This window comes from Gymnogyps californianus, chromosome 15, assembly GCF_018139145.2.
Source record: "Gymnogyps californianus isolate 813 chromosome 15, ASM1813914v2, whole genome shotgun sequence".
NCBI classification, from domain to species: Eukaryota; Metazoa; Chordata; class Aves; order Accipitriformes; family Cathartidae; genus Gymnogyps; species Gymnogyps californianus.
In genome coordinates, this window is record NC_059485.1 from 2,693,773 (window position 1) to 3,122,776 (window position 429,004).

At 47.2% G+C, this 429,004-nt stretch overlaps 2 protein-coding genes and 1 long non-coding RNA gene across 3 annotated transcripts; 2 read left to right on the forward strand and 1 right to left on the reverse strand.

The window, feature by feature from the left end:
• Window positions 1–12,739: 12,739 nt before the first annotated feature.
• LOC127022313 (tektin-4-like) lies at window positions 12,740–26,886 on the reverse strand. The gene is given in 7 exon segments (XM_050905830.1): window positions 12,740–13,141; window positions 14,654–14,808; window positions 16,395–16,489; window positions 16,492–16,616; window positions 17,501–17,644; window positions 19,186–19,256; window positions 26,353–26,886. Coding segments are annotated over 7 exon segments (1,341 nt in total). The 3' UTR covers window positions 12,740–12,924.
• A 130,306-nt stretch (window positions 26,887–157,192) lies between these two features.
• Window positions 157,193–160,443, forward strand: LOC127022623 (uncharacterized). The gene is made up of 3 exons (XR_007767360.1): window positions 157,193–157,869; window positions 158,153–158,381; window positions 160,401–160,443. It is a non-coding gene; the product is annotated as an uncharacterized LOC127022623 (long non-coding RNA).
• A 3,331-nt stretch (window positions 160,444–163,774) lies between these two features.
• Window positions 163,775–419,400, forward strand: CACNA1H (calcium voltage-gated channel subunit alpha1 H). The gene is made up of 34 exons (XM_050906346.1): window positions 163,775–164,046; window positions 293,315–293,426; window positions 296,512–296,645; window positions 301,412–301,509; window positions 306,676–306,835; window positions 316,184–316,499; window positions 329,357–329,449; window positions 331,403–332,192; window positions 336,357–336,769; window positions 364,907–365,058; window positions 366,088–366,273; window positions 366,937–367,054; window positions 368,717–368,872; window positions 373,535–373,625; window positions 375,201–375,409; window positions 377,092–377,526; window positions 378,225–378,325; window positions 378,745–378,868; window positions 379,004–379,072; window positions 379,182–379,366; window positions 381,563–381,689; window positions 382,305–382,430; window positions 383,150–383,239; window positions 384,091–384,304; window positions 392,312–392,463; window positions 394,375–394,484; window positions 395,639–395,772; window positions 396,353–396,423; window positions 405,294–405,372; window positions 407,511–407,632; window positions 408,132–408,470; window positions 414,145–414,328; window positions 417,415–417,593; window positions 418,212–419,400. Exons 1-34 carry the CDS (start codon window positions 163,775–163,777, stop codon window positions 419,394–419,396), a joined length of 7,326 nt encoding a protein of 2,441 aa, XP_050762303.1. The 3' UTR covers window positions 419,397–419,400.
• The last annotated feature ends 9,604 nt before the right edge of the window (window positions 419,401–429,004 follow it).

Consider the following 429,004-nt stretch of genomic DNA (forward strand, 5'->3'; position numbering starts at 1 on the left):
GATACCTGTGTGCTGAAAGGTGTTCGATGGGAAGGCGAGGTGACAGGGAAAAGGCCACGTCTCTGCTACTGTCGGAGGATGGCAAGGACAGCGCAGGGTGCCCTCGCCCAGGGCTGGGTGCCTCGGGGGAACTGCCGCTCTCCCTGGTTTAAGAAAGCTTTTATTTCAGGTACAAGTGGAGCTGAGCATTCATCAGCGTGAAAAAAAATAGCTGAATTGATCATTTGAGTCAGACTTTAGGCCACAGGGTAATGAGCCGGGGTCAAACACTTAGGGAAACATTGCATCCATTTTGGTGTAATGCTGCTTAAACTTCTCAGAGCCACACAAATTATTTGGTTCAAACTTAGGGCAAAACCCCAGCTCCATCTTTCTTTGTTTCCCTTGAAGCCATTTGCCAAAGAAAAATACTGTTTATCTAAACCCTACTCTCATTTGCAAGATGACTTTTAGCTTTTTGCACTTACCACGTCAGTCTGTGAGAAGTGTTAGCGGCGATTTTGATTTAAAGAAATATTTCTTTTTCCTGCCAAACGGAGTGTTTTGAACCTGGAAGAAAAAGATGGCTGTGAGCACTCAGAAGTCTCCCTCCCCTACGGCAAAATCCGACCGGCAGCGCACAGAGATGGAAAGATAGCTGGTAAGTCAGTACGGGTGACTAATGAGGATTTGAAGACAGTCTCTACAAAGATCCTATTCTGGACAATCCCGAAGCTGACATTTATTTACATAAAACATATAATTGAAATGTCAGAAGAGAACAATTAGAAGCATCAACTGCCATGAATGTCAATGGAAGCAGTACCGTGACTCTCTGCTTTCTGTGGAAAGGGAAAGATGGGTTTGGGCTGGTTTTCCCTTTTCATTCATTTCCTTAATCTCTTTTCAATATGCCGAACGTCGTAATCTACTAAACACAATGTGTGGCAGAAGAAAAAGGTTTTAGCCTCCAACACCTCAATAGATCTTCCTCCAGCAGCGTGGCTAAGATCTCGTAATTATTAGGCAGTGATGGCTTTTTTAGAGTGTAAATGACATTTTCCCACGTGCGCGCAAAGGACAGGAGGCATGAGGGCGACGGTCCATGGGCTGCCCCATCCTCTGCAGCCCCACAGATGGCCAGGGCAGGGTCTTGCACAGTGGCAGTAGTTAACCATTTGTTAAAAAACCTTTGCAAAGTGTTAATGCCAGAGCTGGCTCCCGCCCGGCGGGATTTCTGCAGCCCGAGGCTGAAGCTGGTGCAAGGGCAGCTCCAGCCCGACCTGGGGCTGCACACTCAGGGAAGGTCCGAGAGGTGTAAGGCAAGCAGAAAGGACTGCAAGTAGCAGGGCTGCATGTTCCCTCCAGGATTTTAACCCGGTAGACGTGTTTTCAGGTTTCTCCTTGATTTTTGCGGTTCACCCTCAGTTTATTCCCTCCTCCGTAGCTGGAAGATCCTCAGCCGGTCTCACAGCAGCTGGTCAGACAAGGTCATGTAAAATAATTGCAGCCCCTTACGCAGTCCCTGGTCTCCAGCCTGTTTCTTTGCTGTAGAACATCCTTTTATTGTACCTGACCTTCAGGACGCGGTTGCAATTCTACAGCAATGATAACAATATTCAAGAGTTGAACCTTTTGGCATTTCTGGTTGATTTTTCAGACATAGCAGGAAAAAAAAAGAAGCCATTCTTACAACCTGCATCACATTTTTCCAAAGAGACACCTAATGAGACCATTAGCACAAGCGGTCTGTTTGCTCTGTCACATAACTGCACCAGAGCCCTCCCGTCGTTATTCTGGTTTCCCTTCTTGTCACAAGGAGGTTTGCACCAGGCTGATCATCAGAGAGCAGCAAACAGGGCTGAAAGCGGGTGTTTCCCACAAAACTCTTAGTTCATTGCAGCGTGCGACGAGCGGCGAGGAGAACATGACAGTAATCAGAGCTGGCAGCAAGCAGCGGAAAATGTATTTGTAAGAGCTTTGATTAAACTGTCAGCTGGAATTTTGGAGCAGATGCAAAGCATTTAAACATAGGCTGTTTAGTGGTGGGAGGCCTAATTCTTTTAATGTAAATGTTGGTTTAGGGGAAAAGCTATGGAATGTATTTACCTCTCAGTGCATACACACATCTTGTGCTGTGACACAAACTGAGAATTAGGAGGCTGTGTGTATAACCACAAAGGCTCGATGCTCGTGTTTCTGAAGGATGCTCTCTTGCATGCACTGAAAAGTTTCCCTTTCTTCAGCACCAGAGTACAGCCATGGGGAAGCTTTAGGGTAACAGGAGGAGGTGACATTTGTGACAAACCCAGGCGGTGGCTCACCCTGGGCTCACCCCCAGCCTGTGGACCAGCCTGGTTCAAGGTTGGAGCAAGGTGTGAACTAAGCTCTGGAAAAGCTTGCACCAAGCAAGTAGAAAGGTAATTAGAAATCATAAATGATTTTAGAAGGGTTTAGCCAGGTGTTGTCCCAAGAAAAGGTCAAAATTAGAGATGCTGCTTCCAAACGTCGGTGCCTGCAGCAGCCGCGAGGCTGGGGTCTCGGCAGGGTGGTCCCTGGGCTGCAAGTGGCCAGCGTGGCTGGGTATCCCCAGGGCCAGTTGCCTTTTTGCACCCAAAAAAGAATGGTGGGATGCCAATTTAAAGGGTTAGATTAATGGTAGTGAACAGTAATGATTACCAACATGTTGGAACATAAGGCTGTAAATAAGTGTCCTGTTTTGAACAAAAGTCCGCCCCCCTCTGCCTTCACAGACGTGCCCCATGCATCATCCCAGGCTGGGCACAGGAGGCCACGCAGTCTGGCCACTTCTTTATAAATAAAAAGAGTCCTGGGAAATGTAATTTCCCTGCTAAATGAGGTTCCTTCCAAACTTTCCTGCTTTCTCAGTGCATGTGGGGTTTTGCCGCCGTTTTCACCTTTCTTTAGAAGAAAGGCACTGAAGTCATCCCACATTCCTGCAGCGCTTCCTGGGAGGTGCCGTGCCGCTGCCAGCCCTCCCGCTCTCCTCCCTCGTCTGAGCACCTCCGCTGGGCTGTACCTCCCCTGCGTCCCACCGGATGGGATGTTCAAAATTCAGGAAAGCGCTTAAAATTCCCAGTGATTTTGGTGGGACTTCAGCCCATGTCAAAGGACACTCCAGATAAGGCCACATAATGCAGTAAATTTAGTTACGTTAGAGGGATCCAGCCCAGAAGATGATGCTGATGCCGGCGGGAGAGCCTTGCTGAGTGCCAGGGCTGGCCCGAGGTGGGGAGGGGAGGGGAGGGAGCGGCACGACACATGCAGGGAATCAGGATATGGCACCGGCAGAGTCAATTCGAGCTGAGTTTTCTGGGTGCCTGCCTGCTCTGTCACAGGCTTCAGCTTGGAAAAGCATCGGATTTGCCTACCTTTAATTCTTTATTTTATTGAAGGAGACAGCTGGATACAGTTTTGCATCATCAGCTCCAGAGACAGAGAGACCTTGTAAAAACCGTTCTCGCCTGTAAAGCAAACGGAGCGTGTAATAACTGCAGTGACCAAATAGTATTGTCGCAGCCAGGAGGAGGACAGAGTGAGGGGTGCAGGAGGAGGCTGAGGTTTGATCCTTCCCAGCTCAGCTTTCAGGGCAGGGAGCACAGACCCTGGCGAAGTTTCCGTTTTAGACCCACGAGTCCCATGAGGCAGGAAGCAATAATCTGAAATTAATTAAAGATAAGGGCTTGCTTGCTCAGCTTTACCACGTCTCAGCATAAGCTGAGCGGCACAGGCAAAGCACTGCCCTCCGCTTCTTTGGAAGCCGGTAGAGACTTAACACAAGTTTTTATAGCTGCTCACTTGTTTTTGTACGAAGCTTTCCACATTTGTTTGGCCAGGGGGGCTGAATGAGGCTGGTCTCCTGGGAGGACAAGCCCTGCTGCTTGCGTTTGCATTATGTGAGCGATGAGGGAGTTTGCTCGCTCCCCACATGCTGCCTGCAGCCCATTCCTGAGCAGAGCTGCCACGGAGCCGCTTGGTAGCGATGGCCCATGGAAGGCAAAATTGCCTCTCCTGTGCTTTGGGCAGCTCTTGTTAAGTCGCTCTGAGACTATCCTCAGCCTCGGTGCCTTGGTCCATCTTCTGCTCTGAAGCCTCCGCAGCTCTGCAAGCTCCGCTGTAACTCAGCACTCTTCCCTATGCCAGAAACAACGTGAGGATGCTGTCCTGCGAACAAGGAATCCTCTGCTGAAAGTGTGAAAAAGCTCTTTGCTGTGTTCATCGGTCAGGTAGACACTACAGCAAACCTGCCAGCTCTCTGATTTTTGGCAATAGACTTTGGTCGGCTTTTAATGGTAACCTACTGCCAGGTTTCCAGACAAGTGACCACTGTGCATGGGCAGAGAAAGTCTCCCAGACTTTCACAGAGAGCACAGAGCAGTTTTACAACCAAACTGGCCTTTGCAAAAATAAATTGGAATTTGCAGACTGAGATAGATGCATGCAGCCCCACATTAATCTCTTGCACGCTTGAACCCATTTGGATTTTAAAAGCCTCTCCTATGAAGAGCTCATATGCTGCAGCAATCATAAAAATGATCTTCTATTTACAAGGCCTGAAGGCAATCCTTAATCATGAGCCCACATCTGAACAAGGCACTCCATCATTATGGGATAAGTGTATGAAATGGAAATACAGCCAAGGACTTTGGTGGGTTTCAATTTATTCGATGTATAATCCTGCTCGGCAGTTCTCAGCGCAGGGGATGCTTCCACGTCTGCATGCCGAACGCTGCAACAGGCAGCTCGGTGCATTGCCCACAGCCAGGACCGTTCGTGCCAGCACCCGGGATGGGCTGTCCCCAGGGTGCTGGGCACACAGGGCAGCTCAGGGACCACTCCTGAGTGCTCCAGCCCCACCAGATGTGCTCCACTGGGGACCAAGAACACCCAGTCGCTTGTAAGTGGGTGAAAAAGGACTTTGAGCTGCTTTGGTGGGCTCATGCTGCGGCAGGTAATTTCACTGCCTGACAGAAGAAATGGTCCCAAAATGAACAGATCCCTCCGTATTCCTGTATCGCTGATGTCTCTGACCAGCCTCCTCCTCTGGGAAGAGCAGCTACGGATTAAATTTGTAACTTCTCCCTTTTGGTCTCTGCATCCCACCTCCCCTGAGCTGCTGAGTAGCCTTGACTCAGTTCTGACTGATTTAATTCCCTCCAGTAATGATTCACCCAGTTAATAGGTTCTCGAAAGAAGCTGGTTAAGGAAGGAGAAACTGCAAACATTTCCAAATAAAGAAAAGCTCTTACATTGAATCTCAGTGGTTTTGTCACTTTCTTCTGCCATTCCATGTCTGGGACAAACCCCATATTTTTGCTCAAACTGTGAATGCAGTTCAAACAAGCTGTGTGATATTTGGAAAAAAAACCTCCCCATCCTCTTGTCCCCCTTTCCATTTTCTCTCCTAAACAGACATGAAATGAAAAACTTGAGCGGTAATTCATGGTCTAGACACAGTGTTGCCACAACATGCGGCTAATGCTGAGCTCCACAAGAGTCCTGCTGGCTCGAAGCTTGATTGTTCTCTTTCCTCTGTGATTCCTAACAGGTTTTGGAAAATGTCTACACAGCGAGAAGAGCTCCAGCTAAGTGCAGCTCCAGCTAAGTAAGAGCTGATTACAGCCCCGCGATTGTCAGGGACCATCTCTTTTTTCCTGGGATGCCAGTAAAGCCCTTCATCCCGGCAGCATGGATGGGCAGGAGTGGCCACAGTCCCTCCTGGAGGAAAGCCCCTGCCTTGGAGGAAACTCCTTTCAAATGTCCTGAAAACTCAAAAAGAAAGAAGGGAAGTTCATGAACCCTGCAGGAGGAGAAAGCTCAGCATCTAGGCAGGCTTCCACCTGGTGTGCAAGGGGCAATGGAGAGGTTTGAAAGAAAGGTTGGGAGAGAGACCAAGAGGCAGCAATCCCGGCTCCTCGCAGCCCTGTTTTGCCTCACACCATCCAGGAGGAAAATTCTGCACCTCACAGGTCCAGCAGCCAGGGAGCGTCTGCAGATGTCCCACCTGGGAAGGACGTGTCGGCCAAGTCCTGCCCAGAGTCCTTTGGGCGCCTGAGGGTCCCGGTGGTGGTTCCCCACCTCTTCATCCCAAACTGAACACAACACTCTGCCTCTGCCTTCACTCACTCTGCCAGTCTGTCCTCTCCCCAACAGCAACTGGTGGATCGGGAATTTTCAACATGTGCACTGATGCCTTTCAGCCCTCTGGAGACGGCCTGGCTTTGATCCAGAAAGCTTTAGGGTACCAATTTTACAGCTCTTGGCTGCTCTCTGCTCCATCCTCCTCCTGCCTGTCCTTTGGCGGTGAAGCCAAAACCACGTGCGACTCACAGGTTGGGTTTGTTTTGCTGGTACAATGTGTTTTGTTTACAGCTCTTGAAATACATATACAGAGACCTAAGAGCTCTTTCACGATTGCAGCCTGGGACTGATTCATATGGATGGGAGTTACAAGGCTTTATGATCCCTCCCTCAGTTTTACAGCTTTGAATTTATCCTTGGGCAAAAGCTGGTGTCATAAAATGCCAGGAATCTTGGCTCAGGAGAGCCCACGTCCTGTACCCTCTCGTCCTGCAATTACTGGGCAGATAATGTTCTCAGCTGGGGAACGTCCATGGGAGCGCGACGTGGCTTGACTAAATGCCAGCAGAGCTGATGTAATTGTTCACATGCTGGGGCTGCGCTAGTAAAATGTGCTACAGTCTTGTGCACGTCGTATCTATATAATCCCAAACCAAGGAGCAGGAGGGAGAGCTGGGGGAATGACAGCTGACTGGCTCGTTGACGTTCTCCTGGAGTATGGTGACCCATCTCCTAGCTCTCTGTGTTTCCTCATACGTAGGCTGGCGGAAAAAGTGTGAAATATTGAAAAGATGAGGGTGAAAGAATCGTTAAAGCTTGTGGACAGGAAAGCTTCCCGTGCTGGGAAGGACAGCGGCATTAGCACTGATTTCAGTCTGCAAAACCCAGCCATTTTCTGTCTGTGGGGTGCTCAGAAGTGCTGGCCTTGCTCCGCTTTGTGTCGTTGGCATGAGGCAGGCTGAGCCGGGAGGGTGACGGATTCCCACAGCCCCGGCTTCTCGGTGCCTCAAGTCTGAATCAGAGCTGTTCACTGCCATCTGTGGACCTCCGGCTGTCCACGAGGCATCAGAAATAGCTACCGGCTCCTGTCAGTGCCCGCAAGAAAGCCAGGAGGAATTAGCAGGAACCGGGAATATTTAATAATAATTAATAAAATTGTGGTTGTTTTTTTCCAGTAGCAAGTATTGTTCCCTTCCAGGCTACCTGTGTTTCAGCCTTTGCTATTCTGCATTTCCCTGTTTCCCTGACCACTGAGCAACAGAAACAGGGTGTTTTCTGGACATGTCTCAGACGGTTTGGTGCTGCTTTGGTTTAAAGAAATTAGAAGCCATTGATCTGAAAGACATCTCTGTCCGTTAGCATGGAAGGTCACTGGCAACATTATGAATTTTTAAAGGATGAAACAATCAATAGTTTAAAGAAATAAGGGAAATTTCTCCCCATCTTCAGAGTTATTTCCTTTCTGGAAGATTTTCTTTAAAATCTCCCAAATTACCCTATGATGGACATTTCGGTCTTCTTGATTAACTGTGCATGACTGTGTGAAAAGGTCATTCAATTTTTCTTCCCTGTCATTATGTTTATATAAATCCTCTAAGAATCAGCAATAAAATACTTCATCTTCCTATTTCTTTTAAAAATAAATCATTTTGTTTACCCTCTATAGCCCTTTCCCTGAAGATTTCATCCTTTCCTGCTGCTGTTTTACTTTCAGAGTGGCCAAGCTTGTTGAAACTGCAGTCACTCTTGAAGCAGATCTTGGTGCAGCATTTGAGAGGAGCATAGGTGTTCTTCTATGGAGACTTGACTTACAGTCTGGCTTCTTTTTTTCATTCTCCAAATAGATAATAGAAGGCATTGAAAGAGAAAAGATGAAGTTTCTCTCCATATATGAAGCAGCATCACAAGCAGAGACATGTGCGATATGACTGAATTGGGAGACATAAGGGAAAAGGAGCAATTGGGGGAACCAAAGGAATTGCCACGCTTCTGCATTTCCAAACACCGGGCTACATGCAAACAGGCTAACTCCTGCAACTGGGTCCAAAAGAAAGTGTCTCCTAGCGCGGTCTGCACATCAGGCAAACTGAGGCACGCTTCCACGACCCCAGTTTGGAGCTGTTACCATTGTAAGTGTTTGGGGTAAAATCCATCTCTGCAGGAGAGGCTATTGCTGCAGCGGCTGATTTTCCTCACAACACAACAGTCCTATGGATGATGCAAAAGTATAATTTTCCTAATTCCTATCAAAACCCATGGGATTGAAATACTGTCTCAGGAGCCAGGTGTCTAAAACCGTTTGTCAACATGGGCTTGCTTCAAACAGGAATTTTCTTACTGTCTAGTCCTCCTCAATACTCAGCTTGCTTCCTCTCCCCGTCCTCCTTTATTTTTTCTTCTAAGGAAAGCTTAAGAGGAACTTGTAGGACTAAAGTGCATGTGCCTGGCCCATGTAACAAGTCGTAGTAACCAGAATATCCCCCTATACACGTGATTTTTTTGAAATTAGGATGCGGTAGTGAGGTTGTCATAGAAACAACTGCATTCCTCACCCACAGAATGGTAAGAACAGACTGTTCCTCATTGCTCAGAGAGGAATGCAGCCGGGATGCAATCCTGAGGGGCCCAGCGCCTCAAAGGATGAGCTCTCATTCCGGTGCATCGTGAGCGTTTCAGTCTCAGTGAGGACATTACAAGGCGTGATGCCTTTTCCCTGAGCAGACTAAATGTAGGAGTCCCGCTGAAGCCTTTCTTCAGGCAAACTTTCTTTGAAGGAACCGGCTGCAAAAACTTTCGATGAGCTAAACTAGTTCTCATCCATTTGGTGATGAGCTTGTTCCCAGAGAAGGGAGCGTGCAAAGCCTCTAGTAACAAAGGAGCTTGGAGTGAGCAGATACTGTAAGGTGGTGTGTTGAAGGCAACCTTCCTTGCAGGCTTTCATAACCCCTAATTGTGGGCTTAAGTGTTGGTTTAATAGCTTGAACAACAACGGATCAAAGTACAGTTTGCTCACAGCGTGGATTGGTCAGAGTCTGCTTCGGTACCTGGGCACAAGAAATATTTTGTATCTGTCAACTTCATGTATATAAACTCTGAACAGGAGGGCAAATAGCGGATAGCTATTTTCCAAACAAACTTTAAGAAATTTTCAAGATGAATATGTTCATCAAATGCTACTCAGTTACTAAATAATATCCAATGATGTTATTAACGGCAAGTCCAGCTCAGGTTGTTTGTTCATGGACGTATCAGCCGCACTGACCTTTCGCTATTCAGCCAGTTCTCATTCCTGTTCAGCTGGGATTTGTTTCTCAATGCTATGAAGACCATCCTGCCACTTTGGCCATGGAAAAGGGGATCTAATATATGGAAACAAGGCTTGCAAACAACCTTGCAATGGTCCTGCAAACAACCCTTGTATGAGGAATTTTTAGATCTGCTTTAAAGGTTCTTCATTGCTCCTGTTCTCAGCCTGCCGTGGACCCAGTGTGGGACCCAGCTATCAGACACATCCTAGGAATAAAGCAGGCCACTAATGAGCACTGTACAGGGCCATAAAGTTGTTACTGCGACTTTTATTACTGCTAAGACTGATGTTGGGATGCAATTTACTTAGAGGGGCCAGCAGAACTAAGACACTACCCAGAAATTACTTGGAAAAATTGCTCAGGAAAAGATTTTAAAATGATTTCCACTTCTCTGCGGGTTATTTTGTAGTTACGCTGCAAATCACCTCAAACAGAATCTTGAAGAACGATAGAAAAAACTGCCCATGTTCAGATCTCTTCTTTAAGACACAGCTGGTGCTACTGGCTGTCCTTGTGGCTATTTACCTTGTAGACTGAATTAAAGATCAATATTTTAAGCAGGTATTGTTTGTACCATGTGTCAGGGGTGTAAAAGCAGAGGCAGAGCCTTCTGAAAAATCTCATCTGGGCATCTCGGTGCTGGTGTCTGCCACTTTGGTACTAAATTTTTGAGTGACCTGTGACATGGTACAAGGCTGAAGTTATTAGACAGTTGTTCTAAGCTTCAGTCTTAGAGAAAATCAATTATTCATGATAAAAATACCACACAAATATTATCGCCCATTTCTCTGTAACCTTCTTTGCTCCCCTTGCAGAATGTCATCTGCTCTTAAGTAGCAAATAAGTTTTTAATGGGTCTTCACTCCTGGTTTTTCCTGAAGTCCCTGTACCAGGCATTATAAGGTCACACCATTTATCACACCATTAATTCCTTCCTCTACCTGTAAGCAGATGAGAAAACTCTCAGACTTTCCAGAAATTAAACCTTGTCTTCATAACCAGAAATCTCTCAGGATAATAAACAAAAAAAATCCTAATGAAGTCGAAAAAGTCCACACTTTTCACACAGATTAGCAGGTAGAGCTCAAGGCGATTGGAAGCCATAGCTCACCTGCGACCCTAGCTCACGCGAGAGCCAGCTAAAACACCTTTTAAAATACTTCCTGGTAAATCCTCAGCTTAAGAATGAATTATGAAAAAAATAATATAAAAACATATTTACATGCTAGAGCAGTGGCTTTAATTATTTTTTTTTAAATCAGTAATTAAAGAAAAAAATAATTACTGAAACTTGAAGCTATTCCATCTGATTCTCACTCTTACAACTTGCTCGTATTCATCTATTCCCATGTGAATAGGGCAGTGATTACACTCCTGCCGATGTATTAGGTTTACCAGAGCAGGATTTTCCTTGATTGGCCTAAAGCAAGGGCAGACTAATTTAGTTCACAAAGGTAAATTAAACTGATAGGCTTTAATTAGGGAAAGCTCCATTTAAAACCCAATATGGGGCATAAGGGTTTTTTCACTCAGCACAGTCTCAGAGAAGATGACAGCACTTTTCTTTTCCTCTCTCCAATGCAAAACTCTTGAATCAAAATAATAGTTTTGGGTCCTGGACTGCATATTCTCCTCATCCCATCTGCCATAATCATAACCCAAACTCCATTTTGATTCCACTTTTTCTTTTTCTTTAGTGGGTAAGGTCAGTTTGAACATGTTGCTCCTTTCCGTACATTCTGAAAGGTTTCTGTGAATATTCCCATTAGTCTAAAGCTGGTTCACTGTCTTATTTTTCCCTCTATTTTATGTGTACACCTAGAGACGTACATGCCACCAAGCAAGCAGCACTGTCTAGAGGTTGGGGCTAAATCACCGAAACTCTTCTAACACCGCAGCTCTGAATACTGGAAGACCCTTTAAAGCATTTTATTCTTCTGATGCAGCTAAAGTCAGTTTTATACACAACTGCGCAGTGATGTAGCTGCATACAAGGTGTGTGATCCAGCGATTAGGCTGTAAGATTTGAGCATGAAGAACAGGCTAGACTATGCTGCCAAGAAGAAAGGTGCTGAAGGTGTTTTAAGAAAGGCAGAATGAAGGAGAATGTTTTCAGTCTACAACAATGATCTTTAGTAACTCTCTTAAGTTCTGTGTGCAGAAAAGCATAGTAAAGCCACTTTTTTTTTTTTTAATCTACATGCCAATTCTCTCTAATAAGGGTTCGACATCTGGACTATAAAAATATAATAATGAAGAGGAAATCTATTAAAAAAGCAAACCAAAACTTTTGAACACAAAGCCTGTAAAATAGAGGCTTGGGTCATAAGCCCTCACTGACGCAGCTGGTTTTCAAAGAAATGGTAGTAGCTTTTAGCAGGAGGGCAATTGCTGAATAGTGCTCTGCACATCCTGAGTTAAGATAATACAAATAGCTGTCTGTGCGAAAACCAGCGAGGCTAATGGCCTCTCCTCTCTGGTTAACAGAGCAGGGCTATTCACAAATGTACGCTGGCTAGGGGTTTTTTTGTGTGTTTTGCTCTTCCAGGTTTTTTTTTTTTCCCTCTCTTTGATCAGCTGCTTTTTAAAAGTAAAAAACTGTAATACAGGAAACCATAATGGAATTCTGTTCTGTGTCATCTTTTCCCCTTTTTTGACACATGCCACATATTTAACCAAGTGGCCTACTAAGCTAATGGACGAATGACATTTGTTACATTGCTCTGCTGGAGTAGATGAATCTGATGTGTTCTCCATTACGGGTAATAGTTCAAACACATGCCTTGATTCCAGGGAATAGCTGGAACAGATCAAGAGCTCAATTCAGCATCCAAGTGCTTAAGTCGAAAGTCATGATTGCTATTCACAAGCTGTTTAGGGTTTTTTTTTTTTTCTGAAAAAACCTAGATTTATTGACTTGAAGGTTAGAAATCCTTGGACTCATTTTCAGATTACATAAGCAGGTGTCACGGACTGGGAGTGTTTCTGCCAATAGGCAGATCGTCATCTAACCTGTGCAAACTTTTTTTTTTTTACTAATAATGTTTGAGCAGCTTAAAAGTCTATCATCTGTTTCCTTGCTGATCATGTGATCTTCCGTCAGGCAAGCAGTTTTATTGCTCTCATTTCAGGCTGCCTGAAAATGCTAGCAAGCTATAAATGTTATATCTACATCTGTGTACATTATTATTATTCACAATAAATATTCACTCAACATATTCCCTTATTAGGGTGAAAACCCCAAATATCACATACTGTGCAAATTGTGCATATATGATATAGATACATTCTAGATGTAATGAATTACCTTTAAGCTGTGTTTTAAACTCACTATACTTTTACAGGCAAGGTTTTATAGAACTTTTAAAGGCAAGACTCAAAGCCCACCGTGATACTATACTAATGCATTTTAATCCAAATAGAAGAAAATACAGTGAATACAGTACTTCTGTGTATAATACTATCCATATATTTTATATGAAAGATTCTAGACTACATTTTTCTTCCAGACTTTGCATAGTTAGTACAGAGATTACTACTGGTAACCTGCTAATTTAAGAACAACAGGGTAGTGTGTGCGGTGGGCCATGCACTTTTGCCTATCAATAAAAATACTGTTTGTTTTCACAGCTATTTCTTTTTCTAAATTCATCCGTGTGTCTTCCAGGTTCCTCAGGGACTGTTCAGATTCCAGCAGTTTTTTCTTCAGGGATTCAATGGACTCCGTTAGTTCTTCAACTTCACTGATCAACCTGAACAGAATTACATTAAGTAATAAGAAAAAGAGCAGAAGCCAGCCGGTGTTCAAAAAGACATAGGAACTGCAATGGGAATAAAGATCAACAGCTATAGAATCATAATACTCAACAACAAAGGACCTCAGAGAGGTCCTACATACTTGGTCAAAAGCAGAGTTCACTTTCACAGCTTCTGTACAGAAGTCTCCTGTGATTTAGATAGTACCAAGAATGTCTTTTGCCACTAAGCACAGTGGAACTATCCATCCTCACCTTCTCCCACTGCGTAGGACACTTGTACTAAGAATTATAGGACAGAAATGGTTAGATAAGTCACCCAGTTTGACTGGATGAGCACTTTGTTAAGCCTGTTTTTTGATATCCGTTCACTGGTATAAAACTCGAGTATTAAAGATGATACTTGCACCAGAGATCAGAAAACAGTCTTTACTTTAAAAGCATATAAGTTTTTAAAGAAGCAGCAGCAGCACATCATTTTAAAAAAAGCAGCAAACCATTTTTGAAGCAGCACATCATTTCAACTAAAAGTCAGTGGGGGTTAGGTGCTTTACTGCAACCTGCCTGCAGAGAAGGCACATATTTACTTCCTGGGAAAACAAGATCCCTGTGTGCTATGCAAACTGAGTAACTACAAACAGTATAAGCCTGGCAATTAAACACATGCCCATTCAGCAAAGGACTTGCATGCGTCCTTAAATCCCGTTAAAGGCAATGTACATACTGAAAAGCTTGCAAAGGGATGGTTTACTGAATCAGGACCTTAAATGAGTGTGCCTGAGATGGTATAAAGCATCTGGATTAACTACAACTTCTTCCTCACTGTATAAAGAACAGCACATTGGCTTTGAATGGTAGGCACCTTTGCTACAAGGCTATTGTAAGGCTGCAAAAGCTGATTCCCCACTTTTCCTAAGGGTAGGAAAATGTGAAGGAGGAGAATCGATTATAAAGCTTATAATGAGATCAAAACTGACAAATGTGATGCTCAGACCTTTAATTTGAAAGGATTTGTTGACCTCCAGTTTTAAAATGGATTATTACTGAAAATTAAATGCCACTAGCCCGATGCTTCGTAGTACTGAGGACTTGTCTCAGACTATGAGTATGTGCGGCCCATTTACAGTCTCAGCACTGGAAGCATAATCCATTCGGCACATAGTCCACCTCGTGGTGAACTTTTGCTAACAGCAGAAGGTTGCAAGTGATCCACATGCTGTCAGATTTTTTTGGATCATCTAAATCAAAAAGAAACCACACAGTTCAGAGAAGAAAGCATAGAGACAAAAGGCAGAGTTGAGTCCATAGATTTTCTATTTGTCAATACATTCAGTTAAATGATATTTTCCTCAGTGATTTCAGTCAATTGAATTATTTCTGACTTATATCAGAACCAAACCTAGTAATAAAAGCTAAAGGCTATGTGTTGCCAATAAAAAGCACAAAAACTGTCTAACATCACTTCTGCATAGAATAGATACCTTGGAGGACTTGTTAAATAGCGTTTACCTGAACTGTGCTTCATCTCTGCAGAGCTCTATGTTGGGCCTAAAAGACCTGTCATACAGCCTTGTTTGAGCAACTTTCATTGGCGCTTCTTTGTCTTTGATAGCTTGTTTGAGAGCAGCAATGTTAGCTTCTTGATCTCCAATCTCCTTAAGGATCTAAAGAGGATACCCAAGAAAAAGAACTGTTTAAAAAAAGATATACATTGTCTCTGTGCATGCTATACATCTGTTCATGGTCCTAGTGAATCAGTTTTGACCTCCTGTTTGGCCAGAATATACAAGAAATAGAAGTACAAAGGTGGTTTTGACTTCTTTGTTTCTACTACTACACTGAGAATCTGATCTTCAGTCTAAAAAGAAGCAGAAAATATTCTGCAGCCTGTTCAAAAACTCTTCCATGTCTCCTGACAACACACCCCACCTCCATGAGTTGCTTTTAATTGTAAATTTTTAACTGTAAATTACGCAAGAAAAATTCAAATTATTTTGAATGAGATTGAGAACGGCTGATCAGCTTGGAAATGCATGGATTTCTGGAATTAGTGCAGAAAATGGAAAAGACAGGAAATTCTGAATCTCTTCTCCCTCATAACCACCAACACACATGCAAAAAATAAAGTCTACCCAGCTGTCATTACCCAACACGTGCTAAGGAATGACTATTTTTTCCACACTTGCCAATGGCCTAACACAGAAGTAGGAGCTGCTCCACGTCGGAGAAGGGGAAGAGGCTGAAGACACCTCTTGTCACTTGCCAGGAACTGCTGCTGCTACTACTGCAGCACAGCATGGCTTTCATTCCATAACAGTGATAACCAGGCTAGCCTGGTGTCGTGGTTTAACCCCAGCCAGAACTCAGCACCACGCAGCCGCTTCCCCCTCCTCCCTCCCAGTGGGGTGGGGAGGAGGGAAAAAAAAAAAGGTAAAACTCGTGGGTTGAGATAAGAACAGTTTAATAACTAAAGTAAAATAAAATACACTACTAACTAATAATAATAATAATATAATAATAATAATTGTAATGAAAAGGAATATAACAAAAAAAAAAAGAAGTAACACCCAAGAAAAGGCAAGTGATGCACAATGCAATTGCTCACCACCCGCTGACCGATGCCTGAGCAGCGATCCGCCCCTCCCGGCCAACTCCCCCCAGTTTATATACTGGGCATGACGTTCTATGGTATGGAATATCCCTTTGGCTAGTTCGGGTCAGCTGCCCTGGCCGTGCTCCCTCCCAGCTCCTTGCACACCTGCTTGCTGGCAGAGCATGGGAAACTGAAAAGTCCTTGCTTAAGATAAGCGCTACTTAGCAACAACTAAAACATCAGCGTGTTATCAACAGTATTCTCATGCTAAATCCAAAACACATTGTACCAGCTACTAAGAAGAAAATTAACTCTATCCCAGCCAAAACTAGGACACCTGGGAATCCTGGCCCAAAGCTCAGCTCCTTGATCACACAGTTTTAGGTTTTAGTTCAGCAAGGCACGGAAGAAAGTGTTTCATTTTCTTCATATGTAAGTCCATCTCTTGTTTAGAGGAGCACAACAGATGATAGCAGAAAAAGCTGAATTGGAGCCACAATCCAGCTCTGAAGACTCTTATCAGATACTAAGCTGACACAAAATAGTGTTCGATACTTGACATGGACTAAGACATTTTTTTCTAGAGGATAAATCTACTGTGATCTTCTCAAAAGAGATTATCACACCCGTAGCCAGCATTGAAAAAATAACACTTACTTTTTTCAAATGATGCTCTAGTTTGTGTTTTGCATCATCCAGCTCCTCACAGTGTTTGGCAAAAGCCTCATTAACAGCAGCACATTGCATCCTCAGTCCTGAGATACATCATGTAGAATATTGTCAATCAAGGCACGAAGATTGATGGAAGCCAGTTTTTCTCGTTCTGCCCTATAGATGTTGTCATGACTGAACTTGGCCCATGTCTCCGGTGTCGAGGCACTGGAAGAAGAGGTGAATGGTATGCAAATAGGAACCTTGCTCTTTCGTTCAAGTTGCACTTAAGAAGACAATCTGAAGCTGGTTCTCTCCCTGCAAAAGTGTTGTCAACCTCTATTTGTTTTTGCTGTTGTATGCAGTCTAGACTTACCATGAAGGAAGAAGACTAATCCTTTATAACATTAATAAACTCTCGGTCATCTCATGGCTTCTGAGGGAAGTAATACATGACACAAAATCATCCAAAGTTTTTCCATCTTTAGCTAATGCTACTAAGGCAAAAAGAGTATACACATACTTTTTTGCAAGCATAAGCAGTTAAGTCACCAGCAAATAAACACAAGAATATATTCAAGCTTTACAGTCTATGTCTACTTTGAAACAAAAAGAAACAAGATCTCTGGTTATACTTTACCATGTTAAGCAGCAGAAGGAATTACATAGCACTTGGGACACTGCATCATATGAACACTGCCTGAAAGGGGAGGGGGAAGCAGCAAGATTTCTTGTAATAGTAATCCTCTCTGTGTACAGGAAGCAGCACTTGCCTTTCCCGAAAGAATGGCATGTCTGCCGATGTCAAATGGCAAGTCTCAGTAGGATTTAGATCAGCCTTTAAAAGTATAAAGCCAATTATTTCCAAGAAAAACTTCTACAAGCTCAGTTTGCATATAGTGAACCAACTTTGCCATCAGTGGTATGCCATGCTGAGATGGTAGCACTACCTTTACTATCCATGCAGCTGTTTTAAAGCTATGACATTGTATGTCCAAAGAAGCAGCAATCACACCTTTAATTCAGAGCAGCATTACAGCTTTCACTGACGCAAAGGATGTATTGTATCTTACCAGGGTTATTTGTGGAGGATAATGACAGTAATTACTCACCTCTCTTCAAACTTCACTGAACTAGGATGGAACTGGATGTTGGTGCTCTGGTTACTGTATCTTCCACATTTATCATCAATGTTGTACGTTTCAACTTTGTCTGACCAGTCCATTTCACAAACCTCTTTGTGATCTCGATTTAATCTGAAAAGTCATTATTATCACACATTGTTAGTGGAAAACAATACAATTAACAAAACTATCATCACAGACATTTGTGAAGCTAGGCTCTGAGCCTTTGTCTTTCAAAGAGCAATGAGAACATAAACTTTCCTTTTTGTCTTGAAAATCCTAACCAAACTCTCTCTGCCACAACTATCTGCTAGAAGGACAGTAAGCCTGATGTGTTAACCACTACCCTAGACCTTCAGTACTGTTCTGTGCCTACTGAAGGCTGAGAGCTCTTATAGCCTGAGACAAAGGAGTTGTTGGACTTTGGATTTTATATAATAATCCTAAAACAGAGAAGATTCTTTCAATAGTGGCGACAGCTGCAGTTATTATGGGGAGAATAGGTAGGAGGTTTGCCCAACAGAACATTCTTCCCATGATAAGACATCAGGGAGTGCTAGTAGATGACCTGTCCTCCTCTTTCTCTAGTATATTGAGCGTGACTCAAATTTAAGACCTCCATAAAGTGACCCTATATGATTCTCCGAGCCCTCCTACCTAGCCTTTCAAAGACTGTAGCACGCAGACAGTGTAATTTGGCCTTGGAAGATACAAGTACAATGATATTCAGAGTGAAAACTGCTGCTTTGTTGTCAATTAAATGAGTCACACGTCACCCAATTAATTAGAATGACTTGAGATTACAAAAGACAGGGGGTCGTTATCAACTGGTAACACCAGATGTCACTCTCACCTAAGGAATTAAAAAGACTCTGCCAGCCAGTGATACCAAACGATGGTACTAAATGGTACTAAAACGATCTTAAAACAATTATAAAAAGCGAAGCCTAAACTCAGTAGACTCCTCTCATACTCTAATTAATGTAACAGAACTACTGTAAATTATTTTGCATTTATAGACATTTTTTCTAAAAACAATATTCCATTTTATCTGGTAGAATAGCACAAATTGGAGCAGATTAAAAAATTTTAAAAACTAAAATATCAAGGTTTCCAGCAGTTAACTCCTTCATATTGAGGCACTTTAGGATTCAGGTAACATCTTTCCAAGGGGCTTGTTATAAATTAAAAGCAAATATTCCTTTTGAAATGCAACGAACATCCATACTGATACAGAAGGTAGAGTAACGTTTCATATTTTAAGTTCATACTGACATCTGGCGGCAAAAAACTCATCTCGAAAAGGTCCTTTGATCAGACGAATTATTTTAAAAGAGCCTATACTACAAATATATCACAGGGTGCAACAAGGTAGAGTGATTTTATTGCACTTAAGTTTAGCGTTGGAAAATTAGAGAACTGAATACACATACTGGAAACCAGGACTGAAAATCTAAAGCATGGCTTTAGGGCATGGCTCTTCTTTTACCTTACCCTACTTGAAAATTCTGAAGTTTCATCACCGAGTACCTCTTTTCAGGTTTAAATGGAATTCACACAGCTCATAAGCCTGGCATTGGTAAGATCTTTATCTACTGGCACTGTACCCCTATATGCCAGGAATTATTTGGCTATATAAATTAGCTACTAAGGTATCGTGAAAAATGTCTTACCTCATCTGATTACCAGCTTGCATCAAAGTTCTTTTCAAAAGCTCCTGGATATTTCTGATAAGTTCAGCTTCCTAGATAAAAACATTGAGACTTCTGTGATATCCAGAGCAGTACATACTATCCTGCAGAGCAATTTGATTTCAATGGTTGTGGATAAATACTTAAATCTTCCGCTCATTACCCACTCTTACCCTATTATTGCAAAACTTGATTTTCCGAGGAGCTAGCAGATACTGAGGTAACTCAGCTATAAGCCTAAGGCAGCAGCAATACTTGGAATACTTCTAAAGCCCGGGGATTCATTATTTTCATATTGCACATGTATTCTATGAAAAAGTCTATGTTCTTTCAGATTAAGCAGAATATGTGAATTACTTGCACAGCCTTGAAGTAGGGAAGAATAAGGCAACAGCATCATGCTCAGCAAGAGACCGGGGTCTCTGCCTTGCACAAACACAAGGTGCCATTTTAAAAGTGAGCAGGACACTGTCTGCCCTGCAAGCACAAACGCAGATGTCAGAGGCTGCTGCCTTGCACAGCGATGTGGTACAGCAGATCAGCTTCTCTGGCAAGGCACTGGCTTCCAGAACCTGCTGAGTCCTTGCAGATACCTTCAGAGCCCGCTGCCTTATTCTGTAGTAAGCATTTTATCTGAATGCAAGGGAGAGGCCTCCCATCAGATTTCTGCAGATCTCCAAAAATACATTTTGGTGATAAAGTGCTATTTAACATAAAGGAGTGGCAGTATCATAACCTTCCGTTGGCCTGCCTCCTTTGAATGCTTTGTATTAACTAAAAATAGAAGTTACTACTCTATGATTTAAACAGCTATTGCCTGCCTCAGCAGGTATAGGAAACCTGTCATAATATAAAGCCAATGACACTTACAGCCTTAATTTTTTTATTAGATCTGTTTATTCCAGAACTCATTTTGCCTCTGGTGATGGACAGTAGGGAGGACTGCAGAATCACCTCAAATATGCAATGTTGTTTGAGGGGTTAATTTCCTCTGAGTTGCAAGACAGTGACGGCTCAAAGTCACAAAGCTTTGCCTCACCTTGATAATGGATCCGATGTCTGAAGTTTCAGCTCAAGCTGGTTTTAGCAGGAGTGTTCATTTCAACACAAACGTGATCAAACCAAAAAAGACCATACTTTCTAATAATCTCTTGCTGAACAAAAAGTACCTGGTGCTCATTTTTGACTGCAATAATGCTGCTTTAGGGATTAACTATCAATGCTCTATGAAGTGACTTTACTGACCTGGTGATTACATATTATTATGTAAAAGCCAGTCCAGCAAGCATTTTCTTTTTTATTATTTGAAGGAATTTAATATTTGAGGCTCGGATATTAAAAAGAGCTTTTGTATATGAAAAACTCCTAATTAATTTTGCTGTTTTACATCAATGACAGTCATCCAACGACAGCTAAGGGAGTATATACTTACTAATAAACTTTATTCCCAGAACACTGCTGGCACTCGTTGATCCTTGTACTGTTTTTGACAAATAAATGAGTGCGCATGTCCCTGCAGTGTCAGTTTCTCCATCATAAGAAACCAACAGGGACCATAAAAAAGATCATTTTATTCTAAATGGAAAAGGACAATCATGATTGGAAAGAAAATATTATTTTTAAGGCTCTGTTAAAATACATAATTAAAATAAATACATAGCTGAAGGTATCACTTTATAAACTGTGAGAACACTAAAACTCACTTTCTGGAGGGAGGAAGTATTACAATGGCTGCGTTGTCAAAGTAAAAGTTCAAAAGGATTTTAAAGGGTTAGAAAGATCCAGCACTTGAAATTACATTTATAGTAATTGATATTATTTTGTGTTGGGTAGTCAGTCTCCATGTAAATAAAGAGATAACCAGTTTCCTGTGAGTAATGTGCACAATTTTAAATGAGAAAAGCCTTCCTTTAGCAATTAAGGTCTCTCACATGGAAAGAGTGAAATAATGCAAAAATAAAGAATTCCCTTGTTGAATGACCTAAAATAAAATTTAAAAATGGATTCCCTGTTGAGGAGATATGCATTCAAATATGACATTTAAAACTGACAATACAGTTCTCATAATTAAATAGCAGTCTAAGACTAGCTAGAGTGAATAAGGAGGTGTAAGTGACAATGAATTTTCAACGCTTATCTACTAACTGATTTTTCTTAACTTTGAAAACAGTTAAAAAGTCAGATTGTATGGCTGGGAGGAGCTGTGACGCTGGGCTGAAGACGAAGATCCTTTGATCTAGATCCCTCAGTCCTGGCTGTACTGTTAGACTTTGCGGTACAATCCAGCCCGCTGCCCACCCATAGCTGTGGCTGGCTCGTGGCAGGACTGACGTGGGAGAAGGTCCACACCGCATGAACGCCTGCCAGGTACCACTACCTGCAGAGCAGCAGGAGCTGGGAATCTCATACACCACGTGGAGGACTTATAAAATGCCATGTCTGCTCCTTCACATTTTCTTTGCAGAGTAAGTTCCATCAACAACCATGGCAGAGACAGCTGCAGCCAGGAGCACAGCTCTCCCAGACTTTGTGGTTTCAGCCATAAAAATGTGGGTGATTCCACATTAAAATCCTGGGGGCAGATTTGGGTTTTAGCAAGTGGCAGAATAGATGACCTCTAGGTAGTGTGTGCAGAGAACTGTGTTGGCAATTCATTTGAAGGCCCAGTCTGCGTTACGAGACGAAAAGCATATGAAAGAGTTGTAGTAGCTAGCAGCATCTCTGGTTCAGAGGACAACATTAACTGAGATTTGCATTTCTTCAGTTCATGAGAGGACTTGGTGGATGAAATGTCTTTTTTTTCTCCTTTTTTTTCCCCAATATGTCTTCATGTGCTGTCTTATTAAAATGAAATACTGTCAAATCCGAAGTGATCTTGGCTTCTTTTCAGCTCTCTTCTCCACAGTTAATACTAATAATAAACCTCTGTTTTTATAAATGGTTGTCAATTAACAGGGAGAGAACTTTTTATAGTTTAGTGTGCCATTTATTTTATTACAGTATTTAATGTTTATGATGCAAAAGTTGGATTTTCCTCAAATCTAGTGATAAAACCATCCCAGTTCATGACTTTCTAAGTGTCTAATTAATGGTGCAGAGAAAACGTTTAAGAGCAGATGTTTGTGCCTTCCATGAATTTACAAATTCAGGTTTTTTGCCGCCTGTCTTTTTTACATCAGTGACTTGCAGATGTCAGCAACGTGTAAATACAGCACCCAGGGCCAGAATGACACCGTGAGAGCTGCTAAGAGGAACTGGTAGAACCCTGCGAGAGAGCCTGTGCCGTCGCCCTTGATTACAAATCCAGCTGCATCCATCCATCAGTAACAACATGACACCAGATGTCCCACACATCAGCACAGCAAATAAAAGCAAGCTAGCTTACAGATCTCACTAGATTTAGACCCCCAAACAGCATGTAACAGGAAGACTGTTATTCATTACAGCTGGGAGTGAAAGCAGGTAACAGTCTTCAAAATCTCAGCTCTCTGACTGGCCTTTTTCCTGCTGGACTCCGAGAGTCATTTCCAAAGCCACCATGTGCAGATGTTGAGAATAAGCACTGTGCTCTTAACTGAGTTGTCTAGGTACAGGACTGTCCGATTGCGCACTGGTTCACGTGGCAAAGCTACAGACCATAGTGTTTGGAAATGGCATTCTGTTGCTTTCCTTGCGCCATTATTACAGTTAGCAGGAATACATACATACGTATCCTTTCTCCACTTTTTTAAACTTTAATTTTACACAGCTGACAGGATCTTGGCTGATGCCTTTGTCTTTGGCATCAGGGAATAGCTGGGGCTGACTTCATTGTTGAAGCAAACACAAAACAAATCAACACTCTGAGTCTAGGGTAAAAAAATGGCATAAATGTAAGTACATCCACCTATTCCACAGTCATATCTGGCACTCAGCTAATGAGTCTGGACACTGGACATGTGGAAATAACCTTGAAATGCAGTACATATGCAGCTGAAACATGATTTATTGACCACGTGGCAAGTCCTTTGCTAGGGCTTACATTTTCAATATTAAATGCGTGCACATAAACATACTAAACTGTCATTAAACTGATGCAAAGGGGATTCAGAGGAGATGTCATATGGGTTATGAAAGTCAAAAACCTCATACAAAACAGATGCATGCACTGCTTTTTATGAATTCAGCTATTTCCAATGCAGCAGCACAAAGAAATAAAATTATCCTATTTGAGAGATTTTATCTTCTTTTTAGTCATCAAAGATCCTTCTCTATTGGAAAAACAATTGTGTCCTTCCGCTTCTTTTTCTTAACCAGAACTGCATTAAGAAAAGATGAATATGCTGTTAAGTGGAGTCAATGAATTTCTGAGTAACAGCTGACTTTACTATGCAGGTGAGGAGCTTTCACTTAAATACCCTCATCCCTCCTTCCAGCACTGGCTATTTAGTGGCGGAATGTATCACAATAGGTGATCTAAATATGCCTCCATACTGCAAAGCAAATGAGACAGATGAGTTGGAACCAAAATTCCCTAAAAGAAATAGGTTGTGTGCCAAAAAATAGGAAAACCCCAAATATTATCTGGATGCATAAAACCTTCATCAGAGATACTTCTGTTTTCTTTGTGAGTCCTCTGAAATGATTCCTGCTGAACAGATAATAAAAGTGCAATTACATGCAGAGATTCAAAACTGCTTGCATATGTGTATTTGATGTCATCTCTTTTAAATGTCATCTACCAAGCGCCCGCTGAAAGGTGGTTATCTCGGCAGGATGCTCTGGGAACTGGGAAATGTTCTTCATTGCTGCAGAAAGCTGAAAGCAGGAACAAAACCTATGTCCTATGAAAAGCTTTTCCATGACTATGTGAAAGGTAGTCCCTTGTCCAGACATGCTCTTCCCCCAGTTGCAGATTCCTCCATGCACTTGTCCACGGGAGCTGGCAGGAATACGGCAAAGATACCAGAGAATGATGCTAACACAAGCCTGGGCTGCTAGTAGGAGAGGAAGAATTTCAAAGGAAGGAAAATGCCCTAGAATATCAATTAACTGTGTAATTAAAACTGCAAGGAAAAGAATGTCTCTTTCCTAACACAGCTGACTTTTGGAAACTATTTCTTCTTTTTCTCAGTTTTTGCATGGGAAGAGAATGAATTACTCCTGATCTCCCTTGCATTACCATTTCTTAAGAGAGTTAAGATTAGAAAGTGACTGGACAAGTAAGCAACATTCAGACAAAGTATGTCAGTACTTGAGTGATAAAATTTGCATAACTCCTCCAAATAAGCAAACGCTGTAATGCAGAGCTACCAGTGAACTGGGCCATTAACTTGGAAATTTGCGCAGTGAACAGTCAGAATTCATGAAAGAGCAGCTCTAAGTGTCAAGAATTATTAGTCAGTTTTGGAGAGAGTAAGAAATACAAGGCACCATCTGATTTCTTGCAGTGAAAGAGGTATAGAGCATAGCTGCAGCTTAAAGAGCTGGCAAAGCCACAGAGGAAACATTTTAACATCTATTTGCAAACATTTGTGCCATAAAATCTATTCCTCTGTGAAAACGTGAAGGATTTCCTCTGATATTATGTACTCCCCTTCCTTCTGCACTGCAAAGGTCATTGGCATGGCAACAAAATCTTCATTTCTCAAGAGTCCATCTGCTGCTGCTGGTATACACGCCTCATCTGAACTCACATCATTCTTTTCTGATGACATCCTACTTGGCTGTTGACGGTCTGTCGTCACAAGCACACAATCACAATTTCAGGTGAAGAATTAGCAGCAGCAGCAGCAGATGGACTTCTGAGCAATGAACAAACTATTCTCTGAGATCAGGAGGAAAGAAATACAGGAGAGAAATCCTGCCAGAAAATGGTTTTTTTTGGTAAATCTTACATTTCACGATTTCTCTAAAACATCAGCAGCTGATGAAAGTAATTTCTTTTCTGTAATCTGAATTTTGTAACAATTCACACACTGAAATATCCTATACACTAACTCTCACATGTTTATAGTTTTGACTGGAACAACCTCTTAATTACAATTCAGCAATTGTACACAATTCCTATTCAAAATATTGCTAAATATTATCATGCTAAATACTATCATGCCATCAACTATGTAAGTCTCTTCAATATTTTTCTAACAACAAATCTTAATCATCTGGTTTAATCAGTAACTCATCATGAATCAACTTTCACAGTATATTGGAGGCTGCAGGCAAATAATCATTCATTTATTTGTGGGACACTAGAATATGTATCATTCCAGAATGAAAAATGACCCAGAATCTGTTCTCTGTAATATGTGCAGCCACGATAATTACATCACCTTTGAAGGCAATCTACATGCAGCATTGGATCTCAGTGACAGATAACAAAGTGTCAGCTGGAGTAAAGAGTCCTCTATGGGAGGAAAAGGATCAAGCAAATTTCAGGAGAGTCTCAGGTTTGTTGAAGTCACGCTGTCAGAAATACCATCTGTCTGTGCCCTGCCGCCTGCCTGGAGCTATCATCTCAGGCAGGTGTCACACGACTACATTGTACTGTTCGTTGTGCTGTCCTGCAGGGCGTTTAAAATGATGGTTTGTGTTGAGACACTGTAGTACAGTGCTGGATCACCACCTCGTCCTGAACCTTGGCAAGACTACAGCATCAGACTCAGGAGTAAAAGGTAATGGCAGAGACTGCCAGATTTGGACAGCTTGAGCATGGAAACAGGCAAGGAGCATTTCACTGGTCCTGAACCGTCTGCTTATTGGGTACTGCATTTTGAAAGTGTAACCTGCAGAGGTGAGGGGACTTTAAGCCAAGCGGAGGCTGGAAGAAGTTTAATGCCAGAATAGGACACCCATCTTGGCTCAGGAAACCTCTGTTTTGATTTTGTTTGGATCTGGTCTGAGAGGGGGGATCTGGTCCCCTCTAGCCATACTCATGTGATTTTAGAGACTTTTTAAACAGAGGAAGGATTTTAAACAATCCTTAAACCTAGGAGTGACAGACAGGGTCCAGGCTGCCAGGAAGGGGCACTAGGCCTCTGTGCATTGCCAGAAGATACCTTCATGAGCTGCAGTTATCACCTACTGACCAAGCTGTTCATCATTTTAGAGAGCAGAGCAGCACTAAGAAAGGGCTGCCAACAACCCTTAGCATCCTAACGTCCTGCTCACCTTCAGCAACTCTCTCTCCACCTCATCAGTGACCAGGTCCGGGGGTTGCCTCCTCTCCCGACACTGCAGGTTATCAGTGGCAATGGCATAGGGCACCTCGGTGGCATCGAGCGCCCTTTCCAGCCGCAGTTTCTGGGCTGCCAGCAGGCCCGTCTCGGCATCGAGGTCCTCGATCTCCTTCTGGAGCTCGGCCTTCCAGAAGTGTATGTCCTGCAGGCGCTGACCCAAGGTGGCCACGGAGTCCTGCTGGGCGCGCTGGGCAGCGGCAGCGGCATGTTCGGCCAGCTCCTTGGCCTCGGCCCGGCCGCGCTCGGCCTGCTCGCAGCCGGCGAAGGCCTTGTGGTACAGATCAGAGTTGCTCTGGTGCCACTCAGAGGGCAGGTACTTGGCGGTACGGAAGCCAGCCGTGGCCAGGCCGCTGGAGGAGTCGGGCCCCGTGTTCAGCTCCACCTCGCACACCTTCACGGGCAGGTCGGAGGCGGGCACCGCCTGCGGCGCCGGCTCCTTGGTCAGCAGGACCCTGGCCTGCGCCATGGCGCCCGGGCCTCCCGCAGGGCAAGCCCTGGCTCCCCGCTAGGCCGCGCCGCGTCCTCCCGTCGCCGGGGCAACGGCAGCAGCCAATGAGGAGGCGGGTCCCCCCATTGCGAAAGGAAACCCGAGGCGGTAGCGGGAGAACAGCCCGCCCCTCGTTACCGCACGACGACAGCCACCAATCAGAGCGCGGATTCGCCCCGAGGGCGCTTTGGATAGGGGAACGCCGGCTGCCCGCACCCGCCTCCAAGCTGCTTGTTGCTATGGCGACGGGGACACCCAATTGGGAAGGAGCGGGGCTTGGCGGGGGGCGGTGGCGGTGTCATGGCGGCGCCGGGCGGCCTCGGGGCGGGAAGGGCTGCCGCCCTCGAGGCTTGGGGCGGGAGGATTTCCCCACACGGGCCTTGGTGCGTGTTGTAAACGCTTGTAATTCACATGTGCGACTGTGTCGGTGAGAACAAAGATACGCTGAAGTCTCTGCACTGCGTTCTGGCTCCCGTTTGTGCTGAGGAACTTCTCTTTTCCAACCGCCGCGTGGGCGCAGTAACACTTTTTCCTTGTCTGTTTTGGAAATACAAGAGGATCCTGACAGGACTTCAGCCCGTTTCCCGCCCAGCAAGCAGTGGAGGCGAGAGGGAGGCGCTGCGTGCCCCTCTGTGCTTGCCCCGAGGCCCAGAGAGCCCCTCGGGCGGTGGGCAAGGCCCTGTGGAGGCCCCGGGCCCCTGTGCGGGGCCTGCGGCATCCCCTGGCTTTAAGCCATTCGATTTAATACATTTTTGCACCTCACTCCATTCTTACACCCAAACGTTCATTCTTCAGACAATTTGCGTGACTCTGGCCTTGTCACAGCTCAGGTGCATGTGAAATCCAGCTGCTGCGGCATCCCCTGTTTAATTTTCACCTGGGGAGATAGAGACAGCCTATGCTTGAATTATATTAAATTTTGGGGGGTTGCCATCACTGTGCAACAAGGAAAGGAAATGAAAGGAGAGGCTGCGAGGCAGAGGCGTCTCTTCAGAGCCCTTGGAGGAAGGAGGGAAGATGCTGGAGAGCACGGTGACAATAGAGGGCACTCTCGTCCTTGCACTGCGACAGATCCTCTGTCTTCAATGTCATTTTGATTTAGAAAATAAAAAGGAAGGAAAAGCCATGTGCACTGCAGCCCGCCCAGTGTCATCCAGGCTAATCGGCTCCTTGGTGCTGAGGAGAGCGATGCCTGAACTGCACCGAGGTATGCACAGCAGGTAACACACGCACGCCGCGGGCATGGAGTAATGACTCCCCGGCTGCTGAGAGGTGCCGTTTGCACCCCACAGACTTCTGCAGAAAACAGTTTGCTTTATGAGACTTTGCTCTAAATCCACAGAAAGCCAATGGTCATTTTTCCTGCGGGGTCTTGCACTCTTTAGAAAGATCAAGTGGTTGTCCCTGATAGAGAGCCTGCATTTGAAAGATGCGTCCGTGCATCGGCTGCAAGCTGCTGCCCGCCAACCCTGTGCCGCAGCTGGCAGCACATGCCCAGCAAACGTTCCCTTCCACAGAGACGGTGTTGAAAAAGGAGATTCAGTCCCAGCAGAGAGAAGAAATCCTTCACCTTCCCTTTTGCAAATACTATAACTGGCCCTCCAACTAAACAGCAGCAGTGGATGATATCTTTGCACTGCTGAAGTCACTGGAATGACACCCTTTGCTTTCCCTTTGCACTTAATTTCTGTTTCTCTCCTTTTTTCGTGCATCATTCCTCTAACTGTAACTGTCCTATCTGCTCCTTTCCTTACATTACCCCCAGCCTGTACCTTTCTTTCTCTTTCCTCTGCTTGTGGCCTTCTCTGCATGATGATCTATGCAAATTTTGCATTTTTAAGGTACAATAAGTCGACAGGAAAAGCCCTGCTGAGCTAGTCGGAGTGAAAGTCCTTGGTATGGAAAATACAGTTTTTGAAAATAAGGGCAGCAACAATTTGCTATTAAGTAGCATTTTTCTCTGAAGGTTTCAAAAGAGCGTTTATTAGTGGCGTCTTATCACAGCCCATTCAGCCCAGGCAGTTTTGAAGGTGGGTCAGTTAGGGCCATGATGGGATGTGGCTGAGGTTGCAAACTTAGCAGCAGGCTGGGCTGAGTCCCAGGCCCTAAATGTGACTAGTAAATTATAATCTTCTCCAACAGGGAAGCACTACACACACAAAAAAAGTAAATTCTTCCTGATCCAGTGCAAGGATTACTTCAATGCGCAGTTTTATGGTTGTTATCCCAACTGGTCAATGTTTCCAAGGACCAGACAGATTTTGGAGAGTGTTTTCATCAGACTGTTTTTTTTTGTCAGTCTAAGCCTGCTTTCAAGTGCTCACAGATGCATCATGTCCTAACAGGCTGCATATCACATTGTTCCAAGAAATAAAAACAAAACCTGTTGGCACCTGGCAGATTCAGGAGTTCCCTTCATTATCCAGGGCAGACCCAGGGACCCTGTGGTTCAAAGCCATTCTGACAGTTAAGTGATTTAATATGCCACTGTAACATATAAATTATTAACAGCTATTCAAGATGTTCCCAGAGCACAAGATGACAAAACATACTGGAAGAAAAGAACAGAAATGTTTTCCAGCTCAAATCTTTTGACATGCAATAGATTAAGATTTCTCTTGGCTAGAATCCTTTTTACAGGAAACTGGTTCCCCTTCCCGCAGCAAATGCTCCTGTTTATGTCAGGTGCCCTGTGAGCTTTTTGGCTTGCTGCCGCTGCTTCTTTTTGCCTTCTTTCTTTCTTTTGTTTGATTTTTTAAATTGGCATGAGTGGCCAAGGCAATGTTGTCACCTGGATCCAGTCTTCATGTTTGCACCCAATTCCTTCCACGCTGCTGTCTGTAGGACAGACTGCAAACTGCTCAGTGGAGTAGCATAGGTCTGGTGCATGGAGAAGGGAGAGGTTTTCTCTCACACCCTGGCAGCTGCGAAGTTCGTGTCTTGTTCACAGCACAGAAGTACTGGAAACACTTTCTCCAAAGAAGGTCTGGGTCCTTTAACGTATTCCTTCTCCTTGTAAAGGCAATCAAAAGCTTGAAAATGTGACCCACTTCTATCCAAATATCCCTCCAAGCAGAGGCCAACACATGATATAGTATTCTGAAAATTTGCTTTTCAAGCTCTGTTGATGCTTTGGGGGCTGCCCATGGGGAGCTGCTGAAGGGAGGAACCCAACTTACTTTGTTGTTCTAAGCTTAACAAAATCTCAGCACAGAGCAGCTATATCATGGCTGCTTTCTTGGAATTAATAAGCATAGTTACTAACTAAATGCTGTGGTTAATTAAATGTCTACTAATTAAATGTCGTGATTTAACCCCAGCCAGCAACTGAACCCAACACAGCCGCTCACTCACTTCCCCCCGGTGGGATGGGGGAGAGAATCGGAAGAGTAAAAGTGAGAAAACTCGTAGGATGAGGTAAAGACAGTTTAATAGGGAAAGCAAAAGCCGCGCAAGCAAGCAAAGCAAAACAAGGAATTCATTCACCGCTTCCCATCGGCAGGCAGGTGCTCAGCCATCTCCAGGAAAGCAGGGCTCCATCACGTGTAACGGTGACTCGGGAAGACAAACGCCATCACTCCGAACGTTCCCCCCCTTCCTCGCTGGTGGGGTGGGGTGAGGAGCAGAAAAGGCCTTGACTCTGTGTAAGCCCTGCTCAGCAGTAACTAAAACATCCCTGTATTATCAACAGTTTCCAGCACAAATCCAAACCATAGCCCATACTAGCTACAATGAAGAAAATTAACTCTACCCCAGCCAAAACCAGCACACCCATCAGCAGAGAAATCAGAAACAAGACCAACAAGGCCACCTGCCATATATTTTCTCAGAAGAAGGAGCTTTGTTCTCATGTTTAATGTAGGGAAACATTGCTAAGAATGGAGAGCACATCATAAACCTTCTATAGCTGGCCAGATATAAAGAGATCTACGGCAAACAGGCTACAGACTGATCACCTGGCATAAATATAATTTACTCCCCTTCCCCTCCCAGCTCTGGCCCAATTTCCATGGAGAAAATATCTGGATGTGCTGGCTGGCAGGGAGACGTGGTACCTCTGCATCAAAAGCAGTGCAGTCACTTTTCATATCTCTGTTGTGAAGTGCCAAAAGATGTTTCCTCGCTCTCAACTAATGTAGTGAGGTGGGCAAAGAGAGCTGAACCACTTTCCTGGGCGGCTGGACTGGCTGCTAGGCTTTGAAGTGCTCACTGCTAACGAATAACCAGCCATGCACAAAGGCAAGCAATCAGTCACACAGTCAGGAAATACCATCTAGCGTTTAACTGTAATTCAGCATTTTGCAATGAGGGGAAAAAACATAGCTGAAATGGAGTGGTAGTACATTAAAGTTGATATGGTACATTAGAGGGGCATTGGCCTGAGCTGCCCATTCTCAGGACAGACTCGCTTAAAAAATTCATCTCCCTTTTTTTTGTTCACAATGGACATTCTCATGACGAATTGTCTGTGAAGCAGCCAGGGGTTGCTTTCACTGCATTTCGGATCCCAGACCCCAGTCCTGCACTTTGGACTACTCCCATCACATAAAGTTTCACACTGACGACCCTAACTAGTGCACCATTTTACATCGAAGAAACAAGCACCCAAGGGTCCTGATTTGCTTTTCTTACCTCTATGAATCAGGCAGATATTCACCAAACCTGTTCAATCTATGTAGTTTTGTCATATTTGCTGCTGTTTGAATGATCCAGTTTCTTGAGGCTGGGTCTGGGTCTGGGTCTGCCCCTTCAAGCTCCGGGTCTGCCCTTCTGAAATGCAGCTTCTAACCCAGACTCTGACCAAGGAGAACTTGCTGGCAAGCACTGGCCAGGTCCGAGCCATTAAAGGCACAGAAGCTAGATGCCAGGCTCTTCAATCTCATGGCTTTCATGTCTTCTCCTGGCTCATCCGAGTCCAGCACCTGGTTCTCCATATCCACAATGATCAGGACAAGAAATCCTGGGCTCAGGCTGGGCATCAGCAAGGAGGGCTGTGTGAGCCCCCACGAGGAGGGCTGGGGCAGAGGGCGGACAAGAGATGAACCCTGGCTTTCCCAGGCTATATGGCATTGCAAGGAAAGGCCTATGGACATCATGGGCTGGGAGCGCTGCTTCAGAAAAGCCCTTTGCTTGAAACAGAGGGCCAAATTCTCCTCATGGTGACCCACTTGTTAGAATTTAGCTCAGTTTTACTGAGAGTGGAACATAGATTTTCTTTATTTAATATAGCATCATTATACTTTTTATCTGCTGGCTGCATAGCCCGGTGATGAGTACCTTAGCAGGGTGATAGATAGAAAACACAGTGCATTCATCTAGATGATAGATAGTGAGAAACTGTGGTGAATTAGTTCAGAGGAGAGAAAATACAGTCAACTATTTTATATAAGGCAGCGTCTGGTACTCACAATCCCTGCCTGAGAGCGACAGAACACATGAATAAAAAGATTAAAGTGTTCGGAAGTGAAATTTTTGTTTTAATATCAACATAGGGGCAAAGTGTTACATTTCAGCTTAAGAAATAAACATACGCTAGCCTCGGGAGCACTGATGTTCCGCAAAAGACTGAGACCAAAGGTTATCTAAGAACATCAGCGTTGTTTTTATATTGTCTCATATCATTGACATTAGAAATGTCTCTGCTGTTTTGAATCTAATCACCCCCTCCTAGAATTTGATAGATTCAGATAACATTAGTTATTTGTAGCAGTATTAGCATTTCTTTTTAAAAAGCAGTTATTTCACAAACAAAACAAAGCATTAATTGAGCCATTCCAGCATGGATGAGAACACCATTTAAAGCTTCATTTCCCAGCCTTATATCTCAGACACAGGCTGTGTTTGATTAGATCCTTCCAGTGGGTGAGATCAGTTTGAGTGACAGCTATCTATGCCAGATCAACGCTCTGTTTATTTGCATTTTCCACCAGCTCTGGGAGTTTGCACTTTCTCCTTCCTGAAATCCATCTTGATGGGGCAGCATTAGACAAATCATTTTAATTATAGTGCAGGGACTGGAGGCTTTTCAGAAGGTCAGGGTCTCTGTGCCGACAGGTTTGATTAAAACCAGACACGGGTAAAGAGACCAGAGTTAGATGGAAAGCAGCATCCCTAAAAGGGAGAGGGATGGCAAGTAGAGATTGTCTCACCTCCACGACCCCCTGACATGTCCATCTTCCCGGCGGTGGCGAGCCAGGACGGTGTGGCAATGAGAAAAGCGAGGACATTTCTGCTTACACCACAGCAGGGATGTCAAACTGACAATGCACATCGTAGGGACACTTGGAGGTTGAGAATAATTAGCTAAAATCCCTGCCTTCTCCTCTCCCGCCCCAGTCAGAGCTGCCGTATCTTCTACGGCAGTAGGTAGCTCATTTGCAAGAGTTGGGATCTGCTGCCTTCCCGTTACGCCAGGGCGGTCAACGAGGAAATTCAGTGGCAGTGTTGGTCCAAAGCTGCGCCGTGGTAGGACTTGTTTTGGCAAGGAGCTGCCTGCCGTGTGCTGCCAGGCAGAAGGACTGGAAGCGGGAGCTGGCGAGTGCCTGGTCGGGGTCTGGCTTGGCAACGTGGGCACCAAGCTGCTGAAACAAAACCGATACCGTCCTTACCCAGTACTGCCAGGCCCCTTCCTGCTGCTGGCAGCTCCTCGTACAGGCATGGGCGGAGGTAGCTCTTGCATTATTTCAAAAGAGAAAGCAGTCTGGTTGTTCAGCCTTTCACTGGAATAAACTGGTTTAGTTCCAGTAGGTAAATTAAATTACACTGACGTTTACCAGCAGAAAATCTGATCTCATGCTTATAGCAAGACAAGATATTCTCTCTTTAAAAACTTCTCAGCTTTTGACTTTCAAATTCCACTTAGCTATTTTCTTTTGATATACTTTTGTCTTATTAGATTCCCTTATGCTCATCCAAACATCATCTTGATGTCTATTTTTGGAGCATGTCTTCCTTCCAAATTAAACGCCTGGCACGTGAGTGTGCGTCCCATTGGTAAGCGTGTGGATGTGGGAGCACAGCACTGAATCATGATTAAGTCTTTTGAGTTTGTTGAGTCTCCTTCACCAAATTGCCTTCCCACGTGAAGGATGTGGTGCTCTGTCCCCTAGACCTGCGTGAACGATGAGTCACACGCGTTTATTTTTGCTTTCCAACAATTGCTATCAGTCAGGGAAGAGTGTCCTGTGATTCTTCAAAATTGAAATCCATATGTGGTTGCACCAAGATCTTTTGCAGAAAGCAAGTCTTGGGCTGTCTTTTTGGTGGGTTTTTTTTTTTCTCTTTTCCTAATTTATTCTGCTTAAAGGTGCCACGTGGAGATAATCAGACAGCGGACTGCTGACCTTACGGAGTTCAGCAGCCATCTGTTTAAAACGGAGATGTAAAGAATTTCCAGAGAAGCCTCTTATTATTCTCTTGGTTCAAGAGAATAACAGGAGGAGTCCTCAGCATGGACAGCAGTTTTACAGCACTAACAAATTCCACAGCTAACAGGAAAACAATCAATTTATCACCCAAGGCTGCTGCTTTCTCTGCGTGGAGCCCGGAGGTTTGCTGTGGTTTGGAACGATAGGCCATCAGTTTTAGTTAGCTTCATTTTCCCAGCTTTTTCCAACTTTGTAGTTGAAAACAAAGTCTCCCCTTCAGCTTCGTTCTCTTTTTGCAGCCAAAATGTACATCTGCAGGCAGAGCAGAAAGCAGGGATTTTGTTTGAACAAGCTCAGGCCTGTTTAGGATTTTGTCTGGTACAAACCAGGGCCTTGATCCTGCACTGAGATGTCCTGGGAAGATCCTTATTCTGGCACGGAGCCCCATCAGAACCATCCACCCTCCTTATGGGCTCCATGCAGCCAGCCAGCGCCTGAGATTTATGATGGATGGCTAGAGTCTATCAACATCATGGGATACATTAGCATAAATTCTGCACAAATAGTTACATAAATTAGCAGAGGACTTTGTTTTTTAGCTAAATAATTTCCCTCTTGGGCCTTTCTGTATTTCCTTCAGAGCCCCCTTGAAGCTGAGCGTGGTCGTCTCCTCAACTGTTCCACGGTCCGATCCTGGGAGGCTCCAATAGTGAAACTATGCCAGGTAAAACGGTCAGGGAGCTGACGCTAAAGGTTTAATTGTTTTTCTCAGCACGTCTAAACCTGTAATTTATCATTTGTTAGTAAATAAGGAGTGTTCCTCCTCCTCTGCATCAGTACTTAAGAGAAATTCACTGAAGCCCCAGTGACGGTGTTAAGTTTTGCCCCATAAAGGAGGGATATTTAAGAAGTGAAGCTGCTGGGTTTTTTTGGCAAGATATAGAATGTGCAGATATGTAAAATGTATAAAAGCCTGAGCCTGAAGGTCTTTGCAAATGGAAGTAGAAAAACGTTTAATTTCCATTTTAAACTTGAGCGGAGGTTGCACTCCGTGCTGTTCACATTGTCTTCAAACTGGGGAATGAAGAACAAAAATCTTCAAAAGCAGTGACTTGGGTAGGGGGGAACTTCAGCACACGATAGTCTTGGAAAGGATTTTCCATTGCAGAGCTGAGCATTTCTCTTGAAAGGCACTCCTAAAGCAGTCCCTGCTCCCACCAGGGCAAACCAGTCCATGCCCTGGGCGAACCAGTCTGTGTCCTGGGCTTTCCGAGCACCCCCAGCTCTTGCGTGGGCAGCAAGACTGCACACTGCTGCGTTAAGCCAAGGGAAGGTCGTCTGAGGGAGGTGGTGAAAGCTTCAGTTTGAACTTCATACATTTGATTTTTTAAGTCCTGAAGATAGCGGGTGCACGCGCTGGGACAGGGCTGCCCTTGGGCAGGTGAGCGAGGAGGGAGAGCTCGAGCCGAATTTCATTACTGGAGGCAGAACCACTCTTGCTGCAGGTAGTTTCTATGGATTTGTGTGTTTGCGATCTGCTGCCAGAGTCTGGACACGTTGCTCCTTTCCGTATCTCTGGCAGCGCTGATCAAAAGCACAATATGGTCTGAGAATTTCACTTCATACCAGGGAATTAGTCAGCAGGAGAGAAAGCCGATAATCTGCACCGTGCAAGTTCTCACCTCCTGCAGCACCTTGCAGTGAGTCACCTGGAAACGGCTTTTGCTGAGCTGCCACGCTTTGCCGAGACGTTATTTCCTATCCGAAATATTCCGTGCTCGAAGCCTGTGTGAACAGGCAGCTTTGAGCAGCGGGGAGCTGAGCTAGGTGACAGCAAGCGAGCACTCGGGATCACACGAGAGCGTGACTCAGGCCATGGTGGCAAGGACGTGGTGGGGAAAATGGCACTAAATATTGGCACGCATAATCTCTATTTCAGGTTATGGTCAGTGCTTTTTCCAGAATTCAAGACTCAGACTGTCTAAGCAAAACAGCAACCCTGCACAGTTCAACCCTTCTAGCTCTTTACTTTTATTCTCCTTTTCTGAAAAAAATGGAAGTCCCATAAAATTTCCAAGTATGGAGGATGAATCCCTCAAATGTTCTCAGGAAAACCAGGCCCAGGCAGAGAGATGAGTGATGGGGAATTAGAAATTAAAAGCCTGAGTGTGAATATGAAGAGGGATCTGAAAGTAATTTTCTTAAATACATAGAAAAATCCACAAACCAGGTTTCCTTTTAGGAAGCTGAGAATTGCTGATCTATTACTTCAGTGTGCATTTCACTTGCTAGGAGGTATTTAGTATGAAAATTCACAGGGATACGGCAGGACTTTCATAGTCACTAAATGGAAGAGCTGTAAAGAAAATGACATTTATATCAGGTTTTTGACTGATCAGCACTAAAAGCTTTTTTTTTCCCTGTCTTTTGTGGGTGGCTGATTATATTTGGGTGGCCAGGCTCCAGCTCCATCAGACCACTGTCTGGGAGGTGAGAAGGAGCGGGGTTCAATATGCAGTTAAAACTGATGTGTGTTTTGGGTTTAATGACAACAACTTAAAATTTCTGGAGTGTGTTTCTCTTCTAAGATTCTTCTGATCTCAGCCATTGAGTTTATCTTCATAAACTGCAAGGAAAATGGAGAATGTCCTTGTCTTAGGAAGGAACTTATTCAAATTTGTAAGTTTGAGTAATATTCGTAATATATATTACTCTATTCTTATTATTAGCAAATCCGACATTAACACATCTTCTGCAAAGCTATTAGTCGTTGGCAAATATTTACTTAACAGCATCAGGACACTTCAGCTTATTTCTTTTCTTATGAATCATTTGTTCATCATATCTTTCTGTTATTATTCTTGATGCCTGATCGGTCCCCTGAATTGCCAACACTGTCTCTGCTCCCTGTTTCCTGGCTGACACCAGCGGTTGACTTTCTGGCACATCGTTCTGGGTGAGAAAACTTTGGTTCTAGAAGCCCTGAATGCAGGAGACGGTGAACATTTTCCATAACTTCCAGAGAGTTATGACAAAACATTTATAATATAATGTTCCCTTAGGAAAGAGCAAACAAAAAGTGGTGTGTTTCCAGATCGGCTTATTCTCTCAAACGCTCTAAAGCAGGGGCAATGAGAAGTGCAGTTATTCAACAAATGCCTGGACCAAACTAACTGTAATTCTTTGGAGAAATGTGGGTGTATCTCTGCTGGGAAAGTGCAAATTAAAGACGAGTACATTGGGTTCAGCAAAGCTCAAGGTCTCTTTTCAAACAACAAGTCATGCGTATATGAGCTAACCCAGAATGATGCTATTTGCCTCTCTCTGTCCACTAACGACACCCAGTCAGCTCCGTCTTGAGTTGGCTCAGCAGCCAACTGAAAAGCTGCTTGGAAAAAAAAAGCCAACTTGGAAAGCTGCTGTAGATGGCAGAGGAAAAGGGCCCGAGTCTTGGATGCTCGGGGGAGGCCAGTGTCCTCCTTCAGGGTTTACAAAGCCATCTGGATGACGCTGGGCTGTGTTCCCAGTGGGATCGGTGAGAGGCAAGACAGCCCTGATACCAAGCCTGCCTCTGTAATTCACTGGCCCTACCTATTCCCCGGAATATATCTTATTTATCATACCTGGCTCATTTCCTAGGACTGAGTCCAAAACTGCTTCTGATCTTGACTGCTAGAGTATCAGTGTAAATACAGCATGCTGTACGCCCTCCAAGAGCAGTCCCCAGCGAGTCAGCTGTGGTTATCCCAGACAACAGCCTGATATTAAGATCCCCCATTATCAATGGTTTGACTTTTAGAAAGCCGTCTGCATAAACAAAGCCTATTTAGCTTGTGATGGTGCCCTGGAGAGTGTCCTACAATCACTTTCATTTCCCCTCTTGCCTTCAAGGGAAGAGTCTGTCCTAGCAATGAGAGCAAAGACCGAGAGCCACGGCTTGGATCCACTCCCAGCTGAGTTACTCCATTGCTGTGTGGCCCTGGCCACGGCGGGGCGTTTTTGTTTTTCAGTCCATTCAACTAAATAATGAATATTCTGTCTGGAAATGGTTGCGAGAGACTCTTGTCGCTGCAGAAAACTGCACAAGAACAACTCGATAAATGGTAATACAAGGGAAATGAAAATTTAATGGAAATTAATTGAAAACAAAGCAATAAACAAACTTAGGTTCTTAAGAAAATGTTGTACATGATTTTGAGATCTTTGCTTATTGATAATGGGCACCGATGCTTTTAGCTAACCATTCATAAGATAAATTCTGCTTTTTTTCTCTTTGTTCTTCTATGAAAATTACATTTGGTCAGCACTTCCCATGCAAACTTTTACTTCCAAACTGTGCAACAGCAGAGATTTATGTGAAAAAACATTCTGATAGAAAAGTTTTTCTCTCTTCTTGAGTATATCAATTTCTCCCCTCCTTAACAAAGGATCAGTGCCTTTTACAGTATGTAGGGGATATCTTAAAATGTTTGTATCCTTTGCTTATTTACTGAAGACACTGAAGGCTCTTTTCTGAATGACACGTGCTGGTGAAGAGCATCCTCTGCTCTGCCCGGTCTGTGTCCCAGCGTCGGCTCACCCGCTGTTCTGACCGGCAGCAGCTCTCCGAGGCGCCTTCACTCTTCCAGCAGAGATGAGCTTCTCTAAGTGATACCCGTGACTGCTAGGCAGAATTTCATTATAAGATTTTCTGAAATGAGTGGACATGTGCCAAATTAACACTTTTCCCGGGGCCATGACTATACGTGGGGACCCATTTTGTAGCGATAGGCTTTGGCAGTTTTTTCCCCTCATTAGCACTGGTAGTTAATTTGCTGTTCCCCTTTAGTCACTGCTGCTGTCAGATTTGTTTCGTCTTCTTAATATTGCTCTTGTAATGAACTGAGCCCCACGGGGAATGTGCTGTCTCATGTGTGCTCCCTCCATTTCCCAACCTGGGATGTGATGCTGCCCACCTCCCGGCGAGGGGTCTGCTGTGCCTCTGTCCTCACACCCGTATCTCTTCAGGAAACCCTAGTTAATTGTACAGTCCATTTATTCATCTCCTAAGGCAAGAGAAAGATTTCAGAGCTGTAAGTTTGTTTGTAGGGCTCCCACAGAGGAAGGGGATTTCCTGCTTCACTCCTGGTACACGGCTCCTTCGGATCGCGTGCAGTTATCATCTCCGGGCGGTGCCGCTTTCTCACGTCTGCTCTAACACTCGTGTTTTCCGTCACCTGAAGTCGCAGGAAGGTTTCTGCATGACAGACCTGCCAGCCTTGCCGCTGCTCTCGGCTTCGAGCTGCTCTGAAGTGGGTGAAGTAGAAGCGAGAGTCTGGCGGTGCCATCGAGAGAGCAGGCAGCGCCTTTAAACACACCCCGCTCCTCGGGCATACCTCGTTCTGTAAAAGACAACGTGGGACGCAGCCTCCCAGATCTGCAGGTTTCAAAGCTGAGAATATCACTGTCGTAACTGAACTGGGGTTTGTTTCTTCTTTTTTTAATTTTTTGATTTAGGGCTTGTTTACATGGGAAAATTAACCTGGACTAACTGAAGGCTGGAATTTAAAGTGGATTCATTCAGCTGCATTCGCTTCTATGTGGACAGAACTACAGAGACCTTTATTTGGCTTGTTGTGATTTGTCACCAAAATGCATTAAGATAAACCAAATTAAGTCCACTTGTGTTCCAAAGAAATATTTTATATATGCTCATTCATTTTAAAAGTTCTTAGATTAATTTTGCAGAAAATGTCCTTGTGTAGACATATCAACATTCCTAATAATATTTGGCTGAAATGCAAGATAATAGCCAAGCCCAGGCTCAAATAAAAGGGATGAATCATCTCTAAATCACATGTTACGATGTAATAGGATAAAGGACAATTGTTTTGCTGGAGAGAAGCTGCCATGCACAGACCGGCTGTAGGGTCATTTCAGCCTCTGAGACAAGAGCAAGGCAAGTCCGGGGATCGGCCCCTGTGCATCTACGGAGGGTAACACAGCCTGATTTCCAGAGCACGCGTCAGCCACAGCTCTCACCACCATGGACGGATCTCAGCACCCTGGATGCTCACCTCCAAATGCAATGGTGGCACCATTTGATTCATCAGGATTTGTCTCTTGGGACCCCAAAAATGAGCTCAGGATTGAATCAGGCCTGATCCAGGGACATGTGAGGGTGAAGGTATCCTGTCCCCCACCAGACTGTAAGGTATCCGAGTCCCACTGCCGGGCTGCTGTCTGTGTCCTGCATCACACAGTTTTCACACACACACAGAGCTCTAAAACTGTGAGCACTCTGTGGAAGCCAAAAAAAGTTGCTTCGTATTTGCATTAGTATATCCCAGAATAGGAGGTGACTCCCTCTGCCAGCAAAAAAATTAAAGACCAGAATGCCTACCCATTACTTAAGCACACATGGACCCATTTTCATAGCCTTCATCTCCTGTGCCCTTGGAAAAACTGTTCCTTGGAAATTACAGTAATAGTTTTATTCTCTTTGATCTCCACTAATAAAGCTATGGACTATCACTCAGCAGGAGCTGTTTCTCTTAGTTAGGATCTTTCCAACGGTACTTACATTAGGAAGGCTCTGGGGAAATTTCAGTAAATGCACTTGAAAAGAGCTCTGCAAAACTGCTTAGACTTTCTGCAAAAAATATTCCCCCCGCATTTGCTCAGCACACTTCTCAGCTTGTTTGTTTTTCTTTTTATTGCAGTTGTTGTTGGACTGAGGTGAAACCTAGAGAAGAGAGTTGTGACTCCTTGTCAAGAGATCTTACGGCAGCTGGAGAACAGAGCGAAAGACTTCTGAATCCCAGACAAGTCACTGTAGAAACCACACTTGAGAATAACAGTGTCTTGCCGTTCGTATTTACTTTCCAGCCTTAGTAAGGAAGACGGAGGGGTGATGGATATCCATTGCTCCTCCAGCAGGGACCCCTTCATGTCCAAAGCGCGACGTGAAAGCCCCCAGCATCCCCGATTATATCCCATTATAGGAAATATAATTTCATTCCCAGGAAGGGCAGCATGGATCAGACTTAAAAGTAGCTAGGTACCTCACTCTCATGGAGATCGCTGTAAATTGGGCCTGCTACATTTAAAAATCCTGTTCCCCAGTTTCATGTTTGCAGATGATAGGACCTGTTGCCCTTTGGTGTGGTAGCCATGTCATTGCCAAGTACTGGGAGATCTGGTGGGTCGGTCCGTTCAGAACTGGTGCTGCCCAAGTACAGCAGCATCTCAGTTCTCCAGCCCCTTGGACAGCAAGTGGCTTGTTTAGGAATTTGGGAAGTTGTTAGATTTAGTTTTTAGTCCTCAGCCTTTGAACACCACAGCCAGAGCTGAAGATCAGCTTGGCAGATGAGGTCAGCGAGCCAAGTATCAGCCCACCTCCGGCACAGACAGGAGTGACTGTCATGTTGTGCATGGGTGAGTTCTCACACCTGGCTCTTGGTGAGCTACAACACGCTGCAGTCTCCTTTGTAGAGCTGACAAATGCACGGGTGCTTGTAAGAAGATGCAAAGAGGAAGCCAAATGTCAGAGCCACTGGGCACTGACGGAAGAAATCTGACCCTTTAAAAGCAATTCTGCCTTTCAAATGAAGCAACCAATGACTTCCCCAACCTGTGACACCTTTTGGCCACTTTTCCTGTTGTAAGACGAAGGTGGCAGTGGCCTTCACACCAAAGAGGAAGGGTCTAAAGCATATCCATGTACCTGCCTGGTGCATCACTGGCAATTGAAAACAAAAGTAATCGCACCAGCTGGTCTCTTTTTTTTTTCTTTTTCACCTCCAGCTAGAAACTGTAAAAGCTCAAAAGAGCAACTGCACAACCTTAAGGTCATATTTACTGTGTTTGGCATCCTGCCACAGGCGATGGGAACACGGTTCTGTAGATGTTGCTAGCTGACTGCTGCTTTACACTTAATGATCTCATGGATGTGCAAAGTGAAGAAATATAATCCTGAGGGAAGACAGGGGGCAGGGTTGGTAAGGAATAAAAAGCTTCTTCCTCTAAACTGGTTTTGATCTTTCTATGGGCTGGAAATGAAGAACAGTAATTAAAGCTTAACTGGAAGAGATCAGAAAGCTTTTAAAATTAATAAAACTTGTAACAGGCATCAAGGATGATCATATTTAAAGGCTACGCAGGCTGCAGTGTCAGTCAGCACTCAGAGTGAGCATATGCTCTCTCTGTATAGGTGTGCCAGCCCTGGGAGTGCTGGCGTGCACATGGGAGCAGGAGCTGTGTTCGCAGCTATGTTGTGGATGGCACCTTCCTCATCTCCTGCTGGATTTTCCCTGCTGTAATTCCTTGGACCACACCAGGATTATTCCAGATTTACTCTGGTTTGTCAGGCCTTACCTACAGGGATGCCAGCAGGTAATGCACGGGAGCCTTATTCCCCGCTCAGTCCCTCACCTGGAGCTTGCATTTTATTTTTCACCACTCAGTTATTTTTTAATGACGAGACCATCACCACGTGACGTGCCGCCAGCAGCTGATGCTTTATGTGGAGAACCTCAAGCTGCGTGAATTGACAGCACTGAAAAATATAAAATAAAGACATATCATTCTCTCCTGATCTTTTAAAGGCAAGGACATCCCGTGTATTATTTGTAAAGATAATAGCTTAATTGTTCAGCCTGGCATTTTAATTTAGCCATTGTCCTTTTAAACACAAATATGCTTTATATCAGGAACGAGGCAGACAGACTGACCACTGCCTCAGAGACTTTGAAAGCAGTCATTTTACAACAGTTTTGCTCCATGCTGGTAATATTTTCTCACAGGAGATAAGTGTTCTTGGTCCGGTCCTGGGGGGGGATGCGATGCTCACACCAGAACAGCCGGGCTCCCCCGCTGCAGGAGCCACAGCCCAGAGCAGGGGACAGAGAATCTCACAGCGACAAGTATCTCAAAGGTCTGTGCCGAATGTCTGTGGTTTACATTTTCTTTATCCCACTGTTTGAAGGACTGTGAAACACATAAACGGCTGATGCACGTGGGCACCAAGAGTGGGTCCCATGAAGGGGGTGAGCGAAAGGTTCACCATGGACATCAGAGAACTTGCCCAGGAGGAAAACATCTTTCTGCAATGCTCCAACGTCTGCTTAGGGCACTGCCATGTGTGGAGCAAAGCTCTAGGTTGGCATTTTTTTCCAATTTAAAGAAGTCCTGGACAGAATTAATGCACTTTTCTCAGTTCTGGAGCTCACCTTTGGGAGAGTGAAGAGAGGGAGATGTTCCACCTCTTCCCTTTTACCACCTGGATGCCAGTGAGAGCTTAAACTTCATCTGGAGGAAAGCGATGTGCAAGGAAAGGACAGAGAGCAGCCGCTACCTCTGGCTATGCTCCATCGAGGGAGGAGGATGGGAAAGGAGAGGATGTTTCAGCCTTTGACTGCCATTTATTCCAGCACTAAAAGAAAATGAATTTTTAAATCCTAATGCTGAAACATCTATTAAAGAGAGTACTAAACTATGGCAGAAGAATGTCTGGGAGGTAGGGCTTTTTGGATTAACCCAGCTGATTTTTTTTATTTATTTTTTACTGCAAATGAACTCTCACTGGCTTTCTTTAAAGGTCACCTTTTTTTTTAAACTACTGTGCTGAGAAAATGCTTTTAAGTTTCATCTGCTTTGTGTGTGTGCATTTTCTAAGCCCTGGGTTTATTTCTTATTGGAAAATGGTCTTGGATCATCTCTGAGTTGGAAATTTTATTTTATTTATCAGGTGCATGTGAGAAAGAGGGTTTTTTAACTCTTTAGACTCTTTTTTATTGGATGCTCGGCACCGTGTCTTTGGATCTCAAACTGTGAACCAAATCCTACCTGCTGCACTTTTTCTTCCCCCTACCATCCATCCTCTGCCCACATCTCCGCCTGAAGCTCCCTGTCTCATCCGCTTGTGTTTCTGCCTTGGCGCACAGAAGGGGTTAAAAGGATTCTTGCAATTCTGCTTGATTGCTAACGAGCCGTTATTTCCTCCTCCTGGCACTGTCACTACCAACAGCTCCAGAAGGAGAGGCTGTTTTTCCTGCAACACCCTCCATGGCTGGTGGAGAGGCCTGGAGGTGTCCGAGAGACGCAGACATTGTCACGTCTTGTGCTCCTGACTATAATCAGTCCATAGCCTATGGATGTTCATGGGCAAAGTAAAGCTTTCAAAAATTTTATAGCGAGTCCAAAATGTTATTACATCCTTCTACATCTCAGTATCTCTCTCAAGAAAAAGCTCTGTGCTGACAAATAACACCGAGAGGGGAACAGTCATGTAGGGATGTACCAACTCAGTTTACAGCCTTAAATCCTTATTAGGGATTAGCTCTCTGGCCAAAACCTGTTGCCTGAGGATTACTAATAGACAAATAGATTTTCAAAGGGTGCCCAAGTCAGCTCATAGTATCCAGACTTTGTCCGTACTCGGCCAAACCCTAAAGCACTAATTCTCATGAGTTTTGGGTGGCTCAGGAAGAAGCACAGCAGGACAAAAGCCCACATGAAATACATCAGTTACTCTTTCTCCTGGGAGATCACCAATTCCTCCAAACCCAGTTGCCTGATGCCCCAAACCCATTTGCTTTGCCAGAGCCCTAGGCCAGACCGAGCATTGCTCCCCTCCGCAGGATGTTTCTTATGCTCTTGTGCAGAATTCCCTTAAAAAAAGCCATAACAAGTGGCTTCTCTGAACATATTACACAAATTATGTTTTTATTGATTACAAAGCAGCACTGGCTCGAAAGGACGCTCCCATGACGCTCCGTATGCAAGTATGTCACATAACTCATATTTATCAATTTCCATCTTCAAACTAGTTAGATTTTTGCTTCATTAATCACATTAAAAGGCTGTTCCTGAACCTCACGCCTCTGATGGTTAGAATTACACTTCTGATTTCCAGCTTAATTTATTTATAGCCACTTGATTCACTTTGCCACATAAGTAATACTAGAAATATAAAAGTTAAAAATGATATTTAACAATCTGTCTAGACTGAAGACAGAGAACGAGTCAAAAATCCCTAATTTTATTGTTAACTAAGCATATGATGGTATATTTTACTAATAGGAATTTGCATTTCAAGAGCAGATGAGCAGCCAATATAGATGTTAATTTACTGAAACCAAAACACTTCTCAGTCAGTCAGGTCATGTACAATTTGCAGCCCAATGGAAACAGAAAACGTTGCAGTTAAACCCGGCTCTTGCAAAGGGCCTGGCTCTCCTTCGAAGGCTCGGCTCGCTGCGCTAGCTGGTGAGCGCTCGGGCTCCGGGACTGCCCGTCCGAGCTGAGCCAGCCCTCCTGCCATCTCTGCCTCTTGGGACACTCGCATCTCCAAGGCATCAAATTTCCATCGTATCACTCTTCTTCATTGCATGAGTAGGAATCAGAAAGCCACTGATTTCATCCAAAGGTATCTGGACCTTTATCTGCTGCGTGTTTTGCCTTTGAGAGGCCAGAAGTTGCCATAGGTGGGGCTTCTTTATTCCTATGCTTATACGAATAGATCAGCTCTTATGCTCTGGGTTGTACAGCAATAAAATCCGTCTTCCTTGCAGAATAAAGTTCATGTTAAAGCCGAATTCCAAATGCACAGAAACTCCTTCTATTGTCTCCAGGGGATATCGTCCAGCCCAGCAACTTGAAAGACAAAAGGCTACATCTGAAACTATTTAATCTTCAAAAAAATCTGCCCTCCACAAGAATATGCCTATTTGCAGCTATGAGAAGATAGTTATTTGTTAGTGTTTCCTAGCAATGGCATAAGTTAGAAATGTTGAAGAATTTTATTCCACAAAGGCGCATTTGAGAGGGTATCTTATCCCTCTCCTCTAGAGGAGGAAATGCAGTGTAAAACTGCATAGCTTTCTTGCTTTGCTAGGACGAAGAAGTTGCAATCAAGCTATCATCATCCCTGTGATTCAAAGGGTTTCTTGTTATTTGAACTTCCCCAGGGAATGGTTTATGCCGTGCACTGTTCTGCCATGCCAACGCTCCCACCTGCGGCTGTGCCCCCTCCATAAGCTGCGCCTCCGCTTACTGGCCAGCCGCAACCCAGCACAGCTCCAGACAGCTCCTTAAACTGGGATCGGACCTGGCGCAGCTCTTTGGGCTGGAGCAGGTTAAAAGCTGGCGATGCCCAGCAAGGGCTGGTGATGGCCAGGCACCGGTTCATCTGGATGTGGAAGAAAACGTCACTGTGTTCGTGTTCCCTTTGTTGAGATGATACACCAGCAAAGACTTCCTCTGTGCATGATTTCGGAGGTGTATGGTCTTCGCAGGGAAATGCTGGCCCTTTGCACTGCTGGGAGCAACCCTCTTCGCTGCTTGGCCGTATCTCCTCGCAGAGCTCGGTCAGGAGGCTCAGCTGCAGCTTGGGACGCATGCGTGCTCATGGGCCGTTTCCGAGTCCTGGGGAGCACACGAGGGCTGAAGGCGGCATTAAAACCTTTAATGCTTTGCCCCCTGTGCCTAGCCAGCTGGCTTCCCACCTACCCAACGTGCCGTTGTCGTGTTTATCGCGGGCACGGGCACTGCACCTCCCTTTTGGCTTGTCACCCTCGCGGGGAACGGCTGCCAGGGCTGAGCGCGCAGCCGACACACGGCCGCTGCCTCCAGTGCCGGCACCCAGGCAGGCGTCGGGACTGCCACCCACCTCCCCGGGGGCCCCTGGGTGGGAGCGCTGCCTCGCAGGGTGTCACACACGGCCAAGGGCTTATCTCCGTTGCTGGCAATACCATGGTCACCTCGCCCGCAGGCATGAGTCTTAAAGCTGGCACCCTGCTGCTGGAAAGGCTGGAGCATCTCACACACACTGCAGTTTTTCCCTTGGCGCGTGTACATATCTATAATACGGCGTATGTTTCTTTTTTGTTTGATAACAAGAGACATCAAAAGACGTATATTGATTTATTGCCTACAGAAATGCACACTGTAATATGGCTGCAAGATCCCACTGAATCTGTGAAGTCAATAGCTCCAGCCCCTTCGCGATGAGCAAATGGAGAAGGCCGTGAATTAATAACTTCCCTGACCTCCAGCCTCTGCGAGGCTGAACAGCCGATGGAGGAGTTAATCCAGTAATCCATTTTAGAATCTGGAAGGCAGCACACTCCCCGCCTGAGCCTGGACCTACAAAAAAAGTAAAGAGAAGGAAAAGCAAACATATCTTAGAGCTGAGGAGGGGAGGACTGAAATAGGGCAGGAGAGGGAAGGATTGCAACCCGACAAAGAAAGCGGCAGGCTGATTTGCAGTCCCTGGCTGCACGATGTCTTCATCTTGCAAAAGAGGTTTGGGGCTTTATTTGTTCCACCAGGATCGGCTGGGCTTTGTGAGCACTCACTGCTGGTTTTTTTGCGTTGCTCAGTGCTCAGGGGAAACTAAAGCTTCTTGCAGTGACCTCAGCCTGAATTGCTTCTCGCCTCCGCAGCGAAGTCCCTGACCTTTTCCTGCCAGCTCAGCCAAGGGCACTGCAAAGCTCCCGCCCGTCCTGGGACCTCGAAGCGCTTCGGCAGCCACGCAACTGCCACTGATTTGGGAATTCTGCTTTCATACACTACTCTTAGTCACTTTATTACTTTACCAGACTCTAACTAATCAGCTTGAAATTTCCTCTGTAACATTTAAATAAAAAAAAAAGAAAGGAAAGAAACTGGCTAAAATATTCCAGCTGCTCAAAAAAGAGAAGAGAGGTTAAAAAATACATTATATTCCTCATTTTAAAAGCAAGGCAATGGTTTGCTTTGCTGTGAACACTAGCAGTCCAGCTTTCAAATCCCAGTGTGAGGCTCAGAGAGGGTCAAGGATTTGCTCTTCTCCCCCTGTGAAATTTGCCTGTGTTGGGACAGAGCATGAGCCGCTGGCAGTCCGCTCTGCGCCGGGCTGGAGCGCTCCCGACGGGCAGCAGTCGATTTTGCTCTTTTAAGTTGCACCCTTCAGACAAGCCATTGCCGGGACACGAATAGACACCGCTCCCACTGCACTGCACATTAAAGCACTTGGGGCGGGGGGGGAACCACCTTTTTGGGGTGACTTCCAACGGGATGCTTGGAAATTGTGGAATAGCTGCTATCACCTCTTCATAAAGCCATCTGCTGAGCATACACAAATGGGAGCTGGTGAATTCAATATCATAGATTTTATTAAAAATCCAGTCGGTGTATGGAGTTGGACAGAAGCTGTTAACAGCATGAATGGACTTTCGGTAGCAGACAGAGCCCAGCTGCTTTAAGGAAGACCCACTCCGTGTGCTGGGCATCAACTTGTATTATTTTGATTTTGGATTACGGTACTCTTTAATTAAAGGTCCTGACTTTATAATCCAATCAATCTAGATAAATAACAACTCTCTTTTGCAGATAAAGTTGTAGGCTTATCACTGCCCAACAGCCGTATTTTAAAGACGATCCATAAAATTACACAGCAAATCAGCTTACATAGCATCTGGTCACCTCAGCTGCATGCAGGCAGAGCTCTGCACTTGTGCTGACAACCGCCTTTCAGCGACACCGTGCCATCCTGGGCACATCTCCTACCCAGCCCTTCTCCTGTTACCACCATAACAAAGTTATTGCTTCCTCAGCAGTATTATACTCTCTACTACTCATCCCATTCATCCCACGAAACCTCTAGCTCAGAGTTATTGTAATTATAAGGGAGAGGTTACAGTGCTGGAGGATGAAATGTAATGCAATTAGCAGACTATTTTACCCATTCCTCACCTTTTCCTGCCAAATAGCTTTGTTCTAATGAAGGGTATCAAACAACCATTTCATTGTGATTTAATTGAGCAGTTACTTGTGCCACACAGACATCAAGGAACGGTTACGGGAACGCTTTTCAGGGATCGGTGGAAAATGCAGCATGCTGGATTAGCATACATATCTGTAAGGGGTGAATCGTGCCAGTCCTACCTTTAATGCCTGGCTGTTTGCATGAGCCTCGCTAGACTCAGCCTTTCTCCAGTCTAAAGCTTAGAGCCTGCTACAAAAGCAGCACAGGGGGATGCGACACCCTTTCCTTGGGCTGGTTGGGGTGGATGGGTGCAGAGGAGCAGTCAGAATAGGAGCCACGGTGCTGAGAGAGACTCTGAAGCAATTTGTCCATTATAATGCCAAGAGCTTAGGACTGATCCCAGACCTTGTTTCCACTCTTGCATGTGAGCAACCCTTTTCCCACACCTTGCGAAACTGCGTTTTCTCAATACAGCTTTGCAATGAATTTGGCAGAGATGAAAGCAAGGGCAAGTTGGGCAGCCGCGGCAGGGCTGAGTATGAATCTCCAAAGGGTATCTGTAGAGCTGAGACGAAAAGCCTGTGCAGACCCACCTAAGCTAAACTTGCCCCCAGATAGCACCGCTGTCTCGTTTCCTGGAATATATTACCTAGACATAGCTGACAAAAATAAACAGAGGAAAAAAGACCATTCTGTAATGCAATCAAACCTCAATTGCCCATTTGTTTTTGTCCTTTAAAAGAGCTAATAACATGGTAATTGGTGGAGCTATCTCCAGGGCTCCATAAGTGAAAGCAAGAGAGAGATTTTCCCACCATGAAAGAGAGAGGCATATTTTTCTAAAGAAGAGAGGGAGGTATTACCCAAATTAAAGGAATCCAGATAGATTTCTACCTGATGTCCAAACCAGTGAAACCTTGTTCCTTTGAGTGTTGGCTTTTAATGGCTCAGAGATTTTTGAGGTGATTGTGGTAGAAAAGCATCGCTGGAATTCACTTCTTGGCAAGGAAGGATCCAAGCCCACCGGAGCATATCGAGGGTCAAAAATACCCAGAAAAAAATTCTGCACTATGGTTATTCTTGCTTACAAGGTATCTAGCTTTGCCCCATGACACACCAAAGTGGCCAGCACTGTTTTTATGTCCCACACCCTGTAAAGTGAAGAGCCAAGTGGAGAATATTCCGCTAAAGCAGATTTTGTCTTTTAAAATAATGTCCCTGAGCTCCCTTGTCCCCCTACTGCTGTCATCAAATTTGCATTCAAATTCACCTGCTTTAATAACCAGCCATTGGCACCCAAATGGCAACGAAAATTTTGGGACACAAACAGCACAATTGCTTTCATCTTTCACAAAATGCCCAAAGCAGACTCTGATTTTTTGAAATATCTGCTCATTTACTGAGCCTTATTTTATTCATTTAATTGTCACATCGCTAGCTGGGGTGCAAAAAAATATAGAAACATCCTGAAAACAGGTCCTAAGGTTCAGTTCTTGCAGTGGTTGGAGTCTGACTTGGAGCTGCTTCTTTCGGCTCTCCCAGACTGAAGGACTCCAAGGGGAGAGACGAGACACTGTAGATGCACGGGGCAGCAATCCCGAGAGTCGAGGTTAGGTGCCCAAATTCCAGCAAGTGTTTCTGAGTCTTAACCTTAAAAACATTTCACAAAATCACAGCCTAAAATTGTGGAGGGCTTGAATAATCCCCCCACGCCAAAATGTGTCTGTGAAGCGCTTCTGGATCTCACTTTGCCCCGTTGTGGGTGTCCTTGCTCAGCTCTGCAGGGACTTCCAGAGCTACCGGCTCATCGGGAGCACCTGTGGGCTCGCACCGCTGGGTGCTGGCCTCCCCAGCACCCACGTCCACTCTGCAGAGTCCAAGAGGATGGTCTGATCTTTCATGGAGAAAAGCGGGAGTGCAAAGGGCCAACCCCCCCGGGCTCTGCCTGAGCCCTCCTCCACTTTATTGCCTTGCAGTGCCAGTGCCAGGAAGACCCTGAGGTACATGGGAGGCGTAAACTTTTAGTCCTCCATTATCTTGCACGTTAATTAATATTATTTAGAGCCTGATCTATGCTGCTTTTATCCTTTGCAAAGTACTTCTGGTGTCTTCAGGATCCAGGAGCTATAGAACAGTAAATTATCATTTTATTGAAGTGATTGGCTTTATCCTAAAGCAGGTTCTTAAAGAACAGGCTTTAAAGGTTAAACTCTGTGCCAGGGTAATATGTACATCACATTCCCGGGTGCCTTTTGTGTTTAAAAATCGACAGTTTCCATCTGTGAAAAGAGGAATTTAGACATGCTGATACTCTGACATTTAAATGTGAACAGTGGAAGATAAACACAGTCTGATATAAAGTAAATGAGGTGATATTAGAGAAAGTTAAATTTCAAATATTCATGCTCCTGCTTCTACCTGCTGGGCTACTGTGTACCAGAAGGAGCATTACCGTGCATTAACACTGTCATGTCTCTGGAGTTCGTTACAGCAGGTCGGCACAACACGCCCGTGAACGGGATCTTTTCAAAGCGAAGGGCCAGTGTTGGCCGTAAGCTTGTTCAAAACCTTTTCAGGTTAGTGACGAGTCTTACATCCCTGCTTTGCAGCTAGCAAAGCTAGGCTCAGAAGAGATTAAGGATGCAGGTCTCCGCCGTGATCTCAGCTGCAAATAATTTTACAGTAGTTCTGGATGTGCAAGGAGCGACAAGCGCAACTTTTTGCGCTAAGCTTCCCTGCTCCAGCCTGCGCCTCTGCCTGCAACCCAAGCAGGTCGCTGTCTAGACACGGACACCCGCTGGGCCATTCTCCAGCCAAGTGGAAGTGCAGGTCTGAGTGGCGGTGAATACCTCAGTGGGGTGGCCGTGATGGGCTGTGGGCATAAGCAAAGTCTGTAGGGAGACCTCGTATCTTTTCTCCTTAAAAAACGAGGGGGTTCCTTCACTTGCTGTAGCAGTTTCTGTAATAAATAGTATTATTACAAGTGAAATACAAGCACAGAAAGATGTAAAATGTGCTAAAAAAGGTAAGCTAGTGAAAGTAAAGTGCTAAGGAGATAGCTAGATATAACATCCCTTTGAAGTAGTCCCAGTCTGGTCTGATTTTGGTGCTGACACTGTCTTGTACCCAGGCGACCTTGAACTAACCCAGGAAAACTTGCATTTGTGAATATTTTTTAAATCTCTGGCCCCTTCGGTAACCTGATCCCACACACAACCGTGTGTGACAAAACAGCTCTTCGGGATCCTGTCTGACTTTCTCTCTTCGAAGCCCCAAGGGTGTGTAGGCAGGTTAAATAATGCAAAAGCAGCTGTAATTATGCTGCGCAGTTTCTCTGGAAACATTTGAAAAATATTAGCATGTTGTTCTTTTTTTGTTCTTTTTTTTTTTTTTCTGGCCTCTTTTTTAAGGGGTCTAGAACAAATCTAATGGTTTAATGAGATATATGACAACATACAACATGAAACAGATTTTTAGTGACTTTCATTACCCAAACTCAATTAGAAGAGAGTAATCAGCAAGTCCCCTGCCGTGAGAAGTGCCAAGAGAACCTTGGCAAGATGGGACAGATGCAAGAAGAGAGACTCATTGCAAAACAAGCACAGAGATACTCACTGTACCCCTCAAAGCACCCAATGAATGCCAAAACATAGATTGCAGCATTAGCAACTTCTCTCTGCTGTTTTCTTGCTCTAAGATGGATAATTAAACATAAAGAGTGTCTCAATCTCTTCTTTTAAAAACTATTAATTTAATGTTAGTTAAGTAAGTCCTTTGTTTGCTTGTTTCTTGGGAGGTGGAGGAAGGGAAATAAACCTTGTTCAGCTTTTGTTTTCTTTCTTTTGGTCTCACTGTAAGACATTCTTGGATTTTGCTGTGTGATGTTATATCAGTGCCTGGGACTAACGTAGTGCTCTTTGATGCTTGGCACAGGAATTTCATGAAATCTATGAAATCTAGGTTTCCTGTGGCTGATTCACACACGTACTACTGGTCCCAGGCTGAATGCTTGGAGTAGAGGCAGCACGTCGCATTGTTACGTACTCCTCCATTTCTGATCTTGCCAGTGTTACCCACTGCAAGGTGCTAAAACCGAAACACATGTTCATTTATCCAACTGAGGCCCAGAGCCCGCATGTTGCAGTAACTGTGGGCACAGAAAAACCCCACAGATTTGCAGAAAGTGGTGGCACAAGCATGTCTATGGCAGGTCTAGGAACTCACAGCTCCAGAGAGTGAGCAAGGGAGGCTTTAAACCACCTCTGCCCCTCTTCCTTCTGTACTCTTGTCTCTCTTGTGCCTATTCATGTAACATGTCCTGTATATTAACAGGTGGGCAAACCATCTATCTAAAGCTCAGATGATCTCAAAGACAACCATTTCCAGCAATTCTGCGGCTCCAGCTGGCTGGCCAGTCGTGCACACCCGCGCTGACCCTCCAGTGTCTCTTCTCAAAGGGCTTCTCTCGTCAAATCCCCTGCGAGGGGCTCTCAGTAGCTGGTTTCCACCCTCCTTCCTCTCCTCTCCTCTCCCCCGTGGCTGTGCTCAGCCTGCGGGATGATGCTCTCCTGGCCTATTGCTCAGATGCATCGCTTCTTTCGACTCCTCCGTTAGGCAAGGCAGGGATGGAGGCCCTGTGTTCCCTTCTTTCCAGTCCCATCCCCATCGGTGTGGGTGAGCTGCCTGCCAGCTCCTATGCTCCAGTTTCATCTCTGCTCTCACAGATGTACTGCAGCCTCTTGGACAGCACACGTTTTGCCATTGCTTTGTTTGGCTATTTGGTGGCTGGAGCTGTGCCTGCTCAGCTGCGCGCTGGCCTCAGGTCCAAGGCTCTGTCGTAGCAGGCAGCCTGCCTGGCCTGGCCTGTTTTAACTATTGTTAACTGGTGTCCTCTCCATCTTTCCTCCGCTGGATTTTAGCAGACAGGCCCCTCTGGAGAAGCAGCCAGCACCCGGCTTTCCTGCCCATCAATCCTTCTAGCAGGCTCCTGTCTTGTGCTATGAAGGCTGCATCGCAACGATCCCACGATACAAGGATTCCCCATCAGTTGCTCATCTTTACATCTGACTCAGCCGTGTCGGTTCCTTGTGAGCACCTGGGGAAGGCATCAAACCCCCGTCTCCTCCGGACCCATTTCAATGCTGCTGCAGCCCATCGCCTGCGATGAAGTGCACTTCCAAAAACAGGGCTGCCCAGGGCTCCTAGGGTTCCGGGAACGCCGGTGTTGGACTGTATGACAGGGGCAGGACTGAGGCTCATCGGAGGGGTTGTGCCAGTGCATTGGGTCACACGACAGCCAGAGCCCCCCCTGCGCATCCCTTTGCATGGCAGGCAAGAGCCCACATTACCAGGCTGCCAGATCTGTGCTTTCTCACAGCGGTCCTCCCAGGCAGCCCCTCGTCCTGCAGCTCTCTGCTCCCCCGGGCAGCGAGAGAGCTGTGCAAGAGCAAGGGAGAGGCACCACGACAGGGAACGGCACTGGGGGACATCCCCTCCTCTGCCTGTGAAACCGGAGAGCTGAGTTTTGTTAGGCTGTTTTCATTCATTAGACACTCTGAACTATTTTGCTGTCTGATGATGGCTGGACACTGATGCCTGGCCAGACAGTACAGTCTCCAATTTGTCTCTGGCACACCTCTCTCATAAATCTAATTCTCTTCGCGAATGAAGAGCAATACACTACTGCTAACAGAGGTAACCAGGTAAAGTACTTTGAAGAGGCATATGATGAGTGAATTCCCCTGAACAGCTCAGTCAGTGACGGCTATACACGCTGGCCCACACTCAGCTATACTACAGTTTTACTCATGTTAAAGATAATCTCCATTAGCAAAATGTATTCATGTCTGCGGCATAAATTCTTTTGGTGGGAACAGGTCAGTCCGCAGTCAGACGGCTTTGCTGGCTTGTGCAGGATTGGCTCAAGCACTTCGCCAAGTGAGAGCGAACAGAGATCAATTTAAACATGTCCTTGCGTTATTGCAGGAGGGCAATAACACAACATCATGTTGTTCGCCACCACTTCCAAGGAGCAGAGTGTAATCCCTACTACAAATCACTGCTTGTCACTGGGGTGGGGGAAAAAGAACTGTCAGCTGCTGGGAAATAAATGGCTATTACTTTCTGATCCATTTACGTCTGGAGATTCCTTAAATGGTGTAGATTTAATTCTGCCCAAATGAGGAAAGCACATGCAGGTTACAGGAGAGACAGATAGCTATTAATTCAAAATTCCAGGCAAGACTTCTACTTTTATTACCCTCATTATATTTTAAAGACATAACCAACAGCATATGCAAATTAGCACCTTAGATTATTAGCAGGGAAAACCCTACTGCATATATAAGTGCACAAATGTGACTTAGCAGCAAGCACACTAAGGATATTGTACATGGTCACTGACATCCCTTTAAAGGCTTCCCGATCACTGAATTAGCTTCATGGGGCTGACTGTAACTGGAGTTTGGCTGAGTTGTACTGTCAAAGTGATCTCAGGGCTCACTGTTGTTGAAAGGGGGCAATTCTGGTGCTCCCTCTGTCCCCATTCTCTTCCCCCATTGCTGCCTACAGGCCTCTGCCTCTGCTACAGATCAGACCCTTCACTGGAAAAGCCAGTGAAGTTTTCTGCTGGTTTAGTGAGCTGAACCAGCTCAGTGAAAGGTCTCAGGAGCGCCAGGGCAGGCGTAGGAGGAAGATGCTAGAGCTCCCCTTGGCAGCAATGAGATATTAAATCAGCTCAGTCGTGATACCAAACCAAGTCTTTCTGTCTCAGTTCTGGGGTTTAATCACCTGTGCAAACATACAGCCCTTCCGTGTCTCTAGCCTGCAGCTTGCAATGCCCCTGCCCACAGGGCACGTGGACTTGTAGGAAAGTGCAAACTGAAAGCACAGACACACACGCAAGGAGTTTGAGCCCTGCAGAAGCGCATTACAAACCATCCTGCATTCCCTGAGAAGTGACTTCAACTTTATCCCGTAATGTTCCCCGACAAGGTAATTTAGTCATCTTAGCAGCATGACATCCATCCCAGCACTCACCCAGCATCTTGGGTTCATCTGACACAGCAGTCTTCCTTCAGGATGTCTAATTCAATAAGTAACAACACAAAAGAGTGGATGCTACGGAAGAAGAGGGTATACTCAGCAATGCTGACAGATACAGCAAGACAAAGGGGAGTCTTTTGGTGGAAAAGTTGAATATCAGCTCTGCTATGCAGGTTTCTCAGTAAAAAAAAATATTATTATTATTCAAAATTTTTACTATAGAACAAATAATACTAGAATGATCTGTTTCCATTAAATTCAGTAATAGTCTCACTGGCTTTTGGACTTTTGAAAATTGTTCTAGTGGAATTACATTAATTGATGCACAAAGAACAATGTACGGAAATAACAGGCAGTATCATATCTTTAAAGCATTGTGATAGAAAGGTCTGCACAACATTGTGGCTGAGGTGCCAAAGGCTAAAAGCTGCAAATGCTGGTCCCAAGTGCAGGATGTTGGGTAAGCTATCGTGGGACAGAAAGGAGATGAATTGGGTACTTTGGTCTTTTGCTAGCACGTGAGGTGTTTTTTGGATAATATAAATAGCGTGTATTCCTATGACATGTAGCATTCATCTATCTACAGGAAATACTGGGATAAAACTGATGAAATAAAAATCTCTCTGCAAGATATCGTTCCAACACAGTGAATTTCATTAGTTTTCCTGGGATTAAATAGAGAGCAGCTCCCAAGATCCTGTCCCTGCAGACCTAGCATGGGCCACGCAGGTTGACTACAAGGCAGGCTGCTCCCACAGAGAGCCTAAGCCAGGGGTAGCCCCCGTGCAGCAGAATATTAGCAGGTAAAATACCTAGAGAACGTCCTTCAGCTCAGTCCCGAGCAAGTGCTGCTCGTGAAGGCACTGCTCACAAAGCTGGTGGTTTAGCAGCACACCCGGCATCTGCTCGCTGGCACTGATTGCTGCATGACGACGTCTATCTTGAGAGGTGACAGGAAATTTATCTCCCAGCACCTCATCAAATCAAGTGTAATTCCTGACCATTTGCCAAATGGGAGCGATAACTGTGCTAAGTGCCTTGCAGGAGAGTCTTCTCTGAATCACGTGTGTGGATCATGAGCTCCTGTCGGCAGCAGTTATATATGACTTGATTAAACCCTTGCATAGAGGAGCTCTGCTGACCTGCTGAGAAAGGTCAGAGCTGTCTCTATTACGCTATGGACGTTTTCTGCACATGGCACGTTAACTTCCTGGATATTAAGTAGCTGTATCATGCCTTCAGGTTGCCAAACACGGGCTACTTGGTTCCTGTTAGCAAATTTCCCCTGGGCTTTGTGATCTAGAAGAATTTGGTACTTTTCCTTTTTCAGCCACTCAAAAACATCTCACTCCTATTGTACAGGGCTTTTCCCAGAAGCGTTAAGGTGGGGGAAGCTCAATAATAACCTCTTTCAAACACTCCTAAGGCCAATCTGTAAGTTCTCTGCTCCTCATCCTTTATCCCTGAAAGGGCCCAAAGACAGTTGGTCCATCCCAGCCTTTGCATTCAGGGACTGCAAAGGACTTTGCGAGGCCACTCTGGATAACGGGGGAGGGAAAAAACTTCATCTACCAAGACAGCTGTGCTTTAGCTGCAATGAAACACCTACTTTAAAAACGCTCATCTGGCCATGCAGTTTGCCCGCTGCTTTGTGATTAATCACAGGACTTCAAGCCAAAGTGATTACTTACAATACAGTGTAATACGGCTGACTCTTTGCAAAGCCAGCAGGCAATGCTTGGAGATTTTCCAAAAGAGGTGAATCCTTTTAAAATGAATGCTGTGTATCTATAGGGGGGCATGTAAAATATTCATAAATATATACACTTACCAAAACTAGTTAGTGCATTGCCCTGAGCTCAGCTTTCCACTGGTGCCCTTAAGCTCTTGCCAGAGGCTTGCTAAATAGCACTGAATTCGTATCTGACATTCTCTAGCTATTCCCTTTAGCAGCTAAAGGGATGTAAAGACAGTATTGCGAGGTAATCCCAACTAGTTGGTTAATGCATACCTGGCAAGCTCTCAAAGCTAGTCAAGACATAATGAACAGGTGGAAAACATTGGCAGACTATTGTATATTTTCTTCTTCTGCAGGAGTACAATGGCAGCATTATCCTTGCGAGGTCTGGTACAATTCCCTTCCGCATGCTTAGGAATCCTTCCCGTGATTGCAATAGGAGCTGGAATGGAGCCTTTGTAGCAAACCCCAAGGAATAAACACGAGCCGTCATCTTGGGCTTTGTGGGATGGCGGAGCATATGGGGTCCCATTAAGAATGTCACATTCTAGCTTCAGTGCTGCCAAGAAATCCAGGTGATATTTGTTTGCACCTTGGCTTTTGGCTTTTGGATTGGAAGAGCAAATCCAGTCCTTTGAAAACAGTTGGCATTTTTATCTGTCACCTCTACAAGCAGATCTAGTGTTTGGCAAAAATATGTAAAAAAATACTTATTACAAATGTCAGGTAAAGCAAGCTTTTCCTTGTCGATGTGGATGGAGACTTACATAGCTGAGGGAACGGAGGAATTGTGTTTTTAAGGGGCAGGTATATTTTGAATGTGGTTTTGTTTCTGGTTCTGCCAATTCATTGTCCCTTTGGGACATGTTTTCTGTGTTTCCTTCTTTATCTTTTCTATTTAGACCATAAAATCTTCAGGGAAAGGATTGCTTTGCCTTGTATGTACTCAATACTCAGCACTCACCTGAACCTCTTCGTGATTACTGTGGATCAAATATGCAGTATTGTGTCTGCAACAAACGGCTAGGAGTTGTACAGCACTGAGCACAAGGGTCCTGCTTCTTGGTGAGGTACCCAGGAACCATAATCGTGCAAGAAATAAGACTATTTTAAACCTGGATTTTAAAAGGTCTGAATTTGACAATGCTTTGCTATATATCCACAGTAATGACACAATAAACACTAGTGAAATATTTCAGAATCCTCGTTTGCATAAAATTAGATGCTTCTTCTTCCCTCCCTGTCAAAACTTCAGTGAAGAGGGAAATCTCTGTGCCCTAGGAAGCTTAGCTGTGAATGCTTTGAGCTATTCCAGCACTTGTGTTACAGCTTGGTGCCTACAGTCACAATTAATTAATATGTGTATGTATTATCTCCTACCAGGCTGGCTGGAAAAAACACTTTCTAGCTTGGTATGTATTTCTGCTTCATTTGCAGTGGCTTCCAGCCTCACAGCCCTTCTCTAAATATTATATATACTGATCTAATTTATTTACATTTAGTTCATATGCCAAACTGATGGAAGATGATGGTGTGGCCTGGTAAAATGAGTGGAGGAGCTAGTCCTCCTAGCATGCTAATCCTGCTAGTATTACTTATCCATGCCAGACCAACATTGAAACATGGTATCAATTTTATAGAGATGTGGCATTTAGACCTTAAAATAATAGTTGCCTTTATAAAGGCGGTGAATTAAGTTAGATGATTGACTGGGTCAGACTGATAAATGATAGATGATGGTACACAGATTTGGCAGAGCATCCCTGATTTCTCTTTCATGGCTCCAAGGGTCACTGTAAATTGTTTTTAACGTAATTTTGAACCTCCAAATCTGGCAATGGGTAATAAATCAGCTTGAATCCATCAGCACCTGGCCTTATGTGTGCATTCTGGCACTCTTTTTTGTGCCCCTCTGGTTTGGATACAGCTACCATTCTGTGAAATCCAGAAGGAAATTTAGACATGATACAGAAAGGGAAGCATTAAATGACTCAAATACAAATATGAGAAAAAGCCTCTAAGCAGCAAGAAAGAGGCATTAAAAGCTGCCAGGAAGATACAGTCAACAAAGATATATTAGGATAATGCTGATTTAGAAAGAGCAAAGTTTGGAAACGGCTTTGACTCCAAGTTTTTGGCCCCTCCTCTTGCCCACAACATTTTTTTCTCATCCTGTGCCTCCAGGCTCCAGCTCCCATGCAGTAAAGGCAGGTGCTGTACGGTGTGCATTTGCAAGTCCCTCACTCCCAGCCCCACACTTCTGCCACATCCCAGAGTCAGAAGCATGGCGCACACCTCTGCATATCAGCCATGTCCTCCTGCAAACCACCTTCACTGGCTTCCTGCTATGGAAAAGCATCCTCCGGTGCAGGTGGAACGTCATGTCCCAGGAGGCAGCATCTGTGTTCACTAGGAGTTGTCTAGCAGAGCCACGATACCCTGGATGGGTTCATCTCACCAGCTGTAGGTGCCTAGTTAAAGCCTATCTACAAGGCTCCTTCCAGAGTGTTTGCAGAGAGAAGTAGGTCCATGGAGTAATTAACTTGGCCCTAGAAGGTGTCCGAGACTGGCGGGTTGGGTCTCCTTCAGGAGATGTTAATCTTTATTAGCTTCTGTGGAAGCCTCTAGCTAGCTGGCTTAGATGAGATGCTTGAGTTACAGATGGCAGAAGTTAGGCAAGAAACTGCGAGGTGACATTAAGGTAGGTATGTGGGCAGGATTTCTGAACTGCACAGGCACTGACGGATTCAGCTACTCAGTGTGAATTTTAAAAGCACCTCCTCATTCAGCACCCATTCCTGAGATTTAGTCTTGCCTGGCAGAGATTGCTTTGCAGGATTACTCATGCTTTTGAAAAACTGTAGATCATACAAAAAAAGGATCCTTAGGTCTGCAGAGATAATTGTTGCTCAGACTCATACTTGCTATCTGTCCCAGCTTGTTCCAGTGCCTCTGAGTTTTAGGGTAACGCCACAGAAGGGATTACAGATATCCCTTCTCATTACAACAGTGCTAGTAAAATTTCAGTCATCAATCATACTTGCTCCAGAGTCTCTTTATGCTCTGAAGCTGATTAACTGTTGAAATAATCCAGCTTTGATGGCAAGCAATGCTTTATTAATACCACAACTGACTGCTTTTCTCCCATCATTTGCTTTTAATGGATCCCATGCTTCTTTGTTCCTTCTTCTGCCTGTGGAGCTCTCAGAAAGGTTTGGTGACTAACCATATGCTTGGGTGCACGTTCTTTGCATCAAAACAAAGCCTAAAATGCAAATGCTGCTGGTTGTGTTCTGGTTTTAGGATCTCTTCAAAGCGTCAACATGATCTGACAGTCTTTCTTCTCCAACTAGGCGCTACACAGGAATTTACTGTACTCATCTGTGTAGGGATGTGCTGGGTCCTAGGCAGACTGGAATTCCTTCGCATGGTCTCCATCTGTTCCATCTTGCATGAAGAAGGACTATCCCCAAAGCTGGTACTCCTCTCTCATGTGGATCCAGGCAGGTTCTGTGCCCATGACTCATGATCTCAAGAAGAGAGAAGAGGAACAGCAATAACCCTACTTCAACTAGAGGGGATTGATTTCAGCAATAGTAATGAGCACACCAGAGAGCCAGAGAGCCACAGCTAATAAAGACACACCAAACAATTAGCAGCGCTAACACGTAGCCCCTCACCCAGCCTTTTCCCTGCCCACACCCCTAGCAACAAGCAACCGGTAAATGAGAGGGATAATATGAAAGTATTAGATCTGCAGCCATTAAAAAAATCTTTTGTCCTACATAAGTTCTTTCATCCTACATAAGTTGCCTCAAAGATTTCCTTTAGATGTAGCAAAATTAGGGGGTTTTTTTCCTATGTTAGTTAAGTAGCACCTAAATGGCAAAATTTGTTGCTGAACACTAAGCAATAGATGTTAAATGACTTTAAATTAGCCTAAACCATGGCTGCAGCTGACAAACTCGCCTTCTCCTGGACCTGCCAGTTACTGGACATCGTCTGTTGTAGACGCCAGGTTTCATCTGATGTGGGCAGAACTGGGCCCGGGGATAGGATCCCCTTGGAACTTCACAGGACCCTACAATAGTTTTGCCTTCCATTTGTAAGACTCAACCGCACTTCTGTACAGATTACTGGATCACAGAGGAGGCTCTGCTGTCATCGTCTTCTATTTGGGGAAGCTGTGGAGAAAGGTGACTGCTACTTTCTCAGGCAGACCAGTAGCCACAGTGGGAATTTCCTGGGCTTTAGCTCGGCTGTGCTGCCTGCCCTCAAAGCACTCACCGTATCTTTAAATCAGTTCCTTCTTAAACCGAATGACGAATTATGTGTTTAGTGAAAATATTTAATTTAAGGGCCTCAAAACTTTGTCGACGTACTTGACAGTGTTTTGGAGAAATAAAACTACCCAGTGATACGATGTCTCGTTTATATGTAAATTGTGAAGAAATTAGGGAAAGCAGAGGAGTGCCATTACAAACATTACACAGATAACAAATATTTTGCGTATTTGCTTCCCTAAAAACTTTTTGCTGTGTTTCAGCTGGGTTTATAAAAATAAACAAGTGGGTTGGGCGTGTAACTTGCTGGCCTGATTCTCAGAGCTCAGCATGGCTTCAAAATCAGGTTCCTTTCATGTGCCTCAAAGCTGGGCAGCAAGAATCATCAGTCTTTTCTTTTAAATATAAGCTTTTGATATTAAATATGTATTCAAACCTCCTACTGATACCAAGAAGAGCTACATGCACATATTCCAATGTAAAAGAAAGGTCTCATCTACAGCATGCCCAGTTGTTCTGGTTCTGAAATGAGACATTTTTGCAATGTTAAAAAAAGGGGATGGGGATTGAGAGATCAAAACAGATCAACTCTTCATCTTTGGTGGAACTGGAAGGTGCATTTGCAGAGGTGAGAGGGTGGTGTGTTCTAACCCAGAAAGACAACCTGTACAACTCATGAGGCATGAGTTGCGAGGCTCGGAATAGCTCCTGATGGAGACCAGTGAAATCTGTAGGACACAGATAACATGTGAAAGCACTACCTGAGGGGAACAATACCAGAGAAAAAATGGCCATAGAAAACATGTTGGGTTTGTCAACTGTCACCATCAGTAGCTTTCCAGGGTTGTCTGTCTGAGCAAAACAAACATTTCCAGATTGCAGGAGTGGAAAACTCGTAATAGATTCAGGTTATTGTGCAGGGCGATGCCAGGCTGGGCTATTTTCATTTCATCTTCAGATGAAATAGAGTAGAGAACAAGTCTCTGCCAATTTAACTTCATCATAATCCCATTCAGTTACTCCTAGTACATCTGGGAGGTTGAAGATCGCAGCCGTCAGTGGGGTGATCTGTTGCCAAGAGCAATTGTCTCTTCATATCTGGTGCCAAAGGCCAGAAAGGCTAGCAAGTCCGTGAAACGATCACGGCAGCGTGATGGCTCTGAAGTTAATTTCAGAGATTATAATCACACTAGGCAAATACTCAAAAACTGGGCATGCCTGTAACCTCACTATGCTATTCTGGCATTGCCTCAAAACGTGGCTTGTTATGGCAGGAGTTCGGCACAGAGCGCACCGATGAGCTGTCCTGCCCTGGGTATACAAAAGAACTCATTATCTCTTAAAAAAAAGACAAACAGCCCAAACTTGAATTGATCAGCTGAGTGACTACTGTCTCACCAATTAACTGTGTGCTGGTACCAATCAATCCTTGGCAGACAGCTGCCAGTTTATTTCAAGTGTTGCTAACGCAGAGAGCCATTTTAGAAAGGTGGTGACACAAATGCACGATCAGAAGTCACTGATTTTTGTTGCAACTGGAATGAAACAAGAAAGGCGATATGCATCCTTACTTCTGCTCTGAAGAGAGCAGGAGCAAGAGGAAATGCATCTCATACCAGGACTTTTTTATAAACTGTTAATAAATGGAAAGAGATGTTTTAATAAGTGGTAAATAAATGGTATAAATTAAAAAACCATATATTCCTACTTAGTCCTGGAGATCACAAACCATCCTGTAAAGATGCGGTAAACACCAGACAGGTGAAAAGCGATAGAGACAGTGCTGTAACTTTATGAATGTATACAGATAGCCATCACTGATTAACTATTTATTAAAACATCTCTTCATCTCTGATTAACATATTATAAACTATTTATAAGCACCTTTGCAAACACTGGTGCAATCCGTGATGATTTGCAATTATTTATCCATTTGTTATAAGAGTTGTCATCGTTTTTAACCCTGCATGTGCTATCTATAGATGCAATGTTAACAAAGCAGACGGCCAAAACAAAAATAAAGGTTAAAGATTGTAAGAGCAAGTAACAAACATACTATAGGTGAAGGACAGAGGGAAAGAAGAGATTTACAGCCCGCCTGGTAAAAATTACCAGACACAGGTAATGCAGGTGTGGATGCTCAGTGATGCAAAGCCCCATAAAGCAGTTATGGATTCAAACCCAACCCAAGTCACCCTTGCCCGTGATGGTGGCTGCAGGACAGACCCAAGACAAAGCGCCAGGGATCCCTCTCTGTGTAAGGAGGAAGATTTCTCACAGATTTGTTACCAGAAACAACAGTCTCACTGAGTGCATCACAACCTGTATGAAATAAAACCTTCCCCGTCCAAAGAGCGGTCTGTTCATGATGGAGAAAAACATAAAGGATCTAGTATTTGCCTGGGGAACGAAAATACTGCACTCATGTGACCTTGGCCGCTGGCTTTCCGCATAAGTGAATCTCAGTTTCCCCTGAATGTCAGTAATGGTATTGATTTCCTCATGAAATATTGCTATTCCCTTTACTCATGTAGAACTTGTCCCGAGAATAAACTGGGGCCTGCTTATACCAAAGCTGCGAGCCTTATGTTTTTCTGAGCCTTAGATTGTTATTTATTTGTTTATTTATTTATTTATTAATTAAAATTCATATGTATGCTGTGTGTTCTGAAAATGAAGAGTCTGTTACTACCTGCTTTTGCCCTATACTCCAGGATTGCATAGATACTGTTAATGATCCCAACTGTCTTTGGAAAGGCAACAGATATTTAACAATCCTACACAGGTTATGTGAGTAGCATTTTTCTGTTGAGAGGTGGTGTTATTAAGAGGACGTATTATAAAAAAAAATAATAGAGGACTTTTATTGTGATGTTCTTCAGCACAATAAAATTCTCTGTAACACAGAGGATTTATTAATTATGTAACCTGATCTGGAAAAGTATTAAAGCACTAAATTAAGAATCAGGTGAAGACAATCCCCACTGAGATGCTGAAATAATGTCTAAGCATATTAATACTGGATATCTTACTTTTTCCCCCAATATCTTGAGAGGATCCTATTTCACAATTTCTTTACATGGAGATGTAAAGAATAGAGGAAGGAACAAAGACTGCAGCATTATCAGCAGGATTCAATTGATCCAGCTGGCATGATGAAGAGGCTTTTGTCAAGCCAATGCAGGAGAAATCTTTCTGAGCTATTAGAGAATAAAATCCAAATCAATTGGTGACCCATAGTTTCAGGTCTCTGAGAGCAGGTAGATGATCAAGACAAGTCTGACTCTTGGAGTGTACGAAACCAAGCAGTTCTCAAGAGGCCTGAGATTTGTCTTGGTCTTTTTGTTATGTCTTTGCAACCATTGAAGTGTTTAAGCGTGAGACTGGTCCTGAACACGTTAATGCACAAGTCACTGTGGTCATTGGCCAATGGTCCGTCCTTGACCTGCTTTGGAGCAAAAGTCACGCGCATTCTGGTCACAGCAAGTTACCCCTGTCCGGACGATGAGCAGTGACCCAGGTGCGGTCTTCCATAAGCAGCAGTTAAATCCCTCTGAAGACAACGAGGCAGTTATTCGTGTTTCTCAACGTAATGAGAATCCCACTTAGGTATCATTTTATCTCAAGTGTTTAAGGGTTTTAGTGAGTCTTTAATAACAGGCAGTCTTTAAATGGGTCTCATAGGGAACACTCAATTGCATTCCCCAATACAGACGGCAAATCCAAAGATCGCTATATTGTTTAAAGCATTTGTAAAGCCCTAACACAAGGGTTTAAATGGTGCTCAGGTGATGGAGAGGGCTTTGGACAGAGCTTGAATTTCATCCCCAGGTAATTGTGTCATTGACTCTCCCGCAGTGAGCTCTGCCCCCAGGGAGAGCAGCAGCTTGAGTGAGGCTGGAGCCCCGCTGTACAAGGGTGCAGTAACATGCCTACCTCTTTGCCTGCCTTATTTCTGCCTTCATGGGATGATTTTTTCTCTTCGCACTTTTTTTTTCTTCATTTAATTATATGTATTTTAAGGAAAACAAAACACTAAAGTGAATCTAATTACAAGGAGTTTATTGACTTGAACCTCATTCACAGCAGACTCCTAACCCCCGCCATCTTTCTGACGAGCTCGACGAAGCTGAGAACTGTTTCTCCCTGTTCTGAGACACCCTGACCCCGATTTGATTTAATTGGTCTCTTGCAATAATGGAGTACTTGCCAGGAGCCAATTTAAAGGTGCTACCATCTGATTTTTTCCCCCAATAGAAGGATTAACCCCATTAGCAATGAACTCTGTACTGCACATCCGTAACCTTACAAAGGAACATAATCCTGTCTCTCTCCACCAGCTCATTTTTTCTTCTGCAGTAAATACAAATCATTAAGAATCTCCTCATCCTTCGCCACAGTTTGGACCTGCCATTTCACTGGGTGTTCAGAAGCAGACAGTGATCCCAAACAGGGATGGGCCAGGATCTGAACTGCTGGAAACACTTGCCATTTCACTTCTGGTTTCCCTTTTTAAAATGGCACAGATATTATTCCATTGCTCCTGGCCAAGCAGCCGCCGAGCAGTCCGGCCTCAGCCCCCTGCTCACCTGGCCCAAGATGGAGACCATCCCCGCTGGGCAGGGGGGGGCTGTCGGTGACGCCCATCCCGCCTACCCTCTCCCAATCAGCGCCTTCCGTTGCCTGCCAGCCAATCACCTCTTAACAGGTGTCCCTGCTCCAACCAATCTGGAGTGGCCAGCACGCCACAGGGGCGGTCAGAGCTCGGGCTGGCATGGCGCACGGGTGGGGTCAAACCCCCTCACGCCTCGGGCTCGGGGCAGCTCTCTGTTCAGTCCAGTTATTCCTTCATCATGCCAGGCTTGGCGTCATGGTTGTGGTTTCCTGCTCGCTGTGGCGGGCCCTGGCTGTTTCAGGGCAGGGGGCTGCAGGTTGTGGGTTGGTGCTTGGCTCTGAGGAGGGCTGAAAGGGAGCAGGGCGGCCATTTTGCAGGGACACTGCGAGACGCGGCTTTCGGTCACGGTTTGGGTTATTTCCTCTCCCCCTGGATTACTGCCCCTTCCTCCCCAGCCTGTCTATGGGACGGCAGAACAAAAGCTCGTTTTCCCTTCAAAGTCTCTCAGAAATTGGCTTTGCGTGTTTTAAGAGAGCAAGTTTTTTAAGCACAAAGGCTCCTTGCGAGCCCCAGTGAGGACTGGGAATCCTTACCTCTAACGGAAAGCTACCAGCAATACAGCTGTAAAAGGAGACATGGCTGCCTGCAACGTGAGGGAGCTCATGCTGGCTGGGCTGGGCAGGGTGACAGGGTGGTTGGGGTGTGGAGCAGCTCTTCGTGTGCTCCCGTCAGACCAACCTGAAAAGCATCCCCAGCTCCGTACGTCGGCCTGACCCTGCCTCCGTCCTCGTCAGCAACTGTCCTCCTTGGTAATCGCTTCAAAGCGTGCCCAGGGGACACCTGTATGCGGCCGGGATTTGCTTAGGCAGCTGTTTTCCTGCAGCTTAAAAATAAATATTGAGATTTCAGTTGACAACGGGCTGCAGGTTGTTCTCAGGCTGGGCTGCGGCCGGTCTCACTGCTTAGCATCGCGGTGCCCGTGAAGCCGGAGGGCCACATCGAAGGCACGCAGGAGGGAGGGAGCTCTAGGGGAGGCCTGGCTGTGGTTTTTACTCAGCAAGTTTTTAACCATCTAAGTTGTTTTTAACAAGCTATAAAAAATAATGAATAATTAGGAGAGATGGAGTTATTCTAATTTACTAATGAAATTATATTCTTTGTAGATAAGAGCAGAGGCACATAAGGATGTCACACTGTATAAGGAACAGAAGGTAGATGTCTCCATCAGGCTAATTTTATACACTATAATGTCTTCCTTATCATTAATAACACCATCCTACATTTAAAAAGTGCTTCTCTTCCCAAAAGACCCCAGAATGCATTATAACTGTCAGCCTAGTCCTGAGGGCAGATACATTGATACCAATTTTAATAAGAAATTTGTCAGATTCAAGCCAGCAGAGGGTGATGCCTTCTCCCAAGGCTGAAACACAGCCTCTGCTAGGGTGGGGGAAAGCAGCAGCTTAGTCCCGACATCTCACAGCCGGTTAGTGGAAGCTGGCTTAGAAAAAGGCTGATGGAAAGGAAAAGCCTTGTGCAAAAGAAGCACGCAGGACTTGCTGCTGGGCTCCTGGGATGGAGGCAGGGCCCTGCGCTTCGCTGGCTCTCAGCTCGTGGGATAAATTAGCGGTTTGGCTTCTCTGAGCTTGCCTATGCTGTGGAAAGGAAGGTGTTGTTGATGAATATTATCTAACAGGAACCTGGTACCGACGAGGATCACACTTGTTATGTGACAGAGAGGGATGTTAGTGGAGGGGTGGCACATGGGAAGTGACACATTAACATGCACCGGCTCTCTGCGGTGCAAAACGCCAGAATCCCAGGCTGCGGCCAGCTTGGGAGGAGCAGGAGGGGCACGTTTGCTAGAAGTGTGAAGATTTTGTTCTTGAATCCCAAGAATGTCCATTCAGTAAACTTATTCTAAAATTAGAGTAACCTGTCATTTCTTGCTTGCCGGGGGAGGGCGTGGGGTGGTGGAGCGTGGTTGTAATGCCACCAGGATTTTATATGGGATTCTGCTGCTTTCAATACGCCAAAGCTGAGCGGCTACTCTGAGTGTGAAAGGCTGCCAGGGTCGAACTGAAACCCTGCTTCTGTTAAACTTGAGGATTTTTGCCATTGATTTTAGTGAGGCCACAGTTTTCACTTCTGGCCCTTTCAGTTATTGGAACAAAACACAGTAGAAGACCCTAACTAGTGCTGAGTGGAAAGAAAAAAAATCGTGTATTGGTTTTGGCTTGAAAGTTCCAACATTCGCTTGTGAATTTAAAATAGAAAATCTATTTGCCATATGTTCAATTCCAGAAGAACTACGTCTCTGGAGAACCTGCTTCCTTGGGTTGCTTTGGATGGAGAGGGACTGCTTACAAATTTCTTTGCTTTTCCCTCTTCTGTTTTACTTCTCACATTTACCATTAAACTAGCACTGACATTTCTGTGCCATCTGGCTTTTTTTGTTGGTTTTTTTAAGGGGCTGGGGGAAGAAAGATTCAGGGTTAAAACAAGAGTTTGTGTTGCTAGACCAGCAGTCAAGAAAGTGAACAGGGGGAGCCTGCACTGAAATATTTTGCCAAGGGAGTCCGGGTTTCAAGAAGAGGTTTTAAGTTTTGCAAAAAGGAGAGGAAATGTCCGCACGTCTGAAAAGTGGAGTGGTTCTGGCACAGCTAGACATACTCTCCACAACGGCTGCTACAGCAAAGAGGCACAGTGGTAGACAGCCCAGGAATTGCTGACCTGCAGGTTACTGTTTTATTCATCTCTCTAGAGGCCAGGAAATATTCAGACAAATGAGGTTGTCCATTTTAAAGACTAGAAGGAAGTTTGAAGTCCCTCTGGACCCGCAACCTCACATGTGTTAAGGTAGAGGTTGGTACGTTTGAATGAGGCTACTGTGAAGAGAGAGAATTGGGCTTGCTGGCTAGGAGATTTCCCCCTGCTCCTGTTGGATTCATCAGTTCTCGTTACGGTTTGGACAAGCCTGGGAGAGGCTATTTCCAATTAGGAGGAGCTGTCAGCCTGAAAAACAATAAAATAGGGTTTCTTGTGAACACTTCACGCAAACAGTTTGTGGCATTCATAATCTTATCGCACAGTTTCTTGCAACGTCTCACATTTCCCAGCCAATTGGGTTTTTTCCTAACTTACACCAAACAGCTTAAAAATTCAGACTGCCCTTGCTGACCTTGTACAGCTGAGGAAAGAGGTCATGGCTGACATTGTCAGCTGCAGTGATTTCAGACACAGTGTCTGAGCGTAGTGTAAGCAGAAATTTATACTTTTTAATTTGGTTAGAAGAGGATGTTAAATGCCCAGAGAAAAAGCCTAGACTGGAGCCTGGCCAGCTGGTACACATTCAAAGTGTCTTCGGCAGGGGCAGAGCTGGGGGCTGACATCAGCCTGGCCGGAGAAGACCATGCGTGCACTGACACACAGATCACCCCCTGCTTCACTTCTAGGGTGACAGGAGAAGACGACATATGAGCCATGAACAAGATCGTATATTGATCCTTCACAGCATGTGATTTATGTAAATCGCACTTAATGTATGTAGATAGAACTGACATTTTCTCCTGGACTGTTTATCTCCGAAGTCTCTCGCAGAATGATCTGATTATGACTCTGCATAGCAAGAACGTCCCTTCTCTCAACCCTACAAACCAGATATTTGTTTGTTGTTGGTGCGGGCAATTTAGTTACTAATTCCCAGGGTTAATATACAATATCAGGCTATTACACTGCATTGTATCATCACACTTACTGAGTAACATTACATGTGGTTTATATTTAATTGCAACTGCATTTCTAATTTTGCTGCAGTAGAGTTAAATGACCGAACAGGGCTGTGGATGTTACCTGCTGTGTTTGTATTGCACTGAGTGGCTTCTATTTCATCCTTTGCCTCTGTCTGTTTCTCCCCAACTCCACTACTCCTCTTTTGTCCACACAACTAACTCCAGGTAAATATTTGGTAATCAATATTCTTAGGCTATCGCAGGCCAAAATGTGACTTCTTATTCAACTGTTTCACAACTAATTAAACCACGTAACAACAACGGAGGTTTTAATCTTTTTCCAACATGTTACTCTTTCGTTGCCGTATAATGCTTTCTGAAGAGATGTTAGTGGGCTGAGGCTTAACCTGGTGTTAAGAAAAAGAGCTGTAGACCTACATGGGACATGGCACTAACCAAGCTTTTTAGGACCTAAAGGACTACACAGAGATTTAAAGGACCTGAGTTAATGCCTAGCTGTACTACAGGCTTTCCTTCATGGCCTTGATCAAGTCACTCACACTATAAAGTCCTGCAGCAATTTGGGATTACTTTCAAAAGTGATGTCAACACTTAAAAGTTCACTGGAGTCTCACTGGAAGTCAGTGGGATTCATTCCCCTAAGCCCTAATTCTTCATAGACTGAGACCTCTGAATTTCATCCAGATGTCTCTCTTGATCTCTGGGCATAGGGATCTCACTATCCAAGTTACATGGGGGCTTGTAGAGCAAGGCTAACAGCAGTTCTGCACTTCACAAACGTGCTGGCAGTGGGCAGGGAAGGGTGGCTGCGAGGTGCTCATCCAGGGTCTTCTGCCCGCCGTTGGCCAGAACGAGACAAGACAGATCTTCCCTGGCAACACTGAAAAGCCAAACCCTCCCCTGCGGTTCTGGGGCATGAAATCCAGCAAGTGAAATGAAGTGAGTTTGTTTCTCCTATGAAAATTAAACCTAAAATATGTAACAAAGCACAATAAATAGGGAAAAAGCAGGGTAAGAAAGAGTAAAGTTCTGCAAGCTCAGCACTGCGGGACGGCGGGTGGAGGGGGTGTCTGCACTCCGATTAGGCAGTTCTGGGTCCTCAGCCTTTTAAGACTTCTTTCAGGCTTCACAGTCTTTATGAAACCAGTTATTTTCCTCTTATCTGGGTCCCTTTTAATTCATGTTGTTTCTAATCCTCCATGCTAGGGAGAGGGTTTGTGCCGGACTGGGTGGGAGCAGGGCAATTGCTGAAAGGCTCCTGTAAGTATTAACAATAATAATGTGCACTTTATAACCATGGTTAGTATTAAAAGACATTTGACAAACACTGGACTTGGAATGAAAGGCTTTTAAAGCCCCAGCCAAGCTATTTGCAATTAGAACACAGTAACGTACATTCATTTTGCATGTAAGTTGAGCTCACAAAAATCTCCTTTTTTGTCCATTAACAAAACCACAGTATCCCCATGAACAAGTCCCCTTAATCTTCACAGTGCATAGTCTGTGATCTTATCCTTAGAAAAGCTGTGCAATGTCATGCAGCTCCAAGAGAAACAAAAGCAAAGTCCAAAGCAAAATGGACTCTCTCCCAGAATAAATAGCACTGATTTGGGGGCGCACCAATATTTGAGGGTTGTTGCAGCTTGAATGAAGTGTACGATGTATTTAGATCCCAGAAAAGTGCAGAGAGCACAAATTCCTCCTGCTCCTGTATAAAAATGAACGGAAGTCAGAAATAAAGGAGTTGAGCGTGAGCACAGCAGTGACTCCATTACCTCTCGCTGTCTTGAGTGTCTGTTCATGTAGGCTCAAAAATAGAGAGCAAGAGGCAGAGTGCACAGAGAATAAATGTATCTCACAAGGCTTACTGCCTTCCTGCTTTGCCTTTGTTTCACTATCCTTATTACAGGACTTGTAATTTTTTCTGATCTCAGAAGTGGGTATGAAAGATGCAGGAGTCAATCTCTGCTCCCCCAGCAGATCACCACGGAGGGACTGGGGGCTGTGTTTAGGCCTGCTCTCGCTATTGCTGTGAAGAGACTCTCCAAAAATCCACTCCTCTGATGGTTAAAAACTTTCTAATTTCCATACTAAGTCTGTACTCGTTGGATCTTATGTCCTTTAACTCTTCTTACACAAGGTTCACCATGCACCCGTCATGGTACAGGGAACAGTTATACTCTGCCTAGCCTTTCCCTTTTGACATTTCCAGTGTTTTTCTTCTTCTCTTGAAAAACAGGCTGTCCATACTCCCTGGTCATGCAGTAGCAGCTTTGCAGGACTGGCAGCAAATCTTCCAATCTTAATGACTTTCCTAACGGAGCTTTATTTCATTTTCTGGTGGCTGGCTCACTCTGAAGGCTTAGAGCCAGCCAAAATGGAGCACTGGGCAAGAGAAATCAGGCAAGTTTTCGTCTGTTTAAATACAGTTCATCCTTCTCTTTTGGATAAGCTGTGTTGATGCCTTTTCACAAACTAATATGCCTGGATCTAACCAAGTGAAGAGTAGCCCAGATAGCCTTTGGTGACAGTCGTTGTATCCCCAACCCCAGGCTGACCTCCGAGTGAATGCTTGCAGAGATTGTTACTTCTGTAATAAGTAGCCAAGGACAGATTGCAAAGAAGGCAGAGAAGAACCTGACTCATTCCCATCCTTAAGCAAAACACCTGTCTTGCTGTTGTCAGATGAAATCAAGTATTTACTTCTGCACATTAAGAAATTCAAAGAAAAAGTCCTTGTGGTGAGGGCTGTCAGCTCCCTGAGGAAGTTATTAGGTTGGACTTAAAGGATTTATGGGAAAAAGTGTTTTAGCTGCCCCCAGAGCATCATAGGAGCCCTAGTGTTGTTCCAGCTATTTTATCTGACTGTCCTTACAGGTATTTCGGGTAATTTACCTGCACAGCCAGCCTCAGAATTGCTCTTTTGAACGCAATTGCTGCTATTTGTGAAAGCACCACTCTCAAAAGCAATATTTCATCATTACTGTAAAACATCATCCCTGCAATTATCGGAGAGAGTGTCTGTAGGAATCTTATGGGAAACATGGTGATGCCTGAAGCAAGCCTCAAACCCTAAACTTGGTCTCATTAGTGCCTGGCTGTGACATGACACCGTCTTACCCCAGCACAAGAGGAATGAGAATTTGGCCTTTACACTGTCATGTGTGCGGGCACTGGATTAGCTCAGATGAGTCTGGCTTCTTAAAAGCACATTGCTTTTGGAGGAAGAACACTGCTTTATTTCCAGCATAACTCCAAAGAGCACAACACGATGAGGAATTTCCCCTGCCTTGGAGCTAGCTCTTACGCTGCCTTCCCTCTAGCCCTTTTCCAACCGGCCACCAGCTCCAGCACTCTGCAGAAGGTTTTCCAGACTCACTGGGAATTTAGGCTTGTGTCTCAGATGATCACCATACAACTCACCTGGCAACTAAAAGGCGGCAGCTTTAGAGACATCACAAGGGAAAAAATGGGGAAAGGCGATCTTCAGTCGTCCGTCTGTAATCGCAGCGAACGTCACATTTGTTCAGCAGATCTCCCTGTCACAGTAAAGTTGTTAAAGCTGGTAACAATTTACAGGTAAAAGAGGTTGGGGCGATCTTAATTACAAAGTTATGTCTTCCTTTTGTAAATTGTAAGTTAAAAAAAAGTGATTTGTTTGGTTTTAGTCACCTGTCCCCCTTGTCCTCTGGAAACAGTGAAGAGAGAAAAAACAGGAATGGGGAGAGGCAATATCTAAAAAAGAAATCAGAAAATGAGAAAACATCCATCAGAATGGAAATGTCTGACTTCAGGAGGAAAAAAAAAAACATTTAAAATTGGAAAATCACCTTGACAAATTTCAACCTTCCGTAGCCACCGCCTGAGGAAGGAGTTTGCAGGAAATCCTTTGCTCGCTGTTAGGTACATGCATGGAGATGTAAAATCAGTTAAAGACTGTTACCCTTATCTGTTTACTATCCAGAAGTGTTAGCTGAAAAAGGGCTCCATCTGCTTAGACTCAGAGTTGACCTTCCCTAAAGAAAAGGCTTTTAGATACGGAGATTTTGTTTCCAGATTTCTTCTCATTTAATTTTACAGAATGACTTTACCAAATGGGAAGTGTGTATGATGGTTTGACCAAATGAGAAATCCAGGTAGTGACAGCTGTTCTGGTGTCTCGTATTATATAGCGCGGGCACACACAAAGCGGGGGAAGGAAGGTTATCGGTGTTACCAAGACATCACTGACGAGTACAGCAATCACAGCAGAGCCTGACTGACATTTTCAGCAGCTCCTGTACTTAAATGAGCGCAGATGTAGATATCGTAAAAGCACATAAGCAAAGGTAGCTCCAGCTCAAATCTCGGCAGCGTTGCAGACAGGATGACTGACTGTGCCCAGTCATCGTCAGGCAGGTGGCTTACTTGCTAATTGTATGCAAAACTGTAAAAATTAAAGCCATTCGAACTTACTAAGAGCAGGATGAAATGTGAAGCTTCCTGCAACATTTATTCAGAGGAGGATATTGTTTTCTGGGGCTGCTTGGTTCACGTATCTCTTTGTTGAACGAACTGTGCTTTATTGTGTCACCCACTGAGTTAACAATTTGTGACAATTACAGTAATTATTCTGCTACAGTAGCAATGCTGTTGCCCAAATATGTTCGAGGAATGGCTTTACTTAAATGAACAAGAATACCATGAACCTGCAAAAACACTTGTGGACTGAATCGTTTAATTTTCTGATTCTGTTAATTCACAGTACTGAAATACCGGTAACGCTGTTTATTAACGGAGCAGTAGAAAAGTAGGAGACGATTGATACTGTGCTAATGAAACAAAAGCTTTGCAGTCACTTTTGGAGAACTTAGTTGCACGATGTGCGAATGTATGTCTTCTCTGCAATCTGGAAATCGCCCAAGGTCAAGAATCAAATGCAAAGGCAGCTCTAAGGCTGGGTCTAGCGTGGAGCCAAGAGTAGGATGCTGTCGTCCTTGCATCAGCAGAGTGAGCCTGCACAGTCACACCTTGCTTTGGGCAGGCTTCCATCCCAACGCCTGGGGTTGTGTCCTGCTGGAGAAGAGCCTGGGTGGAAGCTGCCCACGACTGCGCACCGGGCTGCGTGCACATCTCCGCGTCTGACTCCTTCTGTATTTCTCATGTCTGCGAAAGACTGAATAAGCCGTTCCTTCAAAGGAGGCAGTTGGAAAGTGCTTCTCTTAATAACCAAATTATTATATGTGCCACTTTTTGTTTTGTAGCACTCCTCCAGCCTTATCACAGCTCTTTGCCATCTCTGAGCACAGTATGTATGACTCCTCAACTGACGGATGTTTATTCTTGCAGTCATGATCTTTCAGCCAGGATTTTACACAAAGCTTTTTTCTTCCATTCCACCTTTGTATTTTAACAAGAAGTTGTGGCATGAAAAGGAGAGAATGATACTGAATACTCCACTTAATAAATGGAAACTCAGCAAGGGCACTAGAGGACGTGACTACTTCATACCTTCTAAATAATGCTGGATGTGAAGCAGGGAGATTATTCTGGATGGGTCCACTTGATTTCTTGCCAAGGTCAAGACTGTGGCATTCTTGATGAGGAAGTGGTTGCTTGAGTTGCTTCATCAACTATTTGCTTCAGGTTTAATGACATCTCAGTGTTATTTTTCCTCTGTTCTCGAGGTGTTTGCTGTTTGTCACTCCATTTGCAGCGGCGGAGGTCACCCATGTAATTCTATGAAAGGCAACATATATCCAGACTTCTGTCAAGGCTGCACCATATTTTGCCTCTTCATCTTAGTTAGCATTACTTTGCAGTTTGAAAGTAATTATTTCTCACCCTCAGTGGTGACTGCTTTCTGATTCCTTATAGACTGGGTCCCTTCTGGTCCTGAGCTACAAAGAAAAAAAATTCTGTCAAGAACAGGTTCTGTGAGGAGTCTGTCCTTTACAAGATCCGAATTTTTTGTATGTCTCCATTTCTCTCCTCTGCAAAATATTAACCAGTTACACTGTGGGTCCCACCTCCATTCTTGCACTAGATTTTAGGTCCTATCTGTGATTGACTGTTTTCATGATAGTGATTTTTGTGAAGTTAGTCATGCTGTAATTTGATTTTTTTTTTCCTTAAAAATCCAACCCTTTTTCAATAGGAAGCAACGAAATGTGGATTCCTGGATCTCTGCTGGCTGCTGGATTTTCCCTGGATCAACAGTGACATTTGTGGAAGACACACAAAACAATGCCAGAGGCATCGCAGCAGTTGGGTGTTGTGGATGTGGTACAGGCTGTGGAAGAGTTAAAGCAGCACAGTGACAAAGCATTGAAACATCTGCGGTGCATATCTTACCACCCACGAGTTCTCCCTGCCCTTAATCACCAGGCTGCCTGATATTGGCTGAAAGTGTCTTGTGCTCCCTCCCGGAGTCCTTCCGTGGACTGAACAGCCAAATGAGAAACATTATAGCCTTGTTTATAGCAGACACCTTTTATAGACCTTGAGAAAAGGGGCTGGGATGGACCCTGAGACATCTCTAGATGACCCTACCCTCTGCCCCAGGGCAGGATCAGCATCCCTAAGGATGGAGCAGCCTGATACAAAGAGTCCTGGAGACAGATCCCACAGTGCCCCGGGCAGATCCTGTCACACTTCACCTTCCCCCCTTGGCAGCTGTCATTCCTACATTTTTGCCTAAATTTTCCATGCACAAGATTCATTATTTCTTGACCTGTGCCCAGGCAGCAAGCAGAGCAGATCAGTCCCTTCCTCTCCTCACCAGTAGTTTTTCCTGAGGGGTCCCTCAAGGACAAGCCCTATATAGGCTGCTTTTGACTTCACCTATGTGCCCTGATAACAAAACAATGACATCTTGTCTTAGCTTGCAGTTTTCCTCTGTGACAGCGAACACAAGTTTGTTTTTCCTAAGTAAATAAATTTTTTCACTTCTTTGTCAGGGGTGGAATCACTTCCGCAGAGTATTTACAATGCAAAGCCCAGAGCTCTGCAGGCAGGGTGTTGTAAAAGATGCTTTCCTCTCCAGGCTCCCTGGGCGAGGACTGAAGAGCGAGGTTGAGCAGTGCCCTTCCCTGACCCGGCACTATCTCCTGCGATGCTCTGTGCACCACGGGGCAAGGCAGGCATTAGAAGTCACGGCCTTGGAATATTTATTTGTTCTCCACACAACAGACAAAACATAAATAGGGCAAGAAGTGGGGCTGGATGCAGAACAACACTTTTGTTGCTGAAGAATTCAGGGCTTTCAGATGGGTTTCATTCTGCTTGGAACGAAAATGAGAGCACAGGAGTTTCTGGAGAAAAGGAAGCCATTAAAGACCCTCTCTGCCTCTGACCCTAGCCGCGAACCCAGCACCCAGGTGACAGACATCTGAATCTGTCCCGTGAACCGCATCCTCCGCAGAGCTCATCCAGCAGTGTGTCCCTGCTATGTGCCTCCCTAACTCCTCTGTCCTCTTTCCCATCCGCACCGCAGCTGGACCCAGTTCTGCTAAGTGTTATTGCCCTCATTGCAGAGATGGGGAGACCGAGGCACGCTGAACTTGGCCAAGAGAGTCCTCATCCAGATCTCTGCGATGTTTACACGCATTTTCCTAGTCTTTTCACTGCTTTTTGTGAAACCCGTAGCCAGGTCACTCAAACCCTCATTCTTGTGCCTCGAGGTAATTCAAGTTCCCCAGATCAAGAACTGGTCAGGATATTTTTTTTTTTTCTGGTGAAATGTTAGTTGTTGCGGTCTCTTTCCCTTTAGGAAAGTATAATTTATTAAAGCCAAAATTGTTGATGGGAGCTGATTTGACAAATTTCTCAGTTCAAAACCATTTCCTTCGGGGGAAGCATTGAGACTGTTGAAACAAGCACGTCTGTATTTTTTTAACAAAAAATGTTTTGATTTAGGGTTCAAAATAAGTTGAAAATTTGTAGGACAGAGGAAAGAGTCAATTTTAGCTTAAAAAAAGAAATGACAAAAACATCTACATCAAAATGAACCCTATTTTCATATCACTTACATACAATGGTTTTATAGCCCCGAATTATTTATTTAACGTTTATTTTCATTCTCAGGCCATGAAAAATCTCTAGTTTCAGTACTTGTCTTAATTGGACGGGGATATTTTTTTAGGGGGTGCAGTTTGGAAAGCTCCTCAGGTCACTAAAGCCATTTCTTCCCCTCTGGTGTTCAGAGCTTTTCAGTTTGCAGACTCGGCTCTTCCCATCCAAAATGGGAGAAATCTTCCTGGGCGTGGAGACAAAGGCCTCGGTGGGTGAGAATGCCTCCAGGAGAGGACACGAGGCAAGCACCCGGCAGCAGTTCTCCCTCCTGCCCTGCGGCTGTACTTACTTTGTGAGAGTACCTGAACTACAGTCTCAGCCCACGAGACTTTGCCCATCCATACAAAACCACCACATTTTTTGCAGCAGTTTGGACCGTGCTGCTGTCACATCTCCAGAACACCAACCCAACACGTGAGACCCGCTGGCTCCTCCACGTCCATGAAGAGGAGGGAGGATGGGATGCCTTGGAGATGGCCGTGGCACCCCAAAGTGGCCGTGGTTGAGTCTGGGAAGCGCAGTGAAAAGCCACTCTGGATTCCCCTTTTCAAGGAACAGCAGACAAGCAGGCAGTGGTCCTGAATATGGGGAGTAATAAAATAAAGCTGGGCCACCGACGGAGAGCTCAGCGCCTGCCATCCCACCAGTTACAGGAGGATACTGGGAGGTGATCTGACTAGATCCAGGAAAGGGTGATTTTGAAGTAGGCAGGGTCAGGGCTCTGACTCCAGAAATGTTGTTCTGGAACTCATGTCTGTGCTACAGAAGAGGATGGCATTTGTGCTTGATCCTTGGAGAAGCGGGACAGCCTTTGCATTTGCCTTCTCTTTCCCAGTGAGCTCTCCTCAAAGATGTCTCTGATTTCCTCTGACTTGCCTTTTTCTTTCAACATAGCTTGGTATCCACTGCAGGTGTTACCCAGGACTGCTGGCTGGTTAAAATGAACCAGATGAGAAGATTTTTCTGATACTGAAGTGACTTTGGACCAGGCACCATCAACTTACGCCTTAATAATACTAACCCATATTGAGTGCCCAATCCAAGACCTTATAGGAACAGTACCACTTATTTGGCGACTTCAGCAAGATTTGAACGAGGCTTGTAAGCCTTGATGAAAAATTTTCCTTTCCACCAAAATGTGGCGTGTTCTGTGTTGGACCGTGACAATAAATCTGCCCCCAAATCACCTGCATCACTCAGGCTTTCTTTAGATGACAGATTAGCCTATCTACTTCTTCACTCATCTTACCGCGTTTCAAAATTCCTGACAGTGCCTGAGAAGGGGAGCAGAGGGTAGTGATGCTGGGCAGGTGGCAAGAGAAGCCAAAAGGCTAATTTGGTGTCATAGTTCAGGAGCCAAGAGTGTATTAAGAAACTGTGAATAAATTTTGCTTCTAAATATTACTTTAAATGTTGCTTTACCTGAATTCAACAAGGATGGTGTATTGACCTTCTCAAGGTTAATGGCTCAATGATTTCCTAAGAAAAAGCATATGCAAGGCCAAATTGATTCTTGTGTTAATTGTTTCTCTGGACAATATCAAATGTATTTTGATACATTTTCCATGATACCTGGAAAGATATTGCTGCTCATCAGATGATATACATTCCAGGCAATGACAAGGATGCTGGGAGTGTACTGATGATTGCTTAAACTACATTCCTTATAAATGAGCATTTCTTCCACTGCAAAAACCCACTAAAAGAAGTAAATTTCCCATGAAAATAGATGAGGGCTGTTTGCTTCTGTCCTGCCTTACCTCCAGTGCAAAAGCTTGGCAGTTGAGCAAAAATTCAACACAATCCAATTTATGGAATCAATTGTGACAACTCACATGAGTGTGAGTTTTATCTCCCCTGAAATCTTTGGCAAAACATCTGCAGCTCCTTGTTAGCATATGCAAATAGAACTCTGGATATAATCACTGATAGAGAGGCAGCACTAAATGAGGGTGTGCCCAGTGCTGGCCTTCAGGGATGGCTTCTCATCCCAGTGCCTTGTCAATACTTATATCAATGACCTGGAAGAAAATCTGGAATCATTACTAATAAAGAATGCAGATGGCTCAGACTGGGAGAGTGGTAAATAACAACAACAACAAGCCATAGATGTGAGTGAGATTGATCACTCAGTAAATCAGATGCAATCAAAGTACGTCTTTTTTAATACAGCTAAATATATAGGCATGGGTACCTAGATGAACATATGCATATACTCATGAGAAATCAGTGTGGCTTGTAAATGTTCCATATGGGTAAATTATGCATTTTGCAAGCATAAATACTTTATTGCTGCCAGACTGGTAGGTTAGTATAGCTTGAAGGAGAATTATCCTGATGTGTTACCAGCATAATAAAGACATTGAACTGCCTGTGCAGTGCTCTCTTACACCATCCCCTGCCGCAGCCCAGTGAGGCTTGAGAGTTCTGACACAGTGAAGCTGGTTTTGAGTGCAGGTTACATGAAGTTCTTACCATCACCCGGAGATAGGTGGGCACTAAGGTTCCAGTTTTCCATGCTTTCCCTGTAGGAATTCAGCGCTTAGGACAGTAGGACAGGTGGAAACTGGGGACGAAATCTTCATGCATGTGCAAGGCACCTCATCAGCTCCATCCTGTGCAGCTTTCCTTTTCTAACAGTCTCTTTGCTCATTACAAAATGAAGCCAGCCCCTAACTTTCACCAGAACCCGGGAGCTGCTGCATTTGCCGAGTCCCTTGCACATGCCTTTCCTATCTGTGGCTCTTTCTTCCCCAGGGCCGTTATTCCCCTCTGTAATACAAGTGGGTCTCTGGAGTAGTTGCTCTCGGTGCTGACAGCTTTCTGATTAATGGCAGTGACAGCTCAGTCTCCCTGGGTGCGCTGGGGAAGGCTGCACAGGGCTTTCCTCTCCCTCCTCTCGGCTCAGCCTTTACCTCTGTGGAAATCTATCCATCACAGCAACCACCTGGCAGGTAAATTCAAAACATGCAAACTCCTGCTGTCCAAGCTAAAAAAAAAAAAAAATGAGCAACATCAGCACAGCAGAAACAGTATTGTTGGAGGTATGAGCATAAAATGCTGCAAGGTCTTTAGGGAGAGGCAGCATCATTTATTAGACCACATACATACTTGCAGGGGAGGAAGTGGGACAAGCTTTTGGACACACAAACACAAAGATTTCTTTAGTCTAAAATCAAAGCAACCAACTCCCAAGCTGAACAGAGGTTGAGACTAACTGCTCTGAGGTTAAATTATGTTCGTCCGTTAGACAGTGTGGGAGAAAAGGGGGTTGGTACCTGGAGATCATCTGAGAAGGGCAGGAATAAAGTCACAAAGCTTCTTTGAACAGAGGCAACCAGCTAGTTTTCACTGCCCTGCTGATGGATTAACCAGGGATGGAAAAATTTACAATATATCATAACACTAGCAACTCTGCCAGTCCTCGATTTTTAGCAGCCAGCAGAGTTATGAATTTTAATTGGAAGGTTTAAATGCAGAATATATCTACCAAGGTCTTGTTGTGCTCTTTGACTCTGGGGAAGAGCACAGAAATCATAGCTCTGAGAGCTCTGACGACGTGACACAGGACGGGGGCTGCGTGCAGTGCATGGAGGGGAGGGGGGTCCCAGCGCTGCTCCTGCCGCTAGCTTGGCTGATGAGCTGAAAAGACAAACAGGCAGAGACTTGGAATTAATATTCCCTCCTAACACAATAAAAAAGTTAAACTTTGCAAGCAGAATCCCAGTTTTACCAAGTGGGAATATGAAACAGGGGGAGAGAGCGGGAACATCAGTGGCAGAGAGCCAGGCAGACGAGACTGAGATCCAAGAGCCTGAACTCAGCCCGCGCCTGCCCACCGAGCATCCACAGCTCTCCCTGTCTGCATCTAAGGATAAAAAATGGGGCTGTTCAGAGCTTCATGTATTTAGAAGCTGACATTCAGTGAGCTTGTGTCAGGCCACAGCAAACCCAAGGGCTGGGTTTGCACCGGAGCTCCAGGAACATAGTTGAAAATAAACTTTTTGGCTGCAATGGCTAAAAAACAGAAGCCACCGCTACTGCAAAAGAACACGCAGCAGGGATAAACCTTACAGTGATTTATTCCTTATTGCAAAGGCCAGGGCCCAGGAAGGAGAGAGCAGGGCAGGAAGGGGGCTGTAAAGTTTGAGGCAGACCATCCTAATCCCCTCTTAGGCAGAAAGCATTAGCACAGCCTTGGAGAGAATTTGTTGTACTCAGTGGGGTGTGTCGGGCGAGCGAAGTGCTCGGCGGAGCTGCTGCTCACTGCACAGGCCAGTAGCACCCTGATCCTTTGCCATCTCGTAAAGAGAGGGAAGGGAAATCAGTTTAATCCAAGCTCAGTGTGTATTGGAATATAACCTAAATAAAAAAGCCTGAAAGCCCACGAAGAAATCAGCAAGGAAAGAAATCTCCTTGTGCTGTGTGCCGTCTGCTGAAACTTCCCACTTAGGAGCTGGAAAAACCCTTTCCTTCTCTCGCTTTGGATCTGTTTCTTCATTTCCTTTTACACACGCACCCGAACTGTGCTGTCTGCTGCCCTCACGTCCCAGCAGCCTTCCCCCCTAAACATCAAAGCCGAGGTCCGTGTGAAAGGGAGCACGTGGTAGACCGGGAAGATCCCTTGATTGACAGATTTTTCGAAAGCTGGTTAAAAAATCAATTGCAGCCGTGTGATCGCTGTCTGTGGATGCTTCCTAGAGCCACTGAGGCAGTGTCAGGAGGGTAACAAAGAGGAATTCTTCGGGAAGGCTCTAATTTTTGAATTGTAGGGGCCTGAGGCAATTTTGGTATTTATCAAAGGACTCAGACTTCCAGTGGAGTTAGGGGTTGAAAACCTGGGTTTTCAACTGATATTTCGAGAGGCAGACCCTGGCTGGTACCTCGCATCAGATCCCCCCCCAGCACGACTCCCAGCGTGGCTCTCTCACGAGCTCTTGTCCCTCTTATGTATATTTTATGCACATGGTCCCTGTATAAATACTTCACACTCTTCATTTTCTTTTACACAATGTTGACAGGGCAACTGGTCTCCCTTGTGCAGTCGGGTCATTTTGTGTGTATTCTCTGATGTCTACAGTGGGGTTAAGCTCTCACTGGTTCAGGCTCTTTCTCAGCAGGGACACAAATGCCGTGGTTTTACTCTCAATGCAGCCTGTTTGCATGAAAGTAGTATCTATAGAAGACGCTATCTCTAACCTTGCTGCCTAATCTGGGTGCAACTGCCCAACAGGTTTAAAAGTTATTAAAAGGAGACTAATTCTCTTTCTCTCTCACGCACAGACACAGGATAATCACGTAAGCCTTGTTTCCTTGGGAAACCAACTGAAAAAATAGCACTAGCACAGAAACATACTGTAAGATGTGAAAACAGACCAACAACCCTTCCAGTTGGGGAACGTGAGAAAAGCCACCGGCGAAGTCCCCTGAGCTAGCGAGGTCAGCGCAAGTAGGCTGCAGCTTAGAAAGGGGAGCAGGCAAGCACCTCTCCGCAGGCTGCAAAAGCAGCATATGAATGTGTGAATGCTTCACTAGCTGCTCTCTTTGAGCTCGAATGAAAGCAAAATTGCTGTTAATTAATGCTTCACATAACAGTGTAAATCCGAGTCTGCCGTGGCAAAGAGAGGTTCACAAACGGCCAATTATGTGTGAAAGTAAACTGTGGGTAACAGCAAGTGCCCTCCTTAGCGAGGGGCTGAGAAGCAGCTGCCCGAGCAGGCGACCCATGTGAGCTCCCCGTGTTTGTGTAGCTGCCACTGGTCCTGTGTACGTGTAACCTGGGAAATTCCCATGGGACACCCCAGAGCAAATATGGCCCAGTGCATTTGGACTGCTGGGAAAATAGCACTGGAAAATATTGCAGGATTGGCAGAGCCAGTCTATCCACTCTCCTGCAATTGTTTCATACCTATGACAGTGTAATCAAAGAGGAGAAAACCTCCATCTGCAACTCAGCTCCAGTCACAGTACTCAGGTTGTCTAGATAAAACGAATGAGACAGTGAGCACCAGGCCAGGTACCTCTGCTGGGATGCAGCAGAGTGATGCTCACGGGGAGTACCCAAGATGTGAGACTCCTTGGGGGGAGCGTGCCCGTTCCTGTCGCGTTGGTCCTGCTGTAAGGCACCAAACATGCTGTATAACACATGCGGAGTTTCAGCTGGGTTGTGTTGACCTGGACAAGTCACGCTAAAGCTAAAAGTTTTGACATCGCACTCCTTGAATTCCGCCTGCCATGTAATTAATCCCACTGAGACAAAAAATAAAATGACTAGCTGCCTGCCAAGTGGTGAGGTGAAGCTGCCTCAAAGGGAATCCTTCAAACACCGTGCTCTGGCCTCTTTATTTTCCTTTCATCATCTATTTGGCTATCTCAGTGCTACGCGCACACGCACACACACACCACATCCTGTTTAAACACACACTGCATCTTCCTCAGAAAAGGATGATAGAAATCGCTATCCAAGATCAAAGCAAAGGACAGCTTATAAACAAGCTGAGAGAAAAAAAAGGCAAAAGTCTTCCTCAGATGTTTTATCCGTGATGTTGCTTCATTGTATGAGGGAGTGGGAAGACCTTCACTGGAGGTTGTGTGCAGTCCTGGGATCTGGCTCTCAAGGGGAATTTCAGGCTGAAGCAAGACACAGAAGGTCAGCCAGGGCCAGACCTGCCTGGCTGCAGGGAGTTGATAAAGAGACACCTTTCCTACCAAAATGAGCACTGAGGAGGCACAATTGCTCGTAATCGAAGACGTTGGGAGTAAGTGCCAAGAACGTGGGAGAAGCTGGTCTTGTAATTTAGGCTAGACATTAAATGAATGTTTCTAACCATGAAAAGAGCAAGATTCTGGGATGGCCTTCACACAGAAATCAGGAGACCAAGATGCCGATCTAGTTTTATAATGGAGTTTGGTACATTTATGACCAGGGATCTGTGAACTGTGTGCAGAACCGGTGATCCTAAGCAGTTATGTCCAACAGTGGGAATATTTTGCTCAATGTGTTTCAGTAATAAAAAGTTTTCCCCTTTGGCCGTGTGAGAGATGGGAAGAAGTTATCAAGGCTTCAAAAGTAGTGTGCAAGTGAGAAGAACTCTGTAAAATATCTCTTGCAAGGAAGAGGGAAAGGCCTGGCAAGATCTGCACAAGGGCAAATAAAGCACTGTGGACCTGCATACCCTAAGCTATTGATTTAATTGGCTCACAAATGTCCTCTCTGGATGTCAGTCTTTCCAAACTGAGGGCTGGATGGAGCCCTGATGGTGGTGAGAAGAAAAGGAAACCTGCACCAAACCGGACATTGCCAAGGGAAAAGGGGAGAGAGGCTACCTCCTCCTGAAGTCCTCAGACGCTACCAGCCCAGAAAGAGGCGAGCAACTGGAAAAGTGGCAGGGCAGTGAAGAAAACCAAAGGCAGAAGTGATGTCCTAAAAGGATCGACAGGACTTCTTGATGATTAGTAACTCCTTGACCTGAATGGAATAAAAACTAGATGGAAAGTGGCTGTGACAGACCCTGTCCTTGCCATGCCAGGGACAAAGGCCAGGAGGAACTGCAGATGCACCTCTCTGTGGTCTCCTGAAGACACCCGGTGCCTCCGAGGGAGCATAAGGGCACCAAGCGGGTGAAGAATCACCTGGCCACCAAAACCACCTTGTACCCAAGTAGAGGAAATCTATAAAGGAGAATTGGGTTGGAACCACATCCTTCACGTCTCCTTCCCACCAGCTGCCTGAGGACAGCGGCACTGCCTGTCTGCCTCCAGGAGCTGTGCAGAGCCCTGCACGACGGGCAAGGAGGCACTCCAGCACTCAAACCATGATGCCTTAAATACACTCACGTAGGGTTACAAGATTAGACCCAGGAGGATAAGGTGAATAAATCTTGCCAAGAGAACTTGATTGCTTTTATGTGATATAATTACAGAGCGAACTGAAGGAAGGGAAGAGAGCAGCTGTACTTGGGTATATGCTGGGATCTAAGTAAAGGCACTTGGTACCGTGTGTCGTGGTTTAAGCCCAGCCGGCGACACGCACCGTGCCTCATAAAAAATGGCACGTTCAAATTTTCCAGCTAAGCAATAGCTAATTTTGTAAGAAGGTGATTTTGTTCCTGCAAGAAGCCCACCAGAAACACAAGGAAAGGGACAGTCCGTGCAGGAGAAATCCATCGCTCTCCAAGAGAAGCACCACCTAATATCTCGCCTCCGCCAAGCACTTGGTGGTGGGTAGAACCCTTAACACCACATCTTGGAGTTAAAACCTTCCTGCTATTTTCACGCTGACTGAAATTAAAGGCTTCTTAAGGGAAAATGTGGGTCAGCTGCTACAAATCAACAGGGCTCCATGGAAGTCTATGGATTCCTGCTGATTGACCCCAGATGGATAATGCAGCCGGTTCTGATTTGCACTGGCTTTGCCACTTATATTTGCATTCGTAGCCCTTCCAGGACAGTTTATGTAATCTATTAGGATCCACCCCCTGATCTCCAAATACTTTTCAAAAGCCAAAGGTGCTGTTTGTGTTTTGAGATTGATATCTTGCTGGCAGCATGATTCAGGTTTCCGGCAGCAGGTATGAGGTTTAACTGCAGGAAATGAGCTTATTTTTAGCCGAAGCATTCGCTGGAGGTTTGTGTAAATGGATTTTTGCTGGGTGTCCTGTTTCTTAGGTAATTGAGTATAAAATTTTAACTCTTGTTTTTAATATAGAACCTAGTCTGAGGAAATAGTTACTGAGTGGATTGAGAAAAGTTCATACCCAGGTAAATACCTAAGGCTGGGAGGGATGCATGAACTGACAGTCCTGGAGACTGGCAAATTAAGATGTCCGTGAGATTTCCAAGCAGCAGAAGAGTGTTGGGCTAAAAAGAAAAACACTGGGTTTGATTCAGTTTTAACTTCACCCTGCAGAAACTGTCTTCTTTTGATTTTTCTGATGGGACCTTGAAAAACTGATGGAAAAGTCCAAATATTCTTATGGAAATTTTGTGTTCTGCAGAGGCTGAATTTCCAGCTCGAAAATCAAAACAAAATCATGATGACAGAAAAACACCAATCAGCCCTAAGCAACTATCCACTTGTCTCCAGAAATCTGGGCCTGTGATTGATTTAAGTATGCGTAGAAATGAGCAGCCGGGGGGTTCAGCCTTTCTTTCTCTTCTGTGGGACCAGGTATCCATTTTTTCAGTGGGTTAAAGCTGTCCGTTTCCTCCTGTCCCTGATATGATAAATTCAGCATTATTAGACTGCCAGCACCTCCTCTCTGAGGTCCTCGGTGGGTGCTCATTCGTGCTGCGTGTCTGTGATGGGAAGGTCTGAGACCTGCCCAGCTCATTTCACGTGGGGCAGAGCTAATCTCTCCAGCCTGCCCAGGGGAAGAAAAGCAGATTAGCACTGAGAAAAAGCTTTTTTGGGGGAGCAAAGCAGCAAGAAACAATGTGTAGCTTACATCAGCGTTGGATGCAGATTTCTGTGAGTCCGTAACTTGCTCCCAGCCTGCTAGCCTGGTATCGCCGGTGCTCAAGCATTCAAAAAGCTTTTCACTGCTGCTCCTTTTAGGGTGCTTTTGTGGAGGAGGAGGATAGAGGACTGGCAGCATGTTGGTAGAGATCTGGGAGGGGGGGACGAGGGTTAAAGCTTGAATCCTATCAAGTTCATTCCTCTGACAGCTCAAGGAAGGGGAAGAGACAACCCCCTCCCCATCTGCACAGCTATTCCAGTGTGCAAAAGCCTAATAAAGAGAATAATGGATTAATTTAACCTTTAAGGCAGGAGAGTGCGGCTGTGCGTCGGCCGCCGCGTGTGTGCGTGGCCCCCAGCTTGGCGTGAGTGCATCCGGCACGCAGGCATGCACGCACACACACCGCGGTGCTCCCATCACATGCGTCGATCCATGTGAGGGTAGATCTGACACGGTGCAGGAGACATTCGCCCACGCAGATCTCATTAGTTGTCTCGAACAGGGAAGGAAACAAACGTGACTGGAGAAGTCCTAACCCTCCTTTCTGTCTCTCTTACCCACCCGTGCAGAGGGAGGGGAGAAAAGGGAGAGAGGGGGCAGAGACAAGAAAAGCTTTTGGGGGGATTAATGAGCGTGGCTGTGCTATAGTGATGAATTTTTCATCTGGCCTGAAGTGTAATTGTAACGCAGGGATTACTGCTCTGGGGAGTTGTTTGGCTGTTGCTGTCGGGTGGTTTTTAGCTATTGATGCACGGGGGTAAAGGCAAAAGCTCTTGATGCACAGAGTGTAAAGGCAAAAGCTGGTTGTGCTGCGCTTTGGGGGAAAGCTGGCAAAGCGAAGGTGTCTGGAGTGGGCTTTGGGGCAGGAGCGGGAGGATTTTGAACATCCCAGAGGTCAGGCTTGCTGCTGCTGACTTTGATCCTGGTGCCATGCTGTCCCTGATGCTTTTGCTGGGGCCGACTCCGCATCAGGACATTGCTGCGCCCCATGGCTCTGGGGGTGCCAGGGCTCCGAGAGGGGGGGAAAAAGGCCACGCTGCCCTCCTCCCTGCCCTGCCCATGTCTTTTGTCACAGCAGGGGCTGGATGGGACTAGGGGGTCCCCAGGGAGCGTGGTACAGTGGGATGGTCTCTCAGTGCGTGTTTGTGCCTTTCTCAAGAGTGCAGGCTCCGAGGGTCCCGCAGGGCTGGCTTCATCCAGGGCATCGTGGCTGCTCCCCCCCCCCCAAATCCAACCCTGCCACGCAGTTCTGGCCCATCATGTTGGCCCTGGGCTTAGTGAAGAGGCCACGTTTGCTGAAAGCTCTTGAAGCTGTAAGTCTGCCCGTATGGTGTTGCTGGAGCAGCAGAAGGGGTGTACATCCAACAAGAGTCCAGGCCAAGGTGAACAGCAGCTGGGGATGGAAACCCTGGGGAGACCCAATGGGGATGAGGATGGAGGGAAAAAATTCACCCCCTACTAGTAGTTATTATTCATAATCAGTAAAGAGGAGATGCTACGAGCATGAAGAGGCTTGCTAAGATGTCATCTCTTCATAATCTGTGCATATGTATGTCAGTGGAAAGTGTTTTGCAGTCAGGTGCGATGCCTTCTCCTCCACTGGCAGCTCTTCAGTCTGGTGCAGAAAGCTGTGCCGTAAACTTACAGGAGTTTACAGGGATTCAGTGTGCATTTGCAGATCAAACCATTTCTCTGCTTCGCAACCTCACAGCTTCCAAATCTCCTCCCTAGCATAAAAGCACACTGGACTGAGCAAGTGAGCAGCTGAAAGGGGAAAAGCTGGGTGGTTTTTTTTTTTTTATTTTATTTAATCCACATTATAGCCAACCCATGGGAAATCCTGTTAAAAGATCAGTGTGGATTTTCTGAGTCGAGGGAAATGTTACATCTCAGTCAGAGAGTCCTTTGGATCGGCTGGGCTTCAGGAGGACAGGACCGCTGCAAAAATCCCCGAACAAAAGGCAGGGCGGCCACACACTGGTCAATCCGTTGGCCCAGTTCCTTCTTTTGTTAGTACTTTTCAAAGAAAAAAGGGGGGGGGAAAATTCCTTTTCAACGCACTGAAAACATGGTGTGCTTCTTGCAATTGCTGATTTTGTGTTGTTCGTTTCCTTGGTGCCGTGTCGCTGAGGGGGGAAGCACCTGCCCTGGCGAAGGGACCAAAACCAGGTGCGACAGCACTGCCGCCAGCTCCGTGGGATCCCCAGGGCTGGGATTTCGTGTGCTGAAATATGAGAGAGAGAACAAATGAAGGTAAAACATCTGAGAAGCCTAAAAAGCAATGGATTAAGCAGGGCACAGACAATGAGAAGGTGAACCCCAGCCCGTTGAACTGAAATACACCCTCAGCCACGCAGGCAGGGGTGAAGCAGGTTTTCTTACCAAGTGGTGTGCAGCCCCGTGGGGCTGACCGGGTGTCTCACCCCAGTGCTTCAGGCAGTTGCTCAGTGCGTAGCATCCTCCCTCCCTTGGGATACAGAACAAAATGTAGGCAGGATCCTGCCCAGAATGGTCAATGTTGGTCTGGAGGTGTCAGCCTGGGGAAAAGCCAGGCAGATCAGGAGAGAGGGGGATGCTGATCCCCCAGAGGTCTTCTCCTTTCTGCTATCAGAGAGAGCTCAAGAGTGAGCAGGGCTGTGCCAGCCCAAGGACTTATTCCAGCCATACCCTCAAAGGAGCGGGGAACAGAGCAGGGAGAGGGAATAGGAGGTGCCAATGTGCACAGTACGGGATGCTGGATTATGTATCAGGGACCCACCGCTACTGGTCTGTTCTTTGCCCCAGACACCCACTGCTGGGCAGGGTTCGACTGGACCCTTGGTTTGACTCCTTGCATCCTTCTGGGAAGACAGAGAAGCTCGTCTGAGCTTCCAGTGGGGAAACTGAGATCTGCACAGTCTTCCCCAGCCTTGTGATTCGGATGCAGCCGTGGCTTGGTGGGGACCCCAGCTCCGCTCCCCTCCCCGGAGCCTCTTGGCAGCTACTTACGGAGAAGAGGTTTTTTCCAGCCACGTGCAGGAGCCCACACGTGCTCCCCCAGCCTGGCCTTGGCCTTGAAGCTGCTGCTGACTGCTGAGGCATCGGGGAACATGCCAAAATACCAATTTATGGCCAGTTCTTTGTGCTGGATGCTTATAAGCCCCTTCTGTTCCTTTCATTAGCAGTGGGCAGGTCAGGGAAAGAGTTGCCCGAGCTCCTTGGCACTCTTGCCCATCCAGCCATGCTCAACACCTCCCGTTCCCGTGTACAGGCACTGCCCTTGTGACCTGGCTGGCTCCAAGTGCTTTCTATTACAGCTGCAAATGCCTTCTGTATTTTTTTTTAACCTTGCTTTTGGGAAAAGAGCAGAAGGATTTCTAAGTGACTTTAATTTGGGAGGCTGGAGCATCTCTTCCTCCTTCTCTTCTTTCCCTCTTATTCTTTGTCTTTATTTCTTTGTCTGCTATCTAAAAAATTTGAATTCCTCAGTAGCTACTTCCTCTGTCTCTTCTTTTCCCAACCTGTGTGCATGGGGTGGGATAGTACAGGGACGATTTGTGTGCACGGGAGAGATGGGGTGGCCCAGCGGATGAGCAGGGGGAACTGGAGGACACAAACGGAGGGCACTATGTTGTCCCCACCTGCCGGGGACGGCTCCTGCCACATCCCCAGCCTTGTCCTTCGCCACATGATGTGGGGCCACCCCACATACCCAGGACGGCATGTTTACCAGGTGGTTGCACAGACCCCTTTTCCAGTGCCAGCCAGCCCTGCCAGCAGATGGGAGCCAAAATGGTTTTCCCAGTCATCCAGGGAACATCCCTTGCTTTCCACACAGGGCCCCATAAGGCTAAAATTAGCAGTGTTTCCCTCTACAAAGCAAGTAATTAGTTCAGGAGAGGGCACAAGGAGAAGCATGAAGAGAAAGGGAGCTCCCTTTATAAAATATTTACCTCCTCAGCCTCAGCGAATGCCTCCTGAGAAATTTTGGAGAACGGTCTAATTAGGCTCAGAGCTCTGCTTCTGTTTCCTGCGTCTTCTGCCCTCCTCTTCGCTCATCCTTTATTAATGGGGCCTTTGCATGACATAACGGGATGTTTGTTTCCTAAGGGGCTTTTTATCCCTTTGTTCTTGCACAAGAAGGGAAAATACCATTACATCTAACAGAAGGGAGTTTTCTTAAAGGATGTGCAAGAAAGTATTTTTAGATTTTTTTTATATATTAATACATATATGTGCACACACATACACACACACATTCCTGAAACACAAGTGAGTCTTTCTTGTGTGGACCTGCAGTTCCCTGTAAGTCCTTTTCCTGATATTTACCCTAGACGTACCTTACTCTTTTTAACTTACGGAATTCCTTTCTGGTGACACCATAGCTCAGTGATAGAGGATCAGTTTCAGAATGAAACACGTGGGGTCTGAAAAGTATCCAGCGACATCTCATTTGACTTAGACTCTTTCTAATGTTGGAATCAAGTAATTGTTTTATAAAACTTGTATTTGCTAGACGGGCTTAATGCATTTTTTAGTAGGACTGAGTAATAAAGTAATTGTAGATTTATTGCTCTTCTTAACACTAGGGGAAAGATACATTGTTCCACTTGGGACCACTTAAGCATATAGTGTTTTAAAGGATACAATTGGGCAACGCAGATCTATTAATATTTAGAAAAGTGTTGATTCACCTCCCTTTTTCTTTTTTTTCATCTGTAATTTAGGGAAGAAATGGGAGTGTGGCTATACAACGCCTTACCCACAGCCTTTAGGGACAGAAACCTGGCTTGGCTCTCCCTGATTGCCCAGAGCCTTCGTGGCAACCCCAAGCAAATGACCTACTCCCGTCACAGCCCCTTGGCACTCGGGCACATGTTTTTATCTCCAGTGTAAAGCGAATCAAAAGACTGCTCTGAATTTCTTCATATAGTGAGCAAGCTGCTGAAATAATATTGCCTGGCAAGCCATTATGTATTTTTTATTACTAAGATAGTAAAATATTGAAATGACTTCCGACAGAAAGAGAAGAGCAAAGGAAAACACCCAGGAGAAATTATTTTATCTCAGAGGCTTTAATTGAATGGTGTAAAACATTTTTATGGTAAAAGAAAGATGATTTATTTTGCTCTTATGATCATCTATACTGTAAAAGAATGCCTCCTTCGAAAAGCTTTCACACTCCTGTGTTTACCTGCCATCATGTATTTGGGGATTTCTGCTGCATAGATGATTCTCGAGGATAGTTTTATTTTTTCCTCTCTACCTTTTTTTTTTTTTCTTTTTTTTTTTTCTTCCCCTTCTTACCACTGCCTAAAATCTTGTTTATGTGATTGACTCTGCACTGGTTTCGCATCCCCTGAGAGAGCAGAGGAAGGCGGCGGTGAGCCCAGCACTCTCATTAGCAAACCTGAGCCTGATCTTTTCCAGGGGCCGAGCCGGAGCCCTGTGCACACCGTGGGACCGTGCCGGGGCTGAGGGTGGCAGAAGCGGCTCCCGCTGTCCCCAGGAGCCGGTCCCCTCCTCTGCTCCATTGCAGAGACGAGACCTCTAAGAAAGGCGTTCACTCGGGGTTGATTTTTGTAACGTTCAGCAAACTCCCTGGTGAATGGGATTTGCCGTCTGGCGACAGTTCGTTACATGATTTGATTGCTTCCTGGAGAATCCTAGAGATACTGATTTAAACAATTCTTGCAAAAGAGCCACTTAGCCTTGTTTTTATTCCCTCTGAGTGGCCTTGCCCATGGCCGGAAAGCAGATTTCATTTTGCAGTTCGGACTAGTTGGTCCTTCTTTCCAGCCCCTTGTGCACGCTGTGCCCGGGGAGGGGACCTGGGTGCCACACGAAGGCTGTGACACCGACCGTGAGCTTGCGGGAGCAGCTGGAGCAAGAAGGTCCCATTTGCTGATGCTGCATGTTGGAGGGGCTGGGGTGGGAGCTGCACCAGGTCATGGGAAGGGAAGAGCTTTGCTGAAACAAGGCAGAAAACAGCAAGGCCCTGAGAAACTTTGAGGTCTTTATCTTATCTATGATTGCCAGCGGGAGAGGCTCCCTCCTCCAGCTCTCAGTGAGGGTGCAGGGTATCATGGCACGGGTTTGTGAAAGCAAACACAGTCCAAGAGCAATTAAAAATTCAGCAAATGCTGCTGATGTGCCCTATGTCAGCGCATTCAACCACCAAGATGGATCAGGGTAGACACATGCACAAACTCCCTCGTTTTGAGGGGCTGGATGGGAGCGTGTTGGGTTTGATGATGATGATGATGGCTGGTCCCATCTCCTCTCCCTGTCTGGTGAGCAGCAATTTGGGGCTGCAACTTTTCCGTGCTGGCCCAGAACTGATGGGGAGAAAAGGAGCAGGCAGGCGGCACTTAGTCCCACCTGGCTCCTGCCAGGGACCCCAAGGGGACACACGGGTGGGCTGGTGGGTGCCCCTTGCCCAGCACCCATCCCTGGGAGCCGTGCCGAGCTCTGCCTCTGCTCCGGGGCTCTGGCAGCGCTCACTTGGCTGACGCTTTTTAAGAGGGCAGCTGTTCTCCTTTTGCTGAAGCAGCCTCCTATTGCTAAGGCAAGATGATTGCATTTCATACCTTCCCAGCGCTAATTTGCACTTCTTTGGGGAAGATGATAGGACAAGTTGCATCAGAGCAGCTGCTGTCTCACTGGGTTTTAAAGGAAAATGAAACAAAACCCTCTGTATTTCTTTTAAGTTGTTTTAGTGCTTACGGAGCGTGCCTGGCTGACCTCTCGGAAGGCTGAACATCTGTGTCAACAGAAATGGGGATGTTATAAACCATCAAGGGGCAGTTTTATCGGGCTCCTCCTTCCTGCTGTTCTGGTATATATATAGCACTTAGTTGCTACCTGGTACCCCAAAGTACCTGGTGCTGCCTCCTGAAACAGCACAGCTCGTCCTGGGTAGGAGCCAGTGGATGGAAGGACCTTTGGGTTTTTTCTGACCAGGCTCCCTGCAGAGGTGACTGTCCCTCCCTGAGAGGACAACCTGGTCCCCATGACCGGGTCAGGGTTGGCCCATCTGCTCACATGTCATCAGCTCGAAAGCTGTTTCAATCTTATCATCTTGCCTGAAGTGCAGATACAGATGCCACAGATCGTTTTCTTAGCAGCCTGGTACGGGCGAGTACCTCCAGGACTGGAAATAAGAGAATCCTGTGGTAAAATTATACAGGAAAAATTTGTGCTGACTTTTTAAGAATATGTACACTATAGAGCAAGTGAAACCATAGGCATTGTTTTGAGTAATTTCTGAAGGTTTTTTTTATTATTTTCTCTTATTTTTTATTTTCCAGTGCGCTGGAGCAGACTGCTGACACACTGGAGGGAAACCGTGGGGTGCACATGCGATAAGGATTCCCTCACTGTATTTCTATTGGTTTTTGTTATTAAACGCCAACATTAAAACTTGTCCATTTAATGTGTTAAATCCTGTCTCGGTGTTTCTATGGAAACCAGCCGGCTGTTCATTACAGCATGAGGATTCCCGGGCTGACCTCATCAGAGTCTCCCTCGGTGGCGTCTCTCCCACTCTCCGGTCACACTGTTATCTCTGTCACACGTCTCCGGATCCGACCTCCCCTTGCGTCACTACTCACCCGTAATCCCCTCTTCTATCCCCTGCCACCCAGTTCCCCGCCCATCACCCCAAGTATCTGAGGATGCGAAAGGATTCCCAACACAAAGGGGCCATATAGTGCTGGTGTTTGCAGGAAAGCACCATCACCGCACCAGGAATGATTTATATTTCCTTTCTTCCTCTTTGCCTTTTACTTGATGCTGAAGGAAAACTACTGTCTTAAAATACCATTTAAATATTCCACCAGAGGATTCACGTACATGCATTATATGCCCAATGAAAAGAGAATCCCCTTGACTGCATTTGACTTCCAAGTGTAAAATCTGCACATTTTGCAAGCACGCTGCCTCTTAATTGGCAGGAAGCATCTGCATAAATCGTAACACGCCTATTCCTGCTGTGGCTCCGCATGTGGATCGGGGACCGCTGCGATGGGCCCCCCCGAACTGACAGCTGCCATCGCAGCATCCTGCACTTCTCCAGGCACTGTTCTCACTTGTCTTTCCCTCATGTTACTTTGCTACAGCACGCTGTTGCCCTGCTTTTGGCAATTTTTTTGCCGCGGTGAGGAAAAGGCCCACACCTACCAGCCTTTGTGCACAGCAGACTGTTTCCTCCTTCCCATCTCTCGCTATAAAGGAGGCCAGAGTCAAAGCTGAAGCAGAGCATGGAGCAGATCATGCATCCAGCATCCCCGCAGCCCGTCCCCGGGGAGGCAGGGACACGAACTTTGTGTCTGTGCATTGTTCAGCGTCCCTCCGTCCCTCCTTGCTGTGTCTGTAAAGCAAAAGCCCTAATGCGCTGCCGGGGCAGTGGCTGGGCGTGCAGTCCTGATGCATCACCCCGTCAGAAAGTCCTTGCTTGCTCGACCTGGGCACTGGGGATTCAGAGGAACGTGCTATGGATACGCACCCAAAATGGGGGATATTTTAGCTGAAAGGGGGCAAGCCCATCACCCTTAGGTGAGCTGGGAGTGCTGCTGCTCCTGTTTGCCCTTGGCACAAAGGGCATGGCCAAACCTGCAGCTCAGAAGCCAGCAGTTTCCAGGGCAGGTGTCATTCATTGTCAATGCCTTTCCCCTCTTCACAGCTTTCCCCTGCTTCTTTTAGACCATTTTAGTTTGCCAAAGATTATTGCAGAGGGCAAGGTAAAGGGCAGCGTCCGCCTTTTAAACTGATTGATGGGTTTATTGTCACTTTAGCCCGAGCACTTGGCAAGTTCTTGGGGCCTGGCTGGGCTTTTTTCCTCAATCAGGAGAAGCAGATGAAACAAATCAGGTGTACTTAGAGATGCAATGTGGGATATTTCTCCAGAACATCCATACACCCCTGTTCCCTCAAAAAGCAGGTGAAAGCTCTCTCAGCCCCATTTCCAGGGTCACCTTGAAGGATCTGCTGAGCTGTTAAGTCACATTCTTGAACTAATTTGCCGAATTAGCCAACCCTCGACTTTCCCATATTTCCTCCAACCTACCCATGTGTAACCAGACCCAGGATACTCCTGCCTACTTCTGCCTTCACCAGGTGCCCATGGTTAGTAGCTTTAAGTGTCTCCAGGTCCCTCTCCTATAAAAGGAGAGGCTTAATTGCTCTCTTTCTAACCTGCAAGAATGGTACTTAGCATCTTTCTTCACCTCCAGCCTGGTGTGTGCTTGATGGAGCCGTGAACACCCCAGGCTGCAGCAGGGAGGTTTGGGGTGTGCTCTCTGCTCCAGGCTGGTTGTGTGGGGAGGGAGAGGACCAGCAGCAAGGAGGCAATGTCCAAGGAGAAAGGTAAGAGGGGATCCTGGTGAGTTGCTAAAGAGCTTGGGTTAACTTGTTTTCTGCTCTTGAGGTGCCTGGATGTAGGTTAATATTTGGCAGTTGAGCTCTGATCTTTGGCAATTGTTTGGGTTCCCTGCCCCTGTTTAAACCCAGTGCAAGGGGGAAATAAAGCTCTTGTGTGTGTCTGGAGCCACTTAATTCAAGCAGTATTATGCTGAGCTGTTAGTCCAGGACAGATCTGCTAGATCCTTGCTGCAGGTAGGTTACTAGATAGTGAGAGACAGGAGACACTGATGGAGACTCTATGAGGGTAGAGCCGCTGCTTGGTGTAGGCGGATGGTGTGTTCTTCTACCTGTGTGTGTCTGTCCACCAGCCTTTCTTAGGATTGTTCCCAGTAATGGAAGCATAAGAAATTCCTTTAGCTATTGCACAACCATCTGTTGGTGCATCCATCTACTCCTAGAGTTTGGGAGAATGGATGAAAAGGGATTTAACAGTAAAGCAAGGGAGAACATAAACACGTGAAGAAGGGAACTGCACTTTGGAAACCTTTGAAGTATTAGTACTTCTTCTAGTTTTCCTATTCTATTTAAAGAAACAATACTGAAAGCTGGCTGTTGCTTTTCAGTGCTATGTACTAACATAAAGCTAGCAGAAAGCATTGGAGAGGCACACAAATGCAGAATGATGCTGAGATCAATATTCAGCTGAGTAATTACAGGAGATATGCAAATGACCTTCCAGAATAAGGAGCACTTTGTGTGATGAAGCCAACCAGAAAGGACCGTTAATATGGATTGGTTGGTACACTAGACTTAGTTGTCTTAATTGTGGTGAGAGTTATTACTGCTGTGAGAGAACAGAATAGTGAAAATGGAAGAAAAATAATGTCTGGGTAGCCTAGGTATGTGGACAGGGGAGAAATGATATGCGAGAGGTGAAGGGAAATTTTACAGGGAGACAACTCACCACATGGAGTAAATACATAACTAGGCAATATGTTGGTGATATGTATTTTGGGGAATCATCTTGGCTATGAACAGCAATGGTGTTTCAAACAACCTGAAAGAAGATTTAAGAGGGCATAAAAAGAGCTGGCCTCACAAGAAAGGACAGAAATAGGGTTGAAACTGCAGACTTTAAATACCTCAGCCATGAGGTGAAAAGTAAACAAATTGGGAAAGCAGCTCTTAATAATCGTAATAATCGAGTGCTGAACTGGAAATAAAGCTGCTTCCTCTGCTGTGATTTAAGGCTGCCTTATCATTCCCTGCTGTAGTAGTGGTTTGCATGTGCCTGGCGTAATAAAGCGAAACTCCCTCCCAGGTTGTACAGGGAGGAATGTGTGCTGTGCGGCTCTGGAAACCAGCACATTTAAATGGAGAAAAGCTGAGTTCATAATATCTAAGCCATAAATAAAAGGCTTTCTACACAGGAGTCGTTCTCTCAAGGAAGAGAAATGCAGAGCATCTCCTTTATCTTGGCTTCTGGCTGCCCTGCAACTTCTGATGATGCCCTCAGAGCCAAGAGCCACTGTGACCTGCGGAGGAGCAAAGCCGGGGTCCCTGAATCACCTTTCAAAGGGGTTTTGTTGGGAGCACGTCACCGAGCATCTGAGGGCAACCCGTTGCCTTCCTGCTCAGCCACTGCAGAGCTCGACCTGACCCGTGTCACTTGAAAGTCCCTCGACTTTTCAAAAAGAGATTTGGTTTCCTTTTTGTTCCTCTGTGCAGCAAACCCAGCTGTGGAAATTCTGAAAAATTAGCATCTTATCACATCTGCGCACATGAAAGCTCTTGGAAATGCTCTCATCAGTATGCTACCAGCCAGCTGCAAGCACTAATAGGCAGAAACAGCCGAATACATTTTGCCCGTATTCCACCAACTGTGTCGTATCAAAATATGCCAGCCTAGTGCCAGTTTTCTTTTGCATTTCAGATCAGCTGGAATCCCGTGTAGAACACCAACAAGCAGAATATGGTAGAAAGCAGAGAAAATCCTGTTTGTGTAAATCGTCCTCTAGGTTACATCATCCCAGCCAGCATTTTTGCTCTTGCAAAAATCCCTGGGTAGTTGAAAACTGCTCACCAGCTGAGTTTCTGTAACTGTGGCTGCAGTTATGCAGGCTCTTAACACCTGTCTCAATGCCCCTGCACCTTACATCATCTCTGACAAAGCTAATAATGTTGTGTGCTGAGTCCTGACAGATGGGTTGCATGCCTGAGAGCTGGGGGAACTGGTATCTCTAGCTCAAAGCTGTGGTTTGTAAGGTGATGGCTTCATAGAACACATAACTTCGATTCTTATCTGGGTTTTAACCTGGATCTACTCCCATCCCCACAACAGAGTATCCCGACCTAAATCTGGGTGTGATTTAAGTCTGCTTTCAGCCGGAGATGTGAGTTGGAGCCCTGGCTCCAGCTACCCGCTTGCGTACAGCCATACAGGCAAAATGATTCACAGGTTAGTTGTCCTTCTGCAGCTTCCCACAGCTTTTTCCCTCTTTCACGAAGGACAGACAGGTTGTAACGCCCTCCCATTCCTCTCTGCCCAGACTGGTGCGCATTTTATCACCTTTTTAATGTATTGGAACCTCGGCATTGAGTCCCACAGGTTATTTAAACACAATGTATTTTCTTCCTGCTTTAAGCAACTGCCATCTAATTTATGAAACCAAACTGATCTTCTACCAAATCCCTTTTGACTCAGAAGGGATGCGCAAGAGATCCTCTTGGATTAGGAACCCAAGAGTCCCAGAGCTCCCAGTGCTGGAGGCTCCCGGGCTGGGACTGAAATGCATCCCCAGGCTGGTAAGGGGAGAGGATCTAGCATAAGCCGAATGGGAGAAGAAACCAGCACTTGCCAGGCACAAGTTGCTCAACATCATCATATTTCAATATTTATAGAATGCTGTTGCCTCTTAAATGTAAAATTGTGCTGTTATCTCCGTATGTGCAGATTTTCTACAAATGCAGATATACTCACTCCATATGAGAACTCTTTCAATCCCTTCCGTTATTTCCTTCATAACCAAAGCAAAGTCTTTATGAGCTTGTCTTCATTTTCCTTCTCACATAATAAGGATGGATTTTTTTTTTTCCCTCCAGTACACAAAATCCCAGGGAACACATCCTAAAAGCACTGCATTTTGGGGGTACTGTTTGCTGGGTTTAGAAGGACTCAGACTCCCCAGAACATCACCATCTCGTATAACCAGGGAGGTTCACACCTTTACTAATTTGCAAAGTCTAATGATGCCTTTTTCTTGACAGATCTACTGCACGTTAATGAGAATTTCCACCTGAAAAGGTGAATTTCTGAAAATTACAGTTTCCAAAACTGGAACTATGGGGGAAAGTAAGTTTGGCAGGAAAAACCATTACCTTATTATGCTCTAATCATCATTTCTGCAACTGCTGTCTTCAGGGATGCCTTTAAAAGATGAAAAGGGCCCTATTTCTCCCCCCAGGTAACCTCACTAAAACCAGAAAAGCTTCACTGCTGGAAAAGCATTGCAAATTTGAAGCGAAACAAGCACCACCCACCCCAAATCCACTTACCTGCCTGCTGATAAGGAACCTGATGTTTTCCCCCCTGCCCCAGCCAAGGATTTTTGTCATTTTTACGCAAAATTATGTGGATCTGCCCTCTACGTTTTGTGATGTGAAAGATGTATCTCGGCTTAATTATTTACCCTATGAAAACACCTTTTGCTCCAGGCAGATGGCTGCTGGCTGGGACAGTTTCTGGCAACCTCAAGACCTATAGGGACCGTATGTTGTATCATATAGTTTATGCTATGTCTGTGCAGCCCAAATCAATCTTTATTCGCAGGAACAGATCTGATTTTTAATAGCATCCCTGTCCTTGTTTTATCGGGGACTGTCAACAGCATAAAGAAATGCCTTAATAAATAGTGATACATAAACACTGAAACCTTGTATTTACCACATTCAGTGCGCTTGCTGAGCTGTTCATCATCTAATGTTACTGGTGTTGCGTGGCAACCAGTGTTTAAAGGTTTGCTGACTCAAAGAGCCTCTGTACTTTAAAAGGTTTGGCGTATTTATTTGACAACCCCGAGCTTCAGTGGGTCCTTTTTCATCTTTATGTGTAGCTGATGTTTATAATGATTATGAAAACAATTGAATTTTGGTTTCCATAAAGCCGGACATTTAGTATTATATTATTATTACTACTGTAGAAAAAAGATTTGGGCCTGTCAACAGAGAGGACCCAGCATGTTTGTTACCTTCCAGGTGTATTTTACGTCACCCACCATCGCATTGCGTCAGTCAATGGGAGCCTTGATGGAGGCACGAGCCCTATTTGCTAGGCTGCCATCTCACCTAGGCGTTATTTTGGTGCTCAGTGGGTGCCCCACCGCTGCCCAACAGCCGGAGCAAGCAGAGGGATGGTGGGCAGCATGGGATGGGGCAGCTGGTGATGCCGTGTACCCCCCCAGGCAGCCCAGCGTGTTGCCTGCAGCCCATCTCCTTGGTCGTGGAGCTGGGCTTGGTGCTGAGCCAAGGGGCTGCCAGCGGTGCAGGCTCTCAGGGATGCTTTCCCTTTTGCAGCAAGGCTTGGAGAAAGCTCATGTGGCAGGCAGATCTCTGCTCCTCTTTAGTTGTTTGCCCCAAATGGAAACGGTTTTCAGTTTTATTCAGAACAGAGCAAAACCTCACCCCAGAGGCTGTCGGCATAAAACCGGAATTAGTCATTAAACACAAACCCAGGCAGGTTTTAGGGGGGTTGAGGTTTCATAGCACAGATTTTTTACTATAGTGAAAATACCACTGCATAGCATATGGAATTACAAATTCCCAGTCAAAAGGTACCAAAATTCTGTGTAACAACACAGCATTTTCCAAAAAGTCCTCCGGAGGCCTCTGGCATTCCTGGTGTGTGCGGTGCTGTAGGTACAACGCTCAGATGTGTCATGGGGCTTGGCAGCCGTTCGGTTTCAGTATGTTACATTATATTATTAAATCCCAATGCTGTGGCTAGCAACACATTTATTTATATCTATTAATGGAATGAATATTTGATTGATGCTAATTTCTGAAGTTTGTCCTTCACTTCTGCATGCGTTTGCTGAAGGGTATTAGCAGTTTCCCGTCCGTATATTAAGAGAGGGCTGGACCTCAGTGAATCTTTGTTTATTCAGCCTCCCATTTTGAGTTCCAGTTTTCAACATCAAGGGAGTTTTCCATTGGTTTCAGCCAGTTTTAGCTAAAGCCTTTGAAGAGAGACGATAAACTCCATGATTTTTATGGAAGTGGGGCTTTGGGGGAGGTCCTCTCTGAGATGGGAGATGAGTGACCTGCTCAGGGGAGATGGGGAGAAGGAATAATTTCTTTCTTTCCTGGAAAGCCATAGGGGTGAAGAGCATTTTCTCAGTGGGAAAGCAACAGCAGAGCAATGCACAGCCTGCCATGCGGGTCTGCCGGGAAGGGCTGGGCGGTTCAGGCTGCCGGGGCAGGTGGCTGCTCATGGAAAACAACCTTTAGGGAATATCATGAGTGAAGCTGCAGGTGACAATCCTGCAAAAGTGAGTTAATGCTCTCGTGTGTCTGTCAGCGGTGCTGCTACACCTCCCCTGGGAAGCTGAAGCTGCTTGTCTTCCCTCCCGCACGCCCTGGTGACAGCAAGTCCTTGTCAGGCGGTTATCAGCTCAGGGCCGTGCTGCTCCTCCAACCCACCGAACCCGTGCTAGATGAAACAAGGGCTAATCAGTCACTGATGTCTTGTTCATGCCACTAGAAAATTCACAGGTTGTTTTGGGGGCATTTTTTTTTCCTTCGCATGTTTGTTTTGTAAGTGACATCGCAGCAGAACTTCAAAAAGGAAAAAAAAAGAGAAAAGGTGCTGGAAGTCGTGGCAACTGGGAATCTGGGTTCACAGTTGGCCTTTTCAGGCATTGTCAAGGCATATTTTGCCTCCTGCTGCCTGCTTGATGCATTGTCAAAGGATGCCATGTTTAATTAATATTAATGTGCAAAGGTTGCTGGAGAGGACGCTGTGAGTTTTGCTCATCGAAAGAAGATTAGTTTTTCAAAGCAGGTATATTTTAGTGAAAGGAAGGGTTACCCTTATGTTCCCCACAGGCAGGGGGAAGCAGTCACATGTGGACTTCTTCCACGGATGCTTGATTTGTGTGGATTTCACCGCATCTGAATCCTGTGGAGTTGTTCTGCCGATAGTGTCTTTTTCCAGATTCACCCTTCAGTGCTCGTTTCACTTATGCCGAGTCTTTCTTCAGATCATATTGGAAATACCTTCCACTATCTGAAGTCTCAACTAACACCATGTTCAATGTCACAGTTCCTGCAAAGCAGCCAGGCAACGCAGGGCTTTGCCCAAGCCCCTTTCTCTTACCTGGACGCTTGGTAGTGATTTTAGCACCACGAGAAAAGAGATCATATATCTCAGACCTTTTCTCGCCTTCATCATTGCAAGCTGCATGTTGAGCCAGAAGACCATTCCCCATACATGGTTCCCTGCCACGCAAACCAAATGCTCTGGCATGAAGACATGGCTTAGCAAGCCAGACTGTGCCCGGAAAACCAGAGAAACCTCCGCTCCCCATCCCATGCCTGGTTACTGCCCAGCCCTTTGGTGGTGAATGGTGGAGCTGCCCAACAAGCCTGGGCACCTCCTTGGCTTCATGCAGGAAAGAGCTCTTGACCTTTATTTTATTTTTTCCAAGCCGATGGAGTGGGTTGTTCAATGTAAATATTTAGGAGTGGAGCACACTTCTAGGGAGCTGATCATAGTTATACTCTGCAGGTTATTTTCTAGGGTTTCCATTCAAGAGGGTTTTGAAATCATACTTCTTCAGACTAATCAGTGGTACATCACCCGATACCGAGGAGCTCTTTGTAAGGCACTGACATAAATAAAGAAAAAAGAGCAGGAGCCTGGAGGTCAGGCATCCACCAAGCAGCTTCATCATTATTTTCTTCTTCAGATGTGATATTAGTAGTCATTTTTGAAAGAAGAAATTACTTTTAATTATGCTGCATTGTAACACAGAGAGCTTTTGCATCCTACATACACCTTGACTATACTTCATCGTTAACCCGCATAAAAGCACTCAAGCAAATGAAAAGGTTGCTATAGGCAACCTCCTTTCGACATTGCAACATTAATTGCAGGACTCCCTGAGTGGATCAGGGATTCCCTACCCATTAACTAGCCACACTGACAAGAAGGCAACAGCAGTTAAAATTAGGGAACTGAGCTGAACTTTGCCTTAAAATGGCAGTAAAAAATAAAAAATCACAAGCTCTAGCTATGGCAAATCGTAAAGGACTGTAATTGTGTGAGAAGAACAAGAATTGTTTTTATAGAATGAAGTGGAATGAGTTGAAACAGTAATTGAACAAATGTATTCCAATAGAGGCACAATTGATACTTGAAAACTCAAATAATATTCTAATCTATGTTACTTGAGACAATGTACGAGAAGGAATTATTAGCAATACTTTCTAACAGGTAGTCTTGGTCAGGTTCTCATCCCTCCAAATAAATCTCTTGCTTTAGAAAAAATAAGTTGTACTTTAGTAATTGAAGAGGTTTTTCCATTTGTTTATCCTCAAAAGTTAACCAAATTCTGACAAATCTATAAAGCAAACTACATTTTTGTTATTGGAGTCTGGCAAAGGATGACATTTATGTCATGGATATGCTTTGTGCTGTCCCTGGGAAAATCATCTCGTATTTGACCAAGTTGTAGTCTTCAGAAAAATTGCCGTTTTCATACGCTCGATAAAGACTCACTGGAACATTGCAGAGAAATCCCTGAAGATCGTCTATGCAATGAGCCTTGTTGGAAGTCTGCAGGCGGACAAGAAATTGCAAGCCTGGGTCGTGAGGTGAATCCAGGCAGCAGAAGTGAAAGGACGGAGCCTTGTCTCTGCCGGCAGCATTCCTCCTGCTGATGTCCTGAAAGCAAAGGGAAGAGGGAAGGGAAAGAGAGGGAGGTGACGGATTCACTTCAAGAGGGACAAGAGCTGAATTTGGTGAAGGCGTGGGGGGACTGTGCGACCAGTGGGAAGTGGGACAAGGAGCCTTTGGAGATCTCTGGAAGTGGCAGTTTTGGCTGGTTTTTGGCCAGCAGTTAAGTCAGTAGCCAATTCAAGGTGGTGGAGAAGCATGCACTTTCAGAGGGTTACTGCTTTCTGCCATACAGCCCGTGAGTACTTGAGTCCTGGACAAGAGCACAAACCAAAAACTCTGCTCTTTACCCCCAAAGTCTTTGCCGTTGAAGGTATACTTGCACGATGATTTCCAGGGATTTCCTTTCCCATTTGTTTGCAAAAGTGGCTTTACACACCTCAGGAGCAGGACAAACCACCTGCCTGGACTTGCTGCGAGGCTGCTGAAATCAATCTCGGCGAGGACAAATTTTTTATTTTTAAAAATGCATCCGTGGGCAGCTGGAAGCACAGCACTCGTGTATCTCTTGAGAAGATATTGAACTCTTTCCTTTTGAATGCACCACTAGCTGCTGCCGGCAAAAAGGACAAAATTCATTATAAGCCAAATTTCCAAAAGGTTTTATAAGCTACTAACAAAACCCATGCTTGCTCCATTTTTTTCCCCTTTGTCTTTCTAATTAAAATGTAAAATTAATCTTACTGGAATTAAAACTGGGATTTTTTTTTTCCCCTTGCCCGGGATCATTCTGGAATAAGGACACCCACATTCCTCTTATTCACATTATGCTAATTGCTAAATCAGCTTATTATTAGCTGCCCCTAGCTTTAATTAGAAGATTTGCAAAGCGGTGGAGAGGGCAGCTCTGTGTGATGCCGAGGAGGCCAGCAGCAGTGGGTATCTGCAAACCAGACGCACGGCGTGCGCTATCCGTGCTCCTCCCATCGTTCCCGTCGTGAGTGTTCTGACGTACAAGAAGGCGTCTGATGAACACCCCAGCTGCGTATCTGAGCGGAGGATATACACTTAGGTGAGCATATGCTTTTATAAGGGCTATTACCTGGACGCAGCCGCACATGTATCAGCGCCTTTTGTCCAGCTACTGGTATTGCACAAAGCATTTCTCAGTGAGCTTTCATGGGGCAGAAACTGTCCGGTGCTTGGACAGCCGTTTGCATGGCTGGGTGGTGAGATGTTCCCCCTCTCTGGTGCAGGCACAGACCCTGTCTTGGACTGATTTCAGCAGCCAACTTCTGGCCCCGGTCCTCCAGCCCGAGGCTTTGATGCTCACCCGGAGGAAGAGCAGAGCCACAGTGCAACCACTCCAGCTGCAAAGCGTGTTTCAAGCCCAGCATCATAGATGTGGCCTAAACTTTCATTTTACTTAAGTCAGGAACGTTGAAAAAGAATGAAAATTGATTTACTCAAAAGCTTCTTAAAATCTTGTCTTTATTATAAGCTTCTTGGGCTTTCTGCCAGAAAAGTACCAATTATTGCTTACACCATTGCCCATACGGAGGGTTTCGGCATCAGTTGCCTTTGAGAGATACCGAACTCACCCAACAATCATCCTAATAGACTGTAGCTCTCGTTACTAGTTAAGAACAACTATAAATCAAAAAAAATCAGACCAAAGTCACTGTGAAGTATATTTGGGCAGAGTGTTTTACTGGAATGAGTGAAAAAATCAAACTCATACACAGATCTTTTTCTAATGCAATTATTTGCATAGAGTTGTATTGTGAAAGCCTTTCCTTGGTAATGAGCTGTTAGCACAGGTAAGCTTATGTAATTTGCTTGAAGAATGGAATAAGGCTTGTTTCAGAATAATTATAGGCATGAACCAGGATGCAGGTCCATCTCTTATGGGCTCAACTTGGCCACTTTCTCTCATGTCAGCCACAATAATTATCCCATGGGATTTCATGAGAATATTTGCAAACTGAGGTACTGTGAAGGGAATAGTAGGCAGGGTGGAAGAATCTGGCTCTTTTTTTTTTCCCCCAATTTTTTTTCAACTCTGTATCATGAAAAGCTTCTGAAGAATGAGAAATTAATATTTCCAGCTGATTTTTTGGCGAGGATGAGAAGAGAGGAGAGGATTGGGTGATGAGCCAAAGCAAATAGGTTTGAGAAAGGGAAACATTTTCAAAATGTCATCAGCAAAACAGAGGAAACAAGCCAAAATAAAAAAAAAAAAACCCAATGCTGTCCACAGGAAAAAATAAAGGGTTTCGGTCAAAAAATCTCAGCATAAATGAGATACAAGTGGGTATCAACACTATATACAACTTTCCAGTTGTCAGACAACAAAGAACAACAAAATAGACAACTTTCCGGTTTTCACCGTTCTCAGGAAAAATGTTGCTAGAAAAAAACCTAGAAAGGCAGTGAGTTCACGTGTGCCTTGCTTCTCAGACAACGCCCAGAAATGCCCAGTTTTCCCTTATCTTTGCTTGCTCTGGGATGGCGTCCCTGGGCTCGGGCTCCTGGGGCGGCTCCCTCCTGCTCAGCTGCACCGAGCTCGTCTTAATCATCTGCCACCGCATTTCACAGGGACCTGCTAATGAAAGGCAGAGAGAAAAACCCCATCTTGGTAAAATCCCCGTAATGAAATATGACTGAGCTAATATGTACTGCCACCGATTTCCCAACTTAATGCCTGTGAGGAGCCTCACACAACACATCAGTTGGCAGCGCTGTATTAAGTGTTACTTCTTCAAATCGTGCAGCAAAGGGACTTGTCACTTCCATTTCCTTCACGGGTGCAATATTTGCTTTATAATCACATCAAATAAGGGAGGCAATTTTTACTTTACTCTGTTTAACTCTGGGGCTGGTTACCCAGGGTTTCCACTAGCTTTAGGACGTAGTGGAAGCGTGAGGGCCAAGGCGGGTGCAGCAATTTCCCTGCTCACACGTATGGCACCCACCCCATCAGCGCTTTAGCAGCGGCTGCAAACATGACATCATGACATATAAAATTTTTTTTACTTGTGTGAAGCTCCCTGCCCACCTCATCTCAGGAGGCTAAGAGGTAGAACTGGCTTAGACAAGCCAGCCATGTATCTGCAACGAGCCCAGCTTTGAAAAGAATTGCCTTGATTAAAGCCTGGAGAATGCTTTCCCCTCTGTGATTGCTGGCAAAGAGCCTGGGCACAGGCTGGTCCTCATCATGCAGCTCTGAAGCCAGATTCACCCTCTGCAATGGCTGGAAGCCTCCACCTGGGATTGGGTTGGCCTTGCTCGGTGGTTTCTTGATCTTCTGCCTTCTTCATAACTTTGCCATTGAGAATGAAGCCCGTTGTGTTGCTGGAAGAAACCCCATAATTTCATTGCAAGTGAACCTGCATCGTCCCAGTGCTTCTTCAGGGGCAGTGGTCTGTTAGGAGGTAGAGCAGCTCACAAGCCCTTGGTGGTCACCATCTGCGACCCAACAGAGTGCCCCAGGGTGCAGGATGTGGGCTCAGCGAGGGTGCCCCAAGGTGCATGGCTCAGCGCAGGCACCGATGGCATCACGTGCCAGAGCAAAGGGAGCGCTCCCTCCTGCCGTGACGTGTCCCAGCCCGCAGCACCAAGCAAACCCTTCCCCTCCCAGTGCATGGGCAGGCGCGTTTCCCCGTGCTGAGCTTCGTGCATTGGGTGCTGCCGTCAGGTTCTGACGTCTACACGTTTCTCTGACAAAGGAAAAATGCAAGGGCTTTTACTCCCTTTGATTGACACACTATTGCATGAAACAGCAATGATAGAAGAACGGCTTAGCTCCAGCAACCGACTGTGTAAACAAATCCGCGTCCAGGATGTGTTGTCCATCAAAACCAGCCTCTAAAAGCAATTTCCTGGCTTTTCCTTGCGCCAGAGCTATTGCAGTAGGAAAGCTGTCGTAACAAACTTTTCTTCACCTGCCAAACTGGGGAGATATTGCAAAGGTTATTATTTAAAAGGAAAAAATAAAAGGAACCCTGCTGGGCAAAAAGCTGGATGATGGGGTTGTGCAGGAAGGACTTCATGGGCACGAGGAGGGATGAAGCTGTAGTCCCTGTGCCAGGGCTAAATTATAACATCTCCGTTATTCTCTGGTTTGGTCGCTGTTCAATGCAGAAAACAATACTCCCTCAGCTGTTAACATTTCCTACTAATGAATTCATATTTCTCCTGTGGAAGGTGGTAGGTGTTATGTGTGCAAGTAGTGTTTGATTAATATGAACATTCAGACAAGACTTGAACCCAACCTTGGAGGAGGGAGTTTGGAAACCTGGAGCTTAATACGAGCTCTCGCGCAGCTCTATTTATAAATACCTCTTCTGCTTTCATTCTGTTCGCTGGCGGGGGCTGGAAATGCCAAAATGCCCAAGGAAAAGTTGTTTTTATGACCTCTCCAACCTGGCCAGATGTACCAAGCAGGAAGAACTCACCAGAAAAGCTGTTTGCATTCAGTTTCCAGCCCAGTTTTGCAAATTCACATGGCAGAACCATCACTCAGAGAGCAGCCTGGCAACAGTAAGAGAGAGGGGGGACAGCCCGACGTGTCTGATGTGTTGCAAGAGCATTCAGAGACCAAAACACACAGCAGGCGCCTGTGTTGGCAGCAGTGCAGACAGGGAGATCCCAGTTCACTCCTGGACTGCGGAGAGGGGTAGACATACAACAGAGGGGAGCCTATTTGCACCCCCTTTTGCAGATGAGATGGGGCTGCAGCAGACTTTAGGGCTGCTCCAACCTGCCCCTGCCACAGGGACACCAAGGGACCCCATGTGCAACACTCATCACACCTCCCTTTCGTGGTTTACAGTGTAAACGCCTTTGTCTGCACTAGTCATCCAAACTCCCCATGGATGGAGACAAGTAGGCACCCAAGAGGGTGATTCATCTTGTCCTTATGGAGCTGTCTAAAATAGGTCAATGAATCATGCTCTAAAAATGCCTTTTTCTCCTACAGACTAGCAAGGGAGTTTCAAGGATGAGCTCAGATGTAGATGCTGTGGACATCTAAGGATGCATTTGCCATCCTACCTCTCTATTTCTTATTTTTTGTGTGGGCTGGCCCAGGGAAGGCTTTTCAGAAGCTTGCCAGGAAGGAGCAGCTTTGCTACAGAGAAAGCTTGCAGGTTTGTCGAAGGGCCCTGCTATCTCCCATCAACTGAGTGTGTCCCTCCAGCCTCATGGACAGTGACACCCTCCTACAAGGGCACCGTGGCTCGGTGGTGCATCTTCAGACTTTCTACAGCAGCACACCAAAGTCTCTCCCAGGTACAGACAGTGCCTTGGACTTGCAGACAGTGGGTAGCAGCACCCAGAGGACTTAACAGTCTGTACCACTCTCCCAAATGCTGTTGGTTGGAGTAGCACGGCCTCAGGAAAGTGGGTGGGCCATTGAATAACCTTCTGCAGCCACATGCACGCACATATGGAGTGACAGCTTGTATTCTGACCAAGCCTCGCCCCCACCAAGCTGGTGAAAGGCTCATTCCTTGGTCAGCAGTTTTCTTCCAGCCAGTTCAACTTCTCTTCCCCCTGCCAATGGGGCTCAGGATCCAGAGAGCTGCTCCTCAGCTCCTGCAGACTCGGTTCGGTTCCTGACACCAATCCTGGCCACACTTCTGGTGCTGTACCCGACTGATCAAACCAGACTCGTCTGTATCGGTCCCGATCGGTCTCATCGCTCTGTCACAATCACCATTTCCCTCAGCATGCAAATGTGCCATGCAGATCGCTCTGAGCTTGACGAGCTCCCTCTAATGAATGGCTCAGGAAGGGTGGAGATGGGTCAGCCCTTTCCACGAACAAGAACGGCCAAGGGCACCATAAACAAACAAGAATAATCTGCTTACAACCCCCTTGCTCCAACCTCTCAGGAAAGCTGTCGCTTTGGCTCTTCTGATTTTGCCACCTCGCAGCTCGGACTCTGCAGCCTCAGGCATGTGAGTCAGGTCTTCAGCTGGGAGACGTCAGCTGAAGGCAGATGTCTGTACCTGGCTCTGTATTTCATTGTAACTGCCTTTCCAAAGCCAAACAGGGAACGCTTCATATGTTGGGGTCCAGATGTCATCCATACCTAGACAATCCCAACACGATCAGACCCTGTTAACAACTAGCATATTAATAAGGAGAAGAAGGTCATTTCGGGGGGGTCTCTTGGGCAGACCGGCAAGTGAACAGCTGACACTTGGCAATATAGTCAGTGTGTTCCTCAGCTCTTGAAAAAGCTGTAACGGGTGTAAATTATTGTACCTGCGCTGGCTTCAGTGGAGTGTCAGAGCTGAAACCTTATTACAATGTTTATTCGTTTATTTTCGGAGTTCAATCAACCCAGACATCTGTCTTTAACACAGCATATTAACGATACTGCCAATGGGTTCGAATTTAATTTTATGCGTACACGAAAAGCATAACTTCAGTCGTGCCACACACTCCTGATCTACAGACAAAATGAATAGCAGCTCTACCAATTTACAACCGCCTGATTGATGCTGTGATGTCTGTAACGTAAAATTAAATTGAGCGGCGTTATCTCCGGGAGGACAGCGAGGCAGGCTGGAAGTGCCTTCCTCTGTGACCGGCGGTGGGAAGCGGAGTGGGCGTCCGGCTGTGGCAGCTATCCTGCCCGAGCAGTGTCTCCTTTCATGGCTGCTTTATCTTTTCCTCTGCGCATCTTGGATCGCTCAAGCGCTCGCTTTTACGTGCTTCAGAACACAATTATGATTAACAGCCCCATTTGCTTGCTCAGCCAGTGTTTCTGCTTATCAGGAGAGTCGTCTTCTGCAGATGATTATGGGGTTACCTCCCATCACTGCTCTCCGCACCTTAGCTGCAATGAGCACACCGTGGAGGTTTAGAGTCGATCGTGCCCTGCAAAGCTTCCTGAGCTTCCCCAGGGCCAGCTCGCAGTGGGGGACACCAACCCGGCCCCTCCGGCCACCCAGGGCTGTTTCTTTTCCACCTTGGTGCATGGAATAACATGCTAATGGGATCCTCAGGGAAGCCAGGTGGGGTTCAACCATGGGAATGTGAAAGCATCGCTACCTTTAATTTTTAATTGTGCCTTATCAGCTGGCATCGGGGAGGATGAAGTTTCCTGAAATTTTAATTGGCAAACCCATTGACCCATTTCCTTCTGCATCCCTGGGTGGCTGCACAGAATACATGTTGGGCTGGCAGGAGGATGTGCTTCATGCCAGGCCTGGGGGTCTGGGGCTGAGAAAAACCCCAAATGCTTTTCCAGGAGGATATCTGCCAGCTAGCAAGCATGGATGTTGCAAGGGCCAATTGCACTCGGTAGGTCTCTTCAGTCGCAGAGACGCTGATACAGAGCTGGAGACATTGCGCTGACAGTGAGGGACCTCCTCTTGTCCTTGCAGAAGTCTCCCAAGAACAGTTTTCCCCGATGGGTCGGGTCCTCCCAGTCAGCTGGAGATCTCTCACAAAGCGATGGCACCCCTGTTCCACCCAGCAACTGGAAAAGAAATGAAAAATGGGGGAAATCAGAGAGAAAGGTGTTTTCCCCTAAATCAAAACCACGCAACCAAAACTTTCCAGAAAGGGTCAGTTTGGGTGAAATTGTTGGATGAGAAGTCACAAAGTTCATCTAAGTCAACTTTATTCCACCCAAAGCATGTTGTGGCAGCTGAGGATCTGCCCTGGACCACTGAATATTTTAAAGAAAGCTCTGAGCAGCAGGTCTCAGCTCGCTGGGAAGATGGCAGAACCAGAAATCCTTTTTAGAGGGGGGAAGCCAGGAGGAAATCCTGCCAGATGAGATTCCTGACATTGCTGTGCAGACTCAGGATGCTCCAGTGTTTTGGATAATCGCAGGAATTTGGAGCTGGGTGCAGAGTTGGTGCCAAATGTGCTGTGCAGGACTGGGGAATGGAGTCCAGGGCTTTCCCTGGGGATCATTTCTCCCGGAGCAGAGAGTCCTGGTACGTGCCTCGTACAACGCATGTCCTTGATGAGACTTGGAAAACTGTGTCAACTTGACATCGTTTCGATGCTTCATTTTCATAGAATATACTGTATTGTTTAACAGTGAGGAAATTCTCCTAGAAAGAGAAAAGGGCTTGAAATCCTCTTATATATGAATATGAATTCGGAGTCATATATAAAATAACATCCTTGTCAATCAGGAGCCGTGTAATAGACACAAACCTGATGTCAAATCCAAGCATAAGAAGGAAGCTGACTGACTGACAGATTGTGTGGAAGAATTCCAGAAATGGGCTTTAAAATGCAGTTGGCCAGACACTGGATTCAACAGCATTTAGAGATGAACTCACCATTTAAAGTTTCAAGTTTCATTTTTAAGGAAAACAATGTGCTCTGTTACCCAGATGGAGGTTTGCTTTGAAAAGATGTCATTAACTTTTAAATCGCCTGATGTCATCCGCCATTGATACGTACACACACCTACGCAGGGGGAGCAGACAAAGAAGCTCACAGAAATCCACTTCAAGGTGACACATAATGCCTTCACAAAAAAAAAAAAACCCAAACCACCAAAACCCAGAGAACCCCACAAAGCTGACTGGGTGTATAAATGCAGTTTTTAATCTGCACACAAAATTCAGTGATAACACAGCGTTTCCTAGGGGAGAGCAATCACACGAAATGGGAGAAATAGATCCAGTGCAATCCTCAAATTAGGACTTCCTACAAAAAAAAATCAGATAAAATCCTTACTGTGTGGGGCAGCTGGGAAAACATTCATCATTCAAAAAGGCAGATGCTGCCTGGAGCTGCACAGAGGTACAACCGGGGGAGAGGAGAGCAAAGCGTTGCATACAATCGACACAGCAGTAGAGCGAGACTCCAGCTCGGCTACCTCCCCGCCGGCAAACGAGACCGGAGCACGCTCGGCCAAGCAGCAGCGCCGCTATTAATAAGGGTTGCGTTAAGCAGCTCTTCCAGGAAGCAGCAATGCGTGTTGCCCTCTAGATGACAGCAACGCCACCTAACAGTATATTCCCTATAGAGATGCTCGCTTTCCTCAGCCCACCTTCGGCACTAATGCTTTCCACGCTTAGCCCTCGCCGCTTTGGAAATTAAGATTTAATAGGGATTCATAAGGTGGGTTCTTTATGCCGGTTTAATACTAATTGATTATTCAGGGTATAGTTGAGAGCAAACCTGGACAAAATCAGCTGGCATTTCAGTATTATGCAATAAGCACGACTATTATTTGCAAATAGATGTGTCTCCTTAGATTTAAAATGACAGCTCATTCCTCTATGTTAAACACCAATTGAGATTATTAAAGACGTCTATTGAGGCTTTAGCATCTCTGCAGTAAAATATTCATCAGTTCCAGCTTGTTAGGGCTCAAGAGAGCATATATATTTTTAATAATCAATTGCCATTTAAAATACCATAACATTCCAGTTAGACAGAAATTAAACTTAAATGTCCCAAATAAATTAACTTTGTATTTAAAGTGTTAATTGAATAAAAATATTTATGGCTTTGAAATATTGTTCCTTCAATTCCCATTTGAATAAAGGTGTGTCACACTACATGAAACGCTCATTCTTTCCGCTCGGGCTGTGCATGTGCTCCTCCACAGACTGTTTTCGCAGCAAATGAAATTGCCACATACCAAGAAATCAGGCCTATTAACTAAATACCTAATCAAAGTCTTGACACTACAATCTGCTGGTCGGTCTTGGTTGGCGGCTTCAAGTTCGCAGCACCTTGCGAAGGCATCACGCAGCTGCAAGGTCACACGCTGACCGGCGTGTCAGCGGCAGTGCCCATCGCTCCAGCCCAGGACCTGGAAAATAGGTACAGAAATCTTTCCCATCTGGAAATTATTTATTTTCAATAGTGTTTAGGTCATTGCTGATCCACTGCTGATAGGATGCGACAGGGAGCATAATGGAAAAGAGTGTGCCGAGGCTCCAGGCATTCCCATGGGACCAGCGCGGGTCCGTAGGGGAATCCTTTCCACCCGCTGCGCTAATTCGTACCCCTGTTAGCAGCCTCAGCGAAGGGGGATAGAAAACAGACTGTGGAAGGGCGGTAGCCCTCTTAGAGCTGGAGCCAGCCTCCCCAGGTCAGTTTTCATCCACATTACTGGAAAGGGACCTCGGTTTTCCTCTGCCAGGAGGTTTACACACTTGCAGCGGGGAAAGAGAAAGTGTTAAAGTCTCCTTTCACTATAAGAGTTTTCCACAACACTAGATTTTAACCTAAGAAGCCCTTCAAGTACAGATGCTCACTCAGTGTTTCACTGTGTTTTGGTAGCGCATGTAGAAAGGAGCCTTCTCTGATGCTGAATTCTCAACGCCCTGTTGTTTTGCAACTAATCTCCAGCCAGATTTTACCTCCTTCCCTTGTAAATATGCATTAACATCCCTCACTGGGTCTTCTCATCATCAGAATAATGTCTCCTATGCCTAGCTAGAAGGCAGGCAGACAACAGCAATTCTTTTTGTACAGCAGATGCGCTCCACTTCGTGTTTGAGTCTACTCAACCCCAGTGGACTGAACATCTAAAAGATTAGGAAAACCTGACGTACAGAGTAGCTTCATGATGCTTGTAGGTGGCAAGTCAGAGGCCAAGCTTAAAATAAGGTCTTGGGGCTCACCTATGAATAGCTAATGGTTGCAGAATCTCCAACTCCATTATTCCTCCTTGGTCCCTCAGGACTTGCCCAGGTCTGAAGGAGCCAGGGATACAAACTGCGTCCTCTGGAATGTGCTGCCAAAAAAGTCACAGTTTCCCCATCCAGGAATGTTCATTCACCATCACAATTAGCAGAAAAGAGCAGAAAATACAACAGCCCACTTGAAGCAATACATGAAAAGCCAGGGGCTTGACTGCCTCTTTTGTTTGTCTGGGATTATCCTTATTGTTATTTTGTAATCCTCTGAGTGCATCTCCTTGCAGAGAAAACCACTTTCAAAATGCCAGCACGGAGCCATCAGCAATGATCTATCTGGAGAGCGGGATTAGAGGTCGCATCATTTAAACTAAAGAAATCAATTGAGATTCATTGGATGCCTGGCTGCTCTGCATTCTCTTTATTGTTATTTTTATCATTGTCATACTTTTTTAAAGCTTCCTGGAAATTAGAGATAGAAAAGGCTTATTAAGACATCCAGCCTCTCTCACCAGATGCAGATCAGGAATGATCGTAGTTCGTCTGGTTTGAGATGTGCCAACCAGCAAAGATCCCACCACTTCTTCAGTGACGTCCTGAGCACGGGGACCTTAACCCATCACAGCACCTCCCTTATTCCACCTGCGCCTGTAAGGTTTGGGAAGCGAGCAACCTCGACACGGGATCAACTCCTTGAACCCCTTGAGCAAGCAGACGTCTTGCTGGAGAGCAACACAGGGACATGGGATTTTGCAGGGGAAGAAGGAATATTTGGGGATTGTGTTTTCTGAAGGAGCTGGCTTTCAGTAAAAATCTGTGTCTGGCTGGACATTTTCCATCACAACTGACGTTGGGGTACATGCACTTTTCTCAATGGAAAAAGAATTTGTTGCCAGTTGTGTTGGAAGTTCACAGTCCCTCCAAAGCACATCAAGCTCTTATTGCTTGACTCCTCTTTGGGTCTGAGTGAGAAATAAGGCAGCAAGCAGCACTCATTCTTTTAATACACTTTATTTGGCAGCCAAGCAGTTAACAAAGCACAAAATACTGAAAAAGAGGGTAATGCCCTGCTTGGAAAACACTGCCATGTGCGAGGCATCCCCTTGCTGATAAGGCTGCAGATACACTCTGGCAGACCTGCTCAGTCCTTGTCAGGTGAAACCTGTAAGGTTGTTTTAAATGAGATTTTTTTACATTTTATCTTTCTGCATTTAACGGCGTGCGGGTCCGGCTCAGTTGCTAAGCAACATCCCCACCGGGCCCTGGGTTTCCTTCCTCCTACAAATGGGAAACAACAACAAGAAAAATCCCTCTGTGTTCACCGAGATGAGGTAAAGTCCTACGATTTAGCGATCTTAATTGCATCCTCCCCTTGAAGGGCTTGGTCCTGCTGAGAAGGGAAAAAGATACGTAACTCCCGTCACGATGAACAGGGCTTCAAGCAGCGAAAGGAGAATATACCTCTGATGGGGAAAGCACCGTAAAGGTAGACAGAAATAGCACAAACAGCCCTGCCACGAGTCGAAATCAGCCTGGACACCCACGCGCACCTGCCTGGAGAGAGCCAGACCCTTATCATTAGCGCGTAACAGCGTGGTAGACTTGGCTTGGATTGAACAGACACTTATAACCGCTCTCGCATGCTGCAGGGCACCGGGGAGCCTTTCTGGGGTGCTCGAAAGCTGCATTTTTGCACCTCGGCGCTGAAGGAGGGGTTCTGTGTTATACCCGCTGCTCCGTTTCTTGGAGACGTGTTTGGTTTTGCAAAATGCCTGCGCCGTATTTCAGCTGCTTGTTGCTCATATGAACTTCACACTGTTCCAACAGAGTTTACTTGCTCAGGGTTTTGTTTTGGTTTTTTTTAAGTAAAAATTATCGCTGTGAGCAAAAGACTCCAAGTATTTGTGTTATCATATAATGTTTCTAGTGATAAAGATAGCAGAGTTGCAGAAGCTCAGGATGATCTTCCCACGCCTTTAGTTGTCGGATGCATTTCTCAAGGGGCTCTTTGTTTTGAGGAGCCTCCATTCCACTGCAGCCATCTCCAAAGGCTTCTGAAGTGCTGGAGATCTGCAGCTCCTGTTGTCTTCAAGCTAAGGAGAGACTTTTCCCCCCTCTACAGCTCCAGGTCAGACCTCTCCAGGCAGACACGCAACCTTCAAGCACCCAAAATAAGAAGCTGGAGGGCCCAGGTGCCTTTATTACTTTGCATCTAACTGTGCAAATGTTAGAAGAGGAAAAAACTGTTGTAGAAAGATCAGCTATATCTGCATTACTTTGGAAAGCTTCCTGGCTAATTAGCAGGACTCAAGGCCAATTAGGCTGAGATGAGTGAAGGGCTCATACATCTTCCCTTTCTGTGTGGATGGAGCAGCCCGCTCGGCACTGCCACCCTGCCTTGCCTTAGACTTTTTGCCTTTTTTTCCCTAAAGCAGCAACTCGGCGAAGCAGACGACAGCTCGATGAGCTTGCAGGGAGTTAAGGGCGATGTGCGGGGCAGGTCGCACGTCCTGCTGCCCAGCAGTGCCACGCGAATGCAATTTGCACCCCCTCATCACACCAGCCCCGCGGGTGCAAGGCGAGAGGGAGAGAGAAGGAAAGAAGCACGCTTTTAACTCGGCGATTTCAAAATAAAGCGATTTGCACGCCTGATCACAGCCTTGTCACGGTGTCTGCTCGGCGGTAAACACATATACGCACGCTGTGATCTCGCTGCGTCGCTGCCGAGAAAACAGCCAGGCAAAAATGGAGCGAAGGTGAAAAGCGGGAAGCGAGGATTTGTTTGTGCTATCCCGCGTACGGCCAGCGGAGGATAAAACCTTTCAGGAGTGCCTTTGATGAAGCTGTTTTCTCAGGAAAACATGATGAATTACAAACTCAGCTGAGAATATTACCTTGTCGCAGGCAGCAGCGCTGGGACAGCAGATCCGTGCCCACGCCGATGGCGGGGGGTGGTTTGCAGGCGGCTGTCTGGCTCGGTGCTCTCCCAGCGAAGCCGCCTGCATCCCACGAGCGGGACTGCTGTCCCCAGACTGCCCACGGGGAAGCGGGAAAGGCTCCCGTGCTGCTGCTTCTCCCCCCAGATAATCTTGGTCAGGGAAGTTTGAAGGCACGTGCTGGTGTCCGTCCCGCTGGAGACAGCACCTGCACTGCACTCAGCTTGCAAAATGAGCTTAGGTGTTATTAAACTTTATGTTTCCCCAAACTGGGCCATTTAACACCCCAACTAGTTACCACAAGTATTATTCTTATTAAGATTATAATCCATTATTATTCATGTTGCAGCCAGGCAGCCTGTCGCACGAGGTGCTGTACCGAGCCCAAGCAGGTAACGCTCTTCTACCCGCAGTTTTCACATGCATTAATTATTTCTTTGGTTTTTATAACACACTTGTAGGGTTAGGCTAATAGATGGAAAACAACTCCAGATTGTCTAAAAGTTGCAGATATCATTAGGTAATGAATAGTCATAATCTCTTGTAATGATTTTAATTAATTTTACTCAGTGGCATTTTCAATAACTGTGCTGTGTACACACTCACTGTTCCTCCCCATCGCTTGGGATTTTTGCCAGTGGCTTCATTACTTTCAGGTTCCTTTCAGCCTGTCTGTCTCAGGAGTGACGACGCTATCAAAATAAGGACGTTGAGCTGCCATCTGTATGGCAGGAAGCTGTTAGCAGCTCGTCATTTAATAACATACATGGTCTGCAGACACAGAGCCAAGGTTGGCAGGTTCCCCCACATTCCAGAAATGCAAGCAGGGCAAATTTAGCCACGTTTAGGTTCTTGTAAAACAAGCTTTTACAGAACTTCAGAAAAATAAATGTTTCCATAAAATGTAAGCATAATAGAAAAAAAAAGCGTGGATTTTTTTTCCTGAGCAAATGTTTTCCTGCCTGTCTTGCAGCTGAGATATTGCAATTTTATGCTAGTGCATGTGGCCAGAGAGCGATGCTGAATAGGAACAGATGGGCAATGTATGCAAATTGCTCCAATGAAATGGAGACGAACGAGTTCGCGGTGACCCAGGAATCCCACCACGGGAAGGCGCGGGGGTGGCAGGGCACACAGCGAAGCTTTCCACGCTGCCGCGTGCCGCCTGGCTAATGGATGGATGTGGGAATAAAGGACTCCTCGGGAGGCTTTGCACGTAACTCATTGGTACCCCAACGTCAATGCGCTGCTCCAGATGTAGTGAGGACCCTCTTGGATGACAACCAAAACGAAATGTTAGTGTTTCTGTGGCTTGCAGAGACTCTGTCACCACTCCCAGCGCAAGCCAACCACAGATTTGTAAAGCAGAGCTCCCTGCAAGTGCACTCAGAGGCATCAGGATTTAATGCTACATGATATTTGTATTAAGAAAAGTCCCATCCTGACAAGCCGAGGGTCCGTATCACCTTTAGAAGTGCCTGGTGTGCTTCTCCCAATGCCTAGCTGGGACATCGTGTCCTTGTTCTGCGTCTCTGTTGGCAGCCAGTTCCCACCCATCCTGTCCCAGCCGTTTACACGATAGAGCATCTGGCTTTAAGGAAACGATCCCAGGTCCGAAGCTCGTTCCCAAGTAGTTTGTTCCCCATAGCACTAAGATGGCAAATACACTGCTAACTTCCACCTAAAACCCTGACCCAGCTTCTGCTGAAGACGACAGCAATTCATCCCCTAATTACGAAGGGAATTCGAATAGGTCCTTTGCTGGCAAAGAGCTGATAACCTAGAGAAAACTGTGAAGGCTGTCTTATCAGGTAGTGAATCTCCATTTAAATCAGTCGGACTGTGCCAATTTGCATCAGCCGAGGATCTGACCTCCATGTTGGTGACACCGGTGTCAGCAAGGACCTGTACAAAGTGGAGAGCATCTCTGCCCAGAGGAAACATTGTTTTTCCCAAAGCTGTCCATTAATTTAGCCATAAAACAGAACAAATTTTTAAACTGCATATGAATTGGGACTTTATTATTCCTTATCTACTTTGTGATATGGTTGGTAAATTTGTTTGAACCAAAATGTTATAAAAATGCACTTTAAAGGCCTAATAAAACTGGAGTTAACATTATGCACAGCTTGAAACCTTGGGAATTGACTATAAGGCAAAGGAAACCTGTTCCAACTCTCCCTCTAAAAAACTGCTAGAATTAAACATACCCTTCAACTTGTCGGCTAGGCAACGTTGAGCGCACAAACAGCCCACCGGCCACGCTGCCGAGAAGAGCAGGTCCTGGCACGCACAATTGGCACCATTGCGGAGCAAAGGGGAGGCTGTGCATGCCCCGTCACCGAAAATGCTGTTCCCAGGAGCACGGAGCTGCCTCTAGCACAGCTAACTTTCTGCTGAAAGAGCGTGGGATGGATGCTGGGCTGAAGCATGGGGAAGAGAAGGAGATACAAAGCAGATAAAAGCAAGAATCTCTAAGTGCCCTTGTAATATGGGAATGGGAGTGGAAAAAGCCTCCCGGGCCTTGAAAGGCAGCTCGCTGTAGCTGTGTCCGACAGTCCCCTTTGCATCCCATATTAACCCCCATTATCAGCCTGGTTCGTTTGTTTTTCCCTATCCCCACCACTGAATGGCTGGTCTAGAAATTCTCTTCTGTGGAGAATGAAAACATCCTTTTAGCCTCTAGACAGATTATACTTATTTGTTCTCATGCCAAAATTGTCCATTAGCTTAAATAGCACTACTCTCTCTCTAACGTTTACCTCTCAGATGTATTCATCGCGAACAATCATCTCCCTGCCTTTGCTGCATCTGAACATGTCTTTTTTTATGTCTGATACCACAGCAAATGCTTAATGTTCCACTGTTTTCTTTATCGCTATAATTGCTCTGCAGGTTTGAAATGCACACACTCATCATTCAAACCTCTGGATGAATATCCATCATTATCGTCTTTTCTGATCTTATCTCTCATGACACAGCTTGCTGGAAAACCTGGCAGCCCTTCCATGGCAAACTGCATGACCTTGCAGGTGCTTGTAGGACAGGACATTGGACATCTAGGGCTTCTACTCACGATTTCACATGAATCTTGGGTCAGCCTTGAGCACTGAGTCATGAATGTTTGACCTTTAAAGCAGTTTCCGATTTCAACTAGCGTTTCAGTTGCTAGTGTCCTAATACCAGATTAAAACATCTACCATGAGAAATAAAAGGTCACTAAATCTGAACCTTTCATCTTTATGCCCAGAGGACTGGAAACAACACGTTGAGTGACACAGTTGCTAAGATGCTTTTAAATGTCTTTTAGTCCCAAAGAAGCTTTTGGGACCTCCAATATGCCTAAACAATAGAGTTTTATGGGCAAAAAGGTTTCTGTCAGCATTTCTCACCACACACACAACCTTTGCCAGCTCTGTGCAAAGGTACAGCCCCAGCTAAAGAAGGACCCCCGTGTGCCACCAACGGCTGTAGGGATAAAATCTTGAGCAGCCTCAGTTGGAGGGGAAGGGGAACATGTGAAACCAAACCGGAGCTGCCACAGGGCTGACGATGCCCATTTGGAGAATGGACCTTGCTATTAATGGAATAGCAATGAGGAGCCCAAGGAAGCAACCAAAGAGGATGCAGAAGTTGTACCACGGTCTTGGGCCAGTTGGACCTTACAGAGGTTGGAGAGAGAGACCATCAACAACTGCAGGGGGAAGAGGGCTCAGATAGATTCAGCATTGTTGTTTTTTTTTTTTAAATGTGTGTGTTTAATAACTTTCTTCAGAGCCCTGAGATTCCCCCCATACTGTGGGGCTTGATGTCTCCCTCTCCAATGGGGCTGCGAGCACTTGCAGGCAGGGAGCAGAGCTTTCGCTGAAATGCAAGCACAAAGGCCAGGAATGAGTGAAAAAACCTCTGGCAACCAAAGGAGCCATTCCCAAGTGCCCGCTTGTGGTGAGGAGATAAAGTTTCTCGCAATATAACAACAATGCAAGTATCAAATTGCACAGAGAAAAAGAAATATCCCAGCCCAAACCTGAGCCTGCAAATGAAAATACGGTGAAAATTTTAAATAATCTTTGCAAGCCGTCCAAACCAGAGCAACTGGGAATGCAGGCTGCTGAGGAAGCAGCACGGTGCAAACGTCGCAGCCAGTGCTTTGCTTTCCCAGTCTGACTTCAAGTGCAAAGCAACGTATTTACGTGCTGGGCCCAGAAGCAAAGCGGTGGGAGGACGTGGGAGGATATTCAGCTGCCTTGGGGAACTTCAGGCAACAGTAAAACCTCTCCCATCCTTGCAGCATTTAGACATCTCGCGTCTGGTTTGCAGACTTTTAGCAGATAGCCAAACCAGGTTTTTTTGTCAAGTGCCCACAAAATCCTTGAAAGCTCTGCTTTCCTTCCCAGTCCTTCCCATGCATTTTTCCCATTAACTTTAAGAAGAGGCTCAGGTAACCTTGAGATACCTCCAGCACTGCCTTCCAGTACATCCCCCATGGCATCATGCTGGTGTGGAGCCCTTGAACATCAGGTCTTCACATGAACTGGAATTTCCTGGCATTCACGTCCCACTCGGGAAGATTCTGCAGAAGGACAGCTCTGATTAAAATATATTCATGACATAAATGCCCCCTTCGCAGATACTTTTAGGCCTCTTAAATGTGAAGGGTAACATGCTCCAATAGCCACAAAAAGGAGATGAAGAAGAGGAGCCGATCCTCAGCTGCGTTCTCATCGGAAGATGAGGCTGAGAGGTCACCACGTGCAAACCCCCAGACAGTGAGCACCACGCGAAGCAGCACATCGCACAGCTGATTCACGCCTGCTGAGGGCATTTGGCCTAAACTAAGACTCAGGGAAGAAAAGGCTCATTTGCAGATAGTATAACAACTGTAAAAATGCCAGGCTAATGAATCTTGTGACTCCCACGAAAGAGTTTGCACCATTGGCAAGATGAGGCACCTTTCATTCGCCCCCAGTTCTTTAGTACAGGAGAGATTTTCGCTGAAACCTGCCATGGCCAGGAATTTCATGCACCCCTTTGCGAGGAGAGCACTGTACCTCTGCTGTGATGCGGGAGGACTGGATTTAAAATCAGTAAATAATCCTTTAGAGGCAGATTTTCCGCAGCCTCTTTTTGCAACCTGATGACTTGTATAGCCATTTACACCTACACAGAGCAAGAGAAAGCAGTGGAGGTAAAACACTGACAGGAAGGATGGTTTTGCAGCTGCTTTACATGACTTTAATAGTGACATAAGGCACTTGGTGACGCCAAACTGGGCCTTTAGTATTCACAGCCTTTGCTGCTTGTGGGTTCTTGGCTCCAGGCTAATGCAAATATAGTATTTTGGCAGCCTAGGGAGAATAATGACTGTCCCTCTGTCTGAGAACCACCCAGTCCCTATGCATTGCCCTTACTTTGCTTGCCAATAACCACTTCAATCTCAAGGTTTCGGGCTATCAGGATTCCAAGCTCATTGCCCGCTTTGACCTTGGGCAGCCCTCCGTTCCTCATTTTCCCCACCAGTAAAACAGAAATGGTGCTTCCGTCCTCGCTGGAGCCCTCTGAGACATGCAGTAGAAAAGCACTGCTTAAGTGCACTTACGATGACAATGGATTATTTATTATTCCCCCAGGAAGTTGTTCCTCAGGCTGATACATCTCATTGTTAAAAAGCTATTCTTGATATTCAGTATGATTTCTTTCCGTCCCCAACTTCATCCCATTACTCATAGTAATATCCCTTCTCTGATTTCCTTTCCCAAGGGAAAAGAAGAGGGTTGCATTTTTAAGAAGTGACATTTTGTGGCTTGTTTTTATACCCAATAAACCTTTCCTGAACACAACTGCTGAGCACCTCCAGTGGCTTTGAAAACGACAGTGAAACCCATTCTGTGAAAGCCACTCTGGCCACAAAAGTAATTAACTGGAGGGATTAGAAAAGAACACAATGCACAAAAATTCATTTGCTTCTTTCTTCGTTTTGTTTGAATGCAAAAATTATCTACCTCCAAGGTCCTCTAGTGTTATTACACATCCTCTCTCTGTCTGCTAAACAGAGGCAAGGACTTTGGATGAATTGTACTGCTCCTTTTTTAATAAAAATAATATTAAGAGTAAATGTTAATGTATTAATTAAATAAACCCTCAACTGCTTCCTTTTCTGTTATCTTTTTTTAACACACTTTGCATTTACATCCCCGTGGCTGTGTTTCAAATGCTCACCCTGTGAAACTCAGTTGAGATCAGCAAACTGAACAGACATTTATTTTCTTCTGGACAACACATATAAACCTGGCCATGGCAAGAGCAGAACCGCGCAGTACAAAATACGCCTTTTAGAAGTCAAAAATGATCCAATGAGAGAGAAATTGTCATACTGAGGAAGAAGGACATTTCTCTTGTCTCTTCATGCACACCACCAACTTTCTCAGCCTTTCTCCAGGACCTTTCCCAACTTGATCTGCCTCTCAATGAGACTTGAAGTTGAGGGTCTAATCCTGCCAGTAACTTCAGAGGGCCGAAGTCCTGCTCCCACGCTTTCCCAGTGACACAAGGATGGACCACCATTAGCAATACCCGTCTCCGTGTGTGCGTCTGTGCGTGTAGTGGTGCGGTTTCATGGAGATGGTCATCTGTAACGGGGGAATTCAGCTCATGCATGGGGACTTTCCCAAAGGACAGGAGAAGCCCCAGCTGGGGAAAGTGTTCAGATCCTCCAACGTAACCCAAACGAGACGTGTCTCCCACAGGTCCTGCTCCACGGGGAGAAGCTCGGTTGTGGAGACTACAGGAGATTTGCTGAAAACACTCATGCTGGAAATACTGTTCAGAGAACCAAACACCAGCTGCGAGTTTCTGATCTAGAGCTGGTCAATATTTCAATTCCCAAGTCCCACAAGCAAATTAGCATGGGCAGATGACCTTTTCAGGCCTTCTAGCCAAATGCTCTCAGAAGTCAGAGAAACCCGATGCCTTCTTTTTCTCTTTTTTTTAATGTGAAATGGCTGTCAAGGAATACCGCATTACTATATTTATTTTGGGTTATTACAGTAGCACCTAAAATCCTGCCCGGAGTAGGACCTACAGCACTTTGGGCATGACTGAGACTCGGTAGTGTCAAGTGCTTTGAAAACCCAACCCCTGCCTGGACCGTCTTACGACTAAATCGTTAGGACAGGCAGCAGACGTGCTCCCAGTTACTCTCAAGAAAATCGAGGGGAAGTTCTCTGCAGTCAGTGAGGTTTTCCAGACTCGCGGCAGTATTGCTGACCATCACACATGCTCGCTGCCTCAGGTACCGTATGGCACCCGGGGCTCAGGTCTGTTGTCCTTCTTATTCCTCCCACACATCCCATCCAAATGCTGCCGTTCGATGGGTTTGCAACAGAAGGCAACATATACAGACTTTGGAAAAGTCTGAAATCCAGATGTTAATTGTGTCTGGCTAAGAGCAACGCAGCAGTTCATTAATGGTTTTTCTCTCCTTTTCTACATACGGTTGGACAGTGGCAGCCTGTGATTATTTTAACTGACTGATGTGCCTGGAAATCCTTTCATTATAGTGAGGAACTTTGTATAAGCAAATGAGTTTGGAAAAACAGAGACACACGTGTGGGACATTCCTGCACCCTCCAAACAATGCAGAGGGGGAAGGGAGACAGGGAGGAGAAGCCAGGAGGGGACATTAAGGAAGGATTAGTGCTCCTCTGAAACAGCCAACAAAATTAAAATGGAAATAGAGAGGGAGGTTGAAAAGTCAGCTGCTAAATGCTCTGCAAGTAAATGTTGTTAAATATTTAAATTTCACAATCAAGCACATTTTTGTTTATTAAAAAAAAAGGACAGAGAAAGAAAGAGAAATGCCCAGGAGGACTCCGTGGTTGAGTCATTAAGCAGGGTAATGACATTTCCACCTCCCTCCTCCCTTCTACAAATAATTATAAGTGAATTATGTACAATGGAGGAATTTCAATTGCTCATCTGGAGCCGTGTATGTACGTGATGGACTGATCTCCCTCTCACAGCTCCAGCCAGGCACCACTTCATGCCCCCCAGCAGCAGCAGCTCAAACCCAGGGCACCAAGCTCAGACCTTGTAAAATGATGGAGCTTCATGGGGACAAGAAAAAGCTGCTTGTCCCCGCTCGGATTTGCAAGGACTCACTTTAAGATGCACGTTCAGTATGATCCTGTTAAACCTTGTAGCTTATTCCTATTTATTTATTTCAGAGTTGAACTAAAATAAGTCATTCTGCAAGAAAGTGTGTCCATTTGGGGCTAGGTTGTGATTTAATGTAAGAAGTTTTATTTTAGGAAATTGAACATATCTACACCCGATCATAAGCAGGTGGATTCATGCATCTTCCCATCCCATGGAAGCAAGTGCTGTGTGTACTTGTCGTCTGCCACAAACACAGAATAAAACAGGTATATTTTAATCACCAGGAAGGGGCTTTCACCTCCATGAGCATTTCTAAGGAGCTCCTAAGGCCCGAATTGTTGGCACTGTCTGGTTGCTGGGAGCTGACGGAGGGAGCACCTTCCAGGAGGGATTTTTGCTCTTTCAACAGTTGTTGTTCATCTCAGCTGAGAATGAAGTTACAAATACATATAAAAATGAGTAATGAACAAGGCTGAAACATCTTGTTTCAATATTTTCAATTAAAACAAAACGCCTGGGGCTGACCTGAAATTTGTTTTCTCTTTTTATTTTCTTGCCGTTTCCCAGTGGAGATTTCAGTGGAGCTGATAGGATTGGGTAGGCCAGCATGGTCGGGGATTTTTTTTTTTCCACACAGCTTGGTTGTTAATTTAAAATGTTTATTCTGAGGTGCTATAAAAGGCTCCTAATTTTTAGTATTCAGAAGTTTCCACAAACTCCAAGCCACTCTCAAGTCTCTCAAAGCAGATGCTCAACCCTGAAGAATTCATATTAAGCAGTCTCCTCCATCACCCCGGCCTTCACCCACCACGGCTGTTAAAAAGAGTTGTGCCTTCTCCGAACTCCAACAAAAGCAATAGCAACACTGATATAAGCAAACACTAAAATGAAATTGCTCATAAACAGTGAATTCCTCAACCCAGACTCCATTCAAATCATCATTTAAATACAAATTTCCAAACCTATCTCCTGCCAAAAAATAAATGCATTTAAACAGTCCTGAGACGTATGTACAATAATGCCTTTTTCACACACTCCGATGAGCCTGAAAAGGAGATAAAACTCTCAGAAAACATTGCAAATTTCTCTTCCATGCTGATATTAACAAAGATCTGAATCAAAGGAGGGAGAAAGAGTGGAAAAGGGATTTCTGCTTTGAAGCTTTTAACACTTAGGGCTAGATCAGATAAAGGGCTTGAGCAGGCTGGATGGACTTTCATGTCTCCATCCTACCTAGGTGCTGCCGAACCCTAGAAGTGCCTGAGATCCAAATCATACCGTTTGACACTAAAGTATTTTAAGCATGGATTTATGGTGCGAAGTTTGGCTGCAGCCTCCAGCTGCAGACTTAGACACTCAGGTGCTCACCATGCAAGGTGGCAGTGCAAATCGCTCTTTTGCCCAGATCAGGGCTATGGTCCTTCCCACCCACACAGGGACAAATTCCCCATGGATGCTCTGCTCTAGTGAAGGCCAAAACAGCTTCAGCCTGAGCAGGGGCTCAAGAACAAATCTTTGGGGATTCCTGCTACTATCCCTCTTGATCTGCCTCTTCTGCTGCAGACAGCTGCTTGGGGTGAGCTGACTTGCAAGGCTCCAAATGGAGGGGTTTGCGTCCCAAGCTCCCACTGAACTGGGTCCAGGAATTTGTAGCTGCTTTTGAAAATCCTGCTCTGTGCCTTTTCAGTAATAAAGCTCTTCTTAAAGCAGGCTTGTGCCGTGAGACATGCAGTGGGAGATATTGGCTAGCAGTCAGGAAGGGCTCAGGCGCCCTTGGATATCCCTGGGATTGCTGAGATTACCCCGGGAGCAGGATGAAGCAAGGTCTGGAGACCCCACGCCACTGGCCTGGGTTCTGCACAGCCAGCTCATTCAGCAAACCCACCTCTCTGTCCCTCCAGTTTCCTCGTGCTCCCTAGGGAAATAATCTGTTGGGAACTCGGTGAGCAAAACTGCAAAGAGCATCCTGATGCCCCGGAGGGCGAACAGCCGGCCGGGCTGCGCACACATCTCCTATCATCCCTCGTACAGTAGGAAACGCTCCCTTTCTCTCTGACTACACTTCTGGATGGTTTTGTGCAGTAACATTATTATTATTTGTGCGTGATGCAGAAAATGTAATCTACAAAATAACTGGCTGCATTTAATAACATTTTCCAAGCTACACTGGTAACATTATTTTGCTCTGAGTGACAGTTTAGTAGTACAGAGGGAACACTTGGTTCCTCCGCTTACCAACACAGAATAAAACCAGGGCATTTTGCAGGCATCTGGTGGTGCATGAATGAATTTGTTCCAACCTCTTGAACATGTCTCCCATGGGCAATATTTTATTTTCCACGCGGAAGCAACTTTTCTCTTTGGAGATGAGCAGGCCACCGACGTAACAGAGCTATCCTGCTTACGACAAGAGAGAACTGCCTGGAGGGGTTGCACGCTATCAATAGAGTAATCAATACAGGAGTCACTCCACCCCATGGACGGCCGAGCGCTGCGACACAGAAGATGTTGTACGCACGTAGGGATGGATGTGGAACCAATGTTAACACTTGAGGACAGAGGAGGGCTTCTTTGGGGGGAGTTTTGTCACTGAACAGGTATATTCTTGTTCGACTAAAATGTTTCCCTTTTTTGGTGAGATTTCACCTCTGTTTGCTGTCTCAGGGTGGAGTCATTCATTTATGTCAAGGAGGAGAGGGGAGTGCAAAGGTTTCTAGTACAACATTTTTGATGCGCTGTGGGACATAAAGCATTTGCTGTCCATTGGCAAGTCCTCCCATCCGTGTTTCCGACTTAACTCGTCTAAATCTGCCCATTTTCTCCGACCAGGCTGAAGCCGGCCCTGTTCACCTCGCGGGAAGAAGCCATCCCATCTGCTGTAGCTGGTGGGCTCAGAGCCAGGGTAGTGACTGTGATTTCAGCACTCATCAGTGTTATAACAATGCCTCCTTTGTTAGCATTTTCTTAGGGAAAAGCTGCTAAAAGAACTCTAATATTGCATGCCATAGGGGAAAGTTTAGAAACACAGCATAATTAGGGATAGAAAAAGCTTTCTGGCTTTCCTTACATTAGGGAATTGCCACAGTTAGTTTCTCCTGAACCACAGAAATTTACTTCCTGGAACTGAGTGAATGGTAGAAACAATTTTCCACAATGAGGCACACGCTTGACACCCCAGGGCTCATAAACAACAATTCTTATACGATAAACCTATTTCCAGGGTCTGCAAACTCCTCCCTCCAGCTGGCAGAGCCCTCATTTTCCATTTTGTGATTGAGATCTTCAGTAAGCTCCTTGGTGCATTTTATGTTTTAAAGACCCTTTCAATGAAAATGCAGGAATATGGAAGGTAGGAATGGAGGACTTCTGCAAAATAATCACCTATCTGCCTGGAAAGGGGTGCTTGGGCTAGCTGGACCTGGTCCCCAAGCCCTGTCTCAGCCCTGCACTGAGCCCTTTCCCTTTGAGACCAGGCATCAGGATTGCAAACCTTCATGGTCAGGCACTGTGGGAGCTGTAGTTTCCCAGGAGCAGGGACCAGTTGGCTGCTGGGAGAGATGGGTGGGTATATAAGGGGATGCATGTGGGGCAGGAGGAGGTTTGCAGGTGTTGTTTTGTCTCTGAGGTGGCTGGTTATGGGCTGGCTTGCTGCATGGAGCTGAGGGATTTCATGCTGATGGCCTTGGAGAAGCAGTGCCTGTTCTTGTCTGGTGTCTTCGCGTTAATGGGAAGAAACATTGCTTGGCCTCAAATTGGGCGGAGAGCATGAAGAGGATGAAAGGTCCCTGAGGGGAAACCCAGGTTGGTGTGGCACCTCTGTGGCCGGAGGGGAGGGTGCAACAGGGGGTGGTGAAGAGATGCTGGTAAAACCTTCCCATGGATGGGAGGTCTGGCTCTGCAGCATCCCCAGGTGTGGGGAGGAAGGGGATTACAGCCCCATGTGGCTCTGATCTGGGGCTGGGTGAGGCTGCTTCCCTCCTTCAGCAGTAAGGAAAGGTTTGATGAAATGCTGGAGGGAGCGAGCCTCAAGCAAGGGCTACTACTGGTGTCTTCACAGGCTCAGAGGTGAGGGTTTTCTGCTTACCTACGGTCCCCAAACCTATGCTAAGAAATCTGAGGAGTACTCTGTGTCTGGGATGCTCCAGATCTTGCCCTCTGGTAAGGGAATTCGGGTGTCTTTGTGGCGGCAGGCTTCCCACACAAAATGGGTCACTGCAAATCCCTTATTTATCCCCATCTAGCATGAGCATCTTGAGAGAGGGCAGAGTTTGGCCATTCCTAGATCTAGACCTGCCTCTGGTGCTTCCTGCTGCAGAGCTGCAGCTGGGCTGGAGCAGGCAGTGTGGACACCCATAGTTGTGGTGGCTGAGGGGGGACGACCCACACGTGGGTCAGCTTTCAGCTATGGTATCTCAGCAAGTCTGAGAAACTCAGGGTTTCCACAAATCCAGGCAAATCCTGCCTGTCAGGCAGCCGTACCCAAACGCTGCTGTCCATATAGCATCAATCTGTGGACAGGGATTCTTCATAAAACACTCCCGTGTTCACATTTGCCTCTAGTTTTCTGCACGTTACCATAAAAATGAATGTTTCTTGTAACCCTTGTGAGATGGGGGTGGGCTGCAGTGCCTGGCTGCTCTGCGCTGTGTGTCCGGGGAGGCTGTAGGTTGTGGCTGGGAGGAAGGTGGCCAAACAAGGAATAGTAGGAGCTCATCTTGCTTGCAGTGTGTAAACCCGTTACATGCCTCTCCAGGGCATGTTTGTCTCTCTGTGCCTTTGAAAACTGAGTGCCTTTACAAACGGACCCTGCTTACCTTACTCTGAGTGTGTTTTCCCGACTTACAGACTTCACAAATGCAAGAAGCTTAAATTTTTTAAGCATTTGCGACCAGTTTTCTTCCCATCTGCCAGCTAACTTGGAGCCAGATGTAACTGGGCTCAAAGAGATTGGAGAGTATTTTCCTGTGCAGTATTTGAAAAATGGTTTTGTTCAGGTCACTGATGGCTCTTTGAACAGAGTAAATATTTGATGGTGGCTAGTGCTGTGAAAACACATGCTGTGTTTTAGCTGTGAAAAACAGTTTTATTAAAAGTGTGCAAACTATTAATGTATGAACTGCCTGCTGGAGATGTATTTTGGTAATGGTCGAAAAGGTTGATGGCAGAAGTAGGAAAACAGGAGTTCCCCGAGACTTGAGCTGCCTGGCAATAGCTATGAATCTTTTATTGCAAATACTAAGAACCAGCTCCACTTGCCCACACACCAGGATTTTCGTTAGCTGGCTCGAGCAGCTCCATCTCCTGCAGACCCCCATCTGCAGAGGACTCAGCGCTCTCTGCCCGATGGGTACCAGAGCTGGGGCACAGCTCCAGAACACACCGTATGGTGTACATCAAAGAAGCAGGTTTCCATTATCAGGCTCTTATCTTGACAGTTGTCTGAGCTCCAAAACTCCCCCAGGATGCTCTTCTGGGACCGTGCTGGCGGGGCTCGGGGCAGCAGAGGACTTCAATGGTCCCGCTAATGGAGTTCATGCATATCTAATGCCTTTCCCAGCCTCTCATGCAGCCCCATCGGTCTCGAGGTGGCCATGCCAAAACCCTCCCGCTCTGAGAGCTGGTTATGACCACCCCTGCCTGCCAACAGCAGAGCAAGCTGCAGCCCTGGTGCTCCTGCCCTTACCATGCTGGCTTGGGAAAGCCCCTCTGGCTATTGCACAAAGACTCAACAGTGGTTGCAAATAATATGTTTCTTCCTTTAGATGTGGAACTTGTCTTATGAGAAGGTACCCAGCTACAGTCTGAATGCCTCTTCTGCAGTATGTTAGGCAGGCTGTCCTTATCTCATCTTTTGACTCTTTAAAGCTGTTCTAGATGCCTGTGTTTTTGTGATGCTCCCTAGTTTGGGGACAGTATCCTGTAAGTAAAGATTTTTGAACTGAGGATCTCGGACATCCTTTAGTTTTCCATTACTAAAACATGGTCTAGAAACCAATGGGCAATCAGTCTTCTCTCCTTACTGAACCATCTTGCTGTTTCAAGAGTCTTTCTCCTTTACAACTTCAGAACCAATTTGCTGCAGCTGGAGCTTAATGCTGCATTAAATGAGGTTTAAATGTAGAGAAAATGCTAAATGAAGTCTAATCCTTTCCTAGCATATATAAATATTTTTAAGTAGCTGAGTATTTGTAGCAAATTGCTTCCCTGGAGACTTTCTCCTGGACCACAAGCACATATACACTTCAAAGGCTTCTAATATCAACTGAATGTGAGATGAAACTAACTGTGAGGTGGGGAACATCATGACACTTAAACTTAACCCCCTGCTCCAGATCCCAAACCTGGATGGATGCTGCCTGCTTGAGCCTCACTAGCCATTGATCCTGATGCATATTGCAAAGGGGTTGTTAACCAAGGAGAAATCAAAGGTGTAATATCAGAGCAGAAAGATGCCCAGTGTAGCTCGCTACAGCGTGCAGTGACATTAGCATCTACCTGTTGGTTCAGCTCGCTGGAGTGAGTGAAATGTGACTACTGGGATTGCTCTGACTGAACTAGCATGATGGATTGCCTCAGACTGATATCACTTCCAAAAACTTTTTGGTACCTTTGTAAAATATTCTGCTGCACGTCTATGGGTTACAGCAGCCTCTTGCCTGTAGCATTTGTCTCTTCACATGAAATGGAGGCACTGTGCTGTTTAGCCCAGGAGCAGGCTTGCTCCTCAGCAGAGGGAACTTCAATAAACTCTGCTAAACTCTCTCTCTAAAGCTATTCTGCTGCAGAAACCAGAAGAAATGTTTTACAGTTGTAAAAGGAGCAGTAACAGATGTGGACAGACAGCACGCTCCGGCTGCTGGAGAAGAGCAAGCTGCTTCCCAAGGTGCAGGGAGAAGAGCCACGTGTCCCTGCGACTTGGGAAGGAGCAGCTCTGGGGAGAACGGTGCGGTGACAGAGACCCTGGTGATGAGTAACGGTGCAGCAGAAGAGCAAATGACGCTTTCAGAAATCGGCGCGCGCTGAACTGAGGTTGAACCTGAAGAATTGTTCTCGGGAAGGCTGTTTCTGAAAAGTGACAGCAGTCGGAGTCGTACGCAGTTCGCAGCCCTACTCGAGGAACGAAGATCCAGTACATCTGTTACAGGGCTGTGAAAAGCTTACTGCAGCTGGCTGTGGTTTCTTTTCTTTTGGGACTGTCTCTGACTCTTGCTGTCAAGATGCGTGAGAGGGTTTTCACGCACAAGAGGCGTGCAGAGGTCTGTGCCAGGAAGGCCAAGATCCTTCTGGTGTGTAAGTAGCTCGATGGTGGGTTGCTTTCCAGGGAAGAAAACAGCGTTGTGAGGGCGTGTGGAAGGGAGACATGCCTCTTCACACTCACCGTGGTGAATGCTCTCTACAAACAACTTTGAAAAAGGCTTTTTGAAGCAATTCTACGTAAGCTGCAGAGAACTTCATTACAAAAATATTTGTTTGCACTGAAGTAACTGGTAGCTTGGGTGTTGTTTTTGCTTGCTACTTCTGGGAACAGTTCTCAGCTTGTAGAAATGAGAGTTGCCTTCATGGGAGCCATGTGTATCTTTTTAATTGACGAGCTGTGTGTAACTGCAGTGTGCAGAGAACCTCGAGAAAGAAAATGACAGCCCTGGACCAGTATGGACCTGTACGGACACGGTTCTCTTGCCCATCCTAGTGGGATGTCCTAGTTGGTCCAGCCTGCTCACGGAGGATGGCTGGGTACCGCAGCCCTCAGCTCCTGAGCCGGCTCTGCTCCTGGGGACCTCCTCCATCAGCCCTGGGGGAAGAGCCATGGCTGGCAGCACCATTTTAGTCTGACTCCTTTCCCAGGCTGACCATTGACACGAAGGAGGATGCAAGGATTGTTGTCTGAGGTCAATGACTCTGTTACCAAGTCTCATAGCTATCTGGTCTGGAAAAGGCCTGCTTTGTAGAGAGGTGTGGCATGGTTATAAGCGGGTCTAACCACTAGCCTTAGTAGCTATTAAGCTGTTAGACTGATACATGGGGGTTTTATTCTTTCCATTTTAGAGTCTCTCAGACTACAAAGGAATCTGGAACAATTTGACAGCTGAGGCTTTTCTTGTCGCAAGAACAAAGGGTAAGTAGCTATCTCTTTCAGCAGCCTAGAGAGGCTTCTAGCCAAGACTGAGAGATTAAGAGAAGCTACCTGGCAGGCAAGTTGGCTTTTAAAGGGAAAAACAGGCTTTTAAGCTATTGAGACAAGAGAGCGCTTAACTGAACACACAGGAAGCAGTGAGCAAAGCAGAGGTGTTTAATATGCTTTCTTGGTTGCAAGGGTAATGGAGTAGGAAAGAATTAGCAAAACCCCTTTGTTTTGCTTTTTGGACTCTCTTAGCATAACAAGTAAATGTTATGTAGTACAGGCATATTCTAATTGCTCTTGATCATTTCTGGCTTACTTGCTGTCTCAGCTCTTTTGGTTGCAGTGAGGAGTTTACCTCTCTAAATGACCTCAAAGGCTCCTCTGGCTCCACCTGTATTAGCACATAAATATTTTAGGCAGAAGTGAGCACAAAGACCAGGCACCTTACAGTTGCAGGGATGGATATATGCTCAGAAGTGCCTGAGTAACTTTTTCATAAGCCTCGTTTGCTTTCATCTGGCTTTGTGCTCCAAAGTCACTTGGATGCTCTCGGGACCTCAGTGCCCAGCTCAGTACTGTCCTGAGCACAAGGTCAGAGGCTCCCTGGGGAAAGCTGGCTCTGGAGTGAAAAACGCAGGTTGTTCAGCATTGTCCTAGTGAAATACTTTTTCTTCTGTGAGGTCTGAACTTCTGATCAGCCATGACTTTGTTCCTGCATGGGTTGGAGACTCCTTTTTCAGATACGTGATTGCTAAGGGAGTTCCCTGACTTTGCAGCACTGTCAGTCTGCAGCCTCTCGAGAGCTGGCGTCCGGCTTGGCTGGCCAAGCAAGAAAGCTGGCCTTGCTCAAGAAATCCCCGTGCCCTCTCTCACCACGCTCGCTTGGTTTCACATGATCCTGAGCAACCATGATTAGCTGCCGTACGGGGTTAAAGCACTCCCCCTCCAGCTGATTTCTCTCTTGTAGGAGAGTGCAAAAAACCTGCAGCAGTTGAAATCCAGTCAGCTGTGTCCTTCTGCTGTTCAGTCACCTTCCAGGATGCTTTTCCTTCTGCCTCCGCTGTCCTGGCTGTGCTCCCACTAGAGCAGGGAGTGGAGAAATGCTGCTGTGTGCTCCCTACCTGCTATCTCTTGCTTTTGGGGTCCTTCCACTGTGGCCAGGGAAAGGACCCAGCAGCAAAGTGCCCACGTTGCAAGTGTCGTGCTGTGGTTGGGTCAATACACAGGGATTTTGTGCAGAGATGAACTGATCTAACCAGAGATGGAGTGGGGTCTCCCCCAACAATAATCCATGGGTTGATTAAGCCTCCGAGAGGTGGTATAGCAATTGCAACCCTGCCTCCAAAGAGCACAGCCTGACTGCTGTGATGTCGAAAGCCTGTTGAGAGCGGTGCTTCGAGCAGAAATGCAGGTGTCCCTAAGGTGACATGAGCATAAACTCAGTGCTGCACCCAGCGTCTCCCTGATCTTGTCAGAGCTCAGCTTGAGATCTGGCCTGAGGTTACTCAGCCTCATTCAGGGGGGTGGGGAGGGAATGTATCTCATCTCTGTCCTGTGCTGCCCCTGAGACTTTTGCTGCTATTAATCCAAGTGGCACTGTGCATGCTGCAGACCATCTTTTGGCTTTTCTAGGACAGTCTTGATTTGTGACAAAACACTTATTTGCTGTCCATTGGTGCCTTGAAAAACAAGCTGTGCCAAGACTGTGGGTACCAATAACCTTCAATCAGGCTGTAATTGTTTGTTGCAGCTCTAAAGAACATAGGTTTGAACTTTTTATTTAAAGAGTTATCGCCTGAGGAAAGCAGACTCCCTCCACCCTCCTGTGCCTTTGGGACAGGAGAGGGCAAGGTCTCCAACCCGAAGTTCTCAGCAGTGAGCTAAGCCCACATAAGGTATCACAAACTGCCAGGTAAGACCTGAAAGAAGCTGTTGCATCAATTTATATCAAAACACAACTCTCTTCCCTTCCTCTTCTGGAGAAACAAGAAGTCTTGCTAGACCTGGGGATTTGGGGTGGGAGCTACAACAGCCCATCCTCAAAGAGAAGGGGCCTTTCTTGCTGTTTCTGTGAAACTGCTCTGTTCCTCAGTGTGCCCGCCCTGACAAGGACCATTGCAAAGCTCTGGTTTGTGCTGCCTCCTCTGCTGAGCTGACCAAGGGGTTTGGTGGAGCTATCTGGGCAGCTGTTGTGTCTTGGTAAACTCCAAAATGACTGTTCTCCCCTGCCTTATTCAAAGAGAAGGGAATAAATCTTCTAGGTAGCTAACTCTGGGGTTCACAAATGGCGAAATGAAGTCTGTAAGCTGCTCACTGGTGGATATGTAGGAAACAAAGAAATCGGCTCTTGCTATTACGCGAGAATCTTCCGGGGTTTATGCAATCAGGTCTCCCTTGGCCGTGAGTGCTGCACAGGCTCCGTGCTCTCATGGCCACCTAATTAGACTACTCTACAAATTGTGTTTTCTTCAGAATCATTTACATTATGTCCAACACAGCTAGTCAGTTTGGGGAACACTTATTAGGATTTAAAACAATGAGCTACTAATTATCTCTTGCTCTGGGGCTGAGTGGGGAGTGCAACCTTTTGTCTCTCCTCCTAAACGAGGAAGCGGAGGGGCCGTGCAGGGAGCTGTGCTCTGCTGCCTGCGAAGCCGCCTTGCGCTCTCCTGGGGCATCCTTTATTTATGCTTTGCTGCTCTCCCTCCTATGCTGAGCAAGTGGTGGCTCTAATGCCTCTTCCACTGCAGAAATGCTTGTTCAAGAGGAGTCCTGTGCTGCTGAGCAGGAGGAATGAGCCCAGCAGCCATCCTAACCCAGGAGTCCAACCTGCCTTATTAGACATGTCCGCTTTGGACTCGGTACAGCAGGCTGACTCCTCTCTGGTCGAGAAGTAGTCCTCCTGTATCATGCACTGTAGCCTCCAGACTGCTGGCTGCTTCTTAGGTGGCTCTAATATGTTTTAAATAGTGCTTCTCTGAGAGTTCAACCCACCCAGTCATGACTGTTTTCTTCCAGCTGTGAAATGAAACATGGCAGCATGAGGGGCTCTTCTCACGTCGGGCCAAACCCACCTATCCTCTGGGCAACCAAAGACCTTTTTGGGAACATAATCTGGGCTCTGCGTGTCCTCCGTGCTCCTCTCAGTGCTTTGTTCTCCTGTGAAAGCTGACCTTTAAGATACCTCAACCTTGCGTTCAATATCTGTATTCAGCTTCTACTGAGAAAGTCAGAGGCCGAGTCAGCCAGCTCAGGGGTTCCAGCACATCCCTTGGGTAGCTGTTGAGTGTTGTTTAAGGTACCTCATCACAAGGCTGTTGGTCTTCCTAGCTCTTACACCATTAGTTGGGGGCAGCAGAGAAGCATGTCCGAATCTCTGAAATGAGAAGTGTCTCTGGAATCAAGCCCTGCAGAGCTGGCCGGTGTCCCCAGCAGCATGGCTTGTGACCTTCAGTTAATGTGTCTTTTGGTGGGCAGCAGGCTGTAAATGCTGTGGTCTGAAAAGCCTGGGTTCTACAGTAAAACTACAAATCGCGAGCAGTTTAATGTTCTTGCTTCTCTGACTGGGGTCCTCACAGTTCGCTGAGTGAACGAAACTCTGAAATTTTGAATGCACTTAAATTGGGGAGATGGATGGAGGCTCCAGTGACTGACCTGGGGGAAGTGGGGACCACTGGAGGAGTGCATCTCACTCATGAAGAAATCAAAGCTCAGAGGCCAGCAGGCATGTCATGAGCACCATCCTGCCTGCAATCTTAATGACCTATGCTGGCTGTTTTACTCTTTAGGGTGAACAGTGGCTTTCAGAGCAATCTTCAAAGCCACAATGAGCTGGTAGCAAACCTTGGCAACGCTGCTAAAGGTACACCATGCCTTATGGGCCGGAGCATGTGAACTGACTTGCTAATTGGGCTTCTTCCAAAATTTGAGTTGGTTTAATATTAAACCTATTCAAATACTGAGGTCTCTTCCATTGAAACAGATTTACATATGTCGTTTTGTTCTGCCAGTCTAGAATCCCCCAGGATGCTCTTGCTGTAGTCATGCTCCCCCTCTGCTGCAGCCTTTCCTGCTGCAAATGGCAACTCTAAATCAACACAGATCTGGCTCGCCTGAGAGCATCAAGCGGTGACCTCGTACAGCATGTGAGCAGCATTGTACAAACACCGCGGTCCTGGGAGATGTGGTGCTGCCATTAGATTGCAGTTGGCTGAGGGAAATCCTGTCCTGTGTCAAGGATGCACATTGGCATGTAATAAAAACAGGCTTATTTTGCATGAAAAGATCATGGAAATGGGGTAGAGAAGGCGGTGCTTCTGTTTTATCTTACAACGAGGTGTGGGTTTACTGTGAGCTCAGGAAGGTGCTGTTGTTTTGAAAGGAGCAGCAGAAAAGTCACTTTTTTCCTCATTCTGTTCATTCCCTTCAGCCAAACTGATTTTTGTGTTGCTGAGAGCCTTAGATGGGTGCCCAAAGAGAGCAGAGAGTCTCCGAGTTGCTCCTTGCTGTTGCTTCCTTTTCTTGGCAAAGCTGTAGCTTAGACGTGCTGCTTACTAATCCCCTCCTGGAGCCTGAGAGTTAATGGTGCATCGTGGCCTGCAGGCCTTGAGCACTGGAGATGATTTGGTAACTAACGGGGCTTTGTGCTGGAGGAGTTCAGGTACAGGTAGAGAATGGCAGTGGTGGAGACGTGCAGGCAGATGTGACTCGGCACCGGGTTCATGGGGCTGCTGTGCCACCTTACAGCTTGTGATGGACACAAGCTCTTGCCTCGTGGGCAGCTCTGCCCAGCTCAGGGCTGTGACTGCCCTGACGCAGAAGCAAAGTCTTGCCCCTTGCTGGTTTTAGGAGGAATTGGATGCTTCTCTTGCTGCCTGCACGGAAAGCCCCAAATTTACCATAAGGACCATCTTGTCCATGAGGTGCTTCAGCCAGAGTCAAGACCAGAGCATTACTCATCGTTAGCCTTGTGATATAGGAGTAGTTGGGGAAACTTCAGCCAGATTGATGTCTTTATTTATGCTGAGTGGTACTTTATACTAGCCTGCTGAAGCAAATCACCATGATTAAATGTCAGAAGCTGGTTTCTTGTAACCTTTGGTAGGAAAACTTTCCTGTCTAGAGGAGTATTTCAAGAATGAAATACTCTCCAGTGCAGTGTGTGAGTTTAAACCCTCTTGAAATAAAATACCCTCAGAATAGGCTTTAAATACAAGTTAGGCGACATGCAGACAAGTACATGTCTCCTGTCTGGGAAAAACTTCATCTCAGATGGGTAACTAAGCTCATTTCATGCTGAAAATCCTTCCTCCGTGCCCAAATGGCATGGCTAGAAATTTCTCTGATAACGATCCTCAAAAAAAAAAAAAAAAGGACCTTTGTGGTCTTTTCTTGGTCGTCCTTGAAGTCCAGAGCAGACACCTGGTTCTACTGGCTTCATCCTGCCGTGGCTCACCAGTCAGCAGCTCAGAGCTGCGGAGGCTGCTGTAGATGCAAGAAGTTTCCCTGTGGTTGCAGTGGAGTAATTACAGGGATAAAGACCTTTCTGCACCGCCCTGTGGATGCAGATCTGTTAACATCAAAGGTGCTGACTCGCGCTGGGCTGCGTGACTCTTTGAAGTGGCTGGTGGACCATTCGTGATGCCTGGGTCACCGCTTGGGACCCCTGTCTGCAGTGCCACAGGGCTTTGTTGGGAGTGATGAGATCACACTGCCATTAGTTGTTGTAAAGAGTAATCAATGAAAAGTGTCCCTGCCTGTCAACCCCATCATCCCAGCCCCTGCTGAGCCACTGAAGAAATGGCTGATTTGTGAGCTATTGCTTTGGATTGTCACCTCTCTTCTGCCTTGGTTTTTCGCCTCAGACATTAGAGATGTTAAGCTTTATCACATCCAACCTGGTGAGTCTGTTCCTACCCGTACCACTTCCCTAACATTGCACAAATGTTCTCTAAGTCAGCCAAAATCTCCTTTGCCGTTTATCTTTCTGTGATTGACTGCTAATAGGTTACAATTCCTTGCTAACTGGAAATCATAAATCTACCATCTCTTGTCCTTTCTGTAGTCTTCCGGGAATCAAAAGCTGTATCCTCAGGTACCATAAATCTGCACACCTCTGTTAGCTCCAAGTAGGAAAAGCAAACAGCCCAATTCCTTACCTGTTCTCTGGATCTAAGTAACAAAAAGACTCGAAGACTGTCTTTGCTTTGCAGGTCACACTTAAAAAATAGCTCTTCTAGTCTCCCCAGGAGATTAATGCTTAGGAGAGAGGCACAAAAGCATTGCCACCTTCTAACAAATTACAAAGACATGACAGAAGTTGTCTAATGGGGACACCTTATTCATGGGATTAATGACACATCTGAAGCAAGTTGTCTTACCTAGAAAGAGCTGTTTTAACAGGGGATCTAGTGTGTGGCTTAAAAAGCCCCCTTAAATCTGTCATGACTGAGTTACAGGCAATATTTGCTTTAGGTAGCTTGTTTCCCATTTTTGACCTATTGGTGATGGTGATCAATATTTAAAGATCATTGCTTGAGAACAAGTGTAGATCAGATGGTGCCAGGCTGTTTTCAGGAGTGAGAATTGAATAGGGACGAAAAGACAGTGGAAAAGCAATGATAAAATGTCATGGGGAACATCTCATCAGAGGACACGCTACCTGTCAATGTGTCTTCAGGCACGTGTACGTGCAAACCTGCCTCAGCCTCCCTCCTTTCCCAGAAAATGATGCTGCAGTGACAATTCCCAGGGCACTGCGGGGCTGGGGTGTTCCCATGGCACATCTCGCCGTGCCGGCTGCCGACTGCCTTCCTGCCAAGCTCGGATGTGAAAATCCAGGGGGACCTCCTCATCAGTCTGTGAGGGCTTAACTCATTCAGCTGAGCAACCTCTGTTAGTCTGCAGGATTAATCAGTGACTTTAACCAGAAGCAAAACAAGCCAGGAAGACAATTAAGCTATTGATTCAAGATGCTGTTGCTGTTGGGAAGGAACTTGCAGTCAGGCTATGCTAATAAAGCTACATGGATTGATCAGTCGCTGTCAGTAATATTGGTTTAGGCAGGAGCTCGATATTTTCTATTATTCAAGTCAACTTGATTTTGGAGCATTTCCTTATGAGACATTGAAGCAGGGGAGTTTGTTATCGGTTTGTTGGCCCTGGAGTTGTGTGTGGATATCAGGAATCACCAGGATGGTGTCTGTCAAGGGGTGGGTGTGTGTGTAAGTACAAGTAGTTGCTAAAATATGGGGATCCCCGCATAAATCCAGCATCATACAATCATTCACCACTTATGATTCTGGGCCTCCCACCATCTCCCCATTTCCAGGTGGCTCTGCTTGGACAACTGCAGTGCCTAACAAGCTGTAAATCTTGCATGACTGTTGAAGTGAGGGCTTGTCAGGTTGTCAGTGAAGAGCAGACGGAGAGGCAGTGGATGTCTACAGCCTTGATGTGGAGTCTGAGTGGCATTGCTGCAGAGGAAGGCAGAGAAGAGCATGGATCCTGGCTGAGGAGGAAGGGTAGGTGCAAGCCGTGTTGAGATCCTGGCAGTTCCTTGGTTATAACTGTTCCTAAACCTACCTGCACTAATTCCTTGGGGCTGGAGGATAGGAATGAAGCTGTTTGGGTGTGCAGTCCCTGGGCCACACTGGGACCCTCTTCAATTAATAACCACCAGTCCTGTGGACACAGGATGGCCTAATTCCCATCAAAGAGCTTGAGGGATGCAGGATTATCTAGCTTTGGGGGCAAAAAGGTCTTGTCTGTTCTGTCACTCATCCAGCTTTTCTTGTTGAGCAAGTCATTGAATCTCCTGGAGCCTCAGTCTTTTAATAACTTTAGAGAACATCACCCTCCCCTCCTAGAGAGCTGCAGTGTGTGTTGACTGCCGAAACTCTCATGGGGCAGGGCTTTTCCCCATCCAAGCTGGTGCTTTTGTTTGCATGAAAATGCATCATAAAAACACCCCGATTTATACTGAAATGCAACTTTTTAACAGCTGAGCTCTCCATTTGGACTTCATAAGGTCTTCTTATAAATATTCTGATAGCTATAAGAGCTAGCACGTCTGTTACTGAATTGAGACTTATGATGGGGAAACCTTAGTGTGGGGCTTTGTTCCAAATAGGGCTAAAGGGGATTTCTTTTAACAGTAACCTGGGTTTCCTCTGGAGTGGAAACTCTGATGTTCAACCAGCGCTGATGAATAAGTTGTTGGAAGTTCAGCACAGCGGGTCGCATTTTTTTCAGTGTTCACATGGGTGTGATACATAGTATTGTAAAGTAAATCCCTTGACTGCTCAAACTAATGTGCTCCAATTTCGTTGGCATTTGGCCTACTATTTCAGAAAGGAAAATGTCACTGCTGACCTAAATAAGATTTGCTTCTAAGAGGCTCTGGGGTGAAAACCTGCCTCCATCAAAATCTAGAGGCAGTCCTTGCATGGATTAGAGTGGAGCTAGCTCCGTGTTTTCAGTGCAACTCTGTGCCAATTAAAGGTAATAGGCTTCCAGGATAGTGCAGTCAGTAATGAAGGGTGAGCCTCCAAGTTTCAGAAGGTCTGTTTTTAATGAGCGCCTTGAAACGTGGATGTGTTGTGGAACACCTTGTGTCTGGGCTGGGACTGTGATGGGAACAGGTTTTATTCTGGATTTTCCTATCTGAGCCAGAAAAATCCTGGGAGCAGATGCTGCCTTTCGGCTTTTCCAGCTGAAGGCAGAACCCCAAACCGTGAAAGGTGGAGAAAAAGAAGTGGGATTGATCAGAAAATTAAACATGGGGAGAAGCAAGGATGAATTTCTCTGATCCTTCTGAGCAAGCATGGGAAGAAACATTCACTCATTTAGCTTTGCATAATACAAATATGCCTTTTTCTAGAAGATCTGTTTAGGACAAATTATTTCACTTCATACCTTTGCTATGAGGTTTTGTTTCAAAAACTAGTTGGCCCTTTTGAGCACAGACAAGGAAACTAGGACAACCAGGTTCAGCCTTTGCCAGGTTGAGCGGAGGGCTCGAATATCCCTGTACGTCTCTGGTCCTGTAACACTGGGACAAGAAAACTAGCTCCAGAGTAGTAAGCAAAAGAACTCTTAGGTCCAGGAGGGTTTTTGAAATGTGACTTGTGGGGCAAGAAAGCTTTGGGAGTATTTGGTGCCTGTTCTTTCTTATTAGTCTAAGGTTGTGAAGTTGCATTTTGGTGGGGAAAAATATCCTCCTCTGCCTGAAAGCCAGTTCTTCAGGTCTGGGCACAATGTCAGGTGGCAAAAGAACTGAGAAGACAAGGGCTTTTGGTGACTTAAAAGAAAAAACCCAAACAAAACACTTCTCAGGCCCAGTTAAAAGAAAGAAATGGGGAGGGAAAGGAGTAAAGATGGAGCAGCCCTTCATTTACCAGAAATGTTTGAGACTTCTGATTGCATCTGTGCAACCCTGCTGTTGTCTTAAAGCTGGTGGTACTGGTGCCCCTCCTGCTGCTCAGGGGAACGAAATCCCAAAACTCCCAGAGCAAACTGTTTCACGGAGTGGCAGGGGCATGAAGCATGGAAATGAAGTAAAAATGAGGCTGGCTTGGGAGGGAAAGTGGGATGGCTCCTCTCCAGATGTGACAGGAAGGAGCCAGGCACACACCGCTGCACTTAACCCCTTTCATTGGCTGGAACAAAAAGTATTTCTCCTAAATGTGCTGCATTTCTTTTTTTTTTTTTTTTTAACCTACCCTATGAATAACACTTTGACCATTTTAAAAGCTGACATACTAATAAAGGACTATTAAATCCTGCCACTTCCTCTGAGGAGCAGGAATAAGTCAAGATAGACACAACTGTGGAGAGGGAAAGAAGGCTCCAAATGTGATGGTTTATTAAGCATTTCACCCTCAATATGTTTAATATGTATGAGGCTTCTGTCACTGTCCTACTAACGCACCCTGAGACCCCAGTGACAATAGAAAGGAGCCTTAAAGCAGTGCGAAACTCGTCCCTGGCAATGCCACCTGTGTGGGAGCCTTCTCTGGCTGTTGCAATGCCAGAAAAAGGGATGGGGAGCAGCCCAGGCAACCCCAAACCCATGGCCAGCGGCGTCAGGATTTCCATCTGGACCAGGGCAGTGCCTTGTCTTGCTGCAGGCGGGTCTGACGCTGCATCTCCTTTCTGTGCCGTTGTTACCTGAAAGAAAAGGATGCTTTGGCCAAGAACCGGAGCGCTTCCACATGCACGCACCACGGAGTGTGTAGCAGAAGGGGGTACTGCCTTGCAGGTCTCTCACCCTATTTCTTAGGGTCACGAAACAATTTTGTCTCATTTGACCCACTCTTGCTCCCACTGTTTAGAGAGCCAGATAGGCACCTCGCCACACTTATCTGTGGAACAGATATCTTTTTCTTTTTTTTTTCCTTGCTGCCAGCCTAATGCTTTGCAGATATTTCCTAGTAGCCCTGAAGAAATGATAATGCAGGCCAGTAGAAGAGGCAGATGAATTTGCTGGCTAACAAAGATAAATTTAAATTAAATTGTGCTCAACTGGCAATCCTGCCACAACAACAAGAATTCTTCCCTGAACTCAGCCTTGCAGATTATCTGGAATAAACATGAAGTTGCCCAGGGCTGGTAACCCAGCTAAAAAGGTTTTGTGACCCCATTTCAGGTTGAAAACCCTAGTTTGAGAAATGCTGAGCTTTCTGGAAAAATATCAGCCTTGCTTATAGTGGACCTTGCTCTGAAGTGGACCTCTGCTTAGGAAGATGGAGGCACAGAGCTTTCTCTAAGATTACATAAATGCAAAGTTTGGATGAGTGAAGGCAACTGCCTCCATCACCTGCGCCATATTGCAGGTGTACTGCAAGGGAGAGGGAAAAATTTTACTTTTGGTTGCCGTGATGAGTTCCCAGCAGTCCTGGGGATTCAGATGTGCTCTGGCTTTTTCCTGCTTGCAAAAGTGCTCCAGTGGAAGATGTTGAGGCAGTATTTATTTATTCCAGTGGTGCCAGATCTTTACTGTCTCTGTGGGTCCTGCTCCGTTATCCCTTGGAAAGCTACCCAAACATCCCAAGAAGCTGACTGTGGGGAGCTGGAGGGAGGGAGCCGATTCAATCGCAGGGTCCTCTTAAGTTTTTTTTATGATTGTAAAAGAAACAGGGGGGTGCAAAATGTTGGAAAATAGGTTTGCTTTTGAAATGCATCCTTCCTCCCTCCATGGTGCAAGAAGAACCTGAAGGGAGAGCACAGGGAGTTTAACTCAGTGCGGGGTTACTCCCCCTGCATGTGAAGGGGCTGGGACAAAGCACCACAGAGCCTGCAGGAGGAGGATGGGCTAGCTCTTAACTGAAGCAGCCAAAAAACTTATGTCCACCATTGAAAGATGCACATTGGGGAGCTCTTATAAACGGCAGGAGGTCCTTTTGCTCTTATCTCCTGGATTTCTCTCTCCACTGCCTCTTTCTTAATCTCTTTTATAGAACCATAGAATGGTTTGGATTCGAAGGGACCTTAAAGATCATCTAGTTCCAACCCCCCTGCCATGGGCAGGGACACCTTCCACCAGACCAGGTTGCTCAAAGCCCCATCCAACCTGGCCTTGAACACTTCCAGGGATGGGGCATCCACAACCTCTCTGGGCAACCTGTGCCAGTGTCTCACCATCCTCACAGTAAAGAATTTCTTCTTAATATCTAATCTAAATCTACTCTCTTTTAGTTTAAAACTGTTACCCCTCATCCTATCGCTACACTCCCTGATAAAGAGTCCCTCCCCATCTTTCCTGTAGGCCCCCTTTAAGTGCTGGAAGGCCGCTATAAGGTCTCCCCGGAGCCTTCTCTTCTCCAGGCTGAACCACCTCTACTCTCTCAGCCTGTCCTCATAGAGGAGATGCTCCAGCCCCCTGATCATCTTCGTGGCCCTCCTCCAGACCCGCTCAAGCAGGTCCATGTCTTTCTTACGCTGGGGGCCCCGGAGCTGAACACAGTACTGCAGGTGGGGGTCTCACGAGAGCGGAGTAGAGGGGGAGAATCCCCTCCCTCGACCTGCTGGCCACGCTGCTTTCGAAGCAGCCCAGGATGCGACTGGTTTTCTGGGCTGTGAGCACACACTGCCGGCTCATATTCAGTTTTTCATCCACCAGTACCCCCCAAGTCCTTCTCCGCAGGGATGCCCTCAATCCGCTCATCGCCCAGCCTGTATTTGTGCTTGGGATGGGCTGAGCCTCCGGGTTCAGCTGGTGCAGTTCAACGCAGGCGTGGGAAGAGGGAGAGACCTCTGGGGTGGTCGGCTCTCCCCTTTACCTCCAGACGATCTCTTCAATGTGGTTTTTATTCAGCTGAAGTTTTTAAATAGACGTGGCTGAATTATTCATAGTGCATAAATTAGCTGATGGGCACTGTCTTTTTCTGACTGTTTGTCATGGAGATTCTTTTTTCAGGTGGGACGTTCACTGCTTAGAAATTCCAGTTGGATTTGACAGCAGTTTCCAGCAATTTGCTCAGACCATTTATTTAAGGTAGGGGTTGGCCTTGGTGGTCTGCTCGGGATGTTTTCTCTCTCCCAGGGGGTGACTTGTGCTCTTGACTGGATAACAGCATATAGCAAGTGCTCTTCCTGCAGGTTTCAAGCAAAAACAGCTATTGTGGACCAAAGGATTTCTTGCCTTATCCTTATGAGAAAAAAACCAGTCATACAAGTGGCTATCGGTAGCAAATGGCCAGGGCGTACTCTTGGGGAGAGGTAAGTGCACATGCCCCTGTGCAGGGCCTTGTCTGTGCTTTTGGGGCCTCTACTACATCACCCTTTTGCATGGGCAAAAAGGAAACTTGTAGTTATTTCCGTAGCCCTTGGTTTATCAAATTTAAACAGTTTGTAGAGAAGATTTTAAAAGTTATCACGTGCACAAGTCTTGCTCTTGGTTTTCTCTAACAGTCAATAATATTCAAAGTTCTCTTAAAGACTTATTTCCCAGAAAACATCGTCATTGCCCCCCTCCATCCCTTCAAGTTGCCTTCAAATTATCTCTCCCCTGGTTTTCCCACATTTGAGGACCTGGGGACTATAACCATGCCTGTCGTGAGTCTGCAGTCCTTCCCAACGTCCAGGCTTTCTATACCCTGGTAGCTCTAAGGTGTCCCATACAAAAGCTCCCATCAAAATGCAGTTCTCTATGGGCTGTGTGAAGATATAACCGTTAATGCTTGCTGTAAGCATGCTTTAGTTTTTGGGTTTTGCTAAGTAATATGCCAAATTCCCTGTTCCTGGGAGCTACTGGGCACCTGCTGCTCTCAGTGGGGACTGAGGACACGTGGCACTTTGCAGAGCTCAGTCCTCGACATGCTGGAAGTCAGCACAGAGGTGCTTTCAGCCCCAGCCGCTCCTCTCCTCCCTCTGCCACAAAGCTCTCGGGTTAATTTTTCTGTCTCCTTTTGATTTTTTTCCATCAAATTATCTTGTTGTTGCACTGCCCATACTTGTTAAAGGTCACAAAATAAATACTGTGCTACTGTCTTGTGTATCAAAGCTGCTTTCTACATTAGCTTTTCATGTGTTTTCAGACCATTAAAACTGTCTTCTTGCTCTTTGCTTTTGTGATCAAAGCATCATTCATGCAGTAATCTCATGCAGAATGTGCTTTATCTCTCCCAGCAACTATTGCCTCCTCCTGTGACGCTGCCTTTGGAGGACGTTTCTTTTTCTCCAAATGCTTTTCCCCTTCTCCCTCTGCTCTGGCTCTGGCTGTGCAGTGCTCCAATGGACCAGCTGGGGAGGGAAATAGTTAAGTTTTTTTATAAGAGGGAGGGAAAAATGGTAAAATGGGCCTTATTTGTTCTGTAATGGGACTCCTGGTACCACCGTAAGCAGTTACTGACTGTTTGTCAGTAAGCCTAGCAAATAGAAAATGGTCTTATAAACTGTTTTTAAAGGCTAAAAGGTCATAAAAAGGATTTAGCACTATCGCAGGAGACAACTTTGTTTAAACAGTGTCATTAGTCTCTTTGTAGGCCTTTTTATAGCACTTTCTCCCTTGTTCATTGCTCTCCTCTCTTGTTTTTTGGGGTTTCTTTTTCCTTATTCAGTATTGAAGTTGTTATAATCTCCTGAAAGCCACCTCGAGCAGAGATGGGCTGGGTGGGTAAGCCCAGGACGGGGCTCTGCTGGGCAGCTGCTGGGAAATGGGGTCTTTAAGGAAAATGGAAAGGGAAACTCAGATTCCGAAGGTGATGTGGTTGGGGCAAGGATGCTCCTCATCGTTTTTGGACTGTGTGTCTCAGAAATCCCAAAAGCTTTGTGAAAGGAAGTGACGTGGCAGAGACCCTCGTGGTGCTCACGTGAGCTTGAACAACCCAAAACCTTCAGAATTCACACAAACTCACCCTGTTTTCAATAGCAAACAGTGCTACAAGGGGCAGGAAGCACAGGGGATTCAACTGTATGAAAATAATTCAAGTTTGAAGCAGACCTTGGTGTATTGCTGGCCTGGAAATGGGGGAATCTCTGCAGAGGGATCCTGAAGGGGCTGAAGCTGGCAAAAAAAAAAAACCCAAACGACTAAAAGAAGAGTCTGTTGCCAAAGTATTTTCACAGATGTGTCATTCAGGAGTGGTTCATATAACTGAAGAATGGCAGAGTACTCCGTATGAAAGGAGAAGGAAAAGCAATGCCGGCAGCGACTGGCCTTTCACAGTCTGCAAAGCTTTGGACAAATTGTGAAGGAAAGAATAATGGGATGAAAATAGGACTAAGTCCAATCCAGACTTACAAAGGCACATTGAGGCTGCTTGTCTTGATTATTTTTTTGTTGGTAGGGGAACTGGTTTCCTCCACAAAAAAAAAAAAAAATTCTTCTTCAGCTGGCTTTTGGTTAGGTAATGTTTCGGGGATATTTCAGTGGATGAAGAAAAATGAATAATCTGTGCTAAAAGACAATGCTGGTGCATGAAGAAGTAAGTATTAATAGGTGATAAAAAAAATTCAGCCTGGAAAACAGGTTCTTAGCAGGCAGAAGAGAGGCTTTTGCTGGGGCTGAAGACCCTGTTGGCAATCGGTTTGAGTAGAGCTGAGGGGTGCAGCGGTCACAGCAAGGGCTGGAGCAGTGGTGTGGTTCCTCCATCCCCCCAGGTACCACTAGTGCGATGTCAGAGCCGAAAGGGATGGTGAGGGAGGATTAGCAGAATCAAGCAAAGCAAAACTTGCTGGAATTGCACAGGTTTTCATGCAAATCAAATCTAAGTGCTCAAATATTCGTAGTGCAAAGCTAAGGCTGTGACCATGGCTGAAATGACCTTGGTGAAGACCAGGACTGCTTGCTGCAGGTGATGTGTACTCCTCTGCCAGCTCTGTCCGTACACAGCCATGGGTATTTTCATCTGATCTGTGCTTTGCATCAACAAATCTGGGATACTTGCTGTGACGCTGCTGAACTTGGGCATCACCTGATAGGTGATGGGATAAATCACTTAAATGTCCCCTTTGCCCTCATTTAGTTCAGGGATGTGGTTAGATTAGAGTGCTCCTTGGAAGCAAAGTCTGCCGAGCGTTCGGTCGGCAAGAGCTGCCACAGCGCTGCTGGGATGCAGGGGCTCCTGCAGGAACCAGCCTGGTCCAAAGAGCAGCAGAAAAAGCATAATCTCATTACCTGCTACTGTGCAATGTGCAGAAGGAAATTCCCTTTTCTATTGCTACTGCTGTAGTTTTATGGCTCGTATTGTGTCTAATTATTTTCCTACGTTTGAAGGAAAGAGCCAAGACCCACCTTGCAGGATTTTCCTGTGCTCCTGGAAAATGAGGCTGCCAGCAGAGGGCACACAATATATGAATATGTAGATCCTATATAGGTCCTGACAGTAACTGCCTCCTAATGCTTGCCAGCACAGCCTGAGCTCCTTTTCCGAAAGGAGAAACGGAGGCAGGGAGCAAAGTGACTTGCCCAAGGTTGGAGAGGATCGGGAGCAGAATGCATGTCCTGCATGGCAAAACGGAGATATTCACTTACTTGTCACAAGTGGGCTTTGATTTGGTTTCATTTCCTTCCCTCAGACTCTATTTTTGGTGTTTGGGGCTGCTTTTTGGGTTTCTCCTTTAGCCTGACTGAAGGGGACTGAGGACCCGTGCTGAGGCCTTTAAAGTCTAGATTTTCAAGGGCCAGTAGGGATTTCTTGGGGTGCTCATCCCAGAGCTGCCAGGGTGGAGAGATGGAGGCAGAGGCAACCTTGCTGCAGCCTTCCTCCTCCTGGTTGTGCATCCCTATCACGTGGGGCATGAGTGCGAGTGTGGAGGGTCAAACAGGAGGATCTGCTGACCTCCTTCATCCTCTACCAGGATCTGGGCATCCTTGGCCAGGAGCTAGGATGTGGCACTTACTCTGGTACCCAAAATAGGGATGCTTAACCCTTCTGCAGCTTTAATGGCTTTGTGCCCTCTGTTAGCACACGCACCAAATAGCTTTTCGCCCTTAGAGGCGAAGGTGTCCCTGAACCACGTGTGTTTGTCAGCTCTTACCTCCTTTCTAGACAGCTCCGATCAAAAGCAGTTTAGTGCACTTCAACCTCTGTGAATGGAAATTTCCCCCATCTCCTTCCAGGTCCTTAGGGTTTCCAAATGTCAAGTCATCAACTGCAAACGCTGTTTGAAAATGCTTAGCGAGTTGTAGTCTGTTGGCATCAGTCAGTCACCAAAGATAACCAGGTTGTTTCCTTGCTCTTCTCTTTAATATTCCCTCCTAGCAAAGCTCTGGAGACGTCATTAGGAGCAGTGAGCTCTTTGGAGCCGGGCTAACAACTGCTGAGTAGGTCGTTCCTGCGTAAATAATTTGCTTCTCGGTTTCTCTCCGTGCCATGAGCTGAGGGCGGCGAGTCCTGCCTCGGCATCAGCGGCTCAGCAGTGGAGAAGGTGCCGGCTCTGAGCATGTGGAAACGGTGCTGCTCCTTTTGCACCAGCGGTTTCTGGAGAGGGAGCAGCAAGTGGGTGGACCTGATAGTGACCCCAAAAAGTATTGCGCCATTCTCCAGGGCTGGATATGCCAAAATAGCGGTGAGAGGAGAGGGAGGGAATAATGATGCTCGCAGCTCTACCAGATATGGAGCCTCAAAGCTAACAGAAATGAAGCTGTGATGGGCTCTGAGCCCTGTTCTCCCCCTCCGTAGTCAATACGGGAAGTTGTGCGCAATGAAGTGACCATGCTGGGCCAGAAATTGGTTGTGTGGCAGCTTTCAGTGCAATAGTCAGGCCCTGTTACTAATGTCCTTTTGTTAATTTATCCACCCGGAATTTCTCAGCGGGGTCTAGTTTTCCTTCTCTTCCCGCTACAACCCCTCTCCCAGGTCCTCTGCATTATTACAAAGAGCCATCCCATTAAATAATTTCAGAAAATAACCCTGAAAATTGTACCTCAGCCTTAAAATGAAGGGCTGAAAATGTCCCTGGGAAGTCCTTATACTTGTCACCTGAAAATAATAATTCTGATTAGCTTCCATGCCTACCCTTGGGTCCAGCCTAATAAATCCTAATGAGCAGTACCTGATTGAAATATCTCCTTGTGAGTTAGTCAAAACAATAAGTGTGCTCCACTCCAAGGGAACAGTTAACGATGCTGGCGGGTCACTGGCGGATCCCCTTGCAATGAAAGAGGAGGGAGGTTGGAAGAGCAGAGGTCTGATGTTTTTCCATGGGGCCCTGGGGGATGTGAAATGCTGACTTGTAGACCGGCGAGGAAGCCTTAACTAATAGAAATGTCTCTGTCTGCAAATCTTCAAGGCTTTTGGTGGTTGGTTACCAAGTGATCTGACTCTGCTTAAAATAGTAGTAAGGATGAGGTAACTCGGGTTTGAACTCATGTTAGCAGTGCAGTTTAAGACTGGATGGAGCCAGGACGTGCCCACTTCTCTCCTCATGCAGACACGGGCCAAGGGAGAACAAAATGTTGTAACTTGCACGATGGGAATGAAAAAGAAGTTATCAATTAAAGCGGGATAAGAGGCGGCTTCATTCTTGTGAATTACCCAGATGGCAGCAAACATGAACGCAAATCTTTACACGTTTCAGCTGCTTTGCAAACGACCTTTTTCCCCCCCCTCACAAAATATATGTTGTGCCTCTTGTCCTATAAATCAAATCTTTTGAATTTTCAGTTTTTCAGTAAACTGGATTTCGTTTAATGGGAGAGACTTTGTTGGTAAAAGTGTCTGCTTTTGTTACAGCCGTTTCTCTTTCCCTGCCTCATCGTACGAAGGCTGAAGCAGCTTCAGGTGACGCCACCGGTAAGACGGACTGAAAGGCGACCACGGGGCCCAGAAGACCCTGGTTGCACCCAGGGCTAGAGCTGCCCAGAGAGACCCGCCTGCAGCAAACGCTTCTCAGACAGCTCACAAGCTGGGATGCATTTGCTAAAATGGCACCCCCGCGTTTAAACACACAAATCGGCCGCTTCCTCTCGGTGCTGCTCTGCATCCGGACTGTATTACTCAGAAATATGTTTTTTCCTATGCATCCTGATGTCTGTTTAGCTGCCCCCACCAAGCTGTTCTTTGTCCTGCAGATATGTTTAACCTATTGCTTCTAGCTTGTTTGCACCTTTATTTACTTGCCTGCCTCCATAGGTCTATAAATAAGAACATTTTCACATACAGAGCTAATGAAAGGGCAAAGGTGAGCTGGAGTTGGACTTTTAACATTCATTTATCTTTGGTTTGCAGAAGACTTGTGCTCCTGCTAAATTTTTGATACAGATTAAGCTGCATGGCTCCCATTCGAGCTAGCCAGAGCCTTGCTTCTATAAGCATACACTGTCTTTTTAAGCTTCATATCCCCTTCTGTGTCTGTCCCCCACATCTGTTGGAGCCCCACAACGTGCAGAAAATGGGTGAAGGAAAACTCCAGTGTGCCACTGGTCTGTACGTGGCCATCACAGGGTTGCCCCATAAGTGAGACCCTGGAGCATTTTCCCCTATCCACTTCTAAATTACCCAGCAAAGAGGATTTTACATCCTCCTTCCCTTTTAGGATTACCCTAAATAATTCCTATTTTCTTAAGTATCAAGAGTAGCAAAGCAAAGAGACGGTTGCACAGATTTCAGCTGGCAACCCCGACGTACTTGAGCGTGCGGAGGATTTGCTCTCTGGTTGCTAAAACCTGCGGATGCCTTTGCCAGCAGCTCCTCTTTGATGCGGGCAGCCCAGGCCCCTGGAAGCAGCGCGACTGTTCCAGCACACGCTCGGCGCACACCTTTCCCTGGCTGTGTGGGTGTATCTGTGTTCCTGCTTATCTAAAGCTTGTTGCTGCGAACAGCTTGCGACGCTGATGGAAACGCTGGTTGACAGCAGACATGGGGAGATCTTTCAGAGACAGTTTTGTCATCTGTAGGCTTCTTTATGGCAAAACTATGTCATCCCTAAGGCTATAGCAAGTCTGGATTTTCTCAGGAGCTTTATCTGGGCATAACTTTAAAGCTCTGGGGTTTGGAGCTGCATCGCCATCAGGACTGCCAGACATGCCCATTGCATGGGTGTAAATCAGCTCTAGAGTTTGTGGCAGCAGCATGTTGTGGCCACATGAGATTCCCATCCAACCTTGGACCCATGTTCACCTGCATCTGCCCGGGAAACCCTGGGGTTCGTGGAGCTGAAATAACTTTGACTCTGCCTTGCATGTTTGTCCCCCACAGCTATCGCTCTGACCTTCTGGGTCTTGCAAGTCTTGGAGAAAATGATGTAGAGTGGGTGTCCTTCGCCCTTCACTAGGACAGCGGAGCGCTGCACCCCTCTGTGGAGTTGGCCATCCATCCCAGCATACTCCGTACGGCACCAATGGAGGGGAGGAGAAGGCTAGGTGTTTTCGGCAAGGTTTGCAAACGGGGACGTGACTGCGCCTGGCCTGGGCCCGGCACGTGCAGCTGTTCAGTGTCTCCTGCCTGGGATTAAAATAGCCAACGTGCTCCTCGTGTCCCACCGCGCTCTGGTTTGCATGGGCGAAGCGGGGCACTACAGCAACGCCCGGGGGGGCAGCCCGGTGGGGGGGGGGGCTCGGCGCGGGACAAGCCCTGGCCAAGGGCATCACGGCGGCTCTTTCATCCAGACGTGCTCGGTGGGGCAAGCAGTTGGACAGGCACCTACAGAGCTGTGCGGTATGACTGGTGGCACAGCCCTTATTATTTTATATATATATATATTTGGGGGAGAGTTAACAGAGTTTCATGAGAACAGTTTATACTTTTGCTGTGCATTTGGTCCAACTCTTTCTAAACCAATTACTCATTTAACTTGGTTTGTGTAAAGAGATTTTGATAGACTGAAATTTTCGCCTTACAGCAATGGAATCTTTTTAAATACTGCCCAAGCTGAAATATTTATTTTTGGCTTTGTTAGCTGTCTGAAGTGATGAAAGGATTCTTTTGGGCAGCTGTTCCTTACGTCTTGTATCGTCGGCTGCCCCACAGAAAGGGAGGAAAAGGTGCTCTCCCGCCTTCCAGATGCTCTCCATGGGTTTGCAGTAGTCCAGTGCCTACTTTCGTTCACCTCCTCGGAGCTGGAGATCACTCAGATGTCGCCAGCATCAACTGTCTTCTTGCAATGTGCCCTAATGTCCAAGGAGGGAGACACTATTTTTGTAATTAGGTCTTGAGGGAGTCTGGATCTGCTCATGGCTCTGCCGCAGGCTTCCTGTGTGACCCCCAGGGTAAATTCTGGGGATAAAATGTTGTTGTCTCTCTGAGGATGATAACGCTTTTGTTTTCCTGATCTCTGCCTCACCAGGCTGTCAGCTTTTTGAGGGATATGGACTCTCTGTGCCAGGGACTGTACGGACAGCTGCAGGACCATGATCTCACCCAAGATCTGTAGGAGCCACCACGAAACAGTAAGGTAAAGGATAACAGGAGCGGGCAGACGAGCGAGTTGGGCTCGCTGTCCCCCCCCGAAAGCAACGGGGAGATGAAATCCCAGGGCTGTGCAGTGCGTTGCAAGTCCTCAGTGCATTGGCCTGGCAGTGCTGGACCTCGGTGGGCTGTGAAAGGAGGAGGGGATCGGAGCAGCGCCGACCCCCTGCCTGTGTCTGTGCGGTGCTCTGGGCTCGGTCCACGGCACGTGGGCTCGCAGGATGCTGAGCATCACACAGGAACTTTGGGTACGGGAACCCTGAGCTGTGGGCTGCAAACTACAGGTGTTTAGGCTTTGATTAAAGACCATAAAGCCACTGCTGTTGCCTTGCCGTGCAGGGTGGCAATGCAATAAATCAAGATAAAATCAGCGGAGTGTTAAACAAGCCATGAGTGATTTACAATAAATTGTGTAAAGAACATTATACGACTTTCATAGTATGAGGAAATTACTGCTGGAGAAGGATGCAGCACCGCTTAGTTTTTGTCTCCTGTTGCATTTAGAGTGAGCTTTCACTCATCTCCGCACCGTCCTCCCGCACAGCACCGAGCCCAGAGCAGGGCAGGGTGGCTGGTGAAGCGCAGCCGCTCCACGCTTGTGCATTCCTCAGGCTACCTGCACGTGTCCCGGCTGAACAGTTTCCTACTCGATAGCCAAACTTCTGCAGCAATGCAATACAGAGCAATATTTTGCCTCTTTGGCTACACTCCCTTACCTTGCATTTGCTGTACGACAGTTGTCTTTGAGGGTTGGAAGAGAAATGTCAAACAATTTAGCATGTAGAAGAGGTATCTGCTTGCTTCGCCTCTATGGATGAGTAACAGCAGAAGCCTGTGGGTCCCAAATGAAGTTATTTCTCATGCAAAGCATCCTCTAATATATTCAGCCCATACACATTCTGTATGTATGCCCTACTATGTTAAGTCCTCTAATACGTTCAGCTCTTCAACATCATCTTCTTGGGCAATTCATTTAAACTATTAGCAGCTATTTAAAAGACTTCTGTCCCATAAGATTTGGTTCTTAGTGCAACAAAGGTCATTTTGTCCAGTAAATCAGCTAATCTGCACCACCAGCAGTTTGCCTCAGTGATTTCAAATACTCTGTCACATCATAAATGCATTTACCAACAGTATAATCAATTAGAATAATTTTACCTCTGAAGAGGCCTGACCTACAGTGAAGTCCTTTAAATGAAGAAATTAATTTTAATTCATTTTAAAACTGCTCTGGTGCTTCTTTGGTTAAATTGTCTTTTATTTGTCTTCAGTTTTCTGTTGTCCTCTCAGTAAGAGAGGCATATATTTTCAGCAAGAAATCAGATTTGTGCAGCCTTTGCAGTTTTAGATCTCCACCAAAAGCGTTTTTGATACTGGCAACAAACTGAAAATTCATTGTTTTTGTCTTGTCTTGCCCTTCTAATAAACAAGCGGGAATGTACCAGGCACATGTAAAAGTGAAACTCCTCTCATCCTCACTGAATAAGACTACAGAGCCATCAATGAAATTAAAGGATATGAAATTCCAGCTCTGTGAAAGGGGAAATCATGGCCACGGTGATCTCTTTGCCGCAAGCAGCGTTATTCAAAACGCAGTCAGGAAATCTGGCTCACCAGGACCTGCATGATTGTTAGAAAAGTTGATGGGAAAGTGCTGGTAAATGGTGCATGGTGCTCAAGTCGACCTCCAAGCTTTAGAGATGAACTTATTTGCAACGCTAATGTCCCAAGGACTTCAAGAGGGCAACAACCCGCACTTAAGGGTCTTCCTGAAGAGAGACACTTCGGTCCTCAGGTCCGTGATTGAGAAAGGAGAGGTACCAGTAAGTTATGTGAAGGCTTGAGCATGAAGGCAGGGAAATGAAATATCAAGCCACAAACTGACGTGACTTTGATTGTCAGAAAACACATCTGCAACTCTTGGCCTCCTTGACATTGCTTCCTTCTCGCTGAGCAGGCATCCACATCGAGGAGATGAGGAGGAGGTAAGGCAAAGGGGGAATGTGGAGACCAAACTTGTCTTCCCCACTCAAGGTGGTCTCTTCCGATAAGTTTGGGGAACTTTTTCAGGAATGCACCAAATGTTGCTGCCAACCTGGTAGCTCCTCTTCTGCCTTTCTGGGGCTGTTGGCTTAGAATTAACTTCACGTGGAAATTATTTTTATCAAATATTTATTATGGAAATATTCTATTTACAACATGTGCTAAAACCATAAAACATGAGAATGCAGATCTGAGCAATGTTGTCTTTTTTTTTTTTTCCTCAAGGACTTGGAGAATATTTTGCACAGTTATTTTGAACAGATTTTATATTTAGCAAGTCTAAACATGATATGAGAAGTAAATAAATCAAAGCAGCAAACACAACAGAAGAAAGAGAGAAGCCACAATGCAGTTTTTGAGCCTGTCCAAAACGCGTGGGTTTGAAATACGCTCACTCAGTGATGTATTTGGAAACGCTGCACATTCAGCCGTGAGACTGGAAACACAGTGCAAGGTGAGCGAAGGGTTTTGAAGCTGGATAGCCTTGTGCTTCTTTAAGACAATGCCAAAAGTTGTTAGGGGACGCTTTCTCCTGAAAAATGATGTTTTTCTGGAGGATAAAACATGAGTGGTAGACGTGATCTCAAAAGCGTCATATTGGTTGAGGCGTCACCCCAGTTTTCCTCAGGATTTAGGTGGGACTTAAAGCCTTTGTTCTCCTTGTGTGGACCTCTTGGAGGATTTCTCCAGGCTTGGCTACGGAGAACCTAAACATTGCTCCATAATGGCATTAAGACCTAGTATGAGACTTTATGGGGAGGGCATACTCACTAAATTGCTGAAGGTGAGGAAAGAAAATCCATGTCTGCGGCTGCCACTCGAATGCAGACAGAGAGCTGTTGTAAGGGCTTCAAGATACCAAAAACGCATCAGGACAATCCAACGTTTGCAGGGGCTCCCTGTGGGGCTGTTACCGGGATAGCAGGCACCTTGCAAAGTCAGCGCTAAATAAAGGGCCAAGGAGCAGAGGGGGGGGATATTAGATTAAGGAACAGGATGGGGGACTGCACGTGGCAAAATCAGTGGAGAAGGAAGAGAAAGGATTGAGATGGGAGGAAGGAGAAACAAGAGGAGAAGAAAGGATGCAGGAGCAAAATACTGGGGGTTTTGTTAGAAAAAAAGGTGCAGATTCCAGGTGGGAAGGGAGCAAGCGCTGCGATCTGCCCAGGGAGCACGTGCAGTTTGGCATTCTGCAGTCAGTGGCTGACGAAGGTACGTTGGGTGCAATGGAAGAACTAGCCCCGGAGCAGATAACCGTTTTCTTGTACTGAGGAAATGACAAATTATGGGTGAACTCGAAAGTCGTAAAAGTAAAAATATAATTTTGGCTGGGGACTTATTTATCTATCTATTTAAAAATGCATTTTAACATCCGTGTATTTTAATTAAAAATACATTTTAGCCCCAGCACAGCCAAACTACCATGGTGCCAATCTCCTTTTTTGGAAATTTCTCCTTAACATTTTGAATTTATTATAAATTCATTGTTTCTAATACAATTTTTCCCTTCTCTCGTCAATTTATTATCTGTTTTTCATTTCCCTTCTCTTTTGTTAATCTTTCTAAATAACTTTAAAGTGGTCCTCCATCTATTTAGCTAAATGAATTCACTCCACAGATACTCATTATTTTGAGGATGATTTATGCAAGCACTATTAGCTAGATTGTTCCTTGTTTGAAGGTTTTTCTGCAATCAGAAAAACCCAGATTTGAGTCAGCTAGAATTAGATCCAGTAAAAAAAAATTATTACATAAAGTATTCAGCACCTCTGTCAGACTTCGTATATAAGAGGTCAGCTTAGTAGGCAAAAAACCACAAAGAAGCTTTAAACTATGGGGCTGACCTACTGATCTCATCTTGGCCTGGGAAATGCTGTAGCATCAAACCCCGAAAGTCAAATCAGATTTCTTTCTTTTTTTTTTTTTTTCCCCCAGCTGATCCTCGCAACTCTATGGGAAGAGGCTCTGCATCACGTACAATCACAGACTAGGGCATTAAGCTGTGCTACGCCACTTGATTTACTGTCTGGGTTTCATCTGACAGTACACTACGATGGCACACCCAGCACATTTTATAAATGTTGGCAAAGGCTCCCCTTCGAGCCTCCCTAGCGAGCAGGGCGAGAGTCGTGCAGGGATGCCTGGTCTCACTCTCACCATGCCCGTGACCTTGAGAAATTGATTTTTTTAATCCTGGTGGGGTGTCACCTTAGCAGGGGGTCTCCTTCGGGTTGCTCCTGACTCAAAGCACAGCAGCCGGGAGGAGCATCCTGCCGTCCTCCCCGGAGCTGGGCAGGCTGCAGGGCTGGAGACGCTGCTCCTTCCTTCAGCAGGGTTGCTGGAAGGTTTACAGCCTTTGAGAGGTTGTAGGCAAGTTCAGAGGAGGAATATTAAATAGAATTGGCTGCTTTATGAAAAATACCTGAGACAACCAGGGATTTTCTTGTAAGGTCCTATCTTGTCTTTCTCTCAGAGTTTGCAAATGGCTGCTGCGTGCTAAATAACATCAAATGGGGAAGATCAGGCAGAAGGTGAGCTTAGGTGTCCTCAGTCCACATTCTGGCTGTCATGGTCGAAGTAGATCTGGTTTCTCAGCTGTTGAAATCATTGTGGCTCCAGTAACTTCAGAAGCCTCGTGAATCTGCCCTGCTGAGCTCCCACCTCAGTGAGCACCGACTGCTTCCTTGGCCTGGGATGGGTGATGTCTCCCATGACGGGACCCAGCACCGGCGCCTTCCCGATGCTCACACACCTCACTCGTGAGCCCAGGAGAGGGACCCCAGCTCTCCCCGCCAGGCTGTGCGATTTTGGGGCAGATGTGCACATCTCCAGCCTGTCCACCTTGCACGTGGACTGGAATACACCTGGGTGCATGCTAGCAGGGGACGATTTATTAGGGCCAGCTAAGAGCATTACCCATCCCATTATGTCAGCTGTGATTTTGCAAGCCAAGGGCCCATTCAGGGTATACTGTGTATCCTCAGATTGGTATTGATCTTAAAATTTCTGGTGGTTTATTAATGACAGAAATGCTGTGGCCAGATCCTTCTGACTCGTGTAAACCTGAAGAAGTGTTACTGCTGTCAGTGCAGTCAGCTGGAGACAAATCTGGAGTCAATGGAGCAGAATCTGGCCTACTCCTTCCAACCACTGTATGTGGGTTAAGCAGGAACTACGGGAGGAAGCGTATACTTTTGCCAACAAAATGTTGTCTCTTTTCAATAACGACCACCTTTGGAATTAATCCTGATCCTTTGCAGAAGGAGCCAAAAATCCCCACTGGGGTCAGGATTGGGCCTATTCTTTGCCAGGCCTTCTCATCGTTGCATGGAGCTTATTAATAAGGCTCTTGGCTTTAAATACTCTCCATCAGGCAACAGGTTAAGACCTTGGAAATGTCAGGCTCCCCGTGCTCTGTCTGGCTACGGAAAGGATGTCTGCAGCCTGCGACAGCTTTGAGCTTCCACCCAGCCTCTGCCTGGGGAAGGGCAGGAGCCGGTGCTCGCAGACAGCTGGTGGGGGAAGAGCTTTGAAGATGGATTTGTTAGTCATGGGAGCAGCATCCCGCTCTCCTGACACGGAGCTGGAGGGGAGGCACGGAGGAAAGTTTATTGCCTGGGCAGCTTCTGCCTTTGGGAGAGGGTCAAGAGGCGTCGCTTGCTCTCGAGGCTTGGCCTCTCCTTCTCCAGATTCCCATTTTAGTAAACCTCCTTTTCTTCCTGTAAAGGTCATTTTCCTGAGGAAGATAATTTACGAGTGGAAGATGGTTTGCTCAAGGAGAGCTCCACGAACTCACATACAAGTCTTCCCTTCCCACAGTAATTTATGATTTGCCCTAATTAGCTTGTATAAACGTGTGGAAACTCCAAGTGCAATCTCTTCTTTGCGCAGTTCACGTTCACTTTGCAGGCTGTGTCCTGCTTGTCAGAGGCATTGTTTGTTCAATAAGAAAATTGCCACATACTGTTAATCGCAACCTGCAAACATCTAATAAAACAACGATTGAAAGTGTGTATGTAAAACCATCTCTTCACTAGCCCCATTAGGCTCAGCTCTTTCTGCTTTGAAAGCTGCGTGACCTCCCTTTTCAATCAATTCCCAGTTATTAACCATGAAGAATAGCATTGGGAACTGCATTTGCAAATTGAATGTGGTGGTATATAATGAACTCACTCTTTAAAACATTCCAGTTGAGGGGAATGTATCTAGCTAACATTTTTTAATCTCTCTTCCCCCCCCCCCCCGATATAATTCACAGAATTTGAAATAACTCAAAAGCATAAAACTTCCTAAGCAGAGTTTAAGGGGACGGTGCCTGTAACGACTTTCTATTATCTGTTTATTCTGATCCCTCCAAGCTAAGCCCTTGAGAAGATTAGCTACTCAGCTAAAAATCACTGCAGTTTAAGAGCCGATCTTTATTTATTAAAATGTTCCGACCTCTAACTTGGGCTTATACATTTATTTATTAAAACTAATGAATTAATGCCCTGGGGGCAAGTAGGGTTTCCAGGGGGCTGTGGCAGCCTCGCAGCCCCCCGTGGGAGCGGCGCCGGGCGCCTTCCCACGCAGCAGCCTCCCGGGGGGGGGGGGGCCGGGCCCTCCCGCCCCCTCAGCTCCCGGTTGGAGCCCCGGGGGGGTGTGTGTGTGGGGGGGCTGCATCTCCCCCTTTGGGGGTGCACGGCGGCGGGGAGCCCGGCGGAGATGGAGCCGCGCATCCCCCGCGGCATGGAGAAGGGGACAAACCCGGTGCCCCCCCCCCCCCTCCACCGGCTTTGCAAAGTCCTTTCCGCCTGCCCTGGGGGGGGGGGGTGGTCCACCTCCTTTCTCCCCCCCTCGCCCCCTTCCACTCGGGAGGGTGGCTCCCCGAGAGGGCCTGGGCGACCTGCCCTTCGCCACGCATCGCCCGGAGCCCGAACAAAGGCAGAGGGAGGGCAGCGCGGCCGCGGGTGGGGGCCATGCGGGTATGGCCCCCCCCTCCGCGCTTCCCCCCCCCCCCCCCCCGCCTCCGACCCCCGGGGCTGCCCCGGCTCCTCCCGGCTGCCCGCCCCCGCCCTGCCCCGCCGGGCTCCCAGCCCCCTCCGCCGCCGCTTCTCTCCTCCCCTCTCCTCTCCCTCCTCCCCCGGTAAATCCGAAGTTTCCTGTTAAGCACGGGCGAAGCTTTGCGAAGCGGCTGCGGAGCTGCCTGCTCGCTCCTTGGGATTACCGTCGGGAGAGGCTCCGCTCGGCTCGGCACGGCTCGGGAAGGGCCCCCGCCCCCGCCGCCGCCACCTCTTCTCCTCCTCCTCCTCCTCCTTCCTCCTCCTTCTCCCCAGCCCTCCTCCATCCTCCATCCCCGCGGGCGGGCGGGCGGGCGCTGCACGCCGAGCCCCAGCCCCCCTCCCGCTGGATTTACGGGGTGGTGGTGGGGTGTGGGGGGGTGTGGGTGTGTGTGTAGGGGGGGGGGAAATCCGCCGCCTCCCGGCGCCCCGATTGCTGCCTGGTCCCATGTGAACTGGAAGGCACGGCTATGCTCCTGGGGACACCGCGCTCCGCCAAACTAAGGTAGGACATCCCCCACCCCCATCCATTTTTTCCATGCCCGAAAATAAAAAAGGAAAAAGCCGGTGGGTGGGGGCACCCCGGGGGGCGGGGGGGTGGGGGGGGAAAGACCCAGCTTCGCTGGGAGGCGGGAGCGGCCGCGCCCGGGAGGCGGCTCGACCCCCCCCCCATCGCCCGTCTTTGTTGTGGCTGGAGCGCCGGGGCCAGGTGGGAGCCGCACCGGGGTGCGCCCCGCCGCCGGGGGGGCCGCCGCCCCTGACCCCCCGCCCCCCCCCGCCCATTGCCCCGCAGGTCCTGGCCGCTACCATGACTGATGGCGAGAGCCGAGAGCCGCCGCCGCGCCCGGCCGGCGGCGAGGTGCGGGTGCCCATCGCCGCGCCGCCGCGCCGCCCCGCCGAGCAGCCGCCGGAGGATGCCGGCTCTGGCCCCGGCGGCTCCCCCTGCCGCGACCCGCCGCCCGACCTGGCCTCCGAGGAGGAGGAGCAGGTGCCTTACCCGGCGCTGGCACCCACCGCCTTCTTCTGCCTCAAGCAAACCACCCGCCCGCGCAGCTGGTGCCTCAGGCTGGTCTGTAACCCATATCCTTTCCCCGAGGGACACCGCACCCCCCGGCCGATTGGGACACCCCCCACCCCCCCACCCCACCCCGCGGGAGCCCTCCCGGTGCCCGGAGCATCCCGTCGGGGCTCTGCCTCCCCGGGGCTCACACCTCCCTCCAGCGCACGGGGATGCCGCGAAGCCCCCGGGGTCCCCAGAGTCCCCCAGCTCCGTTCTGTCCCGATCCCCAGCCTTGGGGAGGGGGATGTGGGGCTTTGCAGGAGCGGGACAGGCAGGGAGCGCACGCCAACCGTGCTCGTCCCACTGGCCTCAGTCGGGGGACACACACACGCCAAGGTCCCCTCTGCTCCACCACCATCAGCCGACCGTCTAGTGCGGGAGAGAGAGGGACGGGGCGGCAGGACAAGGTGCCCGGCCTTGGCATCACAGGGTGGTGGAGGATGCTGAGCCGCAGCCCCCCAAGACCCACGGAGGGGAGAAACCCCTCAACTTCACTTATCTCTCGGTGGGGTGGGAAGGAGCGAAGTTTAAAGACAACCTCGTATTTATTTTAGGACGCGGTGGGGAATTTCAGACAGGCGCTGACCCTCCTGCTGTTTATATAAGAGAGCTCGGAGTGCATGTGCGCTTTCTCGTCGCAGAAAAATGGAGCGGGTTGGAGTTGGTTTGGGAAAGGCACATGCCTCGCTCGCCTCGGGTCCCAAAAACTCCCCTTTGCTTTTGTTCTTTTGCAACTTGCAGGCAGGGAAGGAAGAGGACAGTCAAGCCTCTCAATCTCCCCCCTTCCCCTGTGTCCTTTACCCAGTTTATTAATGTTAAATGAAAAGGAGCAGTGTGTTCTTCTCAGTTGTGACATCCAGAAAATTGGATTTTACCCGAAATGCTTGTGTGCAAGGAAGCAGAGAGTTGTCAGTCTGTCTTGATAATCTTCAGAAAGTGAGCTTTTAGCTTTGCTCTGCACGTCAGCTGAGAAGCATTGACAAGGTGCAGATAATTAATGCTTTTACCTATCCCTGATACCTACCTGCAGTTTGCTGCCTATATCCTGCCGCTGCTATTAAAAGCATTATTTATTAATACGGTTATTATTGATCTCGCTTCAGTTAACCAAAGAAACCCGTGTGCATCTGAGATCACTGTTTTCCTCAGCAACAACACCAAGTCGAGTGTTGCCGTTAGGAGGAATTGCACAATCCTCCCCAGAATTCTGCCTTGGTCTGTTATTAGGAGAAATACTTGGAGGAAAACCCCACAATTTTTATGGCCTTGGGTCTCCTCTCGCTTGAACTAGGTTTACACGAACTATTGACTTTTGCAGAGATATTTCTGCTCTACGCCGTTGCGAGGGGGGAACCGAGCTCCTATATGCCTGTGGATGGAAGGGAGAAGTAAACAAGTAGTTGAGCTCCACAGCGATGCTTTAGCCGTATAAATATTAAATGTAAATGATGGTTCCATAACAAAAAAGTGATATAGCTGGTCCTGGAGGGGCTTGGGGAGGGCACTGCGTTCCTCTTACAGCTGAGAGTGAGTCAAGACAGATCTCCTAAAGCAGATTGCCGTGTTTGAAAACTTTGGGGGCAGGCGGGAGGGAGAAGCCTTCTCCTTTGGCTTTGCTGCTCTGGGTTTGGCATCCCCGAAGCTGGTACCGCTGACGAATTAACCCACAGCGGGAGGAAAACAAAGCGGTGTCGGCACTGAGCAAGGGAGGTTTGTGTAGAAGAGGGTTCAGGTGTGCTTGTGCCGCCGTAGGGTGAGGCTGTGCTTTTATTTTGCCTTTAAGCATCTCTCTTAAGAATTCACAGGAGAGCAAGTTCCTTTACAAAACTTACCCGTCTAACATAATATTAGATGGAAATTGTGACGGTTGGTTAATAGCGAAGCAGAAATTTAATAAAACTACATAAGCCCTGTGTTGTGGCGTTATTGCTGTCAGAGCCGGCATGTTTTGGTTGTAGCAAAACAAAGCTCACAATGTATCGCAGCAATAGGGACGAGCTCCTTGCTGGGATTTTTTTCCCCTTCTCCCAGTTGCCAGCAGTCCCCCACATCGCGGCGAGAATAATCCTTCGGTGTCGACCCTTAAGTTTCTTGGTGAGAACGCTTGCGTTGCTGGTGGTTGCGATTTCTGAAGCTGCTTAACGAAGCTGTGTTGAGCAACCTCGAAGTGAGGAGATGTGCGTCTTGCTCAGGAGCTGGTGCTGTGCCCGGGCGGTGCTGGGTGTGTGTTGGACCGCAGGCAGCCGGAGGTCGGGCAGCTCAGGGACAAGTGCCACCGCCACGGGACTGGTACACTTGGAAAGCAGCTAGACGGGGAGACAGCTTGAGGAGGGCGGGCGGATCGGTGTGATACAGGCTGAGATCCCCCAGGTGCCTGTCCCGGGGGAAGAGTAACTTGAAAGAGAAGATGGCAACACAAAGGTGGTTTCTGGCCAGCTGTGCGGTTTTGGTGACTCTTCCTGCCCACTCAGAAGCATAGATCCATAAACCATGATCATGAGCTTTACGTTTGCATTAAAATCTCCCTCTGTTACAGGAGGAAGGGATGTGACAGAAGTCTCCTGAAATCTGAGTCTGAAGAGCTTCACCGAGGTGCTCGCTCACCTGGGAAGCACTAACCCCTTCTGAAAAGCAGGCGTCCTCCTTCGATGGTGCTTTGTCTTGCTGGGGGAGTTGTCCTTTGCTCTCTTTGGGGTTTATTTTTGGGGGGGGGGGGAGGTGAGGAGAAGGTCTCACTCCGTGCCCTTCGATGCCCACATCCCTCCTCTCCCTGTGCTCACCGAGCGTTTCCCGGTGTGGGAGTGCATCTCCGTGCATCTCCCCTGCGGTGTTTCAGCTCCAAAACTTGTGCACGCTTCTCCCTGTCACCAAGCAGAAAGACTTCACCCCTGTGTCCCCGGGCTGCGAACAGAGCCGTCCATCTGTCCAGCATGCCTCAAAAAGCGAGGGTGTCCCATCCTGCGCATTCAGGGTCCAGTTACCGGTGGGTCCTTGTTGGCTCTTGGGGGTGGTCCCGTGGGATGCTCCTGGCAGAGGCAGGGAGCTGCATCCCGCCGCGCCACGGGGTTTGCACCGCGGACCTGGGCATATCAGCATCCAAAAACCCAAATGCCACCGTAGTTCAGGGAGTGCCGTCGAGTGCATCTGATGTGGGGCTCCCAGCCCACGGCAAACCCTTGTCAATCCAAATCGCCCGAACCACGAAAGCCGCCCGGCCGCTCCGAATATTTGTCGGTAGCAGAGATAGCCCAGACCTGTGACCTGGAGCAGGTGGAAATCCTCCGCGGCTGGGCCAAAAGCGTGGTTTGCCTCTGCGGCTTAAGCAGAGGGGGTTACTGCCGGGCTTAGAAATAGCTAAAAAAAGCTGTTGCCTGGTTCTCGGGGGGACAGGTGGGGCGGGGATCAGCTTACGGGGCCGGGAGCCTGCCTAGCCGGAGGCACGCGTCTGCCCAAAGGGCTGCGCATCGGAGGGAAAACGGGGGAGTGGGCAGATATAGTAGATGCGCGTTTGTGTTTTTAATAGCTGTGCTGCATTTGGGAACGTTAAGAAGGACCTGGAAAAAAAAAAATCCTGCCCCACCCCCTCCATTTGCATGGTTTTGTAGTAATAAAACCAACAAACTTCTGAATTGTCAGACAACAGAAAGGAAAAGATCTGCAAGGAACTGATTTTTCAGGTGTGGGAGCAATAATCAAGGAGTTGTGTCCATTAAAGTTTAATCAAAGGAGCAGAAAGTGTCCAGACTGGCTCTGGGTCTGATTTTCACGGTTGACTTTTGTCAAGCTGTTTGCTGTGTAGTGACATTCTTCAGCTTTCTGAAGTGATGGCTCCGGCACAGGGGTCCCCTTCCAAGCTTCAGGGTTACCTCCAAACCTAAATTCAACCAGAAAGTCACTTGTACGTGACAGTTTAGAGCAAATAAGCAGCCCAAATATAGTTCTTGTGATATGGGCAATGGTTGAAATTGAATTTTTGCTATCAAGTTGTTATTGTATTTTCCCTCTGTTATTACTCATTTACTTTTAATTTGCCTTTTTTTAAAAAGATACATAATTGGAAGCAAACTTACTTATTTCTTCAGTCCTGGATCTCCTACGTGGGTTTATTTATAGAGGTCTGTGGGTGGGACTTTGTGTACTCGGTGTGCATGTTGGGTGGTGTAGAGCAGGATTTGGGTTTTTGCGATCCTGCAAGGTCCTTTCCTGGCTCTTCCCAAGCGCCGCCGTTAATTAACGGCTCTACAGAAACACGGAGCTATGCCTGTATCCAGGCAGGTGTTTTCTTTAATATATTTTTTTTTTTGCTGTTGCTAACATTTTGATCGTCGAAGTGTTGAGTCACTTTTTGTCAATCCCTAGATGTCCCAGCACCTTGGGGGGGGGGGATTTGGCCGCAGCTCCTGGCCCTTGTCGGTTCGTGCACGTGTAACCCAGCGATGGGCTGGGGTGGCAGTTGGCAGCCGGCGCCGTCCACGTGCCTGAGGTGGAGCAGTTGGGAGGAATGCCGACTTTGTGTCCGTCGCCAGCACGTTGCATCGCTGCTGAGGGGTTTTACTGTACGGCTGGCTGGAGAAACGGGCTGTAACCCGGGACGTAACGCGCAGCGGCGATTAAACCTGCTTTCCATCACGGCGCCGAGTGTCAGCTTTGCAGCGTGGCTTTGATAAGGCTCGAGCAACTTTGCTGGTTATTTAGTGATTCATAAAAACATGCAGTGATTCATTATAGGTTGAATTCTGTGTGCCTTAGTCAGAAAAAACCCTCCCGTGATTTATTTTCTCAAGTGGCTACAGAGCTTGTTGGTGCCAGCTGATTTCTGTGGGACTTGGCTCTGTTCTCCTGTTTGGGTAGAGCCTCTGCTTGCATCAAATCTGGTTTTTATTTTTTTAACTTTTTTTTTTTTTCTGAAGTGCTTCTCCTTGCAGCACTTGCGAGTTGCCCTTACAAGCACTTCAGGGCAGACCTCACGTCCACAATAACATCCTGTGTGTTATTTCCAAGCATTCCTCAGTATAGGTGTCTATGAGGACGCTTGGATGGTGACAAAATGCGTTTTACACAAAATGCTCTGTCTGCTCTGTTTCTAACGCTCCAGTCTTCGCTCCGTCCCCCCGTTCTTCGTACTGGGCTGTTTGCTCGGCAGCGTTATAAATTGTTCTCTGACACGAGGCTTGCAGTTCTCTTCATTCCTTATTGCACAATTGATGTGTTCTGGCTCCCGCGTCTGTGGGAGCATTGCCATTTGTGATTTGGGGGGGTTATACTGAAGCACACGGAGGTGTGGGTATAAGTGACCGGGTCTGGGCTCCCATCAGTTTAACAAACTTTATTTGATTACTCTATAATAAGCCTGTATCATATTTGAGGAGCTTCATCAGAAAGCCTTTGCTTTTAATCTGTTCTTATTCAGGCTGTATCCTGACAAGTGCAATGGGAGGGTTTGACCGAATCATAATTTGTCATCTCTGAATATAAATATTGCAGTTAAAATATTTAGCGTGCTGTGGAAAAACCCGTTAGCGAATAAATGTATTTCTGGCCTCATCCTGGGAGCTGCTGAGCATCCACGACGCCCACTGAATCTGGTGAGAGGCGCAGGTGCTGTGCGCCCAGCAGCATCTCCCGCTGAATGACAAGCAATTAGGAAACATAAGGACGAAAAATCTTGTAAATTGTAACTCGTCTCAAAATATGTTGTCCACATGTGTTTTGGACACATGTGAATGCTTTCGTTTCAGCGTTCTGCATTGGCTCAATACATCTAATCAACAGTTTAGTCCTGAGTTTCGTCTTTAATACCAACAGAAGCTATCTTTATTGGCTTGTCGTGGTCCCGGCATCCCTGGCACTGCCAAAAACCATCAGCTCTGACCTCTGTATTGCACCCTGAATTCCTTAAGCACTGCTCATAGCTTGTACCTCTGTGAAATGCCTTTTATTCCTGTCTTCTAGCCAAACTTAGGAGTATGGATCAGTGTTGGAAATCCCTGCCCTATGGCAAAGCTGCTGGAGTCTGTGATATTTAGGAAAAATGTCAGCGTAAGCGGCAGCGTGGGCAGGGGGGTGGCTGGTTGCTCAGAGCAAGGTGTTAAGCTCTCTGCAAACTCAACCAGGCATTAGTTGGTGCTTGGCTCCTGTTTTCAGAATGACTTTTGCAACCAAAAAAAAAAGGTTAGAAAGCTAATTACAAAAATACTTTCAAAGCCGATGAGGTTTTGCCGTAGCGCTTTGCAGCAAGGATTGACGGCGTATGGTAATACCTGTATGCGTTCAGAAGCGTGAGTGTAGGGAAACCATAAAAAAAGATACGGTGCTGGTGCCCAAGAATGGAAATGTGAAATTGTCTGACGAAACTGGCTCATAACAAAATAAAAAAAAAAAAGCCCGTCTGAGCAAAGGGTACAAAGTAAATCAGAAGTATAAGTAATAAAAATAAAATTAGATCTTTGACTTTAATGAAATATAATATTCAGGAAATAGAATCATATTTAACCCCTTCTCAGCCCCAGTTCTGATCAGCCTTGCTGCCTTTCCCTTAGAGCCGCTGGCCGTGGTTGGAGCCCCCGATGCCCCGTTCGTCTCTGGCCCTGCTGCGTTTGTGTTTGAATTCCAAGCTGAGCATGCAGCCCGTCAGATTTTTATGGATTTATCTCAGTATTGTCCCAAGTCAGGATTGCAGCAGGTATCTCTGAGCAGGTTTAATTCGCAAATGCACTTAGAAAACTTTTGCCTACCTATTTCTTCCTCACCCCTTAACCTAGTTAGTGCTTTTATTGCTCCAAAAGCCAATGGATTCAAAAGTTAACTCACACATCCAGATTTACTATATGTATAGTTTCACTGATGATAGTAATTAAAATTATTTTAGGATGTCTTTGTGTGTGCTTTTCCTTTTCTACTAGTTTTTTTTTTTTTAAATTGTTCTGTACTGGATATTCCCCTCCAGTGAGAAACTGAGAGACGCTAACTTGTTGCATCAGTTTTTACTAAAGATTACTTGTAATCTCTGTGAAATATCTACAATTTACTTTTTATTTTCAGACTGCAATTTATAACCCTTCAGAGCAATTAATTTGCTACTTTTCAAGGCATTTACAAGATGCATCCCAGACTCCACTTTGTAAAGTTTTTCCAGTTGCCTTCAGATTTCTCACCTCTCAAATCTGGTGGGAACCAATAAATGCAGTTTCAATTTGCAGTTTGTTTACAAGTTTGGCTTCTGTATTGAGTCCATATGTATCTTTTACCAGCATGTCTAGATGGCAAAGTCCTTCGAAACGTAAAACAACGTATCACACGAGTTGAACTGTCCTGATTAATGGGAGCAGAAGATCAGAGCCTATAGCTAATCTCTTCTTTATGTTACAGATGAATTTTATGCATGTAACCCGAAGTTGGATACAGATATTTTATGAATTATCATACAGCTGTCTCTAAGATGCTTTACTGTATTTTAGTGATTTTTTTTTTTTTTTTTTTTTAAATACAAAAGTAGTTTTAGATGTATTCTAATTGAGTTTAGGCTTACCTTTTCCTTGGCTTTTGTTACTTGGCGTTTTGGTCTCGGGCTGGCTCCCGCGGGGCCAGTCAGCAGCATCCACCCGGGCTTACTTGGAAGCAAAACCTCAGCTTTATCTGCCGTGCTCTGTCTAAATGACATGTTTGGAGTAACTCCATTAGAGCAACCGGGATCACATTAGTTTACAGTGAATGAACTCTGAATCATCTTTCTTCTCTGTGTGTTTGTGTGTTGTTGTTTTTTGTTTTGTTTTAAAATTGCTTCTGCAGACACGAAGCATTGAGCTGCCTACTTATAGAGCTCCGATTAGTTTTCCACTGGATTATGCACGTAGCTTGGGGTCTGCCGTTTCCTTACGCTGGTGTAAATCAGGAGAAGTCCCAGGGGTGCAGCCTTGGCTCTGTGGACCGCACACCCAGAGACACTCAGGTGTGTTTTACTTCCATCACACATCACACTGGGAATTCAGCCTGGCTGGGCATCCGACCTGTGCAGCAGCAACCTTTGCCACCAGCGTTAAAGCTCATGCAAGAAATATGTTACCTCTATTTACACAGATGTTTTAAGAGAACTTGAGCTCAGATTTTGCCCTTAATTCTTAAGGTAGCATCTGGCGTTTGTGTCCAATCCGTTAATCCAGCCGCCGAAGCAGCCTTGTGATTTTTAAGTAAGATACACTTTTAAGTGAATATTTAGCTGCCTGGGATAGGAGGAAAGTTATTACATGATCTCCCCCCATAGTTAATTCTGAGATAACTTGGGCCAACTTAAAATCATCAGGGTATGCACTGTATTTCTGAACCAGCAATTAGGAGTCATCAGCCTGCATAGAGACAAATTGGAAGTGAATTAGAGGCTGATGAGCTCTGTACAGGGCTTCCAGGGCTGTTCCCAGCCTTCTGCCACAGGGAAATATCAGAGCGGTCACTCCGGAGCTGGCTGGCCGGGCTGGGGGCAGAGGAGGGGAGCTTTGACAAGATGCAGCTGTAAAAGACAATTTTCCTCTTTCTTTCCCTTAATAAAAATCTGTTCTGAGCACTGTACCAGGCAGACTAGTTTGGCAATGGATTAAATGTGCAGCTTCGAGATCTAATTTTGCCCATTTCAATTGACAGATGGAAATTGTGTGCTTTCACAATGCTACTAGTATCTTGCAATTTTGCTCAGAACCAGTGCCTCTGAAAGCCATCCGGAGAAATAAGATGACTTTGTATGTGTGTACATCTATTTGTGATCGCGGCTCTTTCAGAGGCTGAATTCAAGCTGCGTGACTGCTCCTGGCCCCTTTCCTCCATCCTGGTGGTGCAATGCAGGAAGAGGATTTGCCTGAATATCTAATATTCTGGTAGATCTTGCTGCGGAAAGTAAACCACAAGTTATGATACGGGGTGTTTGGGACATCTGTCATGTTCCAGAAGGCTGGAGAGTCACATTAGCTGGGATGTTGGAAGAACGTTACAAACAGGGATGTTTTGGGGGAGCATCCCCCAGGACCCTTGCGAAGCTTGGCGTACCCAAACTCTTTGATCCCCATCACTCTCCTCTCCACCCGCGCGTTTGTTTTGATTTTCCTGTTGTGCGATTAAACCCTCTGAGATTTGCAATGGATACGCAGGTATTTGCAGAGAGATCTGTTCCTGTCTCGGAGGAGCTGCAGCCTGGGCTCCTTCTTGATGTGGTTAAGGAGAGAAAGCATGAACTGACACCTCCTTCATTGGGGATGACAGAGAGAAGAAAGGACGAAGAGCTCACCGGGAGATGAAGCAAACCGTGGTTTTTGGTACCGCAGATAGAAATTCTTTGGGCTTAGGTTTCAGGCAGAGCTGATGGGAAAGCAGAGGAACACAGAAATGCAATATTTGTGTGTACATACTTAATACATGTATGTTTTTATATATCTTGTGCCTGCCCATGCTGTTGTTTCTAGCAGAATGGACTTCACTTTGTTTGCAAAGGAATGAAAACCTTTCTCGTGGAGGTTGATAGCAAGCAGGTTTATTCCTTGGTTGAGTTTGTCCATAAGGATGCTGTCAGACTTGGAGGTGCTGATCGAAGTCCTGGGGTGAAATAATGGATCCACGTGATCTTTGTCATTGCCTTTGGGTTTCCACCTATGGAGGAGAGTAGGGAAGCATCAATTTGGGTTTGGAAAAGAAACCAAGACCCTATTCTTCAGCCACGTGTTCCAGGTCAGGTGACTTCAATGCTAGCAAAGCCGATGGCTCCAGGAGCAGGATTTAGCCCTAAATACGTTGTATATCCCCAAGCTCTTATTACCAGGCCCTTTTGTAAGTGTGTTTGTGTGGAGCCTGTAGCGGTATAATGTACACTGTGATTTTATTGTTAAATCTGAGCTACTTTGGCATGGTGGGGACTAGGCGGCTTGTAGCGATTGGAACACTATGGCTTATTGAATTTCATAGCCTGGAGGATTGAACCGTACAGAGCAACTCTTGAGGAAGGGGGAAAAAAAAAAGTAAAATGTCACCTATTTCTCCTGAATCTTTTTCTTCTAGGCCGATATTGAACATACTTGGGCTTCTGGGCATAGGCAGACGGGTGGGAGAGATGCCAGTGATGGGAAGCAAACCCTAGGAAGGTGGTTGTCCTGTTAAATAGGCTCCCAAGGAAAGAGATTTGGATCTGTTCCCAAGGGCACTGGTAAATGCCCCGTCTGTAAATATGCTGGGATTTCTTTCACCTCGCTTCCCGCTGAAGATTTTAATTTAATCTCTATCAACACCAGTAATGGAAGAGCAGAAGTCAGAAGGGCATTCTGTTTCACGTGTGGTTGTGGTGTTTTCCCTTTATTGGTGATCCTGAATATTGTTTCTGCAATTTCAAGCATATGCCAGTGCCGTAAACACTTTTATTACAGTCACAACCGCTGGCGCGGGTCTTCCGGCCACACCAGTGCAAACCTTGACCTCCCAGGGGTTTATAAGGCAACAGTAAAAATTCACTCGACACTGAATCATGTGTCTTTTACATGGAGAGGCTCGTGAAGGGCTTGATTGACCACCACGGTCTCTTAAATCTCTTATCAAGGCACAAAGCGAGTGCAGGGTAAGTTCTTGCACATCGTTTCGCAGCCGGCTCCCAAGGGCATGGCTCTGCCGGGCAAAAGTTGGTTTAGTTTCTGTGTGCTGTTGTCCTTTGCTTTTCTGATGAGGATCAGTAAAATGTTCACTTGTGAGAGTGCCTGTTTGTAGTGTCTGTGTGATCTGGAACTTACCTGCTCTGGACAGAAAAAATCCTACATTTCCTCTAGGCTTTGAAGAGATTTTCTCATTTTCACTATTAAATATGAGCCTGTTCTTGAACTGATAATTTGGTATTTAAAAGGGAAGCTCTGGACCTGCTGAAGTTGGGGGTAACTCTGTTGTTGAGGCCAGGGTGAGGGATAAAGAGGGATTTCACAGCTGGGGTCTTGGCTAGATGCTTTTCTCCCATGTCATAGGCTAACCCCATTTTTCTGACCCTGTCTCATGTCGCATGTACGAGTCCTGCTCCATCTCCAACCTACAGCTTGATGCCCCCATTACGACGAACTGAAATCTTACCCCGTTGCTAGAGCAGGGTGTGCCATGACTGGAAAAAAATCAATGCTCAGCCATAGCAAAATGGAGGGTCTTCTTAAGGCCATATTTATTCTATTTTTACTTTTTTTTTACTTTTTTTTTTTTTTTTTAAAAACATATGTCTCATTGAAATTTCCCAGGCCCTGCTGAGTCATGGCTGGTTTCTTTGTAGCTCTGTTAAGTTTTTGACAACTACCTATCAAGCTTTCCCGTGTATGTTCGTCAAGGGATGGAGCTCGCAGAGCTGCCTCTCGTGTGCACGGGCGATCCATTATGGAGCCCATTTGCCATTTGCATTATCAGCATTTACATCAGGGCAGCACTGAGGCTGAGCCCAGAGCCGCTGCAAGTGCCGCAGAGCTCAAAGTAAGAGGCAATCTGGGGCTGAGATTGCTTTGAAGAGGGTGAGCTGGCTTCTTGAAGAAAGCGAGAAGGGAACTGCCCCGCCAAGGAGCAATGCGGTGACTTGCAAGAGGTCATGCAGACAATGGGCAGTGGAGGTGGGGGAGAGGCTGTGACTTGGGCACCTGCAATTCCTCCTGTGAAACATCTTCAAAATAGCTTATATCCACGTGAGCAGAGCAAAACTTCATCTAAGGAACGGGTACCAGAGATTAGGACTAATTTATAAAGCCATGCAGTGCGTGTGGTCGGTGCTTTCCAGATGCTCCAGAAGAACCTCTGTAGGCTTGAGGACAGGCAGAGCTTATGGATGAGGGGAAGGGATTAACTTCAGCTAAATGGTGTAAAGCTTCGGATGCTACGTGGACATCAGCAGTCCCATCTTGCTGTGAGCTTATCTGGTATTTTACTGTTGCTGCTTATCTGAGACCAGTTTTTGCATGTGGGCTCCGCGGGCACGGAGTTTTCACCATGGAAAGGTGGTTGTTTCCTATTGCGCTTGTGCGTTCCCATGGTCCCGTTGCAACCCAGTGGGACTATTCATTTCGGTAAGGGCTGTGGAGTTTGCCCTTAAGCGAGACAGGAGGGATCAGTTAGGCAAAATCAATCCCCTGCCTGCTCCGTATCGCTTTGTCCTCATAAGCTGTCAGTTTAGCTCTAAATGCCGTGTTTGAAAGCACATCTCTGCTCTCCAGGATGGGTCAATGTCAGCAGCAGTATTAGTTGAAGGATGGATTTAAGCTGCTAGCTCATCACAAGAAAGGGGAGCTACATCTGAGGCATCATTTCTTGGCAGCCTGTGATCTTTCATAGGTTGGAGAGAAATTCGGTAGGATAAAATATCCTCAGCTACCTCTGAGTCAGCCCTGCAGTTTAATGTCAGTCCTAATACCAGGTTGTAGCAGCGATGAGCTGGAGGTGGAGATGCAGTTGGGTGGGATGGAGCTGTTTACTCGCCAGCCAGGTGCCGTCTGACCTGTTGTCGTGATTTAACCCCAACCAGCAACTGAGCCCAACACAGCCGCTCGCTCGCTCCCGCCCGGTGGGATGGGGGAGAGAATCAGAAGGGTAAAAATGAGAAAACTCGTGGGTTGAGATAAAGACAGTTTAATAGGGAAAGCAAAAGCCCGCGCACGCAAGCAAAGCAAAACAAGGAATTCATTCACCGCTTCCCATCGGCAGGCAGTGTTCAGCCATCTCCAGGAAAGCAGGGCTCCATCACGTGTAATGGTGACTCGGGAAGACAAACGCCATCACTCCGAGCATCCCCCCCTTCCTTCTTCTTCCCCCAGCTTTCTATGCTGAGCATGACGTCCTATGGTCTGGAATATCCCTTTGGGCAGTTGGGGTCAGCTGTCCCGGCTGTGTCCCCTCCAGCTTCTTGTGCCCCCCCCCAGCCTCCTTGCTGGTGGGGTGGGGTGAGGAGCAGAAAAGGCCTTGACTCTGTGTAAGCACTGCTCAGCAGTAACTAAAACATCCCAGTATTATCAACGCTGTTTCCAGCACAAATCCAAACCATAGCCCCGTATTAGCTACAATGAAGAAAATTAACTCTACCCCAACCAAAACCAGCACACCTGTGTCCCAGTGCTCCATCGGTGCGAGGGAAGAGGGGCCGTGAAGGGGATCCCCGAGTCCTTCTGCAGCCTCTGCTCGGGGAAGAGCCAAGGGCAGACAAGACACGAGTCGTCCCCTCGAGGCAGTGGTGCCGCTGGAGTCCTGGAGCGAGTAATGTCAGGGGGTCACTTAAGGACCAAGTTCAAGCTGGCCTTAACCCTGCGTTTCCTGGCTTTGCCTGATGGAAGCCAGACCCGTTGCCTTGTTTGAACACCGGCTTTGCGGCGGGGGTGATGGATTGCAGTGTGAGCTTTACCACCCTTCATCGCTGCTTCCTCTGCTCTTTTGGCCCGTTGTGTTCAGTTCAGTCAGAGTTTATTATAAATAACTTCAGATAGCAAGCTGAAATATCCCGGGCTCGCTTTTTTTTTTCCCCCTTGGCAGTTGCAGAGCATGAATCGGCTTCAAGGCAATTGAAGTATTTTAACGTAACATTTACAGCCCATATCTATACAAAATGTGACTTGTGTTTATAGAAGTGTGCCTTTAACAGTCTCTTATCAAAACATATGGGACTCTACAGTTGGATGCTGGGGTTCCTCTGAAGCATTCCCCAGACAATATAGTTCCACATTAGATTGTCTTATGATGTCTGTAGACTTAACCGAGTCTGTTGTTCTGCACACACAGTTGTGCGTCTTCCCTGTCTGGCCTGCGGCACTTGCTTTGCCTCTTCCGAGCTTCTTCCGAGAGCCCTTTGAAACTCCCTTATCGCCGAGTCCTCCCTTCGCCCGTGCGTGTCCTTGGCAGGCAAGGCAATGTCACGACGCAGAAGAGCACGTCGTGCAAAACAGGATAAGGTATCAGCAAAACAGAGCGGCGGGCTGACAGGGCGGTATGTTTGGGAGCAGGCAGTGGTGAACAAGTCCTGAGAAGTGAGGCTTGAATTTTTCCTTGCTGCACATCTTGTGGAGGTCTCGTTCCAGAGCGATCGCTCCTTCTTTGCGTGACGTGCCCTAGCCAGGGGCTGGGGTCACGCTGGGCTCCCCATCATCAGGCCATGAGACAGGAAGATGTATCCTCCTCCAAAGATGTTAGTGCGTCAAGGAATGCGTTTGGCCCCGGCAGCGTGTCTTGATCCAATCTGACGTTGGATGCTGTCCAGGTTTTCTGCAACTTCAAATGGCTCTTGGTGTAATCCATTACCAAGCAACCGTTATTTCGCCCGCCGTAGCGAGGGGACCAGACGTCCACTGGATGCTCTCTGCCTTATAACGCCTGGACCAGCATCCTTAAAAAGGCACACAGTCTTGTTGCGTTTAATAGGGCTGCCAAGAAGAACAAGATCTATCAGGCTCTGCGCTGCTGTTGTGTCCCGCGGTGTTGCTTTCTCTGGTACGCTGTGACGTGCTGCCCTTTCTGGAGAGCTGGAGAGCCAAGAGCCTTCCAAAAGCTTCAGTTTCTCATTCAGAGCTCATCCGAGCTTCCATCCCGAGCTGCTTTAGTCTGTAAATTGGAAAGAAAGTTTGAGCAAAAATTGGCCTTCCCATGGAAGTTCTTGTCCTCTCCAGCCCATAAATTTTAATGGGAATTGGGCACGCTGAATCTCTAGGCAGCTGTGCAGATCTCAGCCTCTTCTGAAATGAATCACACTTACTCGGGCCTGAAGAATGCTCCTTGTTTATCTGGGTATCTGGGATGGCCCTTAATGCTTGGGTTTGTATCCTGTGCCTATTTGATAAAAGTATGATTGATCCGTTTAATTCAAGATGTTGTTTGCAGAGGGCTGTGGGGAGTTCAGGAGGATAATGCTGTGTCTGAGTAGTATTGACTAAATTAACTGATAAAGTCATCTGGCTGTGGGCAGGGTCTGGTTTGCCTTTCTGGTGGGTGTAAGTGCGTGCTTTGGTTTATCCAAGTTCACAAGCTGATGGCCCAGGTCACGCTGCAGCTCCCCGGACAGACCCAGCAGCTCCTACTAGCCTTTGGAAGGGCTGATAATGAGTGACTCTCCTGAGCTGCCACTTTTGGACCCAAATCCCTTGGGTCTGATGGGACTACGCAGCCCCTGGGGTGCCCCAGTTTCCTAGCAATGCTTCTTGGGCGTCAGGGAGACGGCGACTTGCTCACAGCGCTTCAAAAATAGAGATGTATGGCTCTTGTGTTTGCTTGGTGTCTGAGCATCGCCCACCTTGATCTTGTATCTCCTGCCAGTGCTGAGCCTGGATAACCTCTCCCACCAGCCTGGCCTGATCTTTCTAGTTCTGGTGCTGCTTGGCCTCTTTTGGCTGGAGAAACACCCTGGTTGTTGCGTGTTTTTTCCATGGGTGCCTGGTGAACCCCCTGCTCCTTGGGTCCTCTCCTGCTGGGAGGGTGACTTTTTGCACCGATGTCCCCTGGCTGCGCAGTGACAGCTTCTCGGGAGCTGTCTGTCCACTAGATGTCAAACCTCTGCTGCAAAAGGGGTGCTCCAGCTCGCGGGGAAGGTTGCAACCACAGATGACGTGTAGGGAGCAAAATGGGATTTGAAGTCTGACATGGGCGGACGTCCACCGATTACTTCACTGCCCATCTGAGGAAAGTGTGGGATTTCAGCTGGCTTTCCCTGTTGACATATTTCAAATTAAAGCAGGGTGGGAAAGGAATGCATTTTTTTTTTTTCTCCTTTTTTTCCTGGAAGTGTATGAATTATTTCAAGTGAAATGTTTTGAGGGTTCGGTTGTCCTCCAGCTGAAGGCTTCAGACATGCTGCCAAAGGGACTTCCAGATTTAGCAGTAAACTTATGGGGACCTGATTCTGATCTCATGATCTTACTTTCACACCAGTTTTTATGGGAAGCACCTGCTTTAACATGAATAGCTACTGATCATCACGAGCATAATTTGAAGCAGAACCTCCCCCTTGAGATATCGCTGGACATTGGTGGGGTTGGAGTACAGTCAGGTCCTCTGTTCTCGTACAGATTGGATGTCTCTGGTGCCATTGCTTGGTAAAATGATATTTAACGACGTATAGCTGGAATCTGGTACTTCTTTTATAAAGTCAGGAAGTTTCATTCTGTTGTATTTATTTTATTGACCTTTGGATCAAGAGATCCCACTGGTTGCTGAATACAGGGAAGGCTATCGCTTTACTTTCCCTTGGGTTTACGTTCTTGTTCTCTGTGTATTTGCACTGCCACGGACAGGAGGTGGATAAACCTTTGGGCTGACCCAGTTGCATTCCTTTGGTGGAACCAATCATGAAGATACGGACATAGTTTAGGGTGTTCTATCAGTTCCCCTGTGTGTGTCTGTCTCCTAAAGGTTTGGCTGGGCTCCCACACTTGGGTGCCCCAAAGGAAGGAACCTGTAAATAGTCCAAAGTCTGCTGGGATCCCACCAGGCCGGGGAGCTGAAAGCATCCACCCGGCCCTTGGCACGTGCTGCTCAACTTGTGTCTCAAAATTCCCGTCAATCGGGGTCTCCTTTTGTCTTAATTAAGAAAAAAAAAATATATACTTGTATGTTCCTTAGTTGAAGCGTGAAGGGAAGATTCCTGTTTGGGATTATTTTTAGTCTCTGAAATTATTCATGAGGCTGCTTTCCCTGATTTATGACAATACCCAGCACATCGCCATGTAAATGACTTTTAAATGGAATGTTTCAGCAGTTTTATAAGAATTCCTCATGTGAGGGAAAATAAACAGTTTGTCATTTACCAGACTGTATTTGATTATTAGATTTGTTACTATAAACATCAGGCTACGCTTCCTTCAGCTGAGGCTGCCAGAGATATATGACTTCAGAGAGCCATATCGTTAAATAAAAACTAACCTGTCGTGAGAAATCAGCACGGGATTGATCAGGCCTGTTCCCTGCTGGCCGGATGGATGCTTGTTGGCCAAAAAGGAATATTTGATGTCAAGATTAACGTGACTCCAGTTTTTCAGATCTCATTCAAAGAGCAGACAGGCTATGAAAGGTGAAGCACATGGGTTTGGCATCCTGGGGTCCTGGTAGAGCACCAGGCTGTGCCATAAGGCTGTGGTGCTCCATCTCTGGCCTCGTTACTGGCCTTGTCTGGTATTTGAAAAAGTCAATGCAAAGTGGTGAGCTAGCAAATAAATGTACGGTGGTACGGTGAAACTTTGCAGTTCTGGTGAGGGGACTGGATGGGCAGAGCATCACTGATGTGCACCGATGACTTTTATATGCAGGCACCAGAATGGAAGGACTGTCATGTGAGTGGAAATATAGCCACGGAAATTCATCAATCCATTGCTAAAGGGGTGTAAAATACCTCTCAGGCCCTTGGGGATCAGGCCTAGAGAGTAAAACCTTAACCCAATAACTGCATGGCAGCTTAGGAGCTTCTTATAGGACTCATCCTTTTCCCTTGAGCTAAAATGCATCCTGCGTGGAAAGGAGTTTTCCATAAGACCAGTGATTTGGAGGAATGTCTTGGCCTTAAGGACCATGAAGAGCATTTTGGAAGTGGCTGGACTTTGGTGTTGGGCTGCCTGTGTTTCTGGGGCATGGTGCAGTGAACGGCAGGTTGTGAAGTGCAGCATCAGGTGCCCTCAGACCCCGGTGCCTGCAGTTACTGATCTCACGTGCCGACAGGGATCCTGCACTGGCTCTGCAAATGCCATCCCCGTGCACTCATGGCACTGGAATGTCTCTGCTACACTTGGAACGAAATTACTTGTGCACTGGGATGCACACAACCAGTAACATGTGTCCCATCACAAGGCTCCCGGCAGCTCTTCAAAACCCTGAATGTCCCTGCTGCAATGCACCCTCTCACCGGGGAGCGGGGAAGCGTGGAGGGTGTGAGAGTTACAGGCAGAAATGAGCAGAGAGAAAAATCAACCATGAAATTGGTAATTTTAGGAGCTCTACGAGGGAAGAAAATGCTTGTTGTTAGACACCATGTAATTGCACCACAGTGCCGTGGGGTGCAGACGGCGTCGGTTTGCTCAGGGATGGTCCTTACGCCTTCTGACTCCGGTCTGCAAGGACGTGGGAAGAGCAGAGCTGATGAGAAGAGTGAGGTGTCACCATGGCGTGGACCAAGGCTGCATGTTTGGGTTCCAGGGTGGGCAGGGCTTATGCTGACGAAGGCAGTAGCCCCCGTGGTTGTGTTGCTGTGGGTTATACAGAGGAGAAGGAGATGCACCCTCATCCCGTAGTGTGATTCCCACGTTCACCGTGGCTGAGACAGCAATTCTTACTCAGCTTCCACTTCTCTCCTGTCGATGCAGGACTCGCTTAAGGTGGATGATTTTGGGTGATCCCCTGGGCTGGCTTGTGATAATTCAGGGACCTGATACGATTTTTATGATCGCAGCCTCCTTGTTTTGCAGAAGTTCAGTTTTCATTCAGCCCCTTTTTTTCCCCCAAAGCCTTCCACAGTGTGAACCAAAGATAAAACATAGTGATAAGGGTTAAAAAAATGTTGCTTGGAGTGGGACAGACTGCCTTTCCTCGTTGCAAGGGATGGCTCGTGCCTCCGTGGGCCTCGAGCGCTCCCCTTCTGAGGCACTACGGCTGCAATGGCATTTTCACAGGGTGTGTTTCTGGGTGTTTCTGTGATGGTGATGAGCTGAATATCCACGGTGCTGATGCTTTTGCTGCCGGGCACATGAGCAGGGTGAGAGGTGAGGGATGTATAAAAGGGTAAATGGTCTGAAAGGTGACGGTGGTAGACAAGTGGGTGAGATTAGGGGGGCTTGGAGGCACGTGTTGCTTTTCCCACTGCAGCGGGTTTGGCTGCAGTTCCCCAGATCCCAAATTCATCCTCTGTCCCCATTCCTAAGCAGTGCTCGGGTTGGCAAGGGCAGGAGCCAGGGAGGGTGCAGGCAGGAGCTCGTGCTTCATCCGTCACAGGAATTAAACCGGAATTGGCAGCAGAGCCGAGCCTGTGGGATCAGCAATAAATCCTCCTGGGAATACGGTGTTTGGGCTTTACCGGGTGAGCTGTCACAGGGACAGGCCCCTTGGAGGGGATGATGAGATGCAGGACAGCCTGGCCACGGAGCGAGAGCTGTGTGGGGAGGAGGCACCGTCCCCCCAAGCCACGTCTGCGGCTGTGCTTTGGCCATCCCCGAGGGACGTGGCTGGGGCACCTGCAGCCAGGGCTCATGGAAAGCAGGATGAGCAGGGGCTTGGTGCTACCACCGCCCCTCAACTGAGACGACTTCCATCACTTCTGATCACTTCTATCAGTGCCAGTTCCCCAGCTTAGGCACTGTCCCTCGCTGGGGATGATGCCATCCTTGCTGCTCCGAGGTCCCACATGCATTTCAGTCTCTTGCAGAGTACCTGGTCCCTGGCACCACTCTGCTCGGGGGGATATAAATTGTGATTTTACATGTGTAGGTTGTTTTGCTGATACTTTTTATTCCTCCGTGAAAAGCTAACACTGTGTTGTAAAAACAAATCTCTGGCCTTTTGCTTTCCGAATAGCAAAGGGCCGACATGTTAATAGGAGGGAGGGATGGGGTGGCGGGCTGCCAGCGGGATGTGCTTCTTCCCTGGGGCTCTGCTTGCCAAGATGCCATCAGCCCGGCTCTGGGAAGGCTTTTCTGCGGCCGCACGCTCTCTCTGGGCAGAGTTTCGTCGTCTCCAGCCTGATGCGAGTTAATCACACACAGCCGCCCAGGAGCAGGGGGCTTTTATGAGGAAGGAGATACTTGCTTGGCGAAGGGGGGTCCTGGCAGTGCCTACTCCCATGGAACATCCCTGAGTGCGTGCCCTCGCCCTGCCCTCCTTGTGCAACCCTGTCACTGCTCTTCTCACCAAGGGGAACTATTTAATTATTATTTCTGGATGCAGAAAAGGCCTTTTTCTCCCCTTGTGCTGCCAATGAGCCTTTTCATAGACATCTCTTGGTGCATTTATCTTTTTTTTTTTTTCCCAGCAGAAGAGAAGTTTAGAAGTTTTCTTCCCCTTACTTTTGCCAAGGAAAAAGGCACATCTCTGTGTCTTTATCCTTTTTACAACTTTAGATGTTTAGAGCTGTGCTGAAACCGATTCCAGGTTTAGGAGCGTGTTTTCATGCGTGGTTTGGCTTTGGCTCCTGCTGGCGTCAGGACAGCAAGACGTGGGACACGGCTGTCCCATGAATTCAGAGCCCTTCACATTCATCTGTGGTGACTCATTGCAGAGGGGTTATTCTGTATTGGTTTAAGATGAGCAACAAAAGCATTATAATCCTAATAATGCCCTCTTTAAGCTTAGCTCATTTCGACGTGCTTGTGGCAGCAGCCTGTGCACGGCTGCGAAGCGAGCGAGCCGCTGCGGCGAGCTCAGGTTCGCTCTTCCCGAAGGCTGGTTCCCCGCAGCAGCCATTTCTGCTGGCGTTTATTCACCTCCCGGGAGGCTGCAACAGGCTGAGGCCTCTTTTTAAGAAAGTGCTGCTGAAACTTGTTTATCCTCATCTCTCCGTAAGGTTAACATTCCGGTGTGGTGCACTCAGGAGCAGTTGTCAGCTGATATGGGTCTGGTGGAGCTTCGCTGTACTGAAGGACCGTACCAGGCTTGGTAGGGACTATGGGGAAAACCCACATATTGACACTAAAACCAAAAAAAAAAAACAGTTTGAGAAATGGAACCTATTCAATGCCTGATGACCATCTATTATTTCCCTTTCCCGTACTGTTTTAAAAACAAAGTATGAAACTTCTAATGCTCAAAGGATCACTTTCTGGTATGCAGCTGTGCCGTACATAATATGCAGCACACATTCATGCTCAGAAACCTAATAAAACTGGTAATTAGCCCCTGAAACAAATTAGAACAGAAGATACAATTTTATTTTGCATAGTGCCTTTTCTGCAAACTGTGTCTCAAAACACGTTGGAGAGTTAAGTAATGCAGAGCTTAAATAATAAGCACACTGGGAGAGCAAATTAATAGAAAAGGATGTATATTGCTGCAAAGCAGGGAAAAGCGAGGTTGGGAAGAGCTGAGGTTGCTTGTGCGGGTACCACGTGGAGCTCGGGTCGAGCCTTGGCTCTCCTTGCGTGTTTGGCTCTCCGTGGTTTGGTCTCTGCGGATGTTAAGGAGGGGATGTGTCTATCTGCGCAGGGCAGGGAGGACGCAGGGCTCCGGGAACGCAGCGTGGGCTGAGCGAGCTGAGTTGCGAGATGGATGAGGTATGTACGGCAGGCTATAAAATTAAGGAGGGCAATTTTGAGCCCATTTGTTCATCCTTCCCTTTCATGGCTGAAGACAGAGTGGCTATTGCACTGCGGCTCTCCCTTCCACTCCCTCTCTGCCTCATTGACTCAGCAGCTCGCTTTAAATCTCAGCTGAAAACATAACTTTTTCCCCTTCCCTGTAACTCTCGCTCTTCTTCTCCGTGCTATTATTTTTAATGCTAACTTTGTAGCTGTATCTAATGCTGGGCAGTGCCATGGGGCTGCAGGGTGTGAAATACGGCCGGACTGCAGCATGCTGCAACGCCGTGGGCAGGAGAGGCAAGAACTGTTGACCCTTTTCTCCTTATTCTCCGTCCTTGGAGATAGGGCTGCTGATAAATCCTCTAGCTTTCACTTAACGCGCCGGGGAAACTTGAAGAGTGTGTGAAAAAAGTTTGCAAAATATCTGCGGGTCTAATGGACCTAATCTTGGACACATTGAAATCAATGACAGTTTGAGGTTTTGGGGGTCTGTGCCTTGCCTTACTAGAACGGAGTTCAGATTTGGGCCAGGCTGTCTTAGCATCACAAGGAGAAAGAGGTAAAATTAGGAGAAAATAAAAAAGAGAGGTTTCTAAACCAGGGGTGAGCACCAGAGCCCAGAGAAACCTCGTGTCATGGGCAGAAGAGAGCTGCTGCAGATCCCAGCGCCTTCAGGATGCTCTCACGATGATGGTCACCTTCCTCCCCTGTCCCCGCAGGGGTCAGCCTGTCCCTCTCCCCCAGGGTGCCCCCACGACGGGTGGGAGCCCACACACCTGGAGTCCATCCCCAGCCTCTTTGGTGGACGTGTCTGCAAGAGCAGCACAACGCGCCATTGATTTTCCTTGGAGTTATGCGGTTTCGGAAGTGGACGTCAGCCAACCCACAGGACCTTCACTAAATCTCCAAGCCTGTTGTGAGCTGTGCAGTTCTGTTTGGTTTTGGTTTGGTTTTTTTTTTTTAAATTGCTGTTGCATCTACAATTTCTCAGTTTGTATTTTTTTTTAGCACATTGATCTGAATGGTTGTTTGCTTTGAGAAAGCCAAGGTGTTTTATTGAATGGCAATGTGGATGCAGGTGTCGTGGTCTGAGGACAGAAGCAAGGCGAGGTTGGAGGAAACGCTTTCTTTCTTTAGGCCAAGTGATATATCAATGGAGAAAAAAACCGTATCCAGCTTTTGGGTTCAGAGTCACGTCTTGAGCAAAACATGCAACTTAGGACACGAAAGCTGATGATTTTTGTCCCAGTGCATGGGAGAAGATGTTAGCTCCTGCATGCAAATTCCCCAGGCAGATCCCGAGAAGAATGCCTCTGCACCTGAATTACGGCAGGGGTTGCAGTAGAAGGAAGCTACTGCGTAGCTGTTCCCTTCACCGGGCTAAACTCAGCAACTAAAAGTCTGTGGTAACTCCGGTAACTCCGTTATTGGTATTAAAGTAGTAGCCTGAGGAAGAAACAATATTTTTCAGGAAGGAAGAAGCAGGTTTTATTGTGGGGTTTACGCCTGACTCAGGATGAGACGTGACATGCTGCTGCAGGGAGGACGTGGTGGTGACCTTGCAGGAGGCTGGGTTTGTGCCAGTTTTGCAGACTTAAGGCTTTTGAAAGCTGTAAGTGAATGACGAACGTTAAAGCCAGAAGTTTTAATAGGAGTGAATGATTTTTAGGTGCCTATTTCAGCCAGCCAGGGCTAGTTTGCCTCTGGTTTAATCGAGGGCCATTGAGCACCTTGTTGTGTGCAGAAGTCGTTGACTTCCAGAAGTTCAGGGCTGCTGAAAATTGAGTACAGAGAGGCTTGAGCCAAATACCTCGGGGTCTCCAGCTGGAAAGTTTTTGGCTCATAATGTCATTATTACTGTTCTTGTAGAAAGATGGTTTCAAGAGATCCATAACCCACTTCTGAATGATCTCTGGATTGGGTTTGCTTCCTCGTGCCAGCCAGATGCTGAGCTGAGGCCGTGGCATACATTCGTGGCTTTGCTTAAAAAGAAATGGGAATACTTGGACTTCGTCACATTTAAAGCAGTCTTAAAGGTAATAATACAGTTTGGTGAACCGTCCTTCCCTGGAGCAGTCTTTGCACATAGAGAAGGAATCATCTTCCCTCGTCACCCCACACTTATTTCCCATTGTTTTGGTGTTCTGGAAAATCTTCCTCGTACAGATCATTAATGAAGTCAGATATGTGAGAGCTCAGGAGGGACGTGGCTTTCCCTGTGTTTTTAGGCCATTTATATACCAAAAGAGGCCTGCAGGGCTTTTATATGCTGACAGATGAAACCGTCTCCTGAAGCCACGCTGTAGAGGTTCAGAGGGATTTTTGGGAACCTGGACCAGTTTTTGCAGCGCTTTTAACTCTTGCTTTAGTCTGATGGGATTTCTTCATCTTATTATGCAGCAGATAAAATACTGTCCTTGAGGAAAGGAATTACTGTTTTATACAAAGACTTAAAATACCTTGATTTTTCTTTTCTCTAGAAGCCTGCTTATTTAAAGTGAATTTTGGCAGTGGTGATAGGTACCAGAAGGATGGCCTTGAAACCAAAGTCTTTATCTTATAGGAAAAAGCACAGCTTAGGCAGAAATGGTGCAAGGTGTCTTATCAATTTGCCAAAGCATCTCAAATTGTGCCCTTGAGGGAGCATCTGAAGAGGACAGGTCCTCCACAATTTGAAGTCTGTGCAAGTGGAGGTAATTGCAGCATAGGTATCCTGGAAAGCGCAGCTCTTCAAGGCCGTGGTAGCATTACAATACCACAATTTCTAAAGACCTACATTAACCCGACAGCAGTATTTAATAGGACATAACAAGTAGCATTTAAAATCCTTAGCCTAATCCTACTCAGGGTAAGTTGTTTTTAATTCTGCTTGTTATGCCAATTAAACACCAGTATTAGAGTAATACTTTAGGTTAAAGCTATAGACGTTTCTAAAACCATCTTGCAATTCTACACCTCAGTTTTTCCTGAAGGATGTGTTCTCGTAGGTGGTGTTTACTGTGTGCCTCAGCAGCACATGCACATTGGAGCTGAGAGAGATGTGGAGACTTGATTGACAGGAGTATTTCACCTTTCTCTGCCATCTTCTAAAGTGCAAACTCTGGGTCCTTGGGGCATGAGGGGTCATGGCTGCCTGTCACTGGATGTGTGACAGGAGAGAGAGGGACAGTCGTCCCCCTTGTCTCCAGGACTTATAGCAGTGGGGTCTTTCATGTTTGCATGGTTTCCCTGTAAGGCATCAGGGCTTCCTAACAAGGATGCTGCAAGTCCAGTCCCACCGGGTTCCGGGGGCTTCTTGCTCTGCAGAGCATCCCTCGCGGCGCAGAGCATCCCTCGCGATGTTGGGTGGCCCTGGGTACCCGCAGCCCGCGCCTCTTGCCCCAGTCCTGCCTTCATGCAGCACAGCTGGACCGTCTGCAGCAGCGAGCCAAGCAACTCCCTCTTGAGTACTATTAATATCTTTCTTCTACAAGTCTCACAGTCTTATTATGGTGAATAATGAAAGCATATTCCCTGACCTTTGCTCCTTCTATCCAAATTGCATTCTAACAAGTATATGTATTTTTGACCCATCACATGATGGGAAAAAGACTCCGTCCTGTTCAGACAGAATTAAAAGAAAGTCAGACTTAAGAACATATCGAGATGAAGGCTTTCTTGTTGGCAGCTTGGTAATTTGCTGTCTGCTGTCTCTCTCTTTTCAGCCCCTCTGTTACGATGAACTTCAACAGCATCCCAAGCAGTTGCAATAAAGAGAGGCTCTGAAGTAGCTTCTTGCCTTTGTCGTTTAATTGCTACAAGGAAAAACAGTTATGATGCCAGGTTTTATGATATCTGGGGCTAAATTTATTAAAATTGAAATAACAAGTAATTTTAGATTGGGAGCTCTTTGGGCGAAGGGCTGTCTTTCTAGTCTGTTTGTGCAACACCTAGCATGATGGGATCCCGTTCTGTCTTGGGCTTGGGGGTACTTCTGCGTTATGAATGTATCATTGTTCAGTTAATTTGTTTATGGTTGTTGCTGTTCAGAGAATTTTAAAATGCTGGAAGATTTTATTTGTAACTTAGGAACCTTGTAACAGATCTGTGTTAGATGTACATCCACTGCTGCAGCACGGAGATTCCCAAAAGGGGTCTCCTTGTCTGGAGGAGAGGCTGCAGAGGGAGAAGTTTGGAAGCACTGCCCTAACATTAACAAGTAGAGAGAAACAGCTGTAGACCTGAATATTTATTGATTTTATCAGATTTCTGTCTTATATCAGCAGTCTCGCGTGGTGAACACATTTTGCTATTTATGTAAACAAAAGAACTCATATATGTGTGTGTGTGTGTATATATATATAATATATATAATATATATATATCCCAAATGTGTTAATCTGCACTATCTGACAGTTTCTTTGATGTGGGAGGCTCTTTCAGCCAAAATGTCAGTTTTACTATTTGGCATCTAGCTGAGAGATTAGGCTGGAGGTATAGGAAATAAACCTTCTCCTGGAAGTTTGACAGCTGTAGGCAGAGATCTAATATTTGCATGTGAAATGTATTTGTTTAATATTGCCTGCGACTTTTTATTGTAACTGCAGAGGATAAAAACCATGGAGATGGTTTGATTTGTTTGATATTCATATTAGTTTATCATAAGAGATTATATCTCATTTATGTAAAGCAAGCAAACATGAAAAAATAGAAGCCATACATTTTGCCCCCAGGCTTGTTCAGTTGTTATACTATTATTACAGTTAATTCAATATTATTTGGCTTTGAGAGGAATAGCTATTGTTACAGAAGTGCTCCAGAACACTTGATACTACAAACACTACCTAATTGTCCTGTGAGCAGTCTCGTTGAAATCCATAGGAAAAATCATAGGAACAGGTTTGATATTAACTCTGTTTTCAGCTATGGATTTGGGACAGTTTTTGAAATGCTAGAGCTCTCATTTTGAGAAAACACATGCAGAATATCAGCAAAACAAAGTGAGGCAAATGCTTTTCAACGCCCTTTTTCAGCTAACTTGTGAGTTCAGCACAAGCTCCATGTGTTGAAGTCTGCCTGGGGTTTTGGGGACCAAAAGAGGCACTAAGGCATAAAAGGGGACATCTTCTCCCAGGAATATTTATACTTTAGGGATCAAGTATTGCTGTCCCTTAAACCTTTGTTGCTCCACAAAAGAGAAGAAGAGATGTAAATGAGGGAAACCTCAACTCAGCTGGAAAAAAGGGAACGTTTATTAAAAGAAACAGGGGTTCTTCTATGCTACCCGACCCCATAGCGTGTATTCTGCAGTGCTCATAGGGGATGCTCTTTCTGCTCCAGATAATTTACCATTTCCCTTTTGCAGCTCCCAGCAGCGTTACACTACAGGTGTTTCCTTGTTCGCAGTAAATTTGCTGTTACAGCAGAGAACAGAGAGGTTTTCTACATTTTGATCTAAGCCCTCTTAACGTTTGCATCTCCTTCCCTGTCCTCTCCCAAGTCAGACTCACGCTGACTTCTCTCACTGACACCTGAACTGGGATGTGCGTAACACAGCGAGATTTCCTGGAAGTGCTATAAAAACTCAAAGCTGGGGTATTCCCTGCCCAGACAGGTAATTTTTCAGGAGCGAGGGAGCATGTCGTGTTTCCTGGGAAAGCTGGGAGGGAGGGAGCAGTGCTGGAGTTTGGGTCTCATTCTCCCTGCTCTGACTTTGCCCGTATTTTCCACCTTCTGCTCCTCTCTCGCACGTAGTAACACTTTTTGCAGCCCAGCTGTGTTTTTAGGACAAGAAGAGAATTGCGGTCTTAAATCCGGGGCGAACAAATTTAGCAAGCGGAAAGTGGGTCTCGATGGCAGGAGATGAATAGAGGGGACGTGGGGGACATGGCAGCACCCATTGGGGTGGGCAGGAGGGAGAAAGCAGCCGGACTGGAGCCATATCGTGCCTGCTTTTTGCTCTTTCTCAGTTTTAATGGAGAAATCTTCTTATTTTTACCCTTTGCAGCAGCTCTCAGGCCACAGCGTATCCCTTAGCATGATGCTGCCCTGCAAATGGGGTGCGTCCACCCTAACCCCTTGCTTTTATTTTATATCATGGGTTAAAAAGGCAAGTTCTGGAGGTGGGTGCTGGGGAGGTGGGTGATGGGGAGGCGGGGGGGACAGCGCTGTGTGTGTGCATCTTCCCATCCCTTTGATCAGCCTTCCCGGAGGATTTTCACACCCACGCTCAGAAATAAGTTGGGGTTTTTTTTGGGGGGGGGGGGGGGAAGGGAGAATTATTAATGAGTTTGGAGCGGTTGCCATGGGAACCTGTTGCTAATGAATCTCTGGGGTTTCCTCTCCACCTTGAGCCACGTTTCCTGGTAATAGCGTTCCCATGGCAACGAATGTCACTGATACCCTGGCTGGCTCCTGGGCCACCGCCTCGGATGGGCAGATAAAGCTCCTTATTATGTCAGCCAGGGGGATTTATATCGTGTAAGTAGGCTATCAAACCTGCAATCCCTTCTCCTATACCTCCTGTAAGTTTGGAGACTTTTTTTTCCAAAACAGTTTTAACGTTTACCGAAAATTCCAAACCTGATCCCTTTCTCTCTGCTAGTTTTTTCACCTAAAGCCCAGCATTGCTGCAGCCTTTGCCTCCCACGTCGGTGCTTGCTATCTCCTGGCTGCCTCCTCTACCTCGCTGTCTCCCCTCCACTGACTCACTGTCTGGCCCTGCGCTGGGGTGAGCCAGTGCTGAGCGTTTTGGGAGGAAAGCCTGGGAAATGTGGGAATTTCCCCCCAGCTCTATGTGGTGGGCTCAGTCGCAGAGTGTGGGATAATTAGCCACAAGGTAATTAGTTCGCAGCCCTGTGTTTTTTCAGAGGGCGGCGTGGTCCCTTTGAGCTGGCTATGTGTTTAGCTGGGTGGCTTGGGCTCTCTGTGGGTCTTTGAACAGTTAAGACACGTGTAGCTGATGGAGAACGAAACGTTAAAATATGCTTTGCCTGTCTCCAGCCCTTGCAAATGGGTGGGAGCTCCCAGGGCAGGGGGACGGGGTCAGCGCTCGGCACAGGGGCGGTGGGACGGTGGGAGAGGGCATGAGCTGAACGAGTTGCACTAGAGAATTACCTGGTGTTGGGGTTTGGGGTTTGTTGGGTTTTTTTTTTCCCCCCTAAAATAAGTTTTTAGTTGTTTGGGTTTGTTTTTTTTTTCCTGTGGCCCAGAGCAGGAAGATGCTGCAATGCTACCCCAAACCATGCAATGCCCGAGCTGAAATTTCTGGCTGGAACCAGGAGGGTTTAGAGGCACTATGGAGCGGGGGCCACGCTCAGCTCCTCATCGCCTGTCGTACAAAAGTTGCTCAGCTTCAGATCCTAACTTATTTGTCTGATGGTATAAAGTGGATTGATTCAGGAGCTTTGATCCAGGCTTGCTCTGTAGATGTCTGCAGGCATGTGGCCCTGGTCCCCGGGAGGTGTTGTGGGACGGGGACAGTCCCCATTTTCACGCTGTGGGCAGTTGTGCCCAAGCCAGCGAGGCTTTTTTTTTTTTTTGAGGCTCAGTTTTGAAGCATTTCAATCCTCATTGCCTAGCTCCCACAGCAGCTCTCACAAGCAGATACCAACGCTGCCAGAGTCAGAAGAAGCCTCTCTCCATCCTCGCTTTGGACAGCTAAAAAGCAAAGGAGGAAAATAAAATGGGGACCAAATGGTACCTCTCCCTGCTCTGCTGGCATCCAAGAGCACTGCTGATTTCTAGATGGACGACGTCTCCGAGCGCAGCCAAAAGCAGGGCTTGAACCTCCTCATGGAGAGATTTTTTGGAAGAGTTCAGGGTTCTCATTCCCGGGATTTTCCTGGCACTCCCTGCAGAGGGATTTTTGAGTCCCATGTGTATCCATCATCCTGGGCACCCCCAAAACTCTTCTCACCTTCTAAAGGGGATTTTCAGCTCTGAAAATCGGCTAGACCTGGTGCTGCTGTTTTAGCTGACGGGCTAACTGTGGTGGTGGGAAGCACTGGCACAAGGAGCTGGCTTCTCTGGGAGAGACAACGGGGGACAAATGAGGGTGCCTGAGTGACACCTTGCACGGAGAGCTGGATCCCGCTGAGCGGTCGGCGTGCTGGACTGACACCGAATTTGTGTGCGTGTCTACTTGATCGCGGTTCTCTGCAAAAAAACTATGTCTTTGGTTTACTGTCGCAAGATTAATTATCCACGCTAGGACCGATGTTGAGGCAGCACCAGCCCCATACAAACTGCCTGTGTGAGAAAGGCAGTTAGAGGCAAGAAAAAACACATTTGCATTCCTGTTTAATGCCAACTTTCTGGTACCGATGGTAAATGAGGTGCATTTCATTAATGGAGAATGTGCCTCTGTGTAATTGCCTGGTAGCCGCTGTCCTCTGGAGCGGCCAGCAAAGCCTGGCGCCATCGGCTCATTATGGAACGCAAATTCATTAGGAGAGACCATGGCTCTAATGGCAATCCTTGACAGAGGTTTGCCTCGGAGTCACATACATGGCACTGCTCGGAGCGGTAAGTCTGGTCAACAGTTTTCCAGCCATCTAAAAGCTGGTTTTCAGCAGGAAAATTGGGTGTTTGAACAAAAATGGAGCAATTGAGAAGATCCAATAATGCACAGTAACAAAAAAAAAAAAAGTGTTTTTTCTGTAATTTATTGGATGAATGCAACAGGACAAAAATCTCCTCTGTATCAGCAATGTCTCATTGGCAAGCAATGGAGAAGAGTATAATAGATGATTAGTATCTTAGGGACCTGGCAGTTTATCTACTCATGCCAGCTATCTTCCAGCCACTAGCCCTGGTTGTAAATTGTCAATGAAGGGAGCAGCACACTGCGTAAGCACTTAAGTGCTTTTGCTATTCAAGGCAGAGCAGCCACTGAAATCCATCAGAAGGTCTATTTTTCACCAGGCAGTATTGACTAATCTGTTAAAGCCAAGTCACCGCTCATCATGGGCTTTGGGCATGATGATATTTTTCCGTCTCGTAGTACCTTTCATACAGGAATATTTTTAAATTTTTTTTGGTAGCACTTTGTAGGTGTGAATAAATCAAACCTCAGGAATTGAGGTGGAAGAACTGAGGCACGAGAGGGCTAGAGTACTACGGGAGAGCAAGAACAGGACTAGTGCTGAGAAATCCCAAATCCTTATTCCATGATCAAACTTTGGCTCCTTCGTAAAATCAGGATAGCAAAGGGCATTTCTCCCAGGATCGCTATCACTGAGATGAAAGCTGTCGAGCGTTAACGGTGATCATCTAAAACTTTCCGTATGTGTGTGTATTCCCAGGTATGAAAGAGCATGGCTAATGATACCTTGTAAAACAATGAATAATTTATCTAGTGATTGATGGTACCTCTGAAGTAGATACGAGATTCCGTACCCATCTCATAGATGAGTAAACTGAAGCTAATTGAGTCTTTGAGAGATCATAAATAAATTGAATGTGTTGTAATACAGGATGTTGCTGTTGATATTGTTTGTCTGAAAGAGAAGGTAGGCTCTTGGCAGCATGAAATTACCATGGTGCAGGGAAAGGAAAATTAAGTAACTGCAGCCCACCAAGTGATTGGCAGGTTGAGTGGCGTTCGGCAGAGCGAGTCAGTCTTTGTTCGTGTCTGTCCAGATTCCCAACAGTTAGATAAGAGTTGTTGTACCATAGTTGCCTGCAATGACATATGATTAGAGGATGGACAGACACACAAACAAAAATACCTCGTGGGAAAGGCACGCTCCGTCTCACTGCTGTTTATTGTCTTATTTCAGCTCAGTAAATGGGTGGTGCAAATAGAACGCATTGCAAGCACTGCTCGTTTATTTTCCTTGTATCATGGTACACAAACCACCACGGGACTGCATGGGCCACGTCTGTCTCCAGGGGCTGGCTGGCTGTCACCCTTGTCCCATGCACCCTGGTGGTGCTCAGGGCTTTGGAAAATCTGCCTCCGAGAAGGGAAGATGCAGAAGGAGGTCAGTGTCCTGCTGATGTCCCTAGGAATTGAAATCTCTCCAGTTCAGGTCATCAGTTTTAGGGTGGAGGAGAAAAAGGCCACAGTGGAAAGGCCATAGTCATCTTTGATACACCTCTGTGTAAAAAAGCTTCTTGCTCCACCAGCTATTTCAGAAGAGCATCAGCTCTGAGAGCCCCTGGGAGGGAACGGGTTTACGGAGCTTGGAGGAGGACTTCGTGGCCGGACTGACCATCGCTCTTCCCATGTTCCACAAAGGGAGTGGGACCTGACAGCTGGTTAGCAGCCTGTCTGAATTCAGCTGCACGCCAGTGCTACCAGATGTGATTATATCTCTTGAATGCTTTAGTCTGCGATCTGAAAAAGGTTATTTGCATCCGTGGCACCTCAGAGGAGGATCTGTAGGCAAAAATGCTTCCCCTTCATTTCTCCCGAAGGCTGTTCATTGCCTCCTGACCTGGTGTGCACCAGGCGGTTCTCCCCATCCCACGCACTCATCTCTCCTGGCAACCACTGCTCCGTGCAGAGTTCCTTCAGTATTAAAAAAATCTCATCTCATCATTAGGCAGCCGTTGGGCTGTTGCTGGAGTCCTCTCATCTGCTCTGATGTTCCTACCAAACACAACGGGTGGAAGAGAGATGATCTCCCCACTCCCTCCCTTTGCAGGATCTCCTGGCTGTGGCGAGGACCACACGGGTGATGTCTTCTCCCCACCGCTCCTGGATGTTTGCTGCCGATCTTTCCACGCACTGCCATAGGAAATGGCAGCAGTATAGCCGTAACGGGAAGGGGCTGGTCCCTGCTGGCAAGGCCTCCCTCTGCCTCCCTATCCGCTCCTCTTATTTGTTACACCTTACAGACATGTTGTTGTTGTTCCCAGTGTTCTTCCTCAGAACCGCACGTTGCAAAGAAGCCTTTTAAAAAATACACTTCCCTTCTTGTTGTTGTTTTTTTCATGGGTTTTGAATGATAAATATGTCATCAAATGCCTGCCTTCTAGCCTGTGCTTTTCAGTGCTTTCCAGTTCAGCATGTGCAGTGATCTAAATAGATTTATTTAGATGAGAAGCACTCAAAAGAGCTGTCTGCTTTTCCAAAGAAAGTTGAGTTTTGGAGTAAACCAGTCATTTTGTGTTTAAATCTGTGGCAGGCCACTTGGAGTCACCGTAAAATGTTTTGATGTCCCGTGGCCATCTCCGGTAGATGCCTTGCTTTCCAAGGGCTTCTCCGAAACGGATGGCTTTGCTGGGGAGCCTGGAATGTTTTGATGCTTAATTTAGACTGTTTATCTCAAGAGGTCCTGGAGTTCAAAGACTAAGAGATGCGCTGAAGCCGTTCTCTCTCTCCCAAGCAGCTGCCTTTTCGTAACACCCATCCACGCTGCAGGTTGAACCATCTTGGGATGCCTGTGCAGACGGGAGCACGCTAACCCATCTGCAGCAGGACTTCTACTTCTTAATAGTTTGATAACCCAATCTGATGCTTCTTGCTCTTCCTTTTTTCTGGGACTCCAAAATTTGCATGGAAAACCACACCAACCAACACGATGTTGCCATTTTCCTTGTGTTTGCAGCTCCCACCAGTCCATTGCTGGCTTCCAAGCAGTGCTCAGAGAAGAAAGGTCGGCTTTGAGGAAGATTTATTAAATCTGGCAGCCTTTCTCCAAGGCTGTCGTTCCAGTTCTGCCATCCTTGACCTTGGATGAGAGGCTGATGGGCAGGACTGCAGGTTGCCAGTTGGCTCATTGGCAAGAAGTCCCCAGCCTGTCAAGCTTGGTAGAAATGCTGATGTTTTCAGTGAGGTTCAGATTTCAATTTAGTGGGTGTGATTTCATCTCACCTGGAGTGTTATAAATCCGGGATAATTACAGTGGAATTATATTACTGCATGCGAGAGGCTGTTCACAGCTGGTTCTTCTTAATCTGAGGGACTGATTTAGGCTTTATTCACAATTTCTACTATTATTGTTTAAAGTTTAAAAAAAAAAAAAGGAAAAAAGTCCTCTGTTCAATTAAAAGAGGATGTAAGTATTGCATTTAGATCAAAACCAGACCATTATTAAATCCTTCAGTTGCAAGAAAATAACCATTTCTACAACAAAATGTTAAGTGGTCACCCTCTGATAAATGCCACCTTTTATGAATTTAATTAGAAAACATTTATTTCATCAATAATCTTGGAGTGCTGAAAAGGTATGCCAGTTGCCAGGACAACTCATTTCTCTCTCTTATTTTTTTTTTAATCTTTATTTTTCCTCCCCCTTTTATTTCTCTTATGTCATTTTTGATCACATCATCTTGAAAGGAGATTTCATTATTTAGGTATTCAGGCTAGCTTGATTGAAAGGCAGATTTTTTTTTTTTTTTTTTTAAAGCTAATGTAGTTTGTGGAGCTCTTCTTGCAGAGTCCCTCTGCATTCGTGCCCGTCCTCTACGGAAAGTCACGGCAAGACAAGCAAAGCAGCGGGAATGACAGGGAACGCTGCAAAATTGGAGCAGAAGCAAACAAGCAGCATGTCTCCCCTCTTCCCCCAAATGCCTCTTTCCTGCAGATCTCAGCTGTGCAAGTCCTTGAGCTGTCTGGCCGAGTTAGTTTTGTGGCATGGGACACGGCATGAGACTCGTGAGCGCACGCGGCAGCAAAACTCCTGTGGCAAAATGAGGGTGGCTCGGAAAGTCTCTCTGATTCGGGCCGGTTTCCTGGAAAACCTCTTTTCTCTCTCCCATCTTTCCCTCCCCACTGAAATAGTCTGAATTTCAGGCTGGGATTTAATTTTAATTACTTAAGAAGCAAATAAACCCAAAAGAAGTCATGCACGCAAAGCTTTGCTTTCCTGGCCAAGGCTGATTAAGCCCAACTAGTCATCTTGCAGGAACTAGATGCCACCTTGTACTGCTTGAGCAGCCCTTGCTCAAGCCTCGTCGAAGAGTTATTTGTGGCAGGTCCATCCACGTGCCCTGGGAGCAGGTCGGTCGCTGGGGAAAGGAGTCCCAGCAAAATACCAAAAATTCTGAAGTCCTCAGTGTAGCCATCCTAAACGGGGTGAAACCCTGGGAAGCTGCGTTCGGTCCTTACTAGGGCAACCCTTGGATCGATGCCGCAGATTTCTTACATATTTTAGAGAAGAGGGTTATCCGTCACTCCACTCGTGGGATGCAGCCATCGCTGGAGTGAAGCTCTGAGTGTTTTGCAGAGGACAGGTTGATGGATTGATTTAAGCCAGCAGATGAAGAATGATCTCTCCGCTCCACGGGTTCAGAGGCTGCGGGTAGCCAGGGTGAGTTATGCAGGGATTCAGGCAAGGCGCATGGGGGAAACACCTTTATATAGAAAAAAACCCATATTTAATCCACAGTTATGGGGATTTCACTTTGCAGTCATGAGAAGATGAAGTGTGTTAGTGTCTAGTGCGATGCCAGGGCTTTTATACCTCTCAAATTCCTCTTGACTTTAGGATGGCAGACTGCAACCCCTGAAGCAGTAACTGTGACTTAACCCCCCTCAGTGTCAGGTCCCGGCTCTCCCCGGGGAGCTCCTGCTCGGGCTGTCACCCTTTCCCCGCTGAGCTTGCGAAAGGAGCAGCGTCAGAAAAATTCCTTGCTTGCTGCAGACGGTGGGAGATGCTCCATTAGTATTCATGGGCTGCGGTGTCAATGCTAATTTTCTTTTTTTTTTTCTTTTTTTTTAATGTGAATTGCATGCATACACAATTTTGGAAGGAAATGTTCCAAGTGTATTATTTACATGTAAAAATGCAACGGTGTGGTGCGGGGAGATTCAGGTCGATCTTTACTGATGTGGGGGTTTTCTGTCCCCCTGGTGTAACGGTGGCTTTGGATTACAAAGATATTTGTTTCTTGTTCAACCTAGATAGCCAGGAAAAATGGAAAAAGCTACAGAACACATAAAAGAATTGTAGCTGGACTGCAGTGATTTACAGGGAGATAATTTTGTTGATTAGTTTTGGTGCTGTTCCCACATTACACAATGTCACACAAATCCCAGCGCGCAACCAGCCCAGATGTTTGATTTTTATTGCTTTTACATAAGATTGGGAATCGGGAATGGGTTCTGATCACATTTTCTTTTTTGTGAAGTATTTGGGAAGCCCAAATGGTCTCCTGCCAGATGATGTATTGCCTCTCTGCCTAGATTATACTGCTTTGTGTCAGGCCTTATAGAAACACTCGATGGAACTGGTGGACTTTTCACTCCTTCTTCTCCTAATTTGAAGTAATTCCGATCGCTGTGTCTTCTTCAATAATGATACGATATGGTTGTGTTTAACGAAACACTGTTGACTCAAAAATTTAACTGAAATTCATATTTGCTTTTATTGCCATGTGGGGAAAACGGGTAGAAATGTTTAAAGCAAAGATGCAGGGCTGGCGGTGCTAGAGTAGGCTGTGACTCGGGCTTAGTGCTTCTGAATTGTTTGCATGGGGAAAAACAGAAGATAATCAGATTTTCAATGCAGACATCTCAAAATGGAACGGTATGGTTTCTTTTCTTTGCATCTACTTCGGGTTTTAAAGTTTCCGTCAACCTTGTTTTACAGTAGAGCTTTTCTTCTCTAAAAAAAAAAATAAATTCAAATCTGAAATTAAGTCCTGAGCTGATAACAGTTTTACTTTGACCTGCAAAAACCAGAGGAAGATAAAAGGAGATGGATTACAAAAAATGTCCCAGGGCTCAGTGCTGGAAATAATGGACCAGCGGGTGTCAAAAGACTTGAATTTTGAATCCTGCCATTGTGCAGGCTTGCCGTATGATCTTGGGGAAATCACTTACTAACTCTTCCTGGATTTTAGACCCTCTATAAGAGTCTAAAAGAACTTGGAGCTACTATGATAAAAAGCTATACGTGTCTCCAAAGCTTTATGGATTGCACTGACAAATCCACTCCAGGTGGGCAACGCTGTGTTGTCGTCTCCTCCTCTGCAAAATCTGGTTGCTGCAGAGGTGACATCTGGACGTGGCACTTGGGGAAGGTATGTGAGAGCTCAGAGCTCTCCTGAACCAGACGTGACTTGTTGGACAGGGAGAGGTCTGGCAAGAACAGGAGAAAACGAGTGACACTTAGAGCGGGGAGTGGTGGCCCAAAGGGCTGGTAGATACGGCTGGGAAAAGCTGGAAGGCAAACCACCGGGTCCAGATGGAGGGCAGGAGCATCCTGAGGGATGATGCTGGGCAAGGGTGAGAGGCAGCAGCCGAGCAGAGAGGGTGGCTGGGAAGGACAGACAGACAACGGGCGTTGCAGGGTCCTGATCATGGGCTTTTGTGGAACAGACCACAGCTGAGCCTTGGGAGGGCTGAGATCCTCCACGGGGCTCTCAACTCGCACGTGGTGATCTGGCCCCTGATCAATGGGGATTTTCAGTTCCTTATCCTGGAAGAAAGAACCTCCTACAGATAAGCCCAATTCAATTTGTGGGTCAATGGCATTACTAGGGATGACTTTGATTGGCATGATCCAGATTTTACAAGTTTTTCACTTCAACTTCTGTCAAAACATACGAATGAGCTGGAACGCAAAGCCTGTCTCCAAAATGCGGAAAATATAATTAAAAAGGGACTTTGCATGTATTTCAGAGAACATTTAAATGCTGAGGGTGTTTCAGTCTTTCATTTCAAATTTAATAGCGCTGAACGGGTGAGATGAAGGATGGGGAGTTTTTTGTTCCTTGATGGGGGCAAACCTGTTAATGGACTTCATAAATTGATTTTTGTGTTGTACTTTCTCTAATCAAACAAAACTAACTAGAAAATCCTTTAACAAATTTCTGTGCGACCCGTGTTTGAATTAGCAGCACATCCTCGTGTGTTACAGAACCAGCGTTTGTTGTTTAATGAGAGAAACCGTAAAACCAAATGTTAATAGAAATATTTTCATGAACTATTCATTTTACGCAGACTTTCGCCCCAACTGAACTAATGAGTGTGGCTGTTTGTTTGGCTTTTGGGGGCAGCCCAGATGTCGCAGCAGGATGCCCGGGTCTGGGGACCAGCCACTGAACGCGGTAGGGACCAAGCCATCTGCTTTTATTACTCACAATCAGTAGAATGCGAAAAGAAAAATGTAAAATTACTAAATATTATGCTGAATTTAAAGCTTTCCCATTTTAAGAGACTTGTAAACGTTTCATGTATTTCTTTCGTGACCAAAATCATGAAACTGGCTTCAAAATGATAACCTAAAAAACCCAAAAAACTCAACCTCTCCCACCCCCCAAAAGCTAACCCCATAAAAACCTCCCAATCTCGAGCCATTAAGATGTTAAGATGTTCCTTTTCATCTTTGGCTTTCTGGCTTAACCTGGCCTGCAGGCACTTTTGGGTGAATAAGGCTATGTAGACTGGAGCTTTTTGAAAAAGGAAAAAAAGCCAATTTCTAGACAGACGCCTGACTTCAGAAGTTACGCTGAAAAAGAAAAGCCTCAAAAAAGGTTATTCCCATAAAATTATGATAATTGGCTGGGATCCTTTGAAATCCCAGTGCCTGCCAGGCTGCTGCTGGTCCTGTGGCATATGTGCTGCTGGAGGTGGCTCTGCACTCCTGAAGTTGTCTGGTGCCTGATGCGCTCCTGAGGTGGTCCCAGGGATTTCAGAAAGATGGTGGCTTTCCAGTCCTCTGCCGTAGAGGGACGGCAGATAAATAAGCCAAATAATTAAGCCGGCAGCTTCCACCACCCCAGTCACAGGCTCGTGAGAGCTGTCGGGAATGATGCCGAACGGGGTGGCGATTCCAGCTCTGGAAGAGCGCTGTGAAAGCAGAAGCCTGCTTGTGATACCAGCTTTTTTTTTTTTTTAATCATCATTTTTTTAGCTTAACTCTTCCGCTTAACTCTTTTGCATGCTCTTGACCTACTGTGGTCTTTTGCCCTGAGGCCAGCTGTTGACCTTCGATGTCTCTAAGCACTGGCTGTCCTGTCCTGGTTCCCAGGAGACTCGTGATGTTTTCCCAGTGCACTGGCCGCTCCACGGCGCTCGTGGCTGCTGCATCTTTCCCCAGCCTTCGCGTCCTGAAGGGACATCGCTCCCTGAGCCATGGGAGAAAAATATTCTCTCTCCCTTAATTTTTGACAGCAAGCTGTTACCCAATTTGATTGCGCAGGGGTGGCCAGCGGAAGAGAGAGGAAGCCATCGGTGTGCTCAGAAGCAACAAAAAAGAGGTGGTAATGTTTTATAGCTTGCTCCAAAATGAGGTTAGCAGTTCCTGCTGCCTCTTTGTCCCGCTGGTTTCCCTTATAATTTAATCAATAGCATTGATTGGTCAGTAATGGCATGTGCAATGCTTGGGAGCTTTCTTTTTGGCCAGAAAGGCTGCTAGGGAGATGAGAGGCTTGTTGCTGTTTGGTGTGTGCAGGGGGATGGGGAAGCCCCACTGGAGGAAAGCCACCAGCCGGCTCTTGCAGGAGATGGAGGAGGACGTCTGTGTCTGCTGTCACCCAGCCCTCCTGGGCTTCATAACTCCACAGCTGCACCCTGGGGGTTCACCGTGGACCCCAGCGAGCAAAGGGGATGAGGATGATGGAGACGGAGGGTGAAACCCTGAGATCTGCGGTGGTTGGGTGGTGAAGTCCTCTCCAGGAGGGGCATCGACAGCTCTTTGCTGTGTGAGGTAATTCAGTTTGTCACCTCCTGGCACGGCTTTGCTTGATGTCTTCTGTTGAGTTCTGGATTTGGACACAGCTGGGGCAAAGTAGACCCTGGATGGCTGGTTGGGCTTGGTGCAATAACATGTACATGGCATGAACAGAGGTAGGAGAAGCACCCATCACCTGGGAAGTGAAGCCCTTGCCCTGGCAGGATTATCTCCCTCCAGGATTACTTGTCCTCTTGGGTACCAGCGGCTCTTAGCTCTCTTTGGGAAGTTTTTCTGAGGTCTAAGAGCTCACGGGACCCAGATCTCTTCTTGCTGTTGCTACTTGCTTGGGTTGTGTTCCACCCAAGGGAACATTGGCCATAGGATGCCTTTGAGGCCACAAATTTATTACGGCTTTGTCTCTCAGGGACCCACCTTAAAAACAGATTGACATAAATAGGAATCAACTGGTCTATTCTGCAGCAAATATGTCTAGATACAGGAGTTAGTCAGGAATAGTGAGCTTCAAGTTAACCCTTTAAAAATAAAAATCAAACCCTCGAGTTCAAAGGAGAGTTGTGGATCATTTATGGATGTGGGGAGGAAGGAACCCTCAGATAAAACCCTTGCGTTTTGGAAGAGAGGATGAGCTAGGTGCAGCCAAGCTCCGACTGGTTCCGGAAAGGGACTGGGAGGAGAATTTGAGAGAGAGAGAGAGAGATAAAGAGAGAGGTTATTTTCTATCTCTCCACTGAGTCACCAATGTCACCAGGATGGTGTACAGACTGTGTCGTAGCTTCAGTACAGTTGGTAATTCCTCTGTGGCTGCCTGTGCCTTCAGTGCTGATCTCAAATAACTCCTTCCTGGTGGCAAGCAGAGGCTGGCTGTGGGTTCTTACCAGGCTTTTACCTGTGGTGTAGCCATGCTGCTTTTCCAGTAAAACCCTGTGGAGAGTGTCCGTTGGGTTTGCAGAGATCGCTCCTCAGCCTCTCGTGCTGCTGGTGGCAGCCACAAAATCTGGAGGGCTTGGAGGACAGCAGGCGACTGAGACGTGTTCTGAGTACGTCCACACCTCTTGTGTCTTTTAAACCCCACGTAGGTGAGGACGTGAAGCACATCTCCAGGTTGGCACATGCAGGGGACAATGTCCTGACCAGGGCTTTATCACCGCTTAAGCAAAGGCCATGCCAAGGTAAGCTCCAGGCTGAGGAGCTAATGGGAAGGAAAAGCAAGAGAAACTGTACAGCTCCTGTTTAATTGATAGCAACATTGATTTTTCTAATTGACATTTCAAGAGCAGATATGACAGGCTCTCTGCAGAGCCCGTCCCCCGCTGTCACTTCTCTCCGCTCACTCGGTTTGTTTGCCTTCTGCAAGAGAGGATTTTGTAAACCTCTGCCCACCATCCATGTGGTCCCACTGCTGGAATACCGCAGAGGTTTCCCTGATGGCAAATACTTGATTCAGGAAGGTTCAGACTGAAAAATCGAAGTCTGTTGTATATCCGTGCAGCAATCGAGCGTTGCCATGTTTTGCATCCGTACCTCGACGTAGGTGTTTCTCTGATAATGTGAAGTGCAGGTCACCTTCCCGCTGAGGGTTTCCTCTGGCTCTTGGCCGTGTGTCTAACGGGAGTCCCTGGGGACACGGGGACCCGGGCGTGCTCAGCAGCACTGTAAAGCCAGCGTTGCACCATCCCAAAGTTTTCCCCATGTTTTCAACCAGCAGCAGCTTTGAGAAGTGGCTTCATGAATGAGAAGAGCCATTACCTCAACTTGGACAGGGCTGGGACTGACCCGGCTTTGAATGTCAAACTTAGAGCCCTTTTTTGGGGGAGAAAATAGCGGTATTTATTTCCAGGAGTCCTGCCACCTTTTCCTTTCAATTCTTTGCCCCTTTGCTCATCTCGGTCCTGGCTTTGTGTGGATTTTCTTGGGGATTTTGTCTGGTCTGCATCAAGTTCTCAGGCACAGACTTGTTCTTCTGAGATGTCTCGCCCAAGCTGGAGACCTCGGACGCCTCGGTAGGTGCCAGGGGTACAGCGGGGGCTCGGCTGAACGGCAAAGAGCTGATGCTCCCTCTGCCCATCACACCAGGTCGGGGCTTTTAGCCCTGTCTTTGCCCTTTTCAGCAATTTCTGCGGTGAAAGTGGGGTGAAGTAGCCCTCATCTCGGGACATCAGGGGACACCCCGGGGTCTGAGACGTTGCTGCAATTAAGAAATGAGGTTTCATAGCAAGGAGCAGTCAGGAACCTCTCGTATGGCCCAGCCAGTGGAAAGAGGCAAAGGTTCCCACTGGATTAAGGTGGATTATGGAGGGATTAACCAGTTCAGGGATTCCTGCTGTGTTTGGGCCCAAAATGCTAATTATTGAGTGCTCCCAGCCTTCTCCGACGCCGCGTCTTGTAGAGCTCATTGGTGCTGAGGGGTATAAATCTATTTACTCCAGCCCCATCTCTGATTCATTATTTATTGCTCAACATTTACTTTGTAAAACATCTTGCTGTAGTCGGCGCAGCGTCGGCTGCCAGAACCAAACAGACCTTTTGATCCCCATTTGGGTTTTGTCTGTTTAACTCGGTCTCGGGGGACAGGGAAGGGGGGTTCGAGGGGAGGCTGGGACGGGGAGACATTAAACAGAGCAGCTGATCTTGGTTTTTTTGCTGCCGTCAGTTGTTCCAGTTTTGTAGATTATATCCTCCCAGCGAGCGAGATCAAAGCAAGAGGGAAAATGAATATATGCTGACACACGGTGCTGGGGTGGAACTGCCACTTGTTACGCTCTCCCCTTTGAGACGCCTAAATTGCAGCTTTGCTATTTCACATACTAATTACCCATTGTTCGATTTTTGCATTTAATTAGGAAAATAAACCAGTTGTTTTTTTTTTTTTTTATTTTAAAAAAAAGTTTTTTTTAAAAAAAAAGGTGGTCTTAAAACTTTCTGGCAGCACATTGCGCTATTCTGCGGGCTGGGCTTTGCCCAGGGTGGTTTGGAGAGCTGATCCGCCCCATCCCAAGGATGCTCCCGGGTTTGCAGGAGGGAGCCGCGTAGGGACCATGGCCCCGTGTATCTGCACCCTCCTCCCCTCCCACGACCGTCGGTGCCAGACCTGCCAGGCATTTGGGAGCCTCATTGCATTGATCTTGCTCTAAGGTAATAGGATGATTTATTTTCCATTTGCAAAAGTATGAAATAATCCATATCCGTGTACCTCTAGGCTCTAATCCCTCTGCTTTTTCCCCAGGGTGATTGCATTCAGTGTGCGCGTTTTTTTTAAAGCTTTTTTCCCAGAGGTGCCTGATTCTGAATTAAAAATAAGAGTGGCTCAAAAAACAGTCTGTAAATACAAAATGAACATATGCTAAATATTTTTAGTAGATTTGTCCATTCCCCATGACTTCATTTTAATTTTTTTTAATCTTGAAATTCCCCCCGCCCCCCCATCATTCTCCCAACGTCCTTACCCACGGATCAAAAATTACAAATCCTTAAAAAACCAGAGGACTCAGCATAGCTTCCTGGCTCACCACCTGGCACAGTCCCCTCCCATCACAGGCATCGCATCCTATATAAACTCTTCCATAAACTTAATGGACTGCAAAGGATTCAGATTTCCCTCTCCTACTAATTTGGGAGTGAGCGAACCGGCCAGGCTCGCGCGGGACATGGTGCGTCATGGAAAAGGCTGCTTTTACCCCCTAAATGGAGGCAAAAAAAAAAAAAAAGAAGAAATCAGAGGAATGCAGCCGCTGCCATTAGCAGGGACAATATTTCCAGCAGCCCCTGATCGTTGGAGGGTGCTGCTCTCCATTTGCGGTGCAGCGGTGGCATGTGAGCATGACAGCAATGTATAATCCGTTGCAGCATCATTGATTCCCATCAATAAACTAAGAGTGGTTGAGATCATTTGATACTGTTCTGCGTGCCAAAGCAAATGCTGCTCGCCCTTACACGTAGGTACCAACTCAAAATGTCTTGGGTAGCCTCCAGCCCTCTGTAGGTGTTGATTTTGACTATCAAAAGGCTTTTGTATCATCAGTTGTATTTTGTGACAGAGTCAGTTGCCTTTTTTTTTTCCCCAATGCATTAATTTGACAGATCTGTTTGTGAGGGTTTTTTTTTTTGGGGGGGGGGGGGGGTTGGTTCTTGAATTTTTATGATTGGAAGATACATTCTCCTGTGTAGCAAGCATGAAAGATTTATGTTGGAATAAATGGATCGGCTTGGCATACGTACAGTGGCCACACAAATTACTCTTTTTAAGCTCCGTGGAGATAATTAAAAGTATCTGCGTGGGCGTGAGAGAAACAACAGACCAAATTCTGTCTCAGTTGCAGCGGGTCACCCCTCTCCCTTCTGCCCAGCTGATGCTGGTGATCAGGAGCAGATCCAGAACGTTCTGTGATCTCCTGTTTCATATTAATTAATTAAATTTTGCACTCATGAAAACATGGCTTTTAATGGAAAAATTAAAACTGATCTACGGAGCCTCGGTGAGTGACTGAGACTGAGGCACGTTGTCACGAGGGAATTGATGCTGAGCCTTTAAGAGAAATACAGTGACAACGGAGGATGTAAATGGGATTAATGGAAGAGACATTGCTCAGAGGAGATATTGAGAGGAACACAGCACGAGCTGCCCATAGTCCACCAAAGAGATGAGGGAAGAGCTGATTTCTGGAAACATTTTGAACCAGTCTGGGTTATGGACAGGTTGCGAGACAAGATGGGATCGAGGGGAGTGATGGCTTTGCCAAACGCCCCAACCTGATCACATCTGATTGTGTTGAGTGTATTTCTGATGGGTGAGAAATACACAGCAGAGAACAGGTTTGTAGTGGCCTTGGGTAAGCAAGTAAACCTCAAATGTTGCTTTCTTCTCTGTTTTTTCTTATTCTGTCAAATACTGTTACAGACTGTATGGCTGAAATGATTTTTTAAAAATTTTTTTTTTTTACCTTCTTTAGCTCGAAATCCAGATTTGATCCGGTGGTAAAGTAGGCAGCTAAATCCCAGTTTCCCTGTTTTAATTAAAAGTAATATGGTGAGTTGTGCGGCTCTGTGCAGCAGTGAGCAAAGCGGTCCCCGCGGTCCCCTCCCGGCTGACGAAGCGTCACCTCTGAAAATCCATCTGGCTTTTCTGAGACGTGGGAAATCCCCTCCACAGTAAAACAGTGCAGTAATTTGTTTTTTAATATTGCTTTGTTGCTACACTGGCTAGGAGTGCTCTTCCTGGGCTCTGCTGACAGCAGTTTTAGGCTGGGGGAAGTCCATTTTTTTAGTAATAATTCAGGACTTGAGCATAAAATTCCATTTTTTTCCGCTTTTGTATGAATTTGGGGATTTTTGACCTAAGAATAGTTAAGAACAAGGAATGGTCCAGGTGGAGGAGGTCAGACTGTTTCTCTCCTCTGCCTTCCTCTTGCATGAGGTTATCAGTAACCTGCTGCTGGTCTGGGATCTCCTGCTTTGTAGATCTAAAAGAGCTCTAAAAGTTGTGTTTTCTGTCCAGAATTCTGGACTGAAAGTTGCATAATTGAAACAGGAGTTGTGTTTTCTTCTGTACCTTGGCTGCAGAGGCTATTTTGGCTGATACATGGGGGCTGGTCGTACCTGTTTGACATAAAAGCATGAGCTGCCATGGTTTAAGGGATGGGGATGCCTGGGATGTCCTTCATCCTCCAGAACTGGTCCTGTGCCAGGCGAAGGGAGCCTGAAGTGGCTGCCACGTGTTGCAGTGGCCATAGATGGATCTATCTAGGCCAGGTCCTGAGTATTTCCACTCTGCTGGAGAAAACGCTTTGAATGCTCCGGAGATTTGGTGGAGCAAATTGTTCGTTTGCCCTTACTCCCCTCCTGCAGCCGGGGTTGGAGTTGGCCCTCTCGCTGCTGCCAGGATTTGGCATGGATGATTTGATTGATCTGCGTGGCCCGAGTTACCTGCTCTACTCTAAGCACAGGTGAGCTAGAGGAGATGTTCAACCCAAACCTTTGCTCTGACAAGCTTTTTGTGGAGTTCTCCTTTCCCCTCCAAAACCCCTGTAAAATGATCTGACCTGATTAATATCGACGGACTGTGGGAAGAAGCAGGTCACCGTGCTATTTCTGGTGGGACAGGATTTAGATTATATGACATATCTGGAGAATAATGTATTTCTTTGATGTGAAATATCAAAAAACCAGGACTTTTTTCTTTCTGTACCCTGTCCCTGCAATACAGAACTAGCTGAATCCTGGTTCATGGTTTGCAATATCAGTTGGTCAGCTGCTGTGTGCATTGAGCTGGATGGTGTCCAGGAGGTTTCCCCAGTGCATGGTTCAGTGGTCCCTGCCTGTTGCTGCTCCACTGAAGCCCTGACCAGCCATGCTGTGCTGTGCCGTGCCTGAAATAAATAGTGGGAAGGAGGCAAATACACTTGGAAAGAGCAATACAAGTCATTTAAACCCTCTTCCTTTTCTTTTAGAAGCCGGGCTGAACTTTGTGCACCTCTTCTGTGAACATCTTTCCTTGAAGTCCTTTGAGCTGGCTTTCCCAACATGTCATTTTAGTCCCCTGCACTTGATGGTTTCTAAATACAGCGTTTATTATTTTTTTTTTTTTTCCTCTCGGCAAGTCTGGTGGCAGAAGAGCTCTGCTGGATTCCTCCAACAGGAGTGGAGCATGTTTCACCCGCTAAACAAAAATAATGTGACATTTGCAATATTTACGCTGGCACCGTCTGCGCCAGACACTTAGAGCAGCAATTAACACCTGATCCAAAACGTGAATTGGCTGGTTGAGTGCCTTATAAAAATTAAACCACATTTTATCTGATCCTTTCCTTCTATTGTCTTCCGCTATGTGGTGGCAGACAAGTATTCAGTGCCGAGAAGAGAATGGTTCTGGCGCAGAGCTGTCGTTCAGGGCTGCATCTGGTTTTGATTGCTGCCTCCAGATAATATCCTGCAAGTGCACGGCACTGACGATGCGGCTCGGGAATTGATGGGTGCTGCCAGTAGCCTGCAGTCACCGTCTGGGTGGGTGCCTGTGGAACCCCGCAGCATCCTTGGTCTCCCCAAAACTTTGAGCATGCGCAGAAACACGCTAGGTGTCTTGGCAGAGACTTTTATAAAAATATATAAAAATAATAAAATATCTCACTGGGCAAAGATTTTAATTTATAAAAATATATATACATACATTATATAGACATATATTCTATGTGTATATGAATTATATAAATTTATATAATATACAAATACTCTATTGGAGCTAATCTTTAAAATTTATTGGGTAAGTTTGCTGCACCATGGTATTAAAAAAAATAATTGCAGCCTGGGTTACAGGTATGAGATTTCTGGGGTTTTAATTCTGGAGACTGCTGGAATAAGGCAATTGATGTCTGTAATCTTTTCTTATTGATCAGATACGAGATGAGGCACAGATGTTTGGATGCTTGAATGCAGATTGGTACCTGTGCTTATGCTCATGTGTAGAGAAAGGCACAGTAAATGCTGACGAATAGGCAAAGAAAGGGCATGTGTGTCCTTTCTGTGATGCCACTTATCCCCTCCAGCCAAGAGAGGTGCCTTTGACGTATGTGAGGAATAGAGGCTGCAATTTAAAGCCTGGAAAGTCCTTTAAAATAAATGCATTCAGCTCCCACTGTGTCAGTAACAACATGCACCGACTACAGTTATTCTGTGTCTAAGGTCAGGTTTGGAGCAGAAAAGAGCCCGAGAACTATTTATATAATCCCCACTGACACCATATCTCACAATTTTTAATGTATTTATCTTCACAGCACCCTGGGGAGGGGGAGTCCTACTGTCCTTTCTTGGCAGGTTGGAGACTTGAGAGAGTTAGTAATTTATCTGAGGTCAAAAGTAGTGGTGCAGGGAGCAGAGCTGCGCTCTGCAGTCCCAGACGCAGGCATTAATCACCAGCCCGTGGTTTTCCCTCCGTAAGTGAAGGTTACCCAACCTATAGATGGAGTCTGGAGAGCTTCAAGATGTCACAGCAGCAGGAGCAATAATAAACTCCGCTGCTAATAAACTCTGCCAGGAATCCAGGTGATTTTTTTTTTTTTTTTTTTGTTCGCTGAGAAAGGCGCATGAATGGGTGCTCTTGTTTGTGGTCGTGTATTTTGGGAAGAGGGGGATGTTGAAACAGGATCCGTAGATGTGCCCGCAAGCCACCCGAGCCCCGCTGGCGGCTGGCACGGTGCCCACCCTGGCTATGGGTGCTGGGGACGCTCCAAAAGCCACTGCAGAGTCGAGTCACATCACCTACTGACCCAGCAGGGCTCTGCTGGTTAGTGCTTGCTGTTAAATAACTTTGCAAGGAAATCCATGGATTCACAGCACTGCCCACCTGCAAGTGTGGTGAGTGCTGGGAATAAAGGGGCAGAGTTAACAGCTTGTGGAGACCAAAAAAGAGTTTAATAGTGAGCCCTGCGCTGGGAAAGCTTCTGTTAGATGCCCAAATACCTCTGCTTAAAGCTGACTGTTAGCTATGACAGCAGGAGGGAGAAAGCTTTCAAAGTAAAAAAGAACTCAATGAAAGTTCCATTTTTTCCCCCCTTCAGTAAAATTCCTCCAAAACCTGATAAACCTCTAACCAAGCCGCATGCCTACGCACAAACCTTGTCCTTTCCCTCCGTGCAAGGTAGCGAGCTGCAGGAGATGTTTTTTGGGGGAAAAGCAGGACTGGCTATGGCAAGGGTTTGTAAAGAGCGTGGAGATGTCCAGGCTTTCTCCTATGGAAGGTGAAAAATGCACTGAACCCTTCTGTGTGCCTGAGGTTTGTCAGGAAATCTTTTCTAATGACTTCACTCCACGTCTCTGCTCTTAGCTTCAAGTTTAGACAGTGTTTAGAGGGGAGGACATCTGTAAAGATGAATAACAATGATAATTTAAGAAGGAGTCCGGCCAATTTTACTTTTAAATCAAATTTCAACAAGGCAGGCTGTACCACTATAAATGCCAGGGCTATTTATAGTTCAAGTGGAGAGCAGGGATAAAGGGAAGATTTAGAAAACTTTGGCATTTCAGCAGCTTGTTATCAGAATACAATTTGTAATGAGGCAGAAGCCATTAATACTGACGCAGACCATGATGTGACTTCTCTGGAGAGAGGCGTTGTGTTTTAAAAGCCCTGTGCTTTGAGCAGGCTGTGGGGCAGAGCCTCTTGGCTGGTGCTCCCGTTCCTTTTCCAAGGAACCAAGGAAACCAAAGGAGGCATCAGCAAGAGCTGCCCGTGCAAGACCTCCTGCCCACGCGCCCTCCACACTTTGGCTGCGTTCAAGGACAGGGGACCTCCGGGGTGGTTTTTGGTGACTTGGCCCTGATGTCATTTAGGATGAGCAGATGCATCCTTGTTTCTCCTACTCTGCTGTCTTAGAAAGGCGATTACAGAGGTCTTATTTGGTGAAAATCACTGCATTTTTGCTGAGGATGGGCCTTGCCTGGCATTCTTTGGGCTTTCCTTGTTTTCCTCCGATGGGCTGAGGAACCACCATGAGCCCAAGTACTCGAAAGCGTTTGACCTCATCAGTCAATTCAATGTTGAGTCTGCTTTTGGCAGGAATGTGAAACAGCCTCGGTCTTAGGGCGAGTTGGGTAATAGATATTAAACAACGTTCTGCCAAAGCAAATAACGTCGGGCGGTAAGGGAGATGTCTCTGGTTGAGCTGAGGATCTGGAGGCTTCACAAAGTGGGTCTTTCCGTAGTGATGGAGATGTGCTATGGATTTGCAGTGCAGGATTTGGCCCTGGCCTGCCTGAATTCACGGACCATGCGAGTAGGGGAGTTTCTCCACACTGGATCGTGCTCCTTTCAAATGAACGACACATTAAACAGGGCAATTTCTGTTTGTACGTGGAAGGGTTGCTTTACAAACCAGAGTGGCAAATGTTGACTTGTCCTTTCAAAGATCTGACCCAGAGCAATGCAGGAGAACAGAGGGGTGATCAGCCACTTGATGGTCCTGGGAATTGCACGTCCCAAGTCTTGACTTTTAAGAACAAATTCAGTGTTTGGGAATCAGGCGACAGGTTTTTATCAGAGGGAACAGTGTTTCCTTCCGTTGGGCAGAGTAGAAGTGGCAAGAAAAGGAGATTTAGGTAATGTCATCCAACTTGTGGCATGAGCTCCTCATATTTTATTGTGCTGAACTGTGAAGTAATCAAATGACCAGGTGGGAAGAGAGGAAGGACATCTTTTCAACCCCACTTGAAGCCTCTAACTCTTCCCAGTAGCACTTATTAGGTTGCTCCCAGCTCCGTCTTCCTCTGCTGGCAGCAATTGCCAGATTTCACTTCTGACTCAGAGGTCGGTCAGGACGCTGAGACATCACAGGAGAGATTTGCTAGAGAATAGCAGAGAATTGCCCTAATTTCTCTCCTGCTTCTTCCTCAGCAGTTGTCCCCGATGCCCCATTCCAGTGAGCTGGACCTCGCAGGCTCTCCTCTGCTCCCAGCTCGGGGAGCCCACCCGGGACACCAGCCGGCAGCAAACCCCGGCAGCGATGACAGGGATGCTTGTGGCTACCAAGTCCAAAATTGGACTCCCTTCTTGCTTTTTGTTCTCCTTGTGAAATCCATATATGGGGTGTTTCCAGGAGAAACCTCCCAGTAGGGCTTTAATCTAAACAGTGGCAGCATCCCAGTACTTCTGCATAAACGTGCAGCTACAACCTCCCGCTCGCAGCAGCGGGGAACAGACTCGAACTAAAATTAAGAGATTATTAGGAATACTGAGCAGTACTTGTTTCATATAAAAAGAGCCACTTGGAAGTTGGTTTTTAAGTAGCTGTGACGTTATTAGAAATCTGAAAGGAAGAAACCTCTGTCTACTTGAAATGCTGGAGCTGGTGGGATTTGAGCTAATACACGGCGTGTTCATTTTTAAGGGTTTTCTCTTTTTTTTTTCTTTGCTGTACAAAGCTCTGCTCCCACCTCCGGTAAATGAAGCTAACTATCCGTATGTAGTTTTATGCAATGCAACCAAGCATCCTGCATCTGCAGAGATTACATTTTAGTATTTATGCTGTTAGATTCATAACAAGACCGTGCTGCATCCAGAATTCACTGAATTTCTGTGGTCGGACCACAAAGGAAGCATGGCGGGGGGGAAAGAGGAATATCCCCTCTCCCCCATGCTTGTGCACCCGCGTGTTGGCCGGCAAGGCTGTATCTGTGCTAACTCCCTGCAATGGCAGCGCTGAACAAAGGATGAAAGAAGTTTCTGAAAGTCACATCTGTGTTGGTGTGGTGCAGATGCAAATATTTTCTTGCTGAAACTCAGGTCCGTGGTAGCCTGGGGATCGCATTTTGCAGGTCTGCATCTGCAGCTGGCTGGAAGGAGAGGCGGAGGAGAGCTTCCCCATGGACTGATGGTCCCGTAATGCAAATCAGCAATGAAACTGTATTTGGAGGTGGATGGTGGCTTTACAGGGGGCTGAATTCAGAGCTCCGGTTCATATCCATCAAAGGAAATGTAGAAACAGCTTTTATTACTGCAAAATCTTCTGACTTCATCAAAATTGGTTTTTATCCTTTTGTTTTGGTTTGGGGGTTGTGCTTTGAGGGTGAAGCAGCAAGTTGTGGAGAGGAGTAGGCCCTTCACATGAACGCTTTCATGTAGCAACCCCCACCATCTAAATACTCGATGGGAAATCTGTGATCAGCCCTAAAAATTTGTCTTTTGAAGAACAGCAGCACCCTCCGCCCTGCTCTGGAGCCACTGACGGTTTTGTGCATCGCTGTGAGAACTCCGGGATATTTTATATGTTCACAGCTTATGTGTATCATGAATGAATTCATTTGTCTGGGAACAAGTCGATGGCAGCAATTAAATTGGCTCGGTAGCTGCCAATGTGTCTCTAACTGGCACAAGCCTCGCAGGGCACTGGGACAAAAACTTTCAAGCTTATAGAGAAGAAAGGGGTAGGCATCGCTGTCGTCTGTTGTTCGTGTACCAGGGATGTCCTTGGGGACAGTATGTTTCATGTTAAAGCACTTGGGAGGGCTTGAATAAGGTCCTTATTGCCATAATCGACGCCAAACTAACTGCACAGGGCAGGGCAAGGTTTTCTCAGCCGTGTGTGCCTCCGCGTCCCATCGCGTTGTTAATGCCACAAGCAGTTTTTAGGGTTTTCGAGGACTTTTCCAGCCAGTGCCCAAATAATCCCACCCTTACGGTGGTGGGATATGTCTGCATGTGTATATGTTTGTGTGTGTGTGTGAATTATGAGGCTGGAAAATGCCTGCTGGGAGGTGTGAGCCCACAGAGCCCCTGGGACAGAGGGGACACCCCGGTGCCATGGGGGGACATCTCCTACCAGGGCTGGTGGGGACCCTCCCCGCTCCGATCCGCTCTCACGGGTCCCACCTGCAGCATCTTTAAATAAATAATGCTGGGGTGATGCTGTTAATAAGTAATATTACATGCTGCTGGTTTTCTCCTCGGTAGTTTGCAGGGTGACAGGGCTGTGGATATTTCAGGTTTGTCGCCATAGAAAGTGGAATATAGGGTGGGGGGAAAAACAGAACAAACCCCAGGTCCCCTCTGTGTGAGTTGTGGAGGGGACTGAGCTTTTCAGGGCTAACTGGAGCATTGGTTTTTTTCTCATCGGCAGTAGCCAGGGACTCTGGGCTCACTTTGCTCTCCCCATCCCTCTCGAGGACCTGGCTGCCAAGGGACAGCGAGAGATTAGGGAGGAAGATCTTCAGCCCACAATGTGCAAAAAATGGGGAAAATAATCCAGTGAAGGAGCAATAATGTTGGTTCTGTTCTCTCATCTTCCTGCTGTTGGGTGTTAATTAATGCAACAGATAAGACTGGCTGGGAATTGTGGAGATTGTGGCTTTTTCATAGACTTAAACTTGGCCGGTGATGCCATAATCTTGAATTTGTGACATCAGAGTTCACGTCCTGACAACAGAGAAGGTTCGTGGTGTCGTGCCAGAGGCTTTGGGTTTGGATGGGGAGGAGCAGGGAGGCACTTAGAAATAGTTATAAATAGCCCTTTTACCTAATAAGGGCTAGTGAAAAAAAAAATCCCATCCTGATTTTGGCTTTCCTTTCCCCTTGCAGCCAGCCAGCTTGAAATTTCCCATTCATAGTATATTTTTTGAAATATTTCTTTAAGATTTTTTTTTTTTCGTCTCTGCCTTAATAAACGTTAAACACAAACTACTTTTGCCCCAGTCCGCTCTACATGGGATGTGAACAAAGATATTAAAATATCTGATGCAGCAGCAGTGCTACAGCTTTCCAGCTCACTGGGATTCGGGGCTGGGAGCAGGAGCTCCCAAGCTCCTGTATGGCATCTTTACCTCTGGGTCACTGTGGTCCAGATCAGCTCGTTTATTCTCCTGTTATATAATTGTTGTAAGATCAGGCTATTTTGAAAAAGTATCGGCTGATGCCAAACCATAGGAGTTAATGGGATTTTTTCGGTCTCTTCGTGAGACTTTGGGTTGACCCATTAAGTGACTAAGCACTAAGAGCAGGCATCAAGAGGTGGTTTGCCATGAAAATGCACTGAGTAGCGGTTGATTAGAGCAGGTTTGAAGATGACGCCCGGCCTCGGAGCAGTCGGCTGCCTCTTTGGCAAGAGCTGGGGTTTGGGTGGAGGTAGCCTTTAACCAACGGCACGTATGAAAAGAAGGATCCTCAGGCTGAATATTTTTTAATGACAGCGTTTTATTTAGCTGGCAGCTCTCCCTGTGAGTGGAGCAAAGAGCTGCCACCTTTATTACTTGCAGGAGTAAGGAGGAGGGGAAAAATGCAGCGACTTAGTGCAAATATTGCCAGGCAGCAGAGGCGAGCCAGATGAATTTGTTGTTTATTGAGCTGGGTTGCCTGACAGATATGAAATTCTTTGTGTGAACTGTGTCGGGATTTCTCTGGAGAGCAGCTGTTCCCCTTTTTTTTTTTCCCCCTTTCTCTCTTTCTGTGTGTACTCACTAAGCAATTTAGGAGGACCTGGGATGGGGGGACATACTGTAAATAAAAAAAATTAATCAGATTTCTGTGGCTGGGGAAAGAAAAAAGGAAAATAATAGCTGCAAAGCTTGGATAAATGAGTTTGGTTTTTGGTTTTTGTTTGGTTTTTTTTTTTTAATAAGTGCTTTCCTGCAGCCAACTGCTTTGCAAAGTGAATGGACCTTCTCTAGCTACCAGTAAATAATAAGATATTCCTTTTGTCTGTTTATTTTAGTTGGGCTGCGTTTTCAACTGAAGTAAACAGCTTTTACAATATCTGGCGCTGTAAAATGTAAAGCGTAGCATGCATTAGGAAAAATAAATGCCTAAATAAATGCACTAAAGTGGGGTGAAACATGATTTTAAGCATGAGGGAAAGTGCTGACCCACCTGGCGAGATGCTCCTCTTGTCTTCAGCTTCAACGGGAGGTTACGTTGTTAACACGAGTTAGGAACTTGGAAATAAAAAGCATCCTCTGGGCCCAGCTCAGGAGGGACTGGAGTCAGCAGCGAGACGCAGGCTGACTTGCATATGGTTTGGATTCTCCCCTATTTCAAAGAAATAACGTTCCTGGGAGCAAAGGGCAAGTTGAACATTTGTAGTACCGTAAAAACTCTTAATAAAAAGAGCAGAGATGCTGGCAAAGTGCCCCCACTCACACATCGCTTTGCATGCAGCCGCCTCCCTCCCCGAGGAGCTCGAAGCCTCCCCCGGCTGGGTACGTCTCCATCGATATCCCCGTTTTCCTCCGCTGCGTTAAGAAGTTGTGTCCCTTCTTGCAAATTTAGCGAAGAGCTCAGGAAGACCCAGCAGCAGCCACCTCTGTTGCTGTGAGCTCCAACGCCCACCACTTTTACACGATGCTTTTCGACATCAAGCAAAGAACAGCAATTTTAAATGACCTTTAAGGTTCTTGAAGCTCAACAGCTTGATTCTGCAGCGTGTTTGCGGAGCTCTGTGCTCTGGGGTGGTGCTGAGGGTGAGGAGGGCCAGGGGGTGTGAAGGCAGTTTAAATAATCATGCTGCGTTATTGGTGTTGCCATGCAGGGACGATGGAGGCTCTCCAAAGTTCTGTTCTTCTCCAGTATCCTTCATAGCCACAAAAGTTTTAGCTATCTTGTTTTCTTTGCCTGTGGAACAGATAGCAAAGCTGGTTGGACACTGGTTGTTCCCTAGTCAGTTGATAAAACAAACTAATGGAAATTATACTGTGCATATATTCAGGAATTTTTTGTTTGGGTTTGGGGAATTCTGCAGCTATTTTGTTTTTGTCTTTGCAGATTGCTCCAACTTCACCTGAGAATTAGTTTCTGCCTGGTTTTTGCTTACCACAAGCAACTGCGAAGATTATAATTTCCTAGGACAGACTCCTTAACTGATTCTTATTTCCTCTTCACCCTCTTCAGTGCCAGGGGACTATCAGCAATAGTAATTTCCTTTTCACTGATTTTATTAAAATGTGCTACAATGAATTGCCTCAACACGTGCAGGCCCACCAAATAGGTGTAGATATTTTAGACCGTGCAAGTGTTGCCCAGGCAGAGTCCCTGCTCAGATGGCTCAGCTGCCATAGGGACAACGTTCTTGCTCGTACTAAGAGCGTTGTCACCGTGGGCAAAGAGGCAGATAGCAAAAGCAAGACTGTCTTGTTTTGTGGCATGGACATTAATGTGCTCTGACCTGGACTTTGCATGGTCAAGGCTTGTTATCTTCAGCTGGATAAGAGCAGTTGACCAAAAAACCAGAGGAGGTGCCCAAATCTGTTGGCATCTGCCATGTCTTTCCATGGGAGGTGGCAAAATCCCCAAGCGCTCCATCCACATCATGTTTAATGGCTCTCAGAGTATGTTTTTACTCTCGGGGCACAAAACAATATTTGATGCTGCGCAAAAGCTTTCACGGTGCGGAGCATCGTGCTCCCGGAGAGCACCTGAGCCAGTGCAGAGGTGGTGGATGCCCGTTCGGTGGGCTTGATAGGAGCTGGGCAGGTTGAAAGCCAATGTGTGTCATTCCCAGAGCTGGGGCTGCAGGGAGCCTTGAATGTCCTGGCCAGGGTCTCTTCTGCCATATGAAACGATTTCTTGTGTCTGTCCCCTTATCCCAAGTCACTCTGGTTGAGAGATAAACAATTGCATCTTTTAACAGTAGTTCAACATGGAGCAAACCCAAGCAAAGATCTTGCATCTAAAAGATGCTCTGCTCAAAACTCTCTGTTTCCAGAGGAGATGAGCAGAAGCTCCTCACATTTTTGCAGTCTGAGTGTGAGGGAGAGGCTGGGAGTGTGGCCAGCTCGAGCTACAGCGTTATTTAGCAGAGATCAATGGTACCGTGTGAAGCTTCCCAAGTGAAATGAGATTATGTCCTGGGTTGTGTAGGGCTCGTGTGATGGGCTGGTACCAGGCAGATGTACGACAACTAGAACAGAATACGATATGGGATGGGACGGTGCTTATAGTTCCTACCATCAGCTGCTGATGTCCTAAGGAAGAAGATGAAAAGCTGGAAGAGAAGTGTCAAAACAAGTGCTTTTATATACTTCTTCCTCTCTCTGTCTTCATAGGTTGGTAATATCCTACCCAGACCCATAAATCCAGTTCCTGGCTATCTGCGGTGGAGAGTTTTCTCCACCCTGTGAAATGTAATTTCAGGCATTACGTGCCATGCATAACCTGGCAACCCACCTACACACGGCAGCCAAATGGAGGCAAAGGTATCTAATAACAATTGAATATTTGACTTGAAGCAACTTACTGTGCAGCCTTGAACTATTGACTTGCCATGGTACCTGAGAATTAAAAATACAGGCAAGAAAAAGCAATTTGACATCTTAAAAGGTGACCCTGACGTGAGCAATCTGTTCTGCCGTAATGAGGTTTTCTTTTCTATTTCCTATGGCAGCAAAGACAAAGCCGCCTGCCTTAAGTCGGGCTAATATCCATCACAGATGGACATTGCACTTGGGATTATCTGGCAGTGGAGAAGCCCCATCCAGGTCCCCTGGCTTCACTTGCAGCACTCCTGCTTTCCAGAAACCTCAGATCACTTCCCAAAGCCTTCAGAGATGCTGGTGACTGAAGTGCAGCCAACTCCGGGGTGGAGCGTGTCGGCTGCTTCATAGTACCCAGATACACAATATAACGTTCAGCCGGGAGTAGGCACTCAAAATAAATTTGGGAATTTAACCCCAAGTTAGATTCTAGTTAAACCTCAGTTCTCAGGATTTGACTAATGACTGGTTTTGAAAAGGAAAAGCAACAAGAAGAAAACATCTTAACAAGCAAATGGCACAACTCTGGCTGATCTCGTGCCTCTTTTTTGGAAGGAAAATTCTTGTGCTGTTAGGGATGTTTACACATTGGGATACAGGGAGCATACCGGAGTAATGCAATTCTCCATGTAGTTAGTCACTAAATTAATTCCTGCGTTTCTTTGTCAGAAAGTTGGCAACACATCCTGTCATTGTGAGCGGCGGGGTTAATGAGCACATTCTTCAATATTAATCTTATAATCAAATTCTATTGACTCATCATCTCGTACACATCCTACAAAAGTCTTACTTCGTGAAAAGCTAGAGAGTTGTGCTGGCGGGAGGGAATGTTTCGGTTCGGGGGCAGGAGCCGGGCGCTGGCTTTGGGCTCTGCAGTTCGTGCCAGGGTGGGTCCCATCTCTCGTGGGATATGTGTGCTGTGGGTGCATCATCGGTACTGATGATTTACAGAATATTTTGGTTATGACAGGATAGATGTCCGCACGCCAGAACGCGCGGTGCTGTTTGCAGCTTTGGTTTTGGAGCTTCCCACTGATAGCGGATTCTGTTGTGGGTAACTCGCTCTTGGGAAGCCAAAATAAAAGGGTTAAGTTGTTATATGGCAGTAAACAGACTTTGGCCATTTGGATGCTGGGTTTGGATGATTCCTCCTAGAAAGGTGATGTTTATCCCTGAAGATAAGCCCAGGCGCCGTGGGTAGGTGTAGGCTCTCTTTTTGCTTTTCCGTGGTGCTTTTCCTGATCTGTGTCCACTGGGCCCCAGACAGACTCTCGTCACTCAACAACCGTGGTGCTTTCACACAGTTTTTCCTTTTCTCCTCTTATTCTTTCATCCCCTCTCCTGTCTTTCACCCTGCTCCACTTTTCCCAAACCCTCCGAGTTCAAACCCTAGTCGCAGTCAAGTTTGAATAGGACTGAAATGAGGCCAGACAAACCCACTTTGTCCCCATTAGAAGATGAGGAACGTTTTTGATGTTAAGAAATACATTTACAGCGTCACTTTGCGTTAGACATGAAGCCAAAGCCAGTATAGCCTCTCCTCGGTCGGGTCCAAGACATTGCTCGATAGCTGTGTTTATTGCAGAAGTGCATCTTTTTGCATTTTCAAAGACAAATCAGGGACTCGGCAGTCAGGAATGTCTCCTTTGATGCTTTTACATATTATTTATCGTGTCAGTGAGTAATGCAGGGGCCCCTCTGTGTTCATGTGAATATGGATGCTGAAATGAGTGTTTAAAATGAGGGTGCATGCTGTAACTCAAGGGTTTGGCGTTCAGAGGCCCCTATCACCAGCAGATCTAAATCCTGTTTTCTGCCTAATGGTTGTTGGAAATAGTCTAAGCTCTCAAGGGTGTTTAAAACTACGGAGGGTGAATGGAGAGGGCTAAAGAGTGTGGCAGGGTTTGGGTGCAGCTTTGGGACCTGCTTTGCTTGGTTGGGACCAAAGGTTGGTGCCAGCAGTCACTACATAGCCTGGGCATCGGTCATGGGTCATCGTGTCCCCCAAGTGTCCCCAAAGCCCTGAGCAGCCCCACAGCAGCCCTCTCGTGGGTCACAGTCTAAGGAGATGCAGTTCTGCCAAGTTATTTTGCCAGGGTGCTGCGTCTTCCAGCATTTCCCAGTGAATCTCGGTTCAAAAGTGACAAAATCTGCATTTCCACTCCAAAACTGCCAGCCCTGCTGACCTAATCTGGGCTTGCAGCTGAACGGGATTTTCCTCCGTATGCGGTGCTGCCAAGGGCGGTGTTCGTGCCAGAGCTGACAGCCCTCCGTCCCCCGGTGAGCCCCTCTGCCCGGCGTCGCGCCTGCTGTCCCGCAGTGCATCACTCCAGCATAGGGAATCAAACCATTCTGTTGCTGATCTGCCACCCTCTGCATGGTTAAAGGGGTTGGAAAAGAGCAGAAAGGCTCGTTTTGTCCCCAAAGCCAGGTCTGGACACCAAACACCCCCAGGGACACGAATCTTTAGGAGGAAGTGACAGTTTTAGAGCTGTTTCTCAGAGCAGCATCGGGATGGGTCTGGCTGCGGCATCTCTGCTGCTGCCATGGACCGAGATTGCTTTGGACATCGTTTGGCGATACTTAATCCCCGATCCGTGCACTTCCAGACCCCCCCAGCAGTTCAAACTGGGTCTGGATCCGGTGTGCACACGTGGGAGAATTTCTATCCAACTGACCAGAGCCATAAATCCAGAGTTTGTGTCAGCTTTATACTTTTGTGTTGGCATCTTGCAGGCTGTAGAGGACCGAAAATGCCTGATCCAGCATTTATGTGACAGAAAAAGCCCTAAAGCCAGAGTTATTGTATCACAGAAGAGCCTTGGTTTCCAAGGCTGTCATTTTGATGTCTTCTGTCTTTCCTTTCCAAATGGAAAGGAGTGAGCGTGCCCTGGAAAGCTGGGAGGTGCCGGAAAAATGCCGTAGAAAAACCTTCGCCTACCACCCTTCTGGAGAATTTTTTAAAAAATAATTTATGAGAATTTTAATAGTTGCGTTTGGGGGTTTCTTTGAGGCTGTGAGGAGTGTACATGCCCTTGCTCTGCACCGTGGCTATTGGGGTGCACCGGGGCCTGGCGGGGGGCCCTGGGAGTTGGAGGAAGCAGCAGGTCCCTACTTTTGCCTCCTACACAGTTTGAAAGTGGTTAATGGAGGAGTTGGGGGAAAGGGAGAAAAAGCCAGCCGAGAGTATGTGTGTTTGCTGCCGAGCTATAAACTTCTTGAAAATACGGACTTATAAGGCAACACTTAAAAGAATCTCATTTTGAGCCTTGTTGCATTAATGGGTAGTGGGTCTATTTTTAAATAAATTTACGAGAGGACAAAACTTCTATTTTGTGAAATGGAGCAAAAAGAAAAGTATTCTGAACCCGATCGTTTTAAATGGAGCATCCTCGCTTTAGCAGCCCAGCAGCTAGTTATTGAAATTGCTGGTTTTCTTTCATTTCCCATCTCTCCCGGTAAAATAAGGGATCGGGAAGGAAGTGACAGGCGTGAAACGAGCAATGACACGGAGGGCGATTGTGCGGGGTGGGCACTGAGCCTGGGATAAGCCTCTGACAACCCGGGCGTTAGCAGCGCCTGCTCCCACCGTAGCTGCCGTCTTTGCCCTGTCTCTTAACAGTTGCTTCCAGTTGTAAATGTCAAATTTGGCTTCAAAGGTGGGGTTTGAAGGGGAGAGAGGAGCAGAAGGCTCGTGCCTCGGTGTCTGTGTGTCCACCCGTGAAGATCTCCGGGATGCACGTCTATTTTATTGATGAGTTTGTGTTAGTTGAACTGCATCGGGTAAGAAGAAACTTAAGCGTATGCCTGAGTTTAAGTACAGGTATGACTCCCACCTACAGGAATCACCTATGGTAATTAACTGGCATTAACGAGCAATCGGCAGCAAAAGCTCTGCACGGAGATGGGTCAGCAGAGCAGGGCCAGGCTCTCCGAGGCAGCTCGTGGGAAGGCTGGGCTGGAAAAGTTCTTTCCTCACCCTGATTTGGGCTCGATTTGAGCCATCCCCAAATCCTCCTGCTTCAGCCCAGCAAAACAGCAGGTCTCAGCTGTGTAGGAAGCAAAGGGGCCATTTCTGCATCATCCCACCCGCTAGCCCCTCGTGGGTAAAGATCAGAGAGCCGGCTGTTACGATTTACAGTACATCGTTTGGATCTGACTTTTTTTCCAAAAGAAGACTTGCAGAGGGGAAAGCAGACTTGGCTCTTAGAATTTCAAAATATCTAAAACATCTCTTTTTGTTTCAACTTCTGAAATTGCCCTTCCAGGGGCACAAAGTCTCGTGCAGGAGGGTTTTGCAGCAGCTCTCCTGCTGCGGTGTGACGCACCGGGGCGGCTGGAGGAAGGCACAGAGAAGGGAGCGTTACGGGAAGGGAAAGCCTTGTGTCCAGCACATTTTTTGGCCGCTGTGAAATTGCGGGTGACGACACCGTCACCCCCAATGCCAAAGCTCACTCGAAGCCAAGCCTGAGCTGCCTTTGCAGTCGGAGCAGCCTTGGTTTGCTCCCTTTCGCAACGGCCACGGCACATCAGCTGCCTGCAGCGGCTGTGGGTCCAACCTCAGCGGCCGCAGGGCCACGGCAGGAGACAACAACGTGTCACCCAGCAGCAAAACCTTGCACCGGGAGGGAGTTTCCTCAGTATAATTCCCGGGTGTTCATAGGCAGTGGTTTGTATTCCTGCAGCCTTGTCCCAGGGAAGCAGCTCTCCTGCCCCATCCTGCTCTCCGCAGGGAAAGGCTCTCTTTAACCCTGCAAAGCACCCGGGCTTGGGCAGCCCCTGCAGCACGGCTGGGAGGTGGTTGCTGCATGTGTGGGACAGAGCTCAGCTAACCGACAGCCCCCTGAAAGCCGATGTGGGGGTGCCAACCCAAAGTGCTTTCTTGGCAGGGTGCTGGGCTGGCCAGAAGGCAGCACCCTTCAAAATGGGAGCGGTAGCAAGGCTCTGCTAGGATCCTGGTCCAGAGGGGTTTTTCTCCTCGTCGCTGCTGACATCTGCACAGACATCCTACACCCTTGCGCAGCTCGAGCTCAAGACACTGGAGCTCACCCAGGCAGAGAAACTCGATAGGACAGTTTAATCCTTGGCTGCGACAGTGAAAATATCAAGGTCAAATGTGCACTGTCATGAAGGTTTCGTTTTTCCCCCACACTCCTCTAACCTTTCCTTTTATACGATATGTCAGCATGACTCCTCTCCAGCTGACAGGGCTCAGCTGATGTTTCTGTCCCCGTTGCACGTGTGACAGTCGGGTGGCGTGAACCCTCCTCTCCTCCATCCCCCCCGGCCGGGCATCGCCGCTCCCCGCGGTGCTCCCCAAAGCTATGTGCTTGGGAGGGGGGATGCAGCGGCCCCAGCCAGCAGCTTTGGGGCACCTGGCTCCCCATTTGCATGGCCAAGAAACCCTTGCAGAGGCTGGGGAGAGGCTGGAGCACGGGAGACTCCTGCATGCCGGGGTCTCCAGCTGCATCCCATCATCGCCAGAAACAATGGAGCAATCCCAAAGTGTCTGCATAGCCCTTGCCAAGTGCGAACGCTCAGCAGCAGAGAAGGGCTGCGCTGCGTCGGCAGAGCCTTGCTCTCTAAGGAGCGTTAAAAGCCACCCTGTCCCTTGCTGCGTGCGTGCTTCGAGCCATGGCTTTGCAGGGGGGAAGGTATCTCATGCAGGGACAGCTGCGCCACGGGAGGTTTGGCACGTCGCTATCGGTCCCGACAGGAGGAATGCGTCCTCCTCCTCCTTGGAATGCCAGGCGGGCCGGGCTGCACTTCCCGCTCCCACCCCAGTGGGACCCTCCATCACCCGCAGCCCGAGTGTGGGAGTGGGGGCAGGTGGGGTCCGGCAGCAGCAATACGCAGCCTCCCCTCGCCGTGCACGGGGTGAGATCACAAAATGCTGCTCGGGCGGAAAGTCCTGCATGGGAAAGAGCAAATGCAGCAGGATGAGCCCTGCACCAAAGAGGGTTTGCTGTCGGCAGTGCGTGGAGGTGGATTTGAAGTCACTGGGGTCCTGCCAAACCCCTCTGGGGCTTCCCCAAGCCCTTTATGTGGGGTGTCAGCTAGGAAAGCCTCCAGCCACCTCTGAAGCCATGAAAACCATCGTGGCTGCCTGTTTGGATGCCGTTGCCTGTGCTGACACTTCTTCTGTCTGAGGCTGAAAGCGGAGGTTTTACATAAGATGGTATTTTTACTCTTGGTCTATGGTCAGGGAGGAGGAGCAGGAGCTGGAAGGGGTTTGGCCTTTGGAGTTTTTCTGCATTTTTAGGTAGTGGGTTGAATGCGTGAAACCATATCCTTTCCCAAACAAACCAGTAGCACACACTGCTCTTTTGCTGCTGCAAAACCTGGTGCGAGCATGGTCTGCTCCCATCCAGGCCTGGACAGGGGGAGATGGGACACTCGGCTCCGTGTCCCCCCGGTGCTGCCCGCATGCTCGCTCCCTCCTTTGTACGGCAGCAGCCGGCGTTTCCGCTCAGCGAACGAGCCAGATATATATTTGTAACTTAATAGGATTTAAGAAGGCAGTGGAGAGCGTGTGCGCCCAATGTGTGGGAAATCTATTGATATTAAACTGGAGGAGATTCTGTTTAGCAAACTTTGTCACCGGGCTTGCAAGGCGATGAATCAGCTGCAGCACAGCGGGGACGTGAGAAGGGGGTGCGGGATGCAAGGCTCGTGTTTGCGACTGAGATAGGGGCAGCTTGGATGGGAAACACCTATCCTGGGTATGTCGTCCCCCAAAACCCCATGTCCTCTGTTAGGGCAGCGCCTTGGGGCCTCTGCTCTGTTCCCCAGGGCCGTTACGTGCTGCGGGGTCCCCTGCAGCCAGGAGGCCACCATGATGGCTGAGCGTTGCGGTATGCTCACCCTAAAGTTTTGCTTTTCTTTATGCATTTACCAGCAGTTGAAATAGCAGTTCATCACACGAACAGCTCATTTAGCATCGCCCCGCGGTTGCACGTATAGTCCAGGTACATTAACCACGCTGCACTGATGCGTAATTATTCTCCATCAGGTAGTGAACTTCCTGGTTAAATGAATTAGGAGTAATTATAGGTATCACAGCATAATTGCAACGTGACGGTTGTTTGCAGGATGACTAATTGCCATATCCCGTGAAGCAGCTCTGCTGTGTGTACACACATGCCGGGGTCGAGGAGCTTGCATTCTGCTTCACGTCTTGCACTTTGAAACTGTGTGGTTCAGCTGGCTGTTCTAGTTTTGGGAAGCAGCACATCGACTCGTCATGATGGTGGAAATACAGACTTTTTCCAAGAGCTTCCTTCCTCCTGTATCTTCTGCCTCCTTTTGGGCTTGGGTCTGGTTCGAATGCCCAGGGACCAGCTGGGCTGGGGGAGGCTCGCTGCTGCTTCCTTGCCCCCATGTGCATCTCCACCTCTGCCCACCTGCAAAACAGCAGGGAATCCACACAGGAACGGCACAGTCCTTGCTTTAACCTCAGCCCAAAATATCTCCCTGATGTTTGCACGCTGCAACGTGCTCGCGTTGTATTTGTGCACACTAGGTGATGCACTGGAAGAGCATTTTAGGACCGAGGGGTTTCTCTCAGCACAGAAGAAAATTGCAGTCCTCATTCCTTCAGTGAATTAATGTTTTGCTGCGTGTTGCTCCGTCCCTTCTCCCTGCGCCCCAACCCGCTCCCCCCTGCCAGCCGGGATGTGTGTCCCATCAGAAATGATGCTGAGTCTGTAGTTGCGATCTACTACCTGCCATAATTAGCCTACCTGACTTTTCCGTGACTTGGAGCCAAAAGTTTGCTGCTGAGCTTGGCTCGCTGGGAGCCTCGTGTTGGTGGGATACGAATGACGTGAGCTCAGGTCACGAGTCCTGGTGCAGAAAAGCAGTGGCTGCAGCCTGGGCTGCAGCTCAGGAGACAGCTGTTTGAAGTGATGCGCAACATCTGGCCTGGTTAAACAAAGCAAATAATCACATTGTAATCGGCCAACCTGTGAAATACCTGCTTCTGTGGCGAGAATGCTCTTTATGGAAAGGAAAAATGTTGCTGGGGTTATTTTTGTGCCTGGGTGCACTGTGCTTTGCAGCACTCTCAGTTCTGTTTCCTTGGGCCGCTGGTGACATCCAGTAGCCAGCAAGCTTCATCACAAGAAAATATTTTCTATAGATCTTTCAGAATATCTGCTTCAGCCTGAATTTCAAATAAACATTGCCATGTTTGGAAATCTCCCTGGTGCGCCCCCCCCATCCTCTCTGCGTGAACTTTTGCTAAAGGGTGACTCATCATAATCCCTTCCCTAACAACAGAAATACCAGGCTGAGCTGCCTTTTGGGATCTGGAGGGTCTGCACTCGGGTTTTGGATACAACGAAAGGCAAGCCACTCGCACGCCCTTGGCCACCAGTTGGATTTTCCCCACTTTTTGTCCTTTTCCCCCCCATTTTCTGATTTTGCTGTGCCGTTTTGAGCTCCTTCGCAAGCGGCAGGAGCGATGCCCTGGGATGGATGTGCCGTGTTGATGCCGATGCGGTGCTCTCCTGGGTGCTTGCCAAGCAGGGGGCATCTTTCCCCCGGGACCTCATTAAACACGGCCCAAGGCATGACCGGGATGTATTTATTCCCCCCCTCCCTGCCCTCTCTCTTTAAACTCATGGTTTTAAATGTAAATGTTCACTTATGGCTTTGATCCTCCTGGGCAGTGGGTTTGGGAGGTGGATGAACATAAACATTAGTGGAGGCTATTTTGCTTGGTCGCCCAGGCTCTTTAATTAATGCTCTGTAAAATTGCACTTTGATGAGGGATAACTTTAAAGGTATAATTATAGCGGTGCAACAATTAGCTAGGCTGGTGTGGATGTGAGTTATTTCCAATTTCCAGCCAACAAAAAGCTCGCTCTTTGGCAATCAATAGATACAAATCTATGAACTCCGGTGCATCGAAGGGGACTGAATCAGTCAAATACATCCCCAAACCCCTTATTTGTTTCTCAAAAAAAAGGAGAAATGAAATGATGACGACATACCAGTGATGAAGGCGTGTTTCCTTCGGCAGTGGACTTCTTAATTAAGTTACATGTTAAGTGTTAGAAAAATCTGACATTTAGGACTGCAGGGAGCATTTCCAGGGGAGTGCTGTTGGTTTAGTTAAACCTTGACAGCAGTGCTCGGGAATGAAACCTATCCCAGCAAAGCGCAGGTAGCGGGGAGACTTCCCGAGGCCTATTTACTTTTTGATAAAAGTCACTAAAAATTACCCCAAAGCCCAGAATAAGAGCACCAATTTGTTACACGCGCAATACGCAGTCAATTTTATCCGAGTTAAATCACTTCCCTCCTCTCCCTTGTCGCCATCCCCGTCCCGGTTCATCTTCTAAGGATGTTGCGTTAGAAAACTGACAATTTCAAGCTCAAAACCTCCTTTTTTAGGGTTTGTACAGCGCGAGCCAGCAGCAGTCCCCAATGATTCATAATCATAACCTGCCCTTGGCTGCGGTTTGTTTTCCAGCTCAATTGGCCTCTTCCCGTTGATCCCCCGATGAAGTGCCCGGGCGTAGGTCCCCGCCGCGAGGGTGGGCGCTTGCAGGGCAGTTAGAAAATCAAACGTCTCCCGCTTTTCTGTTGGGGTCTTTTGCACAAACACACATATGCATGTTGAGAGTCCTGGCCCAGGGAGTGGCTTTAATACTTTTCTGCCCGCTGGAAAATACCTAGTAAGGAGAAAAAAGTGTAAAAGGGAAGAAAGAAGAGAAAGAAGAGAAAGAAAGAAAGAAAGACGAGAAAGAATTGTGCTGCCTTTACCATAGCTTATACTTCTTAATTTATTTCAAAAAATACAATATCCAAAGGTTCCAGCTGCCAACTTTTTCTCTTTGATAGCCTCATAAATCCTTTAAATTAAAATTCAGCATTTTCCCCTAAATTGAAGTTAAAATCTATTGATTTAGTAGAGGGAGGATGAAGCTCAATGTGTATTTGTATGTATGTCTGAACACTCTACTTAAAAACATTTGGGGAAAGGCCTTTGAATGAAATAGTTTTGGATTCATCCTTGCTGTTTCTTGGTAATTCTCTGCTCAGTGGTAACACTGAGCTCTCCAGGTGGAGAACTCGAATGCTGCCTGGAAAATCATAGCTTCAAATATAGGCAATTGCACAGATATATATAAAATAAATAGCTTTGCAAGAAGTGTGTGAGGCTACCTCCATTTCCGATGCACAATAGCACAAGTCCTTTTATCAAAATTCAGATTTGTATTTAGGTTTGTGAGGTTAAATTAATCTTTGGGGGGGACGACACCTTCCCATAAGACCTTCAAAATACTGAATAAGAGAGCATGGCTGAGAAGTGCATGGGGAATCTAGGAATGGTCCCGAAATTGGGGCTGAAAGGGGTTCACCAAAGACAGCATTAATGTGATGGGCTCACACGCCGGGTGCTTGCTGGGTTCAAACACCCTCGTGCACAGCGCGAATATTTTGCAGGCAGCTGGGAGGAACCGTAATGAATTCTTCATTCAGTGATCAAGCAAGTGGCCAGCCTGATGAGTGCGGGGAGAGATGGTGCTTCGATCAAATTGCTGCCAAAACGGCCGCTGCCGAAGGTGCTGCTGTTGCGGGAGGGGATTTTCCATCTGTGCATTTTATTTCCCTGGGCTTTTCCAGCTGCAGAGAGCTTCTGGGCTGTTGCAGAAGGACTTGCACAGTGCTGGCAGGGAGCTGTACGTGGCCACCGGGCACCTAAAAATAGGTGGGCTCAGTGCTAAAATACGGGGCTTGCAACTGCTGCCTGTCTTCGGGGTCGTCTCGGTTTTGGGGGGGTGGTTTCTGGCTGTCACCCGTCCCCGTGCATTCCCTAGTTGCTTGCCTGGCTCCATACAATTATTTTAAGTATACCTCCTCTGTCAAAAACTGACATGCTGGAAAAGCGTTCGTTGCTTTAGTTCCTTTCTTAATTTCTCTGGGCTGGTTTGAGCCAGGCAGTCGTCTGCTGGTCGGATCCAGGACTGGAAGGGAAACAAGAATTCATGTCTCCCGAGGCATCGGGTGGGAGGGAGGGAGCCCTGGGAGCTACCGACCGAGCCCCGAGTCTCCCGTGTCCCCACCTGCACCCCGTCCTCGCCTCCACCAAAAGCGCAGGCTCCTTCCCCTGCCCACAGCCAGTTTTTCATCAAAATAATAAAAAAAAAAATTAATTTCAATTAATTTTCATTTTCCAATGGGAATCGTGGTGGCACAAAGAAAGAAAATCCCGATTTGTTTTAATCTGAGCCAGTCCTAGTGCTCCCCATCCTGTTAAGATTAATTCGTGTTTGCATTTACGCCCATAAATAGTCCTGCTGAATTCATAGGGACCAAACATATGTGGTGGTGAAGTATAGAAGGGGGCTCTGAAGGATCAGGGCTGTGGCTTTGCAGTAACAGCAAAGCAGGGCACTAACGTATGACTCACATAAATCGTGTGAAACTCCCTCTCCGATTTCGATGAGCTGTTACCTTTCCTTGCCTTGATTTCTAGAGAAGGGGATGGTGGTGTTGTAATTAAAAAAAAATGAAAAATGCACTGATGTTTCATTTTTAGATCTTTTCTCCCACTTTTCCACTCACTTCCTCATTATTTAAGGAATGTAGTCTATATATATACATTTGGAGGTATATAAATATGCAGATGTATGTGTACACGTATGTATGTGCGTATACGCACATGATGGGTATATATCTCCCCCCACCCCTGAGCTAGGTCAAAACTATATTGTCCTCCGAGTTCAAAATGCCATGTCTTTTTTTCCCAGTGGATTTGGCATTCCTCTCGGAGCCAGCAGGATGTTTTAGGCAGGGAGCCACGAATAATATGAAAAGCAAAGCCAGGACTGTGACTTTGTTTTTGAGCTCTGCTTGTAGATCATTGCCATGGAGCAGGCTTCAACACAGAGATGCAGCGGTTTCGGGGGAATCGAGAGGTAGCAGGGGCGGCGTTTCGGAGCCAGGCTCTTAATTTAATTTTTCCAATGCTCCAGCAATTGCACTTCACCTGCCTGTGCTGCCAGGTTGAGAGCAAGTTTGTACCTCCCTTCCAGAGTGATTAGAAACCAGCTTCCCTAGAAACCTTCTGGGAAGTTATTTAATTGGGCTCTAAACAATAAAATGGGAACTTCATAGATTGTTATGCATATGTGACTTTTTTTTTTTTTTTTTTTTTAGCTTTTATACCTTGTCAGCAGCTTGCAACTATGGTAACAACACAAAGATGAAACAGAAACTTGATTAAATCAATACATCAGACAAGTACCTAACATATATTCTGCTTCTTCACCCCCAAATAGGAAAACTGAAGAGTGAGATTGAGCTAGGCTGTAGGGTGTTTTTTTCCCCCCCTGGCAAATCATTTGGGATCACTGTATTTATTTTTTCAACTCTTGCTTTTTCATTTTTCCCCCTTTTTAACAAAATTGGGCCTGTCATTTAGATTGCAATGTTTTGCATGCTTCCAAAGTCACAGGGCAGAGAAGAAAAATGAAATACAAGTTTTTTTTTTTTTTTTTTACTTGGGAAACTAGATGGTGGTCCTAAAAGCGATTTAAACACAGTGTTTTTGCAAAGCTCTACCTGTGCCAGGAGAAGCACGCAGGACTTGGTCCCAAGTCTTTCTGCAGGGACTTTCATGTCACGAAGCAGCCGGGAAGTTGCATCCACCCTTTATATTGTATTTCCCTAGCGTGTTTGCACGAGGGTTGCAAAGTGCTTTGAAAACACTCATTCGGCCCCATAATAAACGTGTCGGGGATGGTGATAGTAATTTCAGAGGTGGAGGCAGTGCAACCCCCTGCCTCCAGCCTGCAGTGAATAGGTGCTGTCCCTCCAGCCGCAGCTCCCGGGATGCTCCGGGGATGTTGTTCCAGCTTCACCCCGTGACTCAGCCGTTGAAGCAGGAATTGCATTCAGCCCTCTGCTTCCCATCCCGATGGCATGCGTAAACAATTACTGTCATCTTAAACCTCCCTTTTAATTTGTAAAAGCCTACTTTTAGCGGGGCTTGAGTTTCCCAGGCTGACTGGCGGATAAACGCCAGGGAGAGCCGGCGGGGATGTGCACGGCAAGGACGGGAGCCCGGTGTGGCGTTCCTCATGTGCTGGGAGGAGAGGGATAAATCCAGCCAGCAAACATCGCTCTGTACTTAGCCTATGCGCTGGTGCAGAAGGAATGCAGGATGCGGCCCACAGGACTGACGAACAAAGCGAGGCACCAGAGTTTGTGAACCCTTAAAATAAACACGTGGGGTTTGGGGTTTTTTTTGCAGCGCGCAAACTAATTTTTACTCGGTTTAATTACTTTCGTGGGGAAATTTGAACTGACAAGGGTATGCAACTGCAAGGAGCCTTAGCAACCCCAGTAATAAAGAATCTCGGATGAATGCAATTCCTGCTCTGTTTCTACCAGGAGACTAAATAAGAGATGCCAAGAACCAGACTTCTCACTTGCTAGAAGCAGACGGGATTGGGGCCCCAAATTGAAAGCACATTCGTAAATCATGTTAATGGCCCTGGGATGCGGTTCCTCATTCAAGCTCCATTGTCAGCCATGGGAAGGCTCCTTCTCCGGGTTGGGCCGGAGACAGTTTGTTCCTGTTTGGTAGAACCAGCTGGTAAAATCACAGCCAGTTCCCAAAATTGCCTATTTAAAAAATTGCCCTCGGCAAGTTTCATTCCTGGCCTCCTGCGCCGTCCCCCAGGAGCAAACTCAGCTGGCATCTCCTCTTGGGCTTTTCCTGCCTGCTCAGCCTCAGACCGGGAAATCCTCATCCCTTACGGGGGTGGATGGAGAGGAACCTCTTGCCGACCCCATTGCTGGTCCCACTGTGTTGCCCTGCAGCTCTCAGGGTGAGGTGGTCGAGGAGCCTCGGTTTCTGGACGGTTGGGTGGTGCTCATGCGAAACCTCGCTGGGGTTGTTGAGATTTTGTATTGCTCTAAATGAGCCTGCAGTTTCCATCGTAGCGGACTGGGGTCTTCCCTCTGCCTTACTCTGTAGATAGCTCCCAAAATGTGAATGCTCCCATGCCCTCTAACAGGCTGAGATGAGTGTCTTGCTTGCTCATGCCTTTTCTCTTTGGACACTTACACAGTTTCAGACAATTTAGGGGTACTCTGAATCGCAAGCTGTTACAGAACCAGAGAGTCATAGAATGGTTTGAGTTGCAAGAGACCTTCAAAGATCATCTAGTCCAAACCCCTGCTGTAGGAAGGAACACCATTCACTGGGTCAGGTTACTCAAAGCCCTGTCCAACCTGACCTTGAGCACTTCCAGGGATGGGGCATCCAACTTTCTGGGCAACCTGGTCCAGTGTCTCACCACCCTCACAGTAAAGAATTTCTTCCTTATATCTAATCTAAATCTATTTTAGTTTAAAACCATTACCCCTTGTCCTATCACTACAGACCCTGGTCAGGAGTCTCTCTCTGTCGTCCATTACAGTTACATAGTCATGATTTTGGAAGTGCTGTTCCTGTGGTATCTGCTAGCAAAACTGCTTCAGATGATGTGATCTCCTTGGCAGCGGCTGGCATAAGGTTAAATCTCTTATCTTTTATACATTTGTATTCTTGTGAAACATGGTTTTCAAAGTCTCAGTAGGTGCATTTGGGCAGTTTCTGTAAATAACCAGGGATGATAAAACATTATCAGTGGAAAGGCCATCTGTTCCCCTTGCATTGTCAGAGGAGTGGAAGTGCAACTTCTCTCCACGCATCCCTTCCTCCATCCAGCCTTCCCGGCGTCTCCAGCTCAGGCACGGGTGGCTGTTGTACCCATTTTCAAACCTCTTCTTCCAGTGTGCTTTTTCCAGCTATTTGTGTGCCCAAAATCCAGGTGTCCTTGGGGGAAAGGTCGTGCTCTCTGTCACTGGCTTCATCCCTTTGAATTTCTCTATCGTTTGACACTGCTCACGTGTGTTTGTTTGGCCCAGACCAGGGGGACCAGTTAACCTTAATCAAGGAAGGCAAATGAAAGGCTGGGAAATAATCTTGTTGAAGTGTTTAGATTTAGATCTGACATTAGAGAGAGTAAATGTCAAATTGAGTTTAAACAACGGAATAACACTTGAAGGGACAAATTTTTCTCTGGTGTATATGGCTGCAAATCCACTTACTTCCCACAAAGAATTTGGCTGTATTTCTAAGCAAGCCTTGCATTCCTGTTCGGAATTGCGGGGCTGAAGTTCATGTCAACCACCCACTAACTAACCTGCGGCGCTCCAGCCCCTCCGGCCGCGGGGGCTCTCCGCAGCCCACCGCAGATGCCGGCAGGACCTGCTGCCTCTCATGTCTCCTACATGCTGTCAGACCAGCGAGAGGCTTTTTTTGCTCTTCTTTATCCTATAATCTTCCTTTTATTTGGATAGCCCTTGTATTTTCCCTGCTGTTTCCACCATACCTTGCTTTCTGTGTTGACTGGGTCCCTGTCCAGTGCATTTTCGACTAACCCCACCAGCCAGGGTCCCCCTGAGCGCTCCAGGGTCTCCAGTGTCATTTCCCACCCACGCTTGCCCTTTGAGGACGAGCAGGAGCGAGCTGCAAATTGAAAACCACCATTTTGAATGTATTCGTGTTTCTCCTGAAGAGCTTTTCATTCCCATGCAGATGCTGTGCTCAAGAAACGACGTTTAATCATCCCTTGATTGAACAGAAAAACATCGAATATGCTCACATTCGGGTTTTTCTCAGAAGCTGTTAGACAATTGATCAAATGATGAGAAACCTCATTTGGCTCAGTGGGAGCATGGTCTTCAGTTGGGAACTTATTTATGAGGTCCTGTAATGAAGATAGATGATGCTTATGGTACCTGGAGTAGAAAACAGAGCTTGTAATTGAGAATGCAGGAAGGTAGTGGTTGTATTGTTAAGTGCAAGCCCCAAGAAAGCACCTGAAAAAATATCAGGACCCTGATGCTGCCTTCAGGTGCGCGTGCTTGAGATTACTTCTGAATGCTTTCGACCAAAATTGTTCCATGTAGCTGTACCCACCAGGAGTCTGTTGAAGGCAGCGGTCCGTGCAGCTCTATGGAGAGTGAGTGGCAGGAGCAGCATGGAAAGAACATTAATTAAAGAGCACTTATGAAGTAATTGGCATTAAACATCACTGGAGCCACCTTGCTGAAGGGTTGTAATTATTGCAGAACACACTTGCCGGAGGCTATACACAAAATATGTTGTCACAGAGCGCAGGCGCAGTCCAGAGAAATACCACGTGGATGGTTTGTCTGGTGGGATGGAGAGCAGATGAGATAACGCCCGGCACGCTCCCAGGGTGGCTGCTGCTGCTGCTTCTCAGCTCACCAGGCTGCTCCTGAGGCCACCGAAGTGTGCCGTGCTCCTCTGCCGCATGAGCAACGTAACGTCGTGACATCTCCCTAATGAACAAGTCCTCATGGGCAGAGGTTGGGAGCAGAAAGCCGGTGCTGCTCACGAGGCTTTCCTTTGGGAGTTACTGAATCTGCCCCGGGGCTTGCTGCGGCCAACGGATGTTGATGAATGGGAGAAAACTCATGACATCGTGTTAAGCAGGCAGCGAGGAAGGCTCAGGAGGGTTTGGTTATGAGGGCTTGACAAAGTGGTGGCAGGGAATGTACGAAAGGCGCAGACATGTTGGAAAAACATTAATGTCGCTGGTAAAGAGGGGAGTTGTGTGTGTAGGTCACAAGGATGAGCTTAACTGGATGAACTGAAGATGCAGTAGGATGGTGCATGACTATCAGATAAAATAATAACCTTGTCTAAAAGGTGGGGCTGGACATGGTCCAAACTACAACTGATTTTCAGGTCTGCTTGTGCGTTTCCTTTTCGGAGGCAGAAAGTTTGTTTTTCCAAGGGTTATGTTTTGTGTTGGGATTCCCTGAAGAATTTAGGGATGGCTTAAATTTTGCACACCCCTCCCACCCCAATAAATCCATATTGGATTCTCCATCACCAGAAGGCAAGCACCCAGCTGAACGGGCAGCTCTGGCCGACATTTGTAGCCTTGCGGTAGGTCTCTTCTGCAGGATGCTGAGGGAGACGGTTCTTCTATGACTGTATTTAGCACAGAATAAAAAATTTGGTTTGCATAAAGAGAAGACCACCATCATAACAGCGGGCTGGTTCTGGTTAGCTCGCCGGTGGCTTTGCAGCACCCTGCTCCCCGGCACTTCATTTCTCCATGGCCACTTTCAGAATAATGTGTTATTAGAGAATAACAACACACGACTCGGCACGAGTCAGGCCATCGACATTCGCAGATTAGGTTCTGCAAGCTTATAATTTGGGGTGATATAACGGCAATGTGCTATCCTCCGGGAGCAGCGCTCACATCACATGCGCCGGATTCCCACTCCTGTATTATCTTTCAGGGCTTTCCCCCGCTGCAGCTCCCTGTCCTCCGTCCCTTCTCCAGGCAATTACTCAGCTGTTTCTCAGCTGTTCCTTGTAGCGTGTTGCTGTCAGGGATGAGAACGCAGTACCGCTGCTCCCTGGGTAGAGGTATTACTTCTATTTTTTTCCCCTTTTTTTATGGCTGGGATAAGTTGCCCCCGAGCTGCTGGAACAGCTGTGGATCAGGGACAGCCAAGTGCTGGGTGTAGCAGTGCCCGGGTCCGGAGGGAGCGGTGAATTGAACAGCTCGAGATAGTTATTTATGTTTCGTGAGCCTGGCATTGCTCATATTCATAGGAGACTGATTCCCAAGCTTTACAAAGTGAGGCTCTTCGGAGGTGTGTAATTAGGGAAGGGCCAGTAAAATAAAACTGATCTCCTTAGGCTCAAGTCCTCACAAATCCTCGTGCTCCCTGAGCGGTTGCTGGTTTTCACGCCATGTTCAACCCGAGGCTGATGAATGAGGACCTGCTTCCCTTCCTCACCCCTTTAATCTACCAGGAAGCCCATTTGCAGTTACTGTTAGATTTGTTTTTAACCTGCTTTTCTTTTTTTCTGTATCTGAGGGCATCCTGCTCTCGGCCACACACGCTAACAGCCTGTTATTATTGCTGCTTATCAGACCATGCCCCTGCGGCTCCGCGAGTCGATGCTTTTCTTTTCCTGACGGAGACACAAACCTGGGTTTCTCTGAGAGGATTCTTTATATTGACCACAAGGTTTTGCAAAACCTGCAACCTCCTTATCCTCTGCGAGGGGGAACGGGGATAAAGCCACAGCACAAGAGGGATGCTGTGCTGGGCTCTGCCTTGGGAAGGAGATTGTGTTGCTTGGGCACATTTATGAGATGCATGCCTTGCAGGTTGATCTTAGTTCGATTTTGAGGCAGTAAAGGCTTATTTAACTAGAGAAAGAAAAGCAGCAGCAATAATCGTTGTCATCTGGCTGTGTGTGAGGTTTTAATTAAATACCCATCGTTGTTCCTATTAGTTGCATTTACAAACCTGGCACCTTTTCAGGCTGCTGAGCGGCTTTCACATGCTGTCAGGAGGAGAAGCCTGATCAGGTCGGACCCACTTGTTCTCCCCCGGCTTCTCTTGTTAGTTCATTTGTCTTCAAAGGCTGCTGTCAGCACTTCTCCTTACGGGCACTGAAGGTGCTCTCCCGTGTTTCTAGAGCTTGCAGGAGATTCAAGCAAAGGCACAAGCTTCTCTGTCCCCTTTACGTCTTCCAAGCCCTATATCCCAGTGCAAAGCCCTTTGCTTCTCTTGCTCTGCAGCTTCGTGCATCGTTTCATGGGTGCCTCCCTGGGACCTCTGCCTGGTGATGCTCAGCTGGCCGGGGCACGGGCAGGGCGGTGGTGGTGGAGACCTGGCAGCAGAGAGGAGCTGCTGGGCAGGGTCCACTCTGGGTCTTCGTCCATCTCTTCATGTTTTGAGGTTGTCTTTCTGCTCCAGTGCCCTTTGGGAAAGGAGGTCTCGATATCTTCAAGGCACAAACCGCTCCATTCTCCCTTGGTCCTTTCACATCCTGCGATGTGAACCCTCAGAAGCAGGACCCTGCAACTCTGTGCCCTCATGTCCATATCAAGAGAGATTAATACCCAAACTCTGAGCCCAACCAATGGATCCATAGTCATCTAATACCTTAAACAGCTGCGCGACCTAAGGAAACAACTGGAAAGTAATGTGTTAATAATTTTCTGCTGTTTCCTAATCTTGCTTGCTGGATCCTTTTCAGTGTTTCTCCTGACCTCAGAGTTATGCTCATTCATTCATTGTGTGATGTGGCCGATCGCAGCTCCCTGCCGCAGCCTGCGTTTCTCCCAGGCTTGGTGGGAGACATTTCGGCACGGAATTGTTTCCCAATGCGGCCGTTGAGTTTCTCTTAAGGAAAAAGTGATGCTGGGGGGGTCCTGAAAAAATTCCTCCTTTCAAAATAACAAATCGATTTGGGGAAGATGCATTGTATTTGTGCATGTTTCCTGAGCTGTGCAGAGGGAACCGCTCGACTCGGCTTCGCCTGCTTTGCATGTTCGTGGGAAACAAAAGCGTGTGCCTGTGTGTAAGGAGACGAACCCGACCTAATGCCTCCGAAGCGCCAGTTGCTTTTCACAGATCCAGCCGTCTGTTGATTATCGCAAGAGCGAGTTGTTATCTCGCTGTTACGTGTTGAGTTTGGAGAGTAAATGGAGCGTACGTTGTGCGGTGCCTTGTAACGCTCCCACCCTCGGCGGCGGCAGAGCTGAGAACGTGGAGGGAGCTGCTCACGCACCGTGTCACGGCGTTTGCTGCCGTTTTCTCTCGCCACGGCTTAGGGCAAGAGATGTGCTCTTTTCTTGGAGAGGGGACACCAGGGTTTTCCTGGGGATTGCATGGTGGGTTTGCCTTTGGTGGGGCATCTTCATGACCCAAGAGGTCCCTCCTTGTCCCGTCATCCCCACTATGCTGTAGCCACAGTGCTGGGGGAGAGCTGGAGCATCTGAACCCCCCAGGGAGATGGCTGGTGGATCTCAGTAACGTGGCACCTGCTCCCGGGGCCAGCTCGCTGCCGTCACTTAGAGGCACAGCCCATGTAATCCACACTGTCCCCTGAACTCCAGTTTCTTTCCCACATCCACAGCTGCTGCGAGAGTTGTGCTTGCTCGGGGCTTTTCCAGCGCACTACGTTTTTATGCGGTGTTCAGTTTTTCTGAGCTGCTTCAGCCTAGTTTTTTTTCTTTACTTGCATAAAAAGTGAGTGTCGGCTCCTCAAAGCACCCTGCACCTCAGAGAACTCTTGGTCCCCCTCGTCGCAGGTGCCCCAGATAGGACAGAGTTGGTCACGATGGTTTTCTTGCAGAAATTTGCAACTCAAAGGGAAGAAGTCAGAGTGAACATCTCACGTTTTCAGGATAAAAAGGTTGACTGTAAGAAACCTGAGCCCCCAAACATCACGCAAAACCAACTGAAAATGGCTTCACCTTTTTAAATGGGAAAAGGGGCTCCTCTCTGAAGAGGGAGCTCTTTGGGGATGTTTTTGTTTCATTCACAAGCCCACTTTTCCCTCATTTGGATAAAAGCTCCCTCAGAAAATTTATGACCTTTTCTATGGTGGGAGCTGAGCTACTGAAGGACAAACTCCTCATAATAGGGAAAGAGGCGAAATAAAGAGGCAAATAATGAAATACATCAGTTATTTCATAAATATAGGACAGCCAGAAGAAGTCCGTCCTGAAGACTGAGGTACGTATGTGGGCTATATATATAATCGAGGTTTATGGCCCACAGGAGTGACTGTAACCAAAATGCAGAAGAGTCCCTGCCCTGCCCCTGTGCCAGGTTCTCCCGGGCTGACATTTCGAAGGGGAAAATAATTTCTCCATCACTGCTGCTGCTTTTCTGCCACCGAGCACATTCACATTCCCAGTGTCACACACGGAGATAACTGAAAAGCTGTTCTGGGCTTGTTTAGCAAAATGAAATTGTATCTCCTTCAGCCTTTAAGGAAAAATCATGTCACTAGTCAAGTATAAAGAATTGCTGACCCTTGTTGCTGAGATAAGGGTATAATATCAGGCTTTTTTCTTCCCTCTTCTCCCTGCTCGATAGAAGTTAGGAGTGTGCCTGCCTACAGACACAAATCAAAGCCCATCGCTTTTACCGTGAGTGAGATAATGCTGCAAAGAACAGAAAGACCCAGAAGAGCGGCCAGTTCGCAGAAGCTGGTGGGACCCCATCCCCACGTCTCTGGCACCGGGACCCCCGTGCACGGCAGGAATCGCCCCGCCGGGGCTGCTGCCCATGCCGTTCAGCGTGAAGCCCAGCGCTTGGGCGGAGGGTGGCTAAATCCCGGCGCCTGCGGTTTTCTGCCTGCCGGGTCCTGCTGCCATTCCAGCGGGTGGAAAGAATTCCCTGAGCCTGGCGGGAGCTGCTTTTATCTGTGCAGATACCAGGGCCCCTTTTGGAAACTCTGCTGGGGAGAGGAAGATAATATAATAAGAATGTGACAGTGAGAAGGAAAGGTAAAGCAATGAGAAAAGACAATGCCTGACAGCCCGGGATGGAAAGAGATACTTACAGGAGGAGATAATTCCTATCTTTATGCCCAGGGAGGTTTCTGTCCATTAGTCACTTTAACATTAATAAGAGTTTTGTGGCCAAGTCCTAAAAAGTGGCTTATTATGAAGAGTGTAGCCCACTATAAAACATGTCATCCAGAGTGATAGACTTGCCTTGCAGCTCCGTTATCCCAGAAATGTGATGATAGAGAGAAATGAGGGTGGCAGCCCGCTGCAGCTGCTCGCCGGGAAGAGGTGTCCGGCTCGCGCTTGGCTGCCGGTAGCACTCCGCTGCCCCGTGCTCTCTGCTCGCACCCTGGGCCGCCTCGCTGACGTCGGCCCCGCTGCTGGCTACGTTTTGGAAGAAGCTACGGAGCTCTCCGGCACGACTGGAGAAGTGGGCGTTCTGAATTCTTTATTCCAGTGTGCCTGGAGGACTTGGATACCCAAAGGGCCGTTGATGGAGTAGGGTGAAGACCTCCGCACTGTTGGGCTCACTTACTCAAGCTTGTTATCTCTGGTAGCATCCAGCCTTCACCCTCCGACAGCCCATTGATGTGTTGTGAGCTGGTGGCCTCCATCCAAGTCCCGCAGACCACCCACTGCACACATCCGTGGGGCTTGTTAGTTCTCTTATAGGAGACAGGAGAAGTCAAAAGACAGGTCGTGCTATAGGTGCTGGACTTCACTTCCCATGTGTACACAGTCAAGTGAGACACAAGGATATTTGGTGCGTCTCTGCTCGGCGTTACTGCCTTTACCAGGACCAGCAACTCAACATCTACTGTCGCTGAAATGCCTCTTGGAAAGAAACCTCGCTGCTGCCTGTGCGGCCCTTGGCTCGGGGGAAACTGCTCTCGAGTGCGTAGGGCAAGGTCTGAGCTCCGCTGGCAACCTGGCTTCCAGCGCCGTTGGTGACAGCGACGTTCCTGAATTAATAAGAGCGTTTCAAGTCCACGCTCTGTGTGGTTGCCAGCCTTGGAACTTTTGCCAGCTCTGTTTTAATAACGAAGCCAGGCTGGCAGATTGCAAAACTATTCAGAAGAGAAGGCCGTGCAAGGAGGGGACGCGCTGGAGCCATTTTGCGTTGCAGCGGCGGCGGGGAAGGCCTGCCGCATGGTGAGCTTGGGTGGGGAATGGCGGGGGAATGGGAGCTTCTAACAGCAGTAGCAGGTCTTGTGCAACCCTTTCAGCTTCAGGTCTCCCAGTGCTTCGTGAAGGAAATAAGAATCGTTGCTTTCGTTTTTCCCAGCGGATAGAATTGAGCAGGAGACTTTAATTGAATGATTTGAGGGTACGGGGGTGTGTCTGCTGCTTTTGAATGGACTCGCCCTCAGGGCCAAGTGGAGGAGAACAGAATTTGGGGGACGGGAGACAGCGGGTGAGTTGGGTTGATATTTAAGAAATAAAACAAGGGGCTGCCTGTGAGTGGAAGCAGGATGATCCCTGATTATCTGGGCTCATTCTCGGTGCTCAGTGCTTTGGAGTCAATAGCTCATTTCTCACCATGCGAGGGTGGAGCGAGACAGCCGTGTGTTTAGTTCAACAACCAGAAAAGAGAAGCCAAGAGGGAGAGTCCAGGGCTAGCCGCTTTCCAAGGCTGACAACCACCTCCTCCAGCAGTTTATGGGACGATTTGATGGTGCAAAGAGCCACCCGATAAGACTCACGCAAGGCTCACCTGAAGGATGCTCAGGTGCCAGCCGGCGGCTCTTGTTTGCACACCTTCGGGGGAGACCCGCAACGGCAGCAGCCGCCTCGTCTCGCCCACGTACGCAGGTTGCCCTTTCCAATTTGGCAGCTGCCAGGTACTTTTTAAATGCTTCGGCAGTGTTCCCTTGGTAACACTTTCAGATGCGGATCGCAACGTGTGTAGGAGAAATACTGAACTCTACATCCAGCCACTTACTTACACGGTGAGCACCGTCCCGTTAGCGCATTAAATGCATGGCTATTCCTATTTCTCAAATGCAGATGTTATTTTTAGCTCTGACACGTTGCAAGTATCAAGTAACGGGCAGGATCGGGTGCTCTCGACGCGGTGCCGGGGAATTCGCATGGGGGAACCCTTGGGATTTACCGTGTAAGTTAAGACTGGCCCCGGCTGCCAAGGACGAGGCTGGATTTCCCCAGCCATCCCGACCGGCTGCCGCTGCGTGCCCGGTGGGTTTGGGTTTGCTTCGGTGTTGGGCTGGACCGGTCCCAGTGTCTGCTGCAGCTCTGCCCGGTGTTTGGGGGATCCAACCCAGCATCGCTTGCTGTGAACTTGGTGCTACCTCCTGTGGGTGCTCGTGGGTGCAACAAGGCTCCTCTCCTGCTGCTCCATGCAGTGTTCTCCATCCCGAGGAATGACCTACACAGTGTGCAAAATTACTTATGCTGAAGGTTTTAAAGCAAAGGGGAAAAAAAATGAACTTCATGTTCAATCCATAGCAATCTGGGTTCATTATAGCTCCCTGCCAGCTCTGGTCTCCTTCTACCAGCCGGTCGTTTTATTAATTTGTCCATCTGCTTTGAGGGAAAGTGAGTGAAGTGGTACGGGGGGTTTTCTCTTTCCTTTTTCCGGGAAGCCAGAGAAAAAAATCAGCTGGGAAATCTAGGCCATCCCATTATGGCTCTATTTGGGTCTTGAAACCATCAAGCTGGGCTTATTTGAAAGTGGGCATTTCTTTCTTGGTCTCACTCTTTTGATTTTATTTTATTTTATTTTATTCAGTCATCTGGAACAAGCAGGCGCAGAGGGGAGGTGAAAGCAGAGAACGCTGATAATAGTTCTTCGGCAGCAAGTTGGGCATAAAATAGCTTTATCTGTGGGTTTTGTCCTTTTTTTGCTCCCATTTGCAGCAGTTGAAGGGCATTCGCAGAGGGGCTAGAGCAGGCGGGTGCTGTGGGAAGGCTGGTTATCCCCGGGCTTTGCAAAGACGATGTGCCGGCAGGAGTTGTGCCGTGTGAGCCGAGCGGCCCACCCCGATAGTTGATATTTTGCTGGAAATCTCTGTCTTTTCTGCACATCGAGCATTATGGGGAGGCTGTTGGCAATTGCTCCCGCGTCCCTTCCTCCGACCTTGGCTGCAGGGCAGTGGTGCCTGCATCCACCCCGCTCCTGGGCCCACCGCTGCCCTGATAGCATCCCTAGTCTTAGGATAAACACATCAGTAAGTTGAAGGCTTGCATGTTCAGACTGTGGGGTTTCTTGGCCCACATATCCCACCTGACAGCCACCCTGACTTGGCTTTTTACCCCCAGAGGGTTTCTGTTGGGTTTTACTGCCTGCAAACCCAGACCTTGCTGCTTTGATGCAAACTCCTTCCCTGCAGTCTCATGAATCCGGCACTTGCAACCTCTTGCTAGTTCATTTTAATCATGTCATTAGCCCAAAAATTCACAGTTCTCTGCTCTCATGGCAGGATGCTCAGAGGTGTGCACTGCAGCCGGTGTGGGATGCCTGCTCACAGTTTCCCATGGGAGGGAGAGATGCGGACCCCCTGTGCCCTGCGTGTTGCTCTGTGCCCTCTCTTGCGTTAGTTCACCCTTTTCTATCTGAATCTTTCTTTAAACCCATAAGGTGGATTTTTCCTCCTTCCCCCAGCCTGTCTGTTATCCCTGCAAGGTCTCACAAGGTGGCAGTGTTATTGCTAGTCCACCAGTGGGTTGCTTGGTATTTGTTCAGCACAGTAAATATATGTGTTTAAAGTCAGCTTTGATATTGGTTATGATGCTGCAGAATGTCTTTTATAATATAGGAGGAAATATTGGGCGCAGGTGGCTGAGAGCAGCCCGTCCCCGTGCCCACTACAGAGGGCTTGCATGGTTTGTCCCCCGGCATTCACTGAAGCACATGGGACACGGGACATAGCCAGTGCCTCCATCTCCCAGGGACCGGGAGCCACTTGCAAGAGCAGACATTAAAGCAGCCAGAAATGTTTTCTCCAACTAGGAAGCAAAACCTCATCTGCGCCGTTGTAGCAAGGTCCCTGACCATTAACGGAGGCAATCTTTGCCGCTGTTGTCTGGTTTCTATGTTGTTTTGTTTCCCTGGTTCTCCAAAGGGGCTGGCGAGTGGCAACCACAACAACAGAAGTGCACTTCTGTGAGCACAGAGGACCTGTTTGTTCAGAGCGTGTTGCCTGGGGCTGCTGCTGGCTCCTCCGTGGGGAGAAACGGGTTTGGGGAAGCAAGATAAAGACGGGGATGGGATGGGTGAGGCCGGGACGGTGCCACTCTTTGCATTAGCACTGCAGCTCAGCGGCTTGGCAGAGATGGAGGTCAGCCCAAAGCATGGGGTGCAAAGGGCACCCCGGCACCAGGGTGCGGGCAGAGAGCTGCCCCTGCTCTGCCGCACTCCAGCCCCAGGGTCTGCCCCGTGGCTTCCCACATGCGCCACAGTAATTCAATACCAACATGGAAATCCATTATTAACAGGCAAAATCGGAGACTAATATCAGTTCAGGCTCTGGGAGGCTGGGAGCTAAGAGAAAGCCCAAACTCTGCCCGTGTTTCCATAAATTGTCCCTGTCCCTCTGCAGCTCCCTGGTGCTTTGAAGCAAAGCCTTGGGCTAGAGGATGGACACAAGAGCATTTTCCTCGCCAGTATTTCCTGCATTTTTCTGCTGCTGCTCTGCCTCCCGCATTGCTGTCTCATGAACGCTTGAATTTCCTACTGTGTGGGCGCACGGCGCTCAGGGCTCTCAGAGCCAAAGCCCCCAGGAATACCAGAGGCATTTGGTGGCTGACATGGGATGTCGGGGCGAGACGGAGCCGGGGCAGGTCAAACATGGAGGCTGTGTTGCTGCCGGACACACGGACACCGTCCCAGTGCTGCCGCGCGGCCGGGCAAGTCCTCCCACTCCTCCTGTGCCATTGGAGACCCCTGTAAAATCCCAAGGGGGAGAGCAGTAAATCCCAGCTGGTGCAGAGCTGCATGCATCACCAGGGCAGTGGGGTGTCCTCTCTGCCACCCCAAATCTGGGCCAACCAGCGAGACGGTGCATCACACAACGGAGGGCTTTGCTCCAGTACCCGGCTGCTGACTAAATCAGAGCCAGAGCTGCACTGGTGGATCCCCCTTTTTGCTGGCCCTGCCAAAACACACGCATCAGCCACCATCAGGTGTTGGGCTGCTGGCGGTGGGGAGCTGAGGCGTGCACCCTTAGCTGCCTGCAGGCTGCCGCTTCCCGGCGATAACAAACTTTATGGCTCACAAATGCGATTTCCCATCTTTGCAGCTCCATCTGCATCGCTTATTGATGGAGCAGAGATGAGGTAGCCAGGCACCACCGTTATTTACTTTATTGAAAAGCTTCTGTGTGTCTCTGTTGCTATAGTATGGCAGGATTAGTGTTTCAGAAAGCACTTAGCTTATCATGTGCCCAGCCCAACGGATTTTAGCCTAAAATGCCTAACGTAGTGCACGTGCTTAAGTGCTTGGCTGAATGGGAACCCATAGGAGTGTGTAAGCGCCAAAATGTGTTAGGTAGAAATCATCACAAATGTCAAGCTGATCTCTAAATCCTTGCTGTTGCTGAATATCGGTGGGAGTAAATGTCATTTTGAATGGCTGAGCCTGTGCCAGTGTGTGGTTGGGGGTCCATTGGAAGGGCTGGAGAGGAGTTTGTTAATTGTACAAGCTCCATCAGGCAGCAGAAGTAGAAGAGATGGGGGCTGTGGGACTCCCCTGTGAACCCACGTTAAAACAAGCAGCCCCGGCGCTCGGCGGTGGCAGCGATGCTCTGCTCGGCGGCCGCAGGCACGCACACATCTGCCGGCCAGAGCTCTTGGCTCTTCGCTGGGTTGCTCGTTTCTTTGGTGTGAAACCAGCTTTTGAAACCCAGGGGACTCCTCGCGAGCGGAGGGGTGACCAGGATCTCTGAACAACAAATGCTGGAGAGCTTTTCTGAAGAGCGAGCTGTAGGCTTTGTAGTTGCACCCTATCCTCCCGTCTCCCCATGGGCGAGGGGGGATGAAATCAGAGCAGCACCACCCGACACTCCTCCTGCCAGAGCAACGGCCACGCGAGGCGTGGGCAGATAAAGCATTAGACCCAAAGCTTTAGACTCCCTGCGAGGAGCAGGGAGTTGGACTCCTTGATAGGACAAGGGGTAATGGTTTTAAACTAAACAAAGGTAGATTCAGTCTAGATATAAGGAAGAAATTTTTTACGATGAGGGTGGTGAGACACCGGCACAGGTTGCCCAGAGATGTTGTAGATGCCCCATCCCTGGGAACATTCAAGGTCAGCTTGGACGGGGCTCTGAGCAACCTGGTCTAGTTGAAGATGTCCCTGCTCATTGCAGGGGGGTTGGAGTAGGTGACCTTTAAAGGTCCCTTCCAACCCAAACCATTCTGTGATTCTATGATCCTTATGGGTCCCTTCCAACTTGAGATATTCTATGATTCTGTGATTTACAAGAAGGAATTTAATACCTTCTCTTTTTATACTAAGAATTAAAAAATTCTCTCTCTGCGGGTTCCCATCATTTATCAGCATCCAGAGGAGCAGGTCTTGCCTTCAGCATTGCACTGCGATGCTGCGGTCATTGGGGTGAGCCTTCGGGGAAGCGCCTGATGCCGCTGCCCCGCTGCAGCGAGGACCGGAGCGGTTCACTCCTACCCATCATGTAAACGACCAGGGACCCAGAGAGCTGGATTAAATTGCGATGGAATTGGGCTTTTTCCAAGCCTCAGCTTTAGGCTTATATCCCAGCCATATGGCCAAGGACACCACTAACTTCTCTCCAACCTCCCTGCAGAAGGCATTTTGCGATGCCTCGCGTGCGTCGCCGTAGGGCTTTCAGCTTCGTTACGCTCGTTGCCGATAAGAGTAATATATAATATTGATGGAGATCATCTGGCAGTCTTAAAGTGCTTTTAAATTGATGATCTGAGCATCAGAACAAGTGTTGGTTGTAAAAACCAAACCGCTGCCGTTCCGCAGTATTGCAGGCACAGGCTGAGCCAAGATTTTGAAGTAAAAGGCAATTTCGGGGACTGCAGGACCGGTGAGAGTTTTTTTGTCAACCTCTTTTGAATAAAATTGGTTTGTTTGCTCTCAGTTAAGAGATATGCTTTTCCAAAACGTGTCAATTAAAAAAAATCCTGAAGGGGATTCACGAAATAAACACTTTTTCTTTTCTGAATTTGGTTTCGTTGGGTATTTCAGAGCTTTCCTTTAAGAATTCGAAGCTTTTTGTTGGGAATTTTCTGCGGAGGGTTTTTTCCGCACATTTCTTCGTGCTGTTTCGTAGCATGTGAGAAGTGGCAGAGCACAGAGTCTGGCTGTTTTATTATTGCACAAAGATGAGGCATTGCTCCAAAACGTTTCAGTCTGTCCCCTGTAGCATCTGCCTGTAATGACTTTAAAAAAGTAACTAAAAAAAAATGCTTCAGTTCATGCGTCAGTAGCACATGTCAGTAGTGAATAATTCCATACTGCTATTAGTACTGCACCAGGGAACTACAGAAACCTCGTCAAAATAACCTATAAAACCACAAGGAAAAAAACAAATAATCAGAATTTCTAACTTCTCGTCTTTTTTTTACTCCACCGTGTTTTTTCAGAAATGCTCTTGGCAATGCATCGGCCGCAGCCTCTCGCCGGGGACTGCGAGGGCTGTGCGAGTCCAAGGTGTCCTGGGAGCGGGGCGCAGCCTCGAGAGGAAGGCGGTGGTGTTAAGTTGGGGTGCTGGTAGTATTTTTGTTGGGGTGGGAAGGGCGTATGCCTGCACTGAGATGGGCTGAGCAGCTCGCTGAGCAATTCATCCTGGGCAAATGCTCAGTACGGTGTTTCCCCATATGCCTGTTTGGAGCAGGGCACGGGAAAGGAGGCAAGCAAGGGAAAATCCAAGCTTGACCAAAATTTTGAATTTTGGCGGAGGCGGAAAGAGTTTGGGTTTGCAAACTCAGCCCATAGCAAGAAAATACGAGATTTCTAATTACCGACCTGGAAATGTATCCCTAAAAGATGTGACACAATGAGCCCAGCTTTGTGGCAAGGAAAATCTGTGATTTAAATTTTAATTCCAAAGGCACTGGATAAAAAACAGGAAATCTGGAAATGTGGGAGGGCACAAGGAGGCCTGAGGAACACAGGGCACAAAATGTCTTCATGAAGATTAAAACTAATATTGCTGCTTTAGCTTTCAGATGATTGTGCAAGAGAATTGTTATGAAAATATGGAGCTAATACTTCTATTATCTAATACTAAATGCAAACGAAAGCCTATTACGTTTTTGTATCTGAAATAACTTTTGTGTATGTGCTGTGAAGTACGGTGCAAGTGGGCTCCTGCTGCAAAGTCGTCATCTGCCAAGGTGCCTTTGTCAGGGCTGGAGAAGTTTTCTCTGTCCTGTCTTGCCCACCCAAGTAAGGGACAGGACCAGTGACATGAGGACAGGCTGGGTGTCACCTGTAGTGACCTGGGAACGGCGGGTGCGTGGCTGGCCCCAGCCTTGCCCCAGCGATGCCCCATGTCTTTTGTGAAGTTACTGGTCCTGGCTGGGACATCGCAGGCTGCTCCTAGCCCTGCTCATGTGGTAGGACTTTTTGTGGGGCATTAAGTGTCCCCTTGTCCTTGTCAGCCCACGCACGGGGAAAACGTCACGCGACTTGTACATCTTCGTGCAGACAAGGGGAAAATTGTGGCTAGTCACAGGTCTGGCTTTCCAGGGGCTATTTCTGCAACGTACAACTCAATAATTAGGAATATAAGCTTAGTAGCATCAAGCATGAGCAGAGGGAGCCAGCAAATATGGCTTTGTCCTTTGCTCTGCCTTGCAACAGCGAGAAAACCTCCCTGCGGGTCGTCTGGCTCTGTCTCAGCATCTCCCTGTAGCATGGACATCCCCCGTCTCATTAACTTGGCCAGGAGCTCAGCAGGGACAGCTTTCCCAAAGCGGCAGGAGGTGGCTGAAGGAGGTCCCTCAGCTTTCCCTGCACACATGGTCGTGGCAGGAAACATCCCTCCAGTGCCTGAGAGCCGGCTCGGGGCGGTAGGTCCCAAAGAAAGTTTCTGGAGCAATTCTCTGAGCTTCGTAGTGCAGCATGGAGGCACCCGGGCCACCCATGTGTAGCAGAAGAGCCAGCTCCCGGCGCCGTGCACAAAACCATATGGAAGAAGAAGCTTCTCTCTCCCATGCTTCTCCCCAAGAGGCCTTTCTGAGAGATGACGTTTTTTCTTTCACCCTCTGATTTTTTTCCGGGGTCTGAATTAACATGTTAAGCCTGCAAATGAGGATGTTTTTTTTTTCTCCTTTCCTTTTTTTTTTTTCCCTTTCACTAAAGGCTGTAGCGTGGGGATGTGATTCGAGGAATGGGCTGCTCTGAGTATTTTAGTCATTTGGATATCCAGCAAAAGCCAACCTAATGGCATCTCTGTGCAGGGTGGGCTCACTCAAGACATGCCTCATTAAGTGGATCTCTAGGAAAAGACGAGAGCTGAGGGGAAATAATTTCAACACTGCATCCCAGCCTTGCAGGGGTGGGTTGCAAGTGCGCACATCACCTCCAGCAAGGCTTGGCTTCCTAAATCCCCCGGCAGTTTGAAAATGTCACCCTTCATCTTCACCCTATTCATCAAGTTTCATTTTACCAGGGAATGGCCCCAAAAGGGGACGAAGGGTGCCTTATTACGAGACTTTCCAGGGTGTAGCATTATATGGAGAATGAATGTCCCTGGAAGTATATAAACTTCTGCTGCTTTATCCCTTTCCCACTAAGTCCCGAAGCTTGTTAAATCCAAAGGTTTGTAACAATGGTTTAATGTCTTAAGCATTGACCCAAATTACCTGCTATCTGTCCTGTAAGCGATTAGAAATGCTGTGGCTTGGGGAAAGATCGTCTCCTCCACAAGCCTTCCCGTGGCCTGACAGTTCTGCATTTACAAGTTTTATTGGTTTAGAGTGCATTTTATAGCAGCAATTTGACTTTTACTTATTGTAATGCTTTTTTTGTAAGCAGATTGGTTTGGTTTGAGTTTGTTTTTAAAAGCCTTATTCATCTCTAATCCAGAATAATACTATCTCCATGGCTTTTAACATGATTAAATAAGGACAACCTATGACGACACTGGGCAATTCGGTTTCCCAAAGTATATTGGATTTAGCACCGAGTGAGGCTGCTGGGCCATAAAAGGAAGAATTTTGGTGGACTGGTTCAGGCAGTCCTTAGTTCAACCCCCATGTTCTCCCTGAAGGTCACTGTAGTACAAGTGCTCCATAATTAAAGGGTGGAAAAGGAGAGCCGTTTTCAGTCGGTGTTAGCCCCATCTCTGGACCTATTACACTAAGCTGCGCCGCATTCCCTGCCCGTGATGCAGGAGCTCTTAACGTCCTGGGATTTCCTTGCTTAAAAGCTTGTTGGGGACTAGTGACAGGAGAAGGAGTGGGGTGACCTCTGCATCGCCATGGCCATGGACTTGTCCACCATTAAGTAACCGCTCTGCAAAGCTCTTGGGATCGCACAGCCGGCACCATCGCATCTCCCGTCCTCCCTCCATCACCCTCATGCACGTGCTCCGCTCTGGAAGGGAGATGCTGAAGCACCCAGGCAGAACCCAGGAGCGATTAGTTCCCTGTGTGATCTTGTGCCAGTCACTCAACCTCATTATGTCCTGCTTCCTTTGTGCTTAACCAGCGGATAATCCCTGGCAAAGTAGCTTTCCGTAAGGTGCTATAGGATGAACCCGTTGGCGGCTCCGAGGTGCTCGAAGGTGCTGTGCTGCAGGAATGTGCCGGCGGCTGAGCCCATGGCATGGATGGGCGATGAATCCACTCAGCATGGCAGAAACCTGTAAATACAGCAGAGAAAAGAAGTGATTAGGAAAAATAAAGTGCCTACTTATTATTATTGCTACTCCTCGTAATAGCAGAGCGCTGTAAAAGTAATTCGCAATTCACAGACAAGGGAAAGCCACAGGCCAAAATCCTCCACTGGTGGAAAGTAATCTAGGGATTGGGCTTATTATGTCTGCTTGCATAAACTCACACGTCTCTCTTGATATGATCTTAAAGCTCTTCAAATCCAAATTCCTCATACATCTGTAAAAATGTGCGCACGCAATTTTTCAGGTCTTTTTTTCCCCAATCCTGCCAATCCCTAAAAAAGACGGTGCTTGTCTTCAGCTGCGAGGGATCAGGTGAGCGTGCGTGTGTCCTCCAGGCTTGGGATCAGGACTCTCAACCTGCGTCCCCAAAGCTCACTGTCAGTTTGGAAAGGGAGACACGACTCCCATCAAACCGTGTCTCACTGCCATGTCTGCCACCAGCTCACAAAACCGAAGGGAAATTTTATGGCATATCTTCAGCTTCCTATTTGCCTGGCTCCCTGGAAGGTGGTTCGTAATTATGGGGCAGTTTCTCCATGTCTGCGGGGTCATTGGTAGCTGTCAGAGATAATGGAAGGTGACGGTGGTGGGATGAAAGCAAAACCACTTCTTCTGCTTCTCTGAGTGTAGTTGCCCTTTAGGTAAATGATAGTCACTTCCACAGCAATTAGTGCTTTCTGAAGTGTGTTTGATTAAATTAGATATCCCTCTTCCAAAAGTAGGAATAATTAATCTATCAGTGACTTGAGTGCTGGCAACTTTGTCGGTTTGCTGTCAACTTTCAAAGACATCTCCAAGTAGTTGGGGAATGGAGAAATTATTTTTGAGTCCTTATTTCTATGAATTCCGAGACTACCCATTGGGGCCTTTTCCCTTAAACATATGGTTAATTTCTGAAGCCTTGACTTAGCGTACAGTCAGGTGGATGGCACATTAAGCGCTGAAGTGAGGCATATGTCTTGTGTTTTGTTGAATCAAGACCACATCTCGTGGTTGACAGGTCTGGACACTAGATTCCCTTTTTAAGCAGAAATAGAGGTGCTGCAGGGAAGCATGAAAAGCAAGTCTTCCCGGCAAGCGAAGCGCAGGACGGGTCTCTGCGCCCGTTCATCTCCCGGCGTTTCTGAGCCGTGAAACACCAGCGGCTGCCAACGGCGGGAGGATGCTGGCCCCGGTCCAGCAGCTCGTTTCAGAGCTTCGTCACCGCCGCGGCTGCGGAAACCGCTCCTGGCACCGAAACGGCGCGATGGGCTGCCGGGACCCTGCTGGCGGGGCAGCCTCGGGGGTCTTGGCCAAGGCTACGTGGAGGTGGCCACCATGCACGCCAACCTCCGCGTGCCCCAGGGATGTGCTGGCTCGCCTTGGCACTGCTTTGCACGCCTCTGTGCCAGGCTCCGTCAGCAGACGTGGCTTTACTGTCCTCCCATCCTAGCAGGAGCTTTGCCGGCGAGGTCAGCTCATGGCACACCGGTCTGCTGACAACGAGGGAAGTAGGCATGAAGTATAATTAAATTGAAAGCATATTTAAACTATTTTCTGAGCACTACTTGTGAAGGAGCATGGATATTCAGAGCATATTAAACTGTCAAATTTAATAAATCTTAAGCGGCATGGCCGTGGTCCAACACCAATGCATATTTTTTGCGGCACCATTTAATTAAGAGTGAGTATTGTTCTTTAAGCTTATTCATTGTTCATCTGAAGCAGAGTGCACAGTAAGAGCCGTGGAAATGAGTTGGTTCAATAAATTAGACCTGGCTGCCGCTTTTTCGTTCGGTAGCATTGAATCTTAACCCAGAAAAAGGAAACACCATGGAAAAGATAAGAGCATTACAGGGAGAAAATATCCACGGTGATGTGACGGAGGAATCAGCGCTGCTTGCTCCATCCAAAAGCAGTCTGATCACAAGGGCTGCGTTTAACACATTCATTGAGATGAGTTAAAATGGCAACAGGTCAGGGCTGGAGCAGGTCTTAAAATTGATCATTGCTTTTATCCCGACAACACAGCCGGCTGGTCGCGTGCTGTGCCATGAGCCAGGAGGAGTGTGCTGAGCTGGAACGTAGCTATTGGAACTTCAGTATTATCTTGATGAAGGTGGCTTTTCTTTTTTTTTCCATTACAATCCTGTTCCTCTACAGCCTTTTGAAACAAGTTGAGCAGACCAGGTCATGAGAAGCCTTCCCCTACAGAAACCACTCAAATGTGGTTTCTGGCATTAAAAATGATGGTGTGGTCGTGGGAGCTGTCAAAAAAGAAAATGATAAGAGGGACAAAGGACCCTACCTTTCTCCCCAGGGTTGTGCACGTTGGGAAATCATCTCCAGCCTTTCTGAGCAGCTTTGCAGGGGTGGGATGCTTTGCACGAAGACATTTGCACGGTTGCATGTGTGGACCCATCCATATGGGGTCAATAGGTTTTTTCCACGTCTCAGCTTTCTGAATCAAGTGATGGCCCAAGGGCCTGTTTGGGTTGTAATTTCCTGAGCGGAAACCACAACCAAAAACACCAGCAATTTTAGAGGGAAAGAAAAAGCAGGTGATGGAGAGGATGGAGGTGCTCTGGGCCGTGCAGAAGCTTTCTGCCTTGTGTTGCTGCTTGGTCCAGCTCTGGGCTGGGGTTGACTGCCCCCAGTTTGGCAGTGGTACGCTGGGTTAAGAAATCGCTGGCAAAGAGGATGTGTTTTGTATGTCTCAAAATTTCATGGCCATTGATGAAGTCTGGGGAAACCAGTTACTCTTCTATGGACATGACAGGAGAGCTAGAAAACTCACTCCACAGAAATGTGTGAAAATAACGCAAATTTTTTATGATTGCTTCAGGATTTCTCTTCCAAACCCCTCAAACGCAGGGTTGCAAAGGGTTGCTGGGTGATACAAAGTCTGTTCTGTGAAAACTCAGGTCCAGGGCTTGAAACCGCTGCCCTGCTGTGCAGAAACTTCTTGAGCATATCTCCTTGCACATACTCCTTCACCTTCTATATTATTGTTTTTATTGCTTTTACTTGGTTAAAAATTCCTATTAAACAAGGCGAAACATCACCCAGTGATGGGTGAGGAGCAGAGCAAGCGTGTAACAGTGTTACCCTGGGTGCCAGCCCTGCCTCCAGCACTCGGCAGCTCCCAGGCTGCTGGAGCCAGATCTGTCCTTGTGCATCTCATAAACCTCCACGGATTTTTCTCTTCCACGGATGTTGCTGTTCCCCTTTACCCATGGTAATGAATTTTGGTAAAGTGGTTAAGTCATATCAGCAACATGAGCATTTTAGTGCATAAAACAGGCTCAAACCTTGTTGTCCCAGCAAAGTCTCTTAGCGGATCCGGGCGAGGAGCAGAGGGAAGTGATACCTGACAAGGCACAGCATGGGAGATGCAAAAACTCCTTCGCTGGGCGCTCATCCAGATTCATTTGGAAGTTAATGGGTTGGTTGCTGAATTTACATTTGTATGTACTGATCTGTTTGGCCCCAGCCAGTACAGCTGGTTGTCCCCAGGTGATTGCAATGCCATTGCAAAAACTAGGCGTTTCTTTTTTAAAAAAGTTGATTAGATTTAGTTTAAAGATGCATACGGTGATTATTTTTGATATATGGGTTAATAGCAAAACGAGGGACTGTGTGCTGTAAGACCTGGCATGCGTGATGGGGGACTTGAGCTCTGCAGTGCTTCTGCACCCGATCAAGTTAGTTTGAGAAAAGCATACAGCTAACGATACGCCGTAGTGACAGTCGGCTACGCAGTGCCGCAATCCACCGATCCTTTGCCAAAATGACAGGCAGGCAGGTTGCTCGGTGAAGCTCTGAGTCCTGCCTGGAAGCCACGGGGCCTCGGGTCAGCGCCCGATGGGGCGAGACATGGGGCGAAGGTCCCTGGGCAGCCGCAGCCTTTGCAAGGGGCTGGGAATACGGGGCGTGCTGCGGCTGCAGGAGAGCTCTGACCCACCTGCAAGCCTAACATATGAATTTACTCCAATTTTGCTGGAACCGCTCGAAGATTTTAATGAATTTTGAAGCCCTGCAGTTTGAGGAACCTGGCACAGAAAATCCATCCGTGTAATTGAACAGCACAAGCGGACCAGGCGCAGTGCTGGTAAGCGGCTGAGGCCAAGGACCGCAGTCGCAGCCCTGTTTCCTACGGCTAATGCCAAACCTTGCTCTCTGGCCCCTTACTGAGCGTACATCCCTGTGTGGTTCGAGAGCCGGGCAGCGAGGAAGCAGCTGCTCAGTTGGGGCAGAGCGGGGGCATTCCTTAATTTTTCTAAGGCACTTTGAGCTCTTCCTACTGAAGCCCAAAACTCCTGTAAGTGGCTTTGCTCCACGAGGCTGCTGACAGCAGATCTCAGGACACAAGGATGGCTTTTGCTATTTAGGTTGGCCAGCGAGACTCTTTACCCATTCCCATCCTTCAGAGCTACCTAAAAATTAGAGTGATTGTTGTAACACTCCAGATGTTGCTCTCGGGGGGGGAAGTGAAGTCAGAATAATTTACTAAGGAACTTCAAATGCAAACAAGGGAAGCTTTCCCAAGATCAGGCAAAATAAAACATTAAAATTCACACCCACCGCTTCTGTCACACTTTCTTAGGCTCTGACAACGAGGAGGCCAACATTTGGCAATTCCTCATTTGGAGCTGTCAGTCTGTAACCTTCAATTTAGATAAAACACCAGAGAAATCAAAGTCCCCTTCTTCGTGTCTCCTCCTCTCCGCTTGAGTCCCTAACGAAAGCCCAACAGCTCCTGCCCTTTTTTCCTTCCCAAATCTTAGGACTGATGAGACCGGGGAGGCTGCAGTGTTGCTATTTCCCCTCCCGTGTGCTCCATTGAGACCTTCATCCCACAATTACAAAGAAATCCGAAATGGTGAGTGCCAGGCTGTAATAATCTTTGCAAATTCAGAGCTGAGATGCCCTTCTGCAGAGTCAGGGCACAGTGCCTCCCCTCCTGCCCGCGGGGCTTCAGCTCCCCCTTGTTTCAGGTCGTCTTTTTGCAAACTTGTTTGCAAAAACCCGTTGTTGTGCCCTTGTAGTTTGTAACCGGATCAGGGGGACACTGCAGGAGAGACGCTAAACTTGGTGCAAAGCTACAAACCATGTTTGAGGGGTTTTCTTGGTGGAAGCATTTTCCGTTTTCGTGAAAATCAGCTGCTTTTAGTGACGTATAGGGAATAGAAAGAACACAGGGTCGGTCTTTGGGTGCCCACCGAAGCCATGCTCAGCAGATTGGGGAGCAAAGCCTCTTCGCTGGATCTGACTCCGTCTCTATCTATGCGGGTGTTAATTTTTACAGCTGAGCTTTAATTGAGTTGGTGATGCGCCATGGAGGGGGAAAAAAAAAACAAAAAGGAAAGAAAAAATTGTCACTGAAGGATGACAAGTGATTAGGTAGTGATGGGTAGATTGTCAGAAGCAATTAAGCAGAAGATTGACGGTGCAAGCACACAGGGACGTGGGGTGTCACGCGCGGTGGGACGCAGGGCACAGTGTAGGCAGGGGAAGGCGCCGCGTTGATAAAACCAAATGAGGTGACGAGGGAAATCCTCCTCTTGCAGTTAGTCACTTTTAATTGCTAAGACGTTTCCAGAATTACATGTTCTATTGCCAAGAACCTCCCCAGAAGTTTGCAAAATGCTATTTTAAAGTGCGTTCTCCACCCCCAACCTCTCAGCCCAGCTTTTGGAGAAGACCTTGAAATGGAGCGTAGCATATGCTTCCCTCGTTACGCTGCGGACGGGGTGTATTTCTGGCACCATTCAATGTCAAAACACTCCCAGTATTTTTAGTAAAATTGCTCAGTAGGCACGAGCTTCTTGCAAACCAAGGAAAAACAGAGCTCCCTTGCAAATAGTCTTGGGATTCCTTGAAAGGGTACCAGGCTCTTGCTTTCCTCTCGCCGCGATGGCGCAATCCCACTTTAATTAAAGAAATAACGAGGGTAGAAATGCACCGAGAGCAGCAGACGGGATTGCTTCACCCAGGCCTGTGGGCTTGCAGAGTTTATATGCGTTTTAATTCGTGCCCCATTCATGAGCACCGTAGACAAGTGGCTTTGAGGGGTTTCTTTGGGTTTTCTGCAACCAATCAGATCTTAAACGCAACGATTTTCCGTGTCTTAGGAGGAAGAGGTCTGGAGGCCTTTGCAATGACTCTGAACTGGAATGCAAATATTTTTCAGTTCAACCTCTGTCTCCAGCTGGAGAGACAGAGCAAACAAACAAGCAAACAGATTAAAGCAATGCAAAGGGCAGATAAGAGAGCTGCTGAGAGGGAGAGACCAAAGTCATTCCCTTCTGATGACGATGCTGGTAAAACATCTGAAGTAGGACAACGTGACGACTCGGTGGGATCAGCTTCGGCGAGCTGCAGCCGCTGCGTGCACCGCTGGTTTCGCAGGCTGCTTTTCCCTGTGGCTCAGCCGGATCCGCTGTCTTTCGGCGTAGGGGGGATTATCTTGCTGATTAGTTTTTAAATGAACGGTGTATGCTGGTTTTTTGAACGAGTACTGTGGTGCCCAAGGAGGTCTGAGCATGTAGCCCGTGTTTTCTGGAACCTGGAAAGAGGGAGAACAGGCCTGGAATTGCTGCTCTAGCTCAGGCAGAGCAGACGCCTGATCCACACCGAGTGTCTCACAGTGATTTAGTCTGAGTCTGTTCTTACTGTTTCGAGCTATTTCTTCAAATCAGAGGAAAACAACAAAAAAACATTCTTCCCTGACCACCCCTGTGCCCCAAAACAATCACATCTCCTTTTGCACATACTTTCTGCAACTTCAAAATGTTCTTCTCCACCGTGGCCTTCATCTCAAACCTAATATGCTGGGTTCAGTTGGTGGGGAAAAAACCTCAGATTTTTCCCTTATTTTTAATCCTTCAAGGGACTGTTTAGTCACGATTCAAAGTAGACTTGTATTTCTGTGTTTTGTGAAAGACGCAACTTTGTCATTGCAAAACAACTGTGCGGAGAACGTGAAAACAGAATAAATCATGAGATGGATAAAGGAAGGGGTGGGATGCTTTTATCTATTTACTTAGATGTTGTCCCTAAGTATTAACATTTTATGCCACTCACATTCACTTTCAAATCTGCGAGAAAAGGAAGTTGCATTGAAGGGGATGAGAAGAGATAATGCAGTGGAACATAGTTAATTATTAATATTAATATTTCAAAAGAATTTATGGTGGCTGTGGAGGGCTCTGTGCCACGTGTTTATCTCAGCAGCGTTTTCTGCTTCGTGCCTGCAAACTGCAGGGTGCAAAACTCGAGTTTTGCTGTGCACGGCTCCGCAGTTAGTCTCGTGCTAAATGCATGTTGGCAAATTGAACTTGAGGCTTTCAATGAGAGCAACGGAGAACTTGACTTGGTCACTGAGGTTTCAGGCACATGTACGCAGGGCAACGGATCCCTGGGCAAAAGCTCCCGAGCCAAGATTCGTCTTCCATGGTGCAGCCACATCTTCTTAGCAGCCCCTCAGCAGGGTTTCTGGGTTGATGACTTTGCTGATGGAAGCCAGCACCGTCCTGGTGAGGATAACGGGGCAATGAGACCTTCAGGGCCAGGACCGTAGCTCTTGTGAGATCCAGGATTTGAGCAGTTTGTCCTTCTTCTGTCCTCTTCTCTTTGCAGTCTCCAGGGTTTCAAGAAGCATAGGCAGATATTTAGGTTTAATTGACAGTGGGTATTTCCTAAGCTCCCCTGAACGAGCCATCACTGTGTCCTTATAGAAGATGGAAAAGTGAGATATATTGTTACCACTCAGCTCCTGGAGCCTTCAGTAAATTTATCTCCGACTGCTCTAGCGAGGCATGGGAGATGAGAAGAGGATACATATGCACATCCCCTTGCTGTCACTGCTACGCTGTAAATGCAATTTCATCAAATCCTAATTTCATTCATATTCTGACACTTTGATTGAGCTATACACCAGTGCTGTCCAGGGCTGCCACATTAGCGTGGGTTAATATAGATTTGGAGGCAGTTCTGCGTTTGCCGCAGGATTGATGGGCTCTGCCGTGAACGGAGGTGAAACGGATGCTCCTCTATCAGCCTTCCCCAGGCATCGGTTTCCAGCCTCCCGCTGTGTTGTGTTTCAGAAAGCTGGTAAATCTGATTCGCGCTTACGCCAGCTTGCTGGCATCGCCCGGGGGGCAAACACATGGCTCTCAGGCAGCGGGGTCGGGTTGTGTGCTTGGATGGAAGCCCCCAAATGTGAATGTTTGTCAAAGCCAGCCGTCCGTGAGTCTACAAAGCTGGGCTGGAAACGCGGGGGCCATGAGGTCCCACTCTGCAAACCTTTGCTCTTCACTTGGTTCATGACTTAGCCTCAGTCAGATTATATAAATGCAGAAAATTAAGTGCACATAGGATTTCTGGCTCTAGGTTTTTGTTTGATTTTAATATCAAAGTCTCTTGATACCTTCAGGCATCCCCAGCCCTCAGACTTGACACCACCTTTTAGCAAAGCGCCTGCAGTGCAAGTTGGACATAATGTGCAAAAGCGGCTTCTTTTGTGCGGGTAAATCGGGACCGTCCGTCACAGCCACCCCTCAGCCCGTCTGGTCACCCAGGCAAGAAACGCGGGGACATTTCCAGCACGTGCTGAAAGTCAGGAGACTCCCACCCGAGGAGCCCTAGCACAATTCCTGACTGCAGAAAAGCTCTGGCAGGAAATTTCTTTTACTGCATCCTCCCATTTCAGGCCGTACAAATATCAGATCAGCCTGCTGGTGCTCCATACTTTCCTAACCAATTACCGGAGTGCTAATGGGTGAAGGCAGCGCTGCTGCTGAAACTAAACGCTCTCTGATGCTGGGCATTACCGGCAGTGCCTCCTGTGCAGATCAGTGCCACCCCCGTGTGCCATTAAAGCCCTGGCTCAAACATGCTCTTTGCTGCAGCCCTGTTGCTGGAACAACGGTCTTGGGGAGACCTATTTCCAAGGGAATAACACTTGACTTCTAGTTCCCAGATGAAGCAGGGCAAGTTTTGTGCTGTAATACTTGATAGAGCATTTTTAAGTCCCTGAGGGACCATATGATGCTTCAGTGCTGTACAGGTCCTGTGCTGGGCTACGACCGATTGCTGGTTAATGATTTCGCCATTAACATCTGGCTTTTTTGTGACCCTTCCTTGTCTGTAAGTCCCGGTCGGCCGCGCTGGGCAGCCTCTCGCCGACACCGCTGTCTCCATGCACACAGTGGACTGGCTTACTTATTTCTAAAGAGCAAATGACAGCATAGATCAAGAGCTGCTCTTCTCGGCTGTGGAAGCTGTTTGCATAATTTTAATGCCTTTTCCTTCCCTGGATTGATTTCCCTGTGTAGAAACCCTTCCTGCAAAGAAAAGCAAACGGCAACAGAAATGGTTGGGGCTCTCCAGGAGTGGTGGGGCTGCGTTCTCCATCAGGTGGGCTCAGCGATCAGGGCCGAATTATGGGTGCTGCTTCAGTCCTTTTCAGTTGGGGAACAAAAGGTCTCGTCAAAATGCAATTTGGCATCCGGGCTCAGGCACGGTCTACTCCTCCCTGCGAGGGAAAATTCCCTCTTCAGAGAAATGATGGAGGGAACGTAGTTTTGCGACATGAAAGCGGCTCTGATGAGCCATCTGCCCCGCGTTTCCCTTTGCTTTGCCGAACCCTCTCTCTGTCTCTCAGCAAAAATTACTTGGAGCCAATTGCTACAGTCTGCAGGTATTTCTCGTTTCTATTTCGCATTGAAGGCAGCTGTCAGCATTTCAGCCAGCTCCTCTGCTCTTACAAATTGTTTGTTTGTTTTCAGAGGAGCTTGCAATAAAGACTTATAAAAACTAGGGTTATAAAATAGCTAGAAATTTGGCTTGCTCCTCTCTCACCCCGGCCAAAGGAAGATGCTGCAATTCTCCAGATAATTTAATTGAAAATGACCCGAGTGCTGGGGCTTTCCTGGGTGACCCTGGCACGGAGACGATGCCTGCGCTCTGCCTCACCCTCCCTCCGCTGTGGCCCCATCTCCTCGGAGGAGCTGCAAAAATTGGTGTGGTCCTCTTGAAACACCCAGTGAAGTTACAGAGGCAGCCTGGAGATCAGAGGGTCCTTGGAGACAAACGCCAGGAGCTTTTTTTCTAAAAGCTCATAACTGTTATTGGTATAATCTGACAGTTCTCTGCAATTTAAAAGGTCAAAAATTTGCTCCCGAGCGGTGGTTGGGTTAAACAGAAACCAGCCCAGCACGGGATGTCGGTGGCTGCGGGGTTTGTCCCTTCTGTACAAGTGGACTTCGGAGACAGATTTTCCAGAGAGGGGAAAAGAGCCACAAATCAGCAGAATGAAACGCAGGATGAAATGGTTTGGATTTGAAGGAAAATTCCCACCAAAGCACCTCACAATTCCCAGTCACCAACTGATGAAAATCTTTTTAATTTCATCTTCCTTTTTTTGCAACCCAGATTTTGTTATTGTTACCGAAACAGCCATCTTCTGCGGAAACTTATTTTGCCAAATAAAAAACCAGGAAAAGGAGAAAAGCTCAAGCGGGGAAATATCAGTGGACTCTGCTGCTCGTTCTCGCTGCATTTGCAGATTGCTCTCAGCAAACGGGGACCGAGGGACGCACCAGCCATTAATTTCAAGAATTCAAATCCAATTGTGATTTCCCAGAAGGAGATAAAAATCTCGAGGTAGGAGCAGGTTCCCCATGCACGCACGCCCGGCGGCACGGGCAGCACCTGCAGGCAGAGGCGCCCGCTGCTCAGCTCGGCTGAGATGCGATGCAGCAGCAGCGTTGCGGATGTCCCCGAGAGATAGGCACAGCAGATCTTTTAAGTTAAATGAAGTGATTTCTTTCCTCAGGCTTGCTAAAAATAATAAGTAATAAAGTGATCCAGTAGAGTGATTTATTGTCATCAGTAAAGCACGGAGGGGATGAACGGAGGAGCTGTGTATGGCGACTGCCTGGGTGGCTCCTGGGAGCTCAGCGGCGGGGGGGGGACTTTGCACAGGGGCGAGCAGAGCCCCTGTTTGCACCCTAATGTTTTTAGGCATATCCATGTTTTTAGGCATATCCCAAATTTGCATTTGGGAAGGAGGCGAAGTCTGTTGCTCGTGCAGGATTCATTCACGGGCCAGGGGCGTTCGTGGGAGTAAAATGCTTGAAAAGACCAGGGCTGTCTGCAACCAGTATGTGCACTGGGAAGTGCCTTTGTCTGCTTGTGTTTTGGTTTTAAGGTGACACGGGAGCCTGTTCTCCCCTGCTGCATCCAGGCGGCTCAGCCCCTGCCCTGGGAGGGCTGCAGATCCGTCAGGATGCCGGGATGGTTCCTGACTCTTTCCCTCTGCCCAAAACATGACCGTCATTGCCCGCTGTCCAAGCCGCAGGGCTCGGATGTGCCAGGCTCCTTATGCAGAAAAAAACCAGGAACTTTGGAGTTTCACCTGGCAAAAACTTGCCTGGAAGCAAGTTTCTTGTGCAGCTCGTGGCTCAGCCTGGTGCTTGGCCTTCCCTGCACAACCTCTCCTGTCCCAGCGCTTGGGATGCCGCAGGTTTCCCTTACTGCCCGCATTTTGATGTCTGTGGGGTTTTCCTGCTCCTGCACGACCTGGGGTCCCATGGGGTTGAGCACCCACAAACAGGAGCAGCTCCCCTTGCTCCCAGCTCCCTGTGGGGTGCAGCCTTGCCTAAGTGTTTGCAGGCTGAAGATGTCAAACAGACTTAAATCAGTTCCTTAAAGCTGCATGTAGTTATGCTTAGCGGCGTTACAAGCTCTGATATGTGTTTTTATTGCAGCTTATTAAAGCATCAGTGGTTGAGAGTTTATTTTTGATGTATTTTATTGCATGATGATTTACAATAAGCTCTTAAAGAATGCGCAGTCATTGCTTCTAATAATCATTTAATACATATTCATAAAGCATTTCTAAATGGTACCTTCATTCAGAATATTTTATTGGAAGCAACACGCAGGCTGGAGTCTTCTGAGCTGCACGAGACTGACACAAGGTCTGATAAAGAGAAATAATTTTTTGCTCATCTCACAGTGCAGTGCTGTAAACCTCCAGGTAACCTTTAACTTCTTCGGAGATGCAGTTCTCCAGGCAAAAAAAAAAAAAGAAGAAAAAAGCTGTGTTTAAGTGTCTCAGGGGTCAGGCAGCTTCAGCCAGTGCTTTGCATTGAAACCTGGGGCAGCTGATTTGTGGGGAGGGAAAACACGTCGGCTATATTCCCTAAAGAGTTAAAATAACTTCAGGCAGAGTTAAAATAACTTCAGGCAGAGTTAAAATAACTTGGGTTTGGTTTGTTTGTTTAAGTGTTTTCTTGACTGTTGAGTGTGCAAGTGTTAATGATGGCAATAGGATCACCAAATATGGCCCGAATGTTTATCTGTCTGAAAACTGAATCTCTAATTACGGCGAGAATCCCTGAGACTTTATAACAGGAGAAACCCTTGGAGAAAGCCATTATAACACAGACAGGTTGCCTTGCTACCCAAATGTCAGGAGAGGGGATCACACTTTGTTTGAAACCCTGATGTAACCTGAAAATGAGGTTTCTTGTAGCGGTACTTGGTCCTGGTGGTGATTGCGGTTTGTCGTAATGTGATTTTATTGTATGTTTGGACAAATCCCGGGAGAAGAGATGGGCTAAATGACTTTGATGGTCTCATCCCAGAGTGGTAAATTGAGGTGGGGACAAGGGGGAAGGTCAGAACTTTTGGGGGTAAGTTGCTGAAGTTTAAGCAATGATGATATCTAAGTTTTACTTACTTTTTCTTATCGATCGAGCTGCAAGCACTTTGAAAAAAGAGGTTGTTTGCTTCCTCCTGGTTGTAGAGATGGGGAAACGGAGACGCAAAATGGCAAAGTGTTTTTCCCAAACACCACTGTAAAGCAGAGCCCTGCCGGCTGCGTCCTGTGCCGGTCCTGTGCCCATCGACTCTAATTCTCTGTACAGAGAAAAGCAGCAGCGCTGGGCGGAGGAAAATGCACTCCGGACAGAGTTACATGGGTAGGTGCTCGGTCTGGTAAAAACTGAGTTAGGAGAAATCAGGTTTCTTTATGAAATGAATGAAAAGAGAAGGAGAAATTCGCAGTGAAATAATCGGGGTTCAAGACTTTGCTCACCTCGAACGGAGATGCTGCCTTTTCTTCTTTGAATCTGGGCACGGTGCTGTGTCGGGGTGCTTGATTAACGTGTGCTGGGCGGGTCGTTTCATTAGCTTTGTGTAACTTCAGTGTGTGATCTGAATGTGTGCAGCCATCGCCAGTCTCCGGATATAGGAGGCTTTCTTTGCTTTAGGTATCCTGCTCTTCCTGATGTGCTAATAAGGAATAGCGAAACCTTTAATTGGGTGCTGGGGAAAGATTTGTCCTTGGAGCTCTTACTTCTCTCCATAGAGAGGGTTTTGTCCTTTTTGCTGGTGTTCATTTGCAGGGAAAGGGTGGATTGCTGTCGATTTGGGTGTTTCGGTCCAGGCTGGACGGACCTGCCAGGGCTGCTGTGGGACTCAGCACCCCACCGCAGCCCCCGGCTCCTGGTGCCAGCTCAGACCTGGATCCTGGGAGGCTGCATTTTGCATTTTGTCCCAGCTTTGTCACCCTACGTGAAACCCTCGGGGGCTGAGCAGCCGAGCTTCTTGCCTTTATCTGCAAAGAGCCACAGGCTCCTTTCCTCGAGCGGGGAGCCCCAAGCGCAGCAATTTGCTCCTTCTCCCGACACACCGATACCTCCGCTAGCGAGAGCGACGTGCGTTCACACATACAGAAGCAAGGCTTGTATGCAAATACGGCTGGCAGTTGTGTAGTGTGGAGTCATTAACATTTAGGAAGCTGTGATTATAAAGAAAACAAGAAAATAAATCAGCAGATACTTTGTCTTCCTGTTTAAATGTCCATCGTGGGATCCAGCGGAATGGTTTCGCTTAAAAGGAGCATCAAGTGCTGTTTTGAGCAGGGGCTGCTCTTGGGTGGTTAATCACAAAGGCAATAATTGACTGTCATACTGCTTGCTTTCTCATTTTTATTCTCATTATTCATCGCCCAGAGAGGGAAAAAAAGAGATGACAGCCAGGGAGAAGAAGAGCAAGTGCTGCTGTAGGGCTCCTCGGGAGCCAGCGTGGGTGTCATCTCCTCCGCGTGGCTTAGTGCCACCGAGGGGGACGCAGCCACCGGGGAGCCGCGCCTCGGCAGAGCGGCTGCGTGCGGGTGCACGGTGTCGGTGTGCCTCTCCATGAGGGGCATTAGAGACTTTCCCCATCAATTCTTTGGTTAAATATTTCCCAACAGTTTGTTGGGCAACGAAGCACGATTCCCGAATTTAAGTCTGTTGCAATTAATGAGTTCTAGTCCACAAGCAAATGTGGGTTTTTTTCTTCTTGGATTTTTTTTTTTTTTTAAGTTAAATATATTTCTCCACGTGCCTTAGAGCTAGAGCATCTTCTGAATTTTCAGCCTTGCCCTTTCCGAAATGGGTTGTACAGTTCTGCACCCCACTTCTGCTCTGGTCCCCGCCACCCGCACCGTGGCCCAGAGCTTTCCCTGCCTCTGCCTTTGCAAACTCCTTCTCTCCCTTTTTTCCCCAAAAACGCTTTTTCCATTCCCTCTGCAGACCCCACTGGACAGGCTGCCCTGTTGTCCCCATCCTGGCTGCCCTCCCGCAGGGACCAGCCCCCGCGCGGTACCCTGTGGTACAAGGGGACTGGCAGGGACTGAGCCGCTTTCTCAGAGATAATTTGAGGCAAGAAAGGCACAATTGGATGCACATTCCAGCCCTTCATGACACTCGACTAATTGAGAGGGGAACCGAGAGTTATTTTTACTCGATGCAGAATCTGGAGACGGCAAAATATTTTTCTTTCTGGAGAAGTTGTTTGGCTGTTCAGCACGGCCGAGTGAATTTCTCTGTCGCCGCAGCCCTGCGACGGCCGCAGCAAAGCATCAATTATCCAACACACTCAGGAGAGGAACAATACTAAAAATTACAGCTCTCAGCACCAAACCATGCCGTCCTGCCCCGGGGAGAGGGATCATTTCCATCAGTCAGGATACGTCAGGTCACGGCGGGGACCGAGGGCTACAGGGAGTCTGTCGTGCTGAGTCTGGTGTTACAGACAGTGCAACATCTTGGGTGAAGAAGAGTGGATTATGGGATCTAACTCATGGATAGAAAAAGCGGTGGGAAGTTCCCTTGCAAGGCTGAGGAGTTTCTGCTGCTTACATCCAGATACGAGCAATTTTTTTAGAGAATTCTGGTTTTCTTGTTGGGGATGGCACTATTATTGTATGGTTTGGTTTTTGCTTGCAAACAGACTGGGAACTTTCTAATGGCCTCATGGTGAAAAATGGGTTTAGCAAGAGCATCAGCTCATTAGCAATGATGTCGTGTGTGTGGTAGGAAGCTGTAGGAGAACTGGACGTGACCAGGCTGTAGACTGAAGCCATTGAGAGGCAGAGATGCACAGGAGATGTTGAGGTCCTGGTCCTCAAACTGGTATTTACAATGAGAAACATGGAAACCTCTGGTCCCGATGTTAAAACCAGAAGAGAGGGCTGTCGCCATTCTCACCTTGCTCAGTGCGTGGAGAAGGGCACAGAAGTCTTCTAGGGGACAGGTTTGCTTCGATAGCTGCAGTTGAACTCAAGGAAACACTGTAGAAGATCAGTGGAGTAAGTCTCCCAGATGATTTTGAGAATCTGTGCCACGCTCAAGATTTTACAGATGTGGGTAGCTTCATAACTGGGGAACTCTGTCTTTGCCATCGCCAGAAATAGCAGATCCTTCCCGGTGCAGCTGCTGAGCCGCTGGCACAGTGGGAGGTAGGAGTATGTAGAAATGCATTACCCATGGGCAGGGTGAGGGATGCAATGCACTGTGCCCGTCTCATTTACCACCCATGAGAATGACTGCCAGGGACCGGCGGGAGAGAGAGGAGATTGCCTTGTAGCATCACACCCATCTGCAGAGAAGTCTCTTGGGTACAACACAGAGCGAGTCTGGAATGTCCTATCCAGAGTCTCTCGATGAGAACAGGTAGGGAAAGCAATCACGTCGAAACCACAGGGGCGCAAGATCTGTGTTCATTAGGGCTGCAATTAACTACGCTAAATGAGTTTTGGTACCACCAGGTCTTAAGGGTTTTCATCAGGTTAAGAGCACTGCAGCTTGGTATCTTAACCAGGTTGGATGTGTGCTGATGGCTGGAGCTTCCAGAAAATCCCCAGAGGAGGAGGCACACAAGGAAAAGTTAGGAAGAGCCTGAAGTGCCAGTGTCCGCACCTTCAAATGTCCTCCTTTTCGGGAGAAGCGAGGCCAGTGAAAGCTCTCTGGGCAGCTCAGAAAGCAGCACGGCTGACTTGGGGCTGGAGGTCAGACCTTGCATTAGCTCCTAAAAGGACAACTCAGTGCTGTCTCTCTCTGCCGGCGCTCCCTAAACCTTTGACCCGTTCAGTCACGCCAAATGTTAAAAAGGCCCAGAATTAACCTAGAGTAATGGATTTAGGTATTGCCCTGGATTTATTATGCACGTTTAATACTTGAACATCGAGTACGTTGGTACTAAATCCATGAGACCGGTTCTCCCAGAGGAGCACCGCAAAGTCTTTTCAAAAGGATTGCCCACGCTGCTTCACGCGAGTGTCTTTTCTCATTTTTTCCCAGCCTGTCTGTGCTTGCAAATGAATTTCTACCTGTCTCATGTTTGGTTTTATATCCACGTCACGACGGACAATTCTCTCATGCAAGAAAAGGAGGTTGGCATATACAGCCCAGAACACCTCCAGAAGAGTTCAGCCTGAGGTGGGAATCGCCGCATTGGGCTTGTATTTATTGCTTTCCAGCTTTTGTGCTAAGCCTGGAAACCCTTCTGCAGCTGTGTGCTTCCTATGATGCTTTTAGCTTTTATTTGAACACTATGTTTTATCTTTGTTCTGTTATTGAATGAGAGAAACGCCAGATGTGGGTTGCTCTTCGCTCAGCCCTGCCGTCCTGCCTGCACAAGATGCCAACTTCTCGTTGCCACAGAATTGCCCAATTAAAGCTGAAAGCCCTGGGTTCATTCGCTATTGGAAAATAAACCCAAGGTAGTACTTTTTAGAAGAGGAAAATTGAGATGAAGAAAACTGCACTGGCAGAACTTGAGAAATTCGGGTTAATCATCTGTGTGCCACCAATTACCGTCATTACATGCTTCCTTGGTCCCGACTTGCCTCTGAAATACATGTAAATAATACCACCGGTGATCTCCTGGGAAATCACCTCCTGCCCCATCACTCGCTGCTGACCCCATCCTCTCCCTGCCGTCAGGCAGCATTGCATCCTCCCTTCCTGAGGCATCAGGCTCACCCTCCATTTACTGCCCTGCCCGCTCTTTAAGCCTGAGCAAAACCCGCAGGAGAAGGCAGGTTTAAGTGCTTTGCTGGATTGGGGCCAGAGCTGGTCGAGTTTACAGACGCGCTTGACCAAGTACTAAAACCTAAACACCGTCGATCACTGTTGCAGCTTGACGTTAAAATGTCCATCAGTGCTCTGAGCAAAAAGCCTCTTCCCTACAGCACCCTCAGGAGGCAAACACAAAAAGGAGCCGGTTCAAATCCAGATGATTTCTATCAAAATGTAAAGCCCGGTTCACAGAGGCTCTCGGCAGCCTTCACCTCGCTCTGGCTGGTAGCTGTTGCTCTCCATTGCAAACGTCCACTGAATTTTATCACCATTTAGCCCGAGTAAAAAGCAGCGAGCAGCCAAAAAACCCTCCGCAAGCTCATTTCAGCATCCAGGTCAGTATTTGTTCTCCTTTGGCTCACTGCAATCCTGCTCAGGTCAGGAGGAGTCTCTCCACAGACAGCAGCGGGCTGCGGGTCAGATCCCAAACTCCCTGGGCAGCCGGTGTTTTCCCGGGGAGCCCGTGCCGGCACCCCGACACCCCCACGGTCCTTCGCACGTACCCTCTGCTTTGAACGCGAGTCTGACATCCGAAAGCCTCTCCCATCCCTGCTTTCCCAATCGGCTCTTCTGCTCCGCTGGCAATAACACTTGCTAAGAGCCCAGGTCGGGCACATGTGCTCCCAGCAAAACATGCTTTGGATTTCCTACGCGGCAGGGGCGGATGCAGTAAGTCAGAGCATCCCCAATGCCGAGCCCAGCCCGGTGCCTGTCTGTGTACCGCGGGTGTTGAGGGTCTTGTTTGTGTCTGTGCACGCTGAAAAAAATCCGAGAGGTTGAGTTTTATGCGTTTTCCCCAAAGCTTCGCTAACGTCTGTGTGCATCCCAGGGCTGTGACCGTTTTTCCTGGTGATTTGCCGACACGCTCTTTTGAAAGCTGTAAGTGGTGCTGAGGAGGGGCCTCATTAATACCAAAGTGTGTTTATTAGACGGGGAAACCAGATGAGTAATTATCTCTCAAGGAAAAACCATAGTTTGCTGCAATCTTTCCAAATAGCTTTAACTGATCTTTTTTCTTCTATTAGCAAGACATTCCTAAATAAATATCCTCTTGCAGATCTGATGCATCAGGAGAGCAGCTGGTGGGCTGCAGCTCTGTTTCCCTTGGCCCAAACTCCGCTGTTCCCTGCAGGCGCATCCCTCCACGGGGGCTTGCATGGGTCAGCGCTGGGGACATGACCACTGCCCAACTCGGGTCAGACCTACATCTGATGAGCCCTTGGTTATAATTGCATCCTCTGGTCCTGTAAGTCTTCTTCATGCCAGTGAAATCCAGCGTGGAGTGTGGCATCGTGCCCTTCCCCGTTGCATCATGGCTACCAGCAGTACCTGAACTTGCCCATGGGCGGCCCTCAGAAACCTCCTGCGTTTGCCAATGTCCCCAATTTACTCCAGATAACTAGGGAGGGAGGTAATGAATTTCCGCTGTTTACCTCTTTAAAAAACTCGTCTCTGTTTAGACATAATTATCTAGCCACTTCTAAGAAAGGCACCATTGATTGCAGAGCTGAATTAGCATTTTGTTGCATTGGCTCTGGCAGCCGCCTGCACCGATACAAGAGCACTTCATGAACATTAACTCATTTAAAGTGGAAATTGCAACTCCTTTTTCATTTTCCAGCATGGGACCCGGCTAGGCAGAGCTTGGCTTGTGGCTTCTCCGAGCGTCTCCCGTGCCTGTACAACACCAGAGAGCTGGAGCTGCCAGCAGGTGAAAGGGAGGGAGCGAGGCTTCCCTATTTTGGGAGGAATTTTGGGTGCTCCCACCTCCACGCAGCGATGCTGCAGGGTGAGGATTGCAAGGACGGGTTAGAAATGTGGCTGCGGTGGCGGTGACACCACCTTGGGGCAGAATTGGGCCAGCAAAGACACCGAAATTCAGGGCCCCCGCTGCCTGTGCCGGGCCGTATGGGTAGTTTCGCTCTTGCAGAGCTGCCCTGCTGCAGGCAGCCCGGGGCAGGGTGGGATCACTGCCCTCGGCATCAGTGGGAACCGAATTTGGGAAAACGGCTGGAGGAGCATCACTGCCCGGCGCAGGAGCCGGCTGCGGGATGGGGAGGCAGGTCCCTTCACCCCTCCCTCATTCTGCGCTCGCCCAAGCTGCCGCACCCATGTTGTTTTCCACTAGTTACAAAATACAGCTGATAATCTTTCCCTCCTTTGCAAAACTTATTAAAGCCCAAGGACATAAAGGTTTATACAGCAGCAGAGTAATATTATTAGTTTAATCTCCAATTTTATGAAAAACAAGCCTGGTTCTAATAAAACCCCAGCCCTTTCCAGCTAGCCCCCAGTGCCAGCATCAATCCAAGGTAAGCAATTGAGAGAAGCTGGGCTGGCCGAGGTTAACGCCCGCCGCAGTTATCTCCTCGAGAGCTGCACTTCCCAAGCTGCGACAGGCACTGCCGGTCCAGACCTGAGGCAGAGCTGGACCGATGTCCTTCCACCTCTGACGCTGCATTGGGATCCGCTGCGCCGTCAAGGCACAATCCCGCAGCTCTTAAGTTGCTCGTGAAGCCCGTTAGTCTTTTCTAGCGGGTTTAATCCCAAATGGCCTATCGTCCGTGTGTCGTTGCAGCGATCGGTGCCCTGGTTTGCAGCGGTGGAGAGGGCGCGGAGGGCTCCCCGAGCTCGAGCGCCCCATGAAATCCATCGCCACTTTGCCCCTTCCTTTATCTTCATTTACAGAGGAGTTGGGGGTAGCTGCAAGCAGGCTCCAGCGTGCACAAAGCAGAGCCCAAGTGTGTTATCTGAGTCGCTTTATTCAGCCAGAAAGCCTCACGATAAATACACTGCTCTCTCCTCTTTGTAAAAGCTCCTGCCCATCGCCTTGCGTGCTGTGGCAGATTTTCCCTTTGACCTTGCAGGGACAGGGGGGTTAGTGCATTGGGAAGGACTTTGCAGTGGAAAGCAGCATCGCATGCGTTCATCACGGGGCATCTCTGATGTTCATTTTAGTGCGGTTCAGGAAAATTAAGAAAATACAATAATAATTTGGCCACCCCAGCACACTTGGCTTGAAGTTTTCCCATTCCCATTCGGAGCGGTTGGAAAGCGAGGCGTTGCGATGTGCAGATCCTCGCAAAACAAACGATCCATGCACCCCACCTTCCAGCGGACTGGTTTGAGTTTCCTGTATTTTTTCAGGGTTTTCCCTTATTTTGTCTCTCAGCAGGCTGTGTGGCTCTGGAAGGAGCTGATATCACTTTGTCCCTCGCGCAGGCTTGAAACGTGTACGTTTTAGTGGGACAGAGCGTGGAGCAGTGCCTGCGCTGGGCACTGCTGGCCCGTGGGGCAGCTTCGCTGGAAAACGCTGACTTTCCAGGTGAAATGCAAATTTTTTTTTTGCAATATCAAGCTGGGCTTTTTAGGGCTTACACCCAAGCAGATAGTTGGGTGTCTGCCTATTCCCAAAGCATCTGGGGCTCATGCACGGGCCAGGATTTGGGAATGGCTTTGCTGGTCCGTCCTAGGGCAGCCCCAGGCTGCTGCTGCGCGGCTTCGATCGCCTCCCGGCTGCTCCCCAGCAGTGGAGGAGCCAACATGCAGCTCATGTGGCAGAGATCCCACGTCCCCACCATCAGCACCAGTTTCCTCTCACCCCCTTCCTCTCCATCCCACATTCCCAAGAGCCACATCCTAAGTAATGCTGTTCCTAACCCCTCCGAGCCCTCCTTTGTGGGAGCGGAGCTGCTCCGTGCAGCTCCGTGACAGTGTGAGCCCTGTGCAATCCCATAGTTTGGGGGTTTTTTTCCCCATTTTGAGACATCCCCTAAGCATCACCCCGGCAGCGCCGAGGAAACACCTACCCAGCCCCTCAGCTGGTCCTCTCTGCCAACTGCAGCTATCCGTACCCACCGCTAACGATCAGGGGCTTAACGAAGCATGAGGCAGCTGGCTGCTCTCCAACCTGGCCTGCTCAGGAGGGAGAGGGACAAACCGCATCGATGTTTCTCGTGGTTGCAAGCCCAAATTTCTTTGCTCATTGCTGCCCCGGGGGTCTGCTCCTCCGATGTTGGGTTTGCAGGCAGCGCCGGGACCTCTGCAAGGGACAGGGGGTCTCTGCACCCCATCTGCTGCCTGCGAACAGGAGCATCCTCCCGGGGAGCCCCGCTGATGCTGGGGTGTCTCCAGGCTGTGAGAGCTGAGGTAGGAGAGCTTGGGGATGAGGGTGAAAAGGGGGGGACGACAAAGGGGCTAAAGCTTTTTGTCACCTCTCCAGGAGCTGCTCTCTGCGAGCCTTCTCTGCAGCTCTCGCTCCTCGTCGGGCTCATTTCTCATGTGTCAGAATAATGCTGTTTTGTTTGGGTTGCAAACACTGCAGGGGGAATTTTTAAAAAGCTTTCTTTTATTGCTGTGTGAAAAAAAAAATAAAAAGCAGCCCAATAACTTTTCTATTAATATCAAGCTTTGTAAGTCTTTTGTTTGGTTGGTTTGTTTACGAAATCTCTCATTTTGGATCTAAACTACTTGACAGTGTCCCTTTGAATATGTGTTAAAATAGATCACAGTTTCGTTCCACGCGTTTTGGGGAGGATATGAAGCAATTTCACTTGTCAGCCATCAGCGGGAGATGGATGGGGCCATTCCCCGACCGGTCGCCGTCCAAGGAGGGGGAGCGGAGCGGCGCTCGGGAGGAGCCGTGCCGCCTCTCGGCTTCGCTCCCCTCCTCTCGGTGCTTGATGGTGCTTAGTGGGGAGGATCTGACTGGGATGATAGGTTTTAAATGAAAAAATAATGCAAAAAGAAGAGCCTTGTTGGGGACCCAGATGATTTATGCACTGACCGAACTCCTTGCGTGCCACACTGCCTGCGTCTGTCTGAAGGGCTCTCTAGCCAGCATAGATATTTGAGGATTGCAGTGCAGGGCTGAGTAAAGGGGAAAGGAAAGCCCATCTCTGGCAGCATCCTTACCATGGGCTCCCTAGCCCATCCTGCTCGAGGCTGGCTGGACCATGCCAATGGGAGGGAAGGATCAGGCCCTCGATGGGACGTGCACCCATGGGGGGAAACGTGAGCATCACTTTTTGCTCACTGCTTTCAGCTGGGCTTTTGTGGAGCTGCTTTCCAGATGCAGACCTGACCCCCCAATACTGTGAGCCCCCCCAGGGTGCCATCACAGCCCCGGTGCTTGGCGCTTCCTCCCCACCTGTAGCTCCGAGATAGGTGGGAGATAGACTTGGCTCGTTCGGCATCTGCTGTCACCCAACCAGCTGTCCTAGCTGGCCGTGCCAGCACAGCCTGGCTTTTGCAAGCCAGAAAAAGATAACTCTGAGATAATGCAGCAATGCATCGCCCTTCCTTCAGGATGCAGCTGCAGCCCCGGGCCGACTCGATTCTCCGGATTTCCCCCACCCCATCCTGCACCATTCCCTCAGGGTCTGCTTCTCCTTCCCTCTGCCTTTGCCTCTGTCTCTCCTGACCCTCTTGCTTCGTTAGCAGTGGAGGTGTTAATCAGCATTACGGTAATGAGGTGCCTGGGTAAAGAGTCTACTCAGCAGTGCTGCCAGTGTCGGGGTGCAAAGGACTCGTGCTCCCCAAACCGGGTGCACCACGCTCCTCCCTGTGGTGCTGAGCGGCACAGAGAGTCATTAGCAAAGGCAATACCAGGCTCTGCTCATCAACGCAGGCGGTTAAAAAAAAAAGAAAAAAAGCCCCAAAAACTGAATCCACAAAACTGAAACTACTTTGCACCAAAATTTAAAAAAAAAAAAAAAAAAGTAATAATTTGAGGCTGCAGAAAAACCTAGCTCTCCATCAAAGCTCGGCTAGGCAGATGGGTGGTGGAGGTCTGGGTTAGAGACTGCATGCGCGAAGCTTGTGTGGCCTGAAAATCTGCTGAGAATTGGCTCACGTTCCCTCAGTTTGAAAGGGATGGCCAGCACTCGTTCTTTTTTTCTGTCATCTGCATCTTGAGATCCACTGTTTATTTATTTTGATAATATTCCAGTTGGAGGCAGAAGCAAGAGATAGCAGAGGCTAGCAGAGAGAAAAATTAAGGCTGTTAGGGGCTTTTCCCGGCTTGCGAGAGCCTGGCCGTGCTGGCGTGGCCGGCTAGGACAGCTGTTAGGGTCACAGCTGGCTGCAGACGGCTGCAAAGTCACTTCCAGGGACCTTTGCCCCTTCCCATTGCTGCATTCTCATCCCAGAGCCGCTGGGCATCCCCTTGCCATGGCCCTGTGGTCCCCACTGCAGGATTTCAGTCCCTGGCTGGGTGGGAGCAAGCATCTGGAGGACTGTGCACAAAGAGATTGGTTGAGGCTCCCAGGATTTAGCTTGTTGGCCTTTGCACTTGAGCAGAATTACCATTTTCAGCATTTTTCTAGCATGGTCCAGTTGTCAGGCATGGAGCGGTAAGTCCTGCTCTCACCAGGATGCTGGCACAGCACCCAGTCTTGATCCCTAGCAAAGGTGGGGTTCAGACGCTGCGTTGCTTTTATTATGCTGGAGACTGGCTTGTCTTCGGGGCAGACAAAAAATCTGCAGAGGTGCCTGGAAATCAGCTTCTAACCTAGAGATTCACTCGCATGACCAGACTCTTTCTGCAAGGAAAAAAGGAGTTGATATTTCCAACGCAGCCACCGCGGCTGGGTAAAATGTGTTTTCTGGCTCCCTAGTTTTTCCATCAGTCAGAGCAATAGCGCGATCCGAGCCAGAGTCAGCACGACCTGGTGAAAGACAGCCACTTGTTCCTGCATCATCTGGCGTTTTTAGGCACCCCTCATGGGAGCATCGAATAGGTCTGACCCCAGCTAGAGCCAGCCCTGGGGCCTTACAGTGCGTCCCATGTAGAGGGATCTGGGCACCACTGTGAGGATAATAACCAGGCGCTTGCACGTTGGTTTTGTCATGGCTGATGCAATGTATACATCACCATGGACCAGAATAACCAGATTTCTTCCTATCTCCCTCTTCCATCCCGTTTGCGATAGCTGGTCAGGAGAGAGGCACTGAAGAGGATCTTTCCCATTGAGCTTGGAGATGACCAGGGAGCCTTGCCAAAATGCTGGTAGCGAAACGTTTTCAGCGGAGCAGACTGTAGAGCAGAGGAATGGGGGAATCGACTTTTCATGTTGACGTGGTTACTAAATGCATACATGATCGATGAGTGCTGCATAGCTGGAGGTACCGGGACTGGAGGATCCACATCTGGAGGTGGATGCTCTATATCCCGTAACCTCAAGAAGTTTGTTATAAAATCATCACACTCCTCAGTTTTCTATATTAACATACCGTTCATCCATTCGAAACCTGCCAAAGCTCCGGGTTCAGCTCCAACAAGCTGTGCTGAAATACAGGGACCTGCAATGGCTAAAGCAGCCGGGACCGTGCCACTGCTGCCTGCAACGTGTGGCTTTGTCCCCCCGATTTCTGTAGCCGGTCCCCATGGGATAGCCCGCAGGGTCCCGGGAGGAGACTCGGGACTATTTCTCCCGTTTTTGGGTTAGGTGCATCTGGGATCGGTCGTTATCTCCGAAGTGCTGCATCCGAAATGTGTCTCATTTCCTTTGGCATTAAGGGCTGCATTTGTCATCCCGGCACAGACTACGGCTCAGATAAAAGGGAATAGAACTGGAGAGTTGTGCCAAGGAGGAAAAGCACATAGAGAGAATGAAAGAGCATTTGGGGTGAGATGCATGTAAATGCATTACTTATGCAAAGAAGCCATTAAAGATCGTGAGGCTCTCGGATGCCACAACAGCGAGGCTGGTAAGTCCCTGGATAGAAAAGCCACAAAGAACATCCTTGTGAAAGGAGGGGAATGTGTCTATATTTGCATTATAACTGTTAAACCGCAGGGAGAGCAGATGATGTGTCACAGCTCTCGGATGAATTTAGCCATCCAGAAACGCGTGTCCCCCTGTGTCAGCCCAAGAGAAGGGGTAAGGACCGATGCAGTCCTGGGAGTCACTGGGAAATGTTTGTGCAGGCATCCAAGCCTGCATCAGGGACAAACATGGCTTGTTTACTGGGAACGAGCCCTCAGGCAGGATTTCCAGTTGGTTTTGCTCCAGGCCAGCACCTCCCTAGCAGAGTCCTTTTCTTGGTGATGTTGCGGTGTTTCTGGCCGAAGGTTTCGTAGCGCAGAGCGGACCACTCAAAGGCATCTGAGCTGCGTGGCATCCCCAGGACGCAGCGGTTCAGGTTCAGCTCCCTTTTGGGGCAAAGGTTCGGGTTTCAGCTGCTCTGTTATTTCTCTGGCGTTCGTTCAAGCTTGCTTAGGTGCCAATGGGATGTGTCCAGTCCTTACCATTCACCTGCTAATCCAGGACAGCAAAGCAGAGAGAAAGCACTGAAGCATCCAGCCAAACCCAAGTTTGTCAGAGGAAACCTAACCCTACAACGTAAATGCTACTATAGCTATATGAGGGTTGGGGAGGGTTCAGAGAGGAAGGTTAACTCCAAAGTCCCTCAAGCCACACTGTGACGCTTCCATGACCAGCAGCATCCTGCACTGGGATGCTGCGATGTGTCTCCTCTGGCACCGTAATGTACCCGACTGCGCAGGGACCCTGCGCTGCTGCATGGCGTCCCCATCACCTGCCTAAGCCCAGAGCACTTCCCGTGACAAAGCAGGTCACTCAGTCATTAAGGTCCTTTGCCTCCTGAGATTATTGTAATTTGGGGAGTTATTACATTGCAAACGTGGGGCACGGAGTTATTTAAAGCAGTAAGTAGAAAATCACTAGCTGATAATGCAGCTCAGTTTAAATTTGGGCTCATTTAAATGTCAGTCTAAACTGCCCCTTGAATCAAAGCTGCTTAAATTATTCTGAAAAATAATTGCCTCTATTCATCAGAAGAATGTGCCATGGATCCAAGTATAACATGAAGTGTTTGATTGGGGATTTTATTTTATTTCCCCCCCTTTTTTTTCAATATTGCAGTCAGAAAAAAACAACCCTCTTAGCTCTCCCAGTAATACTCTCTTTTAACAGAGCAGGTCAATCCATCACATTGCAGTACTGAGATAGGTAAGTTTTATCTGTCAGTGATGGATGTTGCTGCTTATGCAAATCTATCACGAGACCCTGGCTGCAAAAGCGCCCTGGCTCTTTGGGAATAGGACTTCAGTTTCCCGCAGCTGAATTAAAATATGCAGCTGTCCTGACTGAGAAGAGTAAGCGTGGAGGTTGTCTTGGGGCAGACCTTGGGGACTTTCAGTGTCAGCACGGTCATTCCTAAACTCAGTGTTGTAGCAGATTCATCTCTTGGGTACTGAGGATGAGCAGGCAGTGAATGGATAGTGATGGAAGGCACCACGATCCCATCTGCTTATAATGACTGCAATTATTATCGTCCTTTATTTTTGCCATTTGTCGCCTCGGTTAGCTCCACGCACACCCAGGTCTGTGGGCAGCTCAGCTCAGGATCCACCGGGAGCTCAGCAAGCCCCGAGGGCTCGGCTGTGGCTCCTCTCCGGGGCAGGGACCCGTCTGGCAGAGCTGCTCCTGTGCCAAGGCTGTTTGCATCCCAGAGAGAGGGAAGACCCAGGTAAACCCAGTGCCGTGAGGTTGGCTGAACCACTGCAAACGCCCGGCTGTGCTCTTTTACTCGCTCAAAATTGGACTGAACCTCTTTCATTTTGGATGCATTGAGGCATTTGGCAGAGGCTGAAAGCCTTCCCAAGGCCGGTTACAGCTGTCCAGAGCCTGCGCAGAGACCGATCGAGTGGAGATAACTTTGCTGACTGAGCTCAAGCATGAGTGGAGAGTTACAGTAAAAACATCTGAACATCATCAGTTAGGTTAAAAGGGCATTTCTTGCGTGGATCAGCCACGCTTCTTGGACCTATTTGTCTTCTCCAGTGCAGCACATGGCGGGAGCAGATGTTATAGACAATAAGTCAGAAACATTTTGCCGTTTTGAAACCACTCTCCAAGCCCTGAGTTGGCGATGCTGCCGTCTGCCAGCTCCTCAAGTGGGTTACCCTTTCCTCAGCCCCCGTGCACTAAAGGCAGTGCCAGACAGTGGCTGCGTTTCCTTTTCACTCAATTGCAGTTGCGAAATGTTTTCTCTCCTCTACTTCCCGAGTAACCCCGGGAAGGATGATTAGAAATGTCATGGCATACATCCATCCAGGACCCATATGCGTGCCAGGAGCTGGCCCTTGAACGGCTCCGCTGGGCTGGCCGGGCAGGCGGTGGGTGCCCGTGCCCTGCACCTTCCCTGAGAGCAGCTGGAAACTGTCCGTGGGGAGCACAGGGGCGGCAGGCGCTGGTTGGGGTGGATTTTGTGCCCAGGTAAAGTGCAAAGGCGGAGAGAGCATCCAGGCAGCCCCTGCCCACGGCAGCCCTGAAGAGCAAGAGCCGCAGCAGCAGTGGGACCAAATCCAGAAGGTGTCAGAGCTCTGGACTGTGATGAAATTAGTTTCTTCCTCTAAACAAACTTCATGCCCCGTGTGCATCCCTGATTTTTACCTTTGTATTAGCATTTCCCAATTACTCAATGCTTTCGGGCTGGATGACATTTGGTATTGCTGTTTATTGACCCTGGGGTCCGCGGCATTGACATTATTGCTACCAAGTGACATTTACATGGACACCGACGTCACATTGATATTGATAATGGCAGCCAAGTTTATGACACAGCATTAACTATGTGAGGCAAGAAGGGCAGCTTCTGTTATTGATGCTGATACTGTTGAAAAAAAAACCCCAGCCAGTCTTAGCTTCGATTGACCAAATTTCTGGCAAACCCGTTGCTGGGCCATGAGAGCTGGTCTTGCCGAGCAGCCGGGGCTCGGGGACCTGCCGGGTGGCAATCCCGGCTGCAAACACAGGGGAGCCAGCCCAGCCACTCTTGCTGCCTCTGTTCGTATCAGATCCTCCTGCCTCGATGTTGACAGAATTGATTTTCGTGGTGCAATAGCAGAGGAACCAGGTTTGTTCTGGTGTGCCAGAGCTGTTTGCTGCTCGTTCGTGGTGTTTGCTTGGTGACTCATCCCATTCTGCCCCGGCTCGTGGGCAGCAGGACTCTGCTGTGGTGGTGAGCCCTCGGCTCGATCCCTGGGCTGGATCACAGTTCCTCCCCGTACCATGCTTGTCCTTTGCTCATCCTATCCCGTAGACCATTTGCTTCATCATTATTGTTGTTGTTATTATTATTATTATTATTATTATTATTATTATTATTATTCCCTCTATGCAAAGAGTGTTTTGGCTTTATCCAAAAGCCTGTGAAGTTCAGCCCGAAGCAGCTCAGCAGCCAGTGGCCAGATCCCATCAGAGGATGAGGATGAAACCGTGCACCAAAAATGCTGGATCTTCAGGCAGCTGGCGTCAGGGCAGGTTTCGAGGGTGTCGCTAGTTAAATCACCCGTGGGGTGAGAGCCAGGCAAGGAATGGCAGGGCAGGAATCGGAGCAGTGTTGCTAAAGCACAACATCCCTTCTCAGCTGTTAAATACTTCATTTGCGGCTGGGGGGAGAGCCCCAGCGCTTGTATAATTCATGCCCCGAGTTTCTGCCTCGTTTGCTGTCGGAGCAATCATTTCTTTTAATGGTGGCTGGTTCTCCTGCCCGGCACAGACACCGGCCACGCAGGGAACTGCTGCGAGCATGGCTGGAAATGGGCAGAGATGGGGCAAATCCAAGCCAAGAAATCCCCCGCCCAGTCGTTGTCTTCTCAGGGCTGATCTCGTTTGACCGCAAATATTTAGAAATCCCAGCTAAATGCTATGGGGCACATTGAATTTAAAAAGGCAACAAAATTTTAATGCGAGTGACCCGATTTTAACATGAAACACCCAAGTGGAGGGAGATTAGATCAAGCTGATGGAAACGTCCCTCTCTCTGGGTGCAGTTTGGCTTGTTAAAACAGGGATCAATGCTGGTAATAAATGAAATATTTAAGACTTTTGAAACCACCCCAGGCTACTCTGACGCTTTGACGAGATCGATCCTGGCTGCGGGCTGCTGGGGTGAGGTCGCCTCTCTGCTGGGTGTCACCGCATCTCGGCCGGGACCCCAGTGGCAAAATCAGCTGGGGCTGGGGCTGGGGCTGGTTTATGGAGGAGAGACGTGGCTGAAATGCAGCAGATCAGGTTTTTTTAAAAACTTGACCCTTTTTTTAAAAAAGTTGGACCCAGTGCAGCTGAATTGTCATAGAAACAAGAAAAAAACCTCTGTGGCTGCTCTCTCCCTTGCAAACACCAACCCTGAAAGCCATGATGGGATACTAATGGTGGGTAAAACACCTGAAGCATCTAAGGTAGGGCAGAATAACACAGTTTTTCTCTTTCCTGAGAATCAGGTTAAAAATTCTCACCGAAATTATTGCAGTATGGGGCATCTCAGCACAAAGTGAGTATCGGGGAGCCTACGCTGGGGAAATGTGGGCTCTTTCCTAGGGCAGGCACGGTAGCATTGGGGTCACTGGTCCCTCGGGAGGTTTTTCTTGTCCTCTTACCATCTAAAGGCCAGTTCACGCTATCCCCAGGGTTACTGGGGCGCGTTGCATCTTTAGTCCCGTGCAGCTCTGTCTGTAGCTGAAGTGAAGGACAGAGGAAAGAAAAAGTACAGCTATTTCTCTTCCAGCATCTTTTATCTTTTGGCCTTTTGTTTGCCCTTGGAAACCTGGAGAAGCGTTTGGGTTTGGATGAGGTCGGAGCGAGGCGTCCGCCCGCCGCGCGGCATCTGCCTGCGTAGCTGCACGGAGGTTTGCGATCCCCGTTTGAAGGGGATCTGCAGCGGGTAGGAGAGTCCTGTACCTGCTGCGAGAGCGTTACTCGGAACGGTTGATCCGATAATCCCTAGAGTGAGATCCGCATACCCACAAGTGTTATTTTCATGGGAAATACTAGCTATCATCCTGCTAATGCAAACACAGCCCGAGGTCCTGCTGTCCCTGCTTGGACGATGCCGGTTATTCTGGCCTGGGAGGTGGCTCAGGGGGCTCAGGGTGGGGTGCGATTTCTGCCTGACACCCACCCCGATTTGGGTGACTCACGCGGGGCTGTATTTTGTCTCCTTTGGCTTGTACCGAACTGCGTGGGTGCAAATTGGGCTTGCGAGCAGGAGAGCTGGCCCTCGCAAACCATCCCTCCAATCTCTTTCTCTGCTGATATTTCCCATCTGTAAAAGGGGATTTTTCTTACCCACCACACAGCGCTTCTGCAAAGTTTAATTTATTTGCTTGCTTTTTCTTGTAAAGCACTTTTCCCCTGGCTGGATAGATGAGGCAGAGAAGACAAAGTCATCCTCTTTATTTTCAGGATTCCAGCTGAGTTTGGCTTCCCAAGGGTTGCACTTCTGAGACAGCAAGTTGGTGGAGCAATTTAGCTGAGTGCAGGCTGGGAATGGGATGCATTTTGCTAGGGGCACGTGTAGGGAAAAGGCAAATGTGATGCAAAGGTGATGTGTTTCCAGGGGAATTGCAGCCCTGGAGCAGCTTCATCTTTGCACTGACCTTCCTCAGAAGGGGATGCTGCGATGTTTGTCACCTGCGTGGTCCCCTGCGGGTGACAGCTCCTACGCCTCCCTCAGCCCCGAGGGCACAGGGAAAGGCTGCTTCCCCTCCTCAGCCCATCTAATTCATCAGGATACTGGTGTAAATGGGAGAAGCCAGGCTTGGTCCAGACCTGCCAACACACCGGCTGCATGAGGCCGGTGGTATTTGCTCTGAACCCACCTCTGTGTCTCCCTGCGGGAAAAGCACGTTTGCATTTACCCACAGACAGAAAGCAAAAACCAGAAAGCAAAATAGACCCCAGAAGCGCTGCCCCATCGCTTCGTACGATGCATGAGCCGAGCCCAGCGAGGGCAGGACCGGTGGCAGGCGGATGGTGAACTGCATCTCCCCCATCCTCTCCCTGCAGCCCCCTCCAGCGTCGCCCACCACCAAGCGAAGCTGGCACAGGAGATACTTAGGGCTCAACCTCCTGCCTGGGGTTTACCCCCAGCAGCATCGTTTCGGGAAGCCAAGCTGCAGCCCCGAGTTGCCATGACACTGAGCCGCCCCCGAGGATGCGGCTGCGGCTTTCTGCCCTCCGTGACCCGTTTCCCGAGTATTTGGTGTCTCACCCACGCACCCATCTCTCTCAAGCAATTACCTGCTCTGATTGCTTACCCTTGCATGTCACTGCTTAGATAGGTGCTTATATGTATTTTAATCAAGTGAGTCACACAGGCGGAGGGGACTAGGCAAAACACTGTTTTTGTCCTTGTCTCCTTGCTGGGTAAATGATGGCTGGGAATTTAGTGAGCATGAAATGCTCTCATTTGGGTGGATTTAGTGGATTCGGTGGCTGAACGGGTTGTGATGTGCTTAGAGATCATTTGGGTTTATTTTGGGTGAAGTGGTAGGGACTTGATCTCTGGCCCTGGCCCCGAGATCTCTGTGCACTGTCAATCAGGAGTAGCGCCTTTGAATCACTGAGGGTTTTTATCGAGATATGTGGAAATGGCAGGAACAGAGGCTTTCCTGGATGGCCTGAACCCCCCGCTCAAGGGCTTCAGAGCAGTCACAGGCAAGAAAACTACGCTAACCCCGACTCCTCTGGCACGGTCCGGCCATGGGGTTCCAGCTGCAGAACTTTTTCCCAACATATAATAGAAATGAAAATTCAGAGGGCAGCTCCCGAGCCTGCCCGGCGCAGCACGGCTGTGCTGAAGTCCATTTATGTCACTTTAATTGATACAACCTTGTTTCCTCTTGGGGCATCTCGCAGCAGTTAAGGATGACACGGTAAATCCATTTGCTATCATCACTCTAGGCATTAACAGGCACTAATTTAACGCAGGCAGGGGAGGTGATGTTTCCAGGGTGATGCATGCCAGCGGGCTGACGTGGGGAGGTTTTCCTGTGGGTTTGGGCATAGCAATGGTTTGCGTTGCCTTGATTTCCCTGCTGAGCTTGTTTGGGAGGTACGAGATCCGCCGGGACAGGTTTGTGCTGGGGAGGCACGTGGCAGGGAAGAGCAACGGTAGTGATCGGGTTTTACGGATCCTTGTTTTACGCTCGGAAAGCCCCAAGAACAGGGGGGATTAGTGTTGCATCGACTGAGTCGCATCAGGAGGCAGCACGAGCACGTGCACCCCTCGAGGTGCTTTTATGCCTGTATCATCCTTTTAGTTTGAAGTTTAATCCCCAATAGCTGCGACTTGCTGCATCGCCTGTCTCGTAACAGCCTGAAGGCTGTGCCTAAGCACAGCCAAAGCTGTGAAAACAGGCAGGGAAAATGAAGCTGTCTGACAAATGACACATGACAAGGACTTGGAGTTAACTGCTTTTAAATTCATTATGGCTCCAAAAGATTGGCTTGAGCAAGGTGAATGATTTAAGATGCATAATAAGATGGATTTAGCCTCCTTTTACTGCCGGTGGATGATCTGTGAACAAGCTTTGATCTCTGCATTACAGTCATTACCAAGATTTGTCAGCAAGGGTGGGTAATTTGAGGACCACTGGCCATTTGCGGCGGTGGCTCGGTTGCACGCTAGCAACTTTTCCCTGGCAGGACAAATGCCAACTTCTCGGTGCTTTCAGAGCAGATACCTTCGGTGCAAATACCGTTTCCAGCTGCTCAGAGTGCCAAAACCAAAGAGGAGGCGTTCAAAGGGCACGGGGGCAACCTGGGCGCTGAACACAGCCGCTGTGCAGCAGGTCTCTGGGTTGCAGAGAGCTGTGCTTGTGCAAGGGTCTCGGGAGCTGCAGGAAGGTTTCTGCGTTGCCTGAGGACAAATATCACAACAGGGAAGTCTTCCAGGTTTGGGATACCCTGGCCGCAACACGTATGGCACATTTGGGAGGCCCAGGGCTGCAACCTGCCATGCTTCAGCCAAAAATCATCCAGCGAGGCCAGATCCAGGAGCTCTGCCCCAAAATCACCTCCCCGATCTCTGGCTGTGCAAGGCAAAGGGAATTATCCACATTTTGGGGGAGAAAGGCACATCCTGCAGCAGACCGCCAGAACAGCCTCTTGCTTAAGGTCCATTTGGGGCTGGTACCAGGTTGGAGTCCCGTTATGGTTATTTTATAGCAAACTAGTGGGATGCAATTATTCCAGTAACTCAGGCTAATCCTTTCTTAAACAAGAATTCTCTGCAGTCAGCCTCATCTCCAAAGACATGTGCCAACTTGGTGTCTTTCGGGCTGAAATATAGCTTCTGGTCTGCGTGTTTGTGGTGCTGTTGGGGAGGTATATATTTCTGAAGTGCAGCTGCCTCATTTTGTTTTACAATTCATAAGCAAACGAACCCGAATGATCCAGTGCAGTATGGGCACTAAAAATAGCTTTAATCAATCAACTTTTTAAAAATAAGAATGTTCCTTAAAATTATGCCAGCACCAGCCAGCGCTGCCTCTTGGGAATTTTATTCTGGCTCATTTTTCTTCCAGTTCTGTTCTTTCTTTTTCTTCCTTTTTATTTTTTTCCTGCTCCTATTTACCAAATATCATTGAGTTTGGACTGTTTTCTGTTACTTAGCATACAGGATGAGGTGGATATTGCAGACTTTTAAAGCTATTTTTGTCACTGGTGGCATGAAGGGATGGGAAGCGTTATTACTGTAACTTGCCGGTATTTGGGCAGCACCCCTAAATACTGGTAAAACAAGCACTAGGTACTTTTAATTCAATATTTCTACACTGGAGCAGCTTCCCACCCGTACCCAAACCTTTCAGGGTGGCCCATCCGTCAGTCAGAGGACATGGACACACAGATGCGGTGGCAGTGCCGTGGGGCTTGGTGGGACAAGGCAGCAGCTCTGCCCACCCCATACCCTGCTCTCCCCCCATCCCCATCACCTTTTCCTGCAAGTGCTTCGATGCTCCACAGCTTTGCAGGAGCCCTGTTGCCATCTCATGCAGCGGCTGCTTTGCGGTCTGACCAAGCGGGTGGGCATCCTCGTGGTCTCGGGGTGTGCTGGACCACTCGGGTGGAGGACCGAACCCCTCTCCTGCCTCCCCAAGCTCTCCTCCTGCAGCCAGTTGCACTCTTGCCGCTGCCGGGGACAGATGCCGGGTTGGGCGGTTTACGAGCAGGTCCTCAGGTTTCCGACCAGCCTCGTTTATTTAAAGGCAAATACGGCTGTGATTTTGCAAAGGAGGAATTGCACGCCCGAGTCCTGCTGCTCTCTGATGAGCAGTACATACCCAGCTCACCAAGAGCGCTCTGAAAATCCCAGTCTCTCAGATGTGTGTGTGTATATATATATATGTGTGTGTGTGTGTGTATATTTAGTGCATTAGTCACATCTTAGACTATAAAAACTGAAACTTCAGTTGGCTGCTTCTTCTGTAAACATATGTTCTCCTTGTAACTATAACTTGGCTTTTATTGCTTTGTGTTATTCCTCAGCATCGTGTGCAGTACATACAGCTACGATAACAGTAATAATCACAATACTGCCAAATCCAAGCGTTTAAAATAATGGATTAAGTCTCCAAAATCCCCTGACTGGCTTAAAAATAATAAGATTATATGAAAATAGTAAGTGCCATGGTCTTGTCTTGCTGCTTTTCAGTTGCTGGGTGTCTAGGCTTTTGGCTCCTGCCTCTCTCCAACGTGGGCACTTAGAAATGAGGGTTGGGGTTGGGAACTTTTAAATGAAGCTGAGACTGATCCCTCTGAAGGACCTGGGAATTTGCAGCAGCATGTCCTTCATCACAAGGCATGGGATGAAAGCAAGGGAGTTTGCGACACAGCGGTAATAGAGTCCCGGCATTTTTTACTGTGTTTATTGCAGAAATATTTTTAGAATTAGAGTGACGGATGGTAGAGATTATCTCCCTGAAAATGGGGAGGCGCAGACTGGCTGAACTGCCTAGTGAAGGAGACTGGTTGCGTTATGGTACGCCTGAGCCTGACCTATACCCACGTCACTGGAGTTTTCTGTGCATTATTTGGAGTGGGGAAATGACTGATGCAAAGTGAACGAGACACAAACCAGGGTTGCAGGCATGGCAGTCTACTTTGTACCTATGCAATTTTAAAAGACATATCAAAAACCTAGCTTTCTAACAAGACAAGCAGTTTATTTCTCTTTCATTTTTATATTTAAGGCGGCCTTCAAATTTTTGAAAAAAATATTAGACTTTGACCTGCAGGCCAAGAAATCCCCTTATAGCATCGCACAAATGTGTAAGGACCTGAAAGTCTTCTAGAAACAGGAACTATCCACATTGTTTTGCTGGCTAAAATGCGTGAAACGGAGATCCAAGTTGCATCACTGCAGTTAATTTTACTTTTCTCTTTGGGCCAAGAATCAGAGGTTTATGGTGGGAAGGAGCTGGGGGATGCTGGGTTTGGGTTTGGCGGTTTTCAGTTCAGCAGAGTCATTCTTTTCTTCTGCCTGCGACCGTCCATGTCATGGTGTACAAACCATCTCCAGAGGAGATGGAGCCGTCAGGCCTGGCTGGGGCTGGTCTTACAGTTTAATTAGATCCGTGCCTAAACCGGTTGAACTAAACGGATGCAAAGTACAGCGTGAGCGCTGTGAGCTCAGTGAGGACGCAGCTTATTTCTGCTTTTGCTTAGGTTTGTTCTGTTGCCATAAACTCAAGGGAATTAAGTCTCTTCTGAAGTTAAATGTGAGGGTCTGGATGCCAGGGTGTTAAAGTTCTCCCTCTGGGTTTCATCCCTGCGACCCGTGGGCAGGTCTGTGTGCCACTGGCTGGAGGTGCGGTGGTGACACCAGGGTCTGCCCCATTCCTCTGCTCCTCGGTTTGGGGCCTGAGGTCAGCAATGCAAAAAATCACAAGTGCACTGCTTTAAAAAGGGAGAGAGGAAAAGACAAAGTTAAATCAGAGGCCAAATGCAAACTTGTCTTCAGGAAATGCTTGCTGCATTAAGAAAAATTGTTGATGCTATGAAATGCTGTACCATTGCAGGCGTCCTCGCTCCGCTCTGCATCCTAAGATGCAAAGCGACTCTGATGTCCCGTTCTGCTCTGGACCCACCAGACAGCAGTTTTAAAGACAATTTTTTTTCCCTGTGTTTATTAGCTGGATTCCTTAATTAATCGGTAATGTCCTTAGGAGATGAGAGTCTTGCTGTGCCACTGCCTCGGTGACAGAGGAGCCGTGTCGAACCCCACTGCCGGTGACAGGGGGCAGGGGCTGCTGACGGAGGCAGGAGGTGCCAGGAGCTCTCCCTCTGGGCAGGACACATGCACAGCTTCTACACAGCTTTATTTTGGGTTGCCTACTCCTCAAACACATCTCCTGGCACTGATACCAGTGGGTAGGTGATGTGGAGCCCACGAGTGGCCACCCAACCTCAGCTTTCTGCGTTTGGCTCCTGCCATTCAGTTTTACTGCTGGAAACACTCGAGCTTTTCTTGAGCAACTTCTTCAACACACTCTTGAATTCCCATCTCTCTTTTTAAATCAAGTCAAGGCCTTACCAGCTAAACTGGCACGGCAGAGGTCAGCAGGAAAAGCAGGTCTTGCCCTTGCTGAGGCATCTTCTGGCAACCAGAGCTCTTCATCCTCAAGCCACTGGTCTTTCCCTGCAGGTGATTTCAGTAAAAACCTGGGAAAAGCTGCTGGAGAGCATCAGCATCAGGAGCGCATCAGCATCGGCCGTTGCCCTAACAGCAGGTGGGGCCAACAACACGTTGGGCCAGAGCCTGGTTTCTGTGTTGCCACTTCTAAACTCAGGGCTAGATTTTAGTGTAAGAGACTGTGTCAATCCCGCAGCGCGGTGCTGTGCGGCCGGGAGCAGCCCCCCCTGAGGGCTCTGCCGCTCCCCAGCTCCTGCCCGAAGGGCATCCAGGGGATTTGAGCTGGGCCCAGACACACTCAAGATGTCGTTACCCTGGAATTTGTGGCAGAGGAAGAAATACTAAGCAAATCTTTTGCAATTATCTTTGCCTCCAGCAGTTAGTCTAGATCTCCCCTTAGCATCTTTTTCTTTTCAAATCTCCTGGTCGAGGAAGTTGGCTGCTTTTAAACTGGGTGGTGCTTCGGTGGCCTCGAGAGCAGCAGTTTCCATGGTAACTCAGAAGTACCTGGTTTTGCACAGTCATGGTTTTAGCGGGTTGCAGCCACCACTGCTGCCAGAGGACCAGGAGGATCCCGAGCCAGTCCCGTCCCAGCTCCGGCAGCGCGAAAGCCAGTGCCACTCGGGGCGTGAGCAGGAGCCCCGTATGGCTGAGTTTGGTGTTACCATCCCTCGCCTTCCTTGACCTCCTGGTTGCAAAAAAGCCGGGCAGGGTGTGCGGCAATGCTGCGGGATCACCCACGAGGCTGTTCTGTGCCGTGGGACTTCTGTCTCCAGCCATATCTTTGCTATTTGTGCTGGCACAAGCCCAGTGTTGGGCTGCTCTCAGGCTTTTTTCACCTTTTCCTCTCTCTTTTTCTCTTCTAGGTGTTTTGCCGTCATTATCAGAATGGGGTTTTTCTTTCTTGATGGGCATTTCGAACTGGCCCAGGCTCCATGGGAAGGATGCTGTGAAAAGGTGCCCTCTATAATCCCACCCTTCAAAGCAGCATCACCTCCCGCTGCCCAGGGGGTTTGCTTTGGGGCATCTCCACGTGGCTGCTGAAGGCTGGATGGCTTTGGAGGGGGCTCTGGAAAAGCAGCCGGCCAGGGGTTAAATCACAACTTTTCGGGCTCCTCCAGAGCCAGGAGCGAGGAAGGGGAGAGTGAACTGAAATTCCCTTGAATATCTGTGCACCGGAGAGAGGGAGGATTAGTTCCATTAGGGCAGAGCACTCGGGGTAATCCTGCTTTCGGATTAGGGATTTCACTGTCGTTAATCTGAAGTGGAAATAAATAGGGGAGGAGCTTAACGCCTTTGAGGGAGCCGCAGGCACAGGAGGAGAAGGTGGGCTGGAGTGGCTGAGCAGGAACAGGACCTTCCAGCTCAGAGCCCTCCAGCCGCATCCCCTCTGGAAGGGTTCGGGGATGAGGGGAGATGGGAGCATCCCCAGGAAATGTCTGAGCCCTGAGCAGGGCCTTCCTCCTCCCTCCTCCAGTCCATTCTCCGGCCAAAGCAAAACTGTTCCCTACAGTGAGTTTTCTTCCACCTTTTCAGCCTTTTCTTCAAAGGCAACACAAGTTTTCTTTTGTCTCTTTTCTTTCTACGTGCAGCAGCGTTGCTGCGTTCCATCTCGCAGCTCTGGCTGACCCTTGCTGACTACGCTGACAGCCTCTAAATGTCTGTGACCACAAAGCTAAGGGAGAGCCTTTCTTTTTTCTGTTAGAAAATTAAAACAACTCTTCTGGCGTCCTGAAAGACACCAAATTCGGCTTTGGTGTTAGATGGACAGGGGAGAGCGGTGGCTCTGCCTGTCTTTAAGGAATCAAGGCACTCATTTCAACTCCAGTGACAATTCTTCTCATGCAGGTGATTATTTATCCATAAAAACCACAATTAGATCATTTAGAAGAGAGAAGGAAAGAAGCTTTTTACAGATCTGATGAGCAGAGCGCCTGAACAAAGGTCTGGGATAGCTCAGCAGAATGGGGGCTTTACCCCGCAAACATCTTCAGCCTTAGGCTTCAGTCACTCCACTGAAATAAAAAATCAGGGGCAGATGCTGGATCCAGAGGGCAGGCAGGTTTTCTGCTCATAAAATTTTCTTTTTGAAATGTTTGTGATTTTGTATCATGATAAGAGTGATCTGAGCAGCAAAAGGCACCGGCCCAGAAGCCAGAAGAGCCCGGGGTGTGGGAGACCCCGGCATCCCTCAGGGTTTCCCGTACTCCTGAGGACTCCCTTCGGCAAAGGGCTCTGCCTCTGCCTTTCTGGGGACAGACTCTTCCATGTTTTATGCAAAAAAGTCTGTCTTAATTGAATGTTGCCATCAAAACTGGTCCACGCTGACGATTCACTTTTGACAAATCAGTGTTTTGTAATGGAAAACAAAATCTAATTCTTGATCGGTTCTGCTAGAAACAAGGGCTCAGGCAGTGGAGAGCGGGATGGAGAACAGGAACGCAACCAGCAGCCCTTGGTGAATGGTGGATTCAAAAGCCTTATCATCTTGTGGTGGGGAAAAGCCTAGGTTGTACACTTCCCCATTGCTGGAGCAGCAGGGGATGGAGCCGGCACGAGCCCAGGATCAGTGTCCCAGGGCAGGATGGAGGAGCAAGGTTGGAGCAACCACGTACAGGGCCAGTGTGCTCCCCTCCTCCAGGTGAAGCAGGAAACCTAATTCATCAGCATAGTTACACCTTTTTTAACAGCTCAAAATCCACATGCTTTTATTTTTTTACTTTAAAGGAAAAAAAAATATATCTGCAAGTATAATAAGTGAAATGAATGCAACTGCAGGCACTCGGGGAATAGTGCAGGAGCCCTGTTTACAGGGAGTTCCACATGAATCCCATCAAGCAATGCAAATATTGTAAGTAGGATATGGCCATGGGTTGGGCTTTGTTTGGGTCTGATGCGGGCTGTTTTCTCTATGGAGCAGGATTACCACTCTGTTTCTAATTAGGTGAAAGGGAAGGGGATCCAAATAGCCCTTAAAGATGTCAAAAATCAGAAAGAAGTCATTGAAGGGAGGGAGAAATTAAAATAAACTGACGTTGGTATTTCAGCGATGCCCAAGTCCTCAGGGACTGTGGCCAGGAGCTTTGCCTGCTCCAGCTCCTTCTGCATCGCTGGCGGGGTGACCGGGGGTTTTATTTCATTTGTTTATTTGATTTCATGCATTTCCATTTTAGACAAGTGGGTTTCCAAGTCTGATGTGTTTGGTCCCCAGCATGGGCTCCAAGATGTTCCTAGCTCTGAATTTTCAGATTAAAGCCCTCTCTAAAACAAGAATTGGGTTGAGTTCAGGTTTTAGGGAAGCTGCAGGACCTGACCCTGCTGATTTCTCTTTTTTCTTTTAATCTGGATAAATGAGAGCGTGTGCAAAAGTAGTTTGAGACTGCAGCCCTGCACTTGCCTAATCTTATGCTATGATAAATCTTACGCTGAACTGATAAAATGCCAGATAAAATACTTCTGAAAGCAGCAGGGATAAATATGGTAGGGTTTTTTTGTTCAGGTTTCCAAAGCAGGAGAATTGTTATTAGAAATAAGATCATGTCTATGTGCTTCTTTCTCTGTGATCCCTTGCTCACATACTCTTGTGTGTTTGAAAGCATAAAGGTTTATTCACACACAGATGTTTCCAATTATTTTCCTAAGAACAGTTCTCTCATTCATGCTTAATTTGTGAAACTCCTGTTTAGTTCCCCCAAATCTTTTCTTATTATTTTTAATAGTCATACCAGCAGCAGTAATCATAAGCTCTGGGCCTATTTTGCACTGATGCAAATCACCACTTACTACTTTGAAACTATTAATGTTAGTGCAGTTGAGCACTGGTGGGTCCTGTAAGAGAATATGGTCTTTTTTTTTTTGTTGGTGACTGGAGGCATCCAACCTTGAGCCCTTTCCTTCCCTTTCGAAGCCTGTGCTGTGCACCCTGGGTCCTGGTTTACATCCCGTATCCCAGTGTGCCGCCATCCTTGGCCCTACCAACTTGTGCCACCAGCTTGGCTTTGTTTTGCCTTCATTCTCGGTCATGATGTAGAGCTCAAAATGGACTCTATAGCTCCTTGAGACTTAGAAACCAGGTAGGAATGAGATAACCTGCATTCAGCACCCATTCCCATGACTCGAGATGGAAACAAGGAGAGCAACGTCACTGCTTGGAGCAAGGAACCGGGCACAAGCCGAGTTTCTGGTGGTGATGGTGCCTGAATTAATTCATCTGTTTTTGTCTTGCTTTCTTTAGCTTGGTAGTGAAAGAGTTAATGCTAGCAGACATGTGAGGTGATTCACTGCTAAAACTCTTTGAGATCTGGAGATGAAAGTTGCTGTGGGAGGAGGACAGAGGGGCTGTGCTCTCAGCTGCCCCTAGGCATGCATGAAGAACAGAAGAGGATGGAGGGGGGGGGGGACTTGAGATGGAAGGCGTAGCCGTGCACCTCCTTGCGCTTCTCTGGCTTTGCTGCTGCGTTGGAAATGAAAGGCATCCTTTGTCCCTTCATCTGAACAGGAGTACCCTTTCCAAGGCCCTTTCCTCAGTTTCCAAAAACTTCAAACCTTAGCAAATCTGGGATGTTTGGCAGTGTTTTCTTCCTTGCTGGTGCGAGGAGTGAAGGGGTTTTGACGTGTAAATAGCACGGTGCCTCAGCTTCCCCCCCTCCTGATGGCCGCTGAAGCCTATGCTCTCCTTAACACCCTCCTCTCACCTGGTTCGAGCACGTCAGCATGCTGGTCATCCTCCTGAACTGCGTCACCCTGGGCATGTTCCAGCCCTGCGAGGACGTGGAGTGCCAGTCGGAGCGGTGCACCATCCTGGAGGTAAGGATCCCATGCTGCCCCGCTTGCCTGGGTTGTGCGGGGTGCAGGGGGGTGGTCATCCTGGGAGCTGGGACCCCCATCTTGTCCCGTTTCCCCAGGATCCAGCCATGAAAGTCCTTCCCATAGGGATGGTTTTTCCAATAAGCCACACTTCGCCATGCAAAGCCTGTCCTCTGAGGAGACCTGCTGCCATGGCCCTAGGTGAGACCCAAAGGCTGACAGATTTGGACTTACCCCAGCAATATCCTTTCTCTACACATTTAATAAGGGTAGGGGGGCTCAAAACTGGGCATCCAGCTCCCACTGGAGGTGTTGAACACTTTTTAATTACAGGATGGCCACTGCCACAGGGAACCTCTTGCTCGCAGTCAGTCGGTTCCACCCCAGCCAGGTCACTGCCGGCATCACTTGGATTACTGCAGTCTGGTCTGTGCAATACGGCACCAATGACTTTGCCATTTCGTTCCCTTCTTCATGAACAAAAAAGCACGGGACGGGCCCGTGCCTGCTCTCCTCCGCAGCGGAGCCCACCAGCTGAAGTGCAGCATTGCCAAGTGCCAGGATAACTGACCTTTGGGAAATGCATACACGTACAAAGCTCACAGACCCTTGTTGGCCACCCCAAGCTTAGTGGGGCATCACGCTTGTCACTTCATCCCTCGCTGCGTCCTGGCAATCCCCTCGCTGCCATATGCCCGCAGGATTCGTTTTGGAAGCACATCCCGGCAGCATCTGGTGTGTGGGCTGCACCTTGGCGCTGGCCTTCCTGCAGCAACTCAGTTCTCAGGCTTGGAACCAACTTTCCTTGTTTCTAATGCATTACATCAACCTAGGCAGGGACTACCTACATGTGGTAGTGTAAAACAGGCTTGGTTCGTTCAAATCCCGCACAGATCTGCTGCTTTACTTCCCTTTGAGCGTTTCAGCCGTACGGGAAGGCCAGTGGGATCCTTCCAGCCAGCCTCTCCTGCCTCTTTCAAAGGTTGATCCAGAACTGCCTGCAAATGCCAGGGATAGCAGAGTTTATCACCAAACCCTCTTTCAACCCTAAAAGAGGATCTGTTAAAGGCAGAGCCAAGTAAACCAGATGAATTGAGAAGCCACTAGAGGTTTGTTAGGGAATGAGATCAATTTTGGAGAAACTGTTGCCACCAGAGGCATCCAGCGTAGGGATCGTCTCAGAGGGTCAGGCTCAGGGTTGGTGTCAAGTGGCACCCAGAGGTGGCCAGTCCATCTTCTTCACCAGAAAATGTCACGCTGCAGGCAGCTGTGGCTAAGCTCCCCCCAGAGAGCCCGTCAGAAAGTGTCCGATCTCTCCTGAAAGGTTACACTCCACATGCCTGCCATTTTTCTGCATGTATTCACCCACGTGAGACTTTGTTTGGACAGTGCCTGTCCCTGCCAAAATGTCCAGGCAGACAAAGGGAGTCCTGCCTGGATGAGGAGGTGTCATTATTGAATGCTCGTTATTTGCTTCCTTGTTTTCATAATTTAATCAGGTTGCGATCAGACGGCTTGCATGGTCTGTTCTCCCCGGAGTAGACATGCATACAGTCTGCAAGGAGCCCAGGCACTGAATTTGGTTTCTAATACCAGCTGAATGATTACAACATATTGAGTATATTTGCAAAAACCAAAGTATTATCCTGAAGGGTTTGCAGGCAGAAAAGGGCTGCAAGTAAAGCCATCGTTATCCCTCACCCTGTCACAGCTTGCAGGAGGGAATGGAAGCCAGAACATGAGGTAGAAAAGCCTGAAGTTCTTTATGGAGGCGTTTGGATGCCAGTTATTAAATGAACTGAAATAATGGAGCAAAACTTCTGTGTAGTTTATCAAGGGAAAGGTTGGTTGATAAAGGGAACAGCCAGAGAAGATGGTGCTCACATGCAGCCACGCAGAGGTACATGGATGCGCAGTGGGAACTTGGCTGCCATGTGGATGTTCTGTTAATTTGACCATTAATCCACTCAGACCTCAATATGGAAGTGCCAGAGCCACAATACCAAACAGCATGGTCATTAAGAGAGTGGTTTGGACAGCAGCAGTCATGTCTGTAGATCGAGAAGTTCCTGTGCTTTATCAAGTCTGTCATTCGAAACAACAAAGCCTCTGCATAAGATCTAAAAGCAATCTGTATCTCCTGATGTTCAAGTTTACAGGCAACATATAGAAGAGTATTTACAACAGAGTCCATTTCATGGTATCTTCAAGTATATCCACATTTCATGCATGTACCTGTAGTCACCAGGAAGGAGAAATCACAGCTGTCCAAGTCCCCACTACCCTACAGAAGTACTCTTTAAGTAAAGGCTGAGGCATGTTCTATAGGGCAGCACTGGATTAATTTGCACACCTTTATTTTCTCTTCTTGTTTTCCTGGTAATCTAAAACCCAAAATTTTGACTTTCATCAAGAAGCTCCTGTGCTTGGGCACACAGGCTTGCCGGCGGGATGCCCTGAGCCTCTGCACCACGAGGAACCGCTCCAGTCATTCCTCACATGCAGCAGAACTGCCCTCATAGTTACTGCTTCAGCCTCTGCTTGATGTGCCCATTCACTCCCAGCTGTGTCTGGGCCTGTGGGTAGGAACCTGGTCCCTTTGGGAATCCATGAAGGCATCAGAGGTGAAGCACATCCCCCTGTGTTAGATGGGACAAATTCTTTCTAGGAGGTATGAGCTGCCCAGTCTGGAAACGCAGCTTCCACTGCAAGTTGCTGAGAGCTCACAGACCCAACCACAAGCTGCTGTTGAATGCGTAAGGCTTTAACTGCCAAGAAAAATATCCAGCCTGTACAACAGTGATGTCCTCGTATCTTTGTCAGTAGATTAATAGAAGCTGCTAATGCTTCCCAGGCAGCGGACTGACCCAGGAGCTACGCTCAGGGGTTGCCATCACCCATCAGATATCACAGGTTTTATTTCTGAGTTCGGTAGGTGGCACTTTGGTACCAGTGCTTTGCCTTGCAGCGTCTGCCGCGGTATACAGAGTGCCTCTGTGGTGGGAGCGCTCCTGCCTCTGCTTTCTCTTGCCCTGATAAGAGAGCACAGCAGAACTGACTGTAATAATCTTTTACTGGTCTCCAGGCATTTGACGACTTCATTTTCGCTTTCTTTGCGGTGGAGATGGTCATCAAGATGGTGGCTCTGGGGATCTTCGGGCAGAAGTGTTACCTTGGAGATACGTGGAATCGCCTGGACTTCTTCATCGTGATGGCGGGGTCAGTAACAAAACCTCATAAATTTGCTCTTCGCGGTGAAAGCAAGAAAACCCCAGAGAGCCAAATCTGTAGGTTGTCCTGACTGGTTTTCATAATGTCTTGTGAAAGCTGCCGGGCTCAAGCCAAGGCAAAGTCTCATAAGTCTCATTTGGTTTCACCTCTGGCAACCACGCTGGATTATGGGGTGGGGTATGAATGTCAGGGCAAAAGCCATCGGGTTTTCAGTAGCAATCCTTTCACCAGTGTCATCGCTGTCAAATCAAGTGCATGCTGATCTAGTCCTTGCGATGGCCAGTATGTCCCAGTGCTCGCAGTTAAGACTGCTGTCTCCAGAACAGATGGAAAAAGCACACAGCAGCTCGGCTCCGCTCCTGCTACGTGACACTATTAGAGTGAGGCAGAGAGGCAGAAATCGGCCAAACAAGGAGAATCTAGCCCAAAAATCTGGTTCAGTAGGTTGAAATCCCAGTGGAAGAAGCTGGCCAGAAGCTGACCCAAATTACAAGTGCATGCAAATGCCTCCTGTACACTTCTCTTGGTTTACATTTTAATACCGTCTCCCACAGCTGCTTATTTGTGCAGGATGTGTTAATAAACAGATAGAAGGAAGATCTGGGTGTTTTTGACACCAGTTCCCTCACACCCATAGGGAAAAACTGAGTGGACTAAAAGCTTGGCAAGTCTAAAACTTTCTTCTATAAATAAATGGGTTTTAGAAACCCCAGGCTCTCTTACCTGCTTAGTATACCCTAGAAAGGGACAGATTGCTTTAATTACAGGGCTCTGCCTTATTTCTGAATTCCTGGGTTTATAATGACCAGCCTGGGGTTAATTAGAACATTCCTGTAATATGTTGGGGCATTTTTACCCTTACATTAGTGGTGTGCAATCTTCACTGCACTAATGGAGTTTTGTTTTGCTCCATGTTATTTGTCTGGAATACAATTAGGAATGGCCTTACTGGTTTGAGTAAAACACGAGCTCTCCTGAGCAGAGCTTGCTTTGAACCCATGTGCAGTTACAGCCCAGGAAAGAACAGCAGGGACAACAAAAGAAGCAGCTAATTATTTTTTCTTTCCAAAGCTGCTGCAGCGTTTAAGCCAGAAGTAGTAGGGGAAGAGCAAGGCTGTGGCTGCAGGGGGAACTCGGGATCAGAAATCTGCCGTCCGTAACCAACGTGCTGACAGTGTTTCCCTGCGCTGAACCTGCGGGATGAGCTCTCCTGATGGGCGAGCAGAGGTTCCCCACATCATCAAACAGATCATGCCAGCAAAGCAGGAGAATAAAATAGGACATGCAGGCAGAAAGGCTGAGCCCTCTACTCATACCTCAGAGTCAGGTTTGGCACCAGGATCTTTGTTCACGTAGCACCTGGGATGAGGGGGAAGGTGGCTGGTGAGTCAGTTTGATAGTTTTCCAGGGCATTTCCCCACCCTCCGTGGCTGGCATATGTTTGAGAAGAATGAAAACAGCAGAAGCACTGGAAGACCCTGACGGGAAGCCCTGCTGCCAGTCTGGCGTTACTCAGGCTGCAGATGAGAAGAGGAACGGCCACTTCTCTGGCTGATCCTGGGCCATCACCAGATGATTTTGGTGTATTCAAGCCTAGCTGTGACATTATTTCCCATCTCTCAGAAGACAGGCTGGGCTGGGAGCTGGGCTGGCTGGTAACGCTGGTGGAGGGCAAGGAGTAGCTGTGTGATGGGCTGGGGTTCTTCACCTCTCCCACCACCACTGTTCGATCCAGTGTCTGCTCCTAAAACCGGAGGTGGTTTTAGCAGGGAGCACGCTACTGGAATAACAAGAGTTGCTTTTTCCAGCAAGCGGATGGATGTGATGAAGTTATTATGAGGCTTTTTCTGATAAGAAGGGAAACAAGTGATAGGCAGTGCTGCCTGCTTTGTTTGTCCCATTCGGTCTCCTCAAATATGCTGATTTGGCTTACTAGCAAGTATACCAAAGAGAGCGGAGGGTAAGCAGGGAAACTACAAAATAAACATATCTTCTGCCTCTAGCAACAGCTTGTGTCTGAAGTTTGTTCCAGCACTGAAAGCCCTTTCATGTTTTGCTCGCCTGAGAAATGTACCCTGGAAAATTTCAGACCGAATGGAGCTTACAACCTTTCAGTCTGTCCAGCAGCCAAGTTGAAAGCATTTCCCAAGCATCAAAGATGTTGTCCACAAGAGCTGAAACCAGAGAGGTTTCTTGTGCATCCAGTCCCTGGAGACATTGCAGGCTCATATAATATGCTTTGGACATCTTTAATTTGACAGCTGAAGGACTGGAAACTGCTCATGGTAGGAGACATCACAAAAGCTTGTGCCTCCTTTTTTTCAGTACCCAGAGGCTGTAGGGAATCACCTACCAAGTGCCAGTCCACCCAGACCTCCGGTCCCTGCATACCCAAAATTTCCAGCTCCAGCAGGTTTCTGTCGGGCATTTCCAGGGTATTCTTGGTTTACAAGTGTGATATGAGAACAGGACCCCAAGCTTGGCCTTGACAAAGAAACCTTTGACTTTTTCATGAAGGTTTCAAATGTTTTCACTGCTTGTAGAAGGTCCAATCTGGAATCCATCAAGTGTTTCAGGTTGGCTTCAGTGGGCAATGTAGATCCCCCTGAGACTTACTTTCAAATCCTAAATGGAGTATCACGGAAGTCCAAAGTATCAGGGTGAGGAAGTCTGTTTCCTAGGCCAAATTCCAGATTATTCATCTTTTATCAGCCCCATTGAAACTCCAAGGGCCAAGTAAAAGTGAGGCCCCAGGAGCTGGCCCTTTAACACGCTAATAGTTGCATGTACTCTCTGGAGTACAAAACCAGCTCCCACTGGAGCATTTCATACTCCTTTTCCATGCTATGATTAGTTCAAAAACTGTATCAGTTACACTAAAATCCACTTACTCAGCCACCCGATAAATTGTGAGCGTGCTGTATTGGGACCACGCCAGCAAACAGATTCAGGCTTCGGCACTATTCACTTCAGGGACTTTAAACAATGCTTTGTCTATTCCTGCAAGGTCTGTTTGGAGCAGACACCTGGTGCTGGCTCCAGGCCCCTCGGTGCAGGTGTGAACGGGCATTTCCGATGGCTTTCCCACTGTGTGGTCCTTCGTGCAGCTCCGGGCTGCTTCCCACTGCTCTGCTCCGGCTGCTTAATGAACACACGTTAGATTTAAAACCTGTTTTCGTGCTGTGCTGAGTTTTAAAGCTATTCATCATGTTCGGCTCAGTTCCTATGTACAAGCTTTAAGGTGGTTTTGATTTATGAAGACTCACTAACTACTTCAGAAAAAAAAATATATCTCTGGAAGGTTATCACTCAAACCAGCTCAAAATCACCAGGGCCTCTGCCCGGCAAATTAAGGCTAAAACGGGCCAAAGTCACCTCAGTGCAATTCCAGTGATATCACGGGGTTACACCAAACAGCTTCAGGACAAAGACAAAAAAGGAGCAAACATCAGAACATCTAGATATTCCCAATTAAACTTTGTAGAGCAGGGCAAGGCATCAAATGCAAAGTGCAAGGCTCTGGCAGAGCAGAGCACGGGCACACGGGCAGTGATGGGCCTGAGCAAGGCTAGCCTGAAACCAAACCTCCCTCTGCCATTGCCTGAAATCCATTCAGCTGTCGCTTCAGTCCATTCGGCTGTTGTTTCTTGATGGCACGTAATGATTTTGGTCTATTCTGGCTCCACGATGCTTCAATTGAAAATCTCTCTTTCCACTGAAGCTTCTGAAGTGCCTGGTTACAGCAGTTCAGCTCATATTTGGCTTCCTCCTTCCATATCTGTTTGTTTATTTAAAAAAAAAACAAAACAAAAGCTCTTTCTCCATGGGATCCAACAGCTTACTCGCAGGGTTGCTTTTGATGCTGTTATGTTATTTGAACAGGCGTGGTGAGAGATTTGTGACATATTTACAAGTGCTTCCCTGTAGTCAAACTCATAAATTGTAATTACAGCCATGCTAACTAGCCATAACCCCATTAAAAAAACAACACTACACACATTTGCCACTCATTGCTATAAAAGAGCAAGAAAACTGACTTAACTTAACGTCCTTCCCAGCCTGGGAGAGAAATGTTTATGTGAAATGGAGACGGAGCATGAAAAAGAAAATGTTCCCTATTCTTAATAATAAAATGGAAACCAAACTACTTTAACGTCATTTGTCGGCTTGGTTATTCACATTTTTGTCATAGGGGGAGAGATAAGCTGGTGTGAAAATACGCTGGGGTGCTAGTAGGGGGTATAATATCAGAAACATCTTATTGACTTTGAGCTGCATGGAGTTGTGCAGTGATCACCCCGGGAAGGCTGCGGATGTGCTGCCGACCGGAGCGCGATAAGCTGATGGAAAGGGAGAGCAGCACGGCTGCGGGAGCTGAGCAGATAGTTGGGGGCTCCCCTTCTGCCCCGATTTCTGCAGCCCTGACTTTGCAGCTCCTTGTCGTGCCACGTCCTGCTTTCCCATGTGTTACCTGTGCCGTTAGCCCGGGAGCACGTCTGCCTGCCGGCCCCTGCACCATCGCTGCTCGTGTGGATATTTTCAGTCTCTTAGAGGCTGAAATATCCCATATATCCCCCATTGACAGCATGATGCACATTATGAGCTGCAAACACAGAGTGGGAGGTTTTGCAAGCCTGGGCTATGGCTTCTAGAGAGTGCAGGCAGCAACAGCCCCAACCCCAGCCAGCCCCAGCACCCTCATGCCCAGAGAGTGAGCATCCCATGTCCTGACGCCTTTCCTCTTTCTCCCGCAGCATGATGGAGTATTCTCTGGACGGACACAACGTGAGCTTGTCTGCAATCCGCACCGTCCGGGTACTTCGGCCGCTACGAGCCATTAACAGGGTCCCAAGTAAGTAACACCTTCGTCCGCACCGCAGCCACGCTGCCGGGCTGGCCGGCTGCAGCTCGGGCTCTGCCTGGCTCATCCCCCTGGGAAAACCAGGGGGTTAAAGCCACCCCGGCTGGCTCTCTGCATGCTAAGCCTTGCAGTAGTAGTCTGCTCTCCTGCTGCTGAGAGCAAGTTCATTTATTTTAATTTTTAATGGCAAGTTAGAGATCATTTATTATGATTATCAGTGTTAGTAAAGGGCAAGGGAGTAGATTTTATACCTGGGGGTCGAATTTTCGTGGCTGTTCCCCAACGTTTTTGTGAACTCTCTGAGGCAAGTAACTCTCTGCTCCTAGTGCAAAGTAAATAACAAAGTTCCTATAAAGAAAGGGGAAAGGTCAGTTCTAAGAAGGATCTTCTTGCCCTGGATGGGTTCGTTTTCCCCTCTCAGCTATTTAAGGTCTTTCCATTTCTTTGTGTTCAGGATTAGAAGCGCAGCAGCCTCCGTTGCTGGTAAAATACCACAGAGGGTTTGCTGTCTTGTAGAACAAAATTGGGTTCATCCACAATAGAAAGTTCAAGTGGCCCCTAAATCCATTTTCAAGTGGCTTCAGCTGCTTGTCTTCTAAATCCTATTTGAAAGACGAACCAACAAGTTGAAATAATTTCCTGCCGGAATCAGCCGTCTGCTGAGCAATCCGTTGCAAGGTACTAATTTCATAGCGCTTTCATCATTTTTTAACCAAGATCCACTCAATTCAAAATGCAGCAGCATTGTATGGAAATCATAGAGGTTCCTTGCAAAAAACGTACATTTCCTGTTCTTTTTAAAATCACATTTGAATGACACAGCCCCGCCAGTCCTTGCTGAACATCCTGCCTAGATTAATTGCCCATCATGTCGGCACATCTAGGGACAGCAAAACAAACTCCCCCAGAAGGGTTTCAGTTCCAGTACCTCAGATGAACATGCAAGGGAACAGATGGATGTTTACGCACAGGAGTCTTCAAAGTTTCTCTCTGAGCTCAAATTCTTCAGGATTTTTCTTTAAAAAAAAAAAAAATAATCTGTAAATTTAACAGTGACATTGTTGGATGTTAAAAACAAAACAAAAAGAAATGAGAGGCTAAAAGGGACCATGAAACCCTCCGGCGCTTTGTTTTCCTAATGAGGTTTTGTTACCAGGGTTTCGGAGCAGCCCGAAAGCACAACACAAATTTTTCCTCCAGGGTTTTGAGCACGGTGGCTCCGTGGCCTCGCTGGGACGGGCAGGAGCAGAGGGACACTGGCACATGCTCGGCCTGGAGCTGAGGTTTCGGGCTGGGGCGAGGATCAGGCTCGCTCTGAAGTTATTTAAATCCACGATGCCCTTCGTAGCTCTCCCTTGAAATAGTGGGAGTCTCAAGCTGGGATTCAGCTGGGCTGAGAGCAGAAGCCGGGGAAACTTGAGGATTTACATTCCTATTAAACCAAGGCCCAGGGATCCAAACACCTCCAAGTCTAGGTGAAATTTTGATCTAGGTCCAGCTTGTGTTTTTCTTCCTTAGGAGTCTGATATTGAAGCTTTGAAGTAAGCCTTTTAGGCTGTCTTCTGCTACACTTGCCACTTTGATTTTTTTTTTTTTTTCAAAAGACAAGCGATAGAAAATATTCAATTTTTTGTTACTAGCATGTGAGATTAAATCCAAAGAGGTCAATCCATGTTTGGAGTTGAGTTGCCCAGCTTGGTGAGCAGCTAGGCTGGTCTTATAACACTACCAGTGTCTTGAACAAGTGCCAGGGCAGGATTAGTATTCTTAGAAATATCTCAGTTCTTGGAGGGCAGATAATCACAGACTTTACTTGTTTATGAGACACTAACTCCATCCGCTTTTAACATCGGTACTTTTACTGTTTCAGACTGATATAATCCAGGGTCTGCGGAGAATGGATAGCGACAACCCTCTATTTTGTTGTATTTTTGCAGTTTCCGGTAATAACAGAGTTACATTTCTAGTCTTTCATCCACGGGGATGCTAGAGCTTAGCCGGGGGATTACCTCGGACATCCACCGCATCCCAGCCAGCAGCGCGGCGGCGGGTGCCGCTCAGCCCCATCCATGCCGTCCCCAGCGCTGGGACAGCCACGCTCCCCCAGCCACCGCACCGCTGGCGGGAGCAGGGTTTTTGGCTCAGTGGCAGTCGCAAAAGGACATCGAGCAGATAGGAATTACGGCTGGGTCAGAAGAGATGAGCCTGGTGTTCAGTCGCAGCACAGGGGAAGCAGGGACCCATGAGAAATAGCCTGGCGATTTATCCCTGTGATGCCTGGGCACTTTCCTGGGTTCCAGCCAGTGCTATTAGCTCTTCGCTTCCAGGCACAATAAATTCACCCGCAAGATTGTTTCATTTTTATTTTATTTGTTAAGAAAAGAAAGGAGAACCCTGGCCAATAAAAACATCATCTCTATTAGAAATTATTCCTTGAAAATGACTGGAAAAATATGATTCCTGCAATTTATACGTTTGGCAGGGGCTGTAGTTAGGGGTTTTTTTTAGTAGTGGTCACTGTTTTTTCAAATCCATTTCACTGCTTTATTTTTATTTTTCTACTATGTGGTTTAAACCAGGCATCACATGGAATGGGAACGAAAAGAAATGCTGGTCCTTGTTTCAGCCTAACCGATGCTCGTGCTCTTTTCCCATGGCACACTTGACATTCTGCTGAGAGCCCAGAGCACCCTTAGTGGATAGCGAACAGATGGATTCAATCTCGAGAATGGTGCCACTAAACAACCCAAAATACCAAAAGTAGCTGAGCGGAAAAAAGTTGTCTGGCACAGGGAGATAAATTTTAACCATTTTTGGAAAAAAAAGAGCGAGGATATTAGTGAGAGTGGGGGGAGAAAAAAAGAAGAAAAGCCCAGCGTCCTCTTTCCAGTGGGAATTAAGTGAGTCTTTTCTGCTTTTCCAAAGATAGATTTGCAAGGAAAGTCTGAAGGACAGTGCTGTGGGATGTGCTCTGGGGGGGCTTACGACGACAGCACGTGTTGGGAACAGGCATTACAAAATCAAACCTCCATTTGCCTCCAGCTCTGGGTTTCCGCCTGCGCTTGGAGCAGAGGCCAGTGCTGTCCCCGCAGCTGGCACCGGCGTTGCGGTTACAGGAGATGGCAGGGATGCTGGCCGGCATCCCGCACCCCCCGTGACGCTTGCTAACGCAGCCTGGCTGCCAGCGCCGTGTCCCTTCCCCGCAGGGTGGCATTGGCGCCGGGGCGGCACAGGGACAGGGTTTGGAGGGCAGCTGGCGAGGCTGGCACGGGGCTGGGCACCAGGATCACAGCTCCTCCGGAGAGGCAGCCGCTGCCGGCGCCAGCAGCGGGGAGCCGCACCGGAGCCAAGACGCAGCTGGGCATGGAGACCTTGAAAGGCTCTTGCCCTGGGATGCAGAGGTTATTACTCACACCTAATTATTTATTAGCGCAGATTTCTTGGCTGGGGTGGTTTACCCACTCGTGCCGTGCTGACAAGGTAATGTCAGCTCCGGCCCTGCTTGGCTGGGTTGCATTTCCGCTGGCAGAGCGACATGAGGAGGGGAGTAAAGTGGCATGACGGGGCTCCGGCTCCTGCCAGCATTGCCTGCCACAGCCTGGGAGCTGCCGGGTCGGACGGGCACTTCTCTCCTAGAGACTCTCCTCCTCCCAGCACCCATCCCTGGGGTCTACAGATGCCAGACTGCAGCCCAGCATTGTCATTGAATTAGCAGGAGAGGCATCAGGCATGACTTGGGAGCTGGCTGAGGGAAGAAGCCAGTGTGGAAAGTGGTGGGGGAAGAGAGACTGCGTCAGTGTAAATGCTGCTCTCCGTTCAAATGGGATGACTGATGGAGAGCAGCATCCTGCTAGGGGAAATGGAGGGGGAAAAGGCTCCACGCAGGCAGGCAGGCAGGAAAAGGTGTTTGCAGAGCAGAATTTTAGCGGGATAAAATGCCTTCAAAGGCTGCAGTGTTGCCTTATCTAGCAGCCACATTGATTTCCACCATGCCATGAACTTGAGCCCTGCTCTCTGCTGAGCACCGGGCTCCCGAGGCTCAGTTTCTGGCTTTATTCTTTTCTATAATTTAGCATTTGCCTTTGTCTCTTCCTCTTTTCATTAGTTCTCCTCTCATGAGTTATCAGCTGTTGAAATGATGGCTGGTCGGTGTCTCAGAGGTTCATTTAACCTCTATTGAACTGCTGAGCTGCAAGTCGTTATTCCCTTTTTTATTCCTGTTTTATCGTTGAGTTTGAAGGTGCCTTGATGTGTGAGACAGCTCAGGTGCCCGCCCGGTCCCTGCCTCCTTGCCCAGTCTCCGCTGGGCAGCGATGCTGGGAACATGCTGGACAGGGATGCAAGGGTTAGCTGAGGCTCTGCAAGGTTGACTCGTTCCTCGAGCTTCTTATTTAGGATGGGAGATCTTGCACAGAAATCAGCATTTCCCTGGTAGCAAAGGTGCTGGGGGAGCCCGTGCTCGGCCACAGGTTCATAGGGAGCCTTGCAGAGAGGTGCCGGACCAGCTGGGAATGTCTCCCGGCAGCCTGCACAGGAGGAGGGGAAGGGAGCAGAGCTGAGAGCTTTCCTTAGAGGAAGAAACATTTGCATCCTGCTTTCCTCCCTCAAAAAAGTCGAAATTTCCCCTGCTTCTCCTGCTTGGCAGTCCTGTGGCCAGCACGGAGAGGAGTCCTCCGTGGAAGAGGAGTTGTCCATGGAGGAGGCCCAGAGAGCAGCCACAGCTATCACCCTACACGAGGATGATAGCTCTGTATTGTGTAGGGGAACAATTTGTGTGACCCATGAGAGATGTTCAATATAAGTATATATTTTGACAATTTCTCAGGAGGCTGATGGTTTGCGGGGGCGTTTCTCCAGGAAAGACTGTCTTGCAGCTTTGCGCGTGTTTGTGTGTTGTTGAGTGCTGTGTTACTGAAAACATCTGAAAATCCCACCCTTAAGTCCACCCTTTGGAGGTATGCTGTTTGTTCCCATTTGCTGCTAAGCCTTTTGCACTCTTTCCTTTCCTTTTCAGCCTTAAGGTTCAGGGCAAAACTTAAACATCCCAGTTCCTCTGCCCAGGATGCACTGGCTGCACAGCCAAGCTGGGAACGGCGTGGCATTCGTGCTCTCCCCGTCAAAGGGCTCCTCTAACATGTTTTCTCCTTCTCCCCACAGGTATGCGAATACTCGTCACCCTGCTGTTAGATACTCTGCCTATGTTAGGCAACGTTCTCCTCTTGTGCTTCTTTGTCTTCTTCATCTTTGGGATTGTCGGTGTGCAGCTCTGGGCAGGGCTGCTGAGAAACAGGTGTTTCCTAGACAGGAATTTTGCAATGTAAGTACAGCAAAAAAATCTCCACCTTTTCTTCCTTTCTCCTTCTCCCCTGCCGGGGAGAAACCCCGGCGGTCAGCAGGGTTAGCATCCAGCCGGGGTGCAGCCGGGGCCAGATCCAGCAGTGCTGCGGATGAGAGCACGACGTGGCCGTGCCACACAGCTGCAATGGCAGCTCTTAACCGGGCTGTCATCTTGATTCACAAGGTTGTTGGCTTCAGGACTCCGAGTCTGGCTAGGTACTTTTTGTATGAAAAAAACCCACTTGTCAGCAAGTTGCTGAGGGTTTGGAGTGGCTTTTTCATGTTTTCCCTCTGCACCTGAAGGACAAGGACGTTAGTGGTTTGGATTATCTCTGTCTGAGGAAGCTGAGATCCCTGACTCTGGGAATTTAAGGATTTAGAACAAACAAAAGCATTACAGCTCTCCTAAAACTGCCAGTTCTCAAAACTGTACAGGTCTGGGAGGTCACCTTGCACACCACACCACCTGGCAGGGGCCTGATTAGGTGGTCTGCATACTGGTACAGACAGCACCATGGAGATGCTGCTGAAACACAGAAATAAATCTTTTGTAGGTGTATTAAGATAAGAAGCTTGATGTGAAAGGCATTAAAGACATTTGTACACCGCTCTCAGTCTGGGACAGGCATCAGGGATGGGCAGCACATTTGATCACCTGCTCTTTTTGATGCAGGCTTTAGTTTTGGTTCTTCCAAGCTAGGCAGTTGCATGGCCCAGCATCCCTGCCAGGTGCTGAGGGTGCTAATATGCCTTAGTTGCCCTGATGAGCCTTACCTGGGACCCCCACCCACACCCTGCCCGTGGCCCAAGGGCTCTATTTAAGCTCAGCCTGTGGCTCTCAGTCCTGGTTTGAGCTGTGCTGTTGGTGTGCTTGTCTCCAGCTCTGTCTTTGTTCCTGGTTTCTTTGGCTCCTGCCTGAGTTCCCTGGATGGGTCCTGGATCTGGTTCATCACTTGCCATGGCCAGGGCTTTGAATGGACCCTGCTGTCAGCCCTGGGTTCTGCCTGCTGTGTTCAGACTCTGTCCGTGCAGGTGTTGCTGGCACTGGGATGACCCTTGGCTCCTGGCTCGTCCCCTGCCATGGGGCAGGCTGGCTCTTGCTGCTCCCCAGCAATCCCTCAGCATGATACTGAGCTTGGGGGGTTCTGCGCTTGCCCCTTCAGAGGTGCAACGTAAGGGCACACCTTAAAGCCCATCAGCACAACAAAAAGATCAAAACCAAGTGCAGCCTGCAAGCTTCCACAGAAAAGGGAGGTCTGCCTGGGAAAATCCTTCCGAAGGGCTCCTGTCAGAGACTGCTGAAGATGTCAGTGGCTCAGAGGTGAGGAAATGCCTGAAACCAGCTAATCAGGGCAACTCTAGCGCTGTAAGAGAAGATAGAGCCTGTAATTATATCTGTTTGTAATCATCTGCTGTCTACAACTTGTATTGTGTCTGGAAGACAAGCAGAGATTATCTGTCAGCTCTACCCCAGGTCCTGTTCCTGCCTTTCACTGATTAGTCCTGTGGCTTTCAGCTCTCTGAGCCTTTCTCTATACTGCAGACCATCTTTGATGGCACTTACTCATCCCATCAGAGATGCTGAAAGGCAGAAAATGATGAGTCTGACGTGTGTATGCTTCTGCTCCTGCGTCTTGATGCTCCAACCTCACAAGCTCTCTCCTGCACCCACAGCAGGTATTTGCTGGTCACCAAGACCCTCTGTCACTCAGAGTAACCTCTGAGCTGTCATTTAAAAGCCCAAAGAGTGGTGTTAAAGCTGTGCTTGGGTGGCCCGGTTGCATGGGGCAGGCACCATGTGCGGGCAGTGCTTTGAGCACAAGGAGTGCAGAGCTGTAATTAGCTTCAGTGAGTCCCTCTCATCTCTTTGACCAGGTTTCTAAAATGCTATGTGATTTCCTGCAAAGTGAAGCTTTTAAAATTAACCACAGGGGAAACATTTGCTAAGTACAGATATTAAGCAGACTATTATGTAATGGCCGTTAGCAGCATCAAAGGCGTCGCAGGATTTTCTTATCAGGGTCTTGGTCCTGGTCACTGAAGGCAAAGCCAGGCTCCCTGTGCTAAGCTTGTGGAGCTGCGTTGGAAGAGGCAAGAGGTTTGTAAGAGATCTTCTCCTTCCTGCTTCACTGCAGCTCTGCGCTGGTTCCTGGGTCCCCTCCAGCAGCAGGTAGTGGTGAATTTGGGTGGCTGTGGGCTATCCATTGCCTGTGCCCAAGTCCTGTTGCTTGATGCCCTGTGCTCAGGGATACTGTGAACAAAGTTACAGCGTTCCAGAGAAATCTGGAGAAATGAGGCTTCTGGCATGCCCATGGGGCAGCTCTGTTGCAGGAGAGGGCTACTCCAGCTCTGCTGGTGCCAGTATCAGTGTAACAAATGTGGATTGCTCTGGTACCATCACCCAGAATGAAGCTACTGGTTTGGTCTGTGTTTTGCTGGGTTAGCTTTAGACCTGAGAAGCCTGGCTGCAACGAACCAGTCCCTCCATTTCAATCTAGAAGCTATCCCAAGTTGATCGGAGCTTGGTGTGGAAGCTTTGGAGAATCCAGATGGAACTATTCCCATCTTTTCTGTCATTCCTGATTCATTCTCCTGAATCTGTAGTTCCAGGCATAGGGATATGGTTCACCCCTGCAGTGGTCTTCAAACCCCATCAGCAAGTTGAAAAGGCATGGAGTGGCAGTGACAGGGAAAGCACTTCAGGGTTACATCTTCCTGCTATTGTACAGATGGACCAAAATATACAGCATTGGGCCCAAACTAGCAGGTCCTGCTGACCAGCAGCAGGATGCCATCTGCCAGCAAGACAGTGTGGAGATACAGGCAAAGTCAAGCCCAGGGTTGGATTGGAGCGGGTCCATCACTGTGTCCTCATTCTCCATCCCTGCGCCGAGCTGCTGTGCTCGGCATCGGTGCTGGAGATCCCTGACCATCCATCCCCTTCCAGGGAGAGCTGCCAAAGAGAACAAAAACAACAACAAAACCTTCACCCAGGGGATGCAGGATTAAAGTTAAGCTCTGGTTTTGGTTAGAAGTAAACAGAATAGAGCTCTGCGGGAAAGGGGGAATGAGATTCTGGTCATTTAGTTTTTTCTGCCAAGTCCCACTAAATCCCAGTGCTGTTGTCCTCAGCCTAAAATAATGTTTACCAGCCCTTCAGCAGGCTGTGAGGGGCTGGAGGATGGACAGGCACGCTGTGCGCCCAGGTTGGGGCTGAGCAGATGATGGTCCTGGCTCAGATTTTCCTTACAGCCCTGTAAAGGGGAAGACCTGAGTTATTGGAGGAGTTCACCTTGGTGGTGGTGTCAAACCCTCCCAGATGAAAGCAGAACTGCTTTAAAGTGAGAGTGAGCATCTGAACACAATCCAGGGTGCTAGGCAAGGAAGGGTCATAGCCCCAAAGCTTTTCTGGAGTGAAGCAAGTGTAAGCGAGCTCAGAGACTGGTGCTTCAAATATAGTTTCTTATCTGCTGCTTGCTTCTTTGCACACTCGCTGCCAGCAGCTTTCTGGGCTATTCAACTTTACAGCAGGCATCAGATGGAAGAAGTGACTTTGATTTTGCCATCATTCTTATTCCTCCTGTGGAAACTTTTTCTTTTAAATCCACCTTGAAAGTCGGCTGCTTCAGGTAAAGAAACTATTTTTAAATATAGTACATTCTGATAGAAATTTGGGCACTTCTTTGAGGTGCACTGGCAATATCTGCTTTCTCTCTTTCTTCAAAAATTGCACTGTTGCAATGCAGTATCATGCTGGAAGGAGGTTGTTTTATTAAGGACTCTCTTTTAGTAGTGACTTTGAAGGAATTACAGGCAGTTACTGGGCTGTTGCAGTAGCAGGTTGGCAAGCAATAAACTGGAGTGGGTCACTGCTGTTCAGAACATGTGAGAAGCTGTCCCTTCCCGGCCAGCCCTGGAGACCAGAGCGGAGTCTCAGAGGGCTCTGGTGGCTCAGGCACCTCGTCAAGCCCCGGGGAGCTTGCTGGCCGGACTGCGCTTCCCCTGGCATTGCACAGCAGTGGGGGACAGCAGTGCCAGAATGGTCTCCGCTGCTATGTGAGCAAGTGGACCAGATCCCCGACAGTGGGAGCTGGAGGGGGAATTTCATTAAGGCCTTTTTGGTTGGTCTGGTCTGAGAGAGGAAGGCTCGGCATGCGTGCGTGGGAAGGGCAAGCGAAGCCAGCAGTTTATCTCTAAGATCTCCAGGATGTGTGTCTCCCCCACGCAGCCCCTCTGGCTCCCTCCTGCCATCTGTAAATAAAGGAATTGGGTCACCCCAGCTTGTCTGGGTTGTTGCTGCTGGGGCTGCTCCTTGCTTGTGTCTTGTTATGCAGAGGAGCGTTTTCCCCCTCGTGGAGCCTTTCAAGGAACTCAGTGGGTTGGAAGCAGGAGAGGGGAGAGAGCTGTGAAGTGCTTTGTATTTATCTAATGCTGCAGGACAGTTATAATGTGAGCACTTCAGTCTTAATTAACTCTGTACCTGCTTGGCATTGTACCGCCTTTGGCTCCTTGGCTTTTGTAGAGCTGCGAGAAGGCACATAACAGCCAAGGCAGACAGCTCTGAGTTTGTCTGAAAGGTACTTATGAGTTCTGCTTAGTTGCTCCTCCTGACATCACTCTGTGCTGCAACGTTGGGTTGTCAGCAGGATTTCCTCCAGAGAGCAGCCTCCTCTTGGAGGGAATGGATCCTGCTTCATGCTGAGTTTCCTCCACCTTTTCCCTTTCCTCCTCTGCTCCTCAGAAAGCTGAAGCAGGATTGTGCTCAGCACACACACCATACTCCAGCGGTTGTGGATGATGTCCTGCATGGGGTGGTTGGGCTGGGAGGACTGAGCCTGGGGGAAGATGGAGCAGAGAAGAATTGTTGAGCCTCCTTTGACGTGGGGGAGAATGGACTTTCCTACCCCACTGCTGTCCTTCCTGCACGTGAACGTGCCCAGGGACAGAGAAAGGGAAATATATTGCAAAGCTGCTGCAAGCCCGGAGAAAGATGTGCACTGGGCAGCTGGCCGAGAAAGGGGTGTTAATCCTTTCTAATGTGATAACAAGATCCATTCTGGGGCTTAGTTTCTCATGTCTTTTCCCCAGAGCGCAAGGGTCTCGTGATTAGTGGATTCATTACCATTAATAAGTTATTTAGACTATGCCTGTTGGCAAGTAACAAGGAAGCCAGATTGACCTTTCCTGCACGTGGAGGTAGATGGTCTTGGCAGAGCTAATTCATTTATTTTGTGGATATTGGGGATTCTCTCATTCTGCAACACCATTGTTTCTCATTCTTGCTCTCCTTCCTTCTTTCCCCTTTTTGGTTTTGCAAGCAGGGTCATCAAGCAGAGGAACTAGAAAAAGGTCTTAAATTTGCAGTGCTTGCCGTCAGTTGGCATGTCCCTTCTCCTCTGTACTCAGCAGTGGCAGAGCATCGTGCAGGTGTGGGTCCCTCCCGGCCGGCCGGGTGCTCATGGTGTCTCTGTGCCCAGGGCAGACATGGGCTTGAAGGGCTTGAAAAGGGCTGGGCAGAAAGTGGCCCCCATGCAACTGATTTTGACCTGTCATAGGGAAGACTTTTAGTTTGTAAATGATTTGGAGGGCAATTGCAAAAATGAGCAAGGCAGGGAAAAGGGAGGATAAAATCAGTCAGGCAGCAGCAGAACGAAATCAAGCTTCACTCACCCTTCGCAGTCAAGCTGTGCTTTGTTTTCCTGGTTTTATTTTCCTCCCACAGCCACCAAAGTGTGTCGTTCTTTTAGTTCTCCAGAGGGTTTGTGCCCAGATCTTCTCTACGCAGCTTATTAGATCACAGCCCAGGGCGCTGTGTCTGCAGGCAGTATTTCTCCTTCAGCCCGAGGCTTCCTAAACAATGACTCATGGGGAACATGCAGCCTCTCAAATCTGTGTATGTGGCTCATTAAGGGCCTTTCCATTACAAGGTGTAGTGAATAGAGAAGCGTTGCATGGGAGGGGGATTGGTCCTGTAGGTCCCCAGCCTGGTTGCGTCCCTTCCCTCCAACGAAACTGGGTATGTGGGCTCCAGCAGAATTGGCTGGCACACTGCGCTCTGGCTAGCTGTGTCCCTGTCCAGCCTGCCCAGCTGGGGTGGGCATATCAGGAGATCAGCTCTGGGGGCTGAAATAAAGATGATTAATCTGGGACAATGAACATGTATCAGTCCTGCAGCTGGGAGGGCAGACAGCTGCGGAGTCGCGTGTGGCGCTGAATGTTGTGTATATTGTGCTGTGGTGGGAGAGGCAGCTCGCAGGGGAGCTCGGGTGCGAGGTCGGAGTGGAGCATCACGCTGATGCATCAGCCCTTCTGTCTGAGCACTTCTTCCATGGTCAGTGTTCTTGGCACGGGCATGTGTGTGTCTGCGTCTAAACACGAAGCTGCTCCCAGGAAAGGAGCTTGTGCATCCATAGCTGCTAATTACACAATCATCCCTCCAGATGGTCCATCTCCCTCTGCAAGTCCAGCTTTGCTCCGGGTAGAATCCTAATTACACTGGCCCGTGAGCTGCTGTGTGCTAAGCCTTCCTGTCCTGCCTGCTGCCAAAAGGTGTTTGTGATCAGGAAACTCCTGCTGCTGGTGTTGTGGTGGGGTGTTGCTTCCAGGGTGGTGAAGGAAATAAGTTTTTGCTGAGTTTCACAGCTCCACCTGGCTCTGGAGCAGGTTTTCCTGGAAGATCAGTTGTAGTTTGGAAGAGTACGTCACTGGAGTGGCACATGCAGATCAAAGAGCCTTGGTCAGCATTGTTTTAAGGGAAACGAGAAAGAGCAAGGGATGTTCCCAAGATCACACAGGGTTGTTGCAGGGCTGGGTGTTCCATGTGTAGTTTCAGGGTTGCAGGTTACTGTCTGAGACTTGCCTCTGTGGCTGTCTCTGCTGCAAGCACCAGGTTTGGGCATTGAGCTGCCCAAACCGACCAAGTTTCGAGTTTGCATGACTTGTCACATCAGGGATTTAACAACTGCAGAGATCTGTTGAGCGTGAGCTGGAGGTCCAGGTGCTTTGATGAGAAGGTACCAAATGAGACCTCTCCTGCCATCACCTTAGGGACTCATAGAGTAGCTCTTTGCCTGTAACCCACAAAGTCCTGGTTTCAAGAGCGGTGAAGTCAGCCCCGGGGAGGCTGGTCATACCCCAGAGTCCCATGGCCGTGCTACTTTGCTGTATTAGGCAGTGCACAGCGTACTCCAGGCTTGGTCTGGGCTCTGGGGGTGTTAGACTCCTGTCACCACCACAGGGTGCAGAAAGCCCTGATCCCCATGTCCTGTTTGAAAGACTTCAGAGCTACTGAGTGTCTTGGGAGGAGACTAGTGGGACATGCACCCATGGCCTCTCAAACCTGGAGGTTTCAGAGGAAAATGTCCTTCCTGAGGCTGGTGAGTCTGGAATGGCTCTGCCCTGGGCTGCTTCATGTGGCACAGAGGTGCAGAGCCCTCCCAGAACCTCCCTGGGTGAGCAGGCTCAGGCAGGCCCTGTGGCTGTAAGCAGAGATGTCCCAGGTGTGGTGTGGTCCCCACCGCATTTGAGGGTGCAGGAGCCCTTTGCATCTGAACTGAGCCCCTCGCAGCGTACCCACTAAGGCCAAAACGGAGCTGATGGGACTCTGCCTGCCGCTTGTGAGTTAGAAGTCACTTCTCAGGCATCTCTTCTCCTCCTCCCTCTGTTTCTTCTCTCAAGATCCCTAGCTGTCTTTGCCAAAGTCTGTAGCGCTCCCAGACACATCCCTGCGCCTCAGTGCGTTTTAATCCTTTGCAAGCCTCCACAGTACCCCCCTCTGTGTGACAAACTCTGCTGGTTGTAGTATCTGATCTAGCAAACACCGTGCTAGCATAGCACTCAGCCTTTTCTTCAGCTTGTTTTATATGGAAATTTCCTCCAAGTGAAACCAATCCGTGGGAGGAGAAGGAGAAGGCTTTTAGGCAGTCTCGGAGGAAAAACATTTTTCAAGTTTTTCTTGTCTTTTGAATCTAAGGCATAGAAACTGGGAAGAAGATACTACAGTTCTGTCTACAAGTGTGGGAACACTGTGCAATGGGAGGGGAATAGCTAGTGAATACGTTTAATTACCAGTGAACAATGCCCGATTCCTCTGACATGCTACTCTTGCCTATTCCTGAAGCCAGATGAATCCTCAACACCCACCTCAAGTAATTCATTGATGGAGGAGAACCAAATTCCCCAGGAAAGTCTTTCAGGGTTAATTTCCCCTCAGCTCTGCCCTGCAGCAATTGCTCTCTCCTTAAAGTGCAGTTGCTGAGTGACTCCTGCTTGACTCAAGGGTTTTGGGGAGAAATTTCAAGCAATTGTATGGAATAACGCTAGTTTGGCACGCATTAGAGCCAAATTTATTCAATCGTTAGGTACATTCAGAAACAGATAAAAATACAGTTGTCCTGTCTTGAAGAATTACCTGCTTATCTTCTACCCACATCTCGCTTGGTCGTATAATTTCTGTGTTGCCTTTTCCCTTGTCTCCTGACTGATTATATAGCATCTTAGATCCCTGCAGCTCTGAACACAGCAGATAGTCTGCTCTAGGACTTTGCACCTTCTTATTTTGAGCAGTGCTTCAGCAGTGCAAGTGCTGGTGGGTCTCACTAATGCTAATCAAACAGCATGAAAAGTCCCGGGCTCTGCTTGCTCACTGATCTGCCTCAGAGCATGCCTCGGGAAAAAAGGCACGTCCCTGCCATGCTGCAATTAGAGCACTTGCTTATCTTAGCTGTAACAGAGCCATAAACTTTATCCAGGCCAATTAAATCAGATATGCAGTAAGCATACAGTTCCTATTAATGTGGGCTCTTTCTTTTCTTATGTAAGTACAGAAGGAATTTGAGACGGCCTGTGGCTGGGTCTCTCCTTGTTAAAGTTCAGCTCACTCATCACAGAGACGTGCTGAGGAGCAAATTTATTGGAAAGCTGCTTTGCCATCAGGTTTTCTGAAGCATGTTCTGAGCATCAGAAGAGCTATCTTAAAATCCTTAGATAGAAACAAAAAGTTCCCTAGATTTCTGGGACGCACCTGGCCTGCTGGGATTTTTCTCTCTATACCCTCTCATTTCAACTTTCAACTGCCCTGTTTGCTTGGGAAAACTCAGGTCTGATCTTTAACTGAAAGATCACTGGTGCCTTACAGGATGGAAAAAGCTTTGTAGACAAAGGTAGGGGCTGATATCTCAACTGTAGCTTGCCATCCCCAGTCTGATGGGACTGAAGGGCAAAGGAGAAATAACACACCCAAACCAAGGACAGAAACCAGCGCCTTTTGCTGCTGCTGAAACAAGGGATGCATTGGTTGTTCTCATCCTTCTCTTTCTTCCCCCTCCAGGACATACAACCTTACCTTCCTGCATCCGTACTACCGGACAGACGAAGCAGAGGAGAACCCGTTCATCTGCTCATCGCATCGTGAAAACGGCATGCAGAAATGCTCCAACATCCCAAACAGGAAGGAGTACAAGGTGGAGTGCACCTTGAGCATGGACTCCTACACCCCAAGTTTATACAACCCTGACTTCAGCAGCAGGAATGCTTGCATAAACTGGAACCAGTATTACAACGTATGCATGGCAGGGGACGTAAACCCACACAACGGAGCTATCAATTTTGATAATATTGGATATGCCTGGATAGCTATTTTTCAGGTAGGAGTCTCCTAAAGATTTTTCTGTTTCTTTTTGTTTTGTCATCTTTTGCTTGGAAAGATTTTAATAGATGCATCAGAGGAGAAAGGAATTTGCTTGCACCTGTGTGAAACTGCAAATAAAGACGTATCGAGTAAATGAATCAGACAATAACCTGCACAAATGTTGCAAGAGAGCATTTGGAGAGAATAGCCATTTTTTCAGTGCATTTTAGAAGAGTGGGAAAATACTTCTTGAGGCAGACAAAAGTATGGAAAGTTCTAGCACTGCAAATCAGACCTGGATAAATCCCAGGGATTTTTGAGAGTTAGGGTCTTTATTTATTGCTGTAGTATCAGGAAATGGAGAGTGTTGTCGAAGTCCTTAAGCAAGACTTAATATCATTCTAAAAATGTAGGAACTAGCTCAATGGCATGGTTTGGGCTTGATTCTGGAATTACAGGGTTATACTGGTTAGCATGGTATGCTGGAGGGCAGAAGAAATTGTTCAGGCTAGAATACCTGTGAAGAGATACTACTCACGTGGAATTTGAGTCTCTCTTGATCCATACCTATACAGCTCTTCACTAGAGGCCAAAGCGCTTCTAGCTCAGACTGGGGGAGCCTTTACAGGTGACAAAAACACTCCAGCAACTGAAGCATTTTCAAAGCATTTTAGCTCTGGAACATTGGATAGCTCATCTACACAGTCCAGAGGCTATGGTCTCTTAGGGCTAGCCTATTTTAAATGATCCATGTACTGTTTTCCATTTTTAATTTGCACTTTCTGTTTTTAATACAAATTTCCTTATGCTTTTGGCTAGATGCCCTGTTTTAGTTAGTCCTCCTCAAGTGTAGGTGACATCTATTCCTAAAAGAGAAAAAAAATCTCCTTTTAGTTCTGTTAATGATGAATAATTACTCATTCAGAGCTCTAAATTTCGTTTATGAATTTCCTTCTAGTCTCATATTATAATATGAACTTAATAACTTTCAGTTTTCATCTGGGAGTTGTAAAGGGGCGATTGCTTGCTCTGAGCATCTTGTGTGCTCTCATGCTGTCACAGTAGCACACCTTGAATCACACTGCTGCTGGTGTCAGAGGCTTAAAACCGAATCCAGAAGGGTTCAGACAGATCCTGAGTCTCTACTAGGCTATGTTTTTTTTAAAAATGCTTTGGTTCTTTCCTGGAATTCGTATGTCAAGAGAGGAGCTGCCACAGTAATTTTGAATATTCCTGACTGGTAGTGAGTGTTGCATAAAGGAAAGAGGGAAATCAAAGCGAGAATAGTAGATAAGTCTCTGGCTGCACTTGCATTCTCCTTTTTCTGCTCTTGCACAGTTCTTTGACAGAGCTTGATGGATGTGCCCAGGAGGTCCCGTCTGGCTCCCACCACGGGGCAGCAATGTTCTTGCCAGAGAAAGGGCAGAGGGCAATGTGTTGCAGAGTGCCTGTGCTAGTGCATTGAAAATGAGCAGGTGCTTCTCGAGGGGTCCTGCTTCCTTTTTACTTCCAGAGCCTTTTTGCAGACTGCAAGTTTTCATTTCATGTTGGTATTTCATTTTCTCAGCCTGAAAATGTACAGTTTTAACCCAGGAAGAACACACCAGCCACAGCAGAGGTTTCAACAGATTCCTTTGGGCAGAGCAGAGTGTCTGGCAAAATTGGATATTGTATCCACAGATCATTTTGGCAGCTGCCAGGAGGTTTATGATTGGTTTTAGTGCTGCTTAGACCATCCAAATGCTAAAGAGTATTTCCAGCCAAAAACTCTTCTTACATCTTTATTCCTTTTAGAAGTAAGGATTCACTTTTAGAAGCTGAAAACAATATAACTCCAGGTAAAGAAGCAGCTGTTGGGAGTGAGGTGCTTGCTTAACTTTGATATGGAAAGAGTAAATCATTACTGCAAGAGGTGGGATGCTAAATCAAAACAATTGCTGTAAGCAGAGAACATTTAACAAATAAAGCTATTGAGTTGTGCTCTCATTACATTTAATAGTTGAAGCTGGGTAGCACCAGGTCAGCAGTTAGATGAGGCCTCAAAGTAAGTAGTGCAGAAAGTAGAACTGATGGTTTTAGGAGCTCAGGAGCTTCCCTGTGAATTGGTATTGAATTACTGGGCAGAAAGCACTCTGCTGTGTTCTGGATGAGACAGGTCCAATTGTCCTGATCCCTTCTGAGGAATAATGAATACGTAGTACTTTGCGAGAGTTGTAATGGTGGACTGAACCCCAAGGTCTGGCAAGCCTCCAGTTTGCATAATGGCAATCTTAGGACTCAGCTGGATAGAGCATCCCTCGTGATTTATCCCAAATGAGTTGGAAATCTAGCATGGTTTAAGAGCTGTCAGAAGGGAGGTTGGTGAAATGAGCCCCACAGGTGAGATTCCGAAGGAAGTTTCCAAGCGCAGTGACTGCAAGTCGTGCCCAAAAGTTTCCAAGGGCACAGTTTGATACTGTGCAGACAGCGAACAAACAAAACCAAAAGCAGACTTTGACAGGGAAATCTGAAGGTCTCTACTCCAAAACATCCTTGCGAGTGGTGCGCCAAGGCAGGAGGCTAGCAGTATGGCCAAGCTCTTTCAGCTGCCAGAATTTGGATTTAAGCAGCGAAGCTGAAAGACATTTAACTTCATGGTAACGATCCTGAACTTGCAAGTAACCTGGCATGTGGCAGAGCGGCGTACCAAACAGTGAAATGCATTGTTGACCTTCCAAGTAGAAGAGTAAGTCAGAGGCATCAGACAGGAGAACCAACCTAGTGCAAATAAAAAAATCTTAAAGTAATAAAGACGATGGCTACATCTATGGGTGTTTGAAAGGATAATAATTCCTTATGTAATCCTGCAAATGATTAATGTTTTGATTCCCCTCATTTGTTGTGTAATAGGCTAATTCATGTATATATTTGTTACAAAGGCACGTTCAATGGCAAATTATGTGAACTAATTAGCTTATTACAGAATAAATGAAAGGAGATAGAACCTAAATTAACTGTGAGGTTTGGCATGATATTAAGATCCCTTTATTGCACATGAATTTCAGCCGCAACAATAAGAGCAGTAATTACAGGTATTGTTGTCACACTGCAAATGATGAATTACCCACCTAACCAAAGTCCAATTTAATTTGAATTACTGACAGTCTCAGTGGAGCAACCAAAACACTGCCGCCTTCCCAACCATCAGTCTCGGTGTGGCCAGGCCTGAATGCAGAAACCCTGTTAAAACAAAAGGGGGTTGGATGGTGGGTAAGATCCACAGTTTGGGAAGAAGAGATGATGTAGGCTGCTTTGCAAACCACAGAACCATTGCTTGGATGATTTCACATCTGACTCGCAGAGAAGTAAGATCTATAATAGCACTTCACATCAGGAGGCAATGCTTCTGGCAAAACTAGTGAGGCAAAGTTGAAGGAGCAATAACCATCAGCTAGGCAGAACCAAGACAAGATCAAGGGAACAAGCTGTTCCTCTGTGCCTCCTTCCAGCATACAGTTGGAAGGTCTGAACTTTGAGAGGAAATGTACGGGGGAAAAATTACACGGATGTTTCAGGAAATGTCCATCCAATACAAGAGAGAAGATTTGTCTGGCAGTTCAGAGGGGCTGTGACACTGCTGGTGCTGGCTGAGTTACCTTTTTTATGGCCTCTTCTTCACATGTATTTCAGAAGTAGTTGTGTTTTCTAAGGGGCTTCCTTAATGAAAGACCCTCTTGAAACTAGTCCTTGGATGCAGCTCTCAGATTCAGGATTCTGTTTCTGGCAACAGAATCTGTGGTTCTGAGTACATATTGCTTCTATGAGGTTTTGCTTAAGAAGACATCTCAGTTAACAAGTTAATTAAGTCATACAAGTAACACATCTCTGGCCCATCATCAGAAGGCCCTAGCGAGGGAATTCTCGGAGGAGACTGTTTTGTATTCAGCAGCCCCCTTGTTGCTGTCAGGAGAAAAAAAAAAAGCCTGGTTGTGTTCATGAGAGCTGAAGACAGCCCAGCAGGCACATGACATGATAAGAATGCCCAAGAAAGGAAAAGCTGAATCACCTTCTGAAGAAAGATGTCTGGAAATAGAGCAGCATTAAAGGAACTGTCAGCAGCAGCAAGAGTTCAAGGTGTTCTCTTGATAGCATGCTTAGATGGAGAACTTCTCTTTGTACCCAGTTTCACCAAAGCTGGGAGTGTGTTACAGCCACGAAGGTGTGGGTGCCCAGCTCAGGAGAGAGAACAGGTTTGGGGTGGGAAAGTAGGGGAATCGATGCCACCCACTTCTTCCTTCATTTGTCCTTCTGCGGATACTTGACTCCCAAGGCGATGGCAGGCTGCCTGGGCAGGTGTGACAGCTGGCAGTGACAGCCGTATGCTGCAGGCCACCTGCCGAAACAGCCCTCTTGGTTCGATGTGAAGTTACCTCTTCTGTGCTCTAGCTTGTCAAAAAAGCCCCTGGGAGCTTGTGTAAGCTATCTCAATCCAATCAAGGATTTATTCATTTTGACTCTGCTCTCTGTGCTGATGAGGAGCTTGTTTTGTCTCCGTGTTGCTGACTCTGCTTCTGCCAGGATCTGCACCCCTGCTAGCTGTGCCTGTAGATGGGCCAGCTGAGAAGGTACAGAGCTTGGGGGGAGATTTCAGGTTTGGGAAGAGGAAGGTTCATTTGTCTCATTTCGCTATTGTTTGGTGCCCTGATCTGTTCCACAGCTGTTGCCCACTTCCCATTGTTTCAGCCTCTGTTCATCATGATTGAAATCCTTCCCTGAGGATTTCTCCCTTGCCTGGAAATCTTTCAGCTAAATCTGTAATGGGAACCGTATCTTACCATATCGTCTGTTTGAATTAAAGGAAAAATTATATGCACTTCAATGCGCTTCTGCTATGGCCAAATGCAAGAATGAGCTTGGAGTCCCTCCTCGTCTATACTGTCACTCAGTCAAGAAAAGATCTCATTTGAGAGACCAGACCTGAAGCTCTAACATTGCTTTCCCTTAGAGTAAGCACAAACCTCTGCTCTGGAACCTACTGGCAGGACAGAATTGGCAGGGTCATTCCTGTTTGTTCCCACTCGTACATCTTCCTCTTAGCTAGGCTGTCTACTCAGATGGATATTAATGGGACCTTTTGGGGGCCTGTTTCTCTTGCTTTGTTGCTGGGACCTCAGAGCACCTCAGCCAAGTTCCTTACAAAATGACAGCTCAGGAACGGTTACCCCAGTGCCTCAAGAGTATTGTACACAAGATGCTACTAATATGCTTGCTTGCCTGTCTGCTGCAACTTTTGTTCTTCCACTTCCAGTAGTCTTAAATATTTGGGGGAACAGCCAAAAGGCACACTGAAGCAGAAGGAAGTGAAAGAGCCTGAGGCTTCCAACTGCAATTGTATTTGTGTGCAACATGTAGTTTTGTGGGCCGTGTTTTTCAGAAGCAGCTGTCACACTGGGTGCCATGTTTTCAGAGTTCATTGAGTAGATAATTTTTTGGCCAAAAGGACTCTTTTTGTCAAACGGTTCATTCTTTAAACTAGAGATATGTGTCAACAATGCTTATCTGTGCTGAATTTGGCAAGAAAAGAGCTCTAAGCTTTTCATTTCCACTGCTTCGAGAAGATGCTTTGTCGCTAGACTTGAATCTGTTTTGGATCACCAGAAATATTTTACTCTAAATGATGGGGTTTGAGTTTTGTTGGTGTTGCTTTTTTTAATTTGGTCAGCCAAATAAACATCATTTTCTGCATTTGAAGAGCTTTCATGCTGAATACCCAATCTAAAAATATCCAGCCCCTTTAAAGCATCTCAGAGTGTGCTTCCAAGAGGATTAGTTGCTTTTGAAAAATCTCCTTCATTTTGAAGGTTAGAAGGAATTGTCCCATATGGCACAAGTCAGAGGGGCTCTCCTGATTCCAGGTCTGGGCCCACTAACCTGTGCAGGGACCCAGCAGGGCGCAGAAACCTACTGCAACCTCTGTAGTTTTGGAAGGGTTTCATCCTACCTCAATCATAGATTCTTGTATTTAGAGCAGAAAGAGGGGTGCCTGCAGCAAGCCATGGCCTAATCTAGAGTCCAATTAGGTGATGAAAAGCTACTGGTCTTGAGATACATCAACAGTTCTTACAGGGAAATCTTAATTTGGTTTAATTGCCCGAAACCTGCTCCATGATCAGTTGCTGCTGTTGGACCCTGCACTGTGAGTTGTATGTAGCCTAGGGGAGACTTGTATCTAAGCCAAAGGTTCAGCTCCTTTACGCTGATGTCCCCACACAACTGTCTCCAGACTGTGTTGAGTTGGCAGATCCATCCAGGAGAGCAAGACACCCCCCCACACACACTGATTAGTGTGAATGGGTAAAGCTTAGGCGCTGGGACACCTGAAATGTGTTTTGTGTCATAGTCCCGCACAGAGGGCTAGTTGTGCTTGAAGCTGTGCACCCTTTGTCCCTAATAGTCTCTAATATCATTTGAAACAAGGTGTAACAATACGAATAACAAAAGTCCTTGCTTTTTGCATTTGGGCCAGTACCCCAAAGTGCTGCTGTGTTCCAGACAGCGGTGTCTGGAGAAGCACTGTCATTCATATAATTGCTATATGGTACACTCATCTGTAAGCAAGGATCTCAGTCTGGCTTCGGTTCCCTTCTCCTCATTGCAGACTCTTCATCTTTCAGCTTTGCTCTGCTATAAAACTCTGATTTATGGCGCTCTCTATGATAATGGACTCATTATTGCTGAAGCTAAACAGTTAAATACATTCCCTGTGCATAAGATACTTTACACAAACAATGAAGACAGAGGATAATTATCACAGTAAATCAAACCTCATGAATATGAACTGAGATGTGATTTGTTGCAAGCAGCAGTCATCTGAAATCAGTGATGTTTTTGCTATTGGATGAGGATCTTGCATTATTTAGTGTGAAATGGAGAGACAGCAACTAACCTTCCTTTTGTAGCAAAAGTTGTTGAATTTTTATGCCATTTTTAAGCCCGTAGATTCACTTTCAGGTTTTGGGCCACCAATAACAGTATCAGTGACGTGTCCAACTTTATTGCAGACTGGCTGCACTCTGCTTTTCAAGACCCACTGTGAACTGGTAACGCTGACCAGAGATCACATTTATGTCCAACAAATTTGAGAGGTCAGGAATCCAAGACATGCAAGGTTGCACAGTTTCCTTTCTTCTGTTTTGCAGGGTCACTTTTCAGAGCAGGTGCATGCTTTGCAAGACTCTCAATTTATAAAGAAATTGCTAAAGTCACTTCGGAAAGTAAGGAGGCCCTCAAAGTGAAAGGAAAAGCGTCTGTTCAAAGGACATTACTCAATATAATAAAACCTGTTTTTCTGACCACAGAGGTTACTTAACAACATGTGTCATGAGGAAATAATTAAAATTGTGAAGCTGACTTCAAAAATATTGGTTTGATTAGCTGCCAAGCACTCTGCATATGGAAAAGGAATACTCCATTATTCACTGGTCAGTGCTTGCTAGCCAAATCAATATGCCCAAGAGGGCAGAATACATAGATAAGAGGCTTTCAGAAATGAATACTGAAGGCCTTATAAAACTGAGACCATCATAGTAACTAATAGCGCGCTCAATTTATATCATTGGATCTTGTCTTGATGAGGCTTATAAAAATTAAAAAACCTTGCAGCAGGGCCAGGGAAATGATGAGATAAAAAGTAAATAAAACCAAATAATCATGGCAGTCCTCAGAGTTGCTGTTTGGTTCAGCATAATTGATTTTGATGCAGATAATGCCCGTCTTGTCCCCGAAGGACCCAATTTAGGCCAAAGAAAAAGAGGCTGAGTGCAAATTATGGATGTCAATTAAGATGAACGCTTCAAATTGTTTGGAAACACTTGGGTTTCCCTATATCTCTATATCATCTCCTGCTTCGGCCAGGCACTGAGTTGAACAAGCACCTGCAATTCTGAAATCAACCACCAAGGAAATTTCTGCTTGCCAGAGCTATTCTTTATAGGGGTTTTGATCGAAGTGTGAGATGCTGATTTTGGTTCCCATGCTTAGGGAGGCTGTCTCTTCAAATGAAGTTTGTTCAAGTAATCATAGAAGTGAAATCTTGCCATGAGACAGATCAGGCCTCAGGGCTAGGCTGGAGTTTTGTATGCTGTGCATTCAATTCTTATAATCTTTTCAGCTTCATTTCACACAGTAATTTTCCAAACTTTCCTCGATTGATTAGTGGCACCTCAAGGTTGATTTCTATCTGCAGCAGTCCATCTGGCACTAGCCATTAGTGCTTTCTAATACACAGAAAGTAATTCTGTGTTTGACTTTACTAATTAGTTTGGGTTGGAGTTTGGGTATTGGTTTTTTCCACTGGCTGATTCTTTTTTCTTTTTCTTAACTGACACTAAAGCAAAAAATAACCTGCTCTTGAATGGATTATAACCAAGAACTTGCAAAAATTTTGGCAGAGCTCAAAGACAAGGATTTTTATGATGAAAACTTCTTGACATAATAAAAGAAATTGTTATGCAAAGACCTTTGAAGTGACCCCAGAAAAAGCAATGTAAACCTCCTGTCTACCTAGGAACAATAAGGAGGTCTGAGTTAATTGCCAGCATCTTTAATCTACATCTCCCTTGTGATTTTCACTCTGGAGTTTTAGATTGATTCTGATTAGCTTGACTAGAAGACCTGATTCTGTCCCCAGTTACGCTACTATAAATGAGACAAGCATCTTTGTTACAACTGATGAAATATTTGTGGCATAAGCAAACCAGGAGGATCAGAATCACAGAACAGAAGATTTAAAAAAAAATAAATCTGATTGTCCTCTCCCATCCTGCTCACATTAGTATGGTGATCAGGGAGTGCCTGACTGGGGACTGTGTGAATGGTGTCCAAGCCAAAGATCAATGAAGTCAAAATCTGTCTTGACATTCACCTGAGCAAGCTTTCCGTTAAATTCTTGCAGTGATGGGAGAGAGGATCAGACACAAGACTGAGGGCTTTAGTACTCAGCCTCATAGGTATTAATGGGAGACAAATGATTTATCCCATCCCTGCCCATGCTGTGTAAGAGGCAAAGGACTGAGTGAGCAGGCAAGGAGAACCAGACTGAGCATCATACAGGATCTCTGATGGGTTAGAGGACAGCTCTGTTCTCTGCCCACAGTCTCAGTCCTTCGAAGGCAAAAATCATTTCCCTATGCTAAGGGGGCAGCATCTCCTTTCCCACTGGGTCTGCAGCACGTGATTACAGTCGGCAGCACCCTCCGGGACAAGCTTGCCAATCATCTTAATTGAATCTTTCAGCTATTTCCCTGCAGCTGCCAATTTTAGTGTGCCACGTATCTTGCACATCTTTTTCATCAGAGCAGAATTAGGAAACGTGTTTCTTGCCATCTTATCTCTATTGATAAATAATTGTATGTTGCGTTTATTGGAAGCTTTGAGCTGGTACATTTGGAGGCACTGTTTAATATGTCTGTCTGTGAACAACCGTGGCTTGAACAGAATTTAATTACTGAGAATGGATTTCTGAGATTGGAAAGCACAAGAAAGGTGCTCCAGGTCCTTGGAAGACATCTATAAAGGGCTTGGAGGGCCAAATGCTGGAGCTGCAGTCAACTGGATTAATCAGCTTGGAAACTGAAGAGAGGAGGAAGTCATTTCTGCTTAGCGAAGTAGGTGATATTGCATTCAGGGTGCCTCAAGGGAGGAACAGTAGGCAAAGCAACGCTGAAAAAAATATATCTGTGTTCTTAAAAGAACAGCGAGAGTTGCTAGCTTTCCCTCTGAATTCATCTGGTCTGAGAATAAGTGTGTAGGATCAAACTGTGCATTGCAGCAGTGAACCTTGCACCAGTGCAGGTGCCTTTAACTTGGTTCCAAAAAGAGTTAAAGAGTTTAGTTTGTAGTGTATAGACCAGCTGTTGGCAAATTCAAATGGTCTTGTTCCCATTTACACCAAGGCCTTGCTGGGGATATGCAGTGAGATCTTGGAGTAAGTAAAAACGTACTTGTAAAGTCATTCGGAGCACTTTAAAGGACAGCAGGAAAGAAGTCCACAGCATGGCAAGAATCAAGCTGTAAAAATCATAGACACTGTTTCAGTCCAGACAGGTGGCTATGCATGTGTGTTGTCCTGCATTTCTCCAGAGCTATTTGATTAAAAAAAGAAGACAGATGTCTGTGAGCACGCTTTCTTACAGGACTGCTAGTACTCTCTAATCCTTGGCAGCTCAGGAATCCTTCCCCTAGGTACTGCTGCATTTATACTGGGTGATCAGTCCAAGAATGAATCCACAAAGATGTCAAACAGGAGAACAAAAGCTCAGCGGTCTGTTTATACCTCCTGTATCTCTTTGGTTTACAAGTGCGTAGTAAATAATGCAAATTCTAATTACATCTTAAATATTCTGAGAGCTGGATGAGTATTTTCAACCCTCCAGAGGAGAAATGCGGTGTGTTGATTGAGTCTTGCTGAAAATGGTGTCTAGCATGCAAGAAAAATACCTCTATAAATGTTGGTTGGCCCTCACTCTTGTCTCGGCAGCTGTTTCCCAGGTGGGGGGCTGGCAGCGCCTGCAGAAGCCCAACAGCAGCCCTCAGGTAACTCCTTTTGTAGAGAGGGCTCTGTGTTTAATCGTTTTAATACATTCAATTTGAGGATTGCCAGCCAAATGCAAATCCGGGGAAGAGGTGTATCCAATATGTTTGGAGTCCCTGGGCTCATTTTTCATCCCCAAGTGTAAATGGATGGAGCAGCTGCTGTGCCAGCTGTGGCAGCCCGACTCTGAAATGCCCATCCAAATAGAGGGGAAGGAAGGGAGAGGACTCTGAACAGCACAAAGGAGACTATTTCTTAGGTAGTTGGCAGTGATTTGGTTTAGCCTTGTGTCACCTCCCAACTTGATCCCTCCAGTTTCCCCATGAACCTACACAGGCATCGAGTGCAAGAGATGATCGGCTGCTGTGCACAGCCCACACAGGCAAGGAATGCGGCCGAAAAGAACTTTGCTCTCTATAAATGTTTCAACCATGTTAAAGGAAAGGCAGAAAAGGGCAGTTTGGGTTTGATTGCTTGTCTGTTTCACACTGCTGAACAGACTAATTACTGCCTGTGTCTGCCCAGACAGCTTAACCCCTTCTCAGACTCCAGAGTGAGTAACAGCACTTGCATCCACACAAAAAAATGTGTCTGTTGCTGAAAAATTTCTACCACAGATCGGTCTCTGGGGTTCATGTTGACCAAAAGCATTCTTTTTGGTTTTGTTAAACCCATGCCGCTGGAAGCATAGCATTACTGTCTGATACCTGTACATCACTAACCAGCAGCGAGGATGTGATGTGAAAGAATATCTAATGCATGTAATGAGGAACAGGAGAGGTGGGTGCAGTTTGTGTAAATGCAGCCAGCATGTCATCAGACCTGATTGCTCAAAGTCTTTAGCAATGCTGGCAGAGTAAAACGGCTGCAGAGACAATTTTTGCCTGCTCCTTGGCAGATCATGTTTATGGGTTTTAGCGTGGAGCTGTATTTGCTGGCTTCTTCTCACTCAGCTGCATGGTCTGTGTTAAGTTACGCATGCTGCAACATGGGAAGTGGGTTTGAAAACTTGCTGGTAAGACATCACCACATTTGACTTTAGGGTGAGAGGAATCAAGAGTAGGTAATGTTTCTCCTCCAGCACCCATGAGCTGATGCAAGGTGCTCTGACAGTCTCAGGGAAACTGTGAGTACTGATGGTTGTGTGTACAGCAATGCTCTCCCCCTTGCAGATGTGGTCATATACCAAAGATCCATATCTAGGAGCTTCTTCCAGCTCCTTGAGTAAAAAAAACAGGAGAAAAGTGGCAAGGATTCATGCCTGACTTCCCTGCAAGTGTTTTGCCCTGATGCTCCAGGTGTCGCAAGCACACTGTTTTATTCACTGCCTCAACAGCAAGTGCTTTATGGATCAGCTTTTCTGTACTCACCATACAGAAAGTCCTCTGCACCAATAAGGCTTGATCCTTTTCTTGTTCACAGCAAGCTCATTCACAGTTCCTTCACTGCAAACATGGTTTAAGTCAGGAATGATGCCACTGAAATTGGAGGCAGGTGGCAATTCTGGGTTTACGCTAGGAGAACCAAGGCTCACATTAGGCGTAGCAAATAGGGTACGTCAGTGCAAGTGAATTCAGACAGGAGCTTTGATTTTGATGGAAATTCTGCTGGAATTTCAGCTTTAGGACTAGTAGCAAGATAGCACTAGAAGTTTGGTATATTTTATCTAAATAAAAAGTGTAAATTACATGGCAGAATTCGCTTTACTCTGCACACAGCCTGTGTGGTGTTAATTAAATCCTCAGCTTCTTTTTTAGTGGAAGGAAGACTGAGAAAACTGAGTATGAAATCAATTCTACGTTTAATTAAAGTAACTCTCTTCCATTTAGATGCTTTCCCACTATGATATTGGTGATGTAGTTGTAATGGTGAGCCAGTAGGAATCACGAAGAAATTGGTTTTACAGAAACAAAATTGACTTAAAAACTTAGGAATTTTATGGGTAGCATTACAAAACCAGGAGCCTAATGTAAAAGCCCAGATCTCTGCACAGAGAGGCTTTTGCTTTGTTTATAATCCCTCCTTGGAATTTCTTTGCACTGGCTCAGAACCAGTGTTTCAGATGTTTTATTGTAACGTTTTATCATTTTAATCGTACCAGATTCCTGTAGAAACCTCAGGGCAGTCCTTTGGTCACACATTGCTGCTATCCTAAGCCAATTGGGAAAAGAAGTGCAGCAGATCTGGATGGATCCTGAGAGATGCTGTGGAGTAATGAGTACCAGGCACTATCAGAAGATTGATGTTTACTAACTTTTTGGTTGACTTTTGTTCTTACACTTTCTTTCTCTGTCTTCCTGTAGGTTATAACCCTGGAAGGATGGGTTGACATCATGTATTATGTGATGGATGCACATTCTTTTTACAATTTTATATATTTTATATTGCTTATAATAGTAAGTATGAACTGTGAGATGCTCCCATTCCTTGTCCTTGTGGGGTAAAGTTGTTCCCTGGGCTTTTCACAGAGAAGAGCCAGCTAGGATTCAGAGTGGGAGACCTTCCTCCCGCCATAAAGTGTAATCATGCAGGTTGTGATGAGTGCTGTGGGGACAGATTATTGGCTACAACAGTCCTTTTTAGTGTCACATGTGATGCATAGGCACAGCTTGCCAAGCCATATGGTCTTCCCTCCCTCTTACTCTCCCAGTCTTGGTCTTGTCACCTTGATGCGTCCTAACTGTTGTGCCTTGGCCAAGCAACTGCTAATCAGAACAAAAAGCGGAGAGGCCGTAGCTTTTCTTCCTTTAGCTTCCTCAATGTGCCAGAGGACACCTCATTTCAACGAAGGGCCCTCAAACTATTGAACTTCACCTGAGCCCTTTAAATAACAGTAATAATAGCAGTGCACCTTTCTGAGGTCTTACGGTGCTGTCGTTCCTAAAAATAAAGTATTACTCACTGGAGGTTGCCTTCATGTTAGCTACGCTAACCATGTTAGCAAGGTTCTTTTTTTTACAACGGGCACAACCTTCTCCAGGGGTCTACATCTGTGGAAAAGTTAAGCATTTAAGTCAGGAGGAGAGCAGAGGGAAAAGTACCAAGTAGATGTTCAGGCAGGACATGGGACGGAGGCACTTCGAAGTGCTTTTGTGGCTGGATATTCTTTATATATAACCCCATCCTTGTCAGTGTGGTTTTGAAGGCCTTGGGAAGTCAAACCACCACAGCTCCCACCACCAGTGGGAAAGGCATGGATCAGAGCAGTGTGAGGGTTTCCCAGTAATGGACAGCATTCTGAAGCCAGTGATTTTTGAGCCTTTAGCAATGGGCCGTGCATAGTAGAGATTTACGCTCTACTCTTTTGAGTCCGCCTCTACATATGGATCCTTGCAGAAAAGCCAGAAGGTGACTAATCTCCAAGTCACTCGGAGCTGGGTATGGCACCCTTACTGCTTCTCAAACAGTATCCAGGCTGATACTACAAACTGGAGAATAGCGCTGCAAAACGTCTCCCAACAGCTTCCCCTGAGGATTCACCAGACAATGGTCCAGATTAAATCCATACGTTTCCTACTGAGCACAGCACAGAGGTTTGGCCATGTAGACAGTGGCACTTTCTTGACGTCAGTCCCTTTCACGCCTAAGGGCACTGATTCTCTGATGGGAATATTTGACATTTTCCTTTGGCTGATTTATGAACCCAAGTGGTGAAAAACCAGTTTGTGGACTCAACAGCTGAGGGAAGGATGTAGCCTTAGGTCACTTCACATTCTTGTCCTTGGGACTTCATTTTGAAAACCTGGTATCACCCAAGAACACGTCAACTCAACCAGACAATAAATCAGGCCTTTTTAGGAGCACTGAATCTCCTGGAGATGCATTTCTCTGGCAGAGAGATACAAGAGTACAAGGTCACAGATGCATGGACCCTGACTGTCCTCCTCAAAAGGAGGGTGCGCTGTGCCAGGGGGTGAAGTGATAGAGGAAGAGAAGAGGCAACTTCAGTACAGCACAAACTGGACTTCAGACCATCTTTCCTTGCAGGTTGGCCGGGTATTTCCTAGTGATCTGTTTTGTGGTGGTAACTGATTGCATTGTGTTTCGTACACCCTGCGTTAGTAGCAAATGTCATCACTGTTGAGGGGAGGAAAGTGGTGAAGGCTATTGTTAACAGCTTTCTTTGTCATTGCCAAAATAATTTAACATGGCTTAGGAGCAAATTTAGCAGCTCAGGCACATGTTGACATAACATTTGGTGAGCAGACCCTGAGATTTGGCATGTTTGGAAATCTCGGGATTTCTAAGAACCACACTTCAAGTCCAGACAGCATGTGGTGGTGAAGAGCGTGTCTTGCTTTGTAAAGTCCCTGCTAATTTGCTAATTCCTTTCCCTGTGTTTTCTCCAGGTTGGTTCCTTCTTCATGATTAACTTGTGCCTGGTTGTGATAGCAACACAGTTTTCTGAAACAAAGCAGCGGGAGAACCAGCTGATGCAGGAGCAGCGGGCCCGTTATCTCTCCAACGACAGCACAATTGCCAGCTTCTCGGAGCCAGGTAGCTGCTACGAGGAGTTGCTCAAGTACATCTGCCACATCTTCAGGAAGGTGAAACGGCGGACAATACGCCTGTACAATAACTGGCAGAGTAAGCGCCGGAAAAAAGTTAACCCAAACAGCACCACAAATGGGCAAAGCCACCGAGGCAAAAAGCGCATCACCTCCATACACCACCTCATCCACCATCACCATCACCACCACCACCACCACTATCACATCAGCAATGGGAGCCCTCGGGGGCCACGCTCCAACCCTGAGATCTGCGACCTGGAACTCAAGGTCATGAAACCTGGAAGCCAATTGATGCTTCCTTCTCCATCACCCAACTTGCAGAGCCCTGCTCCTCCTCCAGATTCAGAGTCTGTGCACAGCATTTACCATGCAGACTGTCATGTCGAAGGACCACAAGTGAACTGTAAGTCTTCCAATGCGCCTGCAAGCATTAAACTGACTGCCGGACTCTCCAACCATGGCAACATGAACTATCCTACCATCCTGCCTTCTCCAACTAGCAAAGCCAGTTCTGTTCCGGTTCCCAAAGGAAAGAAGAATGGCAATTCACCTGTGGCCGTGGTTAATAGCCCTGTAAATTTGGGCACGGATTCTTATGGGAAGCTGCAGCAACTGGTAGGAGAGCATGGTAAGGACAAAAAAACTGATTTTTTTTTTGCTTAGGAAAACTGGTCAAAGGGCAAATTGCTCAAGATGTAAGGTGTTAATGATAGTCATGTAGAGTGCTGAAGATGGAGGCTGTTTTGTGAATGCTATTCGAATTGAGCACTGAAGCCAGAAGTAGGACAGGTTGAGGGACTGAGAGCTCTGTTCCTTCTACCCTTGTATTTGTAGTCATTAGGTAAAGCAAGATACAGGACGGTCCAGGCAGTGAGTTCAGGCCACTGCTGGAGGCCTCTTTCCCGTGGTTAGAAAGCATGTGTTTTTGAGCTCCTCTCATGTGCTTAGTGATGTCCTGGAGGTTCTCCCTCTGTTCCCACCCAAGAACAGATCGATGCAGCCCCTGGAATTACATCTCTGGTGAACGACGGACCTGCCACCTGCAGCCCTGCAGCAGAGAAGCCCCAGCTGCTGGGAGATGATACCTTGAAAGGGAAGAGCAGGTGGAAGCTGGTGGAGAAGCATGAGGTATAGGAAACGTAAGAAGTTTAAAACAGGGAGGCACTGAAAGAACTCAAAACAGACACTTCTAGAAACCCCTAGTTCTGCTCTGATGGGCCTCCGAGCCTCTGAATTTCTTTTTGGCAAGAAGGAGCAGAAGGTTTGGAGGAAGGCCCATGGCCACTGCAGGGTCTTGCTCTGTGCTAGTCCTCAGAGGATGCGTGTGAGGGCAGGGGTGTAGCAGAGCTACAGGTCTCAGGCTTTCCCTCTCGTCTTTCCCCACGTGCAGAAGAAATGTAGGACTGAGTGTTACTGCAGATTTGGAGCTCCATTCAATCTGAGTGAATGAGGAACATCTTAGGGACTCTTGTACCTCTGTCCCATCCCTATCTGTACAGACTGCAGCCACACCAGCACTGCTAGTTAGTGTGGTTTTATCTCCCTTCACATATAAATCACCCACTGCTGGAGTAGTGATTACATGCAACACTTAGGTTTCTATTTTGCAAAATGTTTCCAGTCCTCATGGCTGGAGCTAGAGGCTGAAAAATAGAGCCTTAAGCCCTCAAACAGTAAAAAGTCAAAAAGATCTAGCTTCTATTTTTTAATCTTTTTAAACCAAACTTGTCATCTGTTTTTTTCAATGCCTGTGTTTTCCAAAACTGTTTATCTGCGTGTGCATGGACACAAATATTTATCCTAGTGACATATGTGCTGAAAAAATACCAAGCCTAGCTTGGAGGGGGTCACAGTTAAGGTTGCTTGCCAAATAGGTTGGGTGGCTTGTCTTTGTTAGTATGGTTTTTTTAAGTGACCATACAAAAGGGTAAAGTGGATTGTTTATAGAAATTGCCTTTGGCGGACGTTTCTGTACGCTTGGGAGCTTAGCAGGAGGGCAGAAAGGGGCAAGGTTAGTTGCAACGTTCTTCCATTGTTAAGCAAGGGCTTTATATGAATCATTGGTTCATCTTTAACTATGCAAGTTAATGAAGGTTATTATGAGAATGTGTATTTACCTTGAGATAAAAGCCCAGGCTCTGCAGAAGTCTGGAACTGGGAAAGCAAGGATGAGCAGAAGAGCTGTTGCTTGGAAGGCAGTGCCCAAGTCAGAGGTTTGGTTCTTCGTGCTTGCAAGGAGATCTGCTGCTGGGGTCCTCTTCAGGAGAAGAAAGCCCAGATCTCAGTCCCAACTGTGACATCCCAGGGCCACTTCAATGACTTAGGAGATTTTCACGTAGCCTGTGGTGGTTCTTTGATAGCCGGAGGTTAGATGGAGTTGCTATTAATAATGCAATTATAGTATCCTCTTTTTACAGAGGCATTTCAGCCCAGAGGATGCCAAAATGCTTTAAACAAATCTCCCGAAATTGTTTTGTCTCTTTCAGAAGTGTGGTCATATCTAGGGGAAGGGGTGGATGCCACAGCTCTTGGCTGGTGAGCGGCAGCTTATCTGGCACCCTGAGGAGCACAGGGGCTGGGAAGGGAAGCAAGTCAGCCGGGTCCACCTGGAGACCCTGTCACACGATGTGTCCATGCCCAGCTCTTCCCCTCCATGGCTGTGGCTCTTTCCAGGCCCTCCTTCCCACTCCTGCCGCAGCCCCTTCTGCCACGCCAACAGGGCTGAGTCGGATTCACTGCTGCACCACAACCATCTTCGTACAGCGGGGATGATGGATGTGTCTTCCAGGCTTCAGGAGGATCTTTAAGTGCCAAATAAGCTAGCTCCTGAGGGTGTAGCTCTGCCAGGCACAGCTCCCAACTCGTGTTTCTCCATCCCAGCCTAAACTTAGCAGAGGAGCCATGTTAAGTCCCTACCCTGTGCTCGGCGGGGAAAGTGAGGTGGGCTCACAAGCTTGCCTGACCCTCCTGACCTCAGCCTCTTTAGGCAAACAAAGAGTTATTTCACTTAATTCTCTCTCCACTCTTACAAGTCAACAAGCAGAGTCTGTTCACTGCAAGATTTGTGCAAGGAGAGCACACAAGTGATAATTGAGAGCATTAAGGAGGCATTAGCAGCCAGGGCACTCACAGCCCCAGCTGGAAACAAGGTTGCTGTCTGCTGGGAAAGATGCAATTGTGGGAGAGAGTATTCTCTTCCCTTCTTTTGTTGTGGAATTGAACAGCATAAAGTACAGCCTGTTCCTCCGTGTTCTCGTGCCCTGCAATGCTGTGAGGTTATTTTAGCAGGCAGCCAAGGAGACTCTGGTATTTTGAAGACATCTGCGGCGCCAGTGTTTTTCATATAATTTTTAACACTTTGATAGCATTAAAAGACGTCTGGCAAGCCCACTACCTCTGCTATCCGCGCTACTGTGGCTGTGCTGCAGTCTTTCCTCGTCAGATCGGTCCTGATCAGAAACACCGTGCTAGTGTATAGTGCTGCACCGGTGCTGCTTGCAGGTTGAGTAAGGGGGCAAATATTTCTGATCTTCCTGGTGTCTTTGACATAATGACCAGGAAGAGGACAGTCCTCTCCTGCAATGCTGTTTTGAAGGCCAGTGATATCTGAGTGACATTCAGGCAAGTAAAATATATTTTGACTCGTCACAACCCAGTTTTCAAGCTAATGGGGTGCTTTTATTTTGTTTGGTGCTGCCTTCTCTTTAAAGATGTACTCGGCCAGGAGTGTCTGAAATCAGCAGCATTACTGCTGGGTGAGCTCCAAGCTCCTGGGCTCAGAGCCAGGAGCATCCACTGCCTTTTGCTTGGTCTCCCCAAAACCAATCCAAGTGTCCCCATCCAACCTCCAGACAGGGGCATGTTACAGGGGAAAACTGTCCCCTCACCTTATTTCCCTGAATCTCAAGGAAAGCTTTCATTGATGCTTGAATGACATTTTGTAGGAAGGATCCCATGCTCGTAGTATTGCATTCATGTTGGGGTTTTTTCCTGCCGTTAATATCTGGTTCTTAAATATGAAGAAACTAGGAATTTGGTTCCTAAATACGAGGAAATAAAATCTGGTTCCCATTCCACCTGAATCATCCTTGTTACACTTGTCCATATCATCTCTGTACCCTGGCTCTGTGAGGGCAGTCAGCATTTCTTCTCACACCACAAAACATGTGGCAATGTGTTTGATTTTAAAACACCCTGAACGCTCAGTCCTGTGCCTCAAGCAAAGAATTCACCTAAGCTTTATTAAAGGCTGAAGGAGGGATGAAGGAGACTGAAGGGACTACGTGACTCTCCAAGCTGTGATCCGTGGTCTGTAGCCACCTTTGGTCCATTTCTCCCTTTCCCTCCTCATTATTAGCTAAATGGAAGCGCTATCTAAATTGGGTGTAACAGCTTGATAGCGCTCAGATCACCGCTAATGATGTTAGCCTGGTCAGATATAATCAAAAATAATTGAAAGTGAGAGGTGTGCCAGTCAGTCTTCCCCCAGCAGCAGAACACAAAATGGCTGCCACGCTCCGTGGAGAGAGGGCCCTCGGCCCCGCATCCGTGAAGGGGGCTGGAGGGTGGGTGTCGGGGCTTGGGGAGAGGGGAACAGACAAAAATGACGCAAAGCAAGAGCCTCTTGGTAAGATGGACAGCTAGAAGGCTGTATTAGGGTATTACATTTATTTGAGGATGCGGCAGAAGCTGCTCTGCCCTGGACAGGCCCAGCGCCGCCTGAGCGGGGACACTGGGCTGTCCGCCATGTTGAGGGTGTGAGGTGGCTCACGGTGTGCATCTCCCTTTGCAGGTCTGCGGCGGACGCCCAGCCGGCTGTCGGGGCTGAGCGCGGCCTGCCCGCTGCCCAGCCCGCCGGGCGGCACGCTGACCTGCGAGCTGCAGGACTGTCCCTTCTGCGCCAGCCTCCTGGAGGACCCCGAGTTTGCCTTCAGCGAGTCCGACAGCTGCGACTCCGACAGCAATGGCGTCTACGAGTTCACCCAGGACCTGCGACACGGCGACCACAGAGACCAGCTCCAGCAGCAGCGGGGCAGGAGGAGAAGGAAGAAGAAAAAACCCAAGGAGAGGAACAAGGTCACCCGCCTCTGGAAGGCTTTTGGCAGCAAGCTGAAGAGGATCGTGGAGAGCAAGTACTTCAACCGGGGGATTATGATAGCCATTCTCATCAACACGCTGAGCATGGGCATCGAGTACCACGAGCAGGTGAGTGCGGGACTGGCTTGAAGAGCCCTGAGGGTCTGTGGTTTCAGGTGCTCATGGCATGGTGGCTTGCGTGGTGGCTTGGGGTGACTCTGTCGAAGCCATGCCAGAGGAGGAGCAAGCGGTTATCATGCAAGTTGGAAACACCAAATGGGGCTGAGGGCCTGATCCTGCAGACGTGTGATGAGCAGGAGCATCCTTCTGTGTGTGAAAAGCCGGGAAGGTGGCTGGCAGCGCTGTTGAGGTGTGGAGAGTTTAAATGTGTGTGTTAGGATGCGGAGGCTCAGAGCCTGACTGCTTAAGTTGTTTCCTGTGAATTATTCATATAAGCATGAATTGTTCTGGTGGAAATACTCAGTTGGTCTGATGGTGGTGGTGCACAGTGGACCTTGTAGTGCAAATAACCCATGCAGAAGTTTCTTCTTTGATCCTGGACCTTTAAATAAAGACTTAAACTGTCAGGCAATGCTAAAAGCAACAAAGGAAAAAGAAGTTAGTTTCTCCCTGAAGGCTCCAAAACCTTTAATTTGATCTCATAGGGTGCAAGTAGGTCTTTCTTTTAAGCGTTTGGAGGGAGGAAAGAGAAATCATGCTGTTCCCAGTATTAGTATGAGCATGGTGATGGCAGAAAGCAGTGCTGGCAGCTGAGGACAGCTTGTCCTTGTTGTTGGCTGATGGGAGCTTGAGGGGATGTGCAATGGGAGAGGGAGGTGAGTCATCTGAATATCTCCAGTTGGTCACTCTGGGGAAACGTGTGCTTTTCTGGGCTTTTCTTTCTCGGAAAAACTGGTTACTTTCAACTGTTTTCTCAAGACATTCTCTGGAATTTCTCATGCCACCTCTGTATCAGGTGCAGAAAATGCATCCCAGTGAGGCCAGGAGATCCTCATACTGATCTTCTGTGAGGTGGATAGTCAAAGATTCATCCAGTGCTCCCCCAAAATCTCCACTGCAGGATCAGGACCAGGTCAAGGTTATTTATAAAGCTATTCCTCCTCTCTGCCTTGGTCTGTCTGCTCAGGAGTGAGGAATAAAGGCAGACAGAGTACCATAGTACATCCAAAGGCAGGACAAGAGGCTCTGCATTTTCTTCTCCATCATTTCCCAAGATTAAGTCCTGCTCGGGACCATGGCAAACAATCTTCCAGAGTGCTGCTACTTTATTTTCTCTCCACTTGTGTGCTTTAAACCCCCATATTCTATGCTATCTGAGACATATTTTCTTTCAGAAAAGCAAGTACTCAGCTAAAACACGTGAACCTCAGCCATGCAACGATAAATTAGTTCACACCTACAGCAGAGAGCGTCCAAACCCAACAAAGAAATAGCTGTTGCTGTCAGCTTTCTGTCTGGTTAGTTGTTCCACAACAAGTTTTAAAATTAGGAAATACACCTTGTCAGTAGCCTTTGAATAGACCATTCATTCCTCGTGGCGGCTGCATTTCTGCATGGATACTCTTTTGTCAGGCGGATACAGCTTTGTCAGTCCCTGGATATTGCTGTGACAGGTGCTGGGGGAAAACCTTAGGCAGGCTGCAGGGATCACATGGAGCCTGTCCACAATCACTCGTATAAAGGTAAATTGTGATAATTACATCCTTGCTGCTAACAAAGGCAAACTGTAGCCAGCAGGTTTATATTGGATTTTACCTTGTAAAAGATTTGCTTTAAACTATCTCAAAGCCAATGGCAATAAAGATTCTGAAGCTTTTGGCTATGGAGCATCAGACTGCTGCCAGTCTTGCTCGCAGGCGCTGCCCAGCGTGGGCCCAATAAAAAGGGAGGAATTTTGAAGTGAAACCTGTAAAAGTTCCTCCACGTGCCTGGCTGCAAAGTGTCTCTGGTACACAGCAGGAATAACAAGCCATGGAGCTGTCAGAGCCCATAGAACCATAGAATCGTTTGGGTTGGAAGGGACCTTAAAGATCAGCTCGTTCCGACCCCCCTGCCATGGGCAGGGACACCTTCCACCAGACCAGGTTGCTCAAAGCCCCATCCAACCTGGCCTTGAACACTTCCAGGGAGGGGGCATCCACAACTTCTCTGGGCAACCTGTGCCAGTGCATCACCACCCTCACAGTGAAGAACTTCTTCCTTATATCTAATCTAAATCTACCTTCTTTCAGTTTAAAGCCATTACCCCATGTCCTATCACTACATGCCCTTGTAAAAACTCCCTCTCCAGCTTTCTTGTAGGCCTCTTTAGGTACTGGAAGGCTGCTATAAGGTCTCCTCGGAGCCTTCTCTTCTCCAGGCTGAACAACCCTGACTCTGTCAGCCTGCCTTCATAGGAGAGGTGCTCCAGCCCTCTGATCATCTTTGTGAATCCCCTCCCTCGACCTGCTGGTCATGCTTCTTTTGATGCAGCCCAGGATACAGTTGACTTTCTGGGCTGCAAACACACAGCTTCAAAACACCTCGCCCAAGCACCCTCCTATCAACAGAGTGACCTCCAGGGCATCTCCAGAGGCTGAGACACTATCCGAAAGCAATAGAAAATGGCTGTAGGCTCCCAGACTGTTTGGCATGAAAGTCTGGGGCTTCTGTGAGCAAAGCGGGCTGATTTCAGAACCCGCAGCCCTCCTTGTGTGAGAATTGGCTGCAAGACTCGGGGTGAGGGGCTGGCTTTGTGTGGAGATAAGGAGATGCCTGAGCGAAGCTGTCACGAACCCACAGCGTGGTGTTGGGATGGAGGGGAGGCGAGAATGGCTCATTTTGGGTATGCCATGATCCTTGCCAGGAAAAACAGTTTAATCACAGCTTTCTGGTTGCTGAGTGACAGATGATGCCCAGTCACTCTGCACCTCTGCTCAGAGCAGGTATTACAAGGCAAGAAGGTGTGAGCCTTCCCCAGGCTGTTAACCAGGCATGGGTGTTGCCATCGTCTCCTTCCCCATCCTCCCAAGGGCAAACCTGGAGGCCATTCCCCAAGTCATAAGGATTTAGGAGCTGCCTACAAGGATAGCTACTCCGTGGCTCTCCTCTGCTTTCCTTCCTCCCACCGAGCTGTTCAGTGTTACCCAGAGAGCAGGGTTCAGGGGCTCCCATTGCAGAGGCCTCCTGTGCTCTGTGCCTGCTGACAGCAGCATGGGCAGGGGACTCCTGGGCCCTGAAGCCCTGCAAAACATCACTTACCATGGAGACATTTGCTCTGGGTGGAACAGCTTAAGCAGGTGATCTGGTCTCAACTCCTGCCACTTGTTTTCAGCCATTGACTGGTTTTATCAAACCGGGCTGCAATCAGTGCAGGAGGCACAGGGAAGCCCTCCCCAAACCTCACCATCTGTAAGGAAATGCCCAATCCCTTTTATAAAAAATGATTAATGGCTGCTTGCTTTTCTTTTCCGGCTTCTCAGACTTCATAGTCATCCGTGGCTTTGCAAATAGATGGGCACACCATATAAATTTTTATTTCAGAGTGCTATTCAAAGCCAAGGCATCAATCCTCTGTGTGTGCGGAGGGGTGGAGGGTACTGAACAACATATGGCGTGGAAGATAGAGCAGTACTAGTCCTTGGTGTGTTATCTCACCTTTCATCCCGGGACATAGCAGCGCTCTGCAGAGAAGTCTCACGGAGCCCTCTTGAGGCAATCGAGCATTATTGTCCATATCTTCTGGATGAGGAAATCAAGGTTGCAAGGTGCCAGGCTGAAGGCAAAGCCTGGTGGGCTTTACTGCTGGCCCTTATCGTAGCCACAGGGCAAGGGGGCATGTGTGCCGTAGCAGCACTTTGGTAGCACCCTTTGACAAGACAGGAAGGTGATCTGTGTCTGTACTGCCGCAGTCCCAGATGCTATCTCCAGATGAATGAGAGAGACCTGTCCGTATCCAAATCCCCTCAAGGCTTCAATAGGTGTTTTTATGGGAATTTGAAGCTCACAGCAGTCTGCTCACACAGTTACTCTGGCTGCTCTTGGCTAAAGTAGCTGGCACCACCCCATTTAATGCACATAGCCCACATAATACCCTTTTAGGCAAGGATCCTGTCCTGTGGGTAAGGGCACGACTGCTGTAGCAGCTAGCTGACTCATGGGAAAGATGAGGAGATGCTAGAACTGCTTTGCACAGAGCTGTCCTTTAGCAGTCCTGCTCTTCTCAGAGGCAGATTGAAGATTTCATGGCAGCACAGCCAGTTTGTGGCAGGAGATCTGGGTAGCAGGAGGCAGCTGATGATGGGAAGCGAGTTTCTTTGGGACCTCAGTCATTAGCGGCAATCGGATCCTCCCGCACAGCGCATCCGCAGGGTTAACAGCCAGCTCTGTCTCCAACTGCCATGTTGTACATGGCTGGTAATTAGGAGGTTACAGGATGCTGTTAGTTAGCAGCAGCACAACTTGTATTTCAAAGGTTAATTGGCTGGTTTGGAGTTCCTTTTTTTTTTTTCCCCTCCTCTCGTGCTTTATTTATTTATTTGTCTATCTCCAGCACGAACAAGCACTCCCACAGATGAGGGAAGCCAAGTATAAAGAAGGCAGCAATCCTTGCATTAATCTTCCAGGCAATTTCAATATATTGGATGATTTTGTTATGCATTCATTGCAGCTGACAAATCTCCACAGTATCTGAGAACGTGCCATGGCACTGCAGCAACCAAGCAGGAACAGTGCACTCCAAAAGCATGCCCTCTGCCATGCCGTTGGGGCAGTGGGGAGAGATGCCTGGCACAGGCAGGTCCTGTTCCAGGAGCTGTGTTTCCGAGTGCATTTCTGCCGTTGAAAGCTGATACCTTTTTGTCCCAGAGTCAGCTCCTGTGCGTGCTTCACTGACTGGTCTGAAGAAATAATTGCTACTTCTTCAGTCTGCCTTAATTCCCAGCTCCCCAGTTGTCCAGTAGAAGGAGAGAGTCCTGTTTGTTTGTCCAAGAGAGACGCTGGTGTTATCTGCAGAAGGGTGAGCTCTGAATTCATCCATGAGGACCTCTGGTTTAAGTTTTGAGGAGACCCCCCCACTTGGCTTCCCAGAGGAATTTGCAGAAGTAGCTGTTGATACTTGTAATGATTCCACATAAAAGGCTCAATTTACATCAAATGACACTAGAAATCCTATTTTATATTCACTTCTCAGAAAAGTAGTACAAATCAGTGTTTGTTCCAAGCTATTGCTGTTCAAAGAGCTTTTAATTGCTTTTCTGATCCCTCATCCGTGGCATGTTCTGTTCAGAGCTGCTGTCTTTGGAGTAGGTTGGAGCTGACCTCAGTGGGCACCCAGTGGTCCATTGCTTATCAGTGTAAGAGAAGTATTGGTTTGGAGTAGCACATTTTATTGTTCTGGAGTAAAAGTAATTCTATGTGATTTAAGGTAGCAACTAGCTTCTCTAGTGACATTCTATTTTAGCATTTGTCAATTTTGGCTTGAAAAATTGGTTTGGCCTGGAAAGCTCAGCACTTACTCAGAAAGCAGAGGAGAATCTTTCAGCAGTGTTTGAAGCAAATTGCTTAAATTCCTTTTGAGTTGTGAGTCAATAAAATATTATCCTGATCTGAGATTCTCACTTTCAGCTAGCGAAACTTGTTCACTCTTCCAACTTTTTGCATGATCCAATTTTAAGAACTCACACACTGGCTGGACTTGAAGCAAACAGATTCCCCCAGCCCAGCCTGGGATGTGAAAATTCAGCCCAATGTGTTTGTGCTTATTGCATAAATGATGTATGATACTTGTTTTATGTGTTTGGGCTTTGTCAGCTGCATACCAAGCTGTCCCTTCCCTGCTCCCCCTCTGAGGTCGCAGCAGTAAGTGGACGGCTTTCCCCCAGCGTTGGTTTGGTAGGGAAGCTGCATTGGTTGAAAACACATACTGGGTCTCCTGAGCAGAGCAACAGAAATTTGGCTCGTTCAACAAACAACTTGTGATAACCTGAATTCTGTCTCCACCTCTTGGGAGGGAAGAGAAGGGCTTTGTCTGGCAACCTTGGGGAAGAGAGGGGTGTTTCCCATCCTCTTTTGTGCCCCAAGATCATACCATCTTTTTAGTGCTCTCCAGACCACCTTTATCCAGGCCCCCTTTTCTGCAGACAGTTACTCTGTCGGGACATTAACAAACCTGGTAACAGTTTTGGGATCCCCTCTGCACAGTTCAGGCTGCAAGGCTTCTGATCAGAGCCAGCAGCAGCTCATACGTGGAGCATTTACACCTGGCAGGGTGTCATTCCCATGTTAGAGGGAATCAAGGATCAGAGGCAAGATAGCATGAACTGACGGCAAATGTTTGCAGTTAAAAGCCACGTGTCCTGGCTCAGGGCTAGACCACTGTCTGCTGGACCTTAGCAGCTGTCATGGCAAAGGGGGTAAATCACGTCCTTCCATGGGGAGCCTACCGTGAGTGGTGTTCATGGAGCCTTCTCTCTCTCTTACTCTCTTCTGTAATTTAACGGACTCCTCCACTGCTCTGTTTTCCTTCTGTTGGATTGTATGTTCTTGGTATTTTTTTTTTTACTATATAAGGGAAAGCATACTAGAGATCCTTCCATTCCTCTGCCTCCTACCAGACAGGAACAGCACCTCTCCAATGCAGAAACTGAGTGTAATAACTCATTCGAGTGCTGACATACTGAGCAGTCAGGGGAGAGTCAGGAGAACAACAGAGCTAGTCATGGCGAGGGGAGTTTTGCAGTCTGATCTGGTTCCTATAGATGTGCTCATTAGCCTAGGGAATAGTATTAGGATATTCCCTGTGGAACTGTAGGCACGTTTTACCACCACCAATGCTTCAGTTCATTCCCCTCACTTACGCCATTAGTTGTTCTCTGTGGTGAGGGATTGGCCGTATAAATCACATCTGCTCTCTGCCAAGATGACAGACTTCTTAAGCAGGTGATAGTAACATGCTTCCCAGCATAAGCTGTTGCATGGAGACTGGAGATCTGCACAGTGCCAGTAACAGACCCACACCATGTAGCCACAGTGTGCAGGACCCACCAGATGTGTTTCTTCCATCTGGGTCATGCAGCGAGTCAGCTGAGACAGTCGCAGTGCCCTGCAAGGCCTCTGAGACTGAATCCATGAAAGCCCCATGCTTCATAACTACCCGTTGCCATCATGTATGTTTATATATAGAATGTAGACAGATTGTTTGCATTTCAACTGGCAGGTAAAATAAACCAAGTGTAATATAGCCCCAAGAATGAAAGCAGAGTGCACTTGCCAGCTGCATTTCATCACAAAAATGTGTGTAAATCACAGCCATGGGCAGCCAGCTTCAAATGTTATGCTGACAATGGCTCTAATGTGCTCCCAGGCAGGGAGGCTTGACACAGCTGGACAGCGGGGTGTTCGCTTTCTGCAAAGGGAAACTGCGATGAGAGGGGGCCTGTAATGAAGAAGGTGGCTTTCACAAACAAAGAGTGTGGCGTTGCGTTGAGTCTGTGCCTTCCTGCTGGCTGTCAGCTGAATGCTTTTCATCTGGGAATGGGTTTGGTGAGACGGAGCTTGGCTTTGATCAGGTAAGCAGGCCTTGGGATGAGCATGCTCCATGCTCCAAAGCAGGTGTACCTGGTAGTCCCTTACCTGAGCGATGACAAGATACAAGTTCGAGGAAGAGCTTGAGCATCTGGTTCGTGGCAGCTGTGATCAGCAGCTCCAGAGAGATCATGGTGCCTGCAGGCAACACGCAGAGCCCCAGCCAGGTCCCTCCGAGCAGCCCACGTGGCTTTGGTACTGCGCATGGCAGCAGCTTGCCATCCTTCCAGCTGCCTCCATGAAAGGCAGCTGGGCTGCAGGGACAAGAGCAAGGTTAGCAGAGAACAGCAGGGGAGGAAATGTAAAAGACTTGAGACAGCCAAACCAACTGATGAGGGCAGGAAAACATGCTCAGGGATCGTGGGCAAGGCTTGGAGAGGAACGTGCTCTGGAGTGGCGGGAAGCAAGGAGTGGCTTGGATTGTCTGAGGAGCTCTGGGGAGGATGCAACTGCTAGTCTACCAGGAACACCACCTCCCATGTTAGCCGAGGCTGTGTCTGTTTCCTTACACTTGCCCAGTCTGTCTGCATCCATCTCCTGTCTTCTTGGATTTTTTGTTCTGCAAGACAAGGATTGCATTTTGTTCTGTGTACATCACCCCACCATGTGGGGCTCCCAGGCAGGGCCTGCTAGATGTTATTACAAGTAATAATAACAGTGGGAATGGGAACAGAGCACTGCACCTCTCCTGGCACCAGTTTTTATGCCTGGAGGTTGCAGGTAGACTCTGTGAAACTGAGTTTACAGCCCAAATTCAAACTAAATGCAACAGGAGTGTAACACAAGGGGATACGCAGATAAGAGAATGGGGCAGGCGGTACATGATGGTGCTGTGCCATGGACTAACGGTGCCTACAGATTGGTGATTCCCAACCATTAGGAGGCAAAGGAAATAGTCCTGTTTAATACTTTTGTGCATTTCCAACTGCTCCCTGTGGATGATTGCTTTCTCTGTAGACCTGAAAAATACAGAAAGGCTTAAAAATAGATTTAGCTGAGAAAATGTTAGGAAGGTGTAGAAAAGAGTCATGCCACACCTGAGAGAAAAGTGGGGTTAGTATTTGGCAGTACATACGAAATGATGGCAACTTAGTCTGAAAGCTCTGTGTGGAGATTCAGTAGTATTCCTAAGGTGTCCTGTACATCGCCCTTTTCTGGATACCTCGGAGCTGAGAGGCAGAGTCGGCTGTCCCCATGGGCAGGCAGAGGATTAAAGATGCTCAGGGTAGCAATCTAGCTTCTTACAGCAGAGAAGAACCATCACTGCAAGGAAATCAACAGCTATGTTTACTGCTGCTATCAACCTGAGTCATGAATTTTCCTCAGGTTTTAACCAGGGTTCTCCAGCTGGGACAGTGAGATTTTCCAGAATTATGAATGAAGCTTGAAATGTCTCCTTGAAACCTCCTTCTGGATCTTTTGTTACAAGATCAGGATGCTTTTTTATAAATGGTTTTGAGAGGTGGGGGAGAAAGCTGCATCTGAAAGGAGTGAGACTTACTCAAAAATGAGGGAGATTTGGCATGCCTGCATGCATTCTTTTAAAGCTCTATTTTTGTTTGTTCAGTCTGGTTTACAGCCTTAAAGACAGCCTGACTCCCAATTTGGGAAAAACACTCTGTGCACAGGCCTTGTAGCATCAGTGGTAAAGCTTGCTAGAGCAGGGAGTCTGCCACCGAGGAGGATGGGGCAGGAAGACCACTTGACTTCTTTCTCCCAGTGAAGGCATTTCTCAGGAGTTTTCTCTCCTGCCTGATGCCTGTACAAATTAATACTTCCTCTCTCCCTGTCCTGTCCTTGTCCCATGCACAGACAAATCCAAAGCTTTTTACTATAGTGCCCCTGGAGAAAGCAGCAGAAAGAGAAGTGTTTTATTTATTTTATATACTCCAAAGGGAATTGACTTTGCTGCAGACAGACGGATCCTGTAGTTCTCTGACTCTCGGCATGACTATACATGGACTTGTCTATGCTTTAAAATTAGTTTGGATTGAGGTGGTTTATGAAGCCAGAATGTGCTGGCTGCTCCTAGAGCTCTACCTGGAGCTTGGTGATGGGACCAGGGGAACAAAGCCCTGGCTCTGTGTTCCCCAGTGTGCCTTGCTCTCAGAGCTATCCAGAGTTTAGGCAGAAACTTTACAGCTCCAACCTGCCCCAAATCCAATCAATAAGAGGAAATAAATCAAACCACAGGGAGCTGCTCGATATGGGAGAGAATCAGAGTTTTCCTTTTGTTCGTGAAGGGTTCAGAGGCAAAACATCAACCCTGTCAGCATTGTTTGTCCCCGGTCACTGCTGCCTGGGAGTGCAAACTGTTTAAAGTCATTTGTGTAAATTAGTTTCAGCCAGAGAGTCTGAAAGCAGCATGGGTTGCCGGGCAATTATCTCCTTGCAAATGGCTGTGTTATGGGGGCCATATTGCAGAAGATCTCTCACTTGTGCTAAGGTCTCTTGAAGCTGCCAAAATAAAGAGATCAGCATCTTGAATGTCTTTAAAGCAGAACTACTAATATGGTACGTTGGAGTGCTGGCAGGTATCAGCTGATACGTGTGCCAAAGTACAAGGGACTGAACTGCAGAGCATGGAAGTGCAGGGGGATTAAATGCCAGAAATCCCAGTTTATGCTGAGGACTATTTGGAGCTGTGAATGCCTCTGAAAGCCCTTAGAGCCAGAGGTGAGTTGGGGGACAGCTCCCCACTTCCTCTGAGGACAACATAACCCACCAAAACACTTTTCAAAGATATCCAAAAGAGCATTCCTGTTCCTCTTCTTGTTTCCCACTCTTCTTTCCCTAGCTGTGTCCCCTCTTTCGGGTGCCACTGGGATCTCCTAAGATTCAGGCTGGAATTATGTTACTTACATCACTTCCTTCCTGGTGCCAGAGTACCAGCATACACAGATACACCCCAAAGTAGCAGGAATCACTCCCTTGCTGTAGTGTGGGGAGTTTGATGGCTGAGGACATGCCTCTGCTCCTTCCTTTCTCAGGCACAGATTCTCCCTGTTCCTGAGACTAAATTTAACCTGTGAGTGAGTGATGGACAGGCAGGCTGAGACCAACAGACAGATACTGACCCTGCAGCTAACAGTGGAGCAGATGTTTCCTACCTGAGCTTGCAGAAGTCCTTTTGTATTTCAGCAATGATTTAATGCTATGGTTTCCTCCCACTCCTTTTTCCCCCCTTGCTAGTCGGTGTGTAATAGCAGAGGGTTTCCTTCATATTTGATTTTTTAACTATAGCATGAAATCTCAATGCTGTATTTACGGCTGCAGCTGTCATTCCCCTGAAAACATGCAGTGAAATGAAGGTTAACAAGTTTGGGCTGTCAGGAAAGCATGTAAAACAGCACTGCGGAAGACTTTGTGTCATCACACTGGAGTGAAGAACAGGTATTTTCTGAGGTTCTCCAGTCCAGGGTTATTTATCATCATCTGAAGCAAATACTTTTCTAATTGTATATCGTTGTTTGAAATTCTCAAAACCCCAAATCAAATTCTTTTCCCTTGTACAATATACACAGAAAGTACAGGATACAGAGCCTGAGGGGATGGTTTAATAGTTTAAGAATCAGGTTGGCACTAGCCAGACTTGATGCAGCCATATGTTCAAATCCCAGGGGTGACCACTCACCAGGAGGTAGACAATGCTCCATACCATTTATTGTGTGCTCTCTTAAAAACAGATGTCCCGATTACCGTGGCTGAAGGAAGAGATACTCTGCCTCTCTTCTAAAGGGTGAGGGCACGCCGTGCTGTTCAGTCCCCCCCGCCACATTTGCACTGTTTCTTTGTGCTTCCTTACTCCTGTGTGTGCACAGTCTGAAGTTTGAAGTCCTGGCTGGTTGATTTTAATGGAGATTTGCTTAAATAAGACAAAATAGCTTTTGGCCTTTGTTTAAACAGGACTTTGGTCTGAAAAGTATCAAATATACTTGGGAATAGTGTACTTGGTATAGAAGGTCTTGTTAGAGCCTTAGGGCTCATGGCTGTGTCTCTCTAGGGTCACTGGCATGCAGGTTTGGGCTCTGTGTGGCTCAAGGTAGTTGTGTCAACACCAGACCTGATGTTTCAGCCATGCCCATGGGCCTTTCTGTGTCTGACTCTGTGCCTGGAAAAGCAGAGCGGAGCCAAAGTGGGACCTAGCATGGGTGCAACACCAGTGCAGACCAGAGCTCTGATCCAGCAGGACCGTACGGATGGGATGGGATGTGAAAGCTCTGTCTTAATGATGCAAATGGTGAAGCCATCAAGATTGATGGGGCTGGGGTGTGGGAGAGTTCAGACATATTTCTAGTAATCGCATCCTTCCTGTTGTATGTTGTTTTTGTTTCTAAGACTCTAAAATAGACTGTGTAGGAAGTTGCAAGATTTGGACTCCTCTGCCCAGTTTTGCAGATTAAGGAGATAGAGCTGCTCTGAGAGGCAGCCAAATGCAGCTCCAGTGCTCTTCTGAGAAACCTCTTAATGCATGAGGATCGCTTCTGCCTTGCAAATGCTCACATCCCTCCCTCTCCCTATCACGTTCATGCCGTAAGGAAATCGGGCAGGCTGTCCTCTCCTGTATTAATGCCCTATTGCCTGAAGTTAATTAAACTCTGCATGATACTCAATGCAGCGTGTCAGGTTGGTTAACGCCTGTCAGCCAAAGCGGTAACTTACCCCCATTATCTGCGGCTCTGAGTAAGCAGTCGTATTCTGGATCTCTAATTCACTCCTCACACTCCTCTCACCCAGCATTTGCTGCTCACCCAAGTTTTTGCCATGCCGACTTCAGCACTCAGAAGGTGCCGTTGCATTTTTTTAGCATCTCCATAGAAACCACTTTGGAGTTGCAGAGTGGCAGGGTTTGTGCAAATTTAAAAAGAAACTAATGTAATGGTTCAGTTCGATCAGGTTTCAGACTGCCAGTCGCTTGGAAGGAGCGTGTGTTTCAACGATAAAGTTGGGAAGAAAAGCAGCAGAAGTTCTCAAAGGCAAAGATGCAACAATTTTCTGCTATATGAGCCCAGGATAAGGCTTTTATGATAGCACAAAGTTTATCTGAAGATTGTTTGGAGAGAGACACAGATACATTTTTTTACTCTTCCACAGAAATCTAGGTAAATTTCTTGCCTAGGAGGATACCTGTTTATATGCAAAGCTGCTTTTTTATGTGGAAGCTCACTTCTTCACCTTGTTAACACAACTGCCTCTCAGTTTGACCTCTCTTAAAAGGTTTAAATGCATATAGATTAATGTACTTTTAATGACTGGGCTAATGAAGTCCTGTCCCTCCTCTGCTTAATTTTCTACTTTATAGATAAAGGCTCAGCACTGCTCAGGAGTAGCTGGTATTGGACATAGGGTTGGTTTGCACCTGACTGATAGAAAAGTGAATTCTGGATCGGGTAGCAGAGAGGCAGGCGTGAACAGAGGATGCTTCTCTGTAGTAATTTGTGCTTCTCTGTCTCTAGCACAACCACCTAAGGCAACTTTTAGATGGGGATGAACTCAGAAATAAAAAACCTATCATTAGACAGCAAAGGAGGAAACTCCTTGCTGTGCTCAGATGTCCAAAGGTCACAGTGGTTTAGCAGCACCAGTTCAGGTCCACGGTCACCACGGCAATAGCTCATTGCCATGGAAACACTCGCCACCTTCTCAAGCAAGAGCATTTGAGCAAGTCCGGACGTTTAGCAAATAATTGCTTGAGATCCACTGTGTATCCCACCCCTCAACACATTTGGGGACTAAGAAATAAAATAATTTGACAGCTTTCACCATGATCTATCTGTTTTGGAAACCCATGAGGAGGATTTCCTTTAGGGCAGAAAAACATTTGCCAGCGCAGTTGCTTTCTCAAGGGCTCACTGTTTGCACATGGTTGTTTTAGCTTTACTAGTTTATTAAAGCCACTATGCTGGAGATTGCGTCTAAATTCTCTTTCACTCCCACTCTCTACAAATAAAATCTTGTGTTGCCTGTTTCATAGGAGAACTGACATAGCTGTTTGGAGGATATGGATCAGTTTGGCTTATTCTTGGGGTTGCCTCTTCAGCAGGGGGTGGTTGGCCCTGTTCCCAGGGCAGGGAGCAGGATCAAAGCCTTGGTGCCGCTGGCGTAGCCGTGAGGTCTGGTTGGAGCAGCCCTTCCTGTGTGCCTGGTTCCTCGTGGCTCTTGCTGCAGGAGAAGCATCACTTCTGCTAGTCAGAGCCATGGCAGGGATGTGAAAAGCTGCCAGGAGGAAAACTTGAATGTGGCATGGAGGAAGGTTGCAAATGAAATCCTTTTTTGTTTGTTTGTTTGTCTTGGTTTTTTGTTTGTTTGAGCTGTCACTGTCTGACAGATTTTCCCCAGGTGAATGCATGATGTGGGCAGCAGGTTGGCAGAGCCATGCAATTCAGTAGGGCTGCGGAGCGGTCAGGCGCTGCCCCAGTGCTGTCGTGGGGGAGCAGGCAGTGCAGCGAGCCAGAGGTCATCTCCTCTGCCTGGAGGGTTTCTCCTGACATGCTTCCTGCACATGGCATGGGATCAGGATGGGAGCATCCTGGCAAGGCAGCACAGAGGATAGCATGGCCTGCACAGAGCTATGAGGGCCAGGCACAGCCTGGTGTCATGTAGGAGGAAGAAGGGAAAGGGCTACCTGGCCCTTTACCTGAACCAGGCATCTTCTGTAGAGAAATTGCTGCAGGATGATAAATCAGGTGGTGTGTGCTGCCTCTTTTACCTTTGCTTTTCTCTGCCTCGCAGCTCCCCTTGAAATGACAGCAGCGCATAATTGCGTCGCTTTGGCGTTCACAGCATCAGTGCTGATGATTTGAGAGATGTTATTATTGTTGCCATTAGCAGTGTAATTAGTGTTAGCATAATAGTCCCCTTTGCCCAATGCACCAAGGCTGAACTAACAACCTCCAAAACCAAATATATCCACTCCACCAGCTTGGGGAGAGAGTCTCTACTCTCAGGTGTTCAGCAGTCCTACATCTTCTGCAGCTTGGCACTGCAGCCTCGTAGTAGTAGTGAATTACAATAATTTTACTTGGTACTACTGTTATTAGGGCCGATATAATTGAATTTCATTATTTTAGCAGTGATTTTATTTCATTATATAAAATCAGAATGACTAAACTTTTTTTTTTTAATGATTTTGTTCCCATAACAATAGCAACATCCTGCAAATCCAGGGCTTGCTTGGGGGTGAGGCATATTTCATGCAAAAGGAATGAGAAAAATGTAACGGAAAGTCACCTCCTCATTTTTAAGTCCTGTTTTCCAGATTTTTGTGTTCTTCCCCCAATATTAGAAATAAATATTACAAGAGAAACACATTGCAAACCCAGCACAGTTATTTTCTGTGAATGTTGTTCCTTGGTCATCTCTGAATATTGGTGGTGGTTTAATATAATTTCATTTCATTGTGTTTTTTTGTCAAGAAGGTGAAAATGTGGAAGCACTGGGCCATCTCCAAAATCAGTGGTGGTTCCACTGAAATCGAGGAATTCTGCCAGATGAAAATCCAATAGCTGTCTGTAAGATACAAAGAGCTGATGTGAGGAGGAACAAGAGTTGCTGAGCTCTCCTGCTGCTTTGTGCTCATATTCAGTAATTCCAAGCTTTCACTTTGTGCAACGTCCAAGTGATGCGACTATGCTGAAGCGCAGCTCTGTCTTGTAGTTCCTTTCTGACCTTTTTTGTCCTTTCTTGCCTTAGCAAAACAAATTGCTGTTGTCTCAGGGAGCAAGAGGGATGACGGTGATTGTAGTTGATATTTTTAAATTTCTGAGTTTGAATGCCTGTATTGCGCACACTCAAAAGCTAAAATGGGGCAATGAGCTCCCGGGAGCGGCTCATTCCCTTGTCTCCAGCAGAAATGGTGGTGGTGTGTTGCTCACCACTGTTCACCTGCTCTGATGCCGGCTGTTATCGAAGACACACTTGAAGGATCAGGACCCAGAAGTCTTCCTTGCCAGTCGTAATAGCACATGCTGCAGGCTGCTGGCAAATACAGACTCTGGTTTTATACCTTTTTGTCTTTGCTTTTTCTTTTTGATCATTGTGGATGGTTTTAATTGCCACTTTAGTCTGATGCTCATGGCTAAGAAGAATGTATCAATAATTCACTTGCAAGAACAGCGTGGCAGCTCTGAAGTTCCCATTTGCCTGCTTTGGCTGCAGGCTAGAGGACCCTGGGCTGTTCACAGCATTGTGTTCTCAGGGACAAAAATAAGCTTGTAACAATTGCTTGCATTGCTTTAGGTTTGCTAGAGGGGAGGAAAGGTGGATTTCCCCTGAATTTGTTCTCCTGGCTCCTGGTCTATCTTTGATGCAGAGCAGAGAGGAGTTGCTGCCTGTATTACAGATGTGGATTTGCAGATAATCATTTCCATGCTGATGAAGCTTTTGAATCTTAAGCTCTTCATGAGTGTTTCTGGAAGCTGCAGAGAAACTGTATCAAAACTGAGTCTGTACCAAGTGCGATCCTGTCTTGGAGGACAAAAGGGCTGGAGGTTCCCCCAGCTGTGTTGTCCCCACAGGATGTCCCTGAGCTTCATCAGCTTATGAAAAAAGTGCTAAGATGTAGCTACCCATCCTAGCAGTGACTTGGATCCTAAGAACCCAAGGGATCTTTTTGGTCCAGTGTCACAAAAATCACAGTAGATAGAGCTCAACTCACCTAGTCCATCTTCTTGCTCTAAGGCAGGATCAACTCTTCCTATATCAGGGTTGTAAGTGGTTTCATATCTTTTAAGACAACGCCAGAAGGTGAACATCTTTGGTTAATGAAAGTCTCTGCACATCCCAAAGAGAAGCCCATAAAGAACTGCCTGTGCCCAAATGTCTGATACATTTAGGACCACATGAGAGACTAGGCATTAGTCTAGGAGTTGGGAAAAGAGCTTGGGAGTCCTGACATTTGGCATCTCGTTGCAGACACTGAACCTTCCCTTGGTGACCCAAGAATGAAGGCTCAAGTAGACAACACCCCGCTGTTCTGTAAGATACACCACCAAATTTTCTCCTGAGGTCCACCCAACATTTTTGTTTTCTTCTTCCACCCCAAGATCCTTGAACCTCAGAAAAGCCCTCCTAATCTTCTTCCATCTTTCCTTCTTCCACTTAGCACTCAGAGGTCAATTACAGCAGATTGCTTAAATTTTTCTGAAGAATTATCCTCTCCTTGAACTTATTTCCCCATCAGGCCACTTCAGCTTCCTCTCCTTGGGCTTAAAAGATGACTAAGTCAAGGTCTTTGTCAGATATAGACTAAACATATTCCCCATCTTGTTCTTCCCATCAGCAGTCCTCTATCATGTTTTCTTGATGTGCCTCATCTCCTAATACCAGTACACAGCCTGCACATCACAAATGCACATTTTTCAAAGGGACTCTCCATAAAGGTCTATTAGCAAAGGATGAGTAATGGTTTGACAAAATAGTTTTAAGTGGCCCCTTCTGAATCATCTTGGCAGTAATAGAGTGTGTCCATTTTTTTATTAAATATTTCCAGTGCCATTAGGTTGGGTGAAGTAAACAAATTCTATTGAATTTGCCTCCTAATGACAACCCGAAGGCCTTTGATCTCTGTTATCAGAGAGCAAGCCTGTTGCTTGGATGTGGATAAAGATCATATAATCATTGCTAAAGGTGCCTCTTGCAGTACAATCAAAGAGTGTGGAAACGGTTCTTTATTCTCTCGATGTTCATGCTCCTGCCACCTTTAATGGATGTGGCCAGAGCCACCTGTGATGGGCATCCTGTAATTTCTGTGCACAGAGATACGCAATTGTAGTTTGACTGCAAGATTTTAGCAAATAAAATCAACAATTAACCTTCATTTCTTGTGCAGACTCCTTGAGGCAGGGCCTCTGTGTTCATTTTTGTCTGAAAGGGGCTGTAGCATATTTCCATGTTCTTTGTGTCTATCCTTTTCTAGCACGTCTCACAATATTGTATGTGTTTTCTTAAATTCTCCCGCTCTTGAAACCTTGCGACTCGGTTTACATCTAAAAGGAAAAGGTAGACTCTAGCTCTTCTTTCTAGTTAATAGTATGGAATACAAGATATTTTCAGCCTAAATATAAAAAAAAGAAAAAGAAAATAAATCAGTATGAATGATGCTTTTTTTTTTTTTTTAAATGCATGCTTTGTGATTAGCCAGCAAAGCAGAGCTGATTTCAGGCATTAGGCTGATGATTTTTGACCATTTGTTGTTGATTTCAGCACAGATAGTGGTCAAGAACAAAAAGTTTTGCAATGGGCAAGAATTGTGTGAATATAATTCCTTGTGTGAGTGTAATTTTTTTATGGTGAGGGATAAGCCAAATATATTGGATGAGAGTCAACACAGGCCTTGCTAAGAGATGTCACGCCTCACAGATCTGCTGGTTCTTTGAAGGACTCCACCAGCATACGGATGGGAATGATTCAGTCTGTATAATTTCCTTGGATTTTCGCCAGAGGCTCTCAAAGGAACTAAGCCCATGTGGGGTGGGATGGCAGTCTGCTCATAGAGAGAAGCCTGCTCATATTTAACAGCTGCTTAAGAGGGAAGGGGTACAAGTAACAGGTCCATTTCTGAAACATTGGGAAGTTGCCAAAGGCATCTCCTGATGCGCTGTGGGACACATGCTGTCCTGCGTACTCCTGAACGATGTTCCAGTCACAGCATTGCTGAGAGTAAAGGGGTGATCGTGGCTCCCCTTAGCACCAAGCTCAGTCTGAACAGGCGCTTCCTCGCTTGCGCCCAGCACTGGAGGAATGATTAGTCATTCACTGTCCTCAGTTCAGCCATATTTCTGTTTTTCTTCTTTTTCAAGGAAACTAATCAGTGTATTAGTACTGGCAGGGATGACCAGTTCGCAGAGTCCGCACTCGAGCATCTCTCCCCAGGTGAGCTATTACAGTGCTCTTGGTGTATTGCTGGAGGCATTCATCCTTGGTTGTTATCTGGAGAGTTGGCTCCTTCCTCCTGTGACTTCTTGTTTAATAACTAAACCTGAGCACTTCTGGCCTTGTTTGGAGGATTATTTTATAGTGTTTGGGGTTTTTTTCATTCTAAGGCTTATTTTTTCAGCCATCTGTCAGACCAAGTGATCCTCCATCAAGATATAATCCAGCTGATTGGCCTATTTTTCAAGAATAGTAGCTTTAGTTTTGTATGCTACTGCTGATAGTGTTTCAGATTGCCCAGGTCCTTTCCTCCTGAGGGTGGAGAAGATAGCAATTGATCTAATCCAGCTTGGCGTTTATGCCACTTGAAATGAAATTGCATTTTGCTGAATGAAACTGAGAAGTGGGAAAGTAATACTGCAAATATGTTGTGCCATGTGGGACCTTCTGCCTGGGAAGCTTCCTAAGGAAGCTACAGTGGAGTTGATTATCCCAGAGAACAAATTCTCTGATCTGTAGCTCTTGTTGCAAGAGATGGAAGTGTGGCAGCCAAGGTTTCTTTTGTAGAAAACACTCCCAGCCAGGCGTCAATACCAAGTGAACTTGAAGGATTCACACAAAAATCCCAGAGCGTATATGACTTTGGTATATGGTCATTGCTGGATAACTTTAACTCTAACGGCATTTTTTTTTTAATGCCGGAGTACATCACGCTTGTATGCAGCTTGCTCCATTCCTCCACTGATTGCCCTATGTGCAGCTCCAGAACGGAGCTGCACATTTTGCATTTGGCTGGCCAAATGCAGTTGGGTAAGTAATTATTAGCAGTGACTTTCATGCCACAGAGCAGAGAGGTAAAAGCAATTCCATAGAGCATTAGGAGATCAAGTAGGTCAATTGAAAGGAGGAAAAATTACTATTGGCTATCTTCAATTAAACTGTTATCGCTCCACATGAAGGATCCCATTTAGAGGAAGGCATAAAACCTGCGAGTAGAGGTGACGGAGAGAATAAATTCTCCATTTTTAATTCCAAAGCCAGAGAGTGAACATTCATCAGTAGGCATGAGGAGGAGGATCTCCCTTTCCTTCTGTTTCCAGCCTACTTTTAAGTAGAGCCCTTTTGGAAATCTCTCAGCAGAACATTTTTTTCATCAGAAAGCACGAACTCATTGAAGTCACAGCTTTTAGTAGAGACATTAATGACAGCTAAACCCTTCCTGAGAAGGGCTTTTGGTTCTGAGAGGTTGTGGTGTCTGGCTGTCAAACGCAGGGCGGAAAGCACCTCAGAATAACGAACATCTTGGTGACCAGGGCAGTCCTCTAGGAGCTGGGGCATCCTGGTTCAAGTCCCTGGTCCCCGTCCAAGGCCAGAGAGCATAAATAACTTTCACTGTGCCCATGTGCATGGGAAAGCACCATCCGAACCATTTTTCCTAGTAAGAGAAGTTATATCATATGAAGGCGAGACAATTTCTGTGGTTTGAACCATAGTCTAGATTGACTGAACTGGTTTGAAGTTGATTTTAAGACAGTAAGAGTCCTATGTTGTAGTAAATAAACTACAGCAAAATGGTTTACAAAGGAAATATTTTCAAATGCAGAAATTGAAAGGCCCACTTGCATTATTCTTCATACTTTTTTTAAGGGCAGGGAATGCAGAGGAGGAAAGAAGCCAGGTCTTAAATTGCTTGGGGATTTTTTGTTTGGTTGGTTTGGTTGTTTGTTTACTTACCTTAGAAATATCAAAATTATTCCGTTTGGTCTTTGACAAGCAAAAAAAGGGGAGAAAAATAAAGGTCAAAATGTAGCCTTCACGTTTGCTAGCAGTCTTCTGAGATGTCACTTACATTCCCTGATGGCACTCTGCTTCGGCTGCGAGCTTCTGGCTCTTTAAACTCCCTCAAAGAGGACTTTTTCCCAAAGTGCTTCAGAGGCATTAGAACGAAATAGCTGTAAATAAGACCAAGCATACAGCTTGCAGAGCGTAGGGCAGCCTTGTCTCTTCTGCATATAATTGCTGCAGTATTGAGTCCCTGCTTGTGAGAAGTCGCAGCTTCCCTCCTTCACCCGTTTCTGGGCCAGGGGATGTTTGTGTTTATTATTACAGTTAAGCCACACTACACGCTTACATTTCATTACTGGTATGCGAAGCGTGTTCCACATCCCAGCCCAGCCAGGGCTGCCTTTTGATAGAGCCTGCAGACAGTCCCGAAGCACATGGGCCTAAACACTCTTGCTCTTATTCAGGTGCGAAATTCGCTGTCTGCCTGTAGTGCCCTGAGCTGCTCATTTGCTGTGGTTTCAGGCACACGCCATTATTTTCAGTAAGGCGGTCACCAGTGCTCAGCCTCCGCACGGGCTGGGCGAAAGCTTGGGGAGGGACAGGCAGGCCCCTCTAACTGCATCATTTCTGCATCCCAGTGTAAATCTGCAGGGATATTCAGGCTGTTCTTGTCCCAGATGTGTGGAGTGGGAGGTGTTTGGAGGAGGCAAGATAGAGTTCCTCTGCCTGGGTGATAAATACCTGCTGTGACTGAGGGAAGAGACCAGACCCCAGATACCAGCACGTAGAGCATCCGCTCTCATGCTGAATGACTGATTACATTGTTTTGGACAGGATAAATAATTAATAGCTTCAGGGGTGCTCGAGGTGACAGATTCTCCAATACGCTCCATGAAGCATTTAGAAACTTCAGCTTGGGCCTGTCCCATGCCATGTCTGGTTGCTGGGCTGACTTCAGAGGGGTCTGACCTTGTGCCCAGGAAGGCAAGTGCTGCCGATGTCTTCGTGTCCTTTGGCCAAAATTTGCTCTGTAGCAAAATGCCTGTGATGTGACTGTTAATTATAGCTCCTGACCCATGAGCAGAGCCTACCTGAGGAGACCAAGGCTCCTCGTTAGTTGAATTTGCCATAGGAGGAGGATATGGGCAAGAAGTTGGTGTTTGATATAAGTTTTCAAAGGAGTGAGCGTGCAAGAAACACAGCTGAGGGTTTCAGATACAAAGCTTGAGCTTGTAAGAGTGCAAAGATTTGGGGATGCTGGGGATCACTTGGATGCAGGTGAGCTGTGGTGCATGGGGAGGAGGGGACTGCTGGGTGCCGTGAGGACTGGGATAAATCAGCCATCTCCAAGGAGAGGAAAGAAAGGAGACAGGGTGTGGGTTAGAGGTCTCTGCAGTTCCTCGGTGGGTTAAACCCAGCCTCCGACAGTCCCATGCAATGTTTTATCCAACCCTTCATCCCATATTCAGAAAGCATACGGGTCCAGGGTTGCAGACTGATGCTCACTGCCTAGCACAGTGGGAGTCTGCCTGTAATATTAGTATTAGACACACATTCTGTACATGTTCTAGTTTTTTAGAAAAAGTTAGAGGAATATTTTGTAGGTTTGAGCTCTCTTTAGCAATTTCATTGATTTGCTCCCCTCCTGTGGTGTCAGTGCTTCAAACTCATTTAAGCTATTTTCCACAATTTTTGAACAATATTTCTTATTAAAAAAGTCTAATCCCTCCCAAACGATCGCTTTAATCTGTCCCAGAAAACTGACTTTCATCTCGCGATTGCTTTCACAGTGGCACGTAAACCCTACAATTGTAATATGGAGCCCAGTAATCCATCAGTTAAACAGATTAGTTATGTAGGAGGCTGTATGGCTCAGTGACTAAAGCAAGCAGGCTTTACTCTCCCTCCATAGAGGAAAAGCTGGCTCAAGTATAGCTCCATGCTCTGCAGTTGATGTGCACTGCAGATGCAAAGGGCTTCCTTCCGCCTTGCAGATCTCATGGCGGGGATGGACCCTGGAGAGTGGCTGGTTGCGCTGTCTTGGTTCTCCTCTGGGATGAGTGGGCACAGATGCCCGTCACGAGATGAAAAGGTGAAGCATGAGGCTGAGGTGCCAAGAGGCACCATCTCCCCCCCTCCACTGTGAGAGGAGGAGAATTGCACTGCAGTTGGTATCCCTTTGCATGGTTTTTTGGGCCTGTCGCCTTTTTGCAGCTGGTGACATCGTGACTGAGGTTGCGGGTGTACCTGGTATCACCTGTGTATCTGTGCAGCATGTAGATGCCACTTGGAAAAGCCTTCAGTGGAAAAGTAGAAATTCTTGAGTTCCCATCCTGACCCTGCCTATGGCTCACTGTGTGAAGTGGATCTTAAAATCCCCATAATTAGGTTTCCTTTCAACAGAGTTGGAGCAGAGCCGTCGCACCCCATTACCATAGATCAGGCAGAGCCACAGCTGACACCACTGCCTGGCCTCTGGAAGGCAGGAGCTTGTATTTGGAAGGAGGAGTGAGCTGTGCATAAGTGTTGGAGGGAGAATAAGTCCTTGAAGCTAGACCTGTTCCTTCTGGGTGTTGTTCTGTGCATCACTGTTACTGGAGCAGTCCCTCCTTTAGTCCTTGGGCACAGCTCGCAAATGCCCTTGCACCCTATGAACATACTAAAAAGTAAAGTTGGTTAGTGCTGCGTGGGTTATCCAGTATTGCACTAATTGCTATGGTTTGGGTTTATTAATCTAAAAAGTTGTGTGTTTTGGATTTTCCCCTCCCTCTTCCACCTCATTGTAATTAGCCTGAATGCCTTCTCCCCTGCTCCCTGCCTCTCTCATGCATTCCCTTTGGTTTTTAATTCTGTGAAATGGGGATGATGCCAGAGACTGCAGACAGGTGAAATCTGTTGCAATGGAATAACTGACAATTGGAAAAGTACAATCTCTCAAAAATGGGGTGAAGAGAGAAAATACGGAGTGTCCGGAAGCAAAGCGCAAATTGACAGTTCATTATGTCTCCTCTTCCTGGTCAGAGTCTCTGCAGACAGAACTTAAAAATATAAAGCAGAAAAGCGAACATAAACAAGTGCCCAAAATCCCATTGACAGCTTTAGGCCCAGGACTAGAGAAAAAACAACACAAGTGCAAAGGATGTTTATGAGACTAAATGTTCTGGATTTTTTTACCACTCCTCTGCGTCTCTGCCAGCCTCAGCTCTCCCTGTTCAGGGGGAGTCGAACGGCTGCTTTGGGCTTGGGGGAGATTTCTGAAGCAAAGCACATCTTTTACTCTGGAAACTTCCTTCCCTGTTCGTTCAGCAGGAGGGACCAGGTGTCTAACAGCCCTTTTCTCCAGTGTGATGCAGGTATGATTATTTCTACTCAGTATCAGAGCAAAAAGGTGCCCCAGCCAAGGCATGGTGCCATCCTGCTGGTGATTGAACCTAAGCTGTGTAAAATAGGTGGTTGTGGATGCAGCAATCACAAGAGACAAGGTAGAAGACAGGCGAGAAGAAAAAGAAAGGCACAAAGAGAGAGTGACTTCCTTGAAGAACTGCAGTAATTCAGTTGCACAAAGAGAATCTAAGGCTGCGAAGTCCTACTCCTGTTCTTCATCCCCTGCTTGTAGGGGTCATCAATAATTTGACCATTATGGGTTTCTCTTTTATTGAATTTCTCCTGATTCCAGGAAGGCTCTGGGGTTGTGCTGCATCTTGCTAAAACCAGAAGTATCAGATTCTCAGAAAGAGACTAGTCTTCCGAGGTTTTCAGACCCAAACTATTTAGAAAAGGATTTTTTGTCCGTTTATCTGAACTCGGAATGAACTGCTGAAACATTTGAGGTTTGTCCCTAATAAAAACATGGTTTTGAATCACTGAAATATTCCGCAGCATAAATATGGCCTTCAAAGTGAGCAGAGGTGGTTGTGCTTTCCTGGGACATGTTTTGCCTGGAATCGAGGCTAACTGTTACTTTAAACTCATATTCAAGGATGCTGAAATCTTATAAATTGATCCGATACAGTTTCTGCCCTTCTCTTGAACAGTGGCAAACTTACTTCTGCAGCCAAAGTGTGAGGATTCATTTGAATCTGAAATCTATAAAATTTGTTCTCAGATCTGAACCTTTTTTGAACATTGCCTGGGACCTGCCAGTGGGACTTGTGGGTTAAACCACTCTGTGCTTGTTTTTGCTCTCTGTCTCCAGCAAGGCAGTTCCATTCCAGCCTCCACATCTAGCACTGTGGACCCTTGTACCAGCGTGACAGCATTGCCCACCATCTCCTGCATTGCATCCGTTGTGGGGATCCCTGAGCGTTTTTTGTAGCCGTTTGCAATGCCACTTGATTGCCATTTGGCCATGCTCCATTTGGCCTGTCCTGTCTCTGAAAACCTGGACCAATGTAAAGGTCAATCATTGCAGCAGCAAAAGATGTGGAGATATCCAAAGCTGATGAGCGGTCATGCTCTCTCACTGTGCCTCGAAAAAGGAAGTTTTCACTGATACAGGTTGGAGCCCTACGGTGAGGAAGTAGTTTCCTTCTGTCGGAGTTGTTAAGGTTTACAAAGTATTTGGCAAAAAGCAAAAAATACCACTTTAGAACTACCCTGTTGGAAGTGCATTGTTTTGATGCCAACCTTTGTTAACCATTCCTTGCTAGAAAGGAAGTTGCATTTTGTGACACAACCACATCTCAAGCAAAAAGCCTGAAATTTCCTTTTCTGAGAAGGTCAAAACAAGACATTGCAGCAATTTTAAAGCTTTGTTGCAACTTCATTTTCTTCCAGCCAGGAAGTTTGACAAAAATAATCCTTGCCATAAAAAGTTTTGTTTTCAGCAAATCAACATTTTTGTTTTTCCCAGAGAAAAAGGCTCCTGGAAAAATTCCTGCTCTGGGGTTGGCTTAAATTTGAACAAAACAACAGTGTCTCCTAGTGGCTGACTCCAGGGGAATGGCCAAATCCATCTTGGCTTTCAAGTGTCTCTTCCTTGACCCTCCTCCTAGATCTTTGCTCATCAGGGAGTGAGAGAAGTGGGAAATGAATTGTGCTCTAAGCAACAAACCATTTCATAAGCCATAAAAATATCTATGGCAGGCTGTTTTCTAGGCTCCAGTTGGTGTTGAAAGAAGGTAATTACATTTGAAGGCTGTATCACTGGATGCTTGGCTCATCTGCTGTTCAGCTTCCACTCTAATAATACAAAAGCTTACATCAGCAGCTTAGCCAGCATGCAGGGCTATCCATCCTTGTCTTTGCCCAGTGGGTCCTGCCTCCGTGTCACTGCAGGATTGCGCTCCAAATGTCTCACGTTACAGCAGTCCTTGTCATTGAATTCGTTCTGCCTCACACCAAATATGATCACTAAAGGATGATGAAGATCCCTTGTCTGAAGCACGATTGGCTTTGCACTGTCAGCCTGCCGTCCATCAACCTTGCCCAGGCATCCTCCCGTCATCTTGATCTGCTGGATCAGCTCCTTACCATGGCTATTGATGATCTCATCTGGGCCACCTCCTTGTCCTCTCCTTTCCCTCTTCCTTGTGCCCTCCCTCCCCTCCCCTGAGAGATCGCTGCAGCTTTTCTCCTGCACTTTCTGAATTTGTATATGAAGCAAAAGTCAGGGCGCTGGAGAGTAAGCAATAAGGGCACCAAATTGTCGAAGGAAATTGGCAAATCAATTCAAGCAATCATATCAGCAGATTAACTGGTTGCAATGCCATGTGCTCAAGAGGCCACAGAAAAATCTTGGGGTTGGCTTAGAAAACATGGGATTTTAGAGAATAACAACTTACAAATTCTTTTTAGAATCATCTTTAGCGGATGAGACTGCTGCTGTATTGCAGACTACAAGGTACTGTAGGTAGCAATGGGCAGGTTCTCTATGTTTCCCAGCAGAAAGTGCCACAGAACAACCCTGTCCCTTCAAAGCTGCCCAAGCTGCAGCTTCCTTGCTGGTGGTTGTGTCATTAATTTCCCAGCCTCCACACACTAACAAGCCATCCTTGGCCTGCCGTGAACACCCTGTCCCAAGGAGCCCTCAGTCTGCTGCCTGGAGGGATGCAAGAATTTAGCGAGTTATTTTGCTTCTTGTTAAGAATGCCCTTGTATAACCCCGGCTGAGGGGAGACTGAACATGCCAGCCATGCGCTGCTCCTGACAAATAGCTTGAGGACGCTGCGAGCATGGTGTCCCATCATCACTGTGGCTTACAGCAGGACAGGCGCCTGGGAGCCTGCGGGGCTATTTCAGGCTCAGTCTGCTGGGGAGCTGGTTAGATGCCATCCTAGAGCAGCCCTTTTCTTTCAGCTGTGCTTTCATTGCAAAGGCAAGTCCTCTGCCCAGGTTGTTTTGGCATCATCGGGGTGGGGAATAGTACGGGCGAACGATGATTGATGTTGAGGAGGGAATCGCCATCCCTGCAGCAAGGAAGGTGTGAGGAGGGCAGCCTGGTGATCGTGCTGTTCAGGTGCACTGTGCAGCCATCTGGGCCACCCCTTGCTAGAGACTAAAGAACTGAAAATTGCACAGTCCTTCCCCTGGTGTCCCTTAGTAATTAGTGTATATGGATTATAATCATAAGGACTGAGGCTCTTAGTGCTCTTTCTCCTGCATAAATGGTTGAGCAAAAGACAGTCTATTGCATAAAGTAATTTAGCCTATGAATGATGGTTCATTAGCAGCCCACAGACTGTTGCTGCCTATAGTAGGGGACGTGTGGGCTCTTCCTGCGTTCGAGTTAACTCTTTCACCCTCTCCTTCAATTGCCAAGGATTCAGTTTGCAGGGTGTGGAGTTAAATGTGGCTGTGCCACAGTATTACAATGGTCTTCTCCCTTCGGAGCCTCAAATAATGCAACAACGTCCCCAAGAAACTGCCAACTTTTAACATAGTGTCTAATGATGGATGGGGAATAAAGGAAGCTATTATCAGTCAGGAGATGAGTCAGATATGAAAATAACACCTTTTTCTAAACAATATTATTACACTGAGGAAATGAAAAAGTCTCATTTTCTTTTGCAAAGGAACAGGCCTTGAGCATTAGAAATGCGCATTGCAGAGCCTGGTGCTGTTTGAGGGAGTAGCCCCAGTAAGTGAGTGAACCCCATCCCACCTTTTGTATTTGTCCCGGCTGTGCCACGTTTTGGAGCCTGGGTGCTGGGCAGGCATTGCTGTGCTTCCCAGGAAAGGATCATCTAAGGCTCTGTCTGAAAAGCAAGATTGTAGCCCAAGGTAATTTGGTGCTGGTGACAGAGGAGGGGAATGGAAAAATCAGTTCTTGGATTTAAGCTGCGTGCAGCCTTGTACACTCAGAGAAACCCACACTGATCCTGGACGGAATTCTGACACTCAGGGCCATACTGCTGTCATTTTAACAAAATCTGCTGTACATTACTAACCGGGACTTCAGAAGGAAAAATTGTCTTGGGGTTTGGGGGGACAATTTCCAAAGGGAGATAAATATCTCAAGGGAGATAAAACTATTGATCCTACTGACTTTCACTGGTATCTATTTTCCTAATTCTTTTAAGAGATGTCTGCAAGAAAAGTGCTTTGTTTGTATATGAATAGAGCTATGCTGTATTGACAATGGTCCTGCTTTGGATATAGCAGTATCCATAAAGCTCTGCTGGGGTTAGTGCAATAAAAGCAGCCTGACCAATGCAAGTCCAAATAGAAGCCTTACAAGCCATACTAGCCATTCATCTGGATAATAGTATCTTGCAACAGTGAACAAGCCCTCTCCTTTGCATCGCTTTAGTTTTTTGGGCCCATGTATTGGGCGCAGTTGTTCTACAACTGCTCCAGAAATGGGCTGGGATTCTGTGGTTCCAGTAAGACTCACAGGGACTGTCCATGAGGCTTGTCTGCTGTTCCCCTCAGACACTTATCTGCCTCCATGGCTCTCCAGAAGGAACACGGGAAGATGTAGCATTTGTGCACCATTAGCACAAATCCCAGAGCGGGAGGAACATACTAGCCTTTAGCCATTTCCTCTGTGCATCTGTTTGACCATGTTGCTTTTTTGCCCCATAGCCGGACGAGTTGACCAACGCCTTGGAGATCAGTAACATCGTCTTCACAAGCATGTTTGCCCTGGAGATGCTCCTGAAACTCCTTGCCTTTGGCCTCTTCGGCTACATCAAGAACCCGTACAACATCTTTGACGGGATCATAGTTGTCATCAGGTCACTGCCAGTTCTTTCTCCACTGTGGCTTTTCTGCCGAGGGCTCATACCAGTTGGGGAGTGGGATGGGGAACAGGAATGACGTGGCATGTGTTAATCCAGAGCTCGCTGGCTATGATGTGCTATAATTATGCTGGCCTTTTAGATTCCTGTCATTAGAAGGGCTGTCCAAAGTAAATGGACCTGGCAGATGGAGAACAAAGTCTATTTACGCCACACATCTGGCACTGTGGTCAATTTTCCACTGAAGTGCAGAATGGCTGGTCCTGGGAAAGGAGTACTGTGAGTGTCCATGTCCCAGCAGTGTGCCCTCCCTCTCCCGAAGTAACACATAACTCAGGCTGGAATACAGCGAGCAGGAGGGTGAGAGAGAGCACTGTTCTGCTGTCTTCTCCCAGGGAAACACTATCCCAGCCTAAACTGGGGATGTCACAGCATGTGGGTGAGAAGCTTGTGCAGCACCTCTCTGTGCTGGGATTCTTTCGAGCAGTTCTGTTCACCTCTCGATCAGTAATTTGGGGCAGAGAAGTCAAGGGAGACACAGAAGATGTAAACCAGGATAGTGCTCTTGACTTCAGTTGGCCCATCCCTTTGATTCAGAGAAGTGAGGAGCAATAGAGGCCCAGAACAAAGGCCAGTCCGTGGCCTGATCAAACCAACCCACCCCAACAAATGTAAATCCCTCTGGATATTAGCTTGGTACAAAATTGTGATCCGCATTTTGTGGCTAGGCTTGTGATTGATTGTAGTGATGCAGACTAGCAGGAGACATGCTGTGTTGTGAAAAGCCACATAAAGCAAGGGAATTAAAGAATCAAGAAACCAGCTATAAAGGATATAGGTTGTGCATGAGCGTGTGTGTCCGCACAACTGGGAAATGAAGGTGTTTTTCAGAAGCAAGAAAGTAGCAGGCAAATAAACTACCCCTTTAGGGCTTAAATGGTGTGATATCCTGTAAGAAACAAGCCTGCTCAGGGCTTTCACAGTACAGTACTGCTGTTTATGGTTGTTATTCTGGTGTTCCTGCAGCGTCTGGGAGATCATCGGCCAGTCGGACGGAGGCCTCTCTGTGCTACGAACTTTTCGGCTGCTCCGGGTGCTGAAACTGGTGCGTTTCATGCCCGCCCTCCGTCGCCAGCTGGTGGTTCTGATGAAGACGATGGACAATGTAGCCACCTTCTGCATGTTGCTCATGCTCTTCATCTTTATCTTCAGGTACCAGAGGCTGCAGCTCTTCTTCAGTTAATTGTTCAGCTTGCTTAAGTAATATGTAGATTAGAATTACACTGCATTTGCTAGGCTGCCTATATGATAGAAGTGCTCACAATAGACTGAAAAGCAGACACTCAACAGACTACCTCTTTTCGGTCTCAGTTTTTCGTGCAGTACTGTAATTCTGTAGATGAATGAAGTACACAAACAGGCAACAATTGCTCTGGAGTTCCTGGGAGGCTCGTTTAGCTGTGTCTCAGGAAGCTGTCAGTAACTGGACTGTACCAGTGTTATATTTGAGATGGAGGTTGTACAGACTCCAAGACTTCTGTCTGTTTGATCCTATAATGCTTCTCAGGATCCTGTTCTTGGAAACCAGTTGGATTAGGGAGCTGGCAATATGGTTTGTCATTTTCTAGACAAAGGAGATCCCCAGTTTGACTTCAGTGTAGAGAATTGTAATGAAATGTGACACAGAAGAACCAAATAGCAGTGTTTGATCAGTGATCATGTCAGTGGTGGAGCAGAGCCCTTTTTCCTGGGAGATACCACTGGCACACAAAACACTGGGGGCAGAAAAGTGGTCGAAAAATCACTGCAATCCTCCCTGCAACCATATTTCACACAAGAACATGTTTCTTCCATCTCCCTTTTTTCCCACTCTAGCATTCTCGGCATGCATCTTTTTGGATGCAAGTTCAGCCTGAAAACTGATACGGGAGACACAGTTCCAGATAGAAAGAATTTTGATTCCTTACTTTGGGCCATTGTGACCGTATTTCAGGTAAGCTCTGGATCCTCTGGGAAGTTTTAATGTAGACCACCTGGACAAGTTATTTCACTTTTAAAAAAAAACCTATTCCAGTAGGTGTCAAATTTGGACTGAAACAGCACTGTAGAGTTGTTAGGGCAAAGTGATTGTGTTTCTGAGTTAGCTGGTCTCTATAAGCCCTGATAGAGAAGCGATCTACTCAAAATCATCACTGTGCATATCTGTTGTCAGTAAAAGTAAAGCCTAAGAAGGCCGGGAAATCCACCCTTATTTTCCTTTCATATAGTTGGTAAGATCAAGACCCACAGTCTACTGTCCATTCTGCTCCTATTCTGTAGATCTCTGTCTCCTTACTTGCCTTCACTGCCCCAAAAATGCACTTTGCAAACAATTTCATTTAACCGGGAGTGACAAATACTGTCACAAATCAGAGCTGGAGTTGCTGGCTCTATATGCTGGGAAAGTCTGTATATAAAAAGTTGTGTTTCCTCTGCAGACAAGATCTGTTATGTGCTTGAAATTACTGGCATATTCCACAATGGAGCAATAAGCTGCTATTTCCAGGACATTATAAATATAAAGATTAGTCTTTTCTGTTTAAAAGCTCAGCCTTTACAGCCCAAGTGCAGCAAGTGGAGCACTATATAAACAACGTTAAGCTAAGTTTCTAAATGCAGAGTAGGTGTTGACCACAGTATCACTCAAGGTAGAAACCAGTCCAGAGTCTTCACTGTGAAGAATAGAACTTCTTGCAAAGTTTTCCTTCTTACAAAGGAGCAAGGACAAATCAGCATTAGTCTCACAGGTTCACATTTTTCTTTTACCAACATAAATACAGATTTCTGCATTTTTTCTAGCAGTCCCTTGGGAAATAGAGTTGGCACAGAGCATAAGGGCTCAGTCCTACGTCCCATGAAGGTTAATGAGTGGCATGACTCAGTGCAGCTGCCTGCATTCCTATCCCCAAAGCTACCTTGTTTTTAGGAGGGTTAGAAGCCATTTTCATTGTAAGCATGAATTAATGCAGAGCATGAATCTGTCATCCATTTTTCTTAGGCACCAAGATTTTTGAGCTCCAGGAAAGCTAGGAGAGTGGGAACTCCTGAGGAAGGTCCCTTGGAGCAAGACTTTGCAAAGATGTGTATTTTTTTGCCTAGCTTGTCAGTGCTTTTACCTAATGGAAACCACTTTGCTTCCCTGAGTTTCTTGAGCCACCCAATGTCATTTATCTCATCAAATATCATGTCCCCTACCCTTTTCTTCAGCTCCAGCTGCCTTATAAAGAGCAGCCCAAAAGGAGACAACAGCTCTGGCCTCAGGTCTGTTATCTTCTGACGGTTATCAAAGGAGGCAATACCACCACCAAATAATGGGACTCGTACCAGCGCATCCTTCATGTTACCATATCTAGGATCTGAACTAGTCATCTCTATGGGCAGCGGTGTGCTATAGATCTTCCTGCAGAGAGGGGAGGTTTGGCCAGGAGAGAGCTCTCACATGCAAAGGTCTAAATAAAGGAATTTTTTGCTGTCTCATCTCATGAGACCTGCTAATGATTATGCTCGGAAAAAGTCAAAAGGAGAGGAAGAAATGGATGAGCCAGTATTTGAATGCAGCTGCTGTGCATGAGAGGAGTGGAGTAATTAGAGAGTCTTCCCCTTCACCTCTCTGCAGATCCTCACTCAAGAGGACTGGAACGTGGTCCTGTACAATGGGATGGCATCTACATCCTCATGGGCAGCACTCTACTTTGTGGCCCTGATGACCTTCGGCAATTATGTGCTCTTCAACCTTCTTGTTGCCATTCTGGTAGAAGGCTTCCAGGCAGAGGTAAGAGATCTGAGCAGAGGGAGGGAGAAAACTGAGAAGCACGTGTAGGCAAGAGTGTAGGAATGAATCCATGTCAGTGCAAACATCTAGCCATGCAAGCAGCCCTAAATTTAAATTTAAGGGGTGTAGATGAGCTGGGTTGGGCATGTGAAGCTCTTGTGAATCTATCTTTGCAAATAAGGCCCATGGGACTTGGGAGACCAACACTTTGGTTGGTCTGCTACAGGGTCTTTTGTGTGACCTAGAGGAAATAATTTAGGATGAATTTAACTCACGAAATCTCCCATAGGTCCTGTGTTTTGTGTTTCTTTATGGTGGGCCTCAGGCCTTCAATGTATCTAGCCAGTGCTAGTCATGGGGACCAGGTAGGATGTGGACTGGCTCTCAGTCCAGGCCTTTCCTTATGACTCTGTCCCTTATGTGTTATTTGAGGCTAGTAGCACAACTGTTCAAAAGCTGTGTTACAAGGTTACAAACATTAAATTTTGAGATACTTAGGATGATGTAGGACATACAAATGCTAAAGAGATTTTCACCTACGCCTTAAAATAATGTCTGTATCAGGTCAACGATCAGGGAATTTATGATAAACTGCAGGCATCTCATCTCATCTCACATGGAAAGGATTAGAGAAATTATTTTATTTCTCCGTCAAAAGTGATATGCCATGTCCTGATCTGAAGCAGGCAGGAACCTTAGCAGCTGTGCAAGCAATCCTGTGCCACATGATCCAGAGAAGTAGGCCACACTGGTGTGAGTGGTTTAAGTGGTACAGTACTGGTGTGAGTGGGGGGCCCCTGCAGCCTCTTAAGTTTTCCTCCCCACTGGCAAGTCCACTCCAGATCTGTTTTCAGCATCCTGAGAGAGTGAAACCAGCTATCCCCTGCCCCATCCTGCTCTTCTCCGTCTTTCTTTCAGATCACAGCAGGTCCATTTGGGGGAGATTTTAAGTGAGGATGATCTGTTTCGGTTGTAAATATAATGATGTATGTGCACATATATATTATCCAGAAAAAAATTACTTTTTTCAAAGTCCTAGTGCAAATGGAAATGACTTTGAGACTTACCAAGAATCATCCAGTCCCAGTTAAAGCTAAGAATAGTGGCATCGAAAGGGCTTATGTCATGTTTGGGGATTTTTTAATTATTACTTTTTTATTTCTAAAACCATCAAGAAGGGAAAGTTTGCTTAGTGCTGGATTGGCCTCAGAGACACACAGACTCAGAAAGAAAATGAGAAAATGGCTTCAGTTTTCACCGCCTTAGCTCCCAAGGGAAAGAGAAGAAAGAAATTATTTTTATAGGATTTTTTTTCACTTTTTATTTTTTCCCCAGAAATGGTATCGTGCTCTCATTTGTCATGTTTAGATCACACTTAGATGAACCTTTGCTGACCATGGAATATAATTGAAATATTCATGGACCAAAAATTCTGTTCTCTCAAGCCAGCACAGCCACATTTATGTCTTTCAAGGATGTCTGCATAGATTCATTATCAAAACATGCCTCCTAGCTTCCTCGCAGCACTAGCAGAGGAAAATTAATGGAAACAACAGGAGCCAAGCCCCAGGCTGGAAAAAAACAACCCTGATCTACATTGCTCAGGGCTGTTTCATGGGTGCTGAGGGTGGTGAATGCCACCTGCACACACAGAGAAGACACAAGTAGTCCAGCTCATCGCTTTCAAAATTAACAGCTCTGCAGTGCATTAGTGGGCATTTTAATGTCTTGTACAGTGTGGTCCATGCCCTGAAGATCCAGCACAGCTGACCAAGAAGAGCAAGAAGGTCCTTTTCCAAGAACAAGCCTACACTCCATGTCTCAGTAACTAGAGCTCATGCTGCCACTGTTTATTTCCAAATTCCTGTTGTGTTCTCAGTGTCACCGATCTCAGCATCTCCTGGCTTTGCTCTGAATACTATAACACCTTTGCCATATTCCTGTTCTAGTGCAACCTGTTGCAGCAGGAGTTGGACGTTTTAGCCACTAACCTAATAAGACCAAAGCAAAGCAATTACCAGTATTTCTGCGGGCTCTGCAGTAGCTGCCATCTTTCAGCACAGAAGGGGTTTTCCTCTCGGAGAGTTGTAGCTGTATTCAGAGTGGTTGTGCTGGACCTCAATTCTGCTAGAAAACAGCACAGGCCGTAGCAGACTAAAGCCTGTGCTAAAGTAATAGATTGTCCTGAACTGAATGCAGAAGGAACCAATACAGATGGGCATATGGTAGCTCAGAGAGGGGACTGTTCAGTGGCCAGACATATGTCAGATATCCTTAGATTCCACCAACCAGCAAATCTGGGTGGAAAAAGAGGACATGCCAGGGAAGCCCAAACAGACAATAACCAGCATGTGTGACCCAAATGACTGGAAACTGCTTGTGCTCAAGCAATTTTGCATTTAGGCACAGAGAGCCCTTGTACAGCAGTTTGCATCCCTTGTTCCTGATTGCTTTAAGGCAGAAGAAAGTTTTCTCTACTCAGCAACTTGGCAGCTTGCAAGTACCTTTGTACAGTACAGATCCCGTTCCTTACTTGCCCTCTTGGAGGTTGAATCACCTGCTAATGTGAAGCCAGAAATGGGCAGCCTCATGCAATATTCTCTGAGTGCATTATTACAGACCTAGGCGAATGGCTGTCGTTTTCTTGCTCAGGCTTAATGGCTCCTTTCGGAGCTGTTACAGACCATGATTTAAATGTGTGTAAGGAGTAGTTTTCAAAGCTTGTATTATTCACTCAGTGCTGCCTCAAAAAAGGCCAGCAACCACAGGCATGGTATTTGCAGGGCACATTTTGCTCTCCACTTCCATTTATTATAAATCCTGACATTAAGCCTATGGGCTTGTCAGTTGTCTCATAGTGAGGTATTAGCTGTGTTACAGAAAACCCTTCTCAGGGCTGTATTTCAGCTACCAGGGCTCGATTCAAGTCTTGCACTTATAACTGCATAACTTAGCTCTGGTTGTAAACCAAAGATGTTTACAGTCTCCTTGGACAACTCCCAGGAAGAAGTATCAGTGGAGCTGGGTTTTCTTTTGTCATCCCTGGTTCTGTTGGTGTGTTGGGAATATGGCAGAAATTCTTGTTTTGACCTCTTTGACTTTGCCCTCTTACAGGGTGATGCTCTTAGCAGTTACAGAAGACATTGAGGTGCACTTCTCCCTTTGCTCAGGTGTTTCTTTTACTTAGATGGAGAGTGACTCCTGGGAGACTTGTGCAGCTAAGAGGGTGCACATTAGAGCTGCTCTAAGCTCTGAACCATCAGCAGCATTTCAGCAAGGACACTAAAAATTGTACTGTGAATTACAGTACACAGTCTCAGCTTGATCGCAGTTCTGATCTGCCTGTGGAGCAAGTCTGGCAGGAGTATCCCTAGAAGAGAATGGGCCACAAAACCATTTTTAGTACATTTGTGCTTAGGACGACAAGCAGCCAGACTTCAAACAGGACCATAATTGCATATTTGTGCTTACATAGTTCCCGTGTCATTTTGAAATCTACCCCAGAGCTGCTCTGGAAAAGCAGACAAACCTTCCAAAATTATGCAAATCTTTCATCTACTCTGCACTAGTGCTTTTGCTCCAAAACAGAGAAGATGAATAAGGGCGCTTAAGCCTTTCAGTCATCCTGTCTGTTTGGCTGCACCAGTTAGTAATACATCACAGATGAAATTAAGTTCACTGCCACTTCACCACCATGTCTCTAGAAACCATGGTGATTTGTTCAGGCACCAGTTAAGTAACTGTGCTCCTCTTTCTGGGATCAGCTGCTTTAATCCAACCATTTGCTATCGATTTGCACAGCTTTTCTGCAGTCTTGATGGATCAAGCCAGCGTCATGCTGACAGCCTGCTGGAATCTCTCCTCTCTGCAGACCTCCCCCAGCAGAGGAGAACCTGACAATAGTTCTTCTGTCCCAGGCTTGTACGTTACTTAGGCTGATCATTTTTGGTAGCAGAGGCAGATATGTACGAAAGGGAAAAATAACTGGACTTCCAGGAGGAAAGCGAGTCTGAGGGTGGCTGGCTGTTCTCTGTCCGGAGATGATGCGGTGCTGCCAGGCAAGCTGGCGTCATTCCCTTCTGCCTCAGCTTCAATGTTGCCAAGAGATTTCCCAATACAATCTCGATTACCAGCCAGCGTGAAGAAAGCAAATCAGGGCTGTGTTTTCAGATCTAAGTCAAATTTACAGTGCTGTCAAATAAAGAAGAAAAACCCTCCGACATCCTTTGACATTAAAACCGAAGTGCTTTCAGCTGGGATCATGGGGAGTGCAAATATGGAACCCCACAATGCCAATTTTTCTTAGTCACTCCTCTGATTACAGCTGCACTTTTGTGTTCTCCCCTGGGATACACTGCTCAGTGAGGCCGGGTGCAGTGTAGGAAACACAACGACATTGCAGGAACAGTAGTCACAATCACAACATCATCCTTTCCGTCCAAGTACGAAAATGAATCAAAACAAGGAAGAGGGACTTACCTGGGGTCATTCCCCAGGGCAGTGTCAGAGGGAGTTTGGCATTCTGCCCTCCTACTTCTTGGGGCCACACTTAACCTAACCATGGCAAGCAGAGGTATCTCTGAGCTGCTAAGTAACCCAAATGGCCTTTGTGCTAAAGTTTAAATGAATGGGGCCTGTTAATTATCCCTCTTCTCTCTGCAGGGTGATGCCAATAGGTCAGACACAGATGAAGACAAGACATCTGCCAACTTTGATGATGATTTTGAGAAGCTAAAAGACCTCCGAGCAACAGGTAGGATTTTGTCTCTGTGTTTTCCTGGGAATCCGAGAGTTACAACTCTGCTTCCACAGTTATCTTTTCATAGAAACTTATGGGGGAAAGTAGAAGGATCCATTTTATTTGGCAACTAATCTGACAGCTATGTTAACAGAGCAGCTATGCAAAAAGTGTTGGGAAAGCTAAAAGAGCATTGATATTTCCTTTAAACAGATGTTTTTCTAATTTAAACTATGCTAGAATATTTAGATAGGTCTCATCGTTTCTTCTGTATCATTACCACAGAATGGTTTGCTGACAGCAATATTCTCACACTACTTCTCAGCAGCTTTTCAAATCAATCATGTTCTCATCTGTTCTTTTTGGTTTTTCACACAAAAGCGTTTAGGTGAGGTTTGATTGATGGAAATGTTGCTGTTCATTTGTGTTACAGGAGGGCCTGGCAATTGATTTGAGGTAAGGCCACGTTGTACTAGTGTGCTATAAACATGGAATAGTAGGTGACAGCCTTCACTCTCTAGAGTTTGCAACCAGATAGGGGACAGGAAGGGATCGTAACAGAGTAAATAGCATGATGGTAAACAGGAGCCAGTTTAGTTCCTCTGTACTTTGATTCTTGGCTTGGGCTCTTGTTAGGATTACTTTAAATGCTTCTAAACCAGGATTCGTTTCAGCTAAGGAAATTATATTGATTGTGGTGAGCCGATGGAATTCAGCTGAGGAAGGAGCAGAAGTAATTTGTTGGGGAAGCTCAGACAGAGCTGGATCACAGCAAGGTGATGAAGCTGCTCAGTCTGCAGATGAAGCAACAAATTCCAAACACCGAGTGATCAAATGAACGTCCATTGCAAGTAGCTGGCAAGGAACCCGCAGCACCAACTATGCACCAGCTTTGCACCAACTGTTTGCTGAGCAGCTTCAAATAATAAGAGAGTTGTAGGGGAAAGAAATATTGTCACCTCTTCTCAGGTAATACAGGAATAGAAAACAGGGCTAAACTTGCCATCAGTCAAAGTCCATGAGTAATTGTGTGTCCCCATAAGCCTCATGGGTGCCAACCAGTGACTAAACAGCATAAGGACATTAACAATTCTATTACAATGCCATTGGTCTGTAAACAGGTACACTGGCAAGAGGAACGTGTATTGCAGATTAGCAAATTTTGAGCTAGATCTTCCGCCCCTCAAAGTGAATGGCAGTGTTCCGATGGACTTCTGTGGTGCAGATCAGGTATTTGTGCACAAGCCAGCAACTAAACAGATGATACAATAGGAGCATACTGCATTACAAAAGCAGTGGAGGAAAAATAGCAGGGGTTAACGCACTCGCTTGGATTTCTCACTGCAGACTTGTACTTCTTTCCTGCTGGTCGCAGATGCTCCCATCCAGGCAGGGCTGAAGGCCTCTTAAAAGGTTGTGACATTTGCCTTATGCCTTTCAACGTGGTGGAGGTGATCTTATTGCCCACAACATTTCATCTTCATTTGGCAGAGTTCCTAGAAGACCCAAGGAGCAATGCCCATTTTGAAGAGCAATTTCTGTAGCTGTAGCTGAACATTCACCTCATATTCTCTCTCCCCTTCTCTCCAGAGATGAAGATGTACTCACTTGCTGTCACCCCAAATGGACACCTGGAGGGCAGGGGAAGCATGCCACCTCCTATAATCATGCGCACTGCTGCCACACCAATGCCCACACCAAAGTGTTCCCCGCACATGGATTCAGTGCACGCTTTTGTGGACTCGAGGAGAGGCAGTAACGCTTCACTAGACCCCTTGAGCTACGATCAGAAGTCCTTGGTAGGTTCCTGTTGCTAACAACTCTCCCTCAAGTGCCTGCAAGTGGCACAGATGATATATATGTGTGTGTGCGTGCGCATGCGTTGCTGGAAAATAAAAAGGAGGGTGATAGAGGTGAGAAGTATGTGGAAAGGCAGGAGGAGAAGAGTCAAGAGGGAGAAATGAATGGGTGTGCTGTGCTGGAGCAGTACAGTGACAACATAACAGTTAAGGACAGCAAGTATATGAAGAGGGGAGACAGGGATGTACTGGGGTTCAGTGTTTTCCTGCCTAGTATCTGATTGGAAGTCCATGCCAAGCCACCTCACTGGAGAGACACAACCTGAGACAAGTCGTAACTTCATGCAGTTACTCCAGCAAACCCCTCTGAGAAGGAGCAGGCATCTTTTGCCAACCACACTGGCCATTTTGTGGTGTCTCGGAGAAGCTGTCAAGTGTTCCTGTGAGGATGAGGGAGGCTGGTTTCCCCCCACAGTGTTTTAGGGTTGCATCTTGAATCCACCTTGAGTCAAGGGAAATGAAGCATTTGTCCTTACCAATGCAGCAGCTGAGCTCCAGTTACAGTCCAGCAGCCCCATTGGAGGGAAAACAGAGGAAACGAGGTATGAGCTGACCGATTGCCACCAGGCACAGCTCATGGAGCCGAGATCTGGCTGGAGCTGACTGCTTTGGCAACTGATTGCATTTTGCCTGCAACAGGGGAGTAAGGGAGCAGAGTTAATAGACAAAGTGGCTTTCTGCTGCTGTTTATCTGTCCCATTCCTCTGCTCTGTAACTGCAATATCATGTTCAAATCAAGGCAGCGGACCGTGAAGGCACTTCACACAGAGACAGAGCCACTATCCCCTTTGGTAAGCTGCTTAGTCAAGGTAATGCTTTTGAAAAGAAAGTAGAGATGACTGTTGTTTGCCTTGGGGTTTCATGGGATTGTGAGTTGCTGGAGAGGGTTGTTCATGGTTTGAATCCTTTCTCTGAGAGCACATCAGTGCCACCAGCCAAAGGAAGATGAAGCGGTCAGAGAAGAGCTGGCCAACACTGAGAAGGAGGAGGAAGGCTGTTTGCCTCGTTTTGTGCTGGGAGGAAGCCATGGAGGGAAAAGGAGTTTTCCTTCTAACTTTTCTGCTCTGACCTTAAGTGCTCCCATCCTGGCAACTACCTGCCAGCCAAAGTGCACTGACACACTGATCAGTGCCAGAGATTTGCTGTAAGAGGAACATTCATTCCACCTTCTTATGCAGCAAATTGAAGAGAAAGTAATGCAAATATGGGCACAATTTCCAACAGACACTTGGGTGCCTCAGGTGCCAGAGCCCCTTTGGAAGCCAGGGAAGTTGTGGGCTGAAACCACTTGAACATGAGGAAAGAAAATGTCACTTCAGCAATAGTGTCTTTGGGTTTGATTTTTATGCAGAGTTAATGTTGCCAGGACAGTAGGAAGTCATGCAGCACAGAGGATTGGTAGCTGTGCTATAGGTGTAGTTCAAAGAGTACCTTCAGTGGGGGCTTAGCTGGGTGCTTGGCTCCCATCTCAAGGCATTGGCATGATGAAATCAGAGCAGTGAGGAAACCTAGAAGGGGAAGACATGACTTGCAACAAGAAGGGTCTTCCAATCTGGGCCAAATGCCATATCCTTTGGCTTCCTCCTGCAAACAAACCCTCAAATGTCTTTCTCCTCTCTCAGTCTAGCCTCCGCAGTTCCCCTTGTGCCAACTGGGGCACCAGCAGCAACTGGGGAAGCCGACGCTCGAGCTGGAATAGCCTGGGCAGGGCCCCGAGCCTCAAGAAGAAGAACCAGTCAGGAGAAAGAGAGTCCTTGCTCTCTGGGGAGGGGAAAGGCAGCACAGACGATGACTCCGATGACGCCAAGTCCAGCACAGTCAGTAGGCCCTCCTTGCACCGCCGGGCAGAGTCCCTGGACTACCGCAGCTCCCTGGACTTGCCTGAGCTGCTCCAGTTGCCTACCATGCGCCACTCACTCAGTATCAGCCCCGTGGCTGTCCTGCCTGCTGAATACCAAGACTGCAACGGCAAGATGGTTCACGTCCCCAGCGAGTTCTTCCTGCGCGTCGACGGCCACAAGGAGGATGCCACGGACTACGAGGATGACATGGAGGATGTGAGTTGAGGGGGAAGTTGGGTGCTCATGTGTTAAGTGGCTTTTCCACTCCAATAAGGCTGATTAAAAATCAGGCTTTGAAATATGTTAACTGCCTAATGGCTGGTGTAGACAAAATGAATCCAGATCTGAGGGATGGGCATCCACTTCCCAAAAGGGTTTTTTTTTAATTAACGAGTTGGGCTGTTACCTTGCAGTGGTCTCTAACAAGGTAAAACTGCAAGGGGTTGTGCATGCACTTGCCTAGTTTTTGGACTGGTTGAGATGTCCTCCTGGCCCAGGATGCCTCCAAAAATGAGCTGTAGACACAACAGCTAGCTAATGTCTTTGCTCACAAGAGCTGTTCGGCATCTCAAAGGCTTGAAAGCACAGAAAGAATGTTCTCTATTTAACTTTTTGGTTGTTTGAGGCCTTTTTGGTTTTGACACAACTTTGGATCTCAAAATGATACCTGCCTAGAAAGTCTTGCTTTGTTATGTTCATATCTCACTGTACAGCAGCCCCTTTCTTCCACCCCTTTCCTCCCTGTTTTGTTGGACAAATGTGACAGTGCCTGCCACATCTCTGTCCCAAAAGCCGTGACTCTCTACAGGCGCTATGAAATGCCATGTACTGCCCCCTTTCACAAAAGGACTGTGAAAGTTGAAGAGGCAGGAAAATAAAAGAGGAAGAAAAGGTGTTTCTTCTTTTCTATCCAGAGTTACTGCTACCGAATTCGTAAAGTCCTGGAGCCCTACAAACCACAGTGGTGCAAGAGTCATGAAGACTGGTCCCTCTACTTGTTTTCCCCGCAGAATCGGTAAGAAATCCCAGTGAAATGCCAGCCCACCAGGTTTTTGTGATAATGGAACACTACATTTCTAGCTAGCCTTCCCTTGAGAAAAATTCCTCTGTGATGCAGAAGCACTGACAGTTTTAGAAATCCAATTCCTGATTTTTAGGTAACTTTTTCTGTTACATTTGGGCAGAATTGTTGCATGGTTCGGTCCATGCCTGTCTAGGAAGAAGGGTGGTTTAACCAGCATTAATAATAGCTGTTATTACATCTTGTTTAATGCATTGATAATAATGGCTGAAGCTTGTGGAGGGACTAGCTCACCACCTGGCCTGATGCTGGTGGCACAGCTGCTGCAGACTTTTGAGGACGTGCCATTTGGGTAGGAGTCTCTTGCTGACCGAAACATCTGAAGGATATTTGTCTCTCCACGATGTCTTCAGGTTCCGAGTGATGTGCCAGAAGGTCATTGCCCATAAAATGTTTGATCACGTGGTGCTGGTCTTCATATTTCTCAACTGCATCACTATAGCACTGGAGCGACCAGACATAGACCCACACAGCACGGTGAGTACCTGAGTCATTTTCTTCCTTGATGCAGCATCCAGATCTTAGTCTTGTCAGGGAAGACCCTGCAAGATGAAAGATGTTTGTTTTCTAATGTCTTTAACTTGCCTCTTTTTGTTGTTCTGTGTTTTACAGGAAAGGATATTCCTAAGTGTTTCTAATTACATCTTCACTGCAATCTTTGTGGCTGAAATGATGGTTAAGGTAATTACATCTTCGTCCCATGGCCCATAGTGAGGCCTGGCAAAGACCAGAACATGACATAGTTATGATCTGGGTGAAGATTTAAATGTCTCTCTTCTCCTGGCTGTAGGTGGTAGCTCTTGGCTTTTTCTCTGGGGAGAACACCTATCTGCAGAGCAGCTGGAACGTCCTGGATGGAGTCCTGGTCTTTGTATCTATCATTGACATTATTGTCTCTATGGCATCGGCAGGCGGAGCTAAGATCCTGGGTGTTCTTCGCGTTTTGAGACTTCTGCGGACCTTGAGACCTCTCCGGTACGTTCGCCGATGGGGTGGCTGAGTTTGCTTTGTGTTGATAGATCAAAGAGTTTGAAAAAATGCACGTGATCCGTCAAGGTCTTGCTTAATAACACAAAAAGCTGAAAACACAGTATGGGTAGAATCATCTTTGGGGAGCTCTTATCTAGTGAAACTGTTTGAAAACAGTGAAATTAGTTATAATTCATCTTCGCCAGCATGGAAAAGAGCGGATGGAGTTTGGAGTGAGAGGTGTTATCGTACTCAGGCAGTTAGTGCAGTGAATGCCTCCTCCACACTGCATTTTTATCACCGTTTTACAAATCAGTCTGGCTCCTTGTTAAACTGCACAACCTCACAGTCATTCCCAAGCAAAGAGGTCGCGTTGGCTGGGAGAAAATTTGCAATTGAACAGATGCTGACAATAATTTGATAAGCTCCAGCATCTATACTTGCTCTCCCGTGCCTGCATATCTAACATTACTGCAGAACAATTTAGCTCTCAGCTAGGAAGAGGAAGGGGAGACGCTTTCAGTATTTGAGAAAAGGAATAAAGAGAATTTGTATTTTGTTTACGATTATGCAATAACAAGGAGTGTTAATGCTTGGGGGATTTTTATCAGCTCGCGGCTCCTGTTCTATTTCCATCCTGCTTGGCAAGAAACACAAGCCTTTTTTCATGAAATTTCAGGGGAAATAAGATAGGCAGCTCCTGAGACCTGTAGACTTCCTGATGAAAAGCTCCTTGCTTATGAGAGTAATAGGAAGAGGCAGTCTTGTTTAGGCCCATGACCACAAGAACAACAGCTATTTGTCTGCTGCTCTGTATTTCCTTAGTGACAAGTAACTTTGTGAGTGTTTCTGTCTCCTCTCTTGCTCCCACGATCTGTTCTGCTGGTGGCATCGGGGTGCCCTTGCAGTGCTGGCTCACCAGGAGCCACTCTGGGTCACCCTGGACAAGCCTTGGCCTGGCGGTGCCTCAGGGCACCTGGCTAACACGCAAAACTAGGAACAGGAATCAGGGCATAGGCAATTCATAAGTAAACGTTAAGGGGAAAAAAGGGAATTGGTCTTGGAGAATAACTAGGCCAGATCCTATTAATAGAGAGGAATTCATCACCTCTCACAATGGCTTCACTTATCACAGCCTCTTCTAGGATTACTCCAGGGACCATTCCTAACACTTTGTAGGTGCAGTTCAGACTGACACATTATTTGCTGCCAAACAAAACCCTATTGAAATGCTTTGTCCGTGCAGCATAAAACTCTCCTCTTTTCTCTGTGTTTGGCAGGCATGAAAGCATCATTAGCCGTGCAAACTCAAGCTACCTGCAAGGACTCATACCCTCTCCCCTCTACAGGCCCCTCCTAAAAAAAGCTTTGATGTTCTTCAGTCAAAACACCCGCTTTCCCAGAAAAGCTTGCTTGAGCTAGTTACACCTATGTGTGCAAACACATTTTTCAGATGCCCATGGGAGAGCCATTCTCCAGGCACTCATACAGGAAAGGAAAACACTTGTTCCCCATAATGCCCAAAAGCTGCTTCAGGCCGTGCTCAGAGCATGCCTGCCTCTCACGGCCTCACAGCAAGCAAGCAAGCTGCTCTTTAATAGGATGACCCTTTGGCTGTGGAGCTGTTGATCACAAGTTCCTGTTAGCTAAGAGTCAGTTCAGAAACTAATTAGGAAACAAATTGAAATTACTTTGTTTGAAAAGTTGTCATGGGGCCCAGGCCAGTAGGGCAGGTGAGCACTTATGCCTGTAGAAAGAGGACAAGACATGCTCTCTAGTACCCCTGTGAAGCTGTTTACACACGTTATGTTAGGAAGCAGGCTCCTGCCTGGTGTGTGCCCCTCTGCTCGGGTCACAGAGACCTCAGAGGGGATCAGCTCTCTGGACTGAGGTACAAATAGCCCTGTAGTGGGAACCTCTGTGATATTCTGCCCATAGAGAGTATTCCCTCCTCACTGTTACTAGTAAGCAATTGCCCAACGCCCTGCTGACAGGTTGTCTTACACTTTTTTAGTTCCATCTAATGTGACTGTGAATGTTCTGGTTGTCCAAATAAGTCACTAATCATCTCTGAATGCTGCCTGCAGGTAGAGCAGGGTTGTGTTAGCTTTACTGCAGCCCAAGCAGAGGAGGAAAAGCAGCCATATAATAACAGAGCATACATAAAAATTAAAAGCTTTATTGTTCTGCCATTTTTTCCAGAGTCATCAGCAGAGCCCCAGGTCTGAAGCTGGTGGTAGAAACCTTGATCTCCTCCTTGAGGCCTATCGGGAATATTGTTCTCATCTGCTGTGCTTTCTTCATTATCTTTGGGATTTTAGGGGTCCAGGTAGAGTATTTCCCTCACCACGGCCATCTGTAAGTGACTGCTGCCAAAGAGAAGCTGTTTTTCTCGCCACCTGGGGTTAAGGTGGAAATAATGAGCTTAAATCTCCAAGGGAAGATTTCAGTTAGGGGTTAGGAAAGAAGAGCCAGGCCCTAGAAGAAATGCTCTGGGGTGGGGTTGGCATCTGCTCATTGGAAGGTTCTCAGGATTAGACAAGCAGACCTCCCTGATGAACAACACAGCACCAGCTAAGCCTGCCTGAGGGTAGGGGAAGGAAAAGACAAATACCCAAGATCCCTCCCGGCTCTGTGTGCTAGGATGTACATAATATCTCTTCCTTAGAGGGGAGATTGTCTTCCTCCCAACAAGACAGGGCTGGCCTGCAGGATCACCTTCTGTGTCTGAGGCAATACACAACAATTTCTCGGGGCCTTGAAGTTTCACCAGAGGTGTTTTCCTGCCATGTGTGTTAAGCCAAGTATCTCAGCTGGAAGGAAAGGAAAGGAGTTTGAACTTGGCAAACAACTCTACTAGAGGAAAGAAAGATAAATCAGGGGACAGACTTTTCAAAGCTGCTTCTTTTTTGTTTTTTCTTTTTTTGTTGCCTCTCAAATACAGCTTTTTAAAGGCAAGTTCTACTACTGTGATGGTCCTGATGTAAAAAACATCACTACAAAGACTGACTGCACTAACGCACACTACAAATGGGTTCGGCGGAAGTACAATTTTGACAATTTGGGACAGGTAAAGTCCTCATTGCAGAGATTTTCTGTACCAGTTTTTAAAGGTTGAGCACTTAAAATGTATTCCTTGAGGAGGGTGTGGAACCTCCGTCATAGGAAGTTTCCAAGAACGACGTAGGCATTCACCTATCAGAAGCAACCCTGACTGGGTAAAAATGGATCAGGTCACCTCTTGATCTCTCGCAGCCAGACTTCCTACCATTATACAATTCCTTGTTTATAGGAGGGTGTTGTCTTAAAGCCACTGCTTTTGCATGCAGTCCTTCATGTATGGACCGCAACTGCCACATTTAGTGTCTTGACTTCTAGCTGTTATGTTTGCAAATGAAAAAAAATAAGGTGCTTTATACTGGCTGAAAAGCAAGACAGCCCATAGTAGGAGCTGGGATATATTATTGCTTTTTAAAACCCCATGACATTGGGCCAGCCTGCAGTATTGAGTTTTAATCATGCCTTGGTGACCAGGAAGCCTCATGTGTCTGAGCAAAAGTCAGCCTATATGTGAGGGAAAAGGAGTGTTAACGACCCTAGTTTGCTCGCTTTTAAGCCAGATATGGAAATAGGTAAAAGCAAGCCACAATATGTTGCATTTCTCCACCAACTCCAGGCCAGATGATGTGTTATGAGCTGTGGATTGGTTTTGCTGAGCACTGTCTGTTGTTAGTTTCTTTTCTGGGGACTAAAATGCAAGACCAATCTTTTCTGTTTGTGTTCTTATAGGCCCTCATGTCCTTGTTTGTCCTCTCCTCCAAAGATGGCTGGGTCAACATCATGTACGATGGTTTGGATGCCGTGGGTATTGACCAACAGGTAAATGTACTGCAGAGTCCAGATGTGTTGCTCTCAGAAGTCTTCTGCCTGGGTGACTCTGGTGTTTTTGAAGTCCCAGGAAGGAGCAGAGCTATAGGACCTCCTTGAGGTCCCGACTGCGCCCTGGGCTGCCAAAGTTTTCTGTTCTCCACTGAGTAGCTTTTATAGTGGCTGCACCCCATGTAGTACACAAACAAGCACTGATGGGGTTTTTAATCAGAATGATGGTACTTGAGGAGGGCCACACGTGCCATTGCACTGCAGCTTCATGGAAGGGATGATGAGTATGAGCAAACTCTCACAAGATGGGAAATAACCAGGAATGTTGTGAAAGAGACATTGTTCAGTTTGTGTGTTACCTGTCATTTGCAAAGGAAAGTCAAGAGTCTTAGATGAGTAGTACCCCATCGTAGCTACAGTAACACTTTGTACTTAAATTTTCTCCTGCTTCTGAAGGTCCCGTAACAACTGAGAAACATTAACCATGAGCACACATCTCAAAAAACTAAGCTGGAGCCTACCTTTAACTAAAATGATCTCGCAGGTGGGTTGTTACACATCCTCTGTGCATTAAGCTGTATGAAATAAATGCCAAAATAATTAAATCCTGTAAGCCAAATTGTGGAGGCTAGGGCGGATTTCACAACAAAAGTAAAGTTCTAGTCAGTGAGAAAATGAATGAGAGAAAACTGTTTTGGGAAAAATCTTCTAGCTCCTCCCAGCCCTCTTCTCCTTCCCACAAAAGTGTACTGTGCTGTCTGTTGCTACAGAGTGCCCAATATCCCGACTTATACACATCTTATCAATGCCACTTCTCTTCTCTCTTGTTTTTTAATTCCCCACCTCACCAGCCCATCCAGAACCATAACCCTTGGATGCTTCTCTACTTCATCTCCTTCCTGCTCATCGTCAGCTTCTTCGTGCTCAACATGTTTGTGGGGGTGGTGGTGGAGAACTTTCACAAGTGCCGACAGCACCAGGAGGCAGAGGAGGCCCGGCGTCGGGAGGAGAAGCGGCTGAGACGCTTGGAGAAAAAGCGCAGGAGTAAGGAGATATACCTGTCTGGTCGGTAGACTGCGTTACAAACCAAAATCTTTCTGAGCCCTGCCTGCTCCCAAAGCAAGACTGTCGTTTTCCTTTGGTTTTGTTTCCATGGGATTCAAGAGGCTGTTTTGCTTCATTACCTCTTTGGCGGTACCTTAAGTCTTGGGTTGCCAACACCCTGGAATTGTCCTTTACAAGCCTGATGTAAAGCATTACCTGTTTACTTGGCTGGGGAGAAAATCCTCCTCCAAGCAGAGTCTTCTATCATGCTCTGCAAGGCAAAAGTGTCCCAAGCACCGAGCGGGAGCTTGCGGTGTGACTGAGGGATGCAGTGAGTAAACAGCTGCAATGCTTACTGTGTGCGTGAAGGCCAGTCCCGAGGGTAGCCCTGTGGCTTAATGTGCCGCTTGCATCCGATGATGGTGGTGGTTTGATTTATTAATTCTTTTCTTAGACAAAATAATTGTGATGCTTTTTAGAGTCCTAGCGCATGGCCCCGCATGCCACAAACATGCTGCATGAGGGCATGAACAAACCGACAGCCCTGGGGAGAGGAATGGAGCCCCAAGATGGGGCTGTCGAGAAAATTCTTCTCTGGAGGATGTCCATTACAAGAGATGCTTGCCCCATCACAGGCTGGGGGAGCCCTTCACTGCTGAGCAATGTGCTGGGACTCAGTTTGTCCTTGCAAACAGTCTACATGGAAATACTGGCCAGATGCAGGGCCGTTAGGGTGCAACAGAAGGCCTTTAGCTGAAATCTGCTTCTTAGTGGATCTAGTAGGGACCATCAAACCAGACCAGAAAAACACCTGAGCTTGTGCTCCTTTCCTGACCCAAACCTTCCCAGGGGTTCTCGTGTATTAATTCTCACCTCCACTGCTCCTTGGCAGGCTCCAACAGGGACAAGCTGCCTATAGCATCTGGTGGGTATTCCCAGGGAAACTTCCAGGAAACCAGCCACACCGACTTCCCAGCCAGTCTGTGAACAGGGATAGCCTGCATTAGATGACAGCAAGTATTTTTTAGAATTAAGTGAGGGAACATGGCTTGGCCACTGTGATCAAAGATGAGCTTAGTCAGGGATAAGGCTTGAGTGCTTCTGGCCCTGCTTGCCGCAGCAGTCCTGTGGCTCTTTGCCTAGCATTGTGCTGCCCTGTGTAATCTCCTGTAAGGACCTAATATCTCATTGTGACAAATGGCTAGTTGTCTCCCAAACATCAAGCCATAAGTATCCATTTTCAGCTGGGAAAACTGCAGTTAGATCAAATAGTCTTTTGCCTGGCTCTAAGGACACAACGGTCAGAGGCTTTGCTAGTAGAAACCCCAGCCAATTTCCTCCATCCATCCACGCTTGAGTCAGAAGGCAGGCAACTGTATCCCTCACAGCTCCTCTCCTGCTCTTGTGGTCATCTTTATTAGAGCCATGGGAGACCTCAGCATTAAATGTCAGCACCATGGTCTCCACAGGGCCTTAATGACAAACTGACCTGACACCACAGTGAAGGCCAAGCCCATTTCGTTTTAGCTAGTTGTGAGTAAAGTAGCTGGGTTAAAATGAAATCTAGATCAAACTAGCCAGCTGCAAACAGACGTTGAATCTCTTCAGAGATTTAGAACAGTTCAAATGCAATTTCATTTCCCTTTTCCCATTTTGGTTTTTGAGTTTGAGGTTCCAGCTAGGATTAGAAGTGGAAATCCTGAAGGCAGCATTTCCAGCACAGTAAGAGAAATCAGTTTCAGGCTCTCAAGGGTCCTCCTGCTTGTGCAGTATTTCTACCCCAATGTGCTGACCCAAGAAGACATTCAGATAAACTCAAAAGTTTATATGCAAAAAAAAAAAAAAGCTTATTTACAAAGAACATTAAGCATCCTTAGAGAAAATAGACTGGGGCACAGGTAAGGAGGGATAGCTTAACCACAGCCAGTTGCTGTTCCTGATTAGTAAGTAAATCTTATTACAAGCCTGTCTACGGCCCGCTGCTTAGACACCGAAAAGAGCCAGTCCCTGTCAAAGTGATGGACACTGTTACATTGCCCCTCTTTATCCAGCTATCTCAAAGGATAGAGTCAAGGAGGTACTTCAGACCGCAGACCCAGGCATTGCACAGATGTGGGTTGTAACATTTCACTGAGAGCGTGCAGGGAGGAGGACAGCTTTCTGGAAGGCGATCAAGTCCAATAGAGCAACCAAGAGGCTAAATGTTTGGCCATGTGCTGGGCTTCCAGGAGATTACCTCAGATCGTCTGGCTCTGAGGTCTTCTACCTGCCTCTGTTAGCAGGGACAGCTTAGCATCCAAATTTGAGTTGTTAACAAGGTGAAAACAAATATCTGATACACATTTTGGAAGATTACTATTTACATTTTAATGGATTTTTTTAATTTAAATGGGAGGAGTTTTCACCTCCTGGGTAATTTAGAAGATGATGGATTTGGTCAAAAAATGTGGCAGACTCAGAAAGATGTGAGATGTGGTTGGTGCCGTGCGTGGCAGAGTCTCTGTGGGGGAGTGTCTGTGTGCACGTGCAGGCATGGGATGCTGCACGGTGATGGCGGGCTGGCCAGCTTTCCACGTGCCCCAGCGCTGTGTGTCTTACCCATACGGAGGAGCGGGTGAGAAGCCAGTCCCCACGGGGCAGGATGGGCACAGGAGACCAGTGATTCTATGGAGGAGCAAGGAGCCTACATTGGGAAGCCTAGCAGAGAGCCCTGCTTTTCCTTCAGCTGCCATTTCTAGCATTTGGCCTGAAGAGACCATAAGGGGAGGAAAAATTAGGGCTGTTAATAAGAGTGAAATCCAGCATAGCTAACAGATGTACTGTCTGAGCAACGCCTGTCTATCTGGACTCACCCCATCTGCCTGGCATCTTGTCTCTGTCTCCTGTCTAATGTCCTCTGTGTGTAGCAACCCTGTGTGTGTTTCTGTGTATTGAGGTCTTTGGGCATCTGTAGGTACCTATACTCACAGAAACGCACCATTGAGCCATAGCAGGCTTGGGCTCAGGCCTGGAAATGGGTTAAGCCTCAGCTTATCAGAGCTTGGACGGTCCCATCTAAGCAGGCCCTGGGTACGAATCCCAGGCTCTGCAGGCTGGGTTTAGGATTTGGACCCTGTGTGCAGAGCTGTGAGCCTGGCAGAGGGATTGCTCCGTGGAGGACACAGCCCTGCAGCAGGACACGGCTCCTTCATCAGCCCCCACGCGGGTGGGATGGGGAATCATCATGTGTCTGTTTTGGGGGTACTTTTCAGGCCTTTCAGGAGCCTGGCAGGAAGGTACCTCTCAGCCCACATTCCTGCTGTCAGACAGCACCTCAGACCTTTCCAAAAAGTTTCTGAGGGCCACTTTCATGAAGGGATTGGGACAGGGTGACACCCCACGCCCCTTGTCAGCGTGCCTTGACTCCCTCTGCTCCTCTGACAAGCATCTCACAAGCATCACAACGGAGCTCATGGACCCAAGATGTCAGCAAGGCACATGGCGCTGTGGCCTGCCGTGACAGAGCAGCAGTGGCTGCAGGGCCCAGCCTTCATGACCGGGCTGCAATTAATTCATCTGAGGCCAGGGCCAGCACTGAAAGAAGGCACTGGGTTTGCCAGTTTACTTTGCTCACATGAGAAAAGAGGACAGGGGGTTGAATACACCATAGAAATTCATTTGATGCGTTTTTAAAGGCAGAACTGCACAGCCTACTTCTTTGTGTGAAGGTAAAAATTCAAGATAAACTAGGATATTTTTCTGACACAGTCACTACCTCCATCCACTATATCTACTATGTAAATGTGTAGTGTAATTTAATAATCCTGCAGCTCCTAACCCTTTAATGAGGTTCTCAGAAGACACAGACCGAAACCAGCCTCCCTAGATTAAAGTTTTTGATTAAAACCACATGGGTCAGCTTGATCTCTTCTGCGTTCAGGATACGGGGCCAGATCCAACCTGCCTGTATCTGCTGTGAAGCCAGCAGCCGCTGGCCCGCTGAGCAGAGCGCGATGTCAGGTCAAACGCAGGCAGTGCTCTGGGCTTCAAAGGCTGCAAGCGGGGTCTGAGTGACACTGTGTGCCAAAAGCAGCACAGGCAACGCTGGAAAGGCTGGAAATGCCTGACGCAGCCCAGGGGAGGCCCTAGCTGGGGAGCAGAGAGTGCCTTTCAGTAGTGTCATCAAGTCACTGGTCCCTGGGAAGACCCCAAAAACTGAGAACTGAGAAAAGAAAATGTGTTTTCCTGATTTCCACTCTTTTCGAGAGGAGCGTGGCCACAGCCGTGTTTCTCTGAGGCATTTCCCAACACAGAGCTGAGCGTCTGGGCATTGTAGAAGGAAGAGGCCAGTTTTGTTTTAAGACCCAGCAGAGATGCCTTTCAAAGCACTGACTGTAAGCCTTTCTGTCTAGGGGTGAGCAATCGTGGGCAGCACACAGTGGTATTTAAATTAGTCCATCCTCTCAATGCCACAACCATCTCTGTATTCAGCAGAAACATTTGAGCTGTAACTAAAATTTTGGGCACTGCATATCTGAGTGTTTAGTATTTCCAACTAGGGAATTATCAAACTATCATCTTGCTTATTTTTCCAGGCAGCTGCAGGTATAAAGCTAGTCTGTGCCAAGCATGCATATAAACCCATTAGGGCTTTCTAATGTTTCATGCAGAGGAGAATAATGGGGGAGCTGTAGCTAGCAATTGTAATGCCAACCTAAATGCTTTTAAGCTAGGAGACGGTGCTTCATTAATTTTCATGTCAGCAGAATCACAAGCAAAGAAGTTTAAATACTCTTCAGAGAGGTGAGATTCAAGCATTAGCCAACATCTAGAAGTGGGGGTGAGAAAGGACTGCGGTTTCCCTTTTGCATATGTTTGATGGTTTCTCCTTTCCCTCCTGCATTTCCACCAATTCAAACTGTCAGCTGCAGCTGAAGGGATACTTGTCTGTGTTTGATGTAAGTCTGCTAGTTGGCTGATTGAAGTCTCATCCCAGAAACCATTTCCCTGGAGAAACCAGGCACAGGTTACATTTTCCCTACTGTAATTAATAATGCACTAGATCTCCCCCGTTTGCTGTGCCCACATCCCCATGATCCACTGTTCTCCTCATATAGGTTCTCCTGCAGACCCCACGTCTCTGGTTGAGCAGGCTGTAGCAGTAGGTGTGTGCAGTGAACACTTAGACCCAAACTGGGGAGAATAACATAGTATATTCTCACTAAGAGGTAAAAATATGTTTCTGAACTGAAAGGAGGCCAGAGCCACTTGCTGTGCTATTGACTGAAGTAAGACTCCTGTTCCTAAAGGGACCGGGAATGAACAGTGACCCAGCAGAGCTGGGGGCCTTGGAGCTCCGAAACGCAGCCTCCCTCCTGCTCGGAGGGGGTCAGAGCTGCAGTGAAGCTGTGTGGCTGATCTCTCTCTGCTTTTACCCTGCTGCAACCCCTCTGCCTTCACAGGATCACCCCAGCCTAACACCAGCATCGCCGAGAGCAGAAGCTGGCCTGTCCTTCCTGCACACCCCTGCTCACTACCGTTAGCCTCGCATGAGCGGTATCTCCTCTAATGGACATTGCATGGGTTACTGCACCGAGCATGACAGTGTTGTTGCATGCGTTTCAAAGTGTTGTCAGTTTTATCGCAGACTGTCCTTGTATGTGTCCCCTCAGGAGAAGTTTCTTTTTCATCTGTTAACCTGGCTTCAGGGATGTAGTGCATCCTAAATGAGTAAGGCATTTCCTAGCGCTCCCTCATCCCAGCTCAAGTGAAACCTATCCCAAGTTTTCTGAGCAACCAGTTGACCAGGCATAGCCAGCGCTCAGCACTGGCAGAGTGTACAGACGCAGACTTCTGAGACACTTTCACGCAATAAAACAGACCCACCTTTATGGCTGGGTGGTTCCTCCTTACTATTTGTATATCCAGCCCATGTAGAGAGCTGTGTTGCTGACAGGCAGCCTAGAAGGTTCTCTGTTCAGTGGCTTTACAGTGGAAAATGTCTTCTTGTGATTATGCTTTAGAATTATATAAGTAGTTTATAAAACATAATAAACACCTGATCTTTTGCTGATTAGTTAATCAATGGCTGCATTTGGGCAGGTTAGAGAGCAGTTGCAGTCACCTACAGCCTGTTTTCCTTATGTGCTGCTAGCCAGTGTATTCACACACCACCCATTCCTGCAGATGTTGTTCTGAGATCCATTAATCAGCCATTAGTCATTAATAAATAGTCCCTTAATATAACGTTTGACTATTTGGGGTATTCTTGGACCTCCCAACAAGCTGATTTTTTTGCATTCCCAAGAAGACATTTCCAAAAAAAAAAAAAAAAAGTTTGTCATAATCCTGAATACAGATGAAAGCACATTGTACGGACTTAAATAAATATTATACTGCAATGTTTTCATTATTATTTTTTAGACGCAACGGAAGATTAGCCGAGCTTAGCAGCAAAGACAGCCCTACTAGTCCAAGATTACTGGTAGGACTAAGGGACATGAAAGCAACAGAAAAATGTATTCGAAAACAATTGTGTTTGCTTTCATCTTGTTTTTCCACACCCGTTAGCAGAAAAAGTAAGTCTAGGTGACCCTGGTCAGAAGGAAATGTTTTTCAAATGCCTCCACTCCGCTTTTAACTACCAGAAAAAATAGTAGTTGAAAGAGAGCAACAGATTCAGTTTCGCTTTATCCAATTTATTTTAGGGTTTTGGACTCTAATCTGGCATCAGTTGCACTACCAAAAAAAAAACCTCACCACATTTCAAGAGTCACTCCATCTGAAAGATATTAGCAAGACGAGAGGAGTGGAAGATGTATTTCAGAGGGGCACTGAGTACTTTTGAACTTATGTCCCTCCTTATTTTTAAGGTGAAGCAACTCCTTTTTCCCAGCTCCTCATGCATTTAAAGCTGAATTTGCTGAAAAATTTGCAAAAAACCCCTCTCTGTTAAGAACAATCCTACTCTGATTTAGTGTGACCTAACATGTCTCTTCCACTTGCAAAATCTACAGTAATGCTGACTTTGGCCTTAAGTACACTCTTTGAATATTTACGTTTCTTAAGTTTGAAAATGATTTGACTCCATCGGAGTGCCCACAGCCATCTTGTGGTCACAGTCTAATTTAAGAGAGACACACGCAGTAAATACAACTCGGTTGCAGGGCAGTGTCCAAACCCTCTCCTTGGAACAGCCCCGGGAACCTGGTCATGTGCAGAAATTTCCCCATTTCAAAGAGAAGAAAGGAGGAGTCATGACCAGGGGCAGAGATATAAAATTCATGTGGTCATAGCCTGAATGGTTTTTTAGATGCAGCCATGCCCTTGGTTTTATATTTCCAGAGGAGCTTGTGCTGATAGTCTTTGTAGAGACAAATGCTGAGCACCCCGCTCCATTGCTGTTGATGCTCTCCCATGTGCTGCTAACCCTCACGCATGTGCCCTACTTTGCCACAGGCATCGCTATGTTTTCTTTAGACCTTTAAAATGCACCAAAAGCCTTCTCTCACAGAAGCTGAGCTCAGGTTATGTTCCTCTCTTACGTGGAACATACCTGACATCAGCGGGATTAGGAGAGATGCATATCAGAGTCCAGACCAATAAGACCTGCCCTAAGCCTTTCCTCTAAACTGGAGTTGAAGCTTTGCTGGCTTTGAAGCTTTTCTCTTGGCTTTGGGTCTCATTTCCATCCTGCTTCTCACCCTTCCTGTGACAAAATTCCCATTAAGTGACAAGGTTGTCCTCTAGCCTGAGAGAGAGCAGTAAGAACAGAGAGCACTTGGGAAAAAAATGGACCTGGTTGTCAAAGCTGTGGAGGTCCCTTCTGCAGGCACAAGAGGTTTGGCTCAGCCTGATAACCCCACTATGGTTCTTGAAGGTTCTAGGTAGAAGCATGTGGCCATTTTACATGGCTTGCTTGAATCAGTTCTCCCACGTGCTGAATCTGGGCGTGTGTAAGACACGACCTGCAGGCCACGTTGTGATGGCTGCCAACCATGCAGCAGGACCTGCGTTCATTGTGTTGCCTTTCTTTGTCTTTTTCTGCAGAAGCCCAACGCAGGCCTTACTACGCTGACTATTCCCCAGCACGGAAGTACATTCACACCCTCTGCACTAGCCACTATCTTGACCTCTTCATCACGTTCATCATTGGGGTCAATGTCATCACTATGTCAATGGAGCACTACAACCAGCCAAAGGTAAGAGCCACCCATCAATGTGTCAGCCGTGAAACACAACAGGGTGGTGCAGCAGAGGACCTGAGGACCATACGCTGTTCCCTTGGGATACCATTGACCAGTGAGGTCTGCAGCCAGCTCTACCATTCAGGAGTCACTTGCCTCAGCCAAAAGCTTGATTTCCCTGCTCTTGCATAAAAAGACAGAGAATAAAGCTAATGAAGAGTGAACTAAACTTTCACTAGGAAAAGACCAGTCCAGATATTTCCTGTCCTTATCTCAGCCATGACTGACCCTCAGACTGTAAAACAGTCCAGAGTTTTAGAATATTCCACTTACAGAGATAAATATTAAGTTAATGCATGCAGAGCAACGTTTCTTTTCCTCAATGAATTTAGAATAAACCAACTCTTAAGTACAATCCTTTTTTTCTTTATGTATCATAAAATCCTTTCCCAAGAAAACCTTTGGCATAAATCATATAGCCTGTCTATTTGCTGCACATATTAATCTTCCATCGCATATCATTCATGGAGCTCTAGGCTCAATGTTTACTTTTCTAGTATTGCATGGTCTACCAGGTAACCTGCAAATGCCTCCTGGAAGCTAAGCCAGAGGGGCAGCAAGCCACAGGGTAAAACGCGTGTGTGTTTTATGCCAGCTCACTGTGTGCTGTTCTGCCTCCATAATTCCTTTGTATAACAGCCTTTATTTCACATGTAAATGTTATTTATCCAGATTAGGTCTTATTTATACTTGTTTTATATTCATGTAAAACACAGTAATGTAAATCTGAATGCAAACCATGACAAATGATACAAGAATTCAGGCTCAGGCAGTGTGCTTCAGACAAAATAGTAAATTGTCCCACATTCTTTTAAGTTGCCATTTTATTTTAGGCACTGGAACAAAAATGGGATAGTAGTGCATTGAGGAATGCCAACATCTGAAAAACTTTCAGCTCTTGTTCCCAAAAAATCAGTGCGTGGTCATCCCACGTATCTGGGGTCAGCAAAGCACAGTCATCACACAAATGTGATAAGGAGAGCTTTCCTGTGGCCTGAGGCTTCCTCTGTCAACAAAGCAGACATTGCTTTGCAGACTCCTCTATTGCATTTTATTTCCAGTTGTGTCTGTTTTGATGTTCATTGTTGTCTTTTTCCTATTGTAAGGGACCTATACTACATTTCACTAAATTCCCCTTCTCTCCCTCCTCTCCCCAAATCCCTACTCAACCAAAGAGCTGTTTCACTCTGCAACTATCTATTTTAAGGTCCCAGCAAGATTCTTTTGCTATTGTTGGCCTACAGTTCCAATGAAATCCATTATAAACACTCATCATCTTAAAGTATAAACACTGCGGATTCCTGACTTCCGAGAGCAGCTCTATAGAGAGCGTGAACATTGCACCAAATATGGACATACTTTGCCCAGCTCTAGAGATGTAACATTTTTCAAGAAGGCAAGATTTAATCCATCTCCAACATAATTTATTTTTCTGAGTGTTTTAAGCAAAGCCATTGTCCTAAGGATTGCCATGCTGGAATAAAGAAATGATCCGTCAAGTCTTTTATTCTACCCAAGGCTAGGCAGTTCAGAAGAAGTAAACTTTATTAGATGGGGAAGGGGTAAAATTTTCTCTCTGACCCAGACTGAACAATTTGTGCACTGAAGTTGGAGGACTGATAGCTCTTGACATTTTTAGCACAACTAGTATTAGTGCTGATGAGGTTTTTGTTTGCATCAGCGTCTCATCCTTTATTTGAGTTTTGCTGTGTGATTTAGTGCAATTTTGTAACTGAGCTCTGCGAGCTATGAGGACTTTACTTCTTACATCTCTGTGCCTATGCCACCCTTGTGCCTGCCAGTCCCTCTGCAGGGGCTCTAGGAAAGGATGGCTTGGGCTGTTCTAACTGATGTCTCTCTTTTCAGTCCCTCGATGAAGCCCTGAAGTACTGCAACTATGTGTTCACCATAGTTTTTGTGTTCGAGGCAGTTCTGAAGTTGGTGGCATTTGGTTTTCGAAGGTTCTTTAAGGACAGGTGAGAGTATTTGGAACTCCTGTGTATTTGGGATAGAGCTGTATTGACCCAGTTTCAAAGCCAGATGCTGGGTAAATGTAGCGTTACTATGATTGTACTACATGCTGTGTGCAAGGAAGAGCAAAGGGCTGTCTCTCCATGGGTGCAAACTTTATAGTGTAGGAACTAAAAATTCTAAGAACTGCTGGTACTGCTTTGCAGAAGGAATTCAGGAAATCTTACAAAATTCTATGTACGTTCTTTCCCCCAGTATCTGCCTCTCCACCGGGTCTGACCGGCTCAGCTTAGAGGTCAGAAACAACCTGTTGGCATCAATCCAGTCCTCAAAAGAGTAGGTTTGGCAACCTAACATCACAGAGTTCCTCAGAACAAGTCTCCTTTGCAGTCCAAACCAGTCCTTTGGTAGACTGCTGGCTTTGTAAAGCCTTTGGCAAAGACAGAGGTAGTTGTGTTCAGCCCTACTGCCTTCAGATCCCAGCTGCAGAGGCCTACGGATCTTATTCTGCCTCACATTTAGCCAGAAGCAAATGTGTATGAAAGCACGTTGTGGTCTGGCGACTTGCTGGGGAGCAGGGTAAGACTGGACACTGTTCCACAAGATCAGCTTGTTTGCTTCATTTATCCTGACTGAGTGGTTGGAACCTGCTGTAAGCAATATTACTTATGAGGGAAATTGTGTAGGAAAGACACTCAGTTTCTTCACATCTTACTGTCTTTCTAGGGCTGGTATGGAAGGCCCTCTACAAGTGTTAGGCTATAAATCAATGAAGATACCCAAGTGGAGTAATTCAAGAGACAGGTGACATAACATGGGAGCAGCTGTATTGCATGACATCAAAGGTCACTCTAGCCTAGTATCTTGTCCCTGAGAGTGGCTCCAAGTGGATAGCAGGGGGACGACAGGGATCAGGAAGCAGGCAGGGACACTTCCCAGTCACAGCCTACAGCAGCTTGTGGCTCAGAGGCTGTCTGTGCCAGCTGCAGTGAGCTGATTTTGTACCATGTAGAAGATCATGAGCCCAGATACGAGAGAGGAGAGGCATTTGGGATTTGCTTGTGCTTGTTATCAACAGATAATTCTATACTCTTGGGTGTCTGTCCATGTATGATTTTTTTTTTTTTTTTTTTTTGTCCTTCCTCTCTTTGTCTGTTAGGTGGAATCAGCTGGATTTGGCCATAGTTCTCTTATCAATTGTGGGAATCACGCTGGAGGAAATTGAGATGAATGCTGCACTGCCCATCAATCCCACAATAATACGCATCATGCGGGTGCTGAGAATAGCAAGAGGTATGGCCTGCTCCGTAGGTCTCCAGCCATCCCTCCAGACATGTCAGGAAATGATATGGCCATTTGTTCTTCTAGTCCCGCTGTTTCAGTTCGACCTGAGAACAGTTAGGCGATGAGGCTGCAAAATGTCAATTCAGAGACAAGCTAGGTGGGGTTTCATGGGTGTTTCCAGTGGCATCTTAGACTGGTCTCTAATTCAAACCTGGGATCACAGACCTTTTATACTGATACCAGACAAGAGTGGGAAGTGGTGGAGAAGGGAGGTTCAGAGCTTGAGATGATGCTCTTCACTGATGAAGTGTCTCCCCATCACTCTCCCATTTTCCTGCTAGGGCACGCTGGAGTTCTTCTGGCTTTTGGTCTGTTTTACTGATGTCCTTAACATTAATTGGTGTGGGAAGTAGTCAGGATGTTCAGATGTTCTGTGGGCCCTGCCAGGATGCAGTGAGCTTGTCATCTGTATGAATAGATGCAAGAGAGATGTAAACCTTCCCTACAAGATCTGAAGCTAGATTTCCTCTATGGGTTTTGCTTGAAATATTTCCCAGGCCTGCTGACCAGGATTTGATTTTCATTGCAGTGTTGAAACTGCTTAAAATGGCCACCGGGATGCGAGCTCTCCTGGACACAGTGGTGCAAGCGCTTCCCCAGGTAAGCCCCCAGACTTCATCCACGCCCAGTTTGTTCCCCTTGGTGGACTATGCCTTTCGGGCCTGGGGACAGTTCTGTGCCACCGTGTTTGGTGGACACTAGAAGCCACCTGAGGAGGATATCAGCTTTCTCTGCTGCCACCGGTACCGTGGTAGCAGATTTTTGCATGGCACATCTGGCTTACATAGTGTGTGTTACATGGGAGAACCAGAATGATGGAAAAAGAGTTAACAGAGAGCCAGTTGCTGTAGGCAGAGCTCTTATAAAACACAGATTTCACTGGCAAGTTTAGGAAACACAAGGATAGACAGAGAAAGCTGTTGGTGAAAGCATTGGAAGTAGAGAGCTTCCAGCTCAGCAGTTTGCTTTGTGAGACAGGAGCAATCATGTTTATTGACACCTATTGTCAGAGGAGCTGCAGACTTAAAAGGCAAATGGGGGAGATGTTTCTGAGTGTTAAAAGCTTGAAGTGGGGTCTCAAATCACCATATTCTCATGAGCTGCAAGAGGAACAATGATGCTGCCAGTCTTAATGATATTTGATAGGATCATTCAAATGTTCAGTTCCTGGGACCACTTTTTTATGGATCCATTTATTTGAAAAAAGGAAAGAAACTTTTTGCTGACTTGCACTCCTCCCTCAAAAAGATTTAAAGCACAACAGAAGAATTCCAAGAAGTTTAGGGTTCCTTTGTTTTTAAAACCTTATGCTATTTAAGCTCTATTCTGCTAGTTTGTGGGTTTGATGGTCTAAGTCCTAATCTTTCAGTCTTTAGAGTCAGCTCAGCTGCCTACATGTTCCAATTTCATGTATCACCAGGATCCTGTATCCCACCAGACAGTACTGGAAACATTTACTGCCACGCTTTGCCCAGAAGCGAGTACCAATATGAGGTGCCGGGCCATCAAGAATGAGGCAGAGGAATTCTGCAGCCTTCTTCTCTGAGCTGGCAATTCAGAAACAGCACTTTCAGGATGCACAAGCATGGTCGGACAAGTCCTTAGTTTTCAAGCCCTCCAAAACATCCCACAGCTGAGTCTCTGGAAGGAGCTTTATGAGTGGGCCCACTCCATGCTGTGTAAAAGGCAGCGTAGTGTGCCCTGGGATGGACTGGGAGAGTCAGGCCTCCCCTCTCCCAGCCCCAGCCCCACAGGCACAGGGAGATGGCAGTGCATCGTGGTGGGCAGTCACATCTTGATCAGCTTCAGCTTCAGCTGTCTGCGGAGGAATCACGTCTCAAAGGCAGGATGATAGCACCGTGGCTTGGCCAAAAGCAGACACCGGGTAGACATCTCTTCCAGAATATGAGTGGCCATGTGAGAATCAGTAGAACTAGTATATGTAATTACCTGAATATACCCCTCTGAGTTAGTTGCTAAGTACAAAGAAACCATGATCTATTCAAAATGAACTGGAAAACAGGGGGAATTTCTTTTTCTTGGAAAGACTCATTTACTTTTCATCACTGCCATAAACATGTTTCTAATCTGAGACATTTGCCCTTTGGTATTCAGATTTCCTTTTCAGTGAAGGATTTTGGCTGAGACTAAAGCATGGAATTTACCAACCTGACCCCTGTTTTGGCATTTCAAGAAAGCATTTGATTTGTGTCTATTTTTTTCTTTTGAAAACATTGTGATTACAGAGCATATTTTCTCTCTCTCCTTGTTTCCTCTCCCCTCCAAACAATAGGGTGGCTGCAGGCCAGGCTTTTTGTTTCCTTGGGGTGTTTTTGCAGTTTACATTCAAACCAAAGTCTCTTTTAAAGGGAAATCCCCAGGGATATTCCAAGCAGATCTTGTGCAGATAAACATGCCATTTTGTACTCCAGTGAGATTCAGAAAACGAGAAGGGAAGTTTGGGAAGACCTCTCCGACAACAATCACTCTTCGTAAAGCTACAGCTTTCATTTCAAAGGCAGGGGAAGAGTTCCTACCCCAATTAATTTAGCAGCCTAAAACCTCATTGAATGTGTCTGCTAAGTGACAAGAAAAATGAATCTGATGTTTATTCATTAAGGTTTTGGGGGAAATTCTTTGTCTGGTGTATGTAGAATGTCCATTTATGGGCTTACGATGACAAGGTATTGTCATTGCAGTACACTTTTTTCTTTCTCTTTTGAGTGATTTTCATCAGCTTCCTATTTGTTTTTATTCAGCAGCAGATATAGCTTGAGTAACACTTAGAGAACCAACTATCCCCAGACTTGGGTGATTGATAGCATTTTGATCCAAGATTGAAGCTGTCACAGTACAGGCTTAGTCTCCTCTTCTGGAACTTCAGACTGACCTTGAGCTGCTGTTTTCAATGCAGGAAGACTTCCTACCCTACTGCATCCTCGTTGTCTGGTAACCTCGTGTCTACCAGTTCAGAGATCTTCTCCTCCATCATGTCTCTGAAAAAAATGAGATGGAGTAGAGGAAAACAAATGAGGAGAGGCAAGAGAGACAGCAAGAATGGTCGGGGAAGGATCTCCGAATGGCACCTTGTTTGCCCACCACCTCCATGCCCTCTTAGTCCCAGCAAATGTTTGGGATAGTGTGAATCGATCATCACGTTCCTGCCACAGGCCATCTGTGCTTGTGAAGCGCTGACTCTTTTACCCGCTACTGTGCAGTCTTGAGGCAGTATCTCCTTTTCAACCAGGAATCCAAGTTTTTCAGTTTCACAGCTGGTTGACCAAGAGGTTGAACTAGTAGTGGGGCCATGGTCACCTAGAAAGGCACTGCCAGCCTCAGCTCTGAAGGTGTACCCTCATGGCATACCCTTTTGGAGAACGAACAAAATCTGTCATGGATTCCAAAGTATGAAGTCCTAAAATCAGCTGCACTGGTGTAAACTTGAAATAGATCCACTGCTTTAAACTAAGCAGCTAAGAAGAGCTGGGCTAGAGTGACCAGCACTGACTTTATCACTTAGACATTGCCAGTCCTAATTAAGCCAGTTCAGTGCTGCCGTTCACAGACCGAAAACTCCCGGGTAATCGCGGAGGCCTGCTCCTAGCGTAACACAAGCCACACAGCTCTGCACTGAACTTCAGCATGTCTTTTAAAAGCCACCTGGTGTTGTTTTAAGGATGCAAAGTGTTAGGGAATTGGCCATCCCCTACTGATGAAATACATTCTTCCAGTAGATGTTTACTCTTTCTGCTAAAAAAATCTGGTGCTTTTAGTCTGAATTAGCCAAGTTTGGTTTTGCATTGGATGTAATTTTGCTTTTTTTCTTCTAGAGCTCCTTTTTGGAGCAATAAGAGATAAAATAATCTCTTGCAGTCTGGCAAACAGAAGAACGTTGAACTCCTTTAATCTCTCAGTGTGAAGCAGGTTTTCAAGACCTGTTTCAAGTGTTTTCCTCTTCTTTATGAGCTCTGGCCCCATTAAGGCTATATAATGAATTATACCACTCTTATGCTTCAGCTGAATATTCCCTTGCTTATACATCTGGTGGCTGCATCGGTTTTGTAAGCAATGTCTGCTCCGTAAGACTCCTATTTGATGGTAAGCCTTTAGTCCTTTTCACATCCCCTGTTTTCCAAAGTACAGTTCACCCTTTCTGTAGCATGGCCTGCACTTCGCTCTTGGATTTGTAACTTTGCATTTGGCTGGGTTAAAGTGCTCATTGTGTAAGTGAATCCACCGTACCGAGCAGCCCAGCTCACTCTGCACAGCGCTTCTAGTATCGATTGCCAGTAAGAAAACCTGCAGTCAATGCTAAGCTGCCAGTGCTCTTCCTGATGGAGAGGACAAAGTGGAATCCAGTCCAACTGCCATCCCGGCTCTGCAGGGCCAACAAGAGTAAAATGTGGAACTTGCCTATCAAAAGATCTGGGTTCTTTTTCCTTCTTTTTTCTCACTTGGTCTGTGGATGGCACATTAATTAAATGCAGGACTGTACAGTATACCTCCTCTTTGTCTTCAAACCTTGGAACTCCCCCCAGATGGATTCTGTGCCAAGGAAAAAGTGAAGAACTCCTCGTTCTGTCAGTGCCCTGAAGGACAGAATCTGTAGTTTGCTCCTGTCCAGGAGTTTAACTCTTCTTGGTGCTGTAATTCCTGTGCTTATCTCAACTTCAGCTCTTGAAGAGGTTTTCTGGCATTGTCTAACAGCAGTTGTGGGACAGAAACAATAGTCTGCTTTTGCCAGACGCTGAAAACCCACAGTGATTATGAAGCTCAGAGAGCAAGAACAGGAATGTCTTACCAGCAAGCATTGCAGATGAGACAGATTTTGGAAGATAGGTATGTGTGTGCTATGTCGCACGCTGGAAAGAAGTGCAGGAATGCCTGATAGATTTGAGTAGCGAAGCAGAAATCATTAGGTGAAGAAACCACCGTTCTGCTGGCTGTTAGCACTGGTCTCTGTGGGACTGAGTGGATACACAGAAAGGGGAGCTCGTTCACTTCAGCTAGTGGCCTTGTGGTTGCACCAGTGAGATGACTTTAGCCTCCAAGGTTGTCTGTCTGGCCCTTTCCACTAGCCCTGGAACTCACACAGATGGCCTCCGTTTTCCAAGCAGACAAATGTGTCCATGTTCTCTTGGGTCTAGTGCATAAATTAGCCTGTGTTTTCCCGCTGCCAGGATTATTGCTTTGGCTGGAGAGTGCTGGAAGGAAGACGAGGAGGACTCATGGCCTTGGAAAGGATTGGCAGGGGCTTAGTTTTATGAGAAATTGCTCTTGACAGGCATCCCAGGGAGCTGTGTGCGTTGCCTGCATAGACAACTGAAATGCCAAGGTGTGGGCCAGTGATGCAGAAATAATTGATGTCAGAGCAGGAGGAGGCACAAGAGGAACCGTAGCGTGCTTCAGCCAGCCATTGCAGGAGTGGGGCAGCAGAAGACACGTATTTCATCAGTGCCTCTCCCAGAGCAGGGAGAGTAGAGGCCAGCAGGATCTAGAGGGATTTGGGTAGGATCGCACAGCTGACAGTGCAACAGAGGAGTGATAGTGCCCAGGTGGCCGGTGCCCTGTTGTACGTGATCAGTGCAACACACTTGCATATCAGGCTAACACAACCTGGCATGTTGCTCTGTCTGCCTGCAGATAGGGGCTTTTTACTTAGTGGCGTAGGTCAGAGGTTGAACTCTGATGAGACATGCAGTGGTGTTTAGCTACTGCAGTCTCAAAAACTAATAGCAGTGATGTCTGCAAGAGTAAAGCAGAGACAGCCCCCCCAGGCCATGCAGGGGCAGTGGGAAAAGCGTTTTGCTGGGTGTGTGGAGAGGAGAGTCGCTTTCCTTGCCACTGAGCAGGGTTATTCCAGGGCTTTTGCAATGGTAGATCACAGATCCAGCTGGGATGCCCTGTGGTGAAAGGTGGTAGCTCCTCATACAGGCCCTCCCTGCTCCTCTGGGTGGGATGGAGGACTCTGCCTCTCTCCCCACAGCATCCCTCTGTCCCAGGCACACAGACACTTTTGCCAGCAGTATATGACAGGCAGGCTGCCAGAAAGTGAAGGTCCAGGAGGAATCACAGATACTCACCAGTGTCTCCGTCTTCTCTTGTGGCTTTTCTGAGGTACTTCAGGGCACCAAGAACATCTCCAAGATGTTCTTCATCTCTGCTTCACTCCCTACAGGCCGCAGCTGCCTCTCAACACTGGAGCCACAGCAAATGATGGATAGCCCCTGGCTGCCAGAGAGAGGGGTTATCTGTAGTTTTTTCTGCCCGGCCAAAGGCACCAGCCCAAATCAGGGGGAGTCTGATGGATAAACAGAGCATGGGCTGACCTGTTCAGTGCTGCTGGAGCAGAACCACTTCTCAGAGCCTGCTTGGGTGACCAGCTGCCAAAGTTGACATGGCTGACCAGAGCTGGATCTCTGTCCCTGACGGAGAGTCCACCACAGGCATCCCACCCTTTGGCTGCTGGAGAAAAGTGCATGGATGTGCTCCTGCCCCTTCCCATTCCTCCCAGCAACATGATTCATGCACGATCTTTTTCTTGTCTGGTCTCAGTAGATCTGAAAGTGCTTTAGAGACATTAATTACCTATCCACAAGGGGATTACAAATGGGTACGTTGAGTTACAGGAGAGGAATGACTCACTCAAGGTCACAGACACGCATACAGTCTGCCTTCTCTGCTACTCAGCAGCCGCTGGCTGACCTGGCTGCCTCCACCTCAGCCCATCTCTGAGAACATGCCTTGGGTCCTTCTCTGTGCTCAGGCCTTGGTGAAGGCCATGGGCTGAAGAGGACCTTCCTTTCCTTTCCTGAGGGACACGTACCAGAGAGCCATGGGCTAGCATTGACAAAATATTAAATCTGGCACTGACTTGTACCGATTCAGTACAGCCAGAATCTACACAAACAGACCAAGCGGTTTTGCTGAAGCACCTAAGCAAGAGGTGAGCCATTTTGCCCAGCCATGTTCTCTTGAGCATCGGGTGTTTGTGGGCTGCCCTCTCCAACCTCAGGAGCCACCAACTGCCTGCACATATCCATGTGGATGCTACATCTGCAGGGGGTGGTCAGGGCAGCAGCTTGTTCTTGGGCACATGGGGAGCAGCTCCGGATGTCTAGATACAGGGTGGGATGGAGTTTAACAGTGAAGGTGGTCCCATCACCCATCCCAGGATCTTCCACTTGCTGCTGTCTCCCACATCTCTCTTTCACATAGCCATGTTTCCAAATCAGAGTCAGATGTCCAGTCACTTCCCAAGAGATCCTGTACATCAGCTGAGCTTTGGAACTGCCCATGTGTCTGCTCTCAGCCAAGGGCAGATGCAACCTTAGACACCAGCAAACACCACGTTAGCAAACATGCCTCTCTCAGCATTTTTAGAGTATGCCTATGGCTGTGGTGCCTTGAGCCTATACAGCAAACCCATGAGTATAAACTGGTCTTTGAAGGACTTGTTATGAGACACGTTGGTTCAGTAATATGTAATTAGTCATGATCTTAAATACAGAATCTTTTACAAATGCACACTGGATAGTAGGCAAATTGTTTATGAGCAAATGTCAGCTCATAACATGCTTTGCATGTTGAGAGATAGATAATAGTTTTGACTGATAACCTGGTAATAACTTTGATGTTAGTCTAAATTCTTTGGAATTTCATCAATGCCAAAAGTTTGCAGGCTGATTTATTAGGCATTAAAATAGCAGTAAAATATTCAGCTTATAGGCTTCTTTGAAAAAAATCCAAGACCCTCTTCTGCAGTGCTACAACATCAGGCTTTAATATACACTCAACCTAGAAAACTTGTTTATCATCACTTTTATTTTCCTTCCCTTTAATTATTTGCTCATTTGCCTCCCCGGCAGTGTGTGTGTGTGCGTTTGCGCATATGCCTGTTTTCTTGTGTTTTCTAATTTGCAGTCATTTTGCAGACTGCCTTCTAATGTCTTACAAACCATCAGTGGTCTAGCAAACATGAGTTAGGAAACACTATTCCAGAAGACAGTACATGCAGATGAAATAATCCAGACCAGCCATCCACATCACTGTATTATCTCTATTATTCCCTGGGGTATGGTAATAATGTTAGTGGAATTGCAAAGCTATATGTGTAGTAGCCAGTTTAGGCTTTATAGCAATTACAGTCTCCACTGGGTGATTTGACTATTCCCATTTCTTTAATACAAAAAAAAACCCTACTTCATAAGTGATAGCTGTGTTAATTTTATGATAACAGGTATCATACTGATAACCTTTCTAATGAAATTAAGCAGCATAGTCAAAATACCCAACAACACTGTGGCTGTGCCGCCTCAGCGAAGAAAGTTCTCTCAAACTGAAGAGTTCACTAGAAGATACCTTGGAGATCATGAATCCCTCGGCCTGACTACCTGAGTCACCACCTAGTTCATTTTTATTTAGAGATAAAATGATACTTGTGACACCACGTCTAGCTGGAGAACTCGATCGCTCTATCTCCATTACAAGCCGATAGACACTAGGCATTTAAAAGTGGCAGGAAAGGTAGATGTGACCAGAGTTAGTTGCAGATAAAATGCTGGTGGTTAGCTGGTCAGGTTACTCTGCCCTTCATGTTCTCTGCCTGAATCACAAAAAGTCTGCTCTTTGAGATGTTTTAAAGGCTTCGACCCCATGTAGTGATTGATTCCAGTGTGGATAACTGTAATGCCATTGTTATTAAGAAGCTTTGTGTTGTTCCCTTTAGCATCATTGCACTTCTACTACCATCCCCTTCAGCCACCTTGCAGTGCACGTTAATACCTCATAGTAGCGCACCACGCAGTGTTTGAACTGCAAAGTGCCTGCATTGGTACATGGAATAAGGCTTTTCTTTTGAGACACTGAAAGCTAAAATTCAGGTAGTTGTTGTTGAGAAAGGCTAGGAGAGCCTTACATCTTACTGGAGCATATGTTCCTTTTGTGAAAGCCCTCAAGGCCAGCGAAACCTTTGAAAACCAGGCAATTCCTCTTGTGGCTTGAGACATGTCTTTTTAATGTCACTGTCTTGCAACCCTCAGCCTTCGTGCTCAGAGTCTCAAATCTGGCAAACAGAAGGGAAAGGCCCTTAAAACTCAAACCAAAGCACCAGGTCACTTCAACTACCACTGCACTGAAGTGCAGTGCTAAGTGCCGCTGAGGCTACAGCTACAGGTTGGCCAAATTACAGATGAAGGCAGCATCCCGGGTAAGTGGAAGGGCGATGGAGAGGCACCAGCCACAGAGACTGCTTTGCACATGGGAGTATCTGCTCCTTCCCCCACACGGCAGACTTCTCTGGGTCTATTAAAGCAGAACTGTGAAAGGGGACCAGGGTGTTGGAAGCCAGGGGAGGTGATGATTAGCCTCTGGCCACCAGTCCCTCTTTTGCTTGTGTTTAAAATGTGATGGAGCAATTTAATTCATGACCTCGACTTGCCTGACCCTTGTTCTGCTTTCTCCTTGTGTAGGTAGGGAACCTTGGCCTACTTTTTATGCTCCTGTTTTTTATCTATGCTGCCCTGGGAGTGGAATTGTTTGGCAAGCTAGGTGAGTAATGTGCCTGACACAATTTATTTCATCCGGTTGATGTTTATTTGGTATCTAGCTGTTTCCTTTCTTCTCTCTCTCATTCTTGGGCCTTCCTTAGCTTCACAGCTCACGGTCTGAAGATTAAAGTTTTCTCTTGATCTCAGGGTTGCAGATGACACATGAGGATGTAATACAGAACCTGTCTAATGTGCACACACACACACATTTAGAGATTTGTTCAACACCACCCTTGGCTGTAGAGGAACTATTTACTGTTTAAATATAATTGTCCAGCATGGATATGTTCACAAAGATGGAAGTTTGCTACTTAAGACAGAACATGAGTCTGCAAAGCTGGATAGTAGTCAGATTCGTGCTGGAGAGATGCCACCATAAACATGTCCCTCCTCAGAGCTTCCACCACACTCCATTAGTTTTCTGCACTTGGCTAACATTGCTCTTCCAGCTGCCCAAGTCTTGCTTGTCCGTTGTTCTTCTCAGCATCACCCTCCCCTTTCTACATAAATCAGGAAGCATCCATTGGTTCCTGATTGTCCAGCATCATTTATTCCTCCAGCTTGAAGATACTGCGGAGCTGATCATGAATGTGTCCACCACTAAAAAGAAAATCAGGTGGAGTCAGAGAGAAAACACTATAGCCTTACCTTGCCCAGCTTAGCCAGGCCAAAGCAGTCCCTGCCTTTAAACATGCTATTCGAAGGAGATGTGTCTGCCTTCTCAATGTCTGCATCCCGGTTAGGGCTTCAGGAACATCAGAAGGGCCCTTCCTCCACAGTGGTTTTATGGCTGTCATTAATCCCCTTTATGAGTCCAGCCCTCTGCTCAGATTACAAATGCCTGAAAGCAGAATATTTCTTTCAACCAAAAAGACAAATTATTTGTCAGTCTCCAACAAATTCTGGAAAAAAATCAGTTCTGCATCCACCCCAAATGAAATACTGTGGGGTTTATATTACATATCTCTATATATAGGTATATATTTGTTCAGCCACAAAGGTGAAAAATGTCTTATTCACAGAGGCACCTCCTGCTGCTCTGGATCCTTTTTGTGTTTCCACCCACACACCTTGCCAGCGCCAGCCCCCGGGTAACCGCAGCATGTGGTCAGAGCCTGGGAAAGCCCTGATCTTGTCTGGGGCAAGCTGCAGGCAGTCAGCACACCGCTTCCCATCCTGATTTAACTGGGAAATACTTTCACTTCTTTTTCCCGATCACTGCTGGTCCATGTCAGCCACAAGAACCATCAGCGCTCGCTCCCCCAAGACTGGTCATTTGTGGGGGTTTTTTTGCTTTTTTGGTTTTCCTCCCTATTTGCCTCTGAAATAAATACCTGATAGTGAAATGCCCTAGCAAGAGACATTGCTGCCTGTCCTAATGAATATTTAATGAGACTGTGTTTTATGGAAAGAGGGATATTTCATACGTTCAATTTACATTCATTAGTATATTAATTCTCAGGGGAAAAATGTCAAATTGCTCCACTTTATCTCAGTGAAATATCCCTCACGGTAGGTGTACCCTGTAAAAAATAATCAAGACAAGGACATAGTCAAGAGGGTAACAGACAAAGGATACTGTAGAGCAATATTTGTTGAGACAGCCCAGTAAGTCTGCTTGTTTCCACCTCCTTTTAGATCTCTTTGTGTTAGCTCTGCCTGTTGGGGTAAAGTCAAGAGAATCACAGAAATGTTGGTGGAAGAGGCCGCTGGAGGCCCCCACCCAGCCTCCCACTTGAAGCCCCATCAGTAGCTCAGAGTAGCTGTGGCTTTGTCCAGCCAAATCTTGAAAAATTCCAACAGCAGAGCTGCCCTACCTCTCTGGTGACCTGTCCCAGGGCTACTGGGCCCTCCAGATGAAAACAACTTTCCTAATGTCCAGCCTGGACCTCCTAAGCCATAGTGTGTTGCTGTCCATTAGATCATCTGCCTCCGCTGAGAAGAGTTTGGCTACACGATCTCTGCAGCTGCCCTTCAGTAGTTGCAGGCCACCATGAGATCACCACTTAGCAGTCCTCCCCGATGCCATGTATCGGTGTGACATATCTCAGGGTCTCACCGCCAGGTTTGGGGGGCTGCTCTGAATAAGCACTGGCAAACATGGCTTCACTGACATGCTTCTGCTGCTCTCTCCTGCAGACTGCAGTGAAGAAAATCCTTGCGAAGGTCTGAGCCGGCACGCAACTTTCACCAACTTCGGCATGGCCTTTCTCACCCTCTTCAGGGTGTCAACAGGGGACAACTGGAATGGTATCATGAAGGTGTGTGCAGCCTCTGTCTGGGTACTTTCTTCTCTCTGTAGATATATAGATACAGATTTCAAAGTTAGGCAACTCTTGTGTGAAAACAAAAAAGGTTTCCTTTTAAAACACCAAAATTAAACTTTCCCGTTTAAAAGCCAAGTGTATTTTCAAGTGATAATTTGTCTTAAGTCTCACCCAACCTGAAACTTCATTCGTTTTAACATATATATAATACTTCAGGAAAATTATGCCAGTTCTTGTGGCTGAGAGGAGTAACCATGTACTCTGTGCCCTGTGCTTTTGGGACCTAACACAATCCTCCTCTTTGTAGATGATGTAATTCATGGTGTCCGTATTTTCTTCTATCCATTTTAGTTGTACCCACAAGCCATTGTGTCCAGGATATGTTATTATATGCTTTTCAGTCCTCAGCCAGTTATCTTTGATGTTTCTGTATTTGGAGCTCAAGCAGAGCCCCCGCCCTTATTAATCCCTCACCTCTCCCTCTCTGTTGCAGGACACTCTCCGGGAATGCACTCGGGAAGATAAGCACTGCCTCAGTTACCTGCCTGTTATCTCTCCTGTCTACTTTGTCACCTTCGTCCTCATCGCACAGTTCGTCCTAGTCAACGTGGTGGTGGCAGTGCTGATGAAGCACTTGGAGGAGAGCAACAAGGAGGCCAAGGAGGATGCTGAGATGGATGCTGAGATCGAGTTGGAGATGTCCAGAGGAGCAACCACCTCGGCCACCAGTGGGAGCAGGGGAGGTGCAGTGGTCCCGGAGAGCAGGGCACCCTACAGAAGTCAGGAGACCATGAAGTCAGAGTCAGCGGTGCAGGTGAAGCACCAAGCCCTGGTAATAGTTCACACAAAGCATCTGCTCTTCGTGTGCTCAGGGTAGGGAAGGGACGGTTCTCACCAGTCACTGCTGTCTGATCCTCAAGCAGTCAGATCCTGAGTGACGCAGAGCCAAAGAGGCAGGAGACAAGGCAGCGTGGGAGGAAGGCAGCTTTCCCGGGTCCCCCTACAGCAGAGATGTCACCGCCACCTCCACATCTTGAGTCACCTCAGGAGGGCTCTCTGAGGTGGAAGGCTGCTTGAAGCGCATTCTCCAGGGCTAACGCTGTCCTGACCGTTGTTCTGGGGAAGGCTTGAAAGTCCATCCCTTGCCATTTCCAGTTCATTCAAAGGTCGTGAATTTTAAGTTCAGAACCGTAACAGCCACAGGTCCCTGTCCTGCTCTCCCAGCCAACGCATCGGTCCTTGTCATTTTAGCACGGGCAGCAGCACCAGGGACCAATCTCACAAAGCCCTGGGAATGCTGGCACTGTCAACCCTGACACATACAGCAAGGGGTGGCATAAATTCCCTTCACACAGACACAGATATACTGCTCAGGTTCTTTTTAATCCCACTTTGGGATTTCCAGAGGAGCCTCAAGCAAATCGTACTGTGCAGCTCAGGAGGGCATGTCTGGCACTGGTGTAAGCACGCAGCTTCCCACTGGCTCGTGCTCTGCTTAGGGCATGGCTGACTTGGACCCTGGGAATTGTCAGAGCCCCTCAGCAAGAAGCTGGAGGTTCCTGGGTTGATTTCTCAGGCACTGCCTGCTCTCTGATTTCTATTAGTCCTCTAGAAAAATAGGGCAACCAGAAGTCAGGGCGGGGAAGGAGGGGCATGAGATAATTGTCTCATCCCATGTCAGCAGCATATGATTAAGAGTGAATACGAAATTGCTTTGTCACCGTGATTGCAAATAAATCTACCGCAAAATCAATGGGGGATTTGAGATTAAATTACATTAAATTAGATTTGTGTAAAATCTATCAGACTCTATTAAGTCAAGTAAAAAGAAATTTAGTTACACAGCAATGGGGAATTCGCTATTTGAATGTAGTTTCTAATAGATATTTCTGCAGGAAAATGCACTGTAAACACCCAAGTTGCTTTTCTCACTGGGGGAAGAGAAGGCACATCCTTTCACGTAGGCTGTGATTGCAAACTGAGTTCATTCTCCTTTGATTTTGCTCATCTTCCAATACCTCCCGAGCACATCAGGAGCCATGCAGAGCCTCCTCTTAGCCCTAGAAAACCCATAGTGAGAGGTGATGCTCCCCAGAGGGAGAACACTGTGAGCAGGGAGCTGGCCACAGATTTCCCCCTGCAGATGAGATTGCTCGAATGCAGGTGAGGATTTGCAAGGCAGGGCTCCCCCTCCCCTGTGCGGTAGTGAGGCAGAGGCACCGCGGTGGGGCTGGGTTGTGGCAATGCCCTCGCTCACATCTCCGACACCCAGGCTCTTCTCGGCAGGCGTGGATGACTGGCAGCTCGGTGCTGTGCTCCCTGTAGCTGCACTGAAGAGGTTAAATACGTAGAGCTCTGTATGACTAATCCTGCCGCTGATGGTGGCATGGGCAGCCTGGAAGGTGTTGCAAGACGCTCTGTATTTTCTTGCCATTTGTTCCAGTTTTTGCAGCCCACATTTCCTTTTCTCTTCTTTCCTGCTCTGGATGAATGGGGCAACTAGGAAATGCCACAGGGCAAATGTGTTCGAGCGTTAAGATCCAGCCTTGCTCTGCTACTGATGCTTTTTATCTCCCTAATTTGAAGGAGGCGCTGAGCTGTGAGAATGTGTCTTTAGCCATCCCAGACTCAGACACGCTGGAGGGGGCAGAGACTCCCATGATGGAAATCCCGTCCTTCTGCTCTGTTTCCCACCGTGTCCTGACACCTTCCCACAAAACCCCAGGCCACGAGGCTGAGGTGAATGACGCCGCGCCGTTGCTTCTGCATTGTGGCATTGTGCTTTGGTGCTGTGCAGCTAGCAGTAGTGTCTGAATTGTCCTAAACCTGTCGCTTCACAGCCACAACAGTTGTTTCCATCCTCTGTCCTTCGTACTGCCTTTGCGTGTGCAGGAGCTGGGCAAAGAACGTGTCCCAGCCGACTCTGCCAGCAGCCTTGTGTGGGACACGAATGAAATACTCTTTTTAGCCAAAAAAAGTCTCGCATTTGGTGTGCGATGTGATGTGTGAGCAGTCTGTCTTCAAACGATATATCGAGAGCTGGAGGCAGGCAGAGGCTTTTCTTTGTGGAGAAAACACAGCCCAGTTTGATTTTCTTACTGTTACTATAAGAACTGGTTTATGATATGGTATTGAGGAAACAAAGGCATAAGTAGATCAACAGGTTAGGCTTTCAGCAAGCACCAGAGCTGTGGATTCAGGAGATGCTCTGGGGAGATCACCCAGCAGACCAGAAGGGCTGTAGCCCCCTCTGCTCAGTCCCTCCCGATCCCACCACAAACCAGTGCCCAGGTGACATCACGTAAGAGTATTGCATGGTTTGCCCTGCTGCAGCACGGTGCCCTCCTCGGGGTGAATGAGCTCCAGATGTCCTCCGGTGGGCACGAGAACATGCGAGCCACAGTCAGTGATGAAGATGCACATGCTGCGGTGGGGAGCACATTTGCTGTCATCAGAGAACTTCCAGTGGCCACCCAGAATTAATCTGCTTTAGACTTGGGCCATTTTCTCCTCTATTGCCTGACCTCTATCATGACTATCAAGGCACCTTGTAGTGGCAAGTATCTCGCAGCATCTCCAAGCAAATTCTGGGCTCAGATTAAGCTCTTGATGACCAAGTGGTTTCCCCTGTGCAAGATGAGTGATATGAAGGTATAATCCTCAAGGAAGTTCCCCTTCATAGCTCTGCAGGGTGTCCATGAGCTTGGCCACCTGGAAGCTGCAGAGGCTCAAAGGGAGATCGCGGGGAAGGCATCTTCCAGGGACAGGCAAAATTTGGGACTTCGTAAATGCAACTGCAAGGGGTCCTGGGTTTCTGCTGGCAGAGCTGGGAGTTCGTTACCTCCGCAGGAAAGGACAGCACAACCCCAGATGCCACCGGAGTTGGCCTGTGCAGAGATGCCAACGTTGGCAGGCACAGGCAGGGAGTTACCTCCTGCCCTTGTTGTGCCTCTGCCTTCCCCACCGCAGAGGCGGCGGGAAATGGCTAAGCTCGCTCGCGGTGCTGGAGACACACGCCTTCAGAGAGGGATCAGGAGGAGCCCTTCCTCTGGGAATTTTGCCCGCGGTTTGTTTGCAGGCTCTTGACTCCAGGCCTCTGAGAAGTTACAGTGTTCCCTCTTCCAGAGTATCCTGCCAGTTACCTTTGCTTACAGAGTATCTTCTGGCCATTTAATCAGCCAGGAAGGGTCATGTCCTGCGGAGGTATTTGCAGGATTATTTCTTCTCGAGCTCCCGCTGCACCAGAGCAAAATCAGAGCTCGAACAGACTATTGATTCCCAGACACGAGGAGGGAGTTGTGCTCATTGATTAAAGATGCTTAACTGAGCCTCTGAGCTGCATCACCAAGACTGTCTATGGTCAATTTATTGCCTTTCTACTTGGCCTGAGAGATGTCCCACGGCAAGTAGGCTCCCACCTTGCACATCTCTATCAGATGCCTGGGATCATCCCAAGCCCTCAGGGTGCCTGCAGGCAGGGTTCACCATATGCAGTCTCAGCAGCACTGGTCCAGGTTGGGCTTTTGTGGGTTTTGAAGGAGCCACATTGATTTGCAGGGTACGGGATCAGGCTCCCGAGTGCATCGGGTGTTTCCCAGGAGGAGCAGCAGTGCCCGTGGTGGTGTGTCTCCAAACCTTCCTCGCTGTCGAGAGCAGCTCACCAGGTGTGAGCCAACAAGCTTCCTCTCCATGTTTCATATTTCAAGTACTTATTACAGTGGCTTTGAAGCCATTTGAAATTTGCCTACGTCCCTAACTCAATTGGGTCTCAATAGCTGAAACCTTAAAAATTGCAGTTTTGTTAATGTCAAGAAGGGATTTCTGTTCATTTGTCCCAGCCAGACACGACCAATGCAAGATCCTGTAAAGACGAACTGAGATTTAATAGACAGATACTGTGATCCTTCTGTTAGACTACTGAGAAAGTGGAGCAAGACCTTTTGTTCTCTGTGTGGCATCGGGGTGTTAACAATCGCCCGCCTGCCTTCAGCTCAGGTGTTGCAATGCTGATACAGCTTATTAGCTGTAATGGCCAGAGGCCAACTGGCACAGCCACGCTGCTGATGCATTAATATATCAGACGAGAGACCTGGGTTGCACCCGGAGGGCTGCTGGGCAAGGCAGCAGTCAGCGCGGGATGCCAGCTACCTGTAAATAACTGCTGCTGATCCCCCTCGTCTTCTCCGCCAAGCTCAACAGGGTAAAAGCATTGAGTAATTTGTCTCGGGATGCGTCTCTTTAGGGATCTGAGGAAATAAGTTTGTGAGCCAGAAATGTATGGAAAAAAGAGATTTAACCAGATCCTTGGTGACCTCCAAACTATCCAGCGAGGGATCTCAGGCCCACGTTTTGCTAGCAGAGAGGAAAAACAGCCCGGCAGAGCAAAGCAAAATACATTTCATTTAAGACACGCAGCTGGGAAAATGTTTTCAATCAGTCACTGGGAGGCTGACGTTAAAGGAAAACCAGAGCGATTAGTTGTACTTTAGATAATGTGCTAAATTGTGAGGGGAATGCGTCTAGGACCAAAACCTCGGGGCCGGGAGCCAGGTTGCAGGTCCTGTTCCAAGGGCTTCCGCTCCCTCAACACTCGGCCAAGTCATGGCACCACCTCTCACGACTGCGCCATCAGCACTGCAGAGACATCGTTTGAGTCCCTAAAGCCTCCTGAGACGCCAGGATAAATTTGCTATAAGGTGCCTGAAGTGACGAGGGCCTCAGAGAAGCAGTGAGGGGTCAAGTTTAAGGTTTGTGATGTGCTCTGTCCGGGCATTTCCAACCAGACCCGTTTCACAGCGAGAGCAAACACAGAGAAATCCCTTTTCTACCCCCAAACAGGCTCCACACCCACATAATATGTGCTGCCATGATGTCTTCTCCTTCCCTCTGCCTCCTGCCCATGTGGCTGTCTTCTTCTGAGGTCAGTGGTGGCCATAATGCTCCATGTTGTAGGAGAGAGGCCACAGGGTTTGCAGTGGTGTTAATGTGTATGTTTAAATGTCTGCCTGTATGTGTGTTTTGGGGAGATAATACATGAATTTCCAGAAACACTTGGTACCCTTCAGTCGGCATGGCCAAGGACTGGCCAGTTTTGCCCATCTGTCCCAGAGCAGCTTTGAGGAGAAGGGCGTCACGACCCAGGCTGGGCTGAAAGCATCCCTGGGAAAATCAGAGCAGAACAGTGTGAGAAATGCTGGCTTTCTCGTGTGTTTAGAGGGTGGGCCCCATTTTCCTGGACCTTACTTTTTCTCTGCGGTGTCCAAGAGTCGCCTTAGTGGTGGGTCATTGATGCCTCATTTTACTCCAGCCGCAACTTGAGCTCTTTACTCGGCTAGCACGGCGTAGCTTTGGTATCCCGTTGCAGTCACCAGGGCTGCAGACTCTCTCTAAGATGCCAAGAGGAACATCTGCACGAGGTTTTAAAACAAAAAGCAGATGAGAAGATTGCTATAAATTGACCACCAAGATGCTGAATGACCCCGTCTCCCTGTCTCCTTGCTTTGCAGGGCGGCGCAGCCTCTCTGAGGCCACAGGACTCTCAAAACCTGCTGACGGTCCGCAAGATCTCTGTTTCCCGCATGCACTCCTTGCCCAACGACAGCTACATGTTCCGGCCGGTGATGCCAGCGAAAGCCCCTTTCCCCCTCCACGAGGTGGAGATGGAAACGTATCCCTGCAAATCCCAAAGAGGTACTGCTCGCGGAGTTTTCCCTTCCTCCTCCTAGCCGAAACCGTGGGACAGCAGGTACACGTGGTGGTTAGATGGGGAGTAAGCAACCCGCGCCAAATGTGGGCTGAGCCAGGGCTTGCTTGCTTCGATTTGATGCTGTCAGCGGGACTGCAGTTTCCCACACGCTGCACAATTTTGTGTTTTCATCACGTCACTGCATTTTCTCAGGAGAAAGCTGACGGCTTGGGTGTTTGATTGGCGAGAAGTGGGGCTCCCAAGCAATGTCGGAGGTGTAGAGGACAGGCTGTTAGCTGAGGAAGAGGGTACGAGCCCCACATTTCTTCTGAAGTGAGCAGCCCTGACATCATGACTATGAATCAATAAAATCAACATGAATAAAAGCCGGAGTCAGTATTACTTCCTGACAGAGCTCCTTCACAGCTATTGTTTCGGGCAGTCGTCAGTCTCAGAGCAGTATCTTTTTAGGACGGTACATTGAGTTCAGAGATGCAGGAGGTTTTTTGGGAGCATAAAGATTAGAAACCACTCTCCAGTGCCTCCCTAGCCTGGCCTTATGATGAATCTTGTGGAGACACCCCACAGTCAGGGAATCGCGAGCTACACAGAGCCTTTGAGTATACATTTACCGAACTGCATCCAAATACATTTCCCCTAAAATGCCTTTCTATCTCTTTTGTTGTGCGAGTTGGTTTGAAGGGGAAATCAATAAGAAAGAAAATATCTGCCTCCCTAAAAGCACATGTGCTTCTTGAGTGGCTCCCAAGAACCTACCGGCCTGGTTTCCTTTGATGCAGTGTTGTTTGAAATGCAAGAACTGCTTGGACAGATGAGTAGTGGGTTTGCAAACCCTGGTGGGGCTGGCAAGATCTGCTCCGATTTCCTTGGGTGAAGTAACTCAATATTTGTTCAAACTCTCTGGATACCAGTTAATGTTCTCTGCTCAGTATTTATTATTATTTCACCTGCAAATTCTTTGCTAAGCAAAGAAAACAGAGGTTGAGTTTCATGGCTGGACTACTGGGGATGGTTTTCATCTCTGTAGTGGGTGTAAATCAGGATTTATACCAGTATAAAACTGCTGTGATGTTGGCAGGGGTGGGTAGAACGGACCAAGAATTTTCTCATGTTTCCCAAATTTCTCTCCAAGAGCACTTAAGCGATGGATACGACAGGGGCTTACTTTTTACCTGATCTGGCAGATGCATCCAACCAGCATCACCCAGAGCTGTGCTGCTTCTGAGCTGACCAAACTCTTCCTTCAGTCACAGTCCCATAAGTTACGTGCAAGTAAAACTGAGCACACAGAGACTCACATTAGCATTTGTGCTTTCACGGACTTCTCAATGTCAGTTAAGGATGTCTGGTCTTCTCCCAATACTTCGGGGACTACACAGTGAAAATATTGTGAGATGACCAGATCTTGTGTTATTTTGGTCTTAGATGCCGTTTCCTGATTTACTAGAAAAACAAGAGAAAAAATACACAAATCCAGAGATATTCAGTGTTCCTGAGTATGCAGTTTAGAGGGGTTTTTGGTTTCCTATACGAGAGCTAGATGGAAAGTTTCCAACAGAAGGAAATTCCAACTAAGGACAGGGAGGAGAGCATAGGGTTTTGATTTTATGACCATGTTTGTGACAGATTTTATGACAGAGTTTTTCTGCATCATAAAAAATGTTTCATAAAGCCTGGATTAACACATGAATGGCACAGACTCGGTCTGAAACGCTGGCTGTAGGAGAGCCCAAAAAAGAACTGGGGAGAAGTGGGGTGGGTGGGGGGTAGGAAGCTCGCTGCTCTGCTCTTTCTGTGGTGTTCTGGAGAAAAGCTCCAAAAGAAAAATGATTAAACACTAACTTTTCTTTCTTACCCACAACAAATCTCTTTCTGAAATACAACTGCAATCTGTCTGGATGGCTTTTGTCGTAGGTTCAAGTTCCCTGACCTCTGGGCGAGATCTCTTGAAGTGATAGATAGCTGTGTTTTTAACATGGAGCAGCAACGTAGAAACAGACGTTGGGTTTCAAGCTAATGAGGACAATAAATCCTGCAGCCAAAAAAATAAAAAAGCAAAAGATCTTTCAAACAACCCAGGTCTGCAGTAAAGCAGCACCACAAAGGGGCTGGGGAGGAGGGATTGCCTTTAGACTCAGCCGGGGGACTAGGAGCCTTCAGGAAGAGAGTGATTCCTGCCTGATACATGAGCTCAGGGGCTGTCAGAGCACTTGAAACAGTCTCCATGCTGCTGATCGGACCACGTTCAGCCAAGGTCTGCCTCGTGGACAGACGGTGGTGGTAGTGTTTGGGCTGTAGTGAATGCGAAAACTGCCCTGCGCATGCCAGCGGTGTCTCCTCCTGGAGAAGTGGGTGGCAGGGTGCCCGCTGGCTGTACGAGGCTGTAGGTTGGACGTGTAAGTCGAGCTCCGGAGGCTCCGAGGGAGCTGAGCAGTGCTGCTCTTGCCTCCGTGTGGCAGAGCAGCATAAGCTTGCAAGCCCGTTCCTGGCAGCACTGCAAAGACAACTCAGGCATCCTGACCCAGAGGATCCGGCCCAGCCACCAGACTTCCCTGAGCCATGTTCTCCAAACAGGCAACATCCTGTTACAAATCCACCCGAAGCAACGCTACCAGGAAAGCGGCAATGGCAGGGTTTCAAATGCAACCCCACCTCCTGCCCTTCATTTGCTGCCGTGTGGTTCTGGTGGCCGCCAGCCACCCTGAGTGTCGCAGCAGCTGCAGGAGAAGATTCCTGTTACCTGAAACAGAAAATAGAGGCTGTGAGCGTAAAGTTTGTAACAGGCAATATCCCGGAGCGGGCAGGGCCACATGCAATGCTGCTGGATTGCAGAGACTTCATCTGTAACCTCCCTGCCATCCCTGGCCTAGTATTCAAAGCAGGGGACAGGACAAGGGACACCCGGTGTTTAATCCTGGCACTGCCCAAAGCTTATGCTGAGGCTTGGGATTTCAGCCAGACTAGACAGGCTTTTCCTTTCCCCTCCTGGAGTCTGTGGGCACCGGTTCTGCCTCCAACCTTCACAGCCCCCACGGCAGCGGTGGCGGTGACTGCTCTCTCTGTTTCCTAGGGTCCATCACCTCCATCCGCTCCCAGCCCGTGGGGACGTGTTCCTCTCTGAGAGTCCCAGCAGAGTCCCTCCATCTGGCAGTCCGTTCTCCCAACCACGAAGGCCGCCAGCGCTGGAAGATCCTTCCCCCCCACGTCACACCTCAATCTCCAACTCTCAACAAGCTGCTGTGCAGACAGGTGAGAGGCCAAGAGCCTGCAGAGGTAAACGTCTTCGTAGTCACCTGGATCCTTCCCTTCTTTTCCAGTCCCCTCTTGGGTTTCTCTTCTTGGAGCTGAGATTAGAATTCCCCTTTTTAGAATAAAACGTTTCTGGCACCGTAAATTTTAATATACTCCAGTCTCAGCAAGTGACACACAGGGGAAGGCCCTTTTTACCTACTGTCATCTTTGTGGATGTACTAGTCTATGAAAGAATAGCTAAAGCATAGAGAGAAGATGCCCAATTTCGTTTTACCAGTGCTACCAGAAGCCTGCAGTCAGCCCTACACCATCTCACTTTAGACAGGTTGCACTGACTCAGGATTTGGTGCTAGAGCGAGACCAAGACCGTGCAGAAAGACCCCAGCAGATACAAGCCCCGTACACGTAGGCTCTGGGTCTGCTCGCTAGCAAAACTGCATCCTCTTGTACAGCGAGGGTCTGACGGGGGCTGGCAGGACGGGGCAGGGATGGGGTGGTGCGGGGTGCGTTAAACCCACCAGCCGTTCTGCTGCGTGCCATGTTTCATCACTGGAAGTGCCGCCAACCCGGCAGATCCTCAGGCTCTTGCCCCATCTCTCCCTCCTCACCTTCCAGGAGGCCATTCAAACAGACTCCGTGGACGGGCAGACTCCGGACCGCAAGGACAGCCTGCAAGCAGAGCCTGGAGAGATACTACCGTCAGGAAAGCAGCCCCAGAGCACCTTCACCCCCAGCCCGCTCCATCCCTCGGCTGCCTCCCTCCCGGGCACCCCCCCGCGCTCCCCCCCGTCCTCCCCGCACCGGCACCCCAGCACACTCACGCGGAAGCACACCTGCGGCCAGCACGGCGGCCCCAGCCGGCCGCCCAGCCCCGGCGGCAGCCCTCCCAACCCCGAGGGCTGCCTCTTCGAGTCCTCCGACCTGGCTGACGAGGAGGTTCGCCACATCAACAGCTCGGCCAAAGACTGGGGAGGGGAGCACTCGGACGCTGGGAGCCGCTCGACTTCGCCGTTCATCTCCCCGGCCCCGTCTCCGGTGCCCCTCAAGAACTGCAGCACAACCAGCCTCTCCGGGGGCAGCAGCAAGGAGAAGGACTTGAAGAAGTTTTACAGCATCGATACGAAGGGCTTCCTCAACAAGCCCAGCTGGGCAGACGACCAAAGGCGGCACTCCATCGAGATCTGCCCCTCCATCAGCGACGGGGACTGTAGCTTTGAGGACCCTGCCGAGGAAAAGCAGCGGTCCCCCGCCCACATCCAGACGGAGTCGGAGTACATCCACGGAGCCCGGAGGAAGAAGAAGATGAGCCCGCCCTGCATTTCTATAGATCCTCCCATGGAGGACGACGGCGGGGCGGCCTCGCGCACCAAACCCTCTGAGAACAGCATGCTGCGGCGAAGGACCCCATCCTGCGAGTTCCCGGCGTACAGAGAGTCCCTGGAGCTCGCGGAGAACCAGCCCGGGGAGCTGGCCTCCAAAGCGGAGCGCCGGGGCCAGCCCCCATGCCGCGGGGAGCACCTGACCATCCCCAACTTCTCCTTTGAGCAGTTGGACGGCAGCTCCTTGAGCAGCCTCTCGGATCTCCTCCTGGACAGCGGTCAGTCCACGCCGGCCTCCGTGGTGGACTCCCGGCCGGACCCCGCCGCCTCCGAACTAAAAAAGCCGGATCACTTAAAAACTCAGTGGAGCAACGCCGAGAAAAGCAACGAGCTCCTGGGCATTGCTAAGAGCCCCCTCCGGAAGCAGGACTTGGTCCCCGTGACTGTTGCGACAGAAGAAGACATAGATGACCCGGTATAGCTTTCTGGGAGGGGGGAGCGGGGGGGTCTCAAGGGCTTGACACCAATGTGGGTTTCCAAACCGAAGGGACTGAGCGGCCACAGGTACGTGGGTGGCTGCTCTCTCAGTTTTTTTTCCTTTCTCGCAGTCACTTGTTCTTAAGCGCTGTGGAGGTTTGCAAAAAAAAAACCACACACACACACACACACACACACAAAACAAAAAAAAAGAAAAAAAAAAAGAAAAAAAATTAAAAAGAAACCAAACAAACGGCTGGATGAAACGGTGACGGGTTTCGGGGTGGGGGGAGCAGATTTGCAAAGCGGTTTGGGGGTTTCTTTTCTACAGGGAAAGTGGAGTCGATTCAGGGGGTTGCTTCGTTCCTCCCACCCCGCTCCGTGGCCTCAATCACATTGATTCGGGTTCGAGGTGGTGGCGGTTGGGATTTGGGGGGATTCTCTTTGGGTTTTGTTGTTTTTGTTGGTTTCGTTTTTTTAAAGATGCTCAACTTTTAACAAGGCACCTTTTAGAGATGTCACATTACGCGGGAGTGCCCAGGAGATGGGAGCTGTACATTGTCTGTATATCAGCAGTTATATAAATAGAAATAATGTATTTGTGAGATACAAAACAAGGAAAAAAGACAAAAAAAAAATACCCACAAAAACTCTCTCTTCATAATGCACATATTTTTATAGAGAAACGATACTGTTTTTTGCATTACATGTGACTCCACAACTGGGTGGTGTTTCCTTGGGTTTTATGTGGAACTAATTATTACGGCCATTTGTTTTCCAAATGTTTCTCTTCTTTCTTCGCTTTCATATTTTTCCTCTCCTTCCCTCCACCGTCATCCCACCAGCTTCTTTTCACAGCTGATGCTTTAGACATCTCTCTCATTTTTCTTTTGTACTTTAGAGGTTGTCCTAACTACAGAAAAAAAACCAAATCACTACTGAATTGTAGCCAGTGCAATAATAAGTTATTCATTCTTCTTGTCTGTACAACTGTCCTGTTGCTTTTTTTTTTTCTTTCCTTTTTTTAACTGAAATTCAGGTTGAAAGTCGCAATAATCTGAACTAACGTGCACAAACATGGTTTCTTGTGTTACAAAGAAAAAAAAAGATGAAAAAAAGCAAAAACTTAAATTTACAGAGAGATAAAAAACCAAAACAAATAAATAGTAAATTATTTAAGAAATGTATTTTGTTTACTGCAGTTGAAAGTAAATTATTGATACAGTATGTAAAGGTATAAAGAGCTGTCTTAGGTGATGTTCTTTGTGAGCATTTAAGCTAACGATTTGTCCTCCTCATAGCAGAATGCCTTCGAAACCTCGGTGGTAGCCGTAGCCGTCCCATTTGCACTCTTTCTGTCGGTCTTCCCTCCGCACCCCCTGCACCCACACGTGGACGCGTTCGCCTCCCAAGGCCCTTCCGTCGCCGGCTCCGACTGAGAAGCCTCTAGAGGAATTCAGGTCCCCTGTTAACGCCACTTTTATTGTTTTGCAGTTTTGGGGTTGATTTTTCTTTTTTAGCCTCCGGTCCTTGCCCCCTCCCCTCCCCTCCTCCAGGCCCTCTCACCGCGGGGCAGCTTCGCCATGGAAAGCTGATGTCAAACAAGAGCAGCAACGAGTCCGTCGCGAGGACGCGCCATCAGCCCGAGCGAAAAGACATACAGGGGGAAAAAACCAAAATTAACACAATCGTTTTTCTTTGGTTCGTTCCATGCCGCCTCATATTTATGCATTCACATATATCTTCTGTTATTTATGCATTCATTACTCAAAAGGAAATGTATCTTGTTTCACATGTATTAAACTGTATAAACTGGAAGCGTGGCCTGACTTTGTGCCGCAGGGCGGGGTGTAGCCGGGATGCCGAGCCCTGCTCCAGCGCATCGCGGCCGGCCGGCAGGTCCCGCTGCCCGCAGCCCAGCCCGAAGGTCTCCATCCCACTCCCAGAGCTCGGCATCCCCTAAAACCTCCTTTCTAAATGCGGCCGTCGGGGCTGCAGCCCCTGGGTCTGAACCGTCCCCTTCCCCGCTGGCGTTTGGAGCTGCTCCCACCTCCTGCTCGGCTCCGACGGTGCCGCTCGGCGGATCCCGCACCTCGCGCAACGGCCTCCGTATGTCGAGCGGCTTCGTGCCGGCTGCCTCCGAGCACCTGCGCCGCTGTAATTAAGAGTCATTTAGGATTATTGTAAATAATTATTCCTTCTCAGTGGGATAGCAAGGAATTCCAGAAAAGCGCCATAAAAGTAATTATTAATAGCACTTTGGGGACGACGGCAAACTCTTTCCATTGCAGTTTAAGCAGCAGACTGGAAAGGAGGGGAGGTGAATTCCCCTGTGCTGGGCTGAATCCCGCCTGGAGGCGCATGGGACGCCCCGGTGTGTCCCTCGGCAGAGGGGGAGGCTGTGCCGTGCTGCTGCTCGTGGTGTTACTGCTGTGATTATTTAGCTTTGCTGGGAAAGGCAGCGTCCCCGGTGCCCAAATCCCCTTCTCAGTGCCCCAGAGCTGGAGGAAAAGCCTCTCGCCGTGGGGCAGTGTGGCTGGTGGCTGATGATGGTAACTCCCTGCGTGGTGACGGAGAGGTGGCTTGCGGAACAAGCTGGAAGGGCTTGAGGCCACGGCAGCGTGTCGGGGAGGAATTTGGAGATTTGCTCCTGTGGCCTCTGGTCCTGGCTCTGCCTGGGCTCCCACCCGGGCCTCAAGCCATGGGCCAGCACCACATCTATGTGAGATGGCTGAGTATTGGGGGCATCGAGATCCGGGTACCGGAGCTTGCAGTGCATTAAATGAGGCTCCAGCAGGCTAAAAAGCAACCAAGGGGCTATTTTATTTTATGCTAGCAATGTAAAGGGAGGAAAAGAAGAGGCGCTCCCTCTGCCTGTCACCCAGCCAGGATCAGGATCAGGATCAGGATCAGGATCAGGATCAGGATGGGACGGGATGGGACAGGCGTCTCCTGCTCCGCTGCGGCAGGAGCCCAGCGCGGCTGCAGCTGGAGACATGAGAGAAACCCGTGGAGATCACCCAAAATACACGGCAAGTGCTGGGGGTGGGTTTTATGTTATGAACCATCTCCTTTGTAAGGAGGCAATTTGTTAAAACCAACACGTTTTTGTGGAGTAGGAGCTTTGAGCAAACTGCTGCCAGGGAAGGGGTTTAGTGCAAAGTTGGGAATAAACCCTGGTAAAGCCCCGGCAAGAAGAGCCCCGGGATGCCGCAGGCAATCGTAGCAAAGTCAGGCAGCTTTTCCAGGGGAGCTGCCCTGCTGCCAGGGGGAGCAGAGGAGGGAAAGTCTCCTATTTTTTAAAATTTCAGTTATAAAGCTTCTTTTTCTTTTTTTTTTTTTTAAAAACATACAAATTTAGAAGGTATTTGTTCCTGCCTGCTCTGGAGTGGGGACAAAGGGAAAGCGCCTTTTCCCATCGCCTTCCCAAAGCATCTTTCCAAATTCACGGGGGTCTGAGGCACTGCAGAGGGGTGTGAGCTGCATCCACAATCCATCTTCAGTAGATGGACGAGCCGTGGGAATGACAGTGCTGCCCCACGTCGCCGGAGCAGAGGTGTCTCTCTCCAAACCGAGTCTCTCTGCCACTTGTCACCTTCCCGACCACGGGTTTCCAGCCAAGGAAAGAAAAATCCAATTTGAGGCAGGAACCTCTGCTGTTAGGAGCTTTTTTTGCAAACTTGTGCTTTATTAGGCTAAAAATAAGCCTAAATCAGACTCTTTAATTCCAAGCAGGAGTGTGAAGCACAGGGAGTTGCAAAAAGGCTTTCCCTGCCCACGGTTACAGCTTGTGGTGGCTTCAGGAGCGCTGGGGTTGAGCTGCTCTGGGAATCATCCCTTTCCCGGGACTTTCCCTGCCTCCCTGCCAAGCACAGGGGATCCCACAGGTAAAAACCCAGGAACGAAACACGTCAGACGATGAAGAGGTCGGCCCAGGCTGGCAGTTTGTTGGCGGCGTGGAGAGGACGCACCATGGGTCCTTGCTGTCCCAATCCACACCACGACAAGAGCCCTGCTCTCAGGTACGAAACTTATTTTATTTTTATTTTTCTGAGCTCAGTCAAAGTACAGGCAGCTTGCCAAGACTGGGATATGGTCCCCATCCCACGACGTCCCTCCTGCAAGGTGCGGGGCACCCAGATATCACCCATACCCCAGGCACGAGCTTCAGCTGGGAACTGCAGGTTCAGAGCTGCTTCAGCCAAAAGGAGAAGGGATTTAATGGGCTTTTGCTGCCTCTGACCAGCTGGCGAGGCTCACCGCCTCCCGGGGACCCAACCTCCCCCGGCGCAGCCTCCCTGACGCGGCGCAGCCTCCCACCGCAGCCGCCTGCGGGATGCAGCCGTCCCCCAGGATGGCCCCGCGGCCACGACGTCTGCCCCGGGCGCCTGCCGAGACCATGCCCGGGGTCTGGGGACGTGGATCAGGCTCTTGCAGGAGCGGGAGAGAAGGACAAGGCAGGACCCTGGTACTGAGAGCAATGGGTGAAGACAAGGTGTCTTTTATAGTTTGGTGGTTGCAAAACCCTACTCCGTAGAGTAAAGAAGATGCTGATGGGGACGTAAGCGTCTCTCTGAAGCCAGGGTGCAAGTCGTTACCACGTGTCAGACCACGGGGAACTCGCTCACCTGCAGCAGAGCTGATGCTCCCAGCCAAGAGAGTGCTGTGAGGCTTCAGGACCCTCCTCTCCTTCCCCGCAGGTACCGGTCCCAAGGCCGAGGCGTTCATCACGGCTCGGTGATGCCTCCCAGTACGTGTGGACGTCCTCCCCCCTGGCCCAACCAGGCCCCCCACTCCCTCCTTCCCCACTGGTCTCCATCCTCCATGGCGCAGGGAAGCCCACGTCGCCTCGGAGGCTGCTACGAGACTTTGCATTGTGGCTGCGGGGCAGGGGACTTGCCCGTCCCCTCTGACAAAGCCACACGTTCCCAAACCCCATGAAGCTCAGCAGGACCCGTAACGACTCCTTCCATGAGCCTGCAGGAACATCCTGGCAGCGTGGGGAGAGTCAAGCTCCGACTGAATTTTCTAAGACCAGATAGTGACCATGAATTGCTCCCTGACGTCTCTTTTGGGGACGGTCACCTGGACGTACAGGTACAAAACCCCCGAGCTGCCGGAGCTGGGTCCTCGGCCCAAACCTGGCCATCACCCACTGCACAGAGAAACAGTTTCACATCGCCCGCTGTTAATTTTCCTGCTGATTGAATCTCTGCAATGTTAAGCAATTTCCACCAGGCTGTCTGCAAGGGTTGCGTTGCTTAAGGTCGGAAGTAAAAAGCACCAGGTAAATGCAAGTCATTATTATTTAATTGGATCAATTTCTATTTTGCATTTTTAATGACAATTGAGTCGCGTCCATTCGTCAGCCAGACTCTGCCCCACAGACTCAAACCACAGCCCGCAGGGACGGCAGCGCTGCGTTGGTCTGGGCTTGCCTGGGGCCGCTTCGGCAGCCTTTGAGGAGCGGGGATCAAACGAGGATTAAAACCCACCGTGTTGAGGAAGGGGCAGAGGAAACCATCGCAAAGTGACTTGAAGAGCCTTCAGACGGTCTCGGTTTCAAGGTTAAATCTCGGATGGCATCGATCTGAAATTCTCTTTGTCAGGCTGGGGAGAAAAAAAAAACATTAAAAAAAAACCCCAACCAAATCTGAATCCATCCTCAGTGCAATTAGATACAACCTTTAATCTGTCAGTGTTGTGAGATCACACAGGTTGCAGGAATACTAATAAGCATTTGATATTTGTACAAGCTTTCTTAGGATGAATAATTAAATTTACTTTATCCACTACACCTTCCCTATTAAGCTTTAAATACAGGGCTGTGTTTTAATGGCTGGGGCCATCTCGTCTTCCGTAGGAGGGGGCTTAATTAGAAATTGTAGTGCAGCCTGCCAGAGCCGCAGCACCAGCAGCACAGTCTGAGGGGCTGAAATCTCCGTGTCTTTTTTATTTCTTTAAGCAGCTCAACATGTCTGTCTGCTGCCATCCTGCTGGGGCCCTGGAATAACTCAAGCTCACGCCAGGTGGGTGCTCGATCCTCTTCCAGCAAAACGGTGTTAACGTAGGCAGCCCCGCTTCTCCCACGACGGGTTTGAGCCCTTTCAGCGGGGCCAGCCCTGGCGCGAGCTCTCTGCAGAGGCTGGGAGGGCGCAGAGGGGTTGCTCCGGGCTGAGGGACATGCGGCAGCGCAGCCGTACTCCCTGGTTCGACGCTGATGCACGCAGCGATGTCGCCGGGAGGGTTTCCTACCCAGGCTGGGGCTGTGACCAGGCTGGGCTGCTCCTCGTGCCAGAACTCTTCACTTGTGTTCGCTCACTTGTAGGTTAGGGTTGGGTTTTTTTCCCAGCTGTGGCCATTGGACTATCCAGTGAAAAATAAATCTGTTCCTGGGGAAAGAGAGAAAATGCCAGCAACCCTCATTATGTCAACACCGCGGGAGAGAAACCAGATTAATTATTTGAGTATTTGATTGAAATCCCCTGGAGCAGCTTATTTTTGATTCCGCTTTGCCCCGCTCGGAGGCAGGAGCTGCCGAAGGCCCGCGGCGACGTCTCCAGGGTTTGCCGCAGATGCACAAGCAGAGAGCGGCTTTCCCACCCGAGTCATCCCCTGAAAACGAGCAGGAGGGCTTTGCGTCCGGCGAAGGAAGGAGCTCGCTTCCCCTCCCCTCTTCTCCCCAGAGCCTGATTATTGCTCTTATTCCTTATGCCCTTATCAAATCCGATGGCCCCGCCGGGAACGAGCTTCGCCGGTCCTCCTCACCCTCTCCCCCTTCCTGCCTGCACGTTAATTTATTCTGACTGGCTCAGACCGAGGCACTAATTAATTTTTTTCATTAACACAAAAAAAAAAAAAAAAATCTCACAAATGGTAACAAGTTCCAATACAAATTAATTCTTTGTAGAAGACCGGGCATTTCACAGCTCGTTGGCAGGGACACCTCCCGTACCCAGCGGTGCTCTGCCTGGCACAGGGCTGGCGGCCACATGGGCAGGGGGGTGTCAGAGCTGGACCCCAACCTGCTAAATTACCCAGCATAACGAGGGGGAGCAGAATACTGAATATTGAAATGCCTCCTTTGGCTTTTCGCCCTGCTTTTCTGCTGTGGGGGGACATCGGTAAAACATGCTTGGGTTGAGGAGGCAGCGAGTGCCCTCGGGTTCACACCTGGCCTGGGATACAAAGCGCAGCGTGTGCCCCCGGCCCGGCAAAGCCCCCCTCCCCAATGTGCCCAGGGTGACGGGGACCCTCCTGGCGCAGCCGTGACCCCCCGGGCCTCGTTTCCCGGCTGGCTGGTGGCGTCCAGACACGTTAACGCAAAAGTTCTCCCCACTTGTCTTCGCCCAATTGCCTTCCCACCGAAATAAATCTCCGGGTAAATATATTCAGCAAGAATTACGGCAAGAATATCCTCCTCTGATATATCATTTGACGTTATGAGAATATCCTCCTTCCATGCTGTTTGATTTGAGCAGCCGGTGGGAAGAGCTCTGAGAACAGAAGTAAAAGGCTGTTAAGACAAAGGGCAGGGAAGCTCTCTGCAGCCTCCTCGCAGAGATAAAACGCAGGCAGGGATGAGTCAGGCTGGCAACGTTGTGCAAACAGTCTAAAAATAAAAACGGTTTATTGCAGATTAATGACACCATAAAATGCATTTCACTGGCCATCTCGCAGGTGTTGATCGTAAATATTTGGGATTAAAAATAAACTTTTCTCCTGTGCCGCTGTATTGTCGTTTCTGTCTCACCCACCTTCCCCGAGCGCCTGTTGGAAGCAATGAATCAGCCCCGGGGCTGGTTTAATCATACTTGAAAATGTGACGGTGACAAAGTACCTGCTTTCTGGGTATCTCCCCGCAGCACAGGACTTTTAAGTGCTCGCTCTCCCAGGCAGCAGCGAGCAGCAGCGCCCGGACCTGCCACTCACATTGAGGGCTCTGCTACCGCTATCGCAATTACGCCAAAGGAGCCCAGAGACGGGGTGATGGGCAACAGGCACGGTACGAGACAAACACCACCGGCTGTATCGCCCTCTGTCACTGCCTGACAGCTTTTCCCATGACGAGGAGAGCCTCCACCTGCTCCCCCACTCCCGAGGGCTAGCTCAGCCCTCACCCACGCAAGTGCGGAACCAACCCCTACGGAAACAAGACGGCACCACCGCGCTCCGGCCTCCCCGGGAGCCCATCGCCCTGGGAGCGAGGCAGCCTGTTCAGCTCTGGGAGTCAGGTCAAGGTACATCGGCTTGATTCAGAAGCTTTTAGGGACAGAGCTCCAAGCAATTTGGATTTTTCCAAACCCTGGCTCTTTCTGGGAGTGAAGAAAACAGAATTCCCTTAGCTGTTTAACACGCCTTGTGCACAGAGGTCAGTGCTAAAGGGGCACGGGTGCGCTCGCTGGACCAGGACTCGCTCTTCTGGAGCCAGGACCCGACGTGGGCACAGCATCCGCAAGAGATGACAAGTCAGCGAGCAGCAGGCGAGTGCCCTTCCTCCCCGCGAGGATGGCTGCGGCCCCAGGGAGGCTTCCCGTTAGTCCCTTCACAGATCACAGGGTCAGGGCAAGTTCGAGAGAAGAGGTGAATGTTTTACGTGGCCAAGAGAAATAGCAACACCATTAAATAACACCCATGGAGTTGCCGCGATCCACGAGTTTTCATTATGCTTGGAAATCAAACTCTCTGATGGATCACTAATTAAGTTTTCCAGCAGGGTAAAAATGCTTCCTTGCTTGGGATTTCGTTCTACTCACAAAGATAAAAAATGCAGCTAGTTAGAACAAGACTGGCATGCAAGGGAGGAAAGAAAAAACGTCTCTGTATGACTGGGAGGGGACAGAGTCCTTCCACAAGCAGGTACAGATGACTCACAGCTGCTGAATAACCCTGCTGCCTTCTCTCTGTCACAGGGAAGGTCTCCCAGTGCTGATATTAACTCCTCCAGCAGCTGTATATCACTTGCCAGGCAAGAAAAAAATCCTTAAATTGGCATTTAGCTAGCTCTGAGGTAGCTGGTAGCCAAGTAAAGCGTTAATTAAACAGCCTTGCTACCTGCATCAGACAGCTGGTCGAGAACTGGTTTATTTCCCCCCCTGATCATTTTCAGTTCAAATGAATTATTTTCTCTGAAGCATTTCTGAAGGGCAGGGGAGAAAGGATAACATTTCAGCCAGTCCCTCCCATCCCTCTTGCTCTTCTCCCATTCTTCTCTTGGCCAAATTTGTTTGCTGAACGTTAAAAAAAAAACCAAACTCAAATAAAACCTGAAAAATCGAGTTGAAATAGATATTGACAGAGAATACGTCTATTGGAACATGGAAGGTATTTTTCAGCATGAAGTGTAATGGTAGTTTACTTTCAGTCCAATATAAACCACACCACCCCTTTCAAGAGAAGACGCGGTATCTTGGGGTGTCCCTTTGCCTTAAGGAAAGGCACCTGCAATGAACAGTCCACTGTGTGGCACTGTAGAGAGCCAAAGCAGCAAAGCCATCTCCGCCAGGTCTGCCAGAAGGGACATAAAATGGAGCTAGCGGATGAGGACAAGGACTGAGGCGTTGTCCCAGCCGTGCTAGTCTGCATTTCTGCTCAGCCCATGTGTGAAACGTC

Excerpts from the sequence above, each read along its gene's own strand:
- CACNA1H (XM_050906346.1), top strand. The coding sequence starts at position 163,775 with ATGACTGATGGCGAGAGCCGAGAGCCGCCGCCGCGCCCGGCCGGCGGC. Across the intron at positions 365,059-366,087 it reads GGGATCATAGTTGTCATCAG|CGTCTGGGAGATCATCGGCC; the intron begins GTCACTGCCAGT and ends GTGTTCCTGCAG. Across the intron at positions 394,485-395,638 it reads CGAAGGTTCTTTAAGGACAG|GTGGAATCAGCTGGATTTGG; the intron begins GTGAGAGTATTT and ends TTTGTCTGTTAG.